Source organism: Notamacropus eugenii, chromosome 1 (genome assembly GCF_028372415.1).
Source record: "Notamacropus eugenii isolate mMacEug1 chromosome 1, mMacEug1.pri_v2, whole genome shotgun sequence".
In the NCBI taxonomy this organism is placed as follows: domain Eukaryota; kingdom Metazoa; phylum Chordata; class Mammalia; order Diprotodontia; family Macropodidae; genus Notamacropus; species Notamacropus eugenii.
This window is the reverse complement of record NC_092872.1, coordinates 513,415,667-513,992,382: the sequence shown is the minus strand read 5'-3', so window position 1 is coordinate 513,992,382 and position 576,716 is coordinate 513,415,667. Positions and strand designations below refer to the sequence as shown.

Sequence of the window (576,716 nt, the reverse complement as noted above, 5' to 3'; positions counted from 1 at the left end):
ATACAGCAGTCATTTGGCAATGAGAGGGATTTGAGTCTTACAGATTTCAGGGTCAAATGAAGGTTTCTTTGAAGGATATGGAAAACCTGGAGATGTTTATAGACATGAAAGAAGGAATAGGTGAATAAGGGGAAATGAGAGAAAGGAGATTATTAAAGGAAAAGATGGGAAATTGTATCTCGGTGTAGATAACTTGAGGAAAGAAAAGAAGGTTTAGGACAGAGACTGTAATAAGGAGTCAATCGGAGAAGTCTAAAAGAATTGCCAGCACCGGTGAGATTCCAATTAAGATTAGATAACATATATTTGTAGAGGACCCAGTCAGTAGGGTTGTAACTTCTAACACAGTTCAGTAGCATGAAAAGACGATCAGAGAAGGCAGACAGTGAAGTCTAGAAAGGGAAGAGCCATGATATAACACCAAGAGGATGTGGAAGATAATATGAAGGTTAAATTGCTAACTACATGATTAAGATTTCAAAAGGAAGAAAGTGAGGTCAAAATAGTGATTATGGAGTAAGATGAAATCATGTGACTGATAGTGTGGTAAAAACAAAGGCAGCTGGGGGGTGAGAGGATAGAGCACTGCACTAGAGTCAGGAAGCTCTGAATTCAAATTCAATTCAAGACACTTAAAAACTGTGTGATCTTGGCAAACTAACCACTACATGCCTCAGTTTCCTTAAGTATATAAAGGGAAAAATGATAACATCTACTTCCCAGTATTCTTAGGAACGTCAAATGAGACAATCTTTGTAAAGTTCTCAGTGCTGTACCTGGAGCCTAGTAAGTACCATGCAAGCATCAGCTATTATTATTTAGTTGGTTGGTTTTTGAAGAGGACCAAAATGATATTACTGAGCTAGAGTCAAGTTTCTGGGGCTGATCAGACCAATACAAACTTGGAATGCTCTATCACAGGTTGGGCACAAATAGGCTGTGTGAGCATTTGCGCATCATCTGTTTCCTTTGAGCTGTTTCAATTCTGCTTTGCTCATAGAGCACACAGCCCCTTCTCTGATGAGGACACACCATGTTGAATAATCCTGTGCTAGTGTCTCCCCATGTCACACAATCACTTCCAAAGTTCTTAAGAGAGACCTTGAGAGTATCCTTGTATTGCTTTTTCTGACCACCATGTGAACACTTATACGGGTGAGGCACAGGAAGAGGTAAAAAAAAGTTATATGTTCAGAGACATTTCAGAGTTTTGATTATGGAATTATAACATTTGTAGATACTGATGAGACCCCACATGATTACCTCTGTGTGTAACCCAAGTACAGGGTGCAGGTCATGAGAATTGAAGAGATAGTTCATGTAAGCAATTTGTTTACCTAAATATACCATAACAGCGTTAGCTGTGTAGTAAATAATAACTTATCAAGTGCTGACCCACATTTCCTCCCAGATGCCTCTGAGAAAGAGGGGAAAGGGGAAGTGTTAGATAGTGTCTGGCAACCAAGTTCATTCATTAAAAACCATGTGTAAGAAGGGGCTGGGCCTAAGATTGTTTTCATGGAGATCAAGTAAATGCCATGATTCTAACAAGCTTTAGAGTCTTCTACTCAAAAGTCATTTTATGCAGCAAGATTCCTGAAGTAGCTCATGCAGTGCCCATGAATTGTCTCATAATAAATGATGTCACGTAATTCTGGTTTTGTGCTTTCTTTCTTTCTTTTTTTCATATGGCTGATTCCTCCCTGTTCCTTTGTGGAAATATTAAATGCTCAGGTGGATGATTGGGATGGTATTAATTACCATCAACCTGATATGAGGAAGTCTTGGAATTACCCAAAAGACAATTATGAAAACTTAATATGTTTATAAGAGCTCCCTGGCCAGTCCTAATCTTTCAGAGATTAAAAGTATTGAAACTCACACAAGGATTTGTAACTGTTTATTTCTCTAAACAGGCCAAATGATTAAAGCAGTAGAGTAGCATTGGTTATACTTGCTTCTAACTCCTACTATATATACTGCTGAAATGAAATATCCCCAAAATTCTACTCTTTAAGTCTACCATTTCTGCTGGTAATATTAGTAATAGTAGAAGTGGTAGGAGTAGTAGCGGTAGTAGTAGTAGTAGTAGTAGTAGTAGTAGTAGTAGTAGTAGTAATAGTCATAGTAGTAGTAGTAATAGTCATAGTAGTCATCATAGTAGTAGTAATATATTCTAATATAACTAAAACAAAAATTGATGATGATAATCCCACCCCCCCAAAGCCAAATCCATTATACACTTAAGGGGGGTTGGTTAACATCAAAACAAAGGATTATCAGCTAGGGTAAAGTGAAGAGGAGACTTAATAATAACAAAAACAATAATAATTAATATTTGCATATCGTTTTGTTTACACAGCACTTTTACACATAATAACTCATTTAATCTTCACAACAACCCTATGAAGTATGTGCTATTATTATTCCCATTGTACAGATGAAAAACTGAGGTTAAATGACCTGCCTAGAATCACACAGCTACTTAAATGTGTCTGAAGCAGGATTTAAACTCATCTTCCTGATTCCAGGTTCTGTGCTTTTCCCTGTATCTGTGAAAGACTGGCAGGAACCCCAAAACACTGGCTTTGTGGGTTCTTGACTAGTGTAGTTTAACTGCACCTATGAATTTAAGAAATAGTGTAGGATTTCTGGATGACCCTACTAGAAACTGTTTTGGTGATCAATTTGGTGTGGAGAGGAGCAGAATGAGTGATGTCCGTTAGAAATCAGGTATCACAAGAAGAAGAAACACAATCTGGACAAATCAGAATTAACAAATACCCTATCTGAAAGAAGAATTTCAGTGCAAAGGATGCTGACCACTAATGTAGGCAAACCGCAAGTACGAATGAAATGGACTGATGTTATAAATGATTTTATCATATTTCATGACTGCATCATAGCAAAATTGCATATAGATTCTCATTGTAATAGACAAGGGTTTCTTGTTGCTTTTTGTCAATGATGTCTTCAGTTTAAAGTTGCACAACAATGTACTGTAGATCAATATAGGGCATTGTAAAAAGTGACTTTGGGTCAGAGCCAAGACAGTAGAGTAGAAGGACAGACCTGTAAAACCTCTCCCCCCATAACCCATAAAATGCCTGAAAAAAAATGACTCTAAACAAATTCTAGAGCAGCAGACACCACAAAATAACAGAGTGAAAGAGATTTCCAGCCCAAGACATTCTGGAAAGCTGACAGGAAAGGTCTATCACACTGGACATGGAACACAGCACAACCCAGCATGGGCCACACAGTGTGGCAGGAACAGGACCCAGAGCAAGCTTCAGGGTGCCATTGGCAGCAGCAGTTCCCAGATTGTTCAACCCACAAATGAAAAGACAGCTTCAAAAGTCAGTGAGAAAACTCTTTCCCTTAGGTGAGAAGAGAACATCAGCTGGTGCTGGGCCCACCAGAAGCAGCCACTACAACAGCAGGATCCACTGTTGGAGCCCTCTGCCTAAAGACCCCAGGGGACTTGAGCAGCTGATCTGCATCTCAGTTCTGAGTGGCACTCCTGGGTTGAGGAAATGTGCTGGCAGTGGAGCTGGTAGAGGCTCTGGAGAGGGAACCCTGCAGGCAGATCCTGGGTAGAGCAGAGTGCCTGTGGTTGTTCCTAGACCAGAGTGCAGGCCAGGAGAGAAGTAAACTTCTCTCCCTTGATAGTGCTACCTTGGAAGAACTGAGAACTTACAGGCCCCCAGAGTATACCCTCCTCTTAACAAAGGACTCAAAAGTCAAGTAACCAGCTGGAAAAATGCCCAAAAAAGGGGGAAAAAATAAGACTATAGAAGGCTACTTTCTTAGTGAACAGATATTTTTGTCCATCCTTTTGAATAAGGAAGAACAGTGCATACCATCAGAGAAAGACCTAAAAGTCAAGGCTTCTGCATCCAAAACCTCCAAAGTAAATATGCAATGGTCTCAGGCCATGGAAGAGCTCAAAAAAGGATTTGGAAAATCAAGTAAAAGAGGTGGAGGAAAAACTGAGAAGAGAAATGTGAATGATACAAGAAAATTATGAAAACTGAGTCAACAGCTTGCTAAAGGAGACCCAAAAAATGCTGAAGAAAATAACACCTTTAAAAATAGGCTACTTCAATTGGCAAAGGAGGTTCAAAAAGCCGATGAGGAGAAGAATGCTTTCAAAAGCAGAATTAGTCAAAAGCTCACTGGAGAAAATAGTTCTTTAAAAATTAGAATGGAGCAGATGGAAGCTAATGACTTTATGAGAAACCAAGAAATTACAACATAAAACCAAAAGAATGAAAAAATAAAAGGTAATGTGAAATATCTCATTGGAAAAACAGTTGACCTTGAAAATAGATCCAGGAGAGACAATTTAAAAATTATGGGACTACCTGAAAGCCATGATCAAAAAAAGAGCCTAGACATCAACTTTCATGAAATTATCAAGGAAAACTGCCCTGATATTCTAGAGCCAGAAGGCAAAATAAACATTGAAAGACTCCATTGATCACCTCCTAAAAGAGTTCCAAAAAGAGAAACTCCTAGGAACATTGTAGCCAAATTCCAGACTTCCCAAGTCAAAGAAAAATATTTCAAGCAGCTAGAAAGAAACAATTCAAGTATTGTAGAAATACAATCAGGATATCACAAGATCTATCAGCTTCTACATTAAGGATTGAATATGATATGATATTCCAGAATATGATGTTCCAGAAGTCAAATGAACTAGGAGTAAAACCAAGAAGCATCTACCTGGCAAAACTGGGTATAATATTTCAGGGGGGGAAATGGTCATTCAATTAAATAGAGGATTTTCAAGCATTCTTGATGAAAAGACCAGAGCTAAATAGAAAATTTGATTTTCAAACACAAGAATCAAGAGAAGCATGAAAAGGTAAACAGGAAAGAAAAATCATAAGGGACATTCTAAAGTTGAACTGTTTATATTCCTACATGGAACAAAATATTTGTAACTCTTGAAACTTTTCTCAGTATTTGGGTAATTGGAGGGATTATACACACACACACACACACACACACATACACACATGTGTATATATATATATACATAAATATGTATACACATACATACACACATATATAGACAGAAAGTATGGGGTGAGTTGAATAGGAAGGGACAATATCTAAAAAAACAAAATTAAGGAGTGAGAGAGGAATATATTGGGATGAGAAAGGGAAAAATGAAATGAGGCAAATTATCTCTCATAAAAGAGGCAAGAAAAAGTTTTTACAATGGAGGAGAAAAGGGTCGAGGTGAGAGAGGAAAAATGAAGCTTACTCTCATCACATTTGGTTTAAGGAAGGAATAACATGCTCTCTCAATTTGGTATGAAAATCTAACTCACACTACAGGAAAGTAGGGGAGAAGGGAATAAGTGGGGTGAGGGGGGATGATAAAGGAAGGGCAAATGGGAGGAGGGAGTAATTAGAAGTAAACACTTTTGGGGAGGGACAAGGTCAAAAGAGAGAATAGATTAAATAGGGGCAGTATGGGATGGAGGGAAATATAGTTAGTCTTACACATCATGATTATTATGAAAGTCTTTTGCAAAACTACACATATATAGCCTACATTGAATTGCCTGCCTTCTCAGTCAGGATGGGTAGGGAGGGAGGAAGGGAGAGAAGTTGTAACTCAAAGTTTTAGGAATGAATGTTGAGAATTGTTTTTGCATACAACTGGGAAATAAGAAATACAGGTAATGGGGTATAGAAATCTATCTTGCCCTACAAGAAAAGAGAGAAGATGGGGATAAGGGAAGGGAGGGGTGTGATAGAGGGGAGGGCAGATTGAGGGGAGGGGTAATCAGAATGCATGGTATTTCGGGGTGTGGGGGGGGGAGATGGAGAGAAAATTTGGAACTCAAAATTTTGTGGAAATGAATGTTGAAAACTAAAAATAAATAAATAAACATTTAAAAAGTGACTTCATGCTTAAATCTATATTAGATAAATCCAAGCAAAAATTGAGGAGTTATATACATATGAAGAAAAACATTAAAAAAATGTTAGGACATCAAAAAACATGTACTTAACAACTTTAGAAGTGCTAGTACATAATGAAACAGATGGCAAAAATAATACCAGTATCTCAAATGATTATGAAAAGGAAATGGACATGCTTAGAATGGAATTCCAAGACAAACAAATAAACAAAAAACCAGAGCTATTCTTTTTGATCTTGAGAGCATAAACCCACTTAACAGACCAACTGTACCCAAACAATAGTTTTTAAAAATCTGGTATCTGATACATTATTATATGGATACACTTTTCCACAGGAGTACAAAGAGTATAAAAACATGTCATGAATTATATGCTATGATTATTGCCACAGTAAGAAACATAAGAGGAACGGTGGAGTCATACATGAATACTATTGATAATAGACATCAAATACCAAAAATAGCAGAAGGCTCCTGAAGACCTTCAAAAAGACTCTAAAAAATCATATTACTGTTTGGCCTATATGTGAAGTTAAAAACAAAACAAAACAACACACACTATATTGCTAAATAAAAAGCAATTTAAAAAATAAATCTAAAGAACAGAATCTGGAAAACAGAAGCATATTTAGAATACGTGATAATGTTTAATCAACAATTGAAAGAGAAAACCAAAAGGTTAAGATGATATAAGGGTTAAGATGATATAAGGGGTCAAACCAGCCTGAAGAACAAGATAAACATTTGTAATTCAATCAAATTCTATGTATACTGAGGCAGATGGCTCTGGAGGAGCAGTGAGGCTGGTGACCTGCACAGCCCTCCCTCACTCAAAACAAAGTCAAGTGCAAGTCGTGCAACCATTTCTCTGATGGCATGGTCTTCTTTGGCAATGAAGGACGAACACGCAAGGGCATACCAAGGCAAAGAGATTAGAGGAGAGCAAGAAGTCATAAAGAAAGAGAATGTGGAAAATTTTTGAAATAGTTGAAAGAAGTCCATCACAATCAAAAAGAAAGTTGGAAGACTGAAAAACAGCAAGCTTTCACTCTGTTAGCATAACAGGTAATACAACGGTTGCATCAAGGAAGTGGATGAAACTTTTGATTCGTTGAAAAACTGGAAAGAGGTGGGTCCAAATACAATCCATAATTACTGGCTCAAATGCTCCATAGCAGCCCATGGATTACTAGCAAAGGCCTTTGTAAGCTATGAAATAAATCTGACCTCATTCTTTCTAATAAAAAACATCATGCCTACAGTGCATCTCAAAAGTCTTAGTTTTAAGCTTTAATAGTTTCAAATTTCACTAAGACTTTTGAAATATTTTAGGCTTTCTTAACTCAACATTGAACTTTTTTGTAACACCATGTTCAACACTTGTGTATGCACAGGTATATATATGTGTATATGTTACCACATGGTAATAATACCAGAGACAACTCAAAATATAGACTAATTTCATGTTTATGGAATTAATGTCAAAAATTATATCTTTTATTGCTCAAAAAACCCTACAAACTATCAATACTTACAAGAAAACAGTGCCTTGCCTGAGAAGTAAAAATTGTATGCCAAAAAGTTCCCAGGGTTTAAAGAGCAACTCATCAGTTGAGTGATTTTTGAATAAGCCACCTGACAATCACCATGACATTTACATCCATCTGTATTGCTCATGGCAAATCCTTTGACTCAGTTCCATATCCATGGCTTAATCATGTAATGCATACATACATACATATATGAATGTATGCAATATACATAATCTAATGAAATTTAGTGAGAACTCAACAATATTTTGTGCATATATGGAAAGTTATCCTCTATTAAAATATACTAGTAATTTAATAATAGTCAATATAAAATGTGGCATCTTCCAATGAGATAATTTAAACATGCTATGGTTTTGCCTAATCTTAAACTCGTTCTCATCATTCCTAAATAGTAGTGAGTATCACTTTCAAATAAAAGGCAGAATTGCACTGAAGTATCATATTAATCACTTAATTATAGGGATGCCATCAAGTTGTACTGCTCCACCGAAAAACATTAAACAGCTATTTCATCTTGTGGAAACCTCCAGTAATATCACAATGTTATTTGGAATCAATAAGTACATTCTCAATGTATGCCAAGAAAGAATAAAGTCTGATGGCTTTGAGTTTTAATATAGAGGTCAAATTTAATCAATGGATAAAGCAATATTTACAAATATCTTGGCCTTCCTAAGGCAAAACGTATAAAGTATAAAGCTATTCCATAGAAAGCTGAGGTTATATTTGTTAACAGGCATTATGAAGTTTAAGCTTGATGGAAGGGCACACTTAAATCAATTAATGCCATAACATACCAATTTTTAACATAAGGTTTTAGGATTTTAAAATGGATAATGTCTTGTCTAGGTGGGGGTCCAAAGTACTTTCATACAATGTTAATGAAACACAGGGCTCATCACCCCAAGGTAGGTATAGGAAGAGTAACACTTCCTCATCAAGATGGAAGAAAAGGCTTGATTGATTTTCTCAGACCCAATAAACAAATTTTAAAATTATAGAAATACTTCTAAAACAAAGAGAGCTCATCAAAACAATAGCGATTTCTAACCAAGATAAAAAAGGGCATATGCCACTGGGTTTGTTAAATATAATCCAACACAATTTATCTCTAGACAGAGCCTAAAAAATGACAAAGATCCAACAGTGGAATCAAAAAGTACCCACTGGGTGAAATGCATATCAATTCAATCAGCAATGTCAACAAAGAAGCATTGGACTGGCTGTCACATGGTAGAAATGGAAGAGTTTATGATAGTAATTCATGATCAAGTCACTGCCACTAGAGATTACAAAAAAAGTTATAATTAAGGAACCAGTTCATATTAAACAGTGTATTATGTAATCAAATGGTATAAACTCAGCAACATATCATATCAGGTTACAAAAATTTATCATTTATCAAATATCTAAGACATGATCAGATGGTTATAATTATAGATAAAAAATCTGTGATCCTCAAGAAACTAATAGATGATAAACATCCATGCTACAAATACATGCCCCTAAAATATTTTTGGGATTTCAGTAAATAATCTGTACTTCAACTGGAGCATCAGTATAGATAAAACTGCCTATAAACGTTGAAATCTAATATTAACCCATAAAATCTTAAAACCGACGTTATCAATAGGTGTCACTACACCAAATACTTATCAGCCCCAAACTGTGGAATGGAAAACTTTTAAAAAATAGAGACCTAGCAGAAGCCTTTGAAATCATGTGGAAACAGGCTGAAGGGCATGCCATCCCTGACTTTTGTTTGTTACTGGTGTTGACTTGAAGGTACTTTCAGGGAATCTAGAAAAAATCAACTTATAACACTCATTCAATTATTAAAAGCAATCATCTTATCCATTTGTTTGACTAACAAGTCTATAGAACATTTAATATAAAAGGAATAATAGCAGGAAAATGCCCTGTCTCTAAACATTTCTATCTGAACTCAGTGAGAAAAAAATTAGCAAAATGAGAAAACAACAAAGATTTATATAGAACTTCCATATCTGCAGAACACTTTATCTGCCATTGTTTAATTTGATTCTCACCTCAATCCTATGAGGCAGATCTTATGGATACCATTATTCCCAGTTTTATTAGGTGAGAAAACAAAGGCTAAGACAAGTTAAGTGACTTGCCCATGGCCATCCAGCTAGTGAGTCTCTGAGATAGGAGTCAAACTCAGGCCTTTGTGGTTCCAAAGTCAACCCTCCATCCACTGCATACTGTTGACATCCTAATTTGTAACTAAGGTTTAGACAAAGCAACATCTGTAGTAGCTTCCAGGGAAGAGGGGAAAAAAACAGGAACAGGAATTGGATACAGTGAAATATCTGCATTGGTACAAGACACAGTGCTCAGCACAGCATCTCATATATGGAAATAGCTGTAGAAGTTCAAACCACTACACAGGACCTTAGGGACCATCTGATTTAAATGATTGATCATACAAATGTTAGAAATAAAGTGATATGTAAGACTGCAAAGCAGCAAGGTAGCAGAACCAGGTCTGTATCTTATGTGCTAATGATGTTGAGCTGAAGGTGCTTTCAGGGATTCTAGAGAAGATGAACTTTCCATCAAGGGTTCTTTTCACTATACCATGCACATGAAAACAGATTTGATGGTAGGGAAGCAGCTTGTTTAAAGGTCAATAGAAGGTTACTGGGCATTCAAGATCTTTGAAGGTACTCGAAAGCTTTCTTCACTGTAATTTCTCTATATTACCTACTTGACTATACAATGAGTGGAGCTAGCAGGACACTCGTCATCAAGGAACTTTCGCCACTTGGTCATCAGAAAATGGGTACTCAATAAGTACGTATCAGACACCAAAATAATCCAGCAATGTTATCTCAAGGCTTTTCCTGTATAAAGTTCCTGTTTTGGGGATGGAAGGGGTATGTAATTTGATCTTTGAAATCAGTAAATCTGTATAATTATGGAATAGAAAAGACTTACAATTTACATGGGAGGGGGAGGGGGGGATTGTTGTTCTAACATGTGTCTGGAAAGCAGAGCCATAACTAGTTATTGTGCACATAAGGCAAACACTCCTAACATTTACTTGGGACTAGCTTCTTAAAGAGTGAGTGAGTGTGTGTGTGTGTGTGTGTGTGTGTGTGTGTCCCAAAAAGAGATGCCTGAACAGTCCAAAGTCACCTATTGAAAGGCCAACACCTTAGGAGATATAAAAGAACCAAGGAGAGACTAAGATGGAGAAGAACTCACTTATGGTGAGAGCCAGGAAGAAGAAGATTGTCATTTGGTAGCTTCTTATTTTGATTAATAGTGAAATACTAATTATATTCTAAGTTTGGGAATTTTTACCTCCAAAAAGAATAGATATACTCTTGAATTCTTTTAGTGTCCTAGGTGTCCTAGGACAAAGCCCCCCTTGCCCCATCCAAGTTACAGCTTTGTTGGACAACAGAAGAAATTATTCTGCACTGAGTTTTCAAATTAAAGAAATATCCTTGTGACTATTTAAGAACATTTTGTTAATATTCCAGGTGAGGTATATATAGAGCCCTGTCCCTTTAGACTAAAGGCTTTTGGCCAAAGAGTTACAATGTCTGTTCTTAGAAACAACACTTTCTTCATGGTATGACTTCATATGTCTCTTTTATGAGTCAAGGACAGATGATATACCAGGATTAATGGCATACTTGCTATTGTATCAAATGATAATATAAAACAGAAGTGAGGCCAGTACAAAGGTGATTGAAAAGGAAAGAAATAGTAGGATAGGGTTTGATAGGAAACAGCTTGGTGTAAGGCATGGTGGGAAAACCATTGTGTGGGTTCAGATAGTGGCCTTGATACAGAGGGAAGTTCGGATTGGGGACTTAATGAATAAGGAATGACAACTGAGGGTTAAAGCAGCTTCATATTTAAAGAGATATTTATGAACTGTTGCAAAAGTCAGACTAGCCCCACAGTTCTGTTCCTTTCTCATTACAGCCAAAGGGAAGAAATGGAGTCTTGAGAAAAATGCAGACATGCTTAGAACCAAATAAGACCTGTTCATTAAAAATAAATGTAGGAGTTAGCACAAGTTTATATTGTAAAGTTCATTTTTATCTCTGCCTCCAGTAACTGCTTCAGAAAAGTCGGCTGAATGGGATGCAGCCAAACGTAATACATCCTTCCCTGAGAGGCTTTGCTAGGGAGGTTGTGTAACCCATTCACACAAAGATTCCACACTTTTCCTGCTGTGGCATTCTAACTTGCTTGGGAAGAAAGGAAGGGAAAATGCATTTTACTGTGGGTATAGGATTTGCATTTTTGGTCTCACTTTGTTTATTTTTAAATTAAGGTTTGCTGATGGCTACATGGAGGATTAACTCAATGCTCTATTGTGATAAATTATTGTTTCTGCAGCTCTGTTATCCTGCTGGGTGTCTGTGCTATAGATAAACATAAATATACATTTGTAGATGACTAGATAGAATGATAAAACATGTGCTATGCATATACTCACATGTATATGAAAGGCAGCATAGTGTAGTGGATACAGTGTTAGTCTTGGAGTCTAGAAGAATTGAGTTTGTCTTGTCTCAGACACATCTGATGCATATTGCTTATAGGTAATTATAGGTACGTGTTAACTATAGGTAAGTCACTAAACCTGATGATTTTCCAGGGAACTAAGACTATAAGTTATAGAACTCTTCATCATTAGAAAGAGACGCCATAGGAAGAATTCTCAGTGCTTATTAAATTGTCTGTCTCTCTATCTGTCTATCTATCTACCTATCGTGTGTGTTTGCGCATATGTGTGTGTGTATGTGTGTGTGAATGCATAGCACATTGGGTAGAAAACTGGCCTTATAACCATGCCAAACTGGGTTTAGTCACATCTCTGTCCTAGGTAACTCTCCAAATAACAGAAAAGGTTCTGACCTGCATCAGGAGATTATCTCATCCAGAAATGACCTATATCAATGAAATCATAAAATCCAGACCTTATCCTTATCCTTGTGTGTATGTGGAGATGATGAGAGAGAAAGAAAATGAAATAGACAGAATGACAGAAACAGAGACAGAGAGACTGAAACAAAGGAAGAGAGAGACACAACAGATAGAGAAAGGTAGAGAGACAGAGAGAGGAAGAGAGGCAAAGAGACAGAGAGACAAAGAGGAAGGGACAGAGAGGAAAAGAAACAGACACAGAGAAAGAGAAGAGACAGAGACAGAGACCTAGAGAGAGAAATGGAAGGAGACAGAGAGAAAGAAAGAGAAAGACATACAGGGAAGGAAAGGGAAGGCAGAGAGAGACAGAGATGGAAAGAAAGAGACAGATTATTTCACCAATTCTTAAAACTGTATGGTACATAGTATTACATATTTGTTTTATGTAGTATATGTTGGCAGCACGCAGTATTTAGTACATATCTACCCCAGCATTTTAAGGACCTGTGATCTCACTGTGGGTTTCCACTCCTTTAATGAACATCACATCCTGTGCACGCCTTAAGAAATATATTCATGAATTGCTATCATCCTCCCAAAAATCATTCCCTGGTAATTAACCCTTTGATGATGTAGTGTAGTCCTTAGATACACCACTGTGCCTGTATTCCAAGACTTTCCTACTTGGTAGGTCTTGTCTGAGTCTGCATTTAACTTGCACAACCATCGAGAATCCATATTTTTCTTTATGCCACAATGAGACAACAGGGAATAGGAGTTTTCTGAAGAATTCCAACACATTTATACAAACATACATTCGTGCACATATATGTGTATACCTGTGTACAAGAGTTTGCAGGAGCTGATTCTTAAGTTGTGAGCATTTACTACTAAAAAATCAGCAACAGCTAAAAATCAGGGCTTGATTTATTATTTTGTTGATTGTCTAGACTGAAGAAAGTATTGAAGAAAATGTTGATAAAGTAGGTTAAATTTAAAAGTGAATCATACGTACATTTTTTCAGATCCAGTTATCAAACATTTACCACTATGATTCTGAATATATACATATAAGAATAATAATACATATAATGATAATACATATAACTATATGCATATATGTGCTATTTATCTATCTAGTATGGAGAGAGAGTATTATGTTCTTGCCTCTAAAAATAATTAACTTTGTGGTCCTGGGCAAATAAATTAATCTCTCAGTCCTCTAGACAATTCTCTAAGACCAAAAATTGCAGAGTAGATGCCAGTTTCCATTTATATACACATATACTTGTATGCTCACACATATGCACATGCACACACACACACACACACACACACCTAACTGTCATTAGCTTTCATCTGAGTACCACACTAACTAACTTCAGAAATGCTCATCTCCAAGTGATGAAATTATTTGGTTATCATAATTAACAAAGACCTGCTAAAACATGAAGGAATTGAGACATGTTAGTGGAAAAGAAAGCCCCCCAAATTAAATCATACAGCATGTATGTTTATATGCATTCATATACATTTTCATACATATCAGCAATATATAGACATATGCTTGAGAAAAATAGTAGTACTTCAATAAGTAACAAAATGCTACTTTTTATCTAATGTTAATATGAAATTAAATCCCAGTAGGATTTTTTTTATGGTAAATTGATAGTTTTTCATTTTGGGAATTGACTCAGTTCCCTTCTCACATACAGTAATCCCCACACAAGCACATCTTTTTGCATCACTGATGATGAAACAAAGATGGTTGTTGTCCCCCATGTCATACTTGTGTCAATGTAATCACACTTGGTCCAGCATTTGTGTAATCACACTTGGTCCAGCATTGGTGGGGGCAGGACTAGATTTCCAGTTGTGTGATGGTGGTAATTAGGAAGGCAGACCAATAGATATGTCTAAACTCTCCTGCCAACCTTCTAGCCTTACTTTTTCAGACTATCCAAGTGAATCTACCTATACCTTTACTGAAATTTTTTTTGAAATTTTTATTGTATTTTATTGTATTGTATCATTTTTCATTTATGGAATAAAACAATCATTTCTGCAACATAGTATAATACAAAAAGATGATTGCACATGAAACTGCAAATCTGCTATGCATAATTTGCTATTCCTCTTAAATATGCAACAAAGTTATCCTGTAAATTTCTTTTTTATTTTTTCTTCCCCCCCCCCCCACTTTTGATGTATTCAAGACTTGTAAATTTCCTGCTCAGTCATCTATAGATAGGTTATCTTCAAAATATGTCATTGTAGAATCATTGATTTAGAGTTGGAGGTCATTAATTCAAGCCTTTCCCTCACCCATACCTCCATTTACAGATAAGGAAACTGAGATCCAGAGAAGCAAAATCACACAGGTTGTAAAAGAATCAGAATTTGAATTCAAGTTCTCTGAATCATCAACAAAAGTTTATTTTTAAGTAAATTTGTCTTTTTAAAAAATAAGGTATTCTAAAAGGCATATTCTCCATGGTGGTGGGAAGCAATATGATATCCAGTAAAGTGACTGAAGGTCTATAGAAAAGAATATGCTATCTTATTCCTTGTGGTGAAGGTGGCAAAGAAGTTAGCTTCATTCGTAGTTGGGCTACCTGTCTAGTGCTGCAGATTCAGTGGCATTAACCAAGATTTCCACTGAAAGTCTTGAAAGAAATTAGAACGTGTTCTTAGTGATTTAGGAATTTTTAATCTGGGATCTTAAAATTATCTATCTATCATCTAAAAACTACATATATTATATTACATATTTAAGTATATTGCCTTTGTAATCTTATACATTTTTATTATCATCTTATATATTTTATGTATTTTTTAAAAACAGTCTTCTGAGTAGTCCATAGGCTTAATCAGGCTGCCAGAGGTCCCTGAAACAAGCAAGGTTAAGAAAGCCTGGGGCCTAATCAATATGAAAAATAAGTTTCAACTCCCAAAGTGGTGCTTTAAAATTTTTATTGACTATATCTCTGATTCCGTCAGTATAAGGAGCTCCAGGTAGGGAACCACTTCTATCAATGTGCCTACTTTGCAACTTGTAGTCTAGGCACTGAGAGATTAAGTGCTTTGCCCAGGATCATCAAGGTAGTACGTACATCTCAGAGGCAAAGTTTGAACTCAGGCCTTCCTGACTTTTGAGTCCAGATTAAATAGACAAATCAAAATAAGCTATATAATTCAAGCATATATAAATTAGGCTCTAATCCCAAAGGGGATCTGGATAGGAATCAGCCTGTGGTGAAAGGAAGGAATCTAGGCAAACATATGTCTGCTAAAGATGCCCTGCTAAAGTGTTGTGGAGTATGCCCAGCATAGTGTACAAATACAAGAGGAATACCTAATAGGTGGGGAAGTTCTCAGATATTCCCTTTTATAGATGACATTTTACTATCTGCACAAAGTCCTAGAATGCAGTCCTCCTCACTGAAACTTTTTAACCACTCAAAAGTTATTAGCCTGACAATCCACAGAGGAGAAAACCAAACAAACAAGTGGATGGACAGTGCCTATCACTCATATTGTGATAGTTGAAGGGCAAGTCCATCGAGCTACTCTATTAATGTTTCTGACTTAGAAAGGTACACTAAATGGAGAAGAAACGGAGCTCAGTTTTTAATAGGAGGAAGAAAGCATGGTGAATTACGTGTGGGAAATTATTCACTGCATTCAATTCTCCTAATCAGTTCCCTGAAACAAAAATTCATGTTTTTAACTTTTATTGATATCGTCTGTTTTTCTGTCCTTTTCTTTTCCTAATATATATTATATTCAATGTTTCACATCCATAATACCCTATTTTTGCCTTCCTTTCTAGGTTTTCATGGTACTCTCCTACTTCCCTTCCCACCTGTCTGCTTGTCTCAGTCTGCTTTGCTGACTCTTCATCCTTGTCATGCCCGCAAATGTTGCGTAACTTCCAAGGCTTTGTCCTGGGCTCTTTCCCATTTCCCTTTATTTTAACATATGAGGTGATTTCATTAGCTCCCATGATTTCAATTATTTTCAGTAAGCAGATGATTCCTGTATCTATATATCGAGCCCTAATCCATCTCATGAACTCCAGTCTAGCTTCACCAACTGCCTTCCACGTGTTTTAAAATGTATTACCTGTTTTTTGGCATCTCAACCTCACTATGTTCAAAATAGAACTCATTATCTTTCCTCCAAACCCTCCCCTTTTTTCAATTTCCCTATTATGATTGAGGAGGCCACTACCCTTCCAGTTATCCAGACTAAAAGCCTCAGAGACAACCTTGACTCATAATTTGAAGATCACTGGACTTGGAGATGGGAAGACTTGGATTTAAATCCTGCTTTGAGATACTTATTGTCTATGTAAGTCTGGGCAAGTCATTTAAACTCTGTGTGACTCTGTGTGCTCATTTTCAAAATGAAGAAATTGAAGTAGTTAACTTCTAGGGATCCATTTAACTCTAACTCGAAGACACATGCTATTGATCTATGTGTATCTGTCACACATAGACCAACAAGTGTGAGCTAAAACCTTCAACCAAGGTAGCACTATCAGGTATCCACTCACCCTATGTATACAATCTGTTGTCAGACTTTATCACTTCTACCTCCATAACATCTCTCATTTGCGTTCCTTTCTCTCCCCTCACAGAATCACAGCACTAGTTCAGGACCTCATTACTTCTTTCCTGGACTATTATAAAAACCTTATAGTTGGTTTCCTTGCCTCAAGCCTCTCCTCACTCCAATCTATCCTCCGTGGAGCTACCAAAGTGATTTTCCTAAAGTCTAGGTCTGACTATGTCAGATTCCTACTCAGATCTCTGATGACTTTCTCTTACCTCCAAGAGCTCTTCAAAACTTGACTCCTTCCTACATATACTTTGATTTTCCTTTCCTTCACATGTTTTATAATCCAATTCTTTGGTGGCCTGCTTTCTGTTCCTCACATACAACACCTCATCTTCCATCTCTGCCCCTTTACATGAACTTTCCCCAGAGTCTAGCAGAGTCTTTCTCTTTACCTACACTTCTATAACTTTCCCCGGAATTCCTCAAAATTCCCACTTTTTTTCAGCAGCTATTATTGGCTTCCCTCTCCTTTGTATATATGTATATTGTTCTTTGCTTTTCATTCTCAAAGAGGACCATGGCATCAGGATGGTGATGCTATGACTTGCAAGTGAATTGGATTTAAGTGAGAGAGGGCTATGCAAAGTCACCAGTCTATATGTGTACATAATTTCCACCTACTCAGTAGATATCCTGTGTGGACCTAGTTCTTTACAGGTTGTCTCCCCAATTAGAATGAGATCTCTGAGAGCGAAGACTCTGTTTCTGTCTCTTTGTATCCCAAGGAAGTACTTCAGAATTGCTTTTGACTGACATCGCACTTGTGACTGGTGGCATAGTCTAATCACTGAGGCTGCTAGATGCATAGAGTGTGGGATTTAGAATCAGAAAGCCCTGATTTCAAAGTTGGCATCAGACATTAACTGCCTGTGTGAGGCTGGGCAAGTAATTTAACCCCTACTTGCCTCAGTTTCCTCATCGGTAAAATGGGGAAAATAACAGCACCAACATCCCATGTTGTTGAGAAGATAAAATGAGAAAATATTTTTAAAGTGCTTTGCAAATAGTAAAACTCTTCACCGATGCTTGCTCTTGTTACATATTATACCATATATTATATTCTTTATTTTAGGCAAGTAGGTAGTACAGCAGATAGAGATCTGGGTCAAGAAACAGGAAAACTCAAGATCAAATCCAGCCTCAGACATTTAATCTCTGTGTGACCAAGGAAATCTCCTAATCTCTGTTTCCTCTGATATAAAATGGAGATGATAATAGGATTGTTGTGAAGATTAGATGAGATAATAATGTGTGTAAAGTGCTTAGCCCGGGCATCATCTAAATGCCAGCTCTTACTATTGTTGTTGATGATCAGGCCTCTCTCAATATTGGGATGTTGATTGCTTGAATTCTTGAGGTTTCCTTTCAATCCTTCCTCCTCTGTGAAGGCATGACCAGTAACATACCACCTAAGCCATTATTAACCTTTAGCTATTAGTGTTCTTGTCTTTCCCAAACCATCATGAATTTACTTAGAAGTTTGCATGTTGTAATTCCTAGTAAAATGGAAGCCCTTTGAAGGCAGTGGATAGTTTAACTTTTTAGCTTTTTATCTCCAGCATCTAAGGGAATACCTTGCACATAGCAGGCACTCAATGTGTTTAAAAAATTGATTCAGATGACAAGATATGATCTTACATCAATCCTGTTAAATTTTGTTTTATTAGCTTTGGTCTGGTGTTCTATCCTGTTGAAAACTTCTTCGGTTCCTGACAATGTGTTAATTATTACTCCTAGTTTTGGGTCATTTGTCTTTATTCAAGTCATTGGTCAACAAATTAACCATTCTAATGGCAAGTACAGATCTTTGGTGTATTTGACTAAAGACCAATTACTAGTTGATGTTCAGCTCAGTCAGTCAATTAACAAACATTTATTAAGCACCTGCTTTGTGCTAAGCACTGTGCTAGAAGTCTGGGATACAAAGAGGGTAAAAAGACCCTGCTCTCAAGGAGCACACAATCTAATGGGAGAGACCACATTCAGATAAGTATCTATAAATGAGATATTTATAAGATAAATTGGCAATCATTTATAGAGGAAAAGCACTAGACTTAAGAGAGATGAGGAAAGGCTTTTTGTAGAAAGGGAGATTTTAGCTGGAAATTGAAGGAAGCCAAGAGATGGAAATGAGATGGATGAACACACATATTAATGAATCACTAAATATTTATTAAATACCTATTATATGCAAAGCCATGTGTTAAGTGCACAATATTTGCAAAGCACACCAATGATGTACAAATTAAACACAAAATAAATTTGGGGTTGGGAAATTGTCAGCACCTTGTGGGGGAGGTGGGTTAGGAAAGGTATCATCAACTTGAAGAGAGCTAGAGACCCCCAGAAATTGGCAGGGGAGGGCGGAGTGTGTAAATGAGAAGGGAGAACATTTCAGACATCAAGGACAAAACAGAGGTTTGAATCAGTTTAAATTAGTTACTAGTTTGAACTTATTCACCTGGTTTAAACTGATTGGTCTACTTTGAACCAGTTCAAACCAGATTGAAACAGCTTGGAGGAGAAAACAATCTGGTTTGAACTGGACTGAATCAGTTTGAATTGGATCAAACTAAGTTGACCTGATTTTGAACCATTTTGAATCAGTTTTAAACTGGTTTAAACTGAACTAGCTTGAACTGTATGACTTGAACAGGTTTAAACTGTTTTGAGCTAGATTATTGAATCAGATTGAAGTAGATTGAACTGGTTTAAATTGGCCTTCAGGCACGTGGAACACAATGGAGGAGTAAAGTCTGTTTTCACATACCAGTCCAAATGCTACACAGAATAACTATTTTTGATACATAATTTAATACTCATTCAACGTTTTGTTGGAAATGTTACTAGCATAGATATTTTCCCACAGAACAGCACGGAACTCCAGGTGATCTGTGGAACGGAGTTTAGCATTCACAGGGTTTGATACCTCAATAAGATCCTTCCTAGCCATGTCCTTTTGAGGATCTGTGATTCTGTAAGTTCAGGCCACCTTGGTTCTAACGAGGGAGATATTCCCTGGGCACCAAAGATACAGGAAGCTACAGCTTGGTTAGACCTTGTCCGATTCTCTTCTGTCTGGGACTTCACAATCAATGTGATGGTCAGAGGTCCATTCTTACCAACACAACGTTAATATAAACAGGACAGGAGAAAAGATAAAAATTCTCCTAAATACTAGCTGATGTGTGACTTTGCCTAGCACTTTGAATGTTATTAAGTGTTTGAATTTCTTCCTGTGTCTTTTTAGCCTAGATGACTGTCTTTCTGTTTCCTTGACAGCCTCTGCAGGACCAAATTGACAGCTCTTTAAAGCAGTCTGACGAAAAGCAGCATTAATTAAGTCATTGCCGGACTGTAATTGTGTTAAGAAGTAAAAATCTAATATGAGAAAAGGTTAGTGAGTCCTCTCTTGTGTCAGATTTTCTACTCTCTATGAATATTAATGTCCTTAATGAAGACAATCTTTGCCTCATCAAGCCGTTGTTCTGCATTCAGGTGCCAAATCCCTGTGCCATTGATTTGTTTTTAAAGAACAAATATGTCAGGAGAGAGTGACTGTCCTGTTCCTTATCAACATCATAGAGGATGCTTTTGTATTCCTGGAAAGAGTTTATAGATTTTTGTGTGCACATACAAGCCCCTGTGATGGGGAGGGGTCAGTAATAATGTGTGGGCAAGGTAAACGAGTTAAGATAATTTAATATCAGCATTGCATTTTATCACATTAGCTCTTTTTTGTGTGTATATGTTAGCAATATTCATATATTAGTGGAGTGATGATCAGCAGTTTTAATGATAAAATATGAATTCTCTCCAGAAAAAGTCCCTGCAGTTTAAGCTTTGAAATGAAGAGCTCTGTGTGATAAGAAGCTGATCATCCTTTACTGATTATCCCTCCTCCTCCTCCTCCTCCTGATCGAGCAGATAATGATGATGGTGCTGATGAGTGATGATCCTTCTTAAATAGATTGGAGGCCCTTAGGAATCTCACTCTCCAGAGGAGTGTCTAGTGCAATGGCATTCTCTCTCTCTCTCTCTCTCTCTCTCTCTCTCTCTCTCTCTCTCTCTCTCTCTCTCTTTCTATCTCTCTCTCTCTCTCTCTCTCTCTCTCTCTCTCGGTCTCTTTTTTCTGTCACTGTATTTTTTCATCCCTCTCCTTTTCTTTCTCTCTTGATCTCTTCTTTTTCCACCTGTTTCTCGCCATCTCTCTTTCCCTTTATTTCTCTTTTGTCTCCTTCCTCTCTCACTTCCCTTTCTCTCTATTTCTTTCATCATCTCACACACATTCCTGTTCTCACTTTGACACATTTTGTCCACCTTTCTTTTCATGCTTCTCAGAATTTCAGGGCAACTCCAGAGAGAAGTGGGACCCTCCCTGTTGCCTCCCTGATTTCTCAGTCCTGGAAAGACTCTGGAATCCTTTCATCCCTGGCATCATAATCTTTGCCACAGACACAGTAATGTCAATCTGGAGCTGCTGATGACATTAAACAGGAGCAGATTAATCTGTCTCATGTCTTGCTGATTGGAATTTCATGTGGAGAGCCCAGGTGAGGGTATATCCACACAAGAGCATGTTCAACTCTCATTCTACATTTGGAGAAAATCCAGTGTGGCTAGAGCCAGGTATCATAAAATGGAGGATTCCAGCTGTATGTTAAATTGCAACTGAGGGGCATTTAAGTTGCATCAAAGGGAGAAGTTCTAACTGTGAGAGTTGTTAAACACTGGAACAAATTGGGAAAGCCTGCCTTCTTCCCTCTGAAAGTGTCCGGGATAGATTGCTCTTACTTTGGGATGAATAAATTTCTATCTGGAGAAAAGGAACAGGACTTGATAATCCCAAAACGTTATAGACAAAAGATTTTCATAAGATCTAGTGCTGGAAGTGAATTTAGAAACCAATCAATCAACCAATAAGTGTTTAGTAAATACTTCTCATGTTCCATACACTTATGATCATCTAATCCAACCCCCTCACTTTACAGTTAAGGAAACTGAGGCTAAGAAAGTTGAAGAGACTCATCTAAATTCACAGGACTTGAATCCAACTTCTCCAACTCCAGATCCTAATGCTTTCTTCTGTTACCATGATCCCTTCCTACATAACGCATCTCAGTCTTCAGTAACCTTAAACATCTTGATTCTAGAACCTAAGAATTAGACTGTCAGTCTAATTAGGGTCTCATAAATCTATAAGGAATGCTGGAAACCATCTAGTCCACTCTACTGATAGAATAGATGAAAAAATTAAGTTCAAGAGGGATAAAGAGACTAGCTTAACAGTCAGGACTGAAAATCCTTGTCTTCCAGCATGAAGTCTAGGGCTTTGTCTCATTTGGGGCACTCCATCGACTCCCAGGATCCATTCAGAAGGTTCTGATGAAATCAGACTATGACATTAAGAGGAATTTTCTCACTAGTCCAAAATAATGAATATAGCCCTTGAAGGCCTTAGAAAAATTAGAAATCCATCTTCAGGAAAGGCAATAATAAAGAATGATAGAGTGATTTCCTCATAGTGCCTTGAAGCTCCTGAGTTCTTCTCTCCTCTCTTCATCTGAATCCTGAAATCTTTGTTCAAATTCACATTTGTTCCTGCCTTACAAAATTCTTTACAGTGTTCAGAATCAAATGTCACTGGTTTTATCACTTCCTCTCCCCTTTCAGTGTATTTAAGAGGTCACAAATTCAGATAGAATTTTCACTTTTATTAAAAACTTTCTGTCCCCCAAAGCCCCTGGGAACGTGGGCAGAAATTTATGTACAATTCTGTGATTAAATCTAGTAGTTAAAATGGTCCCTAAGAGAAAGGAAAAGTTAAAGACCTGTAATCATTATGAAGATAACCAGTCAAAAAGGATATCACACTCAATTCTGATGATTTATAAACCACGACTTAGGGAAAATGAAAACTTATTTGAATACTAAGTGACTTCTCCAATCACAGCCAGTCTGCAGGACCTTCTTATCCACCACAAATGACTCCTTGTCCTGGACTCAAATTATGCAAATGATTTTTCATATTTATACCATGTCTACCAGTATTGCATATTAGGTGGAGAGCTGAAATTAAGAAAACCTGGGTGCAAGACCTACTTCTGACATATAATGACTGTGTAACCCTGGATAAGTCACTTCTCAATGCTTTCAGCAGTTCTCTGTGACTAACCTTTATTACTAGAAGAGTCTCCTTTACCTGGGAGTTCCCCGTACCAATGAAATCAGAAGTGTTTTCCCTACCTCTATCTCAGTTTATCAAAGATCTTCAGGTCCTATATATATTCATTCATTTCACAAATATTTGAGCAAGGTACTCTGTCCCATCTGAAGATTATGATAATAGAATGCCAAAATATACATCCAGAGGAGAGTAACTATTTGATGTAACTCAAAACCTACCATAGGTAAAATAACTAGGCATTTTCTACCAGGAGAAGAAAAGAGCTAGAGAGGATGTTAATACTGTCTTCAAATATTTTAAGGATGGTCCTATATGAAAGAGGTTTGGTCATGCTATTTGTGAACAGCTAGGTGGCTCAGTGTATAGAGCACTGGGTTTGGAATCAGGAAGATTCATCTTCATGAATTCAAATCCAGCCTCAGGCACTTACTAGCTGTGTGACCCCAGGCATATCACTTAGCCCAATTTGTCTCAGTTTCCTCATCTGTAAAATGAATTGGAGAAGAAATGGCAAAGTGCTCCAGTATTCTTGCTAAGGAAACTCCAAATGGGATCGCAAAGAGTCAAATATGACTGACACAACAACAGTATGTTGTTTGTCCCTAAAGGGCAAAACTACTAATGGACAGAAGTTACAGTGAAATGAATTTTACTTGGTATGAAAAAATAACAACTTCTTCCTAGAGTTTCCCTGAAGTGGAATGGTGTGTCTAAGGAAGCAGGAAATTCCTCTTTATCAGAGTTTTTCCCTTGGAGGCTGGATGACCACTTGCTTCAATATTGATAACATCTTCCAGCTCCACTTATAACATCTTCCCATGTATTCCCATACCTGGCAAAAGGTTATCCTTCCTTCCTTGGAGATCTCCTCTGACAGGGAATTTTACCTCTGGGGGAAACTTCCTTGCTTTTTGGACAGCTAAGATAGTTTCTTTATATTAAGCTAAAATCTGTTTCTCTACAAAAATAACCTGTTATTCCTAGTTCTACCCTTTGGAGCCAAGGGAAACAAGTGTAATCTTTCTTATACATGAAAGCTCTTAAAATGCTCTGAGTTTGTGTAGGTTAGGATTTTCTAACTTAGATTGTAAGATCTTTAAGATCAGAGATGATGTGAAGGGATTTGACTGGTATAGCACTTAACCTGGGATTAGGAGCCACGAGCAAAGACAATGACATTTGTTCAATTTTTTTTTAATAAAAATGATAGCAGAAAAAATAATGGTAGCACTAAAGAACTAGAAACAAAGTATATGCCCATAAATTGGGAAGTGTCTAAACTAGCTATTGGTTTATAAATGGAATGGAGTATTATTATAGAGCTGTAAGAAATGATGGAGAGTAAGAATACAGAGAAGCATGTAAGACTTTTATGAATTGATACAAAGCAAAACAAGAAGGATTAGGAGAAGTAACACGCATGATGGCTATAGCAATGTTAATGAGAAGAACGAACAAATGAAAAATTAAAACTGAATGTTGTATACTTTTAGTGACTGTGTGTTTGTCCTTCGCTGGCGAAGAAGACCATGCCATCAGAGAAAGGATGACATGACTTACACTTGACTTTGTTTTGAGTAAGGGAGGGCTGTGCAGGTCACCAGCCTCACTTCTCCTCCAGAGCCATCTGAATCCAGTCAGCAGATATTCATCAAGATGACTGGAGATGACCCAGGATGAGGCAATTGGGGTTAAGTGACTTGCCCAAGGTCACACAGCTAGTGAGTGTCAAGTGTCTGAGGTGAGATTTGAACTCAGGTCCTCCTGACTCCTGCACTGGTGCTCTATCCACTGCACCACCTAGGTGCCCCACTTTTAGTGACTAAACTTGGCCCAGAAGAAGAGATATGATCATGCATCTCCCACTCTTCTTTGCAGAGATGGAGGACTGTGGTGTGGAACATTGTGCATCATATCACACTTGGCTGATGTGTTGTTTTGCTTTAATGACCAAGGGTTTTTCTTTATCATTCTTTGTCTTAAGGAACATCTCTCCAATTGGGAATGTGAGAGAAAGATATATTAGGAAATGAAGATAATATAAAAACAAAGGATATCAATAGAAATTTCAAAAAAGTAACAACATATTCTTGCCATTGGGCCCTTTTCTTCCTTCTTAGAAACAGGCTTGGGCATGAGGACAGGAGAAAAACACAAACTTCACCAATTCTCCCTAGCAAACTGCTAAATTGTATCTTCAAAGCTGGAGAATCACATTGGCGAAGGCCTCATTTGGAGCTGCCAGACCGTGGGAAGTGTGAGAGAATGTCAGTGCTGCCAATTGACAAACAATGAATTTGTGCCAAAGTGAGTAGGATTGGCCTGAGTAATATCCTTCAAAAATGTTTTTCTCAGCTTTTAATGGAAAAAAATACCTAGAAAGACATACTCGAGTTCTCTCTTTGCAAATTTCCAACACTAACTATGGAAACTAGCAAACTTTCAGAATGTAAGGGAGAAATTGAGGTTCTTTCTTTGTCTCTCTCTTTGTCCCTGGGTCTTGTGATACCTGGCTACCTTCCCACATGGTGATTCTTCCTTCTTACACAGGGAAATTTCGATTTATAAGCTCAAGGAGTTTGTTTTACTTAAGAGAAAATTAGCACCTTTTGTCTTATTCCTTGTTCTTGAAAATATCTCTAAAATATTTGATTTCATGTTGGTCCCATTGTTCAGGTTTTGACCTTTGACCTTTGTTTCCTTTATTAGAAATGTGGAGGGGTATGGATTTGAGATATTGCATATGCTGTCATATGTGCTCTTTTAGTTTGGTAGGTTTTGAGGTACCTAGAACACTGGCTCTAGAATCCAAGGTTGTCTGTTCACAACTGATGTTTACACTTTATGTGGGCTTGGACAAGGCTTTCAAGATCCCTGTTTAATATTGGCTTTCTCTTCTATAAAGTGAAGGGGTGGGACTCAATAGCTGCTCAAGTCTCAACTCTAGAACTCTGATCCTTACCATTTGTCTGTGTCAACAAGGAAAGGCTTATTGCAGGGAGCGGGAGTGGGGGAAAAGAATTAATTGGTAATAACTGTGGTATGAAAACCAAAAGACATCAAAAAAACTTTTTAAAAAAAATTCAATTGGACAATAATTTATTTATTCATTAAGGAAAGAATGGAGGATCTAAAGAACTGAAAAACAAAGCTGAGTTGACTTTCCTGTCAAAACTAGTAGAGTTTCCTGAATCTAGCAGGTGTCTAATAAATTACTATAGCGTGGTATAGTAGAAAGAGGGATGGACTTGGCCTCCACATGTCTTAACAGCGTTCCAACTTTAAGTGTTACTATGTGCATGACGGTGAGCAAGTCATTTAACTAGAGTCAGCTTGGTGGCATAGCGGATAGAACATTGGACATGGAGTCTGGAAGACTTTAACTTAAATTCTGCTTCTCACTCGTTACTAGTTGTGTAATCGTGGGCAAGTCATTTAGTCTCAGTTTTCTTTTCTATAAAGTGGAGATAATAATAGGTCCTACCTCACAAGTTTCATGAAGATCAAATCAAATGAGATAAAACATGTCAGATGCTTCATAAATCCTAAAGTGCTACAAAAATATTAACTGTTATCATTAACTTCTCTGAGACATAGTTTTGTCTGTGATAATGAATGATACTTGTATTACCTGTGTACCTCAGAAAGTCATTGTGAGGAAAGTTCCTTTTAAAACCATAATTCTTTACAAGTGGTAAGGTATTCTTTTAAGTGAATTAAAAAGTCATCAATTCTTATTTCTCACCAGTCTGCACTTTTGACTTCCACATCATGTCCCTGTGCTGACTCCCTCCCTCCCTCCCTACCCTCCTAGACATTTCAGCCTTCTTTAATGTGTCATTTTCCACCCCACTAGAATGGAAAGTCCTTGAGGGTAGGGACTGCCTTTCTTTTGCTTATTTGCATTCTCAATGCTTAGCACAGAGTATGAAACATACTAAACATTGACTAAACGCTTTTCAGTTGACTGATTATTACTCCAGTATGGGAATGGAAAAATAAAACGTATAGAAAACAGTTGAATTGAATCTGCCCCAAAACAACCCCTGGAATTTTCTTTTTTGATCCTGATGTGATTTTTTTAACTTTATCCCATAAATAAAGGATCCAAACTTAGCTTAAGCAATGTTTTGAATAGTGACTTCTAGGAGTCAGATAATTCCTGTTCTTAATCCCAGATATATAATCCTAATTTTTGTCATGACACAATACTGTAACATAATTTCTTTTCCTTTAACAAGTTTTTTAATTCTTTGATTGGAATCTGTGACTTCTCCACTGAAATTACCAACAGACATTCCATTCTCAGTGGTGAATAAGAAGCATTTAGGTTCTTGCAAAGTCTCATATCTGAGCAAGAAAAATCTGGCTTTCTAATTCTTCCCTTTCTTCAAACCTTCCAAAACTGTGTGAAGTGACATTGTAATCACTTCTTCTTAGCAACATTTTCAGGAAATGAAAGAAATTTTTAGTCTAATTCGATTTTAAGTAGGAAAAGATCAGATTCTCATACGTGGCTTTGGAAAATGTCCTTCATCATTTTCATAAATTGATGCACTTTCTTTATAAACAAACAAACAACTTTGTTTTTAAAGGAGAGAGAATACTGAACATGTTTTTTGTGTTATTTTGATTAATTTTGTTTTATTTTTTTTTAACCTTCACTAAATATAGAAGGAAAATCAAGACAGATGTCGCTAACTATACTTTCCCGACCTTTCTTTCCTTTTATGTTCTGGAAAGATTATTCAAAGTAAACTGTTTGTGTAAGAGGAGAGTTAGTAGAAATCCTACAGAATAGTGCATCTGAATTTAAATATGCATGTTTGATATCTGCAAGTATAGAAGCCAGGGTCAGTGAGAGTTCCTGCTGGTGAAATGAGTTGGTTAGAAACGTATTATATAGACATGGAGTCTTTTAGAATTACTCTGCCTTCATCCCAGCTATAACTACTCACAGGTAGCCAGAATGAAAGACTATTACAATGATTTTCCATTGGATTTCAAAAACAATGCTAATTCATATGAGCAAGAGTAAGTCTTAAGATATCACGATTCAACATGAGTCAGCCACTCTTGTTAGAGAGAAAGGGGACCTATACAAAAGATGTGTGGATAGATAGGAAGAGAGTAGACAATTGATCAGATATGTCAATATTACAGGATGAGTGCATTAAGGAGGTATGGAACAAATTTCAATGTGTTGCTTCAGTCAAACCTGCCTACTTACTGTTCCCCAAAAGGGACATTTCATTTCCTACCTCCATGCCTTTGAAAAGGCAGTATTCCATGACTGGAATGTAATGCCTCTTCCCCTCAGCATCCCAGAATATTTAACTTTCTTGGAATAATAGTTCAGGTGCCACTTTCTTCTTGAGACCTTTTCTGAACTGTCCTCTTAAGCTTTCTCCCTTTTAAAACTGCTTTGCCTTACTTTTTTATACACTTTGTATTTAATTCTTTCTATGCAATATAGCCTTTCCTCTTTTCTGTCTCCCCCTACCCCAATAGAATACGTATCTTTGAGGGCAGGGCCTATTTCATTCTGATTTATGAATCCCATACCTTACATATACTGGTTGTTTAATAAGTGGTTTTGAATTTAATATATGAAGTCCATGGAGGAAGAGCACTATTTTTTTTCTTTTTCGTATATTTTACTAAACAATAAGAATTCACAAAGTACTCATTTCTTTGTATTTGTTACCTTTTTTATTCATATCACAAAATTCAAAGTACATATATCCATATATGTACATATTTGAAAACACATTTTGTTTTTCCCCAATTACATGTTAAAACATTTTAACATTTGGGATTTTTTTTCAGTTTTGAATTCCAAATTCTATCCCTCCTTCCCCTCCCCCTGCACTGAGACAATAAGCAGTCAGTTATAGCTTATACATGTGTAATCATGTACAACGTTTCCATACTAGTAATTTTGTACAAGAAAGTTAAAATGAAAGAAAAAGAATGAAATAAAGTAAAATATCGCATGCTTCTGTCATTATTTGAACAATATTAGTTCTTTCTCTGGAGAAGGATGTTTATCATCAATCCTGTGGTTTGTCTTGGACCATTGTATTGCTAAGAATAGTCATTCACAGTTCTTCATTGAACAATATTGCTATTACTGTGTACAACATTCTGATTCTGTTCACTTCACTTTGCATCAGTTCGTGTAAGTCCAGGCTTTTCTGAAAGCATCCTGCTTGTCATTTCTTATAACACAATAATATTTCATTACAATCATATAGCACATCTTATTTAGCCATTCCCCAATTGAAGGGCTTCCCTTCAATTTCCAGTTCTTAACCACCACAAAAAGAACTGCTACAAATATTCCCTTTTTTTGATGTTTTTGAGATATAGACTGAGCAGTGAAAGGAGAATCACTGTTGATGGAGAGGGGAAGGATTAGGGAAAATTTCATAAAGTATTGATATGTTTCAATTTCATTTCATTTTAATAGTTTTTTATTGATATCTTTTTTATATAATTCCTGGGTCCCCCCAATACCTCTCCCTCCTCCTCCTTCCAGATAGTATTTCTTTATAATAAGTAAAATTTTTAAATGAAAAAACAGATTTTTTTAAAAATCAGAAAAACCAATCAAAGCACAGGAAGGATTTGACATTATATAGAGCATTGGACCATAAAGGATGGAAGTCAAGAGGCAAAGAAAAGACAGGAGGAAATTATGAGAATGGGGAACAGTGTAAGTAAAAGAACAGAAGTGAGAAGGAATAGGGTGTGTTCAAAGAACAGAGAAACCCAGTTTGCCTGGAGCATAAAGTGTGAGGAGGGGAACAACATGAGACAATTCATGTAATACAAGAAAGAACATGACAAATGCCCTGTCATAGCAGATCTGGGAGTAGAGGCTCACTGACCATTTGTCAGGGATGTCATAGATGGGCTGTATGCATTGGGTAGGGGCTGCACCACCACATAGCCACTGAAATGCCTTTCAACTCTGCAATTCAATAGTTCTAAGGGCTTAAGAGGCATGCAAAGTCACAGCATGAGCATGTTCATGTTCCAAACCTCAAATTTGAAGAAGTGACTGTATCTCTTCCTTTGGTTCCACTTTAAGCCCCCATAAGAGCCATTGATTTATTTCCCAAAGAGAGCACATGCTTTACTTTTTCAGCTGTATTAATTTAAATTTAAATTTCTCTTTAAAAACTAACCAGACAAGGGCACATTCTCCATCTCCAAAATTACCATCTTGCCCCCATCAAAGGGTGTTCAAAAAGGCACTTTGCCCTGAAAGTTTTCTAAAATCAAATTTATTATGGTTTTAGACAAGACCTACGTACCTTCTCAGCTCATTGCTGTACAGCAATCCTTTTATTCTTAGCTATTTTACTCTCTGTCTCCCCCACAGCAGCTGTTCCAAACCATTTCTTCTTTTCTCAAGACATCTTATACTGACTGATTCCTCCTTATACCAATTCCTCTCAATAGACAATAGTACCCTTTGCTTTGTCAAGAAAATCATGAATTAACCTTGTGAGTTCATTCTTCAATATCTTAAAACCCCTCTGTTCCCTTCCCTTTCTTTGTATCTCTAGTATCCAGCATAATGCCTTTCACATAGTAGTCACTTAATAATTTGTTGTTGATGTATAACCTATATCAAATTGCTTGCCTTCTCGGGGGGGGGGGGGGGAGGAAAGGAGAGAGACAATTTGGAACTAAAATTTTTTTTAAAACATTAAAAAATTTATATGTAATTGGGGGAAAGTAAAATATTAAGTTATAAAAACAAATTTCTGTTGAATTTGGTGTCATTGAAGAAGGAAGTGACATTTTGTAGTGGAAACAGAGCTAGAAAAGATCAAAATTCTAGTCTTACCTATGTCAAAAATAGGCTGCAATGATTTTTTAGCAAGTGACTTCCATTTTCTTATTTTTAAAGAGAGTAATGGACTAGCTTATCCTTAAGTTTTCTTCCAGTTTCAAAATTCTTTGTTATATATTAAAAGTTTTCTTCTACCTCTAATATTCTGTTTTCCTTGTTTCAAGGCTCCATCTGGCTCTAATATCCTATTTTTCTATGTGTCTTTTCACTCAAACATCTTATGAGCTGGGTGTTCTTCCAGCTCTGAAGTTCTGTGTTCCAAGGTCCCCTACAGCTCAAGCATTTTCTATTCTGAGTAGCGTTTTGTAATATTAATGGAATGGGAAGATCTTTCCCACCCATTAATAGGCCTATGTCACCTGCTTTGAGCTTAGGCTGTACTGACTGCTGTCATGGAGCCTAAGTCACATGGAGCCCATGGTGGGAGGAGATTGCTGAATGAGTGGAGCAGGAAGGGTAGAGAAGGAAGTGAGAGCAAGGCAGGGCTGAGACTGAGCAGCTAATGTGAGTGAGAGATGAGGAATTTTGCCTAAGGGAGCTTGTTTGTGGGGAGGTGTAACAGAGGGAAGGCTTGGGGATGGTCATGCTCCCTGGATTGGTGATGAGTATAAACTTCTTTGTTATCATGATGAAATTGGCTTCCTGGCATCTGAATAAATATATTGGCTTTGTCTTTGACAGCTGCTGTGTGTATCACATTGACAATATACCTTTCAGTTCTAATATTCTATGGTTTTCTTATAATTTATTAATGACTACATGTTAGGCACTATGCTAAACCAGGGGATATAAAGAGAGGCAAAAGACATTCCCTGCTTTCAAGGAGCTCCCAGTCTAATCGATGACTTAATATGCAAATAATTATGTATAAACAGAATATATACAGGATAAATTAGAGATATTCTACACAGGGAAGGCATAGCATTAAGAAAGCTCAGGAAAGACCTCTTTTAAAAGGTAGGATTTTAGCTGGAACTTGAAAGAAACCAGGGAAGATAAAAGGTGAAGATGAACAGAGACAGAAATCCAAAATATCTAGAGTTAAGAAATGGAGTGTTTTGTGTGTTGTATAAAATATTTAATTTTTTTTTCAGAACAAGAATCTCTAACGTCTCATCCCTGTATATTTACTCTATTTCTCTTCTGTTCTGCTGTGACCATACAAAGGACAAAAGATGATGTTTCTTTTTTAGGTGCCCCACACCTTTATGAAAACCAGTGCCCATTTCCTGTGGACTTTTTCCCTAGGCATTTTTGAAGTAGTGGTTCATTTGTTTTAGCGTGACTTCATGCAGCAGAGCTTTTAAAGAGTTCTATTACATGAAATGATTGTCAAGCCCTCAGTGGACACACCATTTATGTAAGCTTGAGTTAAAAAAAATATTAAAATAGAGTCTCCTCTGCCATAGAATGAGTAGCTGTTGTCATTGGATATGGGAAAAAAAGAAACCGTGGTTTTAGATGTCCACTAGATTATGAGCTCTTAGAGGGCAAGAAATATCTTTTGTCATTCTTTGTATCCCCAATGCTTAGCACATTGACTCACTGACATATCATAGATGCTTAATATATGCTTATTGACTGACACATAATGTTGGGCATTTATTCTGCTGATCTAGTCAGATCACTAGAAAAAGTGATAAAGTCTCCATTGTGCTCAGGGCCCTGAGGGAGGATATAGAAGAAAGAGACATGACACCTGTTCTCAAGAAACTTTGACTTATAATAGAAAAGGTGAAGCAAAACACATAAAAGAGGCTGCCAATCTGTGGTTATGTATATACAAAGGAAATGCAAATATGAACCCAACCCAGGGAAACCTCTAAATCACAGGTGAGAGGATGCTAAAGTGAATGGAGTAGAGTGATTTGGAACACAGGAGTTGGGAAATGCTGTGTGGAGAAGAATCTTCAGCAGAATTTTGGAAGAAGAAACTGGCTTGGCAGAGAGGATAGGGAAGCGGTGGGAAATAAAAGAGCTCATCTGCAATTTGTTAAGGCAAAATTTTGATGGAATCAGCTAAAAAAACTGCAGCCAAACAAGTTGCACAGGATGAAGTCAGGAATCAAAGCTATTAAAGACAAACTCTAACTTTCCTGAGTGAAAATAGCAGAAGGTGACCAGGGTCAACATCCCTCATGTTTGTGCATAAAATCAGATTGGTCCAAGCCATACCATCCTGGGTGCTTTGCTCCCTCACTTCAAATGGGGCCATTATGCTGCAGGTTTTATAGAAACTGGAACCTATCAAGAATGCCTGACACATGCTGCTTATAGGTTTCTCTGTCTCCTTCCTTTGTTCTGAGCACGCCTCTTGGCTCTTCTGCATATAGTATAAGCCATGCGTGCATCTGATGGTGCTGTTGCATCTTGCTGAGCACCAGCTATAGGCAGGCAGGCAGGCAGATTAAGTTCAAGCTTTGTGAACAGAAAAGAGATCATTCCAAGGCTTCTTATTACATCTGATCTTTGAGCTATGCAGAGATCACAGCACTTAGATTGCATCTGTCTCTGCAATCTTCAAAACAAAAGCAGCTTCCAAATGGAACCCCCAGCTACTCTCAACCTCATGCAAAAAAATCAGATTTTAAAAATCTGGACTTATAAAAACCACAAATACCACCCCAATAACATCAGGGAAAGAATGATATTTCTTTTAAATTATAGAAGATTTCAAGATTTGTATTTTTTAATTAGCAATGACACACATGCACCCCCCCATTTAGGTGAATGTTGAGACATCCATGATGAGATCTGAATCAAGTTAGATGCTTTTGGATGCTGCTACCAATCTCTAAACATTCTTTTTTAAAAAACAGCATTTTCCTCCCTTGTATGAGAGATTTCACATCCAAAACTGAGGAGTTCCTTTGTGTAGCTCAAGCTGCAAGGACTCCTGCTTTGAAAAGGAGTCATACAAAGAGTGGATTTTCTTAAAATACTAAAATCAGGGGATAATTTTCTGATCCCTCCATCTAGGCCAGATAGGAAAGCATCTCTCATACTGATGTTGCCTTTCAGTATGAAACCAATCTTGAGCTATCCCCTGAAGGAAATTCATGCAGTGGGATATAAACTTGTAGTTATTACCTGAACCACCACTTCACATTATTGCTTCTCTGTACAACTGGGAATGAGCAAACATTCTTCTGGAAGAGAAACCTTGAATTTTAAGGTTATCATTTGGGTAGGGGTCTTTTTCCCTCTCCTCTTGGCCCAAGGAGGAGGGGCAAGGAACCAGCAATCATATCTATCAGTTAGCTTGTGAGATGATCACGGAGCCTGGTTACTAAAACTTTATCTTTCTATTTCTCATAGGTCTAGAGTAAATCTACAAGAAGATAGTAGTCCAATTTCAGAAGGTGAACTTTTCACACTTTAGGTTGATTCTATCCTGTGAAACATCAGGTAGTATCATGTTATTAGAATTTTAAAGTGAAACAGACTCCTTAAATTCCATTTTGAATTGCTTATAATACAAAATTACCCAAATGATGGTCCTGTCATTTGCATTGGGTTGATTTTGCCCTGCTAACCATGTACATGAAATAAAAAATATTGAGGGATTTTCAGCTGAACAGGGGAAGCATTAAACTGTGGGAAATAGATATATTTATTCATATATCTATATATACATCTATATATAAAATACTTACATTTAAAAAAAGAAAGATATATATTACATATATGTGTATATATACATACATACATACATATATATATATATATATATATATATATATATATATATATATATATATATATATATATATATACAGAGAGAGAGAGAACTCTTCATCATACAACAGAAATTTAAACTATTATTAAGGGAAGGGATTTGCTTTGGTCTCCAAGTTGACTACCTCTCTCAGTCTCATTAAAAAAAATAAAACTCTAATGTTGGATCACTCTCACCTATATAATGAATTGCCTAATTCCATTTTACCAGAGTCTCATTGACCTCAGAAAGAAAAACCAAAAATTATGTAATATCAAAAAAGGACACTGGATTTGGAGTCCAAGGACCTGTGTTAAAATTCCCATCCCTCTATATGCATAACAATGGACAAATCACTTCCTTTCCCTTGGCTTCAATTTCCTCATCAAAGAAATGAGGAGGTTGGACCCAAGTCCAACCTCTACTGCCCCTTTCAATTTCAAATTCTATGATCTTCTGAACTAATATTCCAGGCTCTCACTTTCCATTTTTAGAGCAATAGTTTGATCTGGTTAGACTGGGTCCCTTCTTCTAAAGGGAAGAGGAAACATAGGTCGATAGAAATAGGAAGGGTAACTGGAGCCCATAAGTACTGGAATTCTACCAACTGCCAGGTACTTCTTTATCTGATCTATTCGTATTTGGTGTATTTAAAGATAATTGGGTTTTGTTTATTCTAGATCTGTGCACTTATAAAGGGTTCCAAATTCACCTTGCCTATACCAATTTCCTACATTGTTTTGAATAGACCTGATTTCCTGGGCCAAGTTACATGTGCACTTTCATCTTCTAGAACCAGAACAAGATTGGAACTGAAAGATGGTAGGAAGGCATGAACATATGCCCCCTTGTAACTTTCTGTATGAGACTGTGTTCTTTCAATGATTTGTATGCTATTAATAAACCTGGTGGTGGATTTAGAGGTAGAAGAGACTATATTTCTTTTCTTTGAGATCTGGAAGCAGACCAGCTTACTCCAGATCCCACACAAAAAAAATTCTAATATATTTTAAAGTAAAAATTTTCCTTATTCCCAAGACTTTAAAAATGAAGAAGGATTTGGTCCTCAATTTGTTCCTTATTTCTACCCTGACTCCAAGTAGAGATCTTCAATTATTGCATAAAATCAATCCATTAAAAAGTCTCAATAAGTTATTCTATTAAATTAAATACACAACATGATGTAGTTTAGCACCTCACATTGAAGCTCCATTTTCAGGGAAAAACTCACATTGATTCTTATAGAAACATTCTTTTAGAAAATAACAGCTCTTCTCCCACCTTGACAAACTCCTTCTGGTTAAACTACAACTCTGAATAATAGTTGGAAGCATCCATAGTAACTGCATCATTAAAAAGGAGGCCTGGAGATCTCATCCCCCCTACATTCCAGATTGAGATTCCATCAGGCCTAGGGAGGACCTGAGCTCAGGGATACTTAAGAAGTGAAGCCAGTGTTTTATATGCTACCAATGATGGGGGTGGAAGCAAAGAGGAACAATATTTCTAACTGGGAAAATAATCAAATTCTGAAATATAGTCTTGAAACTGGATGGCTAAACAGGCTTACAGGGCTTGGCTCACCACTGAATGATTATGCTGAGCACCCCAAAGCAGGGGAAGGTCAACACATTTTGATGCAAAAGAAAGGTCTTCAAATCAGGGATCAAAATATTCCACTTCTGAATCCTGGGAGCCATTGTTTTGCCATGTGCACTTGCTAAATCCCTTGTGAATAATATTTCTATTATATTTAAAGACTACAGTGCATGACTCATGAATTTGATAGTAAATAGGCCAGTCTTGCAGCATCAAGTATTTTTAACCTGCTAAGCAGAAAGGGGGAATATTTAGGTTATGAAAAGGACATGAATTTTACAATAAAAATAGGACTACTCGTGTATGGGGTTTAGTTATCCCGGTGGAATATATAGTTAAACAGATTACCATATGTTCTGCTCAGAGGCATGTGAAAAATGAAGACAAAATGTGTTTTATAGAATGAATTTCTTCATAATGCAGATAGCCACTGATCTGAAGCTCCAGTGAAAATAAATAAATACCTTTCGAGTGCTATTCACAGACACTAGTGACCTATCAATTTCCCTATCTCAGAAAAAGAGAAATAGAAGATGACGACTCTCTCCCCAAAGAGTGGTTGATATATGTTAAGTGGCTAGAGTTCTGTTTCTGATTATTAATTGTGAATAATATAAAGGAAGCAGGTGCCCCACACTATTCGGTGTCTTCTTGGAGTTAGAAGGTCTCATTTTTTGTTTTAGAGTTGAAATGCAATTTGGTAACCCATGCGCTTGGAAGAGTCCATGTTCACTTGTTGTTCAGTTATCTGACTCCTCGTGACCCCCTTTGGGGTTTTCTTGGCAGAGATACTGGAGTGATTTGGCATTTCCTTCTCCAGCTCAATTTACAGATGAGGAAACTGAGGCAAACAGGGTTAAGTGACCTATCCAAGGTCACATAGCTAGTAAGTGTCTGAGGCTGGATTTGAACTCAGGAAGATAAGTCTTCCTGGCTCCAGGCCCAGCAGTCTATCTGCTTCACCACCTAGTTGGGTTCTTTCAGCAGGGGAAATTGCCCTATAATTCATCAACTTGAATGACTGTGTATAATTTCTGCTGATATGGAGGGTGCAGCAGTGAGTCACGTTGCCAACAGGTCAGGAATGCCCTAACGATCCTATTCCAATAAAACGTGTTGCTGTGAGGTATTCCAAATCCTTTGAAACAATCTGATCACTACATGAAATATAGGACTGTATTGATATAGAAGAGGAAGGAAACTTAGAGATCTTCTACTTGGATCCCTTTACTTTAAAAATGAGGAAATAGGCTCATAAAGGTCCCCACCTCAAAGAACAGAAGAGAGGGATTGGAACCCAGATTTTCTAACTCCACATTTACCCCTACATCATGTTGCCTCCATATAGGGGCATAAAATATGAATGGTTTAATGAAAATAGAACCTCAATTTTTGTTCATACACTAATTTAAGGGAAAATGTCAGAAGAAAGACTGTCCTTGACTTTGCTATTTACTTTTAAACAAATGCATTTAACAAATATCTTCTATGTACTGGTTCGCCCACATAAAATGGGGAATAGATAATCTGCTCCATTCTGTGAAATGTTACAGTTATAGGAAGTGAGATATAGCATTTCTAAGGCAACTTGTGGCAAAATCTCTAATTTTTCTATGTCAAATCAGGGTTTGTTCAGAAAATAGTTACTGATTGCCAAAATTGAGCTTCCTCAGATTTGGTTTTTGAAGTTCAGCTAAGCCAGAATATCTCAAGAACATTTGTAGATAAAACCAGAAAGGAAAACAACAAACAGATGTGAAATGGAACAGATCTACTGTCTTATAAAAGGTGATCAAATGATGAAACACAAATGAGAAGTAGCATATGAACAGCTCAAATGCTATGTTGATAACACCAAGTTATTAAACCAACCAGAAGGAATCCAGTATATAAGAGGAACCTCTTTTGCATTGTCTGCTATCTAGTTCACAGTGAATATTCCATTGTTAGTTATTGATGAACAGAGTTCTTTATACCAGCAAACCAGCCTTTCCAAATTAGCTTCCCATTATATTTTTAACAACAACAAAACTCATATTTCATTCATTTGATCAATAAACATTTACTAAGAGCTTACTATATGCCAGGGAATAATACAAAGATAATGGGGAAAAAACTTAAAATAAAAAACCCTTTGTCATGAGGGAATTTTGATGTATGTTTAAAAAACATTTTCACAATAACCTGTGAGCTGAGTGAGAAAACTCACACTCAAGATACATAACTTTTTTGTTTCAAAATTATGTAGTTAGTAGGTAAAATTGAACTGAGACTAGAACCTAGCTCTTTTGATATCAAGATCAGTAACCTTTTGTATTGCCCTCTATCTGGCAGCAAAGTGTCCAAAGTGAATGCTGAATGAAAACTGTCAACTGTTAATAGAAACCTGATCCAGTGGAGAAGAACCAGGTGAATTCTCATTCCTTGAAATACAGTTTTCTCAGTTGTACAGTATTTTTCATACACCCCTAAATGGATGCACAACATTTTAACGTCTAGCATCTCATCTTTGCATTGCACAGGACAGGGAGAACATATCCAAATGCTGGAACAATCCCAGTGATTCTACTACAACATTCCCCCCAGCCTTACTTTTCCCTAGCTCAGACAAAGGACTTTGTTCAACTGCTCCTCATGAAGAAGTGTTTTAATTGAGTACACAATCCTTCCTCCCAGAGCTTAAACCTAATCCTGAATCCAGGTGGAAATCATTTCTGTTAGTTGTTCAGGTGATTTCCTGAATATTTGTGAGGGAAAAAAGACTCACTAGTGATACAAATGAATTTGTGATTTCTATGAACAGCAGATTTGTAGAGAAAGAGATTGTAACTGAAAAGATGACTTTTGTGATAAAAATAATAATAAAAGAGAAACAAGTAGAATAGAAATTCTTAGAGCACATTTTAAACAGGTTAAAAAGAAACCCTACAGAAATACTTTAGAACAAACGGGCATCAGTCTACACAACAGGCAAGGCATATAACAGGTATGTTCTGCTGAATTTGTTGAATGTAACTGAAAGTGATTTAGTTCCAGAGGGAGTCTATGAAACTGCTAAGAAGTATGATAGGAATCAAAAGACCCTCCCTGGGTGATATCTGCAGGAACTCAGCCAATAATATTGACTTGACAGAGCAGCATCAAACCAATGGCTGAATCGTTTGGGTTTGTTTGTGGGACTGGAGGGGTTTACAATGAACAATTCAGAAACAGGTCATCAGAACATGGTCATCAGAAATTACAGAAAGCTATCCTTAAAGAGCCCAAACTTAATGATCAGCATAGATGATGTAAGGAAATAATAAAAATTGTGCAACACATTATTAGAGGCTGTATAAATTTACCACCTATCGAATGCCAAGCAGGAAGTGACCATGTAGCTAGAAATAAACATCACAAGTTCACTTTCTTTCATGGATTGACAGAAAACCATTCCCATGTGACAGATACAAACTTCAAATATCCTTGAAAACAATTAATAATCAGCACGAGAACCAGAGAATTACCCCAGACTGAACACTTACAAACTCCTGGATAAAACTTTGATCCATAAAAAAATAAACTTATTTTTATAGATTTCATCGTACCAAATGCATACAATCTCCAACATGCCCAGAATGAAAATCTTCCAAAATATGGATAGCTAAATGAGGAAATTAAAATCATATGGGAACTAGATATGGTATATATCATCCTTGACATCCTATCTTCTAATGGGGTTGTACTGAAGATGCTTTCAGTGAATCTTCAGAAGATGAATCTATATAACATTTTATTCAAATACAAAATCCAATATTTTTGTTCACCTCTGAAATAGTCCACAGAACATTAAATATAAAAGAACAATAGCAGGATAGCGACTAGTCCCCTAAACATTTCTACTGACACTCTATAAAACAAGACAAAAAGTAGACTTTTCAGTAACAATAACAATTTAGCCAGGTGTGTGCGGGAACAAGAAGTTCACCTGGCTGCTGTGTGTGTTACCTGTACAAACATACTAACCACCACTTCTCATTGCTATGAACTCATTTTCTTATTAAGGGACTCTTTTGGGTCATAGAGGGATTTATTACCTGACACGTAGTAGGTGCTTAATAAATGTTTACTGATTGATTGAATATACTAGAGGTTACAAAATTGCACAAATTCTCCCTTTAATCAATTCATCTCCATCCTAGTCTGAGCAGAGAAGAATTTACTCCTCTCTTTTGTGCTAATTCTCCTGTCTCAATCTTAAACTATACACTCATAGACATGGACAGTCATAGTTTTACGTGACCATATATTTTAGTAGCAATTTCAAATCGCATAGAAACATAGATAGATATCAGTAACATATAGAAGACAGAACTATGAATTTCAGCCAGAAGGCTTAATCTCGTTATCCACTCCCAACTCTTCCTCCCTCAAGTTGGAGAAGTAATGAGAATACAGTGGTTGAATCAATTAAGTGAGAGGAGCTTCTCATTACTACTCTACTCTAGGGAAGTAGAGGGAAGAAAGGTGCTGTGGAATGGCATCTCATAGTCACACCATCCTTATTCTGCAAAGTGCATTTTACACACAAACACACATACACATATATCAGTGTGTGTGTGTGTGTGTGTGTGTGTGTGTGTGTATGTATTGAGAAGAATCCGGTGAATTTTCATTCCTTGAAATACAGATAGATATCAGTAATATTATAGATATATATGTATATATATATATATATACACATACATGTTTATATCTATATGTATATACATATGAATGCATTTATTGTGTGTATTTATATCTATATTTATTTCTTTATCTATCTCATCCCTCCCTCACAACAACCCTGAGAGAAATATTAGAATCATTATACCCATTGAACAGATGGGCAGACTGATGCTCATGATCACATAGGTGTTCTGTCTGAGGTTTAATTTCAAATCCTCATTTTCTGGGCTCCAAGTTCAAGAATGAAGCAGTGTGGTAGGATAGAAAGAGTAGCAATTTTAGAGTCTCAGGATCCAGGTTTAAATTCTGGCCCTGGTTTTGAATACCTGCATTGTCTTGGGAAAGACTTTTACCCTAAGTCTCAGTTTCCACTTTTGAGAAATCAAAGTGTTAGACCAGTTCTCAATCCCTCTCATGTTCAGGGGGGAGTGAGATAAGCAGAAGAATTTTGATCGGGTCTTAGAAATGAATGAAATGTCAAGAAACTCCCCAGAGAATGAGGAGAGTATGAGGACCCTGTTGGAAAGAATGTTACAATAATATTAAATATTTAGAATTCCTTTTCAATTTGTTGTGGCAGTGTTTTTAACAATAAGAGAATGTTGGGGCAGCATCCCGTTCTTTGTGCCACGGCCTCAGGGAGCAGTCAGGTCTCCTTTTCTTGGATCTTACAATGTATTCCAGTGGAGCAGTCAATAAGTGTAAAAATATTCTTTCTGATATACTGCACATTATAGTAAATGGCATTATTCATGGATGTGTCAAACCCATAAAATAGGAGATTTTGAGGCTATCACAGCTGTGAATGATTAATATTTTCATCCCAAGATGGCAATGAGGTACCAAGGCTATGTTAATTATTATATGCCTGAGTCTGTGACTGTGGGGCATCCTCCCCATATGCCTCTTTAATTTGCTCATCTGCAGTCCTGTTAATGGAATTAGGAAGATACCCACACAAAAGCCATAGGCTACTCTGTCATTTGGGTGAGTCTTTACTCCCCAGTTTTTATTTTGTTCCTTGGGAGGGAAAGAAAAAGAAATGACTAAGTAAAAGCTGAAAATGGATTGAATGAACAATTAGAAAAGCAACAATTTCATTTGCTTTTAGAATCCATTTCTCATCTAGTTCCTGTTTCATTACAATGACTAGACTCACAACTTATAAGCAAATGACCCTTTTCCCAGTTCTCTTTTCATTGATGACTTTTTTCCTTTACAATTTCAATCATTTGTCTTCTTTCTGAGTTTTTTCCTTCTCTTCATCTGTTTGAAAATGAGAAGCAACAATTTAGATTCATCTCCTTCCATACTTTTTTTCCCCAAATAACATTTTGCTGTGCTGATTTCAGGGAAGTTAAGTGAGCAGCTTTCCTGGTTTATATCTAACTTAATGACGTCTTTTGTCACTTTCCTATAATGCCGTGTATAGTTAGTTATCCTTTTATCATATATGTCATCTTTCCCCAATTCTACTCCAAGTCTTGAGGGCAGGGACAATTTCTTCATATCCTCACATGTCTCTAGTTCTCCCATTCACTGATACCCAACCACCTATACATTGTGTGTGAGCACATGTGTATACACACATATCCCACACTACATACACACACACATACTCAAACAGTGTCTCACTCTCTACTTCACCTATTAGTAACTGAGGTAGCTCGGAGAGTGTCGACTTGCAAACCAAGATCCCTGGGTTATGGTTTCAGTCGGCCCACTAACTAACTGAAGGAACTTTCAGCAATTTACTTTTCTCTCTTTGGACTTCAGTTTCTTCATTCAGTAGAAAAAAAGTGCTTGTGCTCTTCAGTCTATAAGGGTCTCTCCCAACTTGAAAATCCCATGCTTCTGTGACTACCCTGGCATCTCCTAAATGTAGTGTTGGTCTCTGAGAATCGGTCCCTTGAAATATTTAGTTTCCTTATTTAGAAGGGAAACAATAGCTGAGAGCCATGGTCCTGAATTCCCCTAAACCCTAGTACTCACTTACACGCCAAACCAATTCCTCTTTCAATTTCCGTTAAATCTCTCTATTCATATTATTTCATTGGGATCAGTCTCTGTTGAAAAATCTAGTTTAAGCTGCCTAGCAGTCTTAAAGAAGAAGATCTATTAATTTAATCATTTATATGAATCATGTCTAAATGATCTCAGCAGAGAAAATGTGTTAGCCATTTAAATCCCATCATTACATATTATATAATAATTACTGCTAATTCTAGTTTGGATGGGTCACAATTTTGCTTTACATACCTAATGTATTCAGTAGGGTGACCTCACCAAATTTAGTCTTTTTCTCTTCTGCCTTTGGGTTTCTGTTCCCCCATTTGATTGTGGACTTAATAGCCACCGTCAGGACTGAGCATGGAGAAAACTTGTGTTCCAGTTTATCCTCTTAATTAGTATTCATTTTGTGAGCTCTGAGTTCACCCTTAGAACAGGATTCCGCCTAACGTTAATCACTGCAGTGTCTCGCACTGCCTTTGCCTCTGATCTGTCAGCATTGCATTGCTTGTCCCATACCTAATTTTTTGCCCTTACCAGCCAACTAGCACCTCGACATCACACTGTGTCAGAATTAGAAACTTTTGACAGATCTGTAATCATCTAGTTCTCATCAGTTCTACGCATGTTAGTCACTTCATCTCCACATTCTAACAGTTAATATGCCTTAATTTCTCTCACTTTGTGAATATTTAATTCCTCCCTTTTCAACATCATTTTTAGGTTGTGTGAATCATTTTCAAAGCCTCTGCTATTCTCCCTCCACTATCATCTGCATATTTTATGAAATGGCACAGTTGAATCTCTGAGGGCTCTGGATAAAAATGAAGCTGGCAGCCTGCTCATTAGTTGTTTACCTGGAGCTGTGTGAATCCCCGATAATGGTGAGTTCCCATTTGGATTTGAATTAGGCTCCTCTAACAAATAGCAATCGAAACCTTTTCCAAGCACACTGTCTCAGAATGCTCCCTGCTCTCCACATTTTCAGGTGGATTCTAGAAGGCTTATGTTGGAGGGGGGGGAGGGTAGAGGAATCTCTCTAAAGAAATATAGCCCTGGGGTCCCTAGCCCCTTATGACCTCTATTTTTTTTAATGGAGTTGCACAGGGTTGAGCATATTTAAGCCTTCCAAGAAATCCAGCTCTCCCAGGCAGGACCCATCCTAATAAGGAGGGCACTTATTCTTGTTGAGTTTCAGATATGTGAAGATGTCTTATCTCTTTATAACTTCTCAGGTACCTCATGAAAAGCAATCAGAAATCAGAGAATCAAAGGTTATATAGGAAGAAGAAATCTTAGCAGTCATCCAGTCTCAGCCCCTTGTTCTGACGATAATGAAGTTTGAAAATAAAGGAGTTGCTCTAGAGGACCTCTGAGATCTGTTTCTGTTCTAACTCTGTGATGCTATGAAACTGAAGTCCACACAGCCAACACTAGTAACTTTTGTCCCTGGGGCAAGTGAAATGAATCAAGCCTCCCTCCAAGTCAACTGAAAAGTATGGGAAGTACCAACAGAAATCTTGGGATTCCACAAGGCCTTTGCTAGGAAGACTCAGGGATAGAGAGAAGGAAGCAGGGCCTGGCTAGAAAGAGATCAACCGAGGTGTGGCTGCAAAGGTGGGGGGAAGAAGAGGCATAGACCATCTGGTAGTTTTCTATTTTAACGTTAATTCTTCTTTTGAACCAGGGGTTAAGCTCAGTTATTTCTGCTGTGATGAAGAATGTAAGTACTCTCTGTAGCTTCTAAAATTTGGTTGCCTAGGGCAAAGCTTCAACCACTCCACTCAAGTTATGATTCCATCATGAATGACTTGCCCAAGGTCACATACTTAACTAAAGCTGAGATTAGGTAATGATAGGGACTAGCCCTGCGATTTCTCTATTATATGGAGCTTCCAGATAAGGAAACTCCCTTTGCCAATGCTGAGAAGGTTAATAACTTCTCTGTCCATTGTAGTCTTAGAACCGTTACCTCTAAGCATTGAGAAGTTAAGGGACTTGCCCTCGGTCACATAGTCAGCATATGGCTAGTCTTGTACCCAAATCTTCCTGGTTCTGAGAGTCTATCAACATATTTCTTTTCAGTTAAAAAGTGAGGAATATTATCAGTATTTATTTGGTATCTAGTTTATTGCAGCAGACTTAACATAACAAGCCTTCACATTTTAATGGTGTAGTTACTCCCTCCCCTGCCAGAGATTCCAGTCCTACACCTTAGCAGATGGTCTTGGTGACTTGCTATAGTTGAGAAAAAAGAAATATCAACCAGGTAGTTCACTTGGTGGCAAATGTCTTCATGCCTAACTAGGTTGATCGTTGGAAACAGATGTACAATTCATTTTCCAGTCCATTCTTGAAGCTTTTCTTGCTTTTTCCAGTAGGATCTTCCATAACATGGCCATCTATTGAAACAACCTTTCAATAATGAAGGTGTTACCTCCATGCCAAGAGGAAGCACTCTAGAAGAAAATTGGTGGAAAGATTTTGTTAAAGTACAAAATAGCTATTTGAACAGAAATGTCCATGTACTTAATGATACCACTGAATCCAGAGAAACCATTGAAGGTAAAGATAATCTTATTTATGTGTAGGCATCAGTAAATCCTCTAACACCTTCATGAGTTCAACAAACCTATACTTTTAAAACAAAATGAATCCCTTTGTAATGTCTGTTTCCTAAAGATTTCCTTCTGCTGAAAATGTTTTATCCTATAGTCACTGGGGCTTTTATCCTTGGGCAAATACAATATAATAGTAATACCTTGGATTTACATAGAGCCTTTCTTCTGAGAAGTTCAAAGGTACTACATGGAATTTAATGAAATGGTATTTGATTTTAGGAATACCTCATACCTTAAAAAGCCAAAGGGTTTTTTTTCCTTGTTAAAATAGCCTAGTACCAAATTTTATCAGTTTCCCTGAAGAACAAAAATAGGAAATTGAGTATAATGTTAATATGATACTCCACTTACAATCATGACATGTTAGAGCCAGAAGTAGTCTTAGAGACCATTTTGCCCTGCCTGCTCATGTTTATAAATGCAGTCCCAAATGAATGAAATGTTTTTCTTAATGTTATAGTTAGTGGTAGATGAAAACCCAATCTTCTGATTCTCAGTCTAGCTCTCTTCCCATTAAGCTATGTTATCATGGGAGTAGATCTTCCATTGAAATGTTTTTAAGAGAATGTATTTCCTCTTCTCAGTTGGACATGAAACAGCCAAAGGCCTGAATTAAAAGAATAAAATTATGTTATTTGGAATAATAAAATAATAGTCATCTGCATTAAGTAGTCTCCTTCAATATTGCAAGGATTCATGAATTTTTATCAATGGAGATACTTACTCTTGTTCTGACAACAACCATTTTAGGCCTTCATATGTTGCTATGGACAAAAAATCATCACCAGGTGGCAAAAATTCCAGTGGTAAGCTAAATGGTAAGGGCAGCTAGTGGATAGAGTGTCAGGTCTTGTGTCAGAAAGACACATCTTCCCAAGTTTAAATCTGGCCTCAGACACTTACTAGCTGTGTGACCTTGGGCAAGTTACCTGTTTGCCTTGGTTGCTCATCTGTAAGATGAACCAGAGAAGGAAATGGCAACCACTCCAGTATTTGCCCAAAAAAACCCAGATAGGATCATGAAGAGTCAGATACAAATGAAAATGACTGACTGAACGCTAGCAACACAGTTTCTCCTACTTGGTAAAGGTATTCTTTAAATTCGTTAAACAACAGACAATCTTTCTCCAAGGTATTTTTCAATATTGTAGAAACTGCAGAACTATGTCTCTGCTGGAATAACCATGTTCACCTCTATACTATGATGAGGCATTTCAGGAGGGATTCGTGGAAGATAGCTATACATTGATTCAGCATATCAAAGGCTACTGGTACTCCTAGATTTGTAGATTGGCAGAGGTAAAAGGGAGCTTAGAGGTTTAGGCAGTCCACTTCATTTTACAGATGAGAACCCCAAGAGAGGAGTAGTACCTTGCTCAAAGTCACACAGCAGAGTGAACCCAAGTCTCCTGATTCTTGGTCCCATATACTTTCCTGCACCTTATGGCTCATTGTGAATTCTTTCTATGTGACTTCATCATTTTTCTAGTGTGCCTTAGTTTATCTACACAACTACATAACAAACCAATAGACTCTTCCATTGTTGGCTTCATAGAAATTTGGATAAAATGTAAATATTCTTTAAAAGATATTCTGAGTCTATTTAATTCTTTAAATATGTAGTTCAATCAGTCTTATAAATAAAAATATAATTCCCTTCATCTATTCTGTTGTCTTTCTAGCCTTTAATACTTCAATTGACAGGACTTTTAGGCCTTCGTGTGAATGAGTCACTCAATGATCTAATCAACCTTACTGTCTGAATAGTTCTTTCTGAAAAACATACCAAGTCTTTCCCCAACTTTAGTCAATTAGACAAGGTATTGTTTCTGGTTAAGATATCGCATACCATGGAATAATAACAATTACAATTGGGAGAAACCCTTTGGGTCATACTATTTTCCTGTGAGCTCAGGAGAAATTCTGTTTCACATTATGCTGTAGTTTTATATGGCTTTCTTTCTGTTGATTTCAAAATCCTAGCAGCCATCAAGTTTAATCATATCCACATCCCATATCACTTCCATGACTCTATTTTTTATTTTGCATTCCTGATTCTCATAACTTTCCAATGAATGATGTTGTCATACTGTCATGCTCTCTGGATGGAGAACTTTTTTTGGTGTATGCAGGGATTTCTGGTTTATTTACAAAGATCAATTCACTTGGCTGGGTTCCTGTGCTTTTCATTCAATACATGAATTGCACTGGAAAAAAGTTCAATCTGGAATCAGGAGACCTGAGTGAGAACCCCATTTTCTCTACCTATCATGACTGTGGATAAACCACTAATCTCACTAAGTCTTTGTTTCCTTCTCTGTAAAATGGAAATAATAATAATTGGAATTGTCAATTCATAGGATTATTGACTTTGTCAATCTGAAAACACTATGAAATGAATATTTACTAATGTTTTCCAATGGACCACTACACTGGACCTTTCCATTTAGTGTAATTGTATTTCCTCGCCCCAACCCCAATAAAGATGCCAGTATAAGAAGTCACTATTTCCCCCAACAGTTATAAACTAGGGGCTTCTACTTAAAACCAGGCACTCCCATGTCATGGAATAGAGAAGAATGGATTACAGGCAGTGCCCTAAAAAGTGAAAATGACTGTCTGGAATTACTCAAAATCATCCAATACCCCTGGTATTTTGGCAGATCAACAATGAAGTAAAAGTGTGATTCTCGAAGGGAAAAACTTTGGGTTTCTTAGCACTGAGTTAGAAAAAAAGTCTTCAAGGTCAACGAATTTCTGTTTTTTTGCCATAATCTCAGAGGAAAAAAATGAGGAGAAAGGTCATGAAACAGTAAGTGGGAATGCCCTATGGCAAGACTCTTCTCTTATGGAATGTTAACTTTCTAACCCAGGAATCTTTGAAATCTTATCTTTATCAATATTTCCATGATTACTATTCATCTTATCTACCCCATTTCTGATGTGGCAACAGGAGTTTCATGTCCTTCTACTGCTTGATGAGGGCAGGAACTGGGTAGATATCCCCTCATTGTTGTTATTGTGTCATTTCAGATGTGTCTGACTCTTCCTGAATCCATTTTGGGACTTTCTTGACAAAGATATTAGAGTGATTTGCCATTTCCTTCTCCAGCTCTGAGATAAACAGGGTTAAGTGACTTGTCCAAGGTCACCCAACTAGTAAGTGTCTGAGGCCAGATTTGAACTCATAAAGATGAGTATTCCTGGTTCTAAGCCTAGAACTCTCTCCACTATACCCACAAATTGCCCAGATATCTCCTAGAAATAATCAAAACTTATGATAAATGGTTGGAACTAGGGTAATTGAGTCAGCAGTAGGTTTTATTACTCTAGGTTTGTCTAAACTTCCTTTCATCTATAGATCTGTGCTGTACATCCAGCTACACTCTGACTGAAAGAAAGAGAACAAGGAGATGCTAATTTACATAGCCCCTTATCCAACACTCCTTATTCCATCATCATTTGAATGCCCTAGGAGATAGCAGAGAGAGTGCTATTTTTGGCAAGGGTTGGAAGGGTCAAAATTAGCTAAGGAACAAATCCAAAGGGTCTGTAAGTATGTGGGATTTAAATCACTTTTTCTGGGTCCACATCTTGGTGAGGTGATTCCTCTGTTTTAGGCAAAATTAGTAAAGGAACAACTTTCGGGGACTTGTATCTGGGTGCACATCACAGTCATAGAATAAGTTAAAGATAAGCACAAAGTGGTAGCCACTGGAAGGTTATCAAAACCCTAAAAACAGTCCTTAGCTACTTGTACTTCATCTGCATCAACATCTTCACAATGAATTTGACTGCCATGGTATTTCTCTCTCCTCCTCCTCCTCCTCCTTGGGAGTTTCCCACTAGGTGAACGAATGTTTAAAAAAGAATACACCCCTGCACACTGTGCTAAGTGTACAAAAATGATGCAGAGTGTGTGTAAGAAGAAGAAAAAAGGCACTGACTGAAGGGCAGATGGATTAAGGCTCCTTTAACAGTTTTGATCTACTCAAGTCAGCAAGAGTAGGAGAAGAAAAAATAATAAAAAAGCAAAAGAATCCTCCAATAATGGAGACTCAGAGTAAATGTCAGAAAAACTGAGGTGGGGTTAGTCAGCCCTGTGCCAAAGCATAGTACTCTTTGGAAACGTGAAGCTGAAGAATGAAAGCGTTGAGCTAATTAGCTGGAGTTGTCAAGAGAAAACATTGGTCATACTGAGGGTTTGGCCCATGGCAGGCCACTAGTTGCAAGGTGGATTTCACCCACATTGTATTATCCAATAGTTCTAATAAAAATTATCTGTGGGAGTTAATCAGATCATTCTCTTGGCCTCTTCCCTTTCAAATCAAAGAGTGATCCAGTTTGGCTCCCCATATTAAGTAGACCCAGAAAGCTGACATTTTGTGTTTATTTGAAATGATAAACTTAATCATGAGTAAAATGTTAGGGAATGACAGTGCTGGCCACAGTAAGGTCACTTCGTGTATCAGCCAAACATAATACAGGTTTTCCCCTTAATTGTCTTGCCAACCCTTGCCACAGGAGGACCTGGGCACTTGCAAATGGGGAACTGAATCTGTCTATGTGATAATTAAACCATGGCTCTCGGTAAAGACTGCCAAATCTACCATATGGTAGCTTTATGACCTAGACTGCTGTTATCTCTGGAGAAAGCTAACATCATAATCTCATTTTAGTTGTTATCTGTGATCAGCACTCCTGTTTCTACAGGGCAAAATGCAGGAGCAGGAACTGGGTTCAGTAATCTAAAGTCTTACAATCTTATCCACCTCTTTGCATTAATAAGATGAGTGGAAAAGTCATTATTGACACTGAAAAAGCCACAGATCTCAGACATGGTAACCTACAGGTTACCTGATCACAAACTGATAAAGTCCCAAGAAGCAATCCCTGAGTATTTTTTTTGTAATGCCTTAGAGAATAATCACAGTGCCTAAGCTAACATGAAACAGCAAATGTGAAATAGCAAACCTTGTAGAAATACCAACACATTAATGGTGTTTCTCTTGCTGTCTTGAGGTGAGTACAAAACTGTAGCCTACCTTCTAGGAAATTCCTTTCTTGGAGGCAGTTTGGTGCTGTAGTGGACAAATATTGGAACTGTAACCATAAAGATGTGCGTTCAGATCTGGCTTCGGATATTTAGCTAGGTGATTCTGGGTAGGTCTCCACTTCAATTTTATTTGTAAAATGGCACTTACATCCCAGGGTTATTAGGGTTTATTGGGATTAAATAATATATAGCTCTCTGCAAACCCCTAAGCTCTATTTAAATGCTAGCTATAACCATCATCATCATCATCATCATCATCATCATCATCATCAGTTTCTCTGCCCTGTATTCAAGACATTTCATTTCTGTTAGCTCTCTTTTTATGGATATAAGCTTATTGTAAGTCTAGGGATTTTTTTTTTTTAAGAATAATGAAAGAAACTGAAAATGATGTGACATGGTGCCTACCCTGGCTACTTTGTTACATATTAGTTAGGTAGGCTTGTTTTCTCCCAAGAGACACTGACTTCCCAAGGCATGTATTCCTTTGAGCAAGACTGTATCAGTGAGCTCTTCAGGACTGTATTGACAGGAGCAGAAGCAGGTGGCGAAGTTTCCATCTGGCTGATAACAGGCAAGAAGGTGCATTGAAGGGTTGTACGGAAACCTCAACTGTCTTTATAACTGTGGGTTCTCCGAGGCAGCTGTTTTAAGACAGGGAGGATTTTCCTTTGTTAATGGAAAATGGGGCTGGAGTGAGTGTGAGTGCTGGAGAAGAGAGAACAGACAGGCTTGGCACATCAGTGTTTCTCTCTGTTGATCTTCAGTTACATGATGATCCTTATCAAGAAATCACAGTGCTCTGTTTTTAACAGAAATATTCTGGTTATATGAATTAGATAATGCAGCCTGCGATACATCACCCCCGTCATCCCTTGGTATTTTGAAAACTGATGAGATTGCCGATTCTTGGCTTCTTACTTTGTATGCAAATGATAAATTATAGATGGGAAATAGGAAAATAGAAGGTCTTCCTTGGTTGTGGGATTGAAGCTGAGTGGATTAGTGAAAGAGGCCTGGTACCCTTGGACTATTTATTGCGACATAGCTTAGAAAAATTTCAACCCAAAAGGCTCCAAATCACCAGGGACATTGTTAGCCTTCTGCAGGAATTATTAAAATGTACAGAAATGTATGAGCATCACTTTATAATAATTAATCAGGGGCTGTTGATTAATAAAGCTCATTTTTTAGTCTCGATGATTCAGAGTATTATCCAAAGGACAGTGTCCTTGTCATTTTGATTAAGAAAGCAGGCTCTGCAGGGGAAGTACAGGAACAGTCGCACTTCTTCCTCTCCTTCTAAAATAAATATTGAATGAGAATATTAACTCGTTAACCTTGACAACAATTTGTAATTTTCATAAGGGGGGGAAAACTCGCATATTCAGCAAATAAATCGCTGCAGGGATTTCAGGAGAACAAATTGGAGGGAATGAAGAATGCTACCATATGAATTCTGTCATTTTTATGGGCTGAGGTGATTAATTTGTTTGTTTAGGTTCCTCAATTAAGACCACAAATATGGAGGGTAAGGCATGGGAAGCAAGTTAACCGTTCCAGGCGAGTGGAAGGTAAACTCCGGGTGACAATGTAAGGTCATTGGGGGAAGTGAGCGTGCCCTCCCCCTGCTCTGAATGTAAGAGTGGAAGTAGTGCCTCGGCTTTGGCTGCTGAAATGATGCTCTTAACTATTAATAGTTTAAAGCTTGTTTTAACAGATAACCCCCTTTGCTGGGTAACTACATGGGAAAATCATTAGGTGGAATTAACAGTACCAGTCACAGGTTTTACAAGGTTATCTAATGATTTTGAACTCAATTTCACTAAGAATGAAGATAAAATAAATAACCCATGAACTATTTTCTGCACTGGGTAGTGGACATTTTGTGTCAGGAAGGGGGGAAAAATCAAAGCTAGAGTTGAATCATTTATTTCTTAATTCTGTGCCAAAGACATATTTCTTTTCCTTCTGTGACCTTTCATGTTTCTACTCTGAAACTCTCATTTGTTCAGACATTTGCAATTACATGTACATTAAGCCATAGTTTTCTCCCAGATAGTCCTACTTAAAACTTACAGCAGAGGGGCCCAGAAAGAAATATGTGCTGTTTCTGAAGTACATGTTTGAAGTTTGCTCTCTGTCCTTGCCTACAACAAACACTCTCCTCTGTAGGAGACTGAAGATTTAATATGATTATTTTTAATTTTATTTTAACATTGACTTTTTTTGAAGGAGACAGATGAATTAGTATCTCCATGGTACAGAGAGAGGAAAATTAAATGAAATGTGTTTCATACATTACAAGTGACTGCTCGGTGCTGAGTGAACAACAGACCCAGAAAACTATCCTTCAATGTGGGAAAGCCTGCTACAGAGGCTCCCCAAAGTATTCCTGCAGCCCTTTGGAAGACAGCAGAACCAGGGCTAACCTCTTGAATGGGCAACTGATCCCGCAGCTTTGTGGGAAGGGAACTCTTCTGTGATATACCTTTCCCTCCTATCCCTGTCTCTCCCATGCTTCAGCCTCTGCTCTGTGTTAGTGCCAGAAATGTAATTCATTGTTCTCAAATCATAATTCTGGATTGGGTTTAAATATTGCACATAATGGGGTTCCTGTTAAAATACAATTGAAGATAGTCATCATCTTCCATAATAATTCACCGAGAGCCAGCCATATACATATACACACATATGTATATATATGTGTATGTATGTATATAGTATGCATGTATGTGTATATACACATACAAATATATGCGTGTACATATAATATATTATATACATATATACATACATATATATTTTATGTATATATACATATTTCTTTGCCTCTATTAAGGGGGCAATACAATACTATATATTACAGGAACTGGAAAGCAAAACTTTCCAGTCTGGAGGTCGGTGGGGAGTTTGGGCACATAAGTGTAGCACTCTTCTCTCTACTTTTATGTCTGTTCACACTTTTCCCAAATTAAGGACAACAGATCCATTTGGGGACCTTGACCAGGGCAGGGGAGGGTTAAAAGCAGCTGGCTACATTACTGGTTTACACTGATGGTTCCTAGGCTTGTATTTTCCTATACTATCTTGAAAGTTAAAAAGAGGCATCTATCAGACCTAATTCCAGCTACATAATCCTCTATTTTAGTCAAATTGGTTTCTTCATTGTTTCCAGGTCCCAACAACCTCAATTCTTACCTAAGTTTTCTGGGCTTTTATTTTCTAGAATGTTCCTGGGCCATATGGAGATATAGGCAGTACTTGAAATGACCACAGGTGAGTCAGTCTGTCAACAAGCACTGATTAAGCACACACAGAGTGCAAGGCATTGTACTAAGCACTTGGGATACGAAGGCAAAAGACAATCAGTTCCTGCTCTCAAAGAGCTCACTCTAATTTGTCTAAGTTTTCCAGGAATCCTCCTAATATCCTCCCTCTCAACCAATGCCTCAATGTGGTACGGAGGCGATCCTGACCTTTGAAGGCTATGACAGCAGAGTGCAAATTCTTTCAGGTCTTGAGAAGTTGGAAAACCTTAGAGTACAAGCTTGGTGGTAGATTTGGTTTACTATCTGAGCACTGTGATGGTATAAGTGTCATCATGTTAGGGGCTACCCAATAGATTTTTGTTGGTTCATTTTGTTTTTAGCCAATGCAACTCCTGAAATCATCTGTTAAGACATGCTGTGGCTGATAACTACACTTGTAGAAGGGATACCTAAAATGCTGGTAGCTTTCTGATATAACTGATAGCAGTACACCCTCCAAAAAGTCCTATTCTGATACTTCGTTGTGTTGTGAAGATTACCCAGACTTCCTGAAAGCTTTGTCTTTGGAAGGCAAACTCTGACTGGTTCTAGCATGCTGAAAAGGCTTCATGTATGTTTTGGACAACAGATCATGTCTACTTTCTGAGGACCAGCATAGCTAGGTAGAAAGAGGCTGACTCACTGGATGACTGCATGATGACAGATTCTTTGGTCAAGGCAAACCATGAAACATAGAGAAACAGACTCAAACAAACCCAGAAATCTTTCACCTACTGAGGTATAAGTCCAGAAATCAGGGAACCAAGGCAATGGGGAGCCTTGATTGTTATATTCCCTCAGTTATAATCTCTGTGTGTCTGTGTGTGTGTATGTGTGTGTGTTTACCATAGAAAGGCACTGAAAATTTCCAAGCTCTCTCTGAATTACAAATAGGTCATTCTATCCAATTTTTGGACATTGGACTATATTCTAACCTTGTGATAACCACACTAGGGAGTGTCTGACTCAACAAGTCCAAGAACAAAGAGTTAGATTCTTAGTTTTTGTTGAAATTCAAAGAATTCCACAGATCAATGGAATCTGCAACTTTTATATGTAGCTGTGCAATAGCTTATTAAAATGAGACAACAGGGAAAACGCTCTGAGAGGCAGTCATTCATTTATGGCAGGTTACACTGAGCAATACCAGTGCTGGTGTCTGGTAAGCTTTCGTTTCTCAAAGTGCTAATAGCAAGATTCTTTCCCTGCAATCCTATTACTGGTGGCCCTGGAATATAATCAGGTAGTACCTGCAGGATAAGTCAAAAGATTAAATTAAGTTGGGATTTGAATCCCCAATAAACATAGAATCAAACAAAGATTAGATTTCTGGACCCGAGTCTCCAAATGGCTTTCAAGGGCTTCTTTTAAACAACAACAACAAATATATTATTATTCCCTTTGACCACTGGCACGATAAAGAAAAATGCAGAAGCAGAGAGAGGCAAGCAGAGAGAGCTGAGAGAGAGGGTCTGCAACAATGTGGAGTCCAATGTGGGACAAATCCATTGTTTCTTCCCTAGGCACCTGCCTACCTCTTTGGAGTCTGTTCAGCCCCTGACTCTAGGGGTTGTCTCTTGACGACAGCCGGTAGTTAGGGCCCATTTTCAAATTCACACTCCAGCTTATAGAAGGACTCAGAAATCTGACAGATCCAATTCATCCACTCCCAGCATCCTGCCAATCACATCTAGACCCTCTGTTCCTCTCCTGACCTTTTAGCATCTGAAGTGACATTAACACAAGGACCCTGTTGGTATGGGAATATCTGCTGAGTGGGAATTCTTGAAAGACGGCTATTTGGGAGCCAAGATAGGAAGGCCCAAAGAATTTCAGGAGTGGGGGAGGGAAGATCTCTTTTTCTAAGAATCGTTCTAGGGTTTTTGTGTATAAGTATTTGGGGGAGGGAGGGGACTCATTTCTCCCCCACCAGGGGAAAAAATGTTGTCCACTGTTTTCGTGGGTCTTTGTGTCTCTAAATTTAACAAACTCTCATTTCATGCAGAAATCAAACAAACATAGTATATATACTTACTCCTAGAAGCCTGAGATGTATCATAGGTACTAAAAATGTTTTGCACATATTTAATTTCCCCCCAATTTTCTACATTTCCCTTTTTCCCCTTTTGACTTCAGAATCTATGATAATTTTACATCTTTAAAATAATCATGATGAACAACTGATTGAAGAACAAAGGGCTCTAACGGTGGCTTCCCCATAGGGACACTGCAAGAGAGTGACAGAGACATTAATGATGTCACCTTTACAAGAAGAGTTGTCATGTGGGAGTGGGGGTAGGGAGAGGCACAATAAAAAGAGGCTGAACACTATAACATCACCATGTAGCAAATTAGAGTACCAGTAGTGTTAGAGGCTGGCCATCACATTGTACCAATTTTCTGGTGCCTGATTCCTGAGTATGTATTCTAGAGGTATTAAGTTTACAGTACTTAGACTGCCCCTTGGCACTATCCAAATTCCCAAAGTACAAGATAGGAAAGGCATGATTAGATGGAAATTTGTCTGAAAAATATCTGGGGGTTTTAGTGGACCACAAGTTCAACATGTATCAACAGTGTGATAGGGCCATCCAAAAAAAAAAAGGATTCCCCTTGCACCTTTAAAATTCTATGATTTCTTAACACTTTATTATTGTTCAGCCATTTTCAGTCACGTACAACTTTCATGACCCCATTTGGCAATTTCTTGGAAAGATTTTGGAGTGGTGTGTCATTTCCTTTTCCAGCTCAATTTATATGTGAAGAAACTGAGGCAAACAGGGTTAAGTGACTTGCTCAGGGTCCCACAGCTGGTAAGTGTCTCAGGCCAGATTTGAACTCAAGAAGATGAGTCTTTCTGACTCTAGGTCTAGCACTGTATCCACTGCATGATCTAGCCTCCCTGTTAAAGCTTAGTTGCCAACTTAAAGACCTTATAATTAAAACTCTCCTCTAATGCTTTCTCCTGAGGTACAGGTGACCCTGGGTTCTCAAAGGCTATTGTAATAAGAGTACAGATTCTGGCAGACTCTTCATATTCTCCAATGGATCTGTGGTCTTATCAATTCAAATGTTTCCTCCAGCGGGGCAGATCATTACCCAGTCCTGTTCACTACTCATCCATGACCTCCCACAAGTTTGTTTCAGTGAATTCATCCACAGTGGTAGAGGTCTAACACACCTTCTCTTGACATTTTAAGGATACCAGTCATTAAGGATGCCCACCAGCATTCACCTTTGACATGTGAGCAGTCTTCTTTTACTACTCTACATTTCCCTGATGAAATCTAAAGACAGCTAGGTGGCTCAGTGGATATAGCACTGGATTCAGAATCAGAATAATCTGGGTTCACATTTGGCTTCAGACATGTACTAACTGTGTGTGACCCTAGCCAAGTCATTTAACCTCTCTGTGCCTCAGTTTCCTCTGTAAAATGGGGATAATAAATAATACCTCCTCCCATGGTTGTTGTGAAGATAAGATGAATTTAAGTATGTTTAGCCTTTTGTAAACCATAAAGTGCTATATAGATGTTAGCTCTTTTTCTTTAACTCCTGTTTCTCTTCAAAGTTTTTCTTTAGTTATATAATGCCTCCTGCTCACACCTACCAAGGACTTCTCCATTGTTTTCTACGTAGTATTTATTTCCAACTTTTCAGAGACTGTTGTGTTCCATATTTTCCAATCATATAATAGGCAGATAGAATATTGCTGTTTTAATATATAGAGACTTGACCTGTGGCTTCATTGATCCTAGGAAATTCCTGGTGAGGAAACTCCCTCTAGTCATGCTGACTTCTCTTCAATAAGCACTGATAGTGTGAGTGATTGTCTAGGTTCACACAGCTAATATGTGTCAGATTTGGTATTTGAACCTGGGTCTACCCTGGCTTCAAGATTGGTTTTCTACCCATTAATCTACTCCACCTCTCTATTATGACATATTGTTCATAAAAAGATAGGCCGCTATTTCTGGGAGAAGATAGGAGGTCATTAAAAGGGCCTTATAATTTCCCGAAGGCAAGCCAATCCACTCTTCTCCTGTTTAATTCTGAGCCCAAGTTGCTGACCATATGTACTGTCTGTCCCATATTTGCCTGCTGATGGATGGGCTCTGGTAGGTCCTAACAGACTGAAAAAAAATTAAAGTGATAGGCCCAATGACAGACCATATGTTTGTTGTCTAAGGATCAACCAAGTAAGCTCAGAGAGGCTCATCACCAGAAGGTGGGCCACCAGGAGATGGATTTTCTTGGCCGCAACAATTCTGAAAGTCCCCTGCTAAGGCACAGAGGGGCTGCAGTCTATATTAGTGGAGAGATTCCCTGCACTGGTGAAATCTCGAGGGTTTTGAAGAAATGAGGATGTAAGAAGAGGATGATATGTGTGCATTTGAGTCATGGAAAATAAAAACGCAGATGTGTTTGAGTTTCTTTAAGAAAGTGTAGGGAATGCTTTCCAATCATAGTACTCTGCCTTCTCCACTTTATTCCTATAAATGTTTCACTGTGGCATCCTACCACAGATCTGAAAAGATGCTACTGCCAAGAACACCCATGGAGCTGGGTATGTTCCAAGAGCAGAAGAAGGACTGTTAAGATAAGAACAAAATATCGTGTGTGTGTGTGTGTGTGTGTGTGTGTGTGTGTGTGTGTGTGTGTGTGTAGATTGGTACAAATCTAACATTTCGCAGAGACACTATGTGTTGTGAAATTATGGTTTGAAAAAATGAGCTGCTTTTCCCCACCTCCACACTCATGTCTTTCTGTTTTGTAGATTTAGGAGAGGAATATTTTCCCAGGGGGAGGAGGTGGGAATGAGTGAAGAAGGAAGAATTTTAACATAATAACTATGAAAATACTTACATTTTCTTGGGGCAAAAATAAATAATTTGTAACAGGCTAGAATCTTAACATTTGTCAATCCCTTGAAAGGATGAATTTCACCCAAGTTCTACTCAGAAATCTCAACTTCAGTTTTCTGTGGGTCGTTTTTGATGGCAAAGTTTTTGTATATGAAAACAGGCAACCTTGTATGTGCCTATGTGCAAAATTCAGAAGTCTTTCAATGGAGTAAACTCAGAAAGGACACAAGTTTCTAGTCAGAGGAGGATCCTAGGGGGAAACCTAAAATAGAAGGCTTGAAGAAAAAAAATTAGCTTTCAGGGTATTTATTAAAGAATGCTACCATCACTGAGGGACCAGACAGCAGGTGTCCAAGCCAAAGCAGCAGAATTCTATATATGAAACAACAAAGAAAACCCTCAGATGAAGAATATTTTGTAAACTATGGGGGTAGGTTGCTAATGTTACTGAATTCTTCCAAAGATCTCGAAGAGTCTATGGTTGATTTCTAATCAAAATAAATACATAGGATAATCTTGGATTGAACACTCAAGGCTCTAAATCACTCAGGATACCAATGGTATTTATTTTATCTTTATCAATAGTAGTCTACAGCTATCTTAACATTTTCAGTACAAAGCTGCAGATATCACTCTTCAAATGAAATCAACAAATGTTTACTAAGTGTCTGTGGTCATGGTGCTATAAATTTGAATTATATGATAAAGATTGTATGGAAACACTAGATTCACTCCTCATTCTGTTATGCTAACATCCATGATTTTTCCCATTTTGCATTTGGCAAAAACAGAAGATAATGGATTTAGAAATATCTGGGCTAAATCCTGTCATTAACACTGAGTTCATGGCCAAGAGCAAGATAATTAACCTTTCTGAGCCTCAGTTTGCTCATCTGTAATATGGAGATAACATCTGTAGGGCTTACTTCAAAAGGGGTTGTTTTGAGGACAAATGACATGTAGTATGTAGATCACTTTGCAAATATTAAAGGATCACATAAATGCCAGTTATCACTATTTCTATATTTTATAGAATTTCCTTACTTTATATTTTCTGACCATGAATTCTTTTATCTGGATCATGCATCCATTTAAAGCCTGGGTCTCACATAAATAATATCTTTCCTTAGTCTTTTTTCTGTTGTTGTTTGTTGTAGGTCAAGAAGTCTGGGAAATACAGTTGACTTATTTTATATTTAAATCTGACACAGATCTCGCAAGTTTCAGAATTCAGTGTTTATCCAATACTACTTGTCTCCTTGTAAAAAAGCCAGCCCTCTGACTTCATTCTTTACCTTCCTGATAGATGACTTATGGTTCCAGTAGCCATTGGGTTTACTGAGTGGTTGCACTTTTGTCCATCAGCCTTCCTATACTATCTGCCATGACTGACATAAGGAATGAAAGATATGAATATAGGCATGTTCTATATCAACTAACTAACAAATATTCATTGTATTCAAACTACAGTCTCAACCATATGTGTGGTGCCGTAGGTGATATAGAAAATGTTCAAGAGATGGTCTTTGCCCTTGAAAATCTTATCATTAAAGTGAAATTTAACTCCTAAGTTAAATAAATGCTGATATGTGCAAGACAGTCTTTTAGGTGTTAGGAATACACGGTGAAAATAGATTAAATTTTACTATAAAAGACAATAATAATAAACATAAAACAATAGTGAGGCTTTATATAATAAAATGATATATTAAGTAGGTTAGAGTTATAAGAGTTAAGTTTCCGGAGGAGATCAAATACTCATGTTTAGCCTTTAGAACTATTCCCAATCTGGCCCTAACCCATCTTTCCAGCATTGTTGGACATTATTCTCCCTCTTTTACTTTGTGATTTAATCAAACTGGCCTCTCTGTTCCTCACACACAATAGGCCATTCCTTGTCACTATGCCTTTCCCTAGTCTTCCCTCATTCTTCGAATGAATTTCCTCCTCTCCTCTTCCTCATAGAATGCCTCTTTTCTTCCAGATACAGCTTTAGCAGCACTCTTTCCACGAGGCATTTCCCTATTCCGGACCCTCTCCCTGGTCTCTCTCAGCCTGCCTTTATTCAGGGGTGTGCTGGAGCCTGCTCAGCTTGTTAAATTTTCAATGTGTGAGCCTTTACACCTGAGGAACAGGCAAACGCTACAAACCAAGGTTTGCTTTATTGTTCTGCTGATTATTTAGACTTAAGAAATTGATGAAGAAAATGTTAATAATTCAGATGAAACTTAAAAGTATGTCAAAGGACCTTTTTTTCCCCAGAGAGCAGGCTGTTAAACATTTACCAGCATATCACTATTTTTAATTGACTTCTATGTATTTATTCTTAAATTTATGCTGTATATGCTCACATATGTACTTGTGAGTTGTTTTGGCCATTAGAGGATCAGCTTCCTGTGAAGAGGGATTTCTTCTTTCTGGGGTTTTGTGTTTCTGGTGCCTAGCACTGTGCCTGGTACATTCCTGGCCTTTACTGAAAGTTAGCAATTCACCATTTGGTTGAATGATTGTATACTTTTTAAAAATGACTGCCCTGAATATGGCACTTCAAAGATTTTATTATTTGCCTCCTGGCCATAAGGCACCTAATTGATTTGATATTCTAATAGTGAGCATGGGTTTACACTGGTCCATGCACACTTTGTTACTCCTTCTTAAAGGAGTAAAGGTTAAGGGGGAAAATCTATGTCCTGGGAACAACTTTTTCTCCTGCTGATGAGACCTGGTCAATACAGGACTGAGGTTGCTTTCATACAGCTATGATATGCTGCATCACCTAGACTAAACACATAGATTTCACACCTCAATAGCTGTATTTATGAAGATAGCTAATGCTATTGCACTGACATGATCAAACCTTACATTTTCTTGCATAAATGACCATCTGGACACCTTTCCTTCCTATTAATTAGCCTCTGTTGTCCAGTCCCTGCCGTTTGGCCAACACTTTGAACCCATTTCTCAGAAACACCTAGTCACTTGCCACTGTTGGCTCTGAGGCTATATCTGAAGTCTAGACACATCTTATATGTCTCTAAAACAATGTCTTAAAGACATTGGTGGTGTCTGCTTGACCTTTAAAGATAGATGGTTTCCCCACACTAATCCCATAGACAAGGTAAGGGCTTAGCTCCTTTAGTGACTGCTCCTTGAGGTAACAATGCCAGGAAGAAAAGAAGGGGGAGGGAGTTGTAATAATCTTTCCCTTCAGAAAGCTTAAGATGAGAAAAGTCTGTAATTATCACTTCACACAAATTTTATATGATGACCTAAGTTAGAGACTAAGTAAAACACTAGACATTTAGTTTCACTGGTACAGGAAAATTCCAGGTAAGGGAACTCCCTTTACCAATGCAGGTTGGCACCTTCTTTGCAAGTGAGAGAATTAGCAAGATGTCTAGGACAGTGAATTCCTGATGTCACACAGCTAGCATGTATACCTTAATATTTTTTTTTTACAATTATGAGCAATAGCCTGTGTGGTTCCTTGATTTCCTTGAGTTTGCCCTTTTTACCACTTAAAATATCCCTCCAAATAAAATATAAAGATTCTATTGCTGTGATACATATATGATCAATTATATAGAGATATAAATAGTCAATCTAAAGGTGTTTTAAAGAATCCTTGAGGATAAAACGACATTTTTGGTATTACTATGACAAGCTTAATGTTCTTTTGATGAGCTGAAAGGAGAGCTGCCATCATTTGAACAAGCCATCATGTTGTAAACAGAAGGGTCAACACAAGTATGGTTGGGTAAATTGTTGCTCACAGTCTGATATTAGAGGTGAACATCTATTTCTCTGCAAAGGCAACATAGCTGACAGACCGTTTTTTTTTTCCAATCTAAGAGCAGCCCCAAAATGGTTTAGCAGGCCAAATTTCCCCCAGGTCTTTCTATACTCTACTTACCATGTTTATCACCGTGGTACCTCTGATGACCAGGGGCATCATTAGCCTCAATAAGCGTAGTATCCACGTAAGTCATCTTAACTTTTCCACAGTCTGATTTCTCTCAGGCCCATGACTTGTAGGGATGTGCTAATTTATGTGGCTTCATTAAAGCCCTGCATCTGGCAATTACTGCCCTGTCTTAAGTTACCTCCTTGTGAGAACACAGAAAGGGCCAGTGACCACCATGTCAATTACCAAGTCCCACTCTCCTTCCTCCACTTCTAGGCCAAGCTTCAGACCACTAACATGCTCCACTCACAATCAGTTTATCAGCCTGTTTGCACATTCTCTTGGCTTTTAAGTGTGCTCCTCCTATACCTTTTGGGAAAGAAGGAGGAAAAGAGAAAAGCTACACAGGTGCCAGCTCAGAAGGAGCAACTTATTTGTAGCAGACACCACCTACCTTCCTTGAAAATTAAAACAGCTCACTGACAAAGTGGCAATTGGTCAGGACATCAGGAGGGCTAAAATAAACAAAAAAAATTAATTTCAAACTGTGAAACTCAGCCAGCATGAGCTAATAGTCTCGCACTAAACTCACAGTACTCGCCTCCTGATAAACTCAAGGAAGCCCCATTTTTAATAGAGAGACAGCTCTCTCAAGGCATCTGTCTCATCCCCTGGTTCCATCACTCTCACAGCCTCACCTAAATGTCACTGCAGTCATCCTGAAGGAGAGCTCATACATTCCTTCCCCTTATGACAAGCAGCACCTCCCATCCACTATGGAGAACCCCACATCCTTTACTCCCCACCTACCAGCTTCCTTAATGGTGTGGATACAGTAATTAACCGCATAACCCCCCCCCCAAAAAAAATGCTAAATGGCCAGCCTCTAATTTGTATATTTTCCACAGAGGTTTCAGTGTCGCATGAAATTTATTGCAACACTAAAGTCACCTTTTAAATTATGGAGCATGATCCTGGTATGCTGGTAAAAATGTTAGCCCATTGTAATTTTATGCACCAGCCATAAACATGAAAAATGCATTTTGGGGGTGTTTAACATTAAAAATAATGTTTGAAAAAATAAATTTTAAGAGAAATTTAGTGCTGTGGAAGAGTGCCATATTCTGAACACCAAAGACAGAGATCCATTATCCAAAGAGGGTATTGGATGGAGACCAATTTTTCATCTCACATGGGTCAACGCTCCCCCCTCCCACCTCCCCATAATGACGATTAACCTTGGATTGGTTAGATTGAGGCTGGTGCCGGGTTCCACCTCTTGCTGCCAACTCTCAGGCATCCAGGGCTCCCCGCTTGCTGCTTTGTAAACTGTGGTGCTGGTTTATTTCAAGAGCTGGCAGTCAGTTACAGGCAATTGGCAATGTTACAACAAATCTCCTCCCAGAGGGGACAAAAAAAGTGCTACCAAGCAAGCTGGCATTCCTGAGAGCATTTCTTCTGGTCATGAAGGACAACAGTGTGTGTACTCAGATTCACCTGTGGAGTTAATTCAGTGACCAGTGGCAGGACTATGTTATAGACCTTTCTGACTATCTAGATAGCAAGTAAATCATAACTCAGCAAAGACAATATGCCCAATGCAGCCTGAAAGGAACTGAGCCAAACATGAAGCAGGAAAGATTAAAGTAATCATAGGATCATAGCTCTCAAAATGAAAGGGACTTCAGACCATTCTGGTCAACTTCCCCATTTTACAGACAGGGAGGTTAAGTAATTTGCCCAGTCTTCCTAGATGATCAGGTGGGCTGTTGAATTTCTGGTGTACTGTGCGAGATCACAAGGAGGAAGCTGAAATTCATTTCTGAAGATTCGTTTGTCTGAGATTTATTGGGGATTTGAACTTAGATCTTCTGAATCTAGAACCCAAGTTCTTCCTAATGTATGGAATGAGATATTCATTTGCAGATACAACAAAGGTGTGAATAGCTTGATTTTGTTTCAGAGGAGAGCTTTTTGGGGGGAGGAGGAGAGATTTGAAGGGAGTAAGAGGGTGGTATTAAGACTGCCTCTCCCTCCACACAGAATAAAAGACATAAAAGTAATAAAAGAGTACTAAAGAAACTTTTTAAATATAAAGAAAAGAAGGAAGTTCAGAGCAATTTCAACGTTGCTATGTTAAATTTCTTGTATATTTAAAAACAAGTGGCATGTAATAAAGATTCAAGTCTCTCTTGGTCTGCAGTCTGATCTTTACCAGAAAACCTCCCCTGCTACCTTGTAGCCACAAATACTAGTACTCTCTTTGCCTTGGAACTGTCACCCAGAACTGTGTCTGGACAGTAGAGTTGCCAGACAGTGCCACCTGTACCCAGTCCCAGAAAAGGATGAGTCCTTTGTAAATCCTTTCTGACTAGTTGTCTGACTCCTTTACTATATTCATGTTTTTATATAATCATGTCTTAATATATATGGAAATTAATTTCCTGCTTAGGCATGGGTCAAATTGGATTACCTCTGAGGATCTATCCAATACTCATACCCCATGATTCTATGATTCCTTAGTTATGAGCGTTAAGAAAGACTGTAAAGGACTAGATTAACCTAGTTTGTTGTGCAATTCATCCCTTAGGTTGCCCTGAAATTCTGAATCTAAGTGGGATTGGATTTTCCCCAAATTCTAACCACATGGGAGCTTGACAAGCAGCGTACTTTTATGAAAGCCAGGATCTAGGGTCACGTAACAAAAGTTGGAGATAAGTAAGATTGAGAGCTAGGTTTGGCCACTGCCTCCCTGGCCAAATGAGCAATACAAAGGACTTATGAGAACGTTTCCAAGCCAGATCTCAGGTTTTTTTAGGCAGATGATCCCAGATGACAAGTGCACTAGGGAGAACATGGTGTACTATGTTTCAGAGCATTAAGTTATGCAAGATAAATGGCTAGTTTCTGCTGTTTCTCATGGGAATCTTGAAATGGTCCTTAAAGGCTTCCCTCATGTTAGTCCCTAGGGAAAACTTGGCTCAAATGGGAACATTAGGGGTTTTTTTTTTAATTCAATATTTAATAAGAAATGACATTGAATATCAATGCTAAGCAATTAAACTTGCTTCATTACTAAATGAATCTCAACTTACAAAGTATAATGCTGATTCATTCATTTCCTCTGAGTCGCCATCAGAATTCTTTGTTCAGTTTCTTTCACTCTTCCTATGTGATTGATTGAGAGGACTATACAGAGGAAAGAGCATGGACCTTGAAGTCTGAGGTCCTGGGTTGGATTTCTCACTCTGCTATTTACTATTTGTATATTCCTAAGTCAGTCTTTTCACCTATTTAGCTGTCAGTTCTTCATTTGTAACATGAAGAGGTTAGATTCCAGGGTTTTCCTTAAAGGTCCCTTCCAACCTATAACACCATGATCCTATGAATCTGGGGTCTGGTGCTACCACAGTAGAACTAAAGTGGCCGAGCTGAAGTGTGAATGATGGCCCAGTCTTTTATGTCCAACACAAACTCCTTTTTCTAGTGAGGCCAAGTGCATCCCTGAAATCTAATGACACTTGAACAGAAAAAATGGATTCTTCTCCTTTGCCATGAGTACAAAAAATGATGCCATACGTAGAGTCACAGGATGCGTGTAAATACGTGTGTGTCACATCCATATGTATACATATATGGGTATATTATTATATTATATATAATTAGGTATACATACATGGGAATAGTATATTATATAGCAATGCCTGCTAGATGTAGGGGAAAATCTACAGAAGCAACTCCCCAAACAAACAAACAACAAAAATAATCCTCTCATGTCTTACTCAAAATAAAGTTAGGCAGAAGTCAATCTTACCTAACCTAAGGAGCCTCCTCTGTAATACTGGCCCAAAATACCCATGGCAACTGGAGTAGTCACTCGTCAGAGTAATGTAGGCAGCTGGGAGAAATTGAAGACAATTGCCCAGCTTGAGAAATAAATACCTATACTTACTTTCTGCTCCCCTCTCATCCAACCTGAAAAATCTTTGCAATTCTTTAAAGTTATTCTGTCATGGTGCATCTGGAAAGAGATGCATGGGGAAAGCTTAACTACCCCAAATAAACCTTCCTGTCCTGACTGCCCTCCTTGCTCCTAGAAAAGGGCTCCCTTCCCACACATCTTGAAAATTAACAAGCTGATGCTCCCTGAAGTCATAAACAATGATTTTCCCCAATACAATAGAGAGATACCAGGATTATTCTCCCTGATTAAGCCTTTGACAGGCTGGCATCTTTGCAAGGAGCATCACGCCAAGATTTATTAGTAAATTGGGCCAACAAAGTTTTCTTACCTACAGATGCCCTAGCTCAGCAATCCCCTTTGGTAGTTTGAAGTGAACACTTCAGCATGTCATGCATGGAGGTACCAAGAACAATAATTAGGCTAATATTGCAAATCATAAAGGAGTAAGTGTAGAGTAGTAATCTGTAGAGATTATTAAGTGGAAATAGGAAACTTTAATAATTAATTCTTAAAATCATCCCAAGCAGGCTCTGGCACTGCTTCTCCATACAGGCACTGCAATTAGGGTAACATGACAAGCTCATTTCAAATGGAACAGGAATTCTTCAATGTGCTTATTTAATAGACCTTTTCTTATAGGAAAGATTTCATTACCACATCTTTCCAATTTGAATGAAGTCGGAAATCCAAGATCTGTTGGCTGTCTTTCGAATGATTCTAAAATGTGGCCAGGACCAGAGCTGAAGGAAGAGATAGTCAGGAAAACTTGATGTCTAAATACTACGTGAAAAGCCCCACTGACATGTCTCTCTTCTGACAAGGGAGAACTTCAATTTTACATCAGTCAAATGTATATCTTTCATAAATTAGCCTTCATAAGGAAACCAAGATCTTTATGCAAATGGGAAGGCTTGTGATAATCTTTTAATTATGCTATTAACTCCTGATGGTTTAGATAGTTATTCATTCACAGGATTGAGAGCTAGAAAATTGGACCTTGGGGATCCAATTCCCTCCTTTTACATAGTAGAAAACCAGAGGCCCAGAGAAGCTGTGACTGTCCCAAGATCACACAGGTAATAAGTAGCATCCTAGAGGTCATCTAGTCTGAACCATTCATTTCACATCTTAGAAGAACAAGGCCTAGAGGAGGTAAGGTGATCCACACGGTAAGTAGTATCATAAGATCTGGAAGTTAAAGGGACCTGAGAGGTTCTCTAGCTCAACCTCCTCATTTTACATGTGAAAGAAAACTGGATCACAGAGATGTTAGATAACTTACCCAACTTCTTCTGTCTGGATTCAGCCAGGTCTTCTGTCTCCAGCTCCTGTTCTCTTTCTGCTATGTCACAGATGTACCACCAGGGTGCCAAAAAAGAATTTAGAAATAATCTCATACATACCCTTCATTTTACAGATGAGGAAACTGGGTTTCAGAGAAGTGACTTGTCCAGTATCCCAAAAAGCAATAAGTTACAAAAGCAGGATTTGAACCCAAGCCCTTTGAATCCAAGGGTCAATATTCTTTCCACTGTTACATATTGCCACTTGCCCAGGGTTGATCTATGGTCGGGTGGTTTAGAAATGTAGATCACTTCACCACTAAGACAATGGCTGGATCTGAACAATGTGAATTGTCTGTGTACCACAAATATTTCTGGTCATCTGTCCTTTTTTTGCATAATAGAGTTTTGCTTCCATCTGCTAGATAGTGAAAATAAAAGGGGAATGGAGAAAGGAAATTTGACCAGGGATATATGAGAGTAGAAAGGAGAAAACAGCCCCACCTGGTGGACTTTACTGGTGATGGTCCTAGAGAACTGGGACCCAGACATCAGGACAGTAGACTGAGGATTCAACAAGTAGGAATGAGAAGGTCTTAAAATCGAGAATGGTGTCACTCCCAGTGAGTTCAATCATATGTGTTGGCAATATATAAATCCCAATCACTTAGACCAACTTAAGAAGTGAACCTCTGAAACTTCTGGGCTTCTAGAAGCAACATGAGGGGAGGCAGTTGAAGCGTTTATCTGTGTACATCTGGGATTATTGAAACATTGAAAGAAAGAGGCTGTCTTTGCAAACAGGCTGTTGACCAAGTGCTGAGGCTTGGACTTATTGGTTGAACAGAGGATATTGAGTTGTTTTGCTACAGTACCCCATGTGCAGGCTCACTACTGAGGAAAGATGCCAAAGGCAGAATGAATGCGTGATGGATGGGAGTGGATGTGGCCTCAAGACTGAATGATACTTCTCTGACCAGTTTTCCATCGGAGGCATATTGTACCACCTATCTTGGTTGGTTATTCCTACTCTAGCCTAATGAAACTTGAAAAATGACTGGTTCCTCCCAAATGTGGGCTGGATAAGATATAGAAACTTATGTTTTAGGGCTGTTAGGAACCTTTGACACCATCTAATCCATAGCAACTGACATGGTTTTTTTTATTGCAAGACTTCTAAAAACTGTTTTCCTGAATGTATGAGTGAATAAATGAATAATATTTCTTTCTAATCCTTTTTCAGAGAATGAGAACAGAAATAAAATGACAAGGAAGAAATCTTAGGATTCTTTAGGTTTCCCTACCTGGCTGAAGTTCTATACATCCATCTACTCCCCCTTCCCTCCCACCCCCCCAACCCCCGCAGACATGGGCTTCTTATAGGAGAAGGTCTTCTATTACAAAAGGCTGCCAAAGGAAACATTAACTTAGTTAATCAGTGAGCCAGAAGATTTTTGCTGAGAGACTTGAATCAAAAATGGGGGAAGGAGTTTGTGTTTGTAATCCTTTCTTTTCTCTGCTGACAGGTTTAAAACTGGGGATCTCTTGCATTCTCTCTTTGCCTCATTGTCTTCTGTCACCTGAGTAACACCTCTCTTCCTGCTGCCAAAATGGCTACTCTGCTACTGGGTCAGACCAATTATTTCCTAAATGGTTTGTATTCACCTACACTTCAAATGCATGGCTTTGAGGGGAAAAATAACAGTGCCTCATACCCTGTCTGCTCCACAGATCCATTATATGAGCGACACATCAGTCTACTCAATTAAAGAGCCAGTGACTACAAAGGAACGCTATATCATTTGTATTACCTTTCTGCAGCAAACACTTTATTCAAATATCTGACTCCAAGAGTCTTTTTCTGCTTAGCTAGTCACTTTATCCCACCTTAAAAAAACAACAACAATATTCTTTAAGTAAATCTTCCCATGCCCCACTCATATCAATATCTTTATAAAAGATGCTTTTGCAACAACCTCTCTCCTTTTAGCTCCTGTTTTAAATAGATTCTCTTACTATACCTTTTGGTTGTTATTGTTCCATGGAGAACTCTTGAGTGTCAGTCCTGGGCAAAATTGTAAAACAAACTAATTTAATCTTCATACTATCTCCCAACCCTCTGTGCTTTTCATTGTTACTTCCCAACCTGGGTCTCTAGCTGTTCCCCTCCCCCACAAGACCACCAGCCTGGCAGTCATTCCATATTCCTCTTAGCACATCAAAAGTGAACTGTCCTATGTCTTTCTCATTAGATAACAAATAAGAGTCATGGGTTAATTAGGTAAAACTATTCCTTGCTAATATATGCTCCTTCCTAAGGCTCCTCTTTGCTCTCCCTGCCTCCAGACTCTCCTATCTCTAATTTATCTTTCATATAATTGTCAAAATCTTCCTAACAAATAGGCCTGGCCATGCCACTTCCTTGATCAAAAGTATCGAAAGAGTCTCCATTCTTTAATGAGTAAAATCCAAGGTCCCTAGCCTAGCATTTCAGGTCCTCCAAAACATGGTTCCAATCTGCCTTCCTAAAGTTCAACTTTTAATTCATATAACTAGACTCTAGGCAATTGACTAACTTCACCAAATAGGTCTTCTGCATGTTCCATTATCATGTCATTCTGTTCCCTATGCTGGAAATGCCCTTCTGCTCTAGCCTTTCCCTCACCCTCATTGGAATTTCTAAGTATCCTTGAAGACCCAGCTCACAGTACTCCATGAACTAACTCTTTACTTAGTCACCATCACCAGTAGGGACTCCTCCTGATTTTGAATTCTCATAGCATTTTCATAAATCTCTTATACATTTAGCAATCATATATTGCATTATATTTGTATGTAAATATGTATTATCTCATTTTAATTAACTTGGTATTCTAAATGTGAGATCCTTCTTCAGTGAGCTAGAGTTGCTTAATTACTAGAGGAATTGAATCCTCACCATCTATATATCCTCAGTAAAAAGTGAGCAAAGAAGCTGCAGCTAAATGATAGTTCATAGGTTCTCTTTAGAAAGACAAATAAAGGAATCTGTAGAGTGCCTTTTACTGTACCTTCAAAGGCAGTAAGAGAAGTTAGGAGGTGAAACTTTTGGCCATCTTGGATTACATGGTAATCCATGGTAAGTATTTGCAAAAAGGCATCATTTTGATAATGATTACAGTTTGCACCAATGTCCATTGCAAAGGATGAGAAAGTAGAGAAATTCAATGAAGAAATCTTGAAAAGTCCTCCACATTAAATCTACATCTATTTAGAAGGCTTAGGGAGACATATGGAGGATAAAGAAAAAACGGTGCTGGAGAATATGGCTCAGAAGTTAGAGCCCTGCCCTGAAGCTCACAGTCCAGACTGCCAAAAAACTCAGACTAACATTCCATGGAGGGACACAGTCATCAGTTGACTCACTCTGGACTTTTCTACCTCCTCACCAGTAGCTCTGAGCTCAGGTGTTGTTGTCTATCTTTCATTCTCACAGAAGACCATGACAACAGGAAGGTGACACCATGATTTGCAAGTGAATTGGATTTAAGTAAGAAAGGGCTGTGCAAAGTCACCAGCCTCACTTTCTCCTCCGGAGCCATGGGGTCCACTGGCAAGATATAGATCAGGATGACTGGACATGGCCCCCCAGGTATCCTCCATCCCATCCATCTTTCCATCTTCCTCTTGTACACTCTCTTCACCTGTTAGAGTGTAAATACTTTGAAGGTAGAAACTGTCTTATTTGCTTATATTTGTATGGCAAGCACTGCACAGAACCTGGAAGCAGGTTAATAAATTATTTTTCTCTCCATTCAGAAATAAGAGGGTTCTAAAGCCTCTAGACTACTCAGAAACCTCACACATATGATGAAAAAGAATGGGAAGGTGCTGGCCATAACAAGCACTGAATAAGATAAGAAGAAAATGAAATTGAGTATATCTGAACAGACAGGAAATGACTCATAACTGAAGAGGAAGCCATTCCCAAACCAGTTGTCCATGTACCATCAGATCGCTTAGAGAAAGTTTAAGATGAATACAATTAGGTATAAAATTAAGTATAAAAATGAAAGAAGAAGAAAGAAAAGATATTATGTACAATTAAGACTTTTCTAAACTGAACCTTTATACAAGTGACTGATAACAAAAAAATAGATTAAGGAGTAGACATTGATGTAGATTATACTAACTTGCTAAAGAAATTTAAGTATTTTTAATCGGAGAGAAGAGACCAAAAGAACCTTAAAACCACCTCAGCTAATAAACACTTAATCTTGATAAGTCAAGAGACTTAGCAGGCAATGGTAACTCCAGTTTGAAATAGAAACTGATTGTAAATTATTTCAGAAAAGAATGGTGGACAATTATCAACAGCACTGCTTCATAAACCAGAAAGGAGCTAGAGAGAGGAAAACACATTGAAAAGAAAACTGGGTAAAAACCCTAAATGAACAAAGTTATCCAGAGGGTACTTTAAAAGAAAACTGGAAGGAAGGTCAAAGAAAAAAATCCAGATTTTTTAAACATGTAAAATCTGTGATAAAATTTATAGCAAGACCTTCAGTGGTGGTGGAACCAAGACAATGGAACTCAAATATGACAGACCAAGATATGTTGCATGAGGAAGTAAAAATGCTTCTGATGGAAAAAGATGAGAAAAGTAGTTGGACCACAGATACACAGAAGGGTCCATCCTGAATTCACTACAGTTTTGAAGGTACTGAGGGCTTGATTCTCCAGGTATCTGAAAGAGGTAAAGGTACTAAAGGAGCAAACAAAGAATCTTAGGCCCTATCTTTACCAAATCAAAGTTACCCAAAGATTCTAAATCACTGCAAGCCCTCATGCCCACTTTGTTATCTCTACAATTTTTTTGGAAAATAATCTATATACTGTCCTTGAATTTGAGAAATGAAGGGTGAATTTTTCCAAACAACACATCAGATCATATCTTTATAGTCATGTTTATTTTGAGAAAGAGGGCATATGAGATCCCACTGTCCTTGTTATTGCATTTCTTGACTATAGAAAAGCATTTGATCCAGTGGAAAACAATAATTCTTCAAAGACTCCTTGCCGAGAAAGTATCTCCTTATCATATTAGCAGGGAAGCAGAAAACTGGGAAAGAATTTTTGCAACTAGTGTCTACGATAAAGGCCTCATTTTAAAAAAAAAATAGAGAAATGAGTCAAATGTACAAGAATACAAGTCATTCCCCAGCTGATAAATGACCAAAGGATACGAACAGGGAATTTTCAGAGGAAAAAATTAAAACTATCTATAATCATATAAAAAATGCTCTAAATCATTATTGATTAGAGAGATGGAAATCAAAACAACTCTGAGGTACCACATCACACCTATCAGATTGGCTAACATGACAAAACAGGAAGATGATAAATGTTGGAGAAGATGTGGGAGAGTTGAAACATTAATTCATTGTTGGTGGAGCTGTGAGCTGATCCAACCATTCTGGAGAGCATTTTGGAACTGTGCCCAAAGAGCTACAAAAATGTGCATACCCTTTGACCCAGCAATATCGCTTCTGGGACTCTATCCCAAAGAGATAATAGAAATGGGAAAGGGTTCCACATGTACAAAAATATTTATAGCAGCTCTCTTTGTGGTGGCCAAAAACTGAAAATCAAGGGGATGCCCATCAACTGAGGAATGACTGAACAAGTTCTGGTATATGAATGTAATGGAATATTATTGTGCTATGAGAAACGATGAACAGGAAGACTTCAGAGAAGCCTGGAAAGACTTATATGAACTGATGTTGAGTGAAAGGAGCAGAACCAGGAGAACTTTGTACACAGCAACAACCACAGTGTGAGAGGAATTTTTCTGGAAGACTTAGTACTTCGTTGAAATGCATGGACTTAAAAAATTTCCAGTGGACTCTAGGCAAAATGCTTTCCACACTCAGAGAAAGAACTATGTAATTGGATCACGATAGAAACAGATCATTTTCTTTTGTATTATGTTTTGTTTTGTTTTGTTTTATGGTTTCTCCCATTCATTTTAATTCTTCTATGCAACATTCATTTAATAGGAATGTACATGTAGAACCTATATAAATTGTATGCCCTCTCAGGGAGGGAGGGGAGAGGGAGAGGAAAGGGAGGGGGAGAGAGTGGAAAAAAATCTAAGATATATGGAAGTGATTGTCCAACACTGAAAACAAATAAAATAATTCAATTAAAAAAATAAAAAGAAAGTATCTCCTTATCATATATAAAAATCATGCAGCCTAACTTCAAAGAAATAATAACAGAGGTAGCTTGTTCAATGGATCTCATGTTATTATTTAATATCAAATGTGTTATAAAATAGAAAAATCAATCCTTATCAAAGGCTCTGCCACTATCATGGAAAATATCTATGATAGAGTGCATGCCAAAGAGGCAGTCCTTGGGGATGGGAGGGTTTTCTAGGTGCTACTGTTTGTGTATGAGATTGTTTGGTCATATAAAGCCCTGGAACATTGCAGAACTTCCTAAATGAGATACATAATATATACAATTTATAGTTACTCCAAAGAGTTAGCTCTTACTAGTAAAACAAGAAAAGCCAAATGTTAAAAGATACATATTACCAAGATTATGATAATCAACTGGATAGATAATTGATGCAGCTTATTTATGAATATATATACCTTGGGTCAATGAACTGCAAAACTGAACAGGAAGAGATCAGTCTATTGGTCTGGATTGCCTTTTGGAAACAATAAAATTCTTTTAATGATCCCAAGTTTTTCCTAGAAAAATAACTCATTTTGAAAAACAAACATTCTTTCAATGACATTGTATAGCTGCAAGGCAAAGTTGATGAAGAATGAAAAAAAAGTTGAGCATCACCCAAAAGACAGTGGAGAAGTACATGGTGGCCAGATGTGGAATCAGAAGCCACCACCCTCTCACTGACACCATTCTCAGTCATCTCAAGCCCTAAAGAATGGGGGTGCTAATCAATTGGTTCCCTCTCCCCATCCCTATGTCTGGCAAACTCCCAGATTCTGGTGCCTTTAACTCTGTCATTCATAATTTCCATTTGCTGGGGTGAAAATTCCTTTCCCCTTTCCCCCTTTCTTGGTGTCCTCTTCCTTATTCACCTTAGCCCTACTCCTCTGCAATACATATCCTCTTTGGCCCTCCCACTCCATTGCTCCATTTGAAACTCCTGCACTTTGGTTAACAAAATTCCTTTCATCCTAGGTTTCTTCAGCTCACACTCTTTCTATCTTTGGGAACTAATGGAAATCTGACTCCTGACAAAAGATAGGACATCACTAGCCAGCCTCTCCAGGACTGTGTGTTCCTTCTTTCATGTTCCACCTGGAAGCCCTAGAGAAGGAACAAGCATATTCCTTTTCACTGCCTCTTCAAGACCTTCCCTCTACCCTCATTTCTCAGCAACTTCTTCTCCTTTGAGGTTCACACCACAGTCATCTACTAGTCTCCAGATCATTGTGTCTTTTCTCAAGGAAAGGCTCATAAGTGTTTGGCTCACAGATCTTCCTCTCCAATCAGTTCTGTACCTAGTCATAAAACTGATATTTCTAATAGCCGTGTCTGACAATGTCACTCTCCCCTGCTCAAAAATCTTCAGTGGTGCCTTATTGCCTCTAGGATAACATATAGATTCTTTAGTCTAGAATGTAATGTTTTCATTATCTAGGTTGCACCTACTTTTCTAGATATATTTTATATTATTCTCTTTCACATACTCTATATTTCAACCAAACTTGTCCATTATCTGTGTCCTGAACTCAATTTTCTATTTACTGTCTCTCTGGTGAAAATAACTGAGGAAGGAAACAAAACTTTATTAAGCACCTACTATGTGCCAGGCTAAGACCTTAGAGTAGTGCTTTACAAATCTTATATCACTTGATCCTCACAATGACCCATATTGTCCCTATTTTAGTTTCAAGGAAACTGAAGCAGAGAAGGGTTAAGTGACTTGCTCAGGATCACAAAGCTAGTAAGATATGTCTTTGTTTAGGCTGTCCTTCATGTCTGGAATGTATTTTTCACCTCCTCCTCTTAGAATTCCTAGCTTCTTTCAAGGCTCAGCTCAGGTGGCACCACCTATTTAGTCTTTCCTGATCCCTCTTGTTAGTCTGGCATAAGACTATAAAGTAATCATTTACACCTGTAAGGGATCTTAGGGGTCATCAGATCCAACACCTTCATTGTATAGATGAGGAAACTGAGTCACAGAGAGATCTCTTCTAGTTTCCTATCTACTATTCTTCATTCTCAAAATATCTCGCATCATTTACATTTTGTACACTTGTATCCTCGTTCCCTTTCTCTTCCCACTTTCCCCAACATCAGCTTTATGATGGAAGAAATGTTTCATTTTTTTGCTTTTGTATTCCCAACACCTAAGAAAGTGCCTGGAACATTTTTTTCCTGACCAGATGTGTGATTTTGCTGCTATAAGGAATTCTAAATAAAAAACTATCTCACTGGCAACTGCTTAGCAATTTTTGGTCTTAGACGTTTATGTAGGGGCACTGAGATGGTAAGCAGCTTGCCCTGGGTCATAGAGCCAGGACTATCAGTACTATTTATATTTCTTGACTGAGGCCAGCTCTCTAGCCACTGTTCCACTTCTGTTCCAAGCTTCTGTTCCACTGTTCCAAGCTTCTTCTCCACCTAGCACTTCTGTTGCTTAGTCATTTGGGGTTTTTTTCATGTTTGACTCTTCATGACCCCATCTGGGCTTTTCTTAGCAAAGGTACTGGAGTGTTTTTGCCGATCCTTCTCCAGTTCATTTGATAGATGAGGAAACTGAGGCCAATAGGGTCAAGTGACTTGCCCAGGGTCACACAGCTACTAAATGCGACTGAATTGAAACTCAGGAAAAATGAGTCTTCTTGACTCCAGATCTGGCACTCTATGTACTGTGCCACCTAGCTGCATTTAGTAGACACTTAAAACTGAAATAAATTAAATTCACACATTTGTGTGAATATAATTCGTATCAGTGGGAATTAAAACTCGAGAACCTCACAATATTCCATGAAGAAGATATTGACCAAGCAGGAGCACTTAACGTTCTTCTCTTACAATAGCAAAACAAAACAAACGCAAACCTGTTTTCCAGCCTCTAATCAGTTGATGAAAGGATACGGTGACACCATTACCATGTTAAAATGGTAAATTAATGGTAACGGCAATTTTCAGAGACATTATTAAGACCAAGAGACAAAATGAAACTGTCTCTGCATGGAGCTAGGTAGGCAGCTGAATAAATGCAGAGATGAAGCAGCAGGAATATATTGTTGCAGTATTTGTATTTTCTGCAACCTTTGGGCAATGAGCAAATTCATTTTTGTTTTCTTTTGACTTCCTCCTATGCCATAGGCCACTCTACACTGGGAGATGGGATGCAGAGCTGCGATTCAAACAGGCCGTCCATCTAGGTGAGTGGACCACAAATCACTTAGATCTAGTGTCAGGCCCCCTAGTCTTGGCATGCGAGTGGGGCCTTGGGTTGAATGGGGATATATCTGAGAGTGAGGGTGGAGAGAGAGAGAAGATGTCAGGCAGTCAACAAGTATTTATTCCACATTGATTATATGATGAGCATTGTGCTCAGCCCTATGGAGACAAAGAAAAGCAAAAGCATGGATGTTAGGCCCGAAAGCCTTCAACTGTTTCCAAGACCCACCATGGGGCTGCCCAGCCTTTGAACCCAGCACGGGGCTGTTGTATCTGTTGTTCATCCTTTGTTCTCAAAGGGGACCGATGACATCGTGAGCGTAATGCACATGAATGGATTGAAGTAAGGCAGGCATCTATGATGAAGAAGCTGTAGACATTCAGAGCAAAAAGGGAGCTTGTAAGCCATCTGGATTAATACTTATTGTAATCCCCACTATATAAGTGGTCAATAAAGGGTCATCCATCCTCCAAGTAGAAACTGTCAAGTGATGGTGAACTCCCTACCTATTGAGTCAACTGATTTCATTTGAGTACAATTCTAAGTGCGAGAGTTTTCCTTGTATTAACTTCTGGAATTCAATAGTAGGTGCTTATGAAAAGCTTGTCAATTGGTTTGTTCTTCCGTGAGCCTGTCAAAATGCATATTCCCTTCATCAGGAAAGATTGTAATCCATCCATTCCTTCCATTCTGGTGTGATTCTTATCTCTGATCTCCTATAAATCCTTCATAAAGGATTTGCCCAACATGCTGGAGGCCATGCTCAAGGTCTTTTTATATTTCATGATTCATCACTTGGGCTATTTGTTCATCAATCATCCCTCACTCTTCTTGCGAGTTCTTTTTGATCATACACTTCTTCAGTAATGTGATTTCTTGCACACAGATTATGATGACACAGAACTGAAATTTGTTCCTCATACCTCCCTGTGGGACCAATAGAAGTAAGGAAGGAAAGGAAGAAGCGGGGGGGCGGGGAGAGAAGAGGGAAAAAGGATGGAAGAAAGCATTTATTAAGTTTCCTAGAAAATATTTTGAAGAAAATTTGAAAAAAGTGCACACAGAATTACGTTGGCTAGTATGATAAAAGTATATCCCCATTTTAGAGAGTGGACTGGGAGAGAGGAAGGGAAGAGGAAAGAAACATTTCTAAAGCACTAATTATGCACCAGGAATTGTGCTAATGAGATAACATTATCTCATTTGATCATCACTACAACCAGGGGAACTAGGTGCTATTTTTATCCTCATTTCACAATTGTAGAAACTGAGGCAGCATTTAACTGACTTGCCCAGTCAATGTCTGAAGCCAGATTTAAACTCTGACCTTCTGGAGTCCAGGCGTAGTACTCTATAAATTGTGCCCTTTAGCTTCTCCTAAGCAAAACAAGATGAATCCCTCTTTTACATGGCAGCCTTTCAGATTTTTAAAGACCACAATTATGTTCCCCAAACTTTTTTATTCTTCAGTTTTCATCAGCTCATCCAAATTCAAAGGAAGTCTAAGACATATCTATTTGATGGCAAATTTCTGTTTTTATGATTCTTTGCCTGGACCTCTCCTTTGAATTAGTCAATCTGTCCTTTGGGGTATAGTTATTTGTGCATATGTCTTTCCCTCCCTTAAGAGAAAGCACGTGCCATTTCTCTGTTTCGGTATAGATAGAGCTTTGCTCAGTACTCATAGTAGGTGCTTAATAAATGTTTGTTGACATTAACTGAATTAAGTGGAAGATAGCCAGCTTTGATCTGATATATGATTTATACGATAGAATCTAAGGATGCTTGTAGGAAAGATGTTATGGAAACGTAAAAGAATACTAAGTTATGCCACCTTTTTTTGGAAGAAGGCAGAAACTGGACCAATAGGTAGTGATCATAGGGAGACAGATTTTGCCTCACCCTAATAGAGAATTTCCTAATAATTAGATCTGTCCATTGATAGAATGGACTGCCTTAGTAAGTAGTGAGCTCCCTATAACCAGAGGTGTTCAAAAAAGATCAAATGATAACTTACTGGAGATGTTGCAGAGGGATTTCAGGTATCAGGAAATGGATCACAGTGCTGTGCAGATGCCTTCAAGTTCTGAGATGCTATGGAATGAATTGGAAGGGCATTTATCAGCTACTTACTGAGTGCTCAGGGCTTGCTTATCCACTGTTGGTGTCCACCTGATTCACCCAACTCTCACCTGTGGCATTGTTCCTCTTCAAAAATGCAGGACAAAAAAACCGCAAACAAGTGCTAAGCAGTCATTTACTCAGTCAATAAGCATTAATAAGTGCTTACTACTATGTGCTGATTCTAGGATACAAAGAAAAACAGAAACATCTTTCCCTCAAGGATCTTACATTCTAATATGGGAGACAATATGTAAACATGGATGATCGTCAGAAGAGGACACATATTAGGATATGAGGGGCAGGGGGTGCTAGGTAGTGCAGTGGATAGAGCACCAATCCTGAAGTCAGGAAAAAGAAAGCCTCCTGTAGAAGTTTGAGCTGAGTCTTGAAAGAAGCCAAGGAAACTAAGAGGCAGAGGTAAGGAAGTACACGAGACACATGACACCAGCGGTGGGTAGCCATGGAGTTCGGAGAAGGATTATCATATTTGAGAATTAGCAAGTAGCCCAACAACGAGAGTCTGTGAGTGGGGTAAAGTTGAACATGACTGGAAAGACAGGAAGCAATCAGTTGTGAAGGATTTTAAATGCCAAAGAGAACAATTTATATTTGAACCTTTAGATAACAGGGAGCCACTGAAATTTAAATGCTGGGGATATAAATAGAAAAGAAAGACAATCCCTACTCTCAAGGTGCTCACATTCTAATTATGGAATACAGTACATATTGGGGGCTGCTAGGTGGCACAGTGGATAGAATGTTTCCCCTAAAGACAGGAAGATTCCATGAATTCAAATCTGGCCTCAGACTCCCTGGGCAAGTCATTTAACCCTGTTTGCCTCAGTTTCCTCATCCGTTAAATGAACTGGAGAAGGAAATGGCAACCCATTCCCATATCTTTGGCAAGAAAATTCCAAATGAGACAAAAAAAGAGTTGGACATGACTGAAACAAATGAACAACATCAATACATAGAGGAAGAGGATTCAACTGCAAGGCAGATGGAAAAGCCCAGTGGTCCCTGGTGTTTAGTATTAGGGTAGATGATAAAACCTAGCAGCAACATTCAGGGGTCTTGAAGGGATTGTAGCAGTGTGACTGATAAGGCCCATTAAAAATATGGGTAGCAATGGAAGGGCAGATTTTAAGACCATATTATGATTCCATAAGATGTCTTACATTTCCTAGGACTTTCAGCTTTTCAAAGGATATTCAGATATATGATCTTATTTGATATAATGTCTCTGAAAAACTAAAATGGTAGGTGATATTAATCCCCATTTGAGAGATAAGAGGCACATAGATATTAAGTGGTGCAACAGATAGAGTAAAAGATCATGGAGTAAATAAGACCTAAATTCCAGTTCTGCCTCAGACACTCATTAACTGTGTGACTCTGGGCAAATCTCAGTTTCCTCAACTGCCAAATGAAACAATAATAAAATATCACCTACCTCCCAGTGTTGTTATAAAGATCAAATGAATTAAGCTAGATAAAATATTTTGCAAATTTTAAAGCTAGATTAGTTTTTAGTCAAACATCTAATTACTAGCAAAATCAAGACTAGAAACTTCGCCTTCTAGTATCCTAAATTTATAGCTAAAAAGGATTGTCAAGCTGACTTCATCTAATACAAAGCTCACATTTTACAGATGAAAAAACTGAGACTTACAGAACTTAATTGACTTGCCCAAGGTCATAGGCGGTAAGTGGAAAAGTCAGGATTCAAATGCAGGTTCTCTGGGTCTCAAATGAGTACCTATATTTGAGGGTAGCTTGTTGTCATTCCTGCCCTAGACCTGTTTTCTTTCCACTAGACTAGTGATATTCATTGTATAGCTCTCAAAGCAAATTCTTCAGTGCCTTTAATATCTGGATTAAAAGGTGGTATCATCATATACTCAGCAAGATCAACAAAAGTCATATAACTTTTCTGAGAAATGGTAACTTCCATTTTGGTTTCATACTCATAAGGCTATGAGTACTTTGAACTAGGTCCTCCTGCTCATCATTCCAGTCACATGTCTAATCTAGAGACATGTAGAAGTTGGACATATTCGAGACACATGGAATAGGAATTTTTTTAAGTGTTGGGGGAGGAATTATGAAGAAGATGACAGAGGAGTTGTGACAGTTTTGTTTAGCACAATGGAGTCTAAAGAGCTTGGAAACAGAAGTCAGGAGACATCTTCTAATCCTGGCTCCGTCATTTAGTAGCTATATGTCACTAGAAGTAACATCATGACTTCATCATGGCCCCAAGAACTTTATCATTCTGAAAGTACACCTCAGCCCTGGTATTCATGCCTTATCAAATCCCTTTGCCTCTCAGCACCCCTCTGATTGCATGGGGAAGTGGAAACCTCCTAGTACCTTTATTTAAGGAGGATGCTCAGGTAAGTCATCACTTCATTTCTCAGTCAGTTACACTCAGAAAACGTTTCCCCAGTTTTTAGTAGTCTTTCCTCTTTTAGATACTTGAAGATTAATCCATCAATGCTCTCAGTCAAAATGGTGATAACTCCAGAATATATCTCCTCTATGCACAGAATGGAAGAGCATTCATTAACGTTTTAATAATGAATGCTTGGTCTTTTCAGACCACTCTCCCCATCTCTGGCCATTTCTACTTCTTTGTGTAACACATCAGACTATCATGTTAGATTCTCAGTGTGGTGATTCTGCTGTCAGTGGTAGCATTTGTATGCTGTCTCCTTGATGAAGAATAATATTTGGAGAACTTCCAGGAGCCAAGCTGGTGGAGTAAGCAGTAAATTGCCATAACTCTCCCGTATTCACCTCTAAACAATCATAAAATAGTGCCCCAAAACAAATCCTAGAACAGCAGAACCAGCAAAAAGACAGAATGAAAAAATATTTTAGCCCAAGAAACTCGAAAGATCATCAAGAGGGGGGTGGAGCCAAGATGTTGGAGTAGAAAGACATACATATGCAGGGTCTCCCCACACAGCCCATAAAATACCTATAGAGAGGGACTCTCAACAAATTTTGGAGCAGCAGAAGTGGAGAACAGCAGAGTGGAGGAGATTTCCAGCCCAGGGTGACCTGAAAGGCCCACGGGAAATGTCAGTTACACCAGACACAGAGTGGAACACAGAGCCCAGCCCAGCCTTGGCCTAGTGGTAAGGCATGACTATGGGAGGAGGACACATCAGGGGCTGAATCTCCAGTGGCAGTAACAGCAAATCCCCAGTCCCAGTAGCAGTGATCCACAGATCCCTCAACCCATAGGCGCCAAAGGTCAGTGATGGGGTTTTTTCAGCAGACTGGGAAGGGAGAAGGGACTTTCCATAGCTCTGTCAGCAGGCAGCAGCCACAGAGGCCACACAGCAGCCCATACAGCCGTCTGCATCCATTGTTGGAGCATAAAAATCCCTGGGGGCACTGAGGAGCTAAATATTACCTCAGCCCTGTGTAGAGGCCCTGAGGGAGCTGGTCTTTGTCTCGCACTGAATGGCGGCCCTACCCCCACAGCTTAACTGGAAATCAACCCCTAGTGCTAACTTGGTGGAACTGGAGACCAGGTGGCTGTGGAGAGGTTACTGCTAGGATTCTGGGCACAAAAATCTCTCCCTGCTCCCAGACCAGTGTACATGCTTCATTGTGCCACCTTGGAGAACTGAGATCTTACAGATTCCTAGAGTATATTCTACTCTTGACAAAGGACATAAAAGTCAAGTAACTGGTTGGAAAAATGCCCAAAAAAAGGGAAAAAAAAATAAGACTATAGAAGGTTACTTTCTTGGTGAACAGATGTCTTCTCCCATCCTTTCCAATGAGGAAGAACAATGCTTCCCATCAGGGAAAGACATAAAAGTCAAGGCTTCTGTATCCCAAACATCCAAAATAAACATTCAATGGTCTCAGGCCATTGAAGAGCTCAAAAAGGATTTTGAAAATCAAGTTAGAGAGGTGGAAGAAAAATTGGGAAGAGAAATGAGAGAGATGCAAGAAAAGCATGAAAAGCAGGTCAACCCAAAAAAGGAGACCCAAAAAAATGCTGAAGAAAATAACACCTTGAAAAATAGGCTAACTCAATTGGCAAAAGTGGGTCAAAAAGCCAATGAGGAGAAGAATGCTTTCAAAAGCAGAATTAGCCAAATGGAAAAGGAGGTTCAAAAGCTCACTGAAGAAAATGGTTCTTTCAAAATTAGAATGGAACAGATGGAGGCTAATGACTTTATGAGAAACCAAGAAATCATAAAACAAAACTAAAAGAATGAAAAAATGGAAGATAATGTGAAATATCTCATTGGAAAAACAACTGACCTAGAAAACAGATCCAGAAGAGACAATTTAAAAATTATGGGACTACCTGAAAGCCATGATCTAAAAAAAAAGCCTAGACATCATCTTTCATGAAATTATCAAGGAAAACTTCCCTGATATTCTAGAACCAGGGGGCAAAATAAATATTGAAAGAATCCACTGATCACCTCCTGAAAGAGATCCAAAAAGAGAAACTCCTAGGAACATTGTGGCCAAATTCCAGAGTTCCCAGGTCAAGGAAAAAATATTGCAAGCAGCTAGAAAGAAACAATTCAAGTATTTCGGAAATATAATCAGGATAACACAAGATCTAGTGGCTTCTACATTAAGGTATCGTAGGGCATGGAATATCATATTCCAGAAGTCAAAGGAACTAGGACTAAAACCAAGAATCACCTACCCAGCAAAACTGAGTATAATACTTCAGGGGAAAAATTGATCTTTCAATGGAACAGAGGACTTTCAAGCATTCTTGATGAAAAGACCAGAGCTGAAAAGAAAATTTGACTTTCAAACACAAGAATGAAGAGAAGCATGAAAAGGTAAACAGCAAAGAGAAGTCATAAGGGACTTACAAAAGTTGAACTGTTTACATTCCTACATGGAAAGACAATATTTGTAACTCTTGAAACTTTTCAGTATCTGGGTAGTTGGTGGGATTACACACGCACACGCACACGCACACACAGAGACAAAGAGCATAGAGTGAATTGAATAGGATGGGATCGTGTCTTAAAAAAATGAAATCAAGCAGTGAGAGAGAAATATATTGGGAGAAGAAAGGGAGAAATGGAATGGGGCCAATTATCTCATAAAAGAGGCAAGTAAAAGACTTTTCAGTGGAGGGAAAAAGGGGGGAGGTGAGGAAAAAACATGAAGCTTACTCTCATCACATTCGACTAAAGGAAGGAATAAAATGCACACTTATTTTGGTATGAAAACCTATCTTACAATACAGGAAAGTGGGGGAGAAGAGGATAAGCAGGGTGGGGGATATGATGGAAGGGAGGGCAATGGGAGGAGGGAGCAATCTGAAGTCAACACTTGGGGAGGGACAGGATCAAAAGAGAGAATAGAAGCAATGGGGGGCAGGATAGGATGGAGGGAAATATAGTTAGTCTTACACAACACGACTATTATGGAAGTCATTTGCAAAACTATACAGATATGGCCTATATTGAATTGCTTGCCTTCCCAAAGGGAATGGGTGGGGAGGGAGGGATGAAGAGAAGTTGGAACTCAAAGTTTTAGGAACAACTGTTGAGTACTGTTCTTGCTACTAGGAAATAAGAAATACAGGCAATGGGGTATAGAAAGTTATCTGGCCCTTCAGGACAAAAGAGAAGATGGGGACAAGGGAAGGGAGGGATGATAGAAGAGAGGGCAGATTGGTGATAGGGGCAATTAGAATGCTCGGTGTTTGGGGATGGGGGGAGGGGACAAATGGGGAGAAAATTTGGAACCCAAAATTTTGTGAAAATTAATGTTAAAAGTTAAATTAATTTTTTTTAAAAAAATAAATAAATCCAATTCCACATAAAAAATAGTGTTTGTCATAAAAATCTTCATTGCTTTTTTCCACTTTAAATTCAAGTTTCATTCTTAAATATCCTTGGGACAATTGTCTTTAGTTGTATTTTCATCAAGGGACAGGGCTGAGTACAGCAAGCTCTGGAAGACTATAGAGCTTCCTAAATGAGTTCCATCATTATTCTCAAGATTTGGATTAAATATTCACACAAGAAAAAGATAAGTAAAGGAAGACTTTCTTTGGAACAGAGTACAATATGCAACTGTAAGGACAAACCACACAGCTGGTCCAGTGATATATATTATCTTAAGTAAATATTGCAGATGGATTGGCCTAGAATTGAACAAAAGAAAGAGCAGGATAGATTGGAGAGTGACAAATTACACAGGCTTTTAATGACTCCAAGTTTCATCCTGAACCAAAGGGAGACCACATTATTCTTTCTGTAATGATATATGGTTTCAAGCTATGGAATACCACAGACGCCAAAGAATTAAAGTTGAAACTTACTCAAACAGCAATGGAGAATTCCATGGTGAGCACAGGAAGTTTGCAACACATTACTAATGCAAAACTGTTTAAGACACAGGGACTAAATGATGTTAGCAGAGAGATGTATAATTGTAAAAGGAGTTGGATAGTCTTATGGTGATAGAGAAAAATGAGTGACAGATATATCATATGATCCATTGATATTCCAGGCAATGTTAAGAGATATAGAAGAAAGTACCCAGCCTATTGAGTGGATCTCCTTTGAGCGATATACAGGAAGATATAGAGAAAAGTCATTCAAGATGGGAATCTGTTGATTGTTTCCAATCTGGACTGCACAAATAGCAGACTTACAAACTTATGTAAGTGCCATACAAATATGAGATATTATTGTTATAATGATGGCAGCAATGTGTATTTAATGATTCTTTTTAATTAGGTGACAGGTCCTTGCATAAAATTATCATCTCTACAGAGGATCAAATGAAAGGAAATTTACTTGGCAATGAAAGGGATATGATAGATAAAAGTAGAACTTCCTCTACAATATAAGTAGTGGAACACTGGAAAGAAATGTCCAAGGAAATTTGACGATCTCTTGCCTAAATGATCAGTAATCATAGGACAACCAATAATTGTTTCATATAGCTTTAAAAAGGCAGGAGGTTAGCTTAGATGGTCTCTTGTGCTTTCTTTTATCTCAACGACTCTGTGGCATAGGGATCAAATACAAGGCCAAGAGTAGACAGAGAACCAATTATGTATGATTAAATTGGTCTGCACTTCAATACAAGATCTATGATTCTATTTATGTTAGCTCTTTCTACTCTCATGAATATTATAACCCCTCTAAACCTTGAATAGATGGTTTTATGAGTTTTTTTCATCCCTTCATCCCACCAAAAAAATTCCTTGGTGGATGCCCTTCTGTTGATAAGCCTCTTCTCTTCTCTTTTCTTCCCTTTCCTTCATTTCCCTTCTCTTCCCTTCCTTTTCCTCCTCTCCTCACCTCTTCTTTTCTCATCTTCTCTTTCAATCAACATTGATTAAGCACCTACTATGTGCAAGGGACTGTGGTAATTGCTGAGAATATAATCATAAAAACTGAAAGGTCTGTTTCCTCAAAGGCTTTATATACTACTGGAGGGACAATCTTATTGGCTGTCTGTACACAATTGAATCAATCCATTGTTGAAGCCTTTCATACTTAGTAGGGCCTAACAGAGCTTTTAGTCTACTGACATTTGTCTTCAGGGAAATCAGGCCATACCTAAACCATGATAAAGTAATACAGAAGGACTTTAGCTAGGGAAGTCAATTCATTTGTTATCATTATTATTATTTTAATAACAACTTGCAAGCACTTGAGAAATATAGGCAATATTCCCATGGAAGGCTGTGACAGTCCCATAACTCAGGCCCTGGTGGTGAGAGGCTTGACTTCAGTAAAACTCACTCCAGCAACATCGTCCTTCCTCTTTTAATATCTTATTACAAGATAAGCTCATTTCAGGGAAGGGTAAATTCTGCCTCGACCAGAGAAAAATAATTACATTGAATTAACTGGATAGATGGCTATGAATAATCCACATGAAATTCTTAAACTTGGGTTCGGACAGAAGATTCAGCATTGGTCAGATACCCACTGATTATGCAATTTATTCTTAGCAAAGAAAATGAATGTGAGCTATAAAATATTTCTCCAATAATCTTTTAGTGAAAAACAATGGAAATTTGAAGACAGATTAAGGCTTAGTGTCACAACAGATTACAGTGTGAACAGACTCTGTTCTTACAGGGGTCTATTTAACTAGTGACAAGCTGAGGGGAGGGAGAGAACTAGAGGGATTTTTGACATGAAAAATGTGAATTTGCTCTCTGAGTGTTTACTAGAGCTCACAACTAGCGGGAAATGAGGCATGAAATATATTGTCAAACATACAGTGTTCAAAATATAATGCATTACTTTAAGTTGGGCTTTTGCTTTCAAAGATCCTCACTGTCTCCATCCCACCCCTAATCCTTTCTCCCAGGGAGATGAACCCAACACTATAACAACCCCTTCAAAATCAAAGTTAGGGCTAAAAGGCACCATACTCCCCATCTGCCTAACTCTAAAAGGGCTTCAGTGTTGTTCTTATTGAGTAGTGCCATTTTATTTAACTTCAGTGAACTCAGAACTTGGTACTTTAGAATGAATGAATGGGTGGATGGATGGATGAATGAATAAATGAATGAATGAAAAAGTATTTATTAAGAGCTATGTGCTGAGCACTATGATAATTTTTAGGAATTCAAATAAAAATAATGAAGATAGTCGCTGCCTCAAAGAGCTTACATTCTAATGATGAGAAACAGCATACATGGAGTGGTCAGGGAAGAATGTTTTGGTTTGGAAATTTATGGAGATAAGGAATGGAGGCATAGGGAAATAGACTAAAACACCCTTTCCAGGAGCGATTACAGAGTTGATTTGATTGTGATTCCAGAACTGGAAAATGGGGAAAGGAATAGGACACAGTCAGAGTATATGTGTAGCTTCATGGCAGCTAGAGAGGAAATGGCCAGAAAATGATGGGAAGTATGGCTGGAGTCAGGTGAAGATGAAATGTTCAACTGAGGCAATCACCAGTCAGGATGGGAGGAGGAGAAGGGTTAAATTGAAAGGGCTTGAATTCTAATCGGTGCTAGAAAGGTCCTTAGAGATTTTAAGGAGTGGTACCAGGTGACTTCTAAGGTTCTTTAAAGCTCTAATGTTCCATGAATCTACAATTCTATCATCTAGTCCAATCCATTAATTTTACAAATGGAAAAACAGAGACCCAGAGGGGTAAAGTGGACCGTACAAGATCATTCACAGCAAATTAGCACCAGAATTGATACTGGCTCCATAGCTATAAGAGCTACATGGGACCTCAAAAGTTAACTAGCAAAATATTCATTATCAAGTGAGAACATCTCTATTGAACCAATCAATCAATCAAAAGCAATAAAGTAATGTGCCTCCAGGTCTCCCATAAAACATCAAGCCAGTCTAGAATCTAACATTCAAGCCATTGGCACCTTGGAAAAGAGAATAATTCAGTCAAGCCCATTAGTGTGAATCTCTGAGTTGGAGGACAGAGAGGGGAGAGGATAATAAAGTTTGCCTACTCTACCCACAGCCATTGACCAAAGGAGGACCTTATAGTTTAGATGATTAGATGATTTAGAATGTTCATTGGTGTCCTAACAAATATCTTGGGACAGAAGCAGATAGCAGCAATGTTTGTATCAGAAACAAGGACAAATTAGACAAACTGAAGAAATGCAGTTTCAAGATTCTAAGAAGGAGCCCAACAGAAAATTTTCTTTCACCTAATAGAAATTTTATGACTATCCTCACAAACAGGAAAAAGAGATTTCCATCTTGTCAGTCAGTCATTTATTAGTCAACAAGCAATTATTAAGCACTTGCTATATGCCAGGCACTGTGCTGAGTGTTGGAAATATAAGTCCAAGCAAAAAATGAAGACAGTCCCTGCCCTCAAAGAGGATATATTCTGATGGGGGAAGACAACGCATAAAATGACACTGAAAAAGATGGAGAGGTACCTAAATGGAAGCATGGTGGTGAAATCTGGAGAGTCAGAAGCAAAACATGGAGAGTAATGAAGGATGGTTGGCCTGAACCCCTCTCCAAAATGGAGGTTACAAGAGGGACTTACCAACTGGAAAAAAGGGCTGCAGGGATAGAGGAACGATCGAGGTTCAGTAGGCAGCTGTGATATCATGGTCTAGACAATTAAAGCAAAACTAGGAAAGGGAACCACAATCCAGGAACCTTTGCCACCTGGGCTTGAATTTTCCATTCCCTGGACTTTCTATGAATTGATAGTAGAGTGTGTCACAGACTCTCAGTTGAATGTTTTGTACCAACTGTTCTTACCATAGTAAGAACAAATAAATAAATGAATGGATGAATAAATATTATGTATTCATATATTAGTATTACATATATTATACATTGCTATATTTACTACATAATATATAACATTATCACATAATATGTTATATCATTATTATTACTATATCTTGGTAGATAACCCTTTCTACAAACTAATTGTTTGGCTGACTGATTGATATCAATGGATCATCAATGGAAGAAGTACATCAATGGGGGCTCATGAGTTACATATAACTCTAGAAAGATACTCCCAACCATTCAATATCCCCTACAGGGTTGCAGAACCTGCAACCTCAAGGCCACCAATTCCCCACACCTGCGCTAGAAGCATGAGCAGAGAAGTAGCAGCTAGCCTCTGGGGATCCAGCCTGCTAATGCTAATGAGATTTAGGAGAATAAACCCTTGAATCTGGGTCACATCTTGATGAGAAAACTCAAAACGATGAAGTTCCTTGGCTAAGATTAATAAGCAGATCAGGTATCTGAGTGCAGGTTGTCTAGATTCAAATCCTTAATTCTTCTTCTTTCACTATTCTGCTTTTCATTAGAATGAAGGCCTTTTACTCCTACCCTAGTGATTTTTCCTTTATGCAACATAATGTCCTACTCATTCTGCCAGCTTTGAAATCCCCTCCATGATGTCTTCCATAAATCCTCCGCATCCCTATCTCCACCCACCCCATTGAAATTATCTGTCTGTCCTCTGGATTCCTCTGTTCTTTTTAGCTTATATACTCGTGGAGGACTTAGCACACTCTACCTTGGATTACAGTTATTTGTTTAGAAATCTTGTCCTTCTAACTGGTTTCTAAGCTTCTAGGCATCAAGGACCACCTTTTATACTTCTCTGAATTCCCAAAAGGACCATGTACATCATAAATATTTAATAAAGTACAGTATTTGAGTGAATATTATGAAGGCCAAATTCTATCAATGACTTACCATAGAGCATTCAATACTTAGGGTATAAACATGACTACAAATAATTCTTCCTGATCCAACCACTTGCAAAGACACATACTACACAGAGAGAGAGAGACAGAGAGAGACTTAGAAAGAGACATAGAGAGAGAGAAAAAGAGAGAGATAGAGAGGGAGGGAGAGAGGCAATTTCCCATGTTATTTCTATAAATTAATTTCCATTTAACTTTCTTAGCCTTCCTTCCTTAGACAAGGTTGCTTCTTCAAACAAGAGCTTCATGACACAGCATGTTTCTTTCTCTCTCTCTCTCTCTCTCTCTCTCTCTCTCTCTCTCTCTCTCTCTCTCTCTCTCTCTCTCTCTCTTTCCCTCTCTCTCTCCCTCTCTCCCTCCCTTTCTCTCTCTTTCTATCTGTCTCTCTTTTGGCAATGGAAAGTTACTTGGGGCAAGGAATGTGCTCGCTGTGAGTTATACGTAGGGATTAGTTTGTTTAAGTTACTAGGCTGCAATTCCCCTGTTCTTCCACTTCTAGCAAGCCAGGTGAATGCTATGGCCCAATTAGTTGCCAAGCTTTCCTTTTGAAAATGATAAACTATCATTCCTGTTTAACAGAATTTGAGCCGCTTCTTGCCCTGTATCTGTCAATAATCCTGATAACGGGTCCATGCTCTTACAGAGTATGTACCTTTGTCACAGTTTCTCACAGCCCTTTGTTACCTGACTTTCACATTTGTCTAAAAGTGTAACCAATAGGCTGCTCAGATCTTTCTAATGGTGCTAATGATAAATAAATATGGCTCAGGTGCACAAGTGCTTTAGGAGTATTATAGATATGAGTCATACTCACACCACCTCTCCCCAACACACATCCAGACTTTCACCTGCTAAATGAGGACATTTTGACACCTATATTAGCACAAAGTCTTAAAATGAGAAAATTCTCTTCTTTCTCTTCTTCTTCTCCTCTCTCTCTCTCTCTCTCTCTCTCTCTCTCTCTCTTTAAACCTCAGCTTCTCTGAAAGTTGATTTCTCCCCAAATAAATAAATATATCAGTCAGGCAGAAACTCTTTTATTTTTAAGAGCAACCAAATTCTTAGAAATGTAAATCATTTGCTAAGAAGGAGTTTTGTTCTTCATTCTTAATGCTTGAATTGGCACCGGGGGAATTAGACCAGTTGGCAGAACTACCAGGTTTTAATAATCATTCATGATTTTTCAGTCTGGTTAAATATGACATATGACTGTGTTGAGTCACCTTCAGTGAAAACTAGGCTTCACTGCTCCTTCCCACCTGCTTTTCACTTGCAATCTGGTGAACTTCAATCCAAAAATATAAATTGTACGTTATTATTATGTGTGCATGGATTCATACAACCTGTATCTTTTATTTCTAGCTTTGTGAGGGATGCTGTGGATCTACAAATTGATGTTTCTTCCTACCTTTGTCTAGGAATATTGGATCATGGCGCTTTTAATACCACACAATTGCCAGCTCAGTGGGTCTCTCTGGTGCACAGATTAAAATCAGACAAGATTCCTTAATTGATATCATAAATGAAGTAACTTTCTTCAGTAAGAGTTTGATTATTCATAACAAGTGAAACATAACACGGGAAGTGCTTGCTTACCAAACATGTTTGTCACTATCATGGAGGAGGTCCAAATCGGTGTCCAAATGGAAAGGAGATTCTCCATCAAAAAAAAGAAAGATGCTCCATATGTTCTTCTTTTGAGGTGATGTGCTTATTAAATAAAATATCTGAATATTTCAGGATCTCAAATAAGATGCACGATAATAAGTAGCATTTATGTGGTACTTAAAGATTTGCAAAGTGCTTTATATGTATCTCATTTGCTCCTCACAACTGCCCTGGAAAGTAGGCACTATTATCATTCCTATTTTACAGATTAAGAAACTGAGGCAGACAAAGGTTAAGTGACTTCCCCAGGGTCACACAGTTAATAAATGTTTGAGATCAGATTTAAAATCAGGTCTTCCTGACTAAAGATCTGTCACTCTAGCCTGTGAGTCACTTAACTTGCTCTAAAATAAAAAATCCCTGAAAAGAGTTCAGTTTAACGTTCCACATAAGCAAACTAAGCAGATAAGCAATGCCTATGGTTCAGAGGATGATGATATACAATTGAACTGTCTGTTGAGTTGGTCTATTGGTACCTTTATCTAATGCATATAGACAACGAGCTAGTCCAGAATTCCATAAGAAGCTGACATAGAGTAGAATTGCATTTAGAAAATTATACAGAATTTTTTTAAAATTCCCTAACTTCTCCCTGAAACAAACAAAAACTTTTTTCATATTGTTGATGCAAAATAACTGTAAACATGGAATGTCACAATCTCCAAAAAGAACAAAACTGTAGGTCACTCAAAGGGAGAATTACATAGTAGGAATAAATTAGGTGTATTAACGTTGAACAAATACATCAGAGAGTTATCATCAAAGAAATGTATGACCAAAAGAGAAGGTAGGTTGGTCACATAAGATTGAGGGACATCAAACAGGTAGTCCATGTGCTATCCATTATCAACAGGATTTTTTAAGTGCCTATTATATGACAGGCATTGTGTGTACTATCTTCTAGGAAAAGAAAGACAAAAATCAAATTGTCAGAGACTTACGTTCTATCAGGAGAGATAATAGGCATACATATAAACATATACAAAATAAAGTTGTGTAAAGTAAATAAAAGATAATTTGGGGGGAAGGACAATGTCATAAGAAATTTTGAGGGAGAAGGTACAATATTAAAAGATGAGACCAAGAGGAAGCTTTATGTTGTGTGCACCATCCCCCTAGGGAGTATCTACAGGAAGACTTGGGAAAAAGTATGCAGAAGGTCAGACTGTGACCTGTACTGGTAGAGGGAGTATTCACATTAGAGAATAAATGGATGAAAACACATTTCTTCAGCCCTTGTTGTATGCTAAAAATTGTGCAAAATCTTGGGAATACAAGCAGAAAAGGCAGAGCTCCATTCTAAAGGGGAAGGTACCACATACATTACATTTCAAAGTTAAAGAAAAGGTTTGAAAATACTATTGTCCAGGATCAAAACAGCTAACAAGACCCAGGGGTCATTGGGGTTCATTGGCAGACCAGATGACAGTTTCCAGTGGTCAGGAGGGTATGCAGAAAGGCAGATGGTGAGGCTCAGAGTAGGGCAAATAAGGCCTAGTGAGCCTCTATCTTACCAGAAGGATTATATTTGGAGATTGTCAACTCATGTATCCATGACTGCTCTGCAGGGTAAGGGAAACTGGATGGGCTCAACCTATTAACCGTTAGGAACCTATAAATGATCCAAGAAGAGCGGAGATTCCAAGGTCTCTCACAAAAGGAAAGGCATGAGAGTGATTAGTATCCAATCTAGCGCAAAGCATTGTCAGGAAGGTTTAGGAGAAGGGACCTATTGTTGGTATTTTCCACCCAGCACCTTGATGGGATCTGGACAGGGAGGGAGGAAAGAAAAACTGGAGAGGAGGAAGAGGAAAGAAAAGAAAGGATATTCTTGCTAGCAGCTATTCTCACCTGGCTACCTTCAATGGAAGAAGGGAAGAAAGAAGAAAGGGAAAGAGAGCCCCTACTGGTAACACCAAGGATGAGACTATTAAGATGAGTATGGATGGATCCATTGATGAAAAAATATGATGTCCGTTATCTATATCCAATCCTGTTGTTTCTTTGTGCTTTATAGAGAAAGGCAGAATGGTTTAATGGCTAAAGTGTAGTATCTAGAGTCAAAATGACCTGAGTTCAAATATCACCTCCGACACTTATTACCTATGTGGCCAAGTCCCATGGCCTCTCTGAGTCTCACTTTCCCTAACTGTACAATGGGGATACTGTAGTATCAACCCCATAGGATTTTTATAAGGACCAAATGACATAACATAGGTATAGAATGAGGGTGAGGATATCTAGGGTGCTTTGCAAAATTTACAATGTCAGATTTATAAATGTTAGTTAGTATTATTATCAAGGAGGCAATCCTAGTCTCTCAAAAGCTATAGGCACTGTTTTTGCTTAATTGTTTTTACTTTGTTACTTTAAAGAGAGGCTCCATTAAAGCAAGGGAGTGAGAAGGAGAGAAGATAGATTATTGAGAAGTAAATGGTGTTAAAAATAAGCCCCTACAACTCAATAAAACATTGACAACAAAAGTTCTAGTAGCAGCAGGCCCAGTTTCTGGCACTTGCTACTAGGTTAGCAAAGCTCTGACTATAGACCAAGTAACAGACTCTTCACAAGTATCACAGGAAAATTTGTGTATGTTGGTCATTGCTGGGATGAATTTTTTCAGCTATAACAACACATGAAGTTAGAGGTGTGGAGGTCATACCGCTTCCAAAAACTTCATAGATTTTTAAGTGTCCAAGTCCATTTGTCATGCAGAAGAAAAATCAGATATATATTCTACTTTGCCGCGGAGAATTGAAATACCAGTAAGCAAGGGGTAATAGGGAGTAACTGGAGAGATATTAGGGAAAAAGCAGTTAAAAGTCATGAACTTCCCATCCCAGTATGTTATTCAAGTCGAAGCTGGTTGACCACTTAATGGGGATGGTGCAAATGGAATTTATACTCCAAGAAAGATAGCCTTTGTGATGCCTTCCAATTCTAAGATTTTATTAGTCTAGTCAATACCTTATTTTGGTTTTGAATACTGAACTGTACTAGTGATGGTAGCCTAGTGGTTTATAAAACCAAAGGTCTCTGTGTTTATCAAAACCATATTCCATTTACCGTGTTTAGGTCTTTCAAGATGGAAAAATTGACTATACAAATTGAGCAGAAAAAGAATTTTCCCCCCTACTGTCATGAAGATGACTTCTCTTCCCCACTCTTCTCTGTCTTCCCTTCTTTGTAAAAACTAGATTACAGAGAATCATGAAGAAAATGAAAAACAAACATTTACTACTAACCTCTACAAGTCTGTAAAAAAATCTTTTCCAATTTTTAATGAGTGTTGCTTGGGCTTAGAGTGAAGGTTAGGTTAGTTTTTCCATCTTTGGCAGTGACATGGTACACACAGCCTGCCTATCGTCAACCTAATCATGAATTAATTTGGGTGGGGGGGTGCAGAGCTCTGAGTCTGAATATGAAATCTAGTTAGGTATCCAGCCGCATCTGGCTCATTTAAATCTCAAGGGGCCATATTTGAAGAGAAAACCATTTCTGTTCATACAGTTCCTCATACAGAGATGCCAGCATGAAGATGTAGCCACAAATTAAAAACAAAACATTGGCTTGAATCTCATCCCAAATCCATCCACAGTTTAGTGTAATGTCAGTTGACTGGCATTAATTGACCATTTTCTCTTGTCATGCTTTATTTATCAACAACTGTAGTCACCTACCTTTTTGAGCATCCCATTTTTCACCTTTCCTCTAAATCTAGTGTGTCTTTCATGTAAACTATCATAAAATCACCAATATCGCCACTGGTAATAGCAGCTTGTATTTAAGTTGTATTTTTCAGCTTAATAAGATCTTTTAAATAAACTTGATACTCATCTGAGCCTTGTAAGAATCCCACAGAACCAAGTAATATGAATATTAGTATCCCCACTTTGCAGAAGTGGAATCTGAAGCTTGAGGATCTTGCCTAACCCAGAGAAATATAGAATCAGAGAAAAGTAAAAATGTGCTATGAACTAGATATGTAGCATGATGGACAACCCTGGATTTAGAGGCCAAAGACCTGGATTCAAATCCTAGCTTCTCCACTTACTGAAAATGTAAGGTAGCAAAATTCAGTGAGTCACTTGATAATATTAATAATTAATCTTTGCATAGTGAAATTTTGCATTGGAAATTTTATAAGTGTTTCATACATTTAATTGCACCTAAACCTTATGCGAACCATGTGAGATAGATATAATCCTGGTTGAGTCACCTAACCTTTCTCAACCTTAGTTTCCTCAACTGAAAAATGGGGATGTCATACCTACCTCATAAGGCTGTAAGGATCAAAATGAGATATTAGATGTAAAGTGCTCTGCAGAACTTAAAGTGCTATGTAAATGTGAGTTATGATCATCATCCTTATTTTACCAATGAAGATAAGGAGGCTCAGAGGCTTTAAATGACTTACCAGTTAACAATAATCAGAGATTGAGAGCAGGAAGAGACCTCAGGAACCATCTGACCAAATCCTCTCATTTTACAGATAAGAAAAATGAGGGCCATGGTGATTTTGTGACTTGTTCAAGCTCATAAAGTTAAACGCAACAAAGATATGGTTTGAAGCCAGGCCCTCTGCTCCTTCCCATGCATTACCCTGCTTCCCTGATGATATGACTTTCTATGGGTAACTATTAGTTAATGAAGAAGCTAGGACTCAAAACTAGGTCCTTGGACATCAAGGCCAATGCTTTCTCAACTACAGCACATAGCTACCTCACAAATACTGCCATTGCTCACTTTCCTTGATTTCTAAATGACCAAAGATGTAATACCCAACTTAGCAAATACAGTGAAGTGCTTGGCCTGGGAAGTGAGCAGAGGAGGAGATCCACATGACCGATGAGATCAAAACTATTTGAAAGGCCACAGTACAGGCCAGCACAGTTTTAAACACGCACACACAAAAATCCATGTCAACTGGATATGAGAAATGAATTTTAAAAATTTCACCCAGCCCACAGCTGCTGATAGCACAGTCCCTGAGGGCCAGAGCAGTTTAGCCTACAGTGTTCTCTAAGCTAAGAAAATCAAGTGTCTAAATCCATATCTTCACCTTCCCTAAAAATGGAAGGCTACGTAAGCTGATTTCTATTTTTGGTCAATCCACCTAAGTCGGTCAAAGATGAGCTCCAATTTTAATATAGAGTTTTTCCAATAAAAACTAAGTCCTTTATGATCATTATTATTACCAATTTATTCTATTATGAGCTTTGCTGTCCCTAAGTAACCTTTTGGAGGGGGCACTGTAGTTTATTTGAGGAGAATACATTTCAATTTATTTCCAAAGTAAAGAGTTGGTGCTGGCTCTCTCACAGTGAAAACTGAATATGCAAAGACAATTTATGATGGTTGATTTTTTCCTCAAGTGAATGTTTAGCCAAGTAAGTGTCTTCATGCCTCTTTCCATCATGAAAGAGGAAATTTGCTATTTTTCACATTCACACCAACTTCTTGTGTGAAGGCATAAGAAGTGCCTTCTGGGAATGTAGGGGCAGAAACTATGGAAGGGCAAATGATGGTCCTATATAAGGAGATTTTCCTCACAAGCAATTCTTTGGAGCAGTGGATAGAGTGTTTACTGGAAATCAGAAAGACCTGACTTCAAATCCTACTTTAGACTAGCTCTAGCCTATGTGACTCTGGGCCAGTGACTTACCTTCTCCCTTTCTCAGTTTTCACATGTGTAAAATGGGGATGATAATAACAGCACTGATAGGGTTGTTATCAGCCTGTGGATTAAATGAGATAATGTGTATAAAGTACTTGCATACTTTATAAGCAAATGCTATTACTTACTGTTACTAACAATCAGATCTGTCTGAAACTGGAATGGCCCACTGAAGAATAAAGGGGTTCCCTTCCTGGAGAGGCTTCAAGCAGAGGATGGATGACCTCTTGTATAGGATATTATCTAAAGGATTCTTGGCTAGGTAGATGCCCTCTGGGGTCTGTTCTAACTCTAAGATTATGTGGTTCTGTGACTTGGTGCCATTTCCCCCAGTCTCTGTTAGGAGCTGACACGATGCCCCTGCTAGGAACCCAGGTGATGGTGGATAGCATTTGAGGCTCTCTCCCCAGATAGATGATGATTCTCTGGCTCCTAGGCAGAGACATGTCAGTTCTTCTCTTTGTATGTAGAGTTGCCAAAACATTGTCATAATCAGGGAATTACATTTCTCAAGCAGAAAGGCAGCAGTTACTGCCAAGAGCTGAATGGGGGCATTAGCTTTTCTCTGTGGCTTACTCTGAGGTCACTTCTAGGCAACAGATAAAAGCAGAGGGAAGGCCAGACCTCTTGCCTGGTCTTCCCTACTTGGCCCCTATACTGTGACTATAAAGTTGACTATATGTACTAGCAAAAGAGCCAGGTTAAAACTCTTTTTGGAAGTGCAGTATACCCCAGAGAGGTCTGGATATATGGTCAGTTTTCTCAGTGTTTTCAGTGTTTGTGTTTGCTGGGAAGATTTTTGTGCGCTGGGCTGTGATATCAGCTACCAAGGGTCTTCAGCATGATATACAGCAAAGGACTGGGGAATCATGATTCAGTTTCTCAAGAAGATACATAACTAGGGATTTTTGCAGCTGGGATAAGCAACTTGGAGTGGGATGGAGAGGAAGAAGAGAAGTCTGCCCTACCACACCATTACTGGAGGACTAGCTGTAGCTAGAGAGAAATAAGTAGGGGTGTGGTTGTCCAGCAAGGGAGTACACGTTAAGTTGGAGCTCATGGCGTACTCTGCATTTCTCACTCTGGGCCAAGATTTGAGTGTCAGTGCAATAGTTACAGCTCTAGATAATAGGTCAGTGGCAACTATCTCTTTGACATTTCTTTATGGGCCCTCACCTAGGGTCCAGGACAAGTCTGTGTCAGAGATTAATCAAGGGTTGTAAGATCTTTATGTTGTTTAGCTGTTTCAATTGTGTTTGATACTTTGTGCCCCCATTTTGGATTTTCTTGGCAAAGATACTGAAGTAGTTTGCCATTTCCTTCTTCAGTTCATTTCATAGATGAGGAAAGTGAGGCAAATAGGACTAACTGACTTGCCCAGGGTAACACAGCAACTAAGTATCTGAGTCTGGATTTGAACTCATGAAGACAAATCTTCCCAATTCCAAGCCCAGTGCTCTATCTACTACGCCATCTAGCCAAGACCATGATAGTACCAGGTAGATATCTGCTTAAACTAGGATTTCATGATGATACCTAATGTTGGCCAGATTTATATCTTCAAAAATTCAAATATGCTTTCCTCTTATGCCCTTCCCTTATAATCAAAATCTGTCTTTTCCGTTTTATCATTCCCTGGTTCAGTGAGAAGAATACTGGTAAGACTTTGATGACCTAACTTCAAATCCCATCAGGAAAGTCATTTCACCTCCCCAGCCCTCAGTTTTCTCATCCATAAAGTGACCTCTGCCAGTTAATGTTGTAACTGTGAGGAGATTACTTAATCTTGCAGAGTCCTACTTCCCTCACCAGCAAAATGGGAATAATTCTCAATCTGCCTATGGTATTTGCAAGGGCCAAAGAAGAAAATGTATGAGGAAGCCTTTATAAACTATATAGGAGTACTATATGGTTGGTCAGGTGTGGTAGCACATGACTATAAGCTTGCAGGAAAGCTCAGGCTGGTGGATCTCTTGAACTCAGGAACTCAGAGCTCTAACAAGCTGAGAGAATCTGGTATCCGTACTACATCTGGCATTAATATGGTTGAACCCATGGGAGCAAGAGGTTGGAAGGGGTGAGGAATGGTGGGGAGAAGACTGCCAAAGGAAAGACAAATTGGCCCAGGTCAAAAATGGAACATGTCAAAACTCCTGTGCCAATCAGTAGTAGGATGGGTCCAATGAGTACCCAGTGGAGGTCCACTCTTTAATTTTAAAAAATCAATATAAATCATCACTTGTTTGTAACAAGCATGGAGGATGTCCAAATGGAAGAAGGATTCCATATAGACACAGATTCTCAACCTGTTTTGTACATCATGGCTGCCTGGTGAAGCGTATGGATCCCATTCTGAAAATTAATTTTTTTAAATGTATAAAAATAAAACTCATGGGACTACAAAGGAAGCTGATTATACTGTATTACAATTATCAAAATATTTTAAAAACAAGTTTACAGAAATGTATTCAGAAATTCTGCAGTTGACAAGGTCCTCAAAAGATCATTTTTTGAGGGTGACATTGTACTGATTGCATCTAGTCCTGGAACACTGAACAGCAGCCTAAATGAGATCCATAATTACTCCAGAGAGTTTTGCCTAACTATCCACAGAGGAAAAAACCAAGTAGAAGAAAACCAGCTACTGCTCAGACTATGATCATCAGTTGATTGGACAACTCATAGAATTTGCAAATAGATAGACACAAAGATAAACAGTTAGAAATCGATATGTATCTAGATAGATTATCTGTCTAGTCTATCTATATATAAAAATATAAATAAAAAAGCTATATTCTGATCTCTATTTATCTCTATATCTATCTTTCAGCATATCCTGGACAAATACTGCAAATTTGACTATAAGCTGAGATCTGAACTGAATGGAAGGAAGAGTGAAGATCTAGATTGCCTCTGTGGAAATATTCAGTGCCTTCTCATGACCTTAATCCTTTCCGTGGCAAAAAAAAAAGCCCACTTTTTTAACACCAATATTCTTTCGTTGATGTTATGTGCCTGGGGCTCATGGAATGCCACAGTCTTCTGAAGCATTAAGGCTGCTCATCACCCAAAAGGCAATGGAGAGAGAGGGTGAATATTGACTAGTTACAACATGCAATCAGTAAAGAATTGCGCAACAGAAGTTGAGTAAAAGAAATAAAAATAGTGACAATAATCATCATAACTAACATTTATATAGTGCATCCTATATAAGATCAAAAAAGTGTACACCTAGAAAGGTAGGCAGTCTCAGCAAGTCAAGTGCCCACTATGTTCCCAACATCATGCTCAGTGCTATAAATATTAATGTAAGAAGAAAGAAATACAGTCTCTGTCCTCAAAGAGCTTCATTTCATTGGAGGAAGACAACATATAAAAGAGAACTGAAAGCACGGGCACTATAGAGAAAATCCAGGAGTCAGAAGTATTGCCTGGAGAGGAATGAAGACATGGCTGCCCTGATTGCCCTCTTCCTTAAAATGGAGTTTGGGTATGGAATGAGCCAAGCAGAGGAAGAGACCACAAGGGTGGCATGTTTCATTGTACTTGGATTCAGAAGAGAATCGGATTTCATTACTTCCTCTGACAGTCATATGACTTTAAGCAAATCCCTTAACCCCTTGGATTCATTCTCCTATTCTTGACAAAGGCTAATAACACTTCCCCAGCCTACCTCATAAGGTTAATCTGAAGAAAGACTTTGAAAACTTTTAAGTGATGCATAAATGTGAGTTGGAGTTTGGGGATGGAATGAACCAAGCAGAGGAAGAGCCCACAAGGGTGGCAGTTACTTTCAGTATATGAAGTCCAGAAGTGTATGAGCTTCCAGAGTGAAAATGTTTCTGGGTCACTGTGAAGAAAGGCCAGGCCAGTCAGGAATACAGCCTGGAGAATATAGCTTTGTCCATATACATTATCCCTTCTACCTCACAGCTTTCCCAACACAGTTTTGACGTATTGTGGGTCAGCATAAGAAATTAAACGACAATTTGGGAAGATTTTTGTGGAAGCTACAGATGACATATGAAGGCCAGCAGATGATGCAGAAAAATTTTAAAAACTCATAGATGCATAAAATATATGTATAGTATTATATAACATTAATGCAAACTTTACAACAAGGTATTGTAAACACTCCATAGGTAAAAGAAAAATTCAGATTTCTTCTCTGGTACAAAGGGAGGGCCAAAAAATTTTACACAGATTTTCCAGATCACAGGAGCACCATACCTCTAATCTCAGAAATGTGGAAGGGATAACTGTAATTAGGGAAAGGGGCAATAGACATATCACCCTTGTGGCACCCATGTAACATTAAGGAATAATGAGAAAGCTTCCTAACACACCAGAGAGGCATTCCATCCCTTTCCCCCAGGGAGTGTTTTAGGAGGACTTTGGCAGGGGTCACATTAGCTGAGAAGAAGTAGATAGGCACTGATCTTCATCATTGTTAAAAACCAATACAACTCTGAAATCTAAGGACAAAGACATCGTCCCTTCAACAGGTGCCCTTGATGTTGTCATCCGGAGGTCCCTGAAGTCAACAGTAAACTAATAGTTGATCTGGAAAATTGCTAGGGGAAAATTATAAAATAGTAAACATCATCTGGTTATGGGGTACACCAGAAAAGAGTGCTGACTTTGGAGTTAGTGCCTGTGAGTTCAAATCCTATGATGTTAATAACTGTAATCCGGGAAAATAATCTTCCTACACCTCAGTTTTCTCATCTTTAAATAAGAGGATTGAACTAGAGAGTCCCTAAGGTTCTTTCCAGCTCTAGATAGATGATATTTGGTACTTACTGTCTTTTTAAAAAATGAAAAAAATTAAGACTTGGAAATTTAAATAAGGAAGAGTACTCAGAGTGGAAAACAGTACTTAGGAGCAAGATAATACAGAATAGCAAATTAAGAGCTAGCAGGAACCTCAGAAACCATTTAGTCCATCAACCTTATTTTACAGAAAAGGAAGCTGAGGCCCAGAGAGGTTAAATGACTTATCCAAAATCACATAGCTTATAAGCAACAAATCTGGGTTGTGAACCATTTGACTACAAATTCAATACTCTTCCTATTATACCACACTGCCTGAAATCAACTGAAGTCTAGCTCAATCAGGATCTCAGCTTGGACAAACAATAGGAGATGAGTGGTATCCAAAAAGGAATATGGTTCTCTTTAGGAGTCTGAGAGAAAAGCCATAAATCAGTTGGACTTGGGAGCTGGACAGAAGAAGCCGGACAATAGCATCTCAGGAGGACTTTCTGTCTGGAGTTGAGAGTCAGGGGAAGGATTATAGAGCCCGCTGATATTTAGGTTAGTACCTGCCTATCAATATATAGTGATGCATCTTTGTGTTGGCTACAGGAAGACTGGCTTTTCAGGAAGAATGTTTTGCTGTGAATGATTTGTAACAAAGAAGGCTATGGAAGACACAGATGCAGTGGCAAAGGCCATATTTCTTTTAATTTTTAAAATGTATTTATATTTACAAGCCTTTCTTATCTTCTTCCATTGTCCCTCACCACCACCACCAATTGAACAATTTTTTTAAAAAAACCCTCACTAACAAACATGTATATTACAGAAAATCAAATTCCCAGACTGGTCGTGTCCAAAAATGCATGTGTCACGCTGAATTTTAAGTTCATCACTTCCAGCATATTTCACACACAGTCCTCAGGACTCCTGACTGATCATTGCCAGTTCTAAAGTCTTTCAAAGTTGTTTTTCTCAATAACGTTGTCTTGTGTAAATGGTCTCTGCTCACTTCACTCTACATAATTTCATAGAAATCTTCCCAGTTTCCTTTGAAACTATCCATTTAATCATTTTCGTGGCATAATAGCACACAAGGGTTATATTTCTGAGGCCATGGCCCCCAGGAAGAATCTCAAGTCCTGAATTAGTGACAGTGATGACAGGAAACCTTCACAAGAAGCCATAAGCCTCCATGAAAATCCACACAAAGCTCATTGACTCCATTGTTGCAAAAATGGCAGAAAGATCTGGCCTCCATGCTATCTTCATAAAAACAGACTGGCTTGGTTTTGAGTGCGCTGGGGTCATGGAATGCGTGACGTGATGACCCAGGGCAGGTCTGGAGGGCAGAGGATTCTACATCGAAGCAAGACTCGTCAGCCATCTTTTGCGGTCACATTTCAGAACAAGATGCTCTCACTATTGACATCCCAAACAAAACCCCTCTATGCGTGAAAGAAAGAGAAAAAATCCTCCGTTGCTTTTCATTCTGTTGTCCTCTCAAAAAACCTTTAGTTCTCACTACCTGCTGACCAACAACAGGAGCCAAAGGGATGTGTGGTAGGACTAAAAGGAAGGAGCAGGGGGCGGGATTACAGCAGGGCAGCATTACCTCACAGTGCATATTCTGAAGCTTTCTGACCACTCAATACTTTACAACCCAGAAAATGAAGGGAAGAAACAAAGATGAAAGTCATCATTTAAATTCTAAATAAAATGGCAGTAGACTATTTCTGTGTGTCTAGCGTGGCCTTCTCTTTCAAATTATTTCATTTTAACCATTTCCCACAAGTTCAATGAACACTAGAGGTGGCTTTGTTACCTAAACAGTTGCCCATTTACAAGCCCCATCTCGTTAAGGATGTGTTTTCTCTACCTGAGTCAATAGGCCAGAAATCAGAAAACATGTGCTGCGTGCATGTGTGTGTATGTGTGTGTGTGTGTGTGTGTGTGTGTGTGTGTGTGTGTGTGTGACAGACAGACAGACAGAGACAGACAGAGTCAGATAGGCAGAGGGAGAGAGACAGAGAGAAAGATAGAGAGACAGAGAGGTGGAGGAAGGGAGAGAGGTGAGGTTATTATCTTGGTACACACATCACTATTTTATATAAATTTATAATGGCATTCTTGTTTGCTGCTTTACTGTTGGAATATAGTCAGAGCACAAGCAAGTTAAATGGCCTTCAAGGTGTGTCCAAGTTAGAAAATAGAAGGAAGCCATGTGCCTCTACTGCTTTCTTCTCTATACTCAATAAATCACTCACTCTCATCCCAGAGCACTTTACAGCAGAAGAGCCCCAAACAAAAGCAGTAATGGCATGTAGTTAAAAACAGACCTAAGAATAAAGGCCTTCAGCTTACACTAACAACACACACGCACACACACACACACACACACACACTCACAAAATGCCAGACAAAACTCCCCTCCCCCAATACACTATTCTTAAAGTGCAGGGATAGAGGAATTGTAACAACTAAAGCTTACTCAGGGTGAATGGCTAAGAGGTAAATGGCCAGGTCTGGACAAATGGCACTTCCCCTTTCCCCACGAGGCAAAAATCTGAGACCCCCTCATGGAAAAGAAGACAAAAGGAAAGTTAATTCAGTGAGCATGGGGGGATGAAAACTTTCTGACTGGAATTTGTCAGTGAATACCTCCTTAAAATGGTGGCCCATGAATAGCAGACAGGAATGGAAGAAGACAGCAGACTATTTTACAAATCCTCAAGTGCTTGAGGTCACATAAATTGACCCAGTAACATTTTTAAAGCATCTTACCGAGGATGATATTTTAAACCCTACATCCCCAAACCTTTACAAAAATTTCTGCACTTGAGTCTGTATCCTAGGAAGGGAGTACTTTGTTTTGCCAACCTAAGTCCTTCGGGTAATTCAGTAGCATCAGCTAATTTTTTTTTTGCCTATCCTCTTTTTCTCTAAAGAAAACAAGACAAATTGTTGAAATCTCCCCGTAAATCCACTATAAAAATCACATTAGGTGAGGGTAAAATAATAATAATATAATAAGCATAGGCTATTTTATTCTCTCAGACACCTGGTCACAGTTTCCATTTTTTGTCTCAGGAAAAACTCCAGTCATGTCTTATTTTGACATCTGTCATTCCACACTCTTCAGGTGACAAGACTGCTCTAAGCTGATACATTCAACTGGAGTCACAACAACAGAAGAGTGGACTACTCGTCTTGTTTGGAAGCTGGAGTTTGGACTCAGTACTGAGCCCATCACCCAGTCTCAGCATTCCCCAGTCTGCTTGCATTATTTCAGCTGGCAAAGTCAATATAAGAATTAATAATAGCTTTCTAATCCTCAAATAAAAGTATGCCACTTTAAATTTTTGGCAGTGAGCTGGCATTTTGTCATTTAATCATTTCACATCATTACACTGCAATATTCAATGTAATGACATGACACTCCTAAATGACAAACACTTGGTACTTCCTGTCCTGGAAGAAATAGCGTGATAGGAGACAAATTATATCCTTAAAAATGGCCAGAGTTTCACTCCCACAATTTGGGATTTCAGTCCTGAGCAGATGCAAGGTGAAGAAAAGGAGAACCTTGCCTACAGATATCCTAGATGAGATATGGATTTCCATCCTTTAGAAAGATGACCATTGGAAAGAGTCTTCTGCCAAATGGCTCCCTTTTATCTTTATCTTTTTTGGTTGTACCTAGATTATGGCAGTGCTTTCCCAGTTACTCATTTGAGAATTCAGTACTATGCATAGTTGGAAAGGACCTCAAACATTGAGTCCAGCTCATACCTAATATGGAATTTCATCTACAATATCCCCAACAAGACAGCGTCTAGCTTCTACTCAAAGACCTTCAGTGATAAGAAGCTCATTCTCTGCTGATAGAACTCACTGTGGGACACCCCTACATGTTAGTAAAGCTCAAATTCCTCTCCCTGAAATTCAGGACCCTTCACTCTCTGGTACCAACCCACCTTTCCAACCTTTTTCCATACTTATTCCCCACCTCCAAACACTCTACACTTCAGCCAAACAAGACTATCCTTATTGCCAGTTATTCTTTGACTCTTTTTCAAAATTAATTTTTCAATTGATAGAAATCTCTTTGCTCTCCCTCACATCCTCCAAATTCCTTTTAACAAATATGCATATTTTTTAAAAAATTCCCTCACTGGCTATGTACTAAAAAAAAAAAAATATGCCTCATTCTGCACTCTGAGTTTATTACACTTCTGTTAACAGGTGCATGGCTTGATTTTGCTCTCCCTCTGGCTTTGCTTGCATCATTCCCTAGATCTGGAATGCTTACCTTTGACATTACTACTAGATCAATCTACAAATTGCAAGTTGAAATTATTAAAGATCAATCCAAATGCCACTTCCTTCAGGAAGACTTTTCTTATTCCATTTTCCTCACCTCAAGTCAGGAATTACTTCTCCCTTCCCCCATCCCGTGACTCACATAGCACTTATTTTGTAAAACCAAATTGAGTCAGTAAGTATTTACTAAGCAACTTGTGTGTGCCAAGCACTGTACTAAGAAAACCAGAGTCCCTGCTCTCAAGAAGCTCACCTTCTAATAAAGAAGACAACGTGCAAACGATTATGTGCAAACACACTATATACAGGATACGCTAGAGGTCATGTTCAAGGAAGTCAGGGGCACTAAGGAAGGCTTCTTGTGGAAGGCGGCATGGATATTAGTTGAGACTTGAAGGAAGCAGGGAAGCCAGGAGGCCGAGAAGAGGAGGGAGAGAATTCCAGGTATGGGGGACAGTTCATGAAAATGCCCAGAGTTGGAAGATGGAGCATTTTGTTTGAGGAACAGCAAGGCCAGTGTCACTGAGTCACAGAATACTCAGAGTTAAGTGTAAGAAGATTGGAAACTTAGGAAAGGGAAAGATGATGCTGGACTTTAAAAGTCAAGCAGATCTTGAAGATAATAGAGATAGTTGCTGCTAGAGCTTATTAAATTGGTCAAGTAGAGTGGAAAGTGAAGGTAACAAGGCCCTGTTGATTTGGGAAGATCACTTTGAAAAGCTGAGAGGAGGATGGATCGAATCAGGGAGAGACCAAAAGAACAACAAGGCTATTAAAATAACCCATGCATGACAAGGTCTGGCATGAGCATGGTGGCATTATCAGAAGAGAAGGGGGAGCATACAAGAAATAGAATGAAAATAAAACAACAGGCTTTAGAAACAGATTGGACAAAGGGCGATATTAGAAAGACTGACAGCTGAAGATATTTTCTAAGTTGTGAACCTGGGTAACAAGGAGAATAGGGGTAACTTCAATAGTAATAGTGAAGTTAGGAATGGGATGGAAGCAGTTTTTGACCTGCTGAATTTAAGATACCTACAGTAATAATGTCAAACTCAAACAAAAACAGGGCCCAATAAACTACACATAAGGTCCCTGTGAGATTCATACTGACTTAGAAAACTGCATATTAACATTATCTATGTTCTACAGAATTTTGTTCATTTTGTTAAATATTTCCCAGTTACATTTTAATCTGATTCCTATAGGGGGAAGTGGCATCTGCCACATGTTTGATATCTGAGTCCCCAGTACATACAGTTAGAGATAACTAATAGGCAATTGGAGATGTGAGGCTTAAGGTCAGCAGAGAAAATACATTTGGGAAGCATCTTCACAGATGAATCCATAGGAGCTGATGAGATCACTAAGCAAAATAATAGAGAGGAAACAGAGGGCCCCAGATGGAATGTTGGAGAACACTAAGAGTTAGTAGTTATGATCTGGATAAAGATCCAGGAAAGGAGACTAAGGAGAATGAGATGGAGCACAATTTTCTATATATCTGGCATGGTAACATTTTATTTATTTGGTACTTTAGCTTTCTGTTAAAGTATAAACTCCTTGAGAAAAGAGATCGAGTTTCATCTAAACTTTGTATTTCCAAGCACTAAGCTCACTAGAACACCACAGAGATTTAACAGGGGTTAATTGTATTTGTATCAAGAGCATTAATTTCATTTCCTTTTTTTGACATAGTTTCTGCACTCTTGGAGCAGAGGAATGCCATAGACATGGTATATCTTGATTTCATCAGAACATTGGACAAAGTTTCTCACAATATCTCTGTGGTCACTGTGAAAAGATGTGGACAGGATGACAATATAATTAGGTGGATTTGGATGTAGTTGAATGATCAGACTCAAAGCGTTCTGAATGATAGATTAATCTTAACCTGGCTAGATATCTCTACTCAAGGGCTGCAAAACTCTTTCCTTGACTTTGTTCTATTAAGTATTTTTATCAAAATTATTTGAATGAAGACATAGGCTGCTTATCAACTTTATGAATAATAAAAGTTTGTTGGGATAGCTAACACATGAAAGACAGAATTGGGATCCACAAAGACCAGTGGATAAAACAATAGACCAAATCTAATGAGATATAACTAAGTAGGGATCTTCATTTCATTATTCTACACTTAGGTTTAAAAAAGTGAACTGCCTATATACAGGATGTGGAATACACAACAAATGATATCTTGTCTCAAAAGGCTTGATGGTTTTATTGGACTATCATCTCAATTTAAGTCGATACGTGTGACATAGCAACTGAAAAAAAAACATGCATGTTATTCTGCCTTAATAGCAGCATAGGGTACAAAATTAAGAATGTGCTAGTTGTCTTGACTCAGTTCTGGTCTTCTCTGGAGTATTTTTGTGTTCAGATCTAGAAGTCATATTTTAGGAAGGTAATTATTGACAAGTTAAAGCACAGGTCAAGGGCAGATTGCCAAAATGGTAGGGGAAATGAAAATCACGACAAGTGAGGATCCTTGAAAGGAAATGAGGATATCCAGCTAGAAGTCTTAAGAGGACTGCAGTCACTGTCTTCAGTTATTTGGAGGCTTAACATATGGAAGATAGATTAGATTGGTTCTGCCTAGACCCAAAGGAAAGACCCAGGAATAATAGATGGAAGCTCTAGAGAAGGAGTTCTTTACTTTTTGTGTGTCATGGGCCCCTTTGGCAGTCTAGTGGAGTCTATGAGAACCTCAGACTAGTGTCTGTAAAGGCATAAAGTAAAAAAATAAAGAGAATTGCAATGGAAACTACTTAGTCAGTCAACAAGCATTTATTAAATGTTCACTATGTGCCCAGTTCTGTGCAAAATACTGGGAATACAATACAAGCAAAAAGAAAGATAGTTCCCATCCTCAAGTAGCTTGCACTCTAATGAGGGAAGAAAACACATAAAGGGAAGTGAAAAGGGGAGTAGGAGGAGCGTAAGAGCACCAGCAAGGGAGCGTGATGGAGAATGACAGAGGGCATCCTGGAGAGAAATGGAGAGATGGCTGGCCTAGGTTTCTTCCTTAAATAGAAGTTCTTAGCAAAGCCATCAGAGGGGGGAACCACAGGGGCAGAGAGTACTTATGAGCTATAGATTTCAGAGCTGAAGGAATCTTCTAGGATGAAAAGAAATCTTCTAAGACATGTCAGTCACTATCTGTGTGTGTGCATGTATGTGTGTGCATGTGCGTGTATATATGTATATATATACACACAGATAGAGACACATATATAGGTCTGCATAAACATGCATATATATATTGTGTGTGTGCATGTGTATATGTATGTATTGTATATATGTATGTATCGTGTGTATGTATGTATATATATATACACATATACAGACATATACGTATGTCTGTATATGTGTGTGCATGTGTTTCATATCTATATTTATACATTGATACAGATATCTATCAGTACAAACAAAAATGAGTTCATGGGCCACAGGTTAAGAACTTCCTCTTTAGAGGCAGATTTGGCTTCACTAAAACAATAATACCAACATTTATTCATCTCCCATTTTCACGGAGCACTCTCCCAGGTACTGATGTAGAAGCATGATTTATATAAGGCATAGTTGCTACCTTCATGGAGGTAATACTTGAGCAGGGAGAAAACAATACAACGTACAAAATGTTGCAACACATGCAGTATCCTACAACAGAAAGAAGAATGGATTTGAAGACAGAGGGCACCATTTCAAATCTTCATTCTGCTGTTTACTACTACTTGTATGACCTTGGACAAGTCACTTAAAACTCTGAGGACTCAGTAACCCTTTCTGTTAAATGAGATCTTTGAACTAGTAGAGCAGTTCTCAAAGGCAGGGTGTAAGTTGTCACTATGTCTTTTTGGTCTCCAGACCCCTTTATACTCTTAAAATTGAGGAACCTTTCCCAAAATATTTTTAAAAGTGGGTTATAGCTATCAATATTTACTATATTAGCAATTAAAGTATCTTAATATTTTTTTTAAAATAGTTTTGACCTTGCATACCCTCAGGGGTCTCCGGACCATACTTCTAAAACCACAGAACGAAATAAATTACTCTAAATTTATGATCCATGATCTTTAGAAGTACATTTGAGTTAACAAAATAAAATGCTCTATGAAGTCTGAAGGCTAAGGCCCTTTCATAAGAGGCTTCCTAGAGAAGTTGGCATTTGAATCGGTCTTTAATTTACAAATTTTACAAGAATTACAGATGAGAGGAGAGGGAGAACATTTTGACATAGCACTTGACATAGCAGGCAAAGGATAAAGGGAGAAAACTACAGGACATGATGCTCAAAAAAGTTACATAGTTTGACCAGAGAACAGAGTACATGAGGGGAAAAATAATATAAGATAAAGCTGTAAAGAAAGATTCGTGCCTAGTTTGAATGCAAGGAAGAAGAATTTGAACTTTATTTCACAGGCAATGGGGAGTCAGTGAAGATTTTTTTTCAGGACAGGAATATGATTATGCCTGAGAAATACTCTGGTGGCAGTAGGTAGGGTGGATTAGATGAGAGACAATGAGTAGAGGAACACCTGAAAGGAAGTAGGCTCAGTGAGTAATGTCATGCTGAACTCGGAGTCAGGAAGACCTGAATTCAAATCTAACCTCAGACACTTACCAGTTGTGTGATCCTGGGCAAGTCATTTAAGTGCTGCCTGACTCAGTTTCCTCCACCGTGAAGTGGGGATGATGATAATAATAGCATACCTCCCAGGATTATTGTGAGGATCAAATGCAGCATGTGCTTAGTGCAAGGTCTGGCATATTAAGTAGGCACTTAATAAATGACTATTTTCTTCTCTCTTTCAAGGAGGCTATTGCAATGGTGCCAGTAAATGATATTGGGGGCCTATTTTAGGGAGTAGAAATGGTAATATAAAGAAAAAGCGATAAAGGTAAGGGATATTATGGTGTTAGAAGTTTGCAGGACTTGGCAGATGGATGGATGCAAGAGGTGATGAAAAGGAAAGTCAGAGATGACCCCAGGGTCATGATTATGGGAGACTTTGAATAAGGCTCCAGTAAAATCAAAAGAGGCAGGTTTGGGTAAGAGATGAAGACAGGATGAGTTTGAGGTGATGCTGGGACATTCAGGTAAAGATGAGGTTCTTTTTTTGTTTTACTTATTTTATTTTTAATTTATGGAATAAAACAAGCATTTCCATAATACAGTACAGTAATAAAAGATGTTTGCACATGAAATTGCAAATCTGTTTGTACAAGAAGTTCTAGACCTTAGAAGAAAGGTCAAGAACAGAAATGAAGAGCTGAGAGTAACCTTAATAGTTGAGGTGGAAGCTGAAGCCAGGGGAGTGAGAGAGACTTCATTTTCATTCTTGATTCTTTCCCTAAGCAGGTAATACAGATAATCAAGATAATACAAGCTCTTAGGAAACACTTATGCTAATGATTTGAGAAGATGAGGACCCCATAAAGACAGAGAAGGAATAGTTGAAGAAGCAGGAAGAGAAAGAGAGGGAGCATCTCTGAAGCCAAAGGAGAAGATAGAGTCCAGAAGCCAGTGGTGGTCCAAAGAAAAGGACAGGGGATGTTACTGAGACAGTTTGAGGGGCTAGAGAGGAAAATTAATAGGTTTCACAGTGAATGTCCTTAATTTTCTCAGTGAAATAAGCTACTGTCATCTGTCACATGGCGGTAGGTAGGGATATGGTTAGTGATAGAAAGAGAAAAGAAAAGGCTGGAATTGCTTCTGTGGTGAGTAAGATTGGGAAAGGCTTTTTGCTAGGAGTTGGAAGTCAAAGAAGCCAGGAACTGTTAATGAAGAGGGGGAGCATTCCAGACATGGAGACAGATTGTGAGAATGGCCAGAGTTGGGAGCTAGAAACTCTTATGTGAGAAACAGCAAGGAGGTCAGTGATATGCTCATGTCACACAGAGAGTGATTGCCAAATTGGATCCCACGTCTTTCTGACTTTGGGTCAAACACTTTCTCCAAAATAGCATGTTGCACTGGACTTGGATTCAGAAGAGAACTGGATTTGATGACTTTCTCTGACACTAGTCATATGACTTTGAGCAAATCCCTTAACGCCTTGGATTCAGTCTCCTATTCTTGACAAATGGTAATAATGCTTCCCCAACCTGCCTCGTAAGGTTAATCTGAAGAAAGACTTTGAAAACTTTAAAGTGATGCATAAATGTGAGTTGTTATCATGATTCTCTAGATTCATCTGGGCCTGGTGACTTAAACTCACCAAAGGTAACTAACTACGCTTTTTCCTCTTATCTCGGAGTTGTTATCAATCTGAATAATAATTCAGCAGCAATATTCCATGTACAGAATTATTGTTCCATTCAAGAAAGGCCATATCCAAAAAATAAAAAATAAAAACATGATTGGGGATTAGAGTATTCAGAGATTTTTTTTTTTGTCACAACAACCCCTAGACCAAAGCTTACTGGGTAGAAAGGAAGGATAAGGTGGGTCTTTTGTATGCATGGGTCACCTGTCAGATGAGTGCTATCCCTGAGATGAGGACTGTTTATATATTAGGACAACTAGTCTTTGGGAGGGAAGTGAATGGACCAGGTAAGTAGTGAAGGTACTATAACCCACAAAAATAAACAATGACATAAATAAGAAATGGAAGGAAGGAAGGAGGGAAGGAATGAAAGAAGGAAGGAAGGAGGGAAGGAGGGAAGGAAGGAAGGAGGGAAGGAAGGAAGGAGGGAAGGAAGGAAGGAAGGAAGGAAGGAAGGAAGGAAGGAAGGAAGGAAGGAAGGAAGGAAGGAAGGAAGGAAGGAAAACCTAAAATAAGTGAGTTAGTGCTTCCTTCAGGACTTCCAATATTTTTAGGGAATCCCTCCTCTTAGCAAGATGGTAATTCAGCATAAAATATGATCCATGCTATTAAGAAACTCATATCCTACCTGTGGAAATTGTTACATGTTCATAGGCTACATACCCATTCTAAGAATACAAAAACAAAACCCAGAAAGCTGTCAAATAAGAGATACAGATGGTAAGTGTTTATGAGTTCATAGAAGGGGGAAATCCCTCCAGCTAGGGTGATTAGGTAAGGTTTTAGGAAGGAACTAGAGTTTGGACTAGGCTTTGAAGTATGAAGTAACATTTTGATGGAAAGGGACAGGGGTAGAATTCTAATGAGAGGAATGGTACAAACATGGCACATTTGAGTTGCTTGGCCATAAAGGATTAACGATGGATTCATCTGTTTAATAATATACAGATTCAAACAAATGATAACAATGAAAATATATTTTTTTAAATAGTATTTTCTGGTTTCATGTGTTGTTGTAACCTAGGACTTGTGACCAGATTTTGGGGAAATGAGCCTCTACACTTAGCTAGGCTGGGTCGTGGATGAGAGTGAAGTACCAGACACACATGAAACTTTCCCAGTTTATACTTATCTGCCAGACCAAGTATTCCACTGGCAGAGCCTTTGAACATGAAAGGTTGACTCTACCCAACACAGGTTAACAAGAAAAGTTTTGGAAAATTTCAATGAGAATTAGTCAACAGACAATGCTTATCCAATGTGTACTCCATGCACAAATAGCATTAAAAACCTAAAATATTTTACTGCCTGTTTCGGACTAAACAGAGCATGCTTTAGGGGCAAATAATACATTCTTGTTAACCCCAAAAAAGTTTCTTATGGGACACTGAAAAAAATTGCTATAATAGGATCATGGATTTAGAGCTGAAAGTTACCTTAGAGGCCATCAATTACAAGTCCCTTATTTTACAGATGAGGAAAGTGAGGCACAAATAAATTAAGCAATTTAATGATACAATTAGTAAATGCCTGAAATGGGAGTTGAATAAGAGTCTTCCCAACTCAGAGTCCTATGTATTACTCCTATCCCTTACTGACTCTCTGTTAGAAGGGATACCTGTTCCTTAGGACTTTCTTATTCAGTTTTTACCAGGTCTTACTTAGAGTAGAAATCAAAGGAGAAAGATACACCTCATAAAAATGAGAGAGAAGAGTGCTTTGTAAATATTAGTTCAGTCGCTCTGGTCATACATATCTGTGAGTTACAGCTTGATAAGGGATTTGAGAACTTGCCAACTACATATTCAAGGAAAGCATAGAAAAAGTGGAGCTGATGGTATCCTTGATCTGATTTTCTTTTAAGTACATCTTCATAAATGTCTTCCTTACAACCCAATCATACCTCACTGGAAGTTTCCCAAAACCCTTGGAAAATAGACATGTGCAGGTGGAAAGATATTTACTAAAATGAACCACCCATGAATGAAAAAAAAAATCTGTGAGCAAAATAGATATTTTATCTGTCATTTACACATGGAAAACGATCCATTAAATCTCTTCATTTCATTCTGGTACTGTTTAGTGAAAGTACTTTCAGCTAAATTTTCATTTAAAAAAAACTCAGTAAGGAAGAGTGGGGACTTGGTAAAAACAATAATAATTTTTTGAAAGCCTTGGCAGTGATCTCTGAAAATACCAAAGCTTGCCTTGTTGCCAGTGAGTGAGCCTCAGTGGAGAGGGTGAGCAGCAGAAAATGGTGGGACTGAATGCAGCTCTGAAGTCCAATAGTCTGGTCCCAGCCAAGTCCTGCTGAATGATGTAATGCATCTTATTTTGATCAATGTGAATTTGCATACTTACTAACTCAAAGAGTGTTATGTTGGGTGCTATTGTCATCCATCAGGTAGTCAACAGATATTTGTTGGACTTGTACCACATGTAAGATGCTTTGCTAAAGACTCATCTCCTTCCCCATAGTTATACCTTTCAACCTTTTCCTAACTCCTCAAGCCTCTAAATGAACCCCTCCTCACACATTTGGATCAAATAAATTGTCCTCCTACTTTACTGAGCTCAAGGCCATTTAATAGGAGACATCTGAACTCATTTTCACTTCTCAGGGTCATCACTTTTACTTTCTCCTTTTCCCTTGTCTCCTATCTTAGAGGAGAAGACAGCCCTACTACTGCTATCGGACACTGAAGATAAGATGGTGATAAATGGAAAAGGTTAAGAATAAGCTGTTTGCCTGAGCCTATGGGGAGCATACAGCTGACTCATGATTCCCCAAACTTCAAGACAGACCTGAGTTTGAATCTTGCCTCTGACAATCTATGCTGAAACTATATTTTAGCTATGTTACCATGGGCTCGTCATCCAATGTCTCTGAGCCTCAGTTTCTCCATCTGTTAAATGAGGATAATAATACAATAAAACCTACTTTGGGGAGTTATTTCAAACATCAAATGAGGTATTGAATCTGTCTCTTTGTCAACCTTAAAGGACTTTATTCAAGCCTCTTGTTAAGTCAAACATATAATATCAAGGCACTGATAGTCTGATGGAGAAAATAGATAAGTTTTTGTGTATGCATGTTCCAATAATATAAAATATCAAAAGAAAAATGCCAAATAAGGAACACAGAAAGTAAATGCCATGACTTCAGAGGAGAAAGGAATGTCTTCCAGATGGGCTGTCAGGGAAGGTTTCACAAAGAAGGTAGCATTTGGGATAGACCTTGAAGAATGAGGTAGCATTTTACTAGCTAAGTGACAGTAATCAAGTCATTTATCCTCCTTAGGCCTCCATTTTCTCATTTGTAACATATGGGGATTAGACTCAATGGATGCTAAATTCCCTTCCAGCTTTAAATCTATGATTCTGTGACCTCATGATCTAAGCAAATGGTTTTCATGAATTTCTATAGCCTAAAATATTCTTCTCTACTAGATGGATAACGTTCTGGTAAAAATAATGCAAATTTACATTTGCAAAGTACTTTATGGTTTAGGGTGTGTAGTAGCTGATGCAGTGGATAGAGTGCCAGGCCTGAAGTCAGAAAACGTAAGTTCAAATTAGGCCTCAGACACTTACTAACTTTGTGACTCTGGGCAAGTCACTTAACCCCATTTGCCTTCAGTTTCCTCATATGTAAAATGAATTAAACGCAATTGACAATATGTGAGCAGCAAAAAATGCTTATTTTGATCAATGTGAATTTGCATACTTAATAACTCAGAGAGTACTATGTCTTCCATCACAATGCTTCTTCCTCAACAACCTTGTGAGTTAAATACTTGGAGTCTTTCATAGCTTGACATAGAAACAGCATTGATTCCTGAGTCAGAGAACATGACAAAATATGCTTCTAACATCTACTATCCATGTGACCTTAGATAAATTACTTAATCTCTGTGGACCACAGTTTCCTCATCTGTAAAATAAAGTTATTGAACCAGATGGCCTCAGAGGTCCTTTCTAGCTCCAGATCTCTAATCCTATAATCTGTGTTTTCATCAATGTGATCACTCACTCCAATGATACGCATCATGCCATATTCACATCTTCTTAACCTCTGTTAAGTTTATCCATATCCTCTTGAAAATCTCTTATTGTCAGATAAATATAGCTAAGATTATTATCCCCATTTAACAAATGTAAAAACTGAGGCTCAGAAAGGCAAATAATTTTGCCCACCATAATACAGTAAAAAGGGGTCAGATTGATTGTTCAGTAGTTTCAGTTGTGTCCAACTTTTTGTGACCCCTTTTGGAGTTTTCTTGGCAAAGATACTAGAATAGTATGCCATATTCTTCTCTAGCTCATTTTGTAGATGAGAAAACTAAGGCAAATAGGGTTAAATGATTTGCCCTGGGTCACACAGCTAACATCTGAAGCTGAATTTGAACTTAGGTCTTCCTGACTCCACCACCTAGTTGCCCAAGAGGTCAGAAAGAACCCAGACTCAAAACCCCTTCCGCCTGCTCCAAGTCTCCAGTTCCTTCCACTCACCAGACTTCAGCATCCATCACGGACCATTGACGTATAACAGCTTTCATCTTGCTCAACAGAAAATAGAGCCACTGGGTGCCCAAAGTAGGGCTGGTTGTTATATTTAATTACTTCTTCTCTTCTCCATGCATTTTAATCATTCTTATGTTGGCTTGTTCTCTAAGATGTAGCAAAGGCAGAGAGTAATTGGATACCATGAGTCATTCTTACAGAAAGGGGAGAAAGATAAAGTGGAGAAGAGAGAGATGCACACGTGTTTGTGTTTCTTGGTTATCCAGAGGATGATTAAAATGTTTCACAGGACAGAGAGGAAATTTTGCCTCTACTAGCTGTCATCACTAAGTGTATCTGTCTATAATGAGATGCATTAAAAAAAGGCTACATAATGGCCTTCTCAGACACAAGTCCATGCCTGAAATTCCTTCCTATCTTGGATTACTAGAATGGCTTCCTCTCATTCTTCAAAGGACTCTTGAAAATCTGTCTACTCAGAAACATTTAACATATTCTACCTGGCGTAGTTGTTTCAGTTGTGTCCAACTCTTCGTGATCCCCTTTGGAATTTTCTTGGCAAAAATACTGGAGTGGTTTGCCATTTTCTTCTCCAGCTCATTTTATAGTTGAGGAAACTGAGGCAGACAGGGTTAAGTGACTTGCCCAGGGTCACACAGCTAGGAAGTGTCTGAGGCTGAATTTGGACTCAGGAAGATGGGTCTTCATAACTCTAGGTCTAGTGGTCTATCCACTGTGCCACCTAACACCCTACCTGGCATAATAGGATCACAGAATAGTCACTTTAGAGCTGAAGGAAACTTAGAGGTCATCTAGTTTAACTACCTCATCGTACAAAAGAGGAAACTGAGGACCAGAGAAGTGACATGGTTTGCCCAAAGTCATACTGGTGAAATAAGAGTTGTAAAATTCTAATCCAAATCCCGCGTCTGAATCCAGCATGCTTTCTACTACGTCACAGAATTATTTGTTTATACGTCTTCATTCCTCCTAAACCACAGTAAACTTAGTGAAGGGAGGGACCACCTTCCAACTATTCTGTAATTCCTTCCCTCCCACTTCCCCAACCCCGCCCTCCAAGACTAAGTGCCCAACAAAAGACCCTGAACAAAAATGTTTGTTGAATGAATGTGTGTCATTGTTCAAACTTTCCCCAGAATTAGTTAAAAGAATGATTCTGCCTAAGGTCCTCTCTTTATTCACCATGCTACTTCCTGAATGGACCCCATTTCTTATACCTATCACAATAGTTTATACTGAATTCCATCTCCACCTCGGTATTGTCTTTCTCAGACTGTAAGCCCCTAGAGGGTAAGTTCATATCAGCTTACTTTAAAAGAAAATGAGATCTAGGGATCTACTAGTTTTGATCTGTTCACTCATTTTTTTTTTTTTATTGAGTGGCACCTAACTGCTTCCCATAATGGCTATGAATTGATTCCCCCATATTTATGATTTTTATACTGCATTGTTTTAGAAAACCAAAACTCTCTAATAGATATGGGATTCAGACTCTGGGAACTTCCTTGAATTCTCCTTGAATATCTCCACTTAACCTGGCTTTTCATACTCAAATTGAATTCTCCTTGAATCTCCCCACTTAACCTGGCCTTTCTTACTCAAATCTGTGGCCATTATCTGTAACCTCTAGATTGCCCCACCTGCTTCCCACCCAAACCCTCCTAGGTCTGATATCTCCTGATTGCCTCTAGCTGTTTCTAGCCCTTGACCCTCCTTGGATTCCCTTCTTGAACTTCTCCTCAAAATCCTCCCTAAACTCCTCCTCCCATCACTCTAGACTACCAGACCACCCCCAGATCCCTCCTATAGTCTTTTCTGTATTTAGTTCCATCTTGCCTCCATGAAAGCGCTCAGACTCAATCCAGCTCAGATTCGGTCTAGCTGGGATTCTATCTGACCCACTTGTGAATACAAGCATGACAAATGCTTAGGCATCTTAAGAGCCAACCCAAGATGGCGAATCTTTAATAAACTTTGTTTTCTTTGGTTTTAAGAAGGCTTGAGTTGAATTCATTCGAGCAGCGTCTGGTGTGTTGGTATTTTGGGGTCTCCAGCATCCCTAAACATCATCAGTAGTTTTATAATTTTTTTTCCAAAGGGAATAAAGAAAATTATAAAAAGAATCCTGGCCCACATGAACTTCAGAAATTGTAAATTTTAACTGCAATGGGACTTCTGAGTTTATATAACTTGTGAGTGTTAATAACAAGTTAACACACATTCATTAAGCATCTACTATGTGCCAGGCATCATGCTACAACTCTCAGGTGACAGAGGCAAAAATAGTCCCTACCCTCAAATAGCTTCCATTCGAGGGGAGGAGACAACATGCCAAAAAACTATGGATATGTGAGATAGAGATGGGGTAAATTGGAAGCAATCCCAAAGGGAAGGCACAATAGGTTATTACTTAATTAAGGCTTCTGTTTAGGTCATGTCTACATATGAAAATAGGTTTCTTATGGAGTCTGGCAAAGTGGTTTATTGTATGTTTGTTTACTTCATTTTTCATCACTGTAATTACCCATAGATTTTGTTTTAAAAACACACACAACCTTTGGATATGATAAGTATCCTAATGAGGACAGTTAATCAGCAAAATAAACAAATCATTGATTTGGGAACAGAAGTGTTAAGGCAAATTAAATTTGCATAGTGGTAGGCAGTAGCACTGTTAATAGACAACAGTGGTGAGGATGTCTTTAGCCATAAAGCAATGTGGTGATAATGTGTTTAGCAATAACATGCTGATGGGATGCATACATATATGTACATGTATGTATTTTGTGTGTATGTATACACACAAAATATATGTTATATATGATATATATAATAGTCATATATACACCCACATACATATATATAAAAAGGTAGATTGCTGTATTAGAAAGAATGCTGACTTGGAATCAGGGAGATGAGATTTCAGATACCACTTTTGACAATTACTAGCTCTGTGACCATGAGCAAGTCACTTGTCTTAGCCACCTTTTCCTCAGCTCTAAAATGGGGTTAATAATAATAATGATCATCTAGTGTCTCCTCAATAGGACTGTTGTAAGACTCAAGTGAGATCATGTGTGTACGTTTGACAATATTTAAAGTGTCACATAAATGTCAGCTGATATTGTTGTATACAAGGAATAGAGACTGATCGTGATTTCATTGGGTAGGCAACTTCTGGACCAACTCCCTTTACCAATGAAGGGCACCACCTTCTCTGAAACTTGAAGAGGTGTGTGTGTTCATCCTTCATTGCCAAAGAAGACCATGCTGTCAGAGAAATGATGACATGACGAGCACTTGATTCTGTTTTGAGTGAGGGAAGGCTGTACAGGTCACCAGTCTCACTTCTCCTCCAGAACCATCTGAATCCAGTGACCAGATATCCATCAGGATGACTGGAGATGACCCACGATGAGGCAGTTGGGGTTAAGTGACTTGCCCAAGGTCACACAGCTAGTGACTGTCAAGGGTCTGAGGTGAAGTTTGAACTCAGGTCCTCCTGACTCCTGCACTGGTGCTCTATCCACTGTACCACCTAGCCACCCCTCTCTGAAACTTATAGCTTTGGAGAATGGCCTAGAGCCCTGAGGAGTTGAGTTAAAACTTGAACCCATGTCTTTTTGGCCAACTCCCTATCCACTACAACATGCTCTCTTTGTCAGTATCAACATCATCATTTTACTGACATGATTTTTATGTAAATATGAGATTATAGTTACATAAATATATAAATTTACATTTATATAAGCATATATAAATATATCTAATACTCTATAGCTATATTATTCTTAAGCTTTAAAAAAATCAAATATTCACTTTTATGGGGCTAGGTCTAATGTATAAAATGCTGGCCTTAGAATCAGAAAGACCTGGGTTTGAATCCTGCTTCAGATACTTCTGAGCTGTGTGGCCCTGGGAAAGTTACTTTATCCCAGTCTCAGTTTCTACATCTGTAAAATGGGAGAAATTGTAGCTGCTTCCCACACAGGACTGTTGTGAGGATCAAGCAAGAAAACATGCTTTAAAGCACTTTGCAAACTTCATATAAACATTATATATGCTTAATATAAACATTAGCTACTACTTGTACTACCTTTCATTTTTATGTGACAACAGAGGTGACCTTGGTTCCTATTTTAAAATTTTAAAGCCTGTTTTTTTTTTTCTCAACTTTAAAAAAGGTGGGAAAGAAGGGAGGTGAGGGTAGCAGCAGTACTAGAAATGGCCCAAAGCCAGCGTGTTGTGGAAAAGCTGAAGTTATTGGAGATGGAGACTGAATCTTCCATTGGGACTCTTTGTTCCCTTTAGGGCAGGTGGCAAGACTGCAAATTAACTTTGGGGGGAAGCATCCAGACAGACTAGTTCAAGCTAAAGCCAGGAGATAAAAGTAGCCCATCCATCACCCAGCCACCTCTGCCCCAAGCGGCTGCTGTCTTTGCTCATCCAACCCCCTAAACTGACAAATTCATCACCACTCCATGCAGAGTTTCTCTTCTGTGCCAGGTCAGCAGTGAATGGCCGCCTCTCTGGATGAAGGCCTCATGTTGTACATCTGTGAACAAGGAGGGGGAAAACTGGAATCTCGAGATCCATTTGTCTTGATTTGCCCAGTTACCATCAGGGAATAATGCCAAATGTTGTGCCTTTCTAAGGAGCGCCCCATGTACCAAGATTTCAGAACCCCTTCCAAAGCTATGGTCCTTGCATACTCAAGCACCCCTCTGTGAGCAGAGCTAAGCCCAGATATTGATGAAATTATAAACGAGGAGACATTTGTCTTATGTGCCCCTTTTTCTCTCCCTTTGGCAGTCTCTGGGTCCCTTAATCACAGTGTTCAGTGCCCGCAGGATCCATCACTGTGGTACCCTTTAATCTGGTCTGCATCCCATGTTCTAGACCTCCACCTCCTCCAAACATAGCAAAACATCAGATCTAGGATCCATTTCATTAAGATCCTTTTGAATGTAAGTTCCTTTATAATAAATTTTCTCTAGTCTTTGTATCCCTAGACTAACCAACTACCTGGCACATTGTAAGCCCTTATGAAATGGCTTGTTTTGGGGACTAGTGACCAATCTGACAGACTAGTTCAATGTCATTCATTAGTGATTGATAATGGTACTATGTCTTTTCCCTTCCAGATTACGTTGACATTTACCTTTCTGTCTTAACCCAAAATAATAACATAGAATGCCAGATGTTATGATTAGGCTATGAGGAAAGATATTTTGAAGATGAGAATTCTTTCATGGTACAAAGCAGGCAGCCAACAGACTACTCTATCTGTGAGTAGTTTCTTTGGAGAATTTCAAAGGGAGGGGAAGACAAGATCTCTGCCTTGAAGGATCTCAGAATCCTAATACTTCAAATGCCCTCTTTAATTAATAGTGAGTGGGAGAACTGTTTGCCCATAACTGACATCCATTGACATTAAGCAGGGAAATAAATGTAAATAACAAAACCAAGGTCAGGACCTAGGACATGGCAAGGCCTGGCTGATGGACATTGACCTTTGACCTCACCTTTCTGTGTTGTCTCATTCCTAAATTTGGAACTCTTTTGGAATTATCCTATGAACTGTTTAACTATTAAACCATACAAGCAGAGTGCCACTGGCTTAGTGTTGACCATTTCAGGAATCAGAGGGTACAGTAGCACCTGGAACATAGTTTCTACAGAAACAGTGGGAGAGACACCATGTTACAGAGGACCACTTTTTTCTTGTAGTATCATCTAAGATCACACTGGACAAGTAGCCTCAGGTTCTACTCTTCCAATATATGTATATTCACAGAATTGCTAGCTCTGAACCCCAGGCATAAGAATCTATCATTTTGCACACTTTTCAAAGTTGCAAACTTACAGTTGTAAAATTAAAGAGTGGAGGCTAGAGTTCACTTTCTAAGTTGTTCCAACTGTTCCTACAGTTAGGGAGGGAAGGACAATTGAGTTTTGAAAACAAGAAGGAAGTAACTGATTTGAATAGTTCTAAGAAGAGCTTTGACTTCTCTTTTGCCCTCCAGGACTGTTCAGATCTATGAGTTGCTTTTCTCTAAATGATGGCTATGGAGGTGAGTGTATTGAAAGGAGAAAGATCAAGAGAAACCATTTTTGTTGTCGAACAGTATGGACCTCTGGTTAACTTGGCTGACTTTCCTTATCTCCCAGGGCCATGTTCCCCTTTGCTGTGTGTCTCACAGGAAAGTCTTGTGCGTTGAGAGTGGGGAACCTGCTGCCTCAAGGCCATATGAGGCCCTCTAGGTCCTCAAGTGCTGCCCTTTGACTGAATCCAAATTTCAAAGAACAAGTTTGCATTCATTCTAAATGCTACACTTGAGGACCTAGAGGGTCACATGTGACCTTGAGATCGCAGGTTCCCCACCCCTGAATTAAGGTGTAATCTGCCAGAGGTCTTAGGCCCAGAGTACACAAGGAGTTGGGCAGAGTTAAATTTGTGTCACAAGTCCAGTGACAGTTATGTCCCTAACACCTTCTGAGCCTTTTCCTATTTTCTTGGACCCATGTCACTGGACTGCAGTTAAGTCAGCAGTCATGGCATTCTGACATTAGACTTCTTGACCAGTAGGGGCATTTCACTGCAAGAAATAGTCAGCATTCTGTCTATTCAGTAACGGCCTCATTATTCCAGTGAGCCGCCATGATGAGGTATCCTCCTAAGGTTACAGATCTTCCTTCCTGCATGCCCCCAAAGTCTGCCCCAGATTTCTGAGACCAACACAAGCATTGCCACGTGGCTCTCCTACTTGATAGCTATAATCCTGCACATGAAAGCAGACAGAACTCATAACTATTATTTTAGATGACATCCTCCTTTTAACTTTAAGCAGTGTTCTTTAAACATTTCTAAACTTTTCCTATTCCTTCCCAATACCATGCTATGAATTTGCTTGTCACCGAAAGCTGTACACAAAGAGAGAGGCATACAGTGAGCACAAAGCTATCAGGAAGTGGTTTTCCTAGCAACAGTAATCATCTGAAAGATCCCAGAACATCCTCTCTATTCATCCAGCATTTTGTGTTTTGAATAGAGCTGACAGATGAAGTGGATTCATAGTATTTAATACAAAAAAATATTGCCGTGGATTGGTGCTGCACAAAAGCTCAAATATCCATACTATTCATGAACGGTTGAATTCACTGTTTTTATAGCTCTCTGGATTATTTAGTGTGGCACAATTGCTAGAGCAAATACTCACCTGCTTACCCAATGACTAATCCGACATGTATTATGGAAATTCATATTCCCAAGACCTCTTTCAGAAGACTGAGACACATCCCTAAACTAAGTCACCCTTTCTGTAGGCATGGGCAGAGTTGTCTGTAGTTTTGAACAATAAAAGGATGTACCCACTGTCAGGTCCCTCAGCAGACAGGCTCAGCTTAAATAAAAATGAGTATATACTGTTGACAAAATCGTCAGACCCAAAGGACCTCTGTGGAATTACTGCTTTAATGCTATCCCAAATAATTCCCACATCCCTTCCTCCAGCCCTCTCTCAAGCAATAGCGAAAGCAATTGTTCCGCTGCAGGTCAAAAAACTTTATTTCTATCAGACTAGCACAGAGTGTAAAAAGCCCTGATTGAAGAGAGCCCCAAGTAGAGTGCCAAGTAACTATTCCTACAATTCTCTAAGCCTGACAACTGGGAATGTTCTTTGGGCGGAGGTGTTTAGGCCTCCCAGCCAGATGACAAAGGGAGATGATGACAGTTTTGTCAACATTCCAATCAACTCTCTTTTATTCATCAGCATGTTGAACTAGGTGCTAGAGAGGCAAAGCAATATATTGCATGGACCCCTGAAGCTGGATTCATCTCCTGGAGGATGCTACTGTGTGACCTTGGGGGAATTGCTTCATCTTTTTGTGCCTCATTTTAGAATCGTACAGTCCTCTAGAATCCTCAGCCATGGAAAACAAAGGGGTTGGACCAGATAATCTCTAAGGTTCTTTCCAGATCTAAAACTTTGTGCTCATAGAGTTGGAGCTAGAGAGAATGTCAGAGGGCATCTAGTTTAATTTTGCAGATAAGGAAACTGAGGCCCAAAGAGAATAAGTTACTTGCCAGGGGTAACATAAGTAGCAAGGGGAAGAGTTGGGAACTGAAATGAAGTCCTCTGACTCTACTTTTAGCACAAATGATTTCCTTTCTATGGATATGAGTAAGAGGAATGTCCCTCCACTGGGCTTCCTTTGTAAAAAGAATGGATGGAATAAATCCTATTGAAATTATTTCTCAATTCCATGAACTATATTCCCTGAAAACATACATATTAAAAATAAATAACAAACTGAAGTAGCATTTACAGTCCTCTAAGTGTATGATTTGCTACTCTTAGTCAGCAAGACTGACCTTGTGTGTAAGTAGCCTGTGAGGGTACTTGTGGTTTATTTTCTGAGAGAGGAGGTGAATGTTCAGCTCAGTCTCCTGCCTTGGAACACTAGCCCTACTTCTTGTCATTTTGCTATCATAGCTTTAACCCTTTGCACCAGAAAGACTCTTGGGTAAGTCAGAGTCATCTATTAAAAATGCAAAAACTCCTATTAGAAGTCGCTTCTTAATTTAATTTAATTCAACAAACTTTTCAGTTCTTCACCTTATTAGTTATCAATTTAGTCATTCCTTAACTCCTGAGAAGGGATGGGGTATAGCAAAAGTTGGTTGTGGGAAGGAGCAAGTCTCTACATATTAAATAAAGAAGGTCCCTCGTCTAATTTGGCCATGGAGTACTTTTGGATCTTTAAATAACAACCATGAAGAAGATGAGGAGGAGGAGGAGGATGGTACCTAGCATTTATATAGCGCTATAAGGTTTGCAAAGTGCGTATCACTTCATGTGATCTTCACAACAACCCTGGAGGCAGGTTTTATTATTATCCCCATTTAACTGATGAAGAAACTGAGGCATATAGGGATTAAGTGACTAGCCCAGTGTCACTCACTTCATTCATGGCTAAGGTCCTTATCACTCCAGGTTCAGAGTTCTATCTACTGTGTCACCTAGCTGCCCCTAAATATATTACTGGAATCTATAAAGGCTGATTCTTGGTAAGGTTATGGAATACTCTAAAGATATTAAATGGTCAGGAAAATTATGAAGAAAAATACAAGAAATTAAGGTTATTGTCATACTCACAAGTAAAGAGCATTCTCTGGCATTGTTGGGCCATAATGGGCCTATGGATAGTGACTAGGCTCAGACCATCCTAGTGACCTCGCTGGTCTCAGAAATTTCTTAGACTGGTAGTAAGGTTTAACAAGTGTTTCCTTAACTACTCCATAGAACCCTGCCATTCTATAGGCTATGATTAAGGGGACTATGAAATGCCAACACTTCAAAAGTTGTGATCTTATCTGTGTGGCAACCCTCTTTCCAAGTGTTTTCAGTCAGTCAAGAAACCTTGAATATGCCTCACTTTTTTTGCAACTCTCCAGCTCCACACACATTCTCCATGTATGCTGCCGTGTCTTTGACTTAAACTAAGACTTTTAGTTGCCTGTAGTTTTCATGTCCCTTTCTTGTCCTGTGGTACCTGGACCCTTCAGCAAAAGAACCTGTCTTCACTGCCTGATTCTGCTTCCACAACCAGAGACTAAACACCACTGTGAGACACAACTATCTTCCCTATAAATTCCCATCCTGTATCTCCTCTTCAGATTCAAGGGAAAAAGAGCCTTTCTTTTCATACTGTCCCTGGGAAATTATTCCTTGTTTTAAAATTTGGGGTATAGTATGATCTCAGCAGAATCAAAATAGCAGGTGATGGGGTAATAGAAAGACACATGGTGGGTGTAAAGAGGCTGCGTCCTGTAATGGGATAACTTATGTGATGGAATCTGGGGTATTTCACATGACTGAAGTGTCTCCTTTGTACCAGACCAAGGTTGAGTGCCATGGGTAGAGAGGCCCAGGACATATGCAAGCTATGCCATTGTTCTCCTGAGTTTTTCTCTTTTATTTTTGCTAAAGGGCTTATAAGGTTGGACTAGTGAGACTCTATGGGTGAATGCAGGTTCAATGATGACACTTTCTCTGTTCTTTATTGACCTCTCCCATGATTAGCAGGTGAACTTAAAATCAGGTGCTGGAGTTCGTTGTTCCCTCTGTTGCTTTGCCACAAGGTCTGTCCCCTAAACTGAGCACTAATTGAATCTATTCTATTCATTCCAGAATTACTCTACTTCCCCCCAAACACATATAAAAGACAATCATGATAGCAAGCAAACATTTATCCAAGCAAGCAATACAGTAAAAATCATATTGATTGGGTTGGCTGATAGAGTACATAAGAATTAATAGGCTCTTCCATTCAGGGAAGAGAAAATCTCGGCTCAACCAAGGGGAGAATGATGTTACAAGAGAAGTCCCTCTTAGCAGTCTCTAGGAGTGCAGATCCTGGGAACCGAGGGAAATGTAGAGAGGTCAGTTTTCCATCCTTGAAGCTCTGAGATCTTCCATTAAAAGGCTGTACCTTCCCATCTGTCCTAAGGGCCCCTTTGTTCCCCTTTACTCTTCAAAGTCCCTTCACATGTGTGCAACTTCATAGGTTCAAAGGTCTCTCAGCCAGTCTTCCTCCATGAATGGTGTCTTGGGCTTTTCTTCAGGGAACTCCTCTAAAGTCTCTGGAGAAGGGTGTTACACTTATGTGTGACTTAAAAGCCATCAGGGACATATAAATAAATGGCCTCCCAAGTGTTCCATTGGTGACCACAAAATATTAAAAGACCTAGGGGAAGGCTTTCAGAGCAATGACAGGTCTGCTCATGGTGCCCTCTTCTCCTTTTAAGCCATTTCACTTGGTGATGTCATCAGCTCACATGGTTTCAACCATCATCTCTACACTGATGAATCTCAGATCCACTAACATCACTCCTATTGTCCAGAAACTGGTCTCTCTAACAGCTTATTAGAATCTTGATCTGGATGATCTGTAGCCATCTTAAGCTTCTACTCCAAATCATCTCCCTTCCAAACTTCACTGTTACTGTCAAGGGCACCATCATCCTCTCCATTACTTGAGCCCACAACCTAGGTGTCATTTTCAACTCCTCATTCTCTCCCACCTCCTCATATCCATTCTGTGGGGAATTTCTGTCAACTTTACTTTTGTGGCATCTCTTATGTATGCCCCCTTCTTTCCTCTGACACTGCCATTACTCTGGTGTAGGCCCTTATCCCTTTGTGCCTAAATTACAGCACTAGCCTACTGCTTGGTGGCCCTGCCTCAAGTCTCTCCCCACTCCAGTCTATCCTCCTCTCAGCTGTGAAATTAATCTTCATAAAATACAAGTCTATTACACACACACACACACACACACACACACACACACACACACACACACACACACACACACACACCCCTTCATTCAGTCAACTCCACTGGATCCCTCTCACCTCCAGGATCATTTATGATCCTTTCTACCTTTCTGGTCTTCTTTAACCTTACTCATCTCCCATTTAATCTACTATCCAATGACACTGGCCATCTGGCTATTCCTTGCACAAGACACTCCATCTCCTGACAGTGAGTTTTCATTGTCTGTCTCCCCTACCTGGCATTCTTTCACTCCATCTCTTCTTCTTGCTTTCTCTGACTGCCTTCAAGTTCCAGCCAAAATCCCATCTTTTATAAGAATCCTTTCCTGAACTCCCTCAATACTGGTGCCTTCCTTCTGTTGATTATCTATAGCTAGACACACACACACAAATATATACATATACATACATGCACTTTGGAATTGATTACATGAGATGAGAGACACAGGCACAGGACCTCCCAGGATGGTGTTCCATCATCAGAGAAGGTGCTATGTTCTATGAGCAAGGCAGAATTGAAAAAGCTCAAAAGAAATGTGAGATGTGCACATTTAGAGAATCCATCCCCAATGCTCACATGGACTATTTGTGCCTGACCTGCAGTAGAGCATTCTGAGCTTGTATTGGGTCTAATCAGCCAGTCTGGCACATTGAAACTTGACTCTCTCATAGTGGGTTATTTTAGTCCCCTTTGAGAACAAAGGACAACATATGTATACACACATAGATGATAGATAGATAGGTAGATAGGTAGATAGACAGATAGATAGACAGATATAGATCTATAGACAGAGGTATAGATTGTATACATGTGAACATGGTTGTTTGAAGGTAGTCTCCCCCATTAAGCTCTGAGTTCTTTGAAGGCAATCTGTCTTTTGCCTTTCTCTATATCCTCAGCACTTAGTACAGTGCCTGGCATCTAGCAATACTTAATAAATGTTTGTTGACTTGCTGATAAGACTTGGAAAGAGGACTGCCACACAGATAAGATCACACAGTTTTTGAAGCATTGGCATTTCTTAGTCCCCTTAATCGTAGCCTATAGAATAGTAGGGTTCTGTGGAATAGTTAAGGAAATACTTGTTTATAAATACACTCTACCATTTACAAACTACAATCCTCACCAAAATGCTGTGAAGTAAGAAGTATTGGGATGACTCGTTTGATTCTTCTAGATAGAGAGGAATAGCATAGTGGATAGAAAGCAGGTCTCAAAGTTGAGAAGACCTGGGTTCAAGTTTTACCATGCATACATTGCAGTCAGGTGACTCTGGGCAAATCACTTAACCTCTCAGAGGCCCAGGCAACTCTTTAAGACTAGAAATTGAAAAGGAACTTCCAAGAAGCACTAGTAGAAGGAATGGCTTACTGGGAGCTCCCCACCCTGGTGAAATTACATGTCTACTTTTTGTTCTCAGCCAAACTAAAACAAAGATTATTAAACATCCACCATATTGGATTGATCCTTAAGAAGCCTAACCACTTGTGATGCTTATATTGACAAGCGAGCCAGATTGAATCAGAGCACAGAGACAAGAAGGATCTTATATACAGAAAGACTGTGGGAGGGATGTGGGAGATGGTCTAGTAGTCTGGGGTGATGGGAGGAGGAGTTTAGGGAGGGTCTTGAGGAGGAGTCCAAGTAGGATCTTAATGGCACTGGGGTGAGTACAGGTCAGAATCAAGAGAGTGGGATTCTGATGTGATCAAGGGTACAAAACTACTGGAGGCAATCGGAGATAACAGACAATGGAGGGCCAGGCTAGGTTAAGGGTAACAGAATTTGCCATGAAAAGCCAGATTAAGTGGGAAGATTCAAGGGGAGTTCAAGGAGGTTCCCAGACTCTATACCCTATCATTCCCCCCTCAAACAGATGGGACCCAAATTCTTTTGGGGTAAGGGGAGAAGATGTTGGTTTCTGAAGCTGCTTTCTGCTGGCAAGGGGCCTAGAACTGTCTCTTCCTCTCTGGGTCCTCTTCAAGGGGTACATAGCCTGAGCAGTCATCTGGAAGTTGATGACTTCAACTGTGGAAGAGACAAACCTGGCAAGGAGGTTAAATCAACAAGAACCAAGCAAGCACAAAAGGAGTATAGAGAAAAGATTTCCCTGGAGGGAATTAAAGACAACTAAGGCAAGGTCAAAACATAAAAGGGCATGTTTAATAGGGGAGTTTTTTTGCTGTCAGATATCCCCTTTCTTTCCAAATTTCTCCATGGGCACGTAGAACATGGACAGCATATTTTGAGTTAGTAAAAACTTTTACTCTTTTATTTTCCCCTAGCTTTAGGGTTCTGGTGGGTGCTATAATGGCTGTAGCAGCCACAGAGCCTAATTACTTTGAAAAATAGGCAACCAGCCTGGGATCACGTCCTGTGGACTAGATTAGGACACCCAAAGCCTGTCTTCTCCTTTCATCAACATACAGAGTGAAAGGTTTTTCTAGATTAGGAGAACTAATGCTGGAGTGATGGTCACTTTAGTTTTCAGAGTCTCGAAAGCTTTAGCCTGGTCTGAGTCAGGCCCTTGAATAGCAATTAATGGTTGCAGCAGGGTAACACTTTAGGGTCTGGGAGGCAAACAACATCTGGGGTGGCAGAAATAGCTTGCCCAGGAATTCTCTGATCTCAAACCACTGGCTCAACTGTCTCTCACACTTTCAAGCAAACATGGGGAGATCTGGTGAACAAGGGAAAAGGGAGATGGGAGGCTTAACTAGAGAAAATTGGTTCCTCAATTAGGCAGGGCAGGGGGGCAGTATGTCTGGAGACATCTCTTAGTTTCCCCTTTGATGCCCATGACCCTACGGGTCAAGGGATGGGTAGGGCCAGAGTAATTGGTTAAAACAGAGAAGGCAGTCATGTTAAAGTAGGCAACCTTACCTTCAGCCTTGATTTTTTGTCCAGGTCTCAGTGTGAGAGATGGAGAAAGTGGGAGCGCTGCCAAGCACTAGGCTTTCCCATCATTCTGAGTCTTAAGAAGACTGGAGGACAGGGTACTAGAAGGTGGCTCTACCACTTTTCCAACCTCGGGGACAATCCTTCCTCCAATGTCCCTCCTGGTGACATGGGCATGGTTCTATGGGCATTGGTTCCTGGGGCTCCCTCTGGCAATGGGGGGCATCTTAGAGGGGCACTCCTTGGACCAGTGACCCTCCATGTGGCATCAAAAGCAAGTTTCCCCACTGCCCAAGTGGCTCTAAGAGGGTGCCCTAGAGGAATCTCTGTTGTTAAAGACTCCAAAGGCCATCTCCAGTAATTGGACCTGAGGTGTCCAATTGGCAGGGATCCCACTGCCAATTTCTACAGTTTCCTCCTAATATCTGGGGCCACACATAGTAGAATCAGAGACAAGACATAGAATCTAGGCCTCTAGCAGCAAGACTAATGTTTTCTTTCTTTTTTCCTTCCTTCCTTTCTTTCCTTCCTTCTTTCTTCTCTCTCTTCCTTCCTTCTCTTCCTTCTTTCCGTTCTTCTTTCTTTTCATTTACTTCCTTCCTTCCTTCTTTCCTTCCTTCCTTCCTTCCTTCCTCCTGAACTCAAGATATCCGCAAGCCTCAGCTCTCATCAAGCCCAGCATAGTGCTATTTCCAGAACCCTGCACTGCCTGGGTCATTCACTAAAAATCTGTAGCAAAAGCAGACAATTTTAGGTCTATAGTCTCCAAATATACCTCAGCAACTTCCATTTCCTATCTTACACCTTACACCTATCAACACCTCTTGTAGTTGTTTTTTAATGAAGAAACTGAGCCCTAGAGTTCTTAAGTGACTTTTCCAGTGTCATACTCAGTAGCAGGGCCAGTACCCAGGATTTCTGACCCAGGAAGTTCAGTGATCTTTGCACACACACACACACACACACACACACACACACACACACACACACACACACACACTATACTTTCTATAATTTGTGCTGTCCGGACCTGCTTATCTATTGGTGGAGAGTTGCTTTTAGAGATAGGTTGGTGCAGTAGTAGAAAGGGCATGAGATCCGGACTCAGTCTTAGAGTTCAATGCAAGATCTGCCGAACCTTAGCTCTGCTACTTACAAGCTGTGAAATATTGATCTAGTCACTTCTCTGGGCCTCAGTTTCTCCTCCATAGAATGAGGAAGTTGGATGAGATAAAGAGAAGAGAGTAAGCATTTAAATAGCACCCACTTTATGCCAGGTAATATGCTAAAAGATTTCTACAAATATTACCATGCAAGTATTACTTCATTTGAGACTTATGACAACCCTGAAAGGTAGGTGCTATTATTATACCTATTTTATAGTTGAGGAAACAAGCCAAGATTTTAAGTGACTTGCCCAGGGTCACCCAGCTAGTAAGTGTGATACTGTATTTGAACTCAGCTCTTGCTGACTCCAGGCCAAATGCTCTGTCTACTGCCCCAAAGAGCTGCCTCCTAGAGGGTCTCTAAGGTCCCCTGGAGCTCTTACCTTCAGCGATTCTATAAGTTACCCATTAATACAAAATTTTGTGAAAAATGATTTATCACGAACCTTGGAGCAAGATAAGTCAGGAGAGAGCCAAGCCCTGAATACATACTGTGGGAGCACAGGAACATTTACTTTAAAATAATCTAGCCGGCATTTATGGAGCACTTTAAAGTTCACAAAGAAATATATGTCTATTATTTAATACGATCTTTACAGCCCTCCGAGGGAGGGAAGGCCAAGTTTTATAATTGCCACTTTATAGATTAGGGAAAGGAGGCTCAGAGGCACCAGCTGTCCCCATGCCTGGAATGCATGCTCTCCTCCCCTCTACTTCTTGGAAACTCTCTTGTCCTTGGAGACTCAGCGCAAGCACCACCTTCTGCAGGAAGCCTTACCTATGCCCTCAGCAGCCAGTGCCCTCCGTTTCTAAACTCCTTAGTACTTATCTTTGTTCTGTATATTCATATACGTGTGTGTATACATACATACACACACATACATACATATAGTCTCTTAGGACAAGCATAGTTTCGTTTGTGTGTGGGGGTGTGTGGGTGTCTCCATTGCTTAGCTTAGCACAGAGCTTGGCACAATCTTGCTAATTCATTGATCACCCAAGATCCCACAGCTGAAATATGAATACATATCTTCTGACTGAGTTCAAGGCCTTTTCCACTGAGCTGTAAGTTCCACCATGGATGCTACGAAGAGTAAAGATGAGGTATTCCTTTTTCCCTGGCCATGCTCTGGAAGATGTAGGATATGTTCCTTCCTGTCTGATGTGTGACCTGTCCCTTAGTACTTAGTAAGTCAAAAGACCTTAATTCAAATTCTGACTCCGCTCATTACTGCCTGTAAGATGTTTGGAAAGTGGTTTTAGTCACATGCGCCTTAGTTACTTCATATAGGGAGTTAGACTAAAATCAAAGGCTAGCAAAGTTCAGTCCATGAGCCAAATTCAGCCCACAGAGTATCAATCAAATGTATTTCCCTTCTCAACTCCCAGGCTGTACAAAACAGTTAGTAGACCAGATCTGGTCCATGGCCCATGATTTGCTGACCCCTGGAATGGATGTTCACTAGAATCCCTTCCATCTCTAAATGTCATGGTCTTGTGCTTCTCTACCCCACCCTTCCTCACTTGTATCTACCCTGCATGGCATCATTTTCATCATATCCCACTTTTGGAGTTGCTATTGCTGCATTTTGATAGAAGGGGCCACAAAAGGCCCTTTGGGTGTTAACTCAGTAATTGTTACCCTCTTATCTACCACCTGGTATGTTGTCATTAACTTTGCTTTCAGGTACATGGCCTAGGAGTAATACTTTGCAAATGCTGAGAGCAGATCATTAATAGGGCAGCTTCCAGGTTCTCCTCCGGGGATGGGGAACAAATCTTTTTATTAGATTTGTTCTGTGAAGTTTGAATTCAGTCGAAGGACAGCACTTGAGGACCTAGAGAGCCACATGTGGCCTTGAGGCTGTAAGATCTAATCTATTTAGAAGTACAGACATTTTTTAGGGGACAGAGGTCTCTGATTACACTCTCAACATTACTAGGGACCTCTAAAGTCTTCTTCTCCATTCACTACCTAAGCAGAAATCCGTTAGGACATCCCTGATAAGAGGCTGTACAGTTTCTGTTCAAAGGTGTCCAGGAAAGGGAAATCCGCTCTATGCTCTCCTCTCCAACTCCTTACCAACACATCATAACACTAATCATACCTTGCCAAACTCCAACCTTGGATTGCACCCACCATTCACCTCATTTGGTCTTATTCGTGTCCTGCTGAAGGAAGCAAGAAAAAGAATCACAAAACTGTTCTGATTAGGTCCGCAATAAATTTATGTTAATAACAATGATGATGAAAGCTGGCATTTCTGTAGTGCTTTAAGGTTTTCCAGGTTTTATGTATCTTATTTGATCATCGTAACAACCTCAAGAGGCAGATGCTATTATTACCTCCTTTTTAGAAATGAGGAAACTGAGGAAAAGAGAGGTTAAATGATTTACGCAGGATCACACAGCCTCCAGTTTCTGAGACAGCATTCAAACTCAGGTCTTCCTGATTCTAAATCCAGCACTCTACACACCTAGTTGCCTCTCAACTGGGTCGTCAATGCGGTAAGGCAGTCTTCTCCCTAATCAACTAGCTATGCCACTCTCCATAGTAACTGTTATAAACCTTCCCAAGTCTCTGACAGCATACCATTCTCAACCCTTTCATCTGAGGACCTTGTTACACATTTGTGAAAAAATAAAAGTTGTTTCCTGAGAGCTTTGTCTTCTTTCCTCCTCAAGTCACATAACTTATCCATAAGCATACTTTTGCTTAGCAGGGTACCTAGCATGTAGTAAGGGCTTAACACATGTTTATTGACTCACTGACATCTTCACCCACTATCTCCACCTTCATTTGAATCTCAGATGAGGAGGTGACCCTTCTCCTTGCCAAGGTCAATCCCTCTACATCCGTCTTAGATCCCATCCCATATTCTCTAGATTTCCCCTACTATCAATCCTACTCTCTAATCTTTAATCTCTCTCTTCTTATTTCCCTCCTCTTCTCTGCTCTCTACAAATACACTCATGTCTCTCATCATTGAGAAACTGTCATTAGATCTGATCATCTCCATCAGTTATCCCAATCTCTCACCCCCTTCTTGTCTATACTCCTTATGAAAGTCATCTCTATTGGACTAGATTGTTGCGCTTCTTCACTCTGTAAAAATAACTTTCTATGATCTGGCTTTTGACCTCATCATTCAACTGAAACTGCCATCTTCAAAGTTATCAAAGATCTCTTAAATGCTAAATTCAACAGCCTTTCTCAATGCTTCTCCTCTTGACCTCTCTACAACATCTGACATTATTGATTACCTTCTTTTCCTAGAAACTCTTTTTCCCTTTTGATTTTTGTGGCATTTTACTCTCCTAGATCTCCTCCTATATATCTGGTCACTCAGTCTCCTTTGCTATATCTTCATCTACGTCATATCCACCCCCAAGGCTCTGTCCAGAGCCCTCTTTTCTTTTTCCTCTTGTCTGTCTCACTTTGTGATCTCATCAGTTCTCATAAGTTCAATTATCACCTCTAGTCAAATTATTACTAGAACCACGTATTCAGCCCCCATTTCTCTCCTGACCTTCAGTCTCACACAATCTGCTTCCCTTTGGACATCTTGAACTGTGTGTCCTATAGCTATCTCAAACTCAACTGTGTCCGCAGCAAAACTCATTATCATCATCTCCCTCCCCAATTCTCCCCTATGCCAAATTTTTCTTTTACTCTTGCATCTGTGTATATATACACATATATGTGTATATATGTATATATATACATACATATGTATATATATATGTATACATATATATATATATATATAAAATACGTATACGTATATATATATATATATATATATATATATATATATATATATATATATATATATATATATATATATGCATGGAGACATCCCTTGTCTCCATGCACACAGCCACTGCCCTAATTAGGCTTCAGTTATCACAACAGCCTTCTACCTGTTGACCCTGCTTCAACTTTCTTCCCTCCCCTCCCAAGTATATACTCACACATAAGCAAAAGTTATTTTTCCAAAGCAAAGGTCTGACGTTATCATAGTACACATCTCATTTAATAAACTTCAATGGCTCCCTATGACCCTTGGGATTGAATATAAAGTCCTCTATTTTACATTTAGCTCTTCTCAATCTGGTATCTTTCTACCTTTCTGGAATCCATACCCTTTATTCCCCTTCATCACTCTATCATCTAACTCCATTGAAATACTGGCTACTCCCTGTATGTTGAATAGAGTGCTGCACTTAGATTCAAGAAGAACCAGGTTCAAATCTTGCCTCAGATACTACTGTGTGACCCTAGGCAAGGCACTTAACCTCTGTCTGCCTCAGTTTCCTCATCTGGAAAATGTAGATAATAATGACACCTATTTCCCAGGCTTGTTGTGAAGATAATATTTATAAAGCATTTATCACAGGGCCTGGCACATAGTAGGTGTTTCATAAATGTTAATTTCCTTTTTTGTTGTTTCCTTCCAGTTTCTTTGCCTGTTTACAACAGCTGTGGTAAGTCATAGAATACTCTGCTCCTCATACAGCCTTTTAGCTTCTCTCATTTTCTGCATTAGCTTTCTCTCATTGTTTTCATGTTTGTCTGTTACATGATAAAAGTGAGTTTTTTGGGAACTGGGATTATCATCATCATCATCATTGTTGTTATTATTATTACCTTTTTTTGTTTTACTGGCTTCTCTCCTCTCTTCTTTCTCTTTCCTTTCTTTCTTTTCCTTTCCTTTCCTTTCCTTCCTTTCCTTCCTTTCCTTTCCTTCCTTTCCTTCCTTTCCTCCTCTCCTCTTTTCCCCTCTTCTCTCCTCTCCTCTCCTCTCTTTTCTTTTCCTTTCCTCTCCTCCCCTTTCCTTTCCCCTGTCCTGTTCCGTCCTGTCCTGTCCTTTCCCAAAACCTCACACCGACTGCATTCTGAAGCTGGGATGCCAACAGTCCCCTGCCTAAGGGCTCTTCTGGACTCCTCTAGATTTAGAGTCATTATCAATAGTAACTGTTGCTCTTTCCCTCCCAGCCTGATGTCTTTCTTTTTCTTGGCCTCATTAAAGAGGCTGTGTCCCGGCTACTTCTTAAACAGGCCTATTCAGTGAATGGACATTGCCTCACCCTAAGTAAGTACCTCCCAGTGCATCCTGGGCCATCTCCAGTCATCCTGATGAATATCTGGTCACTGGATTCAGATGGCTCTGGAGGAGAAGTGAGGCTGGTGACCTGCACAGCCCTACCTCACTCAAAGCAAAGTCAGGTACAAGTCATGTCATCATTTCTCTGATGGCATGGTCTTCTTTGGCAACAAAGGACGAACACAATTACTACCTTTCTTTGTATCCCCAGCAGAGTGCTTGGCATGTAGTAAGTGTTTAACCGGTACTTTTTAAATAATTCCTAGGCATTCTATCTGGGCAGCTAAGTGGCACAGTGAATAGAATGTGGAGCCTGAAGTCAGGAAGCCCTCTCTTCCCAAGTTCAAATCCAACCTCAGACACTCACTTATCATGTGACGCTGGGAAAGTCATTTAACTCTCTTTGCCTCAGTTTCCTCATTGGTAAAATGAGCTGGAGAAGAGAATGACAAACTACTTGGTATCTTTGTCAAGAAAACCCCAAAAGGGTCACAAAGAATTGGACACAACTAAATTAAGCTTTCCATGCATCAACAGCTTTAATTCTCTGAAAGGTATTCCCTTCATTGAACCAAAGTCTCCCTCCCTGATTTTCTTCATGATAAATGTCCTCAGTTCCTTCAACAGATCTTTGAGTGGCCTTGTCTCCAATCCTTCCATCATCTGGAATCCCCTCCTCTATATGTGCTCCAGAATGCCAGGGCCCTCCCCAACATGTGAAACCTAGAATCAAACATAACACTCCAGATTAAAGGATACCATATGGCCTATGGGCTACATGCAGCCCACAACACTCCCAACTAAGACTTGAATCAGATTAAAAAGTAATTGGGGGAAGCGGTGCAGCTAGGTGATATAGTAGATAGAGCTCTGGCCCTGAAGTGAGGAGGACCTGAGTCCAAATACAGCATCAGACACTTGATCCACACTAGCTATGTGACCCTGGCCAAATCTTGCCTTGCCAAAACAAAGGAATTGGGGAATATTTAACAAAATAAATAAAAATCCAGTAAAACACAGATAATATGAATATGTAGTTTTCCAAGTCAACATGTAGCCCACAGGGGATCTTTATGTGTGGTTTTTGTTATTGTGGTTGTTCAATCATTTTCAGTCATGTTCAACTCTTTGTGACCCCATTTGAGGTTTTTTAGGCAAAGATACAGGAGTGGTCTACAGTGGTCAGTAAGTGTCTGTGGCTGGATTTGAACTCAGGAAGATGTGTCCTCCTGACTCTAGGCCTCAGCGCTCTATCCACTGAGCCACCTCACTACCCTACATATGGTTTTATGCCTCTGCTTCTCTGTAAACCTCATAGACATTCCTTCTCACCACCACGAACAAACCATCCAAACCCTCCTATCAACTTATGCTTCTCCCCAACATAGTAAGCATGTCCTTTACCACCAGATGAACAAAAGAGAAGCTTCTCACTACAAAATCATGGAATTCCTGGAATAAAATGATAGTATAGGATAACTAAAAGGGATTTGGGAATATAGACTGCTCAAAGTAGAAACAACTTTAGAATATAGAACAAAGAATGTAAGAATAAGGCAGCACCTTCTTGGAACATTAGAGCAAAGACCGACTGACAGAGCTGTAAGAGGTCTCACAGCATAGAATTTAAGAGCTGGAAGGAAACTTAGACATGACCTACTTGTATGACCTTGGACAAGTCATTTCACTTCTCTAGACGGCCTCTGGGTTCCCTTTTAGCTCTAGATATAGGATCCTACCAGCCAGTCTAAGCATTTCATCTCATAGATGGGGAAACCAAGGTCTAAAGAGGGGAAGGGACTTGCTTGCCTAAGTTCACAGAGATGTTTGACACCAGGCTAGAGCTACAACTTCGGCATCTTCCTCCTTAGTCTAGTGTTCTTGCCCCTACACTGTGCAAATCACCATCCTCTGCTGCTAGAAAAAAGAAAAGAAAAAGAACAAAACAAACCATGAAACCAGGGTTTACATGAACTTTCAGTTTTGCCTTTGCTCACAGAGCATGGCTAATCAATGAGTGATAAAGCTTTAGGCAAGTACTTATTTGGTTGGTAAAAAAGGACAAAGGAGTCCATTACTCATATTTTAAAGGACTTAAATGACTATGAAATGACTAAAATTCCTTATCCCCTACCACCATTGTAATAGGATCTTAGCATTTCTGAGCTGGAATGGACCTTAGAGAGAATGTAATCCAACCATTTCATTTTGTAGCAGAGGATGCTGAATCCTAGACTTGCAGTGTGGAAGGAAGGAAGGAAGGAAGGAAGGAAGGAAGGAAGGAAGGAAGGAAGGAAGGAAGGAAGGAAGGAAGGAAGGAAGGAAGGAAGGAAGGAAGGAAGGAAGGAAGGAAGGAAGGAAAGGAGGAATACAAATGAACTTTAAAGCTTCACTGAATTAATTGCAGCTTTTTGTCAGTCAATGGATATTAATAGTATAACTTTTATCATGTGAGTGTCCATGAAACTTGTTAACCTTAAAAAGACTTATTTATGCTCAGAAAAGTTAGAGAACACTGAAGTAAATTATTTCTGAGGTCTCTTTCTAAATGGGGTGCATTTTTGGAGATGTCTGTGTACTTATTGTGCTTGAAAGCCACTTTTCCCAGGTGAGGTTTCTTTCTCCCTGTACACACAGACACACACACACACACACACACACACACACACACACACACACACGCACCAAAAACAAATTAAAAATGGCTCTTTGGATAATCTCTGTATAATAAAAACTCTGGTTTCACATGAAAAAAATGGTCTACTGCTTTGGATTTACAATGTTCCCTTTTACCATGACAAGGTATGATGTATCCCTGACCATGTCTAGTAACTTCTGGTCATTTGACTGAGTTCTTGCCATAAATGACTTGGTTACTTGAGCAGTAAGCTTATTTATTGAGGAAAATGTGTGTGTATGTGTGTATGCATGTGATGGTCCCTAGTGGGTCATGTCAGTATAAAACCTATATCAAATAGAGGCAAGCTTGGGTTCATCATTCCTATTTTTTTTTTTTAGTTCTGCCCTCTAGCTCCTGGATTTATTAGTATTATGTCAGAAGTGAGTGCTCTGTGCAGCACAACCCCCATGATGCAGATATCCTTCCACCAAAGGAAGAGGCTGGAAAAGTAATCCTGCATCAGAGACATGCAAGGTGATCTGTTTCAATCCCCCTGAGAGAAATAATGGTGGAAGAAGGTATGTGGGAAATTGCAAGACTGCCTTTTCATGTGATGACTACAGAGGTACTTAGAATGATGACCATAAAAACAGACATTTCAATACATTTAATAGGAGTTTTCAGTTTTTATCTGAAGGCAAGTAGAATGATAAAAATGATGGAGCTCCAGAAGTTAAAATGAATCCATTTTAGTAAGCAGACATTTTTTGTAAAGTGTAGATCTGTTGATGCCAGCCAACTCTTATTTAATAATTAAAGTAGTCACCCATCTATCTGTTAACCAGAACAGCCTTGCATGAAGGTGTTTATTGATCTGGGATGTCATTTCAGATAGCATACTCATGTCCTGTCCTTCTGAATGTCTTTCAAATAGCACCTGGCACTGAAACAGAAAGTCAAAATGGTGCAAATCGTAAACTGAGAGCAGATTTAAGGTGATGCTGCTGGTAAAAGAAATTTGGGGGAAAAAAGAGCAGAAAAAGGGAGACATCCCATCCCAGATCAAGCAATAACATGATATAGGAAAAAGAGAAACAGGGCTGGGAAATAGCAGACCTGGGTTCAAGTCCTGGCTTTGTCTCTGACTAGACTGTACATCCTTGGAAGACTCAGAGTAGTCTCTGAAATTGCAGCTTCTTAACTGTAAAATGGGAAGTTGTCAAAAGAGAACTAGATAATCTCTTAGGTCTCATTCATCTTTAACACTCAGTCTATAATTTTATTTGCTAAATCTATTATTCTTGATTTTTTATTGCCTTTTAAAATTTAGAATTTAATCATAGAATATCAGAGCTGGAAGAGACTTCAAGGATCTTCTCCCCAGCCCTTACTGGAATCATGAAACTCCTTTACAACATGTTTGACAAATGATCAACTAACATGAAGACTTCCAAAGTGGGAGAACTCATTACCTCTGATGAGCAACCCACTGTATTTTTAAAAGTCTTTACATTTGCTCTTAAGAAATAGATGTGATATTTTGTTTTGATTTAGATATGGACTAACTTCTTCCCTCCTGGGGATCTCATGGTGTTATTTTTTATAACCAAGCCCCCACAGCATATACTCCAAGCTTAACCAAATATTACCATCCAGGACAACATTGATGAGATTTCAACCTAATAATTAAATTCAGCTTCAATTAAATAAATATTTGTCATTTCTAGGTACAAAGTTCTTGTACCAAGAACTAATGGATGCAAAGACAAAAACAAAAGAGTCTCTGCCCTCAAGAACCTTACATCCTACTGAAAGATGACATATGGCTTCATAAAATTTCCAACAACCACTCTTTCTATCTTCATTCCTTCCTGTTGACTATAAGGAGTATCATATGCTGTTAGAGCTGGGATAGACTTCAGATAGACTTCGTTGAGTCCAATCCCCCTCATTTCACAGAAGAAGAATCTGAGATCCAAAGGTGTGGCAACTTGTCTAAGGTCATACAACTAGTTATTAGCTTGATCTCTCATCCATTTTAGTTCTCTCTCCCTCTCCCCCTCTCCCCTTCCCCTTCCTCCTGAATTTATTAGTGTAACAGAAACACATGCAGAATTGCCCTACCTGTCTGCTTCTGGACTTCACTAAAGGGCTCAGGACTATTCAAGTCTCTTCCATGAAGGTTGGGGATGGGAGGAGGGCCCACCCTTTCTGTTATTTCAGCCTCACTCCATGGTATCTATGAGCACATGACAACAAAAGGGCATGCTCTATTAGGGTAAATCAGAGATTGGATCTTAGAGTCCTAGCTCCCTCATATGCTTTGTGTTTTGTTTCCTGGTTGTCAGTGACCTAGAAGTTGTCCTGAGATGGACATTACTAGCCTCAGAGGACACCTTCTGATTTTCAGGGGTTCAGAGGTGCTGGATCCTTTGGTTGCACCCTTCTAGTTTCTGGAGGAAGATTATCCATCAAGAAGAATACTATCAACAAGGGGGGGAACTAAACTCCTAATCAAGGTTGCAAGAAGACTTGGATGTAGAAGGAATTGTTTGAACAATACAGAACCAAGATGAAATATGAAGTGTCAATTTAGCAGCCCTACAAAGTGCTTTATGTTTTGATAGTTTTAAGTCTCAGCCTTCTCTGAGAATCTAGTAGTAGTTATTACAGCTACCTGTTTTTAGTCTTAATTATTAAGTACTTGTGAGAGCTTTTTGTATTAAATATATCTTTTGAATGCAGGAAATAGTTGTCCCATACTTAGTGGGACATGGTGTACATTGAATACATTACTAGTCTCCACTTAGGAGAAATAACATGAGAAACAATACATGAGACAAGTCTAAGCTTTAAGTATTTTTCCCTAGAGTAATGGAGTGGCAGTATAATGACCTAAAGATTGTGGGGAAAGGATTTTTACCTTTCTTTTAGGTAATTAGACTATGCCAAGACTGATGTCAAGCCATTTCTACATTTGAATGCAAAGTTAGAGGGACCCTTTTGCTGTGGAGGAAAAGGTTGAAGTACCCCAGAATCTTTGACCTAGAAATGACATGAATGAAATAGCATTCCTACCCTCATGGAGATTATAGTCTAGCAGAAGAGAAAAGGCATAAGCTGGTTGGTTGGTTGGATGTTTGATTGCTGTCCCTTGTTCTCAAAGAAGACCAAAATGATATCCCTATGCTAGAGTCAAGTTACGGTGTGTCTGACTGTGGCTGATCAGACCAATACAAGCTCAGAATGCTCTACCACAAGTAGCCCAGGTGGATTCTCTAAATTTTTGCATCCTGCATTTCTTTTGAGCTACTTCACTGTTTTGCTCATAGAGTGCAGCATCTTCTCTAATGAGGGTATGCCATGCTGAGCAGTCCTGTGCCAGTGTCTCTCATGTCACACAATGATTTCCAAAGTTCCTAAGAGACACCTTGAGGGGATCATTGTATCACTTCTTATGACCACCAAGCTGAGCACTTGCCCTGTGTGAGTTCTCCATAAAATAGTCTTTTTTGGCAAGCATACATTTTGCAAGCATACATTTTGCAAGCGTACACGGCCAGTCTATCAGAGTTGTACTCTCTGCAGTAAAGTCTGGCAGTTTAGTTCAAGAAAGAACCTCAGTGTCTGGTATATTATCCATATATGTACAAAGAACTATAGTAACTACTTATATGACTGAAATATGCATTTAAAGGTGGTACAAAGAAGTATTTGGAGACTTTGGAAAATGGAAGTTCATTTCCTTTTGGGGTTACTAAAGAAAAATTTATTGAGAAAGTAGCATTTGATCTTTGAAGAATGGGTAAGATTTCAACAAATGGAGGTAGGTAGAAGATGAACTGGAAATCAGTGAGCAAAAGTACTGTCATAGGAAAGTACAGGACATAATTGGACTATATGAACCAACTGCTACATGTATCATCTTATTAGGGCCCTTTATCAGTTGTTTTTGATGAATGGATTTACTTTATGACAAGAGGAATATTAAGGCAGGAATGGGAGAAAAATTTCAAATATCTATGTTGCAAAAAAAGGCACAATAAAATGAAAAATATGTACAAGATGTTCAGGGAATCATAAGTAGTTTGGTTGGATGGATTGTAGGGTAATTGATAAAGAATATTATGAGGTAAGACTGGAAAGGTAAATAGCAGGTGTATTATGAAAGCCTTGAATGCTGAACTAAAGAATTTAGAATTCCTTCAATACATACTATTGTTCCCATGAGAGTTGAATTGTTATAGAACAATGTTTTCTTGACACAACGCCTTTAGCCCAAAGAAATTACTACAGAAAGGAAAAGTTCAGGCTGTGATAAGCCAATGACAGACAATTGGACTGAAGAGTTGGGACCTTGTGAGAGCTTCAAAAGATAGTAAATAGACAGTCACCTCATTACCTAGCTTCCTTTCATCACAAAGTATTGGAACTATAAAGGATTCTAGAGAATATGTATTTTAAACTTCACATTTTACAATTAAGTAAAGATTTACCAAAAGAGGAAGTGACTTGGTCAAGCTCATATAAGGAGTTGGTGTCAGAGTTGGGACCAAAACCTAGTTCTCCTGACTCCCATCAAAGCTTCTTTTCAGTATTCTGATTGGGCTTTGTTCCAACTGGCTGTATGTGAACAATTGTCACTGCTGTTTTACCATTTTTATTCTTGGAATGAATTCTTTCTCCTTCTCCTCCTCCTTCTTGTCCTCCTTCTTGTCCTCCTCCTCCTTCTTGTCCTCCTCCTCCTTCTTCTCTCCTTCTCCTCCTCCTTCTTCTCCTCCTCCTCCTTCTTCTCTCCTTCTTCTCCTTCTCCTCCTTCTCCTTCTCCTCTTTCTCTTCCTGTTCTCCCCTGCTCTTCTTTCTTTCTTTCTGCTCTTTTTCCTCTTCCACCCAAAAAGTGGATTCCCATCCTAGCTTCTGATTAGTGAGCTTTCATCTTATCTTGCTCAAAGATAGGCCCACTATTCCACTTCCTAACAACCTCTATTCTCAGGGCTCCCCCTCCTCCACCATGTAGAAATTATATTCCCGTCCTTAGGATCCACTTTCCAACTTGAGCTCTGAGAACACAATCATATTACAACTATCATATTTGAAAAGGATGCATCATTAAATTGACACTCCTCCCTGGCCACCACTCCCCTGTATCTGTTGTCTTCCCCTATTAAAACACAAGTTTTTTTGGGAGCAGAAACTACCTTGCTGGTTTGTATTTGTATCCTCAGAGCTTAGCACAGTGCCTATTGCCTAGTGAAACTTTAACAAATGCTTTTTCATTCATTGTCCAATGAATTGTGGTCCAGACCTGCAATTTTATTGGTATAGGAAATTCCCTCTATTAATGTGATTCAGCATTATTCAGCAAAATCCAAATCTTGGAGATTTGGCTGGGACATTGAGAGGTTAAGTGATTTGCCTAGAGTCATACTGCCAACATATGTTAGAGGTAGTATTTGAACCAAACTCTGCTGGATTCCAAGGCCAGTCATCTATCTCTTATTCCACTTTGCTTTTCTCTTTCCCTGCTGGTAAAATTTAATTTGAAATTGAAATTTTGATTCAGAATTTCATTAATTCTTCATTTACCTGTTGCAATGAGATAGTAGATTAAGTTGGCTCTATCTGAAGAAACAACACCCTCCTGGTTTTAACCTTTTTTCCACCAAGGGATTTGCTTTTACCAAAGAAAGTCAACTTTGATTTAAATGCCAGTAATGTTGTGTCAGTAGCCAGAGGGTACAGCAATAGGGCTTTCCACAGGCTTTTATTGGCACTTTTGCTAGAGGATTATTTCAAATTAACTTCAGTCTTTCCAAAGCATGGAACAGTAGAATGTTATTTCCCATTTGTAAACAAAATGGTGACTAGAAGGAGACAGTCAGATTTCCAGGAAATTTAATGTCTACAGGTCTTAATTTTCTCCTAGCACCATTTCCTTATACTTTCCCTCATATTTCTCATCTTCCAGGTATGATACAAGTAATACAGGTAATTGGACAACCTATAGGTTTCATCAGCTTACAAAATAACTAGAGACCCTGCCACAATTCCTGTTGAGTCTAGAAGATATAGATTGAAGTCTATAGATTGAAACTATAGGGAAAATTTAAGAATGTATATTTGTTATTGACAAGAACTCAGACATATCATGAATTCTTCCTAATTTCATTGCATGTTTGGGCTCTGTAGAGTGGGCGTAACTCAGTAGATAGCAGTACCAGATATCAAACTATGCTGCAAAGTAGTGATCATCAGAACTATTTGGTACTGGTTAAGAATTAGAGAGGTCAATCAGTGGAACACATTAAGTAATCAACATAAAGAAGAAGAAAAAAAAGAAACACAATAGCCTAGAGTCTGAGAAATCCAAGCACCAGCTAGTGGAAAGATAAATCAGTATTTAACAAAAACTGCTGGGCAAAGTGGAAAACTTTGACAGAAGCTAGGTACAGACCAACAGTTCACACTACATACTAAGAAAAGCTCCAAATAGATAGTGATTTAGATATTAAAAGTCACACTTAAAAAAATAAGAACAAAAAATGCATTATCTTTCCCACTTATGGATAAGAGAAGAGTTCATGACTAAGAAAGGGAGTAGGAGGATCATACAAGATAAGGTAGAAAATTTGATTACATAATATATATTTTTTTAATTTTATACAAGAAAACTCAAAGTCAGCTAAAATTAGAAGGAAAACAATTAGGAAACATCTTTACCACAAGTTTCTCTGATAAAAGTCTCATGCCTAAAATGAATGAAAAATGTTCAAATGTATAAGAACTAGGATCTTTCACCAATAGCCAGCTGAAGGATATGCTTAGGTAATTCTCAAAGAAAGAAATCCTAGCAATATGAAAAAAGTTCCAAATCATTAAGAATTAAAGAAATACACATTAAAACATGCCTTGTGTTCCACTTTACATCCAGCAGACTGAATAGATGACAAAAAAGGGAAAATGATCATTGTTAGAAGGCAGTGTGAAAACAGGCACATTAATGCACTATTGCTGCTGCTGTAAATTTGTCCCAGCCATTCTGGAAGCGAATTTGGAACCATGCTCAAAAAGTTACTGAAGTGTACGTACCCTCAGATGTAGCACTATACCCCCAAAGAAATAAGAGAAAGAGGGAAAGAACACATATGTTATAAGGAAGAAGAAAAGGAAGTAGAAGGAGGAAGAGAGGATCATTGAAGCATTTAACATATTCACAGAAGGAAAATGGAGGAAATTCTGAAGAAAACACTGACAAGTAAGGAAAGGTTTGGAAGGAAAATATTGATTATACTTTTTTAAAAGTCAGCTGCATATAATAGAAATTTTCAGTTTCATATATAATCATCTTTTTCCATTCTCCCTTGTATATGGAAATGTTCCTTTGATATTTTTAAAATTCAGGTTATTCTCCTAAGAAATTAGAAGAATAAATATTTGCAATTAAGTTAAATTATTTTTATTTACAGATGAAAGGACTGTATACCTAGAAGACTCAAGACAATAACAAAAACAAGAACGCAACACCCAACAAATTGAAGGTAATAAATGACAAATAAAGAGTGGATTGAAAAATAAGCCAACAGAAAGCATTTGCATTTCTCATAACACCATCATAATTCAAAAGAAACTGATAGGAAGAGAACTGAACTTTATAACAATAACAGAATACCAAATATTTGGACATTAACTTATCAGCTACTAGGGAAAATAAAAAAAGACTTCCAAGTAACTTTTATAGAAATCTAAACAGATCTGGAAAGATAGAGATTATATCCTGTTCCTGGTTAGGTCAAAGAAATAGTGTAAATTATAAATATTTCTCAAACTAACTTGCCAACTTAATACAATACCAGTCAAAATACTAATGATTATTTCATGCAAGTAGGTATAGTTCTAACAAAATTAACAAGGGAAAACAGACAAAACTATCAAGAAAAGTTGTGAAGAAGGAAACCGTCAAATGGGACGTGGTACTCCCAGATCTCTAGCAACAATTTAAAAAACTGTTTGATATTGGAAAAAATAAAAACAAAGACAGAGATCAATAGGATAGAAGAGAGAACCTCAAACTAAAACCCAAACACATAAAAGACTAATATTTGATAATCTCATGCTTTAGAAAATAATCCCTATAAAATGAAATTACTATTGAATAAAAATTTCTGGAACAACTGGATAATGATGTGGCAAAAATTGGTTTTGATTCTTATCTCAAACCATAAACAACTATAAACTCTAGCTGTAACAGAGATCTAATCATTTTTAATCAGTGAAAGACTAGAAGAAAATGGAATTATATATTTCCCTCAACTCTGGAAAGGAAGGACCTTTTAATTACTCTAGTGAATAGAAGAAATCAATGAAAAGAAGATATATGATTTTGAGTATATAAAGATAAAATGATTTTGCACAACAAAAGAAATCTCTGAAAATGCAAAGAAAAGAAATAGATTGGGGAAATTAAATGAAATATCTTGAATAAAGGCCCAACTTCCAGAATCTATTAAAAAAAGTGATGCCCATCTACAAGATGAATATTAAAAACCACCCAATGAAGCAATAATGGAAATACATGAGCAGACTATTTGTGAAAGAAGTTTGTGTTTATACTTCACATGTGATTGCACCAGGGTTCAAGAATTCCCTCCACCAATGGAAAACAGAAGCTTCTTGGCAACTCAGACCCTGAGAGAATAAACTGGAGTACTAAAAGTTAAATAACTTGCCCAACAATACATAACCAGTGTGGGACAAAGGTTAGACTTGAGCCCAAGTAGTCCGGACTCTAAGGTCAAATCTCTCACCACTTCATCAGGTTACTTCTCTGAAAGAAAAAATACAGACTGTCAATAACCACATGAAAAATGCTCAAATTTCCTTAGGATCAGAATTGCAAATCAAGGCAATTTTAACATACCACCTTGTACCTGTCAAGATAGCAAAAAGTGACAAAACTTAATGTTGATGAGACTTTGGAAAAACAGACACCTGTGGTTGGTGAGACTATAGACGTGCAACATTTTGTAGCTGAATATAGTAATAGGCAATGAGTCATACAACTTATCATATCTTTCAATCTAGTCATTCCGTTGCCAGTACTTTATCTACAAAATGTTGGAAGAGGGGATAAAGTATCTAGCTTTTCAAAAATATTAATGACTGCTCTATCTGTAATAGCAAAAAATTGGAAATGACCTATACGTCCAACAATTGTAGAGAAGCTAAATATGTTGCAGTATATTAATGTAAGGAAATCCAATGGGGCCAAAAATTGTAAATATGAAGCATACAAAAAAATATGGAGAGACATGAAATGATGTGAAACATCAGGGGAATGATATTTGCACTGAGTGAAACTATGTTAAAAAGATGAAGGAAGAAAGAATGAAGGAAAAAAGGAAGGAAAGGAGAGGGAGAGAGAATGGAAGGAAGGAAAGAAGGAAAGAAGAAAGGAAGGAAGGAAGGAAAAAAGGGAGGGAAGGAAGAGGCAGGGAGAGAGGAAGGGAGGAAGGGAGGAAACCAATTAGAAGTAATTAAACTTGAGGCAGATCTGGAGTAGGAAGAATTTTGTTTGTTTCCTGCAATGTACTTTGATCTCATTGGTATGGGTACTTAATCCAATAGCACAGATCATTCATATTCCCTTTTTTAGGCTCTGTCCATAATCTGCCATATATCCACCACCGAGGGTCTACTCAAAGTACTGAACGACTTCCTCATACTTATTTGAAATAGCTTGGATACCACATGTGCCCTCATTTTTACTGTGTAACTAGCTCATCTTTTTTTCCTATTCTTTATTTCTCTGATGATTTTTTTTACACAGTTTCTCCTGAATGATTTCTTGTTTGCAATGTGTTCCAGCACCCACCATGCACCATTCCACAGTCCTTTGTGTGAATCTTGATTTCAGTGTTTTAGAGTTTATGCTATTTTGTGATATGCTGCCATACAGTGTCACTAGAACAATACTGATGTTAAAAAGACTGAACTCTATTTCAGGAAGAAACGTGGAATCATTAAGAGAGCTTTATAGTTTTCCTATTGCAATCTAATCCAGTCTCCTACTGCTTAATTCTGAGTCCAGCTTATTGTCCATTTGCAGTGTCTTTCCAAGATATATGTAAGGAAGTATGAGCTCTATTGGTTGTCTACCCAATTGGATATCTGAACAATGGACACTTTTTATCAACTTGGTTTTTTCTGTGTGAAATTAGACCAAACTCTTTTGAGTGATTATTAAGGAGGCGCTGCAGTGTTTCAGGGTTTAATGAAATTATTTAGCAAAATGATATACACAAACTGAAGCACCTGGAATATCTCACCAAATTTACAGGGAAATCTCTTTGATTTGGACTCTGCACTACACAACAATGACAGACACCTTTCATGAGAATATATTCCTTTCTTTTATGCCTCATGTTTTGTTAATAATCAAACCGTCCTCTAACACAGTTAGCTCCATTAGTACATCTTTCAAAGAATCCTATGTGATTTTGACATATTCATGGGAGACACCTTGATGGAAGATAGCCTTTAAAGCTATATTCAGCTTTCTCAGGTCAAAGGCTTTTTAATAGTCAATGTAAGCACCATAGGGTCTTGTACTCCTTACTCTTTTCAGTTAGTTATGTGATTGGAAATGTGTAATCTACTATGAAATCTCATTTGTTCAGTGCTACTGATTTCCTTCTCATGCCAGCATAAAGTATTACATTCATCCACGCACATCCAGAATAATCCCATTTTTTTTAATAGATGGAAAGGAGGCATATTGGTTGGTGATTATTGGTATTCTCTTGGTCAGCTTTTAGTAATAAATTGACTGTAATAGATGACAAATAAGAAACTTCAAAGGAAAACTGGAATACAGGATGGTATCTAGCACATGTAAGAGCTAAAATCAAGAAGAGATAATAACCATCAAGAGCAACAGCTAAGTCAAGTCAAGTCTGGTCCCCAAGCATTTATTAAGTGCTATTATATGCTAGAAAAGAAGGAAGGAAATTAGCATTTATTAAGCAACTTCTATGTGCCAGACACTGTACTAAGTATTTCACAAATATTTTATTTGATCCTGACAACAATTCTGGGAGGCAGGTGCTATAATCATCTAAATTTTAACAGTTAAGGAAATTGAAAACAGAGCTTAAGTGATTTTCCTAGCATCTATACACTACTTCACTTAGCATTAGCATTGGCACTGTGGTAAGCATTTGAGAATCCAAAAAAAAGCAAAAGCAAGTCCCTGACCTCAAGGAGCTCACCATCTAGTGGGTAAAAAATGTGAAAGTAACTATGTACTATCTATCTATCTCCCCATATTTGTATATAGTAGTAGCTGTCTGGGGAAGGGAAAGAAAAAAAGGGGAAAAAATGAAATTTACATGATAACTTTACTACATATTTAAAAGAAATAGTAAGTTGTACACAATAGATTTGCAGTTTACATACAATTACCTTTTTAATATTATAAAAAGGCTTTCTTTATTCTATAAATTAAATGTAACATAAATAAAAATTTTTTAAAAATAACTATCTTTACATAGCCCAAGTAATTGACTGGGGACAGATGATCAGCAATAAACTTGAGTGCAAATTTGGCCTCAGATACTTATTAGCCACATGACTCTGGGCAAGTCATTTAATCTCTTTTTGTCTCAGTTTCTAAATTGACGATAATAATAACAGCAATTAATTCCAAGGGTTGTTGTGAGGATCAAATGAGATAATATTTGTAAAGCACTTAGAATAATGCCTGGCAAATAACTGGTGCTACATAAATGTTGGCTATAATTATTGTTGCTATTGTTAATTTATTCTCTCAATGTTAGGAGACTGTAAGGGAGGCCCCCAGGACACTGAGTGGACCCCCTTTAGTGAATCTATGGGAGGACATTTATAAGAGTTTTACAGGATGAGTAAGTAAGGACAAGTTGTGATTTTCATCATGGGAGGAAACGTACAAATCAATGAACATAGGAACTGGAAAAAGTCCATGTGATTTTCTACCCTTTTGTCATTAATACCTTAAAAATTAATCTTGGAATGCCTCAAAATTGTGTCAACTCCAACATGGACCTTTTGTTTGTATTTTTTTTGTTTGTTTGAAATATCATTTTAATAAAATTCAGTTTGTTTCTAAATGAATGCCTCTACAATCCTGGCCACAAGCAGGGGAGGGGAAAAGGAGGTGAGGAGAAAAGGAAGTGCAGGAGAGAACAGAACAGGACAGGATAGGACATAATCACAGGGTTACAAGAAGGAAGCCCATGCACAGGAGAGGAAGTAGACACCCAGAAAAGGAAACGGTTCAAGATTGAGAATTTCTTAGACACCCATCATAGTTCCTGGTACCTAATGCCCACCTTTTACAGTTTTGGATACTGAGCCAGACTCACTTAAATGACTAGTGATCCCAAACTAGATTCTTAGGACGATGGAAGGATTGAGGTCTCTGTCTGCTAGATGAAGTGGTCAATGATTACCTCATCCTCTGTCCCAGAGGCTCTTGAGCAAACACCTGGAGACCAAAATCAGTCATCAGTTTTGTGGTTCCAGCATAACCAGGGCCCTGGATATAGGGAGCCCTATGCGGGGATGGGGAGGGGAAATATTACAAAGTGGCATCTTTCAGAAGAGTCTTGGTCCCAAGCAGTTTGTGGAAGCAAAGGGATTAAAGAAGGGACCCCCTTTGTTCCTGGGGGACTTTAGGGCTTGCTCTCTTTTCTCTCCCAACACAGGAAGGGGATCAGCACTTACTGAAAATAGCAAAACGTGGGATTTCCAAGTTTTTTTGCCTCCTCTCTGCCCAAATAATAGGAGGAAACATCTGCCACCTAGCTTCCACCTCAACCCCCTGACCATCTCTCTCCTTTTTAGTGACTTATTCCCAGTTTGGAGTCACTGGCCAGGAGAAGGCAATAGGCTGATCATTGGTGAAATTTGGCGGCCACCAGGGGTTGAGAGGGAGAGAGAACAAAGGACCCCACTAGTATAGGCCTTGAGTTTGAGTGGGAAGTAGATCCAAAGAAGGGACCAATAATGGCTCTAGGGCTAGAAACATGAGGTTAGGGCCCACCAGAACAGAGATGTCAAGCATTGGATTCTTCACACTCATCTCTCCAGCCAAGCTATTCATGGGAGTCAGGTCAGGATACTCATATACACTGAAGTCTCCATCCTTATTCTATTACTTAGATGACCCAGAGCCTGACATTTGGGAATGTTCTCTATGTTCCTCGAGTGAAATCACCTTCCTGCTTCAGGTGCTAGTAGTGATATACCTGGATTGTCTTTTTGTCCCTACACAGACTTTGCTGAAGATCTGGGAGCAGAATGCTCTCTGGGACTTGGATGCATCTGTTTTTTGAGCCAAGTAGATTTTCTTCTGCACCCTGCACCAGCAGACAGCTATCATAATCAGCATGAAGATCTTGGCCACTCTTCAGACCATGAAAACAAGAACTTCATTGGGTTGAGGTGGGAGATCTGCAGGTGACATTGCTACAAGCCTCAAAGACAGGTACAAAGCTTGAAGCTGGAAACAGCAAACCAGAGGAAAGTCTAGGGGATAATGTCCTGGTGTTGAGGGACAGTGTCTAGCAATGAGGATTATATATTGACAGGCCAGAAATTTTGTCAGTAAGTCAGTTTCTTCTTCCAAGTTGGTCTAGGGCTACATATTATCTCAGTTTTGGGGGGGAAACAGTGGCCAAGGTAATATTCCATGAAAGGAAGGAGGCATGGCCTACAGGTACCTGAAAAGGTGAGTACAAGGCTCTCTTCTTTAGGGTACAGTCCAAACTTTGGGGGCAGATAGCATCTGGCAGGATGGAAGTTACAACATAGGGCCCCCCTTGAGGAAGCCTCAGGGTTGGCATCTTATGAATGGAAGCAGATGAAGATAGAGACAAAGAAATAGAGTAAACCTAATTATTAGCCTCCTCTAACGTTCTTGGTTTAGTCCAGCCTCTTTTCCCATTTTTGTTTTCTTCGCTACTAGTTCCACTTCTTTATGCAGCAGATATAATACTGTGTCATTACAGTTCAAATATGATGGCTAGACTATCATTGGTGGTATAAAGAGTTTGCCATAAAAATCTTGACAGAATCTTTTCAGTTTTCAGTTGTCCATTGTCTTCCCTCCAGCTCCATCTTTAAATGCTCTTGGGATGACTTTGCTTAATTCAGTCTCTCTCCACAAAGTTCTACTTCAGGGCCTTGTTGTTGCGTAGAGGTGACTCTGAGTTCTCAGTGGCTAAGCCAACAAAGTATAAGATCTTACATGTTCTACATGAGAGATGTCAAACCCAAGGGCCCAAGGGCCACATGTGACCTGCAACACTCCCTGGTGAGTCCAGAACAAGATTAAATGTAGTTCCTATCTAACTTTAATGTGCTGATATATTAATTTTAAAAAAATACAAAAGCATGTGTGATTTTCTAAGTCAATGTGCAGCCTGCAGGCATCTTTATGTACCATTTCATACTCCCCAGTTCTATTTGAATTTGATACCACTCTCCCACTGGAAACGGAGTACAAAGCCAGCAACAGAAAGTCTCTTTTGTATGGAGGCTAGCTACTTGGTAATTCATTGCTAATGAATTATTTGGCCATGGAAATGCATGAAATAGACAAACTAAAAATACAAAATACAAAGAAAATTAACTCAGTCCTATTCCAGTTCTTTTTCTTTCAACAATGTTAATGGAAGAATGGCAAAATAGTAGAGCATGAACATCATACTGTTTATAGATTATCCATAAACATTAACTTAATTATTAATGCTTTAGATGTAAGACTCGTGTATTTCATCAGATCAGACATCAACCATATCAGTCTTGAGAATGGAATCTTATCAGTCTTTACAATCTTGCTATAAGGGAAACCAGAAGATGAGAAAATTGCAGCAAAATGGAAGGAGGGGTCACAACTTTTCCATGGAGAGGTCAATGAAGGAACTGGTAAAATTGTTTTTATTGTGTGCCCCAAAATAAGAAGAAACATTATTTCCTGGGACATTTGATCCTCTCATATTGAAGTGCCCATGATAAGTAGGTCTAAATAACCACTATGAAAATAATTGCAGTTTACGTGCTGCTATCTGTTGCAGAAGATGAGGATTTCTTTGAATAACTCACTAAGCCTTTCAAGATTAAATCAATCAATTAAATAAATACTTTGCTTATTTATAAATATTTCACTTGCTCCTACCCCATTCAGTGCTAAGCGTTTCTGTAAGATTTTACCCCTTATTTTGAACAACTATTTGATTGTCTGTTAGTGGTCATGATTTTTAATCTGATAATTTTCAACATACTGTTAATAGTTGCCATTAAGTGTGAATTAATCCTGAAGCTACATGTTAACAGCTATTAAAGCAAATGATGAAATGAGAAAAAGGATGGAATCCTGAGATGGTATAGTAGTCATCAGTAATGTAGGGTAGTATTGTGGATTCTCTAAAAGACTCTTCTTCATCTTATTCACTATATTTTTCATTGAAACCTCTGATGACTTTTTTTTAAATCATTCTGTTCTAGGTGGGAAAGTGAATCTAATTATTCATATGAATTAAATAAGACTGAAAAATATCTCACAAATCATACTATATATTATATATGTATATGTGTAACATATATCATATATTATATCATATCATATATATATCATATATCAATAAAATGATCATTTTAAAAGTTCTTCAGCTGCCCTCAATTCATCTGTGCCTTTGTGTGATACTCTTACCCCTTTTTTTCTGAATTTACCATGTCTCTCATGGGTCAGAGCAGTTTGCAGAGAAATTCTGTAACTGGACAGTCTAATCCCAGCCTCACTCTCAACTAGGCCACTGGATCTGCCCCAGCACCACTGACAGAATAACCTGCAGGGGTGTCCTATCAAAATTTCCTAATCTGAGATCTTTTTCTTTGTTTTAGATAGAGAGATGCAAAGATAGATAGATAGATAGTATATATGTGTGTGTGTGTGTACATAAATACTATACATGCATGTTTTAGATAGAGGTATATAGATAGTATGTACATATTTTTAATATTCACACATATATACATATATACACACATATACACATATATCTCTAGTTGTATTGTTATATATTTATGATGCATGTACATATATATTATATATATCAATATATATCGTTTTATATATAATATATAAAATACTCTCTCTCTTTCTCTCTCCAGTAATCCCTTCTTGTCCAGCAGATTATTCACTCTATCGTTCCCACTCTCTCACTTCTGTTCAGTCTCTTGTCTATTGGCTGTTTCCTTACTTCCTGCAACTATGCTCATGTCTCCCCGCCCATCCTCAAAAAACCTTCAGATTGATCCAGCCTTTCTCCCTAGTTTCCATCCCATACCTCTCCTCCCTTATGGCTAAATTCCTTGATAGAGTTGTCTGCATTTCCCTTCCTCTCACCCTCTTCTTAACTCTCTACAGTCAGGCTTCTGACCTCATCGTTCAACAAAACTGTTCTCTCCAAAGTTACTAATAATCTCTTAACTGCCAGATCTTATGGCCTTTTTACAGTCCCCATCCTTCTTGCTTCCTATTGCCTCCAGGAGTAAATACAAAGTGCTCTGTTTGGCATTCAGTGCTCTTCATAATCTAGCCCCTTGCTACCTTACTCTGTAACTTAGATTTTTCAAACCAGTGACAGTGACTTCATGTTCCATGAACAAGATACTCCATCTCTTGGCTCTGGGAATTTTCTGTATCTATCGCCCATGCCTGGGATGCTTTTTCTCCTAAACTCTGACGACTGAACTCCCTGGCTTCCTTTAAGTCCTACAGGAAGCCTTCCCAAGACTTTCTTAATTCCAGTACTTTCTCTCTCTTGATTATTTCCTATTTTTCCTGTAAATAGCTGGTTTTGTGTCTGTTTGTTAGCATGTTGTCTTCGCAGCCGTACTGTAAGCTCCTTGAGGGGAGGAAATGTCTTTTGATGTTTTTGTTGTTAGGCCCCAGGCTGCTTTGCACAGGGTCTGGCACAAAGCAGGCACAAAATGAGGGCAGGTCATGCTGGGAAATCTTGTGCCAGTGTCTCCCATCTCACACAATCAATTCCAAAGTTCTTAAGAAAATAGGAAGTTCCAACAGTTCTAAAAGTGGGGAAAATAGAGAAAGAAAAACACAATACAAGAAGGCAATTTGCATAAGCAGGCCTATTTCTTAACTGAACATCTTTGCCAAGGAATAGTGAAGGAAGTCCGAAACTTAATCCTGCTAGATGATGACCTTTGTCATCCAAGTAGCCCGCTCCCCATCCCTACCCTTCTGACTCTCACTGATTCTCATTTCTCCCTCTCTTAGCTCCTACTAAACCACTTGTACCGTGCCATTGAGTATAGCATTATGCATTGCTACGTTGTTCTCTGATTTTTTCACATATGAAAAATTTTGTTTTCCCAAGTAGAGTATAAACTCCATGAGGGAAGGAATTAAATCATTTATTCTTTAGTAGCACTGACAGCAGTCAGTCCAGTGCTGGGACCATAGTAGATTCTGGACATGTATTTATTGATTGCCTACTTTGGAAAGCGGAATGGGACAGCTGAAAGATCACTAGACAGAGATTGTTTTAGCCCTAGGTCTGCTGCTGGCTAGCTCCCTAAGCCACTGTGTTTGTAGAATGTGTGTGCATACAAATAAATATGTATACATACGTATACATACCCATACATATATACACATACGTATGTGTGCATGCATGTATATATACAGATAGAATTATTTGTCGAGTGTGTGTACTATACATATTCACACACATGAATATGTATAGTACATATTATATATATTATATATACATATTACATACTTATTGTGTGTGACTTCTTTCCCAATAGTCCTTGAGGGTAGGGACTATTAAATTTTTTGCTTTGTATCCTACGATTGCCCACAGTGCCTGAAATGTAGTAAGTGTGTTGTAATATACGTATATTCAAGTAATATACATCGATTGATTGATTAGCTGATTGACTTTGAGCAAGTCACTCCCCCTTTTTTATCTCAGTTTATAATCTATAAAATAATCAATTTCAGTTCAATAAGCACTTATTTGCCACCACTGCGCTTGGTACCAGGGTTACAAGAGAGAACAAATGGTCCCTGCTTTCAAGGGCTTTACTAAATGATTCCAAAACCTCCCAACTACTCTAATATTCTATGTCCTTTCCTCCTCTAAAATGCTACAACTACATTATATTTATGGCCTGTCATGTGAAAGCCATGCACACTTCACCCATGTACATTCCAAGGCAAAGAGGCATCTTGGAGACTGATATGCTACAATAGAAAACAAATGGAGAGGAGGAGGGAAAAAATCAGTTGCATGAACTTGGCCGCTAGTATAACTGGCACCGATGCCTTTAGCAAGATGCTATCTGACATCTTTTGGCTGAACGCGTCCTTTCATGGGGTGATTAAACAGCAAATATCTCTGAGTAGCATAATGTTTATTAGACATTACTCTACTAGGGCAGCTTGTGTTTTCCCTGTATTCTGTTTCTGTATTCAAGTGTGTGCAATTTGTTGATTTAAATAAAATTTAAAATAGGCAGTGTGACTTGAAGAGCCGCTGACAGCGCCTTGTGGAAAACTTTGAGAGATTTTCTATTAAGAAATGATTCCGGTTATGTGTCATGTTTTTCTGTTTTGTGTTTTCTTTTCTCCCTCTTCTTTTTTTTCTTTTTTAAAGCACCACAGGGACATCTGCATAAAACCAAGCTCTTTGTCTCTTTAAGACTTCCACTCCCAGAGCTGCTCCCAGATCCCTGAAAGGTCCTTGTGGGAAGTCCCCAACAAAGAATCTCACAGGCTTCTGGAAATGGAAGCAATCCTTTTATCTGAATGCCTCATTTGACAGAGAAGGAAACTGAGCCCCAGAGAGGGGAAGAGACTTGCTCAAGGTCACACAACTAGTTAGTTACAGAGCTTGGATTCTAAGCATCATCCAGTTCTCTTTCCATTAAATCACAGAAGCTCTTAGGCTTTTAATGGCAGAAACCCTAGAATTCCTTTACTCTAACTTACCCTCCTCCATGCTGTAGGGATACTTTCTAAGATACCCACTGAAATAAAAGTCTTGGCTGCAGTGTCCAGGGTGAGGACCATTAGGTGATACCAACATCTGTAGAGCAAGGTACACAATTGGAGCCTGGCAGCTGATTTATAGCTATTGTTGATTCCAGTGAAAAATGTCCCTGCCTATCTGTGATACAATTATTTGGATATTCACCAAAGAGGCCTTTCAGTGGGACTTTTCGATCAAAAAATAAGGAATGGGCCTAGGATCAAAATCACTAAATTTAAATATAACCACTCACATTGTTTCATCCTTAGATGGATTGTAGGGGCCTCACATTATTCACATCCAGAAGACACATCCTACTAAGAGTGATGTGGCACCTCTTGAAGATAAATCATAACACAGATCGCTGCCGTCATCATCACATTGAGGACGTGACTCTGGTGGCTGACAGACTCTGTACGTGTGTGGGAGTGTGTGCGAAACTGTATGTTTCTGTCTGTATGAGTGAGTCTAAGGTAACTGTGTGTATCATTGTGTGTGGTCATGTATATGTAGTTTTCTATGTGTATCTATACATGTACTATACATGGATATGCATATCTGCATGTCTCTGTCTGTTTATGCATGTATGCCTGAAAGATAGTATAATAGGATGGTAGGGGAAAGAGTGTTATATTTGGAGTTAAGGAGAGACCTGGGCTTGAATTCAGGACCCCAGTTATGTGACCTTAGGCAAATCACTTGACCTCTCTTACCTTCAGTTTCTCCAACCATAAAATGGAAATGAGAATGTGTGTACTATTTGGCATCAACAAGTCTCTTGAGGGAAACATTTTATAAACCTAAACAGTATATAATTTTGAATAATTATATTTGTATAGGTGTAAATATGTATGTCTACCCTTGCATATATAGAGGCTCTGTATGGAAAGGTAGAAAGAAGAAAGGACCCATGGAGGAAAGGAAAATAGAGAAAAAGGAGAAATCATTGTATTATCCCAGTCAGCATCTGGGCTCCCAAGCTGCCTTCTCAATGGAAACCATTTTTGTAAATTAGGGAGAAGAAAGATATTGTGTTTTAAAAACAGGAATCTGGGAGGTGTATGGATTTAGCTATTGAGTAAGAAGAAATCACGTACTCAGTACTCCAAATGTATAAATGAGTCATTGAATAGCTCTTTTCTCAACAATGGGAAATGGGATTAAATCACGGCTGAAAACAGGTAAGAATTTCTCTAGACTGATAAGTGACTAAAAGAGCTAGTACAAGTTCTTTGTGATTATCACATTAAGAATTTAACTGGTAGCTGACAGCTTGCGTATGTGTATGTGTGGGTGGGTGTGTATATAACTATGTATTGATCTTCTGAGCTTGTCCAAATTAGATACAAATTACTTTGTGTTTACTTTGTATAATTTTGTATTTATTTATCTATGGACCTGTTGCTTCCCCTAGTAGAACATTTTTGGGGACATGTCCTGTTTTTATCTGGCACCTCCTAAAACAGTGCCAGACACAGGGCTTAATGAATTCTTGCTAAACTGAATCCTCTATGTGTCCCTGGTACCTGGCCCTATCCTATAGGGACCAAAGTATATAATTGGGAAATATGCATTAACTTGAAATCTTGTAGAATCTAAGCAGAGAGAGATAGAAGGGATGAGTTAAAATACCCTGCAAGAAACTGAAGTAGTTTGGATTAACTTTCAAATTTTTGTGCTCAGAATAAAATGCTTTATACATGACACAAGCCCAAGAGTCATTCACCTTCAAACCTTTAGTTTATTGCAATCTGCTGACTCAGTCGATCCTCCTTTGTCTATTCGCTTCTACTCCTTAATTCTTCCTGACTGGCTTTGAAGCAGTGGCATCACCAAGGGCACACATAGACTGAGGTTCAGAGAGGTCCTGATTAACTAGGATCATATAAGTATTTAGTAGCAAAGCGAGTACTCCCAGTGAGGTACTCTGTGACTCAAAAATCCAGCACTCTTTCCAGAACGTATCACATCCCCTTTTTTAAAAAATAAGACATAGGCTATATAAATCACAGTAGAATCAATGAACAAGCAGGCACATTGCTAAGCACCAAAAAAAGACAGTCAAAAACGAATCCTATTTTTCAGAGAGGTTATCATTTGATCAGACATTAATATAAACTTCCTTATGAGATCAGGTTTCCTATCTAGACTGCCATGGTCTAGTAGAGTTTTTTGAAATCTTTAAAACTATTGCAGATACCTGCCTCAAATGGTTTAGTTTAGATATTCTCATAATTGAAGGTCTTTCAGCTCTGTGACTCCTCCAAAGGACTGCTTCAAAGGAAGCCAGGTATCTTATGGATCTTATCCCAGACTTCTTTGCAGGTGGTATTTCCTCATAAAGAATAGAGCTTCAGACAGGCCTTCCTTAAGAAAAAGAAGGGAGACTATGTGGGAAGCATAGCATGGAAAAACCCACCTATAAAAGAGATGGGAAAAGTTTCTTCAATCATGAAAAACATTTGACTTTCCTCGTTGTGTGTGGTGCAGCAAACACCAGAGCTCAAATTTGGGGTTCTGGAATACAATAATGAAGTCTATGTGTGCCCTTGGTGAGCCCACTGCTTCCAAGGAAGCCAGGAAGAATCCTGTATCCTTTAAGGGGTACAAGAGAATAGACAAATAGGCGTAGAATGAGGAAGTTGGATTGAATAACTTCTCATTTTCCTTCTGGCTGGAAATCAGAGGTGTCACACATGTGGCCAGCAGGGTATAGGTGGCCTACAACGTTCCAAGTACTGCCCAAACCAGACTAAAATGTAAATGAGAAATAATTTACAAAATCAATAAAAATACAACAAAACACAGATAATATTGCATTTTAAAACTGTCAATATGTAGCCTTAAGAGATCCTTCTATATCGATTACTGATTCCCATTTCAGATTTGAGTCTGATGCCAGGGCTCCTAATATATGCCCCTATGATCATTCAAATAAATATTCATTCTTTTGTAACATGATTGCTTCTGACCCCATTCTTTGAGGGCCAGACTTGCTACATTTCACCACCCTCAGGGTTCTCAGGCACCTTGGGGGATTCATGAGTCTCTTTCCTCTGCCATCCACTTAAGTTCCTACTAGCTGTATTTTCTCCGAGTGACTAGAGTACCCCAGTTCTATTTAATCACTTAAAATTGGATTCGCCTTTACAATGGGCTATTTACTTCAAAGATACAACAAGAAAAAAAAACCATAAAAATATTTTCCTCAACACCTGGGGGGCATAATCCCCACTAAACCACCTTAGTCTCTAGGGAGGAGGAGGGATTAGGTTCACAATTTAGCTCAGTTCCTATGTAGCATTAGTCATGCCAGGTTCAAGTCAAAAGCTGCCAGTTTAGCTTCTACTGGGCTACCATCCCAGGACCCATGATCCTTAGGGCATTGCTGCTGTCTTGTAATATCTGGCCTGGATTCCCTTGGTTCACATTCCTAGGCAAGATCAGAGACTCCCCTCTCTGCCATCTCACTTTAAAAATGGAAAAGAAGGAACAAAATGGCCAAAGACTCTTAGGGCCTCAAGGCCTAAGATAAGGGTGGGGTGGAGGCTTTTGAATGAGTGACTCCATCTTAGGTGGTCTGAGCATGTGCCAAAAGCCCATTATACATTCATTCAATAGGCATTTATTGAGTGCTTATTATACTCAAACCACTGGTGGGCCTAGGTACTAGGATCCCTGCTTTCAAAGAACTTTCAATGAATCAGTTTTTCTATAGTTGAAGAAAAGTCCAACCATGAGTAAGAGAGAATAAACTGAATTACTCAGCATCTCCTGATACCTCACCCCACCCCAGTGAAATCTTTTACTATAAATTATCTTCTCCCTTTCAGGGACCTAATTCCTTTTCTAATCACCTATTTAAAACACGCCCCTTTCAGGAGGAAGAAAACTAACCCATAGTTTCTGATTCGTCTCTTTTGTGTGATTTCCCACTCCCCACTGCCCAATTTTTCTGCCTGTGGTTCGCTGTATAAAGGGACAAAAAAAATTGTATGTTTAAGATGACCCAGGAGGTAGATCCTGCCATCTCCACTGTCTTCCAGAAAAAAAAGGAAAGAAAAAAAAAACACTCGAATCTATTCCCTTTCATTTCTTAAGTCCTAGCCCTCATTCCTGTCGCCACAGCATGTGAGGGAGGCCCAGGGAAGCTGATTGCTCTAGCAGCTACTGTCATAGCTTACTTCAGCAGAAAGGATTAGCGTGTCCTGAAAATGTCAATCAGATATCAAAGATAAATGAAGTTTGAAAAATAAAATGTACAATTTATAAAAATAAGTCTTTTGGAGACACACTCAATACACTTTGAAAAATTTAAGAGAAATATGTCACCAAAACAAATCTGCGCTCTACTGTCCAACTTTAATTTTTCACTGATAACACTCAGGCACGCTGCAGCCAATACAATAAATAATGCCCCTTGGTCCCCACAGGTATCCCATTTCCTTTTGCCATGACTAAGTGTTTCTCTTGCTGATATATTTCAGGCAATAGCACAGCCCCCACCTGCTTGGTGACTTGGCCTCATTCACCTCCCACCTGCTGGGTGCCTTGGGCATCATTGAGAAGATGGGACTGTCACGCCAAGGACACTCTGCTCTTCCTGTACCCAGAGTGGCATCCGCCGGAGATCTCAACTGCCTTGGCATTGCTTTCCAATTGAGTTTCGGTGGTGTTTGGGTTTTAATTCACTTTACTAAGATTGCTTTTCATTCACTTTGTGACAGGTAGTTATTTGTTTGCAGGGTTCCATCTGACATTTATTGTTAGTATAAAACACTAATAATAACAATTAGTGCATTTTTAGAGTTGGCTGGGGTTTTAGTGGTGGTGCTTTGTTACTATAAAACATCCCAATGCTTTGCTGTGTGTAGGGATAGTATGATAGTATTTAGATATAACAAAGGAGCTCATTATACTCAGACCAGATTGCAGTATCTTTGAGCTCCCTGTGAGCAAGTCAAGACTTAATATCCTCTAAACTTGTCTGCAATGCTAATACTTACAGATTTTTTTTGTAACAGGCAGAATATTAACAGTGTATTACTAACAATGACTTGCATGCAAAGAGAGGCATAAAAGGTATCATCAAGGACAAGAATGGCTAGAAAAGGTGAGCTGATTACATAGGAAGAGTCTGGAATGGACACTGGAATCCATGAAGTATCAGCCACGGGAAGGAAGGTCATGAGTGGACTGTCTGTGAAAGACTTGTGGAGAAATGAAGGCAAGAGTCTCACATGAGAGAGCAAGAAGATGCTGTAAAATACAAAGTGGAGCATCTCCATTGATAAGATCATAGATCCATTGGCATAAAAGAAGATAATCTTGGCCAGCTATGCATAATCTCCAGGATTCTTAGAAACATACACATGAGCATTACATTTAGATGGTTACTTGAGATTATAGGCAAACATCTTTGATAATATTAGTACCACATCAGGTTAAACAACTAAACCTGTCTGACTGGAAAAAAATAATAATCCCAGAATGTCCATATGTTGATTTTTATCACTGCTCATCTTCCAAAGAAAGCTGAAACAATCAGAGAAGGTTTAACTTGGAGTTAGGAAAGCAGGAGTTTAAATCCTGACTCAGATACTGGCTGTCACCCTGGCCAAATCACTTTACCTCCTCCATCCTCAGTTTCCTCTCTGTTAAATAAAAGTTGAGGGGCAGGGAAATAATAATAGAACATCCATCATGGGGTTGGGGTGAGGGTCAAATGACACCATTTATAAAGCATTTTACAAACTTTAAATTAAATTCTTATCATTAATCTCATACATTATATATTGTTGAACATACCAAGAATAGAGCTGAGCTGGAATGAATGTCACCTAAACAGGTAATATCACCACCCACGAAGTCAGAGAAGGTCACCTTAGTTACTATACTGCTCACCATATCTGTCCAATAAGAGTATATAATGTGTAGGCGATCCCTGAGATGTCCTATTTGACTTCTAGTGTTGGCCACTCATGTGAGTAGTGCTAAATTCTCTTTTCCTTCAAATTCTGTTTTCTCCAATTCTATTTTTCTCCAAAATCTGAGCCTTAATTTTTCATTCTTCCTCTGCCATGTGGAAGCTAAGTAGAAGTATGTTTGTATATCATGAAGAAGAGACACCAGAAGGAACAGTTTCCCCGCTGTTCTCTAACTTTTCCTTCTATATCTCATGACTAGGCTTTCCATTCTCCAGCTTAATTAATATAGAACCTTCTTGAACAGGCTTTGGAGGTAATAGCCATACAGCCATACAGAGTAAACAACTCATGAAAATATATACCATTCTTCTACCCTTCATCTTCCAGCTGCCAGGGCTAGTCACGGCAGTTGCTTTCCCCTTTCCCTACTCACTGCTCTAGTAGGTCCTACCTCACAAGACTTAAGCATGGACCTAGGTTCAGAGAGGTTTTTCATCAACTTGTCTGCAGGATGATGGAATTTGTGTTGTTGTTATTTTTGCCATACCAATTGTTGAGGACTCTACTTAGTCACACAGGAGTGGAAGTTAGTAGAAGGACTATCCAGCCATACACGATCCTACAAGTATTGAATTGTAAGTACTTTTATAGCAATTTTCCAACATTTCCATTTGTAACACTGGTTTATTCTTGAACTTTTTTATTGTTCAAATATCGTAAAAAGGCTATTCTTGTCTTGTTCTTCTTTCCTTCATGTCTACATATGAGAAGAGGGAAGGGTATATGAATCATGACCACAAGGTGGGACAGGACCACATTGTCCTTGAGTCCCGAAGTCTAAAAGAAAGCTTGATTGAAGTTTCCAAGATTTCACTTCCCATATGACTATATGCATAGATAAAGGGAAATTATGTGATGAGGGCAATAGCGAGTCAGAAAGCAAGGGGGAGAAGCAGACAAATAAAGCCTAACTGAGGATCATCTGAGACCTCAGTAGTAGCTTTTAGGTGCCCAGATGAGCTACATAACACATTTAGAGCCTCAACAGATCAAGGAGAGAAGTTTTATGAGCTACAGAGAGAGGTCAATTATCCTAGCACAGATATTGGGGCTACGTAGGTAGAAAAGTGTGCCAGCCTTCAGTCCAACTGGACCAGGATCTATGTCATGTTCCCCAGAGTTACAAATCTTGAAGGATCACTTTTTTCCTACTCTGGTGGAAATTTGCGATGAAATTACATTCATTTAAGATTGAGTGTTAAGGTGTTTCTTTGCTTTGCAATTCTGTCCTGAGTAAATGTTTTACTATTTTTTTTACAGTATAGACAATGTAGAGGAAGCTTGATGTAGTAAATATATATCTGGCCTCAAGGAGACAGAGGTTCAAGGACAATTTCTGGCTGTGCAATCCTGAGAAAGTCACTTAACCTTTCCATGTACCAGGCAAGTACAAAACTATAAGCTGTAGAGTAAATGCCAATCTGCATAATCCTCTTACTAGGAGGTCTTTCTATCAATAAAATCACAGGTAAGGTCAAAAAGGAAAAAAGAAGCAACTATTTCAATGTATGATTCCCATTTTATCTATAAGATTCAAGCTTAATTTAGAATTATGATTATCCCAAAAGTTTCCAGGAAATAGTGGAGACCACAGCCAGAGGAGATAAATTATAATTATTATCCCAAATACCCCCTCATTAAATTCTTAATTTATATGAATACATAGAGGGGGAAATGGGCTATTTCAGAACAAAAGCTAGAGCATTTTGACTCACTCGTTGACATTCTCTAGCATCTCCCTTCTCTCTTTCATTGTCTTAACTTTCAACTCTGGTTCTAAGTCTATCTTTCCTACGTTGGTGATCACATCGTACATAAGGACTGCCTGTGTCACAGCTCCCAGTATAGACTAGAGGGACTCGTGGGCAATAGATGTGCTGTGATTTCTTCCCTTTTCATACTGTAAGCTTCTTTCCTGTTAAGGATAGGGTTTTATACTAATAATCACAGCTGCTGGCAACATCAGATGTATGTCAACCTGAGCTTTCTCAAAGGAAACAGTGCATCTGGTGGGTCTCCAAGTCTATCAGTCTATAGATGCAGGCATATCTATCAGCTTTATATAATGGCATTGAGCAATTATTTATTGAATGAACGCTATTTTAAGTTTTTATCAAAAAATGAAAATAATCCAATAACCACATGAGCTCAGGCTTCAGAAAGTGACCTCTTTGTCCACGTGGATTCACAAGCTTGTCATCAAAGTTAGCTTGAGTTATACTTATCAATTTTTTCTGACTGAAAAATGATATAAAATAAGGACTGCTGCTCTGTATCCCAATGTAGTTGCAGAAATTAGGCTAGCCATGCATAGTCTGAAATTATTCCTATTTGGTTTTGACTAGTACCTGTAAAGATGGAAGTAGATTGTGTTTATCACCTGACCTCACTTACAGTAAGTGACAAAAAGCTATATGCTGATACCTTAACCAGGTGAACATACTATGACTGAATTGGCCAATTATAAATTGTAGACTGAGTTCAAAAAACTTCTTGATCAATTTGAAGATCCTTAAAAGACATTGAATGAACTGGAGTAATATTACACAGGAAATACGTTTATAGATTTGGTGATAAGATTAGATCATAACCTATGTGTTTTTACATAGCAGACCAGTTTAGAACTCAAGGACTCACATGTGTGAGAGCTTAAGAGGCAGAAGCCTTCTAGCCACACCCCAAAGAAGGAATCACTAGAGAGAAAAGGGGGGGGGGAGGGAGTTAGGACAGGAACACTTCAGACTTCTCTCCCCACCTCCCACCTCTGGCAGAGGATAACCTTGTGAATTTCAAAGAATCCAGAGGATTTTTGGATTTCCCATCAGCATCCTAGTCATCATAGCCTCAGAAAATAGCTGATGGCTATGTCTGTATCAGGAGGCTAGGACAGACAGGATATGTTGATGAAAAGCAGATTCAAGAGTCCACATGGATCCCAGACAAAGATATACATCACACCTAAGGGGAATATCTTGAAGACTTCAGAAAGCAGGCTTCCAGGAGCTGTTACCCTACTTTGTCACATGTGGTCTAAGCTTACTTCCAGTTTCCCCTAAACTCTGAATGTACTTGTAGGAGGTATGTCTCATTATTTTTTTGGTAGGAGTATGTTTTGTACCAACTATGCCATTATAGTAAATACTATTTTCTTAACCCTTCTGGAATATACATATGTTTTACATTGGGTTTTGTTTTCAGTGGTGTATGATTAACGTTCATTGTGTAATTATTCATATAGAGACAATTTACTTCTAAATTTATTAGGGAGCCAGATTCTCTGTCTAACATTTGGAATGAACCCCAGGAACCTAGGCTACTAGCACTTTATTGGGAAGAGTGATATAATGTAATAAAAACTCCCCCTTCTCTTATATTCTACATATACATAACCTGCTCCTTTCACCTCTTTACCCCTCCCCCATACTACTGCTATCTAATATCTGGAAAAGAACTATAGAATGAAAGAATCTGTGAGTTGGGAAGGACCTCAGAGGTAATTTAGTCCAGTCTGTACCTAAAAAAGAATCCCCTCCTTAACATGACAAGGGGAAATAACCTTTATTTGAAAGCCTTCAGCGAAAGAAAGATCACACCACCTCACATGATCGCCTGTTCTCTTTCAGGAGCTCTAATCTTTAGGAAGTTTTTTTTTTTTAACCTAAAACCTAAATTTGTTGTTCAGTCTTTTCAGTCCTGTTCAACTCTTCATGACCCCATTTGGAGTTTTCTTGGCAAAGATAATGGAGTGCTTTGCTATTTCCTTCTCCAGCTCTTTTTTACAGATGAGGAAACTGAGGCAAACAGAGTTAGGTGACTTGCCTAAGGTCACCCAGAATTGAACGCAGAAAAATGAATCTTCCTAACTCCAGGCCTGGCACTCTATCCACTGCCCCACCATAAACCTAAAGTTACCTCTTACTAACTTCTATCCTTCGTTTGTAGTCTCCAGGGCCAAGAAAAAATCCAATCTTTCTTCCACGCGGCTACCATTCACATACTTGAAGATGACTATCACGTTCCCCCTCATTCTTCTACAGGTGAACTAGGCTCAATTCTTTCAAATACTCTTCATATGGTGTGAACTTAAGGCCTTTCATTATCCTGCTCACCACCTTCCACATTCTTTCTAATTTATTAATGTCTTTCCTAAGACTGAGAAATTTTTGCTGAGAATTTTTCCTTTGCTGAGAAATAAATGGCATTCCAAATAGGTTCCACCCAAAGCCGAGAAGAGCAGGATTATCATGTCTCTAACTCAGATGTGATACTGTCTAAGATGGCAACAGTTTTCTTGTATAGAGAGAAAGGGGCTCAAGGGAGAACCATGTTGTACATGCATGCTTAGGAGGCAGAAGGTGAATGAGAATCTGGCAAACGAGACTGAGGAGTCATCAAACAGGTAGGAACAGGTCAATGCCATGGAAACCAAGGGAGGGAAAAGTATCAAGGAGAAGAAGGTTTTTGACAGTGTAAAAAGCCATAGAGAGAATAAGGGATATGAAGACCCAGAAAAGGCTGTCAGATTGAACCACTAAGAGATTGTTAGTTGTCTCAAGGAGAGTAGTTTTCTCTTTAGTTGTAGGTTTAGCAAGCCAGATGTCAAGGGCCTTAGAATTCAGAGGAAGATTTGGAAGTAGAGTCAGCAAGTATAAATTCTTACTAAGAGGCTTGTAAAATGGAGAAAAGATAAAGGATGATGATGATAGCTAGTATTCATATAGCACTTTAATGTTTGCAAATTACTTTACATATGTTACCTCATTTGATTCTCATAACAACTCTGAGATAGGAGCTATTATTATCTCCATTTTACGGATGAGAAAACTGAGACAGGTAGAGGTTAAGTGACTTGCTCAGAGTCACACCTTTAGTAAGTGGTCTGAAGCTGATTTGAATTCAGATCTTTCTTATTCCATGTCCAGACCTCTATCCATTGTGCCACCTATCTTCTCTAGTCTGAACAATTTAGAGCTGGAAAGGATCATAGAGAGCACTAGTCAAATCCCCTCATTTTCCATTGGAACAAACAGAATCCAAAGTGGTTTAATGACTTACCCAAGGTCACACAAATAATAAGTAGAAGAATCTGACTCTATCCCAGGTCCTCTGACTCCAAATCTTTTTTTACTGTACCATACCATCTCTGATTGGGGCATTCTTACAATTCTATCTTGTCTCTTTTTCGAAAGGCATATTTTCCTCAACCAGAGGTTCTTAACCTAGGGTACAGTGCATAGATTTCAAAGGGTCCATGAATTTGTATTTTTGTAATAAGTATTTTCAAAATAGCTGATTTCCTTTGTAATTCTATGCAATTTCAAAAAATATATCTAAAATCATTATTCAGAGAAAGGGTTCATAGGCTTTGCCAGACTGCCAAAGGATTAAGAACCCCTTATTCTAGACACCCAGTGCCTAAGTCTGTATCCTAGAATATATGGCGGACATCCTCCTTGTGCGCATTTGTCCAGGAGTTTTCAGATAGCATGGAACTAAGAGGAACTTTTGTCTGCTGAGGAATTTTACTTGATGACAAAAGTACCTTAATCATCAGAGCTCAGTCAAAAGAAGGACCCCTACCTTTTCAACTGTATGTAAATCCTTGCTAGAAGGAAATGTCTAAAAAATAGATTTCTAGGTTTAAAGAGACTGCAATAATCCTACTTAGGAGAATCCCAAAGCATGAAAAAATAAATGATGGCAAGTCCCATTGAGCAGCTTCATCTAAGAGCATTGTTTCCGTCAAAAACTTTGTCCAGAATGCCAGATAAGTCTTTTTTTTTTTTTTTTTGCTTGGGAAAAAAATCGGAATAAAATATACAGGACAGTCAAAGCTTCTCAGAGGACTTGACAAGTAGGAAAATCCTGCATTTCACTGAACATGACCAAGGAAAGATTCAAAGGCACCCAAACTGCCAAGATTAGTAGCAAATGTAACATCTGTTTGTTTTCAGAACTCAGCGTCAATTTAAGGAAATGCTCTGAATGAGGCCTGGTGAAAATCACTCTAATAAGAGGTTAAGATGCTGTGGAACAATTGGGTATGGGAAATAGCTAGCTCTCAGTGGGCCCCAAAGATGAATTTCTTTAAATTTATACACTGTGTCCTGTTAAGGGTTGCTTTTTCTTTTTTCTTTTTGATAAACATGTCGGTAATAAATATTCAAAGATTAATTTGCATATTGGCTGAACATTGTGATTTGGGAGGGGGGTAACTTGCAAAAATAGCAAAGAAACTGCCACAATGCTGAGGTTCAGTAATGAATTCAAACCTTCCCCCAAATATTCATTTGCTCTTCCCCAGTTCCCTGAATCCAAGGGCTCAGATGAAAGACTTGACTACAACGAAACCATTTATTTTGATAGTATTTCCACCATTAACCTTAGATCATCCTACAAAGACAACTAAGAAACAAATAAACATATCCCATTCATCATGAAGTGTGATAATAGAATGTTTTACAAATAAAGTGTTTTCCCATCCAGAAAGAAACCATGCAATTTTAACACCATACACAATGGATATTACCCAGACAAGTACAAGACATCTGCCTCTGTGCACATTACAATACTGTAATTATCAAAGCATGGGGCCTAATTGTCTTGTGATGCCAACTGACCCAAAGGATGTTTGTGTGGCCTTTAGCCAAGTACTCCAGTCCTCAGTCCTTAAAATTATTTACTGCAAGTAAGAATTCTGGAGACTGTGTTAAGCACCTATACTTTGTTCCCAGCAGAGTGTTGGGCACTATGGGAGATTAAAAAAAAAAAGATATGGTCCCTGTCCTCAGGGAGCATTTAGTCTATATTAAAAGAGCTAACATACATGCAACAAGTAGAGAATAAGGAAGTGCTGAGAAAACAAATGGTGCTTTCCATGAGCACAATGGCAATTAAGAAACTGGGGAAATCATTTTGAGAAGTAGAAGAGGTCAGACAGGAGCTAAGGCTTGAATTAACAGTAGGATTTAGATAAAAAGAGGTTAGAAGAGCATTCCAGGTTGGTGGGATGGAAGTAAACCATATGAGCTAAGGTTAGGAGGGATTATTTTGCCATGCTAATTGTCCATTTTGCAGAAAGATTTTAAAAATTTAAGATTATGAGTATATAAAATGCTACTTTACTAGACTTAGAGTCTAGCTATATGACCAGAAGCAACGTATTTCCCCTGAGTATCTTCTTCAATAAAATGGGAATAAGAATACTTTAACCCCCTGCCTTAAACAGTAATAATAATGCCTAATATATAGCAACTACTATGTGCCAGGTACGATACTAAGCACTTTACAGTTCTTATTATCACATCTCATTCTCACAAGACTGAGAGGTAGGTGCTATTATTATCCACATCTCATAGATGAGGAAACTGAGGCAAACAGAGGGTAAGTGACTTGTCTAGGTCACACAGCTCACAAGGTGTGCATTCAGATTTGAACTCAGATCTTTCTGACTGTAGGAAGACTCAGTCTCTCCACTGAGCCTCCATTGCCAAATGATTGTGAGGAAAGTCCTTGGTAAAGCATAAAGGGTTATCTAATACTTGAAGGCTTACAACAGCCCTGTGAGGGAAGCAGTAAATGCTAATGTTTTCATTTTATAGATGAGGGGAATTGGGCACAGAATGATTAAGTGCCTCCACCAATTAACTTTTATTTACTTTGTCCATATTTTATGATATGTGTATTTCTATCGTCTCATCCAATCGAAAGTATTTTGTCTTTCTATCCGAACCTGACATGTAGTAGGCATTTAGTAGGCATAGTTTCTTCCACATAGTAGGTGCTTTGTTGTCACAGTGCCTGACATAGCATATATTGAATAAATGCTTATTGATTAAAATGAATTAGAGTTTAGTATTATTTTATTGTTATTATTACTAGTAATACTACTATTGCCACCACCACTACAAGATAATCTGAGCATTTTTTTCAACAATAGATGCATCTTCTATCATTAAAGTATACATCATATGTTAGAATCATGGGATCATAGATCTAGGACTCAAGAGGAGTCAGAGAACATCAAGTCCTAACCTCCTCATTTCCAGGACTTGAAGGTTCAAATCCCAAGAAGATTTAAATGCCTTGCCCAAGGCAAGGAGCAGACTGATCTTCTAACTCAGATGCAACCCTCATGATAAGATAAGCCTCAAGGTATTTAGCTAACCTGATCTTAAAACCATTTGCTAAGGGCAGCTGAACATTTTCTATTAAGACATCGCGAGTTCGATTGCTCAAGACCTTTGGGAAAATATCCACTTTCATCTCAATTGGTCTAAGGCTATGGATGGCCCCAACTAGGTGTGTTTGGAGAGCAAAGTTTAAAAAGTCCCTTAATTGCTATGTCTGACACTAAGAAAAACATACCTTTTTTTCAGTGGAGACAAAAGTTTCTGCTTTGCTTTGTGAAATCCCTGAACCCCTTGAAAACTTCATCCAAAGTGGATGCTGAGCAGGAGGACGTGCCAAACATTTAAGAGGCCGTCTTAGAAACAGCAACATCTTATAAATGGCAATGAGTGACTATAAAACTCCTCACCCTTGGAAAACATATACTTTACAGACATATAATTCTCGGGGGAAATATAGTTGTCTGGCAACTCAGAGTTGAACTGAGACCCCAACACACTGCACACTAGCCAACTAACAGCTGGCAGATGTCTTGCCTTCACTGGGCAGAATTTCAGTCAGTGTTGTGAAGGTCAATATTTTTGCTGTTTTATATAACAGGAGGAGGAGGTGGAGGAGATTCCCTTTGGGAAACTGCAGAGTTCTTTTAATGACTCCAAACTGATCCCTGAAACAAAGGCCCTTCTCTTCTATCCCACTATTGATATAGCAATGTGCATGCCTGTGAGTCATGGAATTCTAAGACCTCTGAAATCTTGAAATTGATGATCTCCCACAGGGCAATGGAGAGGTGTGCAGTGGACAGGAACAGGCTGAATACAACATATTACAAATGAAGAATTATGCAGGAAAAAAAGGGGTATGAAGTATGTCAATAGAGAAATACATGACTTTTAAAAGAATCTGGCTGATCATGTAGCAAGAAAGTAAAGACAATCATGGATGGATGCTATGAGTGGACATCCCATGTATGCTACTCGTGTACCCACAATGTCAGGAGAACATAAAGAAGTTCTCTGGTACATTGGATGGACCCTCCCAGCAGAATTTATGGGAGGCCATAAATGAGAATGACATAGGATGGTCAGGCATGGATAGATTGTGGTCTAGGGAATACTCACATCAATGAGATCTCCAATGCACTAGAGTGCTAGAATATATAATCCACTGTATTGATTTCATCTTAGTCACATTTTCCCCCTGAATTTTAACTCAATGAATTAAGGATGAACCTAGTATCCTATCCTGCACCTTTTTCTTCCTTCTGTTTGAGTGGATTTTGATCTGTACTGTTAGATTTGGTATTTAGACTAATGGGACCACAACTTCATTGAAGACATTATGGGACCTGATGTGACGCAATGGAAAGAGAATTGACACTAGAATACTAGGTGGTGGTGGTTGTTCAGTTGTGTCAAACTCTTTGTTGACTCCACTTGGGGTTTTCCTGGCAAAGATACTGGAATGGTTTGCCATTTCCTTCTCTAGCTCATTCTACAGATGAGGAAACGGAAGAAAACAGGGCTAAGTGACTTGGCCAGGGTCACACAGCTAATATCTGAATATCTAAGTGTCTGAGGCTGAATCTGAACTCAAGTCTCAATGACTTCAGGGCCAGCAGTCAGCCTATCCACTCTGCCACCTAACTTCCCAGAATGCAAGTACTTGAGTCCAAATCTCAATGCTTATGTTTGTCACTTTGTGACTATCCAATTCATCTCCCTGGAACTCAGTTTCCTCATCTATAAAATGAGGGGGTTAAATTAAATGGCATTTTCAGTTCCCTTCTCCCTCAAAATCTATGTTCCTAGGATTCTGTGACCATTACAGCATCAACCTTATCAAATGATTTTCTCTGGAGCACTCTTCCTCACTTTAAAAAGGAAGGGGTTAGGGTTGCTGGAGAAACAGGAACTTCAAGCCTAGTTTAATCCAGTTTTGAAAGTGCCACCCCTTTTCATACAGAAGCTTTTATATTGGGTGTAGTAACTGTTAGCAGTCTGTGACATTTCTCATCTGTTCTGGGTGTTACTAGTACATGGCAGGTCAAGGCTGTCACCTTCATAAAAGCAAAGAACATCTACGCTGGCGCGTTCCAGTATGGAGTCCCTCTGAGAATTACCCATGTCACACCAAATAGCATCAGCAGTATTTATCATCTCTTTATCTCTGCCATTTTGTAAGTGTTTCTTTCAAAGAAAAAAAAATTTCTGATTATTTTTACATGAAGATAGCTTCTTCGCTCCTCTGATTTGAAAGCCTGTACACCAAAGCCTGAATCGAAGGGAGTTAATTTGTCCTCGTGGCAAGTATAATTAAAAGACAAGTCTCCTGGGGGATACCTGGAAAATTAAGGTTATTGTTGTCACTATTATTAATTAATTATTATCAGATGCTCGCCTTTAAAAAAATGATCAGCCTTTCGGTTTTGATGCTCCCTATTATCCTCATTAGGTAATGGTGAAATAAAGATGAATGAATCTCAAGCAGATGAATTAATGATTAAGGCAGGCTGGAAGGCTTCAGCTCAGATGCCGTTAGTGACTGGCTGGACTCTCCCCCCAGTCCCTGGCTGGATTTCAGGTGAGTGTCCAAATGAAATTAACACAGGGGCCTGTGATTCCAGCCCTAGATGAAGTCTGATAAACAAGGGAGGAAAAGGCCAGAGCCAGATCCAGTCTTTGTCACAGGGCTGCTAGAGGGAGGGTATGTGGGACAGCAATGTCAGGAAGCTGTCCTGTCTAGGATTATCAGAGTATGTGGGGGGTGGGGACAAGGACCTCTGGTAGCTTCTATCACTGCTAATAAAGACTATGCTCAATCAATAGGGGAACTTAGACCTTCAGGCTTAGATTTGGTATGACAGTATTGTATGTTAAATAAATACCAATAAATTATTAAAACACATTGGTTGTATAGTAACACTGAGGCCTAACAATGTAGCGTGTCAGCATGCACTACTCTTACTCAGGGAAATTTTCCATTTCCTTAATGCTAGCCTTGACATCCCCTAGAATGACACAAAGCCTTTTTAGGGGAGATTGACACATGTCTAAAATTGCTGAGATTTTATGTCGTGCTCTTACTACTTGAAACACTGGCAAATGCAATTCCTTGCCACGGAGAGAGAACAATGCCCCCGACAAAATCTCCGCCTGGGGGGGTTTGACTGGAAAATGGGAAAAACAAAGACGCTTTCTTTTCCTGGGCTTCAAGTTGGGGGGAGCAGGGAGGGAGGAGAGGAGAGCATTAATGGCTAGGAGTGGGTAAAGGTAAGGGTCATCCCTATCCCCTGGAAAAATTACATCTCCCCCTCTCCTTTAAAGTGACATCATTAAATTCAAGTAAAGTATCCTGTTTACAGCCTGGTCCTTGCCTCCCAGGGGCCCCTCTGAGCAAATATGTTGCCCAAAGCAGGACTTTGAGAATGAATGCTGAAACTGTAACTAGATTGTAACATACTGAGTTGCAATTGAAGACTTCGAGAATGCAAAACTTTGAAGGGATCTTTTCAGAGAACATCACAGATTTAGAGCTGGAAAGGACCTCAGAGGTCATCAAGTCCAATCCCCTGATTTTACAGATGAGGAAACTGAGGCTCAGAAAATTGCCCTGATGGGAGTAATAATTGTTAGTAAATATCTAAAGCAGGATTTGTAGCCCTGGGTTCCTGACTATCAGACCAGAGTACTTTATCTACCACATCACCAAACAAAAAGGCAGAGAGCTCCTTGTTTTTCACAGTGATCCATGAGGGTTTTCTGCCACTGACCCTTTTGTCACATGTTACTTTTTGCTTTAATCTCACCCACTGGAGAAAAATAGAGGCCTCTTCTAGAAGAAATTTGACAATCTTCTGGAAAAGGGCTGTAGACACTACTACAAAATAATCTGTGAATGATGAGCATCATTTTCCTAAGACAGATTCATCTCAAGACTGCTCACTGCTCTGAGGCTGTCCTTCTATGGGCAAAGAGAAAAGGAAAAGTTGTTTCTGAGAGCAGGAAAGATAATTATAACAACAGCTAACATGTAGAAAGCACTTTACATGTAGCTAGCACCTGACCCTAATAACGGTTTTGACAGAATAAGTAATGTGAGTTATGTCCCCTATTTATAGATAATAAAGAAAATCAGGCAGATTCAAAACTCACATGTCTATAACACACTATGGTTTTCAAAAAATCACTTTCCCCCAAACAATCCTATGAAGAAAGCTGCTCAGAGAAATTGAGGCACCTGTCCACTGATACACAGCTCAATAAATGTCAGAGCCAGGACTTGGACCCAGGTCTTCTGTTACAAAGTCAAGGCTCTTTTCCTTGATTTGATGTTCAGTCATTTCAGTCACATCTGACTCCTCAAGATCACTTTTTGGAAGTTTTCTTGGTACAGATACTGGAGTGGTTTTCCATTTTCTTCTCTAGCTCATTTTACAAATGAGGAGACTGAGGCAAACAGGTTAAGTGACTTGCCCAAGGTCGCACAACTAGTAAATGTCTGAGGCCAGATTTGAACTCAGGAAGATGAGTTTTCCTAACTCCAAGCCCCATACTCTATGCACTGTGCCATCTAGTGCTAAAGATCTAATTCCCTGTCTTTAAAAAAAAATGCTTCCCAGAGTTTTCATGGACCATGTTTATCATGCAAGAGAAACATGAATTTCCCAAATGATCACTTATTAAAAGTCCTTTTTAAAAAAAAAATCACTAACCACTTTATTTTGGAGGGAATGTCTACCTGCTCTCAGCTTCTTCATGCTTACTTTCAAATACATAACCTGTGACGAGTCACATGCTTAAAGGACAAGTGATCAACCAATAAAAGGAAAAGCTTCTCCTGCCTGGGTTTCTTTGTCTGACTGCAGCTGTCTTTAGAATGTTCACAAAAAAGAGCAAATTAGTTGACCCCGTTGCCCATTCCCCACCACCAATGTTACTGATATAATTTTAAAAAGCAAATAATGAAGTCCGGTGGTAGTTGTATGAAAAACGAGAGAAAATCGAGCCAAAGGGTACCACCCCACCTGGGCCTGCCTGTAAATGAGGCCCAGTCTCACTCCAGTAATGAACCAGCACAAACCATGAAGGGGCTTTGTTTTGACTAAGTCCCCTCTACCTCAAAGACTACTAAGTTGGTTTTAAACACTTTACACACTCTCATATGCCCCCTGCCCAAAAAACCTTGCAGCCATGGCAAGGAATCTAGCCAGCAAACCCAAGTTACCTACTGCAATAAAAGCTTTGGAAGAGGAGCCACCTAAACATGAATTTGAACAAAGTAGGTCTCCAATAAATGTTTGTTGAATAGGAACTTAAGCTTGGTTTGCCAAGCCAATGGACATCATGTTTTCTACATTGGTTCCCAGATGAAGAATTCTTTAGTGTGGGAGAGAATGGAAATTGTGCTGTGCCAGTCCCTCTATGCCTCATGGGCCATTTCACTGCATACATAATACTTAGCTGTATGGGGCAAGAAAAATAGGAGAGCTTCAGTTATTCCTGCATTTCAGAACAAAGTGTATTTTATTTTAATTGAATTTATTTTCAGTTTTCAACATTCACTTTCACATAATTTTGAATTTCAAACTTTCTCCCCATCTTCCTCCCCACCCCCACCCCAGGACAGCATGTATTTTGATTACCCTTTCCTCCAATTTGCCCTCCCTTCTGTCACCCCCCACCCCATCCTTTTCCCTTCTATTTCCCTGTAGGGCAAGATAGATTTCTATACCCCATTGCCTATATATCTTATTTCCTAGCTGCATGTAAGAACAGTTTTTAACATTCATTTTTAAAGGTTCAAGTTCCACATTCTCTCCCTTTCCACCTGCCCAAACTAGCTGGATAAATTTCATGTTCAATCCAATCATTGTGTGAGGGGCCAGGTTTTTTCCTCTTTGGAAATCCTAACAGGTGAAAATATAAATATGTGATGCCAGTGCATCAGAATGAAGGTGACTGTGTACTGCCAGAGATGAACTAAAACCTTGGAAAACTGGGAGCTGTCCAACACCCTTAGGAAGCTAGAGGCCAGCTTGGCCTAATGAAGCCGGGCATAACACCCATGTGCCCACAAAAAAATAGAGTACAACAAGTTGTGTGAACTCTTGGTAGAACTCAATCTCTTTCAATTGTTCCTATCATTGAGTCCCTTAGCCTGACCATATACCAAGACTTTTTTGTATACTTGCTCCTTAGACTGATCCGGCAGGCTGCTGACCCACACACTGCCCACCACTGCTGGGCAGAGGCAGAGTGATATGGTGGACAGAACACTGACTCCAGAGTCAGAGGAATTGGAATCAAATTCTACTTCTGATGCTTGCTGCCTGTGTGACCATTTGACCTCATTGGGCATCAGTTTACTCATCTGTAAAGTGATGGAGTTGGATGACATAACCTCTGAAGTCCTATCTAGGCATAGATCTATGATTCTCCCCCAGGGCCCTCAGCTTGGCATGAGGGGTTTGCACCAGAGAATAACTGCCCAATATGACCAGTCTTGCCCTTCTGGTTTCTCTTTGAATGAGAGCCTTATTGTCAGAGATTTTCTTTGTTCTTCAGTGCTGTGGAAGACTGAGTAGGGCCAAGGAAGCCCTGGTTCCATGTGGAGGGATCTCTGGTACATTCAAACCTTTGTTTATAGATCTTTAGCAATTTGAGTCCATCAGATGAGGTGGGGAATCATGCCTATTGAATCACCATTAAAGGTAATGGGGCTTTGAAGTGAAATCAAAGTCAATGGGGGAAAAGATTTGATTTATAGATATTTGATTAAAATGAAACTTTTTAGGAAGTCATCCATTATATAAAATGAGGTTCACCTGAACTAGAGATCAGTTTAAGCTTTCCTTTTATTTGATTTGATTGAGTAAAACAAGATATCATAACAGCATCCTTTCTTTCCTGGATCTTGTAAATCTTGCCTTCCATGTTGGTGAAAAATGTCCTCTACCTTCTCCAGGAATATGTTAGTCAAAGAATGTACCTTCCTCAGTGGCTGTCTACCCTCATTAAATTGCTTTCAGAGTACACAATGCCTCCGAAAGTGCATTGAAAATAATGTGCATTATTCAAATGGTTTTCAATGTGCTCAGGAAAAAGGAGGTGCCCACAGATGGGAATGATTTTAAGTAGCTCATCGGCACTGCAGGAAATTCACTTTCCCTTTGATTCGTATGCCATTTCACAGGAGGTAGGAGTATTTCCAGGGCAGACACAATTTTGCTGGGGGGAGGGGAGGGGGGAGTTACTTTCAGCTCCCCAAACTGGTGTATGGTGAAGAGGCCCCGCACACTTGAAAACACACACCAAATGCCTTGTAATTTTCCGAAGGAACAATCCTTTATGTCTCTCCATTCTGCCTTAGAAGTGCAGAAAGATGTTTTTACTAAGTGGGATTATTTTCTCCCACATGGAGTTTTAGACCCTATAACAAATGTAATGAAATATGTCAGCCTTTGAGCTAGAAACAGAGAACTAAGGGTGGTGCTCCTCTTATTTGCCAATATAGTAATAATAATAATTTTTAAATAGGTTTAATATTTCCCCCCTCTAACTTTTCAGGTCAAATTGGAGGCATGTGCCAGCTCCAAAGAGATGCATGGTATACAAGGCAGAGAGCAAACCTTCTAGGTAAAGGGCATTGGAGTCTCTCTTGACAAGTGTTTTGCATGCAGTTAAATAGACAAATGTATTCGTGTGCCAGGATCTCACAGGGATTGTACTTGACGCATGTCACCAAACAGTTTCTTCAGCACTGGTGGAATTATCGAACCTTCATACCTCATAATGATCAAAGCCTGGAACCCCCACACCCATTTCAGATTGACACACTGGAGTTCCACCTGGCCCTCAGAGCCAAGGATGCTTGTCTCCTGGTCTTATGTGTACTTGATAGGGACTCTTAGCTGCCTTCAGGGTGTGGGACACCTAGTGTTGTGGCTGCTTGTAGATTTCTTAGCAGAATGAAAGCAAGAAGCTTTCTCCATCATCTATGTGGAGTTTCTTTTGCTAAAACAGCCTAATTGAGGTTCCCCATTAGAACAAGGCAGCAACTATGATGCCTTCATCTGAGAATGAAGAATGATACTCATCCCCTGACAGTATGGTGATAGGATAAATATGCAGGAAGAAACATATATTTTTGGATGAAGCCAAGATAGGATTTGTTTTGCTTGGCTATACATAGTTATTACAAGGGTTTTGTTTTTCATTCTTTTTTGCCCCTAGTGTTTGGGGAAGAGGAAAAATAAATGCTTCTTAACTGGAAAAATATATAATTTGATTTTTTTAAAGGCATCAAAGCATCTGAACATCAAAAAGGGCCTCTGAGATTGTCTAGTTCAACTTCCCACCTTTCAGATAAACTCAAGATCAAAGAGAATTGACTTACCTAAGGTCTTACAGGAGTTAGGATTTTCATCTCATGTCTCTTGGTTCCACATTCAGCCTGATTTTCACTACTCCATAGCCTTTGTCTCTTTGTCTGCAAAACTGCCAGTTCTGCTTTTTCCATTTTAGCATCCAATTCACAGAAAATCATCAGCTTATTCAATGCCCAAATGAGGAGGCTCAGCCTAGTATGGGAAATTTTAAGATACCTGAGGTGATTCTCTTTTTGGGGAAGTCTCCGTAATAGATATCAGTACATGCCCTCACGCGGCTCATTTTAGGTATTTGCGAATATTAAAAAAATTTTCAGCATTTCCGAGATTTACATTTGACCCCTCAAATTGAAAATGCTTTAAGCTCTCTGGGTCCATAATATGCAAACTCTAGCATTGCTAATAAACATTTACAGCATAACATGCACAGTACTGTCTCTATAAGGCCCCTTTGAGACACCAAAGCAACTGATACTGTATTTAGGCCAACATCTCACACCACATTAAATAAATTGGCTTCCTCTTATTGTCATACATTGTCACTGACTCTTCACAGTCTTCAGCACAAACAAGTTCCATTTCCAAAGTAGTGGTGCCATATACTGAGGGGATGGAGTACTGGTGGAGCCCACTTTTCCATTTCCCCAGGAGAAAAATTCTCCACAATGGCACTGCCCTGTGCCCCATCAGAACCACATAATAGCTCTCTCTACAACCACTCAATTCTTATAAGGGTCTGTACCTGTCAGATGTGCTTGGAGCTGCAAGTGCCAATCCTTTCAAAATCTGGGTGGCAGGGAGCCTGTGAAAACTTGGCCCCTACAATCACAAGTCACTGTCAGATTTGATCCAATTTTGGCAATTGTATTTCTTGATGCAGAAGTAAATCTACATATATAGAGAGGATGTGCTTCTGAGTTTACCCCCGCTGTGCCCTTCCCTATTTCAGTATATGCATATTACATAGTAATAGTGATTTTATGCATTAAATTTAACTATTTCCCCAATTTCACTGTTTATCGTTCTGCTGAATAATTCAGTTACTCCATGGACTTTGTGGACTTTTGCTTGATAAATTCCCTACTCTGAGCCTTGCCTTACATTGGAATTTTTAATCAGGTTGAAACCTATCAAGTAGAGATCAAAGCTGAGAATAATGATGCTACCGATACTCGTTTTAGCCAAATGATGTTCCTTACAACACACATCCTCAAATCACTTAGTTGCTAGCTAAAGTGTAAGAGAATTTATGATGCTAAATAAAACCAGAAAAAAAGATGTTTTAATAAGATGAAAATCCAAATGTTAAAATAATGAGCCATCTGCATGGGTGGCCCTCTCCTGAGAGATGCCAAGAGCTTTACCATCTGTGAAACATTTACCAGCTGTTTCCTTCTCTTTTTTGTGAGAACGTAAGAAATCCTTGCAGTTGGTGTTTCTAAGTGATACATCATAGGGAAGAAAGCAGGTTCGCCCAACTTCAGGAATGCTAGCCTGGGCTGAATTAACCTAATAATGGCTGCTGCCCCAACACAGGCACATGCTGGTGTCCTACAGTCCTTTGTACAATACACTCCCAGTCTCCAGACCCATTCAATTCAGAAATCCGGAAAGTAGCAGCAGTAGATGGAACAGGAAGAGGAAGAGGAAATAAATAACATCCCCCAAGGTCATTTAAAAACTGATCCTTGGAAGGGAAAGGCAATGCCTGCTCATTTGCTAGCTGGAAAGTTGGTTTTCCCTTCTGAGTGTTCAAGCAAGGTTTGGGCTAAAGTGTGATCGAGCTGCCTGTAATGGAGAAAGGTGTCTGAAGCAGTCCAAATATTTCTGAAACTGTCTCTCTTTCTCCTTTCTCTTCTCTGATCACTGTTTCATACATCTGCCAGTCAGCCATGTATCCCTGCTGCTTTTGCCCTGATGAATGCCTTCTCTAGGTTTCCTGAGTTATGTATGGTCTCAGGATCAGAACAGAGAACTGTGCATGAATTTAACTTTGCAGGCCACAATGATCAAAGGCCCTGCAACCAAGCAATAAGAATGCAAGTTGGTGGGCAGGCCCACAGTTTTTTCCCATTGGCTCCAAATTACATTTTGCCTCTCTACTCTGCCATCAGAATTGTAAGGGGAGAACATTTCATTTTTCTTTCAGAACAATCATTTTATTAACTGACAGAGCAAATTTCAAGAAACCTAACAAGGAGACATGGCTGGGAATGTTTGGTCTTGCCTTTGTCCTTGTAGGTATTGAAAGTAGCAGTTCTAGAAAGAATTTGGTTAATATTTCTAAAATTATTTTTTAAGGCCATATGCAGTTTGATGAAGAAAGATAGGCTCTACTTCCTTTATCCAGTTAACTTAGGGTAAACCAAACATTTCCAATGAAATCAAGACTTATGACTCCCTTTTAGAAGTGAACCCACCTCTAATACCTAACAGATCATTTCCTATACATTAATTTATAATGGGAAAAGAGGAAAGATAGTGGAGGGCAAGAACACTGGGCATCAACACAACAAAGTTTTAAAGTATCTTCCAGCACTGAGTACTATCCAGGTGCTGGAGATACCAAGAATAAAAAAAAATTCTAGCCCTTAAGGAAGTTATATTTTTTTAGAGTCATAAGTCTTAGAAAACATAAGTTTGAGTTCTAGCATGATCACTTATGGACTGTGTAATCTTGTCACTTTCCTCTTCTGAGTCTCAGTATTCTCATCAGCAAAATGGACCAAGTGATCTCTAAGGTCTCTAGCAGATCTAGCATACTGTGATTCTATGAATATCATATTTCATATCAGAAATGTACTTAAGGAAGTTGTTTGGTTTTTTTCAGGACACTTTAAAAAACAAAGTTAAACTCAATTTTTAAATGAAGGTTCCTTCTCATCACTACTTCATCCTAAAAGACAACATTAAACACTTTTTGATAATGTGAATATCCTTCTTATCAAGCAAGAAGAAATGCACCGTTCCATGGATATTAGGGAGTCAATTGTGTGTTAACCTACCACATCTCCCCACACTAAGGGGAGGGACTGTATTTTCTCTGTAACATTTAAAGCCAAAGAATTTGGGAAATTACTCTTGTTTAAAAGATGACAAAAACCAAAGATACCCTATGCAGTGCCCTATCCCAGGGACCAGTGTTGGGTACCTATAAGTAAGTTAACTTTGAATGAGAGATGCAAAAAAGAAAAGAAAACTACCTCTTTTCCCACTTTTCTGACCTTCTCTTTTCTTTATTGGAATAATATTTACAGTCTCTCGTTGATGAAATTTAGGGGTGCTGGAGACCTGAAATATCAAGAAATCAGGTCCTGCTTGAATGAATTCGACTCAAGCCTTCTTAAAGCCAAAGAAAGGCAAAGTTTATTAAAGATTCACCATACTGGGTTGACTCTTAAGGAACCTAAGCATTTGTAACACTTGTATTCACAAGAGGGCCAGATAGAATCTCAGCTAAACAGAGTCTGAGTTGGATTGAATCTGAGCACCTTCATGGAGGCAAGATGGAACTTAAATACAGGAAAGACTATAAGAGGCATGGGGGGGAGGGGTGGTCTGGTAGTCTAGGCAATGGGAGGAGGATCTTGAGGAGAAGTCCAAGGAGAACCTCAGTGGGACTAGGGTGACTTGTCTAGGGTTGGAAACAGCTAGAGGCAATCAGGAGATATAATCAGGAGATATCAGATAATGGAGGGCTTGGGTGGGAAGCAGGTGGGGCAATCCAAAGAGCTGCATAGGAGCAGTATGGGAATGAATACAGATCTTGATGGGAGTGGTCAGCAGCCTGGGGAATGGGGTTTTGATAGGATCAAGGGTAGGGGGTGCAACAGAAACCTGAGCACAGTGGTAACAAAAAGCTCATGGTTTCCTGAGACTGCCTGAACAAATGGGAAGATTAGATTTGAGTTAGAAAGGCCAGATTAAGTGGGAAGATTCAAGGGGAGCTCAAGGAAGCTCCCAGAGCCTGAACGCAATCATCATCTCTTTGCTATTCTGCAGATTCACAGCCCAGGTGCATGGAGATGGGTGCTATGGGGCTTTCCCTTCTTCTCTGCTAGGCTGGCCAGGACCTGGTAGCTAGATATCATGTTCATTTCTGGCCTGTGCATCCTGTTAGGCAGGATGGATGTCTGTGTTAAACTAGGAAACAGGTTGGAATCATTAACCCCCATTACACTTGCAAACTTTTTCACTGTCTAATCTTATTACTGTTGGATTTTCCTATAAACAGGAATGCATTATCTTCTTTAATACACACATTTGATGTACAAGAAAATAGGAATTGGGGTAGCCAAAGTAGGAATGGGATAGCTCCCAAAATTCATTTGTGCAACAAACATTTATTAAGTCCCTGTTATGCATGAAAGTTTATACCAAGCACTGACACACATATAGAGATTTTTAAAAGGAAAATAAATCAATCTAATCCAATAAACATTCATTAAGTACCTACTATGTGCCAGTGTGTCAACTAGAAGGCACAGTGGATAGAGCATTGGACTTGAAGTCAGGAAGACCTGAGTTCAGAATCAGCTTCAGAAACTAAGATGCTGGGCAAGTCACAACCTCGGTTTGCTTTAATCCACTGGAGAAGGAAATGGCAAACCACTTCAGTATCTTTGCCAAGAAAACCCCATAGACAATGTGGTCCATGGGGTCATGAACAGCCAGACACAAAAACAGTGTGTCAGTGCTAGGGATGCGAATAATAAAGAGGAAGACAGCCCCTGCCCTCAAGTCGCTTACAATCAAAAACAGGACATAACACACAAAAGGAGACAACAAAGTGGAGAGGATGGAGGACACCAGGGCAGGCATCTTGTTCCCATGAGTTAAATTCAGGAAGAATCACAGATGCAAAGTGGAGTGACCTTAGTCCAGGTAAGGACTGCCCTCTTTAAAAGAAGGCATTGGGAGGCGTGTGGTACTCCACCCTTCAGTCCTCCAGTCAGAGGGCAGAGGAGACTGAGGGTAGTGGTGTCAGTCAAAGCATGGGTTAGCAACATGGTGGTAAGACTAGAGGTGATGAGCTTCTTGTGAGGCAGATAAAAAATAGTGACATAAGAGACTTAATCCCTCACCTGAAGGTGTTTACAATCTAATTGGTGGCAATAAGACTTTTCTTTTTTAAAGCTAGACTGGTGATGTATAGAACACTCAGGAGGGAAACTCCCTTTCCCAATAAACATGAGCCAATGCTCTGCAAATTAAGTCTTAAGAGAGTTGTTTGGAATACTTAGAAGTCAAGTGACTTGTCTAGGGTTGCAGAGCTAATATATATCAGGGGGAGGACTTTAACCCAGGTCTTTCTGATTTCAATGCCATTGTACACACTGCCACAACATAGACACAGCTAATTAGCATACACAAGGTAGAATGCCTTGAGTGCAAGGGAGAGATCCCAAGCACCATGAGAAATCTGAGGGAAAAACTACATTTGCTGTTGCTGTTCAGGCATCTTTAGTCGTGTCCAACTCTTCATGACCCCATTTGGGGTTTTCTCAGCAAAGATACTGGAGTGGTTTGCCATTTCCTTCAACTCATTTTACAGTTGAGGAAATTGAGGCAAACAGGAGTAAGTGATTTGCTTAAGGTCACACAGCTAATAAGTATCTGAGGCCAGATTTAAACTCAGGAAGATGTCTTCCCTAACTTCAGGCCTGGCACTCTATCCACCGTCCCACCTAGCTGCCCAAAATGACATTTAGGTGGGAGGATTTGAAGAAGAATTTCAAAAAAAAGGAATTTGAGTTAGGCCTTGAAAGAAGGGAGAATTCTAAGTTATTGAAGGGGAAGAATAATGTCATGAGGTAAGACTACATAGATTTTGGATAGTCTTGAAGACCAGGAAAAATATCGAATTCTTTTAGACTCTTCCTCTTGATGTCCTTTTCACCTCTTTCATTGCCCATAAACATATTTGTGAGAAATGAAAGTTTTCTTGCCATCACCCCTCCCTCTCCCCAGCACTTTTTTCCCCAGGAAAAATAAAGGTAGGAGTATTATCTGCTGCCTACTTTTCATACTATAAGCAATCAACTGAAACCTCATTGAAATACTGTGCCCCAGGGTTCTGCTTATTTAATTTCTCTAAATTAAAACAACTATTTCCACCACTTAGTTAGGCATTCAAGGCTTTTCAGTCTCATTTTCAGCAGCAGGAATGTGCTGGAGTCAGCTCAAACTGAGCAGATTGTTAAATTTTCAGTATAAGATTTAGACTTTCTGAAAGTAGCAAATGCTACAAATCAGGGTTTGATTTATTGTTGTTTTCTAGATTTTTAAACTGATGCAGAAAATGTTAATATTACGAATTCATCTGAAGTTATAGTATCTCTAGCTTTGTTTTCTCTTTTTTCTCCTTTCCTTTCTCTCTACCTCCATCCTTCCTTCTTTTCTCTTTCTTTATACTCTCTTCTGTTTCATATTCTTATGCTTCATTACATTCTGTCTTTACTCCTTTTCCCATCTCTTTATATCCTTTCTCTCCTTTTTCTCTTTCTCTTCCTCCTCCTTCCCTTTCATTGTATATAGTAGTAGTGTGTCTATACAAATACACGTACATACATGCTCACACACACATACGCATATCTGTATGTATTTCTGATTCTGCTGGCTTCACTTCGCATCACTCCATAGAGAGCTTTCCATATTTCTTTTTTTATATTTCACATTTAGTGTTTTATGGCACTATAATATTCCATTACTTTAAAATACCATAATTTATTCAACCATTTTCTGATTATTCAATATATAGGTCATTTCCAATTTTTTTCGTATTACAAATTGAGCAGCTGTTAATATTTTTGTACAGGTAGTTCTTTCCCCACCTTTCTGTGTTTTTGTTAGAAAATCCTAGTCTTGGAATCACTGGATTACCCTCTCCTCCTTGATACTCTCTTCTCTCCAGGTTTTTGTGACAGTACTCTCACTTGATTCTCCTCTCACCTGGTTAAAAATTTTTTGTCTCTAATGAATCTCCATCCAGGTTACATTGGTTACTTGTGTAGATGTCTCTTAAGGCTCTGTCTTGAGCCTGCTTCTTTCTCCTTTATATTATTTCACTTGGTGAACTCATTAGCTCCTATGGATGTGGAGGGAGGGAGATGGAGGGGGAGAACCTGCTGCCTTGAGGTTACATGTGGCTTTCTAGGTCCTTGGGTTGTGGTCTTTTGACTGAGTCAGGGTTTTACAGAACAAATTCTTTTATTGGGGGGATTTGTTCTGTGAAGTCTGGCCGCATGTGGCCTCCAGGCTGTAGGTTCCTCAGCCCTGGAAATTATCATCTGTATGCTGATGACTATCAGATCTACTTATCCCCCTAACCTCCCTCCCAATTTCTAGCCTTGCAATTACAACTGTCCATTGGACACATTGAACTGAATGACCTGTAGATATCTTTAACCCAACATGTCCAAATCTAAATTCATCAGCTTCCCCCGCCCCAATCCCTTCTCTCTTCCTAATTTTTCTATTACTGAATCTTGTTTGTATGTAGTCATTTGTAAATTGGAAGCCCCTTAGATTGGAAGCCCCTTAAATACAAAGACTGGTGAATTTTTTTCCCCTTTTTTGCATCCCCAGCATTTAAGACAGTGCTTGGAACACAGTTGGCACGTGATAAATGCTAGTGGGCTTGTGATGTGTCAAATGGTATGAACAATTTTGTGACACGTCCTTACATTGCCACTATACTCTCCAAAGTATTTGCACCAGCCTACAATCCAATACTATTACTAGTACTGGGGTGACCAGGGCTTTGACCAAGCATACCAACATCTGAATTAGGGGGGGTGGGTAGTATTCTTTCTCTCCATGGCAGTTTCCCTGGATGGTTCAGGGACAGGAAATGTTCATCATAAGAAGGAACCATACTCCCACCCCAGCTGTAGGTGGTCTCTGGCCACCACCTTCCAAGGATCATGGTGTTACCACACCCCTTTCCTCTGGGTTTGCCCTTTTGGATCACTGTAGCAGGGTGCAATTATACTTGACATGGTTGGACTGAAGATGTGTCATCCAGTCTTGAATGCCATGTGGGACTGCACTGTTCAAGAACATACCCTGGGGTCTCTATCTCTCTCCCTAACTCCCACTGCTACCCTCCCCTGCTCAACTGAATTTGCCACTAGACTTCTTAAGCTATGGCTCTTTAACAGCCTACTTCCCCAGAATCCCACCAATGGTTTTTATCACTTCTGCTATCTTTATCATTACGGGGAACCTAAGAGTATATCTTAAGATTGGATCAATTTCTATTTCTTTTTAATTAGGAAGTTAGAACTTCTTTTCATGAAGTTATTAACAGTTTCTATTTCTTCCTTGTTAGTTCCTGTTCTTTGACTATTGCTCCACTGGGGAATATGTATTCTAACTTGAAAGTTGGTGAAATGTTTATGTACAAGATCTCATTTAAACTTCACAACAGTTCTGCGCAATAAGTACTAGAGGCATTATTTGTCCCATTTTATGCATGAGGAAATGGAGGCTCAGAGAAGTTAAGTGATTTACTTCCCAGAGTCACATGATAAATGCCAGTAGTAGGACCTGAGTTGAATGTAGCCCAATACTCCCTGTAAGCTCTTTGAGGGCAGGAACTACTTTGTTTTTGTCTTTGTACCCCACAATGTTACCACAATGCTTTGGACAAAGCAGGTGTTGAATAAATCCTTGTTGTTACTATGTCACTTTCTTTCTTTGATAGCTTAAGACTACACTAAGATCTTTGGGACACACTATTTCTTTGTGTGTGCGTATATTCATATATACACATACACACACACATATATACATATACATACATACATGTATGTGTGAATGTGTCTTCCAAACTGTATCGTAAACTCCTTCAGGGAAAAGACTGTGTCTTTTATGTGCTTATATCCCATCCAGTGTCTCGTGTGATTCCTCTGCACATCGTGGATATTTAATAAATATCCGTGGAGCTAGATGGATGTGCTACCTCCTGGGTCAAGCTTATTACTAGAAATAAGAAGGATGACAGAAAACTGTCTGACTCAAGAGGGTATCCTGGACACTCTGGTCCTCCTGCCTAAAATTCCACCATTAAAAGTTAATTCCTTTGGATGAGCAAGCATTCTTTTTATTACAAATATCCCTGAGAGCCCAAATAAACTAAATCTATTATATGCTTTTTAGCAGTCCACAGAATATCTCACACTCAGTAGACATATATATATATATATAAAATATTTGTTGATCTGTAGTGAGATCAAATTTCAAATGCTAGTTCTGATGCTGGCTAGCTTTGCGACCATCTGCAAATCACTTCAGCTCTCATGGCCTCAGTTTCCTCCCTTGTAAAACAAGGTTGGACTAAATCATCTCCAAGGTATCTCTCAGCTCCTCAGCCTGAGGTCCTCATTCCATTTCGATATACTGAGTCAATTTGATCATCCCAGTCCCATAAATGTAGTTGTATCTGCCTTCTTTCTGTCATCTGGGCCAAATAATCACACATAACTTTACTTATGAAGTAGGGACCAAATTCCAAGACACTGTGATGATTTTAAATTATGTATATTTGGCAACAGACCCAGTGTTTGCTTTTAAACAGTGGGAAAGTGTTTCTAAATAGGAACAATAGAACTCCCCAGCATTAACTAAACACTACAGCTGATGTTTAGCCACTTGAGGGGAAACAATTTTCTAACAACAAATGGCAATGGTCAAGAAAACTATGAAACTTAGGCCATTCCCTAGAGAAAAGAACTTCTTAGTTGCTTAGCTACCAACCCTAAGTGGAGTTCAATTAGGAAAAGACAACAAGCTTAACTAGACACACTGAATTTGGAAGGAAAAAGTTAAAAACTGTCAGGTGAGTCTTGGAGTGATTGACAAACTGGGCTTTCCACAGCATGAAATTTGGCTTTGATACAGTGAGTGATTGACAGGTTGATGTCATATGAAGAAGTAGGTTGTGAGTTGGAAAGGCTATTTTGCAAGGAAGAGATTGACAGGTTACTGAAATTGTCCCATAGATGGAGGTAACCAAATAGAGATTTGTTTTGACAAGCCTTTTTATTTTAACCTCTTCATTGAGTATACAGAGAAGAGTGAGAAGGACCCTCCAAAGTGTAAATTGAGTTATCAAACCAATGACTAAATGATTGAGGTAGCATTGTGTAGCAGAAACAGCACTAGACTTGGAGTCAAGGAACTTGGTTTTCCTTACAGCTCCTGCTCTGCCATAAACTAGCTCTCTTCTTGGACAAACTACTTCTTCTTGCTGGGACAGTTTTGGACAAGGCCACCTCTAAAGTTCCTTCAGGCCTTTAGAGTCTATATTCAAAGTTCTCTTCTGGCTCTGACATTCTGAGTTCTAAAGTTTCTTCCAATTCTGATATTGTATGTTCTATGGTCCCTCTCAGCTTTACAGTTTGTATTCTACTTTCAAAGCTCCCTTCCAGAGTTGACATTCTATGTTCTGAGATCCTTTCAGGGCCTACTATCTTATATATTACGTTCTAAGTTACCTCCCAGAGCTGATATTCCATGTTCCGAGAATTTTTCTAGCTCTAATATGTTTAAAGTTCCTTCCTGCTCAGTTCTAACATTCTGATTCTTTGTAATTTTTCATCAAATAAAAATACAAAATTTTCAAACGGCTCTTACCTTTCCACAATGTACCTTCTATTTCTCTCCCCACCTCATCCCTGTCCCGTTCCCCACCCCCCACCCCCCACTATGTGATTTGGTCAGAAACACAGAAGAGAATGAAAGTTCAGCATTAGAAGTTCTTCGTTGTTCCTATCAATTTTCCTACTTCACCCAGAATTGCAGTACCACGTTTGTGATTCTATTGACCTCATTACCTCTTTGTCCCCTCCCTACCCACTGCCAATCTTTTCACAGAATCTAAGATGGAATAGATTTTCAACTTGTACCCTCACAATACTCCTCTCTATCAGATGCCCAACAAGTGTTGTTCATTCATTAAGTCATGTCCAACTCTTCGTGACCCCAAGGTCTATAGCACACCATGCCTTTCTAGCCACCTAAAGTTTGTCCAAGTTCATGTTCATTGTTTCTATGACATTATCTATCCATCTCCTCCTCTATCATCCCCCTTTCCTTTTGCCTTCAACCTTTCCCAACATCAGGGTCTTTTCCAATGAGGCCTGTCTCCTCATTATATGGTCGAAGTATTTAAGCTTCAGTATTTGACCTTCTAGTAAATAGTCTGAATTAATTTAAGTATTGATTGATTTCACCTTCTTGCTGTCCAAAGAGTCTCCAAAGCCTTCTCTAGCATTTGAAAGCATCAGTTCTGCAGCGTTCAGCTTTCCTTATAGTCCAATGCTTATAGCCATACATTGCTACTAGAAAAACCATAGCTTTGACTATATAGGCCTTTGTCAGTGAAGTGATATCTCTGCTTTTTAGTACGCTGTCCAGATTTGCCACAGCTTTCCTCCAAAGGAGCAAGCATCTTTAAATTTCATGGCTATAGTCACCATCTGCCGTAATCTTTGAGGCCAAATCCAGAATCTATCTGCTTGAAATCCTCTAGTGAAAAGGAAAGCCACCATCTCCAAAGAAGTTCATTCCTTCTGGACATCTATAATAGTTCTAGAAGGCTAGCTTTTTTCTTTTTTTCACATCACATTTTTTCACAGCTTAAATCTTTTTTTCTGCCATTTTCATCCTTTGTTCTACATTCTACAGCCAAGCAGAGCATGTCAAATCCCCCTTCCACATGGTGGTCCTACAAATATTGAATTCAGCAACCCTGTCTTCCATTAGACTTCTCAAGTTCAGATCAGCCATGTCCATTTCTACGAAATGTACAGTTTCAGAGGAAACTAGGAAGATTTATATGACTAGATGCAGAGTGAAGCAGCAGAAAGAGAAGAACAAATCATACAACGAAAACAACATTTCAAAGACAAACAACTTTGAAAGACTTTAGAACTCTGGTCAATGGAATAATAAGCCACCATTCCAGAGGATCAAAAATGAAGCAACTCCCCACCTCCAGCCAAAGAGGTGATGAATTCAAAATGTAGAATGAGGAAGTGATTTGTAGGAGAATTTGCCTTGTGGGACTATGTAAATTTGTTATCAAGGTTTTTGTTTGATTGATGGGTGTGTGAGAGGTAAAAAAAATTAATAACATGCCTAGTCTTTCTTTCAACTAGCCCTTATATCCAGTTTCCTCTTCAATCCTGATTATTCTGTTCAAGGTATACTCCTGTTTGTCACTGTTTTTCCTAAAATGTAGCACCCTAAAAGTTACCTAGTTGGGGTTCATAATCTTTTTTGTGTCACTAATCCCTTGGGCAGTCTGGTGAAGCCTATGGACCTCTTAGAATACTGTTTTTAAAATGATTAAGACAAAACATATAGGATAACAAAGAAAACTAATGATGTTGAAATGCAATTATATATTTTTTTACAAGTTCATGGACACCAAATTAAGAATCTTTATTACAGAGTTATCCTTCCATTTTAGTCCCCAATATGTTTTGCATAGACTGCTTTTATTTAGCTCTGTGAACAGTTTGCAAAATTTGACAGATTAGAACAGATTTCTTTTTCCAAATACTCTTTCCCATTTTTCAATTTAATTGCAATATTCCTTTTAATGACCTGGAGCAATCCAGGCTTCCTGATCTCCATAAATTACAGAAGCCATTCTCTCTAAGGAGAAGGCTTGATGGTTCAATTTGCTACTGAATGTAGTTTCACAAATACTTTCCCAAACTTCACTGTGAAAACTGGATGGGTTCAGGTCTCTGAGTCAGAGATTTCTAGTTGTTCTCCTCCCCTGTTCTAGCTTATACTTAGAACCCCAAATCCTTGTCCTACTGAGGTATGGTTAGGTCCAGTGAAATGAAAGATGGAAAACAGAAAGGTAGAGTTGTGAAAGCCTTGAATTAGAAGGAATGGGGTTACAGACCTGGTTTCAAAACTCCCAAATAAACAGCCTTGGTAGAGTTATTTAAACACTTTGAGCCTCAGTTTCCTTGTACACACAATGAAGGGGAGGGAAAGGGAATAAGAATTTCTACAGCACCTACTAAGTGCCAGGCAGTATGCTAAGTGTGTTTTAAAAATATTATCTCATTTGATCCTCACAACAACTCTGAGAGTTCGATATCATTATTATCCCCATTTTATACTTGAGGAGACTGAGGCAAACAGAGGTTGTGTCTTGGCCCAAGTGACACAGCTCATATCTGAGGCAAGGTTCAAAATCAGATCTTGCTGACTCTAGATCTAGTCCTCTACCCACCGTACCTGCAGCTGTCTCCATGCCTCTATGACAATGATTCACCAGCACAGGATTTCATGCTTAAAGAGAACTCAGAGATCATAGTCTTCCTTGCTTTCATTTGGCAATTACCTAACTTGAGAACTGCGGAAAGAAGTGACTTTCTCAAAGGGTCAAAAGTAGAAGCAGTAGAACCAGGGGTGGAATCTAGCTCTTTGACTCTAACAATACCTGCTCTGACTACATTATGGGATTAATTTGAAGATCAGATATGAGTTAATGTATATAAAACACTACTGTGCTGTTTGTGTGCAAAGTATTCGAAAATGTAAAGCTGTGGATTGTAAAATGCTATATAAATGCAAAGTATTGTTATTAGCATTATTTTGGGACTCTTTTTCAGTCAGTTTCTAATTTTGCATTCTGTTTATAAATGCAAGCTGTGTTTGGACCATTATCTCAGATTTCATTGGCATGTGGAAGCCCTGATGAGGAAACTCACTCTACCCATGTTGATTGGCACCTGCTTAGAGAGCTGCTTAGGACCCTGAGAAATTATTAAATGGCTTGTCCAGGTCACGAGGTCAGTATGTGTCAGAAGCAGGACTTGATCCCAGGTCTTCCTGACTCGGAAGTCACCTCTCTTGTCCACTAATGCCACACTACTGCCTTTCATCAGTACTAGCCAATGAATTGAAATCAAAGAATTCAGCTTAAGAAAACATAAGTCATTTAAAACTACAGATCAGAATGTGTGGAATGGAAGTTCAGAAGAGGGAGATGTGACCATGTGTTGGCTGGGGTAATCAGGAAAGATGAAGGAAGGAGGGCAAGCTGGTGCTGGCTTGGAAAAATGGCTACAATTTGAGATTAGAGCCTGGGTATTGAGGGGAAAAAAGGCAATGGACTTCAAAGCCCACAGAGTTATGCTGATGTCCAGCTTCAGCTGCATTTTCCTTGCCAGAGGGGTTGTGCCCTAGAATAAGCCTAATACCTCACCAGGCTCCCATGGACCACTCCCAAACCAGATGTCCTTATTGTTATTTTAGTATTACATTCTTTTCCCTAATCACCCTTGTGTGCCTTCTTTTGTACCCCGGATATCCGTCCTCTGAAGCCGGCCCTAGTCTTCTGGTATCATATTGTTTTCTCAGAATCACCATCTCCTCCCAATTTCTTTCTTCTTTGTCAAGGCTGGCATTCCAAGACGCACCTGTTACTGGAAAGGGGGCAGGGAGAGGAAAAAAATACTAATCCTAGAACTGCACCTCTGGAGAGACTCAGTGTGTCAGTGGACAGGAGGAACTACTCATCAGAACACCTCATCTTTCGATCTATAGGGCTTCTAACCACAAGTTCAGCTCTTTTAATACAGATTAAACTTAACACTGTGTTGTATGTACATTCTTTTTTTTTCCCCCACAGAGCTAGTTGTTAAACATTTACTAACATATAACAGAGCAGAGAAAATCTGGGTTCAAGTCCATCTCATATATACTGACTATGTAACCCTAGGCAAGTCACTTAAATTCTCAGTATTCTATGAAATTCTATATTTCCAAAAGTATCAATTTGTATTTGGTAGGACAAGTTTCTACCTGGAAGCTCCCTATGACAATGAAATAACATGACCATTCCTTTTCTCTTTACAGTTTACAACCTTGCTAGGTAGATAGTATAAGAATTTATTACCCATTAGTTACAGACCAGAAAATCTACGAGGTTCATTGAGTTGCAAAGATCACTCAGCTAGTTTGAAAGCTGGGACTCAAATTCAGTACTTCTGACTCCACGTTAAGTGTTTTTTTCCCATTACATCATGAAAATACTAAGAACTCACATTTATGAAGTATGTAGTTTACAAACTACTTTCTGTACATGAGTTAGGTAATGTCACTGTTATTATCAGCCCCATTTCACAGATGAAGAAATCAAGGATCAGAGAGCCTTAAATATGTGCCCTATGTGCACATATGTGCAGGCAGCTAGGCAATGCAGTGGATAGAGCATCGGGCCTGCAGTCAGGAAAACTCATCAAGATCAAATCGAACTTCGGACACTTACTAGTTGTGTAAGTTGTGACCCTGAGCAAGCTACTTAACCCTGTTTGCCTCTGTTGCCTCATCTGTAAAACGAACTGGAGAAGGAAATGGCAAACCACTCCAGTATCTTTGCCAAGGACACCTCAAATGGGGTCAGTGAGTGTTGGACATGACTGAAACAACCTAACAACATCAAATGGTTACACAATTAGTAAATGTCAGAGCAGATATTTGAACTGAAGCCTCCTGATTCCAAGTCTAGTGTTCGAATCCACCATATAAGTTAAGTCAGGTCAACAAGCACTCATTACATACCCTGTATGTGCCAGGTGCTATGTTAAGCACTAGAGAGAAAAAAAGACAAAAACCAGTCCTTGCTCTCAAAGAGTTTATAGTCTAATGAGTATTCTTCATTCCCTCCTCTAAGGGATGCCCCCGCACCCCTCCAAGGGAGAAGGGAGCTGAATTTAAGTTCGTGGCTGGGTCATGGAAACATTCACCAGAAAGAAAATCCACAGTATACAGTGAATGGCCAGGGTGGGAGCAAAGGAAAAAAAAAAAAAAAAGAGTAGACCCCTAAAAGCAGGAACAACAAAGGATGGTGACTTTGCCTATAAGCCCTGCTTTATAGCTCACTGTAAACCTGTTCATCAAAAGCCTCTGCCAGATGACCTGCAATAATGAATGGATGAAGGGAGAGACATTATAGAGCATCTGTACCTGATGTGGCCATAGATCACTAGAAGGACATTCCTATAAAGAAGTAGACGCCTTACTGCCTTTCCCACTTCCACTGCCTACTGGTTCCCTTTCCCAGATTCCAATTCCCATTCATTCATTCATTCATTTATGCCCTCCACTATTTGTTGAAGGGTCATCTCACCAAGGTAATTTTAAGAATTTTACCTTAGGCATGTGAGGAATACAGAGATGTCTGTGGAATAAAACTGTAATCTATAGTCCTATGGAGCTGGAAGGAAACCTTAAAAATCATTTCATCTAAACTTTTCATTTTACAAGTTAGGAAACCGAAGCCCAGAGACAAGTGACTTATCTGAGGTCACTGCAAGGGCAGATTTGAACCCAGGTCCTCTCTTGCCAAATTCAGTGCTCTTTGCATTCGCACTATATTTCACTGTGTAAAAGAAAGTCATGAATTCATAGTGTATCATTCCCCCTATTCTTCAATCTCAGTGCCATATTTAATGCCTCACTCTCCTTCCCCCTCCCTTTCCTTGTATCCAAGGCCTGCTGAGTTCACCTTTGTAACATATTTCTAGTATATCCATTTCTCTCCTTTGACAGTCTCACCACTCTCTGGTACAGGCCCTCCTCACCTCATGCAGTAATAGCCTGCTGGTCAGTCTGCCTGCCTCAAGATTCCTCCCACTCCAATCCATCCTCCATTCAACCACCAAAGTGATTTTTCCTAAAGCATAAGTCTTACCACTTCACACTCACTACTCAATTAACTGCAATGGTTCCCATCTCCTCTAGGAGCAAATGCAAGATGTTCTATTTGGTTTTCAAAGTCCTTCATAACCTAGTCCATTCCTACATTTCCAGTCTTCTTACACTTTACTCCTCAATTTGCACTCTTTTAATCTGTGACCAGTGACTTTGATCCAGCCTCCTGGTTGTTACATGAACAATAAACTGTTAACTCTGGGAATTTTCATTGCTTGGAACAAACTCCCCCCTCATCTCCATCTACTGGCTTCCCGGACTTCCTTTAAGTTCCAACTAAAATCCTATCCTCTATAGGAAGTCTTTCCCAACCCCTCTTAATTCTAGCACCTTCCCTCTAAATTATTTCCTACATATTTGTTTATTTGATGTTTCTCCCCATTAGAATATGTATTGAGGGCAAGGGCTGTCTTTTATATCTTTTTGCATTCCCAGAGTTTAGCACAGTGCCTGGCATAGTGGGCAAGTAGTTAATGTTTACTGACTATATTAAAACTGAAAAGACTCTCATAACCATCTAATCCAATTGGCTCATTTTAAAAAATGAAGAAAGCAAGGCCCAGAGCGACTTAATCAAGGTCACCCAGAGTGGCAGCACTCGAATTAAGATCCCTAGCCTCCTGGTTTCAGGCCTATTTGTACCTTTTCACTGCTTGGAGTATTCCCCTTGCTTGTTGGTTAGGAAAAGATGATCAATAACAATCAACTGCAAGAAATAAATCATAAGCCAGAACCTTGAGGCTGGAGTTCCTCATCTTCTAAAGTTAATCACCTCAAATGGAAAATAAGACAGTATACAAATATATGCAAAATCAAGCAACATATGATAAATACCACATGAGGGGCTCAGAAAATAGGTGCTCATTCAATTCAACAAACATTAAATTTATTTACTATTATTAATATTATTAATTCTACCTGATATTATTAAGTTAATTTATTATCTGTGTAAGGTACTCAGCTGGGTCTTAGAGACACCAAGAATTGATACAGATTCTAATCTCAATTCAATTAGGGGTTAAGAGGAGAGGGAGGGGACAAGTAAAGAAAGAAGTATGAAATAAGAGAATATGATTTAAGTAAAAAGGAGACATCTAGGCAAAATTATATTGAGTCTGGGAAGTAGAACATTCCTGGAGGAGGAACCACAGTTCAATTCAGTTCAATTTATTAAGTGCCTACTATCTGCATGGTACTATGCTAGGCACTGCAGACACAATGACCAAAGGGAAAAATAAAAAGAAAAATAAAACAAAACAATAAAAGGTCCAGTCATCAAGGAACTTACATACTATTGGAAGGAAAAGTACCCTTCATATAACTGTCAAGACAATCTTCCAAAGGCCCAGCACTGGCCCTTTGAAACTGCTACCCAAAGACTTAATGGTAGCTCCAGATTGCCCAGGGATAAAATGCAAACTCCTCGGTTTGGCATTTAAGGCCCTTCACAATCTACCTTTTCCAGACTTATTCACTTAATTCCTTTTCCTTTGTTCCAAATAAACTTAACTGCTAGGTGTTTCCAGAACTCCCCTTCTCTTAGAATAACAGAATTTAAACAAAAGGGACCTCAATGGCCATCTAGTCCAATTCACATATGAAAGGAATTCCAATTGTAATGCATCTGGAAAGCAGTTCAACCTCCTAGTCTTCAGGATGGGAATGCATTCTTCACATCTTGTGATCACTTTTTAGATTCTCTTCCTCCTTTTAGACTCTGCTTAGGTGCCATCCTCCAAAGTAGCCTTCTCTTATCCCCTTAATTCTGTCATATGTACCCAAGTACTGTAATATGTACACTCCTTGAGGAAAGCAGGGACTGTATATTTTTGTCTTTGTATTCACAGGGCCAAGACCTCAATAGGCACTTAAATACTTTTTGAGTTGAATTCTAGAAATTATCATTTGAAGATTTTGAGAACTGGTTATGGGAAGTGTGATATGGTGGGGAGAGCATTATAGTTCAATAGAACTCCATAGGTAAAAAATGTTGCCTTGGAGTTTGGAGTGGGATTATCTATCATTTCTAGTACAGTTTATCTCTTTCACAGCACAACTTTTTACACTGTAGTTTTGATATATTGCTGATCAGCATAAGAAATTAAATATTAATTTTGGAGTTTTTTAGAGTAGCCACAGATGACATGCAAAGGCCAGAAGGCAATACAGAAAAAGTTTAGAAACTCAGATATGGATACAATGTGTATACTACAATAAGGTACTGTAAACACTCCATAAAAGAAAAAAAAATAAGACTTCTGGTATGAAGGGAGGACCAACAATTTTCCATATCACAGTGATGCCATGCCTCCAACGTCTGTGATGTGGCAGAGATAACTATTATATTTAAGGTTATTAAAAGTATTAGACATAGTCTCTCCCTCCTCAAATTGTCCTAAAACATTTTGACTTTATCTCTCCTTTACCCCTCTCACAGTCTACATTGTATTATATATATATCTATATATCTGTGTACACATGGATTTATAGATTTTCTGACTATAAGTTCCTTGAGGGCAGGGAATGAGATACTTTTCTTCTTTGTCTCCCCAGGCTCCAGGACTGAGCATTGCTTTCAGGCAGCATTTAATTTTTTGGTGTGAATTAAACTGAATGTGACAATGACGAGGTTGAGGGGTGGTGGGGACCCCAAAATACCGACAGTCCGGGGCCTTCTCGAATGAATTCAACTCAAACCTTCTTAAAGCCAAAGAAAAAAACAAAGTTTATTAAGATTTGCCAAATTCACAAGCGGGCCAGATAGAATCCCAGCTAGACAGAGTTTGAGCTGGATTAAATCTGAGCACCTTCATGGAGGGGAGATGGGACTGAATACAGCAAAGACTATAGGAGGGATCTGGTTGGGGGTGGGCATGGTTTGGTAGTCCAGGGTGATGGGAGGAGGGGTTTAGAGAGGGTCTTGAGGAGAAGCCGAAGGAGGGAATCCAAGGAGGGTCAAAGGCTGCAAAGTATCAGGAGATATCAGACAATGGAGGGTTTGAGTGGGAAGGGGGGAGGGCAATCCAAAGAGCTGGATAGGAGCAGTGGTGGGAATGAATACAGATCTTGATGGGAGTGGTCAGCAGTTTGGGGAATGGGATTTTGATGGGATCTAGGGTGGGGGATGCAACGGAGACCTGAGCCGAAGGTTAATGAAAAACCCATGGGCTTCCAGAGACTGCCAGAACAAATGGGAAGATTAGATTTGAGTAAGCAAGGCCAGATTAAGTGGGAAGATTCAAGGGGAGCTCAAGGAGGCTCCCAGAGTCTGAACCCCATCAACAACACCAATTCTTCAGTGGCCAGACTGCCACCTTCATGGATTTTCCTGCAGCTTATTTTGCTATTTATGTAAATTGGCCATGGGCAAAGACAACTTGGGACCCTCTTCCTGTCTTGGAGGGATTTTTGCTGCAGATCACTGTTTTTTATTCCCAAAGGGCCTCATAGAATCCTAGCTTTAGTAAGTGTCTCAAATAGGATTATCACTTATATTATTTGATATCACTCACTAATACAACAGGTTTCTACAAGTAACATTTCAATTAAAACCAAATTAAATATTTTGCTCCTTCGCTAGGACGGTATTTCAGTTAAGATTTCCCTGTGTTGTTTACTCAACAAATGTGTTTGGTATATGTAAACCGGAGTGATCCATTTATGTTTTCTTGACACTATGGGGAGAAAAAACCTGCCTGGCTCACTAGATAATACAGTATACTACAAGTAACAATGTTAGAATTTGAAATTTCTCAAAGTAGTTAGCCTATCACTTTCCAGTCACTATGGTCTACCCTAGAGCCCACATATTGCAAGGGATTTTAACCTATTAGATGAAAGGTGTATAATTTCACAAAACAAATTTCATCTCTAAATTAATCATGAATGTCTTCTATAAATAACAGGAGACAAAAATGAAAGGGTAGCTTGTATTTAAGTTCCATTTCCTTTTGGAGTCACTGAGCCACATTTGGCCTCGATAGGACACAAACTGATCCTAGCTTCCCATCTAAGCTGCGTTTGAGCTGCAACTAAGAGAAGAATAGTTTGCAGACTTACAGGGAGGTCCCTTGGCACATTGGGTTATGGTTATGAGGAAGAATCACATAAAATCACTGATCCTTGATAAGCTGCTCCCACTATTTCAAGCAGGGATGGCTTTCATTTTTATTTCTATATCCCCAGTGCACAACATCTTGTCTTGTACAGAGGTGAGGACCACATGTGGTCCTCAAGTTTGGATTCAGTCAAAGGGTCACACTTAAGGACCTAGAGGGTCACATGTAGCCTCGAGGTCACAAGTTCCCCACCACTAGTCTTGTACATAGCAAGTGCTGAATAAAAGCCTGTTGAACAGAATTATCATATAATATTCTTATTATTGTTATATCTTTTTTCATCTATTACACTAAGCTCCTTTAAAAGGGCAGAGAACTAAGACTAAACTTTATATCTTGACCAACACTCAGTACAATGCTCTGCATACAGTAGTAGCTTAATAAGTGTTTGGTGAATGAATTAATGAGTGAATAAATGCTATGATATCTTTGCTCTTTAAAAGCAAAGAAACCATAAGATGCACTGAGATCTTATAGTTAGGGAGAGAGATTAGCCATCTTGATCATCTTAGCAGGCATTCTCTTTCTAACTTCCCTGTCTTTGTCCCAACCATCAAAGCTCAAGAGCTTGGGATCATTTGTTACTTCTCTACCTGCTATTCCTTCTTCATCCTCTCTGTCCTCCTCCCTTCCAGTCCCCAGGAAGTCCTCCTTCATTACCTCATTGTAGGAATACAAATTAGCTTCTCAGGATATCTCCAAAAAATCTTCCTTCCCCTCCCCAAATTAATCTGATTTAAGTATCCTGTATCTTCCTCTCAAAGACTTTCTACAGCTACCTATTGTCATTTACTTTGAAATGATTTAGCCCAACCCATCCCACCTTTACTCCAAAAGAAAAGCTCCAATTAACTTCAACAAATATATAGAAACAGTTTGCAGGTTATAGTAAAGACTTCAGTTTGTATCTCAGCTCTGACACTTATTGGCTATGTGACTATTGGCAAATCACTTAACCTCTTTAGGTATTCCTAATCTTTAAAATGGGAAATATTAATATTTGCATAGGTTACGTAGAATTTAAACCTGGAAGCAGTAGTATGCTGGTAAATATTTAACAACTAGCTGGGAAATGAGGGGATGGGGCACAATTTTAAGCCTAATTTGAATTATTAACATTTTTCTCCATCATTTTCTTAAATCTAGAGTTCAGGGGTAGGGAACCTGTGGCCTTGAGGTCACAGGTGGCCTCAAGTTTGCAGGTTCCCCACCCCTGCAATCAAGAAAACAATAAATCAACCCCTGATTTGTAGAATATGTCTATTTCTTAGATATAAATGCTCACACTGAAAATTTAACAAATGACTTTCATGATCTATACACCTCTGACTAGAAGAAACCTTAAAGATCATCTTATTCAGTTGTTCTCAAACTTTGGGGTCTCAGGGCCCCTTTGCCCTCTTGTTGAGGACCCCCCCAAAAGCTTTTGTTTATATGGGTTATATCTCTCAACTTATTAGAAATTAACACAACTTAGTATTATTATGAAAAGAATTTTGACCTACATCACGCCCTGGGGTCTTGGACCCCTAGATCTTCAGGAGTCTCAGTACCATACTTTGAGAGTACCTGATCTAGTCCAACACTCAGACATTACAAATAATATAGGCTTGAACCCAATATTCCTTAAGAATTCCCTCTATGAGAAGCATTTAAGTGGCATAAGAATAAAAGGGAGCAGAAAATAATGGAAAAACCAAAGATGAGCAGTCAAATCCGCAAGATCAGGGCTCAGATCCTGGCTTTGACGGTTAACTGATCATGGGCAAATCAACTTAATTTTTCTTGTAACTCAGCTCGCTCATTTGTACAATGAGAATAATTCTAGTTCTCTGATAGGATTATCGTGAGGAAAGTGCTCTATAAACCTCCAATTTCTACTTACATAAATGTGAATTACTATTCTTATAAGAGTTCACTCTGGCAAAGAACCCTCTTGGGTTCTGGAAATTATATGCACATAAATGAGACAAAGGCTCTGCATTTGAGGGACTCACAATCCAGTAGGATTACATGACTAATGCATAAACAGTACAAACCAGCAGACAACAAAAGAGGTAAAAATGGTCATCTTTCCTTGAACGCATGATTTTCTCCTGACTGTCTTTCCTCAAGTAATATTCACTATGTAGAATTCGTTACCTTCCTCACCTCCCTCTATCCAGTTCTAATTGCATGTTAAATCCTAGCTCAAGCCCCAATTCTCCCTAGAAGATTCCAGTCCTCAATGATTTCTTTCTCTTCTGAATTCCTACTCAATTTCGCCATGACATTGTCTTTCCTAGTTCTTCTCCCACCTCTCTGGACAGTCCTTCTTTGGTCTTCCTTGCAGGACCTATCTCCTACTCCCTTGGAGTGGGTGCTCCCCAGAGTTCTATCTTGGACTCTCTTCTCTTTTCTCTACATATACATTCTCTAGTAGATCTGATCATCTTTTAAAAGTTTAAGTACTATCTCTATAGAAGAGGATAGGGACTAGACCTGTGATTTCATTGGTAGAGGAAGTCACTGGGTAAGAAAATATCTATCAACACAGGTTGGCACCTTCTCTGTAACTTATAGTGTTGACTAGGGTATTAAAAGACTAAATGACTATGCAAAGTTATATCTCTAATATCTGTCAAAGGAGGGACTTGAGCCCAGGTCTTCTTGGCTTTGAGCCTGACTCTCTATCTGGTATGTCACAATGCCCCTAAATAGACACCTAAATCTCAATATCTAGCCCTAATCTCTCTCCTGAATTCCAGTTCTGTATTATCCACTGGCTACTAGATATCTCCTCCTAGAGATAGACATCTCAAAATTGCATCCAAAATAGATCTCATTATCTTCCTCTCTCCACTTCTCCATCCTCCAAACTTCCCTATTTCTGTTGAGGACATCATTAGCCTCTCAGTTCCTGAGCTCAGAGTTCCACGCGCTCATAAGCTCAGGGATATCTCTGATTCTTCCTTTTCCATCACCTATTTCCAAATAGTTGTCAAGTCTTGTCAGTTATACCTACAAATCATTTCTCACATTCATCCTTGTCTCCTCACTCACAGAGACATCATCATATACAACCAGGACTACTAACACAGTCTTTTAATTACTTTCTCTGTTTCCAATCTCTCTTCTTTCCAATCCATCCTCCACAAAAGTGCCAGAATAATTTTCATAAAGTACAGATGACTCACACAAAAACACTCTGTCAAGGTTTGTCCAATACATTCCATTTCTGCTGTACTTTGCAACATGCAAACATAAAATTTGACCAGTTCTACTTGGGAATTTGCCCCACTACCTTTCCACCCTCTAGATTGGTCAGGGCTTACCACAAGGAATATTGATTCATCTAATTAATATTTCCCTAATAAAGACAGTCTATGAAGGCAGATTAAATTGTAAAGTAGGTAAACTGCGATGTTCAAAATGACTAGTTGAGTGTTCCCATGGCTTCCAGAAAATACAAAAATTAATTTCTACAGTGGCCTAGGGAACAATGTCAACCACTGGCATACATGATGCCTTACCCTGCAATTCCCATATATCCAAAGATGAAGATATAATATAGACCTGGAAAACTATGCAGGAATTCTCAATTGAAGATCTTCTTAGAAAGGTATTAAGAATTCATAAATAATTTCATATGAGCAATATCCTTCCTAAACCACATGGGTAAAACATTTCACAGAATCACAGAATCTTTGAGTTGGAAGGGACCACAGTATACACATAATCTAACCTCTACATGATCAAGAATTTCCACTTTAAAATGTCCATTCTTTAAAAATGGCCATCCAGTCTTTGCTTGAAAATGTCCAGTAAGGGAAAACTTAGCTGCCCATTCCAACTTTCAAACAGCTTTAATTGTTAGGAAGTTCATCAAACTGAAATTTATCACTTTTCATCTTCCACATATTGTTCCTACTTCTGATGCTTATTTTATTCTAGGCCCATTTTTTTTGTGGCACTAATTTTTGCAGCATCAGAAGGACATTATTCTTATTTTACTTTAAACCCAGTTCTGCATTATTTCATCAACTCAAAAATGAGAGATGGATGGAGGAGAGGATAAAGACACAGATTTTTGGATTTGTGATTTATCACTGTGTTGATCAGGATTCTAGAATCTTTCAAAGTAGTTTATCTCTATAACGCAATTTTTATTTAAATGTTTTAGTTCTACTTCTTATCTCCATTTGTTCATAAACGTCTTCCCAGTTTCCTCTTAGACCATCCATCTCATTATTTGTTCTGGCATAATTATATTCTATTATATGTAAATAACACAATTTGTTTAGTGGCAAAGACACAGACTACAATAATTCCATACAGAAGTTTAACTGATGTAACTCAACTGCCATAACAAAAGAGCATGAAAAGTACCTTTGTCAGCAAACATTTAACTGACTTTCCATGTGGAAAGACGGAGTGGCCAAGAGCAACATTGGTTTATAATATAAACCCTTTTAAAAGATCTTTTGGTAAAGGATAACCAAATATTATTAGTAACACCACCTCATAAAGCAAAAAGCTATAGCATAGGATAAAGACCTATTGGTATAGACATATTGGTATAGTGAACAGAGCAGTAGCTATGGAAGCAGGAAGCCCTGAATTTGAATCCTATCTTGGACATTTCCTAACTGTGGATAAGTCACTTAACTATCCTCATCTCCAGTTTCCTCATCCCTAAAATAGAGATAAGAGGTAGTATTGTACCTTTCTCACAGGGTTGTGATGAAAATTAATGAGGTAACAAATGTAAAGTGCTTTGAAAACCTTAAAGGGCTACATAAATACAAGATATTTAAGGAAAGCTTGGTAACTAAGCAAAATCATTCCAATGGCATTTAAGCATGAAAATAGGAGGGGGACAACAATCGGAAGAAAAATGGAAAAGATTTAAAAGAATATGGGTACCAAACTTTGGTCATCATCATGAATAGCAGAACCACTATATTGCGACTCTACTGCCAGATGTGTTTATAAATGGTCTTAAAGAAAATTAAATGGAAAAAGTAGCTGGAATAGATCAAAGTTACATAGGGGAGATCTGTCCTGGAGGCAACAGAATTGTAAAGATGTTGAAGGATCAAAGATCCCTGAAGGAAGGGAAGATATAGAAATACACACACACACACATATATTGAGAGCTTCATGTATACATATATAATATGTACATACATGTGTATATATATTTATGTATCTATACTTTAAAGATTCAAGTGTCCACTCATTACCTTTGACATTTAAAAAAAAACCTAAACAAGAGTTGGGGAATCTCTAGGAAAAGCTAAATCCTTGAATTATGGAAGAACACATTCTTAGAAAAATCACAGTTAGAGGTTATGCTTATATCACAATAAGCAGGTTATAGCACAGCAAACTAATGGAAGTAGGGTAAAAGAAACCATCAGTGACAAATAGACCCAAAAGTGAGATGAACTAATGGATGATAGATAATGAGCAGACAATCCCAGTGCAATACTGGCTTCTACGACATATTAGAAGAATCAGAGAAAGTCTTCCAGAGTGCTACATAAGTGCTCTAGGAAGGATACAGGGAAAGACATGGACTTGAGTGAGGATAGGTAGTCATCTGCATTGGTAGAGGTAGAAGTAGTGTTTCTGAAGTAAAAACACAAGGAAGGAAAGGAACAAGCACTAATTAAGCACCTACTATGTGCTAGGTACTGTGATCAACATTTACAAATACTATCTCATGGGATCCTCACAACAGCCCTGAGGGTTAGGTGCTATCATTATCTCTTTACAGTTGTAGAAACTAAGGTCAATATGTTAAGTGACTTGTGTAGGGTGACACACTTAGTAAATATCTGAGGTTGGCTGTATCATCATCTAGCTGCCAAAACAAAACAAAAACAACTCCATAGAAAACACTCAGAGAGTGGGGGTCAACATAATCTTCATCCACAGTTCTTGCAGTATGGGTGTGATACATACAGTTAAGGGGCTCATAGACTGGACAAGTCCCCACCCACCTAGCAAACAGTGGATTTAAATGCTTAATAGTAATTGTTTCTCTTTTACCCGGGAATACTGAGAGTCTTCTCTCAGTTTGATTATTATTTTTTTTTTTTTTGTTAAAGGGGCCATCCCTTGAGCAACAACTTAAGCCTATTCATTGAAGGGGTGTATCTCACTCAAAGTGAGAATGCTACAAGACCTTAGCCTGAAAGGGCCAGGGTCTCACATTGCATCCTGGGCCATCTCCAGTCATCCTGATGAATATCAGGCCACTGGACCCAGATGGCTCAGGAGAAGAAAGTGAGGTTGGTGACCTTGCACAGACCTCCCTCACTCAAATCAAAGTCAGCTGCAAGTCATGTCATCATCTTGATGTCATGGTCCTCTTTGAGAACAAAGGACAAACACAACCTATGATATAATAAAGGAGATCTTAAAATTTCTTAATGATCAGCAGCAAGACCAGGTGCTACAACCCTGACCTAGAAATTAAAAGAATTTATAGGTCTTCCTGCCCAGGCATGATATGTAGTTCCAGGTAGGACACAATCATCCTGTGCTTTTTAACTTGGGAAGCTGGAGTTGATGTAAAGATGAAATGAGTTGTGAAATGCTCTAAATAAAACAACACAATAGAAGGTATCATTCTAAAGTCCTCCACCCTAAAAACAGAAGCACAGAGAAGATAATTGTTGTCCCCTAGGAATTCCATGGATTAGTGTCATATAAGAAGAGTCAGGTTGTTTCTTTCTTTTTTTCTGTTTTATCTAATTTTTTTCCTAATGGGATGGAGAACTGGGCAATTGGTATCTGGGCCTATATTTGAATATTTTCATTTCTTTAAATAGATTTATGCAACATTGCAACTAATTTCTGATTCCTTCAAAAAATCAACATTTGCTAAGCACCTACTGTATGCCAGCACCAGGGATACCAAAAAATGCATAAGACAGCCTGAGCCCTCAAGGGGCTTACAATCTAAGACAACGTGAGAAGAAATACATACAAACCAAAATATACACAGGATGAAAAAGAAATATTTAACAGAGTGAAGGCACTGGAATTAAGAGAAGTTGGGGAAGGTTGAGATTTTAGTTGGGACTTAAAGGAAGGCAAGGAGGTCAGTAGTTGGGAATGGAAGAGGAAGAGCATTCCAGGCAAAGGGGATAGCTAGTGAAAATGCCCAGAGCCTAGAGATGATGTGTCATCTTAGAACAGCCAGAAGCTTTCAAGTTCCTATCAAAATGTTCTGTTGATCTCTTTGGGTTTTTTTTACCTTCATTTCCAAATATATTCCTCTCTGTCCCCCTCTTCAAAGAGCTGTCCCCTGTAATAATGAATACAAAAGATTAGAAGAAAATATGAACTTGGTTCAGTCAAAACAATTACCATATTAACTTCATCTGAGAGCAATATGTAATATTCCTCATCCTTGGTTCCCCCCCTCTGCAAAGAAGGGAGTGAAGTATATTTTCTCATCTCTCCTTCTAGGCCAACCTTAGCCATTGTGATTATTTAGTTTCAGGATTTTTTTGTCACTTGTTTTTTTCATCTACATTATTGCAATCATTTCATATATTTGTTTCCTGTTTTTGCTTACTTCACTTTGCATCTATTCATATAAATCTTCCCTCACTTCTCTGGGTTCTTGATATTACTATTTCTTGTGATACAATAATGTTCTAACACATTCACAAACCACAACTTATTTGGTCATTCTGCAGTCAGTGGACATCTCCTTTATTTCTACTTCTTTATTACTACAAAAATGTTTCTATAAATATTTTGGTATTTATGGGGTCTTTCCATCTTTGACCTCCTTTCTTTCAGTTTTCAATAGACTGAAGAAAGCTTCAAAGATTCCTCCCTGTGCTTTACTTTTTCCAATAAGTGACTCTGAGCTCTAATCAGAATCTTATGTCTCGTGTCTGCTCCCCTCTGAATATTTCCTTACATAATCCTCCAGAGGGATTAGGAGCCCTCTCCCAAAGGCTCAGAGCACAACACATCTTTCTAATTTGTATTCAAGATTAACCTCAGGGAAAAAAAAGCTCTTTAGGACCAGTTTTAGCTGCATGTAACACTTGGGCCCTGAGGAAGTCAGACATCCCCATACTCACTAAATTCAGACAATGTGCTTATGGGGCTCCAGGAACTCTGTCTGTTCCTGACCAGTCCATTCATGTAACTTAGGTTTCTGAACTCTTCCCAGGGTGTGTAGACATTTGAGATGCCAGGTATCTCTGGGCAGATGGTTCACAGGTGGGGATTGCTTAGAGATCTTTACCAGCTGGTATCCACTTTGGAACCTTCCCTATGAGTTCTCCAGCTGCTTCTGGGTCACAGGGCCTACACTTTCCCAACATCACTCAGGCCATAAGGTTCTTAAGGGTGGTCACCCAGTAGATATTACTTAGGGATGATTTATAGACTTGAAACTTTTCTAAAAATCTTTGTTCAGTGGAGTCAGGTCAACAGTGAACTAGCAAATGTTTAAAACCCAGTTCTCTGGGGGGCAAATGGTATTTATGACATTCTTATTCAATTTGAAGGTTGAGTCTTCATTACTAACATTTTCTCCATTACTTTCTTAAGTATCAAGCCCTAATTTGTGATGTTTGCTGATTTTCAAGGTATAAATGTTTACAATGAAAATTAAACAATTGTCTCTAAAAGCCATTCAAGCTGGATTCAGAACATTTCTGAATTGGGGCCTTATTTATTTCAAGAAGCTGGACATTTTGTTCCAGGAAAGAATATACTCAAATGTGATTGCACAACAAATTATACTTATGGGTCAAAAATCTGGTGTCAAAAACTAGCAGCAGTGGGAAGATGGTGGAATAAGGCTGGAAACTACTTGACTCTTCCAAATTCCCCCACAAAACTGTTAATAATGCCTCAAAGTAAACTTTAGAGTGGCGGAAATTATGAAAAAAAATGAACTAAAGCAACTTTCCAGTCTAAGACAATGTGGGGGGACACTAGGAAAGATCTTATGGGGTTGGGGATGGGGGTGGAGGGGTGATCTGGCCTGAGTGAAGTCCAGATACCACTGGCAAATATTGCCAAGTCAACAGATAGCGAGTTGTGGGTTTAGCTATGTAGGCAGCAGACTTAGCTTTGAAAGATTTCTCCCCACAGACAATGTAGGGGTCCCGCAGCTGGTCAGGGGAAGATTTTAGGAGCCCACCACTGGTGCTGGATGAGAGGTCCAGACATGCTGACCAGACACAGTCCCACACTGTGTGCACATGCAGGTGAATACGGTTACAGAGGGGGCAGGGCCCTTATGGTTGTGGTTACTGGCAGGAGAGCTAGAGTCTCTAGTTTTGGTTTCAGGGTAGAGTGCAGAGCTAATGCTCACAGACACCTGAAGGACTGCAAGGAGCAAGAGTGTTTGTGGTAGTAGCAGTGTTGAGGGCCCTGGTCAGGCTCAGGGTCAGAGAGTGGTATCTGTAGTCACTATAGACCAACCAAGGTGTGAGCCAGAAGAGCAGTGACCACATCTGGCTCGGTCCACATCTTAGATTATAGAATACTGGAAGAACCAAGAGTTCTTCTGGTTCTTCCAAGTTGTCAAAGGGCCCCAGATAGAGCTCAGAAAACAACAGGATGAAAAACCTAAAGCCTGAGACATTATCCTCCACACTCTAGGACCACAGCTCAACTCAAACAGAAACTTAACAGTCAAGAAACAGGTCATTTAAAAAGTTAAAAAAAAAAACAAAACAGAAAGAAATTGACCATAAATTGGCACTAGAGTGATAGAGAAGACGAGGGTTCAAACTCAGAAGACAAAAGAGGTTCCTGTACAGCTTCAAAGAAAAATGTAAAATTATCACAAGCCGAAACGAATTCTTAGAAAAGCTTTAAAAAATACTTTAAAAATCAAATAAGAGAGGTTGAAGAAGAATTGGAAAAAGAAATAAGAGTAATACAAGAAAAACAAGAAAACTATGAAAAGAAAATCAACCAATTGGAAAAAGAGCTCTAAAAGGTTACCAAAGAAAACAACTCCTTAAAACTTAGAATAAGGCAAGAGGAAAATAATGACTCACAAGACATCAGAAAAATAATGAAAGAAAATTAATGAAAAAATTGAAGAGAAGGTGAAACATCACATCAGAAAAACAACTGACCTGGAAAACAGACTGAAGGGAGATAATATAAAAATTGTCAGACTACCTAAAAGTTAAAATTTTTAAAAAGAGTCTAGATACTATACTTCAAGAAATTAAGGGAAATTGTCCTGAAGTTCTAGAACTAGAGGGTAAAACAGAATTGAAAAATCTACCAATCACTGCCTAAAAGAGATCTCAAGGAACGTTATAACTAAGTTTCAAAGCTCTCAAGTCAAGAAGAAAATACTGCAAGCAACTAGGAAGAAACAATTTAAATATTGTGGAGCTACAGTCAGAATAACCCAAGATTTAGCAGGTTCTACATAAAAAATCCAAAGAGTGTGGTATTGAATATTCTGAAGAGCAAAGGAGGTGGGTTTGCAACCAGGAAAAACCTATCCAGCAAAGTTCAGTATAATTCAAAAGAGATATTTAATAAACTAAAGGACTTTCAGGTATTTTTGAGGAAAAGACTAGAACTGAGTTGAAAAATCAACTTACAAGAATTAGGAGAAACATAAGAAGGTAAACAGAAAGACTAATTATAAGGGATTTAATAATGGTAAATTGTTTACTTTTTGTACAGGAATATTTTATCTGTAACTTAAGAATGTTATCATCACTAGGGTAGTTCAAAAGAGTATACATAGATGGACAGCTTGAGGTTGAGTTGGTTATGATTAGATGATCTTTGGATAAAACTGAATAGGGAAAGGTAAAATGGAGCAAATTATCTCATACAAAAGAGGCATGAATGGAAGAACTGTTATCCTGGAGGGAACGTTAGGGATGGAGGGTAGGTAGCATATAGGAACCTTATTCTCATTGGAACTGGGTTAAAGAAGGAATAACATATACATTTATTAAGATATGAAAGTTTTCTTAACTTTTACAGAGATATAGGAGGACAAGGGGATATGATAAAGGAGGGATTTTTTTTGAAGGGTATGCAGATTAGGGAGGCAGTTGTTAGATAAAATTAGATTTCTGAGGAGGAATAAACAATGAGGAAAAATAGTATGGAGAGAAATACACAACTAATTATAACTTTAAATGTGAATGGAATAAAATCACCCATAAACCAGAAATGGATAGCAAAATGGATTAAAAAAAACCCAGAACTCAGCAATATGTTGTTTATAAGAAACACATTTTTAAAATAAGAGACAAAAAAAGAGTAAAAATAAAGGGCTGGAATAGCATGTATTATGCTTCAGCTGATATAAAAAAAAAAAGCAGGGCTAGCAATCATGATCTCACACAAAGTGAAAGCTAAAATAGGAGGACCTATGAAGGAAGATGCTACCCACTTTCAGAGAAAGAATTGATATATTTATGTATGTATTGTATAGTTTCATATATGTGCTTATATATGTATTTATATGTGTATATTTGTGTGTCTGTGTCAAATGTTAGTCTTTTACAGTGCAGGGTGGAGAGGGAGGGAGGAAAACAGCTTGAAATTCAAACATATTTTTAAAAAAAGAAAGAAAGAAAATGAGCAACATGAATTTGGTTCTCAGCCCCAGAGGTTTCATTGAAGCATAAATTACTGTAACTCAGTTTACTCAAGTATAACATCCTCCATTTTGTATGACTGGAATGGAACATGAATGAATGGAAATGAATGGGACATTAACATATGACATCAACTTTGTAAAAATCGATGGGTATGTGACTAGTGCCATACATGCTCACTTTGTAACACTCCCGAAACTAAGACCATAGAAAACAGATCTTTGCTAAACACATCTATTGCATTAGCAAATCGTAATAATAAGGATAATAATTCTCAGAAGAACATTCTCTAATTCAACTCTTTCCCCCAAAGGTAAGTTTTTGGAGACTAATCTAGAAATCTTGAAAAGGGGTAAGAAAAGATGAGGGGGAAGTTGCCAGAATGGAAATAAATATGCCCTGACTCTTAATTACAATGGTAACAATTGCCAGTGGTAGTATAATGGAAGATGACTTCTAGATGATGGGGGTTAAGAAGAAAGATGTAAGCCCAGCAGTTCAATCTATCTCATAGTTGGAACATTTATTCCTTGGGCCCAAATGATTCTTTTTAGTTGGGATTCCATTGTAAGCAAGTGCCAGATGGAAATAAAAGAAGTAGGAGAAGCACCTGTTTTCCAGCTGAGGATAAATGTGCAGGTAAAGCTAGGAAGTAGGAAGTGTTGAAAATAATGTGACCTGTAATTACCTAGTGTATATACTAGCATTAACATTTATTTATTTATATGACTTCTGCCCCATGATAACTGCTGGATTTATACCACTTTACAATGCATGGAAATTTTTCAGGTGCATAAAATGCCAATAACAGTCTATAAAAATGGGTAAAATGGTATGTATATATCAAAGGAGGTTAAGAATCAGCTGCTCTATTTCTAAAGTAAACATCATTTAAATGCCCATCAAGATAATGTCTTGGGGTAAATTGAGGGTTTATTCAGTTCAAAGTGTTCACTTTATTCTGTCTTATTTTTAAGGGTTTAAATGTGCTGGGAGCAAAACCAGTGGGGTTTCTTATTCCAGGGCAAGCCAATAACCTTCTCTTTATTTGTTCATTTCTATATAAATCACGGGATATGCGAGCTCAACGAATGCCTAAAAGTCTGTTTAGTGTAAAATCCAGTCCTAAAAATAACAACGATACTGATGATGATAAAAGGAATACCAGTTTTTGCTTATTTTTTTTTCTTTCTCTTTGCCTAGCTCCACCCCAGTTCTCTCTTGAAAGGCATTCTGTTCTGTCAGCCATAATGACATCTGCTGGCGGAGACAGGAAGTCATAAATCTGTAGGTTTCCTCTCAACCAAACCTTGTTAATGCTGCCATTTATCACGGAGGATAGGGTGCCATCTCAGAAGTGCTGGATTCTGAAGTCCATTCTTTCAATTCCCTCTTCCCCAGGGAGTTACCATTTTAAAACAACTACTTTCTCATCTCTTATTTGGAGAACTAAAAAGTCACTGCAGAGGCAAATACTCTACTCAGTGGGTCACATTTGGATCCAAGCCATCCTTCTGAAGAACAATTGGCTGTACTTGGTGCTCCCAGACTATGAGAAGCAGTTCTAGTTAAATGCTGTCTTCTCCATTTTAAACCAGGAAACAATGTACTCTGGGTGAGAATGTTTGACCTTTCCCCTCTACCTCAGATTGCTACTTTATATTTAAAATTATTATATTTTAGTGGTACTGAATTGTTTGTGCTGTAACAGTCTTTCCATCTAATGGCTGAGAGCCAAATTTATACTTACATGTTATTTTCAATCTAAAAGTATGATCTTGCTGTTGTGGGGATACTCACAGTACCTTAGTATTGTTCAGATCACATGCAAAGCAAAGTGCCTGCTATCTAAAAGTTTAGAGCCTAATTATAGAGAAGAGTTTACAGTCTAATAATAGACACCGTAAACCTATAGCTTAACCAGGAAAAGACAGTAGGGCAGTTAGAAACTCTGTGCTCCAAGTCAAAGTTTAAACCTTTGGACAAGGAGAGGTGGCCAAGAGTGACAGCAGGAATTATGTTCTGGGAGTCAAAAGCAATACATTTAAGTCTCAGCTTGGCCACTTATTAGTCATGTCACCTTGGGTAAGTCATATACCCTCCCTGGGCCTCAATTTTTCCCCTTCAAAATGTGAGATTTGGAGTACACAATTGCCAAGGTTCACTCTAGCTCTTGACATTTTATGAGATAGATGAGAGAGAGAGACAGAGAGAGAGACAGAGAGAGATGGTAGACAGATAAAGACAGAGACCAGACACACAGAGTGAAAGGCAGATGAAATGACATAGAGATAAAATGAAGAGACAAAGACAGAGTTGACAGTATTTGGCAACAGAGTGGATATGCAGTATGAAAGAGAGTGAGGAACAGTAGATGCCACCAGTGACTGGTAGGATGGTGGCTGCCTCAACTTGGGAACTTAGGAAGAGGGGATGAGTTCAGTTTGGGATATATTGAGGTTAAGATGTCTAGAGGATATCTAAGTTAAGATGTCCAGTCAGCAGTTCTAGATTAAAGACAAGAGGTTAAAAGTGAGATCGGGGCTAGATAAATAAGTTTTAGAATCAGCTGCATGGAGATGATAATTGAATCCATGGGAGCTGATTAAATGGCCAGCTGAAATAGTATAGAAGTAAAAGAGAAGGCCCAGGATAGGCTCTTGGAGGACACTCAAAGTTAGCAAGCTTGACCTGGATGAAGATCCAGCAGAGATTGGGAAGTGATCAGACAGGTAAGAGAAAGATCAGGAGAGAGCAGAAAACCTGGAGAGAAAAGAGTACCAAAAAGAAAGTGATTAACAGTGTTGAAGCCTGCAGAGTGGTCAAGAAGGACGGGGATTGAGAAAAGGCTACTGGGCTTAGTGATTAAGAGACCGTTGTCAACTTTGGGGAGAGCAGTTTTGGCTGAACAATTAGGCTGATAGCCATACTGTAGAAGGTTAAGAAGATAATAAGAAAAAAGGAAGTGAAGACAGACTTTTCAAGGAAAGGGAGGAATGCAAGAGGGCCATATGTAGAGCATGGATCGAATTTCAAAAGTACTATAACTATGTCAAGGTATTAAAATGTTTGGTCCAGAGCATTTTTAAAATGGAAACCCAGCATGAGTTGAAATAGAGAGAAGGAAGCCAGGCCCATTATTTGGAGTCTCCTAGAGGGGAGTTTCCTTAAGTACCTACTAGAAAGTTGAGGCTACTCTATAACTTCACTACTCTAAGGGGTATTCCTGGGACCTCTTCCAGCTGTGGGCCCCTCATTCAATAACAAATATTATTAAGTGTTTACTCTATGCAAAACCCTATGCTAGGTATTGACAGCCATACAGAGAAATTTAAAACAGGGACCCTGAAGTCTAGTACAGAAGATAAGGTGAGTGCTTATACAAATAAACTTAACAGAAAAATCAAATTATAAGTATCTAAGAGAGAAAGAAAATGCTTTGGGAACTCACGATGAGTGACAATTTCTGACTGAGAAGACCCAGAAAGGCTTCATGGTGCTATTTGATTTGGGGCTTGAAGATTTAATAGTTCAATAGTCAGAGATGGGGGTGGGGTAGGGGTGGGTGCTGCTTGGACAATAGCCAAAGGGAAAAGCAAGCTATATTCATGCCAGAGGGCAATCGTCAGAATAAGTCATATTGGCATAATCCTGGTAAGCAGGAGAGGATCTCATAAAATTCTTAAAGACAATTGGATCCTTAATGCTTAATCAGAATAGATAAGACTTATGCTCTCCATGATGCTGAAAGGTGTTCTCAGAGCAAATTATATCATATCCTATTTGCTTCTGGAAAGTTGAGGTTCACCTTTGGACCTACACTTCTAATGAGTTCAGGAAATAAAACCTGATGCACAGTTGATGTGGCATAAAATATAACGTGGGCCTGTAGCTTAAAGGCTGATGAACATATGGTTTCCAGCTCTGTTCTAGTCTTTACATTCACTTAATGTCTTCCTGTGGTTAATGAAGTTGAGCAATGGATTACTCAAGGAGCAAGTGGGTCTCAATTCTTATGTAGCAGCATAACACTGTCACATGTTATAAGCAGCCAATTCTAAGAGAAAATGTGTTCTGTGTTATTACCACCAGCTTCCATTTCCCGCATCTTTCCAGCTAGGCAGCTGTTGCATTTGAAATATAAATACTGATTAATTACCTCGAAGAACTTTTACCAAAAACCAAAATTATATTAAAAACTATGGCTGAATGCCTTTAGGAGAATTTCTTCCTTAACAATAACCTTGCATTATGTTCCAAACTACACCAACACTTTTACTGCTGTAATCCCCTGCTGTCTTCAGGCAGCAAATTTCTACCAAATGGAGGAAGATGTGCTCTCCCTGGCATCAGGGTACATTAAGAAACTCCAAGGCAATGGACTAGATTTGTGGAAGTGGATTAGACTATAAGTGAATTAATTGGCCTTACCAAACTTGCCATATGTGGGAAGGAAACAACACACTCCTGAAAATGCCTCTTTGTAGAATTGTAGAATGCTGGCACCGGATGAATCCTACCTCAAAGATCATCTGGTCCAAAGATTGCAAATCCTTTTTTATGTCATGATCTCCTTTGGCATTCTGGCAAATCCTATGAACCCCTCTTCAGAATGATGTTTTAAAATACAAAAAATCAAATACAAAAGACTACAAAGTGAAACAATAATACTAAAATGGAGTTATCAAAAGATTTTTGAATAAACATGTTTGTTTACAGCAAATTAAAAATCCTGATATGGTCCAACCTTTCATTCTACCGATGAGGAAAATGAAGCTGTGGGTGATAAAGAGACTTGCCAAAGAAAATGGACTTCTATGGCAAAGCCTTAACTTCGTTCCAGTTCTCCTAACTATGAAACCAGTATTCTTTCTACCATATCATAATATCTAAGCTATGCATACTACATTACACATGAGTGTGTGTGTATGTATATACTATAAAGGTATATATATGTAAAGAGAGAGTGTGTATACACATACATAAGAGCAATATATGTGTATGCAAACATATACGCATATTAGCATATATACATATGTGTATATAAACATATTTATGTGTCTACATAAATATTTTTATCTGCATGTATAGAAATATATGTATGTGTATATATAAATTTGTGTATATGTATAGATAAACATATATCTGTGGATAAATATGTTTATATTAAGATCAGTTTGAAAACTAAGTGTAGAATGGACTTGAGTGGGGAGACGCTTGAGGACATTAATCAATATGTGTGTACGTATATAAATATATATACACACATACATATATACCATATACAATATATGTGTATACGTACAAATGTATGCATACATTTATAAATTCAACCTATATCCTGTTTCTACAGCTTCTCTCCTTTGCTAATTCTCCTCTCATTTCTGCTTCCAATAATCCATGTACCTCATCTCCTTAAAATCATGACTCCACACTTAAGTACTCTCAAATCCTTCCCCAGTAATCAATATCACACCTGATATTGATTCAAATATCCCTTTGCCATAGATCTAATTGAATTCTTCTGCTCAAAACTCTCCAGTGGCTCTCTATTACCTGTCCAATATTCTAAAGCCCAAACTCATTTGCCTGGCATTCAAAGCCCTCCAAAAGCTGGCCTCTCCCTTCCATGTGTGCTCCACTATGTTCCTATCAAACTGGGCTACAAATTCCTTTCTCCTTCCTTGTCTTTTCTCACACAATCTTCTACACTGAAATATCAACTTCACTTCCAAATCCTTAAAGGATCAATTCAAGTGCTATGTCCTCACATGTTCTTTTCATAGAAATTGGAAATTCACCCTTCCTTTCTATCACCTGGCAAAGTAGTTTGTATATCTTGTGCCTCTGGCCTGTCCTACTGTATAATATCATTATCTATCTTTTTTTTTTTTTGGTGAGGGCCAGTATCAGATTTGTGTCTTGATGGATATCAGCAGTCACAATACAATGTTAGAGAGTGTTGGCACACTCAAGAGATTTGCCCTGGGTCACATGGCCTTTCTGTGAGATGGGAGACTCTTCCCTGCTCCAAGGCCAGCTCCCTATCCACCACTCCTGGTTGTTTCTCAATATATTTATATCATAGTGCATATTTACTGTATATCATTACCTACTTGTTTGCCATACCACTGTCCCTCAAAGTAAGTTCCAAGAGTGTAGGAGCAATTATTGAAAGATCTTTTCTCTCCTCCCAATAGCCAGTACAGTGCTTTTGCACAGAATAGGTGGTTTGTTTGTTTGTAGGCAAAGGGTGACTTGCCCAGGGTCAGGTCCTCTTGACTCAAGGGCTGGTATAATAGGTGCTTTAAATAAAACTTGTACTTGTGATTTCTTCAGTGTAGGGAGCTCCTTCTGCCAAAGAAGATACATACCTTCTTTGCACTTTATTTTCTTAAAGAGTTGACTGGTACTGTGAGAGGTTCAGCATCACACTGTCATCTGTAATAGAGGTGGTACTCAAACCTAGGTCTTCCTAACTCTGAGTCCAGCTCTTTCTCTACTATTCCATTATCCCTCTCAGTTCACATTCACATATTGCTTATTGGGCTTGCCTTGAAACTCAGTGAGACAGATGGCTCAAATATCATTATATCTGTTTTACAAATGACGAAACAGATGCCTAAAGAGGGGAAGTTGATGTGCCTGAGGTCACAGTGCTAGTAAATGGAGGAACTGAAACTTGATCCCAGGTCCTCTTACTTCAAGTCCAGTGTTCCTTCCACTATGACAACATATTATAAATGGCTGCTAAGTCCACAGATTCTCTGTGTTCTTCCCCCCTCAGAATGTAAGCTTCTTGAGAGTAGGTACAGTTTTCCTTGTGTCTTTCTATCCTACCTACTATGCTCTTTTGAACATTTTTGTTATTGTTGAGATTTCAATCATGTCCAACTCTCCATGACCGCATTTGGGGTTTTCTTGGCAAAGATATTGGCATGCTTTGCCACTTCCTTTTCCAGCTCCTTTTACAGATGAAGAAACTGAGGCAAACAAAATTGAATGACTTGCTCAAGATCACAGAATTAGTAAGTGTCTGACGCCAGATTTGCATTCAAATCTTCCTTACTCCAGGCCTAGCATTCTATCCACTGACACCTAGTTGCCCAGTTAAGAAAAAGGAAATGGTGAAATTCAACATAGTTTAGAAGGAAGGGTACCAGCAGTTGATGTAAACAGGAAAGGCTTTTCTTAGAAGATGGAGCTTGGGCTACATATTGAAGGAAGGCAGAGGTGAGGAGGGAATGTATTCCAGGCATGGGGATGCCTGGATGGCCAGTACAAAGTCCCAGAGACAGAAAATGGAATGTATGCCCTGTGAAAGGAACAGCAAAAAGTACACTTTGTGAAGTAATGTATATGTGTTTGGAAAGATAGGTGGGGTCTGACTAGAAAGAATTTTAAAAGCAAAGCAGAGATTTATATCTGATCCTTGAAAGGATAGTGAACCACTGGACTTTATGGTGTAGGGGAGTTGCAGGGTCAGGTCTGTGCTTAAGGAAAATAATGTTATTAGCCTGTGTGGAGGACCTGAGTCAGGGAAGCCAATTAGGAAAAACATTGTAATGATCTAGGTGAGTAGTGATGAGGACCCAAACTAAGATTCTGGCTGAGTAGAGATCATGTATCAAATATGAGAGGTGTTATAGAGACAGAATTTTGAAAAAGAGGTGAATTATAGGGGAAGAGCAAGAGCGCTGAGTTTGAAATGACCGACAGGCAACTGCTGAAACATTGATGATGAAGGATATGTATGCCAATCAATTGACCTGGTTCATCTATATGGTTCTTCAATGTTTTGAAACAATGCATCAGGGACTAAGAGGTCAAAAAATTCCAGTGAGGCATGACTTCTTAGAAGAATTTCCAACTGCTGAGTGAAGTGAGCAGTACCAGGAGAACGTTATATACAGTAACGGCAACAGTGCGCAATGACTGACTTTGTCAGACTTAGCTCTTCTGGGTGATGATCTAGGACAATTCCAAAAGACCCATGATGGAAAATGCTATCCACATCCAGAGAAAGAACTCTGCAGTTGAATACAGATGGAAGCGTACCATTTTCTCTTTCTTTTGTTGTTTTTTCTTTCTCATGTTTTTTCCCATTTGTTCTGAGTCTTCTTTCACAACATGACTAATGTGGACATATTTAATATGATCATACATGTGTAGTGTATATCAGATTGCATGCTGTCTTGGGGAAGAGGAAGGGGAGGGGGGAAATTTTAGAGCTCAAAATCTTATAAAAGTGATTGTTGAAAACTAGAAATAAATAATTGTTATAAAAAGAACTTCAAATAATGTGCTTTGTGATTTGCAAAACATTTTTCATATATATTACTTCATTTAATTTTCACTACAAACCAGAAGTTGTTGGTAGAGGTAGATACTACAGGTCCAGGCATTATTTTTATATTGCAGATGAGGAAACTGAGTCTCAAAGAGGTTGTGACTTAAGTCAAAAATAGCAAATGTCAGTGCTAGAAATCAAAGCTCAGGCTCACAAGATTCCAGGTTAAATGCCTCTTCTGCAAACAGTGCTGCCTTTCTAACTGTAACTGCTCCCTTATCCTATCATCCAATAAAATCTTTGTTAGCAAATGTAAGGCTATGCCCCAGGCTTGGAGCAGTTGGAAACTTAAATAATTTTTGCCTCTTTTATAGTCGTGAGGTTTCTACTAGGTAATTATTAGTACCTGAGCTTTCATTTTGTTAGTCCTCTAGCAGGGAATACAGAGTGATTACCAGGAAGGCTCCTCCAGAATTCTCCATTCTCCAGAGATACTAGGGACTCCTAGCCATGGCTAGTGGAGGAACTCACAGAGAAAAAGTCGTCAGTTTTGAGATTAAAAACTTAGAAGCTACTGAAGTTGTGAAAGTTGGTGTCCTCACTTACTATCTATTTACTCCTATAACTCTGGCCTCCAAACTCTGAAATATAAATAAAATATAATGAAATATAAGGAGGTTACAAAGACATACATAAGTTCTCAATTTTCTGGCTGTCGTTCCATCAACACAAGCTAAGATTCTTCTAATAAGTTAGGCTCGGATTCTTGCTTTCCCTATCTCATTTCAGCTAGGTTCCTGAGGATTTTTGGTTTTTACTTGTTCCCTGCATTCCAAATAAGGAGCAAGGCTTCCTTGGCCTTTAAAGAGAAGGTTGAAGGGCAGGGGAGTGGTAAGTGGGCTGCTTTATGACTCAGATCAAGCTATTTAACCTCTGTGCACTATCTCTATAAAAGGGGAAAATAGTATTTACCTCCCTCATAGAACTGTTGAAATTATTGCAAAGCACTTTGCAAGCAATGTCAATGGAGCCAGTCAATATGAGGGAGAAAAGTAAAATTTATTTTAGCAATTTCTCCCAACTAAAATAAAAAGAAGAAGAAAAAATAATCTAGCTCTTGTCAAATCTCCTACAGGACTGTTGATTACCAAGTCCTTTCTGGTCAGCCATTGGTTAGTAGATTGTGTATTTGGGGGAGGGGTGGTTGGCAGGGAGGGGTGGTGGGGCAAAGGAAGGACTACAGACCAAAATCCTCTATGACTGCAGGGATCGTTAGAAGGAAATATATGGTATAACAGGTACAACAACAAAAACAAACAACCCTACACTCAAAGTTTCTAAGCCCCAACACTGGAAGCAATATTTGATCAAACGCAATTCCAGGAGAGTAGTAAAATTTGGACAATCCCCTGGAATTTGGGATGGGATCACGTAGGCAAAAAGAGGTACAGGAGACTCTGCACACACAGTAAGTACTTAATAAATGTTCAGGAGGGTGAATATTAAGTTGAAAGGATAAAAGTGCTTGCAGTGAGGATAAAAAGGAGGTTTTTGTTTTTTAAGACAGACTCCTTGCTGATCAGGAAAGTAAAAAAATTAGGATAAGTGTGGAAATGGAGCCCAGATTGGAAGGGGAAGTTGGGGGGGGAGAAAGGAAAGTTCATTGTCTATTATAGGATATAGGATGATTCTTCCATCTACTGATGGAATTGACAAATGTAACTTCCTCCTCTAGTATGATTGTGGAAAGAATGCCACTGGCATCTCACCTGGCTCACTTTCCACCGTTCTTAACGCTGATGTCCAGTTTGTTCTTTACAGCCCTAATCTCACTAAGGACTCCCCCCACCCCGCCCCCCCGGACCAGGGTGCCCCGAGCTTGGGGTGGGCATGCCTCTGAAAGGTGGGGATGGGTCCGGAGACGGGCAGGGCAGCGGCCTCGCGGATCCCGCATACTCATCTCCCTTCCCCTCCCTCCCCACTCCTCCTCTCCCCTCAGCAGGACGCTGTCTCTTTAATAAACTCCCTCTGCCTTTCTATCTGCTGCTGGGGAGTAAATTTCTCCCTGTCATCAGGTCGCAGGGAGGAGGAGGAGTTTGTTAATGTTCAGTTTGTTCAGTGGATCGATGTTTGCTGGCATCGCCTCGCCCTGCCTGTGTGTGCATATGTGAGCATGTGTGTGTGTGTGTGTGTGTGTGTGTGTGTGTGCGAGAGGAAGAGTGTGTGTTGTGTGTGTGTGAGTGTGTGTGTGCGTGAGTGTGTGTGTGTGTGAGTGTGTGTGAATTCCAGATTTCCTGCCTTCCAAACCCTCTCTTGTCCTCTCCCATATCACTCACAGGCTGGCATCTGACAGCAGCACCCAACCTACCGCGATCTCTCTCCCCCCCGCACAAGTCCGCCATAGAGATCAGCGAGGAGGAGGAGGAGGAAAAGGAGGAGGAGGAGGAGAAGGAGAAGGAGGAGAAGGAGAAGGAGGTGGAGGTGGAGGAGGGGGAGGAGGAGGAGGAGGAGGAGGAGGAGGAGGAGGAGGAGGAGGAGGAGGGGAGAAGGAGGAAGAAGAAGAGGAAGAAAAAGAAACAACCTACTACCTTTCGCCTTATCTTTCCGCGTGTGAGTGCGTGTGGTGCGTGTGTGCGGCACAGTTCCTGCCATCTGATCCCGGTCTTGGATGTTTAATAAAGAAATCAAGTGTCTCAACAGTCCCCCCCCCGCCCCCCCAAACAAAACCAAAAAACAGACCAAAAAAAAAAAAGGACCAACAACCTCATCAGCAACCAACAACCCGACATTGTCAACACGAGACAGGTTTTTTTTTGTTTTGTTTTGTTTTGTTGGGGCTTCCCCTCCCCCGGTTTTTTTCCCCTAAAGCCCTTAGTGGAGGGGGGACGCTCAGTGTGAGAGAGACAGAGACAGAGGGGGAGAGACAGAGACAGACGAGACAAGCGAGCACCCCCCGAGCTGCTTCTCGGGTCTGGGGACAGAAGTGAGATTGGAGAAAGTAGAGCGATGCCGAGGAGGAAACAGCAGGCACCGAAGCGGGCGGCAGGTAAGCCCAAGCTCTCTCTCTCTCGGCACTTACAGGCTGGGGCTGCAGCTCCCTCCTTCCCTCCCTTCCTCCCCCGCGCCCCCCTCCTCCCTACGAGACAAGCACCCCTGCTTTTCTGGGCTTTTTGCTCCCTGTTCATCACCCCCCTTCCCCCCCCCACCTTCTCCGCCCTCCCTGCCACCCCCTTCTATCCAACTTGCTGGGAGCGAGCGAACAAGTCTGTCTCATCTCCTTCTCCCCTTCTGGGAAAGGAGGAAGGAAACTGACTCCCTGGTTTGGCATTCTCAACCCTGTCTGTCCCCCTTCCCGGTGCCCGGACGGCTCTCCAGCTTTGGGGAATCCCACGGTCCTTCCCTCCTTAAACTTTTTCTCTCCACCTTCTCCATCCTCCCTCCCCTACCCCCCCCAGCCATCTCCCACCCCTAACTTTCTTCCCATTCTTTCCTTTCTGCCTCTTGCTTCTCCGTGGCGATAAGTGTGTACAAGGTTTGGGGACACCCTTAAGTCTTACCCTTACACACAGCCTGTATACTTTGGTTTTTAAGATGTCATTGTGTCGCTTCCCGGGTCAGCTTTCTGTTAACCCCTTTTTGGTCCTGGGAAGTGTGAGGTTGCGCCTGAGCTTGGGGAAGGCAAGGGACTGGCATGGGATGAGCCGATGGAGTTCAGCTTTGGATCCGTCCTGGTGAAAGCTGCAACAGGAAACCGAAGGAACGATCTAAGGGCGTTCTGAAAGGATCTGTATTTTCAAATCTCATCCCCACCTCTACCCCCCATCCCACTCATCCTTTAAAAAAATGCCCATTGGAAAATGCAACGTGTAGGTGCACAGAAAAGAGTTTTTTAACTTTATACGTATTGTCTGTATTGCTACTTCCCTGCCCTCTCCCTCCCCCCCATAAAAAAAAAGATAGGAACAGGTTAATGGACCAGTACAAAAAGCCTTTTAAGAGTTTTCTTTTAGGTTGCTTAATTGCCTTTTCTTAAAAAATAGTATACTGGGGTTTTGTTTCTGGGAAGTGCAATATGAAAGTTCATTTTTCTCCTGCCAGACCCACCCACTGAAAAGTCAGCTTTCCAGTTGATTGCCAGCTTTGATTTGACGTTTGATTGATCACCTGTCATCTTGCTGCCTTTGATCTATTCATTCTTGATATATATCAATAAATCACTCACCATGGTAACTCAAGTGCCAGTGACGCAAGGCTTGCCCTCTAGATTTTTCTTAGCCAGACGCACAATTATTATCTTGTTTGGCTTTTAATGTGGGCGTTTTTTATTTCTTTGTGTCCTTAGTTGGATCAGTGCTTTAAAGAAAAGCTTAAGGTTTTTTTTTCTCCCTTGATTTTAGGGATCATCAGCCAAGTCTTCTTCCTGTAAACCTATCACTAGTTTTACTCCATTGAAATCTGGAGCAGAGCATAGGAGCAAGTTCAGTGTTACACTTTACTAAAAGTTTGAAAAGTGCTTGGGGCAAAATCAAAGGTGGATCGAAAGTAGAGAGGAGGTGTTAGGATTTTAGGTTAAGCAGATCAAATGTACCCCTGATTCCTCATCATCTGATTCTAGCATAGAATTGCAGGACAGGCCCTTCAGAGCTGCTCCAGTGAGGGGTAGGTACCTGCTTTCCTAACTGGCAGAGGCTAGATGGAGTTACATAGTAACATCTTTCAAAGTAAAGTACTCTCTGGCTATTTTTTTAAAATGCTATTTGCCTAAGAATAAAATTTCTGGGCATTTAAAAAATTAAATATATTTGAAACTTTCCTACATAGTTTAGATTGTGGAGTGGGTTTTGTAAATGTGTGTGTGTGTGTGTATGTGTGATTAGGTACAGGAAGACATACATCATATGTGTTTTTCCCCTACATATCTGATGATTTCTTAAACATAATTACCCTCTCATTTTTTTCTCCTACATTTTGATTCACTTTTGCTTCTAAACCCTAGTTTTCAATGTGACAGAGTTAGAGGGAACATACTGGCTGGTTTGTACCAGGGAAGAGTCACACAGATTCCCTGGCTAGCTCTGGAAACAGAAGAATGAGTGTAGCTAGATTATTATAGATAACGTCCTTATTGTTGTCCCATAAGAGAACCCTGGGCTGCAGTCCAGCAAGAAGTGAGGTTGCCCTGAAAATTACTCTGTTTTTCTTGTTGTTCCGGTAAAGGCCCTCAACAACTAGGCAGTGATTTAAATTACCAGAATGACTGGACATGTCTCAGTCAGTAAGCTCATTACAAAAAGTGCACTGCTCAGAATTGTGCTACTTTGATTATATTTATCCCCTGATCAATGAGGCTTCAGGTACATCGAATATATGTAATCTTATATTGCATTATTTAAATTAGACTCTCTTTATTAAGCTAGTTTTCTGTTGCTTTGGTTAACCCATTTATAACAGTTTTCCCTGTTTGAAAGTTATAACTGTGACTTTAGTTTCCTGGCCTGCCTTTAGTTTTTCATGTTCATATGTAGTATTTGGGGCTTTACTCTTTTTTGATCAGGGGCAAGGAGGCCTCTCTACTTTCTACAAACTATCAGGCTCAGGAGCAATTAGGCAGCAAGGAGATGGTAAGGCCTTTTATTAGTTGTTTATTTGGCTGTAGTTAATAAAGCAGATATTTTCCACATAGTTTTCCTTCCACACATTCAAAGACATCAATGCCTTCCTCTGTTTTGGCTGAGGCAGCTTCACATAAGAAAAGTTGGCCACTTTGGGATTCTTTGGCTAGGTAATATCCAAGGAAAGGAAGAAATGGTGAGGTCTAAAGAGTCTGGAAATGTCTGCTTTTGTTACTGCACCATACTGTGCACAATTGTAAATAATTACTACCAGGCACTGACTTTGAAATCAAATTCCTAGTTTGAGTAATGAATACATACAAAGATTAGAGAACATACAAGTCGATTGAATAGAAGAGATCCTGCTAAATAAGAGTCGATCCCAAGAACATGTCAAATAGTGTTATCTCATGTTATCATTAATCTTAAGTTCTAAGTTTCCAATAATGTATTACAGATCTTTTTAATACTGTGAGCACTGAAATTGAATGAATAGGACACTATTTATAAGAGATGGGGGGGGGGGTGTGAGGTTTAGTATTTATTTGTAATATTTTCCCTGGGGTTTGGAGTTCGAGAGCTTAGTTTACCTCAGCAAGACATCAATATCAAATAGATGTTTGGATTTCTTCTTAGATTTCCCTCAGAAATACCCAAATCCCTTACCTTAGCCACACTCTTTCAGCTCGCTCTTAAGGTGTTTGTCTCCAGTCTGTTGGCATTTCTCTATGATATTGCATCATTCTGTAACTTGGGATAATAACAGAAGTTCAGTACTGTGGCAAAATCTACAGGGACAAGCCCCCTGAAGTTGAAGTTTGATTTCTTCCCCCTTATCTTTAGTTCCCTAGTTACCACTGAAATGTTTTCCATTTTTCAAGTGAAAATATCCCTGCATGTTGTGCCATTATCTCTTCCCTACCAGTTTCAGAGAGTGAGGGAAGACAGAAAAGGAGGATGAAAAAGGAAAAGAATATCAGTGTCCTTTTATATGTGAAATATACTAAGTATAAAATTCTAGTATTAAAAATTTTAACCTCCTTTTCCTGTCCTATCCCCGCTTAAAAAAACCTACCACCTCATATTTTATATCTCCATCAGTGATCATTACTTTTGTATTAATGCCAAGGATCGGGAACCTGGGCTCCCCACCTTGCTATAGACAATATACAGCTCTCTCTATCACTCTCTCAGTCTCTGCCTCTGTCTGTGTCTCTCTCTCTCTCCTTCTCTGTAGGTGTATACGTATATGTGTGGTAGATATATACATAATATATATGTATAGATGTGCCCCCAGAGAGATTTACTGCTGCTTTATCTATACCCTGGTTCTCAGATAACCCCGAGAAAGTACAGTAGCAATGAACAGCTCTCACATTTATTTTGTTTGTATAATATGTAGATGAATAATGCAGATTTTGTTTTCATGAATGTCCTTGTGTGGCAGTAAACATTAGACTATTAGCAATCATTACTTAAAAGTTGTAATTTGCACCTTAATAGCACAGGTTATTTAAATGGAAACATATTCAGCAGGGACCATCCTGCTTGCTGCAGTTAGGGTAGACTGAATGACCTGAGAGGTCTTTTCCACTTCTTAATATCTGAGACACTGGGGCTAAAAGAAGTGATATCAGCAATTACAGGGAGGGGAACAGTAGTGGTGTTGGTGGGGGAGGGAGGAGATTTGAACATTACAGTTATCTTTTATTCACTGGCCAATAGAAACTGATTTTAAGAAAATAGGATTCTGAATGGAGCCTGACCCCGGAAGCATCACTTAAAAAAAACCCACAACGTTGTCTAGAAAAGCAAGTCACATCAAAAAATATCTAAATATCTCATACTTCAGAATCTTTCAGTTCCTCTGCACATTCTGACTTTGACAGATGATTCAGAAAGCTAAGATGCTCACAAGTAGGGAGTGCCCTGGCTGTTCTGATTAATTAGAGCAGGTCCCAAATAAGGGGGCTTTCAGTTAAAAGATGCACCAAGTTTGATTCCATCTACTTAGTGTTTGGGATTCAAATTGATTGCTAAGTGGCCCTGTGTCCCCTCCCTCCCTTCTTCCTCATCTCACCTCATTTTTAAAGACCTAGATTGAATGGGACATCTCAAAAGCCCATTTGTTTTAGTCATTTATTGATTTCATTTTTAATCTGCCATATCAGGACACAATACATTAACCCTAATCAGCAGATTGCATGTGACAGGGAGTTCAGGCACTGTCCTTGTACAAGAAAGGCAGTATCCTAGAGTCCCCCTAGCAAAACCAAACCAAAAAATTTGGGGAGATTTGGGGCTTTCTGACTACTTTTGGAAGGCAGTATATTATTCAGAGCTGCCTTCTTTTTGGATGCTTGATCCTGAAATTTTTTTTTCTTTTTCATTCTTCACAATCCTTTTTCTTCTTGCTTCCTATCATTTGGGGAATCTACCAGAGAAGATAATATACATCAAGGCTGTCCCCAGGCACATCTCTTCTTTGCCAGGCTCCTCCAATGTAGGTTCTTACTCTCATCCTCTCCCTGTGCTGCTAGTCTGAAGAAACATATTGTGGTATGTAACTCCTGAGCTTGGGAGACCACATCTTACTCCCATTCTCCCACTCCTAGAGACCGGGGGTGACTTTTTGTCAGAGAAACAGACAGAAATAACAACTGGGATTCTATTGAATACAGGTAAAAACCAAACCTCTATTGGCTTCTTTGAACTTAGAAAGTCAGGAAAAAGAAAAAAACAAACCCAAACTGGGCCTGGCTCTTGTTAAGACTGGATCTGCAATTAGCCTCACATGAGCCAAGTAAATGAGTCTGATAAATCTTCATGTCGAGTTTTGTTTGTATCGCTGATTTTTAGGGATCACAGTGAAAAAAAGGCAGAGAAAAATCTCATCATTACAAATATTAAATATGACTCCATGAAGTTCTTTATTAATAAAAAAATTGTCTCAGAAATTCTACCTTTTGGCTAGTCAGATACACAGACACAAGCAAGATGTCATTTTTATTTGATGCAAATTCAGCTGGAAATGCATTAAACTAATAGTTAAAGTGCCTTGCTTCACTTCCCTGAAGCAGTACTTTTTCGTTACATATTTAAATATAATCAAATTGGGAGACTTTTATAAAAAAAGTCACAGTGGTATAAAATCATTCAGTACAAAAGTTATTTTAGTCCTTCATGATATTAGAAAACTTGTTTGTTTTTTGTTTTTGTTCCTTTTTTTTTACTTTTGTGGCAAAGAAAGTTTTTTGTTTGGTTTGGTTTGGCTTTTCCCAGGTTGTATTTAATAATAATATCTTTTCCTTCCCTGTCTAGCTTTACTGGTCCCTGTTTATATCATCATGAGTAATCTGGTTCAAATAAGAGTGGCTCCTGACTAGCAATCATTTTTATATTAAAAATGTTTGTTATTTTATTTTTAGTCACAGCTTTAGAATGCCATTTGATATTTGAAATCTGTTTATGTTTCTTGAAGTGACCTTTGACAAGAAACTATTAAGTTTTGGCCCTCAGTTCTTCTAATCACATAATAACAACCTCTTTGAGGACAGAGGAATACCTGAGTGTCTTAGAACAGAGCAAGTTCATTAAGTGTACAAGATTTCAAGGGAGCCCCATCGGAAGGACACCCTGTTTCTGTTTCATTTGCATTTCCTCCCTTCCTCCTGCCAACCTTTTCCTCACTGCTGACAGAACTTCAAGAAATAGTTAATTTCAGGACAAAATATTCCTTCACTGAGATAAAAAGAAGGGAAAATTGGGATTCCAAAGCCACATTGTAACCTCCTTCGTCTACTAAGAAGCAGTCTAGTTGTATCCGAAAACCGACAGAAAACAAATAAAAACACGTAGGGTCATGTGTGATTCTCCGTTAATCGGCTGTATAATTGCTGATTTTAGAATGGTTCAGTTTGGTCAGGAAATCATAGTTTAGTAGTAACAGATCTAAGCAGATCTTTGCTATACTCAGAGAAGAAAAAATATTTGAAATGTAAATGGGTGATTACTACTGAAGTATTTGTTTCCGAGTGGGTTAGCTGGCTGAAATGATTCAATAATTCAGAGGAATTTGAAAGTCGTGAAAGTCATCATTAGGAATTGCCAGTTGTCGCCTGTTTCAATCTTCTGGCTTCTCTAGGTAGGAAATGCTGCTCTTAAAGCTTCCAGGAGTGCTCTGGGACTCTGAAGCAACTTGTACAGTTGTTTTAAATGTGTAAAATTAAGATTCTGGAGGCATAACCGTCTATCTTGGATAGCTAATCTTATTGTTAGCATATCGATGTTATTTGGTACTTTAAAGGCTGAACAATTGGAAAATCTGTAGCAGTGCACAAGTTTTAAAGATAATGAGCGGAGCAAACATATGAAAAATACTTTGTATGTCATTGGGAAGCCTTCTGGTTACATTTTATTCATCTAAATGGAGTCCTCTTTTTCTGTTATCTGTCGCCTCATTTTATTCTTTGAAATTGCTTGTGACCCCTCCCCCTCTACAGTAGACTTAAAACACAATTCATATAGTTATTCTCGATGCATAATAACCATGCCACTTCTTACATACCTGTATAAAAGCAAATCGCATGCATACGATGGGAAGAAAATCCCAAGTAACACTAAAATAGCTAGCTTCCAGTTCAAGATCAGAAACTTTTTTTTCCCCCAAGCAGGAGAGGGAAGAAAATAACATTGCATTTTAACTACACATCTCCCCTTGGCAAATGAGAAGCAATGAAGCAGTTCAGATTTTAAGGAGCTTTTTGGCTCTCCTACATCCCTCTCAAAAGACTAATTTAATTGAAAAGCTTGTGGTGTCCATTTATGTATGCGAAGGAAAAGGCCCAGTGTTTCCATTAAAGCACCTGATAGTGGGAAACTATAAGGTGGGTTAAAACAGATTCACAGTGTTCTCTAGTGTTGGTTAATACCAAATGAAGATCACTGGTCTTAATTAGTTGAACATTTTTGTGACTGAAAGAATACTGGTAAATCACTCCAAAGTCTGATGTTTAAAGCAATATTTGAGATATTTCTAAAGGAGTTGTGTATAACTTATATATTAAGTATATAAAATACAGTTATTATTTGTCCTGAGAATAATTATGAAAGGTAGAATTAGCATAGAATGGACTTGTATTGGAATTCTGTTTTTAATGAAGTTGAAAGAAACTTCTCAAATGCTACATTTCCTCACAAGGTTCAGACAAAATCTGGTGGGCCTGGAGCAGCAAACAGGACATGGGGCCGGGGGTTTTGGGGGCTGCTTTTGTTTTTTTTATAGGACAGAACATGACCTGGAGTAAGAGAACTCAATTTCATGTCAGTATTTCTGTATAAAATATACTGGACTTATTTTTAATCACTTTCTCAGTTTACCAGTGCTCTGAAACTTTGTATATCTCTCATAATCGAAGGGGATGTGGACAGTTTCCCAAAACAAGTAGCTGCCTCTGAATAGAACTCAATAATTCAACAAATCTGACCGACATTGTCAAGTAAGCATTGCTATGGGCTGAAATGATAACAGGTTTAGAGAAGACATGGGCTCTGCCCTCATGGAGCTGCCAGTGTGGTACCATACCGACAATAGAATATAAAATAATATTAAAATGCATTAGAGGAATATAAAAGAAAGTGTTGTGTTAATATGTATAACATGTCCAAAGAGGCAAAAGACAAAGTTTGAGGGGTAGGGGGAAGGGAGGAAACTATCTGAAAGCATAAAGAAAGGCAGGCTTCAGAGAGGAGGTGGGATTTGACAGAAGTTGGAGGGAGGACATGCCAACGGAGAGAGCAGCATGAACAGAGGAATTTAAGATTGAATGAGGAGGACACGTTTAAAGAAATAAGACATAGCCCTGTGAGTTCTGGGCCTTGATGAGATTTGGTGCAGAGAAAAAGGCCAAAATTGATAAGCTGTAAGTCAATATTTCACAAGATTCCTTTTAAGCATTCCCTTTTATTACAAAGTTTGGCTTACAGAATAGACATTCTCCGTCCTCTCCTGTTACTAGATTTGTGACAGTATAATGCTATGGAAAGAACACTGGGTTAAGAGTCAAGAGACATGAGTTCTAGTCTAACCTTAGAGGCCATCTGACTTTGAGTAAGCCCCTTCAATTCTTTGAGCTCTTGTTTTCTCAGCTACAAAATTGTAGTAATAATACCAACTCCATTTACCTCACAGGGCTGTTGAGAAAATCAAATGAGATGTATGTGATGAAGGCACTTTATTGACTCTAAAATGATAAACAAAATAAGGGCATTGCCACCCTCCTGTCATCCCCATCCCACCACTACCATGATCATCATCATCATTATTCATTCATTCATTCACTTTGCAAGTATCTGTCTTGCCAAGTATCTGTGGACAGTTATCTTGGACTTAAGAGGAATTTAGTCATCAAGGCAAGTTAAGAATTATGACTTAAAGAAATGGACACACAGGTCACATTAAGACTTGACCAATAACACATTTTTTTCCCCTCATCCCAGTGGAAAATGTTGATGTGGCCAGTAGAGTTGTCACTGATTGTGGGTGGATAGTGATAATTAATGATGAAGATCGTGATGGTTGGATGTGGATCTTTGGAACCTGTGCCTTCAGTTTATCAGAAGTAGCCTTAGTGAACTGCCCAGAAAAGAGTCACCAATGCCTCTTAATCCTTTGAATTTGTGAGGGTAGGTCAGGAGCAAGATATTGTGTGCACTTCAGTAGCATCTTTGAATTATATCATTAAGTTGTTCATCATATCAGAAGATGACCCTGCTGTTAGAAGGGTGGGAGCCTTGAGTTGTTTCCCCCCACAGCAGTGATAGATTCATGCCCATCCATCCACAGCCAGTAATCCATCCATCAGCCGGTTACCCTTGCACCAATAGTATGAATTTGATTAGTATAGAGAGAGTACATTCCATGGACATGGAATGTTATTAATTTAACTAACTTAAGTGAGGACTATCTCATACATGGATTTACCATATAACTTAAATTTGATTCCTACAGGAAGTGGCATACTTAATAATAGTTATCTGTTTCCTAGGAATGTTAGTCACCAGGGCAAATATAGACAAAATTGGGGTGTAGGTGAGATTTTTCTTTGGTTCTTACCACGTTTCAGTGTTTGCATATTCACTCATTTATCAATTCACAAAACATTTATTAAGTATATAGTGTGTGCAGAGCTCTGTCTTGGGATTTGGTCAAGATACAACATTTGGATAAGACACCATCTCTGCCCTCATGGAATTTACACACTCTGGTGCTGTCTTTCCAGTGAAGGACTAAGACACAAACACACATGATTATAATGTGCTGTGATGTATGATAAGTGTATGAGAAAGATGCCAACAAACTGCTGTGTGAGATTGGAGAGGGGAGGGCTTCAAAGAGATAAGTTGGGATTTAAGTTGAACTTTAAAGGATGAGAAGAAATTCAACAGACTAGGTGGGGGGGAAGGGATAGCATTTTAGACGTAGGGAAGAATATGATTAAAAGTGTGGAAGTGGGAGAATAATAGGCATGTTAGGAAAAAAGGTGACACAGAGTGTAATCTGGTTTGGTTGGAAAGTAAAGTGCTTGGAAGGGAGTAATATGCAAAGACTTGGAAGGAAAGGTAAGCCCCTCGTTATAGAGGGCTTTCAGCATCCCGTACTTTACATAGACACCTCCAGGTACCATCAATCTAGAACCACTTTTCCTGTCCCATTTATCCCTTCAGGCCTTCCTGAAATGTTGTCCTACCTATTGTCGAAGGGATTCTTTTTTGGGGGTGGGGTGGGGTTGGGGAGGGTTTGAATGGATGAACATTGTTCTGCTTCCAGTTATTTTGATTCTATATTGAAAGTTGTGTTAATATTCAAATAAGAAAGTGTGTACGTGTACGGTGAAGTACCATGTAAGGCAACAGTTTTAACTATCAGTCACTCAGTATGTGCTTATTAATACCTACAATGTACCAAAGCTCCTATGTGAGAGGTAGTATGGCATAATAAATTGAGAAAAAGGAAGACCCAAATTCATTCTGGACCTCTGATCCATACTATTTGTGTGACCCTAGGCAAGTCTCTTAACCTCTGCATTTTGTAAGCAACTCTCTGACTGTAAGTTTCATGGAAGGTACCAGTCTGTACCAGAAGAAGGAGTTTCTTCTCCTGGGAGTTCCCTGATAACTAATGCAATCATAGATCTAGTCTCCATTGCCCATCTCCATATGCCAGGCACTGTTCTGGACAATGTGATTACAAGTACAAAGAATAGTCCCTATTCTCAAATAACTTAGATTCTAACTGAGGAAACAATAAGGACATATAAATACGTAATCATAATAATTATAAAGAGAATAAATACCATGTTGTTTCTCACTCTGGTAACCTGTAAGTTGCCCACCTCTGGAGGCAGTGCCTGCCTTATCACTGGAGGCCTCCAAGTAAAAGATGAATGGTTCCCTGATGGGCACACTGTTCAGTTGCAGTTACTGATTTGACTGCATTTGATGGCATCTAAAGTTCTTTCAAATACTGAAATTCAGTGATTCTCTGAATTGAATCATGTTTGTTAAAGGTATGTAGGACAAGGTCCACTTGTATATATGGTGACCTAGAAGAGTATTCTGGAAGGATACTCATCTTGATACATCACTGAAATACCATCTCTTAGGATATGAGATAGCAATAGTGAAGCAGGAAGACCACCTGACTATCCCGGAGACCTGGGTCTCTGAGCTTTCTTGGATAAATGCCTTCCCAAGGCAGGGTCTCAGTTTATTCATTTATAAAATGAGAAGTTTGAATAGTTTCTAAGGTGCTTCAGATTCTGATATTGTGTATTATAAAGCCCCTTCCAGCTCTGATATTATATATTCTAATCAGGACATCTGTAGTCTATGTCCTGATGTCTATTTCAGTACAGGTTGTTTATGTTCTATTGCTAGAACAGACCTTAGTATATAGTAGGTGCTTAATGAATTCTTTTTGATTGATTGATTGTTTCCAGCTCTGACAGGGCTATATTCTAAAGTACTTTTCAATTCTGACATTCTAAGGTCTCCTCTCACTCTGATATTCTGTGTTTTATGTTCTCAGGTTGCCTCCAATTTCTGACATGCTTTGTCCTATGACCTTGTATAGGAAAGGCTTGGTGATATTGTTTAAGAAATGGGGATAATATAAGTACAGGAGAATGTTTTAAATGTGCACCTTCAGTCTCACTCTCATTCTCTGTCTCTCCCCCTTCCCTCTGTGTGTGTGTGTGTGTGCGTGTGCGTGTGCGTGTGTGTGCCTGTCTGTCTGTCTCTCTCATAAAATATCAAGGCAGAGGGAACTTTGGAGATCATGTACCCCAAACCCCACATCTCTGATTCTTTGTAACTTCTTTTTTCTAGTGATTTGAACTCAAAGTTACCACAATGAAACCTTTTGACTGTAGGAAGCAAAATAAGATTTATAAAACTATTGGAGCCTTCCATAAATATTTCCTCATAGGCCATTCTCATTTTATTAAACAAAAGGAAAAAGGACTACTTCCAAAAACGCCAAATATGACCCATCTGGGATGTCTGAGCAAACATACAAGCTCACCCATTTCCTCTGTGACTTTGAGGTTGGGTCCATAAGTCAGAAAACATTCATCTGTTCTTCACAAATCATTTGTAGTGGCTTTGCTTTTTCCTTGCAGTAAAAAAATACATGAAACAAATGTAATTACACCACAGCATTATTTATTGTAACAAATTTAAAACTGCTCTTCTAGATTTTTCCCTAAAGTACTTCACAATATTTATGGTCAAAATTTCTAAAGATGCCTTTTAGTACTAAGTGTTCAATTATTTGTGATACATTAATGAGTACTCTGAATAATAATAATAAAAACAATAATATTTTTTTTAAATCAAGGGATCATCTCAAATTGACAAAATGTGGCATGCAACAGATGATATTTGATTGGGGAAAAAAAACAACCAGTAACCTTTTCAGTTTTACTTATGAGCAGCACTTGTTGCACATTTTAATCAGGTCTTATACAAAATTTAGCTACCTACCCATGATTTCTCAGTAAAACCTCCCTTATGGAAGATATTTGGGCAAAATAGCAAATCTAATTGAGTTTTTATTTTTTGACTTTATACGGATTGATACTTGATTGAAGAAATAAATTCCACAAGCATTTATTAAGTACCTACTGGATACATCCCATTGTTTGTGCTGGGGGAGGAAAGATTAAGGTCTTCTTGGCCCAGCAGATACAATTACAGTAAAATGGCATATAATAATTGAAAGACAACCTGAGAAGAGACATGCAAATTTTAAATGCTATGTGTGTATCAGGGAGAAGCAGTTACCATTAAGGAAGATCAGGAAAACCTTCCTAAAAGATATATAGTTGACTTGAGATTTAAAAGATAAGTAGAAATTTAATGAAATGGTGAAAAAGATATTCCAAACATAAGGAAATGACTGAGGGAATGCCACTGTAGGCAAGAGAGGAAGAACTGGGGCTAGAGGTCCTTATGTTTAAATCCTGGCTTATCTACTCATTAGCTGTGCAATTTTAGGAAAGTCCTTTAACCTCTCTGGTACTCAATTTCTCCATCATTTGTAAAATGAAGAATTGTATTAAATTCTAAGAGCCCTTGCATTTCTAAATCTATGATCTTATTTATAGGAATGCTTAATAGAATGACATAGAAAGACATACCAACATGACAAAAATAAAATTAAATATAGCTATACCTAGCTTCAAAAATGTTTTAGTTTGACCATTTTTAGACTTTTTGAAAAAAATAATGTTTTCATGGAGTATCTCTTGAAGTAGGTAATTTGTTGGGGAGGGGGGGATACTTTTATTCCAGTTGAACATAATAAAATGACATTTTAAAAATTCTCTTCCCATTTTTAAAATCCCGAAACTTCTTGAATTCTTCACTGGACAATACAAATCTAGTATCCTAGCTTTGTTTCACATTACTCTCCTTCACATACTCTATAATCGACCTTCCATCCAAGCTGAATTACTCACCATATCCCATTCTTTTCTTGCTCTCTCCTGTTGAAACATGTATGCACATTTCTCACACCATCTTCCAAGCCTGTAATGGATCCCTTTTTTCTATCCTTCCATCCCCTTTCTCTGCCTGCTGAGATCAACAGATATGTATTATATATCTTTAGGACCCAACGCAGGTACTGGCTCCTTCCAGAAGCCACCCTTAGCTGCAAGTGATATTACCCTCAAATTTCTTGTGGCAATTTGGACTATTTATTCTTATTTTTTTATTTTACTTTATTTTTTATTTTATTTTTTATTATATTAATTTTATTTATTTTCTGTGTTCTACAATCACTACCATATACCTTAGATTATTTTTCCCCCTCCCTTATCCCTGCTTCCCCCCTCCCTCTCCGAGGTCATACAGTTTTACATAGGTTCTATACATACATTCCTTTTAAATACATTTTCACTATAGTCATGTTGTGTGCAAGAATTAAAATGAAAGGGAGAAATCATATAACAACCCACAACGTAAAACAAAATGATCTGCTACATTCTGTGACTGAATTCCAAAGTTCTTCCTCTGGATGTGGAAGGCATTTTGCCTTGAAAGATTATTGGGAATTTTTTTAAGCCCTTGCATTTCAGTGAAGTTCCAAGTCTACCAGAAAAAACTCTTGCACACTGTGGTCGTTGCTGTGCACAAAGTTCTCCTGGTTCTTCTGCTTTCACTCAGCATCAGATCACATAAGTCTTTCCAGGCCTCTCTGAAGTCTTCCTGTTCATCATTTCTTAGAGCGTGTATTCCATTACACTCATATACCATAATTTATTCAGCCATTCCCTAATAGATAGGCATCTCCTTGATTTCCAGTTTTTGGCCACCATGGACTACTTTTTTGACATTTGACATATTCTTCCTCATATCATTTGTTTATGTAAGGCTTATCCCCTCCATTAAACTGGATGATGTCTCATTTCATCTTTGATTCCACTCCTTCCTCAGTATAATGCATTGCCCAGCATCTAGTAAGTGATGGTAAATCTAATCTAACTGTAACATAAGCAACATATGGCAAAGCTTTATTAGTTCAAAGCTTGCAGTAAGTACTGGCCGCCAAAGTTTCAACACTATATGTGAAGGGAAATGTAAAAAGAAATACAAGAAACAAGAAATAATACTTGCCCCCAATGATCATCATGTAGGGCAAGGATTCCTAACTAGGGGTTTATGAACTTAAAATATATACATGTGTGTGTTTGTATATATGTGCATGTTTAATTGTATTTCAATATAATGATATCCTTTGTGATCCTTTGTACTTCATTTTTATGCATTTAAAAACATTATTTCAGGAAGGGGTCTATAGGCTTCACTATATACTGCCAACAGGGTCCATGACACACAAAAAGGGTAAGAACCCCTGATCTAGTGGGTCTCCAAAGTCGGACAGCAAAGCCTTCTTCTTGTGTGTTAGGGACTGTGTACTGTGCATCTTTGTCTATAACAGGATCCTCTCCTTGGTCTTTCAAGTAGAGTCTGGATGTCCACTTGTTGGCTATGTTTTAGTGGAGAATTCTTTTCATTTATGGGTATGGATTATTATGGATATATGGCTGCTCAGGTCTCTTTCAACTCACCATTTCTGTGACTGTATTTTGAGACAACATTTCTTCTCTGCATGTAAGGCAAGGGTTGTATAATTTGTAGGAACACTGGATTCAGAGTTAGAGGACCAACTCTGAAACAAATCTCCTGGCTCTGACCTTCTCTATCTATATCACAATTTATTTATGTAATCTCTGAGAGCCTGAAACTAAATGATTTCTAAACTCCCTTCCACATCTACATCCTATAGGTTCCTGGATAGTAACTCAGTAAGTCAATCGAAAAAGCAGTTTTTAATTATTTATTTCTTCCAAGGCACTGTGTTAGGTACAGGGGATATAAATTAAAAAATAAAGTCTCTACCTTCAAAGAGATCATGTTTTACTGGGGTATATTACATCTAAACAAATAAATGTGTACATGATAATTGGAGGAGAAAAGTGTATCAGTCACCAGAGATTTTAGGAAATTGTTATAAGAGGTAGTACATAGGACTGTGTCCTAAAAAAAAAACTGGAGGTAATGATGAAGTGGTTGTGTGGTTGCTGTTTGTCCTTCATTCTCGAAGAGGACTATAACATCAGGGAAATGATGACATGACTTGCAATTGACTTTGATTTGAGTGAGGGAGGGCTGTGCAAAGTCACCAGCCTCACTTTTTCCTCCAGAGCCATCTGGGTCCAGTGGCCTGATATTCATCAGGATGACTGGAGATGGCCTAGGATGCAGTGGGAGACCTTGGTCCTTTTAAGCTAAGGTCTTTTCACAATATGAGCATGGAGAACAATCCATGCAAAGAAACAGGTGGAAGACGGAGTGCTGAGCTCGCTGAACAACAAATAGGCCACTGTGGCTGAAATATGGAGTGCATAGGGAGCAGTGGAGAATGACTAAAACAGTAAACTAGAGTCAGCTTATCTCTAATTAATTATTTATATTTACATGCTTCTGTTATTTTGTCATCCTACATTTTAAGTGGATTTGAAGTCCATCACCTATCTGACGGTAGGAGGGATGATTCATCTTCAGTCCTTTGGACGGGTGGTTTATCACTGCATTAATCATAGTTGTAAAATCTTTTAAAAATTGTTTTCCTCCATAATGTTATTGTTGGTGAAATTGTTCTGGTTTGGATCACTTGGGTCTGTATGAATTCATAGAAATCTTGCAAATTTCATCTGAAATGATTCATTTCATCATTTTCAGGACACAATAATATTCCATTACATTCCTGTACTAGTTTGTTTAGCCACATGCAATAGGTGGTCACTCCCTTAGTTTTCAGGTTTGGGTGACAATGAAAGAAACTGCTATAAATATTTTTGTACATAAGGCTTTTTCCTCTTCTAGAACCAGATTTTGCAGGTTTTAAATGCCAAGATAAGGCATTCATATTTTATCCCTGAGGCAGTAGAAAACTATTGAATGTTCTTAAGCAGGGGAGTAATATGGCAGGAAATTCATTTTGGCAAAATGGTCCCTAAGAGAGATTGGAAAGGGGAGAGATTGGAAAGGGGAGAGACTGGCACTTCACTAGCGGTCACTATAACAAGCTGGTACGTACAGCTATGGTGGGAGGCTGATGCTCAGCTGAAGGACAAGAAAGTAAGTATTGGCATTCTTTAAAAGTTGTGAAGTTTCTATCACAGCAAGGACCTATGAATATCATAGGATTAAGGGCTAGCTGGGACCTTAGTGATCACATAGTCTAACTTTCTGATTTTTTGTAAGAAGAAATTGGTATTTAGAAAAGGAAAGTGACTTATCCAAGGTCACAAGTAACAAGACTGGGATGCAAACTCCGTTTTTCTGGCACCAGATCTAATGTTCTTTCTAATATACCATGGAGGAATATACAGACATGCTGTGCTTACTCAGGAAATGTCACTCAGACAGGAAGTGTTTCCCACTCATGCTCCCTCACAAAACACTCTCCCAGTGGCCCCCCTTCTCCAAGATTGTATTAGTGACGGTTGTTCCCTGACCCACTTAGTTATGACTCCATGCAAGAGAAGACAAGACAAGGTGGCAACTACTCACAACACCAAATGCAGAGTGAGACAAGGGATGTAGTTGGCTGTTCGTGGTTGTTGTTCTTAGCATTATATTCATCAGAATCTCTCTAATTCCAAAAAGCAAGCTGAAAAAGCAAGATGAAAACCCCCTTCTTGAGGAATTTTGGACCCTACAACTGTTCCATATGATTTGTAGCTCCGTTGTCTCACCTTTTAGGATGTTAGCTCCTTGAAAGCAGGCACTATTTTCTGTTTCTATCTTTGGTGCTTAGCACTTTGTACATAGTAAACCATTCAATAAATGCTTCCTCATTGGTTCATGGATTCATTCCTCTGCTAATCTTAACCTCTCAGTTCTCTAGAAAGCTCTCTAAGACTAAGCAGCAGAGAAGATGCCGACTTGCCTTGGTAGAGGATGGTTCTTACTCATCTGAGACTTCTCTGTATCAGTGAAATCACAGTCCTCATCCCTATCCTTGTCCATCTGCTGATGTAATGGTAATAGCTTGACTCTTGTCTCTTTGGTTTTATTATGGTTGTGATTATTATTTCTCACAATATTTTTGATGGGGTTCAGATAGAAATAGTCCTAGGACAAATCACCAATAGATATAGATAGATATATCTTGTGTGTGTCTCTCTCCATAAACATACACACATGCATATACACACATATACATATATATTATACATATGTATAGAAACAACTACTGTATGTGTGTGCATGTACACACACACATATACACATATACATATTTTACACATTTCTTGTTCAGTCATTCGGTAGTACTCGACTCTTCATGACTTTGTGGATTGTTCTGTCCATGTGGTTTGATTTTCTTGGCAAAGATTACAGAATGGTTTGCCAGTTCCTTCTACAGTGAATTAAGGTGAACAGAGGTTAAATGACTCATAACTAATAAATATCGGAGGCTGGATCTAAAGTCAGATCCAGCTGACTCCAGGACCAGCACTGTATCTACTGAACTCAATCCACTGAGTCATCTGGCTGCATATATATGATATATACATATAGATGATATATGCTTGTGTGTATATGTATGCATGCATGTATGCCTATGTAGCATGTATATGTATATATAATCACATTTATAATTTTCTATGTACTAGTGTACAGTAGATAAAGTAACTGCTTTTTATGGTGACTGAATAAAAATTTCAGACTCTATTATTATAATTTTAAAGATCAACATTCCATTCAACCTTTCTGGTCAGTGTGAAGGTACAGAGGCCAAGGGAGAAATTCAGGACATCAGGGAAATGACACCATAACACATATGTGGACACTTTCTCCAAATAAATAGTTTTATGAGATGAGGTAGAGGAGGATGGAAAAAAAATGTCAAGGGAATGAGTTCTGCAACCTCTTGAACACATAAACTCACAGTATTGGGTCCATACGTGTTTATTAAGTTTTGATCTTCTTGTGAGTAAAGTTAAACAAGTGTGAAGTCCTTTGAGGAATTATTTACTGGAACAAAAGTTATCGCACCAACATCTGTGTTTCCTGTCACGAAGGTAAAGAATACACCAAATAAATCAAAAGTTAGCTCTTCAAAGTAATTTCTGCTTGATCATCTCTGGAGTAGAATACTGTAACTTTTCTTCTTCGCATATGTTTCTATCTGATTTTGCAATTATCTGTGTCAGTAGGAATCAAAATGAAAGACCATTTTGTTCTTTGTTTTAGTTTATTCATTTCATTATCTTGGGTGAGAAACTCTTCATTCATGCGGAAATTTGTCATAAAAATATTGAAAGGTATCTTTGTGTATAGCTGAGGATAACTTAGACGTTTCTCATGGGGAATATTGTTGTTTTGGCCAATGTTCTTTTCATTTGGGAGTGGGCTAACATTTCCAATATATAGCATCCATATAATTTAACCTCATAAATTTATTTTTTTTCAGTGATGTAATGGGGAGATTGACCTGGAGTTTGTAAATGTTCCCTACTCACGGTGTTCCCCAGGGCAACATAACATTCTAGACAGTGTTTTATATACCCTGATTAAAATGTAACATATTCTTGCATTTCCTGTGCAGTGACCTGTTAGTACTCACAGGCAGAACGCTTAAAGCACAGCTACATGGAGATGTTTCCAAGTATGGAATATGTGAGAAATTTTACAGCGTCCTGACTTTTTGTAGAAACTGCAATCCATGGTATTTTCCTCAATAAAGGACCTTGATTTGCAGTACACCACTGCACTAGGAAAAGTCAAATGAAGTAGATGGAGGAGCCTTTGCCTTTAACTCCATTACAGATTCACAGCCCCTAGTTTCCTGTGGCTGTCCTACAAGGTATGGGATTATTTGGATTGGAAAAGCTATCGTAGGTTTTTGTAGCTGGTATTCTCAGCTTCCCCCAAGATAAAATAGCAATGATTGTGATGATGGAACGCTACAACTTCAGGAACGAAAAGGCAGCAACCACAAGATAAAACCCTGATGACATAGATTCATTTCATGTTTCACTTATGAAAACAGCAGATGTCACAGTTTACAAATCTGGTCAAATCTGGGATTGTGATTTTTTTTTTTAATGAGAAAACTTGCATCAGAAAAATTAGTCCTTACTTCCTGAGGGACCAACAGAGAGCTATGGGATCAGCATTGAGATCATTAAAGTGACTAACCAAATCATTTTTTTTTTTTTTTGGAGAGGGGAGGGCAAGGCAATTGGGGTTAAGTGACATGTCCAAGGTCGTACAGGTCAAATCTAAGATCAGATTTGAACTCCTGACTCCAGGGCCACTTCTCTATTCACTGCACCACCTAGCTGTCCCCAAATCATATTATTTTTTAAAAAAGAAATTGTCTTGGGAAACATAATTGGAGCCAGGTGAATCACAAAAAAGACTCATTAGCCAATCAATTAGCAGGAATGTATTAACTACCTACTATGTACCAGTCATGCTGTGGTTCTTTTTTTTGGGGGGGGGGAGTGAGGTGTTAATAGGAAACAGGCCCTGCCCTCCAAGGAGGAATGGAGGTTTCAAGATGATAGACACATATATAGATTTATACAAAATACATCTGTAATAGATACAACGTAATCTTAGATAAAAAAGAGGTACTTGAAGGCAATTGAAGGAATGAGGGGAGAGGGGTCTCAGGAAAGGCATGCAGTAGGTGGTACTTAAATAAGCTCTTTATCAGGGTAATCCATCTATAGCGTTTTTCTTACAATTCTGTGAGGTAGGTTGTATTCATCTCCATTTTGCAGGTAAGGAAACTGATGTTCTACAAGGTTAAATGACTTGTCCATGATTGCATGCTAGCAAATTTCTGAGGCAGTAAAGTCTGCATGCCTCAGTCTGTACAATTCTCAGAATCATGAGGGATCATCTAAATCACCTTCTACTTGAAGCATGAAATTCATTCTACAACATCCTCAGTTGGGCCTGTGGCCTCCAGTTGAAGACCTCCAGGAAACTTAATACCTCCCAGGCCTGTCCATTCCGTTTTTAGCTAGCCTTAGTTGTTAGTTCTTAATTATATTGAATAAAAATCTATTTTCCTGTAACTTCCACCTTGATTCTGACTCTGCCTATGGAGGCCAATCTGAATAAGTCTAATTCCTCTTTCACATGCCAGTAACAACAAATTAAATTCAACAATCATTTACTAAGTGTCTGCTATGTTCAAGAAACCGTGCTACATATTGGAGATACAAAGGTAGAGATGATTCAGGCCCTGCTTTTTTTTAAAGGCTTTTACCGCTGAAAAACAGGAAAAAATACATGAACACAAGTAATTATTGTGTTTGGGAGAATTTTAGGCAAAGTGAGAGACAACTTTTCAAATTTTGGAGACAGCATTTATATCCCCCTTAAGCCTTTTTTTCAGGCTAAACATTCCCAGTCTCTTTCTTTGACTCTCTCATGGCCTACTTTTGAATTCTTTCACTGTCCTCTCCGCTTAGGTGAGCTCTATTCCCAGACAAGCCCTTGACATTCCAAGTTGAACTACATCCATGTTAAGCCCTGCTACTGTCTTGGACCCCTATCTTCTTCCCTTGGGCTGCTCCTTGTGTTCAAACCTATATTACTTGACTTGACCCATGTAAAATATGGAGCTGGACTAGATAGTCACTAACGTTCCTTCTAACTCTTCTGTTCTGTGTTTTCTATTAGGTAATGTGGTCCTTTCCCCCCATTTCACTTTGAAGGATTTTGACCCCCTCCAATCAAATCATCCTTCTTTTTGTTAGTTTCTTTTAAAACAGAGTCTATTTCTTTACAAAAAGTTGTTTTTCCATCACCTTTATTTCCATCACCTCTCCTTTCCCCTAACCAGAAAGCCATTCCTATTAACAAAGAAGAATATAGAAAGAGGTAATCTATCACTAGTTTTACTCAATTGTGATTGAGATCAAAACCCAGAAGCAAGTTCAGTGATGCACTTTACTAAATTTTGAAAAGTACTTGGGAGGGGGGTAAGGGGAGTAGTGGTGAACAATTTAGCAAAATGAAATATCAACCAAATCTGGCAGTATGTGCAGTGTTCCAACCATAGTCGTCCATCTCTGCTGAAAAGCTAGGTACATGTATTTTTTTCATCTCTTTTTCCAGGACAATCTTGGTTATTATGATTAGACAATATTCAATCATTTGGTGTTTTTCCTTCCATCTATTTTGTTGTTGTCAATGTGTATATCATTTCCTAATTCTGCTTCAGCTTCCTAGTTCATGGTCTTCCCATGATCCTGTAGATTCATCGTATTCATCATTTCTGATAGCTCAGCACCCTTATATTATGCACACATAATACAGCTTGTATTACACCATTCCCCAATTGGTGGGCATCTACTTTGTTTCCATTCTTACTAGAGTTTTGCTACAAGTACTTTGTAGTACAAGAGAAAATATGCTTTGCAGTGGGATCTCTAGGTTAAAGGCTATGGACATTTTAGTCACATTCTTAGCATTTCCAATATGTATATCTTATAATATTGCATATTATATACAAATTACATATATATGAGGATGTTATATGTATACATCTACATGCATATGTATGTATGTATAATATATGTGTGCTGGTAAATTCTAACAACTAGCTCTCCCCCAAAAATACAAATTATATGTTTTTAAGTTGAATCTTCATTACTAACATTTTCTCCATCATTTTCTTTAGTCAAGCCAATTTAAAAATAAAACAGTGAATTAAGCCCTGCTTTGTAGCATTTGCCAGTTCCCAAGACATAAATGCTCACATTGAAAATTTAACAACTGCTCTTACTAGCCAGTACAAGCTAGTGCCAGCATACCTTTTAAAAAATTATATATTAATAATATATTTTTATATACATATATAGTGTATGTTTACGTATTTGTGTATTTTGTATTTGCGCATATTGTGTATATACATACACAAATGAAATGGAGATATTCTTTACAAATTGAAAAGGGTGATGATAGTTATAAAGGTAGGAAATTATTATCACTGTTGCCATGCAGTGTATCCTAGAGAAAATGATGCAGTTTTGTGTTAACTCAGTTTTTTCCATCAATGGAAGGAATATAGAAGGATGATACTCACTAATAAAGTAGCCTGAAGGCCACAGGTTAAAAAAAAGAGCCACTGGCTCCAGAGACAACAGCAATGGGTTGTTATTAAGATATCCTTCAAGACTCTGTTACTGAGTGACATTAAACAAATCATATGATTCATTTTCCTTATATGTGAGATGGATATAGTTTTTTTTTAACATGTGTTGTGAGGAAAAAATGTTTAGAGGTCTGATTAGATAACATGGATTAGCTTTTCTTTGAGAAAGATGATATATACATATGAATCCTTAATTTATGCTTATTTCAATACTTCAAGGGTCTCTAATTTCGTCACTATAGGTTCTCCTTCCACTGCAGCTGATCGTATACCCTCTTTGCCTTGCTGGATAGTTGTAGTGAATTGTGACTAAAAAACATTCATCTTCTGAAGACCCAAATTCTAGTGATAGATCTCTCAAGTTTTAACTAGGCTGGTCCCTAGGAAAAAAAAACTCTCAAGGACCGTACCTGAAGGCTTTCCAGCTTTCCTGCCACAGCTTATACTTCGTTGGTCTAACCATCAAGAATCAAATATATCAAAGTAGAAAATTTTATCACATTGCAAAAATGTGTGAATATTACTTTTTTTCCTTTTTAATAAAAAAAGTTTGGTTTGATAGATTTTTTTAAAAACATCTGTTATAAAGTATTAGAGTCAGATTTGTAGTAGAGAAATTTATTCTTTTTATGAGATTTTAATTTGTAAAACATTTATAAACTTGAATGGATCTTAGATATTTATTCCTGTATATATTCTGTCTCCAGTTATGTTGATTGAAACTCATCTATGCCTGCTCGTCCTGTGCAGCTCATCTATATAGTCCTATAAATTTTCCACAAAAGGTCCACCCAGTGTGCTTTTGGGTCTTTGTCATGTCTTCTTGACATTGCAAGAATACCAGTAGAGTGTGGGTTGGAAAATCAGATATCCCTCCCTTTAATCAGTGCATTTTCTTTGATTATACATTTACTTAATGTTATTACTATTTCTCCCTTGTAATTTCTTAATTCCCTTCTGCTTACGTTCAGCATGCACTTCGTCATTGCCTTTTAGCTGGTCCTTAATTTCACATCTCCAGTCATACAATAGTACCTGGAGAATATTGGTATTCAAAGGTCAGGACTTTGTTTAGGATCCTTAGAAGAACTTTGCAGTTTCCTAAAGGCAACTCAGCCTCTGGTTCTCCCTCCTATTCAGCGTGAGGCCTGATTTTGTTCTGTTTGTAATATTTGTCCAAGGTGTGTGTGTGTGTGTGTGTGTGTGTGTGTGTGTGTGTGTGTGTGTGTGTGTGTGTGTGTGTGTGTGTGTGTGTGTGTGTGTGTGTTTGTGTGTGTGTGTGTGCGCCTGTGCGCACACGTCCATGTGCATGTGTGCATGTGTATGTAGGGGCTGAAACTAACTTTCTTTGGCATAAGGAGTTCTTGATAAGGAACTTCCACCAAAGAAGGTTGGCATTTTGACTGAAACTTATATTCTTATGAAGTCACCTAGAGCAGTGATGAAAAATTTAAAAAGGGGGGGGACCCCAAACAATACATAAGGAATTCTGTGAGCTGCATATTGAGTTAGAAAATCATATATATGCAAACATACACATATATATCTATGTTATATATGTAGATATATGCATGTATATGTGTGTATACATACACACATACATGCATATATGTATACAAACACACATATATGACATATACATATATATACATATCTCAAATGCATCAGTACAATAAAATCAGATAAGAACTACATTTAAACCTGGTCCAGCTCACTTTCAGGAATATTGTGGACCATGTCTGACACTTCTGGCCTAGAGCATGGTGAGGGTAAATGATTTGCTCAGGGTCACACCATTAGTATTTGACAGAGATAAGACTTAAATAAAGGTCTTCAGGGCTTGGTTTCTATCCACTGAACCATATTGTCTGTTATATGTAAATATATACAATGTCTAATCAATGTCTATATCTATCTATCTACCTGTAATCTCTTCCATTCATCTATCTATCTTGATAGATGAGTTTTACAGGTTGCCCATTTATTCTCTGTTGTAGTCTAGACTAGACAATAGGCATTCTCCATCCACTTGTTTTATCATGTGTTAAACTAATGATCTAACTTAGGATGTTTTTATATAACCTCTCTCTTTCTGTGTGTGTCTGTATCTGTCTCTGCATGTATATTTGTTTTGCCTCTCTCATTCCTTATTCCTGAACTCTTTCTGTACAGGTGTGTATGTATGTATGCATGTCTATACACACATACATGCACATATGTACGCGTATCTATGTTACCCATCCTAACCTTTCCATTGGAGACACTGAACATGTTGGTTTAATTTGGAGGGTCTCCTTGAGCTCTGCATAGAATATCCCTACCTTTTTATCCTAGATGTTGGCACAGATCTTACATTTATTTTTATGTTTTTCTTTTGGCAAATAATTATTATAAGCACTGAACATGAATTAAGCAAAAATCCAATAAAATGATATTTCTTGTTGTCTTTGAACATACAACAAAGCCAATTTTGCTTGCTTCCAAGAAGAACTTGTGAGCAATCCTTCCATTTTCCTGAAACTTCCTTTTGTCTTCTGATTTCATTTATGTTGCAGATGTCAAGATGGGTACCATTCAGTTTCTTCAGTTGTATTTTTCCTTGTTGATCTTAGGCAAGGATTTAAAATACCCACAGTTAAGTTATTGTTTATAGATGCCCTAAAAACTGCATGGATCTTAGCATTCTTTCCTTTCTTTTCTGCCACTACCTCTGCAGAAGTACAAGAGGGCCTCTAGAATTCTAAGGGCCATTTTGTATTTATCTTATTTCATTAGGGTACAGTGGCCAAATAATGACTCATAGATAGTCAGCCTCCTGTTATTTAGTCTTGAAAAGCAGATGTAGTCTTACGTATGGCTCACAATGAATAGATTACTTACATTGAGTAGAATATGATCAAATGGGGAGACAATGATAACTGTTACTAATAAAGTGTTTTATTTTTATATATTATCTCATATGATCTCCATATGAAATAGGTATTAGAAGTATTCATTTTATTAATTAGAAACCTAAGACTCAGAGAGGTTGTAAGTTATTCAGCATGAATAGTATGCTGGATTTGGAGTCAGGGAGACCCTAGCTGTGTGAGCCTGAGAACATCACTTAATCTCTATCTGGATCAGTTTACTCATTTGTAAAATGTGGATAATAAAAGCACCTACCTCACAAGGTTGTTGTGAGGATGAAAGGAGATAATATTTGTGAAGTGTTGTGTGACTTCAAGTGCTATTGTTATTATTAGCAATAGTAATGTTAATAAAAGTCACAATCCGTGTCACTCAAATTGAGGTCATCTGATGGCAAACCCTGTTTCTTTCCATTCTATTCCATGATTGTTACTCTGAAAACAGTATGAAAATAAGTATGTTGGGACTCCACTTTACCAGGATGTTTTTGGTCAGGTATAAATGATTGATTTTCTTTGTGACTTTTTGGTTTCTTTGAGGTTTTGACTTACTAATTAAATAAAATAGAAATTGATGGACCTGAAATGATAAAGATGCTCATGATGGGGGCAAGGAGGAGGAATTTTTTAAAGGCAAAAATGAAAGCTGTTGGAAGATTGAGCTCAAGAAAAATTAGTGTTGTCAGAGTATGTATAGGATGTATCACTTCATTGATATCCTGGGATAAAAAAAAAAGGCAATGCCTGAAAGGTTTCAGTGGTTCTGTAACTTTGGCATTTATTTGGCCTCTCTTACTGTATTCCGGTTGGTTTTAAGACTAACTGCATGAATTACAATTTGCTTCAATGTAGGGAAACTGACATATCAACTTGCATTGTGCAATTTATGTTAGAAATGCTGGTTTTTGGTTGTCGTTTAGCCCTTGGAGCCCTGATATCTCTTGGCTGCTGATGGAGAAGGAAATGTAGTATATGAAAGTGTGCATGTATATCTATATGCATTTATTTCTGAACCATGTCTACATTCAACACTGTATGCCAAGCATCCTGTTCACTTAGTCAGCTGCATACATAATACATGGGAAAAACCAAACTTGTTTGGTAGCTGCTCATTTACCATATTCTCTGGAGCAGCTGAGAAAATGATTTAGGCTTAATAGGAGCCACCTTTGGTTTAAAGCTCTGGAGGTGAGTGATAAAATGGAATTGAAAGATGGCGGTTGTGCACAGTACCATTTGGGCTCATTTGACTTGAAATGCTTACAAGTCGAGAAGAGCTGAGTCTTCGTGGGGGTCCATATATGCTGTCTAGATGTTCTTCAGAAAGTGCCTTTAGACAATAATGATCATTAATCAAAGGATCATAGGTGGAGTTAGAAGCTGAGTTCATAGCCCAGCTCTACCATTTAACTCCTCTCCAGGAAGCAGCTTCTTTATCTGTATGATGAGGGAATTCAACTAGATGACTTACCTCTAAGTTGCTTTCTGACTCTATATTGTGATCCTTTAGATCTTTAGGCATCCAACTTCTAACGTTATAGACTACAGAATTTCAAATTCCACCTTTTAGACAGAAGAATATTGAAGAAGTCACGTAATCTCTCCAAACTTTAGTTTTTTTATCTGCATAATGGGAACAATACCTGTACTGTCTACGTTGAAGTTTGTGATTCTTAAAGATACTGCATTGATATGAGCCTTGATATTGATAATGAATTTTTCTAAGATTTGGGATTTGAACGTAGCATTCTCAGATTCTAAATCCAGTGCTTTCTCTAGGCAGCTGAGTGGCTGGATAAGAACACTGAGTTGGAACTCAAGAAGGCCCAAGTTTGAAACCAGGCTCAGAGAATTACTAGTTGTGTGATCCTGAACAAGTGACTTAATTTCTGCCTGCCTCAGTTTCCTCAGCTGTAAAATGAAGACAGTGATAGCACCTGCCTCCTAGGGTTGTTGTGAGGATTGAGTGAAGATAATTATAATATACTAAGCACTGTGCCTGGCACATAGTAGGTGTTTAATAAGTGCTTGTTCCCTTTCCTCTCTGACCTTTGTAGACGACGATAATAACTACATGAGATAACAAGAAACATGAGGACAAAATTAAAAGACTGAAAAAAATGGAAGACAATGTAAAGCATCTCCGAACAAAGTCAATTGACCCAGAAGACATACCAGGGACAGATGATCAATGCCAAGTAGATAGAAAGCTGAGTCTGAAGTCAAGGAGACTTGCGTTCAGTCACTTATTGGCTATGTAGCCCTAATCATGTCACTTAATCTCTGTTAGTCTCAGTTTCCTCAACTGTAAAATGGGGGCAGTAATAGCACCTACCTCCTAGGGTTGTGGTGGGGAGCAAATGAGATAATATTTTAGAGTGCTTATGAAACACATAGTAGGTGCTGATCAATTCCTGTTTCCTTCTTTCCTCCACTACACAATGCCACCTCCATCTATATGATACTGCCTCAATGTACATTCTTCATTCCTAATCTGTGACCCTCCCAACTGTCCCTGCATTTTGCTACAGCCTCGTTTTGCCCTGTCTTATGCTCCTTTTTTTCCGTCATAGTTTTGCAATAACTCTTGGCACTAACCCCTCACAAATAATTTCTTTGGAAGCCAGACTTTTCCATGTCCAATAGAGAGTGCCAAGGCCACCTGGTCTGACAGTTCTAAGACTTCAGACCCACAGCTTGGGATACATCATAATCCAGGTTTCTTTAGGCATCACAAAAAAAAAAAAAGCAACTCTTGCTATCCTCTTAATCCTTTAATGATTGAGTTAGAGATGAATTACCTTTGTAAGATTTAATTTCATCTCTGTGTGTTTGTAATAGGCCAAAGTGTAGACATTATTACATTTCAAAGACTTGCTGTGATTTTTTTTTTTAATTTTAGCAAGTCTAGTTTGATCAAGAATTACAGGTGTGTTGCACTGAGAGCTTCTAAATTGAAAAATGCAGGCAAGGGAATTTCTTTTGGGCAAGGAAAGAAAAAATCTCTAGACTGTTTCAGGGTAGTACAGGTTGGAAATGGGTCTGGCACAAGGATTGGAAGCCAGTCATGACTCCATCAGAAATTGGTGACTTTCATAAGATTAAAACATGTGGTGCAGAGATTCTTACTCTGTAATATTGTAGTCTACAATGTTCAGAGCTTAAAACAGAGATGGGTTTCTTTGTCAATTTGTTGAAGTCTTCTTAGAATACTGTTTATAAATCTAAAAGAAAACATATAGGATTACAAAGGAAACCAGTTAGTTGAAATGCATGTATCAAATGGAAAGAAAAAGTTTGTGGACCTCAGATTAAGAACTGCTGGCTTCAAGGAACTTTACATATCATGGAGTCTCCTTCCACATACATTTTTACAGATAATTAAGCATAGACCCAAAGCAATTAAGTAATTGGCCTAAGGTAACAGAGGTCATAGAGTCAGGATGTGAACCCAGGTTCTCTGACTAAGTTTAATTAACTGTCTGCTACATCTAAGTGTCAAGTTGAACCCTGTGATATTCTTTGCATCACCTAGTGCTATTGCATGCATCATAAGGAAGATACAGTGTGTAGGAACCACCACATATCACTTATTTCTTACACCCATGCTACAACTATGACCCTTAAACCTTCATCCAAACAAGGACTGTATCTTATTAAAAGTCTATATCTAGTGATAAGTCCAGAATAGATGGTTAACAGACCATTGTTGGATCAATGAGTTCCAGTTGATTAGAATTACATGTTAAAGAGATTTGACTTCATACCCTGAACAGACAGATTAACAAAAAGGTCAAAGAGCCAGAGACTACATCTTCTACCCTAAACAACAATCTCAAAAACAAAGAAAGAAATAAAGTAAAACCCAGAGTCATTGGCCCTAAGGGTGGCTGTCCAGGTTGGGTAATATGGATAGTTCAGAAGACCCTTGTTTTCACTACTGGAATAATAACAAAATGCATATGTCTCACTGAAGGCAGCACATAGTTTCCTATTCAAATAATTCCACATTAATATGCTTTCTTGGTATATAAAGATTATTTACCATAAGCAAGGGCATGTTTTTTCAAATGGGGGCACCATGGTACCAAGCCTTTCCTACATTTTTGTCTGTTCTCCTTTGTGAACAAGAGTCTGCACTTGTGACCAAAATGGAGAGAATTTAGATTGTTTTTTTTTATGCCCATCTTGTGAGTGAACCTCTGTCATCTTGACTTTTACATTGTGCTCTAATGAATTGAACTAGGCATAGACATAGAGTCTTAGAAAGTTCACAGGGGATCCAGATGGGAGGTAGAAAGATGGTTTGGTTTTTATTATGACTGAAAAAAACAAATACTTTTAAAGTTTCCAGTTAACATTTTAAACTAATTTGTAATAGAAGATATACTCTAACATTCAGTTATTAGTGTCACTATATTAATAATTCACCATAAGTTCCACCTCTTCCCCATGGTTACATATTTATTCTCATATGTAAGTGCACTGACAAGAAGAATCACAGTAGTAAAAGCTCAAAAGGACTTGAGATGAGGAAATTTACTCCCAGAGAGGAGAAAGTGTGACTTTGGCCAAGATCACATCAGTATTAAGTAGGAGAGCCATATTTGAACCTGAACTCCAAATCACCTCAACTCATGAGTCACTGGAAATTCTATATCCCTTCTTCCCTGGAACACACATATGCTTTTTTAAAAAACGGTATGGTCATAACTTACATTTATATTAGCACCTTACAAAATGCCTTTCTTGTAACAATCAATGGAGTACAATGGAAGGAATCAGCAGTACTGGATTCAGAATACTTGAGTTCAGTCCTGCCTCTGATGCTTTCTACCTGTGAGACCTTGTTTAAGTCACTTAAGTTTTTGGAACTTATCTATAACATGAGAAGGTTGGACTTGATGGCCTTTCAGGTTTCTTTCAGCTTTAGATATATGACTTTCCATGAATGCAAATATTATTATCCCCATTTTACAGATGAGTACATGGAGGCTTATAAAGGTTTAGAAACTTGTTCAAGCTCATACAGCTAGCAAAATAAAATATTGATAATATGAATATTGATAATAAAATATTTATATATAATATTTATATAGCACTTCAAAGTTTTCAAAGCCCTTGACATAGTTGAGATTCAGAATAGCCCTATACCATAGGCATTTATTATCAAACAATTAATCAGTTAGCTTTTATTAAATAATGACTATGTGCCAGACACTGGATGCAATACCAAAAATGAAGCAGTTTTTGCCCTCAAGAATCCCTCCCACTTTTCAAATAAGGAAACTGAGGCATAGGAAGGTTAAGGAACTTGCTTATGACCAGAAGTGGGATTCCTAACTCCATGTCTGACACTCATTGGACTATCTTAAATATTGTGGACATCATATTCCTAGTTTGAATTTTTTAAAGCCTTTTATTTGGTAGTCTAGGTAGAATGTTTTGGCATCAGAAATTGGCCATATGGGGAATGACAGAGAGTTCTGCACATCTTCAAGCAAAGGTAAGTCCGTTGTTTTCATTGGACTTCTTTTTCAGGTATGAATTGGACTAGGTGGACTCTTACAATTCAGAAATTCTTTTTTTTCTGTGTGTGTGGTTAGAATAATTTAGCAAATATAAGAAGTAAGAAGGCATGACTAGAGGCAAATGAGTGGATATGTAGTAGATGACCTATTAGGGTTTTTTCCATCTTTTTGACTTGATAAGATAGTCTTATACAAACTCTTGTTTTTCAGAACTTCTTGAGATCTCCAGGTCTTTTCTAGCTGTATATGGAAAGTGCTGACTCAAATTAGGGGTCAGAAAGCCAACCTTAGGTGCTAGGGAGATTTGGTGGGTGAACCCCCTGAGTTGTAGTGAATTTGTTTCTTGAGTCAACCCATACGTAGCTGAACTCAAGGTAGAGAGCAGAGCAGTATAACTGTGATTCAAGTTTCACATACTATAGAGAGTGAGAAAGGTTAGGGAAAAATAATTTTGAAACAACCAAAATGGGAACTGGAATTTGGGGGGGCCTAAACGGTCCCATGTGGAAAGACAATCAGATGTGTGTGTGTGTATATATGTATATTTTACAATCCAAACCAGTTTGTCCCTTGTTCATGGGGTTTCAGCTCAGTGTCTTTGAGACAAATAGGAAGGTACATGTTTCTTTGTACAAGAATACATCAAAGATAGTTTCTGGCAACAGTAAAAATGTCTTATCAAGAAAGGAGAATGTATTGTGAGGAATTCATGACCTGTTTGGAGAACGAGTGTTAAAAACACATTCAAGAAGAAAAATTGTTAGATAAAAGATAAAGGAAAAATAGGCAAAGTGAAGGTTCGGGCTCAGCCTTTTACACCAAGCTTGGAAATGAAGGGAAATAAACTGCCTAGCTAGATTCCCTAGATCAACTTTATCAAGGCTGTCCAGCTTCTTAGATTGAAACTTTTCCTTCGTTTATTTCTAAATAATGAGCCCACCTCCTGCTTTACTTTGAAAGGCAAGAGTGAACATAATTTACACAACCAAAATGCAATTTTCCCCCTACAGACAGAGTGAGACATTTCAGGAAGGTTTAAAGTTACGTAACTTCTGTGACTATTGAGTTTCATAAACAGAGTATCATTGTTTGATAGGGACATAGCTGTGGTTTTGAGTATCCCTGCTTGACAGTACCCTTGTTTCGAGTGCTGTGGTTTGCAGGGCTTTGGGGGGGGTGATATTTCACTGCTGAGGTGAAGGATGGAAATCAACAGTATTTTCAGTCAATTTTTTTTCTCTTGTTAAAAAGAAATATCAAAGGAAATAGGGGGGAAAGCTTTCTACTCAGCAGCCAGGTTCCATTCTGAACATACAAGTCAAAAAAGAAAACATTTAAAATTCTCTTTGTAGAATTATCTAAGGTTATTACATATCACTGAATAGTCTCATTTCTGGTATTGCTATCTAACAGGCTATGGAGTAAGAATTAATAGCAATAACTCACATTCCTATAGTCTTTTAAAGTGTATTAATCACAACTACCTAGTCAGCAAATGTATTTTTATCCTACTTGACAAACAAGGAAACTGAGGTTCAAAGAGGTAAATAACTTGCCTCAGCTCCAAGGGTTGTAGCCAAGATTTGAACTCTGGTATCTTAACTTTAAGTTTGATATTCTTTTCATGATATCATTCTAGACAAGTAATATCAACATTATCATATTTTCTAGGTGCTTTGTGGATAAATTAATGTTTATCAATGAGTGAAAGATACTTGCAGAATTATAGATTTCCAGCTGGAAGAGTATTTAGAGACTATCTGGTCCAAGTTCCTTACTTGTTTATAGGTGAGAAACTGCGTACCAGAGGTTAAATGATTTGCCCATGGTTCTACACATAGCTAAGAATCAAATTCAGTTCCTCAGAATCCAATCCAGCATGCATTCCATTTAATTTTTGATTTTCACATGTTATCTTGGTTCCAATGTGTACCATAACCATATTTTAATAAACAGAACCCTTTTCCCATAATGCTCTATATGTTTCAGGATATGTACTTAGCAGCTTATCAGATGCTAACCAGAAGCTTTAAAATCTGATAGGTATGGCTGGCTTTCATTAGCTAAGTCTGACCGGCATTTACTTACGTAGTAGACAAGAAGAAACGCATTGAAGGACAAAATCAGTTATTCCATAGAACCTCCATGAACCTAAATAGAACACTATGTAAAAAGCTGAATATTTCCCCCCTCAGCATTAGCAATATCAAATACAGGTCATTACATGCATAACCCTGGTTCTACCACTAACTAGCTGTGTGATCTGTGTGATCATTCCCAAGTTACTTCCCCTTTCTGGCCTCTATAAAATGAGTGGGTTGGAATAGATGACCTCAGAGGTCCAGGTCTAATGTTCCATGATTAGTGCAAGCACTGTGTTCTCAACTGAAAAACGTCTGAATGCTTATAACTCTACTGTCTTTCTTTCTTTATGTGTTTATTCATGGGAATTTTTTGTTTATTAGTTCAATTTCTCTTGAATAAGGACAAGGGACTGCCCAGAGATGTGTTGTTTTTCTCACTGCAGGCTCTGGGTCTCATTCCTGAAGGTAGGTGGGTTTGTTTGTGGGCTGTCTCTGAAGCACTCTTCATTTACTGTTACTCTGTGAACTTTTGAGAAGATTCCTTAGTGATCGGCTTACACGCTTTCAAACTGGCACGCCTGTAATCTGGTAAAATGTGTCAGCCCTATGGAGAAATAAGCCTTCCAGAAGAGTTTCCTCATTGTTGAGGTAATTGTCTCCTCTTTGACAGGCACATTCATCAGTGGCTTAATGGTCAATCAAAAGTTGGCAGGCAGAGTGTTTTCATTCTTTCCTATCCACTACATTAGGCATACTTAATCAAAATGTCTCTGGGTAATGGCTGTGAAGGGTTCATGACTGACTGATCCGTTGTCTGTGCTGATAGAAAATTAACAGCTCAGTGCTGGAAAGATGTGAGCCCACAGATAAACAAATTGTACATTAATATTTCATCTTGGGGACCTGGGATGTGCTATCCGTGGCAAAATATTTCCTGGCTACACAAGCATTTCTTTTTCTCTGTAAGCCATGCACATTCATACAGCATACTGTATGTGTCCTGTCCATAAAATCCCCTGAGCATGTAGAAGTTCATGAGCAGTTTCTATTTGTTACTTTCTTTGATACTTTGATGAATCATTGATCTCATCAGTATCGGTACTCCCTCCACCACTGCAAATCACAACCTATCCATCACTTCTCACCCTGGGCAATTCTTGTCCACAGCATTCAAGAAATTCTCCCATAGAGGATCTATCCAATTCAGTTGAATACAAGTAGTGTGCAGGGCCTTCATCTTTTCATAATTTGTAGATGCTAGAGTAAAACTCAAGTTCTCCATTTGTTACGATTCACTCTAACTAAATGATCAGCCTACTTTTTAAAAAATGGTCACCCATGGTTTCCTTTATGCCACTTCTTGCTTTCAAGTTGTCATTATTAATATATAAGCATCCTGCTGGAACCCACTAGGAATCTTTCTGTACCTTATATTATACACCTCGTTTTAATCATTGCAAATGGAAGCAGATAAAAGACATGGACTTTTTTTTTTTTTTGTAAGGCATTTGCATGATGTGTACAGAACATGTACAGATGAATGCCTGTGAACCCATATGTTAATAAATACTCTTTCCCACACAGATATAGAAATGCAAAATAGGTAAATGGATACTTTTTAATGCTGTTTATTGCTTTAATTCATTTTGCAAGATAGTTTTACTGAATTTCCTGATGGCGAAGACAAATTGATTACCTAGTAATACTGGAATGGGGAGAGCTTCCTGATTTCATAAATGTAATATGATGACACATTTGACAGTGTGCAAGGGGACAAAAGCCTAGATATTTCCTTTAGTTGTCTCTCTGGGGTTTTTTTTCTTTTGACATCCTTGTTTTTTGTTAAGAAGGAAAAATAGGGGGAAAATGTAATGCTTAACAGTGAAATTCTGTTGGCAAATTTTAAAGGAAAAATGGTTTTGTAAACAAAAGCCGAGTCAAGTAATGGGATGAACTTTTTGATGATTATTGAAGCTCAGTGGAATCCTTCTCAAGTACCCTACTGCTTATGCACAAAAAGGTTTGTTGTGATTTGTGTCATGCCACATGCCAAAGTGCCAAGGGAGAGAGAACTAAGCCATTTCAGATATGATATTGATAAGTAAGGATGACTGTTGTTTTCTGTCCAGAGTATTTAGGGTTATAGATATTTTAAGCAGTCAAGGACCTTAGAGATCATCCAATCTAATGTCCTCATTTTGTAGATGAAGAAACTGAGACATTGAGGAACAAAACAGGTTGGCCATATGCAGCTTCCTGTGTGTGTGTGTGTGTGTGTGTGTGTGAGTGTGTGTGTGTGTGTTGTGTGGAGCCATAGCTTTCCTTCTTAGACATTCTTTTCAATTTCATCTTATGGCTGATGAGAAGATGTATAAATTAATATTTTGAAATTTCTTGATCCTTGTACTGACTCTAGAGGCATTGGATGTTAATGTTTTTACTGAGATAGTGACAAACTGAATTCTTGAGATGAATGAATCTTTGAACAGGTGATCCCTAACCTCTGTCCTGGACCTGGGGTCCTTGATCACTTATTAATTTTTTTTCTGAGGTAGCCAAGCAAAAAATGAAAGAGGGAAGAGGATGTATGTTGTGAGATCAGTTGTTTGAAGTAGAAAAAATAAAAAGTAGGCATCATAGTATATACAATCCTTCTTTTATGTGAAAGAAATGTGGTAATGGGGAAAAGATATTTAGCCAAACAAGGGCCTCCCTTGGTCACCTGGTGGCAACTTCATCAAGATAGCTTGACTATGATCCAATAATAGGGGTTAGATTTCATAGAAAGAGCAAAACAAGAAATTGGCCTGAAGGTGTACAGAGGAAGACTGTATACAAGTTCTTTGTATGTACACAGCTTTGGCAGGTTGATAGCATGTAACTGGGGGAGTGTCTGTGTATCTATCATGACTAAATTCTAGATGTCTGATATCTAGAGCTGGAAAGAAAAATAAGCTAATTGATGAAATGCATTTCTGCTTAAACCTCTATTCACAAAGCTAATTGTATATTAGTGTACGTTAAAGTAACTTTCTTGATTGTGGCCAATAAGGAAATAGAAGGCTTTTTAAGAAATCTGAATATCTTTTCTTAAATATTTTTTTCATGCTCATTAGCTACCTCTATTAAGCCCTTTCTTTTGCTAACATTAATAATCAAAGCAAGAAGTTCTTTTTAAATAAAACATCCCTCTCCATTGAAAGTAGAAGTGTAAATTAAAGCACAATCCATGGTTTTGGCAAATTTTGTGGTGTTGTTTAGAAGTAAGGACTATAATAGAAATTGCTAGTTAGTTGTCAACTCAACAATAAAATTTATTAAGAGTCTGTTATGTGTAAAGTATTGTCTGGAACAAGTAAAAAATTTCCCTGGTTGGAAAAATTGTGGGAGATTTTATTTGATTGTACTTTACCTGGCTTAATTTGAGAGCTCTGAAGAAATAGAGAAATGGGTTGTTCCCTTAACTGCCAGAGGGGGAGAACCATGGTAACTATATGTTCTCTGGAAAAGAGGAGATTAAGGAAGAACTCTAATGAACTATATGGTCCTAAAGGGAATAGACACTAGGTAAAATGAGGTTTTTAAAACTAATGTCAAAAACAGTGTTTAGGGACTCAAATTTAACTTGAAGTAAAAACAGGTTTTTTACAGGTTTTTACAAAAGACCATCCAATATGTGAGGTAAGCTAACAAGGAACAAATAGTTTAGTGTTTGTGTTTTTGTTTTTAACAATTAGAGAAATATTTAGATGAAATACTATTTGAGGATATTATTTCTAACTCAAATGTTGGGGAGAGTCTAAGAAGACTTCTGATCTGCAAAGCTTCCTCTTCCTCTGTCTCTTACATGGTATTTATACCATTGGTAGTAAGCCTTTGAAGTGCAAAGTGGTTTCATTCTCAGAGGGTCATTTCAAACATATTTGATTGTGGAATGAGGCCCTAGAGACTCACCTCCAAAGACCTTTGGTTTACCTGGGTTCCCAGGATTAGGAGAATGAAAGATCCTTACGTGTACATTTCCTACCTGTCATTCAGCATTGGGCTGTGAGATTCTCTGTAACCTCTTGTCTTCAGAGGCTAGAACTCTTTTGGAGCCATAACAAAAAAGTTGCTTTCTAATGACCTGGTCCACATGTGGCTGCTAATCCATTTTTGTTGTTTTTATCTTTCCTGGGCAGTTAGGGTTACTTTTTACCCATAGCTGTTGGTGTTGTGACTGATTTTAAACCTGTTATTTAGATTTATACTGTTATGGAACATGTAAGGTCAGTCTCTTGAGGAGACCTTAGAACCTAGGACCCAGGGTGTCAGAGCAAAACATTAAAACATAAGATGTCAAAGCTCAAAGAGGCCTCAAATGTAGAATGTTTGAGCTGGAAGGGAATTTAGAGTAATTTTAACCCCCCTACCACACTCCCATTTTTCTTCTGATAAAAAAACTGAGAATTAGTTGAGTGGATTAGGTTAAGTAATGTTTTTTCCTCATTATACATCTCTTTGTGTTTTAAGAAACCATTTGAGATAAACTAATGGGAAGGTTTTGTGTTAAAATATTTCTCTTTTATTACTGAATTATAAAAATGTTGTTTTTAAAATTTCCCATCTCCTACGAAAAGCATAGCCCAGAAAAGCATCCCTCCCATATGGCCCTGGTAGCTATGAATTTACAGGACTAAGTAAATCGCAGCATAAAATTCAACTGTTGTCTAGTGGTTAGAACAAACTGATTGAAAGTCCCTGAGGTCCTGATTCTTTTAACGTAGGCCAGCCCTCTGATTGTCTACCTGACCTTTGGGAAGTCACTAGATTTCCTTTGCTTGGCCAACTGCATTGGAAGCAAAACCACAGAGGCTGAGTTGTGACAAAATGAGACACATGTAATGGAAAGGATGACAGCCTGATGGTTACAAAGATTTAAGGACAAATGGAATTAATGCAAATGCAGTTATCCATATAGATTAGAACAAGTTTAATTGTGTATATGTATACACACGTATGTGTAGAGATTACAAATATACACACACATATATATGTATGTGTGTAGAGATATTACAGATACACATGTGTATGTGTGTGTAGAGATTACAAATATACACACACATACACACACATATGTATGTGTGTGTAGAGATATTGCAGGTGTACACACACACACACAAACATACATATAGTTTATGATCTGCAAAAATATTTTTTGGACTCCATATAACAAAAAACTAACTTTAAAGGATAAAGGTACTCAGATATTTTCCTGAATTAATTTGCTTCTGTTTGTCTTAGTTTTATTTCCAACAAATTAAAGGCATAAAACTGCATAGCGTCGAGGAAAGAACACTGAACTGAGAATCACTTCTTGCTCTAGTTTTCCCTTTGCCATCGGCTCTGTGATCCCAGGCAAATCAATTGTCCACTCTGGTCCTCAAATCTTCTGCCTCTAAGATGAAGTGTCTGGAGCAGATAATGGAAGGCTCCTTACAGCTGTGGGATATTTGTTGATTCTTTGACTTTAACTGATTTCCTTTCTTTCTCTTCCTTCTTTTTTTCCTTTTTTTCCTCCTTTTCCTTCCTTCTCCCTGTCTCAGCTTCCCAGTCTTCTATTTCCTACCTCCCTGCTTACCTCGAGGCAGTCAGGTGGCATAGTGGATAGAGAACTGGGCCTGGAGCAAAAAAAACCTAAATTTAAATCTGACCTTAGACACTCACTAACTGTGTCACCCCAAGCAAGTTATTTAATCTCTGTCTGCCTCAATTTCCTCAACTGTAAATTGAGGATAATAATTGCATCCATCTTTCAGGATTGTTTTGAGGATCAAACGAGATAATATTAGTAAAGTGCTTAGCACAGGACCGGGCACATAGGAGGTCCTTAATAAATACTTGTTTTTTTCCTACCTTTCACTAGAATTCCTCATTCACCCTTGCTGTTGCAGAGATGCTTAGCCAGGAGGACAGGATAGCATTTGCATTTTGACTGAATCGTGCTACTTTAAACAGAGACCAAAAAAATACCAATAAAATTAGAAAATGGTGATTAAACAATACTTGTACTACCATCTCATACATGAAAGCCTTCCGAAATGTTTGTCTCTGTTAATGTCTCCCACATATCCTGGAGTATAAATTGACCCGGCATATAGGTTGACCCGAATTTTTCAGTAGAAAAATCACTATATAGGTCGACCTGAGTTGCTGTGGCTCTTGGCCTGCTGTTTGAGCAGCTGCAGTTGGGCAGAGATCACCCCAGTTCCCACCGCTGCTCATTAGCCTATTAACAGCTGCTTAAGCAGCTGGCTGAGAACAATTGCAGAGAGCTAGGTGGGAAGAGGATTAGATACCACTATGTGCAGCACGTTATTTGACCCTGGTTTGGTTTGGTTTCTGAACCTCAGAAGGTCGACTGTAAGCTGCAGCATACTTGAGATCCCTCTCTGGTGAATTTTGTGCTTTAGGCGGGGTGAACACTCATGGTGGCAGAACAGATGATCAGGTTAGTAATGTCAGGGATCTGGTGCCTGGTGTACTGGGTTCCAGTCCTTTCTCAGATAATTGTTACTGTATGTCCTTGGTCAAATCATTTTACTTTTCTGTGCCTTAGTTTACTCATCTACAAAAGGGAAATAAAAATACCTGACCTATTAATCTTTCCGAGTTGTTATGAAAATCATGTTATGTTAGAAATGGATATATATGTGTATATATATATATATATATATATATATATATACACACACACACACACACATATACATACATGCACATATCTCATTATTATTATTTAAATCATGCAAAGAACACCTATAGACTTGACCCAAAGTAAGATCTGGAACTGTGTTGTTTCCAGACACCACACAATAGAGATCAGAGAATATTTACTTAAATTCCCTCATTTTTTAAAATGAGAAAACTGAGGCCCTTGAAGGATGAATGAAGTATAGGACTAAAGGATTATAGAGTTTCAGAGCTAGAAGGGATCTTTGTAATCATCTGATCATTCTTTCCTCCTAACCCCCCACCTCAGCTTCCTTATTACTGTTCAGAGGAACACTAGTTGTTCGGGCTCACAACCTGAATGTCATCCTCAGTTGTTTATAATTTGTCACTATCTGTGGCCAAGGCCTGTAGTTTTCACATTGGTGATATCCCTTGAATACCACCCCCTTTTCTCCTTTGATGCCACCACCATCATGGTACAGGCCCTCATCACCTCATGCTTGCTGGTGGAACTGCCTGCTTCAATTCTCTCCCCATTCCGATCCAACCTTACTTTAGCTGCCAACGTTATTTTCCTACAGTGCAGGAATAACCATGTCATTCCCCTACTAAACAACCCCAGTGATATCCTGTTCCCTCCAGGAGCAAATGAAAAATACTCTATTTGACCTTCAAAGCCCTTCATCACCTACACACGAATATTTTCAGTATTCTGATACCTTACTCCTTGTCATATGCCCTTCAAGCCAGTGACACTGGCCTCCTTGCTATTTTTTGAACAAGACTGTCTCTCAGCACCAGGGCATTTTCTCCAACTGCCCTCCACACCTAGAATGTTCTCCTTTCTCATCCCTATTTACTGACTTTCCCTGGCTTCCTTCAAGGCCCAGTTAAAACCTTATCTTCTAAAGGAAGCCTTTCCCATCCCCTCTTTATTCTAGTGCCTTCCCTGTCTTAATCATTTCCTATTTATGCTGTATATATAGTGTGTTTATACATGTTGCCCCCCCCACCCCCACCCCCCGTTAGATTGTGATCTTCTGGAGGTCAGGGACTGTCTTTTGCCTCTTTTTATGTCCCTACTGCTTAGTCCAGTGAATGGAATGCAGTTGGTGCTTAATATTTGCTGACTCACTAATCTAACCCTCTTGAAGTAGAGAAGAGAAAACTGGGTCCCAGAGATATTTTTACTAAAGGTGACATTGCAAGAAAGTCAAGGGCAGAGTCAGGAATAGGCAGCTCTCTTGACTTTCAGGCATATGTTCTTTTATTCAGGCACTTGTTGCTGCTTCGTCACGTCCAACTCTTCATGTGTACCATAGCACATCAACATTGAATAAGGGGCATGCAGAGACACTGGAGTAGTTTACCATTTCCTTCTCCAGCTCATTTTACACATGTGGAAACTGAGGCATCCAGATTTGAACTCAGTTTCTCCAGACTCCAAGGGCAGCACTCTACCCACTGTACCACTTAGCTGCCCAGCACTTGACATTCTCACACTGACATTAATCTAGATGCTATCCATGGCAGAAAATGCAAGCAATTTCCCATTTGAGCTCTGCACAGGCTGGAGTCAACTAAGATTTATCATGTAATATCACTTTGCATCTGAGAGGAAGGAGAGTGGACTGAGAGTTCATTCTTGAAAATGGGATTGAAAATTAACTATCAAGAACATGGGAAAATATTTTAAAGTATATCAGTTATTCAAGTAAGAAAGCTGGATAGACTTGCAAATACCACTTAGGAGGTCATTATTTGATTTAAAAAAAAAACCTCATATAAAACCAGTGCTGCCACAACCACAAAACAACAACAAAACACAAAACACCAATTGAGCCCAAGACCTCAGACCATAAAGTTAACTCCTGGACTTTCTGAGTAACTCTTTTATTTTAATTGACATTGATATCAGAAAGTATGTTACTTAAATTTTTGGATTTGAGTCTCACAGCAACATTGTGAGGGATAAACTATAGTATCATCTCCATTTTGTAGATAAGGAAACTGAAGGTAAACGATGTGCCCATTGTTCCTAAACTAATAGATGTCAGACGCTGGATTTGAACCCAAAGATCCCTGACTCCAAATCCAATATTCTATCCACTATCACACTGCCTCTGTAAAGAGAATCATCATAGAACTATTTAATTTTTTACCAACCATATGTTTTCAAACTAGAAATTTTCCTAATTGGGGGTTCTGAGCTATTGTGATTGTATTAGTGACTTTTTAACTGATATAAGCTCCATTGTATGAAGAGGCCAGGTGGAGCTGAGTGGCATTACATTGCTTCTAGAATAGAAATCAACCTGATTGCTATACTGGGTATGGCTGATTAAATCTCCAGAAAGGAAAGGGTTAGTAATTGGGGATGTTGAAAGCACACACTCCATGGAGAGGAGAAGAGCCTGGGACAGATTCTTCCCTCTCATGGCTGGTCATTTCATTCATTGATCAGAGTTCTTAAATCTTTCAAAGTTATTTTTCTATGTAATGATGTTGTGACTCTAATTTTTTCTTCCCTTCAGGTTCTGCTCAATGCACTCCGCATCATTTTATTCAAGTATTTCTAGGTTTCTCCGTAAGCAGCACTTTTATTTTTGTGTATGAAGCAATAATATTCCATTACATTCATGTATCGTAATTTGTTTTTATTCGTTGCTCAGTTGATGAGTACTTCCATCGTTTCTAGTTCTTTGCCACTACAAAAAGAGCTGCTCTAAATTGTTTTGTACATATGGGTCTTTTTGTTCTTTTTGGGCTATAGGGCTGATTGTGGTATCTCTGGGTCAAAGGGTTTGCAGAGTTTAATATTTGTATTACTTTTACATGCAGCATGATATAGATCAGGTAGGTGTTAGTGATTGAAATCAAGCTTTATTTTCTTATCAGATATTAGATTTTTCTTTCAATCTATACAAGTTTTTTTTGTCTTTACTTTTTGGTGGGGGCTATGGAAGATAAACCAGACATACCCTCACGTAACATTTATTATCACATTTGAGCCCTTTGAGTAGGCAGGGTATGTATTAAATTCCTAAGGTTCCTCCTAGTTCTAAATTTATGATTCTATATGAAAAATTAAGAAATTAAGTATCAGGGAGGGTATTCAAGGTCACACAGTTCATAAATGGCCAAACTAGAACTATAATCCAATTTTTCTGCCTAAGAGTTATATGTTTTCTACCACCCTATATTCCTGAATTAAAAAAAAAAAAAAAGAAAGAGGGAGGGAATAGGGATTGGATTCCCTCCATACATGCAGGCTGGCCCCTTCTCCACTAAACGTAATCTAACAGAGTTGCCCAGGATTGCTAATCCAGTATGTGTCAGGTGAGATTTGAACCTGTAATCTTCCTGGCTTTGAGACCAGCTCTCTACCCCTCTACCATATTGCCTCTCAACAAACAAACAAATGAAAACAAAATAACCTAGAGAGAAAATCTAAATTCATCCTAGTTCTTTGGAATTTGGTGAGTACTTGTGTTAGTAACCCATCCCAGTTTTCCACAACCATTACATTCAGAGAATTCTTCCTCATTGGGCTTACCAAAAGCTTTCTTGCTATATCTTAGGCTCATTTCCTTTTGTTCTAGCCCCTTAGGAGATCAGAAATGGCTATTCTCAATAGTGTTAAAATGGCATTTTAACTCCTGAGAAACATTGTTCAGATTCTTCTTAGTCTTTACATTTTCAAGATAAATGACCCTGATTTTCCTTGGTTTTATTTTGTGATATCATATAATATCTCTCTTGTGAATACTCTTTAGGTTTTTTGTTTTTGATTTTGTTTTGTTTTTTGAACAATCATTATTTGTATTGTCGACTTTGTGCAGGACACTGTACTCTGAGCAATTGGGGGGGAGGATACACAGAAGCATAAATCCAAATGGAGAAATCATACATGAACCCACAAGAGCCTAATTAGCAATATAAGGCTACATGTGATGAACTCTATGGGACTTCAAAGGACAAAGAAGACTTTGAGGGCTGGGTGTGGTTTCATAGTAAAGTGAGATTTGAAATGGGCCTTGAAAGACAGGATTTATTTATACAGTGAAGGGGCATTCCAGGATGAGATACAGTATGAGCAAAGGGCTTGTGAGTATGTCATCCTGGTTGGAGTGGAGTTTGGTTCAATGAGTAATGGGAGATAGAGAAAGCTGGAAAGGATATAGTACTGCTTCCCGAGATTACTTTGTGGGCATTTGCAAGAAGAGATGGGGAACGTTGACTTAGTCTGCTTCCTATGTGGCAAGGCATCTGGATGAAAACTGACACATTCATTGAGAAATCCAGATGTTTTTATCCACATGATGAAAACATATTGATATTTGACCATATATGGATAAATGACTAAAATTTTCAGCCAGTTATACAGACAGATATTGGACCCTGAAACAAGGGATCACAAGATTACAGACTTAGAGTTGGAAGGGGTCTCCAAGCTCATCCTGTCCAACCTACTCATTTTACAGAAGAGGGAATTAAAGACCAGAGAAGATATAATAACTTACCCAAGTTCACAAATATGCATCTCTTTTCTTAAGGAGATAATCATCATGGAAACCCAAACTATAAAAGTGAAAGAGAATCTCACTTATGGAGTGAGAAACTCAAAGAGAACTTTCATGCACACCCTTGCTTCGGTTCACAAATGTCAGGAATACTGCCCATTGGATGAATTCTTAAAAGTTACAATGCCAATTGTGGAAACAGTGAAAAACAGGGAAATAACATTAACTACTTTCAAAATTGCCCAAATGGGCATTTTTCTAAGCAATAATGTGCTTCAGGGTATGCTGGATTAGCCTTTCTCCACATAATATATTCAAGAATGTGGTTATCAATCATACTTGCACACCCCTAAGAGGTATGGTATTGGAACTATGTGGCTGTTAGCTTAAAGGAAAATGGAATCAAAGTTTGAAATGATGTAATGATGATTTCAGTCTTTCTTGTCTTGTGGTGCAAGAAGAAAAGTTCCATTTGAAGGCACATTAAATTTTGAGGCAGTTGTTGTCAACCACCATTGCATCAAGTTTCTCCAAAGGACACATTAATTTGTAACATTTAATTTTTAGTGTTGTGACTCATATTCCTTTCATTAATCTTCCAGCCAACTTTTTAAAAAATTAGTTTCATTGATGCCTTTGTTTTTACGTAATGATAATTTCTGGATATACACCGCCCCCCCCCCCCCCCCCCCCCCCCGGCCCCAGTCTGCCCATACAACCAAACTCTTCTTTGTGACCAAGTAAAGTGGTTAAGTAAAAACAACAGGTACCATAATGGTGTCCAGAAATGCATGCAATATTTTGCCCTCATAGTGACTGGACTTCTTTTCCAGAAGGTTTGTGTATTTAATTGTCTCTTCTCTGGAACCATTGTTGTCAGCCCTGTTTTTTGTTTTGTTTTGTTTTGTCTTACGTATATATCCCTAGGGGATGAGGGGCAGTTAGCCCAGAAATAAGAAACAAGCATTCATTGAGTTCCCATTTTACTTTATAGGAAAGAGACCATCTTGTGGAATAGAAAGTGCCAAAATCTGGGGTTAAAACATGCCTCTGACACTTATTGGCTACGTCAAGTCAATGAGCATTTATAAGTCACTCAACTTCTCTTTGCCTCAATTTCCTCATATCTCAATTGGAATACTACCTGATATATATACATCCATACAAACACACATATATGTGTATATAATCTCATAGGCACATTGTAAGAATGAAGTGAGAAAATGAGATTGTATAGAAAGCTACATAAATGTGGTCTGTTATTATTACGTTTTGTGTCCAAAGTGTCCTTTCCATGGATGTGAATTGCCTCCCAGACTTTTGTTTAACAGAATCTTTGATCAGAATTCATCTTAGACCTATTGGATGGTTTATCCTAATTCCCCTAGAATGATGGAAAGATTCTTAGAGGTCATCTAGTGATAACCCTTCATTTTCCAGGGTGAGAAAACTGAGAGTCGGGGAAGTTAAGCTCTTTGCTGAAGGCTGTGCAGGTGAGTTAGCATTCACATTCAGGTCCTGGGATTTCATGCACTTCTCACTGCACTGCAGTGCCTCCCTGTTGTTTCACCTGAGCAAGCAAAGGGAACTAGAGTGTTGCAATTATCTGATGGATTTGATCAGGGAGGTCCACAGAGCTAATTTAAACTCTCAAATCTTATGTCTTTCTCAGTGGCAGAACCTGGGGCCTGAATTTCCAGGTAAATATATTAATCTTCTGTTTTACTTTGCTTGGTTTAATATAGACAATACCAACACTCTAAAGGAATGGTTTGGTTCATTTTTTTAAGTCAAACTAGTAATTTGGTGTTAAGTAGACAAAAAACCTCCTACTGATTTATAGGCTAAAATGTCCCTTTTTCAATACAGTTTTTGTATGTGGATGTGATGGTATAGAGGAGAGGACAAAAAGCTAAAATATGAGCTTATTAATGGTTTTTTTTTGGGGGGGATTTAGGAACAGTTTATGAAACAAGCAGCACAAATCTAGGTGGTTCCTTTCAGACATAGACCAATTGCAGGTGGTAAAATTTACAGAGCTTAAGATAAAACAGAAGAGCCTATCCTAATTGTCCGACTTCCAAACTTTGTCCCAAGGATGCCAACATTTTGATGGTTGCATGGTTTTGTCCCAGAATCTGGACATTTATTTATTCTTCATTGTTCACCATGGGTATCCATCGAAGCTCTATCCTGGCCCTTCTCTTCTCCCTCTGCACTGCTTCATGTGGTGATCTCATTTACTGGCCCTTGCCCACTCCCATATCCAGTCAAATCAAAGCTTAATTTCTACTTCTGTAACATTCCTCATATATGCCCCCTTCGCTCCTCTTACACTGCTACAGCTTTGACGCAGGCCACCATGACCTCACAGTTGGATTATTGCCTGCTTGTGGGTCTCCCTGCCTCAGTCTCTTCCTGCACCAGTCTAGAGTCTTCCACTTGAGAATGCTCTTCCTAAAGTGCAAGACAGACCATGTCACCTCCCTGTTCACTCAATTCCAATAGTTCCCTATTGCCTCTAGGATAAAATATAAAATCTTGTTTGATCCTTAAGGTCATAACCTGTCTTCTTCCTATATATCTAGTATTCTGAAACATTATACTCTGCCTTCTTCCCCCTACTCCATGTACTCAGTAATCCAGTGACCCTGGCTTCCTCCCTGCTCCTTGAATAAAACTCTCCATCTCCTGACTCAGAGTTTTACTGGCTTACCCCTGTGTCTGGAATACTCTCCTTCCTCAACTCAGCATCATAACTTCCGTGATTTCCTTCAAGTCTCTCCTAATGTCCTACTTTTTGTAAGAAGCCTTTCCCAACCTTCTCCCTGATGCTACACCCAATTATCTTATATATAATCTTGTTTGTACATAGTTGCTTGTATATTAGCTCCCCTGTGATCTGTGGAAGAGTAAGGACTGTTCTTTTGCCTTTCTTTGTATCCCTGGCATTTAGCACAGTGCCTAGCACATAGGATGTACTTAGTAAATGCTACTTTGTTGTTATCCTTCAATCCCTTCAGTTGTGTCCAATTCTTGATTTTGAAGTGGTTTGCTGTTTCCTTCTCCAGCTCATTGTACAGATGAGGAAACTGGGTTAGACAGAGTTAAGTGACTTGCCCAGGGTCACACAGCTGGTAAGTGAGACCAGATTTGAGCTCACAAGTCTTCCTCATTCTAAATCAAGTGATTTATCACTATCTAGTGCCCCCTAGCTAGTCCCAAATGCTCCTTTACTGACTGACCATGTTTGTCATTGCTTGTGAGCATGCTATATATTTGGTGTTTGTGAAGTATGAGAGAGTTGGTATTTTTACAATGATAAATTCATACACAATTTTCAGATATTAGGGAGGGAAATAGTTAATTATAGGTGGTAAGAGACTAATCAAAAAGAAACCACATCTTACCAATGCATTATTTTAGGAAATTGTCCATGTATGATATGGAAGCCACTGCAGGAGAGCCTGGACCTGTGGTAGGAAACTTTGAGGATTGGGATGGCAGCATGGCAGTTATCTGAGGGTAAGAGTGGACTTGATAGCTCCCTGTCCTTCTCGAATAGACTAGGCAGTTGCTGGAAGGGAACTTTTTGTCCAGCCCTGTGATTTCATTGATTGAGGAAATTCCATGGGTGGAAACCCCTTCCACTGATACAAACCAGCTGTTCTGTAACTTCTAGTTTAAAGTGCTGCCCAGGGCCCAAAGGATTAAATAACTTGCTCCTAGTCATATTCCTAGTTTGCATCAGAGGTCACATTTGAACCCACATTTTCTTATTATCAAGGCTGGCCCTCTACAATATCATGTTGCTCCTGTCTTAATAATTCCACCTGCATAATGGTGATATGCTATGTTCAGGGGGAAGACAAAAGACTACCTATCAGTAATATTGCAGAGGGGAATCTTATTAAGGGTCAGATTGATATCTGATGCCCCTTTGACTCTGACATTCTGTGATTCTTTGATTATTGAAGTGAGTCTTATCTCTTTAGTATTTTTATTTTAAAAACAAACTTTACATGTGTATGTGTTCGTTTCATGTTTTAACTTCATTATTTTATTTGAAAGAGTTCTATACCCTAATTCAAAACGAAATTATTTTCAAGAGGACATAACTACTATTCTAACCAGCTATGTAACCTTGAGAAAGTCACTTAACCTTTTGGGTCTTCTGTAAAATAAGGAGACTGTACTGTATCCAAGGTTCTTTCCAGGTCACAAATTCCCAGGTTCTTTGATTCCCTTTTTAGATGTCTGACTGGTTCAGTTCATCATTTTGGTTAGCATAATGCTACTAAGGCCAAAGTAATTTATATGTTATGTCCATTGACCTTTGCTCTGTGTCCTGGTTGGACACTGTGCCTTATCTTATAAGTAGGGGCTATTGATTGTGAAGAGGGCTCCAAAATGTCAACAGTTCAGTGGTGATTCATCCTAGGATGAGAAAATAGGTCATTGCTTTGGCCAGTGAAAGCCCTTCCCTGAACCAGAAACAGGATCTACAGTAGGACCCTGATTTCTTTTTGGTCACATTTACTACTTGTCAGCCAAAGTTCCCTTTCCACAGGAGCATAAACGGGTAACAAAGCAATTCTGCACTGGGAGCAAATGTCACAACTTTCAGTCATCCTGTTTGCCCTTCTCTGTCTTTGCTGAGCTAAGCTTTGAACTCCTTTTGCCTACCTCATATAGAGTATCATAGGATTCAAGTTGGACTGGACCTCAGATATCATTTAACCCAACGCCATCTTTGAAAAAAAATTAATAACTCTTATTTCTAATTTAAAGAATACAGCTTCCCCAAGAACATTTTAATATACAAAGTAGAACCAAAAAAGATGATTATATGTGAAAACCTGAATCTCTTACATATAACTTGAATTTTAAATAGTAATAAAATAATTTGGCATGTTACTTTAAGAGCTACCCTGCTTGATTTTGTTTACCTCTAAACTTTCTTTACTTCTTTTCATTTAAAAATGCTTCATTGGCTTTCTTTTGTTTCTTTTTTTTGGCAACCCTTCCACTAGCTTTCTGTTCTCCTTTGATTTTTTCATTAAAAAAAAAAATCCAATCCTTATTAAAAATAAACATAGCCAAGCCAAACAAACCCACATATTTGCCACATCCAAAAACATATACCTAATTACGTATCTTGAATTCACCCACCCCTTTTTGTCAGGAGGTGGATATTTAGCTGCCTCGTCAGACCTTTGAAGTTGTGGGTGGTTTCTTAAATTGCTAAGAGTTGTTAAGTCTTTCATTGTTGTTTTATCAACAACATCTACTGTGTAAATTATTCTTTTATTTCTACTCACTGAGGTCTGCATCTGTTCATGCAGTTCTTCTCAGGTTTCTCCAAAATTATCTATTTTGTTATTTCTTGCAGTGCAATAATATTCCATATACCATAATTTGTTCAGCCATTCCCCAGTTTGTTGGCACCTTCTTTGTTTCCGATTATTTGCTAAAACCAAAAGATTTCCTAAGAATAAGTTTAGTTCTTTTTTCTTATTTCTTTGATTTTTTTGTGGCACAGACCTAGTAGTTACTGCCCCCCCCCCCCCCCCGCACACATATACTTTTTCAAAAAAAAAAGTAGATACAGAAACGAAGGCCCAGAGAAGTTAAATGATATGGCCAAGGTCTCAAAGCTTCTGAGCAACAAAACCAGCATTCGAAGTTGTGTCTTTTGATTCTAAAACTGAGTGCGTATTCTATTGTGCCGCATTGCCTCTTAATAACAAAGCCAGCTCTTTTTTTCAGAAGAATTTTGTCTATTATTTCATTTGATCCATATAGTAGTCTTAGGAGGTACATTTTATCCTCCTTTCCTCCATGCCTTCCTCTTCTCCTTCCTTCCTTTTCCCCTTTTTTCTCCTCCATTTCTCTCCTCCTTCCTCCTTTTTTCTGACTACCAAAAGTCTCTCTCCATCCTATCCCATTCTCTGTTCAGCTGTCAAAATGATCTTCCTAAAGTACTTCCTAAAAGTACTTCTCAGTAAACCCCAGTGGCTCCCATCACTTCCAGCATGAAATAGAAAATGCTTTTTTTGGCATTCAAAGCCTTTCATAACCTGCCCTCACCTCTGCATTTCCAGTGTTCTTACACCTTAACACTTCCACATGTAGTTGTCAATCAGGTGAACCAGACACTCCATCTCTTGGCTCCAGGGCATTTTTACTGGCTATCTCCCCTACTCCCCATCTTTGCTTCTTGGTTTCCCTGGCTTCTAAGGCACAGCTGAAAATCCTCCTTAATTATAATGCTTTCCCTCTGCTGATTATTTCCACTTTCTCCTGTAGATAGCTTGGTCGTACATAGTTGTTTGCATATTTCTCCCCACATTGGATTGTAGAATACTAGTCACTTAGTAGGTGCTTAATAAATCTTAATTTATTGATTTACTGACTCTTTCCCTCTTTTCTTTTTTTCTTTCACTCCCTCTTTTTCTTTTTTCTTTCTTTTTTCTCTCTACCTTCCTCCCTGCCTCCCTTCCTTCCTTCCTTCCTTTCTCTTTCTTTCCTTCTTTCTTTCCCCTTCCTTCCTTCCACATTTATTAATGTCTATTATGTGTAATATTCCATTTTAGGTTCTGCAAGAAATACACAGATTAAATAAAAAAGGATTTTTCTCTCATGGTCCTAAAGTTTTCTTTACTCTAGTGAAAAGACTAGCCTTCTGGAGAGGAAGAGGACTGAGAAAAGCTATAAAATAACACAGGGTTGAAGGATCACCATGTAATTCCCAACCCAAAGGTACTTTCCGATGAACTGAATTTGAACTTTAACAAGATGCCATCAAAAATTCTCCATAGTGATGACTGCTCCATCTTAGTCTCCTTTGATGGTTCTGCTTTGTTTTTCTACCCCCAAAGTGGAGATTCTCCCTAAGGGTCTCTTCTCTTTTCTCTCTATGGTCCCCTCCCTTGGTGATCTTTTTCTCTCCCAGGAGTCCAATTATCACTTCTATGCAGATGATTCCTAAATCTATATAACCAGCCTGAGTGTTTCCCTTGAGTTCCCATCCTGCATCTTCAGTTTCTTATTGGAAATGTCCTTCTCCTGGAGATGTTCAGCATTAAAATCATCATCTCCTCCCTTAAATGTACCCTTCTCTATTTCTGTTGATGTCCCCTCCACTTTCTGTGAGGTTGGACTACAAACTTTGGATGCTTCCATTTCCTTGCCCCTATTCATCCAGTTGTTGACTCAGGGCAACTTATTAATGAAACAATTACTGGATACAAAAAGAACCCTGCTGGCCTCGGATGGAGCTACAATGTTTAGTTGCAACAGGACCTTCATCTCATGAATTTTAAAGTCTATGAAGGGGACAGGTACAATCACATATCATTATAATATACTTAGGAATAAACTATTGAGAGGCAATATATAATATGCTTATTAATATACTAATTTTGTTTTGCTCTTTTCAGTATTTGATTTTATTTTTTTCAATGCTTTTATAAGATTTTGGGTTCTGAACATTTTTTCTCCCTCCCCCTTCCTCAAGATGGCAAGCAATCTGGTATAGGCTATACATGTAGAATCATATTAAACATGTTTCGACATCAGTCATGTTGTGAAAGAAGAACCAGAACAAAATGGAAAAAACCAAAAGAAACAAAACAACTATATGCTTTGATCTGCATTCAGACTCCATCTTTCTTTCTCTGGATATGGATAGTCTTTTCCATCATGAGTCTTTTGGAATTGCTGAGAAGAGCCAAGTCTATCAAAAGGGGTCATTGCATAATGTTGCTGTTATTGTGTACTGTGTGCTGCTTACTTCGCTCAGCATCAGTTCAGGCAAGATTTTGTAGGTTTTTCTGAAGTCTGCCTTTTCATCATTTCTTATAGCACAATAGTATTCTATGACATTTGTATACCACAGCTTGTTCAGCCATTACCCAAGTGATGGACATCCCCTCAGTTTCCAATTTTTGGCCACTACAAAAAGAGCTGCTGTAGTTATTAGCATACTGTTGAGAAGCATAGACGATAGGGTGCCGAGCTTGGAGACAAGAAGAATTGAGATTGAATCCTGTCTCAGGCATCTTTTAGCTGTGGGACCTGGAGTAATTCATTTTACCTCTGCTTCAATTTCTTTCTCTGTAAAATGGGAATAGTAGTAGCATCTATTTCACAGGATTGTTGTGAGGAACAAATGAAAAAAATATAGAAAGCATCTGAAAACCTTACCACACTATATAAATGTCAGGTTATTATTTAAGTTTAATTAATTGTTATTAATTATAATTAATTAAGGACTTCACCTGTGATTTCATTGGTATAAAGAACTCCCAGATCAGAAAATTTATTCTACTAATGCAGGTCAGCATCCTTTCTGCAACTTAACGTCTTGGAGCTCCGAAAGATTAAGTGACTTGCTTAGGATCACACATTCAGTATGTGTGAGAGGCAGGATTTCAAGCCAGGTCATCTTTCCACCATGCCATGGCTTAGTGTAGATACATTCATAATGTGCTTGTTAATACAACCTTTAAAATTGTATCTAAAATATATGTAATACAAATATATAATAGAACTGATGATTAGTGCTAGTGCCCTTCCTAACTACCTAGCATTTAACTAATTAGTATTTTAATTGTATTTATTCTATATACATTCAGATGGCTCCCCCATGGAATATAAGCTTGTTGAGAGCAAGGAGCTGTATGTTTTTGTCTGGGTTTCCCCAGCATCTGCACAGTGATTGATACCTCCCTGTGCTTAATAAATGTGGTGCTTAGTAAGAGGTGCTTAATAAATGCTTATCCTTTGATCGATATAAGGAAGAATCCTATTGGGGAAGAGGGGAGGCAGATATTAAAGGTGCTGTATTTGGGAGTTCCCGCAGGACTGAGCTCCTCCAAGCTCCCACCTATCCGTGTCATCCTGGGAGGCATTCTTCAAATACTTCACCAGGAGAAAAAGGCGATTTAATGATAAATAATAATGCACTGTCTCTGACATTAAAGGACATCATTGTCTCTCAGTTCTAGGATGTAAATCACTCTAATGGGTGAATCCTTTAAAAGTAACATGGAATTTAAAGTGGAAAATGTAAGAAGAGAGCAGGATTACCGCTAAAATCGCCCGTTTATTATCTAGGTGTGCTTAATAGCATGCTGCCTGATGAAGAATCATTTGCTCAGCTCCAACAGTGGCTCCCATTTTCAATTCAGTCACTAAGCCCGGCCGCACAGTGACTGGGACTTCCTCCTCCTTCTCAGAAGCGCTACTGTATTGTCACTGTCTGAAGAGAGCCTGTGCAGGGTGCTAAGTTCATTTCCCTTGTTCATGAGGCAGTTTGGCTTTCACAAACTAGCTTCTGGTCAGAAGCAGGATGGTTTGCTGCATCTCAGCCTCTCCTTGGGCAAGGTGACTCACTTAATTGAATGTAAATGAATCAGTGGAGCCCAGGCATCTGAGCCTTAGGTGTGCCTCCCCCAGGACAGGTGGCCACCTCCAAAGCCACTCTGCCTCCAAAGTTTAATCATTTAGGGCTGGGTATGTAGTAGTCATTTCATTAAACTTTCCGTAGTCTAGATTCTTACTTTGTGTGGTATTTTCCCATACTCTCTTTCCATTTTCCATTTCTGTGGACTACAGATCAAGCTAAAAAGCAATAGTAACCTGGAAAGATAGGATAGGTGTAATTCAGGAATGTTTCTCATGTTTTCTACTCTGTACAAAATCTCATTTTGTTTTACCTAGTTAAATACTTCTTCCCCAATTTGTCTTTTGATTTACTTCTCTGGGTGTTCTTCTACTTTTAAAAATGTTGGGTTTCTTTTTAGATACTAGTCATTAGTGCTGATAGTCTGTTTCCAAACAGATCTATTCTTTTCTCTCATTTGCTGTACATCCTTTTCATTAGTCTGTTCCTTATTTGCAACACTTTCCCCACCCCGTCCCTCTGAGGTTTTTCTACACAATAATCTCAATGATGATGATGTTTTAAATCTATATTTAGATAATAACAATATATTTATATGATGCTTTAAAACTTGAAAAGTCATTGACATACATTATCTCATTTGGCTCTTACCATAAACCAGCCTGTGAAGTTAGTAGTACCATATCTCTAACCCCATTTTACAGATGAGGAAGTGGAGGTTCAAAAGCACGAAAGTGACATGTTCAAGATTACGCTCAACAGGGTAAACACCAAACAATTAGTTATTTACCCAGGCATTTAGAAATACTGATGAACATTTTAGTTTTCATATAGTTAGTGTGCTGTGTACCCAGCTTTTTGGTTTCTAACATACTGAAGTGTGTTGAGGCAGAAATACAGTTTAATGGGGAAAGATGGAGCACTGGCTCTCCTGAGGGATGAACTATTGGACAGAAGGGGAGGGAAAGAGAGGAATCATGGCAACTGGTACACCTTCAAGTATAAGTCATCACTGTGGCTCTTTGTCACTGGTGCCATGTTGTTTTTTTTCCCCAGATGTAGACACAGTCTCCCATTGAAGCCAAAATATGCTTATTAAGAGCCTACCATGTGCAGGACACGGGAGATTTAAGACAAAATGAAGCAGTCCTTGCCTTCAAGGACTGCATTCTACTCGGAGAATCTAACACGTAAACCAATAAAAATTATACATGATGATTTGAGGAGGAACAGAACATTCACAGCTAAGTGTATCAGGAAAGGGTTCCGGTAGGAGATGGCACCAGTGAGGTTTGTTTGCAAACTGCTAAGCATCTTCCAGGAATCTCCTTTATAGCTCAGCCCCAACAAACCTCCCACTTTCCACTTGTTTCATTTCATTCAGTTAAATCCAATTTGGCAAATATTTATCAAGTACCTCTCATATGCAAAGCACTGTGCTAGGGCTCCCATCTCCAAAGTGGAAAAGACCTTCAGCTGTCTATTCTAATTCCCTGACTTTACAGATGGAGAAACTGGGGCCCAGGCTGGTGAAATAAAAGGTGCTCAAGGTGACAAAGGTTAGGAATTTGAACCTAGGTTCTCAGACTCTAAATCCAGAGCTCTGGCCACTCCTCCAAGCTGCTGCTCCCCAGCTGGCACTATTGTTCTAAATCAGCATTTTTTTCTACTTGGCAACTCAAGAGGCCATTTAGGATCTGATGACCTCAAGTTCCAGACCAAGGAATCAACTTGTTTTTATACTAAGTGCCTTGGATTGTGGGTGAAAGACACAGAAATGTAAAAGGCTCATGTCTTTTTTTTTCAGCCCAAAACACCTGGTTCATTTTTGTTTAACAAACAAATTCTCGGTATTTACTGTACTGACTAGCACTGACCCCTAGGACACTGAGAAGCATACAGGTTTTAGAGCAGCTATTTCACTCTTCAGATCCCTTTTTTTTTTTTTTTTTGGTGATGATTTAAGCTAAAAATATAATTCTGCTGACATGGAATTCAATTGATTTTTGCCTTCTTTCCTGTTTGAACACTGCCAAGTCAGCCTAATTAGGCCCCAATTTCTACCTCCCATAGTGAAAAACCAGTCCCTTCCAATATCTTCTTCATACAATATACACATCTCCATGTTTCATTTTTTTCCAAAAGTCCATTAGACTGTGAGGGGACCTGAATATAGGTGCTTCTGCATGGAATATGAGTGAGCGTGTGAGTGTGAGAGTGTGTGTGTGTGTGTGTGTGTGTGTGTGTGTGTGTGTGTGAGTGTGTGTGAAAGAGAGAGAGTGAGGGAGACTAAGTATTGGTCCTGAATTGTTTGTCAGCCCCACAGCTTAGTTACATAGGCTCCGTACTGGACTTGAAGCCAGGAAATCTTGGATTTGAATGCTGCTTTAGGAATCTACTTTTGCTGTTCAGTCATGTCCGACTATGTGACCCTATTTGGGGTTTTCTTGGCAAAGATATTGGAATGATTTGTCATTTCCTTCTCCCGCCCCTTTTATAGATGAGGAAAATGAAGCAAACAAGATTAAGTGACTTGCCCAGTGTCATACAGCTAATAAGTGTCTGAGGCCAGATTTGAACTCAGGAAGATGAATCTTTGTGATTCTAGCCCTGGAACCCTATCCACAGTGCCACCTAGCTGCCTCCAGAAACCTAGACAATCTATCTCACTTTGCTTTCTTACCTTGTTACCTTCTAGGTAAAATCCACCTAGGTAAAATGGGTAAAACCATACAATCCACCTCAGAGGGCGGTTGTCCAGATTAAATAAAAGGTCAAAAGAGGTTAGAGCTTGAGTTGTACATATGAGTTGTTGTTGTTAGCAGATAACACAGTTATGCAGATACACAGCAGACACACAGTTGTGTAGCATGAATTATGGCTAATCAATGTTGCAACTATACTTCCCCTTTCTGTAGATTTCCGGTTTCCAAAGGTGCTTAGGGATTAGAAAAACCAGGCTCCAAGGAGTTAAGTGACTTGCCTGGAGTCACACAGATTTTTGTGCAGTTCATTTCAATTTGGAGTGTTTAAAATGCCAAGTACTTTGTTCGTGATGGGAATGTAAAGAAAAAAATAAAAACAATCCCTGTTTTTAGGGAGTTGAGAATCTATTGGGAGGAAATATATGTGGAAATGTTTTACTTGTATACCAACATGTATATCTAAATACAAAATATAGACAAAGTAAATACAAAATGATTTTGGGGGAAGGAGAGTTAAAAATTGGGAAGATCAGGAAAGTCTCCTTATAATAAAGGGCACTTGAGTGTATCTTTGAAGGAACCAGGAATTCTAAGATGTAGAGGTGAGGAGGAAGCATATACCAGGTGTGAGGGCCAGCCACTGCAAAGGCACATGGGAGGCAGATAAAGGCATTGTAGGTGGAGAAATCAAGAGCTAAACCTGGGTCTAATGTGTTCCTTTAGGCAAAAGTCTGATGTAAGTGAGAGTTACAAAGGCAATTGGAGGAATGGATTGAGGCCACTTGAAAGAAATTTTTGGTCCTGATTTTGTATATATAACACACATCTCCAGAGATATTCATGGGATTTATCTGTCTTTAAAGAAAGTAAATTTCAGGACTTCAGCAGGTTGACAATGTCTCTTCAAATTTACAGTGGCAATGTGCAGTAAAGTAGGGCTTTACCATAACATTTTTTACTGTGCTATCTATCAATATTTTATCAAATTGGGCCAAAGTTTCAAAACTGGCCCTAAATTATACCTTGAGAAAGTGCTTGTATATGCAGAATGCCCAAGTGGGTTTCAGAGATTGAGTTCTTGTGAGTCAGTAGAGTTTGGTTCAAAATTATATCTGTACTGTTTTCTGTTGATCTATGTCTTCTCTCCTATCCCTTTTTTTGGTACATACTCTGCAGGTAAAACTCACAGTTGCCCATGAAAATCTATTGCCAATGGCACTGAAATCCATGTTATTGATGTATAATTCAAATAGAGCTGTTCTGTTAGTCCCTAAAAGAGTAGTTGGAGCAATGGGTGGAAGGAGGAGAGGCAGATTTTAGCTTCAAGTAAGAAAAAGAAAAAAAATTGCTGACAGTTGGAGCTGGCCAAAGGTGGAATCAGCTATCTAGTGTTTTCTCTATTCCTCAGAGACTTCAGAGACTGGATATGGCCACTCATCTAAGATGTGGTAGACAGGATTTCCTACAGGTACCTACTTCTTTAACCAAGTGGCCTCTAAGGTCCATTTTAACTTCAAGATGTATTGATTCTGTAAGTCTACATAATCCATTTTCAACATGTGAATACTGGGTACATTTGAATGAATGAAACATTCACTAAGTGTGCAAAGCGCTTTGCTTAATGCTGGAGATTCAGATAGAAAAGTAAAATAGTCCCTACTCTCAAGCAGCTCACATTCTAAGTGTGGGAGATAACCCATATGGAAGGTTTCAGCTGTAAGTCAGAAAGAAAGAGCCCCTGATCCTAAGGGTACAGGGATAAAGCAGATAGTAAAATAAAATCTCTTCTTAATTTCATTTTCACTGATAAAATATCAATTTCTGATTTTGAGCCATTTTACTTGTCTAATAATGTACAAAGGCTACATAATTTATGTTTGTATATGTGTGTATGTACATATATTTAGGTGAAATAAGACAGTCTCATTATATGAACCAGAAGGATCAATTTGGATGATAAAACATTCTCTTTGTGGTGTCTTATACATAGACATCCATATGAGATGTAATTTGAGTAGGTCAAATGGTTTAAATACCGTGGAGACAGTGGCCTGTGTCATATTTTCTTTATCTGAGCTAGAGTTGCTAGGAACATATTAGGCATATGTTCCACCCCCACCCAGAGTGTTACCTCCACTGGGATGCTTTTGCTTATTTTTGCCAATAACACCCTACTCTCAGATTTTAACACCCAGAAGAAAGGAATTTGCATTGTCAAAGTAAATGAGATAATTGAACTGTGGTCCCCTCTAAGGTTCCTTTGAGTCAGAGGTTTTGATGTTTTGCATGAAATAGGTAACCATACTACTCTGATTAACTTCTGTGGTCATGTTCCTTTCATGTTACTCAGTACTATCGCCTTTTACTTTAACTAGGTGATGAGAATACAGTGTCCCACCTTGATAGAAGCTTGTAGACATTCATATAAACAAATGAGTATGTTACAAATGAGAATATGATAACGGGAAAAAGCAAGATGAAGAAAAAGTAATAAGAAGACTGTCTGAGGAGGGATAAATTACTTTGAGCTGGGGAGTGGTAAGGAGGGGAGGATCAAGGAAGATTTCATGGAGAAGGTGCCAACAATGATCTCAAAGGAGAGGATTTCAATGGGTACAAATGTAGAGGGAATGCATTCCATGAATAGGGAATGTCCCATTTTAGAAGAATGGTGGATTCTAAGGCACAATGGATAGAGCAATGGACTTAGAATCAGGAAGACCTGTGTTCAAAAATCCTAACTCAGACATACTAGTTTGTTGTGACTCTGCCTGGGTAAGTCACTTAAGTTCTCTTTGCCTCTGTTTCCTCATCTGTAAAATGAGAGAATTGGACTCAGTAGATTCTAAGGTCTCTTCTGCGAACTGTCAAGGTGTCACAATGCATAGAGCACAGGACTTGAAATCAGGAGGACTCATATTCATGAGTTCAAATCTGGCCTCAGATACTTACTAGCTGTTCCACCCTGGATAAGTCACTTAACCTTGTTTTCCTTAGTTTCCTTGTCTGTAAAATGAGCTGGAGAAGGAAATGGCAAACCACTTCTAGCATCCTTGGCAAGAAAACCCTGAATGGGGTCACAGAGTCAGACATGACGAAAACGACTGAATTACTACAACCAAGTCTTTTCCATTTCTCAATATGATCCAGTGATAAAATCAATAAACTTTATGCCAAAGTGACCTGAGTTATAATTCAGTGACCAGCTGTGGCCTTGGATAAGATGACTTTGGGCCTCTTTGGATCTTACTTCCCTAACCTATAAAATGAGGAAGTTATATTACATGATCTCTAAGATCACTCCCAGCTGGATAAATCCATGATCCTGTGACTAAAGTTCTTAAATACCTCATGTGGCTCTTCCTGAATCCAGTGGATGCACTTCATGATTTCTAGAGATTTTTTCCTACACCTGAATTCCATAATCATATCTATAGAGTCTTAAAGAATAGAAAATGACTTGAGTAGAGGTAGGAGGCAGATTATCCAACAGTTACCCTTCTTAATTATTAAGTATTAAGCCATAGGTGCAGTCTGAAGGGTTCAGAGACTTTTTTCACTTCAGTTTCTTAAGCATGATTAAGTTTTTTTTTTGGTAATTTACATTTTTAGCCACTAAACAGTGATACATTATATTTAGAAAATGAGATGCTCTAAGTGTTAGTAAGATATGACAGTGACAAATCTTATGAACGTTAATACTGAAGCCCATCATGATTCGAGTCCTAGTTGCTATATTACAGCTCAGTCTTGTTTTTTTGTTCTAGTTATCAAGTTGTCATTGTTCAAATGTCATTTTTGTTCTTTTTGTAAAAAAAAAAAAAAGGCAATTGAAGAAAGTGTATTTAGTGATTATGAAACCTGTGGGAAACTGAAGAATCAAGGAAATTTCTTGTCCCTGGGGTGTGCAAATATTTCAGAAATTTACTGCTGTTTCTGAACAGAGAAATCGTCCACTAAAAATGGTACATTGATGAGCGAGCTATGAAAATTCAATGTGGGGAATCTGACCAGAAAATTTTCTTCTACTCTCTCTGTTTGCACCATTAGTGTTAAGTGTCTGTCAGCGTTTCCATTGTAGTCACTGGTTTTCAGGGATTTATTACTCAGCTTTAAAAACTGGCTCCAGGCTAAAGAATGGCATAAAGGAAAGGACATTTGGTTTCTGCTGAAGAAGTAAGTGGAGAGGAGAGAAAGAAAAAGATCTTTTTATTATTATTATTTCCAAAGCTTTTCCTTCTCCTTCTCCATTTTCCTCTGCCTTCTCTCCTTCTCTGCTCTCTGAGTTTCTTCTCTCTTTTCTTTCAATTTGGCCTTCAGGGTAATCTGTGTAAAAGTATAAAAACTCTTTATTATTAACGAAATACACTATTTTGTTATGCCTATAAGAAAAAAGTAACTTGTGTTTTGGTAAATGATGTACATTAATACTTTATATGTATGTGTGTGTATTTATGTATATATGTATATAGGTTATTATTAAGGAGTCAGTATATGCCTGTTAGTTGATGAATATTTCAAGCTATTTGGGAGTTGTGAAATCCACTGTTAATGTTTCTATTAAAGTCTTTCAGATTTGTGTTTTAAAGTATCTTTCATATTATCATTTCCAAATCACCTTAATCAGAGATTAAATTTATAGGAATTCTTAAGACATTTCTAGTGGTACATTTAAATTTTGGACCCCAGGAAAATTTTACATTAAATCTTTTTTGGCTTATTAACTTCAGAAACTGGATCCCTACTCTCACTGCAGGAAGGCACCCCAGGAGTTACAGAACTTCTGAGATGGTAGCCATAAACCTATAGATATCCCAGATGCCCCAGGAATCTTCTATTTTTTCCCTTGAAAGAAGAAATAACTTTGTCCAATGTTAGTGAAATAAAAACAGCCTGAGTTGGGACTGGAAAAGGTTGAGCACTCAGTTACTGAAGAGGGAACAATTATGTCAACTCTAAGCAGGTCAGCCCTTTGACATCTTATATAGTTGGTCTCCAGTCTCAGATCCTTTCTTGCCTTTTTGAACTCCCTCCATTTCCCTAGTCCCCAATACTCACCTGCTGGCCTTAGTGCTTCTCAGCTCCCACACTCCCCCAATCTGTCACTTTGCCCTATATTCCCCCATTCTCTAAAAATAAGTGCACTGCAATAATAATTGCAACGGTGATGATGATGGTGATGAAGATGATGGTGTTGATGATGCTGGCAGCTGGCATTTATATATATAGTGATGTTTATATTTGCAATACTTGGCAAACTACTGTTTCTGGATATTGTTTCAGCTGATCTTCACAACAACCCAACGGGGGTGGGTGTTATAGATATTATAGATAGTATTAGATCTGTTTTGTAGCTGAGACTCACACAGGCTAGATAACAGTCCAGGATCAGAGGCAGAAATAACACCCAGACTTTCTGAATCTGAGTTCAACATTTAATCCTTTACACCAAGTCAACACCTTTAAAATTATTATCCTGTGCTTCTTCCCCTGGGATTTTGATAATTCATCCACACAACAAGCCTTTATTAAGTGCCTACTATTTGCCAAACACCATGTTAGATGCTGGGGCTAGGAGGACAAAAAACAATCTCAGCCCATAAGGAGTTTGCATTCTTATGTAAATTAGAATTTATATAAATTCAAGCTAAAGAGTTAATGGTTAACAATGGCTTTTGGTTTTAGCTTTCCACGAAAATTAATTAGTTTTCTATAAGGATATTTAACAGCTTTATCCAAAGGAAGATCATGGGAATTTAAGCCTGAGATCAGTGAGGCAGGATATTGGAAATATTTTTAAGCAAGGGGACTTCTGTACCTACCAAATCATAGCACTTAAGTACTTGCCCACTTTCAAGGATGGGTAAGGAGATGGTAGAGGCCTCTAGATGGCTCATTGGATAGACCACAGGCCCTGAAGACAGGAGGACCTAAGTTCAAATCTAGCCTCAGAGACATTAGCTTTGTGGCCCTGGGTAAGTCACTTTAACCTCTATTTGCCTTAATCTACTAAAGAAGGAAATGGCAAACCACTCCAGTATCTTTGCCAAGAAAACCCCACGGACATGATTGGTGTGCTGTGGTCCACAGGGCCATGAAGACTTGGACATGATTGAACAAGCAGCAACAGTAGAGGATATGAAAAGATATTTTATTTAAAGCTAGAAATGTTCTTCCATATTTTCTTGTCCAACACATTCATTTTACACATGAGGAAACTGAGAGCCAGAAAGATTAAGCGATTAGCCCAAAGTCACACACAGGCATTAAGTGGTAGGTCTTGGATTTAAACCCAGAATCCGGTGAGAATTCCAATGGGAATTGTGTTCAGTTCTTCTTATAACCTGGCCTGCTAGAGTATTGTCACAGGCTAGGGGCAGTTGGTATATTAGGCAATTTGTCCTTTCATAAAACTGTTTTGATTGTCTTTTGGATGACTGATGTAAAAATTAATCTATTGAAGCCCTCATTCATGGATGACCATGAGACACAGTAAAGACCAGGAAGATCTTAAGAGCATCAGTCATAGCTAGGAATTCTTGAACCTTATGGCAACTTCATTTTGGGGGATGAAATGCGCAGAGGACAGTACACTCTGGAGAGGAGATGACTCCCCAGAATGTTCATCCTGTGCCCTTTCAGTACAGCTGACTTGTACTAACTCTCCCTCTCTCCTTCTCCCCAATTCCTGGGAAAAGGATTGGAGGCAGAGGAGGCAACCTGTGTGGGAAATAAGAGAAGGCAGGTCCCAGGAGAGGAGTACCATGGTAATAAGATCTTGAGGGTGGTGACCTAGGACGCATTGAGATACCTGGTATGGGTCATACCATATACAGTGGGCTAGAGTACCAGCAATGCCTACCAATACTATTTAGGTAATCTGGAGCAAAACTGAGTTACCCTGCTGTATTTACATCTTTACAAGAGCCCTAGAGAAATTCCTGATGAAGGAGGGCTCAGGGCTTCATGTTCGGCAGGATTGCCCCCCTCTTTTGGAAAGACAACTAGAAATGAAGCCCTAGGCAGCCAGCTTCATCTCCCCTTGGAACAATGTGGGATTGACCTGAGACCATACTCCTTCAGGCCACACGTTCTGTCCAAATAAATGATGTGCTTTCTGTAACAAAGTCTAGTTGTTGCAATTAAGAGAGAATATCCAGAGAAATTGAACAGACCGAGCAGGAACATTAGGTTTCTTGTTCAGATGAACAACTCTGGAGTGTTGAATTGTTCAATGAAATACAAAAGGTGTTTATTCAGATTGCATTTTTCTACCATGAAAATGGCAACATCTAGGCAAGAGATGAAAGATGAACTTGGTTTTTTTCTTGTTTGTTCATTGATCTTCTTGAATATTCACTTCCTTCTTCCTTTCTTTTTCTCCTTCTTTTCCTCCTTCCCTTCTATTCTTTTCTCCTTTCCTCCTTCCTTACTTCCCTTTTTTCCTTCTTTTCTCCCTCCCTTCTTTCCTTCTTTCTTTCCCATCATCCTCTTTCCCTTATTCCTTCTTTTTTCCTTTCCTCCTTCCCTCGTTTCTTCATTTCTCCTTTCTTCTCTCCTTTTCTGGAGTGGTAGGACAAAACATCATAGTGCGGAGAAACAAAGGGCCAATAATGTCTCAGTACTCTTTACTATGGAATTACCACACGAAAAAATTGTCCAATCTCTAAGGGTCATTAATGACATTTTGCCTGTAACCAGGGGTGTTACTAAGTTCCAGAGATGATAGTAACTTTGGGGACTGTAGTTTAAGCTCATGGTTTGGGATGCACTCTCTTGGTCATTGTTGGGTAGCTTTTCTTGTCAACTATTGCCTATGTCTAAGTAAAGGAAGTGACATAAAATCATTATGATTCTCAGGTCCACCTCTCAGTGAGGCCTAGATATGCTCAATGACTTACCCAAGGTCACATGAGTAATAAGTCCCTTTGGCCCAGATAAAGATATGAGACAACCTCCCTCCATAGTGAAATGACAAGAATAGGGTTGTGGCAGTGAGAAAGTAAAGGAAGTAATAGATATAAAAGCCATCTCAAAGAAAGAATTGACTGCATGTAGAAAGTATATAAGAAGTTAAATGCCACCCAACAAATGAATGGGATGCCTTTTGAACCAATGAGTTACGCATCACTAGAAATATACAACCAGAGCCTAGAATGCCACTATAATCATTGTTTCAGAATTAACTTCTCTTGTGGTTTGAAGGCACCATGAAATGATTTGTTAAAGATCTCTTCCAAATCTAAGTTTCTAATACTCTGAGCTTTTGAGCCATATTGACTAGGAAAATCCAATTACCATTGGAAAATAATTAAGGGGTCAGGGAGTGAGGTAAGGAGAGGAAAGAAAGGAATAGTGGAGTGTATTCAAAAGAACACAGGATCAAAGGACCTAGATTTAACTCTTGACTCTGTTACCTACTACATAAGTAGAAAAATCTCATCACTTCTCTGCATCTTACCTCCATCATTTGTAAAAGAGGCTGGACTTTCCAGCTCAAATTCCTCTGATCTTAGATGGCCAAATAATTGGAGATTCCATGAATAAAATAATTTCTTATACCACCTCCATACAAAGGTTCAGAAACCTTAATGAAACACAAACTGGCCAGGTCCTGTGTGTGGAGCCCAGAAAAATCAACCCTGTTTGCCAGTGGCTTTTTGTCTTTGGCAGAAATGAGAATTAGCCAATTACCTGATCATATCCTTTGAAGACTCTGAATTTAATATAAAGGTAAATCTATTTAAGGAAATCATTAAAATAAGATTTCACTTAAGTAACAAATGCACTGGTTCAATCTTCAAAATGAATAATTTGAGAATATGGTCAGGAAGGGAAAGGGGCAACACAATCTACAGTCAGTAACAATTCAGCTGGCAGGTCCTATCAAGTTGGAAAGGCTTTGTATGTGGTCCTAAAGATGGAATGTATATAGATCTTGGGAAGGTCAGTTTCATTAAGTTTCAGGATGCTTATCATCAGAGAGTTGGCCACCAGATGTTATTTTTTTTTTCAGCTTCAGCAACTCATAAAGTCATGGAAGGGACTCTGATCATCATTGATGGAGGGAGTAAACCCACTGATAAAATCACAGATCCTTAAAGCTTTGAAGTAAATATGCAAGAAAATCAGCCTTAAGTTTAAGCCATGTGAGAATAGGTTGCAAAAATGGGAATGTTCAGCCTGAAAAAAGATTTGGGGAAGAAGGGCGTGATTGATTGTCTTCAAGTGTATGCATTTATGTGATTCACTTTGCTTGGCCCCAGAGGACAGAACAAGAGTGGAAATTTTAAGGAAAGTAATTTAATTTCTATATAATAAGGATAAAATTCCTAACCATTAGAGTTATCCAAAAGGGAAATGGGCTACTTTAATAGACGAGTTCCCCCTTTTTGGAGTTATTCAAACAAAAACTGGATGACTACTTGTCACAAAAGTTGTACAGGGAATTTTTTTTTTCAGTTATAGACTGTGCTCCATGGCCTCTGAGGTTTATTCCAGCTCTTAGATTCTGTGCTTTATTTTTTTAAAAAGTCCCATTCAATGTACTCTGTTTCTAGAAGAGCTGTTTATAAATGGGTCACTTTCAATAAAGATTTTTAAAGAGAATGATGATATTTTGAGTGGTGCAGAGTTGGTTTGCACATCACAAACTAATATTCTGTAATGAAGCTGCTTTGAAGGAGCCTTCACAGTCTTTCATGTCAGGGGCCTAAAGGTCCCTTATGACGTAAGTATCAAAACATTAGAATTCACATTGTTCAGTCACATCAATCACCCATAAATTAGAGAAGGTCTACATCCTCCTGTGGAAAAAGCAGATATTAGCCAGCAAAAAAGGGTAGTTAAACATTGTAGTCTAGACAAGCAGTCACGCAAAGCAGAGAACTGAAACTTCAGTTTGGGAATTATCAAACCTGTGTGGAGTAGTCAGTCAGTTGGTCAACTAGCATTTAGAGTAGATCCAGGAAGCAAGTGGATCTGAACTATATTTCAAGTTTATGAGTTGTATGGCTTGGTAAATGAGCTTAATTCAAAAACTCCACAAGGCTTTATTGCACAGATAAAGAGCAGTCCTAGATTTATTGGGTACTGGTTATGTAGAATTGAGAATGAAATGGAGAGTTGAGACAATAATTTGAAAAGTGAAAGCAAAAAAAAAAAAAATCCTGTTAATTGGGAAGGGGGAAAGAGGACAAGTTTTATTTGACCTGTACTTGGGCTTTCTCAACTGCTTGACTTCATCCAGAGAGGGATGTAAGTCTGTTACTCTTTCCTTGGGGAGGACTTTTTTTCTCTGAATCTATCTCCTAAACATCCCAAAACTTGAAAATTCTTTAGTTGAACACTTTGTATTTTATTGCTTAAGAAACTGTGTCCCAGAGAAGTTAAATGATCTGGCTAAGGTCACACATGAAAATTCTTTTATTTCTTAAATAAGTGATTCTAAGTCTTTATTCCTTAAATATCAAGATATTATATATAATTTATTTTGAAGAATTAATTAGAGATCTCCTCCAGTAATCAATGGAAGATAGGAAATGCATGTGCATTGTATATGTGTATTTTGTGTGTGAGGGGATGCAGAATCTATACAAATCTATGATTTCAATATTAATTGGTGTCTCTAGAGAAGCCTCTTAATAAATACATGTTTCAATAAAATGAGTATTTCTATCTACCAAAAATGTTTCAACTGCTGAAATCTATCAGCACAACATTTCTTACTACAAATTCCTCTTAAGAGAAAACAAAACCAATAGCATCCTTTGCAGGCTAAAGTCCAACAAATGTCAGATCCTGAACAACATTACTTTGAGTCTCTATTTAACATTAAAGCTGATGGCTTTTTGACAGGTTTATAGCTGACGACTTCCATAGCCAGTCATGCAGCACAATTATGTTTTAGCTAATTTGATGAATCAACTTGATGTTCTATAGTCCCAGTTGGCTTCAGTAGCGTATGTGCTCAATTTTCTGCTGGAGGTCAAAAATAAGCTTTGAAATTTGGCTAATCCCATCACATCCACAGAACATGTCTGGTGGAAAATCTTTGGACATGAACTCTTGACTAATGCCAGAAAAAGGAAGGAAAATTTGGTAATTTCATTAGATCTATCAATCATGCCCTGAGTAGGCCCTGCAATGTGTTTTCAAAGCCCAGCAATTTCTTTGAAAGCCCTTGAAAAGTTTAGTGGTGAGAGAAAGATGGAGTTCATTCTTGAAGCATTTGGGGTCATATTATAAGCTCAGGTTTGATGGGAAGATGTGAAACTGAAAAGGGTGATTTCCCCTATTAGTGACGATTTCCTGTGTTATTTTCTTCTCATAGAACAGAGAGAGTGAACTTTGACTGAGGGCACTGTCACCAGGCCTAGAAAATCCCAGGACGTTATCAATCCATATAAAAATAGCAAATATCATAATATATATTGGAGGGTAAGGAATTTCTTTTTTGTTTGTTTTTGTTCCCTTTTCATTTTAATAGTATTTTCCAGATGTGTAGGAAGCACATGTGAAAGATAGAAAAAAAAATTTCAAATCAAATTCAATCACTTTTAGCTGTGAAAGTTATTAAGATACAGAGGAGATTGAAACAGGCAGCGTCATTGGACCATGAGTTGGAGTTAGCAGATAGTTCATTCATTCATGAAATATCTAGTAAGTACCACCCATGTTAAAGTCACTCTACTAAAGCATAAGGAGAGGAACGTCTAGCCATAGTCCAAATGTCCATGGTTAGTGGACTTCTAGTCAAGATGGCAGAGTAAACAGAAGCAGAATACCTTAATTCCCATACATATACTTGAAAGAAGATTTTTAAGTGCTACACTAAATAATGGTAACAGTAATGACAATAACTAGCATTCATACTGTGTTTTGAAGTTTGCAAAGTACTATTATACCATTTTTTTAGAATAACAAATAATGATTTAGAAATAGAAAAACTATAACAAGTAACTTTGTCGAGTCTAGGTTAGAATGCCTAAAGGCATTATGGAGAAGACCCAGCCAGAGGACAAGGATTGAGGTCAGCACAGCCCTTGATTCAGCTCTGACAATCTCAGAGTGCTTTAGCCAGGAAACCCTGGATAGTTTAGCAAATACTCTCAGAGCTCTGAACCCTTACTAGAACTAAAGCAAAACTCCTATAGAGAGGTCAGTGATTAGTTCCTCACAGCCCTAGGGACTCTTAAAGTTTGGAGCAAGTTGACATAAGCTGCCCCTGAGGGCCTTAAAGAACTCAATGCTCAGTACTGTAAAAATACAAGTGAGCCTGGGACCAGCAGAAGGGAAGGTTAACAGCAGGACTCTAAGCAATTCAGGTCAGGACCAAATAAAGACCTGCCATTCCATTCAAGTGTGTACATAAAGCTGAAGTTATAGTGTAGATCTGCTAGACTTCCTCAAAGAAATTTTAAAACGTATGTAAGTAGGTAGGTGGATGGATAGATGGATGGAGCATTTATTAAGAACTTTCTGTGTTCTAGACACTGGCCTAAGTTGTGGTTATACAAATACAAACTATCAATACAAGCCCTGCTTTCAAGGAGCCAGCCTTCTAACATGGAAAGGTAACACACAAAAGAGAAATTAAAAGTGAGGAAGATGGAGAGGGGCTACGTTTCCACTTGTTGACATAGGTTGGAGATGGTCAGAAAGTGTTGTAGAGCTCTATGACCATACAAGGTAAGACTAAAGTTCACCTACTAGGTAAAAACGGATATTATAATTGAAATGAGAGCTCTAAGGGGATTCAAAGAAGGAGATTAAATTGCTTTGTACAGTTGCCCAAATAATGGCTTCCTTGAAAATTAGAATGCACTATGATATGTTTTTATGATCTTAAGTGAAAAAAGGCAAAGAAGGGGGGAAAAATACAGTAGGGAAAAGAGGGAAGGAAGGAGGTGAAATTTAGTATTTCATATAATTAGGAGGCCTGAGGAAAAATCTACAGAGACAGAGGATGTCACACGAACCTCAGTTTCATTGGACAAAAGGGAGTTGCACACACCTACATAGTATTTGACATAGAAAAATCATCAAAATCAATAGAGAAATAGTCAAGATCAGGGAGAGCAGATTGAAGAGTGAAGACAGAATGGAGAATGGGTATGAAAGGGAATGGTTTAAGAGTTAGGGAAGAATGAGTCATACGCACTCCAACTTTGGGGTGTGCACCATGATGTGGAGATTAACAAAAAAAGAAGGAATGAGTAAAAAACCTTTGATCAGGGTCTGGGTGAGGGGAAGAGAAGAGAGACTGTAACAGATGCAGGTCATGTATAATCTTGAGCATACTCTGTCTCTCCTATTACATTCTTCTTTGTAAAGAAGAGGCAGGGTCAAGGAGAGGAAAAAATGGGATGGAGGAAATACTAATAATCATAGTCATGAATACAAATTGATTGAATTCACATAAAATATCAGAAACATTCTTCATATAGAAAACTTCATATAGAGTTAAGATAAAGTGATATAGTAGAATATATTATGATTAAGCTGAATTTAAAAAACAGAATAGTGATCATCATATCAGGCAAGGCAACAGTAAAAATACGTGTAATTAAAAGAGAAACTTTATGATGGTTAAATTCTCCATGGACAATAAATTAATATCAATATGTGAACCAAATAACACATAATCTAAATAAAGGAAAAGATGGGTAATAAAACTGTAGTATTCGGAGGACCTTGACGTATGTCTTTTAGACTTAGGCAAATATAGCAAAACAACAAAGAAAGGAGTTAATAATCTAATAATCTGAATTTTGGACAAGTTATATATAATAATCCTCTGGTAATTACTGAATGGAAATAGAAAAGAGTGTGCATACTCACAGCTGTGCATGGCACCTTTCCAAAAATTGACTATGTATTATGGCGTTAATGACCTCACAATCAGATAAAGAAAAGCAGAAGTATTAAATATCCTTTCCTGACCATGGCACAATAAATTTATAGTCAATAAATGCCTCTGAACAGGGGATTCTAAATTTATTGAAGACTAAATAATTTAATCCTAATGTCAGTATGTCAAAGAATAAAACATGGAAACAATAGAAATTTTCATAAAAAAAATAACATCGCTGAGATAGTATGCTAAAACTTTTGAGAAATAGCTAAAGTAGTCCCTTGGAGAAAATTAATATTGCTAGGTATTTTCATCAACAAAAGAGAAAAAAGAACACCGAAGCAATTTTGAAAGTTAAGATAGGGATGGACAGAATTGATAGAATTGACACCATTTAATTGATAAAGTAAACCAGGAGTTTTGTTTTTTGGGGGGGACTAATAAAACAGATTGACATTTATCTAATCTGCTTTTTAAAAAGAAAGTAGAAAGCAAAATCACTAGCATCAAAAACAAAAAAAATCACAACAAATAAAAATTAAATAAAGGAAATTATTAGAGATCATTTGACCCATATTTATGCCATCAAAATAGATAACTTAGGTGAAATGGAGACTTAGAAAAATAAAATATATCCAAATTAATAGAATAAGAAATATAAAGTTTGGATATTTCAGTTTTAGAAAAATTAATCAAACAAGCCAAAAATGAACTCTCTTAATATCTGTGGTTTGATATACTTCTTAGTTGAATTTCCAAGCTCATTTTGAACCATAAGCAAAAAATGGAGCATATACAGTATCAAACTAACACTGAATTGCAACCTTTATCTACCATTTTGTTTTTGTAAACAACCATATATAGCCATGATCTCAAATGAAATCAAATGAGATATTTGTAAAGTACGTATCACAGTGCCTGAAACATAGTAGGTGCTTAATAAATAGTATTCCCTTCCTTTCCATTTCCCTTCATTTGAACATGCCACTCAATTCAATATATACTTATTAAGCATCTATTAGGAGCTAGATGCTAGAAATGCAAAGTGCAAAATAAAAATAGGCTATGCAGACAACGAGTTTACACAGTCCTGGAGGGAAACAACATGTTCACAAATAAGTAATTAAAAAAAGATATACAAAGTCAATACAAATAATTTGTTAGGACTACTGACAACTAGAATAGGAAAGGTCTCATCTAGAAGCTAAGCCTTGGATGGAAGTAAGAATTCCAAGAAGCAGAGGTGGTGAGGGAGACCCCACAAGTTTCAAAGAAGAAGGGAACTTTGAAGTCATCTAGTCTAACCTCTTAATTTTCTGTGTGGAGAAACTAAGGCTTAGAATGTAAATTTAGAATAGAAGATGTTGAGGTTGGAAGGAATCTTAAAGATCACAGAGTGTAACATCATCTTAGAGGGGAATAAATGGAGACTCTAGGACATAAAATGCTTTACCCAATGTACAAACCGTAAGTGGAAAAGTTAGCATGTGAAGAGGCTGTCTGGCTTTGACAGTGTTCTTTCTAGTGTACCTCAGTAATAGATTTTCAATTTATATTAATTGATTGGCTTCCTTAAAAAAGCCTCTTATATAGTAAGATGTTAATACAGTGCCTTATGTATTGGGTACTGTGTAGATGCGTATTCTTTTCTCTTTCCCTCCTTCTAGAAACCTGTTTGGATAATGGAGTGTAAACTGGGTGGCACAGTGGGTAGAGCTCTAGGCTTGAACTCAAGATTTGAATTCAAAACCAGCTTCAGACACTTAATAGCTGTGTGTCTCGGGATGATTCACTTAACATTTTAAAATTTCCATTTACTCCTCTCTAAGATGACATTCCATTCCATGGTTTTCCTCAGTTTCCTCATCTGTAAAATGGGGATAATAGCACCCACCTTTCAGGGATGCTGTAAGTACTAAATGAGATAATAGGTACATAGGACCTGGCACATAGTAAATGCTATATAAATGTCAGTTATTACTATTATTATAAATGACTCAGGGATAGGGACTCGTTGGTTTTGTATCCCCAGCATTGAGCAGACTATCTGGCAAATAGTGCTCACCTCATAAATGCCTAATAATTGATTGTAGTATTTTAATAACAATAATAAGATTTATTATTTATCTGACATCTTCTCCATTAGAGGCACTGTGCTAAGGACTTTACAAACAATATCCTATTTGGTTTTTATAACCACTCTGGGAGGTAGCTGTTGTTATTAACCCTTTTTCAGTTGAGGAAACTGAGGCAAACAGAACTTAAGTGGTTTCCCGGGCATCACACAGCTAGTAAGTGTCTGAACTAAGGTCTCTCTGACCCCAGGCCCGGTGCTCTAGATACCCCACCAACTAGCTTATTAATGAGGAGATACTTCTCTTCTCCATCTATTACCATATTTTTCCTATGCCCTCTCTGGGTATATTGACCCAGTGCTGAGTTGTCTTGTGATTATGGTTTTTTCCTTTATAAAAATGGTGGTAGAGTGATGGAGGAGAGATGGGATGGGACAGTAGCATTATACTACAGGTTCTCCGAGGTCCCTTTCAGGTATGACATTTTACAGATACATATATGATAGTACAGCATACAAACTAATGTAAATTCTAGTTGTCTACCAACATTACATTACTTAATCTACAAATCAGTATTCACCGAGGTTAAAATGATCTCGTCCCTTCTGTTCTCTCTAAAAGCTGGCCTGGATTCAGTGGCCTCATACTGAGGGCTGCTCTTCAGGACCCTGTGTAGACATTTCTTATTTTTAAGTTGCCCCTCTCCTCCCCTGAGATACTCCGTTCTCTGTCCTCCCTTGTGAGATGTTACTGGGATGTTGTGGTCTCCATCCATGCCACTCCCCTGTTCCTCAGGGACACACAGCAGGCTAGAGCTGGCAAAGGAAAACTCTTAAAGAGCTCAACAGAAGCTTCTTTTTGAAATGAGGATATTAATTGAAATTATGAAGTTACCAACAGGAAAATAAGGTCCAGAGGCATTAGGAACCACAGCTACTTCCTCAGGCAGTAGCAGGGTATGGCAGATGTTTTTGGAGCCTGCCTTTGCGGGAGATGATTCTTCTTTCAATGTTTTTGTGGGGAAACATTGCTCATCCTTATATAAAGCATTATAGAACAAAGCTACTCACGTCAGATGATTCTTACTTCCTATCTCCTTGAAAGATATTTTCCTGTTTATGACTGGGTAGTGTCCTTTATGAATAGTAGCACTAATTCATATTCAGTAGAGCTTTATAGTAGTTTGGTTTTTTTTTTGCCAAAACCTTTTTTCAAAACTGTCTTTTTGATACAGGTAACACAAGTATGATTAGGCATTATGTTGTTAATAATATGATTGTCTGATATATTATTACACATCACATGGGTTTGGAGTTAGATTACTGGATTTGGAGGTGAACTTGGGCTGAGTTCAGAACCTGCTCCTGACAATTACTAACTGTGTGATGGAAGACAAATCAATTAACTTCTCTTGGCTTCATTTTCCTCATCTGTGAACAAGGATAACAGTAACTATTCTGTAAGTTTGCTTTGAGATCCAATTGAGATTATATATGTAATGTAATATTAACTATTCAGTTGTTATTATCTTCATTTTATGAAGAAGGTGAGTGAGGGGCCAGGAAGGGAAACGATTTTGCTTAGGTTCATAAAACTTGTAAGGAAAGGCAAGGAAAGACTCAAACCCAGGCCTTCTGCTTTTTCCACTAAATCACATCCCTCGACTTGAAAGATTTTTAACAAAGGGATCAACCAAAGCATTCTTTAGACTGGTTAAAATTTATTCTACATGAAAAATTTGGGCCGAGACCTAGCAGTGAAATCACGTTCCTCAGCTCATAGTACTAATAAAGTGGAATTGTTATCAACCATTTGGTTAATTTGGCAGCTAAGTGGCACAGTAGATAGATTGCTGGGCCTGAAGACAGGAAAACTGGAGTTTAAATTTAATCTCAGATACTTAGTAGGCAATGGCACTGGGCAAGTCACTTAACTTCTGTCTGCCTCAGTTTCCTCAACTGTAAAATGGGGATAATAAAAAGATCTGCCACCCAGGGCATAGTGATGATCAAATGGCCTAATATTTGTAAAGTACCTACCAGTTAATAGGCATTCAATAAATACATATTTCAATTTTCCCTACTTAACCAGTGTATAGTCAATATTTTCTTTTGAATTTCAGAGTCTGCTGCCCCATCACCCTCCATTATCTGATTATTTCAGTTTTTAGATATTTACTGATAAATTAACTGGATAGTTGCAGGATCTTTTGCCTTCCTTGAAGCTGTGAAGATATACCAACTAAAAGAATGCTGTGATATTCAAGTGAGTGAAAGTCCAAGCTTGATAATTGCTCTGGGCCACGAGAATATTGGAACAGTGTCATCAGAGAAGGAAAAGTCATATGGTACAATGGGAGGAGTAAGGTAGATTCACAGAAAGATCACAGAACTTTGAGCTAGAAGACCTGGGTTTGAGGAATGACTTTCATGTTACTACAATTTCTATACTGACTATTAGGCTACTGCCTGTTCCCAGACCTCTACATTTTATCTCCTCCCTCCATGTTCCCTGTCTCTGGAATGCACGTCTTCCTCAGCTTTTTTTCCTCAAGTATCTATCATCTCCTTGAAGCTTTCCTGGAACCTTTCCCCCAATTGTTAGTTTTCTCTCCCTCTTCAAATGTCCTTGCATTTACTTGTTTTTGTACACATTTTATCTCCTCTTTGGAATGTAAGCTCTTTTATGTTCTCAAGGCCCAGCTGACTACATTGTATATAGTGGGTGTTTAATAAATGTTTATTGAATTAAATCTAGCCAAGTAACTCTAAACAAGTCACTTTTGACCTGAACCCTTCTATTCATAACAAGGAAAGAAGGTCTAGTGTAACTTCCCAACCCCTAATCCAAGTAGGTTGGATTCCCCAGAACATGGCTACTGCTTCATCTTCCGCAACAGCTTTCTGGGCATCCATACGAGGTCTCTTCCTAATGAGATCTCAAGCCCCCATTCCATTGTTTTATCTCAATACAAGTCACCAGTTATGACTAATATCTCCTCTTTATCACTGATTGATCCAATGATTAGCACCCTAATATAAATTTAACCAATTCACATCAATTAGCTTTTGCAAAAGGATAGTTACAGAAAAGATATTGCAAGAACAGGCATACAAAACATGATGCCCCAAACCAGACTCCCTCTCCCTTTTATACTATAATGCTCCCCAGGGAGAGTAAGCTTCAACTTAAAGTGGTTTCTGTTAAGCATTTGGGGCTACTAGGTGGTGCAGTGGATAGCAGCCAGACCTGAAATCATGAAGACTTATCTTCATGAGTTCAAATCCGGCCTCAGACACTGGGTGATCGTGGGCAAGTCACATAACCCTGTTTACCTCAGACTCTCATCTGTAAAATGAACTGGAGAAGAAAAAGTCAAAACCACTCTAGAATGAATCATTGCCAAGAAAACCCCAAATGGAGTCCCAAAGAGTTGCACAACAACAGCATAAAGCATTCACCCAACCAGGTTCACTTTAGAATGTGCTATGGATGATGATTGACTCTCTCCTTGCTTCAGGACACATTCTCAGATACTGAGTTGATCTACAGCTAGCTAACCTAGGCCAAGCAGGTTGCTTCTCAGGGCCGTGATGATAAGGTCATCACCCTGTCTAAAATTCCTTCATCTGAGGGCAGGAAAGAACACACAACTGAGACGGAAAAATAGCCAGACCATGTGTTCATGAGGCACTTGTTAGTCCTAGGTAGGGAAGGCATGAGTCCTCCCCATCAACATTGACATTTATACTATTACTTCCTTTGATCATCGAGTTTGTATATATCGCCTTCATTTCACTCACACATTCATATTTTCATTTACACATTCACTACCCTCATGCATGCCTTCATTTCCTTCCTGTACTACTACAATAATCTTTTGTTTGGTTTCCCTGCCCCAAATCTCCTCGTTCCATGCTGTCCTCCACTCAGCTGCCAAAGTAATCTTACTACGGCATAGATCTAACCATGCCATCCTCTTATTTATAAATTCCAGTGACTCCCTGTTACCTCCAGGAGCAAATAGGTAACACTCCTTTTGGCTTTTTAACAGCTGTCTTCTACATCCTGTTCAGTCTTTTTATACTTTACTCCTCTCCACCTAAACTACAATCAAATGGCACTTTCTTAATTGCTTTTCCTTGTATGTGACACCCCAACTCTTGGCTCCTTTACACTAGCTGTCTTTGTCCTCTTTCCTGGGAACACTCTTCTTCCTCACTTCTCTACCTCATGGATTCCCTGGTTGCCTTTAAAGATCAGTTCATATCCAACCTTCTACAAAAGACCTTGCCCAATCCCTCTCACTGTTAGTGTCTTCTCTTTGAAATTACCTTCAATTTATATTATCTTAATTTTTTGAAGAAAAAATTAAATTTATTATTTATTTTTAACATTCTTTTCTTTTTAAATTTTGAGTTCCAAATTCTCTTCCACCCTCCCAACCCTCTCCCACCCACTGAGAAAGCAAACAATATTATATCAGTTATACATGTGAAATTATGCAGAACATTGCCATATTAAACACCAAAAAAAAAAGCAAAAAAAGGCAAAAAAATTATACTTCAATTTACACGCAGAGTTCTTCAGTTCCCTCTGTGGAGGTAAATAGCATTTTTTCATCATGAGTCCTTTGAATTGTCTTGGAATATTGTATTGATCAGAGTAGTGAAGCCTTTCATATTTAATCATTACAACATTACTGTTATTGTGCACAATGATCTCCCAGTTCTTTTCATTTCATTTTGCATCAGTTGACATAGATCTTGTCGTGTTTTTCTGAAACCACTCCTCTTCATTCTTACAGCATAATAGTATTCCATCACAATCATATGTTACAACTTGTTCAGCCATTCCCTAATTAAGGAGCATCTCCTCAATTTCCAATTCACTGCCACTATAAAAAGAGCTGCTATAAATACTTTTATACCTAGAGATTCTTTTACTTTTTCTTTGATCTATTTGCTGCACAGACCTAGTAATGCTATAGCTGGGTCAAAAGGTAGACACAGTGTGAATATATATATATATATATATGCACATACATATGTGTGTCTGTGTGTATATGTATATAATCACACACATACATACACATACTGTGTGTGTGTGTATACTTTTTGGGTACAGTTCCAAATTGTTCTTCAGGATGGTTGTACCAGTTCACTATTCCACCAGCAATTCAATAATGTTACTTTAAATCTCTGTGTGTGTTGCTGTTTCAGATGTGTCTCTTGTAAACAACATATTGTTGGAGTCTAGTTTCTAATCCATTCTGCTATCTGCTTCCACTTTATGAGCGAGCCCATCCCATTGACATTCATAGTTATGATTATTATCTATTTCCCTCCATCCCTCTTTTTTCTGTTTATCCTCTCTATTTTTAAATCTGTTCCCCTTCAAAAGTCTTGTTTCGCTTCTGACTATTGCCTCTTAATCCTCTCTCCCTTTCACCACTCACTTCCTTCGATCTCTTATCCCCTTCCTATGTCTCTATTGGATAAGATACTTTTCTGTGCCCAACTGAGAGTGTGTGTGTGTGTGTGTGTGTGTGTGTGTGTGTGTATTCTTCCCTCTTTGAACTAATTCCTACGAGACTAAAGTTCAAGCATTACCCATTTCCACTTCCATTTTCCATTCTACTACAAAAAAAACTTTCTTTTCTGCCTCTTTTATTTTCCCCATTCTGTGTCTTCCTTTCCCCTTCTCCCAGTGCATTCCTCTTTCTTACCCTTCGTTATTGTTTGGTTTTTCTTTTGAGATCATCTCAACATAATAGACTCACAGTCATGCCTTCTGTCTATGTAAACTCCTTCTAAGTGCCCTGATAATGATCAAGTTCTTGTGAGTTACATGTATCATCTTCCCATATAGGAATATAAACAATTTAACCTTATTAAATCTCTTAAGATTACTCATTCATGTTTGCCTTTTATACTTCTCGAGTCTTCTCTTTGAATGTCAGACTTTTTATTCACTTCTGATCTTTTTGTCAGTTCTCTATTTTATTAAATGTCCATCCCCCACCATGGATTATGTTCAGTTTTGCTGGCTAGATTATCCCTATTTCTAATCCTAGCTCTTGTGCCTTGTGAAACATCATCTTCTAAGCCTTCCACTTCTTTAACATGGAAGTGGTTAACTCTTATGTGATCCTGACTATGGCTCCATGTTTCTCTCTGGCTGCTTGCAATATTTTCTCCTTGAACCGGGAGCTCTGAAATTTGGCTGCAATATTCCTAGGAGTTTTCCTTTTGGGATCTCTTTCAGGAGGTGACTGGTGGATTTTTTCCATTTCTATTTTACCCTTGTTCCACATATTGGGGCAGTTTTCTTTTATAATTTCTTGAAATATGATATCTAGGCTCTTTTTTTGATCATGGCTTTCAGAGAGTCCAATAATTCTGAGATTTCAAAGCATAGTGACAAAGTCCCATCTTCATTTGATCAAACCATATGGGATTATTAATGGTGTACAAAAAGATTTATGGTAAACACACAAAAAGATATGAGTTCATATGTGCCCCATCTGACTCACCGTCAAGAAAGGTCCTAATGTTTTTTTTCTTATTCTAGGGGATAATGTATGGTACTCATAATAATAGGTCAGCTGACTGATTCTTAGTGGTCTGAGGTGATAATGCTAGACAGACATTTTATCTTCAGGTGATCAAAAGAAGATTGACCCTTTATAAAGGGAGTAATCTAGAGTGAACCATTTCCAGCTCCTTTGAACATATCCATTGGTCAGATAAAGTTATAATCAGGGTTTGGTAGAATACCTTGCTTGTCTGAGGCTCAAGAATTCTTTAGTCTTTCCAGCTCCTTCTCTTAGTGTACCCCTCCTCCTCTCTGGGGGAAGGGACCTAGTTCAACCAGACTACTTTGAAATGTGTTGTTAGTAAGATGATTATTCCCTTAATAAGATGGTGAAGCTTCTCTGAATCAAATCAGCATTTAATAGCAGGATCCCTATGCCTATATTTCAGAGTTCTCTAGGGAGGTTTTGTCCTGTTTGCTGTGATGTTGACGCATAGTTACATATATTATTGTTATCATTATTATAGTTGCTGTTGATGTTTTTATTATTAATAAGAAACAAAAGTAGCTTACATTTATTGTGCTAGTTATTTCATTCAGTCCTCACAATATCACTGTGAGGTAGACAGGGCATCATAGTAGCAGTAGCTAGGGGCACCAGCCTGGAAGCCAAGAAGTCCTGGGTTCAAGTCTTGACTCAACATGAAATGACTGAACAAGTCATTTAACCTCTCAGTGCTCTAAACAATAACTCTCTAAAACCATAAATTGCAAAGAAGACAAGAAGATGCATTTGTAGATGGCTTTTCCTAATTCAAAACTTCCCTATACCAATGAAAGAAGACTAGTCTGGATTCCCATTTATAGATGGGAAAGTTGAGGCACAGGGAGGTTCAATGACATAGCTCAGAAGTAATTAGCAGATGTGGGACTCAGGCTCAAATTCTCTAACTTCAGATTTTTTCCATTATTCTACCCTACATCTATCATCAACCTCTTTCAAACTGGAATATATATACGTATACACACATACATATATGTATTTTCCATATGCACTCGTGTATGTGTATATATACATGTGTGTCTCTGTACACACATATTTTCTATATTTCAATTGTGTTTGAAAGAGAAGAATTCCTTAAAGCAATCCAACGTGGAACATGTATTTCATCATGCAATAATGTGTTTCACAAATTTGCCCTTTTTATTAATCATTCCCCTTATCAAAGTCACTACTTCTAACAAATTCCATATTGAAGTCCTTTGGTAAGTTTAAGTTGCTGCCAACTAGAAAGACTTCCTAAGGATTTTCCTTTTTTGTTCTGAGGTCATGGATGAGTTTTCCTATATGAGAGTGGCCTGAATAATATTCTTGGTTCTAGATCCTATAAATGTCTAAAATTTAGTCATTGCTACTTGAATGAAAAGGAAAGTGAAATAATTACAATTGATCCTTATCTAATGTTTTAAAGTCCTACAAAGGACTTTATGTATATTATCTCACTGGCACTCACAGCAACCCTGTGAGGAAGGTGTCACATGCATTATTGCATTCATTTTATAGATGGGAGACTCAGAGAGGTTATGTGACTTGTCTATCTTCACACAGCAAGTATCTGAGGAAGGATTTGAGCCCAAGTGTTTTTCTTTCCAAGTCCAGCACTCTATCCACAATGTTATGAATACCTTGCGATTACTTTCAAATTCACCTGGTTTATGCATGTACAAAATAGACTTGTTCCAGGAAGGGTCTGAGTATTTTGACAGTGCATATATACTCAACCTGAACTAGTGCTCGCATTACTCTACGGTATGCCATATATCCCTCTCTTTTCTCCCCTCCCCTCCTTCTCTTTATAACAGACATTAGCTGCAGCTGAGACAAGTCAAGATCATGGATCTGTCTGTTATAAGCAGAATGCTTTGAAATGCTTGATTGGGTATACACATGCACACAGTAAAATTCTGTTTTGCTTTTAATACTTATATTCGTTCTGCTGACAACTTGCACACTTTTACTGGACAGCTACTTGGGCAGCATATTATTCTAATATTTGATTGTATTTGGTAGTGAGTGACAGTCTGCAGTGCACCAGAGTCCTGAGCAGAATGCGAAAGATGAATTTGAAATCTATAGATTCTGTCTGAAAGTAATCTGTCAATTAAAGGTCATTTTCATAAGAAAGCATTTGCATTTCAGAGGAATAAAATATGACACTACCAACATGCTCTTTCATCAGGTATTGGTCTATTTTTAGGAGAACCTCTAGTTTCTTCTTTTTGCTTCCCTACCACCTACCATATTTTTGTAGAACTTGAGCTCATACATTTATTCAGATATCCAAACATTTATTAAGTGGATACTATAGGCAAAGCATTATGCTTCACTGTAGAGACATAAGGAAGTTGCCTGTTAAATCCCTATGCTACTTAAAATGGCCTGGGCATTATGGATGGCATTTTTTCCAGAAAATGTCCCCAGGTTTTGTGGACCTCCTCCCTAGAAACATGGAGTTATCTTTGTTTTGACTTTTGTGTCTACCAGCTGAGATCTCAGAGTCCCCTGCAGTGAGATGACATGGACTGTCTTCTGGCTGATCGCAGAACTGGGCTGGAATTGCATCAGCACATCCTCATGAAACAGCATCATTTACTCACTTCTCGAATTTGACAACGTGCTGCCTGGCACAGGGCCAGATGTTAGTAAATTGGGCCCATAGTTCCTGTTGTTGCTTCTATTAAAACAGCAGCTGCTTACATGATCGTTTAGGGATCTTTGTTCTCCAGTGTTGCCAGTCAGTTTAACCTTCACAGATACGGTGATGAAACTTGCCAAGCCGAAACTGGTCCGTTACTGTGATTAGCAGATGCCCATCTGTAGGCCCACCCACGTGGACCTCACTCCTCATACGTATCAAGAGATACAGCGGTGAAGCTGGATTAGGACAATGCTTGGAAAAATATGGCCTATGGTTGCAAACCCTAATTCTGTTTTACTTCCTGTTTTAGATTTTAGGGGAAGTTTGGAAACCAGTTTTCCAGGTAATCTAATTAGGGGTGTGACTCATACACTCATATAAGAGAAGAATTTTTACTTTTCTTTTCCCATTCTCAAGTTTCCCTAGAAACTTTGTGATTCCAGGGAATTATTTGATGATACCAAGTATGGGAAAAATACCTAACCCCACAACAATCTCCTGTGTAAATGTGGGTGTATATTTGTGTGTATTATGTATTCACATACTAAGTATGTGTGTATATATATGTATATATATATGTAGTCTTCATTGTAGGCATATTTATAGATTCACTAGATGGGCATTACCTCACTCTAAGTTAGTACCTGAATAGGCCAATTGCATCCTGGGCCTTCTCCAGTCGTCTTGATGAATATCTGGTCACTGGATCCAGATGGCTCAGGAAGGGAAAGTGAGGCTGGTAACCTTGCACAGCTCTCCCTCACTCAAAACAAAGTCAAGTGCAAGTCATTTTTCTGATGTCGTGGTCTTCTTTGAAAACGAAGGATGAACACAGACCAGATTTATAGATTATATATAACGCAAATATGAATTGTGAGTTCTTTGAAGCATAGTACAATGGAAAAAACATTGGATATGAAGCCAGAGTACTGGATTTCGAGTTCAGCGCTGTCACTTATTATTACCTAGGTGACTTTGTGCAAGTCATCAACTACTTTGGGCTCCAGTTTCCTCATATGTAAAATTAGGGGGTCGAACTAGGTGTCCTCAAAGTATCTTTCCAGCTTTATGGCTCTGACTCTATGAAAATATCTCCTTTTTCCATTTTCCATTTTATTTTATGCTAGCTTGACATTTATATTTTCAGAAATCAGTTCATAGTTCGGCAAGAAAGCATTTAGTGCTTTAATAATACACAGTATTCGCACAGTACTTTAAGGTTTAAAAAACACTGTACATAAATTATGGTCTCACAACAAACCAGTGAGGTATATTCTATAATTATCTCCATTTTACAGATAAGGAAACTGAGACTCAAAGAGGTGATTTGACCAGGGTCAGGCAGCTAGTGACTAAGGCAGGATTTGAACTCAGGTCTTCCTCACTGCAGGTACAGACAACACTATTCAGTAAGCTACTTAGCCAAACATAGACAATTTGGATTCTAACTTTCTGCAAATCTTGCTTCTCTAGTTTTTAACGTCAAGGTAGAAATGCTGAATGACCAGGTTCAAATTTATAGTTAATATATATATTTGTGGGGCAGATCAGAAGTCCTTGTGTATTTGCTACAGAAGGGAAGTGTTAGAGTCTATACACCTACCTGACTGTGCCCTAGCTCCTGTTGCTGCTATGATCAAATATATAGCGCCAACTTGAAAAGTTCTTCTCAGCCTTGCCTCAGCCTACTTTTTAAATCTCCTTGGACATTACCCTCTCCCTTATACCATCTATAATTGAACAAAAGTGGCTTTCTCTTGATTCCTTAAAATAACTCTCCATCTTTCATCTCAGTGCCTTTGCACTGATCATTCCTCCATGCCAGGAATGCCCTCTCTTCTCATCTCGACTTCATTTATTCCCTCCTTGTCTTTGAGATACAGTCCACACCACCTTTTACATGAAGCCTCCCCAATCCCTCCCTCTGCATCACTCCTTCAGCTACTCTTTGTTTAACTGCTTTATATTTATGTGATATATTTGCATATATGTATATAGTCACATGTCGTTTTATAGTCACATATATAAATGTATATATGTAAATGAATTATACATATACATCCATGTGTGTATACACACATGACTTCTCTATTGAATTTGTCTTATTCATTGTGTTTATGTCCCTACTGTCTAACACATGTAACAGTAACACATACTTAACACATGATTTGATTTCTCATAGACTAAAAACTTATTATAGATGAAAGCAAACTTGGAGGTTATCTCACCTCTCCCATCCATGTGCACATTTTCCAGAAGTTGAAATTATGGTAAAGACTACACCTGGCCCTCAACTGTTTGGAGACTTATGTCATTAAAATCTGTGTCCCACTGAAGTGGGCCCTTTTTAGTCATTTTCATCACCTTCCTGCCCCACCCATTCTGACCTTGCAAACCCCTTGCTTTGCATGGATTTTATTTACTTATCATATAACATTTTGCATTAGAGTTATCAATGTTTCATAACTGTCTTCTACTGGACTATGAAGTCCATAAACCCAGGCTCTGTGTCTAATACAATCTTGTTATATTTCCAGACCCTGATCACTGATCTCAGTTCACCCTTAAATATTTCATTAAAGTTGAAATGTCAACGAAAGCTTATGTGATAATCATAAATGGTGTGTTTTTAAGAAAAAGACTGGTCCTGTTTATTTCACTCACCTCTATTTTTCTGAAAGCTGCCTTTAAATATCAGTATAAGAGCTTCCTTCTGACATTTGTGACTGACTAATAGTATGACATGGAAAACCATCAATATTCTTGTGTAATAATATAATAAACAAGCCCATTGCTTCTTGTTTGAATTAGGACAGTTTGAATCTACCTTCTTAAAAAGCTGCATTTGTTAACTTCCTTGTATTTTAAAGTGCCTTATTAATATCTGCAAGTAACATAATTCAGTAATAGTTGTCCCATTTCACAGATGAAACAAATAAGACATAGGGAAGGGCCGTTGTTTTTCATGACTGATTGAGGCCAATTAGAACCTCAGCAATAGATTGCAATCATGCTTGATACTATAAAATAGCAGAATTTCAGACACCTGGTGTTTTCTTTTGAACTTAGGAAAAATACTGATGTATTTTTATTACATTTTAATTGATTTTCTTTGGATAAAATTGAGCTTTTTAAAAAGACTGATTTATTCACCATTTTATTCCTCAAAAATGTTTATTATTGTAAAGTCGCTTGAGGGATCATAGTAAGTTCATGAAATTAGAGTTGAGAAGGGACCCTCTCATTTTCTATTTGAGGAAACTAAATCTTAGGTTAAATTACTTTTTTTTTTTTGGAATTTTATAAGTGAATGTTTCCTAGATCATAAAGCAGAATGACCTTTAGGAGGTCCTTCCTTAACTTGCTTTTTGTAATAATGGGAAGAAGTTGGACGAAAATTGTTCACCTTACCCTTCTTTTAGCTGATCACAAACATATGAAACAGCTGCCTGGATTTTGGTGCCTGTGGCACCAAAAGTGGAACTATGAGTACTTAAATTGTTATTGTGGTTGTGTTCATCCTTTGTTTCTGAAGAAGACCATGCCATCAGAGAAATGATGACATGCCTTGCACTTGACTTTGTTTTGAGTGAGGGAGGGCTGTGCAGGTCACCAGCCTCACTTTTCCTCCAGAGCCATCTGAATCCAGTGAACAGATATTCATCAGGATGACTGGATGCGATGGGAGACCTTGGCCCCTTTAGGCCAAGGCCTATTCAGGTACTCACTTAGGGTGAGGTAACGCCCATTCAGTGGATAAGCCTGTTTAAGCACAGTAGTCAGGGGATGGCCCCTTTAATGAGCCAAAGAAAAATAACTAAATCAAGCTGGGAGGGAAACAGCAACAGTTACTACTGATCACTCATAAGCCAGGAGGGTCCAGAAAACAGCCCTCAAGTGAAGTTTGGGCAGGGGCCTAGTGTTGTTCAATCTGTGAACTTCAGAGTGCAGTAAGTACTTAGGTAAAAATTGACTGATGAAGCTAACTGAGCCACAGAGGACTCAAGCTCATGATCTCAGCAATCATTAGCAGGGTGCTCTACCTTAGGGCCCAGAGCACCACCCTCAAGTCTGTTTACACTATTTACTTCTCGGACTATGTCTTTAAGAATTAAAGGTCTGTAGGAAAACAGGGCACTTGTATTGTTACCAAGGAAAACTGAATAATCAGAAATCAGGACTGGTCCGTAGCACAGTGAATTCACCAATGAATTCCTTGAAGAAATCAGTGTAAGAAGCTGGGTTTTTTTAAACACAAATTTATTCTTATTATTTTTATTTTTAACATTCTTTTCCTTTAAAATTTTGAGTTCCAAATTCTCTTTCATCCTTCCACCTCTCCCAAACCCATTGAGAAGGCAAGAAAATAGTATTAGTTCTACATGTGAAATCATGCAAAACATATTTTCATATTAAACATATTGACAGAAAAACAAAGAAAAAAATTAAAAGTACACTTATTTGCACTAAGAGCTCATCAGTTCTCTCTCTTTCTGGAGATGGATAGATTTTTTTTTTTCATCATGAGTCCTTAGGAATTATCTTGGATCATTTATTGATCAGAATAGCCAAGTAATTCCACAGTTGATCATCATTACAACATTGCTACTACTGTGCACAGGGATCTCCCAGTTCTCTTCAATTCACTTTAAATCAATTCATATAGGTCTTGCCATGTTTTTCTGAGACCACCTTCCTTATCATTTCTTATAGCCCATGAGTACTCTATCACAGTAATATACCATGACTTGTTCAGCCATTCCCCAATTGATGAGCATTTCTTCAATTTCAAATTCCTTATACCACAAAAAAGCTGCCATAAATATTTTCTACATAAAGACCCTTTTCCTTTTTCGTAGATCTCTTTGGGGTACAGACCAGTAGTAGTATTGCTGAGTCAAAGGATATGGGCAGTTTTATAGCCCTTTGGTCATAGATTCAGATTGTTCTCTAGAATGCTTGGATCAAGTCATGAATTCATGAACACTTTATTAATGCACCCATTTTCTCTCATCTCCAGCATTTGCCATTTCTGATAGGTATGAGGCAGTAGCTTAGAGTTGTTTTAATTTCTATTTCTTTAATCAATAGTGATTTAAAGCATTTTTATATGACTACAGATAGCTTTGATTTTTTTTTCTTGTGAATACTGCCTGTTCATATCCTTAGACTATATCAATTGGGCAATGGTTCTTATTTCATTTAATAAATTTCACTCCATTCCCTATATATTTGAGAAATAAGGACTTTATCAGAGAAACTTTCTGTAAAATTTTTGATAGTGCTTCATTGTTTATGAATACCTTTTAGCAAAATGTGATTTCCTTGATTATCTCTTTTGATTTAGGTTTCTTTTTGCTTCTGTTTTGTCTGAGATCTTGATTGCTATCTCTCTCTGACTATTTTACTTTACCTGAAGCATATTAGATACTGCTTCAGCCATTTATTTTAAATCTCTATGTAAATTTCTTTTTCAAGTGTGTCTCTTTTAAACAATATATTAGTAGTCTGACTTCTAATCCATTCAGCTATCTACTTCTACTTTACGGGTGAGCTCATCCCATTCACATGTATGATTATTGTGTATTTCCTTTCATCCCTTCTCTGTCTCTCTGTCTTTTGTTTTGCTTCTGATTACTGACTCCTTTAATGTTCCTTCCCTTTTACCATTCCCATCAGCACCCCATATCTCTTATTCCTTTTTCCCACCTATTGGGCAAGATAGATTTCAATACCCAGATGAGAGAGTATGTGTGTGTGTGTGTGTGTGTGTGTGTGTGTGTGTGTGTGTATTTTTTTCCCTCTTTAAACCAATTTCAGTAAGAGTGAGGTTCAATAATTCCCCCTCCCATTTCCTCCTTCATTGAAAGTTCTTCCTTGCGAAGTTTCCCCATTTCCTTCCTCCTCCCAGAGCATCCCTTTTTCTTACCCCTTCATTTTTAATATTAATATTATTATTAGGTCATCTCAATGTAATAGACTCACACCCACTCCCTCTCTCTATGTAGACTCCTTCTGACTGCCCTGATAATGATAATTCTTAGGAGTTATTTGTATCATCTTCCCATATAGGAATGCTAACAGTTTAGCCATATTAATTCCTGTAAGATCACTCTTTCATGTTTGCTTTTTATGATTCTCTTAAGTCTTCTATTTGAATGTCAAACTTTCTGTTCAGTTCTGATCTTTTCATCATTAATGTCTGAAAGTCCTCTATTTCATTAAATATCCATTCCCTCCACCCAAAGGATTATACTCAGTTTTACTGAACAAAGAATAATCTACGGGTTAGGTGATTCTTGGTTGTAATCCTAGCTTCTTTGTCTTCTGGACTATCATCTTCCAAACCCTCTACTCCTTTAATGTGGAATCTGGTAAATGTTATGTGATCCTGCTTTTGGTTCCATGGTATTTAAATTGTTTCTTTCTGGCTACTTGCAATATTTTCACCTTGACTTGGGAGCTCTGGCATTTGACTATAATATTCCTGAGAGTTTTCATTTAAGGATTTCTGTTAGGAGGTGATGGGTAAATTTTTTCCATTTCTATTTTATACTTTGGATCTAAGATATGGGGGGGAGTGTTTGTTTATAATTTCTTGAAATATGATGTCTAGGCTCTTTTTTGTTCTTGACTTTCAGTAGTCCAATAATTCTTGAATTATCTTTTTTTCTATTTTCTAGATGACTTGCTTTTCCAATGAGATATTTCATATTTTCTTCTATTTTTTCTTTTTTTGATGTTATTTTATTATTTCTTGAAGTCTTATGAAGTCATTAATTTCCACTTGCCCAATTCTGATTTTTAAGGAATTATTTTCTTTAGTAAGCTGTTTTTAAACCTTTTTTCATAGGTCAGTTCTGTTTTTTAAGGAATTCTTTTTTTCAGTCAGTTTTTGTACCCTATTTTTTTCTCTTTGGTCTATTTTGATTTTTAAGGAATTGTTTTTCTTCAGGCCAATTCTGTTTGTTAAAGGCATTACTTTCTTCAGTATTTTTTGTGCCTATTTTACCAAGTTGTTAATTCTCTTAATTTTTTTGCATCACTTCTTTCCCCCATTTTTCCTTTGCCACTATTTTCTCTTTCCTTAACTTTTCTAGGAATTCTTGCTGTCCTTGGGTTCAATTAGCATTTTTCTTTGAGGCTTTACTTGTAGATGTTTTCATGTTGTTATTTTCATGTGAGTTTGCATCTTGGTCTTCCCTACCATCATAGTAGCTTCTTATGGTCATGTCCTATTTTGGTGTTTGCTTGTTCTGCTAGCCTGTTTTTTGACTTTGAACATGATACTACAGTTGGACTTTACTAACCGTGAGGTGGGGCTGCACTGTACTGAGCTTTCATCTTCATCATGCTACTGTTTTCAGAGCTAGTTATGAAGGTTTGCAAGTTTTTGGTACTTCCAAGGTGGTGTTCTCCTGGGAGATGTTTGATCACCGTCTGTGCTCTTGTCTTTACCTAGCAAAGACACTCCCCCCCCCCCCGCCCGGTCCTCTGCAGCCACTAGTGCTAGTGATCCTGTTGACCCTGGAACTGCAACCAGGGCACCTGCTCCCTTGTAACCAACAAGAAACAGTCCTCTCTTTCCTGAAAACTGTGACAGAGAATTGCTTAGGGGCAACAGAGTTGCCAGTCAGCACCAACTACACCCAGTGCCAGCAAAGGGTCCTCTGTAATCCCTTTCTGAGCAATTGTCTGATACTCTTACTATCTCTTGACTAAGAGTTCCTAAAGCTGCTGCTGCTGCTGCTTCTCTGGCTGTTGCAACCATCTCCAATGTACACCACTGTTGCTGCCACACTCCACTCCCAGGCCTTCACCCACCCCAGTGTCACAGACTTCTCCTGTTGACTTCCTAAGTAGTCTCAGGCTGGAAAAAAAATATCTCACTGGCTATTGATTGGCTCTGCCAATCCAATATTTGATTTTAGGAATTATTTTAAAGCTATTTGGAAGGGAATGTTGGAAGCGTTCAGCTGGGTGGCTTTCTGTACTCCACTATCTTCAGTTGAGGCTTTTGGTTATAATTCATTTAAAACAATCATGTCCCAGGTCTTCTGCTTTTCAATGAGTTATTTTGGTGTCTTTGGACATCATTCAGGTTTAATGTTTGCTAACAATTTGTGACATTCTCAAGCCCTTAACTGGGGCAGTGCAAGGAACTAAAAAAGGATGAAATAGCAATCATATCTCCAGCCAACTTAAAGCCTAATGAGGACAGGGTTGGATGATCTCCAGGAAGCCTGATAGGCATTTCCCATAAACTGAAACATACCCAGTATTTCAGGTCATCATTACCATCTCCTCATATGTCTAAAATACAAAAGTGTCAGAAATCCTGGAAGCATGGGTCCCAGTAGATCAAGTCTGAAATAAGAGAAGGCCAAGTGTGTTAAAAAGGAAACAAATGTATTTTTCCAAGCATCAGTGGAGACCTTTTGACAGATCATATGGGACACTAAAATCTGTAGGAACCAACTGGTAGAAAATTCCAAATAACCTATGGGTCTTAATCTGTTGTGAAAGTGATTGAAACAATTGGTTACTTTTATGTCTGTGGTCTAATCTCTGAACTAGCACTAGAAAATGAATTTGGGGAAAGAAAGACCCATTATGGCCAGGATGGTCCCTGAATCACCAAAAATTCCTTTGATATTAACAACTCCCATATTTTATGAAGTGTTAGAATTCTTAGTAATCAGTTTCTCCTTTCTTGTTTGGAAATTTAGGGGACCTAGTTACGTGAGAACAGCTAGGTGGCACAGTGGATAGAGTGCTGGGCCTGAAGTCATGAAGACTCATCTTCCTGAGTTCAAATCTGCCCTTCTACATTTACTTAGATGGGTGACCATGGGCAGGACACTTAACCCTGTCAGTTCTTCATCTATAAAATGAGCTGGAGAAGGAAGTGGCAAACCACTCCAGGATCTTTGCCAAGAAAACCCCAAAGGTGGTCCTGAAGAGTTGGACATGAGTAAAACAAATGAACAACTAAAAATTAGGTGGCGGAGGGAATTGGATGAGGGTTGGGCATAATATAGAGGTTACTCTGAGTTTACAAAGGGATTCCTCAGTAGAACCATGGGTAAGGGAAGGGCACTGTCAAAGAGCGATGCTAAGATATGGTATAGGTAGACTTTGCCCTGTGATAGGGGAAGGAGACTTTAATGGAATTGGGACAACTTAGTTCCAACTTTGGTGTTAGCTATTGGGAACTGGTGATCTGATATACAGACAGTCTTTGATGCTTATCTTACCTTCTTCCTGACGTCCCAGGAAGAGCCAGAGGGTCATGCAGTTAACTAGAATCTCCTGGACCCCTCTGTGTACTGAGCCTAGTAGTCCAGAAGAAATAATAGCTACCCTCAGAGAGCTTACACACAGGGAGAGAGCTGGGAAGAGACACACACATGAACCAGAGCATGGAAGATCAAGCTGGCATTTCCCTTAAATGATTTTAAAAATGCAAACATAGACCATTGTAAATATTACTTTAGGATGAGCATACTGTGTGATTTCTCTGGGCCTTCATTTCCCCATCTATAACATGAGGGCATTGGCCTAGAGAATCTCTAAGGTCCATTCTCGCTCTGATAGACTATGATTTTACAATCTGGTGCCCGCAGATTCTTTCCCTAACTTTCAAAGCTTTTACAACAGAGCCTTCCACAGTGGGTCTGGAGAGTGTATCTGTCAAGAGGAGTTGTATGGGGGAAAACATGAGGCCAAAATATGAGGAAAACATGGGAACTGACTGAACAGCAAGCCCTGCACTTGAACTCGTCAAAGGATTCTGACACTGGCCAACTGTGAAATAGCTATTGATGAGCCTTTCCAGGAAATGATGTCCTGTCCCCCTGGAAAACCTCATGACCTCTGCCACTGAGTCTCGCCACAATCTGCCACAACTCTTCCTTTGAGGGAGCAAGGCAAATAATAAAATAGTCCCAGCCTTCCCCTAGTGACAGGGTCATCTTTTTTTATAGCATGCTTTTTAACCACAAGTAATGTAATAGGATGACAGAGACATTATCACCCAGAGTTAAAATATTCACTGATAACGAGACAACAAAACCAAACCATTGCTGTAAGTATGTAGAGTGAATTGGGGAAAAGTTCCTATTAGTCACACAAGAACACCTCCTCTCAAATTCATTTAGACTGATGTAAAGCAGCCTATCCTTGCTGCAAAGGTCCTTTGGGTTAAACCTTTGGATTAAAGGGTGTGTGTAATTCCTCAGTCCTTCCTGTTCAACTCCATGAGGCAACACTGAAAAGGAAGCATCTTTTTCTTTCTTTCTTCTTTTTTTTTTATAATTTGTGTAGGGGTAGGTTTTCTCTTATATTTCTTACAGATATAATAAAATGGGTTCTTGTGAGTGAAAACGAGTTTAATCATCACAGGCAATGCTCTGTGCCTGGCGATTGTTAACATTGGCCATCTTCCCACCTCACATTTCAATATTGTTCTCCCTCTCTGTGCAAATGAGAAATAACAGAAAATCCACAGAGTGGATTTCACCGTTTAAAGAGAGTCTGTGAACTTCGGGTTCTTGTTTCTTGGCTATTTCCATTTTTCTTTGATCCTAACTTTCATAAGTTACAGATTCACCCACCTACTTATATAAAAAAGATAATGACTTCTGAACCAAATGCATTTCTTCAACATCATGATTTTTTTTTTTGTATTTCTAAGGAGGCATTCTCCTCTCATCTCTTGCCCAAACCTTCACAGTCTATTTTATATTGTCTGTCATTCTGCCTACACCAGCACACACATACCCATGTAATCCATCACTGGGACCATTATCCTGCTTCTGATCAAGAGTAGAATGGAAAACCTCCCTCTCCCTTCAACACCTACCATCTCAACTCTTTGATTTGCCAGGCGTGGGTGGAAGAGAAGTTTCCGGTGAATGACCTCAGACCTTCTCCACCCTGAGCTCTGCACAACACCTCATCAGTCTGGGAAGTGAGAAACCAAACTAAACTCTTTAAAAACAGTCAGCAAAAGAACTCTAGTCAGCATAGAGCAGGAAGTCTTTTTTCCCCCCAGAGTGCTTTGTGTGTGGGTGTTCCCAATAGATACTCACCAAACACCTCAGGACACCTGCTGTTGTAGAACAGCCTTTAAAACTCACACACCAAACTCTGCAAGTTTTTCTCAGAGAAATTAAGTAGGTCAAGATTTCACCTTAGCCTGTCAGTTAATGAGACCTTGAGAAAACCACATGTGGTGGGGGGATTGCCAGGGTGAGCGTATATCCTCATTATATACTAGTAAGCAGGAATAATAACCTATGGTTTTATATTTATTCTTTCCCAAATGTTGTCTTAGTTTGTATTTTCATCATTTGGATGACATGCTAGGTAAAAGATATAAGTGGTCAAGTGTTTTTTTGTCCATATCCCGAGTTGTAATTTGATTTTGTGGGGAGGCATGGATTGTATCAAGTGTTTATTTCTATTGAGATGACTTCTCCATGTTCCTCTTGAAAGGTAGCTATTTTAACAGAGAATGAATAATCCCAGATTCTTGGAAAATAATAATAACAATTCTTACTTATAGGATTTTAAGATTTGTAAAACATTTGCATTCATGACCTCACTTAAATCTGACAATAATCCTGTGAACTAGGTGCTCTTATTATCCTTGTTTTATAGATGAAGAAAATGAGAGTCACAGAAGGTAAGAAATTTGACCAAAGTCAGAAAGGTAGCAAATTTGAGCTACATCTTCGTGAGTCTAGGTTCAGTGGTCTATCCACAATGCTTCTCTAGAAGATCATGTAAGTGCCAATATTCATCGATTTTACAGTACATTGCTTCTTTAGACTGATCCCTATTTTCATTGCAAAATGACTCCTCAATAAGCATTTAGCTTTGTCAAGGGTATTTACATCATGGTCTCGTGCAACCTCTAAGTCTTGCATTGAGAAAGAACCAGTGGAAGAATTGCAGAGTAAGTCCTTTACGTATTGGTTTGTTCAGTACCCCTGGTCCTTTCTAGATTCCCATGTTTATGAAGCCAGACACTAGAATAGGACGTATCCTATTGTCAGGAATCCAGATTCATTTAGTTGTTAAGGATCACGTTAGTTTTGATCTGACAACTTAAAATGGGACTCAAATCACTAAGATCCTTGCCAGCCTTAGAGACCTGCCACATGTAGTGTTTGCAGAATGTGTAAATGAGAAGTCAGGTCTTGGCATGACAGTTAAACATACTTGTGTGCTGTTAGGTAAATTTCAATATAGTCAAAGTTATACGTGATGTTGATTGGGGGACATTATGGTATAATGAGTAGTGTTGGACTTGGAATTAGGAGAGTCCAGGTTCAGGGAAGGAAGCAAACATTTTTTAAATGCCAGACGCTATTAAGTGCTTCACAAATGTCATCTCATTGGATCCTCACAACAGCCCTGGAAGGTAGGTGCTATCCTACAGTTGGGGAAATTGAGGCAAACAGAAGTTAAGTGACTTGACAAGATCACCCAGCTAATAGGAATCTGAAGTTAGATCTGAACTCAGGTCTTCCTGACTCCAACCTAGTGCTCTGTCCTTTATCCCAATGAGCAATCACCCTTGTTCAAAATCCCACTTCTGATACCTACTAGCTGTGTGTCCGTGGCAAGTTACTAAGCCTCACCAAGTCTCAATTTCTTCATCTGTAAAATGGGGCTAATGATGCTTGTAGTCTCCATCTCACAGGATGGTTGGACAGCAGAAATGAAGTGATTTATTATATAGGGGGAACCTACAGACTTGAGGCCACATCAAGTTCCCCACCTCCATCCTATACAAAATATAAAAACTTATACAAAATGTCCCAGAAGTCTTAGTGCAACTTGAGCTTTAGACAGTATAAATGAGGTACAGAGGAATGAAAGGAGAATTTTGTGTCAGGGATGGGCAAAAATACCAAACCAGCATCAGATTAGGAGGCAGTAGAAATGGTGCTGGGTTTCCTCTGCCACTTGTGATCTGTGTGACTTGAGATAAGTCTACTAACTTCTTTGGTGTTCTCAACTATAAAATGAAAGAGTCAGGTTCCATCTGTGATAAGTTCTAAATCTATGATCCTAAAAAATAGTTTTTATCTGTAGCTTAGTATGTGTTATCATAACATAGAATTCTTTACATAGAACTTGCAGCGACCTTATAGATCATCAAGCCCAATCCTCATCTTCATTGTACAGTTGGAGAAACTGAAGCTCAAAGAAAATAAATGACTTGCCAAAGGTCACCTGGTGTAGTTATAGTAAGCAGCAGAACTGGACTTCAAACACAGACATTCTGCTACTGGAACTAGTTTTATTTGCACTGTATCGTCTGCTTTGGTTCTCTTTACAGAGAAGGGTACTGAGGCACAGAGAGATGATGTGATTTGCCTAAAGTTGCGTAGCTTATAAAGGTGAGAGCCAGGACTTAAATGCAAGGTCCTCTGACTCTTATATTCTTTTGACTACACTGTGACAGGTACGATAAGTGTTTCTGGTTCAAGTCTTAAAAGATAGGAATAGCTGTCAAATTCACAATAATTAAAGAAAAGAAAATAATTTTTAAAAAGAGAAGTTTTATTATTTGAGACCCAAAACTTGTGGGTGTATGATGATTCAGATAGGGCCAGTGCTAAAATTTTCCTGCATACAATCTATGGAAAGAAAGGACTAAGTAAATTAATAATGTAGACAGCATTATAGAAGTATATTTCAACTGCTTACAAAAAGAAGCCATTTTACCCACTTTAGAAGCATAGATGTGTATGCAAATTGTAAATCATTGCTGTCAATTCAATCCGCTATCCTAAGATCCCCTTCCACCAACATTCTGTTAGCCTAGTTTCAGTTATTATGGGTATTTTAACAACATTTAGTTTTTTAAAAAATATGCTTAAATTCATACTTTTTCCTCATTTCAACTCTGTCTAAAGGAGATTTTCCTCATACCTTTTCTGGCATTGGGCAGTCATGATTTTTCTTTCATATACCCAATTTGGCATATTACTATCAAATCCAAATTCCACCAAATGAAGCAATTGACATACGTGATATATTTTACATTTAATGGTTTGCTAGGGTAGATGATTTAGGAATACACATATATGTATGTATACACATATACATATGTACACATGTGTGTATATGTTTATATATACGTGCATGTATATACGAATGTGTATATATGCATTATGTAAATATATCCAGGATATAAAAATGGAGGGAATAAAGTCACCTGTTGTCACTTTTCCCCTTGAAACAGAAGGAAATGTTTCCTTAATTCATGACATTTGGAGGTGATTTCTACTCATTTTTCAGTGTATCTTCCTTTGAGTGGAATGGGAGGATGTGATCTTGTTAAAATCTAACATTAGTCTTTGACACTAAAATAACTTACAAGGACATCCTAAGTTACTTACCTTTTGCCCCAGTTGTCTAAGACACTCTGCTTTCCTTTTTGACCTTCTAATACTTTACAATTATAAGGATCATTGATTTCATTAGATTGAATACTCCCTCTGTTTATGCAAACCAAATTTTTCCATTCACTTTAGTCACCAGCCGTCAGATAAGTGGCCAACCTTCCAGTGATGAACTTCTCTCTACTAAGTTAGACCTGTCTTTGAAAAACAGCCATAGAGCTCTTCTCTGGGTCCATGGTCAAAACTTCTTCAAGTTGGGAGGATTTACCAGTGCTTACTCGCTTCTGGCCCAGCCTTTGAGAATTCTCATTTGTCACCAACTGCATTAAGCCATCGACGCAGAATGTGAGAGAAGGGCCCTGTAACCACCACAACAGTAATAATTATAGCTCAGGCTTCTATAAGGCCTTAGTTGCAAGGCACTTCATACTTAGAAAAAGCACACAAAGGAGTTAATAAGTGCATTGTTATTATTCCCATTTCTCAGATGAGAAGGCTAAATCTCAGAAAAGTCAAGTCACTTGGCTGCAGTCCTATGGCCAGTAAATGGCAGAACTGGGGCTGAAAGTAAGATCTGCTTATTCCAGGTCTAGTTCTCTTCTACTTAGAGTGAACTGTTTTTGGATTATTACATTGTCCCAAGTTAATAATAATTGCCACATTTTCCCCAAAATGTACAGGGATTTCAGAGAAGAGTGAGATGTTTTATGAAGGTGTAAAATTTGGACTTCTGGACCATTTTGAAAATTCTTTTTTTTTTTTTAATGGATACTGCTTTTAGGCAGTTTAAAAACAATCTCATGTTCTTTCCTCCCCAGCATTTCTAATGGAAGAGGGTTTAGCTCTTTAGGGAAATCAGTAGAAGGGGTAACAACTGATTATATTAAGGTAACGGAAATCTTAAAAAGACCCTTTGGAAATAGTGCATACATAAAACATTTTTCAGATATCTGCAAATGCAGTGAATTATGCCTCAGTGGAAGGAGTGACTGCTAAAGAAAAACAGCAGCTTGCTAGTCATTGCAAGACATTTTTCACATTTCAGTTTGGGCAACACAATGCTTGGTTCAGTGTTGTAAGCTTAGCTGTGTTTACTCTGTGCTGACCAATAACAAATGCCCACTGAGGATCGCACGGGGTTTTATAATGAAAGATTAAGCCCTTACTCAATTTATATAGTTCAATGAATATGATTTCCATAGGGACCTACTGTGGTATTGTGTTTCAAAGATTGTTTGAAAAGAGGATGGGGTACTAGGCAGCAAGTGCTCTGAATTCCAATGTGACCTCAGAAAGGTTATTGCTGTGTTACTCTGGGCAAGTCACTTAACCATTGCTTATTTCAGTTGCTTCAGCTTATAGGATTGTTGTTAACTAAAGCCTTTATCCCAGTGCCTGCACATAGTAGGTGTTAAATAAATGTTTATTCCCTTCCTCCTCTCCCTACTATTCAGGCTGTACTAAAAAGAGGATACAAACAGCTCCATTGAGACCCAAGGGCATCTGGAATTCAGTGAACCATCAAACAAATCCCATTGGAATTGGGGGGAAAATGTCCTTTTTTTCTGTTTTGATCCAGGTCTCAGACCCACAAAAGTCCAAATGGATGTAAAAAGGAGATAAAGAAGTGTACTCAAGTGATATGGAGTATGGAATTTAACATTTGTTTAAGCATAAGAAGTATTAGATGCTTTTCCCATTTTTCTTCAGGTACTTGATTGTGTGTGGGCACTACTAAAATAAAATCATAAACCAGTGAGGAAAAAAACAATACGTAAGCTACTCATCACCAAACTTGTTTAACCAAATCATCTAAGGAAAACTCAAGAAAAGGCCGTGAAGGCTTCTTTTCCAGAAATATTGTCATGTGAACCCAAAATTAAAACTTTCCCCCTTGAACTTATTATGTCCTTTGTTGGACACCAAATATATTTCTTAATTGTTACATTGAGGTTAGGACCAAAACATTAACATCTATTGTTTAAAAAAAAACAAAGAAACAATGGACAGAGCCCTGGTTTAGGATTTAAAAGACCTGGATTAAAGCTGACCCTCCGACTTAGCTGTGTCATCTTGGTCAAGTCACTTTTCGTATCTAAGCTTTATCTATCCAAAGAGGAAATTGAGCTGGATAATATCTAAAGTTTCGTCCAATTCTAAATCCTATGATACTGACAATATATGAGGCCCCAATATATACCATCAAAAGATTTCTAACCACTCCAAATGAGTGAGTGAATGAATGAAAAAACCCATAAAACAAGGAAATTTCTGTGCCACATTTGGGGCTCATTTCTTTAACAATCTGATTTGACGTAGTAGGACATTATTTGTAATTATTCCAAGTCTTGAAAAACTCTTAATTTACATTTTGGAATGATTTGAGTGTGGTATATGAGATTTGTTTTGATTATAACTTTGAAGGTAAGCTGCCTAGGGTCTCAGGGGTTTAAGTCAGAAGGAACTTTCATTGGTTATCTGGTCTAACAGTTTTTGTTTTACAGATGAAAAAATAATCCTAGCAGTATTAAGTGACTAACAGTAAGTAGGATTTAGAGCACAAGGGATCTCAGAGGCCATTTAATCTACCCCTGTAAGTTTGCAGATGAAGAGCCTGAGTCCCAGGTTGAATAAGTTGGCCAAATAATTAAATATCAGAGGCAGAATTTGAACCCAGGTGTTCTGACTCCAGAGACAGTGTGCTTTCTACCGTACTATGCACAGTATGGGTTTTTCAGTCATTAAGTCAATCAATTAACAGACATGTCTTGCTTCCTCTGAGCCAGATGCTTTGTTAGGTGGTAAGGATACAAATACCAAAGAGAACATCTCTACTCTCAACAAGCTAATAGTCTGAGGAGAGGGCCAGAGGTACAAATTGTTCACAGATAAGTCAATGGAGGATACATATCCACTGGGAGAAACAGTAGGGTCTCTTTAAGAGTTGGCACTTTGAGTTGAGCATTGAAAGGAGTGCTGTAAGAGTTCCAAAAGACTGAGGTAAGGAGGGAGAATTGTCCAGACATCAGGGGAGTCTTTACCAAGGCAAACAGGTAGGCATTGGAGAACTGCCTATAGGGAATAGCTAGTAGGCATTTGACTGGAGCATACATTGTGTGTGGATGAGCAAACAGAAATCGGGGTAGAACAGTAAATGCCAAAGATAAGAGCGTATTTTGTCCTAGAGGCAATAGGGAGTCACTGAAGTTTCTTGAGTGTGGGAGTGACTGTCAGACTTGTGCTCCTTAGCTGTATTAAGAATGTTTATTTCTATATTTGTGGGTGCATTATTATGTAATTGTTAAATTTTACCAATTCTTTCACTTTTAGAAGCTTAATTTTATTTACTAGCACACATTTATAGTTATTGCATCTCTTTGGACACATTCTAAAATTTAGACATTTTGTTAATTCTGGTACCAACTTTCCTAATGAAATACCTAAATACCAACTTTCTTAATGAAATCTTGCTGGATGACAAGAGCATTGTGTTTTTAAGGTTTTCATATCATCAGGACAAATCTGGGAGATTCTTTTGTATGTGGCTATAGGGTTGGGCAGACCAACTGAGGTGAGTCAGACTGGGTCTGAATATTAAACTCTTGTCAAAGTTGGCTCCCCTATCCAGATGAGGACAAGTCAAACAAAACAAAACAAAAAACCCAAGGCCAATGGCAGGAGTCTGGCTTTGATTCATGATAGTCTGGTGACACTTAGGTCATTAACCATCTTTTTTGTGTCTTAGTTAAAGGAGGTTAGGCTTTCTTTGTTTGGTTCAGCCACATGATTGGCACAATGTGTTCCCAGAATTCTAATCACTTTGGTATTATCTCACTCCTTTTAGAATGAAAGAGCTTCATGTGCTTACTTCTCTATAAAATGAAGAGATTAGACTAGATGAACTTCAAGGTCCCTTCTAGCTCTAAATCTATGATTGTATGACTCTGCTCCGGTTTAGAAACTCTTCAGAATATGAATCCCTCAGTTCCTTCTATCTGTTTTAAGTACCACCATCATCTTGACCCATTGTGTCATTGCTGTCCTACATCCTTCTGCCTCTTATGTGCAGTTTCAATTACATTCATTCAGCAACCATTTCTTAAGTCTCTGCTGTGTACATAGCCCTGTCATGTACTACAACCTCCTTTCTGATGACTTCTGAACACTATGTACTCATTTTTGTTCTTGTTCCAGTACCCTTTACCCTTCTTGGAATAGACTTCTCTCTTCTGTCCACTGCTAAATCTTTTCCAACCTTGGAGGCCCAGCTCAAGTCTTACTTTCTCCATGAAGTCTGCCCATGCTACACAGCTCACACTGGTCTGCCCATTTTTTGAATTCTTGTTGAACTTGGAGTCCTTTCCCATTGTTTCACGTTTGTTTTCTTTTCTTTCCTTTTTTTTTTTTTAATCTTCCCAGCTAGACAGTAAGGCTCTGGAGGTCAGGAGATAACGCGCTATGTCCTGTCCTTGTTTATACCCTCATGGTACTTTGTTCAGGGCGTTCTTATAGGCACTCAGTGACCATTTTAATATTTGTTCCTTGAAGGTAGAGACTATTTTCTTCATATGTCTTTGGGTTCCAGACCAATACTATGCCTTGCATGAAGTTTTGAAAAAAAATAATCTGAACCATCGATTTCATACAAAGTAGAGAACTTGTGGTATATGTGGGAGGGAGTATAGGTGAAAAGTGGGGCTTTAACTCAGGCTTTCCTGATAGCTAGGCCAGTTGTCTGTCCACTCTACTATGTTGCCTTTCTGTGTACATCAGGACTTAAAAGATATTTACTGAATTGGATGATTGCACTCATATTTTAACCAAATTCACTTTATTCACAGCAGCTTTCGGGGGTGGGTACTACTACAAGCATTAAAAACTGAGGCCCAGAGACAAGTGACTTGTACCTTAGGTTCCACCAATAGGTAGCAGGCTCCGTATTCATACCCTGGTGACCCAATTCCCAAGTCTCATGCTCTTTCCACTAAACCATCCTATTTGCCTAGAAATATTTTGTGGATTTAATTTCATTTATATTTTTATATACCCTCTGCAGTGTTGAGCACAATGCCAGACTTGCAATGGGAGCTCAATAAATATTCCTTTGACTAATTGCCATCCTACAAATATATGCAGAAATTCATCCACAGATGAATGTTGTTTGCTGACCTAAAATTACTCTTTGAAACATTTAGTATAATGACCATAGTTGTCAGAATCAACAAGTCAGGTCCAGAGGGACAAACGTGGAGGCTAGAAACATGACTTCATGAGTGCTGGATTGAGTGGATTTGAGGCTGGCGTGAGCAGAGTTACTTTCCTGTTCAAATGTATTACCTTTCCAGAAGGATTCTTTGCAACTCCCTGTTCTGAATGTTGATGATGATAAATGTAAGTGATCCCAAAGTGATTTTTCAGGCTCATTTGGTGTATTTTGAGAATTCTGCTGCAGAGCAGGGGAGTGCATACATTTTCCCTCTCTCTGTAAATCTGAGTATACTTGAATTGCCAAGTCAGGTAAAGTGAGTCCATGGGTAACTCTTAAATGTATTAAACCTTTGAATGTATTAAAGCCTTCTGCAACAGATGAGAGTGGTGGTGCAGCAGCTCATTAGCATTTGAACAAATTTGTGATACTTTTAGGGCCTGTTGTTGGATTGGACTAAGTAGACTAATGCAGTGAATTCCAGATCCTAATGGCTCCATTTATCAAGAGAGCAGGTTTTAACATAATGCATAAACCTCCCTCACATGGTAGTTTTAGTGGGCATTTAATTCTATTGCAACATGGTGCTCCAGGCAGAGGAAATGAACAACTTAAACAAGGTTAACATTCCGAGAAAAGATGAGAAAAAAAATCAATATGCCCAAAATAAAAGATGATTTACAAAAATGGAAATCTATATTGACGATAGCATCTCACTGATGACAGTATGTATTCATGACACTTTGTGTCCTGGAGATTAACTATCTCTTTCCATGAAATTTATTTTGGCTTCCAAGGATAAAGCTATATAATGTATTAACTGAATTAATTAGGAGTTATTAATTGTAAGAAGGCCATCCTCCATAGAATCACACAATGATAAAACTAAAAATAATGTAGTCCAACACTTACAATTTGCAAGTGAGGAAACTGAGGTTCAGAGAAAGTAATGACTTGCACAAAGGCTTTCACTTAGTTTGAGGTAGATAGAGCTTGCTTTCCACTAAATCCTAGTGCTATTGAATGCTATTTAAGCGTAGGGAAAACATCTGTTTCTTCTCTTAAATCTATCCTGCATGTGAATTGTGGTCTCAAAATTCTGCTTTTCTTCTTTGGGATTTTCTATTCCCCTTTTGAAAAATCAGGCTATTTGAAGGTATGACCTTTTCTCTCCCTCCTTTTTTCTCCCACTCCTTGTAATGTTTAATATCTTCATTAAAGGCTAAGACCGAATCCTCAACAGATATGGGATAATGGAAAGAACACTGAACTGGGAGTCAAGAGACCTGGGTTCTATCCCTGCCTGTTGCCCTAAGTGGTTGAATGATCTTGGTTAAGCCACTTAACCTCTGTGAACCTCAGCTTTCTGATCTCTAAGGTGAAGATTTTTAATTAGAGGATCACTAAAGTTGATCACTACCTCTAAAATCTTAAGGTTCTTAACATCCAAAAATTCAAAATTTAGAATTTTTCCCATTGTTGATTTTAAAAGACTTATTCAGCATATGGTATTATCCTCATACTTAGAATGGAAAAGGTTTGCTAGTAACACCTAAAACACTCCATGACAACTCATTTTATCCAAACTATTGTCCAAAGTTATGTCTTGAAAAGACTGAGTCTTCACAATTCCCTTGCTTCCCTTCCTGGAAATAGTTTTATATATTGTGCTTTGGCAGAGACCAAGTCTAGCAGCAAGACTTACACTAAATCATCAAATAACTGAATCTGAATTGAATTTCCATGAGCCAAAGAATGTAAAGTTACCACTTAAGCCAGACATGTAGCAATTAGCTCTTCCTTTTGGAAAGCTAGAGATTATACACGCTACAGCATGGAGTTTTGTCTTTTGTTAGATAAAGAATAGACAGAGGAAAAAGAGTAGGTAAAGGTAAAGTTTCATAAGTAATATTTATTGCAGGGGAGGAGGAGAAGGGAAGGAATCCTGGAGTTTCTGAGTGAAGAAAGACCCTAAAGGCCAGCTAGTTTATTCCAGACCAGAGTAGAAATCCCCTCTATGACACCCCCAACTGTCCAGTGTCTTCTTGACCCTCCAGCAAGGGGGAACTCAGACCTCCTGAAGCAGGCTGAAGCATTGGGAAGAATGCTGAATTTGGAGTCAGATTACCCAGGGTTCAAAATCCAATTCTGCTCCTAATTATCTGTTATATTAACTGGGGCAAGTTGCTTAAACACATTTAGTCTGACTTTCTTGTATAAAGTAAAGGGACTGCACCAGATGACATTTAAGGTCTTTTTTTAGCTTTAAAATGGTGGTCATATTTGTCTTTTGAGTAGCTGGAATTGTTTGGGGGGAAATCTCCTTACATGGAGCTGAAATTGACCATTTTGCAATTTCCTGTTGATCCTCTGCCTTCTGGGGCCAGGCAGACACTTGACAGTTTGTTCCTTAGCTCCCCTGAATTTCCTCTGCTTCAGGCTAAACACCCCTAGCTTCTTCAACAAATTCTCTTATGACTGGACAGCCCAGTCTCCTCACCATTCTGGATATCATCCCTTGAAAGTGCTCAAGCTTGTCAAAGCCTTTCCTAAATTGTGTCTCCCAGGGAATGAATAGATTTGACTTGACCAGGACAAAGTGCAATGGGAATATCACTTCTCTTATTCTAGACACTATGTTCTTCTGAAATTCATTAGCTAAGATAGCAGAGCCTCCTTTCTTCGCCATGTCTCACTGTTAACTCACTAAAATTTCCAGATCTTTTCCAAAACATTATTATATAGTCACACCTCCCTTCATCTTTCACTTGTGCAGTTGATTTTTTGAGTCAAAGTGCAAACCCACCACTTAATAAAGATTTATTTACATTAATTTCTGCTCTGATTCTTTTTCTTGGATGAGAGCCACTTTTTTATCCTTATCGTTCATTGTCCACTATTCTCTTTCTCACTTTGACTGTAGCCAAACTGGACAAATTGTTGTTCTCTAAGCAATCCCTATAGTTTCCCATGCTGGGTTTGAAGTTCTCGAGGGCATAGGACTGGCTCTGATTAGCTAGGCAAGGCAGCTGACTTTGAGCTTCATTTTCTTCCTAGTAAAATAAAATGGTACTAAAATGACCTTTGAGGTCCCTTTAAGATCACATGTCCTATTTCTTCCACTTGAAATGCCTTCTCTCCCTGGTCTACCTGCTCAGTTCTAGCTCATCCTTGGCAGCTAGATAGAATAGTGGCTGGGAATTGGAGTCAGGAAGACTGAGATTTGAATCCTGTCTCTGAAACTTAGTAATTATATGACCCTGCACAAGTCATTTAAAATATGTCAGCCTGTTTGCTCATCCATATAATAGAAATAATAATAACATGTCTCATAGGATTGTTGGGAGGATCAAATGAAGTAGTATACATAAAGCACTTTACAATCCTTAAAGTGTTATAAAAAAATTATTATTTATATGCGGTGTAAAGGAAACTTCATTCTTCTCTAACCAGAAGAGATCTTTGCCTCCTGAAATCTCACTTACTATTTTATTATTATTGTGCACCTGGATTCCCCAGGAATGTACTAAAAAGTATGGAGGAGCTGGTTCATTTATTCCTGTTCCAGTTTTTAGAAATATCTACTGAGTCCTTGTGCTCTTGAAACCCACTCCAGCTAGGGTGAGATGGATATAAAGGCTTTAAGTAAGGAGAATCTCATACAGAAGCAGAAAGGCTCCTCATGGGAACGCTGGCCACCAGATAGTGATTTTTTTGGTCAAAAGAAATGTTTGCAAAGCAAAGGGGTTATTGGATAGTTTGTGGGAAAGATAGGCATCCTGTAACATTGGTAGTGGAACTGTGAATTCATCCAATAGTTCTAAAAAAATAATTAGAATTCTGTCCAAAAAATCCCTGATGATGACATACCCTGTCATCCAGTGATACCACTAGTAGGCATGTACCAGAAAAAAGGTCAAATACAGAAGAGCAAGACCTATTTGTATAAAAATATTTATAGAAGAACTTTTCATTGTAACAAAGAACTGAAAAGAAAATAAGTGTCCTTCCATTGGGAACAGCAGAACAGATTATGGTAGGAGTGTAATGGAATGTTACTGTATCATGAGAAGGGAGAATTATGAAAAACTTAGAGAAGCTTGAGAAGAATTGTATAAACTGATTCAAAGAAATAAATAGGAACCGCTATTTAACTTGTAGTTTTTACTAGATTGATGAGTGCATTTCATTCACACCGTGGTATGATATTTAGACTCTGAATGTCAAAGCTAGAAGATACCTTAAAAATTATCTAGCTCAATCCCTTATTTTATAACTGAATAAACCAAGATCCAGTGAGGTAATTGAATTGCCCAAGGTCACACAGACATTAAGTGATGAAGCTGTGACTAAAATCTACTTCGCCAGATTTCCAAATCAGTTTACTTCTCATTTTATTATATTGCTTCCCTTCTCCCACCTCCTACTCCTACTTCCTGTTTAAATGTTGATTTTCTTTTTTTTTTGCATTATTTACTTCCTAATGATCCCTCCTCCACACCCAGTAGAACTCTCTTTGTAAAAAAAAAAAAAATAGAATTAGAACAAAGGTAAATTTTTAAAAAATTATCCCAATGGATGTGTCTGGCAATGCATGGTTCCTTTTGTATCTTTTGTCTGTCATCTCTCTGCTGAGAGCCTAACTAAGTAGGATGTCTCACCATCAGTCCTCTGAAGCCATGATCAGTCATTACCTTCATCAGAGTTCTGAAGACTTTTCTGTGCTAGGTTCCTTTGCATTGTTCTAGTCATTGTGAAAATTATTCTCTGGGTTCTGCTTATTTTGCTCTGCATCAGTTCCTACTGTTTTCAGTTTTCTCTGAATTCAATTAATCAATCAGTAAACTAGCATCAAGCACCTAATATGTTCCGGGTATTACTCAAAGTATTAGGGATACAAATACAAAAATGAGACAGTCTCTGCCCTCAAGGGCTTGACGTTTTGCTATGACAACCACCAGTGTTTCCATAGGGCTTAACACTTTAGGAAGGGTTTATCTAACAATAACCCTGTGATGCCCAAAATACAAGTATCCCCTTTCATAGGTGAAGGTATGTGCTATATGAATCCTTCATATTTGTCACTTATGTTAATATACCTTTACCTTCATATGCCACAGTTTGGTCATTTCCTGTTCATTGGATACCTACTTTTATTCCAGATCTTCAGTAATACAAAAAGGACCGGTATAAATGTTCTTGTATATGAGGGTTCTTTTCTTTTATCTTTGTCTTCATTGGGTTATTAAAAGTAGGTGACAGGATATGAACAGTTTAATGACTTTTCTAATATAATCCCAGGTTGTTTTCACAGCCTCCTCCCCTAAATTGTTGCCAGTTTTATCACTGTCGATATGGAACCCTCCTATATATGAACTGTGCTGATCAGTCTGACAAAGAAGTTTTATTCTGAAGGATTTTCTTTCATATAGATGAAGCCCAAATGAAAACAAGAACAACAGCTCGATGTAAATAAAATACAAATCCAATAGTCCACATTATTCACAAATAAAAAGGAAAAACAAGACCCACAATAATTTTTGTCTTTTGAAATATTGTCTATTAGACTAGCATGGAAGCTGTATTGTAGGTGTCACTACAACTGTAGTGGATGAGTTTTTAGCTCCTCAGTATGGGTGGCATGAAATAGTAACAATTGATATTTATATAGCATTTAAAATTTTGTAAAGTGCTGGTTGTACCATTATCTCATTTGAATCCCCCATAGACATGAAAGGTAAGAAAGTCCTTCAAGTTTTTCATCCCCCTCTTGGCAGATGAGGAAACTGAGATTCACAGAGATTAAGTGGCTTGTCTGTGATCACAAAGGCAAACTCCAAAGCCAGGTCTCTCTTGATTCCATGTCTAGCTTCCTTATACCTTTCTGCCTCTCAGAGTGCCAGTGAATTAAACATATGCATCTGTGAATGACTCAGCTATGCACACAGGTATCCAGTTTGCTCACAAAATCACAAATATGAATATGCAAATAAATTTGCATTTGTCACTCACTGACTATTTGGCAAGGGGAAAAATTAAAATAGATTGCACTTACAGGTAGTGTCAGGAAGAATAAACACAAATTTTCAGGTGAGTGTTAGCAAACAGCACATATAGGGGAAAGTAGCCTGAAAGAGTCCCACCTGAACTCTTGGTTGGAAATTGACATTCTGTTTGTGTTGTAGCATATTAGAACTGGAAGCTTCAAGTTATGTTTTTCAATGAAAATTCAGCAAATTACTATATCTGAATCTCAGCCACTTGGCTGTAAAGAGCTTGAGATTGAAGGTTATTTGAACTGCTCCAAATAAAATTTCAGACAGGATCAAATTAGTGATCGTTTCTGTAAATCAGCCAGTTAGTCAACAAGTCAATTTGGTACAGCTGAATGAATACTGGTCTTGGAGGTGATGGAGCTGAATTTGAATTTGAGTTCTGCCTCAATTTCTTCTTCTATAAAATGAGGGGGTTGGATTAGACTAGATGACTTTCAAGGTTTCTTCTGGATGTAGATCAAGGATCCTGAAAATCTTTATTGAATATATTTATACTTAATTAAATTTACATATATTTTTCATATTGTATGTGGTGGTAGAAAGAACCCTGTACATAGAAGAAAATAGATATTCTAATTTTAGCTACCAACTAGCTTTGTCACCTTGAACATACTTGTAATCTTTCATGCCTCAGTTTACCCATCTACTCTATCACTCATGGAGTTGTTAGAGGGTCCTAAAGAAATGAATGGGAATACCACCAAATAATCAAATTTATAGATAAACTATCTAATGCTTTATGGTTTACAGAGAGCTTTCCTCACTCACAACAACTCTGGGAGAGAGATGATTATCTCTTGTTTTATAGGTAAGGCAACTGAGGTTTGATTAAGCAAAAAGATTTGTCCATATTCATATAGTTAAATGTTATGGAACTGACTTAAAGCTAGGTTTCAGATTCAGTTGTCTTTATGCTCCACCAAACTGCTTTGCTCTACCAAGATTAGGTAGAAAACAGAAGGAATCTACTTAAAACATGTTAATGCCCAAGACAAAAGAAACAACATTAATTAGAAACAATCAGTAGATAGTTAAATGAGGGTGTTATGGGCTATACTTGAGGAGAAGAGAGAACAGGTAAAAGAAAGAAGGAATTAGCTCAAGTCTGTTATGGCTGCTAGAAGCCTAGCTTATTGTATATGTTTTATTGATAGAGCTCAGTGACATCATGGTTGAAATTGAAGGACCTTACCTTAACAGGCATATGCAAGGGTGAGTTAAGGAAGAGCGATTAATGGTGAGTGTTCTGAGTGTGAATACATGTGTCATCAGGGGGAATGTATCCTGGGAAAAAGTCCTTTGATTTTTGCCAGGAGCTACTTGTATGTTGCCCAACTGAATGGGATTGATGGATTCACTTCATCCAATTGACCCCTCTTGTGTCATCTGCTTCAGGAGGATTCAAACTTGGGATTTCTGGCTCTAGGCTATTTCCAAAGGTATGAAGATTGGTGGTAGCTAATTGGAGAAACCATTTCTGTTTCTGTAGTATTCTGTTATTTTGAAGACTTGAGGAAGGGATTTTTTTCCCTTAAGATAAAAAAAAAGATAACTGTTGAAGTAGAAGTGAACCCCAGTCTGCAAGGTTGTAGGACTTTAATCAGAGATTCTAAACACTTTTTTTTAGCCCTCTGAGGAAGGTGATGTAGGTATTCCCATTTTACAAATGAGGCTCAGAGAGGTTGTGACTTGCCTCAAGTCACACAGTAAATAACACTATCCTCATCTATAAAATCTAGTTGGAGGCTGCAGTCTCTTTCTCCACAATGTACAGCTATGCCAAATTTATTTCATTGCTACACATATGTAAAATGATCCTCAGTCCTCTCCCTATTTGAGAATAGCATTCCATTATTCCAGTAAATATAAAATTAGAACCCTGAAGGGTTTTGTAAATCATAAACATATGACATCCGCAAAGTCTTTTTATATATGTTACTGTGAGAAAATTAGACATTTCTATGTTTAGTGGCTTGTAATATTGAGAATAACTTAATATTAGCATTGAAAAAGAACCTACCTAAAGACATCCTATTGTTATCCCTTTGGGAAAGAGTATAACAGTGAATGTATTTAAGAAAATAATTAACACCTTTTAAGAACATTTGTATTGTGCAGGTTCAACATCTTGGGAAGTCAATATAACATTTCCCTCAATTTTGTTATCATTTCGCAAAGCTGTATAAATGAGAAGCCATGATGCTTCTCCTATGGAATGATCCATTAATCCTCATTAGGCGTCATTCAGTTGGGTGTGCTTTCTTTACATCACGTGAAATATGAATAGCTACCTTCCCAAGAAGGATAAATGGGTTACCTTATAGTTCACCTACTCTGGGATATATAATGGGTTGCACTGGGAGGGAATAGATGCTGTTTATCATCAATTGCAAGGGGCAAGATGCTCACTATTGATGACTCTTGAACCATGAGTGATTTATGGCACTTTTTACCCCTCAACTGTTGGGAGATGTGGCCAAATGGTGAGAATTCCGTCTGTCTCATTAGTATAGGCTCCCTTTAATTAATGACTTATCTTATTATCTTTCCTCCTTCTCTCACAGATAACAGCCTTCTGCAGTACTGGGTCTTTATCTAAATTCAAGAGACAAACACATTCAAATAGAACATTGTTTGCCTCGTTCTGGTGAAGGAAAACCCAACGGGAAACATGTTACAAAACACCTCACTTCCTGAAGGAAACATTAGTAGATGTTTCCTAATCCTGTATAGCAGAAGGTCATTGTTAACACACAAGTTCACACACATACACACACATGCACTTCAATTTTCCATATAACGAGTGAGAAAAGTATGAGTGACATACTTTAGGAAGGAAATGACATTATAACCAATATGCTTACTAGTAAGATGAGTGAGAGATTATTCCTGATTTGTGAGCTGAAGTATGCAATTGTCATCATGTTAATAGTGAAATATTGATCTTTTGTCCTTTAATGAAAAGCAACTTACTCTCCTTTACTTTCGTAAAGGATCTTTCCTAAGCTTACTCTTATACATCTATCTCTCCATTTATATTTCTGTTTTCTAATAGATATAAACATGTAACCAATTTGGGGGGAGGAGAAAATGAAATTTGTAATATATCTTATTATGTCTTTACCTATTTTCCTACCCCAATGAAATCTAGTGATCAAATTATGCTTTTAACTCTCTTCCTCCCAATTCCTCCAAATAAATAAGCAAATGTTGGATATTACAATTAAATAATAATCTTAAAATCAGAGTTTTACAACTGGAAAAACATTAGCTGGTCATTTAGAACAATCCTTAATTTTTTACCTATGAGGAAAATGAGCCTCAGAACAATTAAGTGATTTATTTAGTCACACGTGTTGTAGGTTCTGGTCAGTCCAAAATATATTTACATGAGATGTGTACTGATCTCAAAAAGCAGGCACTGTTTATTTTTAACTTTAGGAATAAATAAGATATTCATAGCATCAAATGAAATATATACAGAAACATAATATATAGCCAAGAACCAGGTAAGGTAATTCATATGAATGTGAAAGTCAACCAGGAATTGAGAGAGAGCGCTAGCTTTGGGTCAAGAAGGCCAAGATCAAGTCCCGTATCTGACACTTTCTGTCTGTGCTATCCTGGACAGGTGTTTAAGGGGTTCTCAGTGTCCCTAGACACTCTAACATTACAGGATAGTTGGAATCTGCATTGACAGACGGAGTTTCCTCACTGGGAGTTCTGTGCAACATTGAAATCATTGGTAGAGAACAACAACAAAAAATAAATTATATGATTCATTCCTTCAGAAAAGTTTATTAACATTATCTAGTGCTAACATAATTATTACATAATACAGTTATCATCATATAAAATTAGACTAAATTTTTGAAGTTAGGAATGTTTAATGTAATTTAAATATACTTAAGTATTTTATTTTATTGTAATATGGTCTAAAGCTTAACTCTCCATTCACACACATGCATGCACGTGCGCGCGCGCGCACACACACACACACACACACACACACACACACACACACACACACCAAATGGAACCACAAGGAAGGGTTTTATCCCACATGTTTATTTGTCATTTCTTTCTTAGAAAGCATATTACAAAAAGGAAATAGATGAGAATATTATCTTCTTTGACTTCTAATCTATAATATCAATGTCAGTTACAAATTTGCATAGACTTTTGTCTCTTCATTCATTTACCTGTGAAATTATAATTATGTATAAAGATACCTATTTAGCATAATATAGAAATGAGAAACCAACCTCTCTTGAAAAAGTAGATCATTTTGATTTATTATCCAAAATTTAAATGTTTTTAGGTCAGACCTCTGAGTGAGAATAATTCATAACTGGCTATATAACTCCATTATATGGTGCATTTACTGCCAAGAGATATAACACAGATTGTGTGTGTGTGTGTGTGTGTGTGTGTGTGTGTGTGTGTGTGTGTGTGTGTGTTTAAGGTGGCTGCTTTTATGGCTTACGGTAGAATGTTGTTGCAGGATAGTTCACATAAACATTTATATAGGTTTTAGAAAACAGTTGTTACTGAGGAAGAAGCTTTTTCTGTTTACACAAATTCAGAACAAAGAGACATTGCTAGAGCTTCCTGTAATTGACATGTGGGCGTGTTTTTCAAGTCACTGACTGGAAGAAGTGAGTATCTGAGATTTATTCCTGACAGGACTTAAATTACGGGTAGCCTGACACATTTGTGAACAATTACTAGACACTGAGGTGTTTAAAGTAATGGGTACTGTTTGTTTGAGGGATGGGAAAGTTTCAAAACCGATAAAACAAAACAATTTTCCATTTGATTAGTAAGATGCTAACACATACATTTATTTTACCAAATAACCTATACCTATACATACATTTATTTTTTTCTCTTGAAATAATATTTTCCTCTGAATTAAAGCCAGATAAAAATCTCTTCACTTGATGAATCATTGAATCGTGGGAATTCAAGATAGGAAAAGACTTCTTTTGGCTCATCTGTCAGGTTTTCTCCCTTGCCTGCCCAATACAGCCTTGGTCCCTGTGGTATCATAGCCGAGTGCTTTATTCCGTTCCTTTTCAAATGTCTCAAGGAGCAGGGCTTTGCAGGCATTAATTAGTGACTAGAATTCACCATCTACTAAACATTGTATAACCAGATAGCTGAACTGAGTCTTGGAAATTGAAATTGACCTCTTGTAGACTGCTGTGGTCCCATAAAGGTAAAGTCACCACACTTGCTATACTTGGCAGTAATCTTTATTTTCAAGTTATAGATTTAGTAAAAAGACATTTTTTTAAAAAAAAATTCCTCCCTACTCATTTTTCCCACTGAAAAACAGCAATATCATAATTATTTCATAGTTCCTCTTCCATATAATATGTTTCAGATAAAAAAAAAAAAACAAGGGCAGGATGGCTACTAGGGACATTGAGCTTGGAAGAAGACTTACTGGGAGACATGATATTTGTCTTCCAGGATTTGCCACAAGGAATAAGATATTAAACTTGTTTTTCTTAGGCCCAGAGGGCAGAGCTAGCAACAATCACGGAAGCTTGAGAAAGTAAGATTTTGGACTGAAAGAAAGAAAAGCTTTCTAACAGTTAGAGCTAACCAAAAGTGTATTAGGCTTCAGTGGGAGGGGACTGAGCTCTCTGCGGAACTTCAAGCATCCCTGAAGATCTTCAGTTCAGAATCGTAGACCCCTTTATTGAATGTTTCAGATGGCTTTCCTATTTAGACATGATTTGGACTAAATGACAGGTTTTTAAACTGGTGTTCATAAACACGTTTTTTAAAAAAATATTTTGATAATTGTATTTTGGTATAAATGGTTTCCATTGTAATTCTCGGTGTTTTATTTTATGCACTTAAAAAATATAATTCTAAGGAGGGAACCATAGACTTCACCAGGCTATCAAAGGGATCCAGGAGACCAAAAAACATTCTAGGTTGCTTCATTGATTGAGACATCTTTCAAGATTTTGTTACTGTTTTTTCTACCTCTGTTAGTTTTTCTATCTCTTAAATACAGAGGCCTATAAATCCTAAAGTTTGGCTCTTTTGCTTAAACTATGGTGCTCTTTTGGAAGCTTTTTTCATAATTCTCTTTCTCCCAAGCTTCAGTGACACAACAATGTAGAAATATCGTCTCTTCAAACCTGGAAAATCAAAATAGCCATGCTTTTTACTAGCAAGAAAGGTCCTTTCTGACTGCCAATTTTTGGAACAGAGAATTGCGAAATTTTAGGGAAGGGTGTTTTGAGATACCATTGAATACTTATTGGTGAACACTCCCCAGGAGTGCCTTTCCCAAGCCTGATTAATAATTTGGGGTGGAAGAATGTAGGCAGTAGTGCCAAGTGCTTACATACTCCAATGTCTCTTTTCACAGAGAGTGTCTAATAAAGAATAGTTTAAATTAGGGTACAGTTGCCTACGAGAACTCACCTTGAATGGTCAGAGGTATCCCTTAAACAACCCTAGGCTCCTTAATAGCCACTTCTAGTTTATCATCCATGAATTCATCTACAGTTTTAAGTATAAGTAGGTACTAGATAAGTATATATTGTTGATTAACTGAGAGCATCTACTTTATAATTAATGTATAAACAGGATAGAAAATATCCAAATAATTGGATAACTATTACTGAACATGTGTATTTCAGAATTAAAAGGCTACATTAACTCACATCCTCTATTTTAAACATCTGCTTATGATTAAATGGTGCTGGAGGTGGGGAGGAGAGGCAAGGGGGGTGGGGTGAAACAAGATTAACAGAGAGCTGAATCAATACTGAGTAATTAGATATTCATGTTAAGCCTAACTGTATTTCCTGGTCCATAGAAAATCATCTATTAATGCAGATGTCAGCCAAACATTAGAAAAGGTAACTTGGTGTATAGCAAATCATGATATACAAGAAAAGTGAAAGCTGACAACTAATAAATAGATTTTATGATTCCTAGAAGAGTCTATGGCTATATCATCCATTTGAAAAGTATACAATATGTTCATTTATTCAAGTATTTTCTTTTTTGTTGTTCAGTCATTTCAGTTGTGTCTAATTCTTCATGACCCCATTTAGGGTTTTCTTGACAAAGATATTGGAGTGGTTTGCCATTTTTTTCCTCTACTAATTTCACAGATGAGGAAACTGAGGCAAACAATTAAGTGATTTGCCCATAGTAAGTTTCTGAGGTTGGATTTGAACTCAGGATTTCTTAACTCTAGGCCTGGTATTTTAGCCTCTTTGGCCACCTAGCGGCCCTAACCAGTATAACATCGATACCTAGCATCACATAAAGTAAAACATTTTGCTTAACTTTTTTTTCCACTTCCTTCAAAATCTTGGGTGTTTTACTATCATATATTCTCTGTGCCTTTCCCTGGGAGAAAAAAGCCTTATGCAGGAATTTTATTTTAGACTCTTAAGATATACTCTCTCTTGTGTAACCCAATCTTGGAAGAAAAAAAAAAATCTAATGTTATGGTTTTAGGTCTAGAACTAGAGAGGAAAGTATGATATAATAGTTAAAAAGAAAAAATGAAAGAAAATAATTGTAATGTTAGTTTTAAAGCAGGATAAAATAGAAGCTAGAATCCTTATCCTTGAAAAACTTGATTTTAATATCTGCTGGAAAGCTGAGAAAATTCCCCGGCCAAATTTTGAAATTTAATGCTAAAGAATGAATTTCATACATAATCTGTTTGGAAACGTATATGTCTCTGTCAGTTGTGGAGGTCATCACGTTAGAAGATTTTTAATCCTAGCTCTACTGATGTACTTGACCAAATGATTCTGTACTAATACAGTGAAATAATAATGACAGTAACAATAATAGCTGGCATTTATATCCTTTTTCACAGTTTGCAAAGCCTTTCCTCTGAGCTATTAGCTATAAAAATAACCCAGTTACCAGTAGGACTGGACTTGTTCCGTGATTCCTTCTATAGCTGTCAATCCTGTAACTAGCTACAATCAAAACATTTCTTTTTCTATCAGCTTAGTCTTCCATAAAATGGGAATTATTGAGACCCTAGTTTTTAATTCTATGGCTTTTTTTTTAGTACATTCAAAATTACTCATTCACTGGGTATGTTTGGTGTTTGAAATAACAGAGACATACATTCAACTGAAAAGAAATCATTTGTAGATACATGTTTGGAGCTTGGTAGAGAGGTCAGGGCTAAAAGTGCTTTGGAATGCTGGAAGCTATATAGAATAATAACTCATATCTGAAGCATTTTAATGCCTACATCTAACTACAAATTGAATGTTCTTTCCATCACCCTACACTGCTTCCATAGGCCCTGCCCCCAGTGACCTTGAAGTCTGTTTGAGAGAGATTTACACAAATGAAAATTTAAATAGCAACAATGGCAGTTAATAGTACCAAACATGAATTAAAGAGATTACACAAAAAAGTGTGTTCGTCCTTCGTTGCCGAAGAAGACCATGCCATCAGAGAAATGATGACATGACTTGCACTTGACTTTGTTTTGAGCGAGGGAGGGCTGTGCAGGTCACCAGCCTCACTTCTCCTCCAGAGCCATCTGAATCCAGTGACCAGATATTCATCAGGATGACTGGAGATGACCCAGGATGAGGCAGTTGGGGTTAAGTGACTTGCCCAAGGTCACACAGCTAGTGAGTGTCAAGTGTCGGAGGTGACATTTGAACTCAGGTCCTCCTGACTCCTGCACTGGTGCTCTATCCACTGCACCACCTAGCTTTGGGGGTACCCAAGAAAGTACATCACTAATGAGAGCATGAGAGGTATCAGAAGTAAGTGCTATGCATAGGAAGACATCACAGTGGACTAGAGGAGTCAAGGAAAACTCCTTGGAAAGTAGACCTTTAGCTGGGCCTCGAAGAAGAGGTGAGATTTAAATGAACAGAGGAGGATACCTGGGGGTTAATGTGGGGAGCAAAGGTAATGTATCTAGCATGATGTCGAAAAGACTAAATAGATCTGACTAAATATTCTTGTAGAGAAGATGTGAGAGACAAGGTTGGAGGAAGATTGTAGGGACTTCCTTGAATGTCAGTAGGTAGCAAAGGAGGTAAGGAATGCTTTTGAACAGGAATAACATAATGAAAGCAGTGTTTTAGAAAGAGGAATTTGGCAATAATTTGCAGAAAAAATTGGTGGAGAGTTAAAAAATATGAAGAGTCTGTTAGAGGGAAAATGGGTGTGAGGAGATGGAGGTCTTGATTACTCTTGGGTAGAGAGTATTGAAAGGAAAAGATGGAAAAGAGAGACCTTACAAAGAAGTCATTTCTTTTGACTCTAAGCTACTTTTCTCCTTTTATCTTCCACTTACCTTCTACATATGCCCTACATAGCCTTCACACTGAAGTATTAATTGTTCCTAAGATACACATTACATTTTCATCATGATACTTTTTCTGCCTGAAATATTACATCCATATCCTCACACATTTTCATGTTTGATCCTTTCTCATAATTCATGCCTATTAAATGTCACATCTCTCAAGAAGCCTTTCGCCATCTCCACCAACCCCATCCTTTTGAGGCTGAGAGGATCTCATCTACCCCTGCACCTCCATAGTATTTTGTATATCTCATATGATATTTATCGTGTTCTCTCCTGAATTTCACATGCTTGTGTGATTATCTTCTCTCAGTACTGAATTGGAAGTCCTTTGTTGGAGAGGCCCTTGTATCATCTAGATTTGGGTCCCCTTATTACATATAGTGTCTTATGTTTGAACGCAGATACAGGGTAAATGAATGAATGGAGAGTAAGAAATAAGGAAGAACCAAATATAATTCCTAAATTTGTAGGTATGATACTATTGGAAGAAATAGGGAAGGAAGAGACAGAGAATAGAGTTGGTTGGTTTGGGAATGAAGACAGTGGGTATAGAAGATAGACATCTTGATTTCGTAGTGGCATATACTTTCCAACTGGAATTCCAATTAGATTGCAATTTCAACTTCGCATATATCTATATGTCTATATAGGAATCAGCTACATGGGTGTAATAGTAGGAGCTGTGGCCATGGATATGTTATTGGAAAGGGAGAGGAAAAAGTCAAGGGCTGGTCTTGGAGAATGCCTACAATTAAGGGATAGGAGGACAAGAAAAGCCAGTGAAGGATGGATCAAAACAGGAGGGAGACACCACTACCGGGTATTCCATCTCCAGTCTCTGAACATTTACGCAACTAGTGCCCTTCCCCCACTCCATACTAGCAGTGCAGTAACTCAGAGTCTCTGCCACTCACTACTCACTATATGAAGGCTCATGTCAGTTATCATTCCTCCTTTCTCCTGAAGACTGCCCTGATGTCTCCTCTTCAGTGGTCCCTTTCTCCCAGTTAATCATATCCCTCCCTCAACTTACATTGTTTTACTTTTCTCTATATATGTTAAATCTCCTCAGCTAAATGTAAGCTCATTGAAGGCAAAGCCTGTTTCATTTTTATATTTGTAAACCTAGCACCTAGTCACAGTGTTTGACACATATACAGCACCTGAAAATGTTTATTAAATTGATAATATCATAGATGTTAGCAGTGTGGCGTGTGAAAGATGAAATGACTGAGGAAACAAAGGTCCATGCTCCCAAGCATATCAATTTATTAAGCAGTTCATTCCAATTGTATAACAAATTGGGGCCAGACCTCCTCAGGTTTTGTACTCAATACAGGAGAGACAGATTTTTATGCATTAAAAACAATCAAGACAAATTAATTAAAAGAAAACAATAGGGTACAAATACAAAATGAGGTTATCTGATTTCAAAATGGAGGAAAGATTAGGGACTTTTTTCAAATTGGGAGGGAGAGAATGAATAAGTGCAATTCCCTGAAATCAGAAAAGAGGTATCCCACTCCCTTAAGTGTCTGTGAACAATCAAAAGAACATTGAAACATAACGGATTGACCAGTATGTGTCCAGTTTTCAAATAAGACAGATGGGTTGCACAATTGTGAGAAAACTCTTTGCATCAGTCTGTGGATCTGACAGTTTCTAGTCAGCATACCCTAAGTTCTTGGTTAAGGGTCTCTAAGCAGCAGGGAGAGGTGGTTTAGCTTTCCAGCCACTGAGGGTAGGTTCAAACAATATTATCAATTCTTCTTGCAATTTCCACAAGTGAATAAAGTTTTCTCACAAGACAGAAATTGGACTAGACCCATAATTGACTAGAAAGGGAGCTGAGCTACATCCAGAATTGAGTCACAAGATGGAATCAGTGTGATTCACTCAATTTCCACAATTCGCTCAGCATTGTAATTAGGGAATCCCCACAGAGACTTGGAAGCCATGGGAAATAGAGTATGAACAAAGGTACTATGCTTCTCTTGGCCTAGGGAGGCAGGGTCAGCTGGGAAATATAGGGAAAAGCAAAAGCGGGGGGGGGGGGGGGGGGGGGTGGGGGGGGGGTGGGGGTGCGGGGGGGGTGTTGTTTTGTTTTTAAACTTGTAGAAGATACTCAGACTGGCTAAAGCAGTTTTGCCTTTAGGCAAAACAAATCCTAATTGAGCAAGGGTCCGAACCAGGTAAACCTTTGGCTGAAGAAGGGTGTGGTTTCACTGTCTCTGTTTCCCATAGTGGTTTCCATGACAAGTCTTCCAGTATTTTACCTGCTGACTGGCAAGAAAGAAGTCTGGGAAATAATAGGATGGTTTGTCCCTTTCCTTCCATGGCCATCATGTGTGTGTTCTTTCTCTGGTGCACAAAGGCAGTGGGGGTGGGGGGAAATGTCATTAACATCCTAATGAAAGCCAGGTCTGTAATAATAGGAGTATGTGACCATTAACTGCGTGAACCTGGGCAAATCACCCAATGTCTCTGGACCTCAGTCTCCTAATCTGTATAATGAGGTGGTTGGATTAAATGATCTCTAGGGTATTTTCCAGTTCTAAATCCAAAATCCTATGAGAATCTTTAATCCCAATTTCTGCTCTGATCTGGGATTGTTTTGATACTCCACCCCATGACCATAAAGGCCTGCTGGAGAATCTCCGAGGAGATAATAGAGGTCAGAAGGAGGAGAGAGCATTTTCAGAAGTGGGTGGTCCATGGTGTCAAATGCTGCCGAGAGGTCAAGGAGATTGGGCAATTAGGAGGTCACTGGTGACCTCTGAGAGTATAATTAATGACTAAACATTTCTAATTGCATAAACTTAGACTAAGTTAATAACAAACTTCCTGATTTCAAATTTGCAATTGCAAGCATGCAATGGAAATTGGTTACTCACAATTTCTAGGTTCCCTCACTTAAGTACTTAACTTTATCTTTTAACTTGGCCAGACTCTAGTCTCATTATTTTTGCAGTAGAGTTCACTTCAACAATTAAGGTGGCATTGCCTTGATCAGACTTCTTAAGTCTTTCAAGATTTTTTTTTTGGATGTGACTAATATGTGAATTTGTTTTTCCTGACTATATATATTTGCTCCAAAGATTTTGTTTTTCTTTTCCTTTTTTTCTGATAGGAGAGAGAGATGGGAGAGAGAAAATAAATGATTGTTGATTTAAAGTATAAAATTTAATTTAAAAATAATGAAGGTGCCATAGTACAGTCCAGCGGAAAGATGCTTCTGGTAGCATCAAGAGACTTGGGTTTGAATTTTGTCTCATGTTGATTCACTGCTGAGTGAGTCATTTGGCCTCTTAGATCGTCAGTATTCTCTTCTGTAACATGAAGATAATGATACCTGTGTTCCTAATTTATAGCAGTATTATGAGGAAAGCAGATTGTAAACCTTGAAATCCTATATGAATTCAACTGATGATGTGCAAAGGCATTTTGCTAGGAACTAGAAATACAAAATGAAAAGGTATGATATTCTCAGCTTTCAAGGAGAATACATTTTAATGGGAATGGGAGATGTGTGTAAAAATATAATAAATTAGAAAATATTAATATTATACATCTATATGAAGTGTTACAGGTGCCCTCGTTTCAGGTTGTTTGAATTTTGTGTCTCTAATGGACTTAATTCTGGGGGCCACTTTTCATTCTGTGACTTTCAAAGAACAAATGAATGGAAATTGAGAAAGGGGGATGATGAGCAAAAGTCTGTATAAAAATCCAGACACCCAACTTCACGCTGCAGTATTTATATTTTTTATTTCACACTATCAGTATAAAAACTGTTGGCTACTAAGGCAAGGTAATGGGATGACATGGGCACAGTGCTGCTGTTGTGTTATTCAACACTGGGAATATTGTAGGAATTTCACTATTTCATTTCTGTTTATATCTGTTTTTGTAAAAATAGTGAAAAGGTATTTTTTAAGACTGAAGATTGCCTAAAGCAATACTGGACTTTTTAATACCAGAGCCTTTTCCATTTTATCAGATGACCTTTTGGGAGGAGGTAGAGAAAAAGATCAGTGGGTCAAAGTAAATTAATCTCTGGTGCTCATGTTATCCTTGGCAGATGCCAGTTGCCAAACCCCTAGACTATTCCAACGATAGTTAGGTAGCACAGTGGGTAGAGCGCCAGGCCTGGAGTCAGGAAGGACCTGTGTTCAAATCTTCCCTCAGACACTCACTAGCTATGTGACCCTGGGCAAGTCACTCAACTCAGTTTGTCTCAGCTTTTTCACTGGTAGAATGAGTCAAAGAAGGAAACAGCCAACCACTCCAATATCTTTACCTAGAAAACCGAAAAAGGGGTCACAAAGAGTCAGATGCAACTGAAAATGACTAAACAACAACGAAAGACCATTCTAAGAACTATACTCTAAATGTTAAATATATTTACAGAAGTGCCTAGCCTTGCTCCATAGTAGGTGCTCAGTCAAGTTTCATTGCTTGATTGAGTAGAAGTCTAAATGAAGTCCTGAATTTGGTCTGCCTAGTAACAAAATTTACAAATTCAATTCAATAAATCATTTGTTGAATGTCTATGTAGAAGGCTCAAGCCCAGGGTCTAGGGATACAAGGATGAAAATGATGTCCACCTGTCCTCAACGAGGTTATTATTTAGTAGCTAGTAGGAAAATATGAGATGTACAGAAAGAATTATAATAAAAGTTATTGTTGATTAAATACATAGATAGTGACATTATGGATTCAAGAAAAAGATCACTTCTGGCCTTGGACCCAGGTCAAGAAAGCTTCATGGGAAAGCTGAGCCTTGAAGAAAATAAAAATATATACAGATACAGGTGAATCTGCCCCAGATATCATAGTGGGTATTTATAAATACTGCAGGGTAGTAGAAAGTAAGAAAAGTATTATAAAGGCCAGAGCAAAGAGTCCATGATGAAGAATACCATGAAAAAAGTCTGAAAAGTAGGATAGCAAGAGATTGTGGACAGTCTCAAATATGAAACTCATATCAATTTACTAATGAGGAGTCATTGAAAGTTTTTGAGCAGTGGAGGGATGTGGTCAGGCTTGGCCATTAGAAGGTATAGGAAAGATGGACTATGAAAAGGAAGAGGTGAGAAACATGGAGATCATTAGGAAGTCATGATTAATAATTCTAATGATGAGAGCCTGAAGTAGGGATGGTAGGAGAAGTAGAAAGGTAGGGATAGATCTGAGAAGTATGTCAGAGATATAGATCGGAAAGAGAATCAACAGAACTCACACCCTGATTATTTGTGGCATAATCAGAAATTGAGCTAAAAGGCTTCCTCCTCCCCTTTGCCCTGTAAACATTAGACAGAGAGCTTGTTCATTGTCCAGGACAGTGCAGAGATAGCTTAGAACTCAATTTCAAGAGAAGTATCTTTCCTTTAGTTCTTAGCAAGAGGAGAATGACCATATGCAATGTCTTTATGAGTAAATGCCAGTAGCTGTTGCCACTGTTCTAAGAACTGTGCAGTTATCTAAACTAACCAAGCCTTTGCTTGACTTCCAGTAATGTCCTCCCTTAAGAGAGATGACTTTGAGGGGGATAAAAATGGAGACATGAGTACAACTGACTCAGCGATGATTAAGTTTCATTAATCAACATGCTAACATTGAGAATGACTAATATTGATATTAATATGCTAATCCAATATAATGATGTGCTGATGTAATATAGATAACTTTGGAATGATAGAAATTATTTTTTGTTGCCCTGAAGTAACATATCCCAGCCAGATACTGGGGTTCCACAAAGTAGTACCCGGAGGTTAACAATGGAAATGTAATGGCCTGTAAACAGGCAAAATAAACCCAATAATACTGCTTTCTGTTGGCCTTGCAAAATGAATGTGTTCAGTGGAACTAGTGAGGGTTGGTTGAAATAGGTCATGTGACATCCTCCTCTCCTCCCTCCTGTCCCCCTCAGTTGGCTTCTTTGGGGCTTAGAATCAGTCATTTAGCTTGCCTAGTAAAACAAGATGACTGTCATCCTGCTTTAGTGGAATGTAAAATAGGTGGTATCCACTTATATTCTTAGAGGTTTTTGTTTTGTTTTACTAAGGATGCTTTTTGTATCAATGCCTGTTATGGAGAACTGGGTAAAATCAGGAAATATGAAGTGACAAGAAAGCAAATATACTATTATTAAATCAAAACTCTGACCATGAAACAAATGCCCATGAACCTGGTTCAAGTACAAATCCCCAGTATAAAAAAAAAAAGTACAGCAGCAATTTCCAATTTTTGTTCACTTACAATAGCCCTGGTAGCGTGTTAACCCTATTTATATATATATGTATATGTACATATATTTCCATATATACACACACATATATGTAATACACACATACTATATATATACACACACATACATTTAACCTTCCCTGATTATAGCAAAATTGCAAAATCCTTTGCAAAGCATGGTGAATTTAAAAACAAAACTCATTTTTTTTTCTTAGCAATGGTGTGATAGACTAAAACAATTCTCCAAATACTGAATTACATAAGAGGAAAATGAAAACCATAGCCAATATTATTCCCAATTATAAAAGACTAATATAGAGAGCCACACCATTTCCATGAAGCAAGTTATTTACAATATAATAGTTAAATGTGAAATAAAATTGATCTGTATCTTTTCTTTTTAATCAGCCTTACATAATTGGGTACTATTAATAGTAGGCATATTTAAAAACATTAATTTAAGGATTTTACTTCCCAGGGCTACACTGAAAGTTTGCTTAATGTGAAAGATTCCACCACTGTTCAGAGAGAGACAGAGACAGAGACAGGGGAGTTGAGAGAGATGGGAAAATTCATGTAGTGCAATCTCAACATTCTTGGTCACTTGGATGATTTTGGTATGAGGCTAATCATGTCAATTGTGACAAGTTCTGAGCCACTGTCCTCAGAACACCCTAAAGATGCTGTTAAGTCACCAACTCCTTTTGGAATTATAAAAAGAGTTGTTCCCCAGAAGACCTTATTTCATGAAGGTCTGTACAAGTCTCTGAAAATGGGACATGTTTTTAAAACTGGCTAGGTAATCCTTTCTGTGCAGTCTAAATATGCCCCCCATTTCTCTCACACCTTAATAAATTTTTTTTCATTTGTGAGAGCCACTGAATAGAGTGAGTGAATTGTTTTACCCAGTAGGTGGTGGCGCAATAATGAAGCATTGTGATTAAGTAGAGTTGGAACCTCTTATCTTTCTCACTGAGTGGGAGGCACCATTAGTAGTAAAAGTAATTACCTGTATAGATCTTGCTGATTGCATCAAGTACCTACTACACTAAGATACCAAGATAGTCATCTACATTTTAAAGGTTTTTAAAGAGATCTTCATTTCAGGTTAATTTCACATTTTAAGCCAAAGCACATTATTATTTTTTTCAAAAACATCTTCCTAGGGCCCTGTTTCTTTTAAATGTCTTTTGACTTTTTATGGACATTGCCCAAGTCATTTCACCCACAGTGACCTTTTGGAAAAGCCAAAGCTATGCAGAAGCAAGTTGGAAATGATAAGCTATCTAAATGTGAAAGATTCTGTTTGGGGACAGTTGATTTTTACATGAGATATAGAAACTCTGTGCTTTTCATCTAGTCCATTATGTGAAGCCACTGGACATTTAAGGCAGTAATTCCTAAGAAATTGTCTATGCTAAACCTTATTAATTTGTATTGAAGAGTTTCACTAATCCATATTGCAGTAGGAATATTAGAAACAGGACGTGTTGTATTAGATTGCATCAGAACTTGTAGATGTCTGACATTGACTAGAATTAGCAGGTGGGCCACCCAATCTCATTCTTCTTATCTGACCCCAACCCCTCATATTTTAAGGCTCCAGAGAGACATTTCAATAAGCAAAGGCCCCAATGTCTCACCTAACCTGGCCTTAGGAGTGTGCCTTGGTTCCATCAAGGATATGTAGTGCTACTTTGTGGGTCTGAGAGAAATGGAGATGTTGCTGCATCATAGTTAGATCCTACATAAGTGGGCCACATTTAAGATTATGACAGATCACCTACATCCTAGAGAAAGTTCAAAGCCACCTAGGAAGAAACTATACTTACAAAATTAACCTTTTAGGAGCAATCCTGGGTGTTAAAGACGAGGGATAATGTGGTGTAGTGGATAGATTACTGGATTTTAACTGATGAAGACCTGTGTTCACATAATGCCTCTCACACTTATAAGCTGTATTATCGTGGGAAAAGAATTTACCTTTTCTGAATCTCAGTTTCCAAATTTGGAAAACAGAGATAATACATATAGAACATACCTCACAGGGTTGTTGTGGCACCCAAATTAGAATGTATTTAAAGTGTCTTTAAACATTAAAGCACTGTATTATCGTCACTGTTGTTTTGTTTGTTCATTTAATAGACCATATCTCTGATTTCACTGATACAGGGAATTCTCAATGAAAAAAACTCCTTCTACTAATGTAGGTTAGCTCATGTGCTCTGCAATTTAGAGTCTTTAAAGAGTTGCCAGGTGTTTACTCTTACTATTCTGGTCTCAGTCTGAATCATGACATACCACCTTCTCTAAGTCTGATCTAGACCAGAGACCAAGATTCTGCTTAGGTTTCCTATTCCCCACCTTGGTTTCTACCATTACTGTCCTCTCTGCCCCATCAGTGATCCTTTTCCAGTGAGGAGGCTCCTTGCATCTTTATTCCCAGTCGATTCCTCACCTCCAATGCACTTACACTGGCTCTTCTAGCATCTCTTCCTCCTCTCTCCAGTGGGTAATGTTGCATTTGAAATTTACAAGAAGAAAAATTGATAAATTTGCTAAGTATTCTTTTCTGTCATATATAATTGACTTCCATTCTACCTTTAGACAAAACTACATTTATAGACTCTGTCCAGTAAAGTCCTGTGCCTCATCAGCAGAACACAAGCTATGAGACATCCCACCAAACCATGAAGGGGTCAAGTATAGGTTTCACAATGGCCTAGGAAAATTTGGAGGTGCTCAACACAAGAAAGTTGACTAACATTCATTCATTCATTTATTCATTCATTCATTCATTCATTCATTCGTTTGTTCATCATTCTAACATAGACAGTCCTGTAGTTTGTCTTGTAAGACAAGTAAAGACCAATGCACTCTGCAGTGGTTAGGGGACATACCTACTTCTAATGAAATGTGACATCCTTGAATTACACAGGCATATCATTGGTACTTTATATTACAGTACATAAAACACATTAAGGTATATTCTCAGGCATACTACAACTGTGATTCTGCCCTATAATAAATTTAGTCAGAGTGTGGTGTAGTTCTGAACTCCTACATCACTGCTTTGAATTGTCCTAGTGGGTTGTTGCTTTTTCCAAGTCAACTAATTCTTAAGGACAAGTTTGGTATCTTCTGCTTCCTTATAACATCTGAAGGAACAATGGTCTTTGAGTGCTAGAGTGACAAAGAAATACTAGTTGAATGGATGGATTGTATCTTTTTCCTTTTCCAGGAATATAAGAATGGAGCCAGCTGCTCTACACATATGGGCTATCAGCAGCACACCCAGACCATTTTCTCCGCTGTAGAGGAGATAGAACCATATTATATGTGCTTCTTGTCCCGAGGAAACAGCAGAGAACTAAATCCAGTATAGTTTCATCTAGGTCTCATAACATTCCAAATTTCAAAACACTTTAGAGATCTTCTAATTTAGCCCCCTCCTTTTACAGATGAGGAAATTGAGACCTAGAAATGTGAAGTGGCCTGCCCCAGAACACACAGCTAGCAAGTGGCAAAGCCAGGAATTAAGCCAATTTCCTTGTTCTTTCTCCACTGTCACTTGTTTCTGTTATCTTTGACTTGATTCTATTCTGTGCACATAATTGACTACTCTTAGACTTAATGTCCAGCTTTGTTGGCCAGATATGTGAATGTATAGATATTTGCACCCAGGGATTTTCTATGTATAGATAACTGTGAACCCTATTCATTCACACAGCTACTCACATAATTTCAAGAGGGTGGCCCAGTGGGGGTCTCCTGTATCAATTTGTTGATTACATAGCTGGAATCCACACTCAAGATAAGTTAAAAATTTAGGTTCCATAACCAAGTCATTCAAATGTCAGCCCTTGGGTTGTTTCCACATTTATGAGAACAAAAGCTACCCCAGTTAGCTTTTAACCCATCATCAAACCTCATCTTCATTCTTCTACTACACTGATCCAATGGGCCTCCGTCTTTCATATGGTTTCTAAGTGCAGAGTCTCTTAAGAAGGACTGAGGCTACACTCAATAAAGAGCAGGGAGCAAACCTTGAAAATGATTTCCCTTTTCTGACATGTTTTTATGGATTGTCTTAGCTATTTATAGAAATGTAATAGGCCCATTGATCTGATGACTGTCAGAAGCTTTAATGAATGTAACAAGTTGTTATGGAATTGGCTGTTTGACTCTCTGTCAGTTCTGGTTGGACCAAATCTTGTCTATCATAGAACAAGGAAATCTCTTTGACATCTTCTTAGTCAAAGGTTTTTCACTTTGCCTTTTAACAGCAACCCATTTCAATAATTTCTGGCTTTGCTTACGTATGAGGAAGTTTAAGTTAGTGGAATGAATACTAGACTTAGAAGCTTAAGACTCCATTTAGCAGTTATGTGACTTCTCTTAGCAGTGCCTGGCACATAGAAGGCATTTACTAAATGTTTGTTTACTATTGGCTGACTGACTCTGACACTCAGTTTCCTTATCTGTAAATAGACGATCTGTGAAATCCCTTTCAACTACAATATTCTCAGTTTTTAAGGGAATTAAAACTCAATGAGCTTTACCTACAAAGGCCTTTTATCCCAGTGTGGATAGACAATTTCATGAAGTCAAGTTATACTTGACTTTAAGACTGGTGAACTGATTGCAATGCCCTAAAACTTTAAAAGAAAAAAATAAAACCTTTCTCTAAATGGAGGTTTTATAACTTTAAGGAACCTTTAAGACTTTCATTCCCCCACCTGCACCCCCATGTTGGATTATATCTTGAATTGATATATGGCAATTATATAATGGCTGATCTATGCTTGGTAAGAATTTAGGCTCAGTAATTAATTGAGGGATCTGTAGAAGGAAAAGCATTTTGGAATTTCCGAGACCAGTGGATTTCATCCAGAATACCACACAGCAACTTCAAGACTCCCCCATTACCATTCACCTAGATCAAAGTCTCGATCTCTGTTTATGAATTGCTATGAACAGGCATCCAAGTTTATAGGGAGCACTGGGTTCCAAGGATAGCAATTAGATTGTTTCAGGTTTTTTTTCTCCTGGCATGGGAGGGGTGAGCTGAGACTGCACATAATGGGAACAACTCCTTGTCTGGCAGTGAGAACAATGAGCAGCTTTATGTAGCTGATCTCATCCTCGAGTTTCTAGCCCCTGGCACACTACAGCCCTACTCTACTCCTGGGTGATACCTTTTTAAATCCTCCCCATTATGTTCAACAGCATGTCAGCAGAGAGTTCAGGCTTACAGGATCATGTCCAATGGGCCAGAATGTCTAAAATAAATGTTAGTTCATAAAACACATGTGGCATATCCATGGGGACTGAAATACTCAAGTCTAGGACTGAGTGAATCCCACGCTCGGAGAAATTGGAACTTTTCTTTCTTTATGTGACAATGACAAGCATGAACGGTGGACTTTTAAAAGAAAGTTCTCCCAACTTCCAGAGAGAGGCAGAGGGGCCTAAACTGAAAGTGAAAGTTGATTTTTATGTTTAAATGGTGAGTGGCAGGTCTGGATTTTTCCAGGACTAGGAAAGTTTGTCTTCATAAAGCAATTTATACATAAAACTCCAGTATGTGCCAGGAATGAGAAGGATCCCCACCACATTATAAAGTGTGGTATCTTCTTTCTACTTTGTGAAATGTATGAAAGTAGCATTTTTAATAAAGGGTCTGTGAAATGAGTCATCCTGAGCCATACCACCTTCATTGAACATCATAATCCTGGCCTTTGATTTCCTTAGAAATCCAGGCTACTTTCCAAAAGTCATTTTTTTTGCATCTGTATAATAAACAGGGTGAGTATAGTTTTGGCATTTCAAGTGAGGCACTATTAGTGTTATCATTAAATGATTCTAAACATTCAAAAAAATAGAAAAATTCAGTATAATGCCAGATATTTTATCTGTAAACCACTGAACATCTGGATACAGTATTTTGAAGATAGGATCCTGACTTACAACTGGAAAATACTTTAGAAATCATCCAATCCAACTTCCTTATTTCATAGTTGAGGCAACTGAAATCTAGAGAGAATTAGCAACTTTTCTGCAGTCACATAGGTGTGACAGAATCAATATTTGAAGCCAGGTACTCCAGCGTTCTTTCCATCATACCATTCTTTCTCCAAACAACTATACTTTCTGTAGCGGGGGGAAGGATTGGGAGAGGAAAGGGACCTTATATTATTATACTTAAATCATAGAGGAGAAATTCAGAAATAAGAAGGATTTATAAGCATAATAGATGAAGCTAAATAAATAAACCAATAGCAATTATTTTTAGTTTCCTAGCAAATTTTACAATAGCAACATAATTGCTTCAAGATAGGAGAGTTGGAACTTTCTCCATGAAAAAATAAAGTTGGAAAGCAGTTAGCAGTATTCTACAGTTGCTATTTTTTTTTCAGAATCACAGAGTTGGAAGGGGCCCTCAGAGGTCATCTATTCAAACTATGCCCAAAGAGAAATCCCCTCCAAAACAGTCTTGACAATTGGTCTTCCAGATGCCACTTGGAGACATTCAGTGTTGGTGAATTACAATCTCCTAAGACAGCCTTATTTGCCTTCTAGATATGCTTCATCATTAGTGAGTTTTGTCCTGTATATGGAGCTGAAATATGCCTCTCTCCAATTTCAGCCCATTGCTCACAGTTCTGCCCTCTGGGGCCAATCAGAGCAAGTCTAATTACTCTTACACATGACAGCCCTTCAAATACTTGATAATAGCTATTACCTTCCAGTGAAAGTCTTCTCGTCTCCAGACAAAACATCCCCAGTGTGGAATCCTCTACAATCCTTTTCTCATCTTGGTTGCCTTCTTTGGATGCATCCCAGCTTTTCAAGGTTCTTCCTAAAATGTGGTTGCCCAAGCTAAAAGTAATACTGTAAATGTGGGCTACTTAGGGCAGACTACAAGGGGACTGGAACCTCTCTTGCTCGTCCTCTGCATCCATTAATATAATCTGGCATTGATTAGCATTTCTGGCTGTATGTAACACTTGAGCTTATAATCCAATAAAACTTAGAAGTAGCTTTCAAAGGAACTATTGTCCAGTCTTTTCTTCCCTGACTTTTACTTGTACAAATGGTTTTTAAAATCCAATTAATTGAGCATTTATTAAATACCTAAGTATAATTTACATGTGTCCTATTATATTTATCATATTGATTTGACACATAATCTTAACCTGTTGAGATCTTTTCAGATCTTGACTCTCTCAAATTGAGTGGTCACCTTATGCATATCTGAAATATAGCGTATCCGTGCTATCATCGAAACCATTGACTAAAATGTTGAATAGAACAAGGCCAAGGACAAATCTATTTGCCTCGAATGCCTACCCTCCTCACATCTACCTTTCATAAAACTTATATTCTTTAAAAGCTCTCTTAAAAGGTACCAACTCTCATATGAGACACTCCAGTGCCTCCAGATTGACCTCCTTCGAGATTACAATCCATTAATCTCTACTGTATGTATCTGATTGTTCACTTTTGAATTCACTAACTGTATTCTCATCTAGCTCCCATTTCTCCATCTTGTCCCCAAGGATATCATGAAAGACTTTGTCAAATGCTTTGGTTAAATCCCAGTATTTTTATCTGTGGAATTCCCTTGATCTGTAAATCCATTTTTTTTTTCTGTCTATGGTGATTATTATTATTCATAAGTGTAAGATGCTTTAGAAATGTCTTACTATACACGCATAAAGTCATGTCATGATAAGCAAACCATCTTTCCAGTTGTTGTCTAAAGGCTTAATGTTATATAGGATACGTATAAAGTTTACAAAGTATTTTCCTCACAAAAACTTTATGTTATAGGTAGTGTACATGTTATCTTCATTTTACTCATAAGGATACTGATGTTCAGATAAGTAAAATAACTCAACCAGAGTCATACAGTTGATAAGTAGCAAAGCTGAATCTTAAATCCAAACAGAAGCCTAGTGTTTTTTCAAATGCATTATAGAATATCTTGAATAATTTTCCCATTTCCCATTGACATAAATAATCATATGTTAATGTTTTCCTTAATGATTAAAAATAGAAGAAGAAACGCATTGAATAAAAATAAGGATCTTTGGTCTGAATTATGATTTAAAAACAACACAATAAAAATTCAGAATACCTAACTTGAGAAGAAAGCTTTGTTCATTTCCAGATACAGTCCTCTTGAGAGTTTGAATAGAGCATTCTATTGTGATTTAGCTCTAAGGGTTAATTGAGAGAATGGTAATAGTGGTGCTTCCATTGGTTCGCCAAGGGAGCTCTTATTGACGTCAATTAGAATTCTAGGTAGACAGGGTGGTAGCTTTGGGAGTCAAGCACAGTTATCTTTCTTGATAGCACACCCATTCTGTAGATAAGCAAACTGAGTCCCGGATAAGCGATGATGCATGGTCCAACTAGGATGAAAAGCCAGGATCAGCTCTTTACCACTGCCTCTATTTGCCAGACTACACTTCATCAGCACATTTGATTCTTAGATATTTGTCTTTGACCCAGAGATGTTTGACTAAGAGACTGTGGAGAGTTACTAGTCTGTTCTCCCCTAAGACAACCTGACAAACAAGATATTCCTAGGAGGCAAGGGTTGGCCATGGGAAGAGGTAAATAGTATTCCCTAGTGTATGTGGCTTCAGTGTTGTGCTTTACTAGCTTCTCACCTGCTGTACTATTTATTCCTTTCTCCTGAAACTCTTCTTGGCAATGTCTATCTCAGTGATGATTTTTTTGTTTTTCATTTTCTTTTTTCTAATACTCAGAATAAAGTGCTGCTTTTGTAGCTGGTGTGAAAGAGGTTAGAGAGATGTAGTGAAGGCAAGTGTAGGGTGGGAAAATAACAGTGGGAAAAATTAATTTGATGCCATTGCTTAAGTATCCTCTTCACATTTTATTCATTTGGGGCATGGTGCTGGCCGTGCAGAACCTGTTGTCACCAATGATGAAGGACATAGGAATTAGGAGGCACCGACTTGCTCTGGGCTTGCTCATTTCACTTAGGTATTTCACCAGTGTAGCAGCGTCCCAATGATCAGGACCCCAGGCTGACAGTGGTAGAAGCTTTTTTTTTTCCTTTTTTTTCTTTTAGGCAAGTGAAGATGGCCACAATGTATTCCAGGTTCACTCTCTAGCAGATTCCTCTGCATTTTTTTGGTATGGGCTATAAATCTCTGCCATTGTCTTACTAGCCTTGCGTGCAAGCAAGCTGGAAGTCTAACATGAACATCTGCATCATAAATGTCATTATAACAGGTGTCAAAATTTCTGTAGCTTTCCCAGAATACCTATAGTCCTGACAAGATAGATGAAACCTACAATTCTTTGTTTGTAACTTTGCTTTCCTGAAATCCGGGCTGCCAGTTCTTTCCTGTGACGCATATACCCAGTGGCTGTTCTGTAAGATATACTCTTGTCATCCACGCTTTGCCTTCAGGATGTTCCTCTAGGTTTATGCATTGGATTCTCTAATGTCTCCTGGAGAAGGCAGAGCAGCCCCCTTCATCCTTTGTTTGGAGTGATTTGCATGATGAGTCTTCATGTAACCTTATACAAACTGGGAAAGTTATTCTTGCTCCTAAGGAAAGTCCCTAGATATCACTCAGGGCCCTTAGGCTCTGTTTGCAAAGCTTTAGAAGGGCAAGGTGACTAAAGGATGACACAGAACAGTTTTGCTAGAGCCACAGTTTAGCAAATTTTCCACACTGGGTTGCCACACCTTCATTCGTTCCCTCTCAACAGCAGCTGGGGTAGAGGTGGGGAGGGTATCACCCCTGTAGGGATCTTTCCAGAGTAGCCCACCCAAGCCCATTGGCAGAGGTGTATTTGGTTATACCCAGGGAGAACACTCTTCCAAGCTTCAGGCTATTGGCAATCTAGGCATCCAGAAACTCAGGGAGGGGATAGAGGAGAGTGCCAAGTCATAAACTGCAAGTCCTTTGTACGACTGAATGATAAATTGATTTATTTCTTCATTTGATAATCATTTATTAACCATTTACTACATGCAAAGCAGTGTAGTAGACACTAGGGAAATAGAGAAATTAAATAATCATGGCCTCTGCCCTCTTGGAGCTTATAATCTAGCAGGAGAATTTGACACGCAAACATTAATGTTGGCTCCACCTTACTTTTCCAGACCTACTTCATATTACTCCTTTTTATTCATCCTAAATTCTAGGCAGGCTGGACCACTAGCTGTATTCCAAGCTGGCTATTTCATTTCCCAGGTCTTTGTATTTGTTCAAGTCTTTCTATTAGCCTGGAATGTCCACCTTCCCCACCTCTGCCTCTCAGTGTCCTTCTTTAAAGGACTTCTGTAAAGACTCTGCTCAGGTGCTAATTCTTTTTTTTTTTTTTTTAATTAATTAATTTATTTCACTTTTAACATTCATTTTCACAGAATTTTTGGGCTCCAAATTTTCTCCCCCCTTGTCCCCTCCCCCCACCCCAAAACACCGAGCATTCCAATTGCCCCCATCACCACTCCACTCTCTCCTCCATCATTCCTCTCTGCCCTTGTCTCCATCCTCTCCTCTGTCCTGTTGGGCCAAATAACTTTCTATACCCCTTTACCTGTATTTCTTATTTCCTAGCGGCAAGAACAGTACTCGACAGTTATTCCTAAAACTTTGAGTTCCAACTTCTTTTCCTCCCTCCCTCCCCTCCCCCTCACTTTGGAAGGCAAGCAATTCAATATCGGCCAAATCTGTGTAGTTTTTCAAATGACTTCCATAATAGTCGTGTTGTATAAAACTAACTATATTTCCCTCCATCCTATCCTGCTTCCAATTACTTCTATTCTCTCTTTTGATCCTGTCCCTCCCTGTGAGTGTCGACCTCAAATTGTACCCTCCTCCCCATCCCCTCCTTCCATCATCCCCCCCACCCCTTGTTTATCCCCTTGTCCCCCACCTTCCTGTATTGTAAGATAGGTTTTCATACCAAAAAGAGTGTGCATTTTATTCCTTCCTTTAGTGGAATGCGATGAGAGTAAACTTCATGTTTTTCTCTCACCTCCCCTCTTTTTCCCCAAACGAAAAAAATCTTTTGCTTGCCTCTTTTATGAGAGATAATTTGCCCCATTCCATTTCTTCCTTTCTCCTCCCATATATTTCTCTCTCACTGTTTGATTTCATGTGTTTTAAAGATATGATCCCATCCTATTCAATTCACTCTGCGCACTCTGTCTCTATGAGTGTGTGCGTGTGCATGTGTGTGTGTGTGATCCCACCAAGTACCCAGATACTGAATAGTTTCAAGAGTTACTAGTATTGTCTTTCCATGTAGGGATATAAACAGTTCAACTTTTATAAGTCCCTTATGACTTCTCCTTGCTGTTTACCTTTTCATGCTTCTCTTCATTCTTGTGTTTGAAAGTCAAGTTTTCTTTTCAGCTCTGGTCTTTTCATCAAGAATGCTTGAAAGTCCTCTATTTCATTGAAAGACCAATTTTTCCCCTGAAGTATTATACTCAGTTTTGCTGGGTAGGTGATTCTTGGTTTTAGTCCTAGTTCCTTTGACTTCTGGAATATCCTATTCCATGCCCTTCGATCCCTTAATGTAGAAGCTGCTAGATCTTGTGTTATCCTGATTGTATTTCCACAGTACTTGAATTGTTTCTTTCTAGCTGTTTGCAATATTTTCTCCTTGATCTGGGAATTCTGGAATTTGGCCACAATATTCCTAGGAGTTTCTCTTTTTGGATCTTTTTCAGGTGGTGATCGGTGGATTCTTTCAATATTTATTTTGCCCTCTGGTTCTAGAATCTCAGGGCAGTTTTCCTTGATAATTTCATGAAAGATGATGTCTAGGCTCTTTTTTTGATCCTGGCTTTCAGGTAGGCCCATAATTTTTAAATTGTCTCTCCTGGATCTATTTTCCAGGTCAGTTGTTTTTCCAATGAGATATTTCACATTATCTTCCATTTTTTCATTCTTTTGGTTTTGTTTTGTGATTTCTTGGTTTCTCATAAAGTCATTAGCCTCCATCTGTTCCATTCTAATTTTGAAAGAACTATTTTCTTCAGTGAGCTTTTGAATCTCCTTTTCCATTTGGCTAATTCTGCTTTTGAAAACATTCTTCTCCTCATTGGCTTCTTGAACCTCCTTTGCCAATTGAGTTAGCTTATTTTTCAGGGTGTTATTTTCTTCAGCATTTTTTTGGGTCTTCTTTAGCAGGGTGCTGATCTGCTGTTCATACTTTGCTTGCAAGTCTTTTATTACTCTTCCCAGTTTTTCCTCCACCTCTCTAACATAATTTTGAAAATTTTTTGAGCTCTTTATGACCTTTTCCCAGAACTGATCCCATTGAGTGGGCTGGGATGTAGAAGCACTGAATTCCATGTCTTCCCCTGATGGTGAGCACCGCTCTTCCTCATCAGGAGGGAGGGGAGGAGAAACCTGCTCACCAAGAAAGTAACCCTCTGTAGTCTTGGTTTTTTTCCCTTTTCTGGACATTTTCCCAGCCAGTGACTTGAGCTCTGAATATTCTCCTCACACCCACCTCGTCTCTGGATCCTCCCAGCCAGCGCTTGGGGTCTGAGACTCAAATGCTGCTTCCCAGCCTCAGGGCTTTGGGAGGGGGCAGGGCTGCTATTCAGTGTGAGATTATGTTTAGGTGCTCAGGTGGGGGCAGGGCTGTCTCACAGGCTCAGTTCCCTCAGGAGGTTTATGCAGAGACCTTCAACAATGGATCTGGGCTCCTGCATGCTTGGGGAGCCCCAGTTGCCTCCCGAGGGGGCCTGAGTATGGGGGCACCCCACTCCCCTCTCGACCCACCAAAGAGACCTTCTCACTGACCCCCGTCATCTGTGGGTGGAGGGACCCGCACGGCTGCTGGAGATCCCGTCCCTGAAGTCCGCTTGGATCTGCTCCTCTCGGTGCCGTGGCCGGGGCAGGGCTGGGCTGGGCTCCGTGTCCGCAGTGCGACGGACCTTTTGCGAGAGGTTTACAGGTCCCTCTGGAACAGAAATCTTATCCGCTCCGCTGTTATGTGGCTTCTCCTGCTCCCGAATTTATTGGCAGCTCTTTACTACAGATATTTCATGGGCTGTGGGTTTGGAGCTAGTGTATTTGTGTGTTTCTACTCCGCCATCTTGGCTCCGCCCCTCAGGTGCTAATTCTTAGGAGACTTTCTCTGATCTCCCTCATAATTAGAGACCATTCTTCTTGTCATGCTCCCTGCATACTGACCATCATCCTTGTCTCTCCTATCATGCCCAATGGAAATCTTGTCCTTCTCTCTTGGTTCCTCCAATTCTTAGAGGCGAGCTTTTGTCCACATTGCCTGGAACCATGATGCCTCTTGTGTCACTCTCCAGACATCTTCACATAATGCTGCTCCGTGGGTACCTCAAACTTCCTTTCAGTTTCCATTATGATATAAGCTTCTTAAGGGCAGGGAGTGACTTGATTGCTTGTATTTATATCATCCATCACTTAGCATGGAGCCTGGCATGTAGTAAGCTTTCAATAAATGCTCTATCTATCTATCTATCTATCTATCCATCTATCTATCTATCTATCTATCTGTCCTCTCTCAAATTTCCTTGTATTAATCTATCTATTCATCTAGCTATCTACCTATGTCTTCTCAAATTACCTTGTATTTACCTTGTAGCTGTATTGTCATTTTCCTTTTCTGTCAAATCTATGGGAAAACAGGTACCTTGATGGTGCTGTATATTGGTGTGGACATTCTACAAAGAAATTTGGAACTGTGTCTCCCCAAATCACTAAGCTTTGTTTATAGTTTGACCTACAATACAACTACTAGGCCTGATGAAAGGAGAAAAGGGACCTATGTATATGGGGAGAGAGACAGAAATGTGTGTGTATCAATCTTTTGTAATGACAAAGATCTAGAAATAAGGGGGTGGCTATCATTTGAGGAATAGCTGAACAAAATACTGTAGAGGAATGCAAATGAATATTATTGTACATTAAGAAATAATTAAAGGGGTGATTTTAGAGAAATACGAGAAAGCTTATATGAATTGATCCAGGGCAAAGTCAGCAGAAGCAACATTATGAAAACTTTGAAAGACTTCAGAAATGTGATCAACACAATGACCAGCTATGATTCCAGGGATTTAAAAATGGAGCATTGTACCTGTGTCATGACAGAGAGTTGATGGATTCAAGAAACAAAATGAGACATATTTTTGGACATGACTGACGTGGGAAATTGTTTTGCTTGACTGAATATTTGTTACAGTCATTTTCTTTTTCTCTTTCCTTTTCAGTGGAGGTGGACAATGGGAGGGAGAAAAAAACCTGTTAATTGAAAAAGTACAATTAAATCTTTAAAAGTAGACCATAGTAAGCATGAAAGGGAGAAAACGGGATGCAAGGGCCAAGAAACATCACTTCCAAACAATCTTTATAATGTACCCACACACAATCAATCAATTGATCGATAAGCATCTACTATGTACCATTCACAGTGGTAGGCACTGGAGATACAAAGAAAAAGTGAAAATACCCCCCCCTTCATAAGCCTGACTTGTGTGCCATCAAAAATGACCTGAAATTCAGCCTTTGGTCCATTGACCAGTCATTTTTGTAAGGAGGTAAGTGTGAAATTGGTATCAGTGAAGCAAGGGTAAAGTTCAGTTTTGTCATACCTCCATTGATTCTAGTGAGAGATTTAGACTCTCTGAGGATCAAAGTGAGGCTAATAGCATAGATTAGATAAGGGTCAGAAGCTTAGTACCCTGTGGTAAGAACGACTGTTTTCCAGTGGGAATGTGACTGTGCTGCATCCTGAAGCCCTGCTCAATTGTTCTAATGACAACTTGAATGTAGGGTCAGAGCCGTAATCTTGGAAGCCCTCATAACATTTCTGCATGTTTCCAACTCGTCTTGCAAAGCTATATGGTGTCTATCTATAGGCATTCTCTTGATAAAGGTACCTCATTTTTCCTAGGCTGCTCCTGCTTTGAACTTCTCCCATTAAGTAAGAATGAGTTATAACACCTGCTTAGTTAGGCCTGTGAGATACTAGTGAAAAGGCCCCATAAAACACCCAGAAGATTTTTATTTGAAACATATCCACTGATCCAAACAAAGTCTAGCAGAGAATTCATGCCCGGCTTTGCTTTTCGTCTCTACCTGTGTCTTCAGGGATTAGAAGGTCACACTCACCCTGTGTCCAGTTTCCATCAAGGCCCTGATCTATGAATTAGATCTAGAGAGTAGTTTGAAATATGCTCTAATATCTAGATACCAGATGGGAAATATAATAGTTGATCTAGCCTCAGACTGTGCATTTTAATAAAGGTATTAGTAGAGTTGATGAAAAATGTTAATATAAGTGAACATGCATGTGATTTTGCCTGTTATGTGGGGGTTTGTGTGTCTATGAGTAGACATGTAATTTCTCTGTGTAGATCTGCCTCTGTTCATGCAGATCAGGATGTGGCCTACAACTTCTAGAATTTCCTTTGTTTAATTGAGGGTTCAGTGACTTTGTCTAGAGGCACACAGCCAATCTGTGGCAGAGTTGGGGCATGAACCTAGCTCTTCCTGACTCTGACACCAGCTCTCTCAGCTTCACCATGGCTGCAATAGAAATCTCATTTTCCTTTTTGTATTGGGAGACAGTGTCTTGCCCCCTTTCTTCCATGTCTGCTATAGGAGTAGGCACAGTGCTGGTAGAGAAGGATTCAGAAGCTTTTCTATATTTCTATTTAGTCTTAACATGAGATGGCATGGTATGGCATGGCATAGCCAGCATGTCACAGTTACAACAGAGTCCCAAAGGCTAGAGGTATCATTAGAAATGTAAACAGTAGTCAGTCAGGGCAAGACAATAAGCTGAAAAGAGAAGGTTCTATTCAGTTGAAAGGTGGTGAAGTGCATAAAGTACTGGACTTAGAGTCAGAAGGACCCAAGTTCAAATCCTGACTCACACTCTTACTAGCTGTGTGACCCTGAGCAAATCACTTAACCTTCGCTTGCCTCAGTTTTCTCATCTGTCAAATGAGGATAATGGTAACACCTACCTTCTGGGGTTGTCACGAGGATCAAATGAGTTACCTGTAAAGTGCTTAGCATAGTATCTGCCACATAGTAGACATGATGTAAATGTTAGCTATTATTATTATTGCTTACCCCGTCTATGTCTCAATTTTCTCATCTGTAAAATGGAGAGAATGACAGCACCTACCTCCCAGGGTTATTATGAAGATCAAATGTAATAACATAGAAAGAGCTTCGCAAACGTTAAAATGCCATATAAATACTAGCTATGGTTACTACTACTCAAAAGCATTTATGCTTTTATTGTATGTTCTTTATATGTTGTGCACCAGGCATTGTGACACAGCTCTTGCCCTTACAGAACTTATATTGTTCTGGCTGATACAATAATATACATACAAGATAATTTGAGGAGGGGTGCACTAGGAACTAAGGCAGGAGTTATTTATCTTGGATCTACGGACCCTAGACTTGAGGAAGTCATTGACTTTACATGGGAAAAAATACATCTTTATTTCCACTAACTTCTAACTGAAATTTAATATTTCCTGCAATTATTTAAAAACATTGTTCTGAGTAAAGATCCATATACTTCATCAGACTGCCAAAGGGGACACACACAATGATATGTGTCTGTGACACCCGCAAAAAACTCTAGAACTTCAGACCTAGGAGAATTAGGGAAGGCTTCCAGTAAGAGGTGACCCTTGAGATGAGTCTGAAAGGGTAGAAAGGTTTCTAAGAAGCCAAAAATGAATAGAAAGTGCATTCCAAACATGAGAAACAGCCTCTGTATGCAAAGACACTGAAGTGGGAGATGGAATGTCAAGTTTAAGAAACAGCAATTTGGCCAACTTGGTTAAAACACACAAAAATGAATGGATAGAATATGAAAATAAGTCTATGGAGGTAGGAAAAATTCATCTCTAGGTCAAGAAGTGGGCAGTTTAGACAGTCTTTAAGCCAGGTAAGGGAGATGGCCAGTCTGCCTTGCTATCTGCACTAACATGGTGCAGCTCTTTCTGTTTCCTTACGGTCTGCATTGAGAACATTTTGGGAGGAAATGTTTTGTCCTGCCTCCTCCATACCTGATATAGGAGTAGGCACAGTGCTGGTAGAGAAGGGTTCTGAAGCTGAAAAAAATATGTGTGCAGCATGACGCACGATCATGAGTCCTGGGTGGGAGAGGCAAAGGTTGGTTTTGGGCATCAAGACTGGCTGTTGGTAAGCCTATCTGGTTGCCTCGATCTGAGGGCAGACTCCCAGCACCCTTCTGTGTCTTCCACACACCAGTAGGGCCCAGATGGAATGATATTAATCAGCTAAAACAGGCCCAAATCAGCAGCAGTTTGTTGACTTGGAGCAACTTAAGCAGTAGAGGTTTGACAGGGGTAGAGAACAGTGTCCTTTTATTCCCTTTTGGATTCCACATGTCTGTACTTTGCTAAATTGTCTTCAGTTTTCCATCCAGCTAAGAACTCAAAAGGAAATCTTGGGAAAGTTCTTCTTAAAAACATTCCCCCATCCTCCCAGAGTTTAATGATGGACTCAAGTCTCCAAAAGGAAGTGAAGGTTCTGGTCAGGGTAGTGACAAGTGAATTTAATGGAATTTATCATGAGCCTGTGCCTAATCCATCCCAAGAGCCTCTTGATTTACTTGCTTTTTTCTATAACATAAGAAAATGTGTGGATGTAAATGGAATGCAGCGTAGTAGCCAGGGCTATCGTTTACCGTGTCCTTGGACAGCTACAAATCCCTCCCATGACATACTTACTTACTGTTAAGGCTTAGCATGTTTTAACTGCAAATCAGACAATAACGATGCACAGAGGCCACGGCCAATGCCTTCTCTCTCTGTCCCTGCAAATAACTCTAATCCCGGAGGTAAATTGCTGGTCTTTCTATCTCACCTGTGAAACAAATGAAGCCCTCTCCAGCTCTTAAGGTATGAAGTAGGAGAGATGCCTGGGAGACACAATGAGGAGAGAGTGGGGGATATGTGGTAGTCACAATTGTTTTATGCTGTGAAAGCCTGCTCTCAGCCATCACTATGGGAGAAGGGTCAGTGCCACCATTTTACAGATGAGACAATTAAGGCACAAATTACACAACTTTTTGGCTCCAAGGAAGAACCATATCTAGGTAGCAGTGGTGCAGTGCAGTGGAAAAAGTACTGAACTTAGAGTCAGGAAAGCCTTGGTTCAGATTCTGCCATACTCACCTTAGCTATGTAGCACTAGGAGACTAAATTTAACCTCTCTGTGCCTCTTTTGCTCATCTGTATAATGGGAATATTGATAGCATCTATCTTCCAAGGCTATTGTGAGAGTCAGATGAGAAAGTCATGGAAGCAAAACCTGAAGGTCTTCACATACACACACACACACACACACACACACACACACACACACACACGCACACACGTCACAACCACAAGGACCATCCATCTCAAGATCACTGCTACTATTTCTTTTTCCAAAGTCACTGGTACTATCCTTGGCCTATCTATCTGTCTCCCTGTTTCTGCTCATGAGAGCCTGCAGATATCTTAAAGTCCTGTTGGCTATGGCTTCCTTCCTTCACCAGTACTCAAGGACATGGGCTACCTTAACAGCTAAAAAGTAACATATCATTAAAGCTTTTCAATAATGGAGTGTCTTTGTTATTGTGGAATTCCATCACCAAATAATGCTTTTTTTGGCAAAGTCCTATTTTAGCAGGAAGCCTGTAGTCAGAAAGGTATGCAGAAAAGAATCTAGGGGTATCTGTTTGCTTTCAGTTTTCATGGGAGATTGATGTTTTTATTTGTATCTTCGTTCTCGTGAATGGTAACTAAGATTTCACTTTTTCCTCGTTTCTTCCTTCCCTTGTCCCTCCTTACCGTCTCACATCGTTTTTCCTCTGGCAATACTATCTCCTAGGATGCTAGGATTAGAGATAGCTGTGTGGCACAGAGGGTAGAGTACTACGCCTTGAGTTAGCAAGATCCGACTTCAAAGGTTGTCTCAAATGCTTGCTAGCTATGTGACCCTGGATGAGTCTTTGACTTAGTTTCCCCACTTGTAAAATGGGGATAATGATAGCACCTAATTTGCCGTGTTGTTGTGAGGATCAAATGAGATTATCATTGTAAAGTGCTTGGTACATAGGAAGTACCATATAAGTGTTAGGTATTTATTATCAGCTATTGATTTAGATCTGTAAAGTAAAGGATAGTAGATATTTTTGGATAATGGATTTAGAGCTGGTTGGAAACAGTAACCTTCATGTAGTCTAGTCCTTTCATTTTTCAGGTGAGTAAACTGAGTCCCAGAAAGGTGAAGATTGTGAGATCTTTGAGGGAAGGGAATGAGTGATTCTTTCCCTCAAGTCTTTATATACCCAGCCCCTAGCATATAGAATAGGAGCTGAATAAATGTTTATTGAATGAAATGACTTGTCCAAGGTCACATAGCTATTAAGCAGAAAAACCTGATTTGAACCTAGATGCTTTGACTCCAATCAATTAAGAAGCATTTATTAAGCAACTACTGTGTGCCAGATACTATACTATGTTCTAGGACGCAGAGACAAGAATGTAACAGTGCCTGCCTTTGAGAAGCTGATATTCTTTTGAAGGAAATGAAATGTACATGATTACATAAAAATTATAAACAAAATAAATGATAGGTAATATTTTTTCAAGGGAGCCACTTGCATTTAGGGGAAATTAAATCCAATGCTCTTTCCCCACACCATGTGATCTTAGACTGTCATAGAGTGTACCTGATCTTGTCTGTGCCTGTGATGTTACCTAAGCTTTAGAGGAAATGTATTTTTCCCTAGCACTTTTTGCTTATGGCAATATACAATTTTTAAAACCTTACTTGACTGGCCAAGTGCCATAGATTAATTGGTTAATACATACACCCCCTCCCCAAAGCTGGTAAATCCATAGATCTTTTTCCAACTTCTTCAGGTTTAGGAAACCTATTAGTGCAACGAATATGAAAAACTACAATTGATCTCCCTGGGGCCACTGGCACCTCTTACTGTGACCCCCTACTTTCCTGTTATTTTGATCAGTGTATCTGATCTCTTCATTTCCTCTGATCCTGCGAAGAATGTGGAGCTTTTCCTTAAGGACACCTGTGGTCTCTGAGTTTTAAATTCCCCAAGAAGTAAAAAGTGGATATTTTGTCAGGGACCACATAAGCCATTAGAAATAACAGGTTCCCGTTGACTTGAATAATTTTTGTAGCATGACTGACCTTTAAATAATTAATAATATTTAATAATCATGTGATATTACTAATTAAATTAATGATTTAATATTTCCCATTAGTAATAGAAAATTGAGGGGAGAATTGATTTTCACATCACTTATTTCAATTTATACATGATTACTCTGAAACTTAGTAGGTACTTAGGATTTTCCTCTAGAATTTCAACAAATGCTTACTACTTCTGCTGACTACAAAGAAAATGAGATTTTGGGGAACATGTGTTCTGTAACTTAACAAAAAGGCCAATGCGATTTAGGAGTTTCTTCCTATTTCATCCAAACTGGTCCATCCACCACTTACTCTGAAACTCTCTCCTTCTTGTTACAATTCATAACCTTCTCCAGAAAGTGTCTCTACCATGTTCCTATTGACTTTCTTGATAGCGTTTTTTATTGCTTTCTATTGAATCATTTTGTAATCACTTTTTGCTAATATATTTTGAATGTGATACAGAAAATTGAACTGAAAAATTTATCATCAGTTTGTTTTGGCAACACAGAGTTTCAAATAGCTTTACCATTGAATTTCTTGCATTGCTCCACAGAGGTCAGTCAGATCACTTGTGTCATTAAAGCAAGCTTTTCATCTTTTTTTGTGAGAAAAAGAATAAAATGTCTACCTTAGGAGAGTTCATGTGTTCTGCTCAAATGCTGTTTTTAGTTCTTGATGTGATTAGAATTGTTTTCACAGCATGGGTGAGCAGACTCAGTGAGGGAGAAAAATCGAGAAGAATTGGGGAGATGCTATTAGTCTCTTACATTTTGACTTTTATCTTTAAGACAAATAATATCGGAGACCCCTTGTCCTTTTTTGACCCTTATGGGGAAGTCACCTTAAAAAATGATTTCCTTCTGGAATTTAACAGCATCTTGGTTGTAGTCCAAAATGGTTCCACCTAAACTGAATTCAGAATTCTGTTTTCCATCAAACACTGTAGAGGCAGCAAGACATGTAGTATAGGAGGGAAGAAAGAAACATATTTAAGTACCTACTATGTGCCAGGCACTATGCTAAGTACCTTACAAATGTCTCATTGGATTCTCACAACAGCCTTGAGAGGTTAGGTGATATTGTCATCCCCATTTTACAGTTGAGGAAACTGAGTCAGACAGAAGTTGAGAGAGTTGCCCAGGGTCAGATCACAAAGACAAACTATGGTAGTACTAATCTGTAGTAGTCTGAGGTCAAATATGAACTCAGGTCTCCCTGACTCCAGGTCCAGGGCTCTATCCAACTGCCCCCACCTAGTTTAGAGAACATTAGATTTAGCCATCACAATACCTTGATTTGAATCTTAGCACTGCTCTCAATTATCAGGATGACCTTCAGCAAGTTATTTAATTCTTCTTGGCCTTGGCTTCTTTATCTGTGAAGTTATGGAATTGAATAGATGAGCCCTAAGACCCTTTAAGGGATGATACTTTTTCTTTGTATTTGTACATAGCCCTATGTCCTACAATATTAGAGTTTCATTCCACAAAGTTAATTAGGTTCCACCTACACCATGGCAAAGCATCCAGATGGAAAGTGCATTTCAGTCATCTGCATTTTTATATCTAACTAGCAGCTATGCAGTGCAATGAAAAGAATACTAAACTTAGTCAGAAAGACCTTGGTTCAAATGCTGCCACACAACCATAACTGTGTAACCCTTGGCAACCTTAACTTCTCTGTGTCTCTTTTTGCTCATCTATAAAATGGGAATATTAATAGCATCTCTCTCCCAAGGTTACTGTGAAGCCCCAGTGAGAGGATATTTGTTAAGAACTTTGCATACCTTAAAGCTTTATAGAAATTCTATTTATCATATTTAATGTACTTGATGCCAAATCATCTAGATATTTGGAAACATCCAGATGATTGATGGAATTTTTTGGCCTCTCATCATGTGGAGTCAGATTAAATTCCTTTAAACAACAAAATATACTGAAAATCTTATTGCAATAAAACCACAAACAGTGAAGAGAGGTTCTGGCCAGACAAGGTGTGTCTGCAACCAACCTCTTAAAAACCTGAAGCTGCAACTGTTCTTCAGTAATTAGTCACCTTAGCTAATCCTCTTGTCTACACAGCACGCAAAATAACTGACTCCATTTTATCCTTAATCAAGTGGCTGCTCTTCCTTCCCCCCACTGAATTTTATGAATCATGGTTGCATCCAACAGTACTTTATGTGATTTTCTTTCTTTCTGTATTTTGCTTTGTAGTTAGCAGTGTATTCAATCTGTCCTCCTTAGTTTATATTGTAAGCTCAAGGAGGTCAGGAATTGCGTATTATTTTTATTTCTCACAACATCCACCACAAAGTAGTAGTAGGTAAGTAGTACCTTAGTCATTTGTTGTCTTTGTTGTTGCTGCCGAGTGCCAAGTAGATGTAGCTTTAGCACCTCATTGAGAGGAGACAGTTTGAGTTAGCTGAGTCCTTTGCCTATTGTGAATCATTTATTACCCTTTTCTGCATTCGTATGTGCCTCTGTGGAATTCTTCTGATGGTTTAGTTAGCCCCCACTGGACCAGATGGGTGTCTTGTCCAAACATATATTCCCTTTCCCCCTAGCACCCAGCCCCAACCCCTGTCACCCAACACCCTTGAACACAGTAGGAGCTTAATAAATGTTTGAGTTGAATGGAATACTTCCATTGTGTCTTCATTGCCGTTGAATGCTCAGTAAATGTTGAACAGTGACATATTGGAGAGATTACCAATAGAATGTGTCTGTTTCTGTAGCACAATGCCCGATACATAATGGGCATTCATCCAATAAATATTTGTTCATCCTTTTGAGGAAAGAAATTATGTCAAAGTAGTTGCCAAGAAAGTTAATGATGATTTCAGCAGTTAATCAAAGACATGATAAGACAGAGAAGTTGTGAAGAAAATTGGGACTAAGGAATTATCAATGGCTTGGATAATGGTTTTAGTAGTAGAGAGAGAAGAAGGAGATGGGTCTATGGCTGAAGAGTACGTTATCATTTCAACCAATAGCTTAGCTAAAATCAACTGTGTTGACAATCTTAGACCATTATTGACTGTTAGGTTTGATCAGATATCTATGATGCTTCAGTATGTAGGATTTCCCTGGAGTCCTTAACAAATCTGACAGCATATTTGGTTTTTATGGGAAATCGGAAGCTGGATTCCATAGTGTCTGTGCTTCAGATTTTGATGTTCTATGATTAATCCAGTTCTTGCAACCTGCATTTTAATATTCATTGTTAACTTCAGGAGCTGACATGAATGGGACAAGATTTCATTATGAGCTTCTTTGAACTTACACCAGTTACAGGAGTAGGGAAATAGATCTCGCAAGAGCACATTTTTAATGTTATGTCAGTGCCCAATTGATCTGATGGAGTTTTAATGACTTCCCTGATAATGAGAAAGATCACGACTTAGACCTGCTTCAGTCCAGTGTGGAAAGGTTGATGGTAATTTACATGGTCTGATGCTATCTGAAGTGAGAAAAAAAATGAGAAAAAAAATGGGCTCCTGAGATCTTTCCCACTTGAGACACCGGGTTTGGTTCCATGACCTAAAGAACAGACTGCTAATTCAGCATGTCTTAAGTCACAGAACCATGTCCATAAAGTTAGAGCTCGTCAGAAAAACATTCAAGCTGAGAGTGCTAGATATACACCCAGATGCCAGAATCCCTCCCATATTATTTATCACATTGGGAATATTTGGGCCTCCAAGAACAGTGATGGGGAAAGAAAAATGAAACCGTATCCTTCAGACAAAGACCACTTATGTTGTTAAGAACACTACATGGAATGTGCAGAAAGTATTTTTTTTCCATATCCATTTTAAGTAAATAGAAGATTTAACAAGACATTATCACCTGGAGAGCTCAGTAATGGGTAACTGAGGAGGGGACAGAGCTCTCCCGTTTCTGATTAATATTTACCAAAGACTCTACGTGTTTTTTCTTAAATGTTAATGATGCAGCAGATCAAGTTTAACAAAAAGGACACTGTGGATTGAAATATGGTATTGTGCCCATCAAACTCTGCCTCCTCTCTGCTTGGCTTATGATGAATACCATTCTTTAATAGCAGACCAGTGTTCGTGAAAAACTTATTACAGAGGCTAAGAGGAGCCAAGAATGAAGGAATGCCTGACTGGCAGCAATCAATCATTTCCTTTTAAAGATGAACAAGTCCTTTTTTTTTTTTTTTTTAAAGTAACACTTCATAAAAAAGATTTCGAACATAAATATGCAAAGCATTAGATAATATGTGATTCCTTTAGTGTTTCCATCCATGGAGATATGGGAAAGTAGATTCTCCTGTCCCATAGTAGAAGTTCCCTTTAAAGAGATGCTAATTATTAACAGCAGCGTTTGGTCTCCAGCAGGCCATAGGCACATTTCAGGATTCTTGAATTGTAAAATACAAATACTTGAGGCTGGGGTGGTGGGTGGTAGAGGTACGATGGAAACAAGTGTTGACCTTGGAGTTCTACTACCTGCATTCAGATACCCGCTCTGCTACTTAATACTTATGTGACCTTGGGCAAGTTAACCTCTCTAAGCTTCTATTTTCTCATCTGTAAAGAAATTAACCTAGAGGATAATCTCGTAAGGTTCCCTTCAGCTCTAGATATGATCCTTTCCAGTATTCTTTAGTTACAATACAGACACTGTACGAGAGTTAAAGAAAGAATTATGATTTGAGAACTGTATAGTCCAGACCTCATAATTTCATCCATATGGGGAACTACCAGTGTGGAACTTCCCTCCAGTCATGCAGATTGGCAACTCATCTGTAACTTAAAGTCTTAGCTGCCTGGAACACTGAAAGAGAGGACATTTGTCCCTGATCTCGGAGTTATTATGCGTCAGAGACGGGATTTGAACCCATGATTTCCTGATTCCAAGACTAAGACTGTAGCCACCCTGCCAGTAGTTCATCTCAAATTTTATTATTATTAAAGAAAATCTTGTCAGGGTTCTGCTTTGTGATAATGACAATTCACACAGTTTAGTTTTCTTTTCACTTCCTCTTTTTGAATGGTTCTTAGACTCATGATCTTTTTAGAATTCCTATTAACTTCAAAATTCAATTCAAGAGCCAACTTCTAACATGGAGTTTTCCTTGATTGTCTCCTGGCAATCCTGCTAGTACCTTCCCTAATTACCTTTTAGTTAGTATATATTTGTGTATGTATGTGTTTTTTCCCCAATATAATAATCACTAATATTAGTAATTGCTTAAGGTTTACAGAAGTTATTACAGATATTATTTCATTTTATATACACTCCTTTAAAATGGGCTGTTCTGGTTTTTTTCTCTGTATCACAGGACACTGACAGAATGCCTGGCACACAGTAGGTGCCTTATTTCTTCATTGATTTTCCCCTCATTCTTGTATTTGGTGCCCTTAGTGGGTGCTTATTCCCTTTTTTTTTCTTCAAGCCTCGTAGCCAGAGTTCTCAATCAAGTTGGTCATGGACTGTGAGCTCATATACTCAATGTCTCTTTTTAATTTTAGATTTCCAGTTTATTGACAGTAATCATCATTTTCTATGTTTGACAGAATACTTAGAATATATTCTCCATCCAGTGGTGAATGGCTCCTGTATAATTCAGAATGAAAGACTACCAGAAATTCAGTTTTTATTGACTATCCAATCCCTTGTCAGAAGGAAAACAAATATGGGTTCCCCCCCCACCCCCGTTAATTTCCTCCTGGACTCTAGTGCTTTGGGTCACATAAATTTTGCACAAGTAGGGTTTCCCAGTATGGAATGGAAATTTTATGTCTTTCCACATCTCACAATCCTCTTCACCCCCTAAAAAAATAAAGAAAGAAATCTTAAGAGGGAACTTGATTTGACAATCCCAGATGGGAGAGAGCTTGCCTTATATGTAGTGCAATGGGCAGTAATAGACTGAGGAGACAACTTCTGGGAATCATCGGAGAGTATGGAGAGGAGTTTCTAAGACTTGTGTCCCTTTTGGGACGCATAAATTGTCAGGTAGACAAAATAGTAATCTTCATGGCTCAAATATTCTTCTGGCATTGTATCAGCAGTGTGTCTAACCCAAAGATAATAAATGTTTTCCCCTGCTTTATTTCTACTAGAAAGTCAAGGTCATTTTATTTTTGATAGTGGTTCTTTCTTCCTCCTCCCCACACTCAGAAGTCTAGATCACATCCTCAATGACAACATAGTTTTAAGTACAGAATGACTCAAGGAAAAAATAAACCAACAACCACCCTGAATTCATCAGTCCTTTTTGAGCAGATCAAGTAACTGAGTTGGAGTTAATTATTGTAGGCTTTCAAGATTAGTTAAGTTTGGACTCCAGTTTTTAAAGAGGCAGTAAGCATAATTAAAAGAGAAGGGGAGAGAGATCATCTTGGTCATATTTTAGACGCTGGGTGGAAAGAGGTTCTAGTTGATGGAAGACTTTGAATATAGGGAGTTTTTATTTAATATAGAATGGGATGGGCTACATTGGGAGAGAGTGAGTTGCCTTTTTCTAGAGGTGTTCAAGAAGAGACTGGATGACCAATCATTTGGTGAAGAGTTTTTGTAAAGGAGATTAGTACTTCAGGACCACAGTGGACCTGTTAGACATCTGACCGTATAAGACATCTCATGTAAGACATTCTCTTATCAAATAACCCTTTAACAAGTGATTAGTCCTATGATCTCCACTTGAGGTCCTCCTTAGAGATGGAATTCACTACCTTCCACTGCAGCCCTTTCCATTTTGAGATGCCTTAAAATATTATGAAGTTTTATGGGAACAATGAGAGGGACTCGACTTCTGATGCTGTTGGCATTTGGAACCCTAGACTGAGATAACTCCCTTTACCCTTGTACCAGTGGCAACTTTCTCTGCAACTTAGTCTTAGTTGCAGAGCACTGAGAGAAGTGACTTGCCCAGGATCATACAGCCAGCATGTATTAGAGGTAAGACTGGTACCCAGGTGTTCCTTATTTTGAGATTGGCTCTATCTATGATGTCATACTGCTTGGAATACTTTGTAGATTTTGAAGAAGGAGAAGGGGAAAATTAGGAGGATGGAAAAGACTACATCTAAGATATAAGTAGAAGATTAGCTCAAAAAAAAAAAAGGAAAATCTCCTCGTTCCCTGGGACTAAAGGAAAAGAACATAATATGGATTCTTACAGAAACATACGTTGAGGTAGACTCTAATGTTAGCCTGACTTATGAATGGTTGTGATATTATCAGACTTGATGTCTAACTGCCAGTTTTATGTAGGATTCTTATCACTGACTGTAAATTGGAGCTGGGGCTGTGCTATACCAGCACATTCAAGTATCTCCTTTTTGTTTGCAATAAGTTCACAATTCAGTCATTCTCAACCTTCATGTATAACCAGCTAAGATGGTTGATTCTAATTCCATAGACATGAAATCACAAAATATTAGAGCAGGATGGGGATTTAGGTATCATCTAATCCAGCCCCCTGATTTTGCAGAGGAGGAAACTGAGACCCAAGGAAGATAGGTGATTTACCTAACATTGCCCAGTGAGTGAGTTTAAAAAAAAAAGTGAACCTAGGTCTTCTAATGCCAAGACTGTATTTTTTCATATAACAAATATATTTAGACTTGATATGGGGATGGGGGGGGGGGAAGAAGAATCTTCAAAACAATTAGAGCTATGCAAAAATAGAATACTGCTTTTGGAGATACTTGGTTTTCCCTTACTAGAAGTTTTCAAGCAAAGCCTAGATGGCCATTTGTTGAGTTTGTTATGGAAGATTCTTTTCAGGTATAGCTTGGACTAGAGAGTCACTTTCCAGTTCTGAAATTCTGTGATTCTATAATCTTGCTTTTCATGGTTTCTCCTTTTCAGAAGAAGAATGACAGTAGTTGAAAAATAAAGGTCCCAGTTTAGCCATATCTATGGGTTACTTGTAAAAATATTCATTCAGCCATGGCAACTGGCTGCTTATGAGATTTCTGTTAGATACAGTCTGCGGCAGTAACTAAACAATCACTTCCTTAGACCAGTCCAATTCCTGTCAAGAGCAGTCATAAAGAATGGCTTATTATTGGATCCTCATCTTCTTTCATTTTGTTGTGACATCCAGTGCCAAAAAAATACCCACTATGTAGGTATTTCCAGTGCTTTGAAGGCCTCGGGATTTCATCTACTTTTGACCAATGAGAGCTTAAGGTCATTGCTTTACATCCTGCCTTTTTCTCACATGGATGACTTGCTGTTGATGTCTAGCAGGCTGTCCTGAGGGGGCCCAGAGTAGAACCTCAAACTGGACATCTCTCATCCTCATTAAAAAACAGAAACAAAAAGGCTAAAGGTAATGAGAGATGAGAGGAGCCCGCTGCACACTATTTCCTTGTTGTTTCCTGAACCCAAGTTTCCCAGTTGCCTCTATTTTCCTTCTGGAGCAGAGCAAGATGAGGGTGGAAAGTAGAATGGAAGTGTGTGGGAAGGGACTTATGACTTCTCACCTCCTTGTTATTCTTATCTTTGAAATTCATCTATGAAGTTATTCACTTAAGAAATCTTCCTCATAGGAAATTTATTTTAGGTCCAATGATCGATCAAAACCAATCTGAGTTATATGTTCAAGAGACTATTTTTTAAATCCCTTGGCATCCTGCAAATTTTTGACTCCATGTGAATCTTTTAAGTGCCCCAAGGTGAGGAAAGAGGACCAGAAGTTACTTTTCTGATTTAACCCTTTTGAATGGGTAATATTTATGCAAAACTTATTGCCTCAGCATTTGCTTTTGGTTTGATTGCATATTAGATAAGACTTTAGATCTCTTTGCCAGTGAAGCAGGCCTGCTGAAGTCTAACTGTACTTCAGATGTCAAGAAAATATGAATAGGTGGTCTTAATGTTCTCTCTGGTGTTATATCTGTCTATAGAGAATATAGCTTACAACAGATTAGAGGAGTTGACATATACTGAGAATGTGGTAAGAATGATGCTTGTTGACATTATCAGCAAAACCTGTAGGGGAATTTTCTCTTTTTTTTTTAAGGAATTGCATATTGGGCCCCTATATACTTTGCTATTCCTTTATCCAGTTTCAGTTTATCTCCCTGAAATGGTTTTGTGTATCTAACCATATTAAATCCACTTATTTATTGTTAGTTTATCTCTGTTTTGTGCATCAAATGTTTATTTATAAGTTGCTTATGTATCTAAAATTCACCTGACTGTCACCTACCTATTCTGATTTCCTGGCATGTGTCGGGCCAAACTATGTATATGTTCTCTGTGCTAATATTCTGTAGTCTCTCGGTAATTTAAACTCTCACCAGTTGTATAGATGAGTTCAAAGCATCTTTGACCTCAGTGCATGTGTGCACATGAACACACAGACCTCCAGCCACAACACATGCCTCAGTGCCTTAGCACAGGTGACCTTATGTGCATTTTCTGATGACACTCAGTCCTGGCCACCCTGGTGCATGCCTCTTTCTCACGTCTGCTGCCTTCACTCTTTATGAAAACAAGCATAATAGGCTGTTGCTTCAGTTATTTGGGGACTTTTGAGAAAAGTAGGACTGGGAGAAGGGGGTAAATTATGTGGCTAATTGCCCCAGTTTTCTAGTATAGTTTGAATATGTAGTCATACCATGAGAGAATATATACATCTGCCTACAGCATGTTCATTTAGTCAAGTTCTACGTAGCCACTTAATCTGTTTCCAGCCATATTTTGATTCAGCCAGCTCCACATCTATCAGTTGTGAACAAAGCAGAAAGGGAAAAAGGGCAAAGTTAGGTCCTGCGTCTCGGCCAGAATGCAGGGTGTCAATTTTAACCCAGCCTCCCAAATCCGGAGGTGGGGTAGGAGAGGTCTGTGTCCTCTATGTTTTCCCTTGAATCTGCCATCTTAAAAAATCATTTATGTATGATTTAAGTAATTCTTTACATATCCATTATATATGTATATTTATGTGTAGTTGAACATCCAGGCCAAAACATTCTCAAGGACTTGGGGTATTTTTGTTACCAACTAGAGAAGTAAATTGTGCATTACCTGCAAGGACACACAGCAAATAAAGAATTGACCTCAAGTCCAAGAAGACTCGAGTTCAGATCCTGCCGCTGACACTTCCTTGTTGTATGATCATTGACAAATCACTGAACCCCTCAACCTCTGTTTCCTCATTTGTAAAAATGAGGAGGGAGCAGATTTAATGGTTTCCTAAGGTCACTCAGCTACAAGTCAATGATCCAGTGACCTATTTGTTAAGGATAATAGTAGAAAGATAATTTCTGGGCAGAATACGAGGGATTATGCTGAGGAACTACATCATGAAACTATCTTCATGAGGGGAATCTCAGATTTGGGACTTCCTTAGCTTCTGAGTTTCCCTTTTGTTCCTTTTTCCTCTTCTGCAGCTAGAGAGGGCCGTGGTCATGACTGCTACCCTCTTGTCTCTGAGAAGGGAAGCAGCCTTCGCTGAGACAGCACACTTTTATCATCTTAAGCAAGGTGTATAAGGTCTTACTGCATGTCAGTCATCTGTCCCCTCCAGCCAATGACACAGGCCCAACCGCACCGACCTTGGCTGTGAAGTCAGTCAGAGCAGTGCAATCACTTTGAGACCATCACCCCAGGTTGAACATTTCTGAGGCTATGGCCAAGGCCACAGGGCCAGAGCATCGGATTCCATCTTCCGCATATTACCATCATGTGGACTTTCCAAGGCTGCTGATGAGAACACATCTGATAATTTAACCAATATTTTTTGTGTACTAAAACTATGCTGCCAATATTATTGCCTAACTAGCAAAGCAGACGCACCATTGGTTAGGAGCATGTTCTAGCTGCCGAAGGTGATAATATGGTTTTAGTGGGTTATAGGGGGAGAGAAGGCTGGGTTTGGGTCCAGGAACTGAATCTTACTGCATGTGTGATCTTGTGCAAATTACTTAAGTTCTCTCAACTTCAGTCTCATTTGTAAAAATGAAGAGGTTGGACTTAATTACCTCTAAGCTCCCTTACAGTTTGAAATATCAGATTAACTCCATTGTCCAGGACACAGGCAGTGTAGTCTCATCTCATTCTACCCAGGTTAGTCCACATCTGGAGTCTTGTGCTTAGTTTTAGACCCAAGTTTTAGAAAGGACATTGACGAGATGAAAACCCTCTAGAAGCGTGAAATGGATAGCAAAGACACTGGGGGATATAACACAAGAAGTGAGTTTTACCCTAGAGAGGAGGAGACTTGAGATTGGTAAGTAGTAGCCAAAGTGGCGGAGCAGCTAGGTGGCACAGTAGATAGAACTTCAGGCCTGAACTCGGGAAGACTCATCTTCCTGAGTTCAAATCTGGCCTCAGACACTTACTGACTGTGAGACTGTGGGCAAATCACTTAACCCTGTTTGCCTTAGTTTCTTCATCTGTAAAATGAGCTAGAGAAGGAAATGGTAAACCACTCCAGTCTTCTTGCCAGGAAAACCCCAAATGGGGTCGCAATGAGTCAGATAGGACTGAAATGACTGAACAACACCAGCCAAATCAGAAGATCCTTTTCTGCTTTCCATGTGAGACATTTGCTATTTTTAAACAGATTTTTATTGATATCTTTTGTTTTTACATTGTCTAGATTTTTTCTTATATCCTCACATCTCCTGCACCGAGAGAGCTACAAAGAATTTTTTAAAAAGAAGGAAATTAAATTTGGCAAAATTAATCAGGACGTTGAAAAAAATCTGAGATTGTTATACAGTGTTTCACATTTGTAGATACCTTCCATTTTAAGTCTCACCCTCCCCCACCACCACTACCATCACCAGTGCAGCAAAGGAAGTTGTGGGGTATATATCTCCTCATTTATCTTCTTTGGGTCCAAACTTCTTTATAATTTGGCTGCATTCATTTTCAGTTGTTTGGGTTTAGTTGTTCTTTCCTTTTACTATGCTGTAGCATTTATAACATTGTGTTATGATAGATTTTACCAGTGACTTTCAGATAGATCTCTACGTTCTCCAGCAATATCCTGGTACTTTTCAGAGATAAATTAAATCTCCAGCTGGAGAGGGAGAAAGGTTTATCTAACACTAAGTCATTTCCTACCAAAACTACTTAATATTTTGAGCATTGATGGAAATCAATCAATGGAAACACATTAAGATAGATTATTATAATGTTTTTCATTTTAAATTCAATGGAGAAGGAAAAGTTGCATCCACACTTAAATCATTTTGGATGGTCATAGAATCTTTTGTTTGTGTATGGGGTTGTGTCTTAGCCTTGCACTTAAAAGATGTGGATGTGAGAATTATTTCTTCCACTTAGTAGTACTGAGGCTGTGGGCTGTGGGCTTCAGTTTCCTCTTCTGTTAAAAAAAAGGGGGGGATTATAACGCTTGTATTACTTCATCATTAGAAGAATGCATTTTATAAATTGTAACACCATATGTATACAGACTTCTGTTTTCATAGTTTCACAATTGCTCAAAAAGGAAAGAATGTTTTATGTTCTTCTCTTTGCTAAAAATGTATGTGCCAAATACAGTGATGTACCCGATAGAGTTACGTACTGTTTCTTAATAATGAGGATGAAACTATTACTTACTTCACCAAAATTCAGTAGTTGAGTATTTTTAGTTGCTTAATTTCACAGTGTTTTTAGAAGTTTCCTTCCTTTTCCCTTCCTACTTAGTATAGATTCCTTTTTATAGTAACACCTAAATAGTCCAAAGTCTCAAAAAACTCCCATTTTATGCCATATCCTATTGCATTTAGATAATTGAAGTCTGGCTGCATGGCATTGCCTTTTCTTGGCATATAAAATTATCTTCCTTCTTTTCCTTTTTTCTCTTCTCTATGTGGTCTAAGCATGAATTTAAATCTATAGATACAAAAGTAAAGAGGCAGAGAAATATAAATGGTTGGAAGTGACTCTTTTCAAGTAATTTTTTTCTTCCTTAGTAAGATGTCACTCCATGAAAGATTTCACAGTACAGCAACACCAGAGAGTATGATAATAGTTCAAAACATAATTGAAAGATTTCAAAAGTTGAACTGGAAGCATTTTTGTCAGAGTTTATTGCAACTATTTTGTATTTTAAAAAGTTTATGAAAGTTCTGTGACAAGAAGATATATTATGGAACTCTAAGAACATGGATTTAAATGGGATCTGGAAACTGACAAACAGGGTGAGAGAGGAGAGCATATAATTTTAGAACACAAAAAAGGTAACTAAATTTGAAAAATTGCATTAGTGTATCATTTTCTGTATATGAGCCATTAGAGGGAAAAGTGTAAATTACACCCTGTAACAAAAGTAAAAATGTTTTCAGTGTTTAAAGGTAATTTTGTATTACTGCTACTATTACTTAAACTCTTACCTCTTATAAAAATCTAAAGACAGGACCCCTGGTGATATTACCTATGTCTTAGGCAAAGAGCAACAATTTGAATTCCATTCAAACACATTTGTATTTTGCCAAGTGCTATCAAGCACTGAGTTGCATAATTTGCCATATAAGTGAAAGAGATACTTTTCCCGCTGCACATTTATCACTCTCCTGTGGGCCTCATTACTGACAATCAAATCATAAAAGATGTACAAAATTGTCATGATGCACTTATTTTCTCATGATATTCGATACAAATAGTTCCTTCCATACAAATGGACTTTTTTTTGCCATAACATTTTGCTCTCTCCCTCTCTTTTTTTAGTTTTTTTAAAAGCTACAGCTCTTGCTGTATTTCCAACAGATATAGTCACTATTTCTCCCTTGGAAAAAACCAAATTGAAACCAGCCAAAGGAAATCAATACTGTTTACAAATAGGTCGGGGAGATCTCAATTCTTGGATACAGATCTCTGTGTGTACCTATGTTTTTATGTATAGGCGGTCCTTTAAAGGAGAATATGCCAACATATGTATACACATGTATACATGCATATATAACACATACATACATGGATATATACACATTCATTTTTTCATAAAAATCATTGCATATTAGAGCTGGAAGGCGTCTCAGACATAGGCCATAAAATCCTGAAGCTTTATTTTCCAGAAGAGAAAATGGAGTCCCTGAGGAGGGGAGAAATGACTTGAATAAGGTCACCCAACTAGTGTCTGAGGTCGAGATTAGAGCTTAGTCCTGTTTTCTAGTCAAGAACTAATTAATCAGTCAATATTCATTGAATACCTTATTCGTGCCAGGTATCCTGCTAGATGCTGGGGATATGAAGGTTAAGAAAAATGAAATAATCTCTCTTCTCAAGGACCTGCATTCTATCAGAGAAGACAACATGCACATGCATAAGTGTGTGCAGAATAAATATATAGAGAATAAATTCAAAATAAATTTGAGGTCGCTGAATGCCTGTTAGTTAGGAAGGAGGTTAAAGTGGGTGGACGGGGGCAGCATCTCAGGAAAGGCTTCCGGAAGAAGGTGATGCTTTAGCTGAGTCTTAAGAGACAAGAGGAGAAGGTCTAGGGACAGCCAGTGCCTCAACATTGGGGAGTAGGAAGGGGAGTATTGGATGTGTTCGGCCCCAGTTCCCTTTCCAGATTGACAGTGTGTTGCCCCATGTAGTCTAAGTTGTATAGGGGCAGGACCAACCTTGGGAAGTATGTATATTTCAAGTCAAATACCACTATGTCCACGCCACTTCCTGAGAAGGCAAGGCAAGAAAAGGGAGACATCAGGCACCACTATGTGCCAGGAATTTTGCAAATATTTTCCCATTTTCTCATCACAGCAATCTTAGATCAGTTCTATTATTATGCCCATTTTACAGTTTAAGAAACTGATACAAACAGAGGTTAAGTGACTTGGTCAGGGTCATACAGCAAGTAATAATAGTAAAGCCAGATTTGAAGTCAGGTATTCTTGACTCCACAAGCAGCTAGGTGGACTCAGTGAATGAACATTGGACCTGGAATCAGGAAGACCTGAGTTCAAATCCAGCCTTAGACATTTACTAGCTCTGTGACCCTGGGCAAGTTACTTAACCACTGTTTGCCTTAACCCACTGGAGATGGAAATGACAAACTACTCCAATATCTTTGCCAAGAAAACCCCATGGACACTATTGATGTGTTATGGTCCACAGGGTCACAAAGTCAGACACAACTGAACAAAATCCTTGACTACAGGTTCAGTACTCTATCCACTGTACTACCTAGTTGCCTATAAGTAAGAGTAATAAATGTATTGAAATTCTTTAGAAATGACAGTGTGTGATCATGGAGTTCTTTATAAATACTGGCAGCATTAGGAATTCTCCTGAAAATTTTAAAATTAAGATAGGTTATATTAAAATAGAACAAATTCTCTACTTGAGGATTCTTCATCTTGAAGGCTATGTTTATCAGACCAGTTGTATGATTATCTAAAGAGTTAGGTTGATACACATTCAGGACAAGATCCTCTGCCTTTTCCTAAATTTATTTATATCTATATCTATATCTATATCTATATCTATCTCCTAAATTTATGTATATCCATCACATATCAGTGTTGATTTCCATCCATTTTGCCATTGTCTTTTCCCTGCCAAACAGATTTTTAAAATAAATACACCATCTACACTAGGACTGTCACCCCACCACCAACACACGACACACATGCACACACAACGCACACATGCACACACAACGCACACACACACTCCCCACAGGGCAACTTTTTCATCGATGCTGCTGTTTCATAAATGAGTTTGAACCCAGTAGTTGACCTGCACCCAAGCTGACATACTTTTTGCATCATATGTGACCTCCATTCAGGACTGATCGTCACAAGCCATTTGGGTGCAAATTTCAAACCTGATGAAATAGCTGGACCACTAGTTGTGATGCCTTTGGAAAGATCAGCTCATTGGTCAGTAATTGGCATGTTTCTGAAGGTGATGTTGACATGATCTTCAAAGGCAGATAACTTTTTTTTTTGGAAAGCAGAATGCAAACCTAGCATCAGACAAATTCTGTTTGATGGGTGGTGCACCAGAAATTTGCCAACCTTCATCTATTGATTTTTAGCATTTTCACAGCATTTTGCAAGGCCCCAATTAATGGCTGCAGCAGTTCCCTTGAGAAACAAGGAAAATAGAACCGAGGTGAATGCTAGCTTTCTCTGTCACAAAAATTTGCATCGCTTCTCCTATGTTATATTTGACCAAATACCCACATTCCCTGGGTAACAATGTAACAACTAATATAATTTTATACTAATGTCATGAATATATTACCACCCAAATGCCATTCCCTTAACATTTTTTTCTTGAAATTTCATTGTAATGTAGTTTGGCCAGTCATCTAAGACATATGAGATGGTCAACAATAACCTTACTAGGTCTGAGCCCCCAAAGTTTGTTTTCACTCCATGCAAGGTTAATTAAATAAGAGAGGCAGAAGGTGTCTTTTCTTAATAGATAACCACGTAGAGTCTATAAAAGCTTTACACTAGATTTGTGAAACTTATAGATTATTTAAGCTTTCCACAGCTGCTACATGAGTGAAGGCTCAATGATTGTATCTGTTCCCAAATGTTTTCTCCTATTTGATGGTCTGCATAAAAGCCAATTGTCACCAGGAATATGTTTGAAGAGACGTAATGGTGGAAAACATGATACCACTGACCTCAGCTTAAAAAAAAAATCACCAGTGTCACCATACAGAACTGCTGGGTATTTGTAGGTTTGAAGAGAAATATATTTGTTAGTGAAATGGAGCTTACTGCAGAGTGTGTAAAGGTGAATTATTTGTCAGACGACTGAAGGAGGTTTATGCAATATAGTATTATTGAGCTGGGCTATTAACAGAGTGAATTGCTATTGTGACATGCCATTAAATTGTTTTTAGTGTCCACAAAGGTATCATTCAGGAGCAGGCAGGGTTAGTAACAAAGTTGTATATTTGTTGGACAGCAACAGATCTCAAAACAAAAATAGCATATTTTACTGGAGAGTAAAATATAAAGGATGTAAGTCCTCTGCTGCCACATCCAGCCCATTCTATAGCTTGCTGCCATTTGCTTGAATACCCCTCAAATCCAACACAAATATCATATAACCCCAAAGTGTAGGATGTTATAGCCAGAATATCATTCCCCTGTGAGGAAAATAGGAGATGAATGAGTCAAGAGAGGATGTGACGTTCCCAGTTGTGCAAACACCTACGTGTGAGGGTATGGCCAAAAAGGTCCAGACCAGTAGTCACAGGTATAGTGTCTTCTGTCTTGGATATTGAAAAAAACTCACTATTCCAGATCTTGCTATTATTAGCTGTTGCAGGTAACAGTTTGTGGCCCTTACCTCTCACAGCTGACCCCCAGTTACCAACAGTTCCATTAGAACTCTTGTCCCCTAAGAAGAACTTCTGTCTGTCTGTCTTGCTTATGACTGATTCACTTCAGCTAAACTTAGTGTTTGGATTATCCATTCTCCAGTCACATCCAGTTCAGGAGAACCCCTTTTTAACTTTTAATTGCTTAGAATTATAGACAGTTCCTGATGGAAGGAACCTTAGAACATAGAACATCACAGCTGAAAGCTATCTTAGGCAGATTGTTAGATCTAGGAGGAACTTCCAATTTCATTTCATCTAATTCCTTCCTTTTACATGGGAAGCCTCAGTGGGAGTTGAGGAGGGTGCCTTGCCAGAATTAACGCAGCTAGTTAATCATGCAATGAAGATTAGAATCTAGGCCCCATGACTACAGCCAGTCTACAGCTTTGTTTTTCCTTTCAAGGCTGTAGATCTGTTTACGAGCCTGATGGACTGTATGTGAAAATATTTAACATTCAGAACTACCAGTAACAAGAGTACTTCTTCCTTATTTGAGAATGGCAAGTGTTTCCCACCTCAGTGGAATTTGAACACATTCTCCATATTTTGCAGCTTGCCAGCTGGATATCTTTTAACGTGATTGTGACATATTTGGAATGGATAATACAAAGTTTGGTGTCCTCAAGCAGTCCAAGAGGATGTTTCATTTGTTTCCTGCAAAGCACCAAGGCCAGCACTTTGGAGGCTCAGATATGTTTTGAAGTCCTAAGCAAAGACTTAATTCATTTTTCTTTCCAGATAACGTATTTGCATTTGAATGTCGATGCCTCATCCCAAAGACTCAAGGAGAATTTTAGGTTTTTGACAGGCACGTGAGGCATATATAAGATTTTGGTTGGGGCTGGGGAGAAAGTTGTGGCAGTCTTCAGATTATATGCCTAGGGCTAGCAGTGGATGAGAGAAGCGTGTTCAACCTCTACTGACTTTAAGGCGTGGTCACCTGTAGAGGCTTTAATGAAAGAAGGTGAAGATTGATCAAAGATAGAAGGCAGTGGGAAACAATCAGAATCAGGTTATACTTGAATTCCCTTTCCATTGACAGTCTCCCAATGTTGTATGGCTCAGGTGAATGCTTTTAATTTTACCCATTTTCTGCCTCTTGTTGAAAGAGGGGAAAGAGGACTCCTAAATGAACTAGCATTTTTATTTCACTCCACCCAGTGCAGGTGTCAGAAAGCTTGAACCTTCAGTTTAAAAAGTCACCGCGTCATCCATATAGGCATGTACACACCATTCTCCACATTAGATTAAATGTTTTAGGACATAAATCAGGGAAAGAAAAGTAATAAATAATGCATGTTGAAAATGTGATAATGTTTATTAAGAAGCAACAGCCTTGTCATCTTCATTTTCTTCTTCAGTGATTCTCCCCTCAAAGGGCTCTCTCATTGGGGACTCCCTGCAATTTAGCCTGCGGCCACTCTCTAATTCTTGGTTGCAAAAATACCTGCTTTGCAAAAATAAGTTAAAAGATGAACAACCAGGCGTTCTGATGGTCTCTGCTATCCAACCAGAGAGGGGTCAGCTCCTTGGTTGGGAAAGTTTGGAGGGCTTGATTACACAGCCCCATGTCTCTGGCACCATTTCTTTTTCACACATTTTGTCTTAATTCCAGGCTCCCCAACTGCTAGTTTTGTGAAGTAGCGTAGTTATTTTGAACAACTTGAGTCCCCCCAGTAATTTGCAGCTACTAAAACAATATATTGACATTAGTGTGTTGTGACATCTAAGGGCTTTAATTGGAGTTGCATTTTAATCTGTTACCCTTCATCTATTTGCACTTGAATGACCCTGAAAAAAAAGAGAACCCTGTCTTGCATGTCAAGATAATGTGTGTGTGTGTATGTGTGTGTGTATGTATGTGTGTGTGTGTGTGTGTGCATGTGCCTGACTGTATTTGGTAACCCTAGTGGGATGGTAAAGATTGATCTGATTGGAAAGAACCCTTGGTGCATCATTCAGCCCCTTCTTAGATTTTTTGAAAATTCATTATAAATGGCACATCCTTAGAAATGCTGAAGCTTTTGTGTTTGTAATGCTAGCCACAGTTGTTCTTTATGGTCATCCCTTGATGTGAAATGATTTTTAGTAACTTAGGGTCACAATAAATACTCACTACTGAAGATAATGATAAGGTTGGCATTGAGATGAGAGACGGACAGGAAGAGGGGTAGATGAGGGTGGCAACCAATGTAGTAGAGAGAGGATTGGATTTGAAGTCAAGACTTGAATTCAAATCTTTCTTCTGTTTCTTATTCCTTGTATGACTTCAAAAAAGTCACTGCCTCTCTGCGTTTCAGTTTCCTCATCTGGAAATTGAGGCCATATGATCATAGAAGAGCAGGGAGGGATCTCCAAAGCCATCTAGTCCAGCCCTCTTATTTTACCAATGAGGAAACTGAGGTTCAAAGAGGTCATCACACAGGTAAGAAGTGACAGAGGAGGAATTCAAACCTAGGTTCTCTGCCTCTGGACATTTTCTCTAGGACCAAACCTAAGACCTAACGATGATCTCTAAATTCTCTCTAGCTCTAAGGTCTGTTCCAGGATATGATGCAGGATTTGCCAACTCAAACAACAAACTGCTCATTATCTGCTGCTGACTCCCTTGATGCCACTGCCACTGCCTACCAGCAAAGACTTCAGTGTTATGCCACAGACAGGTCCATTTAAAAGGGAAGAACTGGAAAACTGATCTTTCCATTGGCAGTGATGTCCAGGGCAACATTTCATTGTTCTCTTTTCACTACTAGGCATGTTCTTTACATAAACTGTAGAGTTTATTTGGGAACTAGAAGGGTTTAGTCTACTCAGTTCATTGATAATCCAAACCCATGTATTTAGGTTCTTTGATTTTTTGTGTGTATTTATGGAAGAGACAATTTTTACTGAATTCCTTCATTCATCCAAATGACTCCAAAAAATGGACCAGAAACTTTGTGAGCCATGACCACGGCTAAATGGTGTCTGAAAGAATGTATGAAAATTCTCCAGAAAATTATTATCAGTCAGCTTAATATCTTAAGATAGATAAAAGATAGAAAGATTATGTATACATATGTGTACATCTTGCTAATATCATCTTTCCTATTTCCCTTGTCTTCAACTCTATCTTTAAAATGTAACTATTTTCTTCAATCCTGTGTCTTCGTACTGTATTTGAATGCAGTAGCAAATTAACCTCTATAGAGCTATATGAAGATTATTTCTTTTTCTGTCACCCTAGAAGTCCGTCAGTTTGCCTAGCAATCTTATCATCTGATTCTTTAGAATCAGCCCCTACCCCTTTCTACCACTCCCATTCAAGTGAACTAAATCTTTTCCCCTGGAGGTTTTACAGTGTGGAGTTTAACATTCTATTGGTTAGTTTCACTAGGAGGCAGATAGGTAGCATAGTAGAGAGATGGGACATGGGATTTGTAGTCAAAGACACCTGAGTTTGAATTCTGTTTCAGATACTTCCTAGTTATGTGAACCTGAGCAAGTTACCTAACTTCTGTTTGCCTCATTTTCCCCAGCAGTAAAATGGAGAGAATAATAGCACCTACCTCACACAGTTACTATGAGAATCAAATGAGATAATTATTTTTTTAAGTGCCTGGCACATAGTAGACACTCTGTGAATTCTTATTCTCTCTTCTTTCCTCCCCCATCTATAAAATGGGGATAATAATACCTACCTCACAGGAGAGGATCACATGAGATATTTGTTTGTTTTTCAAAAAAAGTGACTGTCACATAGCAGGTACTATATGAATGTTCACTCCCTTTCCTTCTGTCCCATCTGTAAAATGGGAATAGTAGCAGCACCTACCTGGTAGGGTTGTTGTGTGGATCAAAGGAGTAATTATATGTAACACACTTTGTGAACTTTAAAGCATTATAAAAGTGTTTGTATTATTAATGTCTCTTGATGCCATTTGCAGAAGCCATATTTTTACAAAATTTAATTTACTGTAAGAGTGAAGACTCTGATGGGCTATTTTTTCTTTCTCTTTTCTTTTTTTCCTTTCTTTCTTTTTTTTTAGGAGGAGGGTGTTAGAGAAGGGAATATGGGTTTATTTGGGAGCAAATGATAAATTATTGTAATCCCTAAACTTCCCATGGTGACAGCTGTTATGGAGATCCTCTGCTTAGTTAAAGTTTCAACCATCTTTTCACTCAGTAGTTTAGATAAACTTGATATTGCTGCTCCCTTTCATGCCTTAAGTGATGCAAATTGCCTTCCCTAAGAGTAGAATCATGTTTCATCATTACCAGAAAAAGTGATGGAGGAAAAAAAAACCTGTTTGTCTCCCTACCACTACCATCACCACCACCACCACTACCTCCACCACTACCACCACCACCACCACCACCACCACCACCACCACCACCACCACCACTACCATCACCACCACCACCTACCAAACATACATACTTTTCTTTCTAAACAATCAAAATGCCTGGAATTTGTTAAGGATTCATTCCTTAAATGAAGATATATAAAGTGAAATGCAGGATTAACCATTAATCTGGTGAATTTGACCCATGCAGCTGGTGGATCTGATTTTGTTGTTTTTGTTGTGATTATTTTGAGTCCAAACTTATGATTTCATGAGTGGAGAAGCCTGTAGGTGGAGAACCCCAACGGTGTAGGTCAGCAAATGCTTGTAACTCAGTCTTTGAGAGTTGTCTGAGGGACTCTGAGAGCTTAAGTGATTTCCTCGTGGTTACACAGCCTATGTGTGTCAAGCACAGGATCTAAACTCAGCTCTTCTTCATTCAAAAGCTAGCGTTTTCGTCTCTTTCATTCACATCTACCATTCAGAAAATAAACTTTTCCTCCAAGCAGGATTTTGGTATATGCATGATCCAAATAAAAGTAGAGTTTAATCCCTTCATTTGACCTATGCAGATATTGCCAAGATTGTTCTGTTTGACTTTATCTTCAGTAGTAGAGAATGCTTTAGCTTAAAAATCAAAGTATTTAGGCTTGTATTATACTGTATAATTTCCAAGCGGAAATTTTTCTTTCATTAGGTACACAGTGTCCACAGCTGGGACAACAGATGGATGCTTGATTTCTTTTGCCTAAACAGTCTATTTTACTAAAATAGTCTTCCCTCTGAAGGACCTGACTGGTTTAGGGTCACAAAGAATTTAGTCTTGTATAGCTTATATAACTGTGTTTTATGCTTTAGGAATTCCAAAATGCTAATCTGTGCAGAATGACCATGAAAGCTTACGAAGGGGCCACCTGCATGAAGCAAATGAGTTTTCTCCACGTGTTAATTCTATATCAAGCCTTTCACAGAAGCCATATGAATTACAGGAGTTTCTTGCTTTTTTGAAAGGATGTCAGCACCACTACTAACAGCAAATGTCTCACTTCCTAGAAGATATTAAAAACAGAAGCTCCAGCTTGATCTTTGCTATAAATTCTTCCACAATCCTCCATGATGTCCTCATTCTGATTTATATAGAATTTCCTTAACACAAATGGTGACTGGCATAATGATACTTCAATACTTCAGGAATCCATGGTTTTATTGATATATGTACTACTGCCATCGGTGTAAATGGCACCCAATCTATTTCTTATTAGACCACCTTCTTGAGTTGTTGTGGAGAAAAAAAAAATGTCATCTCCTGGCAACCACCTCTTTGGTGAAGAACTTTTACAAATTTAGCTTCACTGGTCCTCAGAGGACAGACATACAATACATCTTCAGACCTGTATTCAAAACCTTTCCAGCTTAGTAGGATCTGTCTAAGCTTGAACTCTACTGTCAGGTCCTTCTAGAAGCCTTTCCAGCTTAGTAGGATCTGCCTAAGCTTGAACTCTACTCTCAGGTCCTTCCAGAAGCCATGGTCATCCCCATACCATGATAAGACATCAAAGACTTTATTGAAGGGATATATTAACCACCATGATCACAATACATTTTCATATTTGTATCATGCTTTCTACTTTTGAATATACTTCCCATGCATTGTCTCACTTGGACCTCATGAGAGTTCTGTGAGGCAGGCAGAGTGGGTATTATTCCTTCTCTGAAGATAATTGGCATACCCCATACTTGCCACTTAGGGCACTGTACCACTGTTTATGGGCCTAGCTTGGGCCTTACACTTAGTAGGTACTTAATGCATGATTGTTAAATGAATGCATCTGCATGAGGAAGGAGTGTGGCTGGCAAACTCAACCTCATTGGCAGTAACAGTGGAAAGGGCGCTTAGGTACTTCTGGTTCCCTGCAGAATAGACAGCAGGATAACATGCATCAAGCCATCCCCTAAACATATCCCTTCCTTGTAGGTCTTCAGGCCCAGTGGAAGAAAACCTGATGCTGCTTCATTCTCTTTCAAACAGTGGAATGTCGGGAGCCTGAGGCATCATTAGTATCCTTCCATCACTTCCTCATTAGTTCTTAGATAGTGTTTTAATGACAGCTTGAGAGGCTCAGCATCCTGGCCTCTTACTATTTATGATCCCCACAGTGTTAATGTGCACTTAATGAGAAATTCTTGTCTTGCTTGTAAATCCTGTAGCCAGCATTCAATTTATTGACAGATGTTTGCTTGGGCCTCTTTAAAATTACTTCATAAATCTTCTAGGATAAAAGGCCTCAAGTTTGGTTATTAAGACAGGCCCTTGTTGACAGTTTCATATTTAACTGTTTAGAACTCAACTGTCAGAGCAGTAGTGGAGTGTGTGACTGAGGAGCCACAGTCTTGGGTCTCATTTGCCAAGTTCTCCATACCTATCAGGGTCTTTCTTGTTGAAGTGTGTTGACTGTCCCTTATAATCCCTTTAGTTAACTTCTTGGTGACCTTGTGCATCACACTTATTCATTTAGCGTATCAGCATGTCAGCCGTGATGAAGTGTTTATGCTGATAGGAGCTGAGCGTTGAGCAAGCACCACATGCCAGAATCTACGAGATAGAGCACTGATGGAAGTGAGAGCTGAGCTGGCATTTTGTGGCACAGCCACAGCCTGCCAGACAGCACAGAGAAGCCTTGAGTTCTTCAGCTCCACCTTTGGCTCATGGAGCCAAGTGGGTTAGACTGGGAGTGAGGTCAGTCAAGATTGTGGAAGAGAACATCAAACCTTCGTGTGACCTCTAATTAACCAGCAGCCTTTTACCTAGAATGTCAGATGGAAAGAAGGAAAGGATGCCATAGCAAAGCCCCACTTTGCAGTGGTATCTGATCTCACAAAATGACTTTAAATTCTCTTCACTGTCTTTTAATTAATTCTGAGCCATATATCTATCAACATGTAAAATACTGAGGTGCTTGGTGTAAGATAAGTGACTTGGACTTAAAATGGCTGCAAAAGATCCACACACTGTAGAGGAATGTACCCCCACTCAGAGAATCACAATACCCACAGTTAAACTGAGGGTGCTCACAGAGAAGCTTGCTCCACTTAAGGCTATCACAAAACATTCATATCACACACAGGGCAATAATGAGCATTTGAGCCAAAAGGGAAGCTCATGCTTACCTGCTGGTGTCTTGTCTTGTTCCATTGCTCAACTTGTGTCAAATCCCATTGTGTAACTCAGCCCCCATTGAATACTGACAGGACACACTGCCTGCAAAATAGAAGACAAGTATCTGGGAGCTTTTCTACCCAGTCCAATTTTTACAGAAGTGCTATTTCTTGGATGAGACATATGTGAATAACATTTGAATTTAGAGCAGGCTTGCCATTTGTATTGGAATTTAATGAGATACCTATGGGAATAAACTATGTTATCTATTTACCCAAAGTCCTAGTTAATTGTACACAGGATATCACCTCAGATGCAGCTGGTTCCTGTGGGTTAACTTCTAAGATCAGCCTTAGATTGACCCCACAGAATGCTTTGTAGATGAGCACTGGACAATTGACTGCTTCCTTTCTTTTTCCTTTTTTTTCTTCCTTTTTTCCTTTCCTTTCCTTTCCTTTCCTTTCCTTTCCTTTCCTTTCCTTTCCTTTCCTTTCCTTTCCTTTCCTTTCCTTTCCTTTCCCTCCCTTTCGTTTCCTTTCTTTTCCTTTCTTTTCTTCTCTTTGCGTCAAACTGAAGGTCCAGACCCCAGGGAACAAATCATCACAGAATGCATAATATTGATAGAGTAGAAACTCTTCAGTTGAATATTTGGAAAATATCTCTTAGTTGTGAGTTCTCTAGTACTTCTGCATCTATCCCCTCTGAGAAGGAAGGATGAAGAAAAGAGATATTCTAAGTTTTATTATTGTCTAATTCACTAATATATTAGTGAACTAGTCGTCCAACAGATACTTCTTAGGGATCCAGCGCTTCATGGGTAAAGAGGTCAAAGACATTTTACCTGAAGACAATAATCCCCTTAGGACTTACTTAGTATTAGTAGAGTTGTTTTGAACTTTAAAGGAAGATAACTGTGAAGGTTGCGGAAAGTGCTTTGCAAACTTAAAGTTCTGTATGTGTTCATTGTTCTTATTATCATTCTTATCTCATTTTCATTTTTTTGTTAATGGAGTCCATGTAGAAAGAGTCTGAGGACAAGTGACTATCATTCCTTTATAGTTAATATTGTGCAGATTAATTTGCAGGTAGATAAAATAACTGATTTTTATAAATGATCAGAATGAGCGCATTATATCATCACATGATTGTCATCATCATCATCATCTTTCTCAATGGAATTCAGGAAGAAATGGTCCTGGGACAAGTTACCTTCCGAGTACTATTCCTATACACTTCATGGTCTAAAAACTATGCACAGGTGGATGAAATCACAACCTTTATGTAAGCAGGTTATAAACACATCTTCTCTATCCTCACTGAAAGTAGCCCCAGTACACCAGGAGCAGACAGGACACAGGAATGGTATGCCCCTCATTCTGTTCAATCTCCTCAGTCAAATCTCTGTGTTTTCAGAGTTTTCATTGCAGATTGGTTAGAGAATATAAGTATAAGATGGCGAAATTTTTTAAGAATGCTGTTTGTAAACTTTTTGGATTAATATTATTAGTGTCATCCACAACCACATTCTTATTTTCTGCCAACAAACTTGGAGAAAGGAAAACACTACATGGCTACAGTAAGCAGATGAATAGGAGAAAGTAGAAGTTGAATTGTGCCTTGAAGGCTAGATTACATCTCAGTGATCAGAGTCGTTTGGGAGTAGGGAGACTTAGCAAAAAGGAGAATGGTGGAAATAAATGTAAATTTCCAAGTGTGAAAGCCATGTTGTCTTAATGTTCTCTATAGTCTCATTTTATTGAAGGCAGATTCCAGTATTTTAAACAACCATTTTCCTAAATACTCAGAATCATTGCACTTAATCTGTGTTTGCCACATGCAGAAGAACGATCAGTCATTTCAGAGGGTAAATGAGTCAAACCAGTTTGGCATCCTGTAGATAAAATAGCCAGGTTGCCTGACTCACTTTCATTTGTCAACTGGTTCTTTTGGCATTGCATAGACAGAGCCTAAATTGGTGACTCTACCTCCAACTAATCATGCTTTGAGAGAGAAAAAAACATGAAGTTATTGAGATCCCAAAGTAATACTTTGCCTCACACACTATCTAGCAATATCAAGAGATGAAGGAGGCCTTTAAAATGAGCTTTCTAGAATGAGTAATGACCTTCAGGATATGGTGCAAGGATTGTCTTTTAAAGCAGATAGATCCTGATGGATGATTGAAATGCTCCTGTCTTTTGTATAGTTTTCATGGTTTTATATTTTAGGACACATAATAAATAAATGTGTAATTGCCCTCAACATGATACAAGACCAAGAGGTAAAACTGAGACAGAAAAGCCCTATGACAGCATAAAATTTTATTAGAATCCCTATTGGTAAGCAAAGCAATGTTTTGTGAACAAGAATGGTCTCTCTTAACTTGACCAAGACAGAAGTCGGTGAATTGAAGAACAAATTCAGCGAACATGCAGGAAAGAGAGAAACCGAAATGATCTTCTTTTTAAGATCTTTTTAAAATGGCATCTTTAATATCCACCCTGATGAAAATAACAGCAATCTCAATTGCTTGCTTCAGATCAAACAGTTAACGTTTTCAAGGCCATGTGATTTTATGTATTTTAGATATTATACACCAATGAGTATAAGAGTTTTTACATTTTAAAAAGCATCCAATTTTTTTTTCCCATTCACTGTGACCTTTTCTTCTACATTTGGGTTGAAGTTGATTTTTGTACATAATGTTAATTACAAGGTCCCAGTCTTCATTGCTTGTCTTTACAGCTTATGTTTTTTATTTGCCATCTTGCCACAATTCCCATTATTGACCTCTGTACAGAGAGAAAAAATATCTGTCCCTGTCCCTCAAATTTCTTTTGATTTTCATTTGCTGCAATTAATTGATAGAAGCTGAGAAATTTGATTAAGGCTTATCTCAGATGTTTTCACTTACTTTTGTATAAGGACTGGGATAAACATTTTTTTAATCCCATGTTTTATTGGTTTGGGTCAAGCAAACCTTTGGATGGGTATCTGTGTATAAACTATGCTTGAAATTAAATTAATTTATACTTTCAATTACTTTAGCTTGTACTCCAAAGAAAATGTGCAGAAATAATCATACAAACATCTGGCTAACTACATACTGTCCATTCAAAATGCTATAAATGTTCACAAAGTAATGGCTTTATTAATAAATCATAGAAAGTGAAAATTACTTTTGTTGGTGCTGATTGGTGGCTTTCTTTAGCCTTTTCCAAAATATGTATTGGAAAATACACTGAAGGAAACAGAAAAATTCAGATGGGGACACAAACAAATGAAAATTTTGTTATGACTTCATTAAATTTAATATTTACTTTCCAAACTGTACATAACAGAAGTTTCACAGACAATCCATTTTGTTCTGGAACATTTCAGTTTACTGAATAAAAAAATAAAATAAAAATAAAAAAATAAAATTTAAACGTAAAGAAAAGGACATAAATGTGTATATATGTATGTATATGTATACATGTATGTATATATGTATATAAAATATGCATATATATATACATAGGTATATATGTATATATTAAACTAATTTGGGGTCTAAGAATTTTTCAGGCTAAATTTAATGGGAAAAACTCAAATGAAAGACAACTGAAAAAGTCCATGGTTTATTTTTACTCTGATGTATAGAAAGGGCTAGAACTTAGAAAAGTTTGATTATGACCCTTGATCAACTGTAAACTCAGGGCAGGTACGGCTTCATTTCTGCCTTTGTATTCCAGCACCTTGAGCAGCATCTATCACATGGTAGGAGTTTTATAAATATTTGTTGATTGATTCTTGTGAAACTTGTCTCATGGAACTTGGAATTCCATTGAAGAGATAATACTAGCATTCCTGAAACAAAGAATAATTAAGCTATTCCTGATGTTAATCTCTCTATCTCCCTGAGTGCTTAGCGTAGTATATTGCATAAATGTTTACTAAATATTTGCTGAATAAATGACCCTCCTCAGAAATTTTAATTGATAATGATCATGTGATTCAACCTCATTAGCCCTCAGTCTTCTTATCTGTAAAATGAGGACATTGTATTAAGTGATCTTTAAGGTCCCTTTGCCCTAAGATGTGATCATTAACAACTGACCAATGTCCCTTCCATCTAAAATGTGCCTTTGTTCTGTGTCACTTCATTGAGGATGGTGCTAATACCATTAAAAACAGAATAGGGCTTATTTAGGATAACCGAATGGATCGTAGAGTATGACTGACTTTTTGTTTGAAATGATGAAAATAGACTTCTAAAAACAAACAGCATCCCCTTCCTCTATAAAATGTTGTATGCAAAAATGTGTCTAACGCATTGAACACTGCAATGAGATAAATGAGATCAAAACAATCTTTCATTTCTTTTATACAGTATTCTCCACAGATACTTATTTTTCATGGGTTTGATCTCATCACACCTCTTAAAAATAGCTTCAAGTTTCTTGGTGTGTCTTTTCTTCCAAACCCTTCCTTTTCAGTCTCTTTCTCTCAAGCACAGCCTTTGGAGCCAGCTCATGACAATGTCCTGGTCAGCTCTTTTAGGTTAAAAAAAAGTTGATTTCCTGTTCTGGTGAGCTATACATCACTGACGCTCCCATCTGTGCCGTTTGTCTGCGACAGAATGACAGGTGTCATTTATCACCAGGCCTTGCGGAAGCTGTGGGAAGAAGGATTGAAATTTTTTCTGGAAGGAGTCAGTGTCTACAGACTGCCAGATCATTAAAAAGGGGGCTTTCCAAAGAAAGCTGTGTGTAATGTGGTTGTACTTACTGTCAGTGATAGGCTAAAAGAAAGAAGAAACATCAGGGGGAAGAAAAAGGAGAGAAAGCGATGAAGTTTCTGCCAGGGGCATTTAAAGTTATAGTGCTTCCAATGAGAGGATCTCTTTGGGTTCTGTTTCAGTATGTGCATGCTAAATCAGCCCTTTAGAGATTTCAGCTCAGCTCATAGTGCCAGCGAGGAAACCAAAACAGGAAACTCCTTTAACAGCATTTATTCGCATCACATATTATTTAGGGCAACGTAACAGAGTTTGTACTGTAAGGAGCATGTCTGGAAGCACAATGGTTGAAGAGGCTGGAGGAGTGGAAACAGGAAAACCTATCTGAACAAAAACGAAGGCCGCTAATAAATCACAAGACAAAACGAAGACCTCCTGGAGGGGGCCCTTTCTCCAAAGAGACATTTACAACATCCTGTTTGCATGAGTACATTCAGAAAACGCACAAAAATATCATCCTTTCAGCACCTCCCATTTGGTTTAAATTCCTCCATGGTGGGGTCCTCAAAAGTCAGGACATGGAGATGTCCCTTCCACCACCTCTTCTAGCAAAATGCCCCTCTACTCCAACTTGGCAGAATGCCCCCAGAGTCTGGAGCTTAAAAGACCTTTTTCAGGCTTTGGAGAAGAGAGATCAGCATGCCGAAGTAGCACTGTGTGAGTAGTGCTGTGATCATGGGAGTAGAAGATTTCTGGGTTGGAATCGACTGTGTGACTTTGGATAATTTACTTCCCCTCTCTGGTGCTCAGTTTTCCCCTCTGTCAAATAGATTAGATGGCTTCTGTGGTTTCTGCTTGGTCTAAAGGCTGATGATTCTCTGCTGTGATAGTGAATGGGCTGTCCATTCGTAAAAAATAATTAAGGAGCCTAGGATTCTTATCAATACATTTTTATGATCAAATCAACCCTGTGAATTTGGCCTACATAGTCATTCAGAGAAATTAGAGATACTGAAATCAACCCACTACTTCACTTTGTATTTCATATGTATATCATTTTCAGAATCTAAGCATTTTTTTACTTGAATGTCTTTTATTATAATCTCAGTTTAATTACTTTGCTTTACTATTCCTGCATAGGGACTATGCTGTCCTGATTGATGAGAGCTTAGTATGTATACCTGGCCCCAATCATGCTTCACCCCAGACATCTTCCCATCCTGCCACCACATGTGTGTTCTTGGCTCTGCCCTACCCTTTCCAGCTAGGGCTATAGGATTAGTAATCAAATCAATATTACATTAGTCCTAGAAAGGAAGTCTCAATCAACATCCCTGTGACTCTTCTCACCATCCTTGTAACTTTCCCTGGCAAATATTTCCATAATATACATACTTCCATATACATATATACATAGATACATTGTGAATATATGTAGAAGTATATATATGTATATATATATACACGTATATGTTAATAAAATATATCTATATCCCACTATAATGTAGATTCCTTGAAGTCAGGTACTGTATATTCTATTCATATGCCCATAGCTTAGAATAATGCCCAGCACAAAGGAAAGGCTTCATTAATCCTTTTTCATTCATTCATCATTCTTTCATTGGTTTTCCATTTTTATTTTTCTTTATTTTGTTTTGTTTTTCTGACCTGGCCTGTTTCACCCCTCCTTAGGCATCCTGGTGGCCCTCTAATCCAGAGGACTCACATATTGGTGCAAGAGCTCTGATCGACTTTAGCCTTATTGCACTCAGAACTCCCAAACTCGAGTGGTCCAGTAGCTTCAGCCTTCCAATTAGCAGGAACTATGGTTGTGAGCCACCATGCCCAGTTCTTTTAGTTTTCCATATACTAATGGGGCAAGACTGGAGCCACTAAAAAAAATAACTTTTCCTAAACTGCTTCTTCACAAATCCAGCTGCTTCTGACTGGACAGGCAAATTGACTTTTAGGTAATTTCATTAATTGACATGTGACTTTGCTAATTATTAAATGTTGCCTCCACAGTTCTCAGCACATTGTTATATCTTCAATTTATTCAGGGCTATATTGTATCATTTTCCTAGACAGCAAATTCCCATTAAAACTGATCAGAGCTTGGTAGAATTTTTTTCCATTTTTATTTCCTCTTTTTCTCTGTAGTTAGATTTGTATGTAGTGTTTCTCTTATGTTAACATAAGTTAGTAGAATAATTGGTGAGGGATTCCTTTGATGGTCATTGCATCATGTTATTGAAGGATTTATCAAAAGCATCAAAAACAGACTAATAACCCAGTGTCAAGGACCTTCAAAACCATTATAACAAAATCAGACAAGAGTGTCATTTGACATTTGACTGCAGCCCTTAGTTAGATGTCTTTTATTGCTGGGCAAGGCTAGCATCTTTTATTTACACAAATGCATTGGTGACCCCAAATCATTCTAATAATCACATCCCTCTGTTTCCTGCGAGCCTTTAATGGTAAAAATTAAATATGCACCCTTGTCAGTCCACTGAAGGAGCAGATTGAGACAGAATGATTTTGCTCCAGGTTATTATGGTAGGAAATCAATTATAACTTATTTCTGCTGAAGGCACCACCATTCTTCCACTCTCCCAGGATCACAACCTAGAAGTCATCCTTGACTCTTCATTTTCACTCACCCCTCATGTTTGGTCAGTCAATAAGTCTTCTTGCAGTCTATGTTCACAAGGGCCCAAATCTATCAGTTTCTCTCCCCTCATATAGCCACTGTCCTAATCTAAGCCCTCATCACCCTTTGCTTGGATTATTACACTGATCTCCTATCAGTTTCCTGGTCTACAGTCTCACTGTTCCCCAATTTATCCACACAGCTGCCAGTTGACATTTCCAGGAATCCGACCTGAGACTGTTCCATTTTTATTACCAGCACGTAGCCCATAGTAGGTGCTTAATAAAAAATAGCTGATTGACCACCCAACTGATTTGTGAGAAGAATTTGGGGTGGCGAATAGAGGACAATTAAAATTAATTCAGTTCCATTCAGCAAGCATTTATTAAGTTCCAGGCACCATATACTAACACAGTATAACTTGTGTTGTAGTTGTCTGTGTAACTGTAATCCACTCCACCAGTTGACTACAAGCTTCTTGGCAGCAGAGATAGTGCCTAGCACAGGGCTACATTACTTGTTAAATGTCAACTTAAACCAAGGAATTCTGAAATGAATTATCTTTTGGAAATACATTAATATTTTTATAGTTTAGTGACAATTGTTCTTTTGAATTTATTTTCTGTTTTGGTTGGTTTTTGTTTTGGATTAGACTTCTTCTGGAACACTATTGTCTGCTAGTTCATAACGGCTGGAATGAATCTTACAAGTGTTGATAGACACTGCACATTTCTATTGTCTGTTATATTTTGGTCCTAAAAGCAGAGCTCCTGCCCCAAATAACTGCTAGTAGAAGACATTTCTCATTGTTTCATGAGGAGGCAATTGGACTTTGAAGGAAATGAGGATTGTTTCTGAAAGACCTAAGCAAGAAGGGAACGTGTTCCAGATATAGGGGATATAACCTATAATGCACAGAGGCAGAAGACAGCACATTGAGTTTAAGACTTAACTAGTAGCCCAGTTTAGTTGGAATGTAGGATTTATGAAGGGATATAGCCTGAAAGAGGGTTAAAAAGGTAGATTGGAGCCAGATGGTAGAGAATTTCACATACGAACCTAAGAAATGCATCTTTTATTTCAGAAACAATGGAAACCTACTAAAGTTTTAACAGGACAGTGACATATCAAACCTGTCCCTTAGGAAGATGATTTTGGCAGCTGTGGAGAGAATTGATTGGAGAGGGAAGAAACAAAAGCAGGAGAAGCAATTAGTAAACCATTTCAGCCCTGAAAGTTAATAACTGCCTACAACGGGGTGATGACTGTGTGAGTAGAGAGAAGGGGCTAGATGAAAGGAATGCTGTAGAGATAAAATGGACCAGATCTCCTCACTGAAATGCTCTCCATCCATGCTACCCTAACCATTATATCCATTATTCTGGCCTTTCCTTTTCTTCTCCATCCCCTTAGCTGGTAACATTCCCTCAGGCTTCGTGGAGTATTTTGTTTCGCACCTCTCAAATTCATCTGTCGTACATGAATGTGAAGTGGATGTAGAGTGTGATGTAGTGGATGAAGAGCTAGCCTCAGGACTGAGAATGATAGGAATGGTGATAGTAATAGCCAGCTGAAGCTCACCTCTGATATGTACCTGCCATGTGAAGCTCCTCAGGACCTCAGGAAATTCTCCAGGATTATAGATTTAAGAGAAAGTCCATAGGAAATCTAATGGTACACCAATGAAAGGACATTTCCGGTCCTTATACCAGTCCTTGTACTAGATTATAAGCTGTATGAAAGCAAGGACTGAATCTTATCTGAACTTTATATCTTACTAGGTACATAGTATAATAAGCGCTTCACATGATAGTTACTTAATAGATGTTTGTTGAATTGGGTAATGAGAAAATGTTATCCTTGATCTCACTGCCACATGTAAGAATTGCTTTAGAAAAATATTATCAAACATGAATAGAAACAGGGGCCCTAAACTATACATAAATAACCCTGGGATGATATATATTGACTTAGGAAACTACGCATATTAACATTACCTGTGTTTTACTGTAGTTTTATTTGTTTTAGTAAATATTGCCCAATTGCATTTTAATCTGGTTTGGGCCACACTCAGGGTATTTTGGCCTGCATGAGACCCATGGGCTGCATGTTTGACATCTACCTCTGCCCTAGAACACTGCATTGTGATATCTATCAGTCGATCAATCACCACAGGCATTCATTATGTGCTCGGCACTACTGTGTGCTGGGAATGCATAACAGAAATGAAATTGTGCCCTCAAGGAGCTAACCTTCTTGTGGGAGAGACAATATGTCCATATGCAAGCTATTTTGAGGAGGGAGAGGATTACCATCTAGGGAGGGAGGAGGAGAAGGGAACACTTTATTTAAAATGTGTTACTTGAGCTGAATCTTGATGAGGAGGGAGTACATTCCAGGTATGAGGGGTGACTGATGCAGTGTCACAGAACTGGACTGTGAAGCTTTGTGTGTAGATAGCCTTATATACAAATGGTTGGAGCTTCAGTGGAGGAATCAAAAGTATGTAGGGTGCAGTGTAATTTCAAGTTGCTCTTACTGTGCTCTTGAATCACCAAAATCACCCCAAAGTGATTTTTCTAATACACAGGTCTGACCATGCCAGTTTCCTTCTTTACTAACTCCAGTGGCTTCCTATTGGCTCTAGTAGCAAATACAGATTCCTCTGCTTGGCATTTAAAGACCCACACAATCTGGCCCCAACCTACCTTTCCAACATGTTACTTGCTCCCAAACTGACTTCATTGTTGTCCCTCCATCTCCTGTTTCTGTCCCCATTCACTGACTGCTTCTGCCTGAAATGCACTCCTTCCTCGCCTCTGCCTCTTAGGGACCCTTGTTGACTCCAAGATTCAGCTCAAGCACCGCTTTCTACCTGAAACCCTTTTTAAAAAACAAAACCAAAAACAAAAAACCTCCCCAGCTCCAAGTACCCTCCCACTCAGAATTACCTTGGCTTTATTTTGTATATATTCTTCATACACTTCTTCATATAGCTCTTTGGAAGGCAAGCACTTTAATTTTTGTCTCTGTATTCTTTAGTACCTAGCTTGCTTCCTGGAACATAGTAGGGGCTTAATAAAATACTCAGTGAGTGGTTGGTTTATGTGATTGTGGCTGCTTATTTGATAACAGGTCCGTGTTAAGATATTTTTAACATATCTGTTTGGGGAAGAAAGACAAGAGGCCTTCCCACGAATACAGCAGCATGGATAAGGTGCTCTAGGAATTCTTCAGGGGACAGGACATAGGTCACATACATTTTCATTGGCAGGAAGTGGGGTGCATTTCAAAGACTTTGTACTGCCTGGATGTGTGTCATAGGTTGCCTGGGACACAGGAGGCACTTAATAAATGCTTGTTGGTTGTCAGTGTTACTCTCCCTTAGGTAGGGAAACCAGTTCACAGATGTTGCAAAATAGATCAGTATCTGTGGCCAAAACAGAAAGGGCTCTAGAAAGGTAAGAACAAGACATTTACCTCACAGGAAGCAAGGGCATTCTGGGCAAAAGGTGATTAAAAATGTCAGCGGTGAAAAGGACACAGGTGGATTGCTAAGCCAGGTACCTGAAAACAGCGCTAATAGTCGCCAACCATGTGTTTAAGCTCTGAACATCTGCATTGGCTAGTTATTTTTACCATCAATTTTAAATTAAATTCTAACAAATTTTTAACAAATTTTATTTGGTCTGTCATTGATTAGCTTCTGTATTTGTATTCATAAGCAAGAGCATAAGAAAAGAAAAATGAAATTATAAACTGAAACAAACAAAAATCAAGAAATGTAGATCATTGTATCTGTAAACTCTTCATTCTCAACAATTGCCAACTGCACCTGAACAGAAACACATACTTTCTTTCTCCCTGTGGTTCAATGGATATAATGACAGACCTGGAAGACCTAAGTTTAAATCCTTCCCCAGACATTTGTTAGATCTGTGACCCTGGGCAAGTCATTTTACCACCCTCTGTCTCATTTTCCTCATCCACAAAATGGGGATAATAATGGCAACTACTTCACAGTGTGAGGACCAAGAGATAAGATAAATAGTAAAGTGCTTTGCGAAACCTTATCATGTTATTTACTTATGTATATTTTATATATTATCTATTATTGTTATTATTTCGGAATCCTTTCTGACCTTCTATACTATATATAACATTTTTCTTGTTATTATTGTTGTCTCAATTACAAGGTTGTTGTCGACCTGGATGTTGTTCTCTTTGTTTGTCTATTTTTGTTTCAATTAATCCATCAACAAGTATTTATAGAAGTGCTTACTATATGCCAGGCACTGTGCTAAGAGCTAGAGATGCAAAGGAAGACAAAACATAGAAACAGTCTCTGTCTTCAGGGAGCCTAGAAGAGACTACTTCCATAAACAGGTGCATACAAGATAGACACAGGAGAGAAGACAGGAAACCTTCACAGGCCAGAGTTGAATGGCTGGGGGCACTGGCTCTTGGGGAGGTGAGTTTGAACTCAGGTTAGGAATAACCAGAGACAGAGGGCGGGAAGATGAGCATTCCAGCATCAAGGACAGAGAGTCCAAAGGGACAGCATTGGGAGGGGGTGTCATATCTGAGGAACAGGATAATGTTGCTGGACAAAACATGGCATCAAGGCAAGTTAAGCATGAAAAGTCTACAAATGTAAGAAGGGGCTAGACTGTGAAGAGCCTTAAAGACCAGAGTGATATTATATTTGATCTTAAAAGGGATGGGGAACTGCTAAAGTTTATTATGTAGGGGTATGGGATTATGAAGAGTCAGATAGGACTGAGTGACTAAACAACAGCACAAAAATGTGATTTCCTGTGCTTTAGGAAAATAGTGTTGGCAGCTGAGCAGAGGATTACTGTAGTGGGGAGAGACTTGAGGAAAGGAGAACACTCAGAAGGCAAATACAACAGTATAGTCTAGAAGCGATGATGGCCTGAGCTGAGGTGGTAGCTGTGTAACAGAGAGAAGTGGACAAATGTGAGAGATGACATGAGGGGAGAAATAATCACTTTGGCAACTATCTATGTATCATTGTTCTAGGCCTACGAGATGAAACATTTTTTTACAAAATGGGGCCCCTACCACCCTCACAGTCTATTTCAAAGGAATGAAAGCTCCTCTAACTCTCCTTCAGGGGTAATTTACTCTTATTTTACACATAGTTCTAACAAACTTGCCAGTGTGATTTTCAAAACCATGGCAGATGACAAGCAGAAATCTCAAAAAAGTGGCAGAGGGGCTGCTATGGGATGAAACACTGGCAGCAATGAGAAGTGGCATTTGATAACTTAATAGCAAAGGAAGAAAGAGGAAAACTATAAAAATGCACACACAGGATGGCAAATAGCCCAGCAGTCTTGCCACAATTAATGTAACAGCAGCAGTTCCACATACCTAACTGGATCCTGGGGGCATTCCTGTATTATGGAGTTGGAAGATAGCTGCTGCTCACTATTATGACCCTGAGTCATCATGGAAAGGTTGAACAATGTTCAGGAGCCTCCATTTTAGAAGACAAAGACGTGTATTATGGCAAAACTTCTATCCAAAATGATTACATTAAAAAAAAAAAGTTTAGTGCTTAAAAGGAGTTATCTAAAAAGCTATCCAACGCCTTTCATTTCCTTGGGATTCTAGGCAATAGAGATTTTCCCATACTCATGCAGTGACAAGCACACTGCATCTGGAGGTCAGGAAACCTGGGTTCAAATTCAAGCTCTTCATTTACCAGTGATGGAAACAGAGGAATCATTCAGCATCTCTGAGGTTCACTTTCTTCATTTACATAGTAGGAATGGTTTTTATGATAACCATCTCATGGTGTTGTAAATTGGAAGTTTGTGTTAGTAAATTTCACAAGCTTTATAAATGTGAGATTTTGCTTTCATTTTCTCCTAAATATGAAAATTGGGTTCAAGAGGGAGTAGTCTTTTATACTCCATAAAACTTGATGATCTCACATTTCAAATTTCAACCCATCTAATTATTCTGGAAGGGTTTTAATAAAAATTACAGGTATAAAAATGGGAAATTTCTAATGAAATAGCTTGAGTGCTCAAAATGCTATTCTGTAGGGATGGAAATAAGGTATAAAAGTATCAGGTCAATGATTTATTCATGGGTCATATGATTTAGAGCTGGGAGGTACTTTAAAGATCATCCAATCCAGCTTCTTCATTTTATAGGGGAGGAAACTGAGGACAAAAATATTTAAGTTACTTCCCCTTATGCACATAGGTGGTAAGAATTAGAGTCAGGATTGAGACCAAAATGCATTTACTCCAAATTTTATGGTCTATTTTTTAATGTTATCAACTCTCCCCAAAATAAAATCTTTAGTGATTAGATAATGTAATTGGTCTTGAGATTCATTGTCAAATAGATTTGTGCTAGACATACTGTGACCTTGCTTCTGAAAAGCCTAGATCACCAATAGAGTTATCTGGCATTTCACTTGAGAAGTACTGGACCACAGACAATGTTGTCCCCAGGATGGACCAGATGGGGTCTACAGTGGCTTAACTGTCATGTCCCTTGTACAAAATAGACATTACTGTTTCCTGTAACAAAGTGAAGCCAGCAGAATATAAAATTAGGCCTCCAGTCTCGTGTAGGGTCCTACTGACATTTCTCTCCATTCTCTGTCACAAACTGTCCCTATCATTTTCAGCAGGCTACACCTGTCCCCTTGTTAGGGCCTGGGCATTTACCGCTAGAAAGCATTGCCTACAGAACATTGCCTGTGAATCCTTTGAAAGAAAAGAGAAGCTGCCCACATGAGGCTAGCACAGAAATCTCAGGAGAAGCTCTGGATGGCGAGAGCCATCAACTTCACATTTTGAAGTTTGTTTTTTTATTTTGTGTTTTTTCACTTTGGCTAAAGATAGTAAAGTCCAGTTTTGCTTCATAGAAGGAGCCTTGGTTTTGGTGTCAGAGGCCTTGGGTTCAAATCTCAATGCCTCAATTTATTACTTTTGCAGCCTTAGTCAAACCATTTAAACTCTTTAGGTTTGGGGCTATTTGCTGTCAAATGGGAGAAAAAAGTTTGATTTTGTTTTCAGGCTCTAAATTCCAGTATCTTACCTGATTACATTAATTTAAAAAAAATTACTAAATATTTACTATGAATACTGTGTATGATGCAAAGGACATAATACCTAGTCTTTACCTTAAGAATTTTACAGTAGTAATTAAGGGTGATAAATCTTAGGCACAAAAAAACTGTGCATTTTAAAATATCTTAAGTTCATAGGATGAATATAAAGTTTTTGAGGCAATGGAGAGATGATCCCAACTGGCAGAGTCTTCATGGACTAGGTGGCAGTTGAGCTGGGATTTGAAAGACAAGCAGGTGGTTAACAAATAGAAGAGAGCAGTTTGACTGAAGAAAATAAGTTAGCTATGTGGAGGTAGTATGATGTTACATGAAGAGCACTGGTTTTGGAATCATCTTCATGGTTCATGGACCTGTGTTCAAATCCTGGAATTTAGTAGATGTGTGGCCTTACTCAAGTCACTTAATTATCCTGGGCCTCAGTTCCATTATCTGTAAAATGAGGGGATTGTCTCTGATCCCATCTGAGTCTAAACCTTGTTAGTGAATGGGAAGTTCTTGAACTAAAAGACAGGGCCAATGTCCTTATAGAATTCATAGACTTGCTACAACGACAAGACTACTGTGATAGGCTCATAAGACTTGGAGTTTGGAATAGACCTCAACAGCTATCTAATCCTACACATACTATCCAAAGGAATCCACACCATCACATATCTGAGAAGTCATCTAGTCTCTTCTCAAAGATTTCTATTGATGGGGAACTCATTCCCTAATGAGACAACCCATTTCACCTTCAGACACATCTAATTGTTCAGAAGTTTGTTTTTTGCTTCTTTCCCCCAATTACAAGCTTAAATTTGCATCTTTATAACTTCTATGCATTGCTCCTAGGTATACCCTCTGAAGCTACACAGAAGCAATCTGATCCCAAGACAACACTTCAGACTCTTTTCTCCAAACTAACCATCCCCAATTCCATCAATTGATCCTTATGTGACTTTGGCTCAAGGCCCTTCACCATGCTGGGTTGCCTTCCAGGCAACCAAGGCTGGGGAACCTGCAGCCTCAAGGCCATATGTGACCCTCTAGGTCCTCAAGAGTAGCCCTTTGATTCAATCCAAACTTCACTGGACAAATCTCTGTAATAAAAGAATTTGTTCTGTAAAACTTGGACTTAGTTAAAAGGCCATACCCAAGGACCTAGAAGGTCATATGTGGCCTCTAGGCCACAGGTTCCCCATACCTGCTCCACAGATCTAGTTAGTCAATATCCAACATACACTCAAAGTCATACAAGTAATAAATGATTGAGGTAGAATTCAAACCCACATCTTCTAACTCCAAATCCTATGTTTTTCTCCCTGTGCCAGATTATCTCACAAATAGGAACATGATACAGGACTGTCTATTATGAAGTGGTAGTCTATGTAATATCTTCTCAACATCAAGGCTTCTTAACCTGGGTCTGCAGATTCCTAAGGAGTCACTTGATAGATTTCAGGGGTGTCTATGAATTTGAATAGGAAACAAATTTCTTCATTATTTTTACTAACTTCTAGCTGAAATTGAGCATTTCCTTAAATTATTTAAAAATGGGATTCTGAGAAGGGGTTCATGGACTTCACCAGAGTGCCACAGGGGTCTACAACATGCAAAAAAGGTAAAAGAGTCCCTATGTTAGATGCTGTGGGAGTGCAGAGAAACAAGAGATCTGTGTGGGATGGAGTGCTTAGAGGGAAAAGGTAGAAAATACTACTAGCACTCACTCAACTTCATAGCATAGAGGAATGAATGTAGTGGTTTTGGATGCTTAGCTCAATCATTGTTTTATAGATTATGCCAGGGATGGGGATCTTGGGACCTTGAAGCCACACTTAAGGGCAGTACTTGAGGACCTGGAGGGCCACATATGACCTCAAGGTTTCAGGCTCCCCACCCCTGAGTTATGTTCACAGGGTGGTTAAAGATTATAGGATTACATTTACTGGGCTAGGGATAAAAATAGAAGCATCTTTTGTTACCTGAATATTTTGCATATTTCCAGGGATAGCCATGTCCTTGCAGAGAAGGTAAAGTTCCTGTTTAATAGAAGTTACATAAATAGGCAGGAAAATCATCCTTAGTCCTTAGGTCCCAGCATCCAGCCTTTCTAGACTATCAGTGAAGTCTGAGCCTGAGTAATTGCCTGTGACTCCTACAGTCACATGTGAGTTTAATTTCTTTACATTTTGCTATTTCTCAAGCCCATTACCTGAAAACACCATCCTGGGGTGTTTGCTTTTGGACTGGAGCAGAAATCTGCCCGTACTTAATTTTCTGTGCATTTGGAATCCAGCCCTCCTATAGCATGAGAGAGAAAGGTAATTTTCTAATTTGTGCTCTGAATTAGGTAATTCCAGGAGCAATTTCTGTGAGCTCAGATACTTGTGGGTGTAAAACACTGTGATTGTGTTTAAGGATTCCACCTTTTAACAATGTCTCCAGTGGGTTTGAAAAGAATTACTTTTTTCAGTTAGATAGAACTACTTACTGATTCATCGTTCTAAACCTTCCAGAGACCCCTCTTTCTTTCTCTCTACCAATCCCCCAACTCACCTCTTAAAGAGACAGTATAAAGTCTAGTTCCTTGCACTGTTCCCATTAGATGTTTGCTTACTTGAGTTAATTCAAGGGTAGATAATATTTATGAACAGTGTTATAACATACAGCCTTATTAACATAATGCTTCATCTTCAAGCAATCAATGAACAGATAGTTACTTAAATGCTGGCTATATGCCAGGTAGTGTGCTAGGCACTAGGAACACAACTAAAATGAATGAAAAAATCCTTACACTCAAGAAGCTTACAATCTAATGGGGAGGACAACAATATATATGCTGTGTGTGTGTGTGTGTGTGTGTGTGTGTGTGTGTGTGTGTGTGTGTGTGTGTGTGTGTAGGTGTGTGTAGGTGGGAAGCAGGGCTAGAGGGGAGAGAGAGAGAATGAATACAGATGAAGCCAAAGTAGTTACATACAAGGTAGTTTAGAAGGGAGGCAACTGAGATGGGCAGAGAGGAGGGGAAATGAAGGAAGGAATAATATGGAAGAAAGTGCTGTCTAAAGTCATGTCTTTGATGCCCAACTCTGCTTCTTACTTCCTATGTAATAAGGGGCAAATCACATAATTTTTTCTGGTCTCCGTTTCCTCCTTTTGTTACATGAGTAGATTAAACTAGATCACATCTAAGGTCCTCTCCCATCATTTAATGGGATTGAGAAGTTAAGAGACCTGAGTTCGCCTTATGATTTACACCTGCTGCTGGGTGCTGCCAGAGTAATAGGTTGTTCATTCTGGGTGACACATTTTGTATTCTGTATGGCTGTCTTCAAGAAACAATACCTAACCCCAAAGGGTACCTCTTACTAGGGTTCGCCGGTAGAGGGGAATTTCAGGCCCTACAGACCCGGGAACAGGAGAGGACCTTGTTTTGTCAGGAAGGTCCTTTTGCTATACCTTGCCTTACTACATGGGGATTGGTATTCATTTTTTAACATTTTCAGGGATATCCTTGAATGTACCCCTTCCCTCCCACACCAACTTATAAGGGCTGGTTTTTTTTTTTCTTAAAAGTTTCCCAGGAACCATTTGAAAGGAGATATTTACCACTTTTCTGTCCAAGACTACATGAACACATAGTTTAGCAGTTACAGAAAATGATCTTTATCAGTCATGAATGACTGATGGGGGTCATGAATCAGTCATGAAGGAGGGGGTGGGGGAGAGGAAAATAGGGAGACAAAGCAAAAGCCACTCTCAGTAGGCAATCTCTTGGGGTCAAAATAGCCTATCCTCAGAAATAATAATGTCCCTTGGCTAAAGGATCAAAGGAGAAATTGTTTGTTCTGTTATACTTTGGAATGTCCTCCTTCCTTTAAAAAAAAAAAAAAAAAAAAAAGGAAGGTAGCTGCACTTCAGTTTTAAAGATTATACAGAGATGAGATCACTCACTCCAGGCCACTCAGTTGGGGTTTCAGTGGTTGAGGAATTACCTAAAGCCTAAAGAGAGTCGCTGGGTTAGCCTGGTAGAAACCTACATGACTATCGGTCTCAGTCGCCTCATACTGTAAGCCCCTAAAATACAGACTTTTCTGGAAAAGAGCTGGAAAGGTGGATGGACATGAGTAGCCTGGAAATGGTTTTCCGGGGAATGTTTTCCTGTATGCCTGTTGAAAAACTCTGTTCATCCTGTAAAAGCCCAGCTCAAATGCTGCCCCCACCAGAAAGCCTCCTCTGATCTCCCCAGTTGATAATTATCTTTCTTCTTTTATCTCTTTCAGTGCTTTGCTTACAGCTTTATTATGCACTTACATTATCTTATATTTAATTGTTTGTGTGTACGTCCTATCCCCCATTAGGCTGTAAGTTCTGTGAGGGCAGGGGACTTGTTTCATTTAAATTCTTTATGTCCCAGGACCTGCTATAGTGTTCAGCAAACAACCAGCCTTAAATATTTGAGCAATTAAATTGAAATGTTATGGTACGTTTTAGCTGCTAACACCTGAGAACTTCAGCTGATTTCAAAACTGAAAAGAACTCCACACTTAGGAACAATTCCTAATGTGGCTATTTGACAAATAAAGAACTTTGGGCAAAAGATTTGGGGGTTATTTTTGGTATTCTTTTCCTAAGGCAGAGCATGCCCCATTCCCGGAGATGGTCCGTCAGAAGTCATATCTGGAGGAAAGTGGAGGTAATTACTGTCTTGAGTCCCAGGCACTTGATAACCATATAAGATCTCTTCCAGCCTCCAAATTCTGTGATGTAATCATCTCTGATCCTCCTGGTGCCTTCCATGATTCCACCATGTCCTGAATTCCTCTACCAATTAATCACATCAGTGAATAGTTCTTGGGATGCTGGGCAAAGTAGATAAAGCTGGTCCTTGCAGTCGAGGAATTGGCAGATTAGTAAGGGGATAAGAAGCCAACAGAGAGCTCATCATCCTATCGTTAAAATAAGAAGTGCATCAGAGAATGACAAAACAAAGTGTTGGGTGAGTTCTTAAGAGCACATTTCTGTTCCATGGCATTCCTGTTAAGGAAAGGAAGAAGTAGGAAGAGGAGAGATTATATGTGGAGAGAGATTCAAGAGATAGACTTAATTGAGGAAAGTTATCCCTTAGATCTAACAGCCAAACAAATGTCCAGCTCTTTTAGAGTTCCATGACATTACCATGCAACTTCAAGATCACAGTAGCCTACTTCTGGAATTATTACCATTACTTTGGCTGTCAAAAATGAACAACCCTGCACAGGATGTTAGAGCTGGCAGAGACCTTGAAGATCATCTGGTCTGGGCCTCTCACTTTCCAGGGGAGGATAAGGAGGCCCAGAGAAAGGGAGTGACTTGCCCAGGGTCACAGAGCAGAATTTCTTTCTATAATGAATGTAGCCAGGGAGGAGCTTGAAAAATTCTGCCCAAAGAACCCTCAGAGTAACTAATTGGCATTTCTAACCTACTTAAATTAGTCAGATGTCTAATGAAAATAATAACAGCTCAGAAAGTGATAGAAAGAGTTAGTTTGCAAAGCTCCTTTTCTTACCACAGTCCCTTTGAGGGAGGGAACGTTAACCTCATTGTACAGATGTGAAAACTGAGCTGCAGCAACATAGTGACTTGTCTTGGGACCCAATACACTCTTGTCTAAAACTTGGCCCATGAAGCGTTAGGATGTATCTAGTTTTATTTCTGTGAAATTTTATCTTGGAGGAAAGGGACTCCAAGTTTATTATTCCTGTAATTGTTTATGTTCATCAGGATAAGGACTTCACTTGTGTGTCCTAAGGGCCTTCATTTTTCCCTTCCCTCACCCCTCCCATTATTTCTTGACCTGTGATTTCTGTACATAGAAACCTCCTCAACAAAGAAAATTGTGCACTTGTAGTGACTTGGTGATGTGTGGTTCCTACGCAGACTCCAGCTTGTTTATCTCATTATTTTCATGCTGATTGTAAGATGTCTGCATTTTCTAATACCTGCATGGCACTAAAATGCCCCCTGTGGAGAACTCACTAGATAGGCCTTCTCAGTAGCAGAAACATGAAACAGCATGTGTGCAGAGGGCTGGCTTAGATGTGAAAATGTCACGCTTTGGCTCACGTGTGTCATGTTTTTTCTTGAGTCACAGAACAACATACAAACATCCTTTACACTCTGGTGGGATGAGAGAAGGGAAGGTTGGTGTAGGCCGATTTTTCCCCTTTGGGTAGATAAGGATTAGTGTTATTATTAGTGTTTTTATTACTATACTTCAGGGAAAGGGGGAGTTCTAGGCTACCTTGAAACTAATAAAACCTAGAAGTCATTTGACTGGGAAAGTCACTTAACCTCTCTGAGCCTCAGTTTCCCATCTGTAAAATGGGAATAATGGTATGTGCTTTGTTTTTTTCTCAGCGAACTATTGTAAGGAAAGCCATCTGTGAGCTACAGAGCGCTTAAAGAAATATGAACTATTGCCATGTGGGTCGTTAATTGATTAAATTTTTGCCAAATGCATTTTATGCTGTAAGCTCAGTGGTTATTGTCTTCTTCATTGTCTATCAACTTTTAATATGTGAGTGGTGTCCTAATATAACTGTATGCCCAGGGCAGGAGAACAAAGCTTCTGGCATGCAATTAAAACAACGTTTTGCCCAATTGGGCAACTAATGGGTTCAGCAAGAGTTAAGGCTGCCTAGTTAAGAAGTGCTTTGTGTCTTGAATTCATTTCACTGGGCCAGTGAAATAGTGTAGAAGTCAACTTGCCTGATAGTTCAATTTGAAACTTAATTAGGAAGTTATTAATCCCATTCCTGAATGGTATCAGGCATTCACCCTTGGGTGTGTACATACATGGTGTACATACATGGGCATACACCTCCACATATCTGCCTATGCTTTTTCCACAGCTGGGCCCCACACCAGTTTGGGGTCCTTCGTTTTGGTCTGTAGAAGTAGAAAGCATTCTGGCAGCAGATACTCGCCTGTGTTCAATGCTTCCACACTTTCTAAAGCCAAGAAAAGTTAATATAGCACCTTCTCAGTTATTAGGAGAGACTCGATGTGTGTCTATAACAAAGAAATCCCAGACTTGCAAAGGACTGGTTATAGACATTCATAGGAAGAGGAGGAGGATGTCAGAAAGGGTAAGGACCTTAGAGTTCATTCATTCCCAACCCTTACATTGTTCAGATGGAGAAACTGAGGCTGGGGGGGGGCAGTGAGGTGCCAAAAATCGGTCTACTGTGTAGTGAAAGGCAGGACTACTATCCAGGTATCTTGATGCTGATTTCAACTCTTTGCCCCTTTTTATGCTTCCTTGGTATTTTATCACATAGACAAGTCCAAGTTTTGTATCAGCTTCAGATATCTTCAATTATATGGGGCAGCTAGGTGGCCCAGTGGATAGAGCTCTGGACCTGCAGTCAGGAAGAGCTGTGTGACTCTAGCCAAGGCACTTACCCTGTATTTTCCTCAGTTTCCTCATCTGTAAAATGAGGTCATAATCACAGATACCTCCCAGTGTTGTTGTGATGATAAAATGTTGCAAATCTTAAAAGTGCTGTATAAATGCTAGCTATTATTATTGCAGCTCTTATTTTCAGGGGTATTGTGAAGTCCTTGAACAATTTCCCAAGGAACATTTATTTTACTTTAGTTTAATATAGAAATAAATATATGCCAGGTTGGAAAAGAATGCGTATGTGTAAGGGGAGCAAATGTCACATTCTGAGAATAGATGTTTGTACACAATGCAGTGTTATAACTCGAAAAAGACCGGGGTCGTGAGCAGACACAACAGACAACTGTAGGCCTATTTTCTGCATTTTAAGAACTGGAAATGTGTGAAAATATGAAATAACAAATAAAAGTTGTTCTCATATATTGGTGAATGAATTCCACTGGGTTCTGCTAGGAGCCATGCTATGGAGCTAGATGAAGATGAAGGTGAATTTACAATTGGCTGTTGGTTTATATGAATGAAGAATGATTTCCAGGACTATTCTGACCACAGCTTTCCATCAGACTGATCATTCTGGTCTGTCTGCACAGGAACATGGACAAAGTGATCACTTCAGCTGAGTCAACAGCCTGGCTGCTTTAACTCTTAAGATACATTCAGCATCATTTTGCTTGGATTCATTGGAATAGAGCAGGTGTTTGTATTTAACTGGTATGTGCTTAAGTCAATGGAAGGGACCCTTCCCATATTTCCATCCCCAAAGAACTCATAATAGTTGGCCTATGAAAGTTAGTGACATGTTCTGATTAATTAAGTATATCCACTATTCTTGATATGAAGCCTCAAAGAAGAACAGGAGTATAAGATGACCTCTAGAATTGTATTTTAGGAAGAGAAAATTGTCTGGTTTCATGGCAATGTGAAGACATGGCAAGAGTATAGATCCATTAGTGCTTGTTTGGAGGAAGCAATGAAGTCATCTGGCATGTTGAGCAGACCCTCTCTGGCGCCTTGGCAAGGTTGGACAGACCCTCTCTAGCCAACTTAAGGGAAGATGTGCACAGGGGTAGGAAAGAGTGGAGTATTGGCAGGCATGGATATACTGTGAGGTACATTCTTAGAGGCAACTTCCAAAATGATTTTTCCAATGATTTGGGTCTTTGAGAAATTTATATATATGCATATATGTATATGTGCACATGTATCTATGTACACATGTGTGTGCATATATGTATGTGTTTATGTACACATGCATATATACACGTGCATACATGTATCCATATATGTGTGTATACAGACTTAGATTTACATGCATATGCAGGTATGAAAATAAATTTAGGCGCATGAAAGAACTTCATTCCTTTCTTGCAGAAATCATGGTATAAATTAGAATTTTTTATTCTGGAGTTCCCCACATAGCCAAGAGTTTGTTTATAAGGTTAAAGGAGCATAGGTTTAGGGTTAAAAGGGACCTTAAAACTCATCTAGTCCAAACTCCTCATTTTAAAGAGTAAGAAACTAGTGCACCAGAAGCTTTAAAGAACTTGCTTAAGTTCATACCGATAGTGGCAGAGCCAGAATTTGAACCCAGGCCTTTTGACTCCAAAGCCAGTGAGTGCCATGCTGCTTGATTGGGAAGAAATTCTCTTATATTCCATCATAATGGGTTTTAATTTTCAAATTTCTTGTTGTTCCTACTGCCCTCTGCTCCCCACCCCCAACACTACCTCGTGAAGGCCTATAAGAATAGATTTATATTCACTTTAATTTCATAATGACATCCAGGATATATGCAAATTCACAAGTAAGCTCATGAGAAATCGACATCTCTTCTGGAGAGCCGCATCTACCTACTGTAATATAATTCCTGAAAGGCTGTTGACTGGTTTTTTTTATGCAGTTAATGCTCCCCACCCCCTACCATATGTAACCCATGTAGGATGCCTTTTTATTATTGGGGTCTCATTTTAAAGGTTGCCAGTCCCGTAGAATTAGTCATTTGACTGACCAGCCAGCAGGTGAAGAAAGGAACATTTAATCTTCTTTCCATCTCCCGAAGTTTGCAGATCTTCTCATCGTCTGACATGTACCATTTCTTCTTTTTATATTGTGATAAAGTGGGAGTTGGTGAAAAATGAGGGATTAGTGACACTAAAGGCTGAAACCCTTGATATTTATCAAAAATTGGTGGTGCAGCACCAGCCAACAGGAGAGTGGCAGATTTCTGATTGGAGTCCAGTCCCATTCCTGCTTTGGTCTGGGACCTGGCTGAGCACTAATATAGATACTGCTGGTTGGTGGACACACGTGTCTCTTTGGCTATCCTCTGTCCACATACAACACTCCCCTTCTACCCCCATCCCAAGCCCAATACCTTTACCTAGGATCCAATTTTTTTTCAAGGAAGTTCAGAGGGCAATAAAATCTGTTTCAAAATACAATCCAGATAAACCATCCACCCGATATAATTATGCACTACCACTTAAATTTAGACATTGGGCTTCATCTCTTACTTAAATGTATCCGTGTATTTTAATAGGGACATTCAGCTCTGCTTTTATTAATGTGAAAACATTAAAGCCCCAACCCTGAATTCTAAAGCCTTAAAGGGCTGTTTCAAACAGAACCTGTCATAAAATGTGCTCTCAAGCGTGTCCCCTTTAAGAGATTCAAGAATTAAATGTTCCCGTATGTGAATTTTATTTTGTACAGCACATTTGCTTTATGGCTACAATTAAGTTAGATGTGCCGATAACAATGTCTGCTTTCCATTTTAAATCGCACATTTCAGACAGTGTGCATTGTTTTATTATCTAATCCACATGCTTTTAATTGCAATTATGGTCCCTTATGAGTCCCCTGGGAGGGCATGATTGCAATTAAAAATGTAATTTAAATGTTAATTAATTACATTCATTTTCTAAACTGGGAAAATTTCATTTATTATTTTCATGTGTTGTGCACTTATCCTAAATGCATTACCTTCTAAATGTTTTTTTTCTAAATTAAGTGTTATGTTTATAAAACAGGGTGTTTAATACCCTTTAAAATTTTTGTTAGGATGTTTATACAAATTATTACTTTAAATTAATTGATTTTGAACTATATGCATGAACTGTATGTTTCTTATAGAATTTTAAAAGGTAATAATTTTCTGAGGCTAAAACATGACATCTAAAATGTCTATTTTCCTCATCTATCCTTTGACAGATTTTGGTATGGATACGAAAGTCTGCAGATTTTTATTGCCATCATTATTATTGTTATTATTTTTATAAAGGGAGAAAGGTATTTTTACTACAAATGATACAGGCCATTAATATGAAAAGGATTTTTTTTCTGAAATGAAAATTGCAATGAAAAGAAAGAGACAGAAAGTTAAACTAATATGTCATCCTGTTTCATGCCACCTAAAAAGAGAAAATAAAAATTAACCATCCTCCTCTCAAAAAAGAATGAGAGGTTATCTTAAGTATATCATAGGATAGTAGAACTGGAGATCATTTAGTCTAAACTCCTCATTTTACAGGTGAGGCAACTGAGGATTAGGGAGGGTGGTCAATATATTTAACCATTTGTTTTATCTGTTATCATCTCCCCACCCATCACTTGCCTCATCTATGACAGGAGACTCATTTGAGTCCAGCAATGGACCCTCTGGCACAGCAGAAAAACTCTGGACTTGGACTTGGTAGCCCTAATCTCAGCTCTGTTATTGTCTCCCTTTGAGACTTGGACAAATCATTTTGTTTTCTGTATCTCAGTTTCCTCATTTGCTGAGTGAGGGATTTGGAGTAAATGGTCACTAAGGTTATTTCCATTCAAACAATGTGTTCAAAGGCCCCTCCCGATACTGACATATTGTAACTCTAATTTTTGAAAGGAGAAAAAAAGCCTCATTGTCTCTAGGTCTTACTTCAAATTCAAAGATTGATCCAATTGGTTTAGCCTCATAGCTGAGCCTGAATGAATGAAAATGCTAATCTCAAGAGCTGTTCTAGGTACTTCTCCTTGGCCAGCACCCATTAAAGTGTCTTAGGCAATTAATACTTTCTATGTATTTTCACCTTTATTTCCTCCTCAGCTTGACAGATTTTCCTCACATCTTTCAAATATTTAGGAACTCATATTTCTGAAGATTTGTAATGTTTGAAGTTTTTGTTTTTTTTAACAAGTTCTAGACAGTCAATTGTATATGTATGTATACATACTGTGGCCACAGGATGGGCAAAATATTATGGGGAGATGCAAAATTAAATTAAATAAATACCAGTCCCTACCCTTTCATTCAATTTAGTAAGTCTTTAGTGATCATCTATGGTATGCATAGGAATTATGCTGAGCTCTGACTAACATGTATCAGTCATGATTCCTTGGGGACCATATTATAATACTGTTAATAATAACACTTTATATAGCTTTTTAAATATTTTTCACATCAGTTTCCTCATGATAACTTGGTGAGATTGGTAGGGTAAATATTATCCCTATTATATAGATAAGGAACTAAAAGCCTTTGAGAAGTTAAAACAGCTAGTTGGCACAGTAAATAGAATGTTGGTTCAGGACTCCAGGAAGATCTCAGTTCAAATATGACCTCAGACACTTCCTAGCTATATGACCTTGGACAAGTCACTTAGTTCCTGTCTGCCTCAATTTCTTCAATTATAAAATCAGTATAATAAAAACACCTACCTCACAGAGTTGTTGTGAGGATCAAATGAGATAATACTTGTAAAACACTTTTTTTTGTTCAGTCATTTTTTAGTTGCATCCAACTCTTTTGACCCCATTTGGGATTTTCTTGGCAAAGTTACTTGGCAAAAATTCCTTCTCTAAATCACTTTAGAGATGAGGAAACTGAGGCAAACAGGATTAAATGACTTGCCTAGGGTCCCACAGATAGTAAGTATCTGAGGCCAGATTTGAACTCAGGAAGATGAGTCTTCTTGACTCCAGGCCTGGCACTTAGCAGAGTGCTTACCACATAGTAGGTAGGCATATAATAAATGCTCATTCTTTCCTCCTTCCCCCACTCCCAACCATACAATCTAGAAATGTCTAAGTTGGGATTTGAACCCAGGCCATTTCTCTGTAAGATAAATTTTCTTTTTTATTATCACTCTGCCTTTACAGTTAATGGGAAAGAAAACTACACAGGTGAGACAGCATGGGCCACTGGCAAATTTGGGAAGTATTCCATGGTTTTCCACCATCCATCTTTTTCTCTGCACCTGGTTGATCTCTAATCATCTCTCATCTAAACTAGCGTGATGGACTCCTTATTGATCTTCCTGCCTCCTGTGTCTCCCTTCTCTGATGTACACAGCTGTCAAATCACTATTCCTAAAACACAGGTCCAGCCTTGTCACTTCCTTCCTTAAGGAGGGTTTAGTGGGTCTTTATTGCCTCTAGCATAAATGTCAATTCCATTGGGCATTAAAAGCCCTTTCACAATCTGGTGAAATCCAACTCATTTTTCCAGACTGATTTCACATTCCTCACCCTCACTCTACCTTCCAAGAAAACTGGCCTCTCGGCTGTCAGTGTTCTATCTCCAACCTCTGAACAGTTGCACACTGTTCCTCCATGCCTGGAAGGCTTTTGCTCTTCACCTTCCCTTCTTCCCTTTAACCACTTTCTACACAAGGCTTTTCCTATCCCCCTAGTCTTTAGCACTTCTAATGTCCCCCACCTCTTCCCATTTACTTTGTATATATTTTGTATTCACTTATCTCTTTACCTAATGTGTCCCCAGTAATATATCAATTCTTTAAGGTAAGAGCTCTTTTAACTCTTGTCTTGGTATCCCTAATAGTAGCACAGAACCCTGACACATAGTAGGCATTTGATAAATACTTGTTGAATTGAATGGTACATTGGAAAGAGTAGGGAACTAGATGTCAGGAGACATGAGTTTGAGTGCCAGCCCTGTTGCTAACCAGCTGTGTGACTTTCACAGCATAGATAGGGTGGAGAAACCCTGGAGGGTGGGATTTTTGCCCTAACATTTGGGTTTTGCCAACATGTAGAGTGTAACAACAACAATTATAAAGAAGCTGTAATAATAATAATAGCTGACATTTATATAGATAGCACTTACTATGTGCCAGGTACCAAGCTAAATCTTTTACAAATATTTTTTTCATTTGATTCATAGCAACATTGGGAGGTAGGAGTTATTTTAACCACATTTTACGTTGAGGAAACCGAGACAAATAGCAGTCAAGGGATATAAAACTAGTAAGTGTCTGAGACCACTTTGGAGCTCAAGTATCCCTAACTCCAGGCCCAAAGGTCTATCTTTTGCACCTTGTGGCACCTTGGGGTGCTAGCAGTACTTGTACTCTTTGAATAACTAGAAACATCTGAGCTTGCTTAACATCTTATTAGCAAGAGTAGAGTTAAAATAGTGGCCTACCAGACAGTCCTCCAGTGACAGATTTAAGTGAACTCTTCCCCTCCTCGCCCACTATTTCTTTCTTCCCCAGCAGCTGCTTCTGATTGTCCCAGTTTTATGGAATTTCTGTCTTCTCCCAACATGTCTGTGTCTCCTTTAACAGGCCTGCTTGCACAGGGTCCAAGGACTCTTCCCCACCTTTAACCACATTGGTCATGAAAGCTGATTAATTTTCCTCAAGGGCTAGAATTGTCCTGTGAATCTTGGATAAGTCATTTATGTTCTAGATTAATTTCTTTGTGTGTAAAATGCAGTTGTTAATTTCTAGGATCTTTCCTAGCCTTTTAACAATCCATGACATTTCATGAATGAGAAAAGTTCTATCATTGTGGTACTGACCTACTATGCACCAAGCCAACTACATGTAAGGCGCTGGTCTAGACCCTGGAAACAGAAAGACAAAACAGATAAGAGTTCCTCCCCTCCAGGAGTTTAGATTCAACATGGATTCAGTGGGTATTCTGTGGGTGAAAGTTACCAAAGAAGACAGAAAGACATGGAAGAGAAGGTTCAGAGAATATTAAGAAGTTACCAATTTAAGGAGCTTATGTTCTAACATAGTATACAACCTGATGAGATACTCCTTCCCGAGACTGATTGGGAAGAAATTTCATAAAGCTGCTAATTCTTTTGAGTTTGGTACTAAATGCCTAAGACTTTCCATGTTAAGTGGAAACTGTTTCATGACCATTTCAAGATGACTTATGACTTATAAATAGAGCCAAATCATGTCACCCCATTGAATTTGGACTCTGCCACTCTGGTTCCAAAGATAGTAGAATCAAAATTATATCAGAACATGTTTGAAAGTCTACGGGGCATTTAGGTGGTTAAGGGCTTAGCTAAACACAAAATATCATGCAATTTCCCTTGTTCTAATTCTCTCCTAAACAGAAACTGGATGACAGTAGGAAGGGGAGAGAAAGTAAAGAGAAATGGGGAACAGTGGGAGAACAGCCAGATGGTTTTCATTACAAAAGACCAAAGATAATAGAAGATAACATAGCATCCATTTAGAAGTACATTAAGGGATACATGTTGTCCTTTTATGTTCTGCCTTTTCTTTACTACTGTTCTTTTTATCCAAGATCATACATTTGTTCTCCTTTAAGATAAAATTAAATACAGTTACAGCAGCCTTAGCAAATGGTGTTCAAATATAAAATATTTTCTTGGACTTTTAAATCTTTCCTTTTTGGCTCTCAGGCAGTTCTTATGTAACACTATTTATATAAAACAAAAAAATCAGTCATCAAGACAGTCATTGCTATCTTCCCGTTGTAGGATGTTCAACATTTTACAAAGTGCCATGTCACTTTAAAGTGTTGCAAATTTCGTGTTATAATCACAAAGTATAGATGAATTATTGTGTCCGTTTTACAGATGAGGAGAGTGAGACAAAGAATATTTAAGTGACCTGTCTGAATGCATGCAGCAAGTCACTGATAGGGTCAGGATTAAAACCCTGGTCCTCTTGAATTCTAGTTCAACCCTCTTTTGATTACATCTTACTGTTCAACCGTCTGATGCTTGAGTATTGGATAGATTAGAATTTTCACCTTTGGTCCAGATGTTTGGCATCACAGAGACACAGCCAGTGACTCTGTTTACTCTTCCTCTCTCCAGCTCCCTGACAACACAAAGATACTTGCTGGCCATGTGAAACAGTGGCATGTCTCCACAACCGAGGAATTTTTCCTTGGCTCTAACTCCTCAGTGGTACAAATATGCCTTCTTCCTGTTCCCCCATGCTCTTGCTTTGCTAGCTCTTAGCTCTCAAGAGAAAACTGAAAGAAGCACCCCCTTTTTAAAAAACAGATATGGTTTTCTACCCAGATCCTTAAAAGTTGTTTTGAATTTTTGAGCAGATTGATGTCAGAGGAAAGTAACCATAAACCCTTGGTGAAGAGATTACTGAGCATAGTTCAGCCTGTCCCCCAGCATAAGGAGCTAACACGCTGGTTTATCAAAGCCCTCTTAATTAGAGGTTGCTAGGGAGCATTGCTATTATGAAAAACCAATGGAGACTAGACTGTGTCCTTGCGTCCATGGCCATGCATTTTTCATATGGGATTTGTTACATGTAGTTGTTGGCTGCTATGAGTGCAAAATTCCTAATTACCTCCCAGGTACTAAGCCAAATGGACTAGACTATTCACAGGCATATTTTTCTTTCTCTATGCCCGTTATATTCATTACTGATTTTAAGACAGGGAGAGTCATTACTAGAGCCAATACACAAGTAAATGATATGATGTTTCATTGTTAACTAGCAGTGCTCTGGATTCTCCTATCAATGTAGGATGCTGTAGTTCACTTTAAGATGAAGAGATCAAAACAGTTACATGAATCCTGATAACCGTCATTGGCTATCTATTGAAAATCAGATTCTGAATAAATTACCACTCTTCTCTTAAAGCTCTGCTTGACATGTCCTACTTGTTATGTGACCTAGATAATTTCCATAAATTAACCTCCTTTACCTTCCATTTCTCTGCTACCCTGCTGTTCTGCTTCTAGAAGTGTTCCATCGTTACGTAACTCACCTAGTGGATCAAGCAGACAGGGATGCCACACTAAGTTTCCCTGTGACACTAAGAACCCACAGCACCAGCCTAAGCGTTCATTTGCATCCCGCTCACTACACCTGTCATAGAGATGGAGAGATAATATAGTTGGTGATGTATCCTGAATTAGCTGTCAATTTCTGTAAAGCTCATTCGAAGGTATGGAGGGAAAGAAGTCCTGTGCCAAACCCCATCTTGCCTCCCCTTGACTCTTTTATCTTTTTCCTGGCTCCTAACCCTATTCATTTTTAATGGTGGCTCCTGTCAGCCATGACCCCTCCTGAAGACTGGAAGGTCTGAAGTCACCATATGCTCCTTCCCATGGCATGTGCTTGCTACTGGCTGCTTCCCTGATTGAATAGTAGGGGCCCTGTTCAAGAAAGAGTAATCATTATGTCACCCACATCACTTTACAGAAGAAATACAGCAAAAGAGAAGTCACTTTGTCTTTTAGGAACTCTCTGCTTTTTTTTTTTTTTTTTGATATTCACCAAACCTTCATAGGGTGCAGGTATTAAGGGATAAAGGCCACATTTGCAGTTCATTTTGGGGAACAATTTCTATACCTTTTTTTTTTTTTTTTTTTACATCTCAATATTCTAATGAAATGCAACTACTAACTAGTGGTAATCACCAGAATTTCTTCTCAGATCTTGACTAATTTGATGGTGAAAACACTTATTGGTATGGCTGTAACTAGGATAAGGGATTTAGTGTTTTTCCCTAGGATGCTGACATTTAGAGACCCCTGACAGAACTTAGGTAGAATAATTGGTTACAATGGGGAGCAACTGGATGTCCCCCTACCTTCTCTAGATGATGACGTCCCCATATGAGAGCCACCCCTTTTACCCTCACTCAGGGCTTCACTTTTTATGAGATTCTATGTTCACATGGGCTGGTATCTGAGAGTATTTGTCCCTCCTTCCCACCACTGAATTTGACTTAAACATTGATTGGAGATATATCTCATAATTATTTCCTTTAAAATGTTAATGATGGTTCTGCCCAGTGGGGTAAATGAATTATATGGACTAGATGCAAAACTAGAATGAAAACTTTTAAAATGCACCTAACTCATATTACAGAATCTTTTTTTCCCTATTCTTTTCACTGAAGTTCCCTTACTAATAAAAATTGCAATTTATGAATTCATTTAATGTTTGTTCAAGTATTTTCTATGTTCAGTGCACTATATTCAGGACTGGGGGAAAATAGATAATTGATACATGATCCTTGCCTCTATGAAACTGTCTCTTTTCTAAAAAAGATTTCGACATGAACTTTTGATCACACATCCTCCTTCTTGGTACCAATGCCTATCCTAGTTTCTTGCATAATTTACAACTTTTTTTCCCACACTCTAAAATGGAGCCAATGTGTCAGAATTACCCAAGCCTCTGGATCCTTGTGTGTTGCTATCTCACAGTAACCTTCATTAATTTTTTGAGACATTCACCTCCATTTACTAAAGGAAAGGGCTACACCTAGAGTTACATACTAATCATGGGTAAAATTTTTTGGAACATTACTCTGAACATTTCTTCCTTTTTTCAAATGCTCTTCAGTGCTTTCAGTTAAAGACTAATCTCTCTCTCTCTCTCTCTCTCTCTCTCTCTCTCTCTCTCTCTCTCTTTCTCTCACTGTCTCTGTGTGTGTGTGTGTGTGTGTCTGTTTGTATGTGAATGATTCAAAGATACCAAGGTTATGAGGGAAAGGACAGATAATATCCAAGTATTGTTTCCTGGTTGAGGGTTTAAGCACTGTTTTTCCATGGGAAGAAGGACCATACTGTTAAAGCAGTTTCAGCTCACTGCTAATATATTCATCACAGAGTCTAAAATTCACTGGGTTTGGAATTCAGAACAAAATTCTTACACTACCAACCCAAGGGGAAGTAGGACTACAAAGGTAAAATGAAAACAGAGTCCAGGTAATTGGGGATTAGGAGTGAAAGTCATGCCTTTTAAAGAGTTTTCCTATACTCCCCACTCCTAGCAAACCTAGTCAGTGGTAAACAGATGGCTTTTAAAAATTTAACACTGTGCATGCCTAGTCAAGATTAAAGTTACATTCAGTTGCAGAAGGAATTTTATAAGGAAACATTTTTTGATTTTCTTCCCAAAATGTCACTCTGTTGGAAATATGCAGCGGGTGGATATGTGAGCAAATGTTGGTAAATATTTATCAAAAATACTAATAGCTATCACTTTGTAATTTCTAACGTAATTAGGGAACCTATCAAATCTGTCCTCAATTTCTTTATCATATACCCATGCATATACAAGCACATGTGAATATTCAGGTACACATCTTTGTTTACATTTCTGTATGGTTACAAAATAACTAGTGAATCCAACTTTAAAGTTCAGTAACACCCTTTGATTGACATTGTATTGACAAAATCTCCAGATTTTTGACTTCACCAAATTAACTAACGGTTGTGTCAGCCTCATCTGTGAGTGTATATGTAAGCGTAGGCATATGTGTGTATATTTGTATGTAACAGAGAGACAATGTGATTGCTCTAATTCATTTCCAATGGCTCCCCTAAATGGACAAGCATGCACGTCCACTTTCCTACCCAGGTCTCACTGGACCTTTTCTTCCATATTTTCTCAAATATAGGGCATTGTTTTCCATTAAGTTGCATTGGTTTTCATACCAATAACCTATAAATATTGAGAACAGTATTAAAGGAAAAACAATATAAAAATCAAAACAAAAAACTACTCGCATCTTTTGAGCAAAGAACCAAAACAAAATAAACCCAAGTAAATGTCAGCTCCTTTATCGTCAAGGTAACTCTAACGGATTCACTACAATTTACATAGCCCCAGTGTCTATTTACATGCTTACTTACCCTGTTGTTCACTGAAGAAATGGAGTTACCTTAGCAACTGCAGTATCACATATTGTTCAGACTAACTACTCTATGTCGCACCTTCCAAAAGGATGATACAAATTTAGGTACTTGCATCTCATCGACATATGTCCTGTGTTTTATAGAATTTTTATTAAGCTCAGAAAAGAACTTGGTGAGGTGCACATGACATTCTCATTTCTTCAGTGCTGAGTTACTGCACTGGGTTACAGAGATACTAATATAAAAGACAGTAGGTTTTGGATCATGTCAGTGGTTGGTGATAGAATGTTCCTCCTTTTATCTCTGGGTAGCACCTCAAGAGAAAGCAACAGCAATGATCATAATTCACTTCTAGAAGACTTCAAGGTTTGGAAGGTACTTCCTCATGAGATTCCTATTTGCTAATTAGTGCAAATATTATTGTCCTCTCATTTTGCATATGAATAAACTGGCAGTCAGAGAAATGATGCGACTTAAGTCACCCGGTAATAAGTGATGCATACTAGACTTGAACCCAAGTTCTCAAACTTTCTGCCACAACATGATGCATTACATTTTAGGGTGTGGGCAGCATGAAAGAATTCATATATAACTTTATCTAATTTTAAAACTGATTGTGTTTTCCCCTCTGTGATAATTGAGCAACAGAATGGCATGGCCAACATAATGGCATAGTGAGTAGTGAGAGTATCAAATCTGAAGTCAAGAAAAGCTGAGTTCAAATCCAATTTCTAATATCACCTACATGACTATAGACAAGTCACTTAATCACTCTGCTGTCCAGTTTCTTCATCTGTAAAATCAGGACAACAATACTTGTACATAGGTACTTCTCTGGCTTTTAATATATAAAATGCTGTCCTCTTAAAATACTATACAATTGTAATATATATAATTTATAATTACATATAATTTATATATAATATACATAATTTATAATTTAGGCTCATAGGTTCTTGGGATTAGAAGGGCCTTAGAACCTATCTAGTCTAACCTCTGGCCCAAAGCATGGGTCTTATCTATAAAGTCAATCCTTTATTAATCATCCAGCCTCTGAAGACCATCAGTGTAGAGAAATTCATTATTCCACATAGTGAGCATGTACTAAGTGATATTCACATATATATGCTTATATCTATCAGTCTGTTTTTCTATCCATCCATCTCTATCCCTTGAGACAGGCCATTCTAGTGTTGGAGAACTCTATTTTCTGTCTATTGAGCACAAAATCTGCTTTCATATAACTTCCAATTCATTGCTCCCAGTTCCACCCTCCAGGACCAAACATAACAAGTTCACCCTCTTCCACATGACAGCTCTGCAAGTATTTGAAGACAGCTTTATGCAAAACCATCTCCCCATCACAAAGTATGCCCAAAGAACCAACAGAAAAATTTCTGGGACCTAATCATGTGATAAAATGCATCTTGTCACATTGATCACAAATGTCTGGACTTCTCTTACAACTAATACTATTTCATTCTTAAAGAGATGTCATGAGTATGGCAAACAGACTAGGGGCATATGGAGAAATTATCAACATGAAATCAGTGCTTCAGTAGAACCAGAAATACTACTTCCTTCCCTCTCCTATATTACCCTAAAATCCTTCTTGATTCAAAATAAGAATGTTCATTCTTGGTCAGGTGCCTGGTCTAGGAAACGTAGTCTTCTATTGTGAACAGAAGCCCCAAGAGATAGACATGTACGCTATGTATATACGTATGCGTGTATGTATGTACTGTATATATGTATATATGTAAATATACATATAAGCAATATGCATTATTAGATCATTAACTCCATTAGGGCAAGAACTTGATCTAAATTTTCAGTTTCTTCCAGTTCTTTGATTCATTTGGGCATAAGAGATATTTGTTGAGTCAGTCCTCTGCTTAATAATACAATAGAGCATTCAGTGGTTTTCAAGGTCAGAAGAAGATTCCGAGGTCAGAAGACTTTAGTTCTATTATTTGCTTTGCTTCTTTCTGTATCACAATGGGCAAATCCTGTATATTTTCTGAATCTCAATTTATGCTTCTATAAAACAAGGGGTTCTAAACTAGATAACCCCTAAAATTTCTTCCAGCTCTAGATCCTATGATCATAGGAATTGAATTTGTTGAAATGACACCTCTACTAGGCAAATAGCTTAGAAAAAAGAATCCTGAGGATGGCATAGCTCAGGCGTCATGTAAAACAGAAAACCTTAGGAACAGGTGCCAGCCAATAGGGCTGCTTGTCTTGTGGGATTGACATCTGTCCTCTGAGAATTCAATGTCATTAGTCAGAAATGTTGAGAAGAGATGGTAAGAAAAAAGAACAAGGAACTTCTCATAACAGATTGGCATTATTTCCCTTTCCAGTTGGTAGCATTGGAGAACAAATGCCCCCATATTCTATTGGACATTTTGTGAATTGTTACATTTTGATTCTACACTTTTATGATGCCACAGAGTGGGTTTCTGAGCATAAGATACTGTTGACCGAGACTTAGGGTTTTCTTTTACTTTCCAGCTTTGTACCCTACTGCTTTGAACTTGAGAATAATGGATCCTTCTTAGCAATAATGACCTCTTTCTGCCCCTCCTCCCAGAGGAGAGAATTTAATGTTTGCAAAATATTTTAAAACATCAAATTGAGCTTTAAATGATCATTATTTGCTTGTATTTAATTAAATTATATAAGGCCTTCCTTACTCATTTTTATTTAGCTTATATGGAACTTTGAAAGTTCATATTCAGCACAAGAAGACTGTTTTTCCTCTTGAATTTGGCAAGAGATATGTGGACACTGGGTTTCAAGCTTAGTTTTCTATGATACCCCAGAGAACAGTGTGTGCTTGATTCCTCACGGCTGAGAGAAGTGACCCTTCCCCAGGCTTGGCAGGATACAGACTGGGGAAGTCCCAGTGTTTTCAGGTCTCATTCACTTCCACCACTGGTGAAACTATTTAAAAATTAAAAGTGGGTTCAGTGAAGGCGCTAACAATGTTTTACCTCAGTCTACAGCATAATTTTCCCAGTGCTTAGGGTCCCCTTTGAAATAAAACTTGATTTAAAAAACAGGACTTTGGGAGTCCAGGAATTCTAATAAATTTGCTGAGTCTTCTACATTCTTTAGTCAAGGTGGTTCCCCACTAGTTAACATATCCAACAATTTTTAAGTCAACATTAATTTTGGCCTCTCCCCATGTCCTCCCACTATATTTACATTGACCCAACCACAACATTATTGGAGAGTAAAGGATCATTTGCCGGAGCAGGGCAGACATATTGATGCCCTGATGCTGCCAAAGAGTACAGAGTGGCAGATAATTGATTCCCTTGGGGATTATACAGGACCACTGACTTTGTGTGAATAACTTTCTTTTCCCAACCCTACCTTGACTCCCCCCCTCACTGTATATACACATCACTTCACATTCTGATAAAGTTCCCTTATCCTGACAGCGTATCTAAGCTAATTGAAATAGCTATATGTGAGTAACAAATGTCCTACCAACCCGTGGTTGGCTTGGTCTCTGCAGGTATTGGTCTCTCCTTGCTGTGGCTTAAACAACATTCACATTCTAATTTCCTGGAGTGGTGAAGAATGGGTTGTTTTTCTTGTCCAAAAAATTTCTCTTTATAAAACAGAGGACTTGTGTATACAAGATGGATAAGCCATTCGGTAGAACCTGAGCATCTATCAGAAATCAGTAGGCTTACCTTCCTGTAATGTGTAACTGATCTGTTCTTCCACTTCAACTTAGTGTCTTGTTAAGAGGAGAATTGTAATGAAAATCCCTTCAGATGATTTGAAAAATGTTAATTTCTAAAGCTCAGCTATCCAAACTGAAAAAGTCCTTTTAAACATTTCTTTATTTCATAGTCATCCCTTATACTAAATATCTCTGGAACAACTTGGTGAAGCTTCATAACATAACTTAGGACAAATAAGCACTCCATTGCCAAAGAGCAGTTGTTAAGGACTCAAAGGTTGTACTATCACCCATTCTTCCTTATTTCATTTTCCCTCAATGAATTCTAACATTTTTCTACTGCATGTACAGAGATCTAGTTGCCCTTTGCAGAATAGAAAGTCATATATGTATATGAGAATAAGGAGAGGAAGGGAGGGAGGGGGGGAGAGAGAGAGAGAAGAAAAAGCTAGGTGGTTCATTGGCTAGAGCTCTGCCTTGTATCAGGAAGTCCTGAATTCAAATCCAGCCTCAGACACATACAAGCTGTGTGACCTTGGATAAGTAACTTAAACTCTGTTTGCCATAATCCACTGGGGAAAGAAGTGGCAGACCACTTTGCCAAGAAAACCCCATGGACAGTATGGTTTACAGGGACATGAAGAGTTGGATATGACTGAATGACTGGGGAACAGCAAAAGATAGATGTAGACATTGATACACACATGTACATATCTGTACATGCATATGCATATATCTATGTTGCTTCTCTGTGTAAGGTACCATTTGTTTTAATGTTCCTAGTAGACAGTAACTTCAGAGAGAATTCATAACATTTACTGTCTCTTTAATTCGAATTTTTTTAAATAGTTTTTCATCTTGGGAGTAGAAGCTTGTCCCAAATGAATGGCACTATGGCCTTTGTGGTCACAGAATTCTGGAGGTTACCCTCAATATCCTCCAGCAGGGTCAGATCTTCCTAAGCCATTTTGATGGCTTATTTCCCAATATGGCTATACTATTGGAATCCCCTCCCCTGAGCTAAAAAGATAATCCTTTTGACTTCTCTCTACCACCTCTCCTTTTCTTTTTTCTGCCCCTGTTACTTCCAAATAGAGCCTAGTCAACTCTGAGGAAGAAATCTGGTTCCTTTTTACCCTTACCAAAGGCTTATTGATGACCTTTTCTGCCATCCTTCTTTTGGGGGCAGGATGTCAAAGCATACATAACAGTATCCATCTTCACTCTAGATGGTTTCTTTTGCCTGCCATCAGGTAATTCTTTCCCTCCCTCTGACCTTGTCTCACTGTCAACTTCCTTTGTGACCAGCTCCTTTTCTCCCTAGGGTCTTTCATATCACTCCCAAGTCATTTTCTGGCCAGGGTCCACCTAAAACAACAAGATGGAGGAGGGAGGCAGCTACCACATTAACATTCTTCCCTCATCAATCACTTGGGGAAGGTTCACTTCTTTGCAATCTAAACAGAGAAATCTGTCCCCTCCTCTTGGGGGAGGGCGGTGCCACTAGGGTTTTTAAGAAAACATTTTGGGCCAGTCTAAGAGAAGCCCCTAGGGCAGAATGGTCCTAATTATCCCCTCTCCATTTCCCACTGTGCCTTGTGGTTATATGGGCTCTGCCTTTGTATGATGTTTAAATGATATTTAAGCTGCAGAAGGAGCCTACCTAATCAATTTCCCTGGCCTTGTCCTCTTAGCATCCAATAAATGATAGATACAGGGCAGTTGTGATAATGGTTTGACAATAGCAGCACATCTTAGGGCTAGGCTGTTTTCTGTAAGAAAAAAAATGTCATCCACCAAGCGTTGGCGCTGTCCGCTCCAAACAACTCTAAAAAACATTGCAGTTTTATAAGAATCTCTGGTCCCTTTGTCAATACTTTAAAGATAGTTCTTATTTCTGAGCAGGTATTGATTGGGTATAGGTTAGGGCCCTGGTTCCATTTGTCATTTCTGATATAATATCGTGTTATCGTTTAAAGCTGTAATGGGAGAGGTAGCTGAGCTTAAAGCAAACTGGTTGTCTTAAAGTTTGATAAATGGCTAGATGGTCTTTGTTTCTGCAGCAGTGAGCAGTTGGCTACGATTTGCTTTACCTTTTATCCAAGAATAACTGTGTGATGGGTTCTGGAAGCGAACAGTATCATTTTGTCAGATGTGGTTCAGAGCGAGCCGGGTGGTCTTAGCAGAACAGCTGAGGGATTTTAGCACCCGACAGGATGTTAGCAGAGGGCCTGTATAAATCTGAAACAGCTCAGGCTCCACATGGCTGCCTTGGGTTGAAAAGTTCTCAAAGCTGTTTTTTAAGGTGAGAGGACAGGAAATGCTGAAGGGATGGGGGTGGGGTGGGGAATGGGCTTTTGATAGTAATTTTATTCAGATGGAAGGATTCTGAGAGAGAGGTAGAGACTTAAGGGGAATGGGTAGAGCTATCACGGGAGGAAACATTAAGTTGGAAATGTATGGCTGTCATGAACATATGCATGCCGTGGAAATCTCTAATCTCGTGGCTCACTTGAATATAGGTAACTTTAAAGTACCCACCTTTCTATAATACAAGTTGCTTCATATCTCATTGTTGTCTTTGTGAATATGGCCCCCCAAATAATAAATAAATAAATGAAAAGAGTAGATCCTGAAGATTCTGTTCCTATACCTGCAAGGTATTAGGATGTTGAAATGGTGGCACTTAATCTATCACTAGAGTCACTTTGTCAGGACGAATAGCAGTGGTTTGAGCCCAGAGATGCCTTCTCAAAATTCATGAAAACCAAAATGCTCACAAAATTTTAATGCAACACTGCATGGTAGCGATGAATGTCATTTCCCCCCAGCTCTCTTTAGACATAGAGAAGGATTGGCTGGGGCTCATTAGGAAGGACTGAAATAAATGGTGCCACATGCTAATCCAATCACCTGAAAATATGCAGCAAGAGCATAGTCATAGAGAAATGTGTAAAAGTGAGAAAAGACCTGGGAGATCCTCCAGTATTACTCAGTCATTCTCATACAGAAAAGGAAACTGAGGCTCAGGGAGGGAATTGACACCTACTTAGTAACAGAGTTGGGGCTCAAACCCAAGTCCACTAGATCCTTTTCCAATGGTATTTTCCCCCTACATCGCCTCCCATTGAATAATAAGCAGCCGGAAGCATTCATGAAATCCCATCCAAAATATGTTTGACTCTGTGATCCAAAGAGAATGCCACTGACCTGTCGTCAGGAGGGTATTGAATTGAACTTTTTTTTTCCCTCAGTAGTAAAAATGAATTTATATAGCTTAGCACTTTCTCATAGGATGACCTTTCTTGACTTATGATGAGCATCTTCTATGTTGCTAGCCAGAGTCAGGAACATGGTCTATGGTCATGAACCCAAGGGAAGCTAAAGACCCACAAACATGTATCTTGACCTTAGTGCCATGTTCTAATTAACTGATTTTATCAGTCTCTAGATAATGCATTTATGTGGGAGGGTTTACGTCTACAACTTTTAAAAAAAAAGAGGCACAATTGTTCTTTTTTGGATTGAGATCCCTGAACTCACTCATAATGAGAAAGCTCTTAAGTTATTTCTGTACTAGCTGAAATCAGGTACTAATATTTGAGCAAGAAAATGTCAATGTTATTATCAAGGGATTCTCATAGTAAAGTGATTCAAACTTTAGGTTACTTACTTCATTGAACTTTTAACCTCTGGTGATCTGTGGGTTTCTGATGAGACATGTAAAAGCGCAATGGAAACCCTGGGTTCAAGTCCGAATTCCTGGATTCTGGTCCCAGCTCTCCCCTACTTGGGGAAGTCAGTAAATAATAGTAATAATTATAATAATAGTAGCATTGTATAGCATTTTACGGTTTTCAAAGTACTTTACAAATATTTCATCATTTGATCACCATAACAATCTTGGAATCTCTTAGCATCCCTGTTTTACAGATGAGGACACTGAGGCAAATTGGGGTTAAGTGACTTGGTCAGGGTCTCAAAGCTAGTGAATATCTGAAGTAGGATTCATACTCAGGTCTTCTAGACTCCTCTGTCTGCTGCTTTACCTAACTGCCAATTAACCTGCTGAGTCTCAGTTTCCTCCTTTGTAAAAGTAAAAGGTTGACATTCTGTGAATCCCTAACTGGGATTCACAGGCTCCACATTTATCTTACATAAAGAGAAATAGCATGTTTAGTAGAGAGAATACTGGACTTGGAGCTGGAAAGATGTGAGTTCAAATCCTGCCTTTGACACTCACTACCTATGGGAATCTAGACAAGTTACTAAACCTCTGTAAGCCTTAGTATCCTCATCTTTAAAATGGGGGTAATTATAGTACCAACCTCACTGGGTTGTTGGGGAGGATCGAAGGCACTATTATATAGCAGGCACTTTGCAGACCTTCAAGTGATATGTAAATGTGAACTGTTATTCTTTTTGGAGCAGCCAAGTGGCTGAAATAAGGAAGAAATCCAACCTCAAATTCTTACTAGCTGTGTGATCCTGGGCAAGTCACTTAACCCTGTTTGCCTCAGTTTCCTCATCTGTAAAATGAACTGGAGAAGGAAATGGCAAACCATTCCAGTATCTGTGCTAAGAACACCCCAAACAGGATCACTAAGAATCAGACACAACTGAAAAATGACTGAATAGCAATTATTATTGTTATGAACAGCCATGATTTGAGATGACCATTCTTAATAAGGTTTTTAAAAGGGGAGTGAAACAGCATTGGTATTTTTACATAAAGAAGACCTATTGAAATGAAATCACAATACTAAAAACCACTCAATACTTTCTGTCCTCCATGGGTGTCCCCTAGGGGTGGGGGTTGGGGAGGTCAATGAAAACTTGGACAATTACTCTATGAGGCCCTGGGCAGAGCATGCTTTATATTTTTCTTTTACTGACAGAGGTGGAGGGTAGACCTCCAGGAAAGCAGGTAAAACAGCTATACATGTTTCCTCAACCAGTTTTTTTTTTTTTTTAATGTGAGATGGAATTTGAATAATAATACCACTTTTGAACCAACCCAAGCCTGGATTAATGACTTACACCAACAGAGTTCCAATGTAGCGAGTGGCAGCCAATGCACAGCCATTGTGGACTTGCTAATGAAGCAAGGTGATGTTGTCCCCTTTACTCCCTAGAATAGAAAATGGAGAAGAAAGCCAGGAATTCGTGTTCCTGGAGATGCAGCTTTCAACAAAGAAATCCTGCCATTCCAAACTGTCTAGACCTTTAAAAAATAAAAGATGTGCAGTATTTACAGCGCTATTCAGTATTCATGAGGCTTTGCAGCTTGTTGTAAGGCAAGATGAAAACAATACTCAGTAGATTTTCATAAGTGACATGTAACTGTAAGATTGATAGATGATGCAGTTTTAATGTATGTGAAGTTCAAAACCAACAGAAAGGCTGTGTTGTACCCAAAGGCTGGATTCCAAACCCCCATTTCTGCTGGCGATTTCTCCCCAGTCCTTTGAAAAAATAAAGGTGCCAACACCCAAGTCAGTGGAGAGAATTTCTGTTGAACCGCCAAGGACAAGTATTTAGATGCTTTGCATAGAGATTAACAAGAGGCCCAGAAATACATTTTTCTTTTAAATTAATATGATTTAGTCATGAATGGTTAAGCATCACTATTCCACTCCTACTAATAAATGCCAAGAAAATCGTTAGCCCTCCTGGTGGTTAGGAGCAAAGAAGGTTGGCTAAATTGCTGCTAGTGTTCTGATAAGTCATTTGGTATATTGTATTGTACTTCTCATTCTGTATGCTGTGAGGATATTATTATTATGCATTATCTATGGGCAGTAAATAGAGATGCTCAAAGGCTTTTGTGACCCGCATCAATTAAGGAGTATTTCTTTCTTTACCTGTAGGTTGTGTCCAAATTATCATTAATTTAATGCTGCAAAAATCAGTTAACCTTTTTTTTTGAACATTGTAGTATGATAATAACTGACACTACATTTTTAAATATAGCACTTTAAGGCTTACAAAATATGTACACCATGCTATGTGAGCCTTGATAACAACCTTGGGAGGTAGGTACTACTGGGATAATTATCTTTGTTCTATGGATGGGGAAATTGTAGTTCAGAGAGCTGGCTTACAGACACATAGCTTTGTAAATGGTGGAGGTAGGCTTTGAACCTAGGTCCCCTTGGTGGCGATTACAGAATTCTACTTTACGTGCTGGATGGCTGGGTGGTACAGTGGATAGAGCACTGGGCTTGGAGTTGGGAAGACCTGAGTTCAAATCCAGCTTCAGATACTTACTAGCTATGTGATCTCCAGCAAAATACTTAACCCTGTTTTTCTCATTTTACTCCTCTGTAAGTGGCAAACCACCCCAGTATCTGCCAAGGATACCCCAAATGGAGTCACAAAGAGTTGGACGTGACTCAACAACAACTACTACATGCTATGCTTTATTATTGAGTGATTTCCAGCTCGTCATGACCCCAGTGGATCATACTTTCCATAGGGTTTTCTTGGCAAAGATACTGGAATGATTTGTCATTGATCTATTTTTGTGAAACATTCGGAGGTTAAGTGACTTGCCCAGGTTCACACAGCTAGCAAATATGTGGGTTTGAACTCAGGTCTTCCTGAATCCAGGTTTAGCACTCTATCTGCTGAGCTACCAGCTGCTTCTAATGCTTTGTGACCCTAGACTTCAGCTAGGGGCAGTGTGCTATAATGCAGTGAACAGGACCTAGGTTCGAAACCCTAACTAGACTACTTCATAATGGCAGACAAGTATATAGTCTGAAGGTTTGCAAAGTACTTAGCACCTTATTTTATCCACAGAGTGTTCTTGTGAGGTAGGTACTATAGTCATGGCTATTCAGGTTTTACAAATGAGGAAACTTAAGTCTCAGAAAGGTTTAAAGATTTTGGACAGTACCATCCAACTGTAAGTACTAGAAGCACATTCAAACCCAGGCCAGTACTGATGTCATGTCTGGAGCTCTCACCTATTTCAAACCTCAGTTTTCTCATCTGTGAAATGTGGAAGTTGCTAAGGTCCCTTCTGGCTTTAAATTCCTGTGATCCTATAAGTCAAGAGGCCTGGATTCAATTTCCATCTCTGTCATTTAGGTAACTGTTTGGGCAAATTTCTTTGTCACCCTAAGCTTCAGATTCCTCATTTCCCTTTGTGCATACTGCCTCCAAGCTTGCTTGTGTAGGTAGCCTTTTGTAAATTGCAAAATAATAGAAAACTGTGGTTTTCTTTACATTTTGCTTTCTGCACCTTGCTTGGTATTACCAAATCTTCCATGATATGTTAAGCATTCTACAAAAACCCCCAACGTTCCTTTCCTTGTCCCAGATTTACTCTCTAAGGAAACACAATGCTTAAATCATACCTTCGATAGAGTAAATATACTCTGTATATGCTTGTACAATAACCTCTTTCAACCTTTAGGTTCTAGCCTTTGAGTTTTCTGTTTTTATTTTTTTAATAGTCAGGCACACCCACAGTATCTATGATAAGACAAGACCTCAGCTCAATGAAACTCTATTTAGTCAAGTCCCCTAACAATAAAAATACTCCCACATGAGTGTATCACGTTATGATTGCAATGTAGGTTTACAGGCATTATCACTTTTGAGTTCTCAGATTGGATGCAGGATCATCCCCTTGTTATGGTTAGACAGGAGATGCAGCGTGACATCATGAAGCCAGGAAGATCTGAGTTCTAGTCCTGATTCTAGTATCCTGATTATCTGAGCTTGGGCGCATTACTTAGCCTTTTGGTGCCCAAAGTAACTTTCTAAGACTAGAATTTTCAGAGAAGATACAGAATTACAGTCCTGTTCCTTTACGGTGAAATCATATGTTCAAACTCTGTTAACATAGCAGTATTACTTATCTATTTAAAAATTGGTAAGGGCTACATGTTGCCAGGTGGAGTTCAACTGCCTAATTTCCCACCTATTTGCACTACTCAAGGCTCTTCTGTCTTCTCCACCATGCTGCTTCATTAGGTACCCCCACTTTTAGCTTCTTTTTATATGTAAGCTCCCTGAGGGCAGGGGCTGGTTTTCTTTCTTATATTTGTATCCCCAGTGCTTAATAAATGTTTACTGACTATTCACCTTTTGGGATATTTAAAGTCCTTCTCAATTTACCACCCCTGTACCTTATGAGGCTTATCTCTTGTTACTGCTCTCCCAGGATCCTAGACAAGCTAGACTACTTTGTTTTCAATCCCATAGACAACACAAAGTTCTTCAGTTTATATTACATATCAGGCAGCAGAGATACAAATACAAAAATAAAGATGGTCCCTGGCCTCAAGGAACTTATATTCTAATGGCAGAATAATACTTAAGGGAATGATGGCTAAGAAGCAATAATTTAATTACAAGGAGGGGGCCACAAAGCACATCCCTTCCAGGAACAGCAGCAGAGCTGCTCTCAGCATGGTTTAAGGTTTCAGAACTAGAGGAGGGTGGTAGAAATGAAGGAAATGAGGAATGAATATACTGGAAGCACTTAGTCCATTAGATAAGAGGAGGCTTTGGAGGAGTTGTGTGGAGAAGTAATGTTAAAACGTGGTTGAGACTTTCCTTTAATTGTATCTCAAGAGAGGTAGACACCAGTCAGTTAGGTGACACCGTGGGTAGTATGCCAGACCTGAAGTCAGGAAGTTTCCTTTTCCTGTGTGTGTGACAAGTCACTTAACCCTGCTTGCCTTAGTTTCCTTATATGTAAAATGCGCTGGAGAAGGAAATGGCAAACCATTCCATTTTCTTTGCCCAGAAAACCCCAAATGGGGTCACAAAGAGTTAGACATAACTGAACAACCACAAAAGACACCCACAAGGGGGATGGGACGGGGGAGAGGAGAAGTTCTCCCAGGGAGGCCCCAGTGTGGGTACTAAGGTGGTACCAGGTAGGAGCCTGTGAAGGAAAAGTAGTTCCCTATTTCTGGAATGCCTTCTGTCCCCCCCTTCAGCTGTTGAATTCCTCTTTTTGCTTTAAATTCCACCTCCTTTAAGAATTCTTTCCTGATCTTCCCCCGTGTATGATGACCTCCCCTTTTACCTCCCATACCACTTGTTTCACAATCCTCTGATGTACTTATGAAATAATTATCTAGGTTTGTGTCTTATTCTTATTTTTGACTCTAAGCTCTCAACAGTTAGGTAGTGTAGTGGATAGAGCGTTGGACCTGGAGTCTGAAAGACCTGAGTTCAAGTCCAACCTCAAACATTTGCTAGCTATGTGACCTTGGTCATCTGTAAAATGGGGATAATAATAGCACCTACCTCTCAGGGTTGTTATGAGAATGAGAAGATGCTTGTAAATTTTTAAAACCTTCAAGTGCTACATAAATATTAGTAATTATTGTTGTCATTGTTTTATGACCACAGTTGTTGTTATTAGCATATTAGGTCTTAGATAAACAATGAATGAATGAATGACTAGATAGGGAGACTCCAAGAGGCTGTGGCATTGCCAAGGTCACACAACCAGAAAGTAGCCCTGGTGGAAACTGAACTTAAGTTTCTTGACTCTGATTCCAGTGCTTTTTTCTTTACTTTCATTTTTTTTTCTTTTTTTCTTTTTGGAGGCAATTGGGGTTAAGTAACTTGCCCAGGGTCACACAACTAATGAGGGTCAGAGGCCAGATTTACACTCGGGTCCTTCTGCCTCCAGGACTGGTGCTGTATCCACTGCACCAGAGATATTTACTTTCAAATAGTTTTGAATGTGATTCAGAGTTTGAGAAGAGTCTTCTTTCAGAAAAAGGTGGTGGTGGTTTGGCCTAGGAGAAATTGGAGGCAAATCCAGGCTTAGGAATGGCACAGAAGGAAGACAAAGTCCATAATTAGGAGAATAGGACAGAATGGACACTAGGGACTGTCTTCAGTAGTGGGAGACAACTCAGAATGGGGAGATGTTCGTGTGCATGGAATGGGAGAGACACAAGAGGAGGAGAATAAAATCTTTGGAAAGGACAATCAAAGACCTTAAGTCCTACAGTCAAAGTGCTCAGCCCAAGAATCTTTAGTGTTCTTCTCACTTAAAGCAAAGCTGCATGCAGAAGCAAGGCATACACCCTAAATGACTGGGGCATCATTCCATGACACTTCCATGCTGACAGATGTTTTGATAGTTCAGCATCAGTGCTCTATCACTTTAGCTTATGCTTTTGGTAACCTCTTGGATGATAAATGCATGGGGGAGGGGGACTCCTACTTTAAGCTGGTCATCAGCCATAGTAGCAGCCATGCTTAATGAGTTTGATGTATTTGCTGCTGGGTGGCAATACTGGTGAAAGGGAGGAGAGTGAAAAAAGAAGACAAAGGATGAATGAAGAAGTTAGAGATAAGAATGTGTTTTCTTCTCCCTAAAACACAGAGGATTTGCAGTAAAGACAAGCCACTCCTAACTCATTTTATCTCACCCTCCTGACTATGGAGATCATGTCTTCCTTTTGTACTTTTCCTAAGGCAGAATTTATCTCCCATTTTTTAATAGTGGTCAAGAAAAGGGTTGGGGTTTGGGGCAGACCACAAGCTTACTATGAATTAATAATATGCTGGGATAGTTATAAAAACCAATGAAATCTCAAGTTTAAAAGTGAGGCATACTATCTAAAATGAGAAAGGGTTCTGCACTCTGTCTTGATATCATTTTATGGTTTCAAGTGTCATGTTATAAAAATGACAGTGATAAGCTCAAATGTATCCAGTAGAGGGCAACTAAGATGTTGAGAAAACTAGAAATTGTTCATATAAGTATTGTTTGAAGGAGATGGCAGCAGGGAGACAGGATTTTGTGGGGGAAGGACAGGAGAAAGGGGAGCAGGAGGATTAATTCTTTATAATTACAGTATCCTAAGATGGAATTAGTTGTCTCTTCTCACAGAAACTCCTCGATGAAAAGCTAGATAGCCATATATCAGGTATGTTATAGAGTAGACTCTTAGGCAGGTATATGTTGGATTGGATAGCATAAGGACAAAGAATGGGGAGTTTGGAAATACTGCAGAAAATCTTTCACTGCTTTGAAATTTTGCTTTGTGGGAGCTCAGCAGATTAGGAGAAAGGATGGTCCTCAGTGGTTTCTGCAGTATTAGCTGGAGCCTCCGATACCTGCATGGCCTGTCCCCCTCTGGTGAAGCTACTCTGAACACTCTGAGTGAATGCCCAGGGTTTTGCTGCATTGCCCAGTTTTACCCTGAGACAAGAAGAGACCCATCTTGTTTATCTTGTCCAGATTTCAAGGAATGCACCAATTAGTTTAGTGATGATCACAAAGCAGGGCAGCTGTACTAGAAATAAAACTGTTCTGTCTCCTAGCGGATGGTGTCTCCTGTGCAGTCATTGGATCTAACCCTTTCCCCACAATTAATACTAACATCATTCCAGGGCCTTATTAATATTATTACCATTTTAAAAGAGAAATCCATCCCTTTAGAAGGAGGCAACATATTACAATGGAAAGAACGCTGACTAGAGAGCCTGGATCAAATCTCATTTCTGATGACTTTGGGCAAGTCACTTAATCTCATTGGAGTTCAGTTTCCTCACCTGTAAAATGAGGGTATTAGACTGGCTGGCCTCTAAATTCCTCTATAGCTCTAAATCAATGATCTAAGATCCAACATGGACGAATTCTTTGGGTTGCTCCTTAACTGCCCCTTTGGTGGTGGCATTTGTTTTTCAAAATGCTCTCTTGATGTTTGAATTTCTTTGTGCCTTTAGTGCTTCTGGGTATATTTAGAATGTATACTTATTTACATCATTTGATCTTTAGAATGTCTTCCATAATCTTCATCATTACAATATTTTTTCCTTTGTTAAGCACTTCGTTCTTTGCAAAACACTTTAAAATTCCTAATTACACTGTTTCACATAACAACCTTTTGTGATAGATAGCAGTGATTTTATCTCCATATCTTACATTTGAGGAAGCTGAGCTGCAGTAAAGATAAAGGACTTTTCCAAAGTCACTGAGTTTTATAGAGCTGTATCTGGGATTAGAACTCAGGTCTTCTGATTCTTACGTCTGATAGTCTTTCTACTGGCCATGTAAGCTCTTGTGTCATGTACTGTCAAAGAAGCTAGCTTTTCCCCTGTACTAGAAATGGAGAATCAAGAATTAAAGAACCTTAAAGGTCATCCACCTCAACCTCCTACTCAAAGCATCCCCTTATTACTTAAGTAGTAAGTACTATTTGAGTAAGCATTCCCTTACTACTTAAGTAATTAGGTATTCCTTACTACTTAAATTACCAGCAGATATAGGCAGACTTGGCTTTTAGAGTTGGAAGGGATCTTAAAGGCCATCTAATCCAAGCAGCGAAGTGATGCAGGGGTTAGAGCTCTGAGCCAGGTATCAGGAAGACTCACTGAGTTCAAATCTAGCCTCAGTTCCTTATTAGCTATTTGTTTTTTGGGGCAAGTCACAACTATCTACTTCAGTTTCCTCCTCAGTAAAATGGGGATAATAGCACCTACCTCCCAGTGTTGTCATGAGGATCAGAGGAGATAGTATTTGTAAAGTGCTTAGCATAGTACTCACCACATAGTAGGCACTTAATAAATGTGTATTTCCTTCTCTCCAATGAGGTCATTCACATTGAATTATAATGGGGCAAAGATTCCTGGTAGCAGAATGTAATAAGGACCTGTGTGTACACAATGTATACAGTCCCAAGAATTAGACTTGATACACTAAAAATATGAGACCTGAATTTAAAGAGAAGTTAAAGGCAAAGCATATGGTTCAGAGGATATCAGAACACTGAATCCCATAAAGTAGAAGGAGAAAATCCTCTGCAGATTTAAGCGTAAGAAAATGGCACCGGTCCCATCAGCCAGCAGCTACCGAAGGTCTAGTCCCTCCTGTTTCTAAACAAGCTGTTTATGGTAAATAGTTCTTCTTCCTTCCATCCTTGGGAAAAGGGTGTTCACCTCTTCCTGTGCACCAGATGGAAAAAACAGCTGTCTTATGGGTAGAAATGACTTCTCCCCTCAGGTACAGACAATCCGTATTCAGTGATATTCTCCATCTTTTTTTTGGTCCCATTTTATCATTTTCTTTTTCTTTTCAATAAATTTCAATGAAGTGTAGAAAAAAAATCAAGCCATTCAGGGAACTTCTTTTGGTGGTCAGTAATTTGTGTAATGGCATTTCACATCAGAAAATGTCATCTGAGGACTGTATGACAAAAAAAAAATTGGCTGGTGACATAACATATGGAAAAACTGATTGACTGTCTCAGTGATCCATTGGTGTCCATGAAATATCAAGAGAATTTTAAGAAAGCTCCCAGCATGTCAAGTGGACCCCATTTGGTAAATTTATGGGAGAACAGAAACCGAAGTCACACAGAATGGGCAGGCATAGAGGGATTGCGATCTGCATCATTGGAGGGAATATCCACATCTGTGAGATGACAGATCCATGGACGTATTTTATGTCCACGGAAGATTTAAGGGCTCTTGAATGAGTAGGAGTATTTCTGTCCCCAGCATTTCAGTTTTGCCTGTTGTGAATTCACATTGAAATCCTTTTCCAATGGAAATAATATGCTGTGGAGAAGGCTCCAACACTGATTTGTAATCTTTGTGAGCAACATCCAGAGAGGTAGGATCTCTACATCGAGGTGACTACTCTGAGTTCGCTTTTTTAATTAAGGCTCTGTATTGTAACTAGTCAATGTACATTATTGGGAGAATGAATGTCAATGCCACCGCTTTTTCTTTCTCTCCTTTATCTTTGTCAATGATTCAAAGACATGATTTATGGTTAGTCTCCGTCTTTCAGGATCATCCATCAAGCCCTGGTTTCACTACAGGGCTCGAAGTTGTAAATCATGCCGAAAGGCTGTCACTCATTCCTCTTAACCCTTTGAGCATGGATTTCAGGGTTGCTCTCCAAGAAAGAAACTTTGTTTGTAAAATGGCATGCAAGGGCCTAGACAATTGATGGGGTTCATCAAATCAATGGAATTAATTGCTTGGCCTAATGCGATAATTATGAAGGCCTGCAATAAGAACTGGGCATGGCTCCACCCTACATATTCATTATGTGAAGCATTTGCTGTGTGACTTGGGAACCCGGCAGCTTCATGAACCAGCTCTGTTCAGTTTTTAATGTCCATTATAGATGTGAAGTGCTGAATTTCACTTTGGAATCAATCACTGGCTAGTTCTGATTGTGACCTTGCAGAGACTAAAGAGTGAGAGTAAAAGCCCATTAGCAGCTGCTATTTTGAGCTTTGTAAATTAACAGCTTTCCAGCCCCTCCCCCTTTCCCTGTAACTCTCTCTCTCTCTCTCTCTCTCTCTCTCTCTCTCTCTCTCTCTGTCTCTCTCTGTCTCTCTGTCTCTCTCTCTCTCTCTCTCTCTCTCTCTCTCTCTCTCTCTCTCTCTCTCTCTCTCTTTCTCTCACCCTCTTACCCCTCTGCCCCCCAATCCCTTCCTCTGGGGCTAGGAGCAGAGGAGATGAGTAAGTAGAATGGGAGCCTTCATTGGGAGCCAGGCTCTCAAATCTGGAGATGTTTGTTTGTTTATGCTTTCTACTCTGGCCTCTTGGTTGTTGGTCCATTGGGTTACTTTGCCCTTGTTTTTCTACCAGAGGGTGTCCATGCCCAAATTAAACTATTCGTCACTTTTAAGATCAAGCATACGGGCATGGAGTGGCGCTCATCAAGATGGGCGCTAAAGAATGGAGCTCCCTCGTGGTTAAAGTTTGAAACCGGTAATGGAGGGTTATTAATGAAAAATATCTGCTTGGGGTCTATTTGTTTAGAGTCCACAGCTAGTTGATGGCAATTTTATTCCTGAATTATGTACACCTCCGTTTTGCCGAGGCAAGCTGATGGAAACAACAAATATGCTTGAGAAAAGATATATAGGTAAATAAAGTGAAAGGTAGTAAAATATGTACGTTCATCATCCAAACCACACTACTCTTCTTTTTAATGGGAGCTCTGCCTGAGAGGGTGTTTTAGGGGCTTGGCACTTAAATGTTTCCAGGCACTGAAAGCAAATGGCAGGACCTGTCCTTAGCTGAGGTTGAATCCTTGGATGCAGGGTCATCAGGGTGCCTCTGGATTGACAGGGCTAGGTCCCACCAACATACTCCTTCTTGTCTCCCCTCACAACATATAAAATAGTTACCCTTATTACTTTATATTCCCCAGAAGGACCGCAAGAATCTTTTCAAACTTTAAATGACCCAAGAGCTATTAATCCTCCCCAACAGCCTTTGCGAGGCAGGTAAACTGTTGCTGAACTAGTATTTCACTGAAAGGCCCTTCTTCCTCTGCCCACCCCCCTGCTCAGAAATTAGATTTATACAGTATACACAGTGTCTACTGACCTAACTACAGGTGACTTAGAAATGTAGAGCTTGCAGATTAATGTGATCATTCAGAATGATTTATTCTATTTTTTTGTGCTGAGTGCAGCTCCGATGGCCTGCTGGTAGAGCATAACAAGAAGGCAATATTTCCTCTCCTAAGTTGCAGCCTATTTTATAAAGGCCTCCTTTACTTTGCAGGGCCTGCCGTCAGGCTCCCGCTATTTGAATGTAAAGGTTGTCTGTTTATGTTCTGGGCCCTGTTTATGCCCTGTGATCAGGAGGCTTTTGGAAGAGCAGACAATAGCAGAGAAACTTTACCTAATGGAATTAATAGGGACCCTTAAGAGCCACTCTACCTTAACACGGGTGAGAGAAATTCTCTTTTCTAAATATTGTCTGTCCCAGGTATAATTATAAATTAGAGATCACTTTATTCAGGCCCTGATTCCTCATCCCAAAGGAGACAGAGAAGCTGCTGCTAAAATGTCCTTTAAACAAATTACAATCTGCCACCTATTGAAGCTCTTAATTAGTGTTCTGCCTCTGATATAAAGCTAGGAGGCTTAATTACAGTAAACGTACCTCAGCCTTTTACTTGAAGTAACCCTGAATTACAAAGAAGACCCGGGCACACCAAGCCTGGGCCATGAGCATATCCCTTTGGTTAGATTATGTCACCTGATGTCTAGTTTGGCATGTTCAGAAGAGGGGATTATCCATCTAGAAAATAAAAATAAAAATTTCCCCTCAGCACCAAGTATGTCATTTTGTTAATATCATATTTTATTCTTTCATTGGAGAAAGTCTACATATTATAGTTCCTTTTTCAGCTCTCGATATCCAAATACTTTGCAGATGGATATTTTGTACCATATATACTTGCTAGATGAGAAATGGAGGAAAATTTAAATAAATTGTCCAACTTCACACAGCAGCAGCTCACTGGCTCAGAACCTAAAATAGATGGTATGACTTCTGATTTCCCCATGCTGTGTCCCCATGGGGCCTCTCTTCTTAGGATGAAGATTTGGGGCTGTCTTCTTACTCTCAAATAGTCTACTCTTTCTCACTTGCTACCAAATGACCATTCCTTGTCATGTCGTATCCTCCCTTCCCTTCCCCTCCTCACTCCCCATTACCCTTCTACATCCTATTTTCTGTTTTGTTAAATAACCGTGTGACTTTGTCTTTGACATTAAACAGTTGTATATACTTTTAGCTGCTGAGTGCTATCCACACAGTTTGTTTACTCGATCTGTATTTCCAATCAGTGCAGAAGGTTTACTAAAGCAGTTCATTACTGATTTATTTATGATGTATTTAGATAGCAAATATGGTACTGTCAGCAGTTGCTGGCTAAACAGTGTTGACAGACATTAATAACATATGGTATAGGAATGGAATTATGATCTTTAAAGATTTTTTTTTTAATCTCTACACAAATTTTTAACTTTTGTTTTGCTTAGGTAGGTATGTGTAATTGGGGAGAGTTTTAAACAAGGAAAGTGTATTTTCCTTTTATTTGTAACCTTTGGGGTGTGTTGGTGGTGACATTAAAATCCTCAGCGCCTGTTTAGCTGTTCAATTTAATGGAAGACAAATCCTCCCAAAGGTTTAATTTACGCTTGCAAGCTGAAATCGCTACATTTCCACCGTGGGAAATGGCCTTAATTTTCCCAGCCTTCAGTATACATCAAGCATATAATTCATTTCTCCCCCCCTCAATATGTCGCTCATTAGAAAACAAAGTTTCTGATATTTAAATGTTCCATAGTTTAAAGTGAAAAACTGATTCTCTCATACCTGCAAAGTGCATTTGCAGGCATGGCTGCCCCTCTCTGACAGCAACATATTTATACCAGAGAAGAACAGAAAAATATTTGAATTTTTTACTTTTAATTGGCTTTTTCCCCAAAACACTAGCATTTTTATACCTTGGCAAGGAGAAATACATTTGGCTGGACCTTTTGGAAAGATGAAAGAACATCACATTGGAGGTGAAAAAGTTTATGCAAAGGTACCTTCCAAGGTATTTAAAGTCACTAAACTTAATTATCCCTGTTTCCTGAACAAGGAGGAAGGAAAAATTTCTGCGTTAGCAAAGATTAAAAAAAATACCTACTGATACATTTTGTTTTGGTACCAACAAAGTTTACTAACAAATACTTAAATGAACCATATTATAAAAAGTCCACATCCTGAAAACAGTTTACTCATTGTTAACAGAAAGAAGATGGTGTCCTTTAATTTTTGCCATATGGCAGTAATATTGACCATCATGTTTGACCAGAGTTTTGTTGTACCTAATGTTAACTTTACTTACGTATTACTGTGGTCAGGATGTGTATTGTTCTTTTATCTCTGTATTTTCATTCAGAATCACCTCTTATTAGTTTTCCCATGTTGATCTGAATTCTTTGTGTTCCTTGTACAATGAGAGTCCATTATATTCAGTCATTCTTCAATATTTGTTCACATTTCCCCCCAACTTTTTGCTATCACAGTCTTGCATAAGGATATGATCAAGGATCCAATGAAATGTCAGGTATATTAGGCCACCCTGGGAATTAGTATCATTGTTCTTTCAGGACTCTTTCTAGTCAATAGTTTAGGTCCTTTGAAGTAATACCTAAGGGATTTACTCTATCCTAAATTTGAAATTGGGTCTTATTTTGGAGGGAGTAGATGCATCAAAGATGAATAACATAAAAGTCTATCTCTGTTTGTCCTTCATTTTCGAAGAAGACCATGACATCAGAGAAATGATGACATGACTTGCACTTGACTTTGTTTTGAGTGAGGGAGGGCTGTGCAGGTCACTAGCCTCACTTCTCCTCCAGAGCCATCTGAATCCAGTGACCAGAGATTCATCAGGATGAGTAAAAGTAGGAAGCTATAAAATGTCAGAACTCCTTAGAAATATATCCCCTTGTCTAGTCCCTTCATTTTACCAATAATGAAACTGGGAGTGAAAGGCCACACCATTAGTTAGTGGAAGAGCCCAACTAGAAGTTGTCTGGTTATCTGGTTTATCATCCTACTCTCCATTGGACCACACATTTTCCCTGATAGCCTCCAGTTTTAAAGAAATAAGTAATTGGGAAAAGTTACCTGTTAAGACAGACATGTACACACACACACACACACACACACACACACAAATAAATAAATATATTTATGTATTTGGAGAGACTTAGCTAAATCCTGATTTTAATGTCCCTACTCCTACTAGTGATAGGAAATAAGGACGCTAGGAGATGCAGGGCAAAGACAGAAAAGTTAACACCTTCTAAGCAAGTGCAGTTTGCATGTGCAATAACATTGCTGAATATGAGTTATATCTCTTCAAAGGTAAGTAAGATTTTATTGGACTAACAGATTTGTGACTGAACTCCTAGACTTGGAAAAATAAAACAGAAGGACTGCTGTGTATTAGCAAGAGGGAGAATATAGATGTTGCTGAGAGAAATATCAATAGTTTAGTTGAGAGAGTAAATTCAATTTCAGTGGAAGTTTGGGTCAGCAAGCAGAATAACAAAATATTTTTGGTAGAAATACTTGCAAACTCTAGGCAGTTGGGGTTCTCCATACTTAATCCTTAGTTCAGATCATTATGATAAAATAGCAGTTAGCTGTCTCCTTACCAAGTATTTTAAAAATCAGAATTGTTTTTCTAGAACACCACTTTTTAGAGAAAGGCCCAAGTTCAGAAAGAAATAGGATTATATTAATATAAATATAATATTATATAAAGTATAAAATAATGTAATACAAATATAATATACAATTTTTTTTAAGTCTTGCCAATGAACGTCAAGAGCTGAGCACGTATCCAACACAATCTTTTGCATCGTCGGGCATGAATGGTGGAGACTGATGTCACAAATGCTATTCTGGGATGACTTTACCTATGTAACCTTGAATCATCCCCCTCAGAAATGTTAAATTATACTTTCTATATTTAACTTGCTAAGGCAAGAAAGTTGTTGTTGTTTAGCCGTGCATGACTCTTTGGGACTCCATGCATGAAACTGCCCATGGGGTTTTCTTGGCAAAGATACTGGAATGGTTTATCATTTCCTTTTCCAATGGATTAAGGCAAACTTGAGACTTACCCAGGGTCACGCAACTTGTAAGTACCTGAGGCCAGGTTTGAACTCAGGATTTCCTAATTCCAGGCCCAGATCTCTATCCACTGAGCCACCTAACTGCCTCCAAGGCAAAAAACATAGAATATTACATATAAGATAATGGTCTATGGAAAGAGCTCTAGAGTGGCAGAAAGAAGACCTGATTTTATATTAGGGCCCCATTCTTAACTAGTTGTGTACCCTGGGGGCACTCATATACCCTCTCTTGGCCTCAGTTTCTTTTTCTATAAAATGAAGTGTTTGGACCAGATCCTGTGTAGAACTATGATATGGGGAAAGCTTTCAAAGAATAAGGCCTAAAACCAAAAGGAGTTGTTCCCATAACATCAATCACTGAAGAATTAATTAATCTGAGTTTTGTAGTCCTTGTACGTCCTGATTGTTTCATGGATATAAGGAAACTTGACTGTGTGTTATCATTTTCATAAGTAACATACCTCTTCCTGCCCTAAAATATACCTCCATCCTTCCATGGGATACCATTCAACCTAACTTGAAAATCTCACCAAAGATTATGTCAAAAGTAGGGTTATTGTCTCTAGAAGGATCCTGTCAGAATGCACTAATGTTATTTAGAGATGATAAGAAAGGTTGGATGGACATATTACAACAGATTCACCAATTAACTTATTTGGTCAATTTTTTAATAAACCTATTTTGATAATTTATTTTCCTATTATGTGTAAGATGGGGCCTGGTGAAGAGATAGAGATAAGAAATATATAGTTTTTGTCCTTAAGGACTTTTAAAAATATAATGAAGGCAATATGAAGCCTCAAATATGTAGAATTTTATAACAATTATGTAGCAATTCTAGTGTGGAATAAGCTGTGAGATGAACAAAGATGGGTCCAAAGAGCATTTCTACAGTCAGAGGAAGAAAAGCTTGTTTGTATTAGGTGCTGGGAAGAGGGGGTTCAGTGAAAGCTATTGATCAAATTGGACAGCTGTCACCTTGAAATCAGAGAGCAGAACCCTGAGACAATCAATCAGTCAATCAAATATTTGGTGAATACTTTCCCTGTGCTAAGTGTACTAAGGCCTTTCCTAAGGAATGGGATCCAACACTCTGTGGCAATAGCTTTCTACATGTATACGTATGTATGGAAGTGTATTTTTATATATATGTATATATGTGTATATGTGTGTGTGTGTGTGTGTGTGTGTATGTGTGTGTGTATATATATATATATATATGACTTCCTGTCTTATTCAGATCTTCAGTTTTACATGCATAGAGAGTAGAAATCATTATATTCCATAAAGATTTTGAAATCTTTGAATTAAATGTGTTTGGTGGTGATGAAAGTACTATGTGCAACAGAAGATTTTATTGGGTGCCATATTAGGTTTTATTCCAAGTAGTTCTTCCAGAAACTTGGTGTTCCTTGATCTGCCACAAAGAACTTCATTGGAAGAATGTTGATGACATAGAGAGATGGCCTTTTCTGGCAAGGAGATAATCAGGCTGTCTCTACCATTTTGTAAAGTCTGCTTTGTACTACCCATAATTACTTATTTGATAAGCTAAGTCACGTCTGTTACAGTTCAAAGCCACTGGTGAATGGTAGCACCATGTGGAAGTAGTTCTCATACTTGGGAAGCTAACATTTTTGACTTCCTTTTAATGCTCTGTTGATGCTTTTTAAAACATACTGTGATTACCTGTTATTCCCTTCTCCCCGCTCCCCAAAGAATTCTCTTTTAAAACAAAGAAAAGCAGCTAAGTAGAATGAAAGACACATTGATGACAATTGATAACTTACAGAATACTCTGCACCTATGCACAGGCCACCAATTTTCTTAGAGTAAAATAAGTATTGTGCATCATCAGTTTTCTGGAACCCAGACTAGACATTGTGTTTGATGTGAATTGTTTTGGCCTTTACTGTAGTCCTTGTATATATTGTCCTCTTGGTTTGGTTGGCTCTCTCTTTACTCTGCATCAGTTCATAAAAGATTTCCATGTTTGTCTGAATTTCTAATCGTCTTTAATGCTATTGCCTCACATCCATCTACTACATCCTGTTAATCCATTTCCCAGTCGGTGGGCACATATTTTGATTCTAGTTTCTTTCCTACTACTAAGAACACTACTAACTTTGGTATATGTGAAACCTTTTTCTTGTTATTAATTCATTAGAATATATGGGACACTATTTCCATACTTTGCCAAGGAACACGAATGTCTTATCCAAGGTCTGGATGGTATATTATATGATTTTCTTAAAAGAAAAATATTAGAAAAATCAAGGTGGGTCAGGTAGTCATTGACGCTTGCTTACAGGGAGAAAATGCATTAATTAAGAGCTTGAGTAACTATTATGGCAGGCTTCAAAAATGACCATGAATAAAGAGAATAAACAAATAAATATTAGTAAATAGAATATTCTATAGTTTTGAGGTAAGTTCGCTTAGCCTAGAAAGTAAGGTCACTGTACTGCTAGACAATGTTTGAGGGATATTTCTCTTCAAGTTTTACACTCCACATATACACGTTTTCTGCAATCAGTATTTTTTAAAATATGTGAATACTTTACATTTAAATCACAGGATCAAAGGTCTTCAACCTGGAAAGAGAGCTTAGAGAATATGTAGCTCCACCCCATTCCCACTCAGTTTACAAATCTGTAACTGAAGTCCAAAGAGGTTATATGACTTGAACAAGGTCACACGTACAGCAAAGCAACACAGCTGGTTATCACTATCTAAAATAGTGTTGGAAATCCTTTTTTGTAAAATGATTAACTGCAGCTCAGTGTTATGAAATTAGACCTTTGTATACTGGATTTCCTTCAAGTGAAATCTAAGGTGGTTGAGTTTAATCTCAGGCTTGTTTTCCTTCTCCGTCCATTAGATTAGTCTTAAAGGGACAACCCCAGAAGTGACCACTCCTCTGATCAGCCACCTCCTCCATAAGCTTAATTCACTAAGCACTCCAGCTGCCCATAGGCCCAGACTATTGCTTCCCTTATTCTAATTTCCAAGACTGGCCTTTATAAATGTTTTTGGTTTTTTGAGGCCCAAGGACATGGATTAATCTCAAAGATTTTCATCTGGACATCTTTCCTTTTTGTTTATTTGAATGATGTTCATCCCTTTGGTGTGTGAAAGGCTTTGAAAAGCAGAGCAACTCAGTGTCTATGCATCATAGCAATGGATTCTCCCCTCCCCCCACCCAGTTTCATAAAATCTGAGTGAGGCCTCAAGGACTTTATAATTCAGGCTGAGACCATTTGGGAAGTGTCCCCTTTCACTGCTAGGTAGGAGGTGTTCATTCTATCCGGAGTTTCTTCTCAGGCCCATTGGCAAAGATGACTGGTTTGAATTCCTATCTATCCCTTGATAGGTTTCTGGGGCTGATGATGGAAATCCCTCTCTGTTCCAACCCTACTGGCAGTTTTATGTCCTTTGATTGATCTCCAGTTATTTACAGATTCACTGATCACTTTCTGATTATTTTTTCAATTCTATGCAGTTCAATGAGTGATTTTCCCTCCCTTACTCCTTACTTTGTCAACCTGATAAAATCTTGGCTCAAAGGTTGGGGTTTGGCTGGGCGTGGTCTCTTCCTTAGTATTTAAATGATAACATTTTAGGGATAATGATGCCTTAATAGACAACTTATGGAGTTGCTCCTATTCCACACTGTACTGTTTGAATTTCAAATGAGCCACAATTGCACGGTGCTGCACCCAAAAGGCAACGAAATGGAAGGGATAGAAATTGGCATCCACCTGGAGATATCCTGAATTCCACAGACACTAATAATGAGAGTTGAAAATTCATTGGTGGCTGCTTTTCAGCTCCTCATTTTTGTGACCAAGCATCCTATTTTGCTGTTAAAAATCAGGAAGGAAATTTAAGTCTCTTTTGCAAGCAGACATGATATTGAGTCTTAGATGAGAGAGACAGAGACCGAGACAGAGAGAGAGAGAGATAAGCCTCCCTGAAAGAAACACAGTGTTTGGTAGAGGTCAGATGCCCTCTACTGCTTCCCTTCTTTCCCAGCATGATTCTCACTTACAGGGTCATTGTTGGTGACAGCATTTTCCTCCTCAGAAAACAAAACAAAATACCTTTTCCTCTTCTGTAGGTTTAGAAAGAAGCAAAATGTTTGTACTTTCAAGGGCTGTTTTGTAATCTGCCTCTTAGAATTGCCTCAAGATTATGAGAGCCCCAAACTGCAGTGTTTCCTTCCTTTTGCAGTCATATCCTTGCATGTGATCCTTTTGTTTATCAAAGACCTGGGTTTTTATGGGTTTCCAGAGTTTCAGGTTTATAGCCCTAAATTTGTACTTTTGCAAGAGAGCCAACAGAATCAATCAGTTACCTCATGGGCAGTAAGTAAGTGCCTACTATGAGCCAGGACCTGGGCATACAATGACAAAAAAGAAACTATCCCTGTTTGTAAGGGAACAATATGTATATGCATATGTGTGTGGAGAATAACTGTCTATAAAATAAATCTGAGGTAATTTGGTTGGGAGGAAGGGCAGTGACACTGCTATGAGGAATCATAGAGGAGGAAGCTTTGGAGCTAAGTTTGGAAAGAAATTAGAGATTTTAAATCAGAATTGAGAACAGATGACATTTCAGGCATAGGTGAGAGGCTGTGTAAAGGAATGGAGATGAAAGGTAAAATATCATATTTGAAAGGATGCTATTGGTATTTCCTTGTGATGTCTCTGTTAGCTTGGTTAAAATGTAAGCTTTTTGAGGACAGGAACTATTTCAATTTCCTCTTTTTTTTCCTCAGTGCTTTGCACACTGGGTGGCCCTTAGTAAGTGCTTAATAAAGGCTGATAGATTGATTGCCAACTTAGCCTTTGAGGCAAAATTTTTGGGAAAAAAAATCTTACTCTAGGTTCTCGTTCTGTTTTCCCTAGTATAGTGGAAATAGTAGCAGACTATTTCAGATAACTAGGTTCCAATGCCAGCTGTTAGGAACTCACTGAAAGACTAGGTAACTTACTTCCCCTCTCTAGGTCAAAATTTCAAAGGAAGACACTGCAGTAGATGGCTCCTTATATCAGTTTATACAATTCCCTTCTGTCAAGATATTTTATATTTGATATGGAACAGGGGTTTTTAACCTGGGATCTGTGATTTTTTTTCCTGTTAAGAACTATTTTAATACATGATGTCTCAAAAGTCTTAGTGCAGTTTTAAATTATTGAAACTTAATAGCTTCACTAAGACTTTAAGGATACCATATCTATATAATTGCTAATCAATCCTATATATTTTATTTTATACATTTCAAAGCTTTATTCAGAAAAGGGGTCTATAGGATTTGCCAAGTTGCCAAAGAAATTAATAACACCAAAAAAAAGGTTTAAGAATTCCTGATCTAGAAGGATGGATAGGTAGGAGAGATAGATGGATAGATGGATAGATAGATAGATAGATAGACAGATAGATAGATATGAATTTACTGACTAGTTTCTCCTGTGAAATGACTTTCATACCTGTCTACCTCACAGTTGTAAGGAAATTGCTTTGTAAACCTTAAAGGGCTGGAGAAGTACTAAGTTGCTTTAAAAAAATTCTATGTCATGAAATTGGGGCCCTGAGTTGCTCTCTGCATGGACTTTCAATAGACTAGAACTTTCATTGAATGTACCCTGGGAAAGTCATTTAACATTTTTACTCTTTAATTTTCCTATCTATAAAATGAAAAGGTTGGTCTCTAAGATGTCTTCTGGCTCTAAATCCTAATGTAAATGTAAGGCCCCAAGTGTAGTGAGGGCTGTCTTGATGTGTCTTGAAGGCAGAATAGCCATCTCCAGCCCTCTCCTCTCTCCCTAACCTTCTTCAAACTAGACTTTCATTTCTGCTAGGAGATGAGCAAGTTGGGGACAGAGGCAGTTCTGCTCTCCTCAAAGAGAAGAGGTGCTGAACTAGAAGTCTGTCTATCTACTCCCTTAAATACTCTTCATTTAAGGTTTACAGTCAAGTTCCTGCCAACTTCTGATTACTTTGTCCTTGACTGAGGGGAGGTCCTCAAACTGTGCCTTTTCCCATTAGATATCGGTTCCACAATGAACACACGTAGTGAATAGCGAAGAAATCCATTTATCCAAATCATAGCAAAAAAAAAAAAATGAGGTAAGGTGTATAGGAGAATACATGCCAGACAATGCAGGGTGTGGGAGCTTTTCCATTGGGAGCAAGATAACTCAGCTCACCCGCAAATCCTGAATGTCACCCAAACGCAAACTCCCTGCAGTCTCTAACATAACAAGCTGGGAACAGGGACATGATAGAGACTGCCGGTTCCTCTTATGTCTTCAAGAGTCTTTTTCTTCAGCAACCTGAAGTCAAGTTCACTTCTCTTATCTTTCCCAGACTTGGAAGCTAGATGTCCCTGAAGTGAATCAACTCAAAGCTTGACGAATCCCAAAGGAGATTAGTTCTTGAAGATCACCACATGGGACTGGCAAAAGCTGATTCTCCCTTTCCAACCCCATCCCACTCCTCATGCATGGCAGGGCAATCATTTCCAGCAATTAGGAGAAGATCCCATACCCCAGTGGGCTTTGAGGTTACATATGATCCTTTGTTTATAATTGAGGTTCAAAATATAGAGGTCATGTTTTGGTGAACACCCCGGGTCATCATTGACTTTGAAGTTCCAGTGAGAAAAGATTCCAAAAGAGTCTGAACCCTGTGGCCAGTGGAGCATATTAGTCAGACAGGTCCAAGTTTATAATCTCTAGTGTCTTTTGTGTTACATTCTGTGGTTGCTGAGTATAGATTCTTTTTCCACAGATGCCTTGCCTTAAAACTAACCTGATGCTTGCACATCCCGATTTTTGGGAGCTCTCAGAACCCAGCATTGTCACTAGGACTCAACAGGCGCTTCATAAATGTTTTTGATTGATTGGCTTCTTGAACTTAACCCTTTCAAATTTGCATCGGGTTGACTTCTCTAATTTCATTGAAAACAAACATGGCGGGGGGCGGGAAGTCAGTAAACCTCTGAATACAGGTACTATACCCAAGAATTTAGCACTTTTCAGGTTAATGCCAAATGAAGAATTTATACTCTTAAAACATATCCATAACAAAATCGGAAAGGCCCAAATTTAATTGTTAGAAAATTCTTCCTTATCTTACCAAAAATTTCTCTCTTTTTACCATTTGGTCCAAATTATGCCCTCAGGGGCCAAGCACAAGCCTAATCCCTTTTCTCCATAGCCATCCTTCAAATGTTTGCATGTAATTAATTACCAGACCATTTTAAATCTCTTCTTCTTCAAGTTAAACATCCCCCTTTCTTCCAGTTGATCTCCATTTGGCATGGTTTTGTCTTCTCTTCTATCCTAGGTTCCCTTCACATGAACTTAATCTTGTTAAAGCCCTTTCTAAAAAGAACTGGATAAAATGCTCCAGCGGTGATGTAATCCAGGTTGAATACAGTAGCTGATCACTTCCCTTTTCCCCTCTGATACAATATATTAGTGCTACCTAAGACCTCATTGGTTTATTTGGGGTTTGAGGGGTTTTTTTGTTTGTTTGTTTGTTTTTGCTTGATTGTCACACTGCTGCCCCATTGTTCTTCTGAAAAACAAAACCCCATGGATCTTTTCCCCATGATCAGTTTCCTCCCCACTAATCCCGCATCCATTGTTTTTACACTGTTGATTTTTTAAATCCAAGTGTAGGACTTTACATTTATTCCTGTTCATTCTGTTAGTGGCAGCCCCACATCCCCAGCCTGCCAAGATTTTTCAGGATCCTAGTTCTGTCACTGAATATATTAACTAATTTCCTCTCCTTACTGTCTTCCTAGGCTTTGTTTCTTCTTCAAATTTAATGATTTCTTTGAAAGATACTGGTTTGAGAAACCCCTGGATCTTTGCCACATAGTTGCATTAATGGCAAAATGATACTAATTAGTGGGAAACTGTGACAGATTTATATTATACCATCTTTATAAAACTTTTATAATAGTTCATCTGGCAAAAAAAGATTTAGGAATAAGACTTTAGGGGGCTAGTAAAGTGTCTTAGAAGATGGGCTATAGACTTTTTCTCAAATGGTCATGTTTAAATTCTTAATTTTTATTAAAGTAACCTGGGAATCTTAGTGACAGATTTATCTATATAGTGGTCTTTGAGAATATGGAAGTTATTACTTTAATGATCAATCAACAAATAATGAAAGAGACTCTAGGCCCTGCATATTTATCTAAAATGTTCATTTTATGGGAAAATATTTCCCATGAAAATGATCTTCTCTTTACATGAATCATCAAATAAAATTAAGTCTTTGTAATTGAGTCGCCATGACTGTGGATGAGCCAGTCTCATCAATTTTATTTCATATATTGATTGTGAGCATAAGACCGGGAAAAAGAGAATGTAAACACACTCTTTGGGGTGTGGTGTAAACACCCCCCCAGCACTGTTACCTGACAGAATAAGATGCCTCAATACAGCTTAGCATATTTTCAACAGTCTGTCATTTTCTTTATCTGGAGGAGACTATACAGGAATCCAAAATTTCTTAGTGGCCACCTGAATTCATTCATTCAACACTTTTTAAGTGCTCCCTATATGCCAGGACGGAGCAGAAATAAAAAGATAAAAATCACAGATATTGCTCTCAAGGAGATTACAACCTCATCAAGGAGTTAAAACATAGACAAGTAAGTAGGATATTCAATTTTCCTCATCATGATGCCACCCATCCATTGTCCATTAAAACCTCCTTAGAGTGCACTAATTCTTCCTCCTCTTTGGTGTTTACACCTTTAAAATGTGCGTAGATTCTTATTATGTGTCACTCCCTTATTCGTCACTTAGGGAAGACAGCTCCGACATGTTTAAGCTGCTTTAATCTTTCCTTATAAATCAATCTCTCTCTTCTCTTAATCATTTTGGTTGCTTTTCTCTGAACTCCCTCCAATTTGTCTATATCTTGCTCACACTGAGTTTTCTAAAAGTGAACATAGTGTTCAGGTGTGATGTGCTCTCATTCCTTCTCTCTCTGTCTCTGTCTCTTTCTCCTTTCTCTCTCACTCCCTCCCTACCTCCTTTTCTCCCTCCCTCTTTCTCTACCTCTCCCCTCTTCTTCTCCTTTCTTTTCTCTCTACACATACATAGGTATCTCGTTGTATATAATGTATATATGTATTTCCTGCCTCTCCCTTTTCCTTCTTTATATCACTCTCTCCTACCTTTGCTCCTCTCTATCACTCTCCTCTTCTTCCTCTCCCTCTCTTCCATCTTCTTCCTCCTTTCTCTCTCATTCTTTTCCTCTCTTTATGTACCTCTTTTCATCTCTGTCTTTCCCTCTGTCTGTTTCTGTGTCTCTGAATCTATTTCTGTGTCTTTGTCTTTGTCCTTCTCCCCTATCTCTTCTACCTCTCAAATCTTACTCCATCTATTATAGAATACCTCCTTCCCTCCCCTTTCCTCTGTCTCTCTGTGTTTTTCTCTCACTGTTTCTCTGCATTTCTGTGTGTCTTTCTCTGTCTCTGTCTATCTCTGTCCCTCTTTCTTTGTTTCTTTCTATGTCTCACTGTGTGTGCATGCACATGTGTGTGTGCGCGTGCATGTGTGTACGTGCATGTGTGTGCATGCACGTGTGTGTGTGTGTGCACGCGTGTGTGTGTGTCTTCTCCCTCTGACATCTTACTCCATCTAAGATAGAATTCCACTCAGAGGCTCTCCCAAATAAGTGGTGCTGAAATGGTTTGCCTCTAGTTTCCAGAGGGCCCATTTCCTTTGGTTGCATGGTGGTATATTTGTTATTTTTAGTATCTCGTTGTCAAGTCCCAGCATTTGAAACTTTTGTGGTTACATTACTTATTCCAGAAAGTCATATTACTGATGATAGGCTGGTGTATCGATAGAAGAATAATTGCCTGCTGTCATGTCCACTCTATAAAATTTTTTTGCCTGAGAATTGTGAAAAGTTGTATGTATGTAAGAGCTACTACACAGAACCAACATCTTCCACATTTTCTTCCCTATAAATCCATTCTTTACTGTGCAGCCTTTAATACCAGCTCCCTCTGCTGGTTGGCTCTCCTGCCTTGGAATCATAGATCTGAGAGCAGGAAGGACCCCAAGAAACCGTGTTGGCCCAACCATCTGCTCAGATACCATGATGTGCATTTTTACAGGGGAAGCAACTGAGATGTAGGGAAAGTGGGTGACTTGTCCAAGGTCACACAGCTGCTTCAATATGTAGTAGAGAATGTATGGGTATCATACAGTTGAATTTTAGGAAAGAATTTAGAGATGACCTAGGTCAACCTCCTAATTTTACAGTTGAGGAAATTTAAGTTCCGGGAAATCAGGTAATTTGCTGAAGGTTCCAGAATGAGTGGGCATTAAGGCTAGAAGTGAGGTCTGCTGACTCCTAGTGCTGTGCTCATTATGCCACATATCTTCTTAAGCTTCAGTAAATTTCTTCTCTAAAGCCCTTGTCTATTGATAGTTTCATATAATAGGTGTTTCCATTTGTATAGGAAGCTGGTACTATTGATCCTTTGTCCATGAAGTCTGACCCAGCAGTAGTTTTTCCAAGAGTAGCTATGAGTTTGGTTACTGAGCTATCCTAAGCTCCCCTAGTTTCCATTTATGATTAACCAATAAAGGAACTAAATAGAATTAACACAGCTAGCCAAGAATTGGATTCCTGTTGTTGGCCTCATTTATAGATGCCTTCATTTATAAGATGCAAAAGAATGTTAGAGCTCAAAGGGACATTATTGTCATTGTATGTTGTCGTTGAATTGTTTCAGTCATATCTGACTCTCCGTGATCTCATTTGGAGTTTTCTTGGAGAACATATTGGAGTGGTTTGCCATTTCCTTCTCCGGGTCATTTGTATAGATGAGGAAACTGAGGCAAACAGGGTGAAGTGACTTGCCCAGGGTCACACAGTTAGTAAGTGTCTGAGGCCAGATTTTAATTCAAGTCTTCCTGACTCCAGGCCCAGCACTCTATCTACTATGCCACCTATTGCCAGTGTCTTTGCCAAGAAAACCCCAAATGGGGTCACAAAGAGTCAGACATAACTGAACAACAAAGGGGACATTAGAAATGGACTAATCCTATGGTCTCCAGGGGGCTGATCTTGTAGTCGAGCCTGGTTACTCTCATGATGGGGAATCACATCCTATTTTCTCTGGAGATACTGTTGAGAAGAAACTGCTACCGACTGTCTTCCTTCTCACTTACGTGTTTCCATAAAGGACTGTTTTCAGATTATTTCAGTGGAAAATTGGTCCTAGTGCCCATTTTGCATATTCAGAGCTGGTTGGGCCTACTTTGTGTCATGGACTCTTTTGGCAGTCTGTTGAAATCTATGGACCTCTTATCGGAACTATGTTGTTTTGTTTTTAACACATAATATAAAATACATTGGGTTACAAGGAAAACCTATGGTATTGAAACACAATAATTAAAATATTAAAAATAAGCAACTTCATGGACCCCAACTTTATAAAGGGGGGAGAAGGGAGTCTGCTGAGGGCCTCACATCTGCTATATAAATAGTCAACGGGAAATACCATGAATTCCTCCTTAAATCTGTCCGCCCCCTCCTTCCATTCCATGTTCCTCCACCCACCTCCTTAAACACCAGAGCAATCTTAAGCACTTCAGCCAGTGACAAGAAAATAAAATTTGTGAACCTAAACATGGCCATGCAGGAAGCAGACTTTTTTTCTTTACTGCAGCGATGATGAGCTAAATGTGGACTTTTAAATCTACGTTTCTGCATCATTTTACATTAGCTTTGCAACTAAATCATGAAGGCTGGGATAATTTCTCTCAGGAAGGACATCACTGGTACTTGTTCTGGAATTTTTAAAGAAATTGGAAGGTTTGGAAGTTTTCCTGGGCTGGTGATTCTAGCACAGTTGATGCATATTTAGCTTTACTTGGGAGAAGAGAGTATCTCAGGATCCTATAACTGCATCGGACCATCATCTGTTCCAAAGCCCTTGTTTTATAGACAAGGAAGAGAAGCCATTCTTGAGAGAGGAAGTGACACAGGTCACTTCCTGTATGTAGGTCTCGAGCATCTGAGCCAGGACTGGAACCCAGACCTCCTCACTCCTCTGCCACACTTTGATGGTGGTGCATCAGTGAAAACAGCCAAGTAGAATATTGCTCCTTTGTGAGACTTTCGTATTAAACCACCTGGCTCAACTTAAAATTCTCTGAGATTCTTAGTGACAGATTTTCTGAGCTCTTGCAAAACTGAATTTGTCTTTTCAGACTGAGGCCTATAGAAGGACCACCGAATCTAGAGAGAGATGACCTGGGTTTGAAAACTAGCCCTGACACTTTACTAGCTGTGTGACCTTGGGCAAATCATTTTTGCCTCTCCCATTGTTGAGTTATGTCTGTCACTTCTCATGACCCCATAGACCGTTCCTGTCTATAGGGTTTTCTTGGCAAAGATATTAGAGTGGTTTGACATTTCCTTCTCCACTTTTATGCAGGCAGGGGTTAAGTGACTTGCCCAGGGTCACACAGCTAGTAAGAGTCTGAGGTCAGATTTGAATTCTGGTCTAACTCCAGGCCCAGCACTCTATCCATTGAGCCACCTACCTGCCCCAGTTTGCTCATCTGTAAAAATGCAAGTGTTGGGTTAGTCTCCTCTAAGGTCCCTCCCAGCTCTAAATCTCTTATCTAGAAAGTTCTATGGCTTCCCTGTGGTCTTAATCTCAGCCCTAAAGCCATAGGGACTTTGCCATGCAGAGAAACATTTTTCACTCTCTTTCATTTCCCCAGAAGGAAGACTCTCTCTGACTGTATCACAAGGATAGAAGTCCCTAGGAATGAGAGACAATGGGGAGCCCCCAACAAAATGTTTGAATTGTGGCCCCACATCTCATGCAGCCTCTCAGTGGGTGAGAGAACTCCCCAAACAAAACTCTGCCTTTGGCCCCCTCTAACCCACCCCAGGTGAGGGCTGAATCCTGCTTGACTCAGAGAACAACATTTGCTATGAGACATATCATACTGTATGTTGGAAGGGGTCATTTTGACCTTTCTCTTCTCTGGCCAGTGCTGCAAAAACGGAATGATGTAGAACAGAGATTTTGTGACAGAGTCATAATAAGAAGGAATCTGACGGCCAGTTCCTCATGACTAGGTCCCCTTTAAATGCCAGCACCTTCTCTGGTTTCCCTTCAAAAATCCCCAAGTACCTGAATCACCTTAGTAAACAGAGATAGAAAGAGACACAAAGGTTAAAAGTGTACTCATAATCTCTAGCTTTTCCTCCTAAACGTGTTTGATAGCAATATTGTTTCTTAAAAACAATATGACCTCATTTGTAAAGCAATATTCATGCTAAACTAGTCAGCTGTTAAATATACCCGGCAGTTTGCATTATGATGAAGCTAAACCAGAATTTCAATTATTTTCTGGACACATTTAAAATTATAATACTTTACTGGGTTAGTGTTATAGTTCATCCAAATTACTCACAAAGTATCATATCAATCTCTTGCAACTGCTTATTGCTTACATATCTGAGAAGTTAGTCGAAATACGAGACTGGCCAGGGTAATGACCTTCATGCTGGCTTAGTGTTTTGATGGGTAGATGGCTATAAGGGCATTGATATCTCATGGTCAGAAGTCAGCATCTACTGGCCACAGTATTTATTCTCAAAGAAACAGGGAATGAATGCAGTCATCTCTCTCTTTCCTTGCTTCTAGAAGAAGGAGATTGGGAGGGTTGTTTGCTCACTTGCTGAAACTTCCCATGGTTCCTGCTGCAGGTGTCACTTATCTTGGTATCTGTGTGTCTAAGAGGTAAATCTCATGCCACCCATTTTTGTTACCTGTATCATGTTTACATGACTCCACAGCTCTCCTACCCATGGCCCCTTAACCTAGAGACCTTTCCTCTCACCAGGTACTTGGCTCCCTTCCAGCCATGCACCTTGTTGCAGCTCAGTGGTGTAGGCCACTCATCAGGCAATGGTATGCTTAATCAGTTAGAATTTATGTAGCTTTCCCCAGCTGTGGTTGCTTGAAACAGATCTAGCAATGGCACATGGCCTTGACCCTTCATAATATAAAGGACCTTTTAGAACCCTTCAGAAAATCCAGAAAATCCAGTATTAGAAACATCTGAATTAATTTATGAACAGAGATCAAAAAAGCTTTGCCGCTTTGGCCTCTATTTCTGAAGTGCATAGTGTCACTCAAAAGGCAGAAATATAAGGACCAGGCAATCTTGGCTACTCTGTTATCTTTTGACCCAACAAGGTTAGCGAAATCTCAGAATACAGCAGTGATGTATGGGGAGATATTGCAAGACTGTCAGAAAAAGTTGAGATCTCATTCATTAAGGTTGCAGGCACACTGCTTAAGTAAAAGGAAGATATAGGGCATTTATCTAGATTTTTTTTTTTTTAAAAGAAAAAAACAATCCTTATCTCTATTTTCTAGAAATTTTCTATCAGTGAAAAAAGTGCTTTTACAGCTGAATTTATTTAAACATCTGCCTCTCTTCTCTAATTCCTTTTAACTTTGGGGAGAAATGGCCTTTTTGAAACAGGGATCAGACTCTGCTTCCTATCTTTCTCTCTAGTGTCCCCCTTTTGGAAGGAGACAGCTTTCCCCTTTACACAGATTCAGGGCAATAGATAGACTAGTCTTGTCAGTTGTTCTATAGTAGGTACAGTTATTGATGGTAAAGCATCCTTGGAGCTTTATACGTAGTAGGTGCCTAACAAACATGGGTCCTTGAGCATTCCATCTATACCTTTAAATTAATTGAAACTTGACTTCCTTACTGATTAACTCTCTTTTCAATGAAATTGATGCTCCTCTCATTTCCCCTTGCACAAGGCTGGGGCAGGGGGGTCGGGGGGGGGGGGGACGGGACGGAGCAGTCTACAAAACCATAGAATCCTAGATTGAACAGAATTTCAGAGATTTATCTAGTCTAACCTTCACCTGAAGTATGCATCCTTCTATCATATTATAGATATATGTTCATCTAATCTCAACTTGAAGATCCCTAGCTATCATAATTTGTTACTTTTGTAGGTAGATCATTACATTTGGAAAAAGTTACAAATGGAAGAAAGTTCTTCCCCATACTGAGGTAAACTCAGTTTCTCTGTAACTTCTGAGGCCAATCAGAAAAAACAATCTAATCCTACTTCCATTTGACAATCCTTCTGATATGAGAAGTTTGTTCCTGTCTCTTCCACCACCTCTTTTTTGGGTTAAACATCACAAGTTCCTTCAACTAATACTTGATTCCTGTTTGCATGCTGGTCATCCTCCTCCTGCATGTCAGTACTCCTTAAATGTGTTATCTAGAACCAAATTTAGTGCTCTGGATATGGTCTAACCAAGGCAAAATTAAGATCTTACTAGTGTTCTGGTTGTCATATCCTACTATTGACTAATATTTTGTTTATAGTCCTTTAAAACCTCTTCTTTTTTCACATGAACTGCTCCTCAGACACATCTTCTAGTAGCTTATTTTGAATTCCAGTGGTCCAAATGTAAGATGTTACATTCACCGGTCTTAAGTTTCATCTTGCTCTATTTGTATAGAGGAAGTTTTCTTGTCTTGTATTTCACTTTATCAGTGAAATAAAAGCTCCAGTCTATCTCTCTCTTATATTCAGGTAGTGAAAACTCCGTGCTCCCATCTGCTACTTCTAGATCACCATTTTTCTGATGTTGGTCTCCTGTTGAATTAAAACCATCTCCCTCCTATACTCCGTCACCGTCGTCCCAGTGGTCATCTGGTTTCTTGGACACTTTCTCACCTTCTCCAGTAGCTTCAGAAATGGATTCAGAATCTTTCTGCCCACTGTCTCCGTTATCATCATTACAATCTACATTAAAATGAGCCTACCTTTTAAATGTATGGACTTCCTCAAATATAATCAGTTCCATCTTCGCTCTAATTCCATACACTCACTGAGACTTCTTCATTAGGTAATGCTATAGCCTCCAAGATCTTAAACTCTGAGCTTCATTTCTATCACCACAACCACCTATCTTTCCTCTTTCTTCTACCAACAAATTTCTACTGAACTAACTTTTTCTTTCCATTGTGATCTACAGCTCTTCAACATACCTCATCCTGAACTACCCAGGTTTAATCTCATGGTCAGTTATTTCTCTGAGGTGTTTTCCATTCTAGAATCTGTAGTTCCCTTGATCTTTGCAATTTCTCTCTTTCCCATCCCCTCCTTTCCATTGTCATTACATTATCCTAACTCCAAACCTCATCACCTCTCATCTAACCTATTACAGTAATTTCCTAACTCACCTTCTAATCTCCAGTATCTCTCCCTTTCAATCCATTTTGCATATATGAATATTCTTAAATCACTTGTTCTAATCATATGTAATTCCGTGCACAAAAACTTTCCATTGCTCTCTATTGCCGACCATACATAAACCAGCAAGCTTATATTTAGCATTCAAGGTCTTCCATGGCCGGACCTCAAACTGCCTTTTTTCTTCCCACCATTCCCCCTATATTCTACCTAAATAGGACATTTCACTTTTTTCCAACTACATCCTTTCCTTCCGAGTCCAAGAATGCCAAGAATTCAGCTGTCCCATCCAGTCCATCTGTCCAAAGCAGAAACCCTCCTCCAGTGTCACATCCTCCAAGAAGAACCCTTTCCCAATCCCACAACTGCAAATGCAATTTCTCTATACTACAAAACTTCCACAGCACTCGTTGTCTATACCTCTCTCTTACATTAACAACCTGCCTCATATTATATTTCTTTGTATGTAAGTTGTCTCCTTTACTAGACTATGAAACTCCTTGAGACCACGGGCTGTATCAGTCTTACTTATATCCCTATAGTGCTTAGAATAGTTTCTTGCACATAGTAAGAGCTCAATCAATATCTACTGATTGGATGACCTATGATTAGAAATACTCTACCAACAACCAGTATTGTTTTCTTAACATTAATCTGTTTTTCTGATTATATACCAAGACCCTTGAAATCTGTATGAAATTTAAGTAAACAACAGGGTCATTGTTGACATACTTGAAGCTTGCGATGTGAGACAAGTCCTGTAAAGGATAGTGATTGCTGGTGGATCGTTTGAGAATACATGATGTGCTTTCATATGCAGAATTCTTGACTCCGATGGAGGACTTTATGGAGAAAATGCTGATCTTACACTGGCTTATTGAATATAATTTTGCAAGCTCAAGGTTTACCTCTGTAAATCTTCCAAAATAGGAAGCCAGTAATTCAGTGTGAGACTCACTAGATAATAATATATGTATGAGATACACTGGGTAAATCCACACATTCCCAGGAAATGCTTCAAAGCTATTTCTTAAGATCAAAACAAACAAGGGTCGGTGGGCCTCACTTTCCACTGTCTGTTTATAATTATATTTTATATAAACATATTTTGTTTCTGGAGAGAAGATTTCATGGGTCCACAATGGCAAACAAATTCTTCCAAACTGTCTTTAATTATTCATTTGGTTGTGCTATATTTTATGTTTCTTTTCATAAATGTTAATCTTTATTATTGCCTTAGTACCAGGAAAAAAAAAGTAATACCTGTTATTAAATGACCTATCAGGCTGACACGGATAAATGTTGGTAGCTATTTAATTGTTTCCCATCTGCAGTTTTATACAGTTTCTATCAAACTGAAGGGTAATTTTTTTTTGGTAGCTGCTTATTTTAAATGTACAAAACCCTTGTGTGTAATTCCATTAGCTGCCCTACAGCATTGCAATCTACAGTTTCCCTGAGGCTGTTGTGAAATATTGATGAAATCCTTGCTTTTGTGGCTTCCTCTGATACACTAAACATTTGTCTGATGTTAGTTGAACTTGAATGGATCTGTTCAGAGCGATATCAGTAGTGACTTCAAAGGCTGTAATGCTGTTACGGGATTTTTTTTTTTTTTTTGTATGTGTATGTGCTTTTTTTTTTTTTTTTTTTAACAAACTGAAGTTTCAAAGCCTTACCATGTGGTACTTTATGGAAAACAAAGTTCATATCAAATGAATCAGAGTGCTTTGCAAAGTGCTGGTTGGAGTCATCACCGTTCCAAGTTTTGTTTTTCTGTTGGGATCCTAGTTTGCCTCTTCTATCTCTTTAAGTAAATCAGATATGGATGGATGGATGGGGAGGAGGAGGGAAAATAAAAATGTGGGGGAGTGGATGTCACAGCAAGAAAGGAAACTTGATTTTTTTTAAAGTTAAACTCAGTACTCTGTGTGCATCTGGAAATCAGACACGTTTTAATCTTTCTCCCAACATCAGTGAAATGGCAATGTCAATGAAAAGAATAATCTTCAAATTGACTTTTTTCCAGCTAAAACTGTTTGTATTGAACTTCAGTGATCTTAGGACCTATAGCTCAAATTTATCAGTTTGTTCGGTGAACGTATTCTGTCTAACAAGTGAACCTTTTTTTCTTATTTTTATGACCAAGTTTGATCTTCTGGGGCCTCACTCAGCGTGTGAGAATATAAAACAGTGACATTCTTCCCCAGAATCCTCCACATTTTCTAGCAGATTAGTCACTATTTTCCTGGTCAGACAAAGAGAGGTCTTTTTCCCAAATGTAGACTCAAGAGGATCTGAGAGTGAGTGCTGACTCTTTTCTGCACTCTTTTGTATGACTTTAGATAAGTTGCTTCACCTCAGTTTCCTCAACTGTAAAATGAGGGGTTTGGATTAGATGATTTCTTGAGCCTATGATCCTAGCACGTGAGTTTACAGGCTCACTTACGCAGGCCAAGGATTTGGTGCATAACAATTGTCACAACCCACTCTCTGGAACTGAGGACATAATTTTATAAATTTGACCTCAGTGAATTCATTTTAAAAGCATCTCTAGAATAAGAAGCATGAGGAGCTTGCTAAAGACCTTTAGACATTGGCTAAAACATGCTCTCCACAGTCTAGGTGACGTCATATTGTATAATCCCAGAACAGAATCCACATGGTTTCATTCCATCTTTTCTCCATTGTGTGACAACTGTCTTTGAAAAAAAGGCAGGAAAATTTCAACTTAGTCCAAAGAAAAGCTTCCTAAAAATTGGAGCTGCCCAAAAATGGAATGGGAGGCCTTGGGAGTGGTGAGCAGTATTTCTCAAATGGGGAGGCCAGGTTATAATTTGTCAGGGATGCTATACCAAGGAGTCATAATTTGGGTAAAGGGTGGACTAGACAATCTCTGATATCTCTTCCAGCTGTTGTATCCTAGGAGTCTGCGAATATAACTTTGCCCTGATATCCTCGGGGAAATCATTTACCTAGAAAGTTGGAGTTTCCAGCATACCTTTGGACCTTATTCTTAAAATCTACTCCATTTCTCAAGTCTATTATGGGGAAACACAGGAATTAGAAGAGCCCGTGTCACTATCAAGTCTCCTCAACTCTGACTGTTTCTCCTCTGCATTCTTTCCTTACCGCCTTGCCAATGTAGGGTTTGTGGTAGAAAACATAGAAAATTTAGAGGAGAGAGACTAAAACTTAAAGAATTAGCTCCATTCCCTCCTAGCATCCTGAACGCGCACACACACACACACCCTCAAACATTAACTTCATTTTCATACTTAGTATAAAGTCTATTTCTCCTTTCTAGCCAAGGATGCTATTCCTGGCTCCCTGAAATTAAGGGAAGGAGGCAAATACCATTAAAATAAATGCTGATGAGTATTCACTGTTACGTGTGATTTTTACCTTTACGTACTGACTTTAAAATTTGGTAAACCATGCAATTTATATTTTCTCTCTTTGCTTTTCATTCACTCACCCATCACATACTCAAGTTTCTCATCCATCATTCAAATCAATTTGCCAAGTGTTTTTGGATCGCAGGCTATCACAACTAGAAAAGACCTTAGGATTCTAGAGCTAGTAGGGACCTTAGAACACAGAATATCAGCAGTGGAAGATATTCTAGAACATAGAATGTTAGAGCTGAAAGGGACCTGAAATCCTTCATTTTACAGTAAAAAATGCTGAGGCCCAGGAAGAGGAAGTTACTCACTAAAGTTATACACGTATCAAGGAGCACAACAGGATTTAAAGCCATGTTCTCTGACTTCAGATCCTTTATCTGAACTATTATATACCACTCCATTTTGGTAAATCAGTCATCAGATGGTTGCTGCTTCCACGGGAGAAACATGGTGGTGGCAGGAAGCACCCTGTAGGTTAACCATATATCTCCTGGGAAGTACAGAGAAAAATCAGTGGTGGGAAGATAGAAATAAGAAAGTAGCAGAATGGAGACATTTTGCCCTGTGTTCTGTAAACAGACGGGGTCTGGTGGAGGTTGGGCAGGTGTTAAGAAATCAATGTTTTCTAAATGAAAAAGAACAAAATCTATAAAGGAAAAAATATCATTTTCAAGCTTCCAAATGCAGAAACAGAGATCAAAAATAAATTAACTGTGGAGATCACAAGTAAAAGTAGTTGTAAATGATACCTAACAATGTGTTTCTTTGAAACACTGAAAAGCTGGACACTTCATCAGGTTTTGGGGTTGTTTTTTTTTCAAGGTAAGGAGGAGGTTTGTCTAAGGCTGTAGCAACTTAGCTCTGTCTCCGATGTCAGAATGCCTTGATTTGAAGAAGCTTGTTTTCTCAAAGTGACTTAGGCTCCAGCACTGTCTGGAGCCTATTTATATTTGGTTCAAACAAACAGCATAAACAGTAAAGAGAGGATCACTCATATTATGAAGTGAACAAAAATATCAGATCCTCTTGAAATCTTGCACATCCAAATGAATGTCTGAATGCTTTTCTAACTAGCTGGATTTGTGAAGCAAATCCACTCATCCTTCCTAAAGAATTTGCAGTAAAGTGATTTGATTTCAACTAGAGATAGATGAATTGAATAGCTAGCCATTCCACTTGTGCTATCTACAGAGTTATCTTGAGAACACAGATGAGTTGCAAATCCTAAGTCTTGTTCCCAATGGTTACCATCCTAAGTGAAGTTCCAGTGCTACCATAGAATTCCCACTGGAAATGTTTGCAAGTTCACAATTTTCAAAACAAAGCAAATGGGTGACTGAGCTTGCGAAAGTGTGCCAACTGTTTGATTATTATACACCACTCAGTCTTGAAGCTTTACGTGGCCAATGTTTTAGGTCCTTTCCCTTGTGAGGATTTCCCAACAGGGATAAAATTAAGCTTGGTTGCCTACATTGAAAATGAAATGGAATAGCTCTTCATCAGGAGAAGGATGGAGACCCACTGATGTATAAAAAAGAACTCTGTTCAGAGTCAGAGTCTGTGTCGGTCCATTTGACACTGGTATGTTTTTTTGTCTTAAAATTGTGCAAGTTCCCAATCAAGGCATTCTCAGTTCTTCAGCTGTCCATCTTGATCCCTGCAGTGCAATATGACATCTCTTTCCATGGACAAAATCAGTAGTAAATTTGTTACCCCAAGAACATTCAAAGGGAGACTTCTATGATCATAGATTTAGAGCGGTCAGGGGCCAACCTTCTTATTTTACAGATAAGCAATCAGATTCAATCATAAACCCACCTATGGAAATCCATAGGTAACCAGAAAGCTCAGATTCTAGAGGCTGAAACTTCCTGACTTTTAAACCATAGGCTGACTGCTTGGCTGATTATTTCCTGGAATACATATTGTCATCACATAAGATCAGTTCATCTCCGAATTGGAAGTTTGCAACTGTGAAGCATCAAACCCTGGAATTCATCCAAGCAAGTGAGAATTACCGAAATACCTGGGTTAAGTAATTTCAGGCTACAGATTCATTGGCCCTGGCAATGTATCATTTGGAGCTCTAGGTCTGCATAGCTATACCCTAAACTGCATTAAAAGCATATGGGTCACACGCTGAAGACACATTAAGTATTTCCCCTATAATACCATGCTTAAGTGGCATCTCTGTCTCTATGAGGGGTATTTCAGTGTTTCTACCCTTAAATTAACTCTTACAAACTGAGCCAGCTAGCCTTTGGTTACAAAAAGCTACTTTCAGTACCAGTAATGGTGAAACAAGTGATGTCAATTCCAGTATAATGACTAGAATTCTGGGAATTAAGCCTACTTCCTAGGAATGCATATTAGTGATATAACCTAGTTTTTACTAATATCATTAGTGACTATGTGCCCTAAATGAGTGGGGTGAAAAGCTATTTTTAAATTGTATACTCTAAATGGAAAAAATTTATGATAAACATTTAAAATGATTCCTGGGAAATCTGAGCTGAAATAGCCATGATAATATCTCACGTTTATATCCTGTAATCCAATCACATAGCAATAGTTTACGAAGTTTTGCAAAGCACTGAGTTTGTTTATTGAATAGCTTGGTCTATGTACAGAATTATCACAAGAACACAGATGAGTTAGAAATACTGAGACATTTTCCCAATAGTTACTATCCTGGGTTAGGTTGGAGTCCTGCAGTTATCTCATAACAATCTTATGAGGCAGGTGCTACTAGTATTCCCATTTTATAAATGATAAAACTTGGGCTCATAGTGGTCAGGTGACTTGATCAGGGTCACCTGATGTGACCCTGTAAGTGTCTTCTAAGGCAGGTCTTCTTGACTCCCTAGTTCAGCACTCCATCCACTACATGCTGCCTCATGGCGATAGATATATTTTCTCCTTTGATCCTCATGAGAACACTCTAAGAAATTAGTCGTAGCATTATACCAATATTACAAATGAGGAAACTGAGGCCTAAAGAAGTCACATAACTTAAGGGTACATGGCTTGTAATGACTTTTGATACTAGGACCATAGGTTCACCACTGATTGGTGTTTAATCTATATCTTGCCATTTTCTCATCACTTTCTTAACTCTAGACAGTCAATAAGATCATTATCAAGCCCTCATTTGTAGCAGTTGCTGATTTCCAAGGTGTAAGTGCTCACAGTGAAAATTTAACATTCAGCTCCCCTAATCCAGCACAAGTAGCCTCTAACACAACCCTGGTTCTTATCCACCTTGCTTTCCCCCATACCACACCACCTTAAATAGAAGAGCACTAGTTAGCCTTGAAGTCAGAAAATGAGGACATTTAACTAGATGCCCCCTAAAGAATCTTCCACCTCAAAGATTCTATAATTCTAACGAGGAAGGCAGCCGAAAGACAGCTAGTTAAGTGGCAAAGCGGCCACTTGAATTGAAGTCTTCTGATTCCAAGCTTTATGTTCTTTCTATCATGCCACATTGGTTTTCAAAACAAATGGGGGTTAAGCCTTTGGGGTCACCAAAGGTCTAATCAGTAGGTATCTCTTCTTTGTATTAATCATCCAAAAAAGTTGAAAAAAGGTGCATGATTTACCACCATGAATGTACTTAGACTCTCTAGAGCTTCATTTCAAGCAAGCTCATTTGAACAGTTGTTAAATAATAATAGTGTTTACATGGCACTTTAAGGTTGGAAAAGATCTTTACAAGTATTATCTCATTTGGTTCTCCGAACAACCTTGTGAGGTAGGTGTATTATTAATCCCCATTTTACAGATGAGGAAACTGAGGCAAATATAAATTAACATAGATTAACCAGGCCTTATCAAACACTGACTACATGTCAGCTGGAGATATGTATCTATATATCTGCATATCTATAGAAATACACATATCTCTATAGATATGTAGATATAATGTTCAGGATAACCTGAGGGGTGGGGAGAGGTGCTGACAGCTGTGGAGAAAACAATTACAGATTTAGAATGGATTGTACTAATCATCTGGTCCAACTCCTCACCCTCACCCTAGTTTTACAAAGGCCTGAGTGCCCAGAATGTTAAATGACTTGCCTGTGGTCACACAGGTAGCATAAATCAGAGATGGGATATAAATAAAGGTTCTCTGATTTCAGAGCCAGTCTTCCTCCCACTTTTCCATACGATCTCTCATTTGGTTAATATCCTTAGGATTTCAACAAGGGACTAGACTGAAATAAATGGCCTCAAGGAGAAAAAACCCCAAGACTTTCCCATGTATCAGGCCAAAACTGGGTATTGCTGTACCCTAAGAAGGGAAGCATCAAGATAATTTCTAGGTAGATTGGATTCTAGGTAGATATAGCTTTAGACTTAGAACACAAGATTGAGATTTAGGGGGGACCTTTTAGAGAATATTTTGTCCCAGTTCTTGCATATAATGAGACAGCAAAGCTTCACCCAAGGCTTCAAATAGCCCTTTTTCTCCAGTACCATCCTCCCTTCTGAAATACGAAGGGAGTTTGAGCCCTCGAATATCTCTCTCACTGACTTCAGTCAAGAACTGATCCTCAGGGTCCAACTACGTATCTAGAACTGAAGACCTCTCATCACTAGATAGGTCACTTACCTATATAGCAAGTATACCACCCTTAACGTGGAAATGCTTGGATTTGCAGAAAATGGCATCAGGCCCCTTTTATTATTCTATCATGATATTTGCACATACAAGGGCATGTGTGTACATATGTGTGTAAATTTCCTTTAGGTTCTTTTCAACCAAATATGAAAAAATAGCTAAAGAATTTGAGAATGCTCAAATGATGGGGAGAGATGAGATCATTTGTAAGTGGCTTGTTAAAGGGAACATCATTTTCCTGATCAGCGGTAACGTTGTTGCCTCTTCAGGAGCTGATACTATTTATCATGCTATTACATATTTAAGATTTTTTTTTCCAAAGTACAGTTATTTACTCAACAGACTGTGTATATAGACTATTTAAAAGCAGATTTTTGACCCAATAGACTGTACCAGCTCCATCTATCGTCTCAATGAGCATGTGGGGACTCCTAAATATGCAGATTATTGACACAATAGACTGTGAGGGCTGTTCACATCCTCTAACCATGCACATTTAAAGTCATTTGGGGATGATATGTTTTCCGGCTGGCGCATATGCACAATACAGTACCCACAGAAAAGAAGCACTGCAGATGGAGGGCATGATGGGGGTGGGGAAGGCAGAACTGGCAGGAGTTTGGTGACCCTATTAATATTGCTCCAGCTGTCTATCTGTCCATTCATCTGTCTAAATCTGCAGGTATCACTCTCTCATACATCCATTCCGGAAAAATGTCCCATACACAAAATAAACTGAGAAGCCAATTTGAAGAGAGGTGAAAAGGTTAAAACAGCATGTCACATTCACTTTAAAATGTGTACAAGTGTTGTTTTTGAGGTCTTTGGGTTTGTTGTTCTTTTTTTATCTCTTTCTTAGTGTACTTGGTGGCTAGATAAGGAATAGGGAAGGAAGGCATTTAGCAAAGGACAACCAGAAAGCCAAATGGGTAGGATGAAAGGAGAAAAGGCAAGAAGCAGAATAGGAAAGAAAAAAAACCCAGTGGAATCATTGAAGGCAATTTGTTAATGTACACTGTGTGTAGGAGGAAATATGTGATGGTGGAGGGAAAGAGGAATTCCATTTGTTTGGCTTGGCCCCAGGGGACAGAACTGTGATGGGAGTTTGGCAAGGCAGATTTAGGTTCAATGAAAAAGAAAAACTTTCAAATGATTTGAGCTGTCCCCAAATGGCATGAGTTGCCTCATGTGTGGCGGAAGCGGGGTGGGGATGGGAATGGCAATTGGGGGAGGGGGGTTTGAAAGGAGATAGTAAATTCTCTTTCACTGGAGGTCTTCAGATGGTGACTTAATGATTACTTTTAGATGATGTTACAGATGGAATTCTTGTATAGGTAGGGGATAAGTTAGATAGTGACTAAAATGCCTTTCAACTCTGAGATTCTGTGAATCCCATGAACCCCATCACCACCTCCCTTTCATCCTTCAGGCTGAGGGGATCGGGCTTAGACAATTTTGGAGATTCTAAGATGACAACTTTTCTCTTTCATGCTCCACTCCTGGCTAGAAACAGAAAGGGCTGGCGTTCCATGGCAGTGTTCTTCTTGAGTATTCAGAGCGTGAAACCAAAGTGTTACTAATCTTGAAGGAATTTGATTTCTCAAATTGTAGATTCAAAAAGATATTGGAGTCTTCTCTATCTCCAAGAGTTTGGGCCATTTCTAAGAGTAACTTAATCTGTCAGTTCAATGAGGTTTGAGCCCAAGATCAGATTTGGGGTTGATAGAGAGTGCCTCATTTTCAAAAGCTAACACACTTAAATAAGAGCTAAAATAGGTCAGCATTTAACTGTATCACCTGCTTTGTTTATAAGTGCTAATCCCTTTCATCATTAATTTTCCTCTTTTGTTTATTGTTGCACAGAAACACTCAACCAAATTGGAGGATTTAAATAAATCCATAAGGAATTGATGGAGAATAATACCCTGAACCCACTGAATTTTTATAACCAAAGCATGAGAAATAGATAATCAAAATCCTGAAAAATCCCATTCCTGTGGGTCCAGTTCTCAGAATACAGCCTGGAAAGGACTTTTCTATGTTTGGCTCTTCTAACATGATAAGAGTGTGTGACCTGGTTGCCTCCAGTAGAATAGGAAAAGCAGAGGGTATGACCCTGTGTGACTAAGCTGACTACGGGTTAAACGATGAAGGAGATGAACTTGGCCTGGTCTTTGGTATCACTTCCCTGCTATTTGATGCTATGTCCCCTGCTACCCCTCTGGCCACTCAGAGCCCCCCACTGAAGACTCCACTGTGACAACAGCACTTCATACTGTCCAGCTTCCCCTTCTCAGTTTTTGGAATTTACCCTTCCTATGTCACTTTGCTCTTTGCTAACCTAATCAAAAAGCAAACAAACACAACCTCCTTGTCCCAGTCCATGTGCAAAGGAGTGATCCAAGATTAATATGTTATACTTCACAGGCAACTTCTCAGTTCTTCCTCATTCCATTAGGAGCTGGGTCATAGAATAACAATAGGATTATATCTTTAGATTTAGAAAGGAAGGGACTTTTTGTCCACCCCTTCATTTTATGGAGGAGGAGTCTGGGGCAGAGAGAGGTTAAATCATTTGTTCAGGATTACTCCGGCTGTAGGTGGCAAACTAGGATCTTAACACAGATCCTCTGATTTCAAATATAGCGTTCTTTCCACCGCATCATAAAATTACTTACTGTATGGAGAATGGATTACTGTTTTGGAGCTGAAGTTGGAACAGAGAGGCAATGTGTTGTAGTCGAAACATAGATTTAGAATCAGAAAACCTGCCTCTTCTATTTGGTATGAATGCTATATGAACTTCAGTAAGCCAGGCTGTCCTGATCTCAGCAATGAAATTGAGGAAACTGAAGGGTTTTCTCTAAATGTAATGAGCATATATCCTTTGAGGTCCCTTCTAGCAGTGGTGTCAAATTCAAATAGAAAGGGGGATCATTAAACAGTTCATAAGGATCTCTGCAGGCGTAGAAATTAGAAAACGACATATTAACATTATCTATGTTTTATTACTGGAGGAGATGATAAACCAATCCAGTGTCTTTGTCAAGAAAACTTCATAAAGTGTCAGACATGACTAGAAAACTGTTTTATTATACTCTTATTTATTTTGTTAAGTATTTTCCAATTTTGGTTTAGGATTTGCTCAGGAGTGTTGTGGTTTGCATGTTTGACCCCTCTGCCCTCCAGTTCTGAGATTCTGGATTAATTGTGAGTTCAGGAAAGCCTTCCTAGAGCTCCTTTGAGTGACTGCCTTGACTCAGCCCCTTACTCCTTACAAGAGACGCTGTTCTGTTAGAAAGAACCTCCTTGATTCCATACGCTGATTTGTGACAAGTGGCAGTAACAAGGACACTGTTGAATGCCAGAAACTGCTGCCTCAACCATCTTTCCTTTTTGCCAGATTAATTGCATTGCAAAGACTCTAACACCAGGGAGGACTGGAGGTTCCACTCCAGTAGAGTGGAAAAAGCCTCTGGATGAAATCCTGCCTTGACAAAGGGATGGCCTATAGCACAGTAAAGGTCTTTAATGTCTTTGACGTCATTCATTCTAACAAAGCACAGAATCCTCACTGAAGAAGGCCAGGCCTTAAGAGTTGCTAGTCAGTGCCAGTTTATCTTTTCTACTGGCATGTTGTTGTTTTCTATTTTTTTTATTTCAGTGGGTTGGAGCCCCAGCCATGAACTTAGACAAAGGACCAAGTTAACATTTTTCTTTTGTTAGCTAACGCACTTAGACATTTTCAAGAAAAAGCAATGAGAAGTGGTCATTATCCATTATCTGCATGAAATATTTCAGAGAAAGAAGCAGCTTTTGCCAAAAAAAGAAAAAAAAAGGCAAGATTCTGAAATCAAGCCAGGCAAGGAGGAAACAAGATCACCTTCTATCTCTGTGGGACTGCTGGACTAATGATGTTATTTCAAGTGAAATTGGACTATATGTCTGAAACAGTGCAGATGGTGTCTTGGTTTTACGTGAATTGTGAAGGTTTTTCTGGACAATGACCCACTGTCCCTTTTCTTGGCAAATATCAAACTTTCTAGGATCAGAAAGAACTAAAAGAAAGAACTATAAGCATCTATAAAAGAGCTATAACTATACACATAGGTAGAAATTTGGCTGAAAGTATTTTCTATTCTTTGAAAAATGAAAATGTCAAAATCTCTATTTGGGAAAAAATTCCAGTCTTTTTTTAAAAGTAGATTTTATTTTATTTGTCTTTTTTCCTCTCCAAAATATTATTCTCATTTTGGCCTTCTTCTCTTGGTGGGATGATAACATCAACATAGTGTCTTCCAGAATGGAGGTCAATTTGTAAAGCATCTTCAATCCTCCCTCTCTTTTTTACTACATTCTCTCTCTCTGTCTCTCCCCCCTCCCCCTCTCTTCTTCCCTCTCTCTCTCTCTTTCACTCCCTCTCCATCCCTCCCTCTCTCCCTCTCCCCCTCTCCCTCCTCCAATCTTAGGCCAAAACTTCAGGTAACTGAGAAGAAAGAATTTTTCTAGGAATCTTCTTTTTATCACTCATTTCTTGAAGTTCAAAGTGTGGGTCCAACAGAGTAAAGACTCTTCAGTTAAAAAGTTTGTGATTTCCTTTTGAGGGGATGATGGGGAGGGGTACATCACCATGATGAAAGTTCTTTAACATTTGTAGCTCACTCCTGTGAAAGGGAACAAGACGTAGATGATGAGCTCCTTATGCAAAGTAGTCTAAATTTAAGTAACAAAACCTCCAAATAGCATAAGCACCTGTAACTTTCATGTGAAGTTACCGTAACTGGCTCTGAGCTTTGCCTAAAGTATCTAGGCTTTTAACTTTCAGTAATATTTCTGGATCATTGAGAGTGCTGAAGTTCCTAATTTAAACATCCAGCAAATTTAAATGAAAGGCATATTGGACTAATTCAGTCAGAAAAATAGGTACTAAAAAGACGCCTAACACAATGTTTTAAACATAATTGACAATCAATAAAAGTTTAGTTAATTCTTTTTCTAATTTGATTTTTAAAAATAATTTTCTCAATATCACTTAAAAGATTCGTATGTATTTTAGAATTGGAGTGGCTTTCAAAAATCATCTGGCCAAACCTAGAAAGCTAGGTGGATGCATAGGGCATTGGATTGGAAGTCAGGAAGATGAGTTCAAATCATATATCAGATACTATGTGACTCTGGGTGAGTCACAGCCTTTTTGGGTTTCAGTTTCTTCAACTATGAATTAAGGGTGGAGGGGGTTAATCTAATGTCCCCTAAGTTCCCTTCCATATATAAATCTATGATCCTTTGAACTCCCTAGAGTTACCGGAAAGAAAATGAAGGACCTGGAAAATGAAACAAATGGCCCAAGGTCAGTCCCACTGTCAATAGCAGCAGTAAATCTTGAACACAGGACCCTGAGCTCCCAGTTCAGTGCTGTTTCTGCTGTATCACATATGCACATGTACACTCAACATACACACACACAAACACACACACACACACGCACCCATTTGCACATATATTTATACCAATTATTATTCTGACCTATTATTCTGATCTTCAAACAAAATATGCAGTGAAACTTATAATGATAACTAAGGAACCTTCTCTAGACTGAGTAAATAATGCTTTGTACATATATATTATTTTAAAATATATTTAGATATTGTTATAATGAATAAGATACAAATTCTTTTCAAAGCATTACTGAATTCAGAGTAGTCTGTGGTCACTATATATTTTCTTAATTAATGATAATAATAATACTATCATACAATGATTCATTAGCTTTTTTTTACATTTAACGTGTTATCTTCATACTTAAAATGATCCTGATTCTCCCAAGTGCTAGGCCCCTCCCTCCAAAATTGCCTTGTATTTAACTGTTTTGCATTTGTTCCCTTTCCATTTGTGCTGTCTATATTTTTATATGTTCTCTCTCTTCCATCATATGTATTGTCTCTCCCATTAGAAGGTAGGCTCCTTATGAGAAGGGATTGTTTTATGCTTTGTACACATATCCACGGCACCTAGCAGAGTGCCTGACACATAGTAGGTATTGATTGGAAAGGTTAGGAAGCTCTGCTACACCGTGTTCTAATTAGAGGCAGGTGTTTAGTGAAGAGACTCTCTTGAAGAGAGAGTTCAAGAATAGGGATGTCATAGAAAGTAGACACAAATTTTGTGGTCAGGAGGATAAGCCTCTTTTTCTTTCAGATATAAAATGGAAAGGGTTGCTATTTCACAGGCATTTGAAGTTAAATTAAATAAAGTATAAAATCCTTTTGGTCTTAAAAAAGGAAAAGAACAACAAAAATCTAAGATATTTGTTCTCTCCAACCCTTAATTGTCATAACATTCACTGACAACAAGAAATGGGTAAATTGTCTGTCTAGACTGCAGTTCTGATCACTGTACCTGAGACTAAGTGATTCCTGTCGCAAAACTTGTTTTGCCTTGTTGTGGGATTACTTCTTTTGGTAGAGAGTTTGTGGGGAAGTGGGTTTGGACCCAGATTCTTAAAATCCCCTCATCTCTCTGCTTGATTCTGTTTTGTCATGGGCCTGGATGATGACAGTCCATCTTCCTTCATGGAAACTATAGTTTTCAAAGAATCCCCAAATCTTAGGGATGAAAGTGACCTTAAAAATTATCTAGTCTTATATTCTCATTTTACAGATAAGAAAACTTCAGTCCCAGAGAGATTAGTGTGGCAAGATAACATAGCAAGTTAATTCATTCTGATACTTGGTGGCAAGGAAATGGGGAAACACCCAAAGAGCCATGATACAAAAACTTCATAGTACACATTGCAATGACGTTTCTCCGTGAAGGAAAGTGGCATTAAGTACTTAGATTTCTTTTTCTTTTCTTTCTTTTTTACTGTACTTAGTCAACCTGACATGCATATACAAAGGAGTTATATGAAATTACAATGCTCTAGAGAAGAAATAAGAAATATTACTGCTTTTGAAGACCTTCAGAAAGCCCTCAGCCCATGTATGTAGGCCACGTATGGTGGTCTTGATAAGCAGGCTCCTCATTGTACCTTCCTGTTCTTTGACATCCCTGTAAAGAAAGAACGCTGTTTGCTTGGCTCTAGCTCTTCCTGATCTGTGTGTACAAGGCCCACTTGTGTTAATGAGTTCCTTGCATATGTCAAGAAAAATATGAGTTTGTTAGAGACAAAAAAAAAAAAGCCCAGTGAATTTAGGTTTTTCTTCTGAGAATAACAAGAAATACTTGTGAACCCAATTGCTTCTCTAGATTGCTTACAATGCAATATGCATGGAGGTTTGTATGTGGATTCTCTGTAAATGGATCTAGGAAAAAAAAAAGAAACAGAAATCTTAACTCTGGAATTGTCTTCCTTGTGTGGGAAAAAGTGGCCCATATCTCCCCTAGCCCTGCCTTCCTTGTGTCCCAGAAACCCACCCTAGAAGGAAGGAAACCCAACTCAGCTTCTTTAAATGCTTAATCCCCTTTTTGCTCACCTAACAACATGAGGACCAATCAGTGCCCAAAACAATACACATTAATAGTTTTGGGGTTGTTTGGTTGTTTTTTGTTTTTGTTTTTTAGACCAAAATAGGAAGTCTCTAACTTTGTCTTGTAATCTGGTCTGGATGCTGTGGTCATACAGAGAAAAGTATTCTGTGACTGATCAATGATCTTCCATATGCCTCATAAATCTTTATCAGGTTTTATATCATCATTTACCGATTATGATGTAAGGGTGAAAATTATCATGATCATAAATGAGTATGGTATAAAACAAGACTTCAGTCAAATTGGCTTTGTTTTGAAAAGCTGGATTTCTAGAATTGCTAATTTTATTCAAATTATCCCCCCTTTACTGCCATTGTTATGACTGTCAGTATTTTTGCTGAAATATCATGTTGTGAGACCAAGTCAACCACAGGAATACAATCCTAACAAAAACTTGATATCTATCATCATCCCATCAGTAAATTATTTTGTACAATTTCATTTAAAATCACTGTAACTGGGATTTTTAAAAAACCATTGAGATAGTAAAGTTTATGTATATTTATTATCTATGTAATATAGAATAGAATATGCTTATATATATGTATATATATTGTATATAATATACATAGTAAACACTTTGGGGCTCCAGCAGGTCAAGCTTGTCATTCCATTGTTGTAGATAATCCCCTATGGGATCAGCAGCTCTACTGCAGCATAAAATTTTGGGCACTTAAAGCTTAAGCAGTTATCCCAAGGTAACAAAAAAATGTGTCAGAGGCTGGGCCTGAACCCACATCTTTCTGATTCCAAGGCTGCTTGTTTATATACAGTATGTGTCTATGTATTGTCTCTGCACCATTTTTCAATTTTTAATGTAATGTAAATGTAATGTAAAATGTAGATTTACTTTGTTGGTTTAGAATTTTTTCTGGTGGCTAAATTTCTGTTAAGCTAAAAGTTTTAAAACAAATGTTAGTTATCATAAATAAATCATATCATAAATAACCGTGCCCCTCACTTCTAATATCACCTTATTTAAAAGTTTCAAAGCTAGGTCTGCTAGTGTTACAGGATGTTTTACAATAATTTCTGTTCATATTTTTTTAATCCATATCTCAGTAGTTCAAGGCAACTGGACTTACTAAGTTTGAGAGTGGGTCTGTGTACACAGAATGCTTCCTGTGGACTCTAGCAAAATTGACTGGCATAATCTTTATACATGGGGATGATTATCAGACACCTGTAAACAAAAAGGGTCTTTGCCAATCAAATGGCTCAGAGTTGTGACCAGAACAGTGCTCTTTTCTCTTAGAATCTTTGTACACAGTAGATACTAAATAATGATTGAATGAATAAATGAATACATTTATATGTAACTGGAGACTGGCAAGTTCTGGAACTGAACAAAAGTGCAACCGTCTAATTGTCAACCTTTAAGACACTGGCTTTGACAGACTGATTGCAGCTGTTTACCACACCAAGGCTAAAATCTGCCTGAAGTACATATCAATACAGGCAAATCATAACCTAATGAGAGAACGAAAGGGAATCCAAAACGTTCATCCCAATGGTCCAAGTTGCTCTCTAGTCTACCCCAAATCCCCACATGATTACCTTACTCGCCCTTTCATTCCCACTGTAAACATCCAAAAATCCAAGAGAGTCATGCTTAGTTTATCATTTGACTTTAAAGTTTACGTATAATTGTATACCTATATTATAAAATGGGAAATTAGATTCTAAAAGAAAAGACCCAGAAAGAAAAACTGAATGTCAGCTAGATTCCACACGTGCTGCCATAACAAGGATGGTAAGGGTGTTTTAAATTAACTTGGAAGTAGTATTGCCATCAGAAATTTATCTGAAGATATTTTTGGCATTTAACTTCTCACTGTATGTGGCAGGAAGCTTCTGAAATTTAGAAATGTCCATTTTTCTTTCTCTTTCCTCAACATTTCAGCTCACAGATGGGTAATGTCATTATAATACCAAAATTACCAATAGAGAATCCAAGTGTCAAAAAAATTCAATGAATTCAATGAGAATAGAAAAGAGTGAAAGTTTGGAGAGTATGTGTCAAACAGCCTAGTAGATTGAGTGATATTTCCCCCTTTACAACCAGTTATTTTGGTGTCATTTAGAAATAACCCCAATCAATCAACTGCTTGTTTTGCCTATATAATGCCAAAGAACTATTTCTGATGAATGATGAAATTGACTAGATATTAAGGTAGTGTCATATAAACACTCTCATAGACGTAGTTATTTGTGTGGCTTCATATGTTGACAAGTGAATTTGCACATGTAGAAACATGTATTTGTGTATGTGCAGAGTAGCAACATATAACCTCCCATCCACTTGTTTTATTCTCATTCACGCTTTAATGCTTCAGAAATCCATGATTTCATCTGTATCATCCATGTTGTTGTTCCTCTATCAAAAGATCATAGGCCTCTATATGAATTAGTAAATGGTCTTCCACATCTCAAATCAGTCATCAAGATTTTTAAAGTACCTACTATGCGCCAGATACTGATCTAGTTGCTGGGGATACAAAGGGAAATTTAAAAAGGAAGGAAGAAAGAAAGAAAGCTCTTGGCCTCAAAGAATTTGCATTCTGTCATGAGAGATGATACATAAGGTGTTTGTACAAAATAAATACAAGGAAATTTGGGGAGGGAGAAAATTAGGATTTGAGTGGAATTGGGAAAGACGGTAGTACCTTAACTGAATCTTGAAGGAAACAGAAGATTCAAAGAGGTGGAGGTGAAGGAGATGGTACAATCCAGGCATGGGGACCAACAGTGCAAAGGCACAGAGAGGAAAGATGGGGTAAAAGATATAAGGAAAAGTAAGATCAGTTTGGTTGGCCTGTAAGGTTTAGGAAGAGAAGTAATATGGAATAAAGCTAGAAAGATAGACTGGAGCCAGATTGCAAAGGACCTTAAATGACAAGAAGAGGAGTTTATATTTGATCTTGAAGGTAAAAGAGAGAAATTGGAGTTTATTGAGTAGGGCAATGATGTGGTCAAGCCTTCACTTTAAGAAAATAACTTTGACAGCTGTGCAAAGGAAGGATTGGAGTAGGAAACGACAAGCCAGAGTCAAAGTAGAAGGTTATTACAGTAATCCAGGTGAGAAGCTATGAAGGCTTTCATGAACAAGGGGGGGTGGGAGTGGGAGAGTAGCTGTGTACATGGAGAAATATCAAAAGGCGGAGGTGAACATTCTAGGTATGGTCAGAGTCAGGGCAAAGGTACAGAAATAAGAGATAAGTGTTGTGTGCGTGTTGCTCCACCACAGAGTATATGGAGGGGAATAATGTGTAAGATGAGCAGAAATATAAGCATGAGTCAGCTTGTGAAGAACTTTAAACCCCAAACAAAAAATTGTGTATTTGAGAGGGAGCCACTGAAATTTATTGGGGGTGGTGGTGAGTTAGGGGAATTGTGACACAATTATGCTTTAGGAAAATCATTTTAAGAGCTTTTAGAAGGGTAGATTATAGTTGAGAAAGACTTGAAGTAGGGAGACCAATTAGAATAATCCAGGTAAGAAGTGATTAAGGCCTGAACTAGGGTGGTTATGTGAATGAAGAGAAGGGGACAGATATAACAGACATTAAGGAAAAGAAGACAAGCTGATTGGATATGAGTGAGTTAGAGTAAAAAATCCAAGAGCATGTCAAGACTGTGAACCTGGAAGACTAGGAAGATGGTGGTGGCCCTCACAGAAATAGGGAAGTCTGTAAGAGAAGGGGTTGGGGGGGAATAAGTTCTATTTTGGACATGTCAAATTTAAGATGTCTGTGGAACATCCAGCTAGAAATGTCTAAGAAAAGTTAAAAATGTGGAATTAGAGTTCAGAAAGAAAGGCTGGGAATGGATATATAGAATATATGAATCGGGATCATTTGCATAGAGATGAAAGCTGAACATATGGGAGTTAATGACCACATAAAGAGAAGAAATGAAGACCAGATATCAAGTCCTGGAGTCCATCCACCATTGGGGGAATGGTGAAGATGAAGATTCTATAAAGGAGACTGAGGAGTGTTTAGATAGTTAGAAGGAAAACCAAGAAAGCATATGTCACAAAAAGCAAGAGAGAAGATAATTTTCAGGAGGAAAAGGTGATCACCAATGTAAATAATATAGAGAAGTCCAGAAGCATGAGGACTGAAAAAGTCAGTCCTTTAAGATCACTGCTAACTTTAAGGAGAGCATTGTAGTTGAATAATGAAATCAGAAGCCAGATTTTAGAGGGTTTAGAAAACTAGTGTGAGAAGATGAGAATTAGAGATACACATTATATATGTATGTATACTTTTTTTCTCTTTTTTAATCTAATTTTTTATTGCATTTTAAGTTTTGGATTGTCTCCCTCCCTCTCTACCCTACACTAGAGGAGGCCACCATTTGACATGTATGTATGTATATATGTAAAACCATACTATATGGTCTTCTGTTTATTAGTCCTTTCTGTGGAGGTGGATACGATCTTCCTTCATAGGTCCTTTGTAGTTGATTTGAAAATTTATAAAACTCAGAATAACTTAGTTGTTCACAGTTCTTTTTCTAATAGTATTTGCTGTTATTGTATACAATGGTCTCTTGGTCCCACTCATTTCATTCTTTGTTATTTCATGCAAATCTTTACATGTTTTTCTAAAACCAACCTGCTCATCATTTCGTACAGTACAATAGTATTCCATCACAATCATAATCCACAACTTGTCTAGCTATTTCCCAGTTTGAGAGACATTCTCTCAATGTCCAATTATTTGCTACCAAAGAGAGCTGCTATACATATTTCATACTTTTAAAGGGGTTTAGCAGAGAAGCAGAAAGGCACAATATGAAATTTAGCAAGAATGGCAGGATAAAGTAATGGGTTTGGGGTTGTTTTTTTTGTTGGGTTTTTTTTGAGAATTTGGAGAGATGTGAGTCTACTTGTATATAGGATGAGAAGAGCCAGTAGATAGGGACAGCATGAATCATGGTTTGAGTACTTTCTCCACTGACTAATTCATCTCCATATTTGAAGACCATAAGACTTCTTCCCTTCGATAGCTGGTTTTAGTAAATTTCTTTGACTGAAAATTGACCTGGTGGCCAGCCTTCCGATTATAAGCCTCTTTTCACTTAAGCAAGCTTCTCCTTGAATAATAAACTGACCACGTCTGCACTCAAAACCTTTCTAGCTTGGTAGGATTTGCAAGAGTTGGCACTATGTTCTCACCCCCATTTCATGATGAGCCATTTCATAAAGAGTGATGGATGATAACAATATGTATTTGATTCAAAAATCTATTCCTTAGTGTGTATGTGTTTCTAAAATTTCACATGTACCCTATAACACACCAGGAGAGAGGCCCATAGAACTTACCTAAAATGAATAGACAACCTGTAACAAAGAATTTGAGTTAGAACAAGGAGATTTGTTATTATCAACAATAAACATTTATTAAAGACTTATTATGCCCCAGGAGCTGTGCTAAGAACTGGAAAAACAAGTACAAGCAAGAAGAAAGAAAATCTCTGCCCTTTAGGAATTTTACATTCTAACAGGGGAGGACAACACATAATGGGAAGTCAAAAACAGGGGTAAGATAGGGAGATACAACCTATATAGGGACATGGTGAAGAAATATGGAGAGTCAGGAGAGGAGCTAGGAGAGTAGTGAGAAGTGAGTGGGGCACTTCCTCAATGGAGGCTCTGGGAGGAACTCAGTAAAGATAGGAGGTGTCACAGGGAGAAAAGGGTCTTCTAGGGTAAGGAGACCACTAAAACATGGTAAAAAGTCTAAAAAAATTAAGAGTGGAGCTGAGAGAAGAGGCAACATATTGGGTGATCTAAGTTACCTAAAACTCACAAACACTGCTGGGAATCCCTGCTGCTCCACTCCCTCTCTAGGAGATTTCAGAGATTTCCGTGAAAAATACAAGGGCCTCTGTTTTGTCCTGTCTCAGAGACAATACATGTAACATATGTACATATAACAGTATATACATGTAACAACAATAGCTAGTTCTTAACAAATGAATTTTTAAAAATCAGTCTTTTAAGTGTTTCTCCTTCACATTTAAAGTGGAGAGATATGTAGCTGATCAGTTAGGTATAGGCTGGAAAGGTCCGGGACCATTGAAAATAGTGTTTTGGATTTTGAAGTGATTCTTGCTTATTAAAATCCATAAGTTAATAATATTGATAACATGATCTATTTTAACCATTGCCGTGGCACAGGAACAGAAAATCCCTCTGACTATAACTTAACACAATGCTCTGGTTCCTTCCATTAGTTAGGCATTCAAATAAAGAACTCACTGTATTTCACGTTATGAAATGATTTACATGTAGCCCAATACTTGAAAACGAATCATGGTTAGAGGGAGAGGCAGATAGATGATATTCATTATATACCCAGGTTGCCTACATCTTGAACACCTCTGCTCTTTCTAGAAATTGCCAGTGGCAAATAAAATCACTTAAAGTGACCGATTTTAATGATGTATGATATTAAAATGTATTTTTTAAAAGAATCTTGAAATCTTTAGCCACAGTTAAAAAAAATAATTCTCACCATCGTGGACTTGGCACTTGTCCTTTCTCATGAGGCCTTTCAATGTATTCTCTTATCACTGGTGTTAGATTTAAGTCTGTGCTATGAAGGGAAAAAAAAGGACTGCTCAGCATGAGTTACTCTTCTATAAAGGTTATAGTAAACATGTCAATGCCTAATTAAGCAGAAAATTTTATCTGTATTGTGGGGGAGGGTTTTGCTGCCTCATACTTTTCTTCTGGAGAATCCATTTAGAAGGACAAAGTAGATTGTAAGGAAAAGATGGGCTCTAATATTAAGCTTCCAGATATCATGAGAGAGGAAAATATTTCTCATTTCCACCTGTGTGCAAGAACTCAGGTTGGGCAGATTTCATGCCTGTGAGTGAATAAGTATACATTTCCAAAAGAGCAATTCAGGACTTTAGCCATATTCAGCAAATCACCATGACAGAATTCAGGTCATTTTTCATCTTTTCTCCTGATTTCTTGTTCATTTTCTTTTGCACTGTTATATATGCTGAGGGTTTAACCTCAATTACCTATAAGATAATATATTCACAATATGCTATCTGCTCTGTGGGCCCATACACGGAGCCATTCTTCTTATTTGCAAATTTTTGTTTTGCTTTGCCTTATTTTTATCTTCATATCTTATTGTCTGTAAGGTAGACTTCCCACTGGTGATGTAGCAGCTGTGTTTATACATACAAAATAATTTGGAAGAAAAAAGTGTGAGTTTTGGATTCAGTAAACTGGTTATTTGTAAAAACAACCAATTAGTAACAGTTCATAAAAGCATAAGATTTAAAACTGGAAAGTACCTTGGAGGCCATCTGTCGCACTGCCTCATTTTACACATGGGGAAACTGAGTCATCCTCTGCTTAAATGCCTTGCTTTGGGTCATACATGTGGTGTATTGGAATTAGAATCTATGTCTTAGGATTCCAAATTCACATTTTCTAAATAAATAGATTTCCCCCCTATGTTGGACATAATATTACTGAATTCAACAGTGCTTTTAAATTTTTTAATTTGTTTGTGTGCATAGACACAAAAAAATCAGTCAAAACATTTACATTGTGCCATATAGAACCCTAGTACTTTCCTGCCTCTTCCTCACATCCTCCCCCCAAAACCTCCGCCATTTGCTATAATTTTGACTATAATTCCCTCCTTTTCGGTTGTTTGTATTGTCCTTATGGAGGCATAGTATTAAACTCCCAGTCCAACTACACCATGCTGCCTCTCCTCTACACTAGGAATCTGTGAAGTAAAATCTATGTTTGCTGTGCTTCCTCTTAATTCTTAAACACAAGACCCCCATCCTTGACCCATTATATTGTTCATTTCCTTACCAGTCGACTTTCTGAGAGTTAAGCCTAAATCTAGCTATTTCCTTTTCAAATCCTCACTATGAGCTACTTAGGAGTAAAGGGACAAGGAGGTAGGAAAAATATATGGAAATTGGATGATACAATTCTTACTTTTTCCAAACATAGAAATCCATTCTTCATCAACAATAAAACATCAGCTAGATATCACCCTCAAAATCCAAGCAGAGAACAGAAAAAGGACCTGGATATGGACTGCTGTATTCTCCATCATGATGGAGAGAGATTTGCTTATTAATTCCTTCTTATCCCCTCCCCCATGTCTCGATTTTGTCCATACTGTTAGTTTTCCCCTAGCCTGCCAGAGAATTGGGACCCCCGGAAAGCATCATGCTCCCAGCAGCATTTCATATCCACAAATCAAACAGGTAATTGGCATCCTGTGATTTGTACCCACAAATCATGGTGTGTTCAGAATTGCAGGCACAAAATTGAGAGGGCATTTTAAGAGTCCTCTGGAAATGTCTCCTTAAATCTGTTAGAGCATAATAGGATCGTCCCCAAATACTCCGTTCTTATTTAAAAACCTTTTAATCATTATTTTGAAATGATTGCATTTCCTAGCCAGCAGTGGAATAGTCTATTCAGATGTTCCATCATACCCCTTCCCTGGCCTTCTAGGCCTTAGCTTCTATTTGGAGCCCACCTTTATAGAATAATGTACATCATACTGTACAAATGGCTGATCTGCAACAAACTTCATTGACTACTGAAAATATAATGTCTCTACAACCAACACTCATTGCAGACGCTCTGGAATCTGGCCCCAGTCTTCTTTCCCAGTCTTATGTCGCACTGTCCCTCTTCAAGAAACCTCTCCAAACTGAACTACTACTATCTTCTGGTATCTGGAGGACTATCCTGGGAAGTAAAAGGATTTGCCCAAGATTATGGGATAAGGATAGGAAGCGGCAAGGCTGGGATTCAAACCCTGATCTTCTTGCTGCTAATAGCTAAGATGGCAAGGGAACAAGGAGGAATTGTTCTGCTTGGTCCCAGAGGGCAGAGTTAGGCTGGAAGTTGGAAAAATGGAAATTTAAGCTCTAAGTAAAGCAAGACTTCCTAACCATTAGAGACATCTCAAAATAGAATGGGATACATCAGGAGGTAGCAGGTTCCCTCCCTCTCCCCTGCCTCACTTTCTCTCTACCACCACTGAAGGTCTTTTAAGCAATAGATGGATGACCATTTTCTAATATGTTGTGAAGAGGATTCCTTCAAGCTATGAGTTGGGGGAGATGGCTTCTAAGGTGTCTTCAGATTTTGATATTTTATGACTCTGATGTTTACCATTTGCCCACATTCTCCCCTTTGCATGTGGAATAATTTCTGCTAAAGCTACCTTTGGAATCATAGAGTCATAGATCTAAGGCTGGGGGCAATGGGGGAGAAAATAAAAGGTTGTTCATTTAAATTAAAATTTAAAATATTCCTAAAGATTTATAGCCAGAAGTGACCTTAGAGACCATCATAACCATCCCCTCATTTTTCTAAATGAGGAAAGTTAGGCCTAGAGAGGGTAAGCAACTTGCCAAGGGTCACAGAGTTAGTAAGGCTCTGAGGTAGAATTTGAATCCAGGTCTTTCTGACTTCAAGTTCAGTATATCACTCTGCCATCTTGAATTCTGCCACCCTTCCCTCTCTTCCTTATAAAAGTCTTTCCAAACCCAGCTCAAATAATCCATTTTCTATTCAGATTTCCTGAGATACCCTGTGCTGAAAATGATCTCTCCCTTCTTCTGAACTCCCCAGAGTACTTTGTTTAAACCTGTTGTGGTGTGTATTTCCCTCTGTTTTAAGTCACAGTTATTCGTACATGGCTCATCCCTCCTACCACAGAAAGTGCCTTGACCATAGTGCCTTGGTTTTGTTCATCTTTACGGCCTTGCATCTAAGGAGGACCTCACTAAAGACTCACTCAACTAAAATCCCTTTGGAGCAAGTAGAATTGATTTGTTAATATGATCCTATGATGAAGCATCACATTTAGAACTTGAAGGGCCTTGGTTATTGTCTTGTCCCCCCAGGGATGTGCTGAACCTAACTCTTTCAGGAGTTGATTATTAAACTGTCAATGTGAGCATTTAGACCTTGGAAATCAGAAAAAGCTATTGATTTGTTGATCGTTTAGATTTAAGAAAATGATGGAGAAAAGGTTAATAATGCATATGAAACTAAAAAGTGTATCATCTTTACACTTTTCTCTCCAAGAATCAGTTGTTCAACATGTACCAGCATACCACCGAATCCACTCTACCCTCTTCCTCACCCCCCTATTTTCCAAATAAGGAACCTGACATCCTCTGAAGTGAAGAGATTTGCCCAAGATGGGCAGGATAGGAAGCAGCAGGTCTGGGATTTGAACCCTGGTCTTATGATTGGAATGAAGGTCCTAATAATAGCTAAGTTGGCAAGGATCAAGATCTCATTTCTATTTCTCGTCATCATTCTTCTCCCTGGAGGCAAGATGGAGCCAACTAAATAGGAGTGGGGTTAGAGTCCTGCCTGAAAATCATACATATGGATTTTGCAACCGTTCCATTATAAACATGTTAGAGTGATATTCCTTAAACGTGAAAATTATTAACTTGGGATTCTGGGAAGTTATAAAGAATTATGATTGCCTGCCAATAAAAAGCAGTAGACTCCACAAAAGACATCATTTGGCTTTTTCCTCTTTCCATTGCTAACAGTTCATAAAAGTGTAGATTAAATTGGCATTCAGTTCAGGACAGGAAGCACTTAGCACGAGGCTTGAAATTGGAGTAGGGTACGTACCCTGTCATTTCATCTGTTCCTCTTCTCTTTCAGGTTATGTTCAAGAGGAAGAATTGAAGGAGGAGGACGAAATCAAAGAGGAAGAGGAAGATGATGAGGACAGCAATTCCGTAGTTCAACTTCAGGGCAGCAATGACCCAGGCACAGATGAAGAGCTAGAGACAGGCACAGAGCAGAAAGGTAGCTTTAGCTACCAGAACTCTCCAGTAAGTCATTTATCTAATCAGGATGCCGAAAATGAATCTCTTTTAAGTGATGCCAGTGACCAGGTGGCAGACATTAAAAGCGTATGCTGTCGAGATGCCCAGGACAAGAAAGCTACCACCCACCCCAAACTTCAGAATGAAACACACAACTGCATGGATAAGATGACTGCCGTCTATGCCAACATCCTGTCTGATTCCTATTGGACAGGTCTCGGTCTTGGCCTCAAGTTGTCAAGCAGTGAGCGGAAAGGTTGTGACACACGAAATGGAAGTAACAAAAGTGACTTTGATTGGCATCAAGATGCTTTATCCAAAAGCTTACAGCAGAATTTGCCTTCCAGGCCTGTCTCCAAACCCAATCTTTTCAGCTCTGTGCAGTTGTATCGACAGAGTAGTAAGATGTGTGGGACTGTGTTCACAGGGGCCAGCAGGTTTCGGTGTCGACAGTGTAGTGCTGCCTATGATACCTTGGTAGAGTTAACCGTGCACATGAATGAAACCGGGCACTACCAAGATGATAACCGCAAAAAGGACAAGCACAGACCTACCAGCTATTCAAAGCCACGGAAAAGGGCTTTTCAGGACATGGATAAGGAAGATGCACAAAAAGTTCTCAAATGTATGTTTTGTGGTGACTCCTTTGATTCCCTGCAAGATTTGAGTGTTCACATGATAAAAACAAAACATTACCAAAAAGTGCCTTTGAAGGAGCCAGTACCAGCCATTTCTTCGAAAATGGTCAACCCGGCAAAGAAACGTGTTTTTGATGTCAATCGGCCCTGCTCCCCAGATTCTACTACTGGATCATTTGCAGAAACATTTTCCTCTCAAAAGAATGCCAACCTGCAGTTGTCCTCAAACAATCGCTATGGCTATCAAAATGGTGCCAGCTATACCTGGCAGTTTGAGGCCTGCAAATCTCAGATCCTGAAATGCATGGAATGTGGGAGCTCTCATGACACCTTGCAACAGCTCACTACTCACATGATGGTCACAGGTCACTTTTTGAAAGTCACTAGCTCCGCTTCCAAGAAAGGAAAGCAGCTGGTGCTGGATCCACTGGCAGTGGAGAAAATGCAGTCATTGTCAGAGGCCCCGGGAAATGATACTCTATCTTCTAAGCCATCTAGTAACATAACTTCAGAATGTGCAGCACCTCCAATAGAACTTAAGAAAGAAAGCAAAAAAGAAAAACCAGAGGAGACTAACAAAGATGAAAAAGTGGTCAAGGGTGAAGAATATGAAGACACTCTTCAAAAACCACTGGATCCTACAATAAAATATCAATATCTTAGGGAAGAAGACTTGGAAGATGGTTCAAAGGGTGGAGGAGACATTTTAAAGTCATTAGAAAACACAGTTACCACAGCTATCAACAAAGCCCAAAATGGGGCTCCCAGTTGGAGTGCATATCCCAGCATCCATGCAGCCTACCAGCTGTCAGAAGGCACAAAGTCTTCTTTGCCTATGGGCTCCCAGGTACTCCAGATTCGGCCAACCATCACTAATAAGTTAAGACCAATAGCTCCAAAGTGGAAGGTAATGCCCCTTGTTTCTGTCCCCACAAACCTAGCTCAGTGCACTCAAGTGAAGAAAGAGTCAGAGGACAAGGAGGAAGGACAGAAGGAGTACTCAAAGGACAGCCCTGTCACTGATGCATCCTCCTTGAGCCACAGTGAGGGCGAATCTCTCCCCAAGAGTGAGACTCCTTCAGACTCCAGAAAGAATGATCCTCCTCCCCACAAAGAGGAGGACAAAGTGAAAGAGAACAGCACTAGAGAGAAATCCCAACCTATAGAATCCACATCTTCTCTTAGCAATGGCTGTATCACCACCAACCATGCTCCAGCTCTACCTTGTATTAACCCACTCAGTGCCCTGCAGTCTGTGTTGAATAATCACCTGGGCAAGGCCACCGAACCTCTACGTTCTCCATCCAGTTCCAGTCCCAGCTCAAGCACAATTTCTATGTTTCATAAACCGAATCTCAACATCCTTGAAAAGCCAGTTTTGTCTCCAGCCCCATCCAGGCCGGGAAGTGTATCCAGGCGCTACATGTTTGAAAACAATGATCAGCCCATTGATCTGACTAAATCTAAAAGCAAGAAGGCAGAGTCAGCACAAGCACAATCTTGTACTTCCCCACCACAGAAGCATGCTCTGTCTGACATTGCCGACATGGTCAAAGTTCTTCCCAAAGCTACCACACCAAAACCCAGCACGACCTCTTCTAGGGTTCCTTCCATGAAGCTAGAGATGGAGGTCAGGCGCTTTGAAGATGTCTCTACAGAAGTCTCCACTTTGCATAAGAGGAAGGGCAGGCAATCCAACTGGAATCCTCAACATCTTCTGATCCTGCAGGCTCAGTTTGCCTCAAGCCTCTTTCAGACATCAGAAGGGAAATATCTCTTGTCAGATTTGGGTCCTCAAGAACGTATGCAGATTTCCAAGTTTACTGGACTATCTATGACCACCATTAGCCACTGGCTGGCAAACGTCAAATATCAGCTTAGGAAAACTGGAGGGACAAAATTTTTGAAAAATATGGACAAAGGACATCCCATCTTCTATTGTAGTGACTGTGCATCTCAGTTTAGAACCCCTTCTACCTACATCAGCCATTTAGAGTCCCACCTAGGCTTCCAAATGAAGGACATGAACCGACTGGCAGTGGAACAGCAAACAAAGGTTGAGCAAGAGATCTCCAGGGTATCAGTTCAAAGGTCACCGGAAACTGTAGCTGCGGAAGAGGACACAGACTCTAAATTCAAGTGTAAGTTGTGTTGTCGGACCTTTGCAAGCAAACATGCAGTAAAACTTCACCTAAGCAAAACGCACAGCAAGTCACCTGAACACCACTCACAGTTTGTAGCAGATGTGGATGAAGAATAGTTCTGAAGGTATGCGTTTGCTCCCAAGGTGAATTGTAAGGTCGGGATTGTAAGGAGCCTTGTAAAGAAGATGTATTTGCTTAGATGCAGTCAACATTCCCAAAGGTTCAAACAGCATGCCAGTTTGCTGGATTAGGACTTATTTCTTAAGAGAGCAAAGCATAATAGATGGGTTACAACCAATTCTCCATTATCCCTGTCAGAGGGGAGGTGGGGGCAGGGAGGGGAACCAAATAAACTTAGATACACAAAATTCACAGATTATCCTCAAACCTCATTTTAGCCAGTAGTTTCAACCTCCTCTTCCACCAGCCTTTTTTTTTTTTTTGTAGAGCTGCTTTCAAGGGGACGTATTGGCATTTCACCACTCAGCCCTCTTCTAGAAGTTCTAACAAGTGCTTGAAATAGCCCAAAGATGAGCAGCAGGAGGGAGATGGAGGAGAAACTAGGGGCAGACACATGCTACAGACTGGTTATCAGCTCCTGAATAACCAGAGGCTAACTTTTTCATTGTTCCTTGTATTTAAACACTTTTTATTGTTGTTGTTCTACTTTTAACAGTAGTTATGCTGCCCACTTTTGGGGGTGGGGTGGGGGAGCAGGCATGCCTTTTCTTACCCTTAAGAAGAGGTGTTGCATCTGCGACATAAGCGGGTTATAAAGTTCTTCTGTGCAGTCTATCCAGCTGAAAAGAGAGGAGGCCTATTTTCCTCTATCACTCTTCATATTTCTATGGAATTATCTCAATGTTCCCCTGTATCAAAGGTAGCATCAATGCATGCACATGGAATTTTACTCTCAATAAATAGTTTGATGACTTTCAACCCACCCATTGCCAATGTGCTCCAGGGTGACCAGCTTCAATCCTAATCCTGTCTTCCTTTGTTCCTAAATGTACCATATACGTTCAGTGCTTCACATTGTCATCAGACCCCAGACCACCTACTCCACCTCCTAGGACAAAGGTTACATTTGGATGCATAGCCGATCCATTCATTTTTGCCATCTTTGTAATGCTCTCTAGGAAGTGACTCATCCTAGGTCACTCAGATTTGACCATTTGACCATGGTTATAAACAGGGCCCAGCCTTGGGGGAAATGACACAGTAGTCATAGAAGCTCATCTGTCCTTAAATGCTCTTGGCTTAAGTTCACTGAGCCCTTCTGGTGACCATTAGCTGACTAGGTGACCTGAGCCCTTCTGGTGACCATTAGCTGACTGGGCTTCCCCATTCTACCACTTCACCTGGTCTTGCCTTCACAGGATGCTGTCCTCTGCACCCCTCATTAAATTCACTCATCTTACATCCAGTTCCTTCTGGATCAGATAGATTTCTTAGTCCTGATGGATTCTCTAATCCAGTTAATGCTTATACTGATTTGAAGAAAGAAAATAATATTGGCATATAAGAAAAATAAATAAAACCAATCTTAAGTCAAACTCAGGTTTTATTTAGGCCCGATTTGGGGACAGAGCAAGGCCTAAATTCAAACCAACATAACAGTTCATAATAAAACGTTCCTGGCTTATTATGGCGTTAGCACTTCCAGAGAGCATTTCCATTTTAAATAGACCTTCAGCACCTTAACTCAAAGGAGTGCATAATATGAGAATTTCATATCCCATGGCCAAACCAATGAGGGAGATATTTTGCCAGGGTAGGGAGCCTTTTGTAACCAGTCGCATTCCACAATACAGGTGGCACCCTCCACTACTTATAAAGCCAACCCTGTTTATAACTATGGCACATGGCAGTGGCCAAAATGAACAGATTGACCATTATAAAGATGCGTCACTCAGGACTCTGCACACAGTGGGGGGGTGGGGAGGGTGGGGCCTTAGAGCTTTTGGTCAGAAAAAAAAATCCACTGCTCTACCTGCTCCTTTGGCCCAAATGACTCCTGTTGTTCTTTTGTTTGCATGTTTTTACCATGTTAATTAAAAATGATTATTGCCAGACTCCTGCCCGTCTTTCCAAGCTTCATTTGTATCGATTTTTGCTAGAGTTAAAAGACAATCTGAAGAACGCCTACTTGGGAGGTTGGGGGCTCAGTCCTGTTTATTTGATTCATAACAGGTTAAGGTCTCCATAACTCAGCATTCAGCTGTTTCTTGCCTTAAAAAGCAAGAAGAACATGAACTGAATGCCTAGAGAAATGCTTCAAATTCCATAGCAGTGAATGCAACACAGACAGAAGAACAAATAGATAGTGGGTATTCATTATATGATCAGGACCAATTTTCCACCTGTTTGGTTTGTAAACATTTTTAAAAGTCAATATCGCTGCCAAAATATTACAATATACAAATAGGATGAGGTTTAAAAAAAAAACAAATGCCGTCCCTAGAAGACATTTAAAGCATTAGAAGGCTGCAGTGTTTATTCTAGAAACGTGAAGGTAAACCAATAATTTGGAAACCCACACACAAGTAGCTTCTGTTAACTATATAAGTTATCATTTCTAGTAGGGCATTGCCATGGCTTTTTTCTTGATGAATATTTCACATTTAGAGCTTAAAGGTGCCCCATTCATCTTATCTTCATAATAAAACTAACTCCCCACCCCCATCCCCATATCAGTTTTGTTGCCAAGATTCTGGGAAAGGATGGAAGTGAATCAGATTTGTATATTTAAGTCAGGGATTTGAAAAAAAAAGGAAGAGGCAGGGGGAGCTGAGAGGGAGGAGACCCATCCATAAACAAGAATAAGATCCACGTTGGCTAATTTTGTACTTATACTTAGAAATAAGGTGTGTTTCTGATATTCTGGCCAGCCGTGTAATTAACAAAATGCCTCAATTTCTGAGATTGTCACAGATCTGAGTATGCAGGCCATATCTTACCTGCTGCAAAGCAATGTGCATTTTAAAGAGCAACGACAGTGATAGCCTTGTTATCTGGAGTTATAATTTTGGTTGGTATTTGTGAAAGCACAAATTGTACAAAATGATAGGCCATTTAGAAAAGCATTGTCTGGATTTTATCAAAAATGTTTGAGTTTTAGCATGCCTCATTTTGGGTAGAACATATTTTGACTCAAATGATTCCACCCCCCCTTTTCTGGGCTCGTTCCCAGTCTCCACAATTAAAACATACCACACACATTAGAGAACAGTGTTCAAGGCAATTTCATCTTAAGAATAGGATAAGGAATACCGCAATCCCGTAACATAGAACTGGCCCTAAGGGATTGGGCTATTTATTATTTAAATGCACACAAGGATACCCCATCTGAAAATTTGTGTGAGGTCTGAGCAAATTAGAATGTCTGCCCTGTTTATTAAGATGTATCTTTTGATAGATGGTTCCAAAATGGAATGTTGGGGGTGGGAATAGTGCCTGGGTAACAGTGGGAGTTAAGCTCATCCCGCCATGGACCATTCCTGGAACGAAACTGTTCCAGGAGTTGGGCCAGTGGTGACATGGCCCCACCCTGAAAAGTGCCATTGTATGAATGGCGGTTGCCTCCAGGGAAAAGATAGCCATGCTTATGACACTTGGAATACTTTCATAGTGTCAGTGTGTCTTTGATGGGTCAAGGCAAAGCCTCTTGGGAAAAGATATGGGTTATAGGGTGGGAGATTTTAATCCACTAGTCAAAATACACACATAATGGTCCAACTGAAAACCAGATGTTGACAATGTGGATGGTGAAACTGACCTACTATGGGGTTTCCCAAAAACTATTCTGTGGAACCCTGCTGTTGTACGAAATAAGACTGGGAGAAGTGCAATCACTGAGGCAATTCTGATGCTCACAATAATTTATTCTTAAAATATGAAATAGTTTGATATTTCCAGGATCTATGATGTCATCAACATGAGTAGGCCTTCCACCAAAAGAGATTTCAAACCACTTCATGTCTTGGTAGAAAATGTCCCCCACCTAGAATTAATATCAGAAGCCAGATCAAATGATAGACCATGGGATTCCACAGTGAAAGAACTAAACTAACATGTCACCTTTTGAATACATGGGTTTTAGCTGAGTGATCCAGACTAAATCTTTTCAACTGCAGTAGGTTTTTATCTCTGTTGTACCTTCTCCCCTTCTTCCCTCATTCAGGCTTTTGAAGTCTGTAATTTGGGACTTGAATATAGAGTAACATTATTTTTCCTTTACTGCAATCTGCCATCAGGATCATCTTTTCATTTAACCAGATGCATTTTTTTTCCTTGCGCTAAATTGAAAATCTATGAACGGCAGGGAGTGCAATGTTTTAATTAGCTCATATTTTTTATATGGATTTATGTCTTTAAAATACATTTGTGTAATTCTTCAGCTAAATTAAAAACGTCTTTCCACAGAGGAGGAGGGAAGAGGAGGAGATTTTAAAAAAAGAATAAAATTGCGTGTTATCTACCTTTGCTAGCTCTGACTACAGATGGTGACCGTGATATCGAACGGAGGGGCCCAAAACAACTGCAGATGGTTCGTTGTTGAGTTTCTCCATGGTCTGATTTTAAACTTTCCTTCCATTTCCAGAAGTCATTATCTGTGGAGGATCCTCTGGGAGAGCTTGGGGAGAGAGTTTTGTTTTGTTTTGCTTGGTTTTTCCCCCCCAGTCCCTAATAACTAAACGGGCAGTTACCTGCTTCGAGCTCATTTTTAAAGCAAAGTTACTACAAAACAATTCCCCCAAAAGCCATCCACCAAAAAAAAAGTCATCATGATAAACAGTTTTTCTCTGCATTTCCTCCTTTGTCTTTTTTTTCTCCTACCATCAAGTTTAAAGCTTCCACGGTGCTTTTTTTTCTACTTTATAGGAGACAAGTGACATTCTGCGGTAAATGGAAGAAAGAGCAGAGCGGAGCTGAAAACCTCTAATGCATTGACACTAACGTGCCCTCTATTGTTGAAAATGAGCAGGCAATCATGATTGTTCATCAAATGGCTCCTAATGCAGTTAAAGCATTTGGCTGTAATTTCTCCTTGCATTTATAATTACTGTCATAGACTGCACACCTCAGTGAGCAGATTAAAGCTATAAACTATTTAGCTGGAGCTTGAAGATGAAGAACTTGATTTCTCTGGCAGCCTCTATTTGTTAGGGAGCTTGACACTTCCCATAAAAATGACTCAACTTGATGAAGAACAATGCAGTTTTAGCAATGCAGTGATTTTAAATCAGTCATTACACCACACCCTGGAAGAATTGCAAAGCAGTTGGTTAAATGATATATAGGACGCAGAGATGGCTGGCTGCGTTAAGTGTACCAAAAATAGAAGGGGATTTGGTGTGCGGCTCCTTCCCCGGCTCTCCTCTGAAATAGCAAGAGTTTGTTGAAAAATCAGTGCATGTCATGTTCTCCTATTAAATCCAGTGTAAATGTTACATGAGGCTAACCCGGCAGGGGGAAGAGAATGCCTGGAGCCTAAGGCGGATGTCACAGTTTGGGGTTTGAGAGAACTTTCTGGCTGTCGTTCAGCGTGCACACCTCGGTGAGCCCAAGAAGCTAACAATACTTGCTTTTTTTTTCTTTCCTAGAGGATGAGCTATATTTAGGCACTGTGGGCATCTCAATCAGGACAACTCCATGCATGTTAGCTGTGGCTCTTTAAAAAAAAAAAAAAAATCTCTTGTTTTTCCAGCTCAGAGGCTTAAAAAAAAAGTTAGAACCCTGTAGCCCATTTTGTTCCAAATGAAATTGAGGTTGGCATTTGATTATTTGTATCAAAGGTCAGCAGATACAAGAGAAAAATTGACATCCACTAAAACTAGCTGTATTTTTTTTTTCTGGACATCATGATACTTGATAAACCAAGTCATTCATGTTGGAGTTTACTATGTGCTTTGGATCTGTTCCCTGAAATGGTATAGAGATCATCAAGGCACATGTCTCTGTGCAACACAACTCTGATATAAGGGATATTCCTGAAGAAACTCAGTGTGCGTTTAACATGTATTTTTGCATATCATCTATTGAAATAAAGTAAATATAGTTCATAGATTTAAAGCTACAAAGTATCTTCAAGGTCACTTAATCCAATCTCATTTTATAGATTAAAAAACAGAGGTCTAAAGAGGTCAAGTGACTTGTCAAAGGTCCTTTGGCAGATTCAGGATGTGAATTCAGCTCCTCTTACCTCAAATCCAGAGCTCTTTCCCCCCTTCTCCAAAGTTTCCCATAAAGCATCCTCCCTCATTTAAAAATGTATAAAGACTTTGGGTGTTATTATTGTCACACAAGGTAGAATATGCACAAAGTCTAAGCTGACAATGAGTAAACTTCAGTGTTAAGAGCAACTACCCTTTTGTACATAGAAATCCTAAAGAGTTAAATTACCCTTGTTCCAGTAGGCATAGGAATGTGACATTACCAAGACCTCATGGATGCTTGCTAGTACTCAGGCTATCCTGTAAATTGTCCATAAGTGCCACATCAACTGAATAGACCATTTTGACTGAATTGACCAGTATTTATTCTGTTGTCATAGAATCATAGAATGTTAGAGTTGGAAGTGAATTTAGAACAGAATGTTATGACTCTAGGGGACCTTAGAGCATAGACTATTGGATATTGGAATTGAAAGAGGCTTTGAAGCATAACATACAGAATGTTAAACCAGATGGGGCATCAGAACATAACAAAATGTTAGAAATGAAAGGAACCAGAGAGACCATTTAGTCTATACCTTCCCATTTTACAGAATAGGAAACTGAGGTTCAGAAAGGGAACATGATTTGCCCATAGTCATATGGTGGTAGATTCAAGACTAGAATGTGTTATCTCCTAACCTAGTAAACACACACACACACACACACACACACACACACACACACACACACACACACACACACACACACACACACACACACACACACACCCCTATATCTATATATCTACACATATGGAAGCCCTTTCAGTTCTGTTTGTAAGAGCACAAGAGAATCCCCTAGATGGGCAAATGTGATGAAATCAGGTGGGTCTGTACAACGTAGAGGTATATCACATCATATACTTCAGTTCCCTTTCTCGTTCACTTACAAGCTGAATAAGAGTGCCTTGGTCCCTGGCCCATCTCAGTGAACGTGTCTGTCTTTGGTTTGTGCCATGTAATCATCACCATTGCAATGGTGGCCAACTCTCCTGCTCCCTCAGAGATGCTGAGCTGCTTCTCAAGGAACGCACTTCATTATTTCTGTGAATTGGTGAATTTTCTGCTGCTCCTGCTTTGGGAAAAGAAGCAGGCCTGGCTCACCTAGTGATTTGTGTTCATTTTCTGCTGTCATATTTGTTGTTTGAGAGAATTTGAGCTTCTCTATATGAAAAAAGAATTTAATTTCATCCTTGCTTATTTAGAAAGCCCCACATGTCAGTCAGAGAGCCGAGGATCCTGCATCTAGTCAGAATCGCAAAGTGAATGGAGGGGTGGAGAATGCATTTGTACAGTTCTATATATTTGTCAAAGCATCTTCATATCCATTAACCCCTTTACTCCTAGTGTCCAGGTTTCCTGACTCAGTCCCTGTCTCTTTCCACTACACTGTTCTATGCCATTCAGTTTAATTCATCAAATTCCACAGACATTTTAAAAACACCAGCTCTGGGCAATGTACTGGGTTTTAGGGACACAAAATAAATAAGATCCAGTCACTACCCACAGGAAGACTATATTCTAGAAATCAGTTAATGAAGTTATCATGTATTTTCTGGGTTCTTACTCTTGGCTGATTCCTGCATTAGGCATAGGGAATAAGGAAAATACAAAGACACAGAACATAGTCCATAGCCTCAAAAGACTTACAATCTAGTTAAGGAGACCAGACACATGCACAAAAAGAGAACACAAACTACAAGGGGAATATATGAAGAAGAAATGAGTAACATAAACGATAAATACGAAGGTGGAAAGAGCACTGAGCTTGGTTGGAGGGAAGAGCCTGAAATCAAATGTTGCCTTCGCCACTTAGTGGTTGTGAGAATTGGGGCAAGTAAATCCCCATCTCTGATTCTTAATTTCTTCATCTGTTAAATGAGGAATTTGGACTAAATGGTCCCTAAGTTCACTTCTAGATATAGATCTAAGATCCAGTAATGCTATGGAGAATATTAGAGCAGTTCACATCTAACTGATGTAGTAAGGGAAGGCCTCATGGTCAAGGTCATATCTGACCTGGGAATAAAGAAAAGAAAAGGATATATTCACTGGATTGCTGCTCCTTGCAGACAACACTCAGTTTCCCCATCACTGCATCTTAGCATTGACTGTGCTTCTGCCTGGAATGTTCCTCCTCCCCTTCACCTTGTAAAATCCCATATTCTTTCAAGGTTCAGCTCAAATGTTGCCTTCTTAAAAAGGTCCTTCCTCTGCTGCTAGCCTTGCCTTCTAAGAATGCTTTCTATCTGCTTGTTATGCATCTCTTATGTACCTATTTATTTACTTATTGTTTGTTCCTATTGCCATATAAGCTCCTGAAAGGCACTGACTTACCTTTCTTTGTCAATTCAGCACTTTGCACAGTGTCTGACGTACCAAATATTTAAATATTGTTAATTGAGCGAAATTTGAGGAGAATCCTCCTGGTTTTGGCCAAGGACACTGGCCAGTAAGTACATGTGTGTTCTAGGCTGAGTATTGTGGGACATTCTAAATAGGGAAGAGAAAAATAACATTGTCCCTGTGCCTGAAGAGTGGGAAGTTAAACTAGGAGAAATGAGAAAGGAATTACAGAAAGAGGGCAAAGTAAGAGGTATCCTAAGAAGCAGCTCAAAGTTCCAAAATGCAGAAAATTCAACAATGGTGAGAGAAAAAGTGGGGGGAAAACATAACAAGGTAATTCTTATTTAAAAAAAAAAAAGTAACTGAAGACCATCACATCCTCTGTCCCTGCTAACACCATGCACAGTCCTTCCTCCTTACCACGCTCGCTTAAGAAAGGCCCATTTTGTCCAGTGTGACGCCATAACTCACATTCTTGGGACAATGTTATTCCCCAACCTCCATTCTTAACCCCTCGGCAGTGTCCCAAGGAAAAGCCAACTACCAAGTAAAGCTGAGGTAATCAGAGCTGCCCCAATGGTGGAGAAGGAAAGGAGGTAACTATAATGTGGAATCTTAAGGGACCAGAAAATGAAGGAGGAACTGGAGCCCTGATTATCCCTAATACAGCACAATAGGAAATAGGCAGCTAGTAGAAGGACTTAAACAAGTGGGGAAGAAATTGAAGTGCTTCCAGGGGCCTCTCTCAGCAGTGTCCTGAGGACCTTCCTTGATCTACTTCATGACCTATAGGTCAGTCTAGGAAATGAAGAAAGTGGACAGAAAGTCTGAAAGAAGCCAAAAAAATAAATAAATAAAAAGCTAGACTAGTGTAGCTAGCACCCTCATCTCAATATCCCAGAGCTAGGCTGGCTGTATCCCTGACCCTGAAGAGTGTGTCAATGCTATTGGCTGGAAATCCCACTCCAGATTGCCACCCCCAACTGTTAGCCCAAGGGACTAGTAGCCTAGTTCTGTTTAACCAATGAACAAAACTTAGATTTTACAAAGAGATGTTTACTTAGAAGAAATTACAATTACAGAAGTAAAAACATCTGTGTACCCCCCACCATTTTAAGGGGCACATGCTTCCCTATATCACTTCAGTCTGAGGAAAGTGAACATAGATTTGACATAATTTCTACATAGCATTAGTCCCACCAAGTTCAGGCAAAAATGTTACATTGCTGTCTGGGGAGATCTATTCTCAACTACTTCTGAGTTGTCTTGAAGTCTTTCCATCCTCCTTGGATCATTAATGCTAGGCTGGCTGCAACACCTGGCATGGATTCAGCTCCCTGACCACAAGATATATGCCTTTTCTGATCTTCCACAACTCACAAGGTGAAAAGCTTCCAACTTTCTATACCTAAAATAAAAGAATAAACAACAGAATAAAGAACAAATGACCATATTCATGGAGTCACATGTCAGCCTTGGAAGGGTAGGATTTAAGACCTCTCACCTTACGGCATTGTTGGCCACCGATATCATCCGTGAAATAGATCAAGAAAAAGGTTGAAGCTGAGACCAAATGAAATCTTTTGAATGTTCCCTTTACCCTGTTTCCAAGTATAACTCCGTGACCATGGCCAAGCCAAGAAGCTACCATTCACTACAAGGTTAATAGACTGGAAACAGAGAATATCTAAGAATGCTCCAAAATCTTTCTAAGACATTTCCATTACACATCATCAGGACTTTCCCAGAAGCAGGCTTTCCAGACTCTTCCATTGTGCATCACTGGCATTCTGCATATGCTCATGGCCTGAGCTCATTGGGACAATTTCCTGTTACAGTGGTAAAAGTAGAGAATAGACCATAATAGAATTAGCATTTAGACTCTTTGCTGTAGCAGTGTACCAAAGTCATATTCCCCCTCCGAGGGAAATAGACCTCATCTAACTCTGATGGTCTAAGAGAATAGGGAGCAAGGACATGGGTAGGGGGACCAAAAATGTTAGAGGAGGATTCACAGGAAGAAGCCCTTTTGTAGCCAGGATACCATCGAAAAGTCAGCAGGGTGATGGATGGATGAATAAATGAAAAAGTATCAATTAAGTGCTTACTATAAGCAAATCACTGCTAAGCACTGGGGATACAAATGTAAAAGTTTAACAATCCTTGCTCTCAAGGAGCTCACATTCTAATTGGGAGATAACACATATAGAAGATATTAGCTGCAAATCAGATAGGAAGGTCCCTTGGTCTTTAGAATGCAGCAGCAAAGCACAGAGTAGTGCATCTTTCATGTAATTTTTACTGGTAAAATCATATCTGTTTCTGATTTGGAATCATTTGACAATGCCAATGACTTGGGTACCAAGAATTTTCTTTTCTGTGTCTTCAGTAGCTGTAGCTCTAGTACCCTCAGAAGTAGTTCCATGGTATATCTTCCAGTTGTTAGCAATTGGTGCTAGTGGTTATGAAGAAGGTGGCCCCTTCCACACAGTAATTGCACATCTCAGTTATGGCTTCAGAGCTCAGGAAGGAAGGGGGAAGGAGGGGAGGAGCTGCTATTTCCAAAGTTCTTGGGTTCAGGGTCCTGGATTATCTACAGTGAGGGCTTAGGAAAGGTGGTAGAAGTTTGACTTGCCTAGCACATGCGAATTTTTGCTGCTTTTGCATGGTAACTTGTTGGTTCAGCTAAAAAACGTAAATGATATCAGAAAATAAGATTGCCAGGAAGGAGAAATAAGTAGATATTCAAAGAAAAGAGCCATATCAATGGACAAGTAAACTTATTAACAAGGAAAACAGTCAAAATGCCTTGAGAAATGAGAAGATACCATAAAAAATTCTGCAATACTCCTTGAAAGGACAGCTTAAGAACTCCAATGACCAAGAAGAGTAATTAGACAATTGAAAATATTGAAGAAATAGGGATAGAAATTAGATCTCTTGATAAAGGAATCTGCAAGGCTAACTAATGAATTTAGAACAAAAGACATTCTCTGTAATAATGTATTCTCTGACAATGTAAAAAATTAAAAACAAGTTTAGAAGAGCATGATTTTTCTGGAAAATAACAATAACGAACTTGAAAATAGGATGCAAAGAGGTAAACTAAGAGTAATACATATTTGAAAGCTTACTAGCATCTTGAAATTTTTAGTACGGGGATCAACATTTCCTCTCAGACAAAATGATGACTTCTGACTTGAGATTTTTGAGGTTGAAAGCAGACTGGAGTCATGTGCCTATGTAGTCAGTAAGAGAGAAAGAGACTGAGATGAAAGAATGGGGATCTCAAGAACTAAGAAGGAAAGAATTTGTGGCATAAGGGTGACAAATGAAAGGAAAAAGAAAAAATAGAACTGAGTTGTGGCAGAGAAGGGAGAGGTTGAGGAGGGCCATCAGCCCCTACAGAAATCTCAGAGCAGAAGATGGACTGAAGCTACCAGTTGTATTCATCTCTTTAAGGACTGAGGAAAATATCCAGCCCAAAAGGTCTGTTTGTTCTTCCTCCAACTTCCCTTCCCCATATCCATCCATTGATCGATGCTGTACCATATATTTTACTTACGTTTTTAATCAAACATTTCTGGTAACCAGAATTTCACCTTCATCGTGTTAACTAGAGCTTTACATAAGTGTAACTTAGAGAAGGAACCAAAGCGCTACCTAAACGTCAGGCATTTCCTCATTTGGAGATTCTGAATAATTGTAGTTGTATATTCATAGTTGTTTGTATTAAACTTCACGAACAACAGAGGAGGAGACGACATGTGTCTTATATTACCTCTAAAAAAAAAGAGTTAATTGTTATAACAGAATGTGACTGATTAAATCCAGAGACAAAGAGGATAAGGAAGACTGGGGTATTAGAGTAACCTCATAGAAACACTTGAAACCTCCAGTGTTACATAATGATTATAGGTGTCCCTCAAAAAAAAATAAAAATAAAAATGAAAAGAAAACCAAGAGGAATGAGAAACTGTCAAAAAATGAAATTCTTAAGACATGAACACTTCTGATGAAAAGGAAAAGGGGAAGTGAGCTAAAGCTACCAAAACAAATACACAGAGATCTTATTAACCAATGTTGACTTTTTACAGATACACACAAAGGATTGAAGTGAGGGCAGATAGTAGAACATGAGTACAAAAGCATAGTGCAGCCTTCTGAGAATAGTGTCAGGATTGCTAAACCTCAAAATGAGAGGAAGCTATCCCAGAAAACAAGGGGCAATAGAAAAGTATTTTGAGGGGGAAAAGGCTGCAGATGAGGGATGAAAGGTCAAAGAAGGGGGAAGATCACTGCTGGAATACATGGAACAATGAGCACTGATGATAGAGAGAAGGTGGAGCTGCTCAGTTCTAACTTTGCTTCTCTTTTCTCTGTCAAAGAGGGTAAAGGTAGAAGATGGAAGGAAATAGACATTTATAGAACACCTACTATGTACCAAGTCCTGTATTCAGTGCTTTACAAACATAACCTCATTTGATCCTCATAATTACTCTGTGAGGTAGGTGCTGTTATTATTTTCATTTTACAGTTGTGGAAACTGAGGTAAAGAAGAGTTAAGTGACTTGCCCATGGTCACAAAACTATTAAGTGTTTGAGGCCAGATTTGAACACAGTTCTCCCCTGACTCCAGGCCTAACATTCTACCTACTTTGCTACCTAGCTGCCTCAAGAGAATGAACACTGGAAAATGCTGGGGCAGGAGGGGGAGGTGAGGTGGGGGGGGTGAGGTGGGAGAGGGAGGAAGGGAACGGTTAATAGGCACTTGAGATACAAGATAAGTAGGTAGATAATAGAGAACATCTAGTCCGATAAATCTAATGACACACTTTGTGGCAATATTATAAAATATGTTATTAAAGGGATGATTAGCTGACATCTAGACATGGCGATCATATAGAGCCAACTATGCTTCCTCAAGAACAGATCTTGCCAGGCAAACCTTATTTCCTTTGTTGAGAGGATTATTAGACAGACTAACCTTATTGACAGGTTATTAGATTGATCAGTCTGAAGAAGGCTGTATATATTTTTACCATGATTTTGCCAAAGCACTTGACAAAGTCTCTTGTTATTCTTACAGAAAAGAGAGAGGAATGTGAGCTAGATCAGAGTATAATTATAATGGTACAGTTATTGGAAAAGGTTTACTGGTAGATCCAAACCTTGAGTTGGATCTTGAAGCTATCACCTCTCTAAGCTACCTTAGGCCCTTTCCCCACTCCTCTTACGACATGAACCCAAGGGCCTTCACCATCCTTGTTGACCTTCTCTGGATGCTTTCCAGCTTAGCCATATCCTTTTTAAAAGACTAGAGACGTGATCAGTGTACTCCACCATTGTCAGACCACATCTGGAATATTGCATTCATATCTGAGCATGACCTGAAAGCCATAGCTTTCAAGGTAGAGTAGCATGAAGGGCTTACGACTCAACCCTAGCAATAACTCAGTGACAAAATACTTTTATTCCCAGCCCCATGCACTCACTGGGATCTCTCATGGGGAAAAAAAAGATATTAAGAAGTCAGATTCACATGTCATTTCAATAGAAGGAATGAGGAGATAGTATAATTTTTCCATAGGGACAGTTTTAATTGAAGTAAGTATAAAAAGGCAGAGGATGGTCTCTGGCTCTCCTTAAAATCAATGGGACTAAGCCATATGCCACTTCCCCCACCTCCTTCCCTCCTTCCCCAGTACTACTCTTGGTGAATCTGTTGTAGAATATCCTAGAATGCTCTAATGCTCTCTCTCTCTCTCTCTCTCTCTCTCTCTCTCTCTCTCTCTCTCTCTCTCTCTCTCTCTCTCTCTCTCTTTCTTCTCCTTTTAAATCACTTAGTAAACACTTTTAAAATGCTTGTTAAATGATTGCAAGAATGATTGGTGAACTGGACCATCCAAATCAGGGCAGGACAGCTACAAGCCACCAACACTTTGCCACTGACAACCCTTGATTCTGCAGTAGCAAGAGGATATTTTCAGCCCAGGTTTCTCTGAGTTTCCATGTCCTCTTTCAAGCAATCTTTTTAATTTTTCACTGACATATAAATTCCTCTGAATTCAATTATGTAAGCATCTATTAAGTGCTTATAGTGTTTATAGTCCTTTCCTAGACAATGGAAGAAACATAAAGTTTAAATAAGAGAAGATACCCATCCTTATGGATCCTAGTCTAGGAGGGTGATGTGACACAGAGAGTCATCATTATAATTACAAAATCATACAATGTGCTGTACCAGGTCTGTAAGAGAAAGATGACATTTGTGTTGGACTTTGGATAGGAATAAACCAGGTAGATAAGAGGTGGGAGAACATTCTAGGCATAAGAAATAGTGGATATTGTACTTATAGAATCAATTCACCTTTGGATGCTCCTCAGAGATGAGAAAAACGTGAGATAGTTGGCAACCTGTTATGGTTTCTGAGTTTAATAACTGGCATGTGGTCCAGGCCTATAACCAAGGTTCCTCTGACCTTAGTCCTGGATCTTCAGTCTGTTCAGTGACTTTCTCCTCTCCCCCTCACACTTCCAGAGTGCATTGAGATCAAATGCTAATTCCTTCTACCCTTTTATTTAGAAAAACAGTGGAATGAGTGGGAGAAGGCATGGGACCCTCCTTTTTCAACGAGATCTTATTTTGTAGGGGGTAACCTGTATTGAAACTACTAAGCTGTACTTCCTCTGGCTTGACTAATACTTCAGATGGTTATATGACCTCATTGGGATGTGCTTCCACTACTGTAGTTCTGCCTTGTCTCATCTTGTACAATACTTTATATGGGATCTCCCCAACGTATTCAAGACCTTTCAGTGGTTCTTTTAAAACTTTGTGAGTAGCAGGGCGACACCAAGGCCAGTCAGTCATCTGTCACTACTCTTTTCAGTCAATCTGTAACAATGTACTAAATACCTACTATGTGCCAGGCATTCTCTAACAATACAGATTAAATAAGAATTGTTGAATGAGGAATTTTCTCCCTGAAACTTCCCAATACCAATGAAATTATAAGTCCAAACCTATAAGTAGGTACATCTCTGTATATACAGAAACATATATATGAGGGGGGTGAATTTTACACACACATATGTACATATATATACATAGAATTTTTATATTTATAGTTTTAATATATTTGCATATATTATATAATCTGATAGATTTTATATAGAAAAATCCATTTATACCTATATATGTATATATATGTAAGCACATATATGCATATACCATTAAGTAATACCATGAAACAAAATACAAAATGAATATTTAAAGTTTTAGTTCTTTCTATTTTTCAGTCAGTAAACATTCATTAAGCACATATTCTACTATGGGAGAAAACATGAAAGAAACACAGTTGTTCACAACAAGATATATATGGTATAAATGAATGACAGTCTCAGAAAAAAGCACAAGCAGTGATTGGAAAGGCAGTGTTGGGGGAGACTGGGAAAAGCTTCCTGCAAAATGTAGGGATTTGAGGTGTCTGTAGATGTCCTCCCATGTAAATGTGTAATGTTCTCCACTCGTACATTTGCTGTCCTCCTTTTGATTCTCTGGTGTCTAGTAACCATAGAGAAGGGTTTCCTATTAGCTGGTCTGGTCTCAGTCTTAGAAGACAAGTGGTCAGTGAGTGCAGTCTCCTAATAACCCCATGGAGGATAGAAGCAATTCCCTGAAAGAGGAAAACAGAATTGTCACTTAGTCCTCAAGAGGAAGGGAGCTCCTGGTGCTTGCAGAGCACATCAGGAAAATAAGTGGTTTAATATGCAGGCCAGGAAATCAAGATTGGGGGAGGAGGGCATGTAGAGTGTGTGAGCATGTCACACTTGGTTGTTGTTCAGTTCTCTTCTATCTTTCCTAAGCACCTTAGTAATAGTTATGCTGGGGCCACTTTCATTGATGGGAGCAAAAACAGCAAGCTACAGCAGAAGACAGCATTATGGGTGTATGTAGTTCAGGTGTGGGGAACCTTCAGCCTCAAGACCACATGTGGCCCTCTAGGTCAAGTGCTGGGCTGCACTTGAGGACCTAGAGGGCCACATATGGTCTCGAGGCCACAGGTTCCCCACCCTGATCTAGTGGGAAGAGCACTATAGTGGAAGCTAGAAGACTTAGGGGTCAAGATCTGGTTCTGCCTGACTAACTTATTTTTTGACCTTAGGCAAATTGTTTCTCTTCTCTGGGGCTTTAAAATGAAGGGGTTAGATTAAATATAGCATGACATAGCGAAAATAGTGCTGACTTGGAGGACCTGAATTTAAATGTCAGCGTATTTATTAGTGAGACCTTTATTAAAGCACTCTCTGGGCCTCAGTTTCCTCATCTGAAAAATGAGAAGGTTGTACTGGATCAGGGGTTTTTGACCTTGTTTGTGTCATGGTACCCTTTGTTAGTCTGGTCATACCTATAAACCCTTTCTCAGGATATTTTTTTAACTCATAACTGAAGACGATACTAAATTTCAGAATTTGCTGGAAAAAAAGATGTATATTTTCCCATCCAAGTTCAAGGACTCCTTGAAATCTATCCACAGGTTCCCTTTGGAAATCTATAGATCCTAGGTTAAACACCTGCAGTAAATGTTAGCTAAACTTCCAGTTGTGATGTTTCATAATTCCATCTGGTCTGGCCTTGAATATCCACAGAGTATGAAAATGAAAAAAAAAATGGTGCTTCTGTGAAATTGCAGTGTGAATTGTGAGCTGGCTCTGAAAGTTTCTAATGAGAAAGGAATGAATGTCCTTCAGTCAGGACAGCTTCTTTGAGGGAGAGTCAGGGAAGCCTCTCACCTGAGCCTGACACCTTGATCTACATATAAGTCAACTTACTTTCTACTTAGCAGATTTTTAGAGGAAGTACAGGGAAAGAGAGGAAGGATGTGGACTCATAATTTTCTTTCTGGTTTCGGGAAAAATTTGGAAGGTTCTAGGCTTCACTCCCTATAGGGCATAGTGAGAAAATGAGTAGCAAAGAACATTGTTGCCTATATGGTATGGCTTAAGGTATGTCAGAAGGGTATTCCAGTTCTAAAATGATCTCCCCACTTGCTTGTCACAGAGATTTGAAATTATGCCCTTAGAGATTCATCTCTTTGGGTGAGTTGTTACCATCCCCCCAGGTCCTCTTTTAAAATTCAAGAGACTCTTGGGAGAGGACAATATATTAATTTACTATCATGACACAGTGAACAGGGTTCAGTACCTGGCACTCACAGGGGAACTTTTGATCACATCATTTATCTCATCGCAGATTTAGTTTCCTCTTCTGTAAAAAGGGGATAATAATTCTGACTCTACCTCCTTACGGAGTTGTTCTGAATGTCTGATGAGAAAGTAGTTGTAAACACACTTTGTAAACTAGAAAGCACTATACACATATAAGGGATTGTTATGGATTTATTTACCAGTCCCCTTCTCTCTGTAACAGAAATAGCCAAATAGCATGAGGTCACTGGGTGCCTAGTGATGGGGGAGGAGATGCTGTAAAACACAAATGAAGGGATCATGGTTTTTCTCCATCAATATTTTGTCATTACTTGGCTAGTTCCTGGGAAGAGTCTTCGGAGGTTTTTTGTGTGTACCTAAAGAATAGCTGGTATCGTTAGGCAATGTTATATAGTAGATAGAGCACTGGGTTTGTATCTTAGATCCATGATTTACTAGCTCTGTGATTCTGAGGAAGTCATTCACCTGGGGATATGCTGGAACCAGGTCACAGAGGCTTAGAAAAGCTGATTGTTAAATTTTCAATGTGAGCATTAAATGGCTATAAATAAGGGCTTGATTTATTGTTTTCTTGATTACCTAGACTTAAGAAAGTATTAATAATTCAGATTAAGCTTAAAACTGTGTGTACCTACATTTTTTTTTTCTGAATAGCCTGGTTGTTAAACACTTACCAGCATATCTCCAAAATCACTAAATTCCTCAAGACACAATTTCCTCATCTATAGAATGACAATAATAATGGTTATACTATACATCTCATTTGATTTCCTGTATGTGTTCATCCTTCATTGCTGAAGAAGACCATGTCATCAGAGAAGTAATGACATGACTTGCACTTGACTTTGTTTTGAGTGAGGGAGGGCTGTGCAGGTCACCAGCCTCACTTCTCCTCCAGAGTCATCTGAATCCAGTGACCAGATATTCCTCAGGATGACTGGAGATGAACCAGGATGAGTCAATTAAGTTAAGTGACTTGCCCAAGGTTACACAGCTAGTGATTGTCAAGTATCTGAGGTGAGATTTGAACTCAGGTCCTCCTGACTCCTGCACTTGTGCTCTCTCCACTGTACCACCTAGCTGCCTCTATCTCATTTGATTTTTGATAGAATCAAATGAGACATATTCTAATGAAACTCACCATCTTCTCCCAAATTGCCTTGGCCCCTAAATTCTTTGTCTCCTTTGATAGACCACCTTCCTTCCAGACTTGTTACCTCAGTTATCTTTGACTCTTCCCTTCTCTACCATCCTTGCCACTGGACCCAGATGACTCTGGAGGAGAAAGTGAGGCTGGTGACCTTACATAGCCCTCCCTCACTTAAATCCGATTCATTTGCAAATCATGATATCAACTTCCCCGATGCCATCTATTCTTCAAGAGCAAGTGACAAAGAATGACAAGGATATCTACATCCAATGGGTTCTCAAATCCTGTCCCTTGTGCAGATATCTGTCAAATTTCACCCCAATCAGTCTTGTCCAATCCTTCACATCTTCTCACCTAGATGCTTGCAATAGCTTCCTAATTGTTATGGTTTATCCCCTTTTTTAATCCATTCTTATCACAACTATTGTAGGAAATATTTCTAATATGTTGTTCTGAGCATGCTTCTCTACTCAAAAGATTTCAGTGGTTCCCTCTGGTCTACCCTCCAAAGCACAAACACCTTGTCCTGGCGTCCGCCTACCTTCCCCACCTCATTTCAAACTACTGATCTTTACCCTACTTTCTCACCAGACTGGTCTACTCTCCATTCCTCAGTTTTACTCTGCTTTCTCCCATTCTCTATGCCTTTGCTCATGCCATCTTCCATGCCCAGAATGGACTTTCCCCTTTGACACTCCTACCCCCATCTTTCAAAGTGTGTTTCTTCTTTTAAGGTCCAATTCTTCACCTTCTAAAGCCTTACCTCAGTCCTCTAAGGAAAATATTCTCATCTTTCCAAAGATTTCTCAAAGCAATTGTCTGGATCCTGCCATTGCATTTATCTCACTCTCCCCTGTATCATATTTTTTTAATGTGTGTATCTTTTCCTTCCTACTAGATTGTAAGTTCCTTGAGAGCAAGATCTGCACAATATTTTTATATATCCTCACCCTGAGAACAGGGCTTTGTACACATTAAGTACTTAATGAATAGTCCTTGGATGAATGGCTAGATAGAGAGATGGATGGATGAATGGATGAAAAGTGCTTTGTATACCTTTATGTGCATATAAGTGCCAATGGTTATTATTCCCTCTGTCTTTTTGAATCACTCCACACTTGTGTTGTGTATTAGTCTGCACAGCCTCTTTCTTAGGAGGACTCCATTTTGGTGAAAACAAACCACAGCTTTCATGCTTCTTCAGGAATTATGAAGTAGAAAATGAAAGACCCTGCTGTGCTCGCCTTCATATTTTTCAATCCTAATTTAATTCCTATCTCAGTTCTGTAACTCAGTCCCCCTCCTTTGAGTATCACCACTAGGTGGTCCAAATTTCAGCGGAAGATTTACTGGCAAGACTAAATGTACGAACACATTGTTTTTTCAATATGATTTAATGACCTTTTTGGCATTCCCATGACTGCTGAAATCTTCCATAATTATTCTGTTTGGCGGCAGAGAGTCCTGTTGATCAGGGGAAAGCTGATGCAGATGTCAAATGTCGATAAATTTGCAATCCATAAGTGCAGACACTCTATGCCAAAACAGACCAGGGTTAAACAGAGAACAGTCTCGGTGACTTGATCATCAGGGCGCTTATGGCTGACCCTGTGCAGTGAGCATGAACCATGTTGGGTGCTGCTTTAAAAAAAAAAGACCCCACCTCTATCTTCCCTTCCTGTTTTTGCCTTCATTCCTCCCAAATTCCCTGGAGGCTTCTCTCTTTCTACTCCATTGCGTATCATTTAGAAATCCATCCTGCCTGAATTCTGAAAGAAACCATGATGTTGGAGCAGAAAGTGTGTGTTCTCCCTAGAGAGCCTGTATGTTCCCTTTGGTCTCTCTCTTCCAATCTGTAGGGCCCCTCTTGGAATTCCAGCTTTTGATTTCTCGGCCTTACTTTGCTTTGAGATTATACCATTTATGCTGGCAAGTCCTGTGTTAGAAATTAAGAAAATGTTTCTCATGATGGAGAAGGAGGAAGTCCTAATAAAACTACTGTCTGTGTGTTTGCCCTCTGACAAGTATAAGTGAACTGGAAGGCGTTCTCATAGCTGAAATGCAAATATAATGAAGACACTGACTTAATGACTCAACTAATTCCTTTAGCTTACTTTAGCCAGTGGGAATCTCCAGATCTCTGAGTTCCCAGTTCAAACTCCAGTGTCTCCCATGTCCTCAAGTTAATTTTTAAATTACATCTTATTGTTGAGGATCTTATGTTGAGCATTATCATCTATTTTTCATACCCAAATTGAGGAATTATAGCTGCTGGCCATAAATGACTAGGAATAAAGGAGCACGAGTGGCCACATGGTAATATCCAGGGAGAAATGCAATAGGAATACTTTAATTCTTGCTTCAGTAAATCCATGACCTCATGGATGGAGTTACTCCCTCTGTTGATGCTGATGACAGCTTATCCATGCCTTCTTATCCTGTGTGATTCTTGTCTATGTATATCTAAAAGTCCTTCACAAGATACAAGTCCAGTCAGTGGGTCAGTGGCCTTTTTCTAGATTTATAGAAGATGAATGATGCTGGGGAGCACATTTCCATTGAATTATAATGATATAATAATGAATTATATCCTACATATATATAAAACATATTTATAATATATAGTATTATATAATATTAAATTATTATTCCTATTAAATTATTCCTCTGTCTTGGTGCCAGACCAGCGTAAGTCTCTTTTTTGTTACATGTCCCTCTCATGTCCAACTTTAGGCTATTTCTGCTCTACAGTATTGCATTGCATGTGCGCGTGCACACACACACGCACACACACACACACTCCAATGACCTCTGGTTTACCTTCAATGTTAATTCTTCAGTGACCATGGTTTGACTTGTAGCCACACAGCATGAACAGGGATAAAATAGGATAAGGAAAACTGAAGGACTGATGTCATTTGGAGGATAGAAGCTTTCAGGTTCATAAAAATGATTTCCTGATGTAATACGAATAATAACATTTCTAAACACTTCCCTATGAAGCAGATAGTTCATGTATTATTATCCTTCCTATTTTACCAATGACATACTAGGGTTTGGTGACTTGCCCATGGTCACTTTAATAACCATCAGAAGCAGGGTTCACATTTCCTTGTTTTCCCTTCAAAGTTCACACTCTTTCCACCATACCATACTGCAGAGCAGACCCCAGCCAACAACATGTTGGAGTTCAGTTTTCTGAAAATATGGCTGAACAGCTCAAGAGGGCTGATTTTTCCCTCTTCTCAGAAACAGTTTTTCAAGGTTGTTAGGCACTCAGGGTTTGAGTGATTTATCCAAAGACTCACTGTGAATTGGTGTCAGAGCTGAGATAAGACAGCAGGACATTCTACTCTGAGACTGCATTGACATGACAGCAAACCAACACGTTAGCCAGGCGTAGGCCAATGAATTCAACTAGCGGAAGCTGTGCTGACATATTTTGCTTCTTTCCTGGGGAGTTTTCTAGTAGAAAACTTCCTGATTGGTCATTGATTAAATAAGCTTTCCTACTTTAATTTAATTTATTCAAGAAATCTGTATTAAGCGCCTGTTTGCAAGGTACTGTGCTAGATACTGCAGATATACACATGCGAAAAAGACAGCCTCTGCCCCCAAGCCGCTTGTAGTCTAGTAGAGGAGAGGAAGGCAAGATATGAAAAGATTCTTTTACAAACTAGAATGTGTTCAGCACAAAACAGAGGTATAAACAGAGTAACTTATGGGATCACAATTTTATAATAATTTAAAATTTTCATACTACCTTATATACATGGTTTAATTTGATCATCAAAACATGTTTTCACCAATTTCTAGAAGAGAAAACTGAGGTTCAGAAAGATTAAGGTACTTACCCAGGGCCACAAAGCTAAAAGGTGTCCAAGGCAGGATTCATATCTGTGTCTAGTACTTACTTTATCCACTGATTTGACAGTAAAGGGAATGGCCCTTAAGCTGAGCCTTGAAGCACAGGAAAGATGGCCATGAATGGAGAAGGAAGGATATCTGTTCTAGGCATGTGAAACGCTTATTGTGTATGACATCTATATGGCATTGGGTAGGACCTACTGTTGACCAGAGCCATAGCTAGCTCTTTTTGTGTCCAGGGCCAGTGCTATAAATCACAACAAGAGGGAACAGGTTGAAATGTGTCCCTAGCTGAATAGGAAAGGGATGGCTCTGCCATCTTGTGGCTTCCTATTCCAAGTAATTGTTGTTGCCAGCTAGGGGCTAAGCTCTGTTGTTTCTTTGTTACAATGTCTACCACCCTCTAAATTTGGCACACTGGGTCAAAGGTCCAAGTTCTCTTGCCTTAGTTGTAGCTTGGTTCTGATATTGACTAGTGGCCCCGGGCAGGGAAGGAAAAGAACAGTCTGGGGCTCTAGAATTCCAATACCTGGAGAAAATGTATTTGAGTTAAGGCTGAGTAGGGTTCCAGGATGGGTGTGGTATATGGAAAGAGACAGCCTGTGGCATGAGTATTACTGTGCATGGTTGAGATAGCATGGAGGCAGAGGTCATAGAAGTTGAGAAAGCTGGGAGATCGGAATTGGAGAGGAGAAGATTATGAACTAAAGTAATGAGCTTAGCAGGGAGAGGGAAAGTGACCTGGAGATTCCATAGATGACAATATGGATCACTTTTGGGAAAATCAATATCCATTTCTATACCACTATAATAAACTCAGTCCTAGACCTTCTGTGACTATACTTTCTCCTCTGCCCTCAACACCTTATAAGCCTAGGAATTTGGAAAGAGGAAAAGGAGTAATTACCCTAAGTAATAGGATCTGAAAGGAGGTAGGGTTTATAAGTGGTAGTAGAGATCAAGGAATATGCCAACTTCTCTTTCTAGCTATGTGTGTCAGTGGGATATTAAAGAAGGAACATTCAGTCTTAGTAAGGGTGACAAGAGTCATGATGTCCTGGGAAGAAAGCTAGGTTTCAGTGAGCACCAGAACTTGGAAGGCATGGTAGAGGAAGAGATTTAAGATTTAGATATGGAAGGAATCTTGGAAATCATAAAGTTCAACACCCATCTCCCATTTTACACCAGAGGAAAGCTGAGGTTCAGGGAGATGGTCTAAAGTGGCTTGTTCAGAGTCATACAATTAGTAAGTGCCCAAAGCAGGTTTTTAAACTCAAAATTCAATAAATGTTCCATTGTTTCTTAACAAAAGAAGTTTATTAAAAAGATCTGATAGAAACAGAAACCAGAGAAAGAAAATGACTGAGAGAAGTTTAGAGCTAGGTTTCCCATGGGGGTTGGTAGGGGTGGGAAATGACTGCCACTGATGGTGCCAGTAATTATGATAAGCTACTGATCCCCACCCCCAGGTGATCTTGCATTTATCTTGGTCATCCTTCACCACATAGGTGTCCAAACCAGATTACTTATCAAAAGAGTGGAGGGGGGAGGGCTTTGCCCACCCCATAGGGAAGGTTTCTCTGAGATAGACTGGAAGGGGATCTGATTAGCTAGGTTGTTGTGAGGGTATAAGAGCCAAAGGGATTGGTCAAGAGAGCAGGCTAATGCTAGCACAGAGAGAGGAATGGACAGAGGATCCAGCCCGTATGGCAGGAATCTCACTTCTTTGGATCAGTATCAAGGGGAACACCTGAGTTGCCCAGTGCTAGTTCTGGACCTGGAGAGAAATATAGTCCTTTCTCAAATGTAAAACAGGTAGGAGAGGTCTTGGAGGGGTAGTATGGTAGCATTCACAGGAGACCACAATAGTACCAGGTTAGTTTTGGAAAAGCTACCTTGATTTAAACTGTTAACTCAACAGCATGGCTCCCCCTCCCATTGCCACAAGACTTTTATGGTCAGACTTCTGAAGAGGGTCAGTTTATATCATAAAATTTAAAATTACAGCTTATATCATAAAGCTACCTTGTATTATATATTATAGCAAAACAAGCAAATTAATACTAGAGGCAATAAATGCTCAGGCACTAATGTGACTTGAAAATGAAATATGTTCCCAACTCATTGGTATAAGGTCCCTCCAGGCGGGTATGAGATTGCCCAGAAACACCAAGGTGGAACCAGCTACTGCAATTCCGAAAGCCGACTTCCTGTACACAGCTATGGAGAATTCAATTCAATAAAATCTTTTTATTTTCCTCAGAAAGACTCAGAAGGACTTGAAGAAGCACACAATTAAAAACAGAGTATCCTGGGACTCAGGAGTCCTAGGTTTTAGTCCCAATTAGGACTAATTAGAGACTGAAAGGACCTTTACCTTCATCTAGTCCACTTACCACATCCGTTATTCAGATGGGGAATGTGAGGTACAGTGATTCCTTCAAGGTCACATATCTACTCATGCTGCATGATCGGTTCTATGCTGCCTCCCCTGATCCCCTGCAGAAGTCATTTAACCCCATCATCTCTGAGTTTCCTACATCCACAAAATAGGAATAAAAATATCTGGCCCACTTACCTCTCAGTGTTGGTGCCTTTCAAATTCCTTAGCCAGAAAATATAAATCTAAGTTTAAGGAATTACATTATCTTTATTAATAATGCATTATGATCTCAATTATCCACATGAATGGAGAAGAGTAGTGGGGCAAATAATGCCAAACAAATAGTTATAGAATCTTAGAATTGTTGAAGAAAATATTAATATTGTATGTTGCATTGTAGGCACAAGTACTGGTGGAGATTTGAAGTATAGTGGAATATTGGAAAGAGAGCACTGGGCTTGTGAGGTATCATGGTAGTACAAAGTGTCAGTGGATAGAGGTTCAAATCTTGCCATAGACCTGAGTGATCACAGATCTTAGTGACTCTGGGCAAGTCTTTAGTCTCTTAAGATCTCAGTCTCTTCCTTTGTAATATGATCCTTGAAGTATTGATCCTAGAAGCATTCCTCAGCTGCAAAATGAGGAAATGGTATGAGCCCATTACTGATCTCCCAACTGCTAATGCCGCACACTCCCTTTTACCATTTGCTTTGTATATATGTTTCACATTTATTTCTATGCATGCATGTTTTTCCAGATTCCCCTATGGAGTGTAAGTTCCTCAAGGTCAGCAACTTTTTTCTTTTTGCACACACACACACACACACGCATGCACGCACACACACACACAAACCCATAGCAAAGTGGTTAGGAGGTACTTCAAAAATACTTGTCAGTTGACTGAATTATAGTTGACTGGATTATCTCTGAAGTCCCTAATATCAGTTCTAAATCCTATTATCTGAGGAATACTTACCCTACCAATAGAGTGGAAAGAGCAATGACTTTAAGGTGAAAGGACCAGTATTCGAAACCTACTTTTGACATTTATATGACTCAAGTTTCGTCACCTATAAAACGAAGGAATAGGGACAGACTCTACCGCTTGTTCTAGATCCACGATACTATGATTTTATAAATAACCTGCCTTACAGGGTGATTTTGAAAATCAAATAATGTGAAAGAATTTTGCAACAACAAAATAATATATGAATATTTATTTAAATAATATTGTTTTTATTATTAATATCTTGTCCAACCCCTTCGTTCTACAGAAGAGCAAGCTGAAGCCTGGGGAAAGTAAGTGACTTACTCCAGCTTACAAAACAAATGAAAGGCAGAACAGGGATTTGAACTCAAGGCTTCCAGTTCCCAGTGGGGGTGGTGAGGCTCTCTGCACTCTGCTTTTAGCCTCCTCTAGCTGAGTCTCTTGTAAAAAATGCTGTCAGAATGCCCAGGGCAGGCATTTTTCTCCCTCTCTCTTCAACTGGCTCCTAAGGGCCTCTGCCGCAGCCCACAACATGAAATGTGTAACTCCAGTTTGTTCAAAATGGAGTGTGTTTTGTTCAGGGTTGGCTCTCTGATGCCAGCCTGCCATCTCTGTGTTCGTCATCAGTGCCCATCTTTTTCAATCTAATGAACTCCAACCATCAGTGCAACTTAAGTTCGGCTGTCTGTTCTTGCATAGTTAATATTAAAAATGTACTAACAGTGTGGCTGAGAAATCAAATTATGCACATAAATATGCTGGCATAGCAGAGGAGGCGGCAGAAGCTGAAGCTAGCAACAGTGATGCCAGTTCACATTTGCAAATCTCCCGTCAATCTGTCATTAAACATGTTATCAAATGATGATAAGTGTATGCTTGTTGCTTGCATTGGTGCGTTCATTCCCGATGTTGATGTGCATTAATGGGATAATATGCATTAACATAGTCTTGCTTGGTTGAACACAAAACATTTTTTTATCTGTCTCAGTTTGTTTCCCCCTGTGGCCCCCAAGTAAGTGTTTTGTGTTATCAAATTGCCAAAAAATGGGAAAACACATTACTTTTAATTAGCGAACCTTGTTTTGTTTTTTTTTTTTTTACACCCTCCTCCCCCCTCTAAAGAAGAACTCCTATGCATTGGCAAAAAGAAAAAAAAATCCACAGTCAAGAGCTCCACTGTCTTCTTTAAAGTAAAACGATTAACGTCAGAAACTCAGAGGCTGACAATTATGCGCTTTCTTAATGCACTGGCCTTTTATCTGCAGGCCTCGTTTTTGACAGGACTGATGGTTTCAGTTCAGTGATATGAAAGGCAGGAAAGGAAATGATCACCAGCGTTCTCGGCCCATCATGAGGGGCTGTGCTAGGATGGGCTTGGCGTTCCCCACCCTGGCTCCATTTATCAGATTTACTTGGGAGACAAATGCTTTTTGAGCCCTGAGCATGTACAAACCCAGCGGTGCTCTAGACTGGTGCTTCATGGGGATGGATGCTCTAGGCTGGGGTACATTCCTGGCACCGACTTCAAGCAACTTCCACTTTGGTTGCCCAGGGGTCTGCTGCAGAGTGGAAAGGCTGGCTTTTAAAGTGATAGGACCCTAATATTTCACCAGTAATCTTTTCAGCATGCTATCAAGGCCTAATAAGCGGTGTTATTGTTGAATTTACCTTTGCCTAGCTCCAATGAGTTTGTTCTTAACCTATTATAACGTCACAACTGCTAATAGCACCATAAGGTCATTATTACTGGCCTTTCCAGATTTGTGTTTACAAGCATTTTTTAAATTAACATTGACTTCTTGCCATTTTTATTTGCTCCTAAATAGGGTGAGTTGCTTATTAATTATTAGGAGTATTGTTACTATGGTTAATGTGCTAATTAAAAGGAAAATCCTGTCAGGCGGCTGCTCTTGGAAAGCAAGCAATCAGCTTTAAAGTTAGAGCCTGAATAAGGGGTAGAATTAAGAAGGGCTGAGAGTGAGATTTGTAAGGAGGCAGGAGTCTGAGGTGAATAAAAGGATTCTTAAGATTCAGGGTTACATTTCATAAGATCATCGATTTGAAGCTGAAAGGAACCTGAGAAGTCCTCTAGTTCAATCGCTTCATTTTTCAGGAGCCGATAGCCAGAAAAGGGAAGGAACTAGCCAAGGACTTACAAGTGGAAAATAGTGAAGTAAATAGAGAGGGAAGCTAAGGGAAACAGGGCAGAACATGCTGGCCTTGGAGTCAGCTGACACCTGAATTCAAGCCTTACCTCAGACACTTACCTACTTGTACAACCCTGGACTTAATGGCTATCTGCCTCAGTTTACTCTTCCTCCCAGGTTTGTAAATGAGGATCAAATGAGAATATATATGCATATATACTGTATATATATATATATATATACACACATATACTATATATGCTATATATGTATGTGTGCATATATATATGTAATATACATATAACTTTGCAAACTGTAAAGTGCTGTATAAATGCTAGCTATTATTATCAGCCAGGATCTGAACTCGAGGCATAATCTGCTTCTAAGACCAGTACTTTTTCCATTGTTCCATGATGAGATTAATTTATGAACCCCACCTCCTGACTCATGGGCTCATTATGAAAATCTTTTGAACATGTGGGGTGCCAATTTTTTAATGTTTTAGGTTAAAGCATTTATTTTGCAGGTGCTGATCTGGATATGGAGGGTAAATATCTTTCCTCCCTAATGTGTGGTAGAGTTGGTATTTTCACATTTGTTTTTAGATGTAATTTTCTTGAGGGCAGAGAATACATTTACTTTATTTCATTCATTCACTCAACAAATGTTTATTGAGGGTCCACTATTTAGTGCTAGACACTGTATAGAACACAAAGAAGTAGGAGGCACAATCCCTGGCCACCAGGAGCTTAAAATCTGGTTGGGGAAGACAATCTGTATATGCAAATAACTATGATAAGACACAACATACGATGAATGTCATATGAAGGTCCATATAAAGAGCAATAGAAGTGGTCCCATCCCCAGTGGGATGATTAAGGAAGGCCACATGCCAAAAGGCAGATTTGAGCTGGCCCTGGACAGCATCTTACTGTTGGCCTTGCCCATTTGCACACACTTAGTAAATAATTACTGACTGAGTGATGAATGAAGAAATGATGATGAATAGTCTCTGGCTAAAGACACTTTTAAAAAAAAAATCAGTCTAGCTATTAAATTATTTGGATCTGAATCTTCAGATGAGAAAACTGAACTTTTTCTCCCTCTTCCTTTTAAGATGATGTGCTACTCATTTTTCAAATGCTTTAGAAAATAGAAAACTTTTAATTAAGTAAAGAAGAGGTCTTTAAAATGTCTTATCTTTATTTTAACCTAGCAATTTTAAATATTTTAAATGCTTATCTTTATTTTAACCTAGCAATTTGCAATGTTTAGATGGCACACCAGTTCTACTATGCAGTCTCAGAACTCCTCACTAACTTTAATATTGCCATTATACAACCTTGTGGGGAATACATCAAATCTTGAGTCAACCCTGAATGGAACATTTCCTGTAGATTTCCCGATATAAAAGCAAGTTGCTCAAGCCTGTTATGTTCTAAATTCTGAGCTTCAGTTGGCTTAGTGAATCCATGGAAGTTGATTCATTTCTGTGGCCTTATGAGTGCCAAAAAAAAAAAAAAAAAAAGTTATGAGGAAAATCATGTATCTTATTTGTATTACTTCTATTTTAAAAAAATAACATTTTATGTTTTTCAAATGACATGTAAAAATAATTCTGAATGTTCATTTTAAAAAAATGTTGAGTTCCAAATTCTCTTCCTGTTTCCCCATCCTCTACCCTCCCCTCACCCTCAACGGCAAGCAATTTGATATAGGTTATACAATGTTATCATGCAAAACATACTTCCATATTAGTCACATTATTACTTCAGTTTTAAAAAAAATAATATTTTATTGGTGCTGTTTATTTTTTACAACAGTGTCAATAGTTCCCTTTTATGAAACCCTCCCTTGAGCAAAGACAAATAGTTAAACAAGTAAGGCAATATAAGTGATATATATATATATATATATATATATATATATATATATATCTCACAATATATGTTGTGATATATCTGATAATGTTTGCCTTGTTGGGTTACCTCTATCACTGTACTACCATGATCTACCGCAGCAGTATGTTTCATCATCAGCTTTTAGAATTTGTGATTGTTCATTACATTAATCTCAATTCTGATGCGTTGTCGTGTTTTGTAATACTATGATAATAGTGGTTCTACCAAGTGCTCTTGGCTTTACCTTCTTCACTCATAGATGTCTTCCCAAGTTCACTAATTCCTAATATTCACCTTTTTTTACAGTGCAGAAATATTACGCTATGCTTCATTCATATGCCACCATTTTTCATTCATTCCCTAATCTATGAGCACTCACTCTAATTCTAGTTTCATGGGTCCAGTTTTATTCCCCCATCCTCTTTTTTTCATGCTAAAAAAAATGCTGTTGTCAATGTTTTGGTACAATTTGGAACTTTCTGTCTTTGACTCCTTGCATTCATGCCTAATATATCTAGATGAAAGAGTATAAAAAATTCAATCACTTTGGGGGTGGGGTATCATATTAAATTGTTTTTCAAGAAATTGAACCAACTAATAGATCCATCAGCATGTATATTGGTAGTCTTTTCATTCTCAAAGGTCAGTGATTTCATTGGTGTAGCGGGGTGGGGAACCTGCAGCCTAGGCCACATCTGGCCCTCCAGCTCCTCCAGTGCAGCCCTTTGAATCCAAACTTCACCGAATAAATCCTTTTGTTAAGGGGCTATGGGTTCCCCAAGCCTGGTTAGACATTCTTACCAATTCTTACCATTCTTACCAGTTCGTGGATTTAGAGATAAAAGGGACATAGAGACCATCTACTCTCAATAGTTCATTTTACACAAGAGAAAAGTGAGGATCAGAGAAATTTACTGCACATGCCACAAAAATGTCAGAGGAGAGACTCAACAGCAGATCTTCTGGATTCCAAGTATAATGCTTCATCCGCTGGTGGCCTACTCTTATTGAACATCTGCATACACAGTAGGCGAGTCCTCAGACTATGAATAGATGGTCTACTAGGCACCACTTGCAACCTGGGAAGGGCTCCCAGAGCTTATGTTCTTCTGGCACAGGGTTCTCAAAGGTAATGGAGGAGGATTTTTGTAGTAATAAGCAGTAAACCTTGTTCTGTAGGATTTTGCAGGGGAAAAACATAATCATAGAGGCAGCTAGGTGGCAAGTAGATAAAGTGCCAGACATAGAGTCAAAAAGACCTGAGTTCAAATCTAGCCTCTTACACTTACTAGCTGTGTAACCTGAGACTAATCATTTAACTTCTGTTTGCCTCAATTTTCTTACCTGTAAAATGGAAATAATAATAACATATCTCCCAGGATTGTTGTAAAGATCAAATGAGATAATTATTGTAAAATGTTCAGTACAGTGTCTGGTAAATAGTAAACACTGTATAAGTGTTAATTATTCTTTCAAAATAGCATCACTTGAATTATGAGAAGACGTATATGACAACCAAAGTCCAGAAAAATTATTGTAAATGAGAATGCAAAAATGAAAAAATCAGACCCTTTTCAGTTTTGTAATTATTAATTAGGTAAGCAAAATATAGTGATATAAAAGAATAAGCTATCATGTATTGATTGCATAAAAAGACTACATGTGACTTTTTACAGAGGTCATCCAACCCAGCACCTTCACGTTATAGGTGAGGTAGCCGAGGACCAGAAAGGAATTAAGTAGAAGAATCAAGATTTGAACCCAGGTCTTGGCACTCCAAATCCAAAACATTGTTTTATTTGGACCTTCGATCATTACAGAGTGGAGGGGGTTGGTTTGGGTTTGGTTTTGATTTTGTGGGAGGTGACGGGGGCGGTGTTGGTTGACTTTTGCTATTTTTTGGTGGCATGTGAATGGAATATTTTCTTTACCAGAGGAGTTCCAAAAGACTACTAGTGTCTAGTTCATTTTGATGACATAGTTGTACTTTTCAGGATATTTCCAGGTAACTGGACCACCTTGAATTATATAACTTTCCATTTCTTTCTACTCTGATCATGTAATTTCAGAATAGGCTGCTCAGCGTTCTTACTGATACAAATCTAGAAAGTGCTAAGGCCACTATGGTGAGGAATTGTGTTTATCAGATCAGAGGAATCTCAGCTATTTCTTTTGCCTCTGGCTTCGGTGGTCCAGTAGAATGAGGATCAGGAGATATAACCCATCTTGAGTCTTCCATAAAGCAGCCACGGGACCATAAGCAAGTTACTTCACCATTCTGTGGCCACACTTCCTTGCCTGTAAAATGAAGATCCAAATGCTTTACCTTATCTATAGGATAGATTGTTATAAGGGTCTGATGAGATAAAGAGATGTGCAAAATGGACTTCAAATGTTTAAACTTGCAAAAAAAAAAAATAAGGTGTTGCAGTTAAAGCTAAGTCAGAACTTTGAGAGCTCTTTCACTACGCAAGCAAAATACAACTGGGTCAGAATTCTGAGTTCCTTCCTCATCTTCATTGTATTTTCAACTGGTAACAAAGCAAGGCATCCGGCCCTCAGCTCCTGATACTAATTCGCATTTAAAATGCGTTTAATTGAGAGAGGTGCCTGCAAAGCCCAGCCGCTGAGTTACAAGCTCTGTTAAAAAATTCAGCCTATGAAGAGGTTCTGAGAGCCTTTTCAATATGTCTTTTTGATCTTTTTACTCCCCAATCCGCTAATCCTTTTTGTGAGAAACCTGCAGTAATCCCCTTTTTCAGTTCTTATTTCTTAACTTTCTCTTTTAACAGTGGGATTTTCACCACATCTTAAAGGTGGGGAGAGTATTAAGTCTCCCTCTGGTCACAGGGGCCTTGATTGGGTAGGGACTCCAGTGGTCTCTATTGCTTGAGGCTCCCATTCAGAGGTTTCTGAAGATTTCTTTTGTTTTAGATTCTTGGATCAGATTCCCTGAGCACCCACCCCAGGATGTGAGAGAAGCCAGCATTTAAGAAGCATGGATGGGTACGGCAGCCCAGCCCTCTCCTGTTTAGTTGAACATGCCTTATCTCCTGCTGATGCACCATGGTTTAGGTTTTTGTCCCCAGACTCCTTTGGAAAGGTTAATCTAATTTCAAATGGAAACTCTCTAATAAGTGCTTCATCAAGGGAAGCCCATCTTCCCATGTTTCTAAGAATGCCTTAAGGGTTACTAACTGGTCATGGCATTAGGTGATATTCATGGAACAGGCTCAAGAATTCATTAATACCCACTACGGTGACTAGCTTAGAGAGTCTCTGTGCTTTAGTATATAGGGAAATCATTATCAAAGTAGGTTGATGGGTATTAATCTTGAAAACGGTTTCTCCTCTCACCCGGCTCTGCTTAGTTCTCATTATGCAGCCCTCTTGTCTCTGAATTTCTTTAAATGACACACTCTCTTTCTGAGCCCAGGTCAGAATTGCTGTGGCTTTTGAAAGTCTGGAGATTTTGATTTTGTTCAAATGGAGAAGCATTTCTGGGAATTGGGGGAATTCGGTCTCCATGGCTTAGAACATTTCTCCTCCCAAACTAGAGGAAACTGGGATGCAAAGGTAAATGAGAAGAAAGGTATTGCTTTTCCAGACAATGCTGTCCCTTTGGCATTCTGGTATATCCTCAAGTGGTCTTTGTCCTGAATTTCATTCAAACTTCCTGTACAACAGATAAATGGAGTTGAGCTTGGGCTGTGATAAGACAAATAAATGATCTAAAACCAAAGAATTCAAAGATGTGCCATGTGTCACCATGATTTCTCAGTGCTTATCCACTTTATCTCATGGGGTTTCATAAAGTTCTCAAAGTATGTTCTTGCCAAAACAAATTTTAATTCACTTTAGTTTGAAAAAATAAACGTATGCCACATAGCACTTTGAGGTCCAGGATAAGGGTGATATAAAATTAAATCACTAACTAGCCCCAGCTTTGTCATTAATAGTTCCATAGTGGAAGCCATCAAGTAAAAGTAGTAAATATCAGTATATGGATTGATTGACACAATATAATCTTGCTTGAAGTAACTCTTCTAATAAATGGCAAAGCCATGGCTTCAACTCTGGCTTCCTAGTGATCAGTGCAGAGCTCTTTCATCATGGTAAATGAGTCCCTTTACATCTGATTCAGTGCTGGATTTAGATTCAGGAAGAGCTGGGCTCAAATCGTGCCTTAGATACTTACTAGTTGTATGGCTCTGGGAAATTCACTTAACCTTGGTTTCCTCATTTATAAAATGATGGGGTTAGACCTGATGGCCTCTAAGTTCTTCCCAATCTAAATCTATGATCCTAGGATCCTTTCTTAGTTAATGGAGTGATAATAATGTTCAGCATGGTATGATAGAAAGAGTGATCAATTTGAAATCAGATATATGAATCTAAATGCTGCCCCTCACTAACTAGGTATAGGACCATCAAGAAGTCACTTAACTTTTGGAACTTCAGTTTTCCACTTTGTAAAAATAAGAATAATAACACTTGCAATACTTAGCTCATATGATTATGATAAGAAAAGTGTTCTGCTACTATTGAAAAGTTATGTAAATGTGGATTATTACTTCTAATCCATAATAATGCCACTTTCTTCATGAAGTCTTCCTTGACCCTCCCTAATCAATAATGATCTGACTCACTCTCATCAAATCCTGCATAGTATTTTATTCAGATTTCTTTCTCTGTCTCTGAATCTGTCTGTCTCTCTGTTTCTCTCTGTCCTCTCGTTTTCTCTCTTTTTCTCTAACTCTGCCTGTTTGTCTCTTTTTGTGTATCTCTGTCTCTTCTCTTGTGCCCAGTGTGTGATGGGGGGATACATTCTCAGAAGAGGAATTTCTTTTTTAGAGTGCCCCCATTGTAGATGAAATAGCCCTTTGTAGGGCTAAAGATTACTTTAAGGCATGTGTCAGTGATGTGGCAGATTGACTGGGAGTTCAGGCTATGCTACCCCCACTGAACTCTGATGGCATTGTACAACCCAGAGGTCACCAGATATGTAATCTAGAGCCAGGCAAAGGATTCTAATACCTGGAGAAAAAGAAATCACTCTTCTGTGTGAGGATGGAGACCTGACTGAATTCTCTCTGGTTAATAAGTGTGCCTTGCTTAATCACAAGCTTTGGTGTTTGAATATGGTCTAGGATGTTCATGTGAGGGAAGAGGACATAGAATCATAAAGTGTCATAGCTAGGAGAGAACTTCAAACCAAGCATGTTAAAGCTGAGAGGAACATTTGCAAGATTAACTAATCAAAACCCTTCCTTTTACGAAGGAAGTGAGACTTGGTGATTGTCAACTTGCTTATTACTAGTAAATGTCAGACTTGTGTCTTGAACTCTAGCCTCCTTGCTCCCAGGACAGAACTCTTCTCTCTTAACCATACTGGTAAATCAGATAACTTGAGGTCCCAATTGCTTTTGTAAAAATACAGTTCCCTTAAATTGTGAAGGTCATTGCTTAGTAGTATAGATCTGGACTCCTTAGAAAATTCTTTTCATTTCCTTTCCTAAACCTGTTTGGCATCTTTTTTTTTTTCACTTTGCATTTTTTAATGGTGTGATTTTTATTTTCTAGCTTAAGCATACCTGGTCATTCCCTAACACCCCACCCACACCCACAGCTCTCCATTTTGCTTTCTTTGGTTTCCAGAAATGCCAAGTAATTAGTCAATATGTTTTCACCATATGTATCAAGCTCAATAAAGAAGCAGTCATTGGCCTTTCACTCCACACAGCAAGTGTTCTCTCAACACTTGGAGTTCAGCAGTGCTCGCTTTATTTACTAGTGAACATCGAAGGATTGAATTAGAGGATTTCAATTCAGAATTTCTTCCTATGATAATTCACAGTTCACCACAGATCACAGATTCCAGGTGATTTCTTCTTTCAACTTGAAACAAAATCTATACTGTTGACTGAGCATTCCTCTCCAATGCAGTTTCATTATTTTAGGGCTCTATACTTAAAATCTTAAAGTTAAAAACAACAAGCCTTGCTAAACATTTTCTGCTCCCCAGGGTGTATCTTCTCTACTTCCCCCATGCTGTTAGGCTAATTCCTTGCCGATGGAACTTTGTTGAATCTGTGCCATCCAGGATAGCTATTTGCCAAAGAGCCTTTGCTAACAAAATGTTTATTTCACTCAACAAATACAGTGAGTAACTTTTTCTAAACTCTGGCCTGTGATACACTTGATCCACTACCTGTTTTAAATGTATTTTTGGTTGAATTTCATACAGGAGAAATTTCTGCAAAAATATTTTTAAAGAGTTTGATGAGAAAAAAAACACAAGTCCAGTAAATGTCAAACTTATGGATATGCATAAGAGGTCTTCCAGTTGCATGCCAATTTTAGATCTGCAAAATCACTAAGGTGCTTACATCATACTGTACACCTTCTAAGGTCAAGGGCATCATCTAATCGCTCCAGACATCTTGTGCTTTGAGAGTTTCTTTTTCATTTAGAGATCTTAATGGAGTAGCACAGATTTCTTGAAAATGGCAGATTCTAATAATCACTTGGAAAAGATTTCCCTAATTAGTCTAGGATTTAAAGGTTTGTGTAGCTTTTAAAATATAAATCATGACATTCTGAATCTCTAATAGGTCTAATGCCAAGGTTTTTCTCCTTGTTTTATTATTAGTTCTGTTTATTATCAACAATAAGGAATCTTACATTTTGAGTTTATTTTATATCCAGTGATTTACAGATCAGTTGGCTTCTCCATTAGAATATAAGTTCCTTGAGGACAGGAGCTTGGTTTTTATTTGTATCCTCATTGCTTAGCACAATGCGAGAACAAGGGTGGGGAATCAGCGATCTTGAGGCCACCTGTGGCTCCCTAGGTCCTCAAATGCATCCCTTTGATCGAATCCAAACTAATTTGTTCTGTGAGGTTTGGATTCAAAGGACTGAACTTGAGGACCTAGGCCTTGAGGCCACAAGTTCTCCACCCCTGTCCTAGAATATAGCAAGGACTTAATAAATGCTTGTAGATTGAGTGACAATAATAACAGGGTTTTTTGTTTTGTTTGTTTTTTTTAAGAGCCACGCCTGTGGCTAAACTGAGGAGCATAATTTTGGTGAATATGTAAATGAATATAATTATAATGTATTATAATTATATTCATTTACATATTCACCAAAATTATGCTCCTCCTTATATATATATTATATCCTCCTTATACATATATATAAATAGGTCATTAATCAGTAAAATGGTCCAACTTAAAAGAAGCTTCTAAAAGTGCAATACCTCTCATGAAGGGTAGTCTAAGTGACACATTCTTACCCTGTAATGCTGGGCAAGTCACTTAAACCTCGGTTTCCTCAATTGTAAAATGGGGGTCATAACAGCATCTACCTCCCAAAACTGTTGTAAGGATCCAATCAGATGATATTTGTAAAGTGCTTAGCTAGTACCTGGCTTTTAGTAGCTGCTGCATACATGCTTATCCCCTTCCCTTATCATTGAAATCCAGTTAAACCCCTTACAGTGATTTGGGTGGAAATTTCAGCGAGGAAGGGAGATGAGAAAGCCTGGCTTCTTAATTTGCTTCCATTTTTCCTTTAAGGGAAATATGGTTGTCCTGGATTGAATATCACCTGGGTCAGGAAAAGGGGAAATTGAGTAAAGAAAAGAAAAAACTGGAAACCAGAAGATATTAAGTAAACATAACTTTGATCAAATCCAAGTGTAGCAAGTGGCAACTCAAGTGGCAACCACACAACAGAGACAAACAAATGAGTGTGAAGTGAAAAGGAAAGAAAGCTACACTTCTGTCTGTTCTTCCCCACTGATTTGTCTGTTTATTATTTATTTGCTCATTTATTGCCTGCTATTGGTTGATTTAGTTGCCTGGCAACCTTTCACCCAGCTTTTCTCAAAAGCCCAGACCAGTTCTCCAGCCCTGGGTTTCAGGTTTAAATGGAGCCTTCCATTAGGAAGTATTTCACCTTTACAGGAATGGCATTTGAGGGAAGAAAAGTATACGTCTGAAAAGGCGCCATACCCAACATGAATACTTTTCCCATTTAGCACTTGAAGATGAGAATATCATAATATTTAAATCAGTTTTGAGAACTTTCCTTGAAAAGGGAAGGAAAAAAAAGAAACCCACTAGTTGAATACCCCTGGGAGGCCACTGAGAGTTCAGTTACCATAGAGATTCATGCTGGCAAGTGGTGTTCTGAGGCAGATTGGTTTCTGTTAATTTTTTTTTGTAATTTGTAATTTATCTGTGTTGGATCAATCTTTGTGCCAGTCCAGATTTTCATATTTACCTGCGGTCTCATATGACATGAATATGTAATCACGGTGCCAGATTTCAGCCATTTTCTCAATTTGTAAACATTACCCAGGGTTGGGGTGGACATAAAATAACACATGGACAGGCCTCAGTACTTGGCTTGGGCTGAGGCTGGCAAAGAATTAGAAAACTCTACATGTTTGTGTGTGAATATATGTGTATGTGTGTTTGTGTTTATGTGTAATACAGGGGAGGGGAGGTACGGAATTCAGAAACAGGGAATGAGCTGGATTTTAGTTCAAAGTCACCTTTTTCACGAACCCTCATTATTCTAGAAATTATTATTATCTCCCATAACTTCTGCAGAGAAGATGAGTATAATCTGTATTTCCTTCCTTTATGAGACATTCATTTCTCTAAGAAAAACCCTTTGTTGCCTAAAGTGGGAACCCAGTCGTTCCCCCTTCCCAATCATGTGTACCTGCAATGAGCAGGATCACTCAGGCCATTCTGGAGAGATTGCCTTCATTGAGAGGAGGTTGGAGTAAGATATCAACACGGCTGGTGGCGACACCATCCTGGTCATGACAATTAAGCTGTGTCAATTGTAATCTCAATAAAGGACCAAAAGCTTTAATACCTCCCAGTATCCTTGAGCAACTGGACTGAAATGGGAAGCTTTTGATTCATCTAAACAATAGCAACTGTCTGAAAATTTAAGTGGCATCCAGTTAAATCTACTTCCAGCTGAGCAAGTCCCTATCTCATTAACCAAAAGTGGAGCCCTGGAATCCTGCAGGAACCACACCCTCCACTTCCAAATGGCTTGAAATAAGGGTAAGAGCTATTCAAAAGGTTTTTTTGGACCAGTACAATGAGGAAAACAAACCATCTATTTCATATTTTTAGAACTACACAACACTTAAGTCTCCTAACTGGCTTCCATCTGGCCCTGGAATGTTCTCCCTCCACCTTTCTGCCTTCTGGCTTCCCTGGCTTCCTTTAATTCTAAATTAATATCCAGCTTTCTATAGGAAGCCCTTCCCAGCCTTTCCTGCTAATGCCTTCTCTCTGAGGTTGCCTGCCATTTTCCCTGTATATATCTCCTATATACATAATTGTTTACATGTCTTCCCCCATTAAGATGTGAGCACGATAAGGGGAGGGATTGTTTGTGCCTTGCTTAGTGTCTTAAAAGTTTAGCACAGTGCATGGCACATGAGAAGCACTTAAATGTTTGTTGGCTTGATTATTCATGCTCTTTCTTCTTTCGTATTAATTGTACCTTATGAAATAACAATGCCCATCTCTGTATCCTTGAACTCATGGAAATCCTGTGCATCAGTGGACTCAAAGTCAGCAAATACATTTATTAAGGGTTTTCTTTCCAGTCCAAGTAAAAAAAAAATGACACCAATGCACCAGCAGTTACCAGACTATTTCACAACTTTAGCCGTCAGCCCAGGGAGAGAAATATGCCCACTTCAACAACGTACTTCTAGATCCTTTCCTCCATTCAGATGACCTTTAATCAGTGATGATGTCTACCTTGTTGAGTTTTAATTGCTTAATTAGAAAAAGTTTTTCAGGTAGACAATAAAAATTAAACCTTCTTTGACTTATAAGTAAACCTGGGGATTGTTCCACATTTTGCTCTTAATCAGCATAATTGGAAAGGGATTTAAAGATACTGTTAGGGTATTTGGGAGGCTTTAAAAATGGATTTGGGGATTTTTAGTGGTTATTGTTTTAATGGCAGCTAGACACAGGAATTGTTGTGGTACAATGGGAAAAAAATAGCAATACTGCTTTAAGTCCCAACAGGAACTTACTAGCTATGGGTCTCTGGATAGGTCACTTTCTTTACTTGAGCCTTCATTTCATCACCTATACTGTGGAGGTTCTTTTACTTGCACAATTTATCTTATAGTGTTGTTATAAGGAAAGCATTAGATAGATAGATAAATAGATAGACAGATAATAAAGACCGAGAAAGATAGATGATAGAGACAGAGAAAGATAGAAAGATAGATAGATAGATATGAACATGTGTGTATATACATACATATATATATGATGTACCAAAAGTCTTAGGACAATTCTAAACTTTAATAAATTAATAGCTATTAGCATAAAACCAAACTAAGACTTTTGGGACACCCTTTACATTATGAGCTATGAGAAATAATGGAACTAGCTGACATGTGTTTTGCGATATTTCAGGGGGCACTTGCTTACAAAACCATCTGATGTTGTTTCTAGGCTCAAACAACCCAAGAATTCTTTCCTTTACTTCTCATCATGATTTCATAGAATGCTTCAGGGATCATCTTGTCTCTTTTCATTTTCTAGATGAAAGGCACAGAGGAGCGGAATAACATATATTAGTGATAATAATAATAGCTACCATTTATTTGGCACTTTTAAGTTTGCAAAGTACTTTCTGTATGTTATCTCATTTCATCCTCATAGCCACCTTGTGAGGTAGGTGCTCTTATTATCTTCATTCTTCAGATGAGGAAACTGAGGCTCGGGAACCTTAAATGACGTCCCCTGGGTCACAGAGCTAGTAAGTGTTGCAAGACGGTATTTGAAATCAGGTCTTCTTGACTCCAAGACCAACGTTTGAGCCACTATTCCAGAACTGGGTCTAGAACTCATGTTTCTCCTGTTTCACAGTTCAGTGTTATTATACTATTATATATTATTATATTATGTTATGTTATATTTTATGTATTATACCATGTGACTTCTCAAATGTAGTATTTGGCATTTCTTAGGGTTTAGCATAATGTAGTGGAAAGGATATAAAATTGGAGTCAGAGTATTCAGCATCAAATTCTCAGTTCACAGTTGAGGTAGAGGACCATTATCTCTAGTGGTCTCAGTTTCCTTATCTGTAAAATGGGGGAAATTGTATTTGTACTACCTACCTCTGGGCTTTTATGAGGAAAATACTTCATAATCTCTAAAGACATACTATATATTTTATATATTCATCTTATGATGATTCATTACTATTAATTATTAATCATATAATTCACTTTGTATTATGTACAAGGTAGGGCAGCTAGATAGTGCTACAGATAGCACTCTTTCTGAGTTCAGACATTTAGTAGCTGTGTGATCCTGGGGAAGCCACCTAACCCTGTTTGTCTCAGTTTCTTCATCTGTAAAATGAGCTGGAAAAGGAAATGACCAACCACTCCAGTCTCTTTACCAAGAAACCCCAAATGGGCTCCAGAACAGTGGGACCAACAGAAATAACTGAATGACAGTAACAGAGTAAAAGGTGTTGCATTAGGTACTGTGGATACAAAGAGCCTTAGATTTGGAATCTGAGGACCAGGATTTAAGTTAGAGATCTTTCATTTACTAAGTGGGTGATTTGGGGCATTTAACCTCTCTGGGCCTCATTTCCTCACCTGTAAAATGAGGGAGCTGGACTAGAAGGGAGGGGATAAAAGAAAGGGAGTAAGCCTTTGTTAAGTATCAGTTATGTACCAGACACCATGCTAAGTGTTTTTCACATATTATCTCATTTGCTCTCACAACAACCTTGGGAGGTAAGTGCTATTATTATTTCAGACAGAGGTTAAGGACTTGCTCAAGGTCACACAGATACTAAGTCTCTCAGGTTTAAATTCAGGTCTTCTGATTTTAGGTTCAGTTCAAGTATTATTAGCTCTGTTTTACAGATGAGGACTTGTGGTTCTAAGATTTGCCCAAGGTTTCACAGCTAAACTGGACATTGAAACTTTTTCATTTCAGCTCCAGAGTTTTTTTCACTCCTCTGTACCTTTTTAATGAAATTTTAAACATCTGGTTGTTTTGTCACGTGGGCAAAGTAACTTGTTCTCAGGTTCTAAGATGTCCTAAAGCAAAATCTTCTCAAGGAATTTGAAGGAGATGCCTTCACACATGCTCCCTACCTCTTGGAAGAGAGGTGAAATGTACGTATAGAATCAGAAGATGTTGTCAAATACAAGTGATGTATTGACTTGTTTTGCTTACTAGTTGTTTATTATGGGGGAGGGTTCAACTGGGAAGTAACAGTGAGATACATATATATATATAGATACAGAGACAGAGAGAGCATCAACAAAATATTTCTAAAATAAGAAATCTTTTTTAAAGATTGTGCCTTAACTTATAATTTAATTAATTACAAAATATGATTATAAATTAGTTAATATTATAATTCACTTATAATTTGGGTGGTGAAATCTGCAGCACTGACTAACAAAAGAGGCCAAGTCAATCCAAAGAAGGCTGGACCTAGTCAGGCTCCAGAAACAGCTAAATTGACACTGTCCCAGAGTTACCATTGAACAGATGCATTTGGCTGACTCTGCACACAGCCCTTCCTTCCTAGTGACATACAAGATGGAAGAATTCTTCCCATTTTTCTTTCTCACTAGTCCCAAAGCCAAACTTAAAAAAAAAATCACTAAATTGGCAAACTCCAGGAGAATCTCTTCAGGCTTTTCCAGAGACTAGAATCTCTGTGGCAATGTTTTGTAAGTCATATCCAGGAAGCCAAAGGATTTCATAATTAAAGTTATGGCATTCCTGGAAGGAGGGGGATTTTAGGAATCTTGCGGGTGATGCCCTTTTTCTCCCTCAGAAGCCTATACCAAGCTAAGTAGAATAACTGAATGGAGCATATAACACTGTAAATGCCTCGTTTGGATATTCTTTGTTTTTTGACCGAAGCGTGGAGGTCAGGAAAAGGTTGAGTCTAGGCCTTGCTCCACTGCCAGGTTTGCAAGCTGGGAGTGCATACAATTGACTTGAATTGTAATACTGCCATATTGAAAGCTGATGCCAAATGCTAAATGAGAAAAAACAAGGCAACTTAACACTACAGATGTGTGTGTGTGTGTGTGTGTGTGTGTGTGTGAATTTGTGTGCCCAGAAAATGAACTTAGAACTCAGGGAAATTGATGCTGTAGTCACCAAAGGCCAATGACACTTAGGAATGATCTATGTCTAATGCATGTATAGTTGCCCTAGGTCACAGGGGAAGGTAATTTTTTTAAAAAATGTATAGAACTTACAAGTTTTGAAAATATGTATTTTGCCTGGAGGGCAGTTACAAGGACTTTTTATTGTGTCAGCATCCTCCAGATCATTTATACATTTTTCCACCTACATATTTTATTCATAATGTCTATTTTATTCTCCTTTATTTTGTCAAGTTGGTGTTCCACATTACTAGTTCTCATAGAATACAACCCCCATCGTTGAGCTGAGACCACACAAATGTATTTAAACACAATGGTAAGGCAAAGAGAATTCTAACCATTCGTAATTCAAAGAAATCCCCTCCAAAGTCACTAAACTAAATTTAGTATGATACCTGCTATACCTCAGAGGTTCCTGGGACCTATGCCTATGAGTCAGTATTCTACATCCTTCCCAGTGTAATGCTTTGGCGGTTATCACCCACACTGGAACGCTCAGAAAACAAGAGTAGTCTTTCCTGTTTGGTTCCAATAGACTGAAGACTTCTATGTTGTTGATTTTTCCTGGGATAGACACAAAAACATAGGTAGAGTGAGGCAAAGGCCATATCTGAAAATGCACAAAATCACTAATGTTGTCAGACAGAAACAATTCTACATATTCCATGGTTGACCCTGGATGCTTCAGAGAATGAGCCACCCACATGCAAAGATCATAATCTTGTGTTTGTTCTAAGGTCTGCTTTCCCCCTTCCTTCTCATATCAGATTTCTTAGGAAGTTAGTGATCTATTTCCTCATGAACTGTGACAACTCATTCTAAATGTGATTTTCTTAAAGCCTAGCTTTTCCTTCCCACCACAAGCCCAGGCAATAGGCCTTATAAAGCACTCATTTAGCATTCTATGGCATAAACACAAGCAAACAACAGAAAACAAATAAGACAGTGAGTGCTGCATGATAGCATGGATGGAATGCTTGTCAAATTTACAGATGACAGAAATCTGACAGGGAAATCTCACATATTGGACAATACAATCAAAGTCCTAAAAGATCTCAACAGGTTTAGACAATGGGCCAAGTCTAATAAGAAAATATTTCATAGAAGAAAATATGAAGTCTTACAAAAAGTTAAAGAGAAAAAATTGGATTACAAATCCAAGACAGGAAGACAGTCAGTAGGCAAAGTTTATGTGAAAACACTCTTGGGGGTTATCATGTACCATAAACTCAATGTGAGACAATAGGGTGACACTGCAGCCAAAAGACAGAATGTAATTTTATTAACTGTATTAACAGAGGTTCAGTGTCCAAGGTTAGGTGCTGTGATCATCTTGCTATGATCTGACTTGGTTAAAAACATCAGGAACATAGTTTTTAGTTCTGGCCATCTCATTTAGAACTGCCTAAACATGGAGCATGTTTAGGGCAGAAAAGAGGCAAGTGAAAGGAATGGAGATGCCTCTATATTCAATAAGCTATGTGCCAGACCCTGTGCTAACCTCTGGGAATACAAAAAGAGACAAAAGACAGTCCCTACTTTCAAGGAATTTACAGTTTAAGGGGAGGATGTCATGAAAACAAATATATACAAAGCAAGTTACATAGAGGATAAATCAGAAATGATCAAGAGAGTGAAAGCACTGGAATTAAGGGGTGCTAGGGAGGGTTTCCAGTAGAAGTTGGGATTTTAGTTGGGACTTAAAAGGAATCTAGGTGGTACAGTGAATGGAGTATAAAATCAGAAAGATTCATCTTCCTGAGTTCAAATCTGGCCTCAGACCCTTACTAGTTTTGTGACTGGGGCAAGTCACTAAACTCTGTTTGCCTCAGTTTCTTCATCTATAAAATGAGAAGAAAATGGCAAAACTACTCCAGTATCTTTGGTAAGAAAATCCCAAATGGGGTCACAAAGAATCAGGTACAACTGAAACAACTGAATAACAACCATAAAGGTAGTAGTAGTTGGAGAGAAAGAGGGAAGGCATTCCAGGCATGGGGAAAAGCCAGAAAAAATGCCCAGGTCTAAGAGATGGAGCGTCCTGTTCATGGAAGAGCCAAGAAGTCAGTGTCACTGGATCAAAGAGTACCTGACAGGGAGCAAGGTGTAAAAAGACTGGAAAGATAGGTAGGGGCTAGGTTATGAAGGTCTTTGAATGCCAATAGTATTCTGTATTTGCTCCTGGAGGAGATAGAAAGCCACTGCAATTTATTGGCTGACATGGGGAGTGAGTGGGGCTTACATGATTAGACCTGTGTTTTAGGGGAATTGTTTTGGTAGCTTAATGAAGGATGGATTGGAATGGGGTGAGCCTTGAGGCAGGCAGATCCACCAGCAGGCTATTGTAGAAACTGAGGTATGAGGAAATGGGGGCCTGCACTAGAGTGGTGGACTATGGCAGAGGAGAGAAAGGGGCATATTGAGGAGATGTTGCAAAGGTGAAGAAGGCAAGCCTTGGCACCAGCTTGGATGGGGGTGGGGGTGAGAGATAGTGAGGACAGGGGGGAACCTTCAACCTTAAGGTTACACGTGACCTAGGTCCTTGAGTGTGACCCTTTGGCCGAAAGTTCTTCACTCCTAGGAGGTAATAGCTCCTTATCATTATAGGCCTTTAAACAGACATTGACTGATCACTTGTCAAGGATGTTGTAGAGAGAATTCCTATTCAAGTACCAGGTAGACCAGATAGCCTCTGAGGGCCCTTCTAACTCTGAAATTCTGTGATAGAACTCATGTTTGAGAGCTTGCATGGTAGAATAGAAAAAGCCTTCAACAGGGAATCAAGAGACTTACCATCATTCTGTACTAACTAGCTATGAATAAGTCAGGTCTCTTCTCCCCACCTCAATATCCCTCTTTATAAAATGAGATCATTGGACCAGATGGTCTTCAACATCCCTTCCAGTTCTAACAAATCCTGATGTTAAGTTTCTAAGAACTACATGTTGGTGGCCAGTCTGCTGATTTTGTCCTTTCGGTTTCAGAAGTGAAGAAAGTCAAAGTGTGCCATATTGTACCCAATCTAAGAAATGCATGCTGTATGCTTAGCATCTCCATATATTTGTTGGTAGCTAAAGGTCAGATTGATAGGACTGACCTCTCAGGGGCCTTGGAGTTTGTCCAGTATAACAAATGAGGAAATTGAGGTCTAGTTAGGCTAAGGGCTAGGGTATGTGAGAATCAAATCCAGAGAGTCAATTAAACTTTCAGTGTGAATATTTTAGTTGTGCCCAACATTTTGTGACCCCATTTGGGGTTTTCTGGGTAAAGATGCTGGAGTGATTTGCCATTTTCTTCTCCAGCTCATTGTACAGATGAGGAAACTGAGGGTGACATGACTTGTCCAGGGTCACAGTGTTGGTAAGTGTCCGAGGACAGATTTGAACTCAGGAAGATGACTCTTCCTGACTACAGGCCTGGCTCTGTATCCACTTTGCCAACTAGGGAACAGGCCAAATTACAAATCTGAGCTCAATTTATTGTTTTGTTGATTGTTTATATTTAAGAAGGTGTTGATAATGCAGACAAAATTTAAACGTGTGTCCTATGTCTTTTTTATTTTTTCTGAGTGCTTTTGGTTAAAGGACTTGCTTAACTAAATTCACACAAGTAGTGAATAGTGACTCCAGGTTTTGAATTATTTGTTCTGACTTCACATCCAGCACTCTTCCCCATACAAAGTAAACTCTTTAAGGTCAAGGATTGTTACATTTTTTTATTTTGATATCCCCAGCACATAGCACATAATAGGCACTTAAATGATTATTTAATTGAACTACACCATATTACCACAACAGACCCCAAATGACTTCTTGATTGACAAGACACTGTGCATACAACTGATACAATTCTGATCAGACTCTGAAAAGCGTGAGTAGACTTAAATGACTTTATTTCTTTTTTTTTAAAAAATGAAGAATTGTGATGAAGAAAACTATTTCTAACCCTCATTGAAGTACTCTGAAAACAGGTAAAATAAAAGTTAGGTGTGTAAGTGCTACCCACTCATGTTTAAAAAGTACTTAGCCAAATACTAAGGGTTTTTTTGTTTTGTTTTTTAATGAGAGACCTGTCCAGAAAATTCCTAGGGAGGCACTAGAAAGGAGATTTACTCAGTTAATGACGTAAGTAAAACTTGCTTCTCATTCAGTAGAAATTTTCACACTAACTAGAATTTTGAATAAATTATTAAAAAGAAAATCAACAACAACTTACAAATATAGTTAATGCCTTATTTTTTCTAATCTAATTTATTTATTGAGTTTTCCCATTGTAGATGGGAAAGATTGTCTTTTGGATTCCCAGCCTTCTTATTTTAATTTTGAATGAAAATCTTCCTAAATTATATCATATACTTTTTTTCTTTTTATCTGCTTAAGCAGAGTATACTCAATATAATTTAACCTTTTTCTAAAGACCCAGAGTCAATCTTACAAACTCCAATTATTGTTCCAGGCTGCGTAATACAGTGAAATCCTCTAGGGCTGTTAAACTGAGTAGGATTCTTTGTCTCTTTTCAGAATGGTTCCAGACTATAGTACTTTCTAAATTTTCATGTGTTTCTTATAGTTTTCCTGTCTCTTCCCTTGCTTTCAAATTGCCATTTGTCATTTCTTGCTGCTGTCAATGCGCTACCTCTAGCAGTCTTGATCTTTAAACCAGTCAGTTAGTCAATAAGCATTTATTAAGCATCTACTGTATTCTAGGCACTGTACTAAGTGCTGGAATTACAAAGACAAGTAAAAGACAGTGACTAATCTCAAGGAGCTACAGTGTGATGAAGGAGATGCCTTGCAAATAACTGTGTGCAAACAAGTTACATACAGGACAAATGAGAGATAATCAACAGAAGGAAGGAGGAGATCACAAAAAGCATCCTGAAGAAGGTGGGATTTTACCTGGGACTTGAAGGAAGCCTAACCAATTTAAGCACAATAACTAACAATTATTATTTCATTTGATCCTCACAACCCTGGGTGGTAGGTGCTGTTATCACCCCATTTTACAGATGAGGAAACTGAGGCAAACAAAGGTTAAGTGACTTGCCCAGGGGGACACAGCTAGTAGGTATCTAAGGGCAGATTTGAACTCGGGTCTTCCTGACTTCAGTGCTCTATCCACCTAGCTGCCCCAAGCATGGGGTCAGTGAGAGTGCCTGAAGTCAGGAGATGGAGTCATGTCTGAGGGACAGCCAGGAATTCAGTGTCACTGGATAGTGGAGAAATGGCAGGAGGAGAGGAGTCAGAGGTGTAAGGTGCAAGAAGCCTGGAAAGAGGGAGGGGGTGCCGCTAATGAAGGACTTTGATGACAAAAAAGAGGATTTCTATTTGGTCCTGGAGGTGAGATGGAGCCAAAGGAGCTTAATGAGCAGGTGTTTTGGCTGTCGTGGGATCCTTCTTCCTTCCCCTCAGGTTCTGAGCTGTTTTCTGGAGAACTGAATTTACTGAGGCTTGCCCCTCTACACATTCTAGCTGTGTAACTACAGTTAGATCACTTCCCCTCTTGGGGATTAAGTTTCCACAACCATAAAATGAAAACAATAATATTTGTACAACCTATTTCACTAAGTTACAGTTGTTGTTTTTTTAAAGCACTTGGTAATCTTTTAAATGTTTTATAAATGTACATTTTTATCATCTTAAGTTCTTAGTATCATAGGCATAAAGCTCAAAGCTTTGTTGTGATTGTGCTTCAGTTGTGTCTGACTCTCCATGACCCCATTTGGGGTTTTCTTGGCAATGATACCAGAGTGGTTTGCCATTTCCTTCTCCAGCTCATTTTACAGATGAGGAAACAGAGGCAAAAGGGTGAAGTGAATTGCCCAGGGTTCCATAGCTAGGACGTGTTTGAGGCCAGATTTGAATTCAGGAAGATGAGTCTTCTTAGTCCCAAAGCACTCCCTCACTTAGCTGTCCCTCAGGGTACCTTAGAAGTCATCTAACATAATACTTTCATTTTGTAGATGGGGAACTGAGGTTGAGAGAGGTCAAATCACTTGGCCAAGGCCATACATTTAGTATGTGACAAGAAATAAAGGAAGGGGAGATGTGTATATGTGAAGAGGTGTAAGGGTGTGTGTGTGTGTGTGTGTGTGTGTGTGTGTGTGTGTGTGTGTGTGTGTGTGTGTGTGTGTGTGTGTGTGTGTGTGTATGTGGTCAACTTACCAGAGGCCTTTCCCAGAGAAAAGAGAGAGAGGATAGAGTGATGCGAGTGTTTGAGGAAGCAGAAAGGTGATAGGGAGACAGGCTGTAAAGCGCATAACCTGCCATATCCTCTCCTATTCTCCACCTAGAGAGTAGAGCCAAAGGGGAGACCATACTTAGTCCCAAACCATAAGAAATTGTCAAGTCTCAAGATGTTACCATACCAACCAGAACCATTTCTAATTAATTATTATCATCATTAATATTACTCTGGCTGCTTATGATTATTTTTACCCAGAAATCTGTGCAGCTACGAAGTTAGGTATTACCTCATGGCTGCTCAGGCCTGATTACATTCCATAGTCTGAAGGACTTTTCCAGCATTTCTGTGGGTTAGGTTAAGTTTTCTTTGTGACAGAATCAAAGCAAATTCTCATTTTTAATTGGATACTTTCTGGAATTAGGTTTTGCTTCTGTATCTCCCTCTTGCAAATACTAAACATAGTTCCCAAGCTTTGATTCAATATTTGCTGAATATTGTGAGAGATTATGTAAAAATAAGTATTAGCTTTTGTTCCTTTTTTTTTTTTTACAGTGAGTGTACCTTGGGCACTTGTTGAATCTGTGTGTTTTTGCACCTATAACCAAATTACCCAAAATCCATTTTAAAATTGTATTTAAGCTAAGGCAAAAACAATTATTTCCTTTTCCTATATTTTCCCACGTTGTTTTGATTGTACACTCACTATTTCCTATTTTCCCCATCTGACAGTGTGAGTGTAGTGGAAAGAATCCTGGAGTTCCTGTCTCAGCTCTGCTCCTTCCTGTCAGGTTAACCTCTCTGAATCTCAGCTTCCCGAGGAGTAAAATGAGTGTTGGAGAAGGTGATCTCCAAAGTCCCCATTGAGATCTAAATCCTATGATTCCTTCGAGTTCTAACTTTGTCAGATTTTATGAAAGTGGAGTTTGGGGAAAGGAACCTTTCCTGGGAAGAAGATGGGCCAACTCTCTCATCTGATCAGTAGGGTTAATAAGTGCAGCCTTTTTTGTCATTTGTGATAACATTTCTGAATTTATGAAAATATTTCCAGCTCCAAGACAGAGCCTTTGATTTCTGAATGGACCCCGTAGAGAAATAAAGTAATGTTTTCATCTTAAAATGTTCTTCGAGCAGTTTACCTGGATCTCACCTTTGCCCCATCACAAAATCAGATAATCTAAATCCCGGAGCTGGCAGAGGCCTCACAAGCCATCTAATTTAACTCATACTTGAACAAACATCATCACTTTAAAAATAGGATGAATGATCATCGTCCCTTTGCTTGAAAACCTTCATGGGACAGCAAGCTACTACTTCATAGAACAGAACATTTCAATTTTGAATAGTTCTAATCATTAGAAAATAATTCCTTACCTAGAGTCTAAATCTGCTTCTTTGTGACTTCCATTCATGATGCCTAGCTCTACCTTCTAGGGCCAAGTAGAATAAATCAAATCCGTTTTCCATGGAACAGCCCTTCAAATATTTGAAGACTGTGACATATCTCCAAGTACCTTCTTTCTGTAGGTTAAATATTCATAGTCCCTTCAACTGTTTTTCTAGGGCATGACCTCAAGGCCACCGACCATACCAGTTGGCCTTTTATGTACACTCTCTAGTTTGTCAATGTTCCTTCCACACTGTGATGCCCAAAGCTGAGCAGAATTCTCCATATGTGGTATGACTAAGATAGAAGAAAATTTTATTATGGACACTGTGGATCTCACTCTTTCATTATGAACATGACAGGTCTCAATACAACCAGATTTCAAGTTAGATTCTTTTCTTTCTTTTTCTTTTTCTTTTTTGCTATAGCATACTGTTGATTCATATTGAACTAAAACTCCAAGATGTATTTCACTTCCTGTGAGAAAAGATATTGAGGAAGGGTAAGAAGGTCAATGGTTCAGATTCTCCCCTCGCTATTATTACATAATACACTATTATGCCACTAAACTCATTTTTGGAAAATACTTTTGGCCAGCTTTCCATTGGTTGCCATCCTGTAACCTAGAATCCAACAACTTAGCACTGCTTTAACCTTCTGCATGCATTTAGGAACAGAGAGGGTTCATTCATTCCTTAAAAATACAGAATCTACATGGTAGCATGTTCATTTATTTACTCATTCACTCACTCATTCTCATATTTTTGAACTTTAGTCACTTTGATTCGAAGATCACTTTGGAGGGGGGTGTATGAGAATCTGTGAATTTTTGAAATCACAGGCAAGAATCACTCTCAGGGAGGAAAATTACCAATGCAGATTTCAGCAATTTCTCTGCAATTTATAGTTTTAAAGGGTTGTCTGGGGCACTGTGAGTTTAAATGACTCAGGGTCAGGGTCACAAAGCATCAGAAACAGGACTGGGATCCAGGTCTTTCTGAAACTCATGCCAACAATTTAACCACTGTACATACTACTTCTTTGGGTCATGTGTGCTGATACCTTTAAAAAAAAAAAAGAAACAAATAAATTTATTTAAAATAGAATAGTCCTTTGCACCGAGGCCCCATAAAAGAACAGAGTTTTCTCTGAAGAGTGATAAAAAATCCAATTTCAAAAATCATAATCCTGATGAGGAACAAGTTCATATGCATGGCAATCTAGTCTTTGTTTCTTATTAAAACACCTCAGTGTACCAGAAAAATAGCTCTGTTTTTTTTTAGTTGATTAACTATGCTTATTGTCATTTCTATAAAAATGTCAGCCTCCATCCCTTCAGTAAGGAAAAGTAGCCCTATATTATAAATTATTCTTATGGATTAGTCTCAACTTCCATAAATTCACTTCATAGAATCCTTTCGAATAATGCGACCTGCTTTAAGGATTTCATATATGTAATTTTTGCAGTTGCAATGCTCTCAAATGTATTTTTCCTTTAAAATGTATTATTTCCCATATTAAAAGAACTAAAACTTTTGCGATAAATGGATTTTTCATTTTTTAAAAACTTTGTAGTGTAATGAGAATCTAATCAGATTCTTCTAGGTCAGTGAATGACTTGCTTAAAGTAAGCCAGGGGCTTTATAGGAGCATTAATGCTTCCATCTAACTAGGGTACCTTTCTGTTCCTTAGTGATCCAGCACACTAGCCTGTAATTATGTGGCCTAGAGAGTACTTCAGTTTCTCTCACAGAGAAACTCAGGCAGTGGAAGAATTTGGTCAACTGTAAGATAAAACTTCAGCTTTTTTTTAAAGCAACATAGTAGAGTGCAAAGTAGCATTGACTTGTGGGATGCTTAATTAATCGTTATAAAATTTTTCTTGCTTTTTGGTTGAAGATGGGTCTGGGTTCGTAAGATTTAAGAGACTGTCATTAAGTTTCAAAATAAAATTCGTAATAAATAAAAACATAGATCAATCCAATGGCTTTTCCCTCTACTTTCTAAAACATTGTTCCCCCATACCTTACTGATTCCTTCCAAATTAAGAAAATATGATAATAGGAATATGGGGAGCAAGGGAGGAAGCAAACCTACATAGAAAGATCACCTTACTGCTAACAAGAGACCTCTGGGGTCCTCTTCCCAGATCTGATATTAGTTCCCTGTGTGACATTAGAAAAGTCGCTTCCCTTCTGTAAACCTCAGTTTCCTTATTTATAAAATAAAGGAATTGGGCTAGATAATCTTTAACGTCCCTTCTACCTCTAAATTCTCAATCCAGATCAAATCAGAACTATCTTCTAGCTATAATGTTCTGTATTCAAAGATCTCATCCACTTGGCAGTATTTTTTGCTCTAAAGTTCCCTCCAGTTCTAACATTCTACACTCTGAAGTCCTTTCAGTCAAACAAGCATTTATTAAACACCCACTGTGTGTAAGACACTGTGCTCAAATCTTTGAGGATCTATGATCCAAGTCCTATTACATTCTTCCCCATGTGTATCCATTTAAAACATGGAAAAACTGCTCTGGTCATATATCTTTCCAACTACTGGTTCTCTTACTGACTTTTCCAAAGTGAAAGATTTCCCTTGCCCAGTCTGTGTTGCAGCCCATCAGACAGAGTGAATCCCTCAGTCCTGGGGAAGATGTAGTTCTAGCCTTAGCATGTTTGCTAGAGCCCAAAGAATCAAAGATGGGGATTAGGATGGTTAAGTTCAGACAGAGAATTGTTGATTGGGGTTTATCCTTTTAAATATGTGTAAGTCATAGAAAGCTCTGCAGTCAGAAATATTGACTTCATTGATCTCTGCCAACAACAGAAGGAACCCACATGGGATGAGCTGGAAAGGCTGTGAAATGCTTAAAATAAAGATATTATCTGCTATAAGATAATGCTTCCTCCCATCGCAGCTCCAGCCCCCCTCTTCTCCCCCCCCCCCCCACATACTCTGGGCAGAGAAAAGTTAGGCTCCAAGATGAGTATACATACACTGGTCAGCTAATGGAAGATGCTCTCAGGAAATACTAAACACCAATACTAAACATCAATATGTGCACAGAGATTCTAGGCCTCAAGACACAGCACAATGAGAATTCATATTTCTGTAACATGCAGAGATTTCACAAAGGAAAGTGTCTGAGTGAATCAAATTAGAAGACATTATAAGACCTGATAAAGGCTGTTAGCTTTCTTGCCAAAAGCACCACCTTCATCAACCAACATTAGAAGACATTTCTGGTTGGGGACTTCTTTTTGCATTTGCAACAGTTCTTTTCACTAAGCCTCTAACTACACCCAGGACCCAACACAGAAATGCCCTCTGGAAGGATTCCAAAAATGACTAAGCTCCGTTTTCTGCCTTCCAACAACTTGCTTTATGCCTTTAGAAAAGGAGTTGAGAAAAGGAAAAAAAGCTGATGACTTTGGGTCTTGGCAATTGTTTCCAACCAGCGAATCTTTTCTTCTCTCTTGCTCCCTGAAAACCTCAACTTTCAACGTGATGGCTGACTCACTTTCTTTTTTCCATTGACCTCCTCTCCTCAACAGAAGCTTCAATGAGTTTGGAAATACAGAATCATCAAATCTAAAGAAACCTTAGAAATCATGCGATGCAAATCCTCTCCTTTTATAAATGGGTAAACTGCACCCTGACCATAATAGTTAACTAAGATTTGGCGAGAGATGAAAGCATATTGAATGCTAAACTGATTCACAAAAGAGGGAAAAAATTTGTTCCAGTTAGTTGCAGAAAAGGACTAGAATCACAGGCTTTAGAGGAAGAAGGAATCTTAAAGACCATGAAGTCCAAGCTACTTATTTTCTAGAGGAAGAGATTGAGTCCTGAGAGGGAAAACAACTTATTACTCAAGGCTAGGGAGCTGGGATCCAAATCTAGGCCTCTGATTCCAATTTGAATGCTTTTTCCACCACATGAGAGCTTCCATTTACTAGGGTACCTTTCTGTACATGAGATTCAAGATCTGTCTCCTTTACACTCAGTGTGTGTGTATATATGTATATACACATATATACATATATTGTATATATATGCTAATTATGTTCCACTCTCCAGGCCATCTTTCTCCATGATACTTCCATGAAAACGATGAACTTCATCAGCCTAAAATTAAAGGAAAAAGATTCTTCTCCTCTTTCTCCACACAGAAAGAAGCCCCCAAGCATCACCACCAGTCATCCAACCACACCAACCCAAAGAAAACCTCATAGAAGCTGAGAATTCTCCACGGGATGACTGCATACCATCAAAGAGAACTGCAGGGAGACTTTCTTGTCTGCAGCAGATTTGGAGCCCTCATCGCGGTAATTGTCACAGTGACAGAGCTGGGAACACTTGCTGCAATTAGGACAGTTGTTTTGTCATGTGTAACGATCTGAAGAGGAGTAAGGAGAAAAGGAGAATGAGTAATAATCGGCTTCCGTGCAGTCAGGGAGAACCTTGCTCCCATCGAGGCTAGCAGCAGCAGCAGCAGCCAGATCCAGACTGCAAACTGACTGCATGAGAGAGGGAAGCCAGTCAGGAGACTGAAGTGGGAAGAAGGTCAAATGAGTCTCGGTAGTAGGGGGATGGAGAATGGCTAACTAGGGAGTACCTTCATCCCTGAGCCAGGGAGAGCTATGTGGCTTTATCGTTTCCTGACCCACTTTGGGCACATCTGACATTGACCCAACTGGACTAAGGTTTCTGAAAGGTAGTCAGATGGCACTGAACTATTGTAACTTGAGACCGAGCTCTTGATTTATCCTTAGAGAACACTGTGCAAGGATCTAAGGAAGAGAACAAGGCCCTGCGCTTGCTGAATAGCAGAGATCTAATCAAAATGCAGCCTGGCACACTGGGAAGAATGATGGACTTGGGAGACCTGAATTAAAATCCTGGCTATGCATCTTATTACCCAAGAAAGCCACTCAAGTACTTTGATCTCAGTTTCCTCATCTGTAAAGGAGGAGGTTGGACTAAATGGCCTATTGACTTCTTTCCAGATCTATATACTGTGATTTACCATTATTAGACTTTGCAGGGCCTGGCTTAATAAAGAGGATTAAGTAGCACAGTGGATAGAGAGCTGGGCCTGGAGTCAGAAAGACTCATCTTCCTGAGTTCAAATCTGACCTCAGACACTTACTAGCTGTGTGACTGGGCAAGTCACTTAATCTTGTTTGCTGCAGTTTCCTTATCTGTAAATAGAGCTGGAGAAGGAAATGACAAATTTGCCAAGAAAACCTCAGATGAGGCCATGAAGAGTCAGAAACTATTGAAAAATGCCTAAATAACATACCTGCCTTATCCCTCTCATAGAATTGTTGTATCATATACAAGTATGAGCTATTGATCAGATGTGAAGCTGTGCTGTTAATAAAGTGGCCAGCACACTGGGTACACTTACAGTAGTGTTGTGCTGGCACAGGAATGAAAATCAGCACCCATCCTAAAGCCTGAAGAAATCACTTACTGAGTCAGTCAACGAGATTTTAAGCACTTACCAGGTGCCAGGCACTGTGCTGAGCACTGGGGATACAAAGACATGCAAAAATAGTCCCTACCCTTAAGAAGCTTATAATCTAACAGGGAGAGACAACTTGAAAATCACTGGATGCTATTACTGTAAGATAGATATATGTATATATCTATATCTATATGTGTATGTGCATGTATGTGTGTATGTGCATGTACTATTATATTTACATTGGACTATCACCTATTTGAGAGCTGAGAGTGATTTTGCCTTTGTTTTCTTAGCACTGAGAATAGACTTGTTACATAACAAGTACTTTTTCATTCATTCATTCATTCAGGCAGGCAGCTAGGTGGTGGAGTAGATAGAGCACCAGTGCAGGAGTCAGGAGGATCTGAGTTCAAATCTCACCTCAGACACTTGACACTCGCTAGCTGTGTGACCTTGGGCAAGTCACTTAACCCCAATTGCCCCATCCTGGGTCATCTCCAGTCATCCTGAGGAATATCTGATCACTGGATTCAGATGGCTCTGGAAGAGAAGTGAGGCTGGCCACCTGCACAGCCCTGCCTCACTCAGAACAAAGTCAAGTGCAAGTCATGTCATCATTTCTCTGATGCCGTGGTCTTCTTCGGCAATGAAGGATCAACACACACACATATATGTACATATGTATTGTGTGTATACATGTTTTTTATATATATATATTTGAATATATATAAATGGAGAGAAATCTCACAGGGGAAGGCAAATGTGTAATGGAAATCAATACAGTGGACCCACTGAAGTCAAACATAATCTGCCTCTCCTTTTGAAAAAATTTTGTTGTTTTCATATTGACGACTATGTACAGGAGAATGTTGAAGTTTTGTCAGAGGTTGATAGGTCCTATCTCTTAATAACTTTGTCTCATACATGACTTGTCCTTTACAACCTTAGCCTCTTTTATTAGTGTTCCCCTCGAGTCCCAGAATCCAATGCCTGCCTGAATACAATATGAACCTTTCTTCAGTGGCCCACATAAAGCCTCACCTCCCTTGACAGTGTTCTGTACAATATATGTGCTCAATAATTTTGTTGTTCTAGACCTATGATTTCATCAGTGTGAGGGACTTCAAGAAAAGAAATCCTTCCCCTGATGAAGATCTACCACTCATCTGTACTGATCCTGGAGAGTTTCTTAGTGGAAGGCACTCAGAGGTTAATTCACTTGCCCATGGTCACAAAGCTGAGTGAGAAGTAAGACTGGAGCCCATGTTTTCCTGACTCTAAGGCTGACTTCCTACTCCACTACATCATTCTGTTTATTACTCAATACATGGGCCTTTAAAGAATTCCTCTTTTTTTCTCTACCAAAAGCCACCTTCTTCTTTCAAGGATATCTCTGACTTTGATCATCTGGGACAAGATAAGTTATGGATGGAACACTGTCCTGGAGGTGAAGAAATCTGAATCTCTACTAGCTCCTGTTCTCACATTCTCTGGGTATGTGAGACCTTAGGCAAGCCACTTCATTTCTGATGACCTTAGTCTCTCTATCCATCAAATGAAGATGTTCAATCTCTAAAAAGTTCCTAGAACTCTGAGATTCTATCCCAAGTCGCTCAATAGTTAACCATTTTGATTTTCAATTTCCTTGTTTGTCATTGCTTTTGCTACCCATAAACTCAAGCAAGAATTCTGACGGAGATGAGGAATTAATTAGAAATCACTCTACCTGCTGCCTCTCAAATGCCAGCACTGTTTTACATCTCCTGATTTAATCCAGCTCTTTATTTCCCAGAATTGGAAATTACTAGAAATGATGAGAAAGGTGATATCATTCCTTTAACACAGAGGATGTATGATATCATGAAAAGCATATTGTCCTGGGGAGACCTGAATCTTAGTCCTAGATTTATAATTCAGCGATTATCTGACTTTGCTGGGACTCAGTTTCTTTATCTGTAATATGAAGTAGAAGGAATAGTTTTTAAATCTATGCAAATTCATGCTGATGTTATCAATGGATGCTAATGTGTTATATATTATATTTTGTTTGAAAAAATGCAACTTAGCAAAGACCATATGGAGATAATGTATTATCCCAAAGGGGTGGGTATAGTGGTGGAAATTTTGGGCACCACAGCTGTTGGGCAGCAAAGATACCTAGGAGCAGTTGACATCACCCAGGTCACATTGACCCAGTCTTATTACACACAAATAGCTGTACCAAATAGATGCTTTTTCTTTCAGCCTAGTGAAATGTGGAGCACTAGCAGCAGCTGAGGACAGAGAGTAGCATGAGAGAGTGTGGACATAACTAGGGTAAATATTGTCAATCCAATGAAATCTGAGTGATTTGAAAAAATAAAAATAAAACTTGTCAAGTTTATCTTGACCTGTGCTGGGCAAGGAAATTGTCAAACTTGAGAACCTATGGTCCTTGATTTAGAAATGGAAAGGATTTTTAATGTCATTTAGTTTAGACCCCTTTTTTTAGAAGATGGGAAACTGAGGCCTCAGAGAAGTTAAGTAACTTTTTGAAGGTCACAGAGGTTGAATTAGGATTTGAACACAGGCTCTGTGTCTCAAAATCTCACTCCCTTTCTACCACTATGTACTGCCTCGTGAGGAACGTTAGCACTAGAAGGGACTCAGAACATAAAATGCCAATGCCTTAGACAGAGCTGTAACTCAAGTAGGACAAATGGAGCTTTTAGAGGGAACCCAGTTTCAAGAATGCTTGCAATGTTTGCAGTCCTTTAGTAAGATAGTAACAGAAGTATTTGTCAACTAATTAGGAAGAAAGTATTTGGAGGTACAGTGCATAGCCTGCCTAGCCTGGAGTCAGGATGACTTGAGTTTAAATTCAGTCTCAGATACTGTGTGACCCTTAATCCTGTCTGCCTCAGTTTCCTCAACCATAAAACAGGGGTTAACAATAGTGCCTACCTCCCAAGGTTATTGTGAGGATCAAATCTGATAATAATTGCAAAACAACACAGTGCCAGACCCACAGTAAATGCTATGTAAAAGTTAGCTATTATTACTATTAGTTAAAATAGGAAGCTATCAGGGGACAGGCTAAGATAAAGATCCTCCCTATCCTACCCCTAGTGGCCTCCTCAACTTCACAAGTGTGTCCGAAAAGCCTCCAGGAAGTCTAGGCTCTGCCAACTTTGAACAGGGAGTGTTAGAATGAGAAGGGACTCTCATGATTTAATCCATACTCCTCATTTTGTAATGCAGAAACTGAGGCCTAGAGAATGGAAAACAGCTTGGTCAAAGTCACACCTAGTTAGAGGCAAAGATAGTTTTTGATCTTAGGGCTGCTGACTCTCACTTGCTCCCTGCTCTAGTCTGCTTCTTGGCTTGACGAAAAACAATAGGTATTTAGAGTATTTTGTTGTGGTGGTGATGGTGGTGTGGGATAGGGATTGTTGGGAGCCCACAGAGATCAGATCTGTAATTTTTTTGGTTTGGGAAATTCCCCTCCAACACACTCCCCCTAACAACGTAAACTGCCACCTGCTTTTACAGTTTATAGTCTTGGAGCTTTGCCTGGCCCACCGAGAGGCTAAGTGATTTGCTCAGGGTCAAAGAGTCAGTACATGTTAGCGATGGGCCTTGAACTCCAGAATTCTTGGCTCCAAGGCCAAATCTGTATCTGAACCAAATTGGCTCTCAGAGTTTATGGAAAGGAAAATCTGGATTTTGCCTGGAGTGTTTTATTCTCACATGTAACTTTTAAGCTTACGCATACATTCTGTTACCAAGCTGAGATCTCAAGCAGTTTGCTAATTGCCTTGGAGCATTGCCTTTGCAATTTCAGCTGGCCTACTTACTGGGCTGAAGCAAGGGTTTGGTGTCACTTTGGTTTGCCTTTATGACTGTCCCTGGAAATGAAGACCAGATAGTCATAATAGTGATCTAGAGTAATGCATTGAATACTGGAGCAGGGAGCTTTTCTGCTTAAGCTTTGAAGTCAATAGAGTGGGAGTGACAGGCAAGTGTGAGTGGACACCACTGCCCTCCAGTGGAAAAAATATCAGACCAGATCAAGATGGGGTTCAGAATCTCCCTGTGGGAGGAACACAGTGCTATGGACCTTACACATTTATAAGCCTTCTGCATGGAAGGTCTATGTGATTGGAGAGCTGGAAAGAATCTGAGATCAACTAATCCAACTCTCTCATTTAACAGATGAAGAAACTGAGATCTAAGAGGGCACATGACTTGCTGATGGTTACACAGGTGCTATGGAGTAGAGGCAAAATCCGAACTCAGTCTTTGAAATCCAAATTCAGTAGTCTTTCCACTGCACCCACCAAGTCAAATATCAGCCTGGGGACCTGGAGGAAACTGGCATATTTTACTCTTTTACAGTGATGACAAAGGAAAAAGAGATGGAGGAGGATGTTCTGCTGCTCCTTGAAATACCAGTGAGCAACATGACGTCTTCTAAGGCTAGCCCAAGGGAAAATCGTGAAGGAGATGGGTGAACTTTCTTTTTCAAACAGCCTATGTCTATAGATCCTAGGCATTCAGGTCTCTCTTGATCATACCATAAGGCAGAAAAATTGTCGTATAAACTGTGATCCTGTTAACTTGTTAGGGTCCTCATGGACATAGGCACACCTCGGAGATGTTGTGGGTTCAGTTCCAGACCACCATAATAAAGAGTGTTTCTCAATAAAGTTGGTTGCATGAATTTTTTGGTTTGCCAGTGCACAAAAAAGTTATGTTTACACTACACTGTAGTCTATTAAGTGTGCAACACTATTATGTCTAAAAAATGTACATACCTTTATTTCAAAATATCTTCTTGTTAAAAATGCTAGCCATCATCGGAGCCTTCAGTAAGTCATAATCTCTTTGTTGGTGGAGGGTTGTGCTTTGATGTTAATGACTTGACTGATCAGGGTAGTGACTGCTGAAGGCTGGGGTGCTATGGTAATTTCTTAAAACAAGTAAAGTTTGCCACACTGATTTACTCTTCCTTTCACTTGAACACTTAGAAACAATTGTAGGATTGTTAATTGGCAAAGTTTCAATATTGTTGTATGTCAGGGAATAGAGAGGCCCACGGAGAGGGAGAGAGAGGCACGGAATGACAGATCAGTGAGGCAGTGACAACACACACAACATTTATCCATTAAGTTCATCGCCTGACATGGGTGCAGTTTGTGGTGCTCCAAAACAGTTACAATAGTAACATCAAAGGTCACTGATCACAGCTCACCATAACAGATATAACAATAATGAAATGTTTGAAATACTGCAAGAATTACTCTGTCTTCTGCAGTCTTCCTGACCCTGGGCCTAACACTTATCCAATGAGCCATCTAGCTGCCCCAATCTTTTATGTAGCACACAGCAAAAGAACTTGTAAAAAGCCTTGGGAGAAAAGTCACTGGCATGGCTCTCTCAATGAGAATGAAGACCACTGTCTTTAGGTAAGCCAGGCCATCTTCCATCTGTTGCTTGTCCAATGCCTGAAATCTCTATAGAACCTGCTAGTTTCAAATAATTTTTCTAGGATGATCACATTATCATAGGATCATAGAGCAAGTGTTGGAAGGAATTTTAGAGGTCATCTATGATAATCCTTTAATTTTACAGATGAGAAAATGGAGGCCCAAAATGAAGTGATTTGCCTAGTCACATAGGTAGTAAGCATTAGAATGGAATCTGAGTTAGCTTGGGAACTAAGAAGTGATTTGCCTTCTGGGGTCCTATAGCCAGTAAGTGGCAGAGGTGGTACCCAGGGCTTCCTGACTTCAAGGCCACTCTCTGTCCACTACATATGGCCCCTCCATCTGTTAACTTACAGTCTTAGAAAATGACCTTGGTCATTGAGAGGTTAAGTGATTTGCCAAAGTTATTACAGATACTAGTGTCAGAGGCAGATCTTGAATCCAGGTCATTCTGACTACAAGACCTCCTAAGCACTATGCTACACAGCCTCTCTTTAGACAGTAACCACTCAATTTATAGGCACAACAGTAATTGAGCAAAACCTTTCCAGTTTATTCACTAAGAAGACAAATTGGCCCTCCCTAATTTGCAAAGATTGGACTTAAAATTGACATATACAGAGATCTGCCAGGCATAGCTGCAGTTTTATTATGGCAGACATGGTAGACAGTATACCATATCTCTCAATCTATCTGATACTTTAGGTGTGTCTGCAAATACCCAACCCTGAGGCCTCAGGAAGCTTTGCCCTTTCTTCTCTCACTCTCTTCTACTCACCAGCTGCATAGCCCCTCTGCTGAAGAACCTGGGATTGAAAACATGTCTTCTGCTAATTAATATCTGTGTGATTATCAGCCAATCAGTAAACCTTTCCGATCCCTCTCTTGCTTCATCTGTAAAATGAGATGGTTGGATCTGATCATCTATAGGGGCCTATCTCTACCAGTAAATTGAGGGAATTGGATGAGGTGAAATTTTAGGCTCTCCTTCCAGTTTTGTATCTTAAGATCCTAAGTCCAAATTTCCTATGATCATTGGGATCATAAGATTAGATTATAGAATCGAGGGTTAGATTATAGGATCCTAGTTGGGTCACACAGAGACACTTTCCTGGGAGGGATCTCTCAAATACATACACGTATATATTTGTATGTAGAGATGTAGAGGTAGACACATATTTATATAGATATATGTGCTGAAAAAATTATATCCTTTGGTATACTGAAATGTCAATTAAGGCTAATTAAATACTTGATTCAATATAGTATTTCTTCTATAAAACAAAAAGTGAGAAACATACAGAACAGAGACAGAGATTCAAGTAAAGAGACAAAGAAAGAGACACGTCATACTCAGGAATGTAACTCCTTACTCTACCATTATATCCATGGAGAAATCAGTTTTTATTTACATCATTTGACAGTTTAATTCAATTATTGGATTACATCATTTCAATTTATAGAACCTTTTCTAGGAAGCTATCTTTCCTGGGATTCAAGGATTTTCCAGTGTTCCGTCTAAGGAAGTAAAGATTTTATACCTTTAATGGTCAATAAATATTAAGCACCTACTATGTGCTAGGTGGTAAGGATACAAATATGAAAAAGAATGACAATATACCCTCTAGAAGCTTACAATCTAAAAGAGGGAAGACAATCGCACACATGGAAATTGAAAAAGGGCAGGGGAGGTATTCAAGCAGGAGTTGTGGGGGAGTCTCCTTCAGAGTGCAGCTGGTGGGAAATGAGGAGATGGCTCATCTTGTAGTCTTTTATTTTTTTAAGGCTTTACCCTCCAGCCCTCCAGTCAGAGTGGCAGAGGGGACTGATTAGGTTTGAGTACTGAAGCTGATGCAATCTCCTAGATTGATGAGTTTTCTCGGGGCATGGTAGAGTCTGGTCCAAGGAGTGCAGCTGGTGGGGAATGAAATGGCTGGTCATGGAGGACTCATTAAAAGCTAGAGGTGTGCTGGTAAATGTTTGACAACCAGTTCTCTGTTAATTCAGGACATAATTTTACATTTAATCTACATTATTAGTACTTTCTCTGTCACTTTCTTTAGTCTAGATAATCAACAAAACAATAAATAAACCCCTGATTTGGGGTTTTGCCTATTTCCCAGGTGTAAATGCTCACATAGAAAATTTAATGGTAAGCTTTTGAAACAGCATATGCCGGCCTCAGACACATTGCCAAAGAATTCCTGTCTTCTCTCCAAGTCAAGTTTGAGAAGAGACACCTGTCTGTCTTGACTTCTTTGGCTAGAGCCATTCTAAAGAAGGCAAGGCATGATGACGTAAATAATCCAGGAGGTCCAGTGGCGTAAGTTTAAATTCCGGATTCCCAAACCCAAATATTTAGATACCCTCTGAATAAAGACATCCCCATTGAAGGAAAGACATCTAGTATCTATCTTGCAATGAGTGCTAGACCAGGGCCAGGAGATCTGGCTTCTAGTCCCACCTCCATCTACGTGACTGTGGGTAAATCACTTGACTGAACCTCAGTTTCCTCCTCTATAAAATGCAGAGGATAGTCCTTGCATATTTTATCCCCTACCCTTCAGGGCTGTTGTATGAGAAGTGATTTGTAAAATTTAGAAATTCTGAAATATATTCTATTGCTATAAGTGGTTCCCCCTCTTCTGATGTATTGACTGCCATGCTTAGGGTTACTCCACCCAGATGCAAATTGATAGTCATAAAACACAAATCTGATCATCACACCTCTACTGAAAAACCTTCAGTATCTCCCTATTATCTCTAGTATAAAATACAAAATCCTCAGTTGGGTATTTCATGTTCCCCACAACCAAACTTCCATTCTTATTTCATATTCGTTCCTTTTCATACCCTCTCTATTCCATCAAACTGGCCTACACGTCATTCTTTATCTGTTACACCTCATCTTCTACCTTCCCAAGCCTGGAATCCTTCCCTTCTTCCTCCCCATCCTCCTCCCCTCCAACCTATAGCTTTCATGGAGGCTTAGCTGAAATACCACATCCTACTTGAGGCCTTGCTGATCTCCCTTCATAAATTACTTTGTATTTACTTTTAACCTCATTATTTCTCTATGTTATATCTAATCTTCCATACCTCCTTCCCCAAATAAAATGTAAGTTCCTTGATAAGTGACTATTTTGCTTTTGTCTCCGCACTTAATGCTGGGTTTGGAGTCAAAAGACCAAGGTTCAAATCTTGGATTCTTGGGCAAATTATTTAATCTTTCTGAGCCTCGATTTCCTTCATTGTAAAATAAGGAAGTTAATTTAGATGAACTGAAGATCCCTTCAATGACCCTATAACCCATTTATAAATATTTGTTTAATTGAAAAGCAGTTATATCTAGTCAGAGAGCTGAGGCAAACAGAAGTTAAATGACTTGCCCAGGGTCACACAGCTAGTAAGTGTCTGAGAGCACATTTGAACTCAGGTCTTATTGACTGCAGGTCTAGCCCTCTCTCTTACTATGTCACTTAGTTAGAAAGTGGGCATGGCAGACAATCTGATGGAAATTTAGGATGTGGGAGGGAGGGTGGTTTAGTAGGTAGATTTTGGGCCTCAAAACCAGGAAATCATGGGTTCAAATTAAACTTCTGGTTGTTTTCCTTTGTGATTGAAAAGGCCAAAATGGCATCATTGTGTTGGGGTCAAGGTACTGTATGTCCAACTCTGAGTGATCAGAGCAGCAGGAGCTCAGAAGGCTCTACTACAGCTTGGGCACAAATAATTCATATGAATTTTTGGAGTAGAGATGTTTCTAAATTTGTGCAGCTCATGTTTCTTTTGAGCTACTGGAGTTCTCTTTTGCTTATAGAGTACAATGCCTTCTTTGATGTGGGCTCACCATGCTGAGTGGTCCTATGTCCTTGTCTCCCACGTCTCACAATCAATTCCAAAGTTTTCCAGAGAGAACTTAAGACTATTCTTATTTCTTCCATGTATTATTATTTCTTCCATGTAAGTACTTGCTGTATGTGAGTTCCCTGTAAAACAATCTTTTGAGCAAATGTATATTTGGCATTTGAACAATGGGGCCAGCCCATCAGAATTATATTCTCTACAACAGAGTTTGAGTGCTTGGCAGGTTAGTTCAAGAAAGGACCTCAGTGTCCAGTCCTTTCTCTTGTCAAATGGTCTTCAGAACTTTCTTAAGACTATTCAAATGGAAGCGATTCTGTTTCCTGGCATGGGGCTGGTATACCATCCAAGTTTCACTATCCAAGAGGTCAGCACCACAGCTCTGTAGACCTTCGTTTTGGTAGGCAGCCTAGTACCTCTTGTCTCACTCACTTTCCTTTGGAGTTTCCCAAACCCTGAGCTGAAATTACCCACAGCATTCAAAATTTCTCCATTTGCTCTAACCAGTGGTTGCATATGTGGATACTGCAATGCTGGCTGGTGGAGAACCTTCGTTTTCTTGATGTTAATTATTAGGTCAAAATTAGCATAAGCAGCAGAAAATCAATCCATACTCTGTTGTAGCTCAGCCTCAGAGGCTGCATTGAGTGCACAATCATCTGTGAACAAAAAGTTGCACACCAACTTGCCCTCCACTTTAATCTTAGCTTGTATCCTTTTTAAGATCAATAATTTACCACCAGTGTTGTAGCTGACCTTGATGCCATTTTCATCTTCATGGGAGGTGTCTCACAACATTGCTGAAAATATCATGCTAAAAAAACATGGGAGCAAGCACACAACCCTACCTCACTCCATTGGTGACTGGGAATGCATGAGAGCATTGTCTATTATCCAGAATCCAGGCAAACATGTTGCTGTGAAACTGGAACAATATTGATGAACTTCTCCAGGCAACCAAATTTTGCCATGATCTTCCACAAACTTCTAATTCATACTGGCTTATTTCACCCTGAATTTCTCCGTGCTCTGGGGCTGGAGACAGAGCAGGCAAGGGTCTCTGATTTTAAGTGGTAGAACATGTACTTATCCACATTGGTTGAATGAGTCCCCTGACTAGGAATTTCCATGCCCATGGATTCAGAGGACAAAACCAAAACCAAAAATCAGGATTTTCAGTAGTACCTTCTAAATTACAGCTGCTAGCTGGAGGGATGTGCTTATATGTTTCATTTTCACCAAATTGTTATCTTCCCTTAACTTTGATTTCTTCCTGATCATACAAAAAATACACAATTGAAATATATTTGAAGGATCAAAAGTGACAATGAATTGATTTAAAAAAAAAAGTCCAGAAAGCTTCAACTCTTTGCAAGGAAGTGATTAGAGGAAAGTGAAATCCCATTTATTCAGATAAGTTTATCTAGCATTCATTTGGAACAGATCTGAAATATGTAGGGATCCTTTCCAATTTGTTCCTAGAAGTTCTCGATCTCGCATGGGCTCTTTTATTTAAGAGTCATCATCTGTAGGACAAACTTTGGAAGGCTCTGGTGCACAGCAGAAAAGAATAAAATTACAAAGATGACTGTTTGAGGACAATACTCAGCTCTCTATCTATTGGGGACTACACTTTTTTCTGTGTTCTAATATAAAGCTACAAAATATATGTGTGTTGGTTCTAGATATGCTAAAGTTTTGTACTGCGTTAGAATGGGCTAACAGACAGCATAGTCAAAGAGCCTTCAGGAGGTAAACTGAGGTAGAAGTGAGAGTGGAGAAGAAAAAGGAAATTAATAAAAAAAATAAGATTGAAAAGTTGTATAATTTTATGCATATTGAAGACCATAGTAACCAACTTTAAATAAGCCATGGAAAAAGACTTTAAAGGAAGGAACAGAGTGTTGGGGGGAATTCTCCAAGCAGGGAAACAGTACATCAGGAGGATGGGAGGGAATTGAGGCACAGAAGCCAAAGGAGCCTCTCTTAAACCTTATAGTGGACTAGCTGCTAGAAAAGGAAGACTAGTTCAAGAAATTTTCTACATAAGGAATGAAAAGTAATCTGTCTGCCATGCCAGGGGCCTGTGAAGAATGTGAATTTCACCTGGACCTTAGGTTTGCGCCTTGGTTTGGAAACTGAGTCAAAAAAAAGTAGAAAGAACACTGGGTTTTGGAGGCAGAGTAAGTAAATTCTACTACTAACTACCTCTGTGACCACAAGAGCAAATGACTTCTCTCTGGGGGGACTCAGTTTTTCCATATGTAAAATGAAGAGGTTGGGCTAGATAAATTCTAGTTTCCTTCACACTCTAAATCCTTCAATATTATTCTTCCTCAATCAAGGAGATGGAGGAGGAGAGAAGGAGGAGAGACAGAGACAGATAAATAAACAGAGAAAAGAGAGGGAGAGAGAAAGGGAGAGAGAGGGAGAGAGAGAAAGAAAGAGGGAGGGAGGGAGGGAGAGGGAGAGAAACATAAATGTGTTTAGTCTGAGTGTTAAATCAAAGCATTAGGAAGTAAAAGTGGAGACAGCTTTCATCACATAGTAGGATCTTAATAAATACTGGATTGATTTAGATGATGTCTGATTATCACAATAAGCTATGTATTTTGTATAACTGAGCTTTTTCATCAACCTAAATCTAGCTTTTCCTCAAGATACCCACCTTCACACTATAGTAAGGCAGTTTGTACACATACATGGCCAGTTGGACTACAGATGGTGCAGAGATTAGCTCAAAGGAAAGAAGGAGAAATGGCATGAAATAGTCCCTAGAGTCTGTCTTATCTGTGGAAGAGGAACTCCTGAACACGAAGGTGGTGGCAATGAAAAATTGCAGTGACAAACTTTCTGAGAACCAATTTGTGGGTGGCCCTGGGCCTGATTTCTTCACATTGGTCAAAAGCATTTGAATTTCAGGTCCCTTTTTTTAAAAGGAAGGGAGAAGAGGAGATATGGCAGTCCTGAGGAAAGCAGACATCTTGTTTTCTAACTTGCATTGCAGCTAAGGGGAGGAAAGCAATGAGCAAGCTCTGCAATTTCCTCTCTCTCTTTTTCCCCTCCAGTCTGGTCCATCTCCCCCAGAGGGAATGCTGTATCTGCTGTTAGTTTTCACAGCTATGGGAGAGTGAAATCACTTCTCAGTCTCATTTGCAATGCTACAAAAGTTATAGCAGCAAAATGTACTTCCTGAATGTGGCTTTTATTAGACATGATCACATTAAACCCAGAGTGACCCATTCTGTCATCTGAAAGAATCTGCAGTTAACATGGGGAGTCTAATCAGGATTTTAATGGATTTGATTTTTTAAAATTCCTATAATATATTCATCACTTAAAAACCCTCTCATGTCAACCTTCATTAAGCTTGGAAGGGAATTCTGTGAGGTAAGAAATGACCAAACTTTGGGAAGGCTTTATTTTCTCATCAAGTAAAGGGCAAGCATATAGAAGATTTGGTTGTTTTTCAAGAAATCTTCATTAGCCAGAAGAGAGGTTGTATCCGTGACCTCTTTGTTATAGTCTAGATGATTAGGATGCTCTTAGTACCTATGGTATTCTCTGTCCCACAGCAGAAAGTCAAGCTCTGCTCCAGCTCTGGACCAGCCAGTTTTTTCATAGATCCAAGTAGTAGAGATCAAATGTCCTCAGTCAATGCTTGTGGCAATACATATCTTTTTAACAGAGACATTGCCAAAATCAGAGCTCGCTCAACTCCAACTGATAAGCACTTACTGAGTACCTACTATGGGTAAGATACCCAGTGAATTTATTCAATTGGCTTCCCTCCCAGCTCTCTCTCCATCCCTTCCTCCCAAACAGATTATAATTTAACCTTATTCTGAAATGGCTTGTCATTATCTTGATAGCTCATAGGTTAGAGCTCCTAAAGTGTAATATAACAGCCAGTCTAAAATGCAAACGTTTTATTTTCATTTATAAATCTATTGATATTTTAGTTTTATGTGCTTTTTAATTAATTTGTTTTAGCATTTTATAGCCATCCATTAAATTGAATAAACATACATTTTTTAAAGTAACGAAATGAATAGAGTGAAAGACATATTTTGAGTTTTATCAGGTTGACTAATTCTTAGCAGAAAAATGCTAATTTAAAAAAACACAATTCAGTTATTTAAAGTTTTGTTGATACCTTTTGTTTTTTTTATTTTATCTATTGATGTGAAGGCTTATGTTTTTTATACTGGTTAATTCAGGATACAATTTCCCCTTTCCTTACATGGATTCTTGAATTCAACAAGCATTTCTAAAGCATCCACCTTGTGCTAGATACTGGTTACACAAAGATAAAACTAATAATATTTTGTCTGTAGCCTCAACATTCTTCTGTTCTACTGGGGAATGAATTAAAAAGCATTCATTAAGCATCTATTATGTGCCAGGCACTGTAATCCTCACTGGTGACAGAAATACCAAAGTGCTTCAAGGAGGTGAAGACGACACATATAAGGAGTCATGGCTAGGGATAGATGTTTTAATGTGGGAAATCACATGAATGGTCCTGCCTTTTCCAGAAAAAAAAATGTTGGATTGATATGTTGTAGTATGATACATAGTATGGATGATTTTACCAAAGCAAGAGATGGAAAGGGGGAGTTAGAAGAGAGATATGGTTCCTTGGGTGGCTAGAGATGAGAATCATGGTCTGGGGCTGGTTAGATTTGTTTAGAGAAAACAGCAAAGCCATTAATCCAAACCACTCGATAAAGGGAGAACAATTGACAGGGAATATAAGTCATGCTCTGTACCCCAACTCCCCTAAATCTGCACCAAGAAAGAAGTGTATCACAAGGACTGGTAATGTTCCTCTTTGTCCCTGACTGATCCCCTTATTGTAGCGCAATTCTGCTCTGAGCAATGGTCTTGGAATCAGAAGACCTAAGTTGGAGTCTAGCTGTGTCTCACTAAGACCCTGGGAAAGGCACCCTATCTGGCATAAAGGAAAAGCTAGGCAATTAAGAATCAGATAGACCATGGGTGTTTAAATCCCTATTCTGCTACTTATTGCTTTTGACCTTGAACAAGGTTTTGGTCTTCAATTTTCTTATCTGTAAAATGAGGGATCTCATTCCAGTTCTAAATCCAATGAACATCTCTGTGCCTCCCTTTCATCTGTGAAATGAGATTAAAGACACTCACTGTACTTTCTTCACTGGTTTACTTTAAGGAAAGTACTTTGTAAGCCTTAAAGTCCATAGAAATATAAGCTAGTACAGTTCTGAGTAGATAAGGAGAACAACTCTATGTTTCTTTCTATGGAGGGGAGGAGAGGCGAGAATAGGAGAGGAAAGGGAGAGGGAGAAGAAGAAGGGAGAGGGAGAAGAAGAAGGGGAAGGGGAAGGAGGAGAGGATTGGAGGAGGAGAGGGGAGAGAGAGAGAGAGAGAGAGAGAGAGAGAGAGAGAGAGAGAGAGAGAGGGAGGGAGGGAGAGAGAGAGGGAGAGAGAGGGAGAGAGAGGGAGAGAGAGGGAGAGAGAGGGAGAATTTAAAAGCCAGGTGCTAGAAGCTTAGTTGGGAGCAAGCCAAGGCTGAAAACAAGTACCATGTGATGGGAGAATTAGACAAAAATGAAACTATTTCTACCCTTGAGGAGATAACATTCTATTGGGGAAAAACATGTACAGAAAAATAAGCAATAAATACAAGGGAATTAGGAAGAGAAGGAACTAACAATTGTTTGAAGATCACAACTTTTATTTTTTTCTGAACTTATATACCAAATAAAATATATATTTCTTTATATATAAAATTCTACTTATAGATAAGTAAAATAGAAAAAATAGTATCGTACATGATAGTGAATCTCTATCATGCACAGCTTGTTTTTCTTTTAAAATATATACAGTTTACACAAACTCTAAGAATTCTTATCCCAACTCTTGCTCCCATATACAAGTCTCAAATCCTGTAAGAAAAGCTACGTCTCCCTCTAAGGATTTTAGTGTTATGCCTGAAGAGTCAGGGTGATTCTCTAATGCCATCAACTCAAACCCCCACCAAGAGGGTATTTTCCCAAGATTAACAGTTGAGAATCATTTTAATCCTCCGTGCTTAAGTAGCTTTTAGAAAAGGGTATTTACTAAAAATGATGCAATAAGAATATTTAGCACCAAACATATTCCCCCCCTCCCCACCAAAATGTATGTGACATAATTCTCTCACAAGTGTACAAAGAGTCCAGGGGGAAAAGGGCTCATAGCTCTGGATTTTTGGAAGTCCTTTTCTCCCATTTGTGGGGTACTGAAGATGTCGCGCCCCCCCCCCCCCCCCCCATGATATAGTTTCTTTGCTGGTCCCCTTATGGAGCCATGAATCTATGTCCATTCTCTCCTTGGCTCCCAATGTAGATGCTGCCATCAGTGTATCTGGGTATGTTAATAAGATACTGACGGGAAAGTGCGATGTATCAAAGCCTCCTAACTCTTTGAAGTTTGAAAGGTTCTCCATCAGCTAAAAGCCAGGAAGCCAAAGACATCTGGCCAAGGACAAATCTCCCTCTGCCCTGCCCCTTCCAAAAGGTTCAACCTCAGGGGTTTTACTGGAAGATACACTAACACCAGCCTATCAAATGGTTTGCCACTCACTGGAACTCCAGGTTCTAGCTAAATAAATGCTTTTATACAGCACCCAGAGGTCATGATGGAATCCCTCAGACACTTGGAACAGACTTAGTGTCAGTCATTATTTCATTTCCTCCAATGACTTTCAAACACTTTTCAAGCTTATGACTGAAACTCATTGGCTAGCCATCTTATCACTTATTTTAAGTGGGCTGAGGTAACTTAATTGAAAAAATATCATTCAGGCTTTCCATTTCTATATAATAAATTCAACATGTAGTGATCAAATCTAACCTCTGTGATTTTCTTGGCCTTCTTTCTGTATTCTTCTGTGTACTTTTAAGTGCTTTTATGCTTTCCTTCCTTCCTTCCTTTCCTCTCTCCTACCTCCCCAAATGAATACAAAACAAAATGCTAAACAAAAACTTTTAAACAAATAGAGAGAGAGAGAGAGAGAGAGAGAGAGAGAGAGAGAGAGAGAGAGAGAGAGAGAGAGATTGAGAGATAGAGAGAGAGAGAGAGAAGCAACACAAATTCCCACATTGGCCATTTCTGATAACATGCTTGATTCTGAGGTGATGTGGGGATCCATCACTTCTCTGTCACAAGCTTCGTCAGTTCTTTAGAGCTGTGGCTGCTCATGGCATTGATCAGAATTCTTAAGTCTTTAAAAGTTGTTTTTCTTTATAGCGCTGTTATTATGTAAATTGTTTTCCTGGTTCCACTCACTACCCTCAACAACAGTTCATACAAGTCTTCCAAGATTATTCTGAAACTGTCCCTTTGGTCATTTCAATTATGTTCATGTTCTGTAATTTGTTCAGCCATTCCTCAAGTGATGGACACCCCCTTGGTTTCCAGTTCTTTGATATAACAAAATGAATAGCTATAATAATTTCAGTACATATGGGTCCTTTTCCTCTTTCTTGATCTTTTTATAATATAGACCTCCTAGTGGTACCACTGTGTCAAAGGTTATACACAGCTTAGTAAGTTCTGAGGCATCCTTCCAAATGACTAGGAAAGACTTCTTACAGAAGGCAAAATCTTGAAGGGAATGAGACAATTTGCTTCCCACAAGTATTATTCTTATTTTGGTAGATACGAACAGATGGGAAATATTTCTCCTCAAAATCAGGCTAGCCACTAAAATTGCCAGGCTACCCACTTTTAATGAGCCATTTCAACTGCTGGAAATCTGAAGGGTGCTCAGAAATAGCACACCTGTCTAGAATGTAACTCCTTAACATGCCACATTTCTTTACTTCTGTGGCATGGAGGAGAATGAATGAGTTGAGTGAATTTCTGAAGAGGATTTGGCACTACATCTTCTGGTCTGTCCTTTTCTGAAAATACAGCAAATCCCAGTTCTTTTGTTGTTGTTGTTCAGTCACAACCAACTCTTCCTGGCCTCTTTTTGGGACTTTCTTGGTAGAGATACTGAAGTGGTTTGCCATTCTTTTCTCCAGCTTATTTTTACAGATAAGGAACTGAGGCAAGAGAATTAAGTGACTCGCCCAGGGTCACATAACACGTAAGTGTCTGAGGTTATGTTTGAACTCATAGCTTTCTGATTCTAAACCCAATGCTTTATCCACTGTGCCACATAACTCCCTTGTTTCTAAGAGGTCTGCTGTTCCACCACAGCACCTTCATTTCCATCCCTCCCACTCCTAAGATGGCCAGGAGAAGATTGTAGTTTGCCTCATTGCATAGGACTGACCATCAGGAAAATATCCTCCTTGTTGGAAAGTTTCTTTTTTCTTTTTTTTAATCTTTCTAGTTTTTCCCCTCAAGTGCCCCAATCCTTTAACATCTCACCTTGGTGGCAGCAGCACAAACATGATAGACACATCCAGCCAAGTGTGAGGAAGTCCCCCCAGCCCCTTTCTCGAACAGGGGGATTCAGATAGCTGCCATTTACAAAGGAATCACAGAGCCTACAAGTCACCAGCTGAAGCATTGTAGAGGCCCAATTGGCAACTCCACCTTTTCAGGCAGGATTTGTAAAAGGTAATTAGCCCAGGTGAGGCTCATTAAAGCCGGCCTGGAATTCTGCCAGTGTGGGGGAGAGCTTTTTGCCAATCCCTTGATTTTAATATCAATAGCAGAGCTGACAATGAAGCTGGAGGGTAGTGCAGTCAGCTCAGAATCTTTTGTACTGCTCCCTGTCTCTCTCCTTCCCTGGCTCTCCATTAGGGGAGGCAGTTGGCTTCAAGTGAGAGTCTTTTCCTATTTAACGAGGCAGGGCCTGCAGTTACTCTGAGAACTAAGTGAACCTGATGGACAGGAAAATGGCAGGCCAAGTCTTGGAATGTGCTGTAGGTTAACCCAACCAGGTGCCAACATGGAAACAAGGTGCGGAATTATAATTCCCAGCCCGTTTCATTTATTTATATCAAGCACCTAGATGGTGTCCTGGAGAGAATACCCGTCCTGGAATCAGAAAGAGTTCAAATCCTTCCCTTGGCAGGTACTAGGGGGGCGAATCACCTTCTCTCTCTCAGCCTCAGTTTCTTTATCCATAAAATGGAACGAATAATAGCACTTATCTCCGAGGAGTGTTATAAGGAGCAAATGAGATCATAATGTATATGAAGTGCTTTATAAATCTTAAAGCATTCTATAAATATGGCTATTATTATAGATTCATTGATGGTTAGAGCCAGGCCTGGAAAGGAAATGAGAGAATATATAATCCAACCCCAGGTATGGCATACAGGAAAGATCCCTGGATTTGCAGCGAGAGGACCTGGATTTTCATCCTGTCTTTTCTGTTTCCTAGCTCTGATCTTGACCATTTCATCCTTCTGGACCTTATTTTCTTTCACTGAAAAATGAATGAACCTCACCATATAAGTAATGAAGAGGTTAGAGAAACCTGGAAAAACTTTCATGAATTGATGCTGCTAAAAGTAAGCAGAAAGAGAATAATATGTGCAATAACCCCAATAATGTAAAGGAAAACAACCCTCTCATTTTACAAATGAGGAAACAGAAATAACTATGCCTTGCCCAAAGCCTCATAGCTAACAAAGATTAGAGGGAGGATTTGAACCTACATTTTCTGACTCCCTAACCCCCTGCTCTTTCCATTGGGTTGTAATACATCCTTTCTTCTTCCTGGGAAAAGAGGCAGTAGACTACAGGTGTATTTATAAGGCATATTCTATCAGGTGCCAGTTTGTTATTTTGTCCTTTGTTACAAGATAATTGGGAAAGCAGGGGTATAAAATCAGAAATACAAAAAATAATCTTTGTTAAGATTGAGAAGTCACAATGATGCACAAAAAGATACCAGCAAAATATTGAAAACTAAAACCAAAATAAAATGAAAGAGGTTGGACAACGTGATCTTTACAAATCCTTCCAATTAAAAAAAAATAACTCCTTTTCAGGTAAGAAAACTCAGGGTCAGAGTGGAAAAAGGTCTATCCTGAGGTCCTATGGACAAAGAGTGCCCAAAGTGGGACTTGAATTAGCTTTTCTGACACCTATTCTACTCATTTCCACTGTCATGTTTTCCCTTTCATTTTGCAGGGAGGGGACTTTAAGGCCAGGGTCTGGATCACAGCGACGTTCTTTCTCAAACTTTATATTTCTAGCTTCTTATTTCATAGAAATCCCATCATTCTCTCCCTCTCTCTTGCTTTTATTTTCTTGCACATCCCCCATGTTTGCTATAGTCTTTCCTACTAGTAAGTGTAGCTTTCTGCCATACTCTCAGTTTAGACCTGAAACTCTTTTTATCTCCTAAACCTTTTTATTAATGTGGGTCACTCCAAGAAGCTGTCAGCTTGAACACTTGAATACCGAAGACAATCCCCTGTGCTATACTTTAGGCACAAACGTATGACTAAAGTGATTTTCAAATACTTTTAATCAATCTAGAGTGGTTACTGATGGACATATATGCATACATGTGTGTGTGAATGGGATCAGTGGAGAGAAGAGTTGAAGAAGGACTTAGAAATGGAGCCCCAGAGAAGAGAGGTAGATGATAGGGAGTGGAAAAGGGAGAAGAATGGGAAATAATATAAAAGAGAAGAGGGAGAAAATACAAAGAGGAAGAAAAGGAAATGGACTTTTATGAATATAAAAAATGATATGAATAGATAAGTATATTATACAATATTTAGATTACATGTTGGAGGAAATGGATCCTATTTGGCTATACTTAATTTTTTTAAGTGCATTAAGTATGAAGAAGAGGTAACCCTCTTTTAAATGGGCAAAAATCTTGTATTGTATCGTCCTCCCACCCTCCACCAGAACTTTGAAAGTATTTTACTTGAAATAAGTTCTGGGTTTGAGTTTTGACTCTAACACAACACTTGTTGTGCAGATGTGATTAATTTAAGCTGCTTAGCTCTGATCTTCAATATTTAAATCTGTAAAATAAAACTAATAAAAGTTTTACTTTACAGGGTAATTATGAGAAGATTGCTTTGTAAACTATAAAATGCTACAGAAAAGTAAACTATTTTTATTACCTTTCCTTAATCTCAGGTCCCATAACACATGGAATCTTTCACTGCAATTTTATTTTTTGCCTTCTTTTATAATTATTTCTGTGTGTGTGTGTGCGTGTGCATGCATGCACATGAACATGTTTTATCTCCCATACTAAACCATGTCAGCCTTCCTTAAGGGAAGAAACCCTTATGGAATGTGTGTGTTTCTCATACCACAAAGCCTAATGCCTTGCATATAAAGACATAAATAAATATTTGTCAAATGGTTAAAGAATGAAAGGTTAGAATTATTATGCAAATAAGAGGTCTCATATTTGTTGACCACTCCCAGTTTCCATGGTTAGAAAGAATACTCTCATTGCTCTTTTGATGGGTAACTATAAGGCCTATTCATTCAATGGGTGTTACCTCCATCTAAGTAAGTACCTGAAAAGCCCAGCCTAAGAAAGCCAAGGTCTCCCATTACATCCTGGACCATCTCCAGTCATCCTGTCTGGTCACTGGACCCAGATGGTTCAGGAAGAGAAAGTGAGGTTGGTGACCTGCAGAGCTCTCCCTCACTCAAAACAAAGTCAAGTGCAAGTCATGTCATTTCTCTGATGGCTTGGTTTTCTTCGAAAATGAAGGACAAACACACAACAATAGAATACATATGAAGCTCATGTAGAGGAGGTTGTACACTTGTTCTTTTGACCCCAGAGGGCATAATTGAAATCAATAGGCAGAAGCTACAGGGAATTTGATTTTAATTCAGAATTTCAGGGTTGATAGGAATCTCAAAGATTACCTAGTACCTGAACATGTACCTGAACAAGGAATCTCCCATCAAAAGGTCATCCCGTCCTCTCTCTAAGATCTCCAGTGATGGGAAATTCTGCTTCCTGTAGCATCCCATTCCACTGTTCGACATAAGCACAAACTTCCTAACAATGAGAACTGTCCACACCTGGAAAGGGCTGCTTCAGGAGGCGGTGAATTCCCTTTCCATCATGAGATATCTTATACTGTAAGTTGGATAACACTTGTCATGGAATTTCTGTAGCATCCTTTCCAACTCCGAGATTATATGAATGGCTTAGGACTTGGTCATTCACATATGGAGATGATTAGCTATCAACTATTTTAAAGAAAATCATTTATTTACAGGGTGTTTTGGGGAGGGATTTCTTAATTACATTACTGAAATTGGACCTAAAGCTGGATTTTTGGAGGGTAGGAGCAGGAAAGATTTTTTTTTGTCCAGGAAAAGAAATTGTCTTTCCAAGGGTCTATAGAACCTCATTAGGTATTCTCTGCTGGCTGCTGGGAAGTCTGTGAGAAATAAGATACCCTTGACCATTACTAAGGTGGGGATGCTAGACTCAAGGAGGAGCTCTGTGACCCACTACTAGTCTCCTGAGACATCTGGTAGCCTCTGAAAATTATGTACCAAGAAATCTGATGGAAAGGGTTGTGTGAATCCCAACACATCCTACCCAGAGCATCTAATTAGCATTTTATGAAGTTACACGCCTCCTCCACCCCACCGTGAACTTTCTGAGGGACCACTTCACACACTTCACACACAGCTCATTCTCATGATTCGAGGTATGCAGTGCGTGCCGCAAAATAATTCACAAAATTAGAGTTTGTCACATGCAAGTTTGTAAATCTGATTTGTGCCCCATTAAGTTGATTATATCCTTCATCCCCAAGAAGAAGGCAAAGGCCCTCCCTCCTCCGCCCCTCCTTCCCCTTTCTGTAATCCTCACCCCTCATTTCTCTCCCAGCACAGCCTTCTTGGCATCTCTGCACCCCTTAGGCTGTGGCATGATCCCAGCGCAGCTTGAGAAAGGTTCATTAAAATGCCACCTTTTTCCGTCCCCACCGGGCACTCCCAGCAGCCCCTAGGGCCATAGCTGGGAAAGAGAAAGCTAGTCACTCACAAGGGGACCCACTCTGAGGACAGGGACATGAGCACAATTGATGGGAGCCAGCAAACAGTTAATGGTTTAATACTTTACAGAAAAAGTCAAGACAGACTTGTGATTCTTGATGTTAATGAAGGTGTCACACATTGTCTAGAGAAAGTTGTGCCTGGCAATCTTCCTTTTTTCGGATGCCTACACCAGTGACATTTCATCTCACATTCAAAGAGCACTACCTTTAATGAAATGCATAATTAACATATTCTAATTGTGCTGAGCGCTGTGATGATTTTGACAGAACTCACTTTCCATGTCTAATTTGATGCTAATTTAATCTGTTCCTCTCCCGCTGACATGACCTTTCTTGATTGAGTTTCACTGAGGAAATTTTTTGATGGATTGATTTATCAGCATTGCAGAGACAACAAAGGCTCAGGGTGCATGACAGAAAATAGGATGGGAATGGCCCTCAAAGCCAGTCTGTTCTGAACTTTCTGGCTGTAATGTCCTCTTTCCAGAGACTGCTTGTCTGATCTAC

At 38.6% G+C, this 576,716-nt stretch overlaps 1 protein-coding gene and 4 long non-coding RNA genes across 9 annotated transcripts; 2 read left to right on the top strand and 3 right to left on the bottom strand.

Annotated features, from left to right (window-relative positions):
* Positions 1 to 45,249: 45,249 nt before the first annotated feature.
* Positions 45,250 to 69,134, bottom strand: LOC140519965 (uncharacterized). The gene is made up of 3 exons (XR_011972341.1): positions 68,124 to 69,134; positions 63,332 to 63,392; positions 45,250 to 45,579 (listed from the first exon to the last, which is right to left on the bottom strand). It is a non-coding gene; the product is annotated as an uncharacterized lncRNA (long non-coding RNA).
* A 13,690-nt stretch (positions 69,135 to 82,824) lies between these two features.
* On the top strand, positions 82,825 to 104,722 carry LOC140519964 (uncharacterized). Its single transcript, XR_011972340.1, has 4 exons — positions 82,825 to 82,948; positions 86,210 to 86,362; positions 92,318 to 92,426; positions 101,075 to 104,722. It is a non-coding gene; the product is annotated as an uncharacterized lncRNA (long non-coding RNA).
* Positions 104,723 to 180,199: 75,477 nt separating this feature from the next.
* Positions 180,200 to 227,992, bottom strand: LOC140519963 (uncharacterized). Of its 2 annotated transcripts, XR_011972339.1 has the most exons (4): positions 227,881 to 227,992; positions 227,216 to 227,396; positions 211,003 to 211,053; positions 180,200 to 183,078 (listed from the first exon to the last, which is right to left on the bottom strand). It is a non-coding gene; the product is annotated as an uncharacterized lncRNA (long non-coding RNA). The 2 variants fall into 2 exon arrangements; XR_011972338.1 differs by lacking the exon at positions 180,200 to 183,078 and having other exon boundaries at positions 189,091 to 211,053.
* On the top strand, positions 225,774 to 503,453 carry TSHZ2 (teashirt zinc finger homeobox 2). Of its 3 annotated transcripts, none has more exons than XM_072633530.1 (3): positions 225,774 to 226,704; positions 494,436 to 497,508; positions 502,269 to 503,453. In XM_072633530.1, exons 1-2 carry the CDS (start codon positions 226,665 to 226,667, stop codon positions 497,498 to 497,500), a joined length of 3,105 nt encoding a protein of 1,034 aa, XP_072489631.1. In that variant the 5' UTR covers positions 225,774 to 226,664; the 3' UTR covers positions 497,501 to 497,508; positions 502,269 to 503,453. The 3 variants fall into 3 exon arrangements, with proteins under 3 accessions (XP_072489631.1, XP_072489630.1, XP_072489629.1); XM_072633529.1 differs by lacking the exon at positions 502,269 to 503,453 and adding an exon at positions 497,832 to 499,459; XM_072633528.1 differs by lacking the exon at positions 502,269 to 503,453 and having other exon boundaries at positions 225,776 to 226,704; positions 494,436 to 499,459.
* LOC140519960 (uncharacterized) lies at positions 480,629 to 503,937 on the bottom strand. Of its 2 annotated transcripts, XR_011972336.1 has the most exons (5): positions 503,790 to 503,937; positions 501,866 to 502,020; positions 490,252 to 490,332; positions 483,141 to 483,244; positions 480,629 to 480,858 (listed from the first exon to the last, which is right to left on the bottom strand). It is a non-coding gene; the product is annotated as an uncharacterized lncRNA (long non-coding RNA). The 2 variants fall into 2 exon arrangements; XR_011972337.1 differs by lacking the exon at positions 501,866 to 502,020 and having other exon boundaries at positions 503,790 to 503,935.
* Positions 503,938 to 576,716: the final 72,779 nt, after the last annotated feature.

Excerpts from the sequence above, each read along its gene's own strand:
- TSHZ2 (XM_072633530.1), top strand. The coding sequence starts at position 226,665 with ATGCCGAGGAGGAAACAGCAGGCACCGAAGCGGGCGGCAG. Across the intron at positions 226,705-494,435 it reads GGCACCGAAGCGGGCGGCAG|GTTATGTTCAAGAGGAAGAA; the intron begins GTAAGCCCAAGC and ends CTTCTCTTTCAG.